The sequence below is a fragment of the Pleurodeles waltl genome, chromosome 11, assembly GCF_031143425.1.
Source record: "Pleurodeles waltl isolate 20211129_DDA chromosome 11, aPleWal1.hap1.20221129, whole genome shotgun sequence".
NCBI classification, from domain to species: Eukaryota; Metazoa; Chordata; class Amphibia; order Caudata; family Salamandridae; genus Pleurodeles; species Pleurodeles waltl.
In genome coordinates, this window is record NC_090450.1 from 876,463,950 (window position 1) to 876,931,924 (window position 467,975).

The following is a 467,975-nucleotide window of genomic DNA, read 5'->3' on the forward strand; positions in this document are numbered from 1 at the left end:
AGGACACCGCAAAGCCAGCAGCCTCATGACCACCATATTAGGATATCCTCGCAGGGCTCCCAGCGCAGTCAGTGCAGCCGGCAAAGGCCCTGACTGTAAGGTGTGCCGACACCAATGCCGGCTGCACTAAGTGCACAGCCAGCAAGTCGGGCGCACTGTTGCCATGCACCATGTTGTGCGTGCACCAACTCTGCTGGCAGGGGGGCCCGTGCAATGCCAACAACATGGGCAATTGCCATCTTGGGTCCCCCTGTGGCCCCTTCCCTTCCTTTCCATCGACCTTTCCATGGAGGTGTCCGCACCATGAAGAGGTCGGCAGAAAGGCAGGTCCAAATATGGATGGCGGTGCCACTGCCAGCGCCGCCTCCATTTTCTAAGACTCTCCTGAACGTCGCTGCCACGCTGGGACAGGAGTTAGCGGTGGGGGCAGTCTTGCGGCGGTCCTACCGCCAACACCCAAATCAGGCGGTTAGACCGCTGAGAATGTGGCAATCGCACCGCCATAGTTGATGCGGCGGCCTTGGGAGCATAAGCCTAGATTTAGGTGTACATCTATAAATGTAAATGGTGAATTCCAACCATGATGGGATTAAGGGGCCGATTAGGAGTTTGACAGCTAGAAACACCCGTCTGCCAAACGTCCGACGGGGTGGTCGCGCCATGCTGGCGGCCTATCCGCCAGCCCCATTACGATTTTCCCACTGGGCTGACTGGTGGAAACCAAGGTTTCCACCGGTTAGCACAGTGGAAAGGATGCGGCAGCATTGTCTGCTGCCACACGCAGTAGGCACCAGCACCTTTGAAATGAGCACTGTCGGCAGAGCAAACAGTGCGATTTTGAGGGTGCTGGGCAGGGGGGCCCATGCCACAGGTATGGGCAGAGCAGGGCCCCCCCCAGTGGCCCCCTGCACCTGTTCTCCGCCAGCATTTTCATGGCGGTGGTACCACCATGAACAGGCTGGCAGAGAACAAGGTTGTAGTGAGCAGGGCGGCGCTGAGTTCAGTGTCCCATGCTGATTACAACCAGGACTGCTGTCAACACGTCGGGATCACTGATCCTGGCGGGGACGGTGGTAGGTTGGCGGGTCTGCCTGCCTACCTTGCAATGTGGCAGTTGCACGAGCTGGCGGTCTTCAGACCACCAGCCTCGTGATCAGGCTCTTAAACCTAGGTGTATGTGCAGATCCAGTCGCAGCTCACGTGATGCTGAAGGGGCGGGTGGCGCGCAGGGGAATAGAGGGGGGATTAACAGGGGGAGAGAGGGGGGATTAAATAAAAAATAAAAAAAAACACTTACCTCTGCCGCTGCATTAAGAATCACGCTGCTCCTCTCCTCTTCTCTGCCTGCAGGCACAGGCTCCCAGCCTGCCCTGTGCCAATCCTGACACTGCTTAGAGCAGCATCAGGATTGGCTGGGAGTGCCCAACCAGGGCGCTCCCAGGCAGACTGGGAGCATGTGGAGGCTCTCTCGGCTGGAGAAAGGTGTGCGCATGTGTGTTTGGCCGGGCCGGCCCAACATACATGTGCTATTGCTCATCACCCCATTGGCCCCGACCCTTTCCCCCAAAAACAATAATAAACAACGTTTAGCTATAAAAATCTTCCTTTGTGAATAGGGCCCTTAGAATCTGTGATGCTCATGCTGCAGTGTTCCCTCCTACTTTCACGTTTAGGAATACCAATGTCCCTAAACCATGCCCACCTGTTTCAACAGTTATGTGAACAGGTAACCATGGTACAAATGTTTGCCAAATAAGTGCCCCAAACTAACGACACTCTCTTATTTGTTTCAAAATACTTTGACTGACTGTCTTTAAAGAAGTCACCTTTTTTAAATAGAAGGGTGATAACTAAGGAAAAGAGACAAATGTATTCATATTGTTTGCTTAGAATTCACAGAGGTCAATGAGATACTTGTTCTCTTCTCGTGGGAGCTGATGCCTCCTCAATAGCTTTCAGCATATTGCGCTGGTATTATACCCTCTACTAAGATTACTTGTCACAGATATTTAACGTCATCTAGCCAAATCCACATTTCTGTTTGTGCAATGTCAATCCTTCCCTTTGCAAGACAGCTAGAACACCACGTGCTTCCCCAAACACCATAAAGCCACCTGGGAAAGCCAGAACGCGATCTTTCACCTATACTATCTATGCATCAACTGCTGAAAAACGTGATCCGCTTAAAAAACTGCAAGAAAACGGGATTTCTCAGATAAAAAGACTTGGTGGTAAGTCAATTTTAGGCTTACGGTGGTTCGATTCCAGCGTCTAGCAACTCTAACGTGTCATCTTTACTGTAACAGGAATTTCTGTAAATAGAGTGTGTGAAATTATGTCTCAAATGCAGTTGATCTGATATTTAATAAAAAGGCATGATGCGTGTGTTCTCAATAGCGAACTGTGAGTGTCTCAGGTCAGGTTGTGCATGCTTACGGTTAGGCATGGGTTGGTCCATGATCTGCAGCCGGTTGTAACTCACCAGGGTTCCACCTAAATAAAAAGGCATTCAAAGTAAAATCTCTTTATTCTCACCCACAGCGCATGGCAGACATCAGTCTTCTGACCTGCTGACAATTCAGCTCGTGGTCTAGTTAAAAATAAACAACTCAAAGAGAATTTGACCCAGACCTCCAGAGCTCACAGGCCCATCCTGATCATGACAAGACAGAACATAGCAGTTTTACTTCTGCAAAGCACATTTTTGTGTCTCGTTTTCCTCCCTCTTAAAGGAATTTGCGGGGAAAAGGCCTACAATTTCATAACTCAAATCAGAAAGTATTCCTCGAACTTTTCAAATTGTTGCAAACGAGCCATGACTCTTGCTGTCGCTCCAAAACATTGTTGGAAACTGTTCTTTATTTTGTGATGACTGCCTTTTGTAGTGTTAGAAGGCGCCGCGATGCCCCTTTGGACGTGTGTGGGTTTTACTGTTAAAAAATGAAGATGATGAAGTAAGCGGGTATCACAGTTGAAAGGGTGCAGAATGGAGCGACTTAATTGATAAATGAGCTGTCTTGTGGCAGACACAGGGAAGGGTGACCTTCTGCCTAGTTCTACTGCGGAGAGTCATAGCCAGCGAGAGAAATGATGTCTCTGTATTGGGTTTAAAGAAAACAAACACACTACGCGCATCAGATATATTCGTCTTGCCGATGAGCGGGTCCGGACTGTAACTCGCTGGACAGCACGTTCTTTCGTATGCAGTGAGCGGTAAATTTCGAGACACGTTCGCTCGTGTTCAGAAAAAAAGCACTTTACTCTTGTGAGCTGGTCTTTAGATATTTGATCTCCATTAAGAGTGTCAAAAGTTAAGCACCCCGCGGCGATACACGCAGCTCAATATGGCGGGACTTGGAAAATGACATTTGACTGAAAGGTAGTGGGGGTGGATTCTCTTTGGCATTGTGTTGGACACACAATGAACATGGACGTTTCGTTGCATGTCCTGCAACATACTGAGAAAGACACGCATCCACCCTGCCGAGAGGAAGACAAGACTCGGGCAATATGGCGCTTCTGTCTGACAGGCGCCATGTAAGCATGAAATATGGCGACCGCGTCACCATCGTTAGGCACAAGGAAATATCCTAATGGCTCTCAAAAGGTCAAGACCTGCAACCAGGGGCATGGAAGGATTCCTTCATGCTTGGCATAAGGGACAACCAAAGTAAACACCAGGGTGAGCGCTTTGATCATAATACAAGGGGCGACCGTCAGATGCTGTTTGGCAGTGCCTCAGCACAATGGAAGAGGAAAGCCATGGTGTCGGAGAAAGGTGGATTCTTTTATAAAGCGTACCAGGCAGTCTTTCTTCAATAGCATTTTTCCTCTTTTCTCCGTGTTGCACCTTTGACTTCTTAAGAAGGACCTATGTGTTCTCGAAAGCGCATGTACTGCATCAAGTTTTAACTTATTTTGTCAGTGCAATAAATAAACCACTGCTAACAAACATGCAGACTTGGAATGTCACAGCCTTAGTGCTCACACAAATGACATTTAGTCAAGTCATTGCACATTTATGCCATTGTTGCACATTTTGAGATTTGGTGTACTACCGCACTAGATCACAGATATTTTGTTACACCACTAGGAAAAGGCTGCTGCTAACGGGGTACAGAAACCTCTAAAACCTGCGATAAAATTAGAGATGTTTTAAGACCTCGCCAGAGTGGGAAATTACACACGACCCTCACCTTCCAAGAGAGCCCTGGTAAAGTGAGTGGGCCAGTTAAAATTCCTGGTCATGAAAATCAGCTTCTTGATGGAGGCTCAACAGAAATGTAGGGGCAGATTTACTAAGGGTTTGCCCCAGGGCGAAATCCCACAATGTGATGCAAAGCAGCATAGATAGACTCTGTCAAGGGAGTTTACTTTCCAGGGAAAAAGGTATTTTGTACTGGAAAAGTGCACTTTTTCTCAGCACAAATAGCACTTTGCACCGCTTTGCACCATGTTATGGAAAGGGGGTATTATTTGGGTGTAACTTGATCGGATAAGCGTAAGCAACCACAGTTTTTGATGCAAAGACTGATCTACTAAGATAGCCAGAATGGGGTTTAAGTAAAAAATAACACTGCCTTGGAACAGGCGCTAACATGGAAAAATGTTTTATTTTCTCCATACATTCCATACATTGCATGTGTGATGCCAAAAAAGTTTTTTTGCTTAGAATTTTGTACTGGAGCGGTATGCTTCCAGCACAAATCCTATGCAACAGCGCAAAGACAAATCTATACCATGGTGCAAAGGTTATGCGTGCCACTAGGTAGCCTGTTCATACACCAGTGCAGAGTTAGTGAGGAGCAGCAGACTATTTTAAATACAAATGATTGTGTGTTGCTGTCCCCCCTTGCACATTGCTGCATTCCACTAAAAATAATAAATCTGCCCCCTAACCTGTTCCTACACCAGTGCAGAGTTAGTGAGGAGAAGCAGGCCATTTTAAATTAAAAAAAATGACTGTGTGCTGCTGTCTTTCCTTTGCACAGTGATTCATTGCACTAAAAATAATAAATCTGCCTCTTAGTGTGCATGCCTGGACTATCCAGCCTTTCCCTTTGCCCTCTCAAGCAGTTGGTGGCAAATACATTGAAAAATACTTTTTCTGTGATTCCTCTTTACTTCTTACCTCTTCTCCCCTAACCCTTTTTCTAAACGCCCTCTCTCTTTAATTCTCTATTTACCTTCACCCTCTTTATCTCAGTTCTCCCTACTCACCTTCGTGTATCGCGCCTCACTCAGTATGTCCAGAATACCTCATTTAACATCATCATCTCGCCACCTCCCTTACATGGCCTTGGACCTCTCTCTCTACCTGATCCCTCCCTGTACCTCACTGTTCTTTTTTAAACTGACCTGCCTGTAGCTCTCCTCCTTCTATCTCATTTCTCACACAACCTCATACCTATCTTTACCTCACCTCTCCACTGCTCTCCATGTCTCTACCACCTAACCGCTCTGTACCTCTCTCTCAGCCCCTTTACTCTCTCTCTCTCTCTCTCTCTCTCTCTCTCTCTCTCTCTCTCTCTCTCTCTCTCTCTCTCTCTCTCTCTTTCTCTCTCTCTCTCCTTCTTTTTCCTCCCACTTCTGTAGTTTGGAAGATTCCAAGTACTTAAGCGGTTATAGAATTTTGAAGTGCAGTCAGTAGACCCTGTGAGGTGAGACTAAAGAAAAGGCAGAAAACTAAGGGCCAGATTTAAGAAAAGTGGAGCTACACCCAGTGCAGCACCACTTTTCTTGCACCCTTTAGCGCCCCCTTAACGCCACCATGTGTGTGCCGTATCTAAGATATGGTGCACCATGGTGGTAGTTAGGGAACTAGAGTCAGAAGTTTTGGCGCTAGTTCAGAGCTTTGCAGGATTATCGTCAAAAAGTTTGATGCTAATCCTGAAAAGCCCATTGAGGCCCATTGTAAACAATGGTGTGCCCCTTTTAACGCCTGCTCTGAGCAGGCATTAAAAGTGCCGAAAAAATGCATGCCTTGTGCCACTTTGTAAATATGGCGTAGAGAAAAGGCCATCTTAGCGCCACCTTTCCATAAAAAAAATGACACTAAGGCGGCGCTAAAGTGGTACTAGGCCCTTTTAAATCAGGGCCTAAATACCTTTGAGGATAATAACTTTGTGTCACTCCAATTTACATCACTATTTAGTTCACAACCTCACCTCTCCACCTCTCCTTTTTCTCATTCTACCTCTGTTCCCTTTCATTTACCCCTCTAATTATTTAAGCCCTTTCTAGCTACCTCTGTCCTTTATCTCTATCAACACCTCTCTTTCTTCTTCTCTCTCCCTCTCTCTCTCTCTCTATATATATATATATATATATATACATATATATGCACATATTTATATATGCATATATATCTATCTCACAAAGACACATATCTTTTTTCTCTAACTAAAACTCACCCCTCCACCTCAAATATTGTTCTCAACCACTTTCGTTATAGATCTCTCTACATTCTTGTCTATTTGTTTGATATAGAGCAACATGGAGCCAACCAGAAATGTTGTCTAACCATGTTTTCTCCAAGAATCCAAAGAAAAAGTTGTGGAAAGCTCCTTTTTCCAAAAATTACTAAGAAAAAGAAAATTAACCTCACTTGCGTTATGTAAGTTTTTGTAAAAATTTAGAAACTGCATGTAGAGAAGCATTAAAAGCATTGATAACTGTTTCCAAATCGGGGATTTTGATAAGGAGTAAATTGTTTGGAAACAATTAAGAATGGTGCTACATAGAAGTTCATATTTGCAACTATCAATAGACAGTAATGAGATTGTATGTTGTAATTCTGAAAAGGATAAAACACTATTGTCACTGAGATAAAAAATACCAGCATCAAATCCAAGATTTCAAGAATTCAGTACTGTGAGCAAATTGTGCCATAAAGACAATTTTGCAGATATAGAAATAAGTGATTGACATAAAGACTCCCTAGCCTGTAAATGTAATTAAGTAGATTTAATAATGGTGGAGGATTTACTAGAAGTCTGGAGTTAGGCATGGGTTATAATGAAGGTAAGGGAAAGAGTGAACCTAGAGTTTCTCGACTTGAAGCCATTTGGGTGAATTAGATGAGTCTGTGTAACCCATGGATAACTTTGTTTTAAAATGAAGGCTTTATGATATGTATAGAAAGCTGGTAAACCAAGTACTCTATTATGTTTTGTAAGTTTGAGTTTAGCATAGCCTAAACATGGGGGCTTAGGGTTCCAAATAAAGTGAGATAATGCTCTGTCTAAATTTTTATAAAATGTGAGAGGTAATTGTATTGGAATAGACAAAATATAAAATATGTAATGAGTAATAGCCATTTTAATAGCATCAATTTCCCCCACCACAAAAGATGTAAATTGAACCAATTATGACATTTCTCTGTAACTCTAGAAAATAGGTATTCACAGTTTAATGAAATTGATTGTTTACTAAAATGTGAAAATGATATACCTAATTCATTTATTTTCCATTTTTGCTATATAATATCAGTATGTTTTAACATAATGGGGGTACAATGAACATTTAAAGGAACAAAAATCTGTTTTATTAGTGTTTGAAATATTAACAAAAACAAAAGTATAGTCATGTATAAGAGTAAGAATATTAGGTCTAGAGATTTCTGGGTTACTGATAAACCGTAAAAGATCATCTGCATAAGGAGAGGGTTTACAAATAATGTTTCTAACAGTGAAACCATGAATTCCAGTTGAATTTTTGATAATGGAAAATAAAGGGTCAATAGACAATTAAAAAAAGTGACAATGGACAACCTTGTTTAGTGCCAAGAAAAAAAAGAAAAGAATTGGAAAGTGTCTGTTGATAAACAGTCTGGCAGAGGGGTATGAGCATAGAGCAGAGATCATTCTCATAGAGCATTCTTCAAAATTAAAGATAGTAAGAGTACAAAATAAAAATTGCCAATGAACCTTGTCAAAAGCTTTCTCAGCATCGAGTGTTAGAAGGCCAGATGGAAATGGTAAAGATGTAATCCTGTACTATTAACAGGATATCTATTTTTCATAAAACCTGTTTGGTCAACATGAATGATAGTTAATAATATTTTGGATAAGATAGTGGCAAATATTTTTGCATAGGGTTTACAGCCTTGATTAAAGAGATAGAGTAGTGGTTGGAAACTGTTAATATGGTCTTTACCTTGTTTGGGAAGGAATATAATCAATACTTCAGTAAAACAACCAGAAACTATACCCGCATTGTTAAAGTCAGCAAATAACTGAAACAAGTAAGGAGTGAGGTGAGGAGAAAAATGCTTTATAAAATTCAACAGAAATACCACCTGGTGCTAGGGATTTCCAAGGCAGCAATTAATTAATTGCTATTGCAATTTATTTCACTAGAAATGGGTAAGTCTAAATTGAATCTATCAGATTGGGAAATTATTGGAAGATTACAAGATTGCAAAAACAAATCTATAAGGTTTTCAACAACGAGTTCAGGTTTGCAATGTAAAGGTGAGTAGAATTCTAGAAATTAATCAATAACCTCTGTATTAGATAATGCAATTTTTCTGCTATTCCAATGAATTTAAGTTCGGTCTTTTTTAATGCAATATTAATTTGATAGCAATGTCCCAGATCTATTGGCATTAAAATAGAATGTAAATTTTTGATTGGAAACCTATGTTTCACATGGTTCTTTACTGAGTAAAAGTGCTGCATTGCACTGCAGCTCTTTTACTCAGTAAAGGGGTACATTCATAACAACTCTTTTGTAATTGAGTTTTAAAAATGTTAATATTAGATGTGTTAAATTAGCTAACCGTTTTTCCAAATCAGATTTTTAGCCTATAATTATTTATTTCCATGTGCTATTAGGGGCATTTTTACTCCCCTAATATAATCTTTAAAGGCATCCCATCATATAATATCAGACTTTAAAGCATCAAGGTTGAGAGAAAGAAATCTTCAATGGCAAATAGCACTTGTCTTCTTATTTTCATTAAGATCAATGTCAACATCCATAGGCCATCTCGTTTGAGAAATTGTTTGAGGATCATAAGTAAACAATTGAAGAACATGAGTTATGAGGATTAGAGAAAAAAGTAAAATCTCAGAAGCTGGAAAATGCAAGTGCCATATATCAACAGGTTTAGTGACTTCGAACAATGCTTTAAGTGAATGAAAAGCTTTGGGATGTCTAAATTAAGTAGAGGACACTCTATGCAGTAGATGATCACATGTTAAATTAAAGTCACCAACAACAATAAGTGGAACATTACCCAATTTATTAGTTTCAAAAGTAATAGCTTCCCAAAATGTTGGGTCATCAGCTGTGGGACCATAAATATTGATCAAATGCAATGTATTAGTATCAATCTCGACCTTAGCAAATACATATCTACTATTTGTATGAGAATGCTTGTCTAATATTTGTAATCAAGTTTCTTAGAAAATAAAATTCCCACCTCATTTTTTTACTGACATTCTTGAGAGGAAAGAATGTCTCCTACCCATTGTTTATGCATATATGATAAAAGTCTTTCATCAACATGTTTTTTTAAAATAAAAATATCACCTTTATATCTAGCTAAGTAATCCTATATTTTCATACTTTTAACCGGATGTTGTAAACCTTTCACATTAAGAGAAACAATATTAATCTGATTAGAAATATCTATAACTGTAAACAGCAACATCATGGAGGAAAAACAATCATAAACAATGAGACAAGAAAATAAGGACGAAGGTAAGAGTGTGAGGGAGTTCTGAAAAAACTATAGAAAGGAAAATAGACAAGGACTAACATAGACAAGAGAACAGAAAACATTAATAGTAGTTTTGAATTACAATGCACATGTACAAGAATAGCCAGGGGAGAGAGCAAGTCTGTAGTAGAAAGAAGAGTAAGTATCACAGGTAATTCAGTTGGAAGTCTTTAGAGTATCCGTGGAGAGAGGAAGATATTTAGAAATGTTATCTTTCCCAAAGTGCACAGTTGCAGGATAAAAAAAAGTATTTGAATCCTGAATTTTTTAGCCGTAGTCGTAGAGCAGTGAATTCTTTGCATAGGGCAACTGTTTAATCTTGATGAATGAAGATTTTTTTGACGTTGACCAGGAGAGAAGGAATTTCTCTTGCAGCTTTCCTTATTATCGCTAAATGGCTGTGATGCAAAACCCTAAAAATAATTTGATGCAGTTTGGTTTGACTAGGTTTACAGTGTAACATATGCAGTGTGCTTTATAAATCAAAACATTTACTGGAAATTTTAAATTTAGAGGGCTAGGTAACAAGTTCTCCATATATGATCTGCTATCATTGCCCTCTATGTCTTCAGGGAGATTGAATACTCATAAATTGTATTGTCTGTTTTGGTTTTCCAAGTCTAATAGTAATTTATCCATAGGAAGAATTTCAGCTGTAATAGGAAGTAGCTGGTCTATCTTGGTTTTATTGTTTTGTATTTTAATTTCATTATCTGAGACTTACATTGAAAGGCCAGCCATGTCTTAGTGAATATTTGTAATTTCTGCAGTAATATTGTCAGTATTAGACTGGACAGCATCTAATTCTTCCATTATTGGGACATGTGATGGTTCAGAGGAGTCAACAATATTTTATTTAATAGGAGGTAGAAAAACAGTTTGCTTATGCTTATTGGCATAAAAAGAAACATTTGTATATTCTAAAGTGATGAATATGAGAAAACAAATAAGCAAGCAATAAGAAAAGAATAAAAATATTGAATTCAGTCAAACCAGTGAGATTCTGTTGGTGCTACAGCTAAAACCAGCTGTAGGAGGACCCTAGGCCCAAGGCTGTGCCTTTTCCTGGAAAAAGCGCTACCTCTCCTGACAGGAACTTCAGCTGCAGAATAGAGAGAGCTTGAGCAGAGTCACCAGGAGCTCTTTGTCACTTCAAAAAATGCAATAACTGCCAATTATCTCCCAACGTTAAAAGGTAAAGAGATTTAGGCCCGTATTTATACTTTTTGACGCTAAACTGCGCTAACGCAGTTTAGCGTCAAAAATGTTTGCGCCGGCTAACGCCATTCTGAAGCACCATGCGGGTGCCGTATTTATTGAATGGTGTTAGCCGGCGCAAGCAGACCGGCGCTGCCTGGTGTGCGTGGAAAAAAACCACGTACACCAGGCAGCGCCGGCGTAGGGAAAAATGGCGTTAGGGCGTCTTAAAAATGGTGCAAGTCAGGTTGACGCAAAAAAATCGCCTCCACCCGATTTGCGCCATTTTTAACGACTCCCAGATGCCATTTACATGACTCCTGTCTTAGTAAAGACAGGAGTCATGCCCCCTTGCCCAATGGCCATGCCCAGGGGACTTCTGTCCCCTGGGCATGGCCATTGGGCATTGAGGCATGTAGGGGGGCACAAATCAGGCCCCCCTATGCCAAAAAAAAAATATAAAAAAAATAAAATTATACTTACCTGAACTTACCTGAATGTCCCTGGGATGGGTCCCTCCATCCTTGGGTGTCCTCCTGGGGTGGGCAAGGGTGGCAGGGGGGGTCCCTGGGGGCATGGGAGGGCAGCTGTGGGCTCATTTTGAGCCCACAGGTCCCTTAACGCCTGCCCTGACCCAGGCGCTAAAATCCGGCGCAAATGCGGGGTTTTTTGGCCCGCCCACTCCCGGGCGTGATTTTTGCCCGGGAGTATAAATACGACGCATTTGCGTCGCAGTCAGTTTTTTGGACGGGAACGCCTACCTTGCATCTCATTAACGCAAGGAAGGCGTTCACGCAAAAAAATGACGCTCTTTACTCATAGTTTGGCGCTAGACGCGTCTAACGCCAAAGTATAAATATGGCGTTAGTTTTGCGCCGAATTTGCGTCGAAAAAAACGATGCAAATTTGGCGCAAACGGAGTATAAATATGCCCCTTACTTTTAAAACTAAAGAAATTGCCCACAATAAGCATAAATGGTTGTCATTCATGACAGGCTGATCAGGAGCTACAGGGAGGTAGCCGACATGATTTGTGCGCTCGAGCTACTTCAAATTCAAAGTTTGTCTATCCTTAAGTTGTCACTGGGCAAATTGTACAGCATTTTATTCCTGATTAATTTTTGTCTAAAATTCTAACTTTGGTAGCAACACAGTGCAGTGATTTTATTGTCCATTCTTGGGGTTGCTCAAGTATTTATGGGCTTAGTTATAAAGGTGAGTTAATCTACATGTGTAAATTTGCTCTTACACTATGGGCTTGATTATAAGTTTGGCGGATGAGATGACCCGTCCACCAAACTTCCGACGGGGATGTTGCTGCCTTACTGGCTACCTTCCTGCCAGGTCCACTATGACTTTCCCACTAGGCTTGGTTTCTGCCTGTCAGCCCAGCTGGAAAGTGGCGGCAGAATTGTCGCCGGCTCGTAATTGAACTGGCTGCAATACTGCTGCCCGCAGGGGGCACTAGCACCTGCTCAATGCTCATTTTCTGCACAGCAGACAGTGAGCAATGCGAAGGTGCTGGGCAGAGGTACCCCTGTACTGCCCATAATCCCTGTGGCCCCCTGCACCTGTTCTCTGTCAGCCTTATCAGGGCAGTAAAACTGCCCTGAAAAAGCTGGCAGAGACCCAGGCTGTAATCAGCAGGGCGGCCCTGCTGGAAGGTGGTGGCAGCATGTTTGCCAGCTTGTAATCGACCCGCGGCAATGCTGCTGCTCATGCCCCCTGTGGACCCCTACATCTGTTCTGCATGCAGCACTGCCATGGCTGATTGCGACCTGCAACCGCGGTCAACCCATCGGGATCACCGGTCCTGTTGGAGATGGCGGTACCCTGGCGATCTAACCACCAGGTTCATAATGTGGCAGTGGGACCACCACAGCAGCGGCAGTCCTGTCCGCCAGCATGAGTATGGCAGACTAATGACCACCAGACTAATAATCAGGCCCTTACTAACAACTTTACTACTTTTGGCTGTTCACTGTTTTGGAGCATAATTTAACTACAAAGTATAGACTTACGTGTCTACACCTCCTGATATAGGGGGTGGAGCCAGATGTATGTGTTACTACTAGTAACGTTTCACACATAGGCAGAGATCTCCCTATGGTAAAGTATAGGGAAAAGTAAAAATGTTTATTAAATAAAAAGTAGACATATCTTTATGTTAAGTGTTGATGTAAATCGATTTTATATATTAATTTTGGATGTAGAACCAAATAAAAAACTCAGAGCACTATTTAAATACAAATAATTCATTTGAATATGTTAAATTAAATATATGTTTTAAAGACTTATTTAAAATCCTACCTAAATTATACTGTTTAGATATATATATTATGCATTGAAACTTGCAACAACATTATGGCCCTCATTATGACCCTGGCGGATGGCGATATAATGGAGAAAAGTACTGCAACAGACTGGCGGTTCTTCTCTCCATAATATAACATTGGCAGTTTGGCTCTAGCCAAACCCCCAATATACCACTCCATCTGCCATGGCGGTGTCAGCCGCCGGGCTGGAGAGTTCAGTCTCCAGGCCGTCGGCCGTCACTAGCCCGCTTGCGCGATTATGACCCCGCCTATGGTTTTCGTGGCCTCCTTCCGGCCACGAAAACCATGACGGTAGGCCCTGTCAGTGACAGGGAATCCCTTCCTTGTCATTGATAGGGGACTTCCCCGCCCCCCTCTCCAGTATGACTTCAGCAGATGGCAAAGATTGTCCACCGAAGTCCCGATGGGCAGACTGCCGCCAGTGGACCACCTTCCCACCGGCCCTATTAAGAGTTTGCCACTGGGTCAGCCATTTCTGCCCACTAACCCAGTGGGAAACAACCTACAACATTGACGCCGGCTCATAATAGAGCCAGCGGCAGTGCTGTAGTGCATAGGGTGCACCAGCACCTGTCGTGATTTTCACTGCAAAGAAGACAGTGAAGACCGCGATGGGGCTGGTCATGGGGGCCCCTGCACTGCCCATGCCAAGTGCATGGGCAGTGCAGGGGCCCTCCGGAGCACCCTGCACCCCGTCTCTGCTAGCATTTACACGGCAGTGCTACCTCCATGTAACCACTGGAGGAGAAGGGACTTGTCACGACTTACGTGCTGCTTTACCCTGGAGGCCGCAGAGCGAGTGGCGTGGATCCTGTTCTGGAATGTTCGGCCTTGTCCCAAGTAGGGGCGACTCTTTCTGGTAGCCACGGTGCTGCAGGCAATGGGTACGCCAAGAGCAGGCCGTGTCCCTCAGAAGTAGTGCCAGAGGGAAAAAAAACCCTGCCTGAAAGGGGGAAAAAACCTCCAAAAAGATAGAATCCTGCAACAGGAACAAAAAGAATAGGTAACAGCAGGAACAAAATACAGGAAAATACACTGAACCGACGCGAACCAGCACAGGTATACAAGGAAGCAGGAGCGAAGACACCATCCAAACAGAAAGTGTTGCAGTGCAAGGAGAGAAAGAAACACAGCCCTTAAATACCAACAAACAGGAAACGACCAACAGGAAGTAAAAGGACACCATCTTAGATAGGGAAAAGCACATAGAACAGAATGGACTAGGAACCATAGAGAGTAGGGAACAAGGAATGCTGGGAAGAGAAGGGTACTATGGGAAAGGGGGAAAAACATAAAAGAAGGCACAACCAGATGTCCAGAAAAAAGAAGAAAAGAAAAGAACAGGTGAGTGGGGGGGTCAGACCTGCTTAGACACGCGGTGCGCTAAAAAAGAACGAGGCCCCATGCCCAATTTGGGGCCTCGTAAGGTACAAAGCAGGCTGGGGACGCGGCGTGTATTATGACTGCGTGCTGCGGCCCAAGCCGAATGTTCGGCTCGTGACACATGCAGCGACGCAACAGGACTATTAATCCCAGGGCAGCGCTGCCCTAACGAATTAGGACCACCAGCATCGCCAGACTGATGAAAAGTCGTGATATGGCGGTGCTGGCGGTCTGACCGCGACCGCGACCCAGAATGAGGCCCTTATTCATAAGTATTCCCATTTTCAGCCATTCCCCCTGTCTCTCTCACATTTACTTGTAAAATATGAATGTTCATTTGCGCAGATCTCTAGAGTTGGGGTGGAGATCTCCACACATAAGGGATAGGAGGGGCAGAGCTGTAGCCCTTCTAACATAGTTTAGTCAATAGCATTTTGTAGTGTGTGAGTAGTACTATTGTAGTACTACTGAATATGCTACATTTTACAGTTTGTGAATAGACCCCTTAGATCTAGATGGGCCCCAGAAAGACCTTTAGTGCTCAAGAGGACTCTGTGTTATAATGAAACACCCAAGCAGATAATAGTGATACAGAAGGGTTTCAAAGTTTGGTGTTGCTTGACCTTTCTTTTAGAGCAGTTAATGGGTGTATATCAGTGCAACCCTTGCATAGAAAAAGTTAGATTTTGCTGTTAAAACTTGCAGGGACCTTGTACCTTTTCTGGATCGATGGCGATGCCAGCTTGGTTGATACAAAAAGCAAGATGTTGGACCTCGGCCTTGTTAAATTCACACTTTTCAGGCTTACACTATAGATTGTTTTGTCGGAGTCTTTCCAATACCTGAAGAACATGCTGAGTTTGGTGTTCAGGACAACGAAAATAAACCAGAATGTCATCTAGATAGAATACAACACTCTGATTCAAAAGATCAGAAAAAACTGAATCCATAAATCTTCGGAATATGGAAGGTGCATTAGTCAGACCAAAAGGCATTACGCGGTATTCAAAATGGCCCAACGGAGTGCGAAAAGCACTCTTCCATTTATCACCCTCCTTAATTCGTAAAAGATGATAGGCATCCTCGCAGATCCAAGTTGGTGAATATAGTGGCCCCCTGGACTGCTTCCAAGATATCCTTAATAAGAGGTAGGGGATGCCTATCCTTGATGGTAATCTTGTTTAACTCTCGAAAGTCTATACAGGGCAGAGATCTTTAGTCTTTTTTGAAACTAAGAAAAGAGGAGCCCCGGCAGGGGATGAAGAGGGAACAATCAATCCGTTTTGCATGTTTTCATCTATGTACTCCTTAAGTACTCTTCTTTCCTGCTCTGATAAGGAATACATTCTTCCGAATGGAACTACTTCCCAACGTAGCAAAGGAATAGCACAGTCATAATCTTGATGAGGAGGCAAAAGGGGTCTTTCAGGTTTCTGGAACAGGTCGGAGTATTCTTGGTAGCATCTGGGTACTCCTTGGACCATGTTAATGGTACTGCTTGTTTGATTAGAAGAAAAAATTTACTCTTTCGGAGACCAAGAAGAATCTGTTGAATAACAATGTAATTGACAAAAGTGGGATGAAAGTGATGTAGTCCGTGTCTCCCAATTTATATATGGATTATGTTGTGTTAACCAAGGAACTCACAGGATCATAGTATGGTTAGGGGAGGATATCAAGTCAAAGGCGACATGTTCCTTATGTCTTCCGAATTGCAGGCAAAGGGTAGGAGTAGTATCCACCATAGGTCCAGAGGTTAAAAGAGAGCCATCTACTGTTTGAACATGTTAAGGAACTTCTTTAGGAACGCAAGGTATTCCTTTTTCCTTAGCCCATCTTTCATCTTGGAATATCCCACTGGCTCCACAATTCAATAACACTAACACTTGTTCTTCCTGATTTGGGCATTGTAGGGTTACTGAAAATACAAAAAGAGCTGTAGTATCTTCCCTGGAGTAGCAGATAGACGGTATCTCAAATGCCTCCTGCCCCCTTCCTTCTCACAGGAGGCGGGAGTTGATGTTTCCCGACGGTCAGGTGAGACCGATTGGACACATTTGAATTAGATGACCCGCACTGCCACAATAAAGACATAAGCCTTTATGTCGCCTGTTATCTCGTTCTACCTCAGATAACGGTCCATGGGCAACATCTATTTGAATGGGTTCTTTCTTAGGAGAATGGTTTCTCTGATTGGTTTTCTTCAGGACGACGTGCAGAAGAGCGCATTGCTACTGATTGGAACTGAAACCTGGACCTTAGTTTCTCTAGTCTATGTTCTTGTAAGCGGTATTCAATATTAAGTGCCAGGTCCATCAGTTCTTTCAACGATACAACCGGGATGGAGTGCACCAGCTCATCCTTTATTTTGTCTCGGAACCCCGACGGAAAAGTGTCACAAATGTGCTTTCAACCCATGTGCTTTCAGCTGCTAATTGTTTGAAACAGGTGATGTAAGTCAGAACATCTTGAGTCCTTTGTTGTATCTAACATAAAGCCTCTTCCGCAGCGGCTTCCAGTCCAGGCCGGTCGAACATTTGATTGAAGGCTTGAAGAAAATCTGAAAAGTTGGACAATAAAGAGTCATTGGCAACTACCAAGGGGGTTGTCCATACTAAGGCTGGACCACACAGGGAGCTTATCAAATTACCAACCTTGATCTTATCCTTGGTAAACTGAGAGGATCGAAATGCAAAATATACTGTTAAAAGAGTCCAGAAACTCCTTTAATTTGTTAGGCTCTCCAGAATAGCGTGGTGTAGAGGCGGAGACAGTAGGCACATCAATGGATCGAGACATCAGAGCTTGTCTTAGAGCGGTATTTTTGGTATGCAGTTGTTGTAGTTCCTGTGCCTGTTGCAGTACAGTATGAAGCACAGACTGTGCTGTTTCCACTACATCTTCAGGTGGTCCTTCCATGGTTCCAGAGCAACGCAGAAATGTTTGGTGTTGCAATCTGTCACAATTTGAACGCTTCTTCCTGCAGTAATCCGCCAGTCTCTGCGCACCACCTGGTTTCTTGCTTGTTCTAGATTGACCAAGGTAGGGGAGACCTTTTCCAGTAACCACGGTGCTGCTGATGATAAAATACCAAGCAGGCTGCAACCTCCAGAAGGAGTCTCAGAGAAAAAAAAACCAGCAGGGAAAAACCTCTAATCAAGGAACTCCTGAAAAATAAGAAAAGAAAAAAATAGTGAGGCACAAAAAGGACTGGAACAGAAACTGAAGTCAGGAGAAAAGGTATCATGGGATACAGGAGTGAGGAACACAACTGGAATGGAAGTGTTTGCACCGCAAGGAACAGAAGACAAACTGCTTATATTCAGACAAGACAGGAAGTGACATGGAGGAAGTAATGAAGACACCATCTTGGATTGGGAAGAGCCAAATAAAGGTAAATTGAAAAATAACCATAGTATAAGATAGAAAGCAAAGCATGGAGGGAAAGAATACAGACTTCTGGGAAAGAGAAAATATGACCAAAGAAGAAACAAAAAGAAAAAAGGGAAAAAAGAAGAGAAGAATTAAAACAGCAACAAACAGGTAAGAAAAATTAAGGGGGAAAAAACTGGATGCAGCGAGAACCCGAGCCAAAAGAAAAGGTCTCAGGAGGTCACGCTGTAGCCCGAAAAAACATTACACGGACAGAAAAGCGGCCTGCAGCAGAAACGGCTGTCCGAGATGCGGACCACTGATCTGACCGGGGCCCGTGAATGGGGCGCCGCCGGTCTGTGCGGTGTCACACCAGGAGTGGACTCCCTGTAGGCTACAGGTACAAAGAAGCTGACCAGAGTCCCCTGCATCAAGTCCTGCAAGAAGAGTCCAGCTGACCAGCGTCCAGTGGCCATTTGACGATTCTGACCAGATGCATTCTGGGAATTGTAGTCCCAACTCCCAATGAGCAACTCAGTGATTCTGGATCCTTGGATCAAGTTTGTGGACACTTCAAGGACCCAAAAAGGACCTCTGGAAAAAGATTCAGAAGTTTGGAGAAATTTGGAGCAACTGTTGTAAAAAGCTCCATAATTTAAAGAGGTGCATTGTGGGAGTTGTAGTCTCAGACCACAAAAGGCAACCCAGAGCCTCTGAACCCTTGGCTGGTGCTGTGGACCACTTTCCTGAATAAAGAAACACTTCTGAAAGTAGATGTAGCAGTGTTACATCATGGGTGGCCTAAACTCTGTACTGTGTCCCTGTCAAGTGCAACCTTTTAAAAAACAAATTTTGAGCCCTACTTGCTTCTCAGCACTACTCTTACTTTTAATCTTTAAAAAATCACATCTCTGGTTCCCTACATTGGATTTATGACATTTTTATGTCATTTTAAAGTTACAAATATTTCCTATTTTTATAAATTGGGGGCAGATTTTTAGTATGTGTTGTGTTTTACTTATTTACTGTTTTGTTGATATTAAATGCTTTACACACCTGTCTCCTAACTTAAGCCTAACTGCTTGTAGGCCAAGCTTCCAAGGGTTGAGCAAGGATTAATTTATTGAGATCTTGATTGGACCTACTGGGGTATTGTGACTTATTGCTAAGTATTGGTACCTACCTGCCCTTATCAATAACCCACTTTCAAGCATCCAGCTTACTACCACTCAATGCATGGACTTAGGAAAGGTTGAAAGACAAAGTAAACCCTGCAAAAATTCAAACCAGTGACGTGCAGGTTACACACCAATTGAAACCATTAGTTCTTATCTCACTGAACATTCTCACCGGCTACGAAATCACATAGCCTTTGGATTTGCTGCTATACTAATGCACTCCTTACTTTATCCAGATTATACACGAACTGCCACAGTGGTGACGAAAGCCACTGGAGGAAATAATGGCCATAGAAGGGTGGAATAGAAAGTACTGGAGTCACCCAAGCCTTGAATCAAGGGGCCAGGAAAATAATGGCTGCTTTATAGAGAAGAGAATCCACTAGTGAAAGCAATGGCCATCAAATATGCAGTAGAATACATGATCCACCAGGGCTGTACTCACAGGTTACAGAGATTGAAGCCTGCCCAGTGATAGGTTGAAGCAATATTCATCACCCTCTGCTTTGCTTGCCATGCCTCAATGGAGTCCTAAGGGAGGAGGTGCTTCCTTCTCAGCATCTGCATTCCATGGGTGTAGGTTCCATTGGTGCAGCAGGTGCAGTGACACAGGGGCCCAGAGACCTGGGGGGATCAATTGAACCTTGATTAGTTCTGTATTTTACAGTTCAAACAGCGGACGGGGGAACTACTCCTTCCCAGTTCTAGGGATCATGACACACTGGCTGCACCACCACTGCACACATAGAAAGAGGGCCCTGGTGACATCCATAGGGCACTGCTCATATTGCAAAAATCCATCGCTACACTGTCCCATACCTGTATCCATGCTCTTATCTCTAACCTTGCTGATGCCCTGGCACCCATAGCAGCCATTCTTTAACTGTGGCATGATTGTCCTGTGCCTTACTGCCATAATACCAAATGCAATACTTTGCCCGAGAGCTGCAAAAGCCCTACCATGCCAATACTAAATAGAAAGCTTTCCCCCTCATGCCGTCCTTCCCCATTTATGGGCCTTTTGTTTACTTTTTTTCCAGTTCTGAAAGAACGTATTTAACCTGATGGCCGTGTGCCTATAGAGACTATGGGCCTCATTATGAGGTTGGTGGTCTTGGGACCGCCAGCCTAGTGGTGGCGGTCAGGACGGCTGCTGCTGTGGCTGTCTGACCACCACATTAAGACCTTGGTGGTCAGACCGCCAAGGTACCGCCATCTCTGCCAGGATCGGTGATCTGGACAGGTTGATGGCGGGTGCAGGTCGCAATCAGCCGGGGCAGATTTGCATGCAGTGCTGCCCTGCTTATTATGACCTGGTTCTCCACCAGTCTTTTCATGGCGGTATTACCGCTATGAAAAGGCTGATGGAGAACGGGTGCGGGGGGGGCCTGCACTGCCCATGCACTTGGCATAGGCAGTGCAGGGGTCCCCCTGCCCAGCACCCTCACAAAGTTCACTGTCTGCTGTGCAGACAGTGAACATTGCGAGAGTGCTGGTGCACCCTGCAGGCAACAGCATTGCCGCCAGCTCGATTACGAACTGGAGACAATGCTGCTACCACTTTCCCGCTAGGCTGACTGGCGGAAACCTCGGTTTCTGCCATTCAGCCTAACGGGAAAGTCCTAATGGGTCCGGGGGGAGGTAGCCAGTATGGTGGCAACCTCCCCGTCAGACATTCGGCAGACAGGTAATCCCCTCCGCTGAACTCCTAATCAGGCCCTTTGTGTTACCATGCTCTGCACTCACAAAGGCATTTCTTCTCTGTACTGATTGGATAAGTCTGAATAAAGGGTGGAGCTTGATGCTGCAAGTCAGATGTAGCTGGGAAGAGGAACAGAAAGGATTGTTGCCAGCGAAAATGCCCTCTCTACAACCCAACCACTTCTTCCTCTAACTCAGTGGTCTCCAAACTTTTTTAGGCCTTGCCCCCCAGTTGAAAAATAAAAATCATTGGGCCCCCCTCAGAATTTTTCACAATTATTTTATAAAGATGCCAATGTTTAAATATGTCTGGACTTATTAAAACATTGCAGTTGAGTACTGTTACCTTTTAAAAAGTGCAATAGCATGTTTCTGCTTAAAGCAAAACACTGTTATCTGTGTAATGCTTCTTTTGGGCAGAGCCTGGCACCCCCCCTGGGATCACCTCAGGCCCCCTTAGGGGGGCCCGCCCCCCAGTTTGAAGACCACTGTTCTAGCTTTACCTGAGATCCAAAGGCAGGGCCAAACAAAACAAGCACTGAGAAAGTCAGTAGGTTTCACCTTCAAAAATAAGAGCTATTGGCTTAGCAAATGCTTTTTGAAGGAGTATGCGTGGGAAGTATGAACAAAAAAAGAAAGGGAGAGAGCAAGGAAACACATACACTCCTATGAAATGCTGAACACTAAATAAAAGAGTCCATGAGATACACAAAGGAAGGATACAACTAATCCAGTCACAACACTATGAAGCCGAAACACTCCCGGATGGGACAAATGCAACTCTAAGGAAGAAAGCCACTGAATCAAGGGCAGACAACTGTGATAAAGAAGAAGGCCTTCCAAACAGGAGCAAGGGTCTGGCCCAAAACCCACTCTAAATATATGTTAAGCATTGGAAACAATGGGCTGCCGTCCAGCAGCTATAGCTGCATACAGCCCAGACTTTAAAAAGTAGTCAAATTGTGGGTCATTGGATGGTGATTGGGAATGGGAGGCTGCTGATATGGAAAGCCGGTAAAGTGAAAAGTGATTGCAGTTTAGATATCTTCCTGATCACTGGTTGTATAAGTGAAATCATTAGATCCAAAAAGCATGAAGTTCCTAATTTGAAAATGATTTGAGATGTAGGACCTGATTTACAGTCTGGTGGGCGGGTTATTTATGGATGTCCCATCTGCCTTATTACAAGTTTATGTTCTATGGCACATTTAGTAAGACGAACAGGATTTTCCTCACATTGTGTTGCAGTCCCCTTCTGCAAAACCTCTAAATCAGGCCCTTACTCTTGGCACAAGTAACTCAATTTCCTGATTAGAAACTCCTTTTCCTGGTTGTAAACTGAAAGGAAGAACCTCCATGTTTGTGGTTTCTTCACAGGCGATGTATTTTCTCCATGAAAACAAGTTTAAAATGCATTACCGCTTATTTCACGTGTAGATCTGAACATGTAGAAATGTCTCCATATTGTTGCAAATTGGAATTCCCAAAGGTTTTCTAGGAGTTCCCCAGGGAGCCTGCGACAGTTGCAGCTTTCCAGCTGTATTTCTGTCAAACTTTGTGAATACCAAACAAATTGGAAATACACTTCAAACGTGGGAGGATACCTATGGAGTCGATTTCTAATGTTTCATCAATAAAACCCATCGTGTATACATTATTCTGAACATATAGCATGGATATAGCCCTTCTGGACTTGTGTTGGATACATACACTTTGGTGCGAGTACTCAGCAAGGCTTTCCCCACTGCTAGGAAAAATCCAAAGCTTTGAATTCCACGGCAGCCCTCCCTTTGACTTTCAAGGGCCTTTCATTCAGGCGCTGCCTGTTCCTCTCGCCCAGATCCTAAGTGGTACTGAAAAGAAAGGTGAGCGGGACTGGAAAAATGAAGAACAAAACAGAGCGGAAACCGCGCCAAATAATCTCCCGGAGCATCCTCCGAGCATGTCAGCAGAGAGGGGAGCGCGTGTAATACACACAGCACTAATCCCCTGTCAGTTAGGCGGGATATCAGAGGAGACAGGCTCTAAACCCGCAGCTTTAATTGAATCATAGAAAGGGGAGAAACCGGCTGCCGGGGATGAGCTGCAGTGTTCTGAAAGCAACTTTGTTGAACACGCTCGCCTCAGAGCGCGCGCCGAGCTGCCTTTATCCGTCCCCATTAGGACGTCTGGCCGCCTCTCACACAAGTTGTCTCTCAAGGGTCCGCCAGTTGTTGTGAACACATCAAGCCGACAATGGCATTTCTCGGCGAGCCCCTGTCCCCCCTTTTTTTATCTAACAGTTGACATTCTCTCTATATATCACTGACCCTTTTTCTCTGCTATCTCGCATAATGTCACTGCCTCTTTAGAGCCCATTCGTTGAAGCGGAAAGAGGCGAGCGGTGACATTGATAGAAAAAAAACACACTACCATCTGTGCCCCGCAGGGGAGGGACAGCGCCCGGTGAACCGCACGCTGCTGTCTCTGTCATGCCCCCCACTCGCTTGGTAATTAAATTCTAATGCAGTTTGGAGGCAATGAAAGGGCTACCCCGACTTGTGAGCCGCTCGCTGCTGACGTGGTGCGGGGGGGGGGGCACAAACTTAAACGCTCTCCTACTCTCTGTGGATACCTTCCTGTCCATCTCGTTGGAGGGGAAAGGGGGGGGGGGGGAGAGGGGGGAATCTCCCAGTTCCAAGGTGTGTGTTTGAGACGCGCTGCCATCCCGGGGACCTGGGAAGGTCACTGAAGTGGAGCATCCGATGGCATCCCCTAGTCGCAGAGCAGTCATCCTCGTGCAGCTTGTGTGTCTGAAGCATTCAGTGACAATTCTGGAGCCATAGGGACAGGGCCGCTGGAATTATGCGGCAACAGAGGAATAAAGAACTCAGCAGAGTTAACGACATTATGTCGCAGGAATAGGCAAATTATGACGCATGGTGCATCGCATCTTGTGCCAGTATTATCTGGCTATTTTGTCCAAATAGCCAAAAGTTACACCTCATTAGTACCAGTTTAACACCTGTATACAACAATCAGCAGCTGAAAGGTGTTCAGTGCAAAAGGGTCCGCCACTGCGCGGTGCCACATGTGCCACTTCTTTTTAGTAAGTTTTGACCTGTTTGAGCTAAAAACTGTTTTTTTGTGGAAAGATGCCCTTTATACAGCAGATGGTGGATTATGCTGCAAGTAAGGTTTACATGAATAGGCAGCTTAATAGTAGTGTTATCAATGTGTTTTTTCAAGAGGTGTTTATTAGGGAAGGTTTTCCCGAAGAACTTGTGACTGACAATGGGACACAATTGATGTCCAAGGGGATGTGTGAATTTTTGAGGGTGAATCATATTAAGCTTATTAGAACTGCGCTGTAGTCTCCCCACAGTAATGGTCTTGTTGAGAGTCAACCTATATCATATCATCAAAGATCAGTTGCAATTGGAATTGGTAAATGGTTTTTGTTGGGGAAAAACAATAAATGATATTTTACGGGCAATGAGAACAGTGACACATATTAGTACAGGTATTGCTCCTTTTTTCTTGTTGAGGGGCAGAGTTTCTGGCTCTCGTTTGAAAAAATAATGGATGGGAAGAAAGGATGTGGACTCACAAAGGCTCAAAAACGTGTTGGATGTAGTAACAATGTTCAAGTTTTGTACCAAAAGCAAGGGGGAAGTTAGGAAAGTGCAGGTCAAAGTTTGGATTTATGTAAGCATTAAAATTGCTTGTCACGTTCAAAAAGGCTTAAGTTTTCTGTACCCATGTTGGTTAAAAATGTCAAGGACGAGGTGGTGATTATGGAAAATGGTAAAGAGTGGAACAAAAGCAGGATGGTGGTGGTGCCTGAATTCAAAGCTGAGTATGTGAGTGAGAAGTTGGGGGTGGAAAGATTGTCCACGTCGTCACAATATGGGATGAACATAACTGCTGTTATTCCATAAGGAAGAAGTTATAACCTAGATTATGCTATAGAATAACTATTAACTTTCAGAGATTATGCTAAGTAATAACTTTTAAATCTGACATAGGATTTCCAGTTTCTGAAAACCGCATGTTACTTATGTTATTGTTTGAGCTTATAATAAGTTATGTTATTATTATTTTTCATTATTTATTTTTGTGTTGGGAATTTCAGGCAGGTTGCCATATTGTATGTTTTATGGGAAGGGTATGTGCATGGTCATGAAATGTTTTGGTGTGATGGTGGGGCAGAATGATGGGGCGAAGTGATTTAAGCATTTCATGGTAGGCAGTTGCTGCCCGGCCACCATCCCACCAGATTAAATAAACTCACTGCACTCCGCACTCTATTCAGAGTTCTGTCATCTTTTCAGCAGCAAACTGAAAGAGTCAGCTTGGAAAAGATACTATGGCTGTTTTGCAGATCTACATATATATAGATATATATATATATATATATATATATATATATATATATACACACTGAAACAAGCAAAGGTTACATTATAGTTAGTAAATAGAATTTAAAAAACTTAGAAATTCACTGGAAAAAAACAAAGGTTACAGGGACATTATAGTTAAGTTATGAATTTACTCCTACAAAACCATAGAAATTCAGCAGTTACAGTTAGAGTTCTTTCAAGTAACTATAACTCGCGCCCCCGCCATGCACAGGTTTTTCTTCAAAAATTTGAGTGCTAATGTTTCAGCTATACTTTTAAGGACGTTATAGAAGTTCATATAACTGATGTAATATCTGGGATAATTAGCTGTGCATGGCGAGGGCGCGAGTTATAGTTACCTTAGGGCACTGGGTGAGACTACTCACAGTAAGTACTTTCCTACCCATGTCTGGTTCACTGCCTATGAGAGGTCGGCTGTCCGCAAAGAGTTTAGTACAGGGAAAAGGCTGTGTTTAGTGGGGACTTGGCCATGAAATGGGACTTGGGTGTCTTGAGCGAGTGGGTTCTCCCACTGAACAGTTGTTCAAAAGGCACACTGTGTGCATCAAGAGCTTGCCTACCTGTGTGTGGATGATTTCCCACATGAAATCAGCTATACAAAAAATGTTCGGAAATGGGCGAAGGCTGTTCATTGAAGGAGATTGATTCAACTAAGGGGACTTGTATGTCTGAAGTTTAATTTATGGTTTACATGATTCTACACCATTTAGTACTTGCTGTCCTATGGTAAATGCTGTACTGGTTTATAAAGTAATTTAAACAGCAGTAGGTTGGATGATGTAATCAGTTATGTCATCAATTATGTAATTTGAGTTATTATCAGTGATGTCATCACCAATGTCATCGAACATGTCATGAGTTATGTAATATGTGAGTCCATAAGCAGTGCATGATGAGGATGCAAATTACAATTAGTTCAGTAAACTGTAACTAGTGAATATCAGTGTTTTTTTGTTTTAAATAACTAGCATTTATATTATTACAATGCCTAACTATACCATCACTTAACCCTTGATGTTTTCAGTGAATTCCTACTTTTTAATGTAACCTAAATTCATAAAACCTTACCTTACTATAACATTACTTAAACCTTTGTTTATTTGTCAGTGAATTTAGGAGGTTTTTTAACGTAAAGTAATTTATTATTACTAGCCATAACTAACACATTACATTAACACTGGTTTTGTCAGTGAATTTATTTATTGTTTTACATAAAATAAGATCTTATTCTCTCGCCTAACTATAAGGTGATACTAACCTTTGATTTTTTTTAGTGATTTTCTGGGGGAGTTTTCATCATATTTTCCCAACTCCCCTGCTGCACATCCCTTTTGGCCATGCGTAGTAAGGAGTTTGAATGCAGCACTTAAATGCAGGGTCTGGCCCAACTCCTCGCTGGCAGCCACCCCCACTGCTAACCGCCAAAGGCACGGGTTTGGGCGCAGGGCCCTGTTTTTAAAAAAAAAGAAAAAATTCCAGTCCCAAGGTACTCTTGAGGTATTCTTGCGGTACTCAGCAGGGTTCCGTGAGAGTACTGGGGGTCCAGCGAGCCAAAATGGTTAGCTTTTTATTTTGACCCCACACCCATAAAAGCCAGGGGATTATGGTACCCCTACCTTGCCCTTTATATCATATTTGTTACACAAATTCGGGACACTAGGACCAGGTACCCATGTCTTGTAATGGCAGCCACAATATTTCTTTCAATGTGCTGCCAGCCAATCAGATCACTGGAGACCATGTGACCATGCCAGTCCAGCAGTACCAAGATGGCCGATGAGGAAAAAAAGCCCTCTCTGTCAATCAGAACGCACTACTTTATTAATTTGCGGTCTCACAGGATCAACTTCCATATATCTCAATTTTTTTTAACCATCTCAAACCCAGCTGAACATATTTACAAAACAATTACAAAAACATGCTTTCTGAGTAAAGGGCTACCTTTCTGTCAAATTTGGTGTAATGCTGTTCAGCAGTTTTTTTCAGAGTTGGTGTCTAAAATTCCTTTGGGAAATTCTGTTGGGAAAAATCATTTTGGGATCCCTCTCTTTCTCGTCTCCGCTTGGTGCTTTTTAGGCTAAGGGTGCTGCATAAATTAGGCAAAAAAGGTAGCACAGAACTTTGGGTTGTTCTCAAGGTTTAGGTGGAGAGTACCTTCATTATATGGAACACTCTACAACACCACTGACACTCTGAAACTGCTCATCTCAAATGTTTGTTATTCTAGCAGAGATTTTAAGCATAGGATTAGCATTTGGCCATCCATTTCAAACTAGGAAAGTGACCAAGTCCTATGCATTTTTACAGCAAAGCCTTAAGTATAGGATTAGCTAGTGCCATCTACAATGAGCTGAAAAATGACAAAAGTTTTTGATGATATGATATATGTCAAAATCTTTTTACTTCTCCAGGCACATTATTACAGCTTTAGATTGATATAATACAATCTAACACATCCTGGAATTAATAAAAGTAGTCCCTGACACATGTTTTGCTCTTATCATGCATGTCAGAGAGGCATAACGTCATCCAGACACAGGAGAGCACCCAGTATAAATGACTTAAGGTGCAGCATGAAAATCATAAAACCCATTAACGTCATGAAACAGCTGCAGTCAAAGTGACACTATAGTTGCAATACAAAACTTAAAACCCTCTTCAGTTGTAGTTGGCTGCACAAGTTATAAATCATGCCTTCATTGTGCCCTTTTGTAAAACCTCAGAGGAACTCAAGGCCCAACAATTACCAATCACAGTTTTTTTGCACCAGGGCTTGAAAGTAGGAGCAGGTGCCAAAGTAGTATAAGGACTCTCTCATTGTTTACATGGGATATTGTTTTAAAAGGAAGTTGAATGAACTGCCTCTTTGGTGCTGCATGCAATACCTATACGTCAGACTCATGTCATATCCTTTTCCCTCATTGCAGTGACTGAGCACTGTATCAACCACCCACACCATAATCTTTGCGCCTTATTTTGACCTGCCATTACTTCATCAGGACAGCTTTACAATTGTAAGTCTAGGTTGTACGGTTGTAAGATGAGGTCTGTTCCTAGGACGATGTTTCATGAGTCAAAGGCAGATCTTGTTGCCCTCCAATTTATTTTGAGTGAGTTAGAATTATGTCATTGATCATCCCTGTGAGGTGGTCTGCGGTTCTCAGAACACTGCCCATGAGGACAACAGAGACAGGTGAGCCTCACTTCCTTCGTTCACTAATCAATACATTTACCTACAGGTATAGGACGGTTCTCTTGCTCCATCTAACCAATTAATTTACTGCTAAAGCCATGACCGGCCAAGAGCTAAGGGGTGCCAGTCACTTACTACCCTAAAGGGTTTGGGCTTTAAGAAGGGTAAAAACAAGAGGGTGAAAGACATATGACATTGTTGTGTTGTTATTAGATTGGTCCTGGCTCATTCCTATCTGAGGGCATCAGGCCCTAGCCGGACGCAGCGGTCACCCTGACCTTAGGCTGCTGGCACGGCTGCTCCAGTGAGTCAGTAATTGTCTAAGTTCAGCCAGAGCGGCCACCAATAAGGGATGTGCACACATTTGGACAGATTAGTGAATGTAATAAAGAGTGTAGTAATAACAGAATTCCGCTGACTTTACTCTTAGCTTTCGGAGAAATACCGGGTGCTGCAAGCCTCAGAGCTATGGCTGCAAACACGCTCGTGAGCAGGCACACCTACAGAAAACTTTGCCTCATTTCCAGGCTTAAGCACAGTTACCCAATACTTTCAAAGTAGGTTGTGCCTCAACAAACCCGACCACCTTTTCTCCTATGCTGGTGACGTGTACTTCACATTTTGACAATGGATAGCCCTTAATACTGGACCTGCAATCTCCAAGGCACACACAAAAGACCTAGATGCCAGCTGGATCTTGGCCATCATGTACCTTTTAAAATAAACCCTTAAAATAAACACCAGGGGGCATTAAAAATTGACAGGAATTAGCCTGGCATTACCCCTCTGGAAGGACAGATACTGTGGGCATCTGAAATGTAGGGGTATGCTGGGAAAAATATTCTGATTACAAGTAAATGGGTAATAACAATGGAAGCAGATTCCTCATAGTATTGTTCTTTTCACTTTGAGTTTCACACAGGCATATCACCTGCCCTGAGCAGGGAAATGGTCTGGGTGAAAAATCCACACCACCTTACTGGTAATATCTTTGGGCAAAGTAACTCCTGTTACAGGCCCCATTTCAATTATGGATAGGGCCACTGGAATTATGAGGCAGGAGAAGGCCAAATAATGCAGCAGCATGAAGTAAATTATGCAGCAAGAAAAGACAGATTGTGGGGCATAGTGCAGCATCATTTTGTAACAGTATTACATCATTATTTCGCCATTTTTAGGGTCAAGCACACGTAAGCGCTCTGCTCCATGTTGTAATCTCTCTGAGGGCTCATAACCACGCCCATGTCATGCCCATCACTTTCATTAGTTCGTGGGCTTGCCTTTTAAAAATCTATTGATTCCATTTGTGAAAGGCATGCATACGCCATGCCTTTTCCGTAGTTTAGCCCTTCTCAAGCACACAGGTAAGCTACTGAAAACATACCAGGCTCCGTGTTTTCAGCTGGTTTCTGGTCTACTTTATCTTTTCATTTCCTGTGCAGCGCGATCTCGCTGGGCAGAAGTCAAGCACTTTGCATGACATCGCCCCTTTTGCATGGATAATTGCACTTTTGCTGGTTACATGGATAATTGCATTTTTGCTGATAAGTTTCACTGCGGGCGAACTTCTGTTTCCCTTTCTGAGTCTCCTTCATGCTCATGGCGACCATCGGCTCGCATATGTGAAACTGTTTTACTTTTCATTATTAGTTTATGTGGCAAGAAAAGTCTGGTTTGGAGTTTACAACGCTAATAGCTCTAACTCGAGACCCCTTGCATTGCAAATGTTTGTTAAATTTGGTAACACTCTCTGGGCATTGGTTGCACCTCGTTAGTTGTAAATAATTTGACTCAACCAATTAGGTGTGGAGGTAGTAGATCATTGCATATTGATCTAATAGCTCCACTCCTAGTTGGTTGAGTGGAACTATTTATAGCGGAACAGTGTACCTGTATTTATAATTTTATGACAAGACCGGAGGCTCCTATTATGCATTTCTCTTCTCGCTTTATTAACACAGCAGTCAAGAAAGAAACTACAAATCCCATGTGGCTGACCCAGAGAGCCAATGGGGTTAAAAACGTAGTTCATAACATGTTAACCAATAGGAACACCCTCGTGCCATTATGATGTCACTTGACTGCAAGCAGCCCTCTTTTCTTGCTGCTGCAGTCAAGATGAGTTCACCTTTTCTTTCCTCTAATATTGTAAAAAATTTAACGGTAATATTTGGTACTTTATTGACATATATTTTACCTGGTTTTAATTCTATGTTGACGGCAAGTTGCCCCACTGTTTATTTCAGCGCTTCCTCGCGCTAGTGTTCGTTTTTTCCTGCTCTCGGGTAGCAACTCCGTTGTCCCGAGGCAGGAGGATAAACAGTTTTGAGCGCGCTGCGCGCGCGACGCACACTGGGTTTCCCTCGCGTCTGGAAAATAACCGTCACTCGGTTGTTTCCTGACGCGAGGAGGCCAGCCTAATCATCCGCGCGCTGCATTTGTTTACCTTTCTCAGGCCATTGCTTCGACGTGAGTCAGGATTTCCCTTGGTTTTCTTTTGACAACACCTCCCTTGGGCCCGCCCTCGGACAGGAGGGGTTTTTTCCTACCTCAATTGACTTTCCTCCTTAGTTAACCCCCGGTTGACTGAATACTTTTGAGGACAATTTCCATTAATTTAAACTGTTTTTTCTCAGGAATTTTTTCTCCATATTTGAAATTTAAAAAGATAAATCCTAATATGGAATCCCATACTTCCTCTGGGGAACAAGGTGTGCCCAATGAAATTGAAGATATTAGAAATGAACTTCGAAATTTTATAAAGAATTCTGTTCAACAGGCTATGGCGTCATCCATGCAAAAATTATCAAACATTTTTGAATCAAACTTTTCTAATTTATTATCAAAATCTTCGGCCCAGTCTGCGGGGGAATGCAGTCAACGCCAGCCTGTCAACCCTACGGGTTCGACTCAAATGGAGAGTGAGTTTACCTCACGTATGGCAGAGGACGCGGTTCCTCACAAGGCTCCTGCCAAGGAGTATAACAATATGGCTCTTAAACCTTCCTTGAAACGGACGGCAAAACAACGCAATATTTCCCTACCCATTCCCACTGCATCTACTCCTGACTCAGATGATGATATCCCTGATGCGGATTCTGACTATTTGGTATCTGATAAAGACGATACTGATTCTTTTTCTCCTCCTCCTCCTAAGAAACCTAAAGGTCCTTATGTTTCCCCTCCTCTCTTTGATACAGAAGGCTTCCCCATGTTTGATCCTTCCCACATACTCCGTCCCAATTCCACGGAATGGTTCCCTGCTGACCATGTTGGTCGTTACGTGGTTTCTTTCCAACAGGGGGTCGCATCTTCCACTTTCTTTCAAATTGGTTAACAATTACTGCGGATGTGTGGGTACTAAATACTGTACAAGGTTACATGATAGACCTTTATTCTACCCCAGTGCAAACGTTCTCCATTCCTCTTCCCCATTTCTCCACTGAAATGACCCATCTAATATCTCTCGAAGTAAACTCTTGCAAAAACAAGCAATCTCAATCGCCCAACCCCATCCTTCGGGATTTACCAGCCCAATTTTCCTTGTTCAAAAGAAGAACAAAAAGATGCATCCAGTCATCAACCTAAAACATTTCAATCGATTTGTAGTATACAGACATTTCAAAATGGAAACAATCCTCCACCTCAGAGATATACTCCTTCAAAACGACTGGATGGTCAGACTGGATCTGCAGGACGCCTACTTAGTGGTTCCTGTACATCCAGACTCCAGGAAATTCCTTCAGTTCCACTGGCTCGACCAAACTTATCACTTTACCTCTCTACCCTTCGGGCTATTGTCTGCCCCTTGGTGCTTCACCAAGCTCTTGAAGCCAGTCGTGGCTTTCCTAAGGTCCCAGGGCATAAGGCTCTTAATTTACTTGGACGACATCCTAATTTTAAGTCAAGCTCCTCAGACTCTCCTTCTACACTTACAAACAACCTGTTCACTTCTAGAGAATCTAGGTTTCATAATAAACAGAGAAAAATCTCTACTAGTGCCTTCCCAAATCATAGAATTCTTGGGATTTCAAATCAATTCCATATCAGCCACACTGCTTCTTCCTTCGGCAAAAATAAGATCCATAAAGTCAGAGATTCTACAAGTCCTTCGCAGTTCTCTTATCTCTCTCAGGACTTTGGCTCGAATAGTAGGCCTGCTGTCCTCTTCCATACAGGCAATCTTTCCAGGTCCCCTTCACTATCGCTCCCTTCAAAGACTAAAGATCCAACACTTGAGGAAGGGTTTAGCGTATTACGACCTCATTCCCTTAGACATGGAGTCCCGCACAGAGCTTCAATGGTGGATAGACCATTTGGATGCCTGGAAAGGGAAAAGTATTTTTCCATCAGCCCCAGATCTTTTGTTAGAGTCCGATGCAAGTCGTCTAGGCTGGGGGACCCGGTGTGGTCCCATCTCGACTGGAGGTACATGATCTTCCGAGGAGTCCAAATTGCATATCAATTGTTTAGAGATGCTTGCCGGCTCCTTTGCAATCAGAAGCCTGGCAAAACACAAAGTGCATTGCGCAATACTCCTCAGGATGGACAATATTTCTGCAGTAAGATACATAAATCATCTTGGAGGCACAAAATCCAAACCTCTAGCGGATTTGGCCAAGAGTTTTTGGGAATTTTGCCTTTCAAACCATCTTTCGGTTCATGCAGAATACCTTCCAGGAGTTCTCAATTCGGTCGCAGACTGGCATTCTCGTCATCTACAAGACTCCAGCGATTGGAGAATTCATCCTTCAATTTTTCACAAGATTCATTCTTTATGGGGTCCGTTTTCGATAGACCTGTTCGCATCCCGACTGAACACTCAGCTTCCCCAATTTTACAGTTGGCGCCCAGATCCCTTAGCCTTGGCATCAGATGCCTTCTTACAGGATTGGTCTCATTCCCTCAATTATGCCTTTCCCTCCTTTATCATGATCAACAGGGCCCTAGCTCATGCCAGACGTCAGCACGCCTCTCTTATTCTCATTGTTCCATTTTGGCAATCCCAAGTATGGTTTCCGACCCTTCTGGAACTCTCAGTGGATTTTCCATTGTTAATTCCGTCCTTCCCAGAATTGCTGTTGGACCCTCTCCAGCGTCCTCATCCCCTCATTGTGGACAACATTCTCACTCTATCCGCCTGGAAGATCTCGGGAATTCCCAATCTTTCCCTATCATTTCGTCAGAAGCTTCCCAGTATATCTCAAACTCATGGGCCCCTGGTACCAAGAAAGCCTACAAGTCAGCCTGGTCTTTATTGGACGGCTGGTGTTTGGGAAGGCATCTTGATCCCTTTTCAGCAGATGTAATTTTTGTAGTTAATTTCTTGGCCGCAGAAGCCAGTAAAGGTAAAGCTTTCTGTACTATCAACCTTTATAGGTCGGCTATTTCTTCAAATCATATCCATGTCAATGGGAAACCGATAGGCGAGCATCCGCTGGTGTGCAGATTAATAAAGGGAGTAAAATTTTCTAAACCTCCTTTACCTAAATATAACCAATTATGGGACGTTAATGTTGTTCTAAAATTTCTGATTTCTTTACCGGATAATCCTTTTCTTTCTCTAAAAATGTTATCTGCTAAGTTAACAATGTTACTGTGCCTTATTTCCATTAAACATTTATCAGATGTAAAGGCTTTGGACGTCTCCAACCGACAGTTCACCCCTACAGGGGTGCTGTTTTCGGTTGTACGACGTACAAAGACCAGTTTATCGTCAGTTTTTTATCCTTACTTCCCACAGCATCCCAAATTATGTGTGGGCCAATGTCTTAAAGTTTATGAACAGAAAACTGCAGATTTGGGAACATCCTCCTCCCAACTTCTTATCTCCTTTAGAAAACCCTATCACCCGGTTACGTCTGCCACCTTAGCTCGTTGGGTCAGGTGGGTTATGTCCCTAGCGGGTATCGATATTTCCAGTTTTGGTGCTCATTCTGCCAGAGGGGCTATGGCCTCCAAAGCCTTTTGGGCAGGCTCCCGTTTAGAGGATATTCTGAAATCTGCAGACTGGTCTAATGACAATACCTTTAGAGTATTTTATTGCAAACCTGTTGACGATGTTTCACTAAATGTAATTAATATGCTTTAAACTCGCATAATAGGACCCTCCGGTCTTGTCATAAAATGTAGATTTTCCTAGTTTATGACAGAAAGTCTTAATTTTATTAAAGACACGGAGGCGAGTATTATCCCGCCTCTAGTTTAAACACTGTTCTCTCCCTCCCTTTCTTCTAGCGCCTGTTCCAGCCGCTCAACCAGGGTCCTAGTACGATTTCTTCACACCTTGGGAAGGCTTCGTTCATGACAGGCATGGGATCGTATTCTCCTGATTTAATGGAACATTCCTTCCTTTGTAGGATTTTGGATTTTTCTTCTGACGTTTTTGCTTTCCTGATGGCTTTGTTTATTCTTTGTTCTCTATTTCCGTTATTATTCAACAATTGACTTCATTCCCAAGAAAAGAGGGCTGCTTGCAGTCAAGTGACATCATAATGGCACGAGGGTGTTCCTATTGGTTAACATGTTATGAACTACGTTTTTAACCCCATTGGCTCTCTGGGTCAGCCACATGGGATTTGTAGTTTCTTTCTTGACTGCTGTGTTAATAAAGCGTGAAGAGAAACGCATAATACTCGCCTCCGTGTCTTTAATAAAATTAAGACTTTCCGTCATAAACTAGGAAAAGCTACATTATAACTTTGGGAGGGTGAACACTGGACCGACCAATTCCTCCCTTTCCTTTGTTTCTGCACCTCATTAGTCCCAGTTTAACTCCCAAGTATAGCAATAAGCAGGAGAAAAGTTGCCAGTCCAGCTTTGAAAGTGCCTTTCCCTCTGCAGTAACACGTCATCACATTTTTAGTAACTTCTGAACCGTTTGAGGTAGAAACATTTTTTTTATTAAAATCTGCAGCCTATGCTGCAAATGGTGGATTATGTGGTCAATGCAGCAAATCTATCATTATGCGAAAATCGCTGCAGCCACACAATCACATAATTCCAGTGGCTGTGTCTATGGGGTACTCATAAAGAGGCCATAAAGGTAAGATGGGCCAAGAGGTAGCATTGCATATTGCACATTTGCAGGAGATTGCCAAACAAGCAGCTATTGCATGTTAATTAGGTACATCACAATTTGAAACCCCTGTGATGGTGATGGGACACAAATGCAGTACTTCACCATCCCAAATGGTTACGGAAGACATGAGAGGTGCAGACAGAGATGTCCTGGGAAACTATTTGATCTCCCCTAGGCCATTGACATGATTTCCAAAGGAAAAAATGTCCAACAGGGACAGTTTTTCCTTCGCAAATCTGTTACTACCGTAACTTTAGCATCAGTAATAGTGGTAACAAATAGGAGGAGGACAGGCCTTTCACGCTGCTTCTTTTTGCAATTCAGAAAGGGTCGCAAAAGCTCTTTTGCAAGATGCAAAGACTTTTTCAACTCGTTAAAGGGCCCTTAAACACGGCGAAAAGCATTTTTGTAGCCTCAAACCCTGCAATTTTGCGAATTGCAGAGTTTGTGACCACAAAAGGACTTTGCACATCTAGCCATAAATTTTGTAATTTATGATTTTAAGGTCCCAATAACTGTATTATGTGATAGCTGAGAGTAACCTGTCAAACAACAGCTTAGAAGCATTCTTTACCAACCCCAGTTGACAGTGCTCTGATTAATGACGCTGGGAAGTCTTCAGCTGTGCTATTCACCTAGCTGTGCAGTTTCACCCAAACTACATTTCACACCTCATCGGTTTCACAAGCAACATTTTACTCAATGCTGGAAGACACAAATTACTCGTTTCTATTTGGAATCATAAGCCAGCGTTGCTATTACTTTAAAAAACGACAGCCTATTAAAATAATTTTTACAATAATGACATATGTCTTCCCTTGGGTGCATACCTTCACTTATTACTGTACAGGCATTCAAGCGCTAATTTCTACTTTCCAAGCAAAATTGTGACAACAAATCGTAAGGTTCCAGCGACATCTATACAGTTTTCAAAAACACATATTTTGTCTAATGTTGGTGTAGCCCGGTCGTGAGGACGTTTATTTATGTATGAATGTGAATAAAGGTAATTTTATTTTTGTGTGCATTCCCTAATGACATGTGAAGGATAGACGTCTTTGTAGTAGTATCCAGGTGTGCATTTTGAAGAAATAACAAGCAGTGGCAAAGCCAATAGCTCTCGCCTATAGACGAGCTCTTGGCTTTGACAATGAGTTTTAGCCATGTTGTACACCAGCATGGCTGCTGTTCAGCATGGCTAAAAGTTAGTGGCATAGAGAAGAGTGGAGTAGAGTATGGTAGATTGGAATGGCAAAGAGTGGAGTAGAGTGTTGTGGCGTGGCAGAGAGTGTCTTGTATTGGAGTGGCATAGTGGGGAGTCTTGTAGAGTGGCGTACACTGGAGTGGCATAGAGTACAGTGGCCTGGTTTAGAGTGCTTTGGCATAGAGTGTTGCAGAGTATAGTGGCGTAGAGTGTAGTGGCATCGAATTCAGTGGTATACAATGCAGTGTTGTAGTATGCAGTGGTGTAGATTAGAGTGGTGCATGGTAGAGTGCAGTGGTGCAGAGTAGAGGGACACGGAGTGGCACAGAGTTAAGTGGTGCAGAGTAGAGTAGAGTGGTGTAGAGTGCAGTAGCATAGAGTAGAATAGAGTAGAGTGGCATACAGTAGAGTGGCATAGAGTGGTGCAGAGTGGAGTGGCGTAGAGTTGAGTGACATAGAGGGCAGTGCAGCAGAGTAGAGTCAAGTGGCATAGAGTGCAGGGGAGTAGAGTTGTACAGAGTCAAGTAGCATAGAGTGGTGCAGAGTAGAGTATAGTGCCGTACAGTGCAGTGGCATAGAGTTCAGCTGCATAGAGTAGAGTAGAAAAGAGTGGAGTAGTGCAGAGTAAAGTGGCATAGAGTTCAGTGGCGGAGAGTGCAGTGTTGCAGATTAGAGTGTCAGAGTGCAGTGGTGTAGACTGGAGTAGAGTGGTGTAGAGAGCAGTAGTATAGAGTACAGTGATGCAGAGTAGAGTGCAGAGGCATAGTGTGCAGTGAAATAGAGTGCAGGTATGTAGAGTGTATTCGCGTAGAGTGCAGTGGTTAAGAGTAGAGTAGTGTACAGTGCAGTGGCATAAAGTGGAGTGGCACAGAGTGGAGTAGAGGGACATAGAGGGCAGTGGCGTACGGTAGATTGTTATACAGCACAGTGAAGTGACGTAGAATGAAGTGGTGCAAGGTGGGGTGCATCTGCGTAGAGTGGCATTGAGTGTAGTGCAGTAGAGTGAAGTGGTGCAGAGTGCAGTGGTGCAAAGTAGATTAGAATGGCATACAGTGGATTGGTGTACACTGCATGGGCATAGAGTTGAGTGCTACAAAGAAAAGTGCATTGGCGTAGAGTGTATTGGCTTAGAGTTCAGTGGCATGGAATGCACTGTTGCAGAGTGACAGAGTACAGTGGCGAAGAGTGGAGTTGTGCAGAGTAGATTGATGTGGCCTAGACTGGAGTAGTGTACAGTGCAATGTACAGTACAGTGGTGTGGAGTAGAGTGGTGAAGAGTGCATTAGCATAAAGTAGAGTGGTTCAGCGTAGAGTAGAGACACTTAGAGTGAAGTGGCATAGAGTATAGTGGTTCAGAGTGCAGTGGCATGGAGTGGTATAAAGTGGAGTGGTACAGAGTAGAGCACAGTGGTGCAGAGTAGAGTAGAGTGGCATAGAGTGAAATATTCATGGTGTGGTAGCACACTGCCATTACAGACAACACATTTACAATTGAAATGACCATTACATTTGCACAGACATACAGTTTTACTAACAAAACTAAACAGTGCGCGGACGAAAACGTGTGGAAATTGCACCACTTAGTATAATGATTTGTTTTGATAATATTAAAGTATTTCTTTCCAAAAACTTCAGAAATAACAAGACATTTGCTTCATTTGTGTTCCTAATTCTGATATATTCTAAAATACTTACACAGTTCATTTAAATGTTGTTGTGTGCTAGAAAAAAACTCTTTCCTACCCCCAGTATCCAGCAAGATTGTCACATAAATCCTCTCACATTGAAGTCAGAGAAAGAAAAGTAAATAAGCGCCCTTAGAAGACATAGCCTGACATATGGCCTCAGTCTTTGAATGCCCAGCAAATGTGATGAGATAAGAACTTGTTTTACATGCTTGTTTACAGAAAGGAAGCACTAGGTAGTATACTGTAAGTAATGGTTTGGCAAGGGAAAGTACAAACTCAAGCTGGACAGCCTAAAACAAATAAAGCCAGAAATGGAAAGCAAGAATATGTGAGTTACAAACCACAAAGCTAATGGCAAGCAAATGGCAGAATGCATTCCTAAGCCAACATTTTGAATGTCCCCAAGATGTCTTTAGCAAACAAGACAGAAGCATTGTCTGTTAGACTGCGACCTAAAAAGAACAATGTGAAGACCCAATCCAGAAATGTGGCTAATAATTATTCAAGATAATGTGAGATATGAAAAAGGTGCAAAATGTGCACACACTTTCAGAACCAACGCCAAAGTGTGCTCCATAAAAGACACAGAGGTGATAAAAGAAGTGGTTTACAGAGAAAAATAACCCAGTTAGGAAAACAGTAATGTAATGTAAAGTGGCATGTTTAATCACCCCTGCAGGTCAAAAGACAGAGGGACAAGTTTACTAAAACCCACATAGTGCAACGCAGCCCAAAATGTAGCTGTGTTGCAACAAGTCACAATATTTGGTAGCGCCAAATTTACTAAGCATCACACACTGAAGATAACATTGGCAATACAAATAATGCTGCACTCCGGTGACGCAAACATGAAGTAGTGTTGGACCATAATGCAAAGAGCTAAAACATGTGGGTCCAAATATTAAGCATGGATCTTGGGTGACTTTTGTATACAAGACATACTTTTGATTGTAATTTTTGCACCGATAACCAAGCAACACATGAGCAGGTATCTTGCATGACTTTTGTAATCGAGGCATACCCACAAGTCTCAAATACAACCTTCATGCAAACAACCGCAAATCACATACTATATATATTTTTTCACAAACGTTTCTCTTGTAAATTGGAGTTGTTTTCCATGCTACACTAGTGGTACCAAATTACAAAACTGACAACATTGACCAACACCTTAAAAAAAAAAAAAAGGCAATAAGCAAGGAAATTGAGTGATATCAATTATAGTATGCAGGCTTTTTACGCTCCTTTAGGGCAATAATTATTACAGCTTTGCCTTAGGTAACTGTAATTTTAATTTCCAACCAACAATACAGGAATAATCTACGTATTACAGGTAAAAGGGTAACTTTTATAACTTTATACAGCTCATCTGCAGTCTATCCAAGCCTTCTCCATATAAAGAGCCTAATTACGAGTGTGGCAGTCCACGGACTGCCACACTCACGTTCGCTGTCGGACCACCAGGGTTGTGGCGGTCTGACCCCCACATTACGAGGCTGGCAGGCAGCCTGCCAACCTACCGCCATCTCCAATGGGATCGGAGATCTCGACGGGCTGACGGCGGGTGCAGGTTGCAATTAGCCAGGGGGGCGATGAATGCAGCGCTGCCCTGCTGATTATAACCTGGCTGTCCGCCAGCCTTGAAGCACCCATTAAAAGGCTGGCAGAGAACAGGTGCAAGGGGCCACGGTGGGGATGCACTGCCCCTGGCATAGGCAGTGCAGGGGTCCCCCTGCCTAGCATCCTCACAATGCGCACTGTCTGCTGGGCAGACAGTGCGCATTACAAGGGTGCTTGTGTCCTCTGCAGGCAGCAGCATCGAGCCGGCGACAATGCTGCTCCCACTTTCCCGCTGGACTGACCATCAGAAACCTTGGTTTCTGTGGGTCAGTGGGGAAGTCATAATGGGGTGGACGGGGAGGTCGCCATTACGGTGGTGACCACCCTGTCAGGAGTTTGGCACAGTTTCTCAAGTTAATTTTTTGCAATATATGTTGAGATCCTGGACTTCTTTGCCTCCTTGGATCTGAATTAGTTGTTCATTCTTGTGCTTATTTCACCGAATGCTTTGAAATCTGACCTTAGTTTCAAATTAGGAATGATGTACAAATCAGTCACAGCACTTAACCCGCATTTGTATTAGGCAAGATTTATTCTGTTAGCCTTTCAAATGAGAATGAATATCCCAGTCCCAGCCCAGCCCTTGTTTTTTTTTTTTTGTTTTGTTTTTTTAAAGTTGGCATTGGGGGCATGACGTAGTGGTCCCTTTAACACTGCCTGTCCACAATGCTAAAAGTCCATATTCACAAGGCAGAAACTGTCACAGGACGAGAACTTCTACTTTGCAAATGGATACTATTCCCTTCAAGAAGTCAGTAACTTATCAATGGTTTGCGATCGCAGTTGGTGTAGCAAACCATTGATATATTCTCTAGCTAATCACAAAGCAGGTGAGATGCCCCTTTCATCCTGCCCTTGATTTTGTGATTCGTTATGGTTCAGGAAAACATTTGTGACTCAAAGTGTGCCTTCAGTACATTGTGACATGCCTTTTTGCAGTGGCAAGACTCTCATTTTGTGAATCACAGGGTTTAAGGCTGCAAGAAGGCTGGATACAACACATGTCATTTAGGGGTTGCAGATGAGACCCCTGGTTTTTCACTTGTGACCCATGGCACTGCCTTTGCAACCCCTGGCCTTAGAGGAGGCAAAAGTGGTCCCAGAAACAGAAGGTAAACAGTGCCCTGATGAGCAATCATTACTTTCTGCTGCTCAACCCGAGATCTAGTTTTGCTAAATAAATTCAACAGACCAATGCTTTCTGAACAATAAAATGAAGTAAAAAAGCGCATTGTTAAACTACTTATCACTTTTTATTACTGTGAATGGATTAAAAACGATCTGTTTGAACAAAACCTTTACCTTTGTGCTTAACAGCAGTTCCAGAGCCTTTAAAGTGAGAATAATTCAAAACGATAAGGAATACTGTGAAATAGCGCAGTTCATATGAACATAAGAGCTAGGTTTATCTTTTTTAAAACGTTTTTCTGTGATGTATCACTACATTTTGCTATTTTGGTGTACACTGCTGGAACCATTACATTATGGCTATTTGTGGTAGACATATTTTGGTTTTTAGTGGTTTTGTGGCACTATATCTTCCGAATAAAAAAAAGCCTGATGTTTACTTGGTATATCACGTCAGCATTGTTATTAAAGTACATGTAGCATCTAAAGCAGACACCTATATGTGTTAGCATCTTCAGTGTTATTTTATTAATTATGCACCTACTACGGGGTCAAAAGTAACCTGTCATAATTTACTGAGATTTCACTGATATTAATGTATGTGTGATGTCACTTCCGCTAACACTGGAGTTTTGGTGAACCGACGTCCATGATACAACAGCCCCCAACTTCCATAAAGCTGTTCACATCAGTATTTCAGACAACAAGTTGATACCAGTTACAGGGTGTGGGTACACACTGCCAACTTATCAGCAGAAGCCCTCCCAAGTGCAGCGTGGTTAATGCAGTTCTTTGTAATTATTAGTACTCACAAGTTAAAATTGTTATGCCATCAGTGCTAGCACAGCCATTCTGGACATCTCCGGACGTGTTTATTAGTGGTTGTCGTTCACCAACAGAGAGCACTCTTTTCAGTGCGGAGGTGCATGGTATACTGCTTTTGGTTTCTCAGGTCACGGACCTGTCCAAGTTTCAGGTGCAGCCTGAGACTCTCAGTATTTATGCTGCAAGAAGGCAAAATACATAAAGCTGCATCTTCTGTAGAGGCGTTCACATCCTCATGCCAGATGATGAGTTCATTCCTGTTGGGATTTCTGCTACAGAACTATAGGGAAAGACAAAGAAAGGTACACATTTGTCAGTAACAAGATTTCTGGTACTATGGGGTTCTCTAGCTGTGCCTCCGCCGAGCCAGTGAGTATTTTTTTTCGCAAAGCATTCTCTGCACATTATTTCTGAAAATATAATTCTGCTAGAATGGTTATTTTTGAGGACCAGGAGACAATGTTTATTCAACAGTCTCAGTCATCATCTGACCCACTACTCAATCCCGGAAGATGTTTCACCACAAATGCATCAATTTATTGCTATTGCGTACATGTGCAGTACTGAATCTGCCATTAGTGTGTTTAGGCTGATAACTTTACACTGCAATTGATGTCATTTAATAAAATGAATTATCTCGGTGTAAGGTAAATTCAACAATCTAAAGGAGGATGGGCACTTTTCCAAGGAACTGGATCGCAGAGACAATCCTAGGCTTGACTTTATGGACCACCTGTAGCTTGCACCTGCGGCGAGCGAGCCTGGCAGACAGCAACATGGACAAGAGCGGTGTGCCTCTATGGGAGAGGTGATGTGGTGAGTCCGCCCACACAAGCAGCAGCCAATAGATCAAACCGGGTTTTGCTGCATTTCCTGTCCGTCTCTGTTCTCCCTCCCAGTCCCTTCCCATCTCTGCTGCTTTTCAATCAGATACAAGAACCCCAAGCACCACTAGAAAGGCGAATAAACAGCAAATCTAGTGAAAAACCATTATATTGTTCTGTATTGTAATTGCACGTATATAGCGCTAACTACCCGACGAGCAACAGTAGCGCTTTATGGTGACTAACCCAAAGTTACCTTTAGTCAACTAGTTATTAATTATAGTTGTCAGTGTGTTAGTTATTGGCTCAGTTTTGTGCTTTGAGGAAACTGGAACATTTACTCTATATTCTGGTGGTGAATTAAGTTAATAGGAGTTAATTGTAATTATCAAAGTGAAATCATGTATGTGGAAAAAATTGAAAAAAGTTAAAAGGGTGAGGAGGGTTAGATAGAATGAGATTGGAAGAAGGGGTTATACACAAGGGGTTCGTTATGATTCATGGAAGTGGGATGAGTATACTGTTGATAAAAGGTTAGGTACTCGTTAATCAGAAGGAGAGTCTATGGTTTGTAAGGAGGAGCGTAGTTAGCTTACTGGAGTACAGTAAAGAGTAGGGTAGCAGGCATGACAGTCTAGAGTACATACAGATGCAGTAAGGCAGGCAGAGAATGCATTGTAAGGAGAGTGTCATTCACGTAGAAGAGAGAATAACCACTAGGGGTAATTGAGGTTCATTTTCATGCAGTGTTCTTTAGAATATTGAGATATGGGAGAGAGGGAATCAGGGAATCAGGGAATGCATGGCAGATTCAAAGTGCAATTGAGGCTTTACAAATATTTAAGGAATAGGCTCAAATCCATATTAAAGAATCATTGAAAGGGAGAGCAACAGAAGCGGTAATATTGTTGCACCAAAAATATTAACATAGTAAAACCTTTTCAAAATAGCAATAGTTTATTTAAAATATAAAAGGGTGACCAGGCTAAGAATGTGCTAAGTAAGAACCAGGAAACAATGCCAATTCCAGTGTTAGTGCCTAATTAGTAAAAGAGTAAGTACCAGGCCCAGAAATTTGCTCAGAAGTCTTATCTGGCACTAGCGAATGCCAGCGTGGCCAAATACCAAGGCTACTGTTCTTGATTACAGATTATGCCTCTTTCATTCACCACCAGACACCCCTTTTCACCCTCATATCACTCTTCCAGGAACCCTTTTCATTTGCTTGTCGCTGATTATACATCTTTCACTTTCTTCTTCTAGCCCATTATTTGTTTTTCACTCTCCTGCTCTGTGTCAAAGTCTGATGAGGAAAAATAAGCGCTGGTCTCCATAAATAACTTTGGTGGGACACACCTGCAATCGCCAGGTCAAATTAAGTAGTCTGCAATGAGTAGGTAAGGTTTTCTCCCCTCTGTATTCCCTTTTACTTTTTCATGTTTTTCTAGAGGGCACAGTACACAATGATTTGTCTGTTAGTACTTAAGTTGTAAGAGTTATTATCACACAAAACATGCCATGAATTTCAGGAGGATAAAAGCCAGGGTAGGGTTTAATCTTATGACCTTCAGGTTACAAACATATCTCAATAGCAGGCATCCACTTAGCTGAGCTACATTATCAGATGGCTGGCATTCACTGTAGGGCAACACATCATCCCAGGTGGGACAGAAAGATGGAGGACTGATGGGGATGAGGAGGCAGAATGCACCTACCACACACACGGCAGAACGGTGTCAATATGAAATGTCACTGGACGTGCTGTGCCTGAGCCACAGAGGCAACAAAGCTTTATCCACAATCCTGCTTCCTCTCTTATTACTCGTTGAGCTTATGCTTGTCTTTGACCATGCACGAACAGTGTTCTGCTGCCTTTTGGATAGGTTTGTGCTATAGAAATACTGTATGCATACACAGTTTTGACAAAAGTTGCTATAAATATATCTGCTGTCCAAGTCAGTGTCCTTTTGCAACTGATAACCCGGTTTCTTACAGTCCTTGCTTGTCCCTAGTGGTTCCGTGGAAGGCTGGTGACCAGGCCTGCCTTGCCCCTTTAGATCTGGTAATTCAGCTCCTTACATGAGTGAAAATTACACAGCCAAAAACAAGCCAGTTTGCAAAACAAGGGCAAGAAGTAGCAGGATCAGCCAAACAAATAAATGAAATAAGCTGCATTATCAAATTACAGCAGACCTGCTTTCACACACTGCTTCTGATATTAATGGGAATAGTTTGCAGAATAGAACACTGCAAAAGGACACTCCACTATACATAACAAGACTAGCTTCCGTTTACAATATTCCTCAGTTCAGCCTTCCATTCAGAATTTGAGGCTTTATTGGCAAGAAAAATGTAAATAGTGGTGTACCAGTCAAGATTTATTTAGTCATAACTTGTGCCAATTTCAAAGTGGGACAATCAAATGTGGTGTTTCCAAAACATAAAGCAAAGGCTTGCTTTAAGGCTGCCCAAAATGCACTCTTGTCCTTTGCACATGCATCCAGGTCACTTTGGCACATAGGTCATATGTTGGCTTTCTCTGCCTTCCTTCTCCAAAGAGCTCACCAAGCATGGGCTGCCTCAGAGAGCAAACTTTAGTCCTTTATTCATCAAGGGTTCCAATACAGAGGACATTTCCCTAATGACTTTCCAAGCTTGCCATACCTCGGAAAAGATCCTTTATTTTCCCACATAGGTCAGGGGCATACTGTACCTAAGATGTTAGAATTTAATGTCCAAAGGAAGTACCTAAGTATCTTGGGTTCAGAGAGCAGAATTTTTTGTTAGAAGGAGCTATTCTGGCTTTCATTGGCATCCATTGCCTCAGAGATGAGGCTTCATTAGCTTAAGAGCTGTCTGAGCTAGCTAGCTAGGTTTTTTTTGCGTCAAAAGAAGACGCAAAGGCGGTGCAAAAAAGTATAAATATGGGCCTAAGGCCCTCATTACAACCTCAGCGGTCTTTTTAAAAGACCGCAGAGGCTGCGGGAGCCAGAATACCGCCAGTGCTGGCGGTATTTCTGGCTCCCTATTACGACTTTTCCTTGAGCCAGCAGATGGTAACAGTGTTACCGTCCGCTGGATCAGCGGAAAAGTCACATCAACATTGCTGCCAGCTCGTAATAGAGCCGGCGGCAATACTAATGCCCAGCGGGTGCAGTAGCACCCGTCGCACATTTCACTGCCCGAAATTCGGGCAGTGAACTGCACAACGGGGCTATGCCTGAGGGCCCCTGCACTGCTCATGCCAAGTGTATGGGCAGTGCAGGGGCCCCCAGGGGCAGCCCAAGTCCCCCTTACCGCCAGCGTTTCCATGGCGGTGTTTACCGCCGTGGCCAGGCTGGCGGTCGGGACTCATACCGCTGCCCTGGGGATTATGACCACCAGACGGAAGCCTGGCGATATAGTGAAGGGGCCGGTGGTATGGCCGCTACTATAGCGCCACAGTCATAATAGCTGGCGGAACACCACCAGCCTATTGGCGGTGTTACCGCCAGCTTACTGCCTGTCGCAAGGGTCATAATGAGACCCTAAATGTCTTTGTCCTAAGCAGCCGTCCAAGTAAAATAAGACTTTTTTGTCCTAAGGATCCACATGGGCCTACTGTATTTCAGAGAGCAGATTTCATTGTCCAAATGTGCTGTATTGGCTTCCTTGGTCTCAGAGAGCAGTTTTCATGAACATAAGAGCTGTCCGAGCTAGCTTTTTTATTGTCCTATGACTACAGAAATGAATAACCCTTTTGATTGAACTTCACATCAATGTCCATTGATCTTAATGTAAGATAGTCATATCTCTTTAAGGGGGCAGATACACAAAGTGAAAAAATAATGTTCCACGACTATAGAGGTAATATGAAAAAATTAAATTAAGACCCCAATAAATGCGCATCAGTATAAAAAATAGTCTTGCACTTCACAATAAAGATACTGAGATTGAGGAGAGTGATTCCTAGGAGTCGATCTCAACAAAGATGGCCCATGGTGTGAAAAGCACAACCCTCATCTAGGTCTACCTAGCCAGCCTGATGCTCTGAGGCGTATTAGCCTCATAAGTCTAGTGTATCCAATCATCTCATCAGCAGTATCCTATCATCTCATCAGCAGTATCCTATCATCTCATCAGCAGTATCCTATCATCTTCATCAGCAGTGCTCCGCACATGCTGGGGCTTCTTCATCTGCCCATGAGGTGCTCTGCCTAGAGGACGTTCCCATATTTATTTTATATTGTAAAGACTGGGACCAATACATTCTTTGCACACCAGAAACGGGCAGCTCTAGTAAGCTCTAGTTTTAGGTAGGAGTAAATAAACATTTGTGCCCAAAGTAAGAATTAAAACATGTCAAGTGTTTGCCTGTATGGTTCTATTGGGGCAAACATATTGTGAGCAGGTTAGTTCCACTGAGTAGCACAATATAGAAGTTATAAGAAAAAAAACAGGAAAGGAATAGACCAATAAAAATGGCTGATGACAGTGGTGATGTGTTTTTCTCATTGTCTGGGACAGGGCCCAGCTAAGAGCACTGTGGCAAAACAATTCAGTCAAGACCAGCATCCAGTCACTGGTGCGATTGGGAGTATGGCGGCATGAGATAATAAGGGAGAATAGAGGGCCAGGTGAAGTAGCTGCAAGTATAATGAGTGAGAAGAGTGAGGTAAATTAATGAGAGATAGAAAGGGAGAATAAAGAATGTATACTGATCAGATATTGACATTGAATGCTACAAGCCCTATTCAATGTTGGTGCCTGTTTCAATTTTCACCTGTCGAAGCCAAATATAAAAGATGACAAATCAAACAGAAATAGCAGGTCGACTATCTGCCCTAATTTAAAAACCTTACACTCCAAAAAACTACTACAGACTAAGAAATCTAACAATGAGTCTAAACAGTTATCAAATAAATATTTTAGCGTTCTACTTCTTAAAGAACTCTTTTTTTCACACAGTGCAAAACTTGAAAGTCCCCAAAGCTATAAAAAGTGATCAGACGAGACTTCATTTTCCTAATTGTTGGACAAACTAGCTTTCCTTCAGAGAAGAAATAGACTTCTTTGTCCTAAGGAGGCACCTAGGCCTACTATATTTCAAAGAGCATACCTAACTCCACCAAGGCGCTGTAGGAAAGTAATAGTACATTTTGTTAAACAAAGACAACATAGAAAAATGTTTTAACATTTTTAACATGTTTATTATTTTTAAAACATGAATAATAAATACAGTACTTATTGTGCACTGATATCTATGGGGTGCCGATCTTTTGTTTGAATGTTTTCTGCCAGTTTTTTTACCAATTCTTTTGATTTTTATAGTTTTTTCCATCATTATTTTGGGATTTTCATGCAGTTTGCGGTCACTGGTTTCCATTTCTCATCTCCAGTTCATGTAAGGCCATTTCATACTTATTTTAAGGCTTTAGTGCGAGGAGAGAGGTACCTCTAATTAGTTAGGCTAGTCGTTGTAATTGGATGTTATAGTGTGTTGTTTTTAGTATAGTATGTGTTTGTTAGTTTACAGTACTGCAGTAGGCCTTATTCTGAAATGTATTCTTTATTTGTATTTTACATGTTTATTGTATGTGTTTAACATTGGCCTTAATACTTTTTTACTGTGCTTTGTTTCAAACTACAGTTGTGTTTTTGGGTGGTTTTATATGTGTTTCCCTTTATAGGTTTTTATTTTCACAAGTCGGTCTTTATTTCTAACCTGTATGAGTTCCATTTTTTTCAAAGGAAAAAGATTTGGTTATCTGTAACCAAATTTTTTTTGACCTTTTCCTCGATTCTTGGTTTTCTTGGAGTGTTTATTTTTTCTGTTTTTCAGGTTTTTAATGAATTCCCTGGATTACTAGAGTCAAATTGGATATTCTATTTTCCACTGGTTTATTTTTGCATTCCTGGGCTCTTTTTCAAAAAAATCTTTTTGGTATTGTATTTTTGGATTGCCATTTCACTGACCAGGACTTCAGCCACAAAATCATAAGCATTACCTTATTTTATTTATTTATTATGTCATTGGGTGGGCAATGTTGTTTAGGCCTTTAGTTCGACCACACACGTAGCCATAAGAGTGCAGCAGATAAACATACATTACATTTCAAAAGAAGAGTACATCACATAGCAAGTAAAAAGTGCATCACAAAATTAAAAACTGTAATTAGCCTTAAGTACATTAAAGTGCATACATCATGGACTCCCAGGCAAGAAAATACACTTAACAGGTAGGATATCGGGGTATTAGGAGCAATTCATGCATACAGAGGGATTAACCCACTTGATAGACCCTTAGCCGGTTAGCCAGATAAAGTGCAAGTGCCAAATCATTGCGAAATAAATAAATAACATCATAACATTTCTATCTATGCTTAAAAACTACTCTAATACAAAAACAAACTAAAAACAGGTTAAAACAGCATTGAGTTCCTCCTCTTAATAGCACATCTTAGAAAGGAGCATACGTTGACAGAGTTTGTTGGAGAATCCAGGGTTTGAAGATACTCCAGGGCTGCCAGGGAATTTTGAAAACCCCACTTCCTGATAATGGGAAGTAAGTACATTGTGCTAAATTCCTGATCAAAGTTACAAAAAAAGTGAAATGCAGCAAACTTTGGGGAGAAGCTTCACTGCATGGGCATGTCACAAAACTAGCCACTTCATACTACCCCAAAGGAAAACTCAAGTGCCATCTCACAAAACGTAGGTGGAAACTCATAACATTCTTTCCCAGGAGGAGTCTGTCCACCCCAGATACATTGCCATACCCAGAAAAATGCGCAGAGCAGTATGCTCTCTCATGGTGCAAAATAATGGTGGAACAAGTAGGAGGGATGTCCACGAGTCTGCTCAATACTCTATTTTGCACCACCTGAAGTGACTTAGGAATGCTGTAACACCATATGCCTGCACCGTACATTAATATGGGGGACACTTTATCCTGTATATCTCCTATAAGGAGACCATAGTTTTTTTTCCCAATGTGTCTGGCCTGGTTGAAAACATACTCAATTGATCCTGAAAATATATGCTGTACAGCAGAGATACAGGGTCCTCAACTTCCCTTCGAATCAAAAACTACACCGAGGTAGGAGAAGTCCTGGGTAAGAGCAACAGGATGACCTTGCAACTTGATGCCCCACATTTACGTTTGCTTTTAATTACACATCATTATAACTGTTTTGGAGTGATTAGTGGCCAAACCCAAGGCACCCATAAAGGTAATTAATTCATGGAATAATATCTTTAGACCATTGGGGTTCTAAATAGCAAAACAGAGTCATTTGTGTATAGTAATATATGGACCTTTTTGCTACCTATAGTGGGGGCATTGTAGACTTTGGCAGACATGGCAGAACCTAGGCTGTTTACATATAACAGGAATAGCAGGTGGGCTAAAACGCACCACTGGCATAAAAATGGGAACAATAACAGCTGAGTGCCAGGATTGTGGTAGGCCTGTCTTACAAAGAGCATTAAAACAATAGCAAAGGAAGAAGGCGAAAAGGTCCAGTGTGGTTTTGTATAAGTCCATTGGCACCCCATCTGGACCAGGAGCCTTCCTGGAATGGCTTTTGTTGATTGCCTCCCTTATTTCTTCTAAAGAAAATTCCACTAATAAGGGAAATTCTACCTACTCCTTTGCATCCCCAAAATGGCTTGAAGAGCCATAAACGTTTTTAAAATGTTCGACCCAGGCCTCCTGGCTTATAGTGGTGATAAAGGTATTCCATTTTACCCCCACTGACAATGTTTCCTATAGCAGCTCAGAGAGCTCTGGTGTCTTTCAGTCTTCAGGCCCTCAGCAACTCTCCCAGGATTGATCTTGTAGTTCTTTATGCCTAAACCTATGCACACTCCTGTACATCTCTCTGCTTTGGCGCACCTTCTGTGCATCCCTTGATTTCACCTCTAAGGCCTCATGCAGGCACTATGATGCCTTTCTACAGGCCTCGTCAAACCATTTAATCCCATTTGGCCTTGGTCTGCAGGTTTCATCAGTAGACCACTCACCACTTAACCTTATTCTACAAAGTGGGTAAACACTGTGTGAAGTGGACAATGTTAATTTTTTTATGATATGTTTGTTTACTCATTGTCTAAATGTATGATTTCCTCTTGCATTAGCATATTTAAAAAAAATGATAGGCAAGTGTGTCAAACGTGACTCCAGAGGACCGCTTTCGTTTACTTGTTGGCTTCTACTTGAGACCCCTAATTGTATACGATTCAGGTCTGGGGACCGCCTTCCCTGTGCAGGTTCTGGGTACCATGGAATACTTTTCCAATAGTCGTAAGTCAAATTGTTGGCCATCTGTGATTATGTAAGAGTATTTATACCTGGTTCTCCAATCTATAATTTCGTCAATCATCTTGAAGCAAAGAGCACACAATCTCCGAGGACCAATACCACAAAAACATGATCACAACCTTTACTGTTGACTCCGAAAGTTGTCTGGCGACTTTCAACTTACTAAAAACTTCAATATCACTGTGAAGGAGCCTCTCGACAGTCCATGGATTTCATCCTGAGACCACATTGGGTGCCAAACCTGATTAACTCCGGCTAGCACTACCGCTCTGGCAGAAATCTGATGAAATTTGTTTCATTACTGAATGGGACGACTGAGGATGTGTGTCTATGTAATGCTGACCCTATGCACAAACAAAAAGCATTAAAATTCCCATATATTCCTTCCTTTAGCACAGCGCCTTTTACATTAATTCTTATAATCACTTTTGCAGATTTGTTTTAACTTTCTAGAATTGAACTTTGCTCTAACCGATCTTTGAAGCAAACTCACACTCTTGTGTTTGTTCTTCTTTAGCTATTTAGATTTAGGTTCCGCTACTCCATGTAAAGCCTATGGGCTTCTTGGTGCTTTATGAAAGATTGTTATCTAACAAAAAGTGCTCATTTTATTGAACTCTGAAGGGTGACTGCACCCAGTGGGGTACATAGCTGTGACCATGGTGCCAAAACAGATCCACACAGTTGGTGTGTTAGTTCATCGAGTCATTAAATCTACTTACACCAAATTGAATCGGGGCTGGACTGGTCATAGAGGACGCAGTGCACAAACCGATGACCAGAGGCTACTTTTAGGGGTGGATAGTTAGAAGAATCATGAATTTCCTGACAACCTGTCGAAAGAACAACCTCATTTTTGTAGACAGGTTCATAACTTTAATGTAAAAAATGTGTACTAGGGAAGGTTTGCCCAATGGACAACACAAGTCCAAGCCACGCCTCAGGTGATGGGATGGGGAACAAGGATCTAGCCTTACCTTTCCTCTGTTGGGAAAACATGACTCTTTGTGGAGGTGTGTGGAGTAGGTTGTTTATCTAAATGGTATGTGCTGGTTTTAAATGACCCTGCATAGGAGGCTGCTGAAAGAAGCAACCACCCTCAGTTACTCTGAATTCTAGTGATATGCTCTGAATGTGAAAACCTCTATTAGTCCAAGATCATGGCTCTAATTTTATCGTAGGGGCATGGGGCGTTTATATAGCTTTTACTACCCCTGATAATGCACCTAAGCGCTCCTAGGAAAATTGCACACTACTCCACTGGAGCCCATTGTTAGTTATTTAGTCAAACATAAGAGTTATCATTAGTCATGCTGTTGCCACTTAGTACCATGCAATTTCTGACATTATTGTCACATGCATTGTTGTAATATTTGTGCAGATTCTACATATAATGTTAATTTCATGTACTCATTTTGACTGTTTGCTTTAGTAATATCCTCATGGATAAGATAACACATATGAATAGTGAGATGAAGAAAAGGAGTAACACATTACAAATCCGGATTTCAAAATGTTTCTTACAGATTGAACATACCCACCTAGTTTTGTTGCTGTCCATAAGAGTAGGACTACTGAAAATACCTCATGTGGAGAGTGTGAGCGTGGAAATATCGATGGCTTTCTCTTAAAATTTGACACCATGCCCAACTAACCGCTTCACAATCTAGCTGCCCACCCTACAAAATGGTGTCAGCCAACTGTTTGATTAGGAATTCAAAACGCTTCTATAATTGCATTAATATTAACAAATTTAAAAAGGTGTGAGGTGAGCGTAACTGTCAACTGACTCTCAATGGCAGGTGTCAGCCTCTTTTCACTCAAATTCACTCTCCTGTTGAACTAAATGTCTCCATTGACATCAATAAGTTCATCCTCTTTTGAAACCTAAATCCCTTCCACCAATTGGTCATTGTTCAGCCACTTTAATGGGATCACCCGCTTAAATGTCTGGCATGGAGAAGTGTGGCACAATGGCTAGAGCAGCAGACCCTGATGCAGAGTTCTGGCCCGGGACCAGGGTTGAATTCCCGCCTCTGCGGGTCTTGGGCTCAATTCCCTTGGACCAGATAATTCTCGCCTCGGTGCCTAATCTATTTAATGGGTCCCACTCTGTAACTCTGGGCAATAGGTTGTTTAATCTCCACAACAGTCCTGACAGCGCTTGGATGCCCGGCTTCACCCTGGGGGTTGCCCAGGAGTGGGTGCCTTACAGGGAAAAGCCAGGAGGGGTTCCACAGCGGTATGCGTACAGCGCCTTGAGACCCTAACGGGTGAGTAGTGTGCTATACAAGTGTGAACTTTATTAGTATCACTGGCAAGTTAACAGGTTGGTGTGGAGTAAGGTGTGCTGAGTATTTTATTGTTTGCTCAGGTGCCAACCATTCAAATGCTATGATGAAAAGCAAAAATGGAAATCAGTCAAATCTATATAGGAAACATTCCTCATTTAAGTACAATTTGTCTACTAAAGACAGGTCTATTTACTATAATGTGCGAATATTCCTCTGCAATCATTTATACAGAACACTGTATCTGCACAGCCCTTTATCCTGGGAAGTCTTCCCTTGCTGGCAATGCCCGTATGACAATAGTACATGGATAGCACATATTAATTACCCAGAACCATTAAAAAAAATGTCTTCTGCATGCTCTTGAGCACTGGTGACTTTTAGTGGTGCAGCGTTTACCACTAGCTGCTTCTCCTCCTAGCTGCATGATTTTTGAGGAATTGCACCATAGAACACACAGTGGAATACCCAAAGTATATCACAGGTATTCAAGGACTTCACCTCTCTAGCCACCTGAGGGTATGGCAGCAGCACACCAGAAGGTGGAATGCAAGCAGCCACCACAGGGAGCCAAACCTCACCCTTCGACCACCGCTTCATCACGATGAATTCAAATAATTCAGGATGATGTTTTCAACTGAGTTCTCCATCTGCCTGCCCCTTCGGGTTGCAGAGCTCAACAGCTCCATCTTGTAAGTCGTATCACAAGTTTAAAAGCTCGAAATATCACCAGCTGAGCCAAAAAAAGAAGAAAGAAGCAGTAGCTTGGAGAAACTTTACAATGGAGAAACAAAAGCAGTTGCTACAAGATAATTTAACAAGCTGTGCATAAGTTGTATGATCTGAGTGTACAACCAAGCCTTATTCAGGGACATTCAGAAGGTCACAGATGGCTCCTAGCTGATCTTAGATTGGGTGCACCAGCTCTACTTGCAGATTTGATGAAGATCTATTTTGTCTGGATCAATGTAGAAATCTTGGTAGTAGTAAGAAAGAGACAAAATACCATTCAGCAAAGACTCCCTTTCAAAACATTTACATGCAAAATAAGCGTAGAGAGTTCCCTGACGGAGAACGACCTACCTCACTAAAGAGAAAGTTTTAGACAGATGGGATTTACCTGCAGGCTGGTATTTGAACTAAAGAGCAAATTTCCAAACCACTAAGCAAGAAAAGAGGGGTTGCAAAGAAAGTAACTAATATCAACCATTTATGTCTCTAAATTGTGATAGTAAAATATACCTCAAAGTAATACAGCGTTTCACCAATATTACTCTTACCAGAATATGCAGAATTCATTAAGACCAGGCAAGCTGCAAATGACATGGATCAAGCCCTAAGATTTACTGACAAAAGGACTAAAATGGAACAATTGGAATCATTAGAGCGAAACTAGCTATGGCCTCCCAGAGGTAATATCAACTCACTCTAGTAGATAACCTTCTGGAATGTGCTATGTGATGAGCTTCTAGTACTTGCCCACTACACTCACACTATAGGTAACTCTGTGTTGGGTTAATCCTATATGCAAAGTAAAGAAAAGAAAGAAAACAGCCCTGTTAACTTCAACTACACAAGCCTTAAAAAGCCTCTAGACATCTTATGTATGTCCCTAGTAATCTAGGAAGACCAATGAATTCAAGGATATTTATCTAAATTGCCCACAGATGGCTCATTTGAACTTTCTTAACTTTGGGGATTGAGGTCCAGGCAGTAAAAGGTAATTAGGCTATTGTTCCTTTGCTTTGCAAACATAACCTCAGCAGCTGGAGGCTTCCACACAGTAGTGTGACTACAGTGAGATGGTACCTAAAAGGTACTGACCAAGCAACAGTTAGCAAGCTTTGAATGGTTCTCCTAACAATCAATTCAGCATGAGTCAAGTGAAACTTGCGGACAATGGGCAAGTGAAAACATATTTTGATCCTTAAATTAACCTATAATTAAATAAATATATAAAAACTTTGCCCACCCACCAGCACAAATTTAAACCCCGCTCTTATCAAAGGAGATGTTGGTCTAAATATACACCATAATAATGTGATGGGCACCTGTTGAGCTGCAATGTTGAGAACTACATGACAGGAAATATGGGAGATGTTCTGGTGTTGCTGGATGAACTGCATCACAACTAACTTCTTGCCAGTTTCCTCTACATGCTTAAGCCACTGCTGACCAGACTGCCTACCACCACTCTCCGAAAATTTCAATAGTGACGCTTAAAATGGATTAGAATCCACACATCAGAAGGTACAACTAGTAGCACAGCTTAAGGCTGGTCTGGAATGGAGAATGCCTCAACAAAACATTGGATTTATATTGAGCAGGACCTTGCCTTTATCCCACTCTAAAACCTTGATTGGCTACCATGAAGCCAGAAGTAAGTTTGCCCCACTTCTAACACCCATAGACATTTCTCTGTGGCCCCATACCAAAACGATGAAAATTCACAATGTCACAAAATTCCCTTCTCCACTTACTCCTAAACAGATAAATTCCATTCTGACTCCTGGGTCTCGGTATTTCTCACTTTGCTTAGAGCAGGATATACGGAGGCCTGAGACACTTTGAGTCCTGTTAATAGATAGTCCAACCAGCATTAAAGGGCAGGGACCCCAATTTTAAGAAGAGCGCTTGGATCTTAAACCCATGATCAAAGCTGGGTGCCCCAGAAATAAAGTGCACTGAGCGCATTTTCACACATGGCTTGGGTAGAAAGGCTAATTGTATTCTGCATAAAGCATTGGACTTCAGATCATCCCTTCAAAGACAAGCATAGGACAAAGTGGATCGATTCAGTGAAATCTGGTATATAAAAGGAGTTCGTACCATTTAGACAAGAGCTGCACAGTGCTCAGCTTGCTCACAACACAAACAGAACGCCTACCGGTTGAACTTGTGATGGTGTATAATGCCGAAGAAGTTGGGACTGGATAATAATGGCTCACCGCATGGTACCTTCAGCTGGGTCTCATTTTGTGAAATGTGATGTGGTGACCCTGTTCTAGGTGCAAGTTTAGAGTCAGATTAAGGATATAGCCGAGGTCCACCAGATCCATTTGTGGCTTTGCTTGGAGATCTGAAGGAAAATAAAATGCAAATCTTGAGATACACAGTAGGTAAACTTGAATTACACCTTCTCTTCCTCAGCCATCTGATATTCGCACAGGTATGGCAGTTCTGAGAAAAATCCTCAACTTTAGTGGTACAAAATATGGAATGTGCATGCTGAGTAAAAAGTTTCTGCCATGAAAGACCAGTTGGGAAAGTTCAATAGTCCTTTGGGAACATTTATCAAGTATATTAAGGCGCCTGAACACCTGCCTTGTCCCCATGATATGCGTGAGATGTCCAGAGACTCTAGTTTTATGTTAGATGTCAGATCGTGGCCTTGTTTTCTGTGTCATGTCACATAAATTGTAACTGCACTGCATATTATGAAATAGGCTTAATCTATTGTGTTCCCAAATAAAGTACTTGTAAGAACAGAAATAACGCTGATACACAATTCACAGCCTGATCCCTCGTTTATTATATGAAAGAGCAAATCTGCACGGGGTCTTTTCGGAAATAATATATTGGCTTTGAAGTGGCCATCCACTATAGCAAATAGAACAGTTATCTTTACAAAGATTACCCCTTTAAAATGTATGTTCCACTCAACCACTTTAAAAGGGACATCCAAAGAATGATGTCGAAATAGATCTCAGAACTCCAGCTGACATCGCCAAACCTCCCAGAACGCGTACTGTTGGTGATGCAGGCCTTAGCAAAGGGAGAGCTGTTTCTTTCTCTACAATGGACGCCCCTTTAACCCCTTCGCTGCCGAGGCTTTTCCCCTCCTGTGCCAAGCCTTTCTTTTGGCTATTTCGGGCAGTTCGCGCTTAGGCCCTCATAACTTTTTCTCCACATAAGCTTTCTATGCCAAATTTGCGGTTTTTTTTTTACCAACATCCTAGGGATTCTAGAGGTACCCAGACTTTGTGGGTTCCCCTGAAGGAGACCAAGAAACTAGCCACAATACAGCGAAAATTTCGTTTTTTTAAAAATAAATGGGGAAAAAGGGCTGCAGAAGAAGGCGCGTGTTTTTTTCCCTGAAAATGGCACCAACAAAGGGTTTGCGGTGGTAAAATCACCATCTTCCCAGCTTTCAAGAACAGGCATACTTGAATTAGAAAACCCCATTTTTCAACACAATTTTGACATTTTACTGGAACATACCCCATTTTTACTATTTTTTGTGCTTTCAGCCTCCTTCCACTTAGTGACAGAAATGGGTGAGAAACCAATGCTGGATCCCAGAAAGCTAAACATTTCTGAAAAGTAGATACAATTCTGAATTCAGCAAGGGGTCATTTGTGTAGATCCTACAAGTGTTTCCTACAGAAAATAACAGCTGAAATAAAAGAAAATTGAAATTTAGGTGACAAAAACAGCCATTTTTCTCCACATTTTACTCTGTAACTATTTACTGCGATGTCAGATTTTTGAAAGCAATATTCGGTCACGTCAGCTGGACTCTTCTGGTTGCAAGGATATATAGGGTTTGTAGGTTCATCAAGAACCCTAGGTACCCAGAGCCAATAAGTGAGCTGCACCTTGCAATGGGTTTTCATTCTATACCAGGTATACAGCAGTTCATTTGCTGAAATATAAAAAGTGAAAAATAGGTATCAAGAAAACCTTTGTATTTCCAAAATAGCCACAAAATAAGGTGTTGAGAAGCAGTGGTTATTTGCACATCTCTGAATTCTGGGGTGCCCATACTAGCATGTGAATTACAGGGCATTTGTCAAATAGACGTCTTTTTTACACACTGCCTTATATTTGGAAGGAAAAAATGTAGAGAAAGACAAGGGGCATTAACAATTGTTTTGCTATTCTGTGTTCCCCCAAGTCTCCCGATAAAAATGATACCTCACTTGCGTAGGTAGGCCTAGCGTCCACGACAGGAAATGCCCCAAAACACAACGTGGACACACCACATTTTCACAAAGAAAACAGAGCTGTTTTTTACAAAGTGCCTACCTGTGGATTTTGGCCTCTAGCTCAGCCGGCACCTAGGGTAAGCTAGCAAACCTGTGCAGTTTTGAAAACTAGACACCTAGGGGAATCCAAGATGGGGTGACTTTTGGGGCTCTGACCAGGTTCTGTTACCCAAAATCCTTTGCAAACCTCAACATTTGGCCAAAAAAACCTTTTTCCTCTTATTTCGGTGACAGAAAGTTCTGGAATCAGAGAGGAGCCACAAATTTCCTTCCACCCAGCGTTCCCCCAAGTCTCCCGATAAAAATGGTGCCTCACTTTTGTGGGTAGGCCTACTTCCCACAAAAGGAAATGCCCCAAAACACTATCTGGACACATCAAAATGATCAAATACAAAACTACATGTTTTTACAGGGGGTGGCGGGGCACCAGCATTTTTGGTCCTGGGCTCAGCAGCCATCTAGGGAAGCCTACCAAACCCAGACATTTCTGAAAACTAGACATCCGAGGGAGTCCAGGGAGGTGTGACTTGCGTGGATCCCTCAATGTTTTCTTACCCAGAATCCTCAGAAAACCTCACATTTAGCTAAAAAATCTAATTTTTCCCACATTTCTGTGTGGGATCACCGCACCGGGACAAATTTCATGCCACCCAACGTTCCCCTCAGTCTCCCGGTAAAAATGACACCTCATTTGTGTAGGTGGGCCAAGTGCTTGTGACAGGGAAGAGCCAAAAACATGTCAAAATTGAGGGGGAACCAAAGCGGGTCCAAAAGGGCAGTTTGAAAAAAAACACTTTTAGGCTGACAAGTGCAGCAGAATTTTTATCAATATAGATGAGAGAATGCTGGGTGGAAGGAATTTCGTGGATTCCTGCCAATTCCAGAAGGTTCCATCACAAAAACGAGGGAAAAATGTGTGATTTCCAGCAAAGTTGGAGGTTTGCAGGGCATTGTGGGCAAGAAAATGGTGTGGGGTGCATGTGAAACACACCACCCTGGAATCACCCAGATGTTTAGTTTTCAGATGTGTCTAGGTCTTGTGGATTTTTCAACATGGCAGGGTCCCAAAGTCCATAAAGTGCAGCCCTTACCATTCCAAGTGGGCCGATTTTGAGAGTTAGCCAAGCTCTCATGGCCCAAATGTAAAACCAAAACCAAAAATAATCAAATGTCTTCCTGCTTGCTGTGGAATAAGATGTTTTAGAGTGCTGGGGAGAACTGAAAGACTGTTAACCCCTTCAGTTGGGGTGGGGACATAACCAGGTCCTTCCTGGTTTATAGCCACCACGCCACAGTTTTTTTAAAATTCCCTGGCATCTAGTAGACTTTCTGCCCCCTGGGGTGTGGATCAGGGGTAATTGCCCCATCTGCCTACTGGTGGGCAGAACAACTTTGGCCCCATTTATTTGGGGTAGGGGTATGGCCATACCCCTACCCTCTTATTTTGGAAAAATAACTTCCCTGGTCTCTGGTGGGCTTTCTGTCCCCCCTTGGGGGCAGATGGTCCTTCCAAAAATAGGCCAATCTGCCCCAAAGGGGGCAGATATGGCCAACAGTAATGTGCCCCCATGGGGAGCGACCCTTACCCAAGGGGATGCCCCCCTAAAGAAAACACACACATACACACACACTAATCCTTGGTGCCTAAGTGGTTTCTGCCCCCTAGGGGCAGATCGGCCTAATAGAAATACGCCGATCTGCCCCTAAGGGGAGCAGAAATGGCCAAAAATAAATTTGCCCCCCCAGAGGAGCGACCCTTGCCTACGGGGTCGCTCCCCACCTCTAAAAAAACAAACAAAAAATAAAAATGATCCCTTGCACATAGAGCTAGCGCTCCCTCTGAGCTCCATGCAGAGGACGTAATGGTTCCTCCTCGGCACAGGAGCACTGTGCCGGTGGACGTAACCATTACGTCCCCAGCACACGAAGGGGTAAAAAGAGTTTTCTTGTGCACTCTGAATACACTCAATTTAGGGCCTTATTTGGATTTCGGCAGACAGGTTACTCTGTCACAACCGTTACGGAAATAATGGGATTTATAACCCGTCTGCCGAAATCTAAATCTGGTCCTCAGTATTGCACCAGTCAGGGACCTGAGTTAGAGTGTGGTGGAAGGGGGTTATCCTATCCGCTGTGTTACAATTAGATTATAGCCTATGGAAATTGTAAGGGGGAGGATGGGATATCTGCTGTGTTTGTGAAAGAGTAACCCTCCGCCAAACCCTAAATCAGGCCCTTTGATTTTTCAGAGCTCTCTTACTAAGTTTGTCCTGACAAGATCTAGGAATCTCTACTCCCTTTTAGGTTTAATTGAAAGGTATCTTAGCGCTCTTATGTTCACGACCTGATGAATGCAAATAGCATATGTGTGTTTGCTTTAATATACCTGCTCGTTCTCTAACCAGCATTCATTCATATAGTCCCTGACCTCCCTACTAGTGCATGAAGTAAATCTGGTATAAGGAGGACCTATCACAATACGTTTGTATTCAGCTTTGTTCATTTACAGTCCTCATTTTATCATGAATACGGTCTCTGCGATGTGTTCTGCTCTCCCTTGGAACTCCCTAGGTCTGCACGATGTCAAATGTGCCTAAAAACAGTGGCTCAGCAGCACTTTACCTACATCAGACATACAGAAACAGTGTGAGAGAGGCTGTGCTACCTCTATACACTCTACACAGGAAACAGTGTGAGAGAGGCTGCATTGCCTCAGTGGATCAGAAGCACTGCTACCTACACCAGGCATACAGAAAAAGTGTGATAGAGGCTGTGTTACCCATATACACTGTACACAGGCAACACACGAAACAGTGTGAGAGAGGATGTGCTACCTGTATACACTCTACTCAGGCAACACAGGAAACAGTGTGAGAGAGGCTGCATTATCTGTATACACTTTACACAGGCAACACAGGAAACAGTCTGATAGAGGCTGCGTTAGCAATGGAGAGTGTACAGACAACAGCACTACCTGTACATGTTGTACTGAAACACTATTTGAATCACCACCACCTGTGCAAAGAATGCAGGAAAAAAACAGCAGCACTACCTGCAAAAGGCAAATAACATCAACAAGACTGTCTCATACTGTGTCATAAGGAGTATACAAACCACATGAATTCAGTGCCACTGCTTGCATCAGTTGCATGGAAAAAATAGCCACTGAGAGAGTAGCAGAAATATCTGACACAGTCTGGATAGTGGACGTTTTTGTGTTTCACTATCCAGTACATTGTGTAAATAAATAACATTATTGTGCCTCTTTCCGGCCCATCATTCCACTTGGCATTTCAGAATAGTGTGACAGCCGCAGTAATGCTTGTACTGAGTGTACAGCCAGAGTGTGACATCAGCTGTGAAGCTGGCACTAGGCATAGATAAATAGCGTGCTAGCCAAAATACTGGTTGCGCCAGGCGTCAGAAATGGCATGGATGAGAAACCAGATTGTTAAGCTGTGGGAGATAGAGGCCACGGTCTTGATGTGAGCTGTGCCTAAGCTCCCACAAACAAACAAGCATTGGCATAGCCAATAGGTCTCACCATTAGGACCTTATAAGTATTTAGCCATGCAGCACATTAAACCTTTATCAGAAATAAACTGTGTTTGTGCATTCCTTCATACACTTGGCATTAGACTTTAATGGTCAGAACAACCCCTAGAGGGCACCACAAGAAAAATAGCATTTGGAAGAACAATGGTCATGTAACCATATAGTCAGTCCCTAGAGTGCATAACCACATGAAAAGAAAAGAGCAGAGAGCATTGCAGTGTAACCATATATTCAGCCCCTAGAGAGCATAATGCATTACACCGATTCAGGCCCAGCAGGCCAGTTAGAATATTATTACAAACAAGGCCCTTAGAACACAAACTACTTCCAGCTGTAAAGCAAAAGCTCTAGCCATGAGAGAACTTAAAAAGACATTGAATGGTGGGAGAGGTTATGATTTGGGTCCCCCCCAAACCTAATGTGGGGACCCAGAAGATGATCTGGACAGAAAGAGAACGTCATGCTGAATGTTATGGTGGTGGTCCCATTGTCAAAAATGTGTTGTAAAAGCAATGCCCCGCACAGCATTATTACCTGAGTAAAGTGAATATTGTAGTATTGGCTCTCCCACTGTGCCAGGGAGAGCTGCCTCGAGGATTATCCTTGTGTTTTTTCTATTTAAAAGACTCCAGCTTGTATATTTTTCAACTGCTAAACTTGGGAAGAATTTAGGAATGGGGCTGCAAATTTCACCGGTGCTCATGTAAAGCGCTCCAATTTTCTGGTTGAGTTTGCTCTATATAAATAAATAAAAAAGAATCCCCCTTCAGCTCGCAGCCTTTGTCGAGTACAGAGACTGCAAAGAAACAGCGAGATGCCCGAGGAAGAAACAACTATTTGCCACAAGCAGTCTCCAAACTTTCAGGCAACTATTTCTTCATACAGGTCCCTGGGTTCAAGATGTGGCCATTTTTTCAAGCTGAAAATAATTTCTTCTACAACCTTCTAACAAGAAGATGGGAATTTTTCTAGAAGGCACGTCTTTTACTCTTCTGTTACAGTCAGCTCTGTCACTGTGTGAGGACTTGCAACAGTTTTTAAAAGGCAAACTCGGTTCATTACTGGCAACAACTCCTAAGCAAATCAAAATGAAGTTGTTGCAGGTTCACCTAGGTTTTCTCCTCAGTATGACCCAATTCCAATTTTTGAAAGGTGTTTTACTAACAAAACTATACCAAAGTCCTTTTGTAACACCATAGATTTCAGATGTCATCAGTGATATGTAAGGTCAAAAGTAGTGCTCAATAGCAGTACAAAGCCAGTTATGTATAACTGAAGAGTGTCAGGGGCAGATTCACCGAGTGTAGCGCAACTTTCCCTGCGCTCCTTAGCACCCCCCTACAACCCCCATGTGTGCGCCGCGTTTAAAATACGGCGCACCATGGCGCAGGGTAGTGGGCAATAGTGTAATTTTTTCAATGATGCTATTGATGTACTCTGCAGGAGTAGCGTAAAAGTATTGGCACTACTCCTGCAGAGTACATAGGGGCCAATTCTAAAGAACTGAAGCCCCCTTTTAACACCTGCTCTTGAGCAGGCGTTAAAAGTGCTGTAATAAATCGCGCATGGAAATCCCATAGATTTCCTTGCACCATTTTACTGACTCCCCTAACAGGGGAACACCTCTTTACATACATTATGCCTAGTGCAGGCATAATGTAGAGTAAAGGGTTACAGAGTGGCGCAATGCATGCATTGCGCCACTCTGTAAATACAGCGGGGGATTTTGGCTTTGTTGGGCCACATTAATGTCAAAATAAATTACGTTAATGTGGCGCAAGGTGGTGCTAGGGGCCTATAAATACGCCCCTCAGTGTTTTGTTTTTAAATGTTATATTTTTTGATAAACACATTTTTATTGTTTTCTGAGAAAAGGAAACAGTGAACAAAATAATAAAGTATATAAGCACATCGAGCAATCTGAACAGAGCGTTCATGAAACATTGTGACATTACAACGAGAGTTAGGGTCTGTAATAACAATATTGATCACAATTGCATTTATGATTGTAGTTATGCTCCACAGGTAACAACGATGTTGGGACGAACGTTCGAGCCAAAGAGTGGACCTTAGTATATGTTTCAGTACTACATTGCTACAGTGTAAGGCCCGTCCCCAATACTTCCTACTACATTATATCCATCAATTTCCCCTATATCTTTTCAAATTTCCGAGGGCAACCTCTAGATTCATATACCACTTTTTCTTGACTAGCACACCAGTCAACTCCCGTTCTCCATTTTCGAAGTGATGGGCCTTCAGGAGAGCTCCACGCTGCGGCTATGTCTCTTTTGGCAATCAACAGGGCCATGGCTACTAAAGCCCAATGCTCCCGTGATCCACCCATTTCATCCATTACTCCCAGCAAGACCATTTTTGCAGAGCTCTGTATCGTCTTCCCCAGGACTCCACCCAGTTCCCGGAGCACCTCGTCCCAGAAGGGTCGTATCACTCGGCAGGACCAGACCATGTGGAAGAAGTCCGCTGGCCCATCCGGGCATCGTGGGCATTGGGAGGAGGGGCGCAAGCCCGCGTGGTGCAGCCTGTTTGGTGTTAGGTAAGCACTATGTAAATAATAGAATTGCACTGTGCGGAGTTTGGCCGATATTGCCAGTGACCTGGGTGCCATCATGGCTTCCCTCCATTCCGTCTCTAGTTCTAGTGGCGCCCAGGTCACCAGGCGTGTTATTTATCAGTGTTTTATAGATTTGGGAAATGCCTTTCCCCCCCAGGTTTCCCATAATTAATTTGGCCTCTAGTGGGTTGAATTCCGGGAAGGGGCCCGTTGTTGGTAGGTGAACCTTTAGGGCGTGTCTAAGTTGAAGGTATCAAAAAAATAGTGTTGGGGCGAGTTGGAACTCCCTCTGCAAGTCTTGGAATGATTTCATGGATTCTCCGGACCATACATCTCCTACCAGAGAGATACCCACCAGGTCCCATTCTGTGAAACCTTTTAGTGGTGCTGTAGCACTTAGCCATTTCCCTCGCCACAGGGGGTTCTGTCGAGTGATAACAGCATTCCAACGGGTCATTCTCAAGGCAGCACTCCATGCTAGGAAGACCGCTTTTGTTACTTCTCCAGTCCCCTGCGGGAGGGGTGTCCCATACATTACATTTAGGAGGTGTGGGAATCCCAGGAGTTCTAGTTCCACCTGGTAGGCTGGCATCCCCATCCCCCATTAAACCAGTCATGAATTACTATTGAGTAGCCAGGTAATATAGGTAGGGGTCTGAGGCACCCAAACCTCCATCATATGTCCCTCTTTTACAGTGGTGAGCCGCTACTCAGTGTCTGGCTCCTTTCCAGAGGAATAGCCCTGTAGCGCTGTCCAGTGCCCTGAACCAGGAGCGGGTGATAGGTTGTGGAAAGTTTTGGAAGGTATATAGAAGCCTTGGCAGGATCATCATTTTGTATAGGGCTACACGGCCCATTACATTTAGCGGTAGGGTGTGCCATCTCTGCAGGTTCGTCTTGATATGTGTCAACAACGGTGATAGGTTTTTGGCCCAGGTCATCTCGGGCAGTAGGGACACCCATATAACCAGGTATTTGAAGCTGAGTCTGCGCAGAGGAATCCTATCTTGCCAGTCAAAGCAGTCTCTAGAGCTTGCCAGTGGGATCAGTATTGACTTGGCAGGGTTAATTTTTAGTACCGAGGTCTGCTCATAACACCACAATATTTCAAGGCTGCGTGGACCCGTTGTGCTGGGTTCCTCCATGTATAGTAGGACGTCATCGACATAGAGCCCTATTCTGTCCTCCGGTGTATGGCCGCAGTTCCAACCTCGGTATATCGAGTCGGACCTGATCATCTGGGCTAGGGGTTCGATTGCTAGGGTAAATAAAAGGGGAGACAAGGGACATCCCTGCCGTGTGCCTCGGTGAATCTCTAACGTTGAGGACTGAGTCCCGTTAACTTGCACCCGGGCAGTGGGGCTAACGTACAAGGCTTGTATCAGACGGCAGAACCTCGGGCCCAGGCCTGCACGGGAGAGCACCAGCAGGAGAAATCCCCAATCTACTGAGTCAAATGCTTTTTCAAAGTCGATAAGTAAAAGGGAGAGGTCTCGGGGCAGTCGATGACGCTCGGCCAAGGCCACATGCAACCGACGGATACAATGTCTGGTGCTGTGAGAGGCCATGAATCCACATTGGTCTGGGTGTATTAGGTGGGGCAGAACCCTCTTAAGACGGGCAGCGAGGATGGCGGCAAAGATCTTAACTTCAGTATTAATCAGTGAGATTGGCCTGTAGTCAGCACAGTGCAGTGAGTAGGGTTGGGTCCTGGGGAGTACCACAATGATGGCGGCATCCAATTCTCGTGGGAAGGTGCCATTGTTTTCTATTTCTGTAAAGAGATTTAATAAATGTGGTGTAAACTCTTCCTTGAAGGCTTTGTAATATTCTGAGGGGAATCTGTCTGGGCCTGGGGTTTTCCCAGTGCCTAGTGTTGAGATAGCTGTTTGTATTTCTTCTGCGCTGATGGGGTCTTCCAGGACTCGCACCTCTGCCACTGGTATTTGAGGGAGGGGGATGCCGTCTAATAGTTGGCGGGCCAGATCTAGGTCCACCTTGACCAATGCCTGTTAAAATGTTCGATAATATGTGGCGAAGGCGTTTGCTATTTCTGCATGCCCTGTTACAAGATTGCCCTCCCTGTCTTGGATTTTGGGAACGATCCTGGAGGCCTGGTGATGTGACACCAGCCAGTATAACATTTTCCCAGTTTTGTCTCCCCATCCATAGATTTTCGCTGAGTTTGCCCTCCACATGTGCTTCGCCGCCTCCAGGGATTGGTCCTTAATCTCTTCTCGGGTTTGGAATAGTTGCAGTGTTACCCTTTCACTTGGGTGGATTTCTTCCTCCCTTTCGAGGTCTCTGGCCCGAAGCTCTAACCATTCGTTATGTTGGCCTGTGTGTGTTCTCGGTTACAGATCAGGCTCTTTGCCGAGCCTCTCAGCACTGCCTTACTCGCCACCTCGGTGGAGGTAACTGACCCTGCGTTTAGGTCAAAGTATTCCTGTGTTGCCCTACACAGCTGATCGGTGTAGTTTATGTCTTGGAGATATCAAGCATTCAGCTGCCACACTGGACGGGTCCGCGACTGCGTTGGACCTATTATAAATCAAAGTGGAGCATGGTCAGAGATTCCCCATGTCAAGATTTCGATGTGGGAGAGGGCTGAACAGTCTGAGCTTGGGAGCAGTACCAGGTCTATCCTGGATTGAGAGCCATGGGCTGCTGAGGTGTGGGTAAACTGTTGCCGTCTTGGATGCCACACCCGCCACGCATCGCAGAGCCCCGTTGCAGAGAGCCACCCCGTGAGCCCTGCCGCCGATGTATGCTTGTGTGTGGAGAGTGGACCAGCTACATCCATAGCCGGGTTTGGGGTAGCATTAAAATCACCGCCCAACATCATGAGCCCCGGTGGTAGATCGAGAAGCAGCTGGGAGAGATCTTTGAGGGGTTTTTGGGCTAGTGGCGGGGGGGCGTAAATGCTGACCACATTAATCATGTTCCCTTCAGTCTTACCCGTGATAGCTATGTAACGCCCCTGCTGATCTCTTCGCACCTGAATGTGTGTCATGGGGAACGACCAAGGTAATAGTATAGCCACCCCTCTCGAGCCAAGTGTGAATCCAGTGTGATATACCCTATCAAAGCCTCTACGTGTCAGGAAGGGGCAGTTGTCTCCCAAGAGATGAGTCTCTTGCAACAAGAGTATTTCCGGTTTATATCGGTGTATATATGTAAACATAGCTGTGCGTTTAATTTTGTCCAAGAGACCGTTAACATTCCAGGAAATTACTTGTGTCTGATTCACGGGGATATGTGTGTGGAGAGGTTGTATCATGGCTCTTAGGGCCTCCCCTGGTCGGCCCTTGGGTTGCAGAGGGTCTTTTCTTATGTGTCTGACCCTGGGGGGCATACGGTTCTCTAATGTCAGTGGAATCTCTATTTTTCTTACTCTGAGTGCTTGACATAAAACAGAAATGATATCTTACTTTAAACATCATAACTTTGGCCTTCGGAACTAGGCCAGAATGCCCAGTCCCCCCAACTCCCTTCCCTCCCCATACTTCCCCCCAGAAGCATCTGTCGCCCTTATACACCATCCCACTCTGCAACTAGTGGGATGAAACTTCAACTGATAGGGTGGCGGAGGTGGTGGACCCCTCCATATTTCCGGATCTGATCTAAGTACGACATAGTGAGCATTCGTAAGTTAGTCTTGGTGTAGCCCAGGCCTTCCCTGCCTTGCAATGTCTGACTGCCTGGAAGATGTCACGCCGGTGAAGTCACAGCACTGGACTGCAAGATAGGTCTGTGTCCTCCGGAGGTCCCGAATGGGCCCCTCCTCTCTCGGTGTGTCCGGGTTCCTCTCAGCATGTCCAGCCCCTCGGTCAAAGCCCAGGCTTCGTGAGTCCATCCGGTGTGCCCCGGGCCGTGGCTCCACGAGGGAGGAACCCCCTGGTGTTCTGTGCCGTCTTGAGCACGTGCGACGGCGTTGGTCGGACCGCTGGTTCCCCTGTCGCTCCGGCTGCGACCCCTGCTGGGACCCGGCCCCCTCTGCACCACAGCCCAGGGGGACTTCCTCTGTCAGCCAGGTCCAGGCCGAAGTTGGGTGGTCAAAAAAGTGAGTCTTGTTTTTTTAAATTACAAGGAGTCTCGCTGGAAACAAAAGGCGAAATTGAACATCCATAGCTCTTAGTTTTTGTTTCACTTCGGTGAATGAGCGCCTTTGTTGTTGAACCTCCCTCGTGTAGTCTGGGAAAAGTAGGACTATTGTTCCATTGCATGTGAGATCGCCCTTCACACGTGCCTCTTGTAGCACTGCATCACGGTCCTTAAAATAAAAAAGACGGAGTATCACCGATCTGGGCGGAGAGCCATGGCATGAGGCGATCAGTCGGCATCCAGGAGCGGATCCAGTCCTCCAGGTATTGGGCCAGCGAGGACTCCGCCGCGCCCTCAAGAAGGCCCACCACACGGAGGTTATTGCGTCTAGATCTGTTCTCAGCATCTTAAGCTCCCCAGTGCAGATCGAAGGTGCGAGCCGTCAGAGTGGCGACAGGGTCTTCCACCATGGAGATCCTGGATTCAGCTTCTGTGAGTCGGGGCTGTGGCATTCCGGAGATCCTGTCAGACCAAGGCCACGTCTAGACTGACCTCCCCTATTTTAGATTCAACGGCCACCTGGGATGTCTGGATCACCAGGAGTATCGTCGCTAGGTCTTCAGATGTTGTTCGTGTTTCGCCGTTTCGGCCTGGAGCCCGGTTGTCAGCCCGGGACCCGGTGGCTCCCGTGGTAAATTGGTCCACACGCATCTGTGCTGTTGTCTGCCGCGTTGGTTTATATTTGCCCATGGTGGTGTCAAAGGGATTCTGGTCCCATAAGACCGTCAGGTGTTGATGGCGTATTGCAGCTCGGGGGATCAGTGCTCGCAGTTAAGAGGTCAGGAGTGCTTTAGATTGGTGGCCAGTTTCTCAGCGTCCACCCTTGCCCAGCAGACTCATGGAAGGCCCAGGGGGCAGCAGCAGCTTCCAGATCCCAGTTTGCACCAGTCAATCTATGATCCCAGGTAGAAGGAGAACCAGTCGCCACCTCTCTGTCCCGGGATACGGCCCGGCTCGGATGTCTTCTCCAGGAGAGTTGCAGGAGGCGGGGGGGCGGGGCACACGGAGAGCTGTCTTCTATCCCACAACGCCATGGATCTTGGTTCAGTGTTTGGGTGGTTATCCCAATCTGTAGGTCGTTCTCGATTGGGGCCCCATAGAGTTTCCATTAATGAGGTGTTGTGCTCTTCATATGTTGGGGGTGTTCTCAGTGTGCATTAGTCTCTTTGCGTCTTTATCCCTCCTCACCTTATGTTGCGCCGATTGTCTTTTGGCCTCGACCCGGGGTCCACCTCCAAGCTTCTCCCCCGAAAAGAAGGCCCGGGTGGTGGGGGATGGGGAGGGGGGCCCACGGAGGAGCCTCCCCTGGCCCATGTCGGTATGGGTCACAGCTCAATGCTGAACAGAAGTTCCGGTTCGTTATGCCCCTTCCGTACGGTGCCTTCCCGGAGCGCCGTGTAATCGCCGCTAGAACCCGGCGTCTCCTGCCCGCGGGGACGTCCCGGGACGCGATCCGAACCCGCGGCACCCCGGTCCCTCCCTGCCGCCAGGGTCGCCGTGAAGATGTCCCGGCCTGTTCCGGGTCAGGCGTCACTGTGGAGTCCACACACTGCCTCAGGCTGTTCAGAGTGCTGCGGCCGGCCAGCGACCGGCCGCAGACTGCTGCGTGCCACGAAGCTGTGGAATCCTCTTCCCCAGGAGGGAGGGACGGAGAAAGAAAGGGCACCGCGGGCCCTGGTCCGCCGCAGCCTGCCGGGTCTGTCGGCCCTCCTCAGCGCAATGCTCCTCTCACCTTTGTTCAGGGCCACGTGCTGCTCCAGTCGAAGCCAGGCCCCCACCACATGGTGTTCCGCTCCCCTTCCTCGGGGTCGCACGCTGTCCCAGGCTGTTCAGGGTGCCGCGGCCGGCCAGCGATTGTTTGCAGGCCTCCTCCGCGCCACGAAGCTCTGGATCTCCGTGTGTCCTCACCCGCGGTCCGCCATGTTGGAGCGGGCGGCTCCCACGTCCCGGCAAGGGACTTCTTCACCGCAGGTTGGGAATGATAGTTGTTTGTTTTCCCCTTGTCCCGGGAGGCAGTAAGGTGTCTGGAGTCAGTCCATGGCTGTGACGGGATCAGATGGAGTGTTTGATGGAGGGGGATGACGGAGGGGTCCGGAGCACTACGAAAGTGCGACTGCCATCTTGATGCTTCGGCCACGCCCCAAATGTTATATTTTTTATTCTTTAGAAAACCAATGTATAACTCCACTTCAACCTTTGATTATTTCAGTGAATTTCAATGCTTTTTTCAAGGTAAGTTGAAGTCTTACTACTTTAGTTATGTGTGACTCCACTTTAGCATTTTCTTATTTCCAAAGAATTTCTATGTTTCTTTTTAACATAAAGCTAGGTTTTGTATCCAAATGTCTGCAGCCACAGGCGAAGGCAGCCACACCCTGTCATCGACCTTTGGCCTTTTGCAGCAGGGGCTTGACCGCAGGGCCTGGCCTGCACACTGTCCTTGTGGTCAGCCCCTGCAAACAGCCACCCTCTCACTGCGGATCATGCAGTATTCTCCTGGGAACACTCGGAGGCCACACATTTATTTTTTTATTTTTTTATTTTGGGCCGAGCTGGGTGCCCACAAGTGGGTCAGGATATCCCTACCCTGCTCCTTTATATGGGTTTTAATTTATTTTTTAGGAATCTGGATGGAGTTACCATGCCCTGTAATAGCAGCTGCAACATTTCTCTTCCTGTGGCAGTCAGACAATCTGAACTCTGGGGTTCCGGGCAATGGGCCAATGGGAGCGTAACCTTGTTTTCAGTGGAAGTGGAACTTTGGGAGAGTTATTAACTCAATATTGTATTCATAAATGATATCTTCTCTTCAAGGACGTCCCACACTTCCTCCAGAAAATCCCGCTAGCTACATTTTAGGTACATTTTGTGCTGTAAGTAATAAGTTTTTGACACTACCTGTATTGTGAGAAAACATCTGACCATTTTCTAACATGAGCTGTGGTCAGTTGAAATGACAATTTTCTTTTGATATTTGCTGTGCTGCTTGCTATTTTTGCATTAAACGTTTGTTAGACCTGTGCGCTTCCCAACATGTTGTATTTTATTTTCTGCACTGATAATCAACCAATGGCATTTCTAGCAATAATTTCCCTTGTTTTCTTATATGAACACTATGAACTCTCCCAACTCCTGCTCTAGACCCATGTACCACTTGACCTACCTGGGGAATTCAGGAGACCGAGAGTGTTGGATATGGCTCACATGTCTGTAGCTGAACCACTTTTTGTTGGCCACATGACCCTGTGTACCTTACCCGTACTAAACAATGATAACGTTTTATGCTCTTCCCTTTAAACATTGTATAGTTGGTATATACCTGATTGGCATACTTAATTCCCTTTAGGCCCATAGTGTATGGTACTGTATGTACCCAGGGCCTGTACATTAAATGCTACTAGTGGGCTGCAGCACTCATTGCTCCAGAAACTAAAAATGTGTCTCAGGCCTGCCAATGTAGCCAATGTGTGTAGGATTAAACTGCCCTTTTCGATTTGGAAAAATATTCCTTTGGTCAGGCCTAAATCTTACTTTTTAATACTAAAAAGTCACCACTAAGGTAAGCCCTAAAGGTCATAGGGTATAGATCGTGGTATTTCAAAAGTAGGCCATGTGTGCTTAAATGTTATATGTCCTGCGAGTGAAAAAAAATATAAGTCATTTTTCACTGCAGCAAAGCTAGCCCTCCCACTGGGTTACCTTACTTCTTTTAATATGTGATAATTTCAGTTTGGGAACATCTAAAGAAATACTTTTTCAACTCATTTGAATTGTAATTTAAACTCCTCTTTAATGGTAAACGTGGATTTTAAATTACTCTTCTAAAATTCCATTTTTAGAAAGTTTGCATTTTTTTGCCTAAAGCAAATGTGCTTTACTGACAGTGTCCAGGGTCACATGACTGTTGATCACTTGTCTGTAGTGTGAAGTGAATTTCTTTCAGATAAGGGGACAAAAGTGCCTTGGGTGTGTGGAAGGGTGTTTCTCTCCTAAGCAGGATGCCTGATGAGTTGTACCCAGCCCTTCCTGAACTTCAAAGGGTAGCCTGAGGGTGGTATCCAGCTCTTTCCTGACTTTTGAAGATGCCTTTCCTGTCACTAGCAAATGTAGCCCACCCCTCGCCTACCAGCCCTTTGTTTCCCTAGACAGACTGGAGCCAAACCCAGAGAAAAGGGGAGGACAGAGCAAAGCCAGGTTATGATAGATGTAGAAGTGGCCCACCCCCCATGCACAAACTGGCACTGGGTATAAAAGTGGCACCCCCAGAACCTCTCATCAGAACACTCCTAACCCTGTGGAGATTCAGATGAATGATGTTCAGCTGTCTGAAGCCTGAGATAATATTGACACAGAACCCTGGAAGTGACCCCAAGGGTCAGTTGGCTGATCATCTGTTTGAACTACAGGGACACAACAAACTTCCAGAGGCCTTTCCTTGCAACTGCCTAGCTGACCAGTACCAACTGGGCCTGCCTGAATCCTGCTGCCGGCCTCTGCTGCAGTAATAACCATCAAGAGCTGCCTCCCAAGTCCTGGACCCTTGGCTGGTGTTAGAGTGTACTCATCCAACCTCAAAACATCAAGAACTGAACTCCAGGTATAAAAAAACAGAGGTTCGGAGCTTTTTGCGTCGAGAAGAGCTGGCCTGGTCACCACGCAAATGGGAATGTACTTCACTAAAGCCACTTCAGAAGCTCCATCCAACTCTTGACAAGACCTGCCCTGACCGGGTAGACCAGAACTCTTCATGACAACAACCACCAACCTCACCTCCCCCGTTTCCCACCAACACAAAGTTCCGATCAGTGAGGTGCCCTTCACACTGACAGCGACCGCACCGTGACCCCCACCAGTGTGAAGTTCCAACTGAAGCCAGAGAGTTGAGCAACCTGCCGTCAACAAGCCCCTTTCTGGAGTCAGCCTGCAGCCTCACTGGCAGCCTTATCAAGGAGTGCTTCTCCTTGTGAGAACTGGACTAAATTGGAAGGTAAATTTTCCACTGGGACTAACATGGTCCCTGAGTCCGGCTTTAAAATTTGACTTTGTCCCGGTCTATTGTGACCAGATAACTGTGATTGGCATTTTCAGCTTTTTTACACTATTTCTACAGTCATATCACTGGTTCTACTGACTGGATTTATGGTCATTTTGGTGTGATTTTATTTATTACAATTCTTCTCTGTTGTTATAAATTGGTTTGGTAATTTTCTTGTGTTGTATTTTCTCTTTATTACTGTTTGAGTGCTGCATAAATACTTTACACAATGCCTTTAAGTTAAACCTGACTGCTTTTGTGCCAAGCAACCAGAGGGTGGTTTCTTTGGAACAGGTTTATTTAGTGACTTTTGTGGTTCCCCTGACAAGAATTGTGTTATTTCTTGAGGTGGCTCTCACCTGTCTCAACTAATAATCCAATTCCTTACAGAAATCAATAGCCCTCTCTTCCCACAGCGTGGGGCTGTGGTTGGGGCTATGGGGTTTGGGATTGAAACAGAGATGCCAGTTACAATAGAAATCTTTCATAACAGGTTTTTCTTCCATCTATAACAGGGAAACCAACTCTTTTATGTTTATGTCATTGTTCTGTGTTTAGAACGCCTAACCACTTACTTTGTATCCTCTTTTAGCCAGATCACACATTCCATCTGGCCTCCTTTAGTATCAGAAAATGATTCTCCTGGTTTCATTGGCCATCTTCAAAAAGCTGATAGAAATACTGGAAACAATATTTTTCCTAGTAGCCTGTTGACTCTTTTCCCATAATAGTACAGCTTTTTCATTTTCACCTTGATTCAAATACCATTCATCCACAAAATATCAAGGCTCCTTCTTGCTACTTGAGTTTCACAAGAAGATGAAGACTTGGATCTTTGAATAACGTGGCAGGGGGTCACAAACCTTCACCCCTGCTCAAGTGTCTGGATACCCTTGTGGGTGATTAGTGTGCTATACAACATAACGTAACATTGTTTGTTGCCTGCAGTTATCTTGAACAAACAGGCTAGGGCAGAATTGCTTTCTCACCTGTCTTTACACATAATTGCCTCCTTTACAGTTCAGCCTCTAAAGGGGCATTTAATGGACAGGTTCCATTAAAGCATGGCCCCAGGGTCCACCACAGCTGTTAAACAGATGGTGACTCCAACGTGTCTGTCAGGCTAGAAGCTGGCAACCCTTCCATCTCTTGTCAGAAGCTTATGGATAGTGAAAAGGAGCACACTAGACTTTAGAGGTGTACTTCAGTGAGAGAGTTGACCTAAACCCTGGCCCTTCAGACAAAGGACTTAATGCAGCAACAGCCTCAATGCAAGCACTGTGCCTTTGGGTTCACAAAGAACCCCATCCCACTGGAACCCCAGGAGCAGATAAGTAATGCATACCAGAATGGAGTGAAGTATAGATTGAGTGGTATATGTGTGTTTATGGAGGGGGATGAACCTGTGTTTAAAAGTGTGTGTGTCTGTATTTGCACAGTATCAAGTGCATACATGTGACTAAGTATGCACATGCTTTTTGAGATGAAGAGAAGAACACAGGGAGAGTGTTTGTTGCCTGCCCCACCATGGCATTAACTACCCAAGGAAGGGTAACATGCACACTCTAGCAATGACTGGAATATTGAGTGATACCTGTGACCTGCTGGAACAGGCATACGGTTGCTACCTAAGCGGTTTGTGTCAATAATTGGCATAGAATGATGACTATGCACATAATGCTCTGAGTGGCCAAGGGTGACCTGGGAACATGTTGGCTTTAATTGGCATATGAGGAATAGCTGGGCAAGTGGTGGCATAGACTGTCACGTTGAGATCACCTGATTGCAATAACTACTATATGAAAGATATCACCTGATTGTAATAACTACTATATGAAATGGCATATGTTGGGAATGGCCAGTATATATGTCGTTTCAAACAATGAAAGAATAGTTTTGTCTAATAATATGTGTACTTAACTAACATGAAAAACTGGACAAAATTGCTTTATTATCAAAAAAAATAAGCTGTTCCTTAGGAGCAAATTCATGTATTCGTTTAAAATAACCTGATATTTTGGAACAGAATTATTGCATTTAGAAAAATAGTTCAAGCTGATGATAGAGTCGTTGCTCAAGTACATTCAGCAACACTGAGTTATGATATTATGGCATTTTATGTCATTATTTAGCTGGCAGCAAGATAGGAAAGAGCCCCGGTGCAGAGACTTCATAGTCCTAAAGATACTACTCGTACCTTTGTGAATAGGACAAAACATAAAGTTACATAAAAGTGTAAGCTTATCTTTGTGAAGCAGGCCCCTAGAAGCAACCCAGTTAACTATACAAGATTCAAATGTTGCATGAAAAACAAAACTAAAAAGCCATAACACGTAGAAAAAGGGAATGGGGGGGGGCATATACAGTGCACCATGCAGTATAATGAGAAGAGTGTTTGATGTGTCCTACAAAACAACTCTTTGTGGTTTACAATTATGCCTGTTTCTCAAAGTTGAAAGCAGGACAAGGATCTCATTGTATTTTCTTTTAATGATAATAAAGTAAGGTCTTTTCAGTCCTTTGCTGTAATCTCTACGTGAGTGTAGAGGTGCTGGAAAAGGGGAACATCTGGAACAACGACTCCGGAACAATTGGCTACGTTGTTGACGCAAGCGGAACCACGCTTGCGTTACCAACGACTCCCTTTTTCTTTGCCTTAACCACGCATGTGCTGAACAACGCACATGCGTGGTTAAGGCAGAGAAAAAGGGAGTCACCATTGGGAGAGGACGCGGTCAGGTAAGTGGGGCTGTGGCAGGGTTGGGGGTAGTTTTTAGGGGTGGGGTGGATTAAGGGCTTGGGGTGGGGGGAGGTTGGGGTAGTTTGTTTTTTAGGGTGGGGAGGATCAGGGTAGTTCTGGTTTTTAGGGGCGGGGGATCGGGGCAGTTCTGTTTTTAGGGGTGGGATGGGAGGTTGGGATACTTTTGTTTTTGGGTGTGGGGGATCAGGGTAGTTTGTTTTTTGGGGGTGGGGGTCAGGGTAGTTTGGTTTTTGGGGGTAAAGGGATCGGGGTAGTTTAGTTTTTGGTGGTGGGGGTTAGGTGGTCATTGGTTTTTGGGGTGGGTGTGTGGGGGTTGGGGTAGATTGTTTTTTTGGGGGTATAGGGGTCGGGTAGTTTGGTTTTTGGGGGTGGGGATCGGGTAGTTTGGGGTTTTGGGGATGACGGGTTAGGGTGGTTTGTTTTTTGGGGGTGGGGATCGGGGTTGATAGATTTTTTGGGGTGGAGGATCAGGTAGTTTCGTTTATGGGGGTGGGCGGCCGTGATAGTTAGTATTTTTTGGGGGGTGGGGGTTTGGGTAATTTTGTTTTTAGGGGCTGGGTAGTTTTATTTTCACGGTAGGGCCAGTTGTTTTTAGGGCAGGGGGGAGGTTGGGGTAGGTTTTAGGGCTCATGGTGGGTGGGGGTATCAAGGTATTTTTTAGGGGCAGGTGGGGGGATCAGAGTAGTTTTATTTTTGTGGTGGGTGGGGGGGTCGGGTAGTTTTATTTTTAAGGTGGGTGGGGGGGCGGGGTAGTTTTATTTTTAGAGATGGGGTAGTTTTATTTTTGGGGTGAGGTCAGTTTTTAGGGCAGGTGGGGGATCAGGATAGGTTTTGGGGCTCAGGGTGGGTGGGGGTATCGGGATAATTTTTAGGGGCTCAGGGTAGTTTTATTTTTAGGGCAGGTGGGGGGGTCGGGCTAGTTGTATTTTCAGGGTGGGTGGTGGGGATGGCATGTGAAAACCACACATGCCATTCCACACATACCTTTACTAGGCATGCCTTTACAACAAAAAATCATTATAAAGGCATGCGTGGTAAAGACATTTGTGGAAACAACGCGGTTGTTGTTCCAACCACGTTGTTCAGGCATGCGTGGTTGACACATGCGTTGGTCCATCATACATTCGTTGGAAAATAATAATGACAAGTGTTTTCTTTCATTTTAGCTGTGTAATTTGTGATTTTGGGGGTCTGGTGGCTCAGTTTAATTAAAACTTTGTGTAATATCTTCTGCATTCTGCATTCCTTTTCAACATGGAACTTCTGCCAAACTTTGATTTAATAATCGAATAATGGTTTATAAAGCTTGAACATACTTTAAGCCATTTATTATTCTATTATTATTTATTATTATATTTTCCTTTTTAAGAGTATATTTTTTAATGGAAAACACCAGAATTCTGCTGATTTGCAAGCATTTTTGTTGTTTTATGTTTACCAGTCTTGACTAGGAAATAACTGCCATGTTGACAAAATGCTGCCCAGGTGAAAACCCTACATTCGATGCTTGTACCGACACCTAACTAAATAGTTGTGCTGTAAAATATGTGCTATCAATGTGCTATCTGATCCTATTAAAAAAAAAAAATCTCCATAAAGAAATGCGCAGGGGTTCCTCTCTGGTGCGGGTCCGCCTCACTCACTTTGTTCCCCCGTTAGGAACTGTAATTGTATTTTACATAGTGCTTCATACCCCAGGAGAGTCATCGAAGCGCACTTCAGAGGACCAGCACCACACTTGTAGAGAGAAGTTCAGTCTATTCGCACGTCTCGTGAGCTGTGAAAGCGTCCAGTTGCAGAGTGGTGCAATTACAGCTCCACTTGTCAAAAACACATAGTCCTGTACATCTGCTGCCGCGCTACATTTGACTAGGCAAAACTGAGTGAGCAGCTTTGGACTGAAAAGCTCTCAATATTCATGGCTTCAAAACTATTTCCAATCTGGTGTATTGACTCGCAAAAGCCAAGCGTAAGGTGGTGTTAAGAAACACTTCCTGGTCCGTCCTGTCATTCTGCCATATGCTCTTCGAACGAATCTGTCATTAGTTTTTTTTCGGAAACTAGCCAGGGGTGGGATTAACTGCGATTTGCAGATGTCTGGGCCTTCACCGCCATCTAGCGGGCAGTTGGAGGACGCACTGCAATCATTAGTGGCATCTTTACAGATAAGTTGATTTGTCGACTGAAAATAGTTAACGTTATGAAGCAGATGAACCCTTTCTCGTGATATTTATAGCGTAGCATAAACGTATAAGAATTAGGTGCCTGTAAATTGAATGGCAGAAGGCCCCACAGTCAGAACCATTGAGGCCCAAAAGAGCGTCAGACTAGAAGTCCACTATCATCCCAATAGACAGGTCCAAACACCAAAAGCCGTCCAAAACATCAGTCATTAAAAATTCAGGCAACAAACATTGCTACACAGCCCAGCACTTCTCTGTTGTTAACTTATATGTAATATAGCGGTTAAAAAAAACATGTTTTTTATTACTCAATTTAATGTGATTAGATGTTTTTGGATAAGATGCTTTATTGCGATTGATATAGCGAAATTATATAAAATCAGTAGTTAATTAGCACTTTACAAAGCACCGAACAAGCTCTAAAGCATGCAACTACCACGTCAATAAAATGAAAAGAGCACTTTACATGATTACATGTTTTACATAAGAAGGATAAATACTGTGTTAGCTAGTTCAGGATTCGATAGTGTAATCTGTTCTAATAGCAGAACAGTTTTATTCATGAGCTCCCTAACTAGAACTAAAATTGAGGATTTGTATTTTTCGGAAACAAGGTGGAGTACTTAAGGTTCTGCACCAACGTCATTGTTGGTTTGACTCTCAGATGCCACATAACATATTTTGTAAAACGGTTAAATTGTTTTGTGGTACATTTGTACAGACTTTTGATGATGGGCCATAATAAGAGGCTAGACCAAAGAAAGTTATTCGTAATTTTTCAGAAATATTTATAGCTATGGATACACCCTCTTCTACAACCTGTATAAGGCTTTTCATTTCTTTAAGACCTTACTCACAGATTTGGAAATTTGAGATCAATGACTGTCACTCTGAGGGAGACAAGAGACATTAAGAACAAGAACATCCCAGATCCATGAGGACAGTCCCAGTGCAGCTCATATTTAGGAAAGAGCGATAGACACATCTCTCTAAAGAACACTATATTGCAGTGCTTTAATGGTCCACAAACCAGCCACCTTTCCTATCACTCACTTGTCTTTGACCCTGTACAGCACTCCACTGCTTTTTACTGGGTTCACGTTATATAAATACCACATGGGGTGAGTTTTTATATGCCTGCACGGGTGTAAACCCTCCTATGGAACTCCGATTTTTCCGTGAAGCACCACAGGAGCTTGCATCAACTTGCAGTAAGGCTGTTTCCTAACTCAGGCCCTAAACCGAGTATAATAGGCTGTGTTCTAGAATGTCTGTGATCAATAGCTGCATGGGTCTCCCAGATCTTGAGTCACATTTAACCAGATGGTGGTTTGTGCCCCTTAAGTAAAAGGGCACTGAGCACCACGGATATGGGCTGTCTGTGACCACATACGTCTCGCCATACCCCAGTACCACCATCCTCACTGTTGACTTATACTGTGCTAGTACCAGTGGTACACAGGTCTAGCATAGACAGAAATTAGTTGAAACTCCAAAAATCATAATTCGATTTTGGAGAATGCTGTTTTCTGCAGTATATTTTGCCATATACAAGTGTAAGTATAGCAGCAATTAAACAAGGCATGCAGTGCATGAACTGAGCCTCCTGTTATAAATATATACATTGTTATAAATGAAAAAAATGTTTACTTCAGCACAAGATACATTTGTATGTAAGGCAATGCCATAATTGCTGTGTCTATGTACACATAGGTGCATATATAGAAGAGTTTATGCCTGCTACCAAAACTTTAAGAAATGTCATGAAAGAAATTGCACACTTCACCACAAGATCATTAAGATCATTGTGCACATCCGACCATGCAAATCTTGCTGCTTCCAAGCACAAAAGGGTATTTACATAGGTGGATTTTCTCCAGCCAAAAAACCCTTACCAATTGTCAAGTGCATATATTTATGAATAAGATAATTCAATTTTTTGCTATAAAGAAATTCCTCCTTTCAACCTTTGTCCCATCCCTCCTCATTGTGACTTATCCTAAACTTTTCTGACAACTATGAACCCTCAAATATCCTTCTCAAACTTCCCCTCCTTTTATAGGTTTCACCTGCACAGAACTTGTGCTGTGCTTGTGCAACCTTTTGCAATAAAAAAAAGCTTAAAACGGGCTTAGAGTCCTCACATTACTTACCTTTAAGTAGCATTGGTTGGCTCTGACACCACTCTTGTTTCCCTGATTCTTGTTGGTCAGTGCCTCCTCTGCGCCTTGGTTTCCTCCTGGGCTTTGAGTCTTCTTCAAGGACAGCTTTCTGTGGACAGTGTCCTTCCACTGGCCGCAGGCTCCTCCAGGTACTCTTTTTTTAAGTTGAACGCACAAGCACTCTGACGTGTTGTAACCTATCTGTGGGCTTTTGACCACCCCCACCACACGCTGATCACTATCACTCGTTCATGGGCTTGCTTTTCAAAAGTCCTATGTTATCATTGGTAAATGCTTTACGTTTGTTCCTGCTTGGGGCAGTTTTGTTATTGCCTTGGCCATCGACCCTTTTTACTTGAATAATTGCACGTTTGCTGATACATTTAGCTACGGGCAAATTTCATTTTCCTTTAGTGTCTCTCCTTCGCGCTCACGGCGACTGTGGAGCTTTAAATTGGCTTGCTTATGTCAACTGTTTACTTTTTATTTTCAATTTAAGTGGTGAAAAAAGCCCAGCTAGGAATGTACAACGCTAATAGCTCTAACTCGAGCAAACGCAAGGCCCATTGCATTGCAAATGCTAGTTTATTTTTCCACCTGCACTCTTACTGAGTGCATGTCTCTGTATCTGCTTCCCCGACCCTACACTGTGTCTGTTGTTTACTCCAAGCCCTCTCTCCCTGCCGTCTATTTCGCACCACCCCCACCGCCGTTTCCTCCTACTGTCTGTTTCTTGAACTTTGTAAGTGGGCCATGCTTGTCTGCAGATAATTTGCTTACTCTGCCCCCTACAACAAATTTGTGTAAATTCTATAATGCCTTTATTTGTTTATCTTTAAATATGCCTCTCTCAAATGCCCAACATTGTATCAATTTTAAGAGAATTTCATCAGAATGCTAAGCAAGCAGTGAGAAAGCTGGCATTGATTACCTGGGTTCGAAGCATTCCCCTTTTTTGTAAAATCCGAAAACTGCTGTGCAAGGGTTTGCCTGAACTATACGCCTTTGTAATGTGAAGAGACTGGGATTAGAACTCACCTAAATGCATGATCACTAGACAAACCCGCTCTACCTCAAACCTTCCATAGAGGCATTGCCAATTAAAACTCAGCTACGATAAGTTACAGCGGTGCCAATTCAATGCCACGGCCTAGTAGCAGTTTTATGTACAATGTGAATTAGCAGAGGGAGAAAAATAATTGAAAATATCCTTGGTGCATTCCACTAAGTAAATTACCTCTTCTAATTACTCTGGGTGCATCTATCACAACAGTTTTAGATTTGGCATTAGCCAAGAACTTTTGATTTGGTTGTTTCCCTGCCCTCTTCCTGGGTCCATTGTTTAGTCGCCCCCTCCTTACACCATTTGTTTTCACCCCTCCGCCGTCTGTTTTCACCACACAACCACCCCTGTGTGGCTTGACCCTAACCTGCTGTTTTTAAACTCATTGCACAGCAGCGTGGGCTGCTGTGCAACATGGCTTAAAGGAGAACAAAGAGCTATGACACAGTCAATGCTGACCGCATCATTTCGCTTTTTTCACTTCAAGCCATGTTGCACAGCAACTCGCGGTGCTGTGCAGCGTGTAAAAAAAAACACTGAGAAAGCCAATCAGTCTCCCACAGGCAAAACGTATTGGCTTTACCAATGCTTTATTGGTCATGTCACCGACTAACAGTTACACACAACCAACACTTACAAACACAACTTACGGCTTTCTCTTTCAAATCCTTTACCTCTACCCTACCCGAAACTCAACTAGACACACAAGAAATTAAGAGCACACGCCTAACAGAACTGGAAACAGCCATTACAACGCAACTGTTACAACGTGGTACCATTACAACGCAGGTATCATTACCATGCATAACCTTTACCACGTGGGATTTTACAATGACTATGGCATTTACTTGCCAAACCTATACCACACATGTGCCTTTGCCATTCATGCCTTTACAATTACATTTGTTGTAAAGGCACACGTGGTATAGTTATAATTGCTGTCTAATCATGTGTGCTAAGGGCTATGCGTGGTAACAGTACCTGCGTTGTAAAGGTTGTGCTGTCAAAGCATGCACAGTAATAACATGAATGGATCTGTTGTACAAAATAACACAACTAATACAAAAAGAAAATAAATATTACTAATCTACTACGCCAGCGTTTCCCAACCTGTGGTCCGCGGACCCCCAGGGGTCTGTGACACATTCTCAGGGGGTCCGCAGGCCTGGACCAGCATGAAGGCACTTCTCCAGCTGGGCCCTCTACAGAAACATGTGCATGCTTTTTTATCTGTTTATTCATTTGTTGCGGCAGCTTTAAAAGCACTGTAAAGTTCAGTGTAAGCTTTCCGACATAAATAAAAGTGTCAAGAGGACTCTGGTGATTAATGTACCTGCTGGAGAGATGGGAGTTTGCTAAGTAGTGGCAGTTTTGACTCATTGGAGGTAGTGAAGATGGTTAATATGCCTGATGCAAAGAACGTGTATCATGCAAACAGAACCACATTTTATGTGCATAGCACAGTGGGTCACCGCTTTTGTCACATAGATTCTTTTGTTATTGTGCAGTTCATAAGTCACAATCATAATCTAGCACAGTGAGTTATGAACTGCCAATAAAGAACTACATAGAACAAATTAGAAAATTATATTTTTTCCAATTCTTTCATTACTGCTAAAAAAAGGTTTGCTTGCATAGAAGTACGCTATTATTAAAGTCAAGGCTAGCCACTGTGTTATGTTCTGAATCCTGAGTTTGTGTTTTTCCAACCCAAGCACTCTTAGAAAATGCCTAACAGTATGGCTGAGGTGAATCCTACACCTTGTAGTCCCCTGTAAAGTGTTTTGACACCCTTCACTGGTATATGAGGTGCTATAATCAAACTAAATACATGTGACAGAGAGGCTATGGAGAGATGAGAGGCCTTTATGGTTTTACTTCCTTTGCCCACCACACATTAAATTCAAAAGTTTATGTATCTAAAAAATAAGAACAAAAATCGCTTGGGAAATGCAGAATCTGGCTTGAGGATTCAGCTTTCCTAAATAAAACCAATAATTGAAAAGTTAGTCGCCAAGATGCAGCACCAACCTTCCCATTAAAGTTTTCAAATTTTTGCAATTTGTTCCAATATAAAATAATGATATCTTTACTAATTTGAGTATTTGTTTCACGTGTACTTGTTTTGTGTATTTTTTGCGAATTACTGTTTTAATGTTCGAAATTTAAATCATACAAATTTTTTGGGGGTCCCCGGCTTCCAGGAGTGATTCAGTGGAGGTCCTCAGGAGTCAAAAGGTTGGCCCAGATTTACAAAGGTGTCAGGCAACGCAGTGCAGCACCCGAAGTTGCACTGCACAGAGTGACAGGGAGAGGGCAGGAGAGTGCCATATAAGCAGAGATATGGCACTCCTCCCATCTCTCCAACGCTGATGCAGATTTTTGCTGCTGAGTGCCGTGCCACACACACACCTTTGCAACATAGTGCAAGGGTGTGTGCGTAAGTCTAGCATATCTTTTGTACTGGAAGGGTTACCTTACATTACAAAATATTACAATTAGACACGTTCTCAAACATTTCCTATTTTGTATGTGCGCAGTACAGTGTTGCACACCTGAATAGTCTGAAAAGAAAGGAGAAATTAAAACATTTCTTCTGTTATTGCCTGTTTTCCAGCAGCTTTATTTTTGGTGCAAAACTCTGTCTACTAATGATAGTAGATACAATTTTGTGTCAAAAAGCACGGGAAAGCCCATGTAATGCCCCCTTGACACTAAGTAACTCAAAGCAGCGCTTTGCATTAGTTTTCCTTAAAAACCAGCACAAATACCAATTTATGTTGGTATGTAAATCCCCAAAGAGGATTTATGCCTGGATTGCGTAAAAAAGGCACAACTGATACAAAACCTTTGTAAATCTTGGCCTGCATGTTTTTTGGCAGATTAGTACACAGGCCCTCACAATCGACCCTCCAACTGAATGCTAATATACCCCATAAATTCTACTACCACAAGTTGTGAACCTTTTCAAAATGGCTTCCAGGTATGTAGGTTCAGGGATTGATTTAATGACCAGGCTGCGTCCCTGATGGCTTCGAGGATGAATATTTTATTATCCAAGGACCTTTCAGTTCATATTCCAGTACACATGTTTTAGAAGTATATATGCATTTAACGCTAACTTTTTCTACTTACTCCATGTTTTGTTTCAATGTTTTAGTTGGGTAATAAAAGCTTCCTTGCGTCAAAACATGTTAAAAGTACACTACATTTGTCAACAGCAGTTTCCATTTACTTCACATACTACTAGCAAAGCAATTCATGTATTTTGGGGACTTTGCATTTTTGTGGATTATTTATTTTAAAAAAACAGTTGCTCTAGGTTGGTGTAACTGAGGGAAAAAAAAACCTGAAGATTATGTCAACTAAATCACTGGTTGATTCCAAAACAGGAATTTCTAGTGTTCTCACTGGTCTCAAATGGTGGGGAAATGGGGTAAGATTATGCACTAATGCTCTCTTCCGGTTCGTACGCCGATGACTACTCCCCTCAGTACTACTAATGAGACCGAAGAGCACGTCAAGATTTGCGTTTGTAGTTTCCTATTTGGTTCGGATTGCATTTCACCAATCCAAAAGCAGTAACACTTCACTAATGGTGACTGCTGTGTTGACTGCTCATGAAGAGTACTGCACTAGTTCTCGTCACTGCAGTTTTTGACACAACACAGCCGTTATCAAACACGATACATTTGAAATATTTTTATTGTATGAAAGGTGGCAGTGCTTTAAAGGGGCGGTGCCCACAATTGGGGAGGAGCTTTGACCCCATCACCAATTGGCAACCATGGAAGAGGCACTGATTGAAGCCCAGCCCTGGTCAATAAGTCCTACCCTCAAAAACAAATATCAATTGTGTTCAGAGGATTTAAATGTTTCTAGCTAACGCGTCAAGAAACTTCAATTCTATTATGGACACGGAGGCGAGGATTATGCTTCTCTTTCTTTGCTGAATTTTCCACAGCAGCCAATAAACTTTGAGAAAAACAAAAACTACATATCACATCAACACTAGTAGTCCTGGCATGCCCAATCCCAAGCCTGCTTTCTCTATAAATGTCACTGACTCTAAAGTCCTTCCTCTTTCTTTGCACCAACTTGAAACTTGATCTCCAAACACTGGATCTGGCAACTCCTCAACGGAGAACTGAACTGCCAGCTGTGGGCGAACTGTGACGAACATCACACTTCCACGATCCCTGTGGTTGTTCAAACGCTCTTATTAATGGAACCTATGAATGAAAGAAATGGGCTAATAATAATAGCTTGAAATAAACATGAAAAATAAGAGAGGGAACAATATTAACATGACAGTCGAATTTAAACACATATCGTCACATGTACGAATAACCCTTAAGCATATAATAATAACAATAAAGTATCATATAAAATCACAAAGATAACCATAAGGGTGGGATAATCCTCGCCTCTGTGTCCTTAATAGAATTGAAAATTCTTGACGTGTTAGCTAGAATATTTTTTATTCTATGGCAGGAGTGGAGGCTTCAGATTATGCTACTTCAAAGCTGATCCACTACAGCAGATGCTACATCAACAATAGGCTTATGATAAAAAAAAACGTAAACGTATTATCAGAAGACCAATCTGCGGCTGCCATGATATCTTCCAAACGAGAGCCAACCCCAAAGGGCTTGGGTGTCATGGCTCCTCGAACTGAATGTGCTCCAAATATGGTAGTGTCTATGCCAGCTTCCCCCATTAACCATCTAACCCATCCAGCCAAAGTAGCTGATGACACTGGATTGAATGGCTTTTGCAATTAAATGAGCAATTGTCCTCCCATATCTCTGCGATTCTCATGAGTACAGCTTTCGTAAGCTTTCAAATATTGTACCACACACAATTTTTGATTGTGGGGAAAGGACGGATAGGAAATACATCTGGTTGAGGTTTTACTATGTCTAGAAACTGTGAATGAAACTCCAGTTGGAGTAAATACTCTACCTGTCAAATCCATAGCTCGCACATCAGAAACGTGCCTACAAGATATGTGACACAAAAGTGTAGTAAGCTTGGCCGATATTTGTTTACAAGAAAGATCCTCATTACATGGTCAGGATCTGAGAAAACGCAAAACGACATCTACATCGCATGAAGTGGAATATCTGGGTTGAGGGGGCTTGACCATCCTAATACCCCTTAAGAATTTAGATATCAAAGGGCGATCCCCAACTGGTTTACCCTCAAAATGAAAGTGTCCTGCCGAAATGGCTGACCTGCAATTATTAATGCCAAAACTCCTTGGTGATCTCCGCCAGAATGCGAGACCTGGTCCCACCCAGGCGATTGTATACCTCAATGCTTAAATTTTGTCCATCTGCAACAGAATACAGCAACTGGCTTTTAGCGGCTAAAGGGAGCGGATCACAAAAGCTCCCGCTAGAAGCTCTAAGTAGTTGATGTGAAGATTCCGCTCCTCTGAGGACAAACGACCTCCCGTTTCCACTGCCCCCCAACAAGCTCCCCAGCCCCACTGACTGGCATCTGACTGTATCACTACTTCCGGTAAGGATGCAAAGATGGCTTTGCCGTTCCATGCATCCATGTGGTCTAGCCACCAAGTAATCTCCGATTTGGTCTCTTCTGACAACAGAATCTGTTCTGAGTAAGACAGCCCCTTGCGGAGGTGCATAATTTTCAGACGTTGGGAGGGCTTGATAATGCAGAGGTCCCGGGAAGATTGCCTGCATAGAAGAGGCAAGAAATCCTACCAGGATATCGTCGAGTTAGCTAATGAGGAGGGCGCCTCGTTCTCGAAGAACCTGTGCCACAGGGCGTAGCAACTTGGTGAAACACCAAGGGGCCGAAGACAGACCGAATGGAAGGACACCAAATTCGTACCATTGGTCTCTCAAACAAAATTGAAGAAATCAGCGGTGTGGAGAAAATATCTTCACCGTGAGGTAGGCGTCTTTGAGGTCCAGACGCACTAACCATGCTCCTTCTTGTAAGAGGTCTCCTAATAGATGGATATCTTCCATCTTGAAGTGACAGTACATTATCCATGAATTGAAGTCCTTTAGATTTAGCACCAGTGGAAAGCCTCCGCCTTTTTTCTGAACCAAAAATATTGAACTGACAAAATCTGTCGGATGGGGTTGGGGTTCAACTATCGCTTGCTTGCACATAAGCGCTACTATTTCCGCATCTATGAAAGAGCTCTCTGTTTGGGAAAAATGGAGAAGAAGGGGGGACAGAATTTGTTTGGGAGTATAGTAAAACTCTAGACTATAACCCTGCACTGTTTGCAGAATCCAGGGGTCCTGGGATACATGCGCCCAAGTGAGAAAATTATACTTTAACCTGCCCCCAAGAACCACTTCTGCAAAGGGGATTATTCTTACCTGAAGCCAAGGCGTCTGAGGTGTTGTCAGCACCTCGCCCACCACCTCTGTAGCCACGACCATGACCTCTTCTGGATCTGGATGGATAGAATCCTCAGGTTGCTTGATAGGAACCTCTGGCTCTCTGGCCGTAGCTGGGAGAGGTCTGATAGAATCCTCTGCCTGACACCCGACCTCAATAGTGTCAGGCCCTTGTAAAAAGGTTACCACTAAACATTCTCATCATCGGGGTTTAAGCTTTAGCCAAAGCTGAAAAAGTGGACACATATTTGCCCAGGTTCTTAAAAAACTTGTCCCCAAAAAGTAGGCTATTGGCCAAAAATCCAGGTTTCTGTAGGGGAGAGTAGTGCCAGTTTAGGGTCTATAAGCATCAAAAATGACATCCGTTGTTCTGTGGACATGGCACAGTTAGTGTTTCCTAAAAGGCTAACAGCTCTTTGAGCCCATTCAAGAATGGCCTCCTGGTCCAAAGGCGTGTTGGCTTCTTTAGCCTGAACTGCTAGTTACAAGATCATCGTAATGGGTCCAGACAGGTCAAGAATTTTGTCCTGGCAACCCTTCCAGGCTCGATCTAGGCTCTTCTTGGGGTCCTTAGAAAATGTCTTTAGAAACATAGCCACACTGGGGTCTAGTTCTGGGGCATCAGCCACTTTACCCAATAATGAGGTGCGAGGATATTCGGAATGCAGAGTACTGCGCACGTCTTTATCAAAACCCGTTGCACTATCTTTCCTGCACATAATGTGCTACCTCAACACATGGCACCCACTCAGTAGACCTGGGATGAATAATGTTTTTGGGGTCAAAAAACAAATTATTTTGCGCTACCGCTTCTTTTGCGGCGTGATGGTACTTGCATTTACGTTTGCCCGACTGTTTGGGCTCTGCTAGAGTGTGATCTGAGTCAGAAGAGTATGAAGCAGACGAGTGGGACTCCTCTGTGCGAGGTTCTGGCGATATTGGAAATGATTCAGCATCCATCACAGTCCCATGCCCACATTCATGGTCCTTAAGGACTGCAGTCACCATTTGAGAAAATAGCTCAGCTGAAGAAAAGGATCCCAAAGGTGCTCTCAGGGGAAGGCCCCTATCATCGGTTTGAGGATCTCTAGTCAGTGACTCCGAGGACGGACGTCCCATTAACTCTCTTGCCCAAATCCTACCAAAGGCTGTGTAAAAGGTTTTAAGGCCTTAATCAGGGCGAGATTTACTGAGTCCTGTACATGATGGCCAAGAGCCTGTACCAATCTCTCCTCCATCTGATGCTCGAAGGTCACCTCTGCCTCTTCTTGAAAATATGCATCCTCTTCTGCAAAATACTCCATAGCCAGAGGGAATGAAGGAGTTTGAGGGGGGATTGGGGGAGACAACAACCCCAGCAGGCAGACAATGGAGAAAAAACTCCTAGTTATTCTCAGAGACAACAGTCTCTCAAGGCCCAGATATTAAGTGTGGAGGGAGCACCTGCTGCAAATCCCCTAGGGCAATCCCTAAACTGTTTTTGCAGCCCCTTCTGGCATTCTTGGGACACCAATGGCAATTACTTGTGATCGCACAGCACGGCACGATCTCCAATGTGGAAAAAAAATCAGAAATTGACGTCCGCGCATGTGGGACCGTCGAAATAGAAAGAGGACAGGACAAACATCAGTAATGGAAATAACGCATTCCCCAGAGATCGGAGCGTAATGAGAGCACGCTCCAATGCTGCGGGAAAGCGCTAAGCAAAACAATGAAACCGGACCCACAAAAGGTAACGGGTCAAGCGTGACAGCGCGCATGCCAGATTTAGAATAAAGGGAAACCCTTTAAAAGAGCGACGCTCAGCCCCGCTCCCGCTCCACGGGCCTAATGAATAAAAACACACTGAAAACAGCAAATGACAATACATGAAGTTGTGAGTACTTATCTTCGGCTGCGCAGCAGCATAGAAAGAGGAGGGACCTTAGAGTCAGTGACATTTATAGAGAAAGCAGGCCTGGGATTGGGCATGCTAGGACTACTAGTGCTAATGGGATATGTAGTTTTTGTTTTTCTTAAAGTTTATTAGCTGCTGTGGGAAATTCAGTAAAGAAAAAGAAGCATAATCCGAAGCCTCCGGTCCCAACATAGAATTCGCCAATTTCTGGGGAGGTTGTAAAACCCCGGATGAAGGTGACCTGCTGCGAGTCTCCACACATGAGCTAGAATGCCACAGTATGCAGGGGTTCCAGCTTACTTTGTGCACACTGTGTTATCTGCTCTTCAGGAGAGCGTGTGAAGAGAGAGGATAACTTGTGGCACACGGCAGCACAGCGTGAATTGGCACATCTGCGTTGTAGCATGCACAGGGGCTGGTGCTGGGGGGAGGGGACGTAGGCACCCACTGAAGAGCAATTGTGTTGGGTGGCTCATGCACCAGAAGGCAGCACTGGCACCAGGGCCAGCATTGATAAAAGTGACATCGGCTGCTGTTACGTCACAAGCTCTTGAATGAAGAACCATGAAAGAGATCTCCTGCCTTTGTACAGCATACCCAGATCTCTGCATCAGCATCAAAAGATCCCCTTTTACAATACTATGTATAAACAAGTCTGAATGTAAACACATTTTGGGCAACACACTGCCTCTGCACTCTAGCACTTGTCCTTTACTATGCACGCCTGCGAGCATCCCAGGCATTCTGGTCTCTGTAGTCTTCATGTGATGATTCCACAGTTCAAACAAGGGACGACTCTATGCCACACAGTCATTGTGCAATTTTAATTTCTCAATTTTTGAAGAAAATTCTGAACAACTTCAGGAAAAGTGTGGCCATACCTCTTCAGGTTCAAGGGTGCTGGCCATGCTGCTTTTATAATCAACGGTGGTGCAAACACTAGTCAAGAAGCAGGACGCTGGCCTTAAGCACAGACAACTCCTTATTTTAAACACAACATATTTATGGCCACACACTCTCTCAGGAGTCCAGCACTTGTCTTTTACCTAGCACATCTGTGAACCTCCCTCTGCAGTCTGGTCTCTTCAGTCTTCTCTTCGTTATTCCAAAGTTTACCACTGTTCATTCACGGAAGGCGGAGGGGTGGGCTCGGTTCCACACAGCCATTGCCCAGCCGTTAACGTTATACTTTTTGCTGTCTAAATACGGATTTGAAATTTCTAGACAACTGCTTTACATGCATTTTATTCTCAGTAAAGGTCTTCAGGAGATGTGTAGTCCATACCCTTTGCACGGTTGAGGGTGCTGGTTCACAATGAATTACTGCAAACGTCACTGCCTTGACGTCACTGCCTTGCGTGCAGTTTCCTAAGTGCAAGATTCATGAAATAATTTCGAATTTGCTTGCCACATTGATTAGGAATTTGTTAAGAGAACTTGTAGTGTGTGTGTGATGAGGTGTAATCCTTTAAAGTGAGTTGCAGTGTAATGTTTGTGTTGACTTCCACTGCAGACACATTTTGTTGCAACACAGTAGCAAGAGCACCCGTGCTAAACAGCCAGTTCAGATCTGAGATTTGCAAATCACTTGTACGAAAAACATTAATTTTGCCAATTCGTGCGAATGGGTGGAGAATCTTACACATACTTAAAGTAGATACAAAATGTAAAAAGAACTGTGTGAACCCGTGGTTGGCTTGCCTCCACAATTTCTTAGTAGCAACACTAGAACAAATAGGGCCTTTGCATGCTCACTGCTTCTGTACATAACAGGAGTGTTAGCCACGAGTTCACTGTTTTTCATGAACACGCAAGAGGAAGTAGATTGCAAGGCAGTTGTGACAGCTCCGAGCAATCGTTAAGACTCCCACGTGATTGTGATCCACAACAGATTCAAGATGGTCCAAATCAATCGAGCACCAGGAGAATTCATGGGCACATTTAATGACCTTCCCAGGAAACCAACCGGCACTTACATCATGCTGAACCCAGAGATCGCACATCCTTCAAGCAAGCATGGGCAACAATCGTGTCTGCTCAACCTCGGAGAACTACAGATGTGTCTTAGAAGCATACTGGGATGGAGAAGATATCTCCAGCTCTCACCTACCAGAGGGGCACACATGGTGGCAGGATTGTGAACGTATACATCTAGCAAGCACTTGTAGACACAGTGGAGAAAGAATGTGGCGAGTGATCCAAGTCTGACAAAAACAGCAAGGTCAAGCATCCCAAACAGTCCCTTTGTTTACTTACAGGGGGCATATAGCATGCCCATTCCTTACCAATGGTTGGCTTCATTGTCACTCATTTAATTGTTTCCCCTTTGGTCACTTCTTCATGGGTTTGCCCTTTCCTGAAGCATGGCCCAGGTACTGCTTCCCTTGCTCAGTGTACTTCCAGTGCTCGCCACTTTCAAAAGGTACTTTTTTCTCTTTTACCTGTACCCTGCTCCTCCCTCCTACAATGTTGCTTGTCCTGCCCCCCCCCTACCCCCCCATGATGTTGCTTGTAAGGTTCGCCCCATCTCCTCCCCTGCTGTTGCTTGCGCTGTCTGCATCCACCCCTTCCACCTCCCCTATGGTTGCCTGTACCCTTCTGTCATGCTGGGAAAAAAAATGCCACACCAACAGGTTTCAAGATGCTATAAAGATGTAGACAGCACTGCTCTCCTTGCTCTGCCTTCATGCAGGGCCAATATGGCGAACTTCAGCTCGGGAGTAAGATAATTAAACAAGTGAATTGTTTACCTTGAATGCGCCTTTTATGTATTTGTAAGTTTCACACATCACATCATGTCATGATCATTCCTGCATCTGCCTACAGACTGCTTTATGAAGACTACAGTCCTTGCAATAGATGGTGGTTCTTTGCTTAATGTGTGTTTTTCCCACCACCCTCCGACTTTGGCTCACATTTCCTGCCCCCATAAAAAAAAATATTGGTGCATACATGTGTATTTTCATTCTTTTGTTGGATTTCCTTTGCTGACAAGGTGTTTTTTGTCAGCTGTTCCTAAAAACGTTGTTTCTGTTTCGAAGTGAGAAGGCAGAGAATAATGCCACACTTAGAAAATTGATCACTGCCCTAGGTGGACACCGAAAAAGCCAACAGCTCTTGCATAGGTGAGACCTATGGGCTTTGCCAATGCTCCTCCTTAAAAGGTAAAATAGTGACATTCAAATGAAGGACTACCTTTCAATCTTGAATGTAATTTTCTGTTCACCTGTGATGGTGAAGCCCTATCCACATATACCGTACAAGATAAATCTCACACTGCATTGACAGACACTGGAGTTTCAACCATCTGCACATGCTATCCTAAGTGCAGGTATTCTTTATTGTGCATACCACAATATCACAAAAATTACTTTTTAAGGGAGAAACAGTTTTATTGACAAACAAGTGGCACTTCATTGAAGGCAATATTTTTAGGTAGCCTATTTTTAAACTTCTCTTATTGACACACCAAAAAAAAAGTCATCTTCCAAGATAAAACTCAGAAATGGAACAGACGCCTCAGAGAGATTTTGGGAATGTACACAGGAGACATAAAACCTTATTTACTTTTGGGCAGGTGTGAGATATCTGCTTGAAATGTTGGATATCCTACCCTTCATATAGGGTGCATTGGTTATGGTGGACAACATCCTACACTTTCTGGTGATTTTTCTGCATCTGTCAAATTTTAAATAAAAATCATAATGATTTACCATGTGCACTCCAGAAATATGAACTTTAAAATGTAAAGTCATACCAGCAATTTCTTGCCTAACACAGCTTCATGAATATACACTTATCAGCAATGATCCATGTGCCAACTCTACAGACATAATTATCTGCTCAGTTACTCTAGATAAGAACAATTACTTTGTATCGGTCCTAAATGCAACAGATGGAATGACTAAAGTTCCAGGGCACATTTCATAACCGACCAACTTTTTACCTCGGACTATGCCAACATAGTTATGAGATGGGCACTCAAAATAGTGTGGTATACACCAAGGAGCATGTTTTTAGAAAACAAGATGACTCTTGTATTTTAAAATACTTTAACTGAATCATTCATAGCCTTGAGGCACGAGTTGTATTGCCATACCTACCAAAGAATAACTTCTGACCAAAAGACTGCCACCCCCAGAAGCCTCCCCCTCACCTTAGAGAGGGTTGTGAAAAGTAGATCTCTGGCCACTCCCCTCCCTAAGGATATAATTACTTTCAACATGTATAATTAAGATGTGCGGTGGGACAATTGTTTCAGATTCCAGGCCCTATTGAAGGTTGCCAAAGAAGGGCCCCACCAACCCATCAACTCCTGCAGCCAACTGTGTGGTTTCCACTGTGGAACCTCTGGCCTGCTCTAGGAATAAAGGAGTGGCCACACCAGCAAACGTTCACCAACGTTTGTTAGGAGGCTGCAGGGACAGAGAGAGGAAAACATTACCAGACCATACTGCACAAGATTTCCTCTTGGGAGATGGTGAGGGCACAGTCTCCACACCAAATGCAAGGCAGATGTAGTACTCAAAACATGTTGATTTTCACCTACCTACCCCCTTTATGGGTTCCTTGAGCAGGCCCAACACGGACACTATGGGTACGGTGCCAATTCTGAACGAGAAAGATGTGAAGTGTTCTATAACACCACCCAAGTGGGACAGAGCTATCTTACACATCCTGGTGAACTGGAAAGGGGTGCCATCCTCATGCACCAACGGATCGTGATGCCCAATCTGTGTCCTACACCCTAAATATTCCTGCATCTTGACCAGCAGATAAGGGGTACAAGGAGCCATGGTAAGGGGGACCTAAATACCCTTGCCAGTCTGGTCAGTTTTCCATCTATTGATCCTAACCTTCAGGGTGTGCACAGACATAACTATGTACGAGATGCAGACACCTGCTGATCAGTCAGATTTGGATAAGACAACCAATTCCGATACCATGAAGTTACCAAAGAAAGCAAGGGAGTAAGCCAACCTAAAGAGCAAAGTTTCATATTGTGAAAAGTATACCCTTGGCAGTGTCCCCATAATATCAGAGAGCCTTGACACAAAGTGGCCTAGAATGCTGCATGGTGCAGTTCGATGTGCTCCCATCCCTTTATGACTTTCCTAACCCTAAAATCCTTTGCTGGGTCCCTCACACACCAACCTTCCAAAGGCCAGCAAAGGCGGCGATTGCCAACAGTTTCCTCTTAATCAGCATAAAGGACTTCCCCCCCCCCTCCCTTCTACTTTTCTATGGACATTAGGACCCCCCCCCCGCACTGAAATGCTCCTCCTGCTGCTTCAGTCCAAGGTTGAGTCATGTGCCTGCCAAGCTGCTTCATACACACACTTGACCTTTGGGGCGAAGAATGGTGTGATTAGATCTGGGACAAAGGGACACCAAGCTTCCCCAGGTCCACAGAGAATACTTTCATCTCCTTGTCTGCCTCTGGCAGCTGTGCCATGGATTCTGCCAACTTAAAACGAAACAGGATATCAGCCACTGTGTTCTCTAATCATGGTACATACTTCGCAGTCACATATACATTGGAAAGCAAGCATCTATGGATTAAAGCTTTGGGTAGCTTTAAGATCAAGGGGCACTTCGCACTTTGTTAATGGCTGCTACAGCGAACATGCTATCAGACCAGAACACTATTCTCGTAAGTACTAGGAGTTGCCCCCAAACTTGCAGTTCCACCATACTGGGGAAAAGCTCCAAGAAAGTAACATTCCTGGCAATTCCACGTGCCATCCATTCTGCTGGCCAATGTTGAATACACCACATGCAGCCGAATATGGCCCCAAATCCAACACTCCCTGCTGCATCTGTGTAAAGGGCAAAGTCTGAGTTGGATTGTGAATGCTGACGCTAATGAGTATACCATTTACATTCCAAAGGAAATCCTGCCATTTATCCATATCCTCCTTTACCTCCCAAGATAAACTTGTATGGTGGTGTTTGGCCTGTTGGCCAGACATGATTTCAGCAATATGTTTCGACACAGCTGTGCCCACTGGGATCACCCAAAGTGCAAAGTTGAATTGCCACACTGGCTCTTGCAGCTGGTGAGGTGTGACCTTACGTGCTGACCTGCATACCTCCAAGGACGCCTTATTAGCAGTAAAGTTGTCCTGCGGTAGTTTGCAGACCTATGGCACTGAGTCTATTTAAATCCCAAGAAAGGACAGTGTGCTTGCTTGCCCCTTAGTCTTATCCACACCTGTGAACATTTGCGAAAGCCCTGCAGGATCTGCTTACTGGCTGGAGAATACAAGTGTTCCATGAACAAGAAGTTATCCATGTAATGGACGATGTCCTGCAAATCCACCAGATCCTTTACCACGCACTCTGAAAGGCAACTAAAGGCATCAAAGTGAGCAAAGGCAATGGAGAAGCCCATGGGCATGCAAAGATCCACATAACAATGCCCCTCAAAGTTGAAACCCAAGAGGCAGTTATCAACTGTGTGGACTAGCAACAGATGGAATGCCGCCTCTATGTATGAGTTTGTCATCAAGCTCCTGGCCACAGCTTTTGTAGTATATTTATTGCCTCAAAGGATGAATATTGCACATCGCACAATTTCAGCCACGGTCCATCATTCACAGACTGACTGAAAGGGAAAGAAAGGTTGTGTATCAAGCGGCACTTGCCTACCTCCTTCTTAGGCACTGGTCCTATTGGTGAACAAACCAAATCCCACAATTGTGGAGTGTCAAAAGGGCCTACTACTCAGCTAGCGACTGCATCTTTAAATATCTTTTCCTTGACGATTTCTAGTCGTGTGATAGATTGCGGATTCTTGGGAGGAGTAAGAAGAGGGTGAAGCTTTAGAGAGGATGTGGAAACCCTCTGTAAAAAAAAAAAAAAAAAAGCAAATGTGCTAATATGTGCAAGCATATGGGGATGCAGCTTTTACTATAACACCCCATCTTGTGTGCTGCAAAAGGAGCACAACTGCCTAACCTAACAAGCAGTTTCTCTTTGACACTGTTTCTTATTGTATTGCCAGTAGGCTGCCTTTAATCCACCCATCCCTCTCTGCACGATAGGACTTCAGATATTTTGAGTACAAGGACCCCATGTTGAATTCTGGCATTTGCCCCACCAACAACTAACCCTTCGTATTATTGGCCCCCAAAAGCAGGTTTGTAGGCCTGAACACTGGAGTTGGCAAAGCATCATTGTAGTGAGCCATCACCTTTTCCCTGTCTCTTGGGGATGCTCCTCGGTGGCTGGTAGTCCTCTCCTGTGACCTGGGAGACCCTCTTCAGAACCAATCAATACCATGTGCCTTTTCTGCTTCCCACAGCTACTTGATAGAGCAATGTTTGTTTGGTCAGCCCTCATGTTGTCACGCATACTCAGTTAGGTGCCATGCTTATAAGAGAAATCTAGTTAGCCAGTGACCCTTTTACTGTGCCATACCCCCATTATCTCCACCCCTGGCCCTTCTTGGCTCTGGATTGCTGACCATACAGAGGGCTGACCAACTTCTCTCACCAGGACACGCTATGTGCTTGCAAAAATGCAAAATATTATGTTATGTTAAGATGCTTGTATAGCGCATGGCTCCCCGAAGGCCTCCCAGCGCTAGAGGACAACTCTCCACAAAAAGAGGATGCATAAGAGAACATATTACAACAGCCAAGCTTTTAGTCCTTTCAGAAAGTTCAGTTCATGACTCATGGACCGAAGACTTTGGGGGAGGGAGTTCCACAGTTTGGCTCCAAGATAAGCCATTGTGGTACCTCCCCATCTGTATTTTATTTACTCTGGGTACAATGGCAAGAGCTGCTGAGGCAGACCTGAGTTCTCTGGTTGGAATATAAAAAGATGCCAGGGTCTTTAAATGAATAGGACCTCTTTTGTATAGTGATCTATGCATACAGCACAGAGTTTTAAACACTATGTGCAGTTCCACTGGGAGCCAATGGAGATCAGCAAGGACTGTTTTAACCAAGACATGCCTCCATATATCTAAAAGAAGCCGGGCCACGGCATTTTGAACTACTTGCAATTTCCTTTTGACATATCTTGGAGAGCCAAGCAGTAGTCCATTTCCATAATCCAGTCTAGAAATGATGAGAGCCTGAATGATGAGTCTTTTTGCCAAAAGCGGAAGTACAGCAAAGATTTTCTTCAGAAGGCTCATTATACTAAAGCAGGTGGCAGAGATTTTCTGGTATTCCAGAGTGAGTTGGGAGCCAAGCCAAACTCCTAAACTTTTAATATGATTCTTGGGAGCTGGCAGCTCCCCCCAAAAAATAGGCAACCTAGGGTTCGGGCCTGGACGGGGACTCTGACCTAGTATCATTACCATCTAGACACTGCCTGTAAACAACGGGGCAAAGGGCAGTCATCAGGATCTGAATTGGAGGAGAACAAGACCAGTAATTGGGTATCATCAGCATAAGAAACTAGGGAAATCCCAAATGTCTCCACTATCTTAGCCAGTGGAGCCATATATATATTAAATAATGTGGGACTAAGAGAGGAGCCCTGTGGCACCCCACAGTTCACAGTTACATTTAAACTTGCTGGAAAGATATGAACAGTCAAGGACCTGGAATGTTCTTCCCTTCAAAAAAGAGGAAAGCCAGTTAAGTGTTTTTCCCTCAATTGTCATCTCTTTCATCCTTGACACAGCAGATGGTGATCTACTGTGTCAAAAGCTGTGCTAAGGTCCAGGAGTAGGATCGCCGTAGGGCGCACCTGATCCATGCGCTTCCTAGCCTCTTCCATAACAGTGATCAGAGCAGATTCAGTATTGAGTAAGGGCCTAAAACCCATTTGGGTGGGATGAAGAATGTTAATATCCTCTAGATATGTGGATAATTGAGCATTAATATGATTGTCTAATATTTTGAAGGGAGAGGGAAGTAGCGAGATAGGTTTATAGTTTTTAAGCACTGATGCATCCAGGTTCGCTTTTTTCAACAGAGGTCAGATTAAAGCATGTTTCCATTGATCGGGAACAATGCTTCTAGATATGGAGAGATTTATCAGATCCGTCAAAACAGGAACAATAGCTGAGTCCCCTAGGGTCATTATCGGTGGAGGGGCAGGGTCTAAGGAGGATCCTGACTTGAGAGCTGATAAGGGGGAAGCTACCTGATCCTGCGAAATAGGAGAGAAATCTGAAATGGAGGCAGCACAGTTAATATGAAAATCTATCATGTCCTCCGAGTAAGACTCCTGGTTAGATAAACTCGAGTAAATGTCTGCAATTTTTTGTTGAAAAAATAATGCTAAATTATGACTGTGTTCTTGCGAGGCTTCAATTGATTCGCCCTCAGAGGGTGATTGCAAAATTTCTCTCAACAACTGAAATATCTCTTTAGAAGAATTAGGGGATTATTCAATTCTAGCAGCATAATGGGTGCTTTGGGCTAGTTTAATTTCTGTGTGGTAGAGTCTAATAGCCTTCCTATATTCTTCCTATAAAACCGGTTCGTAGGTTTTTCTCCAGCTTCTTTCTAAACGTCTGCATTTCCTTTTTAGAATTCGCAAGTGGGAGGTAATCCATGGGGCACCAGCTTTCCTGCAGCTCCCCATTTTCGTGTTGTATGGGAGTAAATTATCTAGACCATCCCTGATCCATTTGTTAAACGAGTCTGTACTGATATAATTTGTTTAATAAAAAAAAACGGGTTTGCGGTCTATCAAGATGTGGTTCCAGGCGCTGGCATTGAGTTTAAGCTAGCACCTGAAAGATTGACCTGATACCCGAGTAGGACTGAATCTGGAAGGTATGGCTAAATTGAGTGAAATTAGGAAATGATCTGACCAAGCTAATGGGAGCAGGGTTTGGAAACTAAACCTACTAAGACTAGGTCAATAGTGTGTCCTTTCTCATAGGTAGGGGCTCTAACTAATTGATCCAGCTCTAACGCCTCCATATCAGCAAGGAGACCTTTAGCTGCCGAGCTATCTAGATTGTCTGTATGTCTATTAAAATCACCTAAAATCGTGAAATTTGATTTTTTACATGATAATTCGGCCATTTTCTCCGAAAAAGAGTGTAAAAAACTATCTGGTGGGCCAGGAGGACGATATACCAGAACTCCAGAGAACGTGAATTGGGAGCTTACCCTGCAGGTAACCAAAACGCTACCTTCCACTCTCTATTTCTGGCTTACTTACACCCCTCTTGTCTTAACTTGTAAATCCTTTGGCCATGACCACGCGATCAAGGGGAGGTTAACACCTTTTCAACATATGCAGTAAGTCAATGGATAATGAAACTAAAATAGCAAAACACAACAAAACTATTAGCATCTGATACGCGCATACGCAGTGGCAAGAGCAGATCAATGATTCACATGTTGCTTCCAAACTCACATCCCACATACCTACTCCTTGGCATTGATATCACCTATCACCTGCCGCTTGGTTTTTGAGTATTTCATCCGAGCATCGGATTACTTTGCATAAGGTCGAAATCAGACCAGGGGAGATTAGCGATTTGTTCAAGACGCAAAGGACATTAAGCTGATGGAGGACTCAAAATGTGGAACCCCTGTACCTGCTTCTAAGAAGCACCTGCTTGTGGTGCGACTAATGGTGACCCTTTGCTGTGGGCAGGAGTTGACAACTCATTTAATTGAGCCAAAACGTATTCAGATTCATGATAAACAAAAATAAGCATTCCTGAGTTAGAGAGAAGGGTGCTTTCATGGATGACGGGCAGAGACTGGATCAAGAATTGCTGTAGAGGAAGATTTCATGCAATAAGCTCTTAGAACAAAAGTACAAAGATAATGGAATGCAAGACCAGCTGAGGCTGAAATTCACAGTGGACAGTAAATATAGAGAAGGTCACTAGCACCTTTCCTCCCTGTATTTAAACACAGACTCGGCCAGCTTGAATCCAAAATATAAGACGCCAACATATAAAATCATTAAATAGTTCCGTTTTTATTTTTTGGAGAGGTGATACATTTTCTGTCTTTCTTCATTTTTTTTCTTTATTGTGGTGGGAGGACACCCAGTATTGCATTCTCTCCCACCATAGCTCACATTTGTTTCATCTTCTTGGTCGATTTTTCTTTAAAGAGGTCTTGCCAGCTGTTTTTTTTTTTTTTTTTTTACATCTCTGGCAACTTTCTATCCCTTCACTCTGTTTTTTAGTATGAAAAGGCTAATTTCGTATTTAAAAAAGGCCATTTCGTGTTTAGTTTTACTCTATTATTTATGCCAATTTATGGCAATTTCAGGGCAAACATAATAACTATCAAAAGTGCTATACTTTTGGTTTAAACATTTTTGCATTTCTTATTAATTTTTGAGTTTTGGCTTAATCCTGGCCATTACCCTACCCTGGCCGTGATCCAGTCTGTGTACCTTCTTGTATTTGTGCTTCGCAGGGCCACTGTATTCCCTTCCTTTGGGGCTTCATCAGTCTGTTTACCTACTGGTCCTCAATTCATCCCCCACATCTGAACTGTTCATTCTGCTTCATTGCAATGTTTAGTGCTTGTATGTAAGGCAACTGATGCACTGTTTTAATACACAAAAATACATTAGTTGCATTGGCAGGGATATGTTCACACTGTGTGCTCAACGAATAAATAAAAAAAATAAAAAAAATATATCATAGTTTGCACCACATAATAAGTGAACTTCAGCACCAGAATTCACTGTCCTCCACATTACTGTGTCCATTCATTCACTCATCCTAGATACAAATACTGGAGCCACTCCCTGAGAGACCGCATGCTGGGGTAAAATAGCAGCAAAAAATGAAAACGTTTGGTACTAATGAGATCACACTCATGAATCCAAGATCTTCAGTTAGGATCAGCTTTCAAAACCACATATGTGGCTTAACTTGATCTACTCCATCTTCTATATTTCCAGAGAGAATTCCCCAAAGATGCAGGGTGTTTAGCCACACTTGAAGTTGCTATGGCACAGGTGTTTCCATGCAACACTTTGAAAAGGATTTCAGTTCATTAAGACCTTTTATAGACCTTCAAACACCTGCTGCACTTCTGCCTTCAAGGAGGATGAGCTGTGCAGCAAGACTCCCGGACCCCCAATATTTGTTTCCCAGCATTCAAAGCCACAAAGTTTCAGGTCTTGCTTGGCTGCTTCCACAACTGAGGAATCTGTGTCTGGGAAAAGAAAGACAGCAGATTAAAATATACCCATTGCTAAACACAGTAGCGCAGCATATACCCTTTGCTAAAGGCAGGAACTGAACATATACAATTTGTTTAAAGAGAGCTGATCAGTATATAACACTTATTAGAGATAAAAGCTCAGTATACATCCTGTAAGAACTTGAGTTACTGGTTGAGGGGGTTGGAACCCCACTCAAGTAGCAACCACAATCCTTGCCAAGGTGAAGTCACAAGCAAACCTCAAATTAACCTGTGCCCACCCCACTGGTAGCTTGACACAGAGAAGTCAGGCTTAACTTATAGGCAATGTGTAAAGCATTTCTGTAGCACTTCAAACAGTAATAAAGTGAAACACAACAGAGGAAAAATCCCACACCAATTTAGGAAATTAGAGTACATTTGAATAAATAAAGACCAAAACGACACAAATCCAACAGTAGAACCAAAGTCATGCAATTTTAAAGATTTAAGTGAAAATAGTGCCAAAAAGCATGAAGCGACATCTGTGGTTATCTGGTCGTGCCAGACCAGGACCAATTCAGGCCAACCACAATGGAACAAAGGCTTGGCTGCAGGAACCAACTTAAGTCTGCTGAACACAGTACCTTTTGCTTTTACCTTCTTAAGCCTCTATTCATATTCCTGCAATGAGACATGATAACAGTGCAATGGACACAGAATGTGTCAACAGATGTATAGGAAACAAAAGGAAGACATGAAACAGTATCGTACTAATGCAATATGTCACTTCTAACAGGAGAGTGGCACAACACACAGTACAAGAATGTCAAAAAGTAAGGATATTGGATGCCTTGGCAGGGCTGCATGCGAGAGGAGCATCAGAAGTGTGCACTTTTCGGGAAATGTAGAAGATGGAGCGGGTCAAGCTAAGCCACATAAGTGGCCTTGGACAGCTGAACCTAACTGAAGATAAGAATGTGACCTCATTAATACTTAGACAATTAATGTAAACAGAGGCAGGCTTTCAGGCAGCACTGTCAGTGTGCTGCAATAGATATGTTGTTAAGGGCTGACAAATGTCTTCGAGTCTACAGGCAGGGGGACAACATGTCTGCATAGGTTTCTAATGGTTCATTACAATACACTATGAGGGTCATTATGACCCGGCGGTAATATGGAGGAAAGTACTGCCACCAGGCTGGTGGTACTTTCCTCCATATTATGACATTGGCGCAATGTACCACACCGACGTCCATGGCGGTAACGGGCGCCTGGCTGGAGTCTTCAATCTCCAGCCCGGCGGCCGTCACTTGCCCGCCTGCGGGATTATGACCCCGCCTACTGCCATGGTTTTTGTGGCATCCTTAACGCCACGAAAACCATGACGGTGATCAGTGACAGGGAATCCCTTTCCTGTCACTGATAGGGGTCTTCCCCGCCCCCCTCAACAGGTTTTCCCTCCCACCCCCCATTCCACTCTAAACCCCCCTCCCTTCAAACACGCACACACGGATACACACACCCATTCCAACATTCAGCCACACATGCATACATCCATTCACATACACTTACATACATACATACAGACACGCACACACAACTCAACGCACGCACACCGCCAAACATGCAACACACACCAGCATACATGCACGGTCATACACACACCCAAAACCGCCCCTCTGCTGTCGGAGCACCCACTTACCTAGATCCAGGGGGTCCTCTGGCAGGAGATAGGACAAGGAGCTGCTGCCAGCAGCAGCGTCCGCCAGCAGAACGCTGCCAGGCCGTATTAATTCTCATAATATGGTGGTGGCGGTCTACTGGTGTGGCGCTGCTAGTGGCAGCAGCTCCACCTTACTGCCATCCGCCGGCATGGCCACAGTCGGATTTCCGCCATCCTTCTGGCGGAAATCCAGCTGTGGTCGAGATACGGCGGATGGCTGGTAGCCGCAGCGACAGGCAGTACATAACGCCAAGGTCTAAATGAGGGCCTATGTCAGCAAACCATGCCTTAGATTTAGAGGCGTGCCCTCTGCCCACTCTACAAGCCACCAGTCATTTCGCCAGTAGCAGTCCTAATGCCACAAACTTCCTGTTTGCTCCCTACCCTTATTTGACATATCCCAGGTGGCCTATGCATGGATCCATAGCAATTGCACAGCCAGTCATAGCAGCCAGAATAGTAAACATCTCTTACCAGTACTCTTATGTTAATAGATCAAGTCCAGGAGAGGTGCAGGAATCCAGCTCACTGTCCTCCACACCTCAAGCAGTGATCGTCTAGTCTTAGGCCATATTGGCAAAGTTGCTTGGGGGTGTAGTACGCTCGCTGTACATATTCAAAATGTAAAATGCGGAACCTACTGCTGGACAACACCTGACCAATTTACATGCAGCAATAGTTCCAGACTGAATCCGGGAATTCACTACCAAGATCCTAATTCCAACTTCTCTTAGCTGGAGAGGGCTGAAGGGTAGCCTCATCTCGTGCTTTGCAATAAAGGGTGGCAATGGTGCCTCGGGCTTCAAGTAGGCCCTCTGAAGCTGAAAGGGTACCTGGGGCTTTCCGCAAGTACTCTTCCAATGTAAAGAAAGTGCCCTGCATAAACAGGTCTCCTCAGGGTCCCAAATCCCTATCGTGCAAGTGAGTTCACCATAGCTTTTTGTATGTTACAGGGAGCAGTGGGTGATGGCTAAGTGGCAAGTGGGGAGAGCCGCTCTCATCTTTAATTTGTCCCAGGCTCTAAGCATGCATTTGACTGTCGTATAGTGTTTGGGTTGAATGGTGATGAGGATTACAGTAGAGATTGCAGCTGGGTGGGCGCCACATAATCTGCTACCACAGCTAAGTGCATGAGAAAGAAGGTGGGCCAAAAATCAGTGGAAGGTGAAACGTCCGTGGGCCTCGAAACCCCCTCTATGACATGGTAACATAAGGGTTTCCCAATTTATCCATGGCGGAGTCCCAGCCAAGACGAGGCATACTAGTTGTGTCCTAAGCAACGTAAAGTATGCTACTACGAGAGGGAATGGTGTATTAATGAATAAGAGTAGCAGTTTGAGAAGTAACACCATTTTAATGAGCCCCATGCACCCCGAAAGTGAGAGAGGGAGTGCCCTCCATCTGGAGATCGGGTCAGTCAGGGCCTCAAGTGTGGCCCCCTAGTTTGCCTGCAGAACAACCTCCCTGTCTCGATGTATCCAAATACCTAGCTATCTGAGCTCTTCCCGGAACCAGCACAAGGGAAAATCCAGAGTGAAATGAGGGGTGCGAGCAATAAGCGGGAAAATCCAGGACTTCCCCAATTAATATGTACACGGATTATGTGGCGAACCTCAAGCATTTCCGCAATGAACCATTTAGGTTTTTATTTGGATTATGCGCATAAAGAGTGATGTCATCAGCGTATAGCAATATTAGTATTTGTGAAATTAAGGGCGCAGTTCAAGTATCTCTGTCGGATCACAGCCGCCAGAGGTTCCACCACCAGAGCAAACGGGAGACAGTGGCATCCCTGCCTAGCAGCCTGCGCTAACTCACATAACTAATGGCCCGCCATTGATTCTAATACGGGCCATTGGTCTGGAGTTCAGGAGCTGTACCCATCCCCCGAATCGAGAAATGCCCATTCTCTCAAGGGTTTAAAAAAGGAAATTCCACTTCAGAGAATCGAAAGCCTTGATGGCAACTAGAAATACTGCAGCTGTGTTCAATTCTAGATTGAGTGCCTGCAAGATAGCAAAGAGAGTGTGTAGGTTATATGTTGTGGATCGGCCGGGAATAAACCTTGACTGGTCAGGCCTGACCAGGTAATCATCAGAAGTGCCAATCTGTTTGCTATCAATTTAGCCAGAATTTTAGCATCACAGTTAAAAGCAGATAACGGTCAGTAGGAGTCACATAAGGAAGAATTGTTTCCTGGCTTGAGAAGTGTGATGATAACCGCTTCCTGCATGGACTATCGCATAATGCCTTTCTGTCGGGCCTCCTCAAATATCAACAGCAGGCAGAGCTAAGGCAGTTGTCCAAATCTTTTATAAAACTCTGCAGACAGGCCACCAAGGCCAGGGGCCTTACAGGTGGGCAGCGAATCAAGACCCAAAGAGAACTTGTCCATTGTGAAGGGTTGTGCTAAAAAGAGTTTGTGTTCACCGCTGACCCAGCCCAGCCCAGAGTAACCTCAACAAACTAGAGTGCAAGGTGTTCCCTAGTGGGACTCTGGAGGTCTACAGGTTCTTATAGTATTCAAATAATGTATTTTTGATTCCTGCAGGATCTTGACAGGTTACACCGCTGTCATCATCTATCAAAGTTATTTTAAAGGCATCTCTTGGGCACTTCATTAGTGGGGCAGGCAATCTACCCGGCTTCTCCACTTCTCTGTGGCTTCTACCTTTAGCGTACTTTCATTTAAATCGACACTCTCTTGCGTCAGTCTTGTTAAATTCAGTAATTTGGTCTCTAATTATTATCTCGCACTGCTCACCCTACACCAAATTCAGCTCTAGGTGTTTAAATTCGCCCTTCAACTAAGTCAGACAGCCACAGAGTGAGCTAAAAACTCTGCTCTTTCTGTGGATGGCAACCTTAAACGCCTTCCAAAGAGTGCTGAAAGAGTCCACAGTGCCCTCACTGCACTCGAAAAAATCTACTATCTCCCCCAAGCAACTCCTCAACAAATACAGCGTCCATAAGGGCCTCTTGGGAGAGGTGCCACTGTGGTCTCAAAGAGGACACCCCGACTTTCAACAGCACTGTGGAGTGATCAGAGACCGTACGTGCTACATACTCTACACTATGCACACGTGGCCACTTCCCCCAACAGCCAGTATCCGATATACAACCACCCTTCCTGCACACCAAAATAAAAAGTGCCCTCTCTAAAAGTAGGGTGCCAGGCTCGCCAGATGTCACAGATATGGGAGCCAATACGAGGACACCACAAGTGTTTGGACACTAAGCCATGGTAGATGGGGGTGGGAGTAAAGAACAGTGACCTGTCAACATTCTACTGTATCGCACAATTAAAATCTCCTCCCTCCCCACACCAAAGAGTGTGGATCTGTGGATAATATCTCCCCCCCCTTTAATGTATCAAAAAGCTCCGGACCATCAGCATTCAGCCCATAACAGTTCACAAATGTAATTATCAAAGTGCTGATCTGTCTCCATGTTACCACATACCGTCCGTGCTCATCTATGAGAGAACTAGTTTCATAGTAGGGAACTGCCTGCCTGAAGAGGGTGGCCACTCCTCGGGAATAAGAGGTTTAAGAGGACTGTCTATGTGAAGCCCATTTGGCAGCAAAATTGATCATCACCCTTAGAACAAGTTGGGTTTCCTGCAAGAAATCAAACTGCACCTAATGTCTGCCAAATATGTAAAAACCTTATGTATCTTGAGAGGGTTAAGTCCTCCAACTTTCCAGGTCATGCATGTCAGCATTGCAGGACACCCCACTGTATGTTAGTCATCCAAAGAGGCTGTTAAATGGTATAAGGGCATCTTTGTCTATGAAGATTATGTATGACTGCCAGCCGGCCAGGTTGCTTATCGGGTCTTGTGCATGCAGAGCCTCTCATGTGTTGTCTTCCCTACAAACCATACCTCCCACATGGATGACCCAATCTCACCAGGTCAATATCCCCCGAAAGAATTACAAACCATACAAACCAACCATGTAAACTTAAGTGTATTATCTGGAGCATCCCAGTAATAATGTTGAAGGGTTCAACCCATTGCGGAGGCCATAGAGCTAGAAAATGACCCCCAATAGGTTTCACGGGCGTTGTGGGAGTCAGATGTGCCCCCTTCAGTTAGCCCCAGTCCTCAGCAGGAGCAACAATGAGCAGAGCCTAATACACAAAGGTGGAAGCCTGTCACTTTGATAATGGGTGTCTGGAGCGGCTCAGCTAGGGCCCAAATCACCACTGAACGCTCTAGAGTGCATAGTTTCTAGTTTAAATGTTGAGCCTTGTTCCCGGGTCTATCGCTATAATCAAGAAAGGCCACTGTCCAGTTCACCAGCTTGCAGGGCACCGCAGTACACATCAACGCCGCAGCAGCCCTGTTCTAGTCAGGCTCCGCCAATGGAGACAAAGTTCCAGCTTTGTTGGATGAGCGGTACACTCTCAGTAGCTAATGTAGAAGTCTGCTGTGGGGTTTGCAATATTTTTGTTTTCTCCTGATAGGATATAGAGAGCCTTGCAGGGTATAGAATTTTATATTGTACGTTAGTGTTAGCTTGCTGAAATCTCTGTGTGACATTTCTTAATTTACGTCATGTACCTTGTACAGCGATTGTGAAGTTTAGAAAAAGGTACACCTCATTACAGTCAAAGGACATTATCAGTTTGTCTGTAGGGTGGTGTCCCAATCCCGAAAATTCAAGAGGTGGGTGATGATCGGCCTAGCTGGTGTCCTAGGGGGCGGTTCAGCTGCATGAGATGGGTGAACTTTTACCACAACAAATAGAGGTGAGAATGTGGCAGCACTGAACAGCATTACTAACATCTCTTCTACATACTCCTACATCTTGCCAGTTTTCGTTGATTCAGGCACTCCAAGAATGCCTATGTTGTTTTGCCAAGACAGCACTTTGAAATCCTCATTTTTTGCTGTAATCTTCTTAAGCACCTTTTCCATATTCAAACGGTATTGACCATTCGCAGCCACCACATCCTTCATGTTTGAGATACGTTGTTCAGCTTCTTGAAGTCTGTCATTGTGTTTCTCCAAATTGAGCAGAATCATATCCATTACGGAACCTGGTGAGTCTATTTTAGATTCTCTGGACATCAGGCTGCCTTTCATCGCTCGGAGGACGGATTTTAAGTGTCCGCTAGCTCTTACGAGCATCAAAATGGAGTTTGGTCTGTTTGCGGTCAGTCTTTCCCATTACAAGAGGGATCCTCGGTTTAACATCTTGGAAATTAGGGCAGAAGGATCTAGGCTGCAATATCATGGAAGCTGACAATGCTGCTAAGGCACCTGTAAACACCGTTCAGCAGCATAGATTTTACTTAATGTGATTTAGGCTAAACACGGTGCACTTTTTGGTGGCGTTTCCAAACTGAGGAACTAGGTCAGATAACTTTATTGGCTGTCCCTGGGACAATAATGCTGTACAAAGCACCATGGACTTTATCATATTTTGAATTATATATGCTGAACCTAGGGAAACTTTATCTTTATTATGTGATTTCAAGATAAGGTGGGCCAAACAAGCACTTAGAGCTCTGCAACAACTGTCTTCTGATCAGATCTGTGTAAATATCCTGAATCTTATTTTTTGCATGTGATAAGGAAACACTGTTTTCTTATTATGATAAGGATCACCCTCACTGTGATTGTGTGTTTTTAATGTCTCTTTTTGAGACAACTGTATCTTTTTATTGGATTTTTACTCTATGCTGGATGTATTGGCCATTTCTTTTTAACCCGTATTGTATCTGTTTTATCCACTGTTGTAGGAAATAATTAATGCACTTTTATGGCTGCTATTTTAAGTTGGATAAAGTTATGTTTACCAACTTAAAAAGTAGACTTCAAATAATATTTGTGGCTTTGTCTATAACAGACACTTTGACTCAGCTGCTCAATAAGGCTTAATATCAAAAGAAAACCATCTTACCTGGTCTGAGTAAAGTTATGCCGCAGCCACCACCACCAGCACCGGTCAATTTACTGTGGAGCCCATGAGAAGCAGTCACGTGGCACAGCCGGTCTAGGGAAGGGTGCCCGACGCCTATCACATTCAAGTGATGCTGATTTATATCAAACAGTTCCTAGAAACATAGTGTGGAATCTCAGTCAATGCAATTTGTAAATAGTATATTCAAGATATTAAAAAACTGAACAGCTCATAAAAGTCTTAAGATATACAATACAGCAAACACATGTTTTGAGTTGGTTAAGTTAGTTAGTGTTTATTCACAGTTAAAGATCATATGGTTTATCGTATTTTTGAACCTTTGTAAGCAGGAACAAGGATTTTCATTGTTCCAAGCAAAACACAGAAGGTAGTTTTCAAGCATATTTTCAGTAATTTGGCACCACTATGCAGTCAAGCCTTAAGGCCTTTCATCGTTTTATGAAATCTTAAGCTTGGTCGATATGTCCACGTTGCACCATTCTAGTGAACTTTAAGAGTGCCAGTAAGTGAAAAAAGTCACAACTGGTACAATCTCCACTCAGATATCATTGTGATATAGGAACTGGGGTCACTAGCTAGCTCCTTTAAACATTTTATGAATCATCTGTGATGTTAATTTTACTTCTGACACTCTTATTTTCTTCCTGATAAATGTACTATGTTGTGTCATTAAAGGCAAACTTGTCTTATACATCATGTCAACTCAATTCCGACATGAAACGTACTGGAACGAACACATTTATTGATACAATAGGAAATTACATGGAATGATGCAGAGATGAACATATGATAAAATTGTGGTTCCTCTGTTCTGCACTCTACATTACAATGAGAAATAACCAATATTAATAAAATGGGTTACACCAAATGTTTTCGGAGAACTACACAGAAACACTAATAATTGTGCATTTAAATCGGCACAGTCCTTCTACTGGGTGTGCTAAATGGTTAATGTATTCGAAGAGAGTCAACTTATTATGCGTAAAATATTTCTACATGAAATGGATCGAGATGATCTATTATGGTTATGGAGGAACGTGGGGGTGTTTGAACATGACAAAGTATCGTTTTGTCTTATAGATCTATGGATTTATAATGAATGTGAAATAAAATGAACCTGAATGTAAGAAATATTAAAATCCTCACAATGATTTGAGCTAATTTTAGCTACGTGTCTTAGGCTCTTTTGTATCTTGAAATGACTATGGTTCAACAAGCACTGTGATGAAATACAATACAGACAAATATAGAACGTTGATGGCTCTATTCTATTCCATAACATTTCCTATTAACTGAGAAATCAACACACACAATATATGTTACAAACGAGATTCTCTGGAGGGTGTGGCCGACCAGCATGGCCACATTTTAAAATATGGTAATGCCCACGCACCGACGTCACAACCAACATCCAGGTGACGCGGATGGGCTGCGGAGGTAGACAGATGCCTGAACCCTACACTCCCGTGATTACCGCAGACAACACTTGATCTCCTACTCCAAAACGCGGCCGCCAGCTGCTTAGAGGTCTACGGGAACTCTGTGAAGGACACTAGACGTCACACACAGGAAAAGAGGAGGTAAACCACTCACGGGAACTGATGCTGTCTGACCAACTCCCCAAGACCAACTCCCCAAAACCAGCGCAAGGATCTCCACTGCTAGCGGCGATTGTGGGCACCTTTAACTGTTTCTCGTTTGACTCACCCGCACTCTGATCCCTCTGCCGCCCTCCACAAACACTGATCGCGGAGGCTCAGCTTCCCCAAAGCCATAGCAAGGGATAAGGGGGAAGAGCAAGCACCTCAGTAAATTCAAGCAGAACCGGACAGGGCCGAACTCGTATGTCTGAATACTTTGCCTGACTTCAAGCTGGCGACTGAGCCATGCCATCATCGACCAGGAGATGGCCTTGGTCGAAAGCCTAGGGTAGACGTTGACACAGCCTCAGTCTAGCTCCTGATGGGCCGCGGGGAAGCCGTAGACCACACATTTTATACATTAAAGGCAACATGAGGCCAATTATTCATCCTTAACGAAGCTCACCTCTCCATACATACTCCTTCATCAATCGACTCCACATGGACAATCTGCAGGGGGATCCCTACCGGGGTCATAGGGGTTTCAGTCTGAGCAGCTTGGCCGAGTGTCACCCCCACACCAACAAAGAGGGGGGAGTGGTTGCCTCCTATGATTGTTATTGGTACACTACACTGCTTCCTAAGGCAACAACGTCCTGCAAGGATAGGACTGGCATTATGTAGTGGGGGGACAGCCTGCGAAATCTGCATCTCCTGTTTGGCGTACCCTATACTGGGCTCCTCTCGTACCACCCATGCCACTTCCAAGAGCCACCGTGTTTGGTGACAATACTGGGAACAGTGGAAGTCTCCATCTATCCATCCTTGGTCCCCCCTTAGACGGACCCCAGAACACTCTGGAGTTTTCACCGACCCCCCACCCACCCCGGACAGCACCCCACTGGCCACCCATGTGCTTTCAAAAAAATCACAGACTAATATGATGTCTAGCTATTTTCAACTGACGGAAACATGAGAACCCCTGGCGCCTACATCTGCAGACGAGATGGCTCTCACAAAGGAAAAGTTGCTCTCTTCCAGTCAAGATTTTTTTTTTTTTTCTTTCTTTTAAACAAGACTCTCACCCACCCAACTGAAGGTAGATAGCTGAGTTTTCAATATACATTACATTGCAGTGAAATGTTACAGCATATGATAAGTACATTTTATTTGTGGCATAGAAACATACTAAACGTATTCCAAAATAATTAGTTCTATTGCAAAGAATATGAATGGAAAAATCACAGTAAAATGTCCCAGCACAAAGACTAGAATTAAGTGAAAAGTATTATGATTCTCCTTCAGATAGGCTAAACCAATCTCACACCACGAAAAAAGCTTTCAAGCAAACACAAAAAAAAAAAATTATCTGAAAACATTAAGGGATGTACATTACAACTAGCAACCAAGTACAGGTGGATGGAATTTACTATAGATCACAGCCAGAACCCTTTCATGGATTAAAACAATTCTGTTTCAATACAAAAAGGTGCATCCACCCTACTAAAGGGAGAGCCCGGAAAGGAGGAAAGGGACAGCCTCATCTATCTGTCACTATCACAACGACCAATAGTAGTATCAACCTTGAAATACATTCTCTATTGTGCATTGTGTCTGATGGACAGTATTCACATGTATCTAAGACAATCGGAACGGAGATTAAATAAACCCAGCTGCAAAGAAACAACAGTATTGAAGCATGAAGAACATTTTGATTCAATATGATAAACCCTGTATAGGAAATACTCAACATTAGGCCAATACAAAGAAAGTGGAACTGCAGACTGAGGTAAGACATCAAATGAGATCTGATCACATTTTACTCAAGCCCCTATGAATCAAAATGGCTGCCTCCTCCAACCACACTAGCAACACGTCAGGGTTATATATACCTGCACAAACTAAAAGGGGAGTGATTTTGATTTACTACATTCCAAAATCCAATAGAAAAGAAAAATCAGAAGAGGAGGCTTTTGTCAGGTTTGCTCACCCCCCCACCCAAAAACCCAGTGTCTATACATTATGTACACAAGTAAAGTGCATATATCAAATATATGGCACCAAGAAATAAAACAAAGAAACAAAATGAGCAATTTTAAAGGATTGGATTAGCAGAGCTGCTCGAGAAGACTACCTATTTTTCACAATAGGGCTTACTTTAAAGGTCCAAAACTTATAGGTACACAGAGTAAGCAGAGTATGAGATGTTACATGAGAGAAATTACTTCTGCCCTCATTGCTATGAACTGGGCTGTCAGAACCCCATTCAGAGGGCCACAGGTCACGGAGATACTACTGAGTCCAACCGAGGTGTTTGAGGCCTTTTTACCCCAGATGTCCTGGGGCCCACCCTACTATGGGTCCTGCTCAACTGGGTCAAGCATCCCCTTCTACACCAGATTCTCAGTTGGGTAGCGTAACATGAACAGTCAAGGCTGCTTCAGGGGAAGCTCAGATACAGATCCGTGAACACGACTCATAACTCAATGTGCAGGCTACACAACAATAACTCAATGTCTAGTCAAATAGTAGTTTTAGTGTAAGAAGAAGTCTTTTAATTATATTCTACACATGCAAAGGTAAACGACATTCAAAAAGCAATAACAATCCCCATGAGGTCGGGATTCTTGCAGATGTCTGGCCACTCTTTGTCCTCCCACCTCTGATGCAACAGGTTCAGTGTTATTCCCAATTCACTGATGGCCGCATCCAGGTAATGTAAACCACTATGCCGTACTCAAGAGTTCTTCCCTCTGTCTCTTCAAGTTCAGTTTAAGAGTCTAGGGATTAGTACCACCAATAGTGGTATTTCTCTCAGGGCCCCAAAGGCTCCGGCGATAGAGTACCCTGCAGCAGTGCAGCACAGTCCTGTTCTGGATCAGCTGAGTTAAGCCACTCAAGGTCACAAGTGGCAGTATGCAGGCACTGGCTCGAGCCATGCTATCTGAAGATTATAGGTGAGTCAGGTCCTCAGACTCCAATGGTCAAGCAGTAAGTCACTTCTCCCTCAGCTGGGCTGGGGCGTAGACTCCTTGCTCAGGCGAGGCTCCACTGGTGCAGTCAACAAATGTGGTTGGGTTTCACCTTGGTTACAGCAGTTTTCCGTTACTGGGCGACAACCCGAACCTGTTGGCTTCAGCGTCTCTGGCGGCCCCTCCTGGCATACAGGGTTACCACTCCGGTCATGCTAGCCTGATGTCGATGAGTAGGCTGGGCCCCTAGTGCTAGTCACAGGCAGATGTCTTGCCGTGTTTCCCTTCCTCACACAGCATGGCTGGCTGATCGGAAGATGACAAAAGTTGGTGTCTCTAGCTCCCTACTTATAGTTCTTTTCCAGACACAAAATGTGATTTTTTTTGGGGGGTGAGGGGGGTGTGGGGGTGTGAGTCTTTTTTTGGGGGGTCCGAGTCTTTGAAGTTTTATTTTGGGGTTCTGTTTCTTTGACATGGACATCTCTCCCCCTTTCTTCTTCCTCCTGAAGGATGTCTGTCACAGCAGACAGGACTCTGAAGCCGATTAACCCAAAACAAGATTCATGGGAGTGACCAGAGTTCATACCATACCTGGATGTCAGCCACAGTGACATGTGCATCAAAGGTTATTCCTGGGCTCTCAGACCCACTCTTTATGATTCCCTTTATCAGACCCATTTACCTCTTCCTGAGAAGTGCCCACGCCCATTCCTTGTTGTCTGTCACTGAATCAAAGAGCCCTTTGAAATACACAGTTAGAGCCTGGCTCTCCCCTCATCCAGTGTGTGGGCCACCCAGCTTACAGGAATGTAACAATATACAAATCTGTCTGGTGGGATTCTTCTACTCCAAATGTTGGCCTAGGCTTCCCAAAATGGAACCAAAGGTCCTTCATGTCATGTACCTGTGCAGACACTTCTGCACTCAGTGAAGAGTCACAGCACACACCACTGTTTAGTACTGTTGTCCTCGTGAATTATGCTACCACACCAGCATTCCCAAATGCAGCACACTCAGCCTGCACACACTGTTGTTCCGTGTGTATGGTGCCTGAGTGTGCTATTTGCAAAGCACACAATATCAGCACACACATTTACCATGTGCACACTGTACCACACATCACCCTTTGTATAGTGTATTTCTTGGGAGCTTACATGTACTCAGCACATTTTCATCACACACACACTTCCACATCACCCTGATATAGGCCAGAGGTGAGTTAAGCACACAGCAGCTGAATTTTTAAAAAGGTGAGTGAGCCTGTAGGCCTCACTCTAGTGACACAGGGTAAAAAAAGGACCTGTTCACTACTACTGATCACTACACAGTATGCTGCCACCACCACATCTGTGCTATCTAACTCCAAGTGAAGGCAGTAGTTTTTACCACTATGAGGGTAGCGCTTTGGGTGCCCCTCCCAGTCCAACAAGATCGCAATCCGTGAGACAGGACTTTTTTATTGCGCACACACATGAGCCATGTTCACCTATGACAAAAAAACTGCATTAGGGATCCAGACAACAATACAGTTAGGCACTCAGGGCAGGGGTACACATCTCTCACCATGTTGAGGACTTCTCCACCCCAACATGGGTGAATACAAAAGGGTAACAAAAAAAAAGGATTGTTTGCCCTACTATCTCCATGCCCAGGTGATGGCAACAATATATTAGATGACAGATGTTGCTTTAAGTCACATCAATAAGTTACGACATAATTATGATGGGAAAAAATGGGCTAAACTATATTTTTAGGTCCTGAAACAGCTGTGGCACAGAAGTAAAAAAATGCAGCATTACAGTTTTCCTGCTGAACTACAACTCAAGAGAACGGGACATGGGAAAAACAAAAAATACAAAACGCAAAAGGGGACAGCATTCAGGAATGACCGGATAATGTCTACCTCCCAATAAAACAAACCGATTTTAATAAGTAGAGGAGTGGGGCAAAGGATGTGGTCTGCAGATAGCTTATTAAAAAGCTCAGGGTGGAAGGGAACCCCTCGCCCCCATCATATTACCTCTTTAAAATAATTGTGACATTAAAAGCAAAAACATGGATGGATGGAGCAAACGTCCGTTTTATTACTTCAACAAATAACACTTGAAGTACTGTGGCACAGTTGAGACCTAATACAAGGAAACATAATTTAGTTACTATCTTGCTTATTTACACAATTGCTGACGAGGTAATGATTGTATGCTCGTTGTTACAGTTGTGTACTAAAAAGAAAAAAGATCTATAGACTTGTGCGTTCTGCAATACAGTTTGAATGCTGTGCAAATACAAAAACAAAACAGAATGCCTAAAAAAATTAAATGATAATAATCCTATTTTCCTTTAGATAGTTAACAACACATTTTTATGAAGACATACAATATATGTAACAGGAGGCCTCTCTTTACTGAAAAGTGTTTCTAATCATTACTCTAAGTTCTGTAACTGATAACATGAGAGAACATGGGAAGAGGTGACAATAAGTAGATTCGCCCTTAACGCTGTATGTCCAAGTACAGTATGATGCTTTGCAACAAGCCCGGACACCTGTCAAATGCAGATAGCGAGGCTGTCAAGCACCTGGTGATAGCGTAAGACACAGTTGAGTAGTCTGCCACTTCAGAAAAGAAGAGCTGCCGAAAACAGAGGCAGAAAGAGATCCTTCTCAAAGATGTTACCTTCAGCAACTCCAACCCTAGGGAGAAGCCTATAGCACATAATCAGCTTCCTCAGCCCAGCTCTACATTTTGGAAACATTCCGCCTGCTCCCAGCCCAGGCGTTTCACTGTCAACATCAAACTATTTGAGGAAGGCAAAGTAGCCAGCTGGAATAGTCTGTGTGTTCTTTTGGAACTCATCAGCCATGACATCGCCTTGTGTCATGGTGAATTTTGCCTTGAAAAGTTAATGGAAGCCTTTTTAGTCATTGATCCAAATGGTAAACAAACCATGCAGATTTCTGGTTACAAATGATGTGCCACAAATAACACTAGGGTTTGGCATTTTTGCGACCAATATACACTACTATTTTTGCACAATTCACAACAGTGTCACCATTCAGGACATGCTAGGGAACTGGCTTGGCGTCTTGGTCTATTCCATGTCATCATTAGAGGTGTGCGGTTCTTTTCATTCCCTGTGGACAAATATTTCACCCCACCACAGTATTCAGATGATTATGTTTGTAGTATGAACACGTACAATTCACTAAAACATCTTATAAATTCATCTAAGTATTACTCTGAGGCTTTGATTCCACGTTGTTGAGCGACTCGACACATGAGCTTGGGTTCAGCTCTTCCTGGATTTGGTCACCTGTTCAGCTAGTCCGTGTAAATCTCTGTGTTTGGAAGAAGAGTGCACTCTATGCTTGTGTTTGGCTTTACAACAGTGCCCCAGGCTCCTGTTTACCTCATCCAATCAGTCTCAAACTAAATACGGCTAATAAGAATCTCTATGCATTTATCTGAACTCTGCAAGATATTCTACTTCTAGACAACTGGACTAAGATGATCGTGTAGAGCAGGTGACTTGAGCTCTATCAAGGCTTCCATAGGCCAAAACAATCAGAGCCAGAGTTAATCCAGTTTCTCTAAGGAATCTTTGGCCCACCCTCTACAGACTGGCTTTTCTTAGCGAAAACATTTATATCAAACAACAACACAGCTAGCACATAAATGACTTAAAACTCCAAACTCATTAATACAAAGGCTGGGCTTTATAAAGCCCAAATACTCCAAGATACAGTTCACTCAGCTTCCATGACGAATCACTGGATCTCCATTGGCAGATTAGTCAATGAAGAAGGGTGTTTCTTAGAGAAAATGGTTTGTGCATATAATAATTGTTCAAACAACAATACAATTGAAAACTACAAAGAATTTAAAGGGTCACTTAAGATAAATAAAGTAATACAAGTTGAATAAAACAAATTAAATAATGTTAGGGTCAATGCATTTGTTTTTAGATCGAGCGACGTTCAGTGGTGCAGTTCAAATTGCTAATCAGGTCTAACCATGCTGACTCAAGTACTGAAGTGTCAAGTTGGAGCTCCAGTTTGAAGAAGTCGAACAATTCCAAGACGTTGAGTCGTTTCACAGAAGGGAATAAGCACCAAGTGTCTTGAATGTGGTGAAACTCAAGCTACGCAGTGCCCAACAGCGAGTAAAATTACAAGTGGAGGCCCTATGGACTTTATGTAAGAGGAAAAAGTATGCCAACAACATTCAATTAGCAGTGGATGTTACTTCTTCGGATTGAAAAATATAGACTATGTGGTGTTAGCAACAGTTACATTGACATAATGCCAGCATTTACAAGAAAGCAAACCCAAATAGACTTCTGTAATAGGCAAGCATGGGTATTAACTGGCTGTACCACAAATCTAGCAAAGTAGAAGATATGTTCTTGGCAGGAAAATGGACATATCACTGCTGATTGCCTCTATCATATATAGGATGTATGTTTCTGCAGGGCACATGACCTATTTATAACTTGGGGGTACTATGGTTTTAATGGTTGTTCAATGTATTGTGTATTCTCTTTACTGGTTTCTATTAGTGAAAAAGGCATAGCTATTTTCTAGATGGGGATTTATTTACCTGCTGCTGTGCTTTTATGATTCCTGACAGGGAATAGTAATAGCTATTTTACACACTGGGGGTTCTGGATGTGAAAGGGCGGATGAATGACAAGTTGCTTACCTTCGGTAACTCCTTATATGGTAAAGACATACTATAGTTGCAGATTCCTTACCATAGAATTTCTCCAGGCGCCAGTCTAAAACCGGAGATTTTTCTAGAGCAGTACCCCTGCACATCCATGACGTCTGTCGGCTCTGCGTCCGTCGTCGGCGTCATGCGCACTTGATAGGATGTCAGGGATCTATATAGGGACCACCTGATGCGCTGACGTCAGTTTCGTTTCACGAATTTCCACGGCTGAATCGAGGAACCATGAAGAACATTAACCACTGGTGTGTCAGAACTAGGGCTCTGAATGGGAAGTCCCTTTTCCTAGAAATCTGTTCGCAGAGCCGGGAGAATGAATAGGTCAGAGAGGAATCTGCAACTAGATATTGTCTCTACCAGATAAGGCGTTACCGAAGGTAACCAACTTGTTCAACTGACAGACTTGTAGTTGCAGATTCCTTACCTTAGTATAGATACCCCAGCAATACCATCCCCGGAGGAGGTTCTCCGCATGCAGATCATACTAGGAAGTTCTGCAGGACTGAACGGGTAAAGTACTCATCCCTACAGACCTGACTGTCCAGGCAGTAGTGTTTGGTAAATGTGTGCAGGGATGACCACGTTGCTGCCTAACAGATGTCAAGGACTGGAACTACGCGTTCTAACGCAGTGGTTGCAGCTGTCACTCCTGTAGAATGAGTGTGCAACCCCTCCAGGGGTTGCTTTTTCGCCAATGCGTAGCACAGTTTAATGCAGAGACCACCCCATCTAGAGATGGTTCTCATCTGCACTGCCGGATCTTTCTCCGCACCTACATACTCAAAAAAAGAGATGAACATCTACCCAGAACTCTTTGGTACGATCAAGGCAGAATGCCAATGCTCTTTTTGGGTCCAGGCTGAGGAGTCTCTCCTTTTACTCAGAAGGTGCGTAAAAAGTGGGCAAGGTGATGGATTGGCCTACATGAAAGGGCATGACCACTTTTGGTAAATAGGAAGCCCTGGTGCACAGCACCATTTTGTCAGGCTAGATGGAAAGGTAGGGTGCCCTAGATGACAACGTCTGCAGCTCACTCACCCTACGGGCAGATGTGAAGGCCACAAGGAAGGCTGTTTTCAACGTTAGAAGCCTGAGAGGACAGTTAAGAAGTAGCTTGAAGAAAGCGCACATTAAGAAAGTAAAAAGCAGATTGAAATCCCATTAGAGCATTATAAATGGGGATGGAGGAAACATGAGTAAGGCCCTTAAGGAACCTACTAACAATAGGAGCTTTAAACAAAGAGGGTTGGTCTGGTAATCTCAGAAAGGCAGAGATAGCAGACAAATAACCTTTGAGGGCTCCCAAAGTAGAGAACTGCTTGGCCAAAGAAAGTATAAAAAAGAACCTCAGAAAGGGGAGCAGAGTGAGGGACAACAGACTTGTCTGTGCACCATGCAACAAATGCGTTCCATCGACAGGCGCAGACCGTTTTGGTGGAGGGTCGACTGGCTGCCAAGATAAAATCACAGACTTCGGACGGAAGGTCAAAAGATGTCAACTCTCTCCACTCAATCTCCATGCAAGAGACTGAACAGGTTCCGGTGGAGAATCCTCCCCTGCTGTAACAAAAGATCCTCCCAAAGGGGCAGTCTGGTCGGAGGATCGATGACCATGCCCAATAACTCCATTATTTGTCCCCAGTCCAGTGCCACAAGGATTACTTGGGTCTGGTTGTTCTTGATCTTCAGGACGCTGGGCAGAAGTGGTATGGGCAGAAAGGCATATAGGAGACCTGAGCTTCACTCAAGACGAAAAGTCTCACTGAGCGAGTGCTGCCTTGGAAACTTTAACGAGCAAAACGGCTGACATTACACATTTCCTGCAGAGGTGAACAGATCTAACCAACGCTCTGGCCACTGCTGAAAGAGACCTTGCGCCACCTATGGATGGAGACGCCATTTGTGATAGACCAGGCATGGATGGCTGAGTGCGTTCACTTTGGCATTCATCGAGCCTGCCAGGAGTTGAACTACCAGGGAAATACCATGATGTTCCAGCCATGTCTAGAGGTGCAGAGCCTCTTGACAAAGAGTCCAAGTCCACACCCCACCCTGCTTGTTGCAGTACTACCAGTGCTGTTGTCCATGAACACCTGCCCTACTTTCCCTTTGAGAGAGGTCAGAAATGCTTTCAATGCCAGTCTGGTCACCCTGAGCTCCAAAAGATTGATGTGGAGCCTGTACTCTGTCAGAACCAGACAACGTTGATCTCTACCTCTCCATATGGCCACCCCATCCCAGGAGAGATGCATCTGTCACTACTGTCAGATCTGGTTGGGGAAGGGAGAGGGATCTGTCTCTAACCCAATCACAGTTCAAAAGCCACCACTGCAGATCTTGCCTAGTTCCATTCGAGATCTGGACCATTTCGGAGAGGTTCCTCTGATGCTGCGCCCACTGGAACTTCAGGTCGAACTGCAGAGCCCGGAACCATCACAGACACCATCCAATGACAGGATCCACAAGTCTTGAACCTGATCTTGCACGACAACACTCAAAAATCTTTAACAAAACGCTGAAAAAGATCAGTCAAAAAGTGACTGGGGGTAGCTCGTCTTCAGATCTGCACTTGGCAGGCACGGAAAGAAAAGAACTGACGTCAGCGCACCGAGGTGGTGCCTATATAGGTCTGCGACGTCATCTCCAGGGCGCAAAATGCCAGGGATTGATGCAGAGCTGATCAACGCCACCTAACCGCGCACAGGTGTACTGCTCGAGAAAAAAAAAATCCAGATCCAGACTGACGTCTGGGGAAATTCTAAGGTAAGGAATTTTTCTGTTTCCAAAATAGAAATAGCTCATTTTTACATGGGGGATTATGGGTGGTAAGGAAAATGTTACTTGCCCTGTATAGATCGGTTTGTAGCGTGTATTGCTGTAGATTCACATGATGTGCATACTACTACCATCTAGTGTTGGGCTTGGATGTGTACAAGTTCTTTTTCATCAAGAAAGTCTTTCAAGTCACAAGGTATAGTGACCCCAAGTGCTGCTGGTAATGGGCATGGGCTCCACTGACAGACTGTGTCTTCTGCACGAAGGGTGAGGGTGTAGATGGCCCACAGAGAAACAGAAAAATGACCACGCAAAGGAATGTTAAGGATGAAAGAAGGCAACGTTTGCAACATCAAAACGTTTCTGGGGAGGAGGGTTGGTGCATATAAATCTACAGTACTACATACCCAGAACAGAACCTTGCATGGTAAGCAACATTTTCTGTTTGTGGCATGGGTAGCTGTAGATACACACATGATGTGCATAGACTTAAAAGTAGTCCTCTCAATGTGGTGGCTAGCCTGAGGATGTTGCAGAAGATTGAAAAAGTGTGAGTAAGACCGCCTGGCCAAATATAGTTTGTTGGTGAGCTAAAACATCCATATAGTAATGTTTAGTAAAAATGTGGGCAGTAGTCCAAGTAACTGTTTTGCAGATGCCAGCTCTAGGAATATTACCCAAGAAAGCCATAAAAGCTCTTTTATATGGGTTGTGTGGGGAATGGGAGGGATAGGCAAAGGTCTTTTGGCTTTGGCATAACAGGTCTGTATGCATTTGATCAAACAGTATTCTACAGCTGCCTTAGAGAAAGCAGGGCCTGTGTGTGGTTTGGAGGAAGAGACAAAGAGCTGTTGTGTCATATGGAAGGGCTTAGTCCTGTCAATGTAATATATAAGTGCTCTTCTGACATTTAATGTGTGAAGAGCTTGTTCTGCAACTGACTCTGGATGTGGGAAGAACACTGGGAGTTCTACAGTTTGATTCAGATGGAAACTGGAGATAACCTTACGAAGGAATTTGGGGGTTTGTCCTAGGACTACCCTATTGTACTGCACTTGGAAAAACTGTTCTTCCAGAGTGAGTCTGAAGCTCACTGACATGCCTGAGGGAAGTGATAGCTACCAAGAAAGCTACCTTCCATGAAGCAAACTGTAAGGTGTAGGGGTGGCGCCAAAGGAGGACCCATAAGTCTTTCTAGAATGATACTGAGGTTCCACACAGGGGAAGGTGGCACATTTGAAGGGCTAATCCTAATGAGTCCCTCTATAAAAGCATTGATAACAGGAACCCTGAAAAGGAAAGTGTGTTCTCTGTTATGAAGGTAAGTGGAAACAGTATCCAAATGAAGCCTGCTAGAAGTGTAAGCAAGACCTGATTTCTGCAAGTGTAGCAGTTAATAGACAATATTTTGGACTGCTGTCTGTGGAGGGTCAAAACGTTTAGAAAGACAGTAGTGGACAACCCTTCTCCATTTGGCTGCATAGCAGGCTCTGGTTGTGTGCCTGCAGGCTTCTTTAAGGATGGTCATACATTCTGAAGGCAGGTTGAGGTACCCAAACTCTAGGACTTCAGAAGCCAAATCTAAGATTGAGCTTAATGGGGTGCCTTAGAGTGTCTTCACTTCAGACGATCTGGCAGATTCAGAATCTTCTTGTGAGCCACTAAAGACAGTGGGAGGAGAGTGGTGAGCCAGGGGCGTCTGCCCCAGGTCGGGACCACCAAGACAAGAGTGAGGGATGTTTGCCGAAGCCTGCAAACCACGAACCGAAGAAGCTGGTGAGGAGAAGTGAAGACAAATATCCCTGACCAGTTCATCCATAGTGTATTGCCCATGGACTGTGGGTGAGAGAACCTGGGGGCAAAGTATGGACATTTTGCATTTCCTGCAGTGTTGAAGAGGTTTATGTGGGGAAACTCAAACAGTAGAAGGAATAAAGAAGAAGTTGGGGGTGGACTTGTTGATGCACCCTGCTGAGCAGGTCTGCAAAGTTGTTGCTCACTCTTGTTATGTACTCTATGAGTTTATGGACTCAATTATGTATTGCCCACTAACAAATGCCCTGAGCTATAGCGGACAACTGCAGAGGGTGAGTGACGTCCTTTTTCTTTAAGTAAACCATGGCAGTTGTGTTGTCTACCCGAACAAGCATCACTTTGGGTTGGATGCGAGGGAGGAAGCTTTGAGGGCTAGCTGGATTGATAACAATTTCAGAATATTGATGTGGGGACTCTGCTGATTGGGTGTCCACCCCCCTCTGATGGTCAGATCCTGTGAGTGCACCCCCAACCAGGGAAAGAAGTGTACATTGTGATGGTTGTCTGCGGCACTTGGTCCAACAAGAGGCGGCCTTGCAACAGGTTGTTGGCATTTCACCACTGCAGAGACTGAGGAATATGGCCCCAAATCAATACTAGATCTTCCCAATGCTTGTGACCATTGTGCTGCTAGGCACTCCTACGACGGATACATGCATAAACTGACACGTGTGACTATAGCAATGCAGAAGGCAATCATACTGAGGTGCGCTTTCCCAGTGACAGAGTTGAGTATATCCTCCGGGAAGGGCTGGACCTGAATGTGCTGGAGATAAGATTTCCTGTCACTGATGGTAAAGCCTATTCTGCATAAGAAAAGTATGGTGTTTCGGGTATGCGCTAGGCATTGCCATTTCATTCCGCTCATGATAAGCCAGCCGTTTAAGGGAAGACATGGATGCCGTTCTTTCTCAGGTGGGCAGCTACCTCGGCAAGAAACTTTGTAAACACTCTGGGAGCTTTGGTCCCTCAAAAGAATAGCACTTTGAAATGATAATCCCCCTTTACTATGATGTTCCCTTTACTATGATGTTCAGAACCCACTGGTCAGAGTTGATCTCTGTCCAATGGAACAGAAACCCTTGCAGTCATCCCCCAACAGGTTGTGGGGAGGGTAAGGGAGTCACTGTCTTGCTGGTGTGGCCTCTTTGGAGACTGCTCCTTTGCCCATGTCTCTACCATTGCTATTTCTGTGCCATCCCCTGTAATAAATAACCCTAAGAGGGCCGCTGCAAGTGTTGCCTAGGAAAGGAATTGGATGTTCTAAGGGTAGTGGTTTTTGCCCCTCCACAGTATTGTGTGTAGCGAAAGGAGCAATGGGCATATGAAGTCTGTAAGATACCCACTCCCTCAGCCATTCCAGTGTCCTTTTTAATTTTTACCAGCATTTGGTCAGCTTTCAGGCCAAACAGGTGTTCCCTGTTAAAGGGCTGGTTGACCAGATTCTGCTGCACTTCTGGCTTAAAGCCCGAAACACACAGCAAGCGTGCTGGCGGAGGAAAAAAACTGGTGTTTACACCACAGGCTGCGCTGTGTGCTGCAGCTAGGGCATATCAAACGTTAGCATTCGATATAATTTTACACTCCACACCCAGTTCCTGACCCCTCTTTTTACACTGGTCTGGGAGGTGTTGAAGCAACTCCACCGTTTCCTCCCAGTGGGCCCTATCACACCGAGAAAGTAAAACCATGGAATTGGCGATCCGCCAATGCGTAGCAGACTGGGCAGCAACATGTTTTCCTGCTGCATCTATCTTTTTACTCTGCCAGTCAGGTGGGGGTGCACTCCCCACCCTTGAAAGTTAGCATGTTTTCGGGCTGTGTGAACAACCAGGAAGTCAGGTGGCAGTTGACCCTGATTTAGGGAGGGCTGGAAGTAGATGCCTTATATTTCTTGTCAATCTTAGGCATGATTACTCGCGTCTTTAACGTTTCCCTAAAGATTTCAGGAGCAAGTTTAAGCATCCCTTTCAACATGTGCAAATATTGCTTGGACCTGTGGGTGGAGAGTGTCTCCATAAGAAAGTTGGCCTCCTCTGGTTGTTTGTGCATCTCCAACTTGTAGAATGAGGCTGTCATTTGCAGTGTCTCATGATATGAGGTGGTGTCACCCGGCGGGGAAGGCTTGGCTGAATAGAGGCCAGGGTTGGTATCGTCAGGGGGCTAAACAATCATCCCATGGGTCGTCATGGGGTTGTGGGTCGTATGGTGTATCAAACGTGTTATAGGGAGACCTGGGACTATCAACTCCAAACCCAGAAGGAAGGTGAAAGTCACAAAAGGTACACTGGCAGCAGTGGTGACGTAGGAGTGGAAGAGGAAGGTAAACGAGGAGAAGGGTGAGATGGAGGTAGATGAAGCAATGGAGGTGCAGAAGAGCTGCCTTTGTCATGTGATAAGGCTTCTTAAGTGCAATCTTCGAAGGTAGATTCAAGGCTCTCTCGAAAGTCAATTACTTCTTGGGAAGAATAGGGCCTTTTGCCTTGAGAGGTAGCTAGGCTAAAATCCATCTGGTCTCAAGATGGATATGGATGCACAGCTGTCTGGCAGAGGAAACTGCAGTGGACTTTTTTTTCCAGAGCTGAGGAAGTCCGTAGGTCTGCCGGCACCAAGCCGGACTACAGATTTACAGGCCTTCACTCCAAGGCTAGCTTCATGGGTGCCTTTGAGGCCGGAGTTGAAGAGATGTCGAAGTCGAAGGGCGTGGCTTCGATGAGGACTTCTGCGGCAAGATGTGGGTGGGCGTCAAGTAGTTCTGTGCCATATGGCCTTGCAGAAGTAGTTGACTGGAGGCCTTGTGGCAGGCCTGCAAGCTCAAAGCTCAACCCCCTCAAAGACGATGCTCGGCTTCTGAGTGATGCCTAGGGGTGGGACGTGGTGTGTCCATACTCACTACGCCACTTTTTGTTGCTGGAAACTGTGCAGCTGGAGGTTTGTCCACTTCGGCATTGGAGTCGGAAACTTCCCTCTTTTGCAAACACTTTAGCCTCTATGCTGGAAGACTCTGGCTTCTGCTAGCCCTTAGTGACCTGATCTCCGAACAGGTCAGGAGCATTGTGCGCTTGGTGTTGTGCCACTGAAACAACTGGCTATGCAACAATTAACAGTAACGGAGGGTCTCTTTACTCCGGAAGGCGAGACACGCTGAACAGGATGCCTCCTGGTGGTCCAGGGATAGACCGAGGTAACGCAGCTGATGGAGTTCTGTTCTCAGGTATTTCACTAGACAATTCGGGCATTAGCTGCATGGAGTTCTTTCTATCACGGGCACATTCTCTGGTGTTGAGGAATCAGTAGAGCCCCAGAAGGGTCAGGCCCCATATGGGGCATCGAAGATGTTAAATAACAGAGCTGAAGAAAAAGGGAACACAACATTTGGGACCGATCAGTAAATGCAACTGTTATTTCTTCTGACTAGTTTAAGGATCCATGCGGGCCCGACGACAACACCACATGGTGTCGAACCAGAGCTCGAAGGGACACGTCTGAACCAGACAGCAGATAAAAAACAATCTACCTATGGAGTTGATGCACATGCTCGCCAATAGGAGTCACTATATCTTGTGACTTGAAAGACATCTTTGAAGAAAAACAACTTGCACATGTTCAATCCCAAAAGTTGATGGCAAGAGTATCCACAGCAAGTGTATCTACAGCTACACATGCCACCAACATAGATGTTACCTATCACAGGCACAGTGTTTTACTTATTCCGCTTGGGATAACAGACATAGCATTTTTCTACATTGGGGATGAAGGGTGTTAAATGGCTGTTATAAATATCTGGCATTCTGTTTTCATGATTCCTTGATGGAAAAACTAATTCGCTATTTTGTGCTTGGAAGGTTATGGGCATCAAGTGGCTGCTGAATACATTTTCCACTATGCTCTAACGTTTACTGTTGGGAAAACAGAAACCGGTCATTTTTAAATGGGGGATGATGAGTGATACATATCCCAGGCACAGTGTATTTACATATTCCTCTAGAGATAATGGTCATAGGGATTTTCTACATGGTAGATGATGGGTGTTAGATAACTGTTACGTGTACCTGGCACTGTACTTTCAAGATTACGGTGAGGAAATAGTAATTAGCTATTTTAGGCATGAGAATTATGGGCTGTAAGGGCTGTTAAATACATTTTACACTATGTCCTAATGTGTCATTTTGGGAATATCAGAATAGCTAATATTTACATGGCCATTAATGGTCGGTAAATAGCTGCTACATATCCTGGGCACAGTTTATTACTTATTCCGCTAGGGATGATGAGCATAGCAATTTTCTACATAGGGGCTGTTAAATGTTAAATGGCTTTTACATACACCTAGCACTGAGTTATCATGATTCTGGTAACAAAATGGTAATCATCTATTTAAGGCCTTGGCGATCGTGGGCTTCAAAGGAATGTTGAATACATCTTCTATGATGTTCTAATGTTTCCTGTAGGGAAAAAGGGAATAACTAATATTTTCATGGTAGATTATGGGTGTAAATAGCTGCTACAGTCCCAGGCATATCACTCAAATTGTCCCTACAGAGATAAAGGGCATAGTCATTTTCTTCAAGATGTATTACATTCCTGCTACATCTAACTGGGACAGTACTTTAAGGATTACTGTAAAGAAAAGGTAATTAGCCATTTTACACATGTGGAATTATGGGGCATAACCCTTTAACTGCGGGCATCGGCCAATGACCGTTAGCCATTGGCCAACACTAGGGAGGCATTAAAAGAATCATCCGGTGCGGAAGATGCTTCTTTTTTGTTTTTAAAGGCTGGGTGCAAAGTGGAATCTCTTTCACTTCAGCCCCATCCATCCATCCTCTCACCAATCTGTGAAGTCAGTGCGCCTCCATCCCTAATCCCCACTGAAGTGACCAGAAGAAAGGGGTGTGTGTTCTCCGCTGCATCCAGTGGGGATTTTGGGCCTAATGCAGCCTCCCCAGTTTAGAGGGAGTCATCACTGGAAAGAGAAGAGTCTCTCCTTTCCAGTGATGCCCTTTTCAAAATATTTCCTGCTTGTGGATCGCAGACAGACCAAAATCCAAAAGCAGGACCCACTGGACACCAGGGATTGTTGTCATTTTGAGAGCCAGTCCCCCAAGACATGGGCCAACCCTCATTGGGGGCATTTGCTTTTCCAATTGCGGAGATTTGTTTTCCATTGGGGGCATGATTGCTTTCCCACAGGGGAAAATTATGGAAGGCACAAATTTCTTTCTAGTGGGGTTTGGCTCCCCTGGTGAATGGGTCGAGCCCATAGAGATAATTTTCTTTTTCTTTTTTTAAATAAAATATGTTGAGGAGGGAAAAAAATGTCCCCATCACACAGGTAAAAAAAAAAGGGACACATTTACAAATCAGGGCAGTTTCGAACTTGTACATACACTTTGTGTAAGTGTTTTGCAAGGCGTGGGAGACCGTATGCATCGCTTGCTTGTTGTAACATCAGAGAAATCCAAAGTGAAAAACAGACAAAAAGAAGGCTCATATACGGACTCTTCTGACCACTCCTTTGGACACTGTCAGATAGGCTTATTGGCCAGTGTCTGGGGGTGGCCCTTACAGAGACATGTTTAGACCCCCCACCCCCAACCCCGAGGGGGGGGGGGGTATGGAAAACTGTTTGTTTTAACCTGGGGGGCATGCCCAATGAAGTCGCAATTCCTCCCCCAATGAACCACCAGGGAATTTGTGGGCCCACGTAATGGGCAGGTTGTTAGTTTTATTTCCCTGATCTTTTATGACACATATTACCTGCTGCAAGCCCAAATGCATAGAGTATTCTACACCTACACTGCTTGCCTTTAGAAAATAAATCTGGACCAGATGTAGAAAGAGTTTGCTTCATGTTTGCATGACATTTTTCACGCATACTTGATGCAGAGTCCTTGTTGGGATTTTACAAAGCACAGCAAATGGCTGTGTGTATTGCTTTGTTTAAAAAAAAGGCCACAGCGCATTTATAGGAGGCATTCGGTGAGTTGTCTATGGGCCTTCACAGGCATTGGTTTTTACTGCAAATCCATATCTAGAAAGACTTGTAAACATGGACTTGCTGCAAAACGCGGTGCCTGTCTGAGGCTGGCGTAACAAGGAGAAATATTTTTCTTTAAGAAGAAAGCCTGAAAGAGTAGCTTTTTATGCAGCCAGATGCCACTTCCTACACAAAAATTATCCTGATCATAATGCAAACACTCTTGCACCACGGTGCAAGAGTACTTGCTTTGGTGTAAGGCAGCACACAGTGTGCCAAGCGCATAGACAGCAGAAATGTGCAATTTTTTTGACGATCTGGTGAAGTTCTGCTCTCCCTAGTTGACGCAGCACAGCAACTTTGCTCACTATGTTGCATCATTTCTCCCCTGAAAAATGTTGTAGTACTGCAGGTGTTGCATGTTGAAGTAAAAGTTTGCTTGCAAGCGCAGCCTGTGCTTCACAATGTTCTTAGCAAGGTAGACAACCCAGAGAGCAGTCACATGCGGTAACAAGTACAGATGAAGTGCTTTCTTGGAAGCACCCCAATTTAGTGCACCCCAAATTCCCCCGTTCACTGCGAACACTAGATCTAAAGTAGATAAAGCAAATCGTTTGGCTATTGACTACGTCCATCTATTTTTGGATGCCGACTTCCTCGATGAAATTGTGCACCAAACAAATCGGCATGCAGAGGGAGCATGGAGGCACTCATGGGCCTCATTCTAAGGCACACTGGTGGACTCAGACTGCACTTGAGGAGGTGAATACATTTTTGGGCCTTTCGCTCAAAATGGGGGTAGTTCATAAATCAAGCTTTCAGTCCTACTGGTCTACTCTCACAGTTTGGTTAACACCCATCTTTGCACCGTACATGAGCAGAGATTGTTTTTATTTCTATTGCTGCGTATTTTGCATTTCAACAATAGTTTTGCTGCATTGCCACTGGACTATGCAAGGTTGTTTAAAGTTTGGCCTGTCGTGGAACATTTGTCTATCAGGTTTATACTCCCGAAAAGAATATGGTCATTAATGACCCTTTGATCCTGTACAAAAGGGCAGTGTTTGTTCAGGCAGTACATACTGAGAAACATAGGTTGTTATGGCAACTAGCTGTATGTGCTGTATGAGAGCACTACTGGCTATGTATACAGCCTGGGGGTGTATACAGAGAAGGAGTCTGCTCTAAACCCTGTAGGTTGCCATTCTACACTAGGAGTCACAGCAAAGACTATGTAGGACTTTGTACAACCACTCTTTTATTAAGGTTATAACATTTATGTGGATACCTTCTATAAGGGAGAAGACCTGTTCAGTGGGCTGTACAAAGCTGGCACTGGGCATGCAGTACAGTTCAATATTGCTTCAAAGGATTCCCGCAGGAGCTTGTTTGTAAGAAGCTCCAAAAATCCCAGAGCATTGTATTGTGTTTGAACAAACTGCTCACAATCAAATTCTCTAAGAGACTCAACAATCCATGATGAGAGCACTTCCTCCATCATGGTTTGGGTCAGTTGGCCAAAGTTCACAAGCCCACCTCTATACTTGATTACAACAAGTACCTGGGCAGAGTGGATTAGGATGACCACGTTCTTCGCCCATTAGATCCAGATGGCTACATACAATGCATATGTTGCTTTTCATCACCACAGGAAGACTGATGTCTGTCCTTCACTTTTAGTTGACCCTCACTGAAAGTCTAACAGTTACTGAAGAAGCACTCTCCACTTCATCTGCTGGGAAGGAAGTAGCAAGGATGCAGGATCAACACATTCTTGCAACAGCTAGAAAGACTCGACAATGTCATAAGTTGCAGAGTCTGCTGAACGTGCACAAAATACATATTTTCTTGAGTTTCAAGTAGCTAGAAAATATTCAGGACTTTGAAGGGAACAGAGACACACACAGGTAGGAAAAGCTAAGTATAGGTGTTCCATCACAGGAATATCAACTAGGAAGAAGACAGATAGTCAAGGTAGTAGAAATACAGATGCTGTCACTTTATCTTCAAAAAAGGACTCCACCCCTTCGGGTTGCACCCACCCCATTACTCAGTTAGTCCCTCACTCAGCTAAGCAGATGACTTCCAAAGCATAGAAAACGCAGCAGCCAGCCTCCCTTTCAACCTCTCACCACATACACACTCTGCACTCCAAAGAACCTCCCATCCACAGCTCTCTTCAAACTCCTGACACACATTAAGACCCTAAAATAACTCTGGCCCAGCACACCTCAAAACTGCTGCAGATTTGAGAAACCTTCCAGACACCTTTGCTGAGCACTGAACTACTTTGCTTCAAACGTCTGGTATGACCTGCACTGCTACTGCATCTGCAGCAGAATCTCCTCCCAGGTATTAGCACCCTTTACAAATAGAAATAACATTATAGAGAAAGCTTCACCCAATGCTACACGCATAGGTCATATAATTGTCCTGCCTGAGGTGTTCATCCTTAGTTCCCAAGGTACATATGATCACTTAGTTCAAGGAATGTGGGCCTCAGAAGACACTCTTAGACAACCCCCAATTTGCAACCACAAACTAGGAGTTGGATTTAGCATAGTGAGTGCACTAAAGGTGCATGAAGGACACACCTACTTGAGCCTCACATAGCTCTCATGAGTGCAGTTAGTGAAGGTTCACTAGGCACACATTCAGTAATACTCAGATCATCAACGGAGGTGGATACTTAACATGTATTTGAACGTAGTCAATAGTTTTTTCGTTTTTGAAGGTAGTTGAGGCACCAACCATCAACATGTCTGGCCATATGTGTTGGTGGGTTTGCATGCAAGTTGGTTGATGACTGGGTGAGTGATGGTGTGACTGCCATGTGGCGTATGAATGTAATGGGCCATCAAATCAGGGCCAGCTCCTTCTGGTCCGCATAGGACCAGTAGTTAACCACCAAGAGGCGGTCCATCCAATAGTACAACTGTAGAGCTGTAGATCTGGCAATGCGATATCTCCATCGACTGTCCGTCGTGGAGTGCCTCTGTCCCACAGAAAACTCCTGACATTCTGCCTCCAATGCTTGGAAAAAGTGATCAATGACCTCAAACATCAGATTTTGCAAGGTGTAGAGGCACTTAGGGAGGTAAATTATTTTATATAGGGCTCTCAGTAGGGAGAAATGGGGCCTGCACCAGTGATCAACATCTCTGCAGAAGTGCTGCAGAATTTGTTTTGCATTCTTGTCATAGAATAGTTTGCGGTCCATGGTTACATATATCCCCAGATAAGTGAACCCGGTGACATCCCAAATATGCAGGATCCAGTGAGACAGCAGGTATGCTATGGACTTTCCCCCAGTTGATCTTTATGCCATAGAAACGTCCGAAGATCCACAGGATATCCAGAATCCTCAGAAGGGAGTGGTCTGGATCTGCAAGGTATAGGAGGATATCATCTGCACATAGAGAGACCATGTTCTCTCAATCTCCATCCCAGCGGAGGCCATGCAGCTGCCCACCCATCCCAACCCAATTTGCCACAGGTTCCATCACCACTGCCAAGAGTAATGGGGAGAGGGGAAAGCCCTGGCTGGTGCCCCTGCCGAGCTCAAATTCAAAGCGTGCCATTTGGCCGCACACTTGCCATCGGCCTGTGATAGAGAAGGCTTACCAATGCCTGGTATACGGACCCAAAGCCCACACGCGCCAACAGAGCCATCAGGTAGGGCCAGTACAGGGAATCAAGCACCTTCTCAGTGTCTAGAGCCAAAATATGTAGCTAAGATCTAAGTTAGGCTGCCAAAAAGCTGCACAGATTGTGCCTGGTGGATCTGTACATCATGAACCCGGACTGGTTTGGAGCCACTATGCCATCTAACACTGGTAGTAGGTAGTTTGCTAGTACTTTCACAAGTATTTTAGTTTCAATATTCAGGAGGGATATTGGCCTAAATGAAGGTTTCCCAGTTTCGTAGATTAAAAGAAATGGTGCATGCCCACGACCCCAGGGGAGCTAATCGTGCACCCAGGCCGTGCAGTATAGATCATACAACGGTTTGATCACCTTGCTTTTGACATTTCAAAAATACAGGGGAGAAGACATTTGGACTCAGGCCTCCCCGCTCTAGATTTGGACTAGGGCCTCGGCGATTTCTCTCAGTGAGGTTGGCCTCCAGGGAATTTCTGGACTCTCTACCTAGGCAAGGCAATGGGAAATCGTGCACAAATTTGCAGATGTCCTCCCTTGCCTCATGGGAGAGACATGGGGTATACAGATGCCTTAGGTGCCATGCAAAGGTCAGGGCTATGTCTGTGGCTGTCTCTGTCAACTCCCCCAGTTCCATGTGAACTGCCGGAATCCATCTCTGGCCTTGCTCCTTACTGGCCAGCCAGCATCTTTTCTGCCTTATTCCCTGTCTAGTACAGTTTGTTATGCTGTGCTCTGTAAAGTGTCCTTGCCTCCTGATGGACCAGATGCCTGTAATCCTCCCTGAGGCAGGTCAGGCTCATCACCAGTTTTGGGTTCGGTGCTTCCAAGTATCTAGCCTCCCTTGATGTCAGTTTCCTTTCTGTGTCCACCACCTTATGGAGTGCTATGAGGTGGCCTTGCACTATGTCCTCCCAGAGAACAGCCCTGGAGGTCACTGATCACTTGTTTTCTTGGAAGTATTGGGTGGACACCTCCATGATGTTGCTTTGGGTGGCCCAGTCCGTCAGCTCCCAGGGGGACCAATCGCTCCGTAATGATCAGGAAGTGGTCTGAAGCGCCACATGTCAGATAGGCTTTGGTCCTATATCTGTATCGTTGGGATCCAGGCATCAAGAAGTAGTCTAGTCTTGGCAACGAGTGAGATGTGTCGGTTGTGTGTGAGTACTGACATCATCATGACCAGGTATGGAGAATGATGTGACAGGTATCTCAACACCACTCACCTTTTTATTGTTCTTCAGAGCATTCAGGTTCCATGAGATAATCCTAAGGGAGGTTTCCCTACCCAGTTCTTGGGAAGGCATCCGTACTGAAATCTGTGAAAGTTCTGAGTCACGTCATCTTGTCCCCACACCAACTTTACCCAGTGTCCAAATCCAGTCACCACAGCCTCCCTTAACTGTCCCCCCCCCATCCACCTGCTCTGCTACCTTATGTTGCAAATATAAAACGAGCTGCCTTCCACCAATGCTCGAGGCACCTGTCGGCCCCACAGCATTGTGCATTCCTTACCATTCTGTCCAGTTCTTCAAATAGGGGTCCAGGCTGGCCGGCCCTGCTGGCTCGGTCTCCAGTTGGAGCACAGTATCACCAAACTATCTCCACAGCCTACCTCCCAAGGAGACTGTCTAGTGTATCCCCACCCAGTGTCTCATGTGACTTCATCACCCATCATGGAAGGGACCTTCGAGAGGGCCTGGTGTTCAGCATTCTCCCTAGAGGCAATCCATCCATCATCCAACTTTCCTGAATCTCTGTTCAGTAACTCCTACCTGTTCCCAGTAGGCTGCAAGAAGTCCTGTTGTAGTTCCGCAACCACCTTATCTCTATTTATTGATGCCTCAACTATGGGGGGGAGAAGAGGTCGCCCTGGAGCGCCAATGCGGAAATCGTCTTGGTTGTTGTGTCCGCCATTCAGAAGAGTTTTCTGAGTCCTACTCAGATCGCATCAGATTACCCTGACTTTCCAGCTATTCCCGTACCTCTTTAGCTTTGGTAAAAAAGTGAGTTTTTCTGCTCACCGTAACTCGGAGGCGGGCCAGGAACAGGACATAGTTGATGTTGAGGTGCTGCAAGTGTTTTTTTAACACTAGAAATGCTTTGCATTGGCACTGCATCATCGCGTATACGCTCATTTTGCTACACTTCATCTGCCAGGGCCCATGAGACTGTGCGAGTTGCAATATGCTGTCCTACTTCCTTAAGTCGATCAGTCGGTCACTATTGGTCTGGATGGTGCTTCATGTGCCAGGGGCCAACCTGGAACCCTTTGTGCCCTCTTCACTGTGAACACTGTCTACATTTTAATAATTCAGAGGATAACCGTTGCTCTCCATAGAGTTTTGTGAGGGTCTCTTCACCTTCATCAGCACTCCCATCAGGCATATATTATTTCATCAGCTTCCTCAAAGCTGAACAACAGAATGTCCACTAATTTCTACAGCTTTCATGGTCTGGCCTCATGATCTGCAACGGAGAGTCTGAGCTCAGCCGTTTCAGTGTCCATGACTCTATCTGCCAGTTTTTCGTGGTCTGCTCTCAATAAGACACATCGATCACCAATGCCTTGATTTTCTGCTCCAATGAGTCACCGTCTGGATCCGGCCTTCAGTGGCGACATCCCCGTTTTTGCAGACCATGATATTGGGTAGCATGTCTACGCCTGTGGGTTCAGATGAAGCCCTCTCCTTTCAGCAACTTGCTTATGCAATCTCCAGGTATCACCACTCTTGAGTCTCCAAACCAAGAATCAACAAGTGGGTGGCAGCACTTACCAGTCTCTACCAGTCCCCTGGTGCTCTAAGCCCCTTAAAGGTCGTTTGCCAGCCTTCATGATCCAAGTGGGTGCCTCCGTTAGATCTCTTTGTGAGGTGTCTAGTCCTTAGCCCTCCCCTTCAAGTCTAGTCCTAGGTGTACCAATCCCAGTGGGCCCCCAGTTAATAAAGGCCTCACTGCCCCCCCCCCCCCCCAGGACACCTCTGCAATGCATGCACACTCTCTTGTAGCTCCTCTCACCGGGTCACCGCCTCAGGGATTGCCTCTTTAGTCACAAGTCACCTCACAGCACCTCCAGAGGGAGAACAGGAGTCTCCAGCAGTCACCCCCAGAGGGCTCTACGAGCCAGCAGAAGGGGGCAGGGCAGCACTCACCAGTCCCCACTGGCTTCCTGGGTGATGCCTGTCTCAACAGGACATACTGCAGAGGTCTCTGCAGTCCAGATGAGTGCCTCCCCCTGATCTCGGTGTGGGGTGTCTAGTCCTCACCTCCAGCCCGCAGGTCTACTCCTGGATGTTTCAGGCCCCAAAGGGTTCAACAGGTAAAGCAGGCTTCCCCGTGCCAGGTAGCTCCTCCGCAATGCTCACTCCCCCTGCGCTCCTCTGGCAGGGCCACTACCTCAGGAATCGGCTCTCCTGCTATATGTCATTTCTCAGCATCCACTAAGTGGGGAGACTCATCTGACTCCTTACGGCAACAGCTATGCTCATAGGGGCCTCCTCCTAAATCAGCCGTGCAGTCTAGAGCTTGCCAACATCCCCCCCCCCTCTTTTAGGGCATGATAACACATTGGTGTGCACCCAGTTCACCACAGCTGCCCAGTCTCAGCTTCACTGCCGTTTGCAGCTGAAATTTTACATGCCTTCGACAAGGGCGTGCGGAGCAGCCACAGCTGCCCCCAAATCCGTTTAGTGAGCCACAACTCCTGGCAGGTGCCTCCTCATCTCTGCCCCCTCCCCCCTAAAGCGTTTCAGGGCCACAGGGTTCAGGGACATGGGATGGGCATGGCAGGATGCTCCAGGCCAGCGTCCGACTCAGTTCCTGCCATGGTCACAACCCATTATTTTATAATGCTGTTGGTATTGGTGTTATAGTTGCTCTAAGTAGTGCTGTACTGTAGGGTAAAGGATGCAGTTGGTGATATATGATGTGGGTGGTGTAGGCTATAGGTGGTAGTGAGGAAGTAACAGACAGATGTAGGCTGTGTAGAGAGTAGTTGGAGGTCGAGGTATAGGGTGTAGATGTGGCACATGAAGGAGTGAATAGGGGGTTATTTAGGTATACATTGTAACAGCGAGTAGGTGTTGTGGAGTTTGGGTGATTTCCTAAGTTGCATTTGGAGCAGGTGATAAATGTGGTGGTGGTGTAGGATGTGTAAGTGGTATACAGTCTAGATGAGGAGAGGGGAAGTACAGGGTGTACTTGGTGTAGTGGGTAGTGTAAGGTGTAGCTGAAGGAGGCAGTTGTGGGAGGCACAGATGGCAGCAAAGGGTGGATTTATCTGGTGGCATACGATGTGAGTGAGAGGGTTTAGGTTATGATACAGGATAAAGGTGGTGTGGAGTGTGTTGTAGAGTTTAGGTTGTTTTGTAGGTTGTGGCAGTGTAGAGTATGGAGAATGCATGTAATGGTGTATAATGTATGTTGTGGTGTAGTGTTTAGGTAGGTTTGTAGGTAATTATAACTGTGTATGTATGTTAACAGATGGTGCCGGAGAAAGGCTGAGGTGTAGATGGCCATGTAGGTATAACTCGGGTGTGCTGTATGGATTTCGGTTCAGGAAGTGTAGGGTATAGGTGGTGCCTCAGTATGTAGGTAATGGGTAACGGGGATAGGTATTCTATAGCCTAGGTAGATGAATATGGTGTGAGTGGTTTAGGAAGTAGGCAGAATCTAGTGTGTAGTTGGAGGTATAATATGTAGATAGTGATGTAGGTGGAGCAATAGGATGCAGGTGGTTTTGGGTCTCAGAGAAGGAGTCGGTAAAGGAATGAGAAGGCGTAAATTGTGATGCACAGTGTAGTGTGATGTAGTTTTATGTAGGGTAGAGTTTGAGAATTAACTAGGTGTGTCAAAGGTGTTGAAGGATGCAGTAAGTGGTAAAAGCTGTAGATGGTTGTTTAGGAGCAGCTGGTTGTTAGTGCAGTGGTTATGACAAACCATTAAGAAAACCAATTAAAATGATGGCAGCTTTTTCCCATGAGGGAAGTGGAGGTGACCGGAGATTAGGAACACTGGCATCTATTTGTAGGCCTGTTAGTTGTACAGGGGTGCCTTTCCATAAAGCTTCTGAGATTTTCTTATTACCTATAGTCTCAGTCCTCCGGTGATGTTGTTCTCAATATTTAGCTCTGGTTTGTCTCGAATACTGTGGGGTTTGCCCTTGGGTGCAGGATTAATATGGAAAGAAGAAATATGTTATGTTGGATTGTGAGGGAGTCCGGTCTAATTAATTGTAATGTGGTTATGTGAGTTTTATATGTCAGAGCTGTGCTTACATAATGAGTTTCTATGTGGTATATTTTAATGCTGGGGCTCTTCGGATCAAAATGATGTGTGCCTTTTTGTTTATGCCAGATTTCTAGTGTTTTGATAGTATATGAGATGTTCTGTCTAATGTGCTCTCCATCCATGTCTATGGACTTTAAAGGTTAGTGCTTTTGAGAGCAGCATACTTGCTAGCTATGTGTAATTTCTGTGCCCTGTTTGTTACATGTGGCATGTGCTAATACGCTCTAATGGATCTTGGTGTCTGTACTATCTTCGTGACTAGTCCTTTTGGAAGCAACGGATTGCTGAATAAGAACCATACAAAAAAGGGCAACTTGTTATTCATTGTGATAGCCATCAGTTATGACAAACCATTAAGAAAGCCAATTAAAATGCTGGCAGCTTTTTCCCATGAGGGAAGTGGAGGTGACCGGAGATTACTAACACTGGCATCTGATGATGGCTACAACTGTATTGGAACAAAACTGGGTCTCTCTGCAGACCATCACCTGGTATGGCTCATGCGTCTGTGATTAGGTAAATGGTACTTTAGACTGGGAAGGAGAAGATGAAATGCCTCAATGGTTCTAAAGATCAGGCAGCTGCAGATCGTTCTTCTCGGGGTTGGGGATAAAGTGAAAGAGTGGAAAGTGAAAATGAGAAAGTGTAAAAAGACCAGCTCCTTGGAGAGAAAAAAGGTCTAGGTCTCAAAAGGGAAGGTAAAAATCAATTTTCAGTGCCCGTTGTCTAGCGTGACATCTCTTCAGCAACAAACCACTGACCGAGAGGCTTTGCCATGTCCCCAGGACAACATTTGCTACAGTGGGGATCCGAAGAAAAGGTGGGAAAAAATCAAACGCAGTGATATGGGAAATATTAGCAGGTATCAGGGAAAGAGAGAAGAAATGTCTATTGACAGCAGGCTTCCTACAAGGAAAAGGCCCATCTACACCTTGTAGGCAGCAGCAGGGGAGTGACAAAGAGGAAATGTACTGGAGCAGCAGACCCTACCTTTTCACCTAGTCACACATTAATGGATCAATATATGCATTTTAGTCTTTTTTGTTATAACAAATTCTAATAAAACTGTTTAATTGCACCAATTTCTGAAAGATGAAAAGCCAAGTATATTGTGATAAGATTCAAACTCAAAATATACAGGCTATAACCACTGTCACCTAAACGTTTACAACTAATTAGGCTTTCCTCTGCCATTTGGTTAAAAGAGTCTTGTACCACTGTGGCATGTACAGTGTGTGCTCTCTGAGTGTTTCTTGCACTGCTGCTGCAGTAGAGAGTGAGAGAGAAAGAGAGAGAGAGAGAGAGAGTGTGTGTGAGTGAGAGTTAGAGTGAGAGAGAGAGAGAGAGAGAGAGAGAGAGAGAGAGAGAGAGAGAGAGAGAGAGGGGCACTTCTTTTTGGCCGTTCACATCGACAAAATGCGGTGGGTTAATACCACCACCGAGATACAGCTCAGTTAGTCAGTGTCACAGGTAAGCCATAGTAGCCAATGCCCGACAGGGGTGCTTCTAAAAACCTTTTATGCATAAGTATGTATGTATATATGGTGTGTGATGACAAGAGCTCTTGACAGAGAGTTAAAGTTGCCAGTAGATGAGCTCTAAAAACATCTATGGTTGCAACAAAGTTATGTCTCAAAATCTGCTGCTCAGAAACCTCTCTCAAGAAAAACAAGTTATTAAGAAACTCCACTGTTTTCTAAGAGCGCTTGCAAAGAGCAGCTGCCAATAAAGAGGTCCCAATCCTGATGACGTCACCCACATGGCTTGAAAATTAAATTGCCTCTAAACCATCAGGTCGAGTAGCATAAAAAATGAAAATGTCACTTACCCAGTGTACATCTGTTCGTGGCATCAGTCGCTGAAGATTCACATGTTGTGCATAGCCCGCCATCTGGTGTTGGGTCGGAGTGTTACAAGTTGTTTTTCTTCGAAGAAGTCTTTCGAGTCACGGGACCGAGGGACTCCTCCTCTTTGTCTCCATTGCGCATGGGCGTCGACTCCATCTTCGATTGTTTTCCCCGCAGAGGGTGTGGTAGGAGTTGTTTGTTAGTAATAGTGCCCATGCAATGGAGTGAATAAGTATGTACCTATCTAAGATTTAATATATTTACAAATGTACAAAGTTGAAGCTAACTTCCAAACGGCTACAGGCTCCCGGGGAGGTGGGTGGGCACATGTGAATCTTCAGCGACTGATGCCACGAACAGATGTACACTGGGTAAGTGACATTTTCAGTTCGATGGCATCTGTCGCTGTAGATACACATGTTGTGCATAAACTAGTAAGCAGTTATCTCCCCAAAAGCGGTGGCTCAGCCTGTAGGAGTGGAAGTAGTCTGAAATAAGGTTCTTAGTACGGCTTGACCTACTGTAGCTTGTTGTGCTGATAGCACGTCTACACAGTAGTGCTTGGTAAATGTGTGAGGCGTAGACCATGTGGCTGCCTTACATATTTCGTGCATTGGAATATTCCCTAGGAACGCCATGGTAGCGCCTTTCTTTCTGGTTGAGTGTGCCCTTGGTGTAATGGGCAGTTGTCTTTTTGCTTTAAGGTAGCAGATTTGGATGCACTTAACTATCCATCTGGCTATACCCTGTTTCGATATTGGGTTTCCTGCGTGAGGTTTTTGAAATGCAATAAACAGTTGTTTAGTTTTTCTGATGTTTTTAGTTCTGTCGATGTAGTACATTAGTGCTCTTTTGACGTCTAATGTATGTAGTGCCCTTTCAGCTATGGAATCTGGCTGTGGGAAGAACACTGGTAGCTCTACCGTTTGATTTAGGTGGAACAGTGAAATAACCTTTGGCAAAAATGTAGGATTGGTCCTTAGGACTACTTTATTTTTGTGTAGTTGGATAAAAGGTTCTTGTATTGTAAACGCCTGAATTTCACTTACTCTTCTTAGAGATGTGATGGCGATGAGAAATGCAACTTTCCATGTTAGGAATTGTATTTCGCAAGAGTGCATAGGTTCAAAGGGTGGACCCATGAGTCTTGTTAAGACGATGTTGAGGTTCCATGAAGGAACGGGTGGTGTCCTTGGTGGTATAATTCTTTTGAGGCCTTCCATAAATGCTTTAATGACAGGAATCCTAAATAGTGAAGTTGAATGGGTAATCTGCAGGTATGCGGATATTGCTGCTAGGTGTATCTTAATGGAAGAGAAGGCCAGGTTCGATTTTTGTAAGTGTAGTAAGTAACCCACTACATCTTTTGGAGATGCGTGTAATGGTTGAATTTGATTATGATGGCAATAGCAAACAAATCTTTTCCATTTGCTTGCATAGCAGTGTCTAGTGGATGGTCTTCTGGCTTGCTTTATGACTTCCATACATTCTTGTGTGAGGTTTAAGTGTCCGAATTCTAGGATTTCAGGAGCCAGATTGCTAGATTCAGCGATGCTGGGTTTGGATGCCTGATCTGTTGTTTGTGTTGCGTTAACAGATCTGGCCTGTTCGGCAACTTGACGTGGAGTACTACTGATAGGTCTAGCAGTGTTGTGTACCATGGTTGCCTTGCCCACGTTGGTGCTATCAGTATGAGTTTGAGTTTGTTTTGACTCAATTTGTTTACTAGATATGGAAGGAGAGGGAGAGGGGGAAAAGCGTACGCAAATATCCCTGACCAGTTCATCCATAGGGCATTGCCTTGAGACTGCCTGTGTGGGTATCTGGATGCGAAGTGTTGGCATTTTGCGTTCTCCTTCGTTGCAAATAAGTCTATTTGAGGTGTTCCCCAACGTTTGAAGTAAGTGTTTAGAATTTGGGGGTGAATTTCCCACTCGTGGACCTGTTGGTGATCTCGAGAGAGATTGTCTGCAAGTTGATTCTGGATCCCTGGAATAAACTGTGCTATTAGGCGAATGTGGTTGTGAATTGCCCATTGCCATATTTTTTGTGCCAGCAGGCACAGCTGTGTCGAGTGTGTCCCCCCCTGTTTGTTTAGATAATACATTGTTGTCATGTTGTCTGTTTTGACAAGAATGTATTTGTGAGTTATGATTGGTTGAAATGCTTTTAATGCTTGGAAAACTGCTAGTAGTTCGAGGTGATTTATATGCAGCTTTCTTTGATGTACGTCCCATTGTCCTTGTATGCTGTGGTGATTGAGGTGTGCTCCCCACCCTGTCATGGAAGCATCTGTTGTTATCACGTATTGTGGCACTGGGTCTTGGAAAGGCCGCCCTTTGTTTAAATTTATGTTGTTCCACCATAGAAGCGAGAGGTATGTTAGGCGGTCTATCAACACCAGATCTAGAAGCTGACCCTGTGCTTGAGACCATTGTGATGCTAGGCACTGTTGTAAGGGCCGCATGTGCAACCTTGCGTGTGGGACAATGGCTATGCATGAGGACATCATGCCTAGTAGTTGTAATATCATCTTCGCCTGTATTTTTTGTGTTGGATACATGCGTTGTATAATCTTTTGGAAATGTTTAACCCTTTGTGGACTTGGAGTGGCTATTCCCTTTGTTGTATCTATTGTGGCTCCTAGGTATTGTTGTACCTTGGACGGCAGAATGTGTGATTTTGCATAGTTGATGGTGAAACCGAGTTTGTAGAGGGTTTGCATGACCTGATCTGTGTGGTGCGAGCACCTTGTCAGTGAGTCGGTCTTGATTAGCCAGTCGTCTAGATACGGGAATACGTGTATTTGCTGCCTTCTGATGTGTGCAGCCACTACTGCTAGGCACTTTGTGAAGACTCTTGGTGCAGTTGTTAAACCGAAGGGCAATACTTTGAATTGGTAATGTATTCCTTTGAATACGAACCTTAGGTATTTCCTGTGCGACGGATGTATTGGTATGTGGAAATACGTGTCTTTGAGATCTAAGGTTGTCATGTAGTCCTGTTGCTTTAGCAATGGTAACACTTCTTGTAGCGTGACCATGTGAAAGTGTTCTGATTTGATGTAGGTGTTTAGTGTTCTGAGGTCTAGGATTGGTCTCAGTGTTTTGTCCTTTTTTGGTATCAGGAAGTACAGTGAATAAACTCCTGTGTTTATTTGTGTCTTCGGTACTAGTTCTATTGCGTTCTTTTGCAATAGTGCTTGAACTTCTATTTCCAGAAGGTCTGAATGTTGTTTTGATAAATTCTGTGCTTTTGGTGGTATGTTTGGAGGGATTTGTAGAAATTCTATGCAATAACCATGTTGGATAATTGCTAAGACCCAAGTGTCTGTAGTTATTTCCTCCCATTCTTGGTAATACTGACCTATTCTTCCCCCCACTGGTGTTGTGTGGAGGGGATGAGTGACATGTGAGTCACTGTTTGGTTGTAGGGGTTTTGGGGCTTTGAAATTTTCCCCTATTCCTAGGGAATTGTCCTCTGTATTCGCCCCGAAAGCCTCCCCTTTGGTACTGTCCCTGGTAGCTGGACAGTGTTGCCTGTGAGGTGCTGGCTTGTGTGGCTTGACCCCGAAACCCCCCTCTAAAGGTTTTTTTGCGGAAGGTGCTGTAAGTGCCTCTGCTCTGCGGGGAGTAGAGTGCGCCCATGGCTTTAGCAGTGTCAGTGTCTTTTTTGAGTTTCTCAATCGCCGTGTCCACTTCTGGTCCGAAAAGTTGTTTCTCATTGAATGGCATATTGAGCACTGCCTGCTGTATCTCTGGTTTAAAACCAGACGTTCGTAGCCATGAGTGCCTTCTTATAGTTACAGATGTGTTAATTGTTCTTGCAGCTTTGTCCGCTGCATCCATAGAGGAGCGTATCTGATTATTAGATATGTTCTGTCCTTCCTCAACCACCTGTTTCGCCCTTTTTTGTAGCTCTTTGGGTAGATGCTCAATGAGGTGTTGCATCTCGTCCCAATGGGCTCTGTCATAGCGCACAAGTAGTGCTTGAGAGTTAGCGATGCGCCACTGGTTTGCAGCTTGTACTGCGACTCTCTTTCCGGCTGCATCGAACTTGCGGCTCTCTTTATCTGGGGGCGGTGCATCCCCAGATGTGTGGGAGTTGGCTCTCTTGCGAGCTGCTCCTACTACGACGGAATCTGGTGGCAGCTGTGAGGTGATGAAAACAGGGTCTGTGGGAGGTGCTTTATATTTCTTTTCCACTCTTGGTGTTATAGCTCTACTCTTGACCGGCTCCTTGAAGATTTCCTTTGCGTGCCGAAGCATTCCTGGGAGCATAGGCAGGCTTTGGTAGGAGCTATGGGTGGAGGAGAGGGTGTTGAATAAGAAGTCATCCTCGACTGGTTCCGAGTGTAGGGACACGTTGTGGAACTCTGCTGCTCTAGCCACCACTTGTGAGTATGCTGTGCTATCTTCCGGTGGTGAGGGCTTTGTAGGATACGCCTCTGGACTGTTGTCCGACACTGGGGCGTCGTATAAGTCCCAAGCGTCTTGGTCCTGATCACCTTGGCTCATGGTGGTGTGAGCCGGGGAATGTGATGGAGTTTGTGCCGGTGAAACGTTAGTTACAGGTGGAGGAGAGGGTGGCGGAGTTACCTTTTGAGAGGGTGGCGGAGTTACCTTTTTCACCATTTTTGTTTGTGGTGCTTGGTCTGATTGAAACTCCAGTCTCCTTTTTCTCCTAATAGGGGGAAGGGTGCTTATTTTCCCTGTTCCTTCCTGTATAAAAATATGTTTCTGAGTGTGGTCCACTTCGGTGGATTGCAACTCTTCCTCAAATCTATGCTTTCGCATCTGAGAGGACAGTGATTGCTCCTCTGAATAGGAACCGGTAGTTGGGTCGGTTGCGGGTTGTTTTGGCACCAAAACCCTGTCTGTACTCTTTTTCGGCTCCGAGGTGACCTTCTTCTTTTTCGGAGTCGAACCCTCTCAGCGTCGATCTTCCTCGGTGCCGCTGCCTCTGCGTCGAGCAGTTTCGGCTCCGCTATCTCGGCGTCGATGTTTTTCAGCAGCACTTTCTCGGTCCCGAGAAGGCTGCGTGCCGGTGTCTCGACCGGAGTCGGACGATCTCGGCACCATTTCGGCCTTTTTCGGTGCCGACGGTCAGTCACTGAATTTATGGGTCGAGCCATGGCCTGGTGGCAGTGGCGTCCCCTGGGCCTTGTCACTTTTCTTGTGTGCTGGCTTCGACGTCTTACTCACAGTTTTTTGGTCGTCGAATTCCTCGGAGTCCGATTCATTAATCGATAAGGTTTCTTCTTCCTCGTGTTCCTCGAACTCTCGGTGAGCTGTCGGCGTGGACGCCATCTGCAGTCTTCTGGCTCGACGGTCACGGAGTGTTTTTCGGGACCGGAACGCACGACAGGCCTCGCAAGTCTCTTCACTGTGCTCAGGCGACAGGCACAGGTTACAGACCAAATGTTGGTCTGTATACGGGTATTTGTTGTGGCCTTTAGGACAGAAACGGAACGGGGTCCGTTCCATCAGCGTTGTTTTACACGCGGTCGGGCCGACCAGGCCCCGAAGGGGGATCGAAAACTACCCCGAAGGGTACCGGAGCTCTTCACTCTTCGATTCGGTGTCGATTCTAACTAAGCCGATCCCGAACGCAACAATACCGACGTCATTTTTCCGATATTTAGCTAACTTTCCGTTCCGAAACCCGGAGCGAAAGGAACACGTCCGAACCCGATGGCGGAAAGAAAACAATCAAAGATGGAGTCGACGCCCATGCGCAATGGAGACAAAGAGGAGGAGTCCCTCGGTCCCGTGACTCGAAAGACTTCTTCGAAGAAAAACAACTTGTAACACTCCGACCCAACACCAGATGGCGGGCTATGCACAACATGTGTATCTACAGCGACAGATCCCATCGAACAAAAAAGTTACTAGTCCTACAAGTCTACATTGAACCTAGCTTTCCCAAGTTAGGAGTGAAAAATATATTTTAAATATACAATTATTTTTTTCAAAAGTATGGCATTACACCGTTGTTGGTGGAAATCTGGACTAATGGATCAACTGAAGAGATGGATGTTCATCCTAATCCCAAAGTGTGGCCCTGGTGTCACAAAGTAAAAAGAGTGCTGCAATAGCTAACTGAGGGATGGGAGATCAAGCAACAAATGTAGACAATGTTGTCACCAGAGATAAATGAGCGAGGCAAGGTCATGTATCCGTTAACATTCAGCAAATATAATAAAAAAGAAAGCATGCTTGCAGTTGTCTTTGCGTCTAATGCTCACAGATTTCAACAGTCACACTTCCTACAAAAGCAGAAGGGGGAGGCCACTTTCACACAACGTAAACTGCAAGTGGAGACTTTCATAAAACAAGTCCAGTTTATCACAAAACAATTTAGTTGGAATAGGAAGATTGAGGAGCTAGAGTTAGAGCTAATAATGTACAAATTTCTATTGCTGATCTAGGATACATCCATGGAGTCCGTCAAAGAAGGGGTATCAAAATCATGGCCAGTGTATTTCATATGACTATTTTGAAAATCTGCACTGATCCAGCCCTCCTGGGCCTTCATCGAACTTCCCTGAGCTAAGGTGTATTCTTCTTGTTAAGGAACTAAGCTTAGCTGTAGTCTGCAACACATCATGAGCTAAAGCAGCATCAAACCAGCCTTAATGGATGAACCTGGACTTTCCAGCTATAATGATATGATCAATTCACTTCAACAAGGTGCTATTGAGACTAGATAATCAAATGTAGGGGATGCTCTCCTCTGTTAACCACCTCCTTGTACTAGAAGGCTTAATCTTCAAGCATCACTTCAAAGGCTCTATGCACCTTAACTCCTCTCTAGCAAGGGTGTGTTCTGAGGGCTGTTTCCCATTATCGACATGTAACATGTTTTAACTGGTGTACACCATACCTTCAGGCTGAACAGAGGCATAATATACCATTTCAATTCCAGATTCTCAGTTCTAAGAACAAAACGTTGATTATTATTCATGAAAGTACAAACAACTTACTTCCAATACTGGGTACTCTTCCAGCGACGGCGTTTCCACCATAGCATCCAAAACGTGTTCACACAGACTGGCAATAGCGTCAATTGAATCTAGTACTGGATTCATTATAGCAGGAAACTGTAAAACGGGTAGTTAAAATATGAGAAATCACCACTTCCAGTATATGTTATTATCGCTACATTTTCCAATTGACCGAATGTCCCTGCAGTTCATCCCCTAGTTGTTTCTGCCTAAAACCTTAATCCCAAGCTACCTATTTATGCAACTATTAGCCTCAAATGATTGCTTTTATAGGTACTTTGCAAATCGTTTTTTTCCACTGATGTACACCTGTATTTAAAACAGATCTACTGGCCAATTGGATATATGTTTTTACCAGGTGGGCACACCACCCAAAACATTTCAAACGTCTGATGAGTGCCTCTACCTACCACCCCAGGGAATTAAATAATTTTTCTCAACAGCCTTGGCAAATGACCTAATGTTTCAAAATGCCCAAAAGTAGAAAACAATCTTTGTTTCTCAACGTTTCAACATGGAGTTGATGTTTTCACGCTCGCACTTCATAATATGTCCATTTCCTCACAGCTCCACACTGGAGCAATATGTCCTTCTTTCTCTAGTCAAACCCTTGAGAAATGCACGCACTCCTTTGCATCGAAAATCTGAACAGTTCTGTCGATTCTTTGCTCCCACAAACATAGCACTAAACATTCAACAATTCCCTCTATGACAATTAACCATGTCAACATTCGTTCTCCCTTGAGATCTTAAAGAAGTAGGCATATCCTCTCTCCCTTTACACTGTGGGGAAATGCTCAATCTGATTTTGCCTTTAATTTTTCTCACCCCCTAACCTGATGTCATAACTTTGGTGTCATTCCGAATTAGGCTTCTCTCATTCTACATCTTCACCATACTGAACAGAAGGTCATGGTCCAACTGTTTTTCCCAAATCCTGTTTCTGTGCATCATCTACCTACAGAATCACAAATCATGACCAACCCCAAATATAAAGTAATTTCCAAATCCCTCATTCAGCTCCCCATATTTTTGCCTTCTAAGTAGTTGGCAGAATTAGGAATGGCACTTTAGCCCCAATCAATTTTTTTTTAATACTTTTCAATGTTAGATCCCCATCTTTTTGTGGGTGGCTGCTAAGTCAGATAGTGGGTGACAGAATGGCTTTACAGGACCCACTTTGACTAGATCTCCTCAGTTAATATTCCCACTTATTGCTGGTGTTTTTGGATGGGAGGTTTCAGGTTAGCGCAGGGAAGCCTATGATCCATGAAACTCATCTGGATATTTTGAGTGCAAGGTCATCCTGCAATGGTTAGGTGCGGTTCAGATGGGCACTCCACCGACAGCATACACACCTCGTTTTCCTGGATCTTAACTCACCTAAAGGCGGGGCTGCCTTCAGGTTCCTGCAGTAGAAATACTTTGTCTTCACTCCTGCATCTGACACCTCTTGCTTTTACCATCTCACATGCCAGCATCGCTTTGGAATTTGTGATGTTGAAGTTTCCATAACAACAGCTGGTCTGCTCCATGGTCTTTATGACATCATGGTTTTCAAACAGTAGCTGGTAGGCTCATTGGACTTTGTGACTTTGGTGCATACAGAGCAGTTGGTGGTAAGCTAGACTACCTGTTTTGATGGTGTCTTTTGTTATCTGGTGTGTCACATTCTATTTGTCTGATTCACAGCACAGGCTTGCCAAAGACCAGTTGTGGCTCCAAGACAAAGTTTTGATGTGTTTAATTTGGTCATTAAATTTGCACAAAGTTTAACAGGTATACACCAAAGTGGGTGGCTCACTGTGCAAGAGGACAATGCTAAGTAAGCCGAAACTGATTTGGGGTTGCTTGTATTTCTATCTGGAGGTGACCTGGCTTGGCTGTTCAGGCTGGACTCTTCCTACTGGTGCAGGATCAAGGGTGATTTGAGTATGGTTGTCGCTGTCTGAGTGGTAATGTGGGCAAAACACTGTGGACTGGAATCGGGCAAAACTAAGTGCCTGTGGCTGAGATTATTTCAAGCATTCCTTCCAAAGGTTTGCTGTTTGTTACATCCTAAAGTTGGAGCAGTGCACCGATGTACCAGACCATAGGACACTTATTGTCCTTGCCACAATGCCAGCTCCACCCACACCTTCCCAATAGCAATGTAACATAATGCTAAGTACATGGTCAGGCCAAATGGGTAGGGCATGGTCAGGATGAAGACCACAACATTTCCTTCCACTCAGGCAGGCAAAATGAGTTATGACTGTGATAAAAATGTAAAAGTATTCCAGATGGGATCCCATTAGTACTCAGACCTTGATTCTGTGCTCCTGGCTCTTCTGTAAAAAGAGTAAGAAATGCTCTACTGTAGGTCCCAAATGTCCCCAATCTTTTATCAGAACATCAGGCACATCCTGTGGAGTTTGCACTTGTAATGAGAACAGTACTGTCAATCTGCTAGACAGTTAAACTTTAAGTATAGCGCTTTCCCAAATGAACAGTCATTTCCGCTTGGCACTCCACAGAAGGCCATGCAGAAATTGCCTGAGAAAGCTGGCCATGTTGGGTCCTATGAGTTATGGCTTCTCAGCCGGTAGGGGGTATCTGCAGTACCCTGCATGAGCATAACGGAGATGTCCTGGGACATCCACATGTACCAGCAGAGCATAGGCATTTCCCAATGTTCTTCATATACACACCACCCACGATTAGAGATGAAAAAAGGCAATGCGCAGTCATTGCCAGCAACTTTATGCTGATTCTGCACAATGACAAAAAACTGACAGGAGTAGGGCATTGTTTGCTTTGAGATGACCTTAGGAAAAGGTGAGCCAGACAGATCATCCACCAATGAAAGATGTGGACTCAGGCCTACTGGAGATGCCTAGAGTAGACTTCACCAATCACAGCACTATCTGGGCAGTGGTAAGAGGGCAGGTCAGAGATACAACCACTTTTTTTAATTTTTTTATTTACGGCAAATGGCATCTGATGTTACTAAAGAGTCCAGCATTGTCCACTTGCCACTTGCTTTCATATTGCTTTCTTCTAACATACTGTAAAGTGCTGTAGTTAACTTTTTCTCTACAACCTTGGAAACAAGGCTAATGCCTCATAATGTCCACCAGTTAAAAATTGACTTCTGCTCTCACCTTGTCCACCCAGGATCAATATTTCCACGCCTATCTCCAGAACATATTCATTCCTTCACCTACCCACACTGGAGCAATGTTTTTCTCGGTCACCATTCAAACAATGGAGAAAATAATCAATTTGTTCATTCCTTTCCCCTCAAAACCTTGCAGCAACCTCAAGTGACCCAACAGGACCCTCCTTTGAGTTCTATTACTTACCAATAAGAAACACAAAGAAAATAACTTCTTACGCCTATACACTTCAGGACAGAGGACCAGAGCAAAAGTAGTTTCTTATATCTTATTCATCCAAAAATGTGTCACATAGATTGCTCGTATTCACCTCACAGAGACACATTTCCATAACTGCAGAGCGAATTACAATCATTGCCAAGAGGTTCTATCCCCTTTTAACCAAATCTGCTTATCAGGCTCTTTTTCTTTTAGATATGGCCCCAGGAATTTCCTTCACTTTTCACAAGTGGTCACCTGCCCAATTGTGAATGGTAAGTTAGAATCCTAAACTACAGTTGAGTCACACACAACAGCTCCTATGTTGGTGTTTGTTCTCTAGGCCATACACTGTTGGTGTTTGTACTCTAGGCCATACACCAATAAGCATCCTGGCATTTCTTTGACTTAACTCCAGTTCTCTTTTGAGGGGCTAGCATCCAGGTCATCGTCACAAATGGGATTCTTGGGCATACCAATGTCGTAACAAAATGCATGAGGTCTCTATTTATTCCTAGAACAAATATGTACCCAGTTAGTGCAGCAAAACACTGCTATCTCAGGGACATTCATTGGGTATGAGCATGTCTGCTACATCATGGGATACACTGTTTTCTCCCTGATGGAGAGAATAGTGCCCCCCTGGAACATGAAAGAAGTTTGATAGCTTCAAATGTAAGCTAAAAGGCTGTGATCTGTCCACTCCTAGCAAAGATGTTAGCGGCCCATACGTCCAATAACAGTGGATATTCATCACTTTCCATTCAATTATTGTTTTTTCGAGGGCAAACAATTAGTCACACTGGCCATTTACTAGTCTCAAAAACATATGTGTTCCAGGTAGTGGTCTCACACAGGTTATCCTAGAAGTCCTCCGTTGGGCTGCCATACAATCTAAGGCTCTATGACGTGGGAATGCCAGAGGGCTCCGCAAATGCTCCATCACACCACTGTGGGTGAGGTTGTCTCCTCCTTCAGGGACTGTATTAAAGATAAAAGGCCACCTCAAATGAGTATATTCATCAGTACTTACATAGGACCACAGACATAGTTACTGATCCCCCTCGACTTCATTCGCCCTACCTGGGCCTACTGGTGTGGTGGACAACTGCCAAGCATATAGCCCAGACATGTGCACATCACAAGACATTCTTACGCTCATCCAATATACACTGGGTTAAGTCCTTCCACCATTACTGTTGTTTCTATTGTTCTTGTTTTACTTAGTTGTGATCTCTACTCTTATCGATCCTGAGGTCTGTAGCTGTGACTATACACTGAACTGCACTGATGTGTATTTCTTTTATGCCTTTGACTACAATATACCACGGCCTGACTTACCAAAACTGACAGGTGGTATGCCCCCCCCCGTTTCTTTTGTTGGTAAGCAGTAGTTGATGTGCCTGTACACCGGATGCAAAAACAACTAATTAAAAAAATATTTTAAAAAACAGATGTTTTCCTAGTTTTGCTCATCAGTGTTCTTCCCCATTGCAAGGGGAGGTCAATGGTTATTTGTTTTGCAGGAGACTGTTTGGACATACACTATCTAGTCTATGAATGGGTGGCACCTGACCACACACACACACACCCCCTCGGCCCCCCAGCTATGGACCCAGCAGCCATATCCCTCCGCTTTCTTCTGAAATATTTTCCATTTGAAGCAAGGAAATCCCAGGATCCAGAAACTCCTTGTTTTAAAAAAAAGATAGGCTGTCATCCAATGGTGGCTGTTGCATCCACCTCTAGTCTTCTTGGTTCTTATTCAAAAAGGCTGGGATCCCTTTGGCAGCCTGCTGTGAAAACAATATTCTGTCTCTCACTGAATGTCACTGACAATGGGGCTTCCACAGTAACAAGTGACAAAATTCCTAGCCTTCCGACATCTAGGCTTACACAGTAACAATTGGACCTCTCCCTGGACCTTGTTATCTCATAGCTTACAATTCAGCACATGGTAAACTCTCACAAAGTGCTGTCAGATGATTGTCTAGACAAGAACCAGCCATGGCTCAAGTCAGCTGTTGGAGCATAGTACAGGCTTCAACACCACATGGGCTGGACTTGGAGCAGAGCTGCAGGTGGCCCTTGTCAAGTTTCTTCAATGTGTTCTACTAAGACACCCTCCTTCATACTTATGCTATATCTTCACCCTATCTGGAGCCCATTCTCGGCTGATTTTTGAGAGGCAGCTATGCAGTGATTTTTCTGCAATGATGTTTACTTTTCAACTGCCTCACTGCATGACATATAGTAACACTAACTATACTTTATCAATTCTCTTTCTAGAGCAATCCTTACTGCTTATTCCACCAGCTCCAAGCAAATTATTTTGTGCTGCAACAGTCCACACATGAGAGAAAATGTCAGGAGTCCACTAGCTTGCTTGAGTATAGTTAGAAGCATAACTCCATGTTCATAGGTTAGGAAGTGGGAAACATTAAATGTAGACAACTCACTGGACAAGTAACGCACCAATTGACATCAATGCTACTTGCACATATCATCAGAAAAACTTGTATCAGCACCTTTAGGATCTTGTTCTTTACTCCTGCCACAAGTATCTTGGTGCTCCGAGGTACTTTTGTGTTTGTTAAAAGAATCTTTAGAGTTGGTACCCTAAAAATAAAAAAGGAACATATGATTATATTTCAACACTTCATTTGATATTTTTTTCCAGCAAAATGTTTCAAATGATTGCAAGGGTACCACAACTGTAAAAATATAAAGTGATCACGTTATGTACAATATTGAGAAAGATAGTGAAAGAGAGAGAGGGAGCGAGTGAATACCGTCATGCAGATCAACTGCCCAAGACTTATCAGATGGTTGTGGGAATCTAATGCTGACAAAAGGTGTCAAAATGAAAGTGCAGGAGACTGCAGCTCATGAGGTTTCTAATTACTTTGTAAATACAGTTCCCAGTTGTAGAATTTAGATTCTGTACTAATTCAATCTTTGACAAAGAGTGCAGAAATAAATGGCAATAGGTACCACCTTAAGGCTTTCAGAATCAAAAGCCAAACGTCCATGCTGATGACTTTCAAATAACTAAATTAGAACCAGGAGCCCAGTTGTGAAGGCTTCTCAACATTGGGATAACAGTTGAGCCATTGGTTTTCTATGAACTTACCGGTTTAATGTGGTTATTTTTCCAGCACGATATCGCAGGGCACCTCCTAAGCAACACAAAAAAACAGATTTGTAAGATACTTCCAAATTTGAACCCATGCAAACACAGGAGTAAGCAGCAGTCGTCCTTTGGAAAAGTTTGGTGCAAATATCTTGCAGTCATGTAGTAAAATTCAAACCTGATATTCAGTGTGATCAAGGGAATCTGTTGCCCTGCAAGTGCCACAGACAACAGTGTATTCCAGACACTGGTGTTTTTACTAGGTGCGCATAACTGACCAACTGTATCTAGTATACATAATATGACATGATTTCCTGTGCTAGGCAGAGCAATCTGTTTGTGGCACTTTAGAAGAATTTGTGCACTAATTCCCCTAGCACCAACTAATATGTGGCTGCTCTTTCAGAGGGGACGGGGTATTATAATATGTCAAATAACGAGCAACGTTTACAGCACAATCACGTTGTAAGCGCAAATATTAAGACTGGTTGAAAATCTTAGCATTGGACACATACGTTTAAATACAAGGGAACTTCTGAAATGCTCAACGATATAATTATTTCAACAAAAACCTTGCCTTTTCCCTTGTTAATGAAAAATTACCGTATAGTGCCAAAGATAGTTTTACATAACAGAAAATTGTTCTGGCAATAGCTATAATGAAAAAGTATTGACTTGTAACAATCTGACTGTAGCTTTTAGTTTAGTATTTTCAGATGCAGTGCACTCTCCTGCCATCAACCTTTAACTTTTTTTTACTTTCAAAGTATTTTGTTACGATTCTAAAAGTCTTGTTGTCATGCCTCCTGAAACACAAATGCACAAGGGCACAGACATGACTTTATTGGGTACATAATTTTCGCCGTCTGAACAAATATAGGTCTAGAAAAAAAAAACAATCAATAATATTCTCTAACCTGTTTTCAATCCCTGGGCAGCTGGGAGGGTCACATATAAATCTGCAACAAGCTGCAAACTGATTGTTACAAATAAGCAACTTTTCACATGTGTTGCAAGTGAACAGTAGATTAACTTGCTGAGCAAATAGCAAAATGGTCACCTCTCCATCAGAGTATTTACCTGCAGAAGACAAAGCCAAGATCTCTTTAACTATCAGTCCAACTTGTGCATCTTTCCTAGCCTGTATATTGAACCTGTAGGGCTTTGTGAAAGTGTCGACTAATGTCCCTGTTGCTGCTCTACAAATGTCAGCTATTGAAATGTTTCCTAAAAAGATCATTGCATTTCCCTTCTTCCAAGTGGAGTTTGCTTGTTACACACCTTTAAGCCAATGGTCTGATTTGCCCTTGCATAACAAATCTGAATGCACCTACTTATCAATTTAAAAAACATACTTTAACGTAAGGACGGGCGTGCAACGCGGAGGGTGTAAATGGCTCCTGCCAGCACTGAAAAACACGTTATGTTGCAGCCAGTGCTGCATCGAAGCGCTTAAAATACAAAAAAAAAAAAAAGAAAATCAGACATGCTGCACGGCAGCCATGCAAGCAACAACATGAAGATGGACAGGAGGGGGCAAGCAACAACACGGAGCAGGGCAGGGGTATGTGCAATGAGGGACACGGACTGGAAACACATGCGCTCCTATGGAGTGATTATTAAAGAAAAACATAGCCCTGAAAGTGCATGCTGTGGAAGGACAGAAGTACTGGGGTCATGCTCCATCGGAGTGACAAACATACGAAGAGGAAGTAAAGCCAGCATGCACTGACTAAAAGAGGCAAGGAAATGAGAGTGGCGATGAAGCCAACTAATGGTAAGCAATGGACGGGCTCGAAGCCCACTGCAACTCAACAAAATGTCTGCAAGCAACAGTGCATGCACAGTCTCAAGCGAGTTCTAAAAATGGCCATTTGAACTGATTAAACTTACAACTGAATTTCCTCATTTATTCTATCCTAGATGGTGATAAGTGGAAATTTATAGAAACCATAAAGAATCGGGTTACTATCCCGATATTACATCTCTTTATTCTTATTCTCTCTAACTGAATAGGCAAAAAAGTGGAAAGATTTCTATAGTTAACAGTTATGTACCCCCATAGTTTTGATCATAACATTGACTAAAGGAGAGAAGACACTAAAGTGTTTCCTTTCTATGCAAAGTTGATACCCACACATAATATTGATAACAACAGCTTTCTAATACAGAAATTATGTTTGGAGTCTTGTTTTCTGTAAGCAACTCTGTACCCTCAATGTTAAATTAGAAACTAACCTTGTTTGAGACATATGCGCTTTATTCCCTGAACTTGATTGATGATACATTAGTCATACACTAATGGACCATCTTATGTGAATGTTATCATGAAAAATGACTGGACTGGTATGTGTTAAACATATTGGTTCTCAATTTAACAATTAATTTGTTATTGCCTATACTATATGAATGAAAGAAATATATGGTTTGTTGAATTTTATTACACTACAGTGGAAACTTACATACCCTCGTTTATTTTAACACGTTAAATATTGATTAACCAATATTGTTAAACTGATACAATGAGATTACAATTTGGCAATTACATTTCCTTAGGCCTCAATTCATTGATAGACCTCAAAATGGGTATTATAACCTGAATGATTTATTGGTACATGTTTATTCTGCTGTCGTTTGGATAACTTTATATATTTTTTAGGAATTATAATTTTTGGGGTGTTTACATCGTTTACGGCCCTTAAGAGGTTTGAGGAGAATGAAACAAATTGGCTATTTGTTAAGGAAATATGGTATACAAATAAAGAAGTGTGATTAACTTCAGGACCACTGTGATCAGGTTTTTCAAGACATATTGAGTGCCCCCCCTCTCCCAGTGTGGAACAATTTGCAATATCTGCACTTGTTGCAGCATTGTCTCTAACAGCTAGAGGCTATTTTGGGAAGCACATAAACACAAACTTTAGGAGTTGCATTTGAGTATAGCCATTGTATTTAATATCCTTTTCTGAAGCTTAGAGAGAATAATCTTGCATTGCAATGCAATAGTTAGCAAAACATGTCTATATTGTTACATAACATTCTCTTGTAGTCTGTGGTGCTTGTTTAAGAATGTCAATGCATGTAGTAAGAAGTCAAATTCTAGGATCTCAGGTGCCAGATCACCAACTTCACTGAATGTTAAATTGCACATAAGAGCGTTATTCATGTGAGCGTAGCAAGTCTCCCTGATTTGACAACTTGCTGAATGGATGTTCGGCTATTTCCAGTAGAAGGGTGAACCATGTGTGACTGGCCTATGTTAGAGCAATGACGAGAATTGGCAGTGAATCCTGACACATTTTCCCTATGGCATATGGAAGAAGAGGAAGAGAGCCAAATGTGAAAGCAAATGTTCCTGGCCAATCTATCCAAACAGCATTGCCTACTGTCTAGTACTATGGGAACTTGGAAGGAACAATTTGGTTAGTTTTTGCTTTTAGTGTTGTAAACAGTTCTCGGTGAGGTGTCCCCAATGTATTAAAAAAAATGTTGTGAACACTATCCTGGCCTCCCATTTGTGTGACCTTTAATACTTTCCGCTCAACAGAACTGTGGAATAGTTTTCCATCCCTGCAAGATGCTCTGCGCAATGGGAACTTTGTTAGGAGCACTGCCATGAGTTCCAAAAGATTCTTATTTTGTTGGACTTTATTCACTGACCACTTGCTCTGTCCTGCCATCCTGTCGGGAAGCTTCTTTTGTTCTGGTCAACTGTTGTTAGGCCACAGTAGTTGGTGATGTCCTTTAGGCAACATCAACACCAGATTCCTCACCAAAGAGGCTACTAGATGTATAGCAATGCTTCACTAAGCCCTCTTGAGCTGTGGTGCATCTGCTATTGCACATTTGGAGCTAGCACTACATGATGCTACAATACGCAAAGATTTCATCATCTTCCACTTTCTCAGAGACTGACGCCTCGTAAAGAAAGTCAACCTGTGCTTACCCAGCAGGAATCTCTCCTGAGAGACTCACTGCATACCCAAATGGTGCTCAGACATGAGCTAACAGACTAGGCAAGAGAAGCATGGCTAGCCTCTAGCAGTAGAATCTATCAATGGTTTCTCCTTTAGGGCTGAGGGGCTGTGCCCCTCTGAACTTCAAACACATTTATAGCGAAAAATAACAAATAGATCGATTTGTTCAGAGATGCGATCGTAATGATCCTAACTCTAAACAAATTGATGCATTTAAGTCTGGGCTGCCTGGCTAGCCTCGCCTTGAAGCAGGTGACGGAAGCCAGGCAGTAAATCATCGTTTTACACTGTGAAGCACAACGCAAGGCTGACTGCTCTAAAGCCCTTCATTTCCATTGTGGTCTATGGCAGTATTCACTATAGGCCACTGACGCTTTTTGCATCATGATTTTGGGCGTCAGAGTCTTCATCCCTGCGTGAGGGCAGCCATCTGTCATTCACAGGCTTAGCTCCCACCTTTCCCCATTTGTCACGCAGTAGGAGTGGATGAAAGCACGTGTGATTTAGTGCCTTGGCTTCGGTAATGGTAAGTGTTATAATGCATACTTGAGTTATTTTTATTGTACTGAGACCCCTTGCCACTGTGATACCCCGGGCCCTGGCGGCAAATCGCTGGCTCCTTCAAAAGTGGAGCTGCTGTATTTGTTCCCTCACGAAATTGATCCAAAAGAGGAGCAGGGTTCTTGTTCCCTTGTGAAATTGATCCAAATATCGGACTCAAGTGCAAAGGGAGAAATATGTGCTTACAGTAAAGGCACCTATCTACTGTATGCCTTTACAACTGGCCTGATCGTCATGCCCTTCGCATTAATGCCAAAAACATTGATATGCAAACAAAGAATGTTAAAAAGCAATTTAGTTCCTCTTATTTCACATTCTACTTAATGTTGCATTCGCCAGGAGAGTTAACTGTTTCATCATGCTCTGTTGCTGTATTGTTTTGTGCATTTTATTATTCTTGCATGGTGCAGATTTTGACTTGTGCCAGGTGTTTGAGAGGCTTTGAGAGCACTGGTGCCAAGGCTGAAGGTAAAGCAAAGTGCCTGTGAGTTTGTTGGCATCTCTGCAGAGCACACAGACCAATGGTCACGTGTTCCAGTTACAATTAAAATTTAGTGTAAGTGTGTGTGTGAAGAGGGTGCACAGTGGTCAAAATATTTAGAAGGCAAAAGCAAAAGGAAATAACATGCTTAAATGTGAATGAGGGCAAAGTATGTTTGGGGTTATAAAATGAGGGAGATGCGAGGAAGTGCATTCAGGCAAGATTGAAAAGAGGGTGTTGCAGAGGAGAGAGGAAGTTGAAAATGTGCAGATGGGTGAGATGAAAAGAGAAAAAGGACAAACATATCTAACATAAAGCACACATAACTGAAGGCCCTACTCCTTCCAAAGGCCTCAATATTATCTAATTCAGTCTCACAATTTCAGAATTGGAACATTTCCAATGTTAGATATGGGGCAGCTTTAATATATTTATAATATTTCAAGACTATACATTCCCACTGTTTTATAAACCTTGCTTTCTCAGTAAACTTATATCCTTTCAAATGCACCATTTGTCAATCTTTTTTCAATGTTTTTCTTGGGAGGAGGACCCACCCTCGACCCCACGTATGTCCATTCAGCGTCCTCACTTCACTCGCTAAATAAAAGTCGTACTCAGACTTTTATGCCCTGCCACTTTCAAATGTCACCAGCTGCTACTGGTGACAAGGCCAGCAAAAGGCTGCACTGGCTGTGTACTCCGAGGGAGACAGGGGCCCCCAGTGGCCTACCTGCTGGCAGATGATGGTTCCCAGGAGCGAACCCATCCCAGAAACATGTGCCAATTATTACTGTTCACTACATAGCACAGGTCCCCTTAGCCCCCGCAAGGACCTACTCCAATTTGCGGCAGACTTACTGATGCCATGACTGAACCCAGGGAAGAGCAAGACCCTGGAGGCCGATGTCAAAGGGAGGAGCTGCGAGCAGCCCTGGCTCAGCTTCAAGCAGGCAAGTGCACTGGGCCCAAATGGCTTCCCAGCTGAATTCCGGTGCCTGGTGTGGCCACAGGCAGGCCCCCTTCTGCTAGACACTTTTCGTGCTGCAGTGGAGACCGGTCAATTACTTCTCGATCTCCGGCTGGCCGAGACTGTAGTGTTTCCGAAACCGGGCACTGAAGGTAGACGTTGTGAAGACTTCAGACCTATATCGCTTCTTAATGTGGAGGCAAAATTATGGGCCAAAATCCTGTTTGCTGGGAGTCTTTACCATCTGGTGCACCCCGACCAATCCGGGTTCATGCCCCACCGGGCAACCCGGCATAACCATGGGAGAGTTTAACATGATTGCTTTGAGTACAGCCTATCAAGATCACTGAGCCCTGTTGTCCTTTGACTTTCAGAAGGCATTCGATTCGGTTGACTTGGCGTTCACCTTCTCTACATGGGTCTGATGGCCAGGGTGTGGGTTGGGGTGCGGTTTTGGAGTGGTTTCCAGGGGCACAGGGTTGTCCGCTGCCACTCTTGCTTTTTGCACTGGTGATTGAACAGCTGGCGGCTTGAGTGAGGGTAGACGTGCTTTACCGGGGCTTCCAATGGTCAGCAGAAGTTGGATATAGATTTGCACTCTCTCAGATTATGTACTTCTATTTCTAAATGATCTGGCAACTTCGGGCCCCAGGGCACTCCAAATCTTGGATGTTTTTGCATTCTATTCTGGCTTACAGCTGAACGCCCACAAATAAGCAATTTATCCAATTGCTTCTTGCCCGAAGGACTTTCCACGGGCGGCGGGGATTCCGATACTTCCCCTTAGATTTAAGTACCTGGGAGGGTATACGTTAAGATGACACAAGACATTCCTTTGATTGCAAATTGGCAATAGGTCTTGGACAAGATATTAACTTCTGGTCTGCTCTCCCTTTGTCCCCGATGAGGCGTTCAGCAATTTTCAAGAAGGGGTCCCTGCCGCGTCTCCTGTACCACCTTCAGAACCACCTATTCCCAATTACTAAAACTTTCTTCACTAAAGTCAATGCACTGCTTAGATTGTTGCTTGGGGGTGGGGCAGGAGTACACCCCGCATTGCCATGGGGAAGTGTTGTAAAACGATGATTGATTGGAAGATTGCCACCCCAAATATACTCCTTTATTACTGGGCAGCCCACTTACTCATTTTGAATGAGCAGTGGTTCGCGGGTTCGAAGGACCGGCATATGCAGCTGAAGGTTGGATGCTGGGAGACCAGGACTGCCCTCACTTGCTGTACGGAGGGAACACACAGATTGTGCTCGAGATATGGAGCACGGCCAAGAAGAGAAGAACGAGTTACTTACCTTCGGTAACGACTTTTCTGGTGGATACATTAGCTACCTGTGGATTCCTCACCTCATGAATACTCCCATGGCGCCAGCATTCGACGGAAATCTTCTTACTAGTCTCTGCACGTCGACGAGGACGTCACTGTCGCCTACGCGACGCCGTCTGACGTCATACAGGCAATAAGAGGTCCTCGACGACGTGCGGACGTCAGTACCAATCATTTTTTACGTGCATGAGAACAACCAGGCAATGCAATGAAAGAACAAAGCAACATCCATTATATTGTAAAAATACACCACATTGTATGAATAACTGTAAATCTTTTTATGTACATATATATATATATATATAAAACTCTCTCTTTTAAAATATATACACACACCAAGTATATACATAAAGATATATACACATATACCTATATATATATAAATATATTATATATATACATCTATTGCACCCTCAAAGACCAAGAGGAGCGCACTCAAGGATTACTTGGCAAGACCATAAAGGCAACGGGGAGGTGGGTGGGACCGTGAGGAATCCACAGGTAGCTAATGTATCCACCAGAAAAGTCGTTACCGAAGGTAAGTAACTCGTTCTTCTGATGGATACAACTACCTGTGGATTCCTCACCTCATGAATAGAGTCCCAAAGCAGTACCACGCCCGGCGGTGGGTGCCTAAATGGTCAAACCAAGAAATCCTGCAGTACTGACCGTGCAAAATGGCCGTCCCTTCTAACCTCAGAATCTAAACAGTAATGTTTTGCAAAAGTGTGAAGGGACGACCAAGTTGCGGCCTTGCAGATGTCGACCACAGGAACACCTCTGGCTAAGGCCGAAGTGGCCGACTTAGCTCTGGTGGAATGAGCTCTAATGCCCTCAGGAGGATCCTTCTTTGCCAAAGAGTAACATATTTTAATGCAAAGAACAACCCACCTGGATAGTGTTCTCTTGTGGACTGCCTTTCCTCTCCTCTTGCCCACGTATCCAATAAACAGCTGATCCTCCAGCCTGAAATCCCTTGTTCTATCGATAAAGAAGCTCAACGCTCTCTTTGGGTCCAGACGGTGCAGTCTTTCTTCCTCTTTGGAAGGATGAGGCGGAGGATAGAACGTGGACAAAGTAATTGCCTGAGCCAAATGGAAGGGTGAAACAACCTTCGGGAGGAAAGCAGCCTTGGTCCTCAACACCACCTTATCCCCATAAAAAGTTGTATAAGGGGGTTTTACTGATAAGGCCTGCAACTCACTCACTCTCCTTGCTGATGTTATAGCTATCAGGAAGACTGTTTTTAAAAACAAATATCTCAAGGGGCAAGAATGCATAGGTTCAAAAGGGGACCCCATAAGGAAAGTCAGGACTAAGGACAAATCCCATTGCGGCATAACGAATGGCTTTGGAGGATATTGATTTAGAAGACCTTTCAAGAATCTGATAACAATAGGGGATTTAAATAAAGATGGTTGGTCTGGAAGACATATGAAGGCTGACAAGGCCGATAAATAACCTTTAATGGTAGCCACTGCACAACCTTTCTGCGCCAGAGATAGAGCAAAAGACAAAACGTCCGATAGATGAGCATGTAAAGGATCAATCTGCCTCTCTCCACACCACGCAACAAATTTAGACCACCTATTAGCGTAGATAGATTTAGTGGAGTGTCGCCTGGCCGCTAATATAACATCCACTACCTCAGGCGGGAGAGAGAAGGAACTCAGGTTGCCCCGTTCAATCTCCAGGCATGTAGGTGCAGACTCTGGAGGTTGGGGTGTAGAACCTGCCCCTGCGACTGTGAGAGGAGGTCTGCCCTGAAAGGGAGACGGAGCGGCGGGCACATTGAGAGTTGGAGAAGGTCGGAGTACCACACCCTCCTTGGCCAATCCGGAGCTATTAAGATTACTAGAGCCCGGTCTTGGCGAATCTTCCTCAATACTCGAGGAATCAAGGGTATGGGAGGAAACGCGTAAAGCAACTGGCCGCACCAGGTCATTTGAAACGCGTCCCCCAACGCTTCCTGCATCGGATACTGAAGGCTGCAGAACAACGGACAATGCACGTTCTCTCGAGTGGCGAACAGATCTACCCGAGGAAACCCCCACTTCTGGAAGATTAAACGGACTTGATCTGGATGGAGACGCCACTCGTGGTCTGCCGAGAAGTGGCGACTGAGACTGTCCGCACGCACGTTCAAAACTCCGGCCAGATGGTTTGCTATCAAGCAAATCCGATGGTCCTTTGCCCAGGACCATAGTCGAAGAGCTTCTCTGCAGAGAAGGTACGACCCCACTCCTCCCTGCTTGTTTATGTACCACATCGTGGTAGTATTGTCCGTTAGGACCTGTACCGACTGACCACGAAGGGAAGGGAGGAAGGCCTTGAGAGCCAGACGTACAGCCCGTAACTCTAACAGATTGATGTGAAAAATCTGTTCCTCTGGAGACCAAAGACCTTTGATCTCCAGATCCCCCAGATGAGCTCCCCACCCTAGAGTGGAAGCATCCGTTATGACTGTGGCCACTGGTGGCGACTGCTGGAACGGCTTTCCTTGTGAAAGATTGTTGCTTGCAATCCACCACTTCAAATCCACAGCAGCATCTCTGGAGATCTTGACAGTACCCTCTAGATCCCCTCTGTGTTGAGACCACTGCCTTCGGAGGCACCACTGAAGAGCCCTCATGTGCCAGCGAGCATGCGTGACCAACAGAATGCAGGAGGCAAACAGACCGAGCAGACGAAGGACCTTGAGGACTGGAACTACCGCTCCATTTCGAAACATTGGAACCAAATCCTGAATATCTTGAATCCGCTGAGGCGGAGGAAAGGCCCGACCCAATGTTGTATCCAGTACTGCCCCTATGAACAGGAGGCGCTGAGAGGGCTCTAGGTGAGATTTGGGCTCGTTCACCGAAAAGCCCAGGTCGAACAACAACTGGGTTGTTGACTGCAGATGACGCAACACAAGCTCCGGGGACTTGGCTTTGATCAACCAATCGTCCAAGTAAGGGAATACTGCTATCCCCTTCCTTCTGAGCTCTGCCGCAACCACCGACATCACCTTCGTGAAGACTCGAGGTGCTGAAGTAAGACCAAACGGAAGGACCGCAAACTGGTAGTGTTGCGATCCCACCACAAACCGGAGATACTTCCTGTGTGACTTGAGTATCGGGATATGAAAGTAAGCATCCTGCAAGTCGACAGACACCATCCAGTCTTCCATGTTCAACGCCAAAAGCACCTGTGCTAGGGTCAGCATCTTGAACTTTTCCTGCTTGAGGAACCAATTCAAGATCCTCAGGTCCAGAATTGGTCTCAAACGACCATCCTTCTTGGGAATCAGGAAATACCTTGAGTAAACTCCTTGACCCCTTTCCTGCTCCGGGACAAACTCCACCGCGCCCTTTAAAAGGAGGACTTCTACCTCCTGTTCTAGCAACAGGAGGTGTTCTTGTGAACAATACGAAGGGCGGGGCGGGATGAGGGGCGGAAACTCCCGAAAGGGAAGGGTGTAGCCTTTTCCCACAACACTGAGAACCCAAGTGTCCGACGTAACAGTCTCCCATTTGGTGAGAAAATGCTGTAATCTTCCCCCTACAGGAGAGGAGTGAGTGGGAAATGGTGGAAGCCTAAGGCTGCTTCCCCTGCTGCACCCCGCCAGAGGATGAGGAAGAGGCAGAGTGCTGCTGAGAAGCTCCCCTGGTGCGGACCCTACCCCTCCCCCTAAAAGATCTATAGGGATGGGAAGAGGCAGGTTGCTGATATCTTCCCCGAAAGGAAGAGGAGGAAGAGCCACGCCCAAATCCACGAAACCTCCTGAAGAATCTGGAAGAGGCCGTGGAAGAAGGAGCTTGGAGTCCCAACGACTTAGCCGTGGCCCTGCTCTCCCTAAAACGTTCCAAGGCCGAATCAGCCTTAGCCCCAAACAGTTTGTCCCCATCAAACGGGAGATCCAACAATGTGGACTGTACATCTGCCGAAAAGCCCGAGTTACGGAGCCAGGCCTGTCTCCTTTCCACCACAGTTGTGCCCATTGCTATGGCTACCGAGTCGGTGGTATCCAGTCCCGTCTGGATAATTTGGGTCGCAGCAGCCTGGGCATCAGAGACAAGATCCAAAAGACCCTGGGGAAGCTCTGTAAACGAAGAGGAGATGTCATCCATCAGAGCATGAATATACCTCCCCAGGATACAGGTCGCATTAGTGGCTTTTAACGCCAGACTGCAGGACGAAAAAATCTTCTTCGACTGCGCCTCTAGCTTTTTTGAGTCTCTGTCCCCAGGCACCGTCGGGAAAGAATCAGGCGCTGACTTGGACGAACAGGAGGCCTGCACTACCAAGCTCTCCGGCGTAGGGTGCCTAGATAGGAAACCAGGATCAGTTGGAGCCGTCCGATACCTCCTGGCCACGGCTCTGTGAACTGCTGGGGAAGATGCCGGCCTCTTCCACACCTCTAAAACCGGATCCAGCAGAGCGTCATTAAAAGGTAACAGAGGCTCCGCCGCGGCTGAAGCCGGATGCAACACCTCCGTCAAAAGGTTTTGTTTCGCCTCCACCACCGGCAAAGGCAGGTCCAAAAAACTAGCTGCCTTCCGTACCACTGTATGAAAGGAAGCAGCTTCCTCAGTATATTCCCCCGGGGACGAAAGGTCCCACTCAGGGGAAGTGTCCAGCCCACTGGCCGACTCCAGTCCACGCAGCCCATCACCCGAGTCCTCTAGCTCTCCTTCCTCTAGGGCTCGTTGGTACTCCTGCTCTTCTAGTACCCGGAGAGCACGCCTCCTTGAATGCAGTCGTTGCTCAATCCGCGGAGTCGACAATGCCTCCGCCGAAGTCGGAGATCGGCGCCGATCTTCCGAAGCCACCGACGCCGCATCCGGCGCCACAGGTAACTTCGGCGCCGACTGAAGAGCAGCTGAAACAGATGGACCCATCGGAGTCACAGGCCGAAATCTCGACGTCGACGGGATGGAAATCCCTGGGGCCAATCCCTCCGAAGCCACCGGAGCGGCCACCGGCGCCGACACTGGCGCCGAGCCCACGTTCCCAAACGGGAGAAAGGGCATAAAGGGTGCCGGCCGAAGAGGCGCAGGATCACCCAAAGAAAAGGCCAAAGGCCCAGCCGGAGCACCCCCTGGAGCCATCTGTTGGAAGATGGCATACATCGCATTCAAGAATGCGGAACTATCGGCTCCAGGGGTGGGAAAAGCCGGATACTGGGGTGCCTGTCTCGGAGGCGACCCCGACGCCAGCCTCGGCGTCTGCGCCGGAGAAAACACTTGAGGCTCCAATACCTCAATCACCGACGCCTGTCCAGGCGAAGTTGGTGACGCCGGAGAGGGCAACGGCGTCGAAGGATGCGGCGTCACCGTGGGGCTGACCTCCCATGTCTTTCGGCGCCGATCCGGAGACCTGGAACGAGCCTCCCTTGAATGACGCCGAGATTCTCTACGGCGCCGGGAGTCTCGATGACGCCGATGTCTTGGAGAAGACTTCTTGTGATGCTTCTCCTTTGACTTGGCCATAAACAGCTTCGCCTCACGTTCTTTAAGGGCCTTCGGATTCATGTGCTGACATGAATCACAAGTCGAGACGTCGTGGTCGGAGCTCAAACACCAAAGGCAATCGGAATGAGGATCCGTCACCGACATCTTGCCTCCACACTCACGACAAGGCTTAAATCCAGACTTTCTCTGCGACATTATTTCCACAGAGAAAGAGTACGCAGCAAGATATACACTGTAACCGCAAGAGTAACAGTTGCTCCCTCGAAGATAACCGTTTCGAATGCACGGAAAAAAGGGAACTGACGTCCGCACGTCGTCGAGGACCTCTTATTGCCTGTATGACGTCAGACGGCGTCGCGTAGGCGACAGTGACGTCCTCGTGCAGAGACTAGTAAGAAGATTTCCGTCGAATGCTGGCGCCATGGGAGTATTCATGAGGTGAGGAATCCACAGGTAGTTGTATCCATCAGAATAGGATGGATGGACCGTCTCGCTATGGAGACTCCGTTGTTGCAGGGTGTTCGACTCTCACAGTTTGCGGCCTATGACATCCCAAGCATTTGCGCTTGGGATGTCATAGGCATTTCTAAGTTGGGAGATATACTCCATATGGGGATGCTGAAGTCTTGCCAAAACTTGCAAGAAGAGTATGACTTTCACCACACACAATTCTTCCAGTATTTGCCACTCTGCCATGCCCTTCTCCCTACTTTGCTGACGGAGGACATCCAGAGTTCTTCCCGATGGAGGCTAAGATCCTCTTTACGGACCTCACAGACCACAAACTATCTAAAATATACAAAATTTGTTGCGCAACCTCTCGGAACCGATGAAGGGGATCAGTTGAGTCCATATGAGGATGACGACTGTAGAGAGGCAGTGGAGGCCCCACTGGAGGCAGTTATAGCCTCACAAATTTGTTTAATACAACTAAAGATATTCCACAGGACTTACTTCACTATAGCCCGACTGCACCGCATAGGCCTGATCACTGCGGGGAACTGCCTGCAGTGTAATGCTGAGGGCGACTTACCACATACATTTTGGCATTGCCCAGGGCTGGCCACTTCTGGGACGGGGTGCTGGGGGGGGTATTCACACTATACCAGAAGGCGCTCCTATGGCTGGGAGTGGTGGTCGCCAAGAGGGACATTGCAAAGGGCTTGAAGGCAACTGAGACCCCACTGGTAGAGGAATGGGCTACATGCATGGACCACTGTATGGGGCTGGAGCATCCTATATACCTATCCAGGGGCTGCCTCCCAAAGCATTTCAAGATTTGGAAGGATTGGGTGGACTACAGGGGAATTCAACTGGAGCTGTGTGCTAGCAATCCATGGGCACTCAATTCGGGATTGAAAATATGGGGAGGGGATACTACCCACAAGGCACCATGAACAAGTGGGGTGAGCACTACTGTTCTGTTACAAATGGCTTTGGCGGTCGGTGTGTTGTAAAGCTACAATGGACTCGTGTAAAATTAATGAGTGACCTTGCTAATGTATTACTGACATTGTTTGGCGCATTTCCTTGCTCCTGTGTTGGAAAATCAATAAAATGTTTTCAAAAAAGAAAAATACAACAACACTGCTTTTGAGTAAGCTTTTGCCACCAGTGAGCTAATAGTTGATCCCAAGCAGTTCTGAATCTGATTGGGAATCTGAAGCTGCACATTGATTGTTAGCCCAAGATTTTTCAGCAAAGCAATTGTCTGTTGTGTGTGGGGTTAGAGTTTCCGAATTGTGGATATGATGCATTGCCACAAATGCCAGACATTTGGTAAACCTTCTTGTGGGTCTCTTAATCCCAAAAGGAAGCATGTTGAGTTGATATTTGCCACTTATCGCAAGCCTTAGTAAGATGGTGGACTAACAAGCAAGGTAGAATTAAGCATATTTCAACACAAAGGTACTGTAATCTCCTCCTTATGGAAACAGGATCATCTCTTCAAATTCTGTCATCTTGAAATTAACTGGCCATTAATACCTGTGCATCTATAATTGGCATCAGGGTACCAGTCGTAGATGGAGTGCAGTTTTCTACCTAACTTTGACTGTGAAAATTAGTAGGCAATAAGCGAAATCTGAATATCAGATGTTACCTTGATAGCTTCTTGCAGGATGACAGAGGAGACTCTCTCAGAACTCTTCCCAGCCAGCCCCAACACCAAAGGGTATACAGGATAAAGCTGGGATTTAGTGTCAAACTATGTCAAGACAACTTCAAACATTAGGAAGCAAAGTTAAGCTAACAAATCACCGTCAGCACAAGCAACAGACTGGAATGCAGTACAAGCAATGAAATAAGGGAATGAGATGCAAAAGATTGCTGAACACTATGTCAGTAGCTTACCCGAAGTGTTGCAACACATCCCTTGCAGCCATTACGTGTCCTAAATAGGATTACTCAGAACCATTCCGAAAGTAGCTGCCCTTTGTCACGGTTTGGGAAATATCCATAGATCAAAATGAAACTTTGGAACAGAAACTAGCTTAAGCAATATGGTTCATTAGGAGTCAGTGTAAGAGTATTGCAACAAAACATCAAGGTGACCAATGGAAGAAAGAACCAGTCTGTAAGTGAAAAATATATTGTAAGTTACTTTTGGCTTGAGCAGCATGGTATGGCTACTGTGCAATTTCACCTGAAGAAAAACACCATGACAACAAAACCCTACTGTCTCAAACATGCTTTTGCGTTTGAACTAATAATCAGGTTTTGAGTGCAGTACTAACCTAGCTCCTGGAGTGAGTGTCAGAGCAAAAGAAAAGAAAGGTTGGCTCTTCTTAAGTACTACAGTGCATCAGGGAGTTGAGACGTATCCAAACCTAAACACCACTGTGCAGCAAAAGAACCATATCCCCCCCTGAGTGAGTCAGGTTGTAACAGTTAGTTACCTTTTTGGAACCATTTCCTCCAGAAGGATGGTATTTTTTGTCCTGTCTTATTTTGGTGAATTATTTAGTGGTATCTGCTGGAATCTGTTGCAGTACCCTCACTTACTGCTGCATACCCACCAATCCAGGCATTGTATTGTCCAGTGGAAGGGGAACAGAGTCACTCTCAAGGGTTGTAGGATCGTCTTCTTCCAGATCCTCTGGCTCTCAAACTATTTTGATGTGTTTCCCCGAAGTGTTCTGCAGAGATTGAAGAAATTGCTTTTCTGCCCATGTATGTATGTTTGATGCAAATGCTACAATTGCTTTTAGTTCATTACAGAGCGACACATCTGTGTGCTCTTATACTAAAGAGGGATTCGTTTGTGTCTTTCTACATACTTTATCTAACTTTCTCAACTTGAGGCCAATCAGATGATCACCATCCACAGGTCTAGGCTCTGAAAATCTGGCAGTGAACATCTACTGAAAGCAGACTGTTGTTTCTGTCTGCGAGCTGTTTCTGCTGTATCTAAGACACAGAAAATGCTTGCATTTGAGGCAGTATTACCCTCTTTCACCAACTTCTACATTTTCCCTGTGGAGCTTCAGGGGTGTACTGAATAACCTCCTCTATTTCTATCCATTCATGAAGATCATTTCTAGATGGCAATACCAGTCACTGGCAATTCACCAACCTATGGCTGCACCCTATACCACCTTCTAGCCAGCTGCTCTCACTCTCCGTTCCTGGAGGAGACTTATTCCTTGCATACTAGTTAAAATTCTTCTTTCCAGCAATATAAACAATTAGAGAGTCTGGTGCAGGATAATCTTAGTGTAAAGTTCAGCCCACTGAATAACTGCATAACATGAGGAAATATGCTTTGTTTTGCTCTTCCCCACTCCACCTGCTCTTCCTGGCTACCCCCTCCTCAGCCTTAGGTTCTTTTTGAAGTCAAGGGAAAGACACGAGGTGTAGCAAGTGGTGCTGCTGAGTAAGTTGGGACAGCTTTTGTCTTTTTCAGTGTAGGGAAATTCCTAGATTCAATTGGATTGACATCCTAAAATGGTAATTTCTTTCCCTTGATGTCTGGCACAGATGAATGAAAGCCTGCTGTAGGGTATCTGATGATTATGCCACCATCCAGATTAAAATGTACTTTAATCTTCTGTTGGTACTTCTATTTCAAAAGATGCTCTTACACTTTGTTGTCCTCAAGGTGAACATCTCTTTCGTCTGTTGTGTCTTTTTGTAACCATTCCTTTTTGAGGTTTGGATTGGCAAATGGTATAGTGACATCCTCTTGGAGTCATACTTGACAAACTAGTGCAGCCATTCTTTCCCTCTGATGTTGAATGGTCTGTTGCACCAAATGGCTTTACACACTAAGCAGTTATCTTCAGTATGGACCCAGGGTAAACAAAGACTACAGACCTCAAGATAGTATCTTCTTACCAAGTATGTAGCACAGGATGGGCATATGTTCCATGTCCATCCCCTTCACCGCCTACATCCACAAGAGCCAGTCTCATAAACAACGACAGCTCTTGTTGCAACTGTAGTGGACTTCAGTTTACATCACAAGCAAAGAGGGATTGTTCCTCCAAGTTCAAGCCTCACCCCATGGCAGTTGCACAGGATCCACCATCTTGCTGCAACCTCAAATTCTTACTAAACTAGGCCTTGGAAACTGTAGGGCCTCCCACAAGCCAAGAAGGCCTTTGAGCTTCATGGTGCCCATCGCAAGCAAACTGAGACAACATTGGAAGACCAAAGATGGGCTAAAGCTGCAGCGTGATCCACTGCAGCCTGTCCCAACACAGACTTCAGACAGGTTTTACAATGCACAATACTTACCATAAAGGTGAGCTCTGTTCAGAATAATAAGGTAGTAATAAAGCAAAAGTATTCTTTTGTCCCAACTGTAAACCAAGGAACTAGCAAACATGAAATTAAAATGTGTCCAACATACCCCAAGCACCAACAGCATTATCCACTCCAGATGGGTTTCCATGAATGACCTTCTCTCCCTGAAATGCCCACTTGTTAATAATGTTCAGTTCATCTACAGTCCACCTGTGGAGCAGAATAATATATTTTACCCTCACTTGAAAGATCGAACAGAATGGAAAGCTAGACACAAATCAAACTGCAATCAAAAACCAACATAATTGCATTGTGCTGTCGAGTAGTGGATTTAAAAAAATGTAAAAATATTAGGCCTTAAGAAGAGCATTTCCAGAAGTGGACCTAGAGGCTGATTTCATCCATACCACATAATTTCAATACACAACACTCTACAAAGAACAAGTACTGCCAAAGCCAATGTTAGTGGTTAAAACAAGATTCCTGAAATTAAGACAGTGATGTAGCAAATTACATGTCAGGCTGACTACATTAAGCAACAAGAAGAACAAGTTTCTTACTTTCAGTAACAAATTATCTGGCAAAGACATATTCTAGTTGCAGATTCCTTACCCTAGAATTTCCCCCCAGGCGTCAGACTGGATCTGGAGATTTTTCTTCGAGCAGTACCCTTGCGCACTGTCAGGTAGCATCGGTCAACTCCACGTGCGTCGATGACGTCACTGTATTATATAGGTATTGGTGAGCCAGAACTAGGAGCCCTGAAAACGGAGTCCCTGTCCATAGAAATCAGTTCGCAAGTATGGAGGATGGGTGGGCCGGTAAGGAATCTGCAACAAAAATTTGTCTCTACCAGATAATTCATTACCGAACGTAAGTAACTTGTTCATCTGATAGAGACGTCTAGTTGCAGATTCTCTACCTTAGAATAGATATCCAAGCAATACCATCCTCGGCGGATGGCTGCAAACCAATATCAGACTAAAAAGTCCTGAAGGACCGAATGGCCAAAGTAGCCGTCTCTGCGGACCGGACTGTCCAAGCAGTAATGCTTTCTGAACGTGTGCAGAGATGCCCACATTGCTGCCTGGCAGATGTCCAGGACCGGAACTCCGCATCCCAACACTGTGGCTGCAGCAGTTGCTCTGGGGGTTGCTTCTCTGCAAAGTGTAGCTGCTGTGCTTTTATGGTGGGAACATCTAAGTGAGTCCCTTAGGAAATCAACAAAGGGAGATTTGAACAAGGATGGTTAATCTGGCAGTCTGAGGAAGGCAGAGATGGCAGACACGTAGCCTGTAATGGTGCCCAAAGCAGAGCCCTGCTGGGCAAGAGAGAGGATGAACAGTAGAACCTCAGAGAGAGGTACAGAAAGGGAATCAACAGATTTGTTGGAATACCATGCCACAAACTTGTTCCAACAACAGGCGTTTACCGTTTTGGTGGAGGGACGTCTGGCTGCCAAGATAACATTGCAGACTTCAGGCTGCTCAATCTCCACGCAGGGAGGCAGAGAGTGGACAGGTTCGGATGAAGAACCGTCCCCTGCTGCTGCGACAGAAGATCCTCCCGAAGAGGCAGTCTGATCTGAGGATCGATGGCCATGCTCAGAAGCTCAGGATACCCTACTGGTCATGCCCAGTCCGGAGCCACAAGAATGACTTGGGCCGGGTTGTTGTTGATCTTCTTCAAAACTCGGGGCAGAAGTGGTGCTGGCGGGAAGGCATAAAGGTGGCCTGAGTTCCGCTCAAGATGAAAAGCGTCGCTGAGCGAGTGCCGCCTTTGAAACTCCAACGAGCAAAACAGCTGACATTGTGCATTCTCTGCAGAGAAGAACAGATCTAACCAAGGCTCTCCCCACTGCTGAAATACATTCCTCCACCTCCAGATGGAGACGCCATTCCTGATCGACCATGCATAGATGGCTGAGTTTGTCTTCTCGAACAATGGCGTTCAGAGAGCCCACCAAATGCTTAGCCACCAGGGCTATGCCCTGAAGTTCCAGCCATGTCCACAGACAGAGAGTCTCTTGACAAAGGGTCCACAACCCCGCTCTGCCCTGCTTGTTGCAGTACCACATAGCAGTGGTGTTGTCCATGAACACCTGCAGCACTTTCCCTTGGAGAGAGAGAGAGAGAAGGAATGCTTTCAATGCAAGCCTGATCACCCTGAGCGCCAGATGTGAAGCTGGAGACCAGACACCTCTGTGACCCCATGTGACCGCCCCATCCCAGGAGTGACGGTCACTACTGTGAGATCTGGTTGGGGAAGGGAGAGCCATCTGCCTCTGACCCGATCGCGATTTGAAAGCCACCACTGCAGATCTTTGCCAGTGCCTTCCGAGATCTGGACCATGTCGGAGAGATTCCCCGGATGCTGTGCCCACTAGAACTTCAGGTCCCACTGCAGAGCCCACATACGCCATCTGGCATGTGTCACCAGCAGGATGCAGGAAGCCATGAGGCCCAGCAGACTCAGATTCATTCTCAGCGAAAACGAGGATAGAGGCTGACACATCAGTATCAAAGCCTGAATATCCTGGACTCTTTTCGGGAGGATAGGCCCGAAACTGCATTGTGTCCAGAACGCCTCTGATGAAAGGAAGCATCTGATGAAAGGAAGCGTCTGAGAGGGAGTCACGTGTGACTTCACAATGTTTATAGTGAACCCCATTGAAAGCAGGAGGTCTGCCATAGTCTGGAGGTGGGAGACAACAGCCTGGGGCAAGCTCGCGTTCATCCGCCAGTCGTCGAGATAGGAGGAACACTGAAACCCCTAGCCTTGCAGATGAGCTGCAACCACGGCCATCACTTTCATGAACAACCGAGGGGTGTTGGTAAGGCCAAAGGGGAGCATGGTAAACTGAAAGTGCTTTTGACCTACAACTAACTAGTAGTAATGCCTGTGGGCAGGCAGGATGGGAATGTGGAAGTAGGCATCCAGCAAGTCCAATGCTACCATCCAGTCTCCAGGGTCCAAAGCAGGACCTGAGCTAGAGTGAGCATTTTGAACGTCTCCTTTCTGAGGAAGGGATTGAGGGCCCAGAGGTCTAAGATAGGGCAAAGACCCTTGTCCTTTTTGGGCACTAGGAAGTAGCGGGAATAACAACTACAAGCTACTTCTGGCACAGGGACCCTCTCTATGGTTCCCTTGGCCAAAAGAGCAACAACTTCCTCGCAGAGAAGTGCCAAGTGATCATCCAGTAGGTGATCGTAAGATTGTGGCATGGCTGGAGGGGTAGTCTCGAAGGGGAGGGAGTAGCCCCTTTGGAAAACCCACTTGTCCATCAGACTAGGAAGGTTTGGAGGCTGCTGCGGGACTGCTGGACTGGGAGGACCGCTGGTTCCCTGATCCACGAGCATGTGCGATCCTGCATCCATGGCCACGCAGTTTTGTGCAGCATGCGCAGTTTGGTGGCTGGAGGGGAATGGACGCGGTTGGGTGCCCTTTACATAGTCACAGAAGCCAGAGACTCCTTAAAGGGATCGAGCGGGGAGTCTGTTTTGTCTCCAAAGAGGTGCCATCGGAGGGCATGTCCATGAGTGATTGTTGGACATACTCCGAAAAGCCAGACGTCCTCAAGCAGATGTGGTCACGTAAGGCCACAATTGACGCAAAACGATCTGCCCAATGAGTCAGTCGTTTCCAGCCCACAACGCATAGTGAACTTGGCTGCATCCCTCCAGTCAGCAACAGCTCGGAAGAGAACGCCCTGGGCCTCCTCCGGGACCAGCGGCAGCACCTGTGTGACAGTATCCCGTAGAGTATGGGAATAGCGGCCCAAAAGGCATGCGGGGTTCACAGACCGCAATAACACACTGGAGGAACAGAACATTTTCTTCCCTAGTTGATCCAGTCGCTTTGATTCCCTATCCAGGGGTGTGGATGGGAATGCGCCAGATTAAGAAGAAGCTTGGATGACAAGGCTGTCAGGTGTAGGCTGTTGGGTTAGGAATTTAGGGTCGTTCAGGCACACGCCGATGGCAGCGTGCGACTGTCCTGTTCACAGGAGCCCCTGTGCTTTGTCTGGATCAGGTACCCAGAAGGACATCAGTGAGGGCTTCATTAAAAGGTAAGAGGGGTTCCCAGGTGGAAGCCCAAGGATGAAGCATCTCAGTCAGGAGGTTAGTCCTGACTGCCACAGAAGGTAGCCCAAGGCGGAGGACCTCAGCCACCCCTCTCACCACAACAGAATACGACATTCCCTCCTCTGTAGCCACGGTAGGGGAAGAAAGCATGCCAGCATCAGGAGAGGTATCCAGACCACTAGCTTTGCAGAGTTCCTGTGCCCAGTCCATTTCAAGGTCTTCCAGCTGAAATTCTAAAGGGTCCAGCGACCCCTCCACACTTTCCCATTCCAGTACCCATAAGAATAAGGGTCAGGATCCAACCTGGGGAATCAACACACTACTACAAAATTTCATTTAGGTCAACAACTCTCTGGACAGATCCCAGTCCGTGTTCCGAGGCAACCACTGCACGAAGACAGCTCTTCTTGCAGCCATCAATGACATCCAATCACTTCAAGACCGCAGCCACACTGCAGCACGCATACTCCTCAACCTTTCAGTGGTCTTCGACATGGTCTCCCACTGCACACTATGCACCAGACTCCACGACGTAGGAATCTGGGAACAGCCCTGAAATTGATCCACTCCTTCCTCTCCGGAAGGACTCAGAGGGTCAGGCTCCCTCCCTACACATCTAAACCCACATGAGTCAGCTGCAGAGTTCCCCAAGGATCCTCTCTGAGTCCAATTCTTTTCAACATATACATGACCCCACATCAGAAGCCACGGAATAAACATCGTGTCATACGCCGATGACACTCAACTCATCATTTCCCTCACAGAGACCCAGGCACGGGCAAAAGGAATTTCCACTCTGGAATGGAAGCCGTCGCCACCTGGATGAGAGAAAGCTGCCTCAAGCTCAACTCTGACAAGACAGAGCTCATCATTTTTGGAAACTCCACCTCAGCATGGGATGACTCATAATGACCCACATCGCTCAGCACCCCACCTTCACTGACTGAGCACGCCCACAACCTAGGCATCATCCTCGACCCCTCTCTATCTATGACCTGACAGGCAAACTCAGTCACCTCCTCCTGATGGCACACCATACACAAACTCCAGAAAATGTTCAAATAGATCCCAGCAGACTGCCGCAGGACAATCACCCATGCCTTAGTCACAAGCTAGCTCGACTACAGCAATGTTCTCTACGCCGGCACCACGACAAGAAACATCAAAAAGCTTCAACTCATTCAGAACTCCGCTGCCAGAATTGTCCTTAACCTCCCACGCCAAGAACAGATCTCCCAGCACCTGAGGACCCTCCATTGGCTCTGATAGAAAAACGAATCACCTTCAAGCTACTTACCCACACGTACAAAGCCATACACTACGTCGGACAGGTCTACCTGAACCACCTCGTCTCCTTCCACACCCCCTCCAGATCCCTTGATTCAACTGGCTCTGGCCACTATCCTTCGTATTCGAAAAACCACTGCCAGAGGACGATCCTACATCGCAGCAAAGAGCTGGAACAACCTGCCCCTATACCTCAGACAAAGCCCATCGCTCACCATCTTCAGGAAGAACATCAAGACATGGCTCTTTAGATAAGGCTCCACCCTGCCCCCCTCCCAGTGCCTTGAGACCCTCACAGGTGTGTAGCCACGCCTTACAAAAACAGATTGATTGATAGGCACTGTCGAAGACGGAACCGGTGTCGAGGGACGTCGGTCCATCTCTGGGTCGGAGTGAGGTATAAGTAGGGGTTTCACATCAATCATTGGCCCAACCGACGTCAGAAGCATTGAAGTCTTTGCCAGAGCCAGGGAAGGTAGCGTTGGCACAACTGGCATTGGCACGGATCCAACAACTGATCGAGGGGGCGTCCGAAGCTGGGTCCAAAGCTGCAGGCATGGAACCCAAGGGGGCCCCCTCTAACCTCACTGGGCCCGAAGGCGTTGCAGGGGGGTTGGTCTGCCCAAATATGAGGTGCATGACCTCACAGAACTGAGTTAGGCAAGGGTGGCTACGGAGGTGCAGAGTCAACCCAGAAACAGGCTCTAAAGACGGAGGTCTAGAGCGTCGATGCTCTTCCCTTGTCGCATTGTCCAAGCGATGGGGTGAAGTCGAAGAACGTTTGTTCTTCTTCAACTTCTTTTTCATGTGACCCGAATGTCCAGAGAACCTCGAGTGGGATGAAGTAGAGAGGTGATGACTCCGCGAGCGGTCTTGTGACCTTCCTTTCGATTGAGACCAGGAGCGACGCAGAGTCTAGCGCCAGGCTGTCATGAGCTTTATGGACCACTCCCTCAAAGCCTTCGGGTTCATGGCCCAGCACTTGGAGCACAACTTTGGGTTGTGGTCACGCTCCAGACACCACAAGGACATGAGGTGCGGATCCATCAACGACATCATGCGGTGACAGGAGTCACATGGCTTGAAACCCATCTTAAGTGACATCCTCGACACATCAAAAAACTGTCAAAAAAAACTCGACAAAATGGTTGAAGTCAGTCAAAAAACGACTGAGGGTAGCTCTCTCCGGACCTGCACGTAGGCTGGCGCGGAAACAAAAGAACTGACGTCAGTGCGCCGGGGTGGTGCCTCTATACTACTGCGACGTCATCACGGTGAACACGATGCCAGTGACGCACACAGAGTCAACTGATGCCACCTGACGGGCACAACAGTGCTGATCGAAGAAAAATCTCCAGATCCAGTCAGACACCTGGGGGGTGGGGAGTGAGGGGGGGAATCTAGGGCAGGAATCTGCTACTAGAAGTCTCTATCAGATAAGCACATTATGCAGCACATTCTGTGGCAGGCTTATCTTGTAATTTTGTCCATTTAAAACTTATAGATGTGACTCCAGGGACAAGGAGGCTGGGGCCAGGAAGGGGAGAGTCACCCATCCATGCTCCCCCATCCTGTATGAAGAGAGTTAGAAGAAGCCAGGATAATCTTGTGCAGGCAGCGCATAACCAAACTTTGTTATTTTACAGGACGTCTTTCCAGATAGTAAAACTGGACCCAGGGTGCCTTCGCCCAGAAAATTCAGGAATGACAACAAGATGCCAGTTGTGATTAGGAGAAGCAATATTCCCCACCCACTCATAATTGTGGCATTACTGTGTGTTGGGCCAGATAATACAAATGGATGCATAGAGCGTATGGCTATTTTTGAATGATGTTTTAGGTTTGCAGATGTGTTCAGTGGTAGGCTGTAAGATGCCATCCTTCAAATTCCATAAGGACCTTGGTCCACATCTCCAGGTCAATCGGTATACTTTTGCAGAGTCATGCAATAAAAGATTTGCATTCCCATTAGCTGGACATATTTCTGGGTGATCTTTCACTTACATTTCAGCACGCTGGTATAAAAATAACTCTTTAAGTGCTCCACTCAGCTGTAGATGTATCCAAAGGTAATTATCAAATTATCAAATATCTTCCAGAAACTTTTACACTTGTCCAATGGGGAGGGCAGGACCCACTACTAAATTCTGTAGTATACCAGCCCCTACTTTCCCAAGACCCACTCAACATTTCTGACACTGACTTGATGTAACAATAGAAAGCCATACACTGTAACATTAGACACCTTTTCTCCATCAAAGGACGCAAATACTACTCTAGGGGCTAGATGTACGAAGAAATTTTGTATTTACAAATGGCCCAATTCATAGAATCGGGCCATTAGTGACTGCAAAAAGGCTTTTCCTGATGTACAAAGTCCAAATTATGATTTGTTAATGTGTTACCGAATCGCAAATTTGGGTTTTGCAATTAAGTATTTGGAAGGGGCATGTTGAGTACATCCCTTCCAAACACCGATTCGCAGTGTTATGTACCAATCTTTTGCATGCAAAATTTGGTTACAATTTGCAATTCACTCAAAGTTGGTGGTAACTGTAGGAAAATGGCCCTTGTTGCAGTTACCCTCCCCACGTTTTGCCTGATATTGATGCTGACTTGACTGAGAGTGTGCTGGAATCCTGCTAACCAGGCCCCAGCACCAGTGTTCTTTCCCTAAAAATGTACCATTGTTTCCACACTTGGCACACCTCTAGCGCACACACACATAAGTCCCTTGTAAAAGGTACCAGTGGTACCAAGGGCCCTGTGACCAGGGAAGGTCCCTAAGGGCTGCAGCATGTGTAGTGCCACCCTAAGGGACCCCTCACCTAACACAGGCACACTGCCATTGCAGATTATGTGTGTTGGTGGGAAGAAAAAGGCAAAGTCGACTTGGCATCCCACTTAGGGTGCCATGCCCACAAAACACTGCCTGTAACGTAGGTAAGTCACCCCTCTAGCAGGCCTTAAAGCCCTAAGGCAGGGTGCACTATACCACAGGTGAGGGCATAGCTGCATGGGCAATATGCCCCTACAGCAGTGGTTCCCAAACTTTTTCGATCCCCGGCTCCTTTGACCTATTGGCCGTGTTGGCCACGGCTCCCCATTATGTTACTTTTTTTTGGCGGGTGGGGGAACGTAATCCCAGCCTGTACCTGTACCTACACTATTTACAGTTTGACTTCTTAATTCTCTCGTTCAGGTTCCTGAAAACCATTTATTTTAAATGGTTTCTTTTCTTTTGTCATAGGGATATTATTAATGGTACTCTGGCGCCCTCCGCTGGTCACAATAATTAATGCAGGGGGTTTTGTTTCCAAAACCACGGTGAAAAGCTACCGATTAAAAGCACCTCCGAGTGGTTTCCAGACTGTGTGCGGCGCCCCTGGCTAATTTTGACGGCGCACCAAGGAGCCGCGGCGCACAGTTTGGGAACCACTGCCCTACAGTGTCCAAGTCCATTCTTAGACATTGAGTACAGTGTGGCCATATTAAGTATATGGCCTGGGAGTTTGTCAAAACGAACTCCACAGTTCCATAATGGCTACACTGAATACTGGGAAGTTTGCTATCAAACTTCTCAGCACAATAAACCCACACTGATGACAGTGTTGGATTTATTTACAAAAATGCACACAGAGGGCATCTTAGAGATGCCCCCTGGATTTTACCCAATCCTCTAGTGTAGGACTGACTGGTCTGGGCCAGCCTGCCACTGAGAGACAAGTTTCTGACCTCATGGGGTGAGGGCCTTTGTGCCCTCCGAGGCCGGAAACAAAGCCTGCTCTGGGTGGAAGTGCTTCACACCTCCCCACTGGAGGAACTGTAACACCGGTCAGTGAGCCTCAAAGGCTCAGGCCACATGTTACAATTCCCCAGGGCACTCCAGCTAGTGGAGATGCCTGCCACCTGGACAATCCCCCACTTTTGGCGGCAAGTCCAGAGTGATAATTTGGAAAAACAAGGAGGAGTCACCACCTCAGCCAGGACCTCTCCTAAGGTGTCCAGAGCTGGAGTGACCCCCCTCCTTGCAGAATACTCCATCTTGGGTTGGAGGACAGGGACCAATAGGGATAGGAATGTGCCCCCCCCCTCCCCAAAGGGAATGGACATAAGGAGGGTGTAGCCACCCCCAGGGACAGTAGCCATTGGCTCCTGCGCTCTGACCCCTAAAACGCCCCTAAATCTTGTATTTAAGGGCTCCCTGAACCAAGCTAGTCAGATTTCTGATGACCTCACAAGAAGAAGAAGGACTGCTTTGCTGAAACCCCAGCAGAGAAGGAAAGGAGACAACAACTGACTTGGCCCCAGCCCTACCGGCCTGTCTCCTGCTTCAAAGAGCCTGCAGAAGAAAGGCGATGCATCCTGCAGGTCCAGCGACCTCTGAAAAACCTCCAGAGGGATGCCTGCATCACAGAGGATCACAAACTCCCCTGTCAAAAGAAGAAAAGAAGAAGCCTCCTCTAAAGTACTCCCACCTCACTCAAGAAGCGTGAGTTCTAACCACTCTGCACCCGACGCCCACGGCCCGAGTCCAGGTGGCGCAACCGACCAGATAGGACTCCCAGGTGACGGCGACCGAGTGCCCAACCTGGGATGACCTCTCTACCCCTCCACAACAATGCCTGCAGAGGGAATCGAGGATCCCCCTGACCCCAACTGCCCTGGACGAAGATGAGCGACGCCAAAGGACCCACAGCACCCGGAGCCCCCAAGCCTTGGAGAAATCGACACCCGGTGCAGCAGCGATCAACAGGCGGCCCTCTTCCCTGTCTGACGGGTGGTGTGCCAGAGACACCCCCCGGACCTAGTCTGCAGCACCTGAGTGACCCCCGGGGTCCCCTCAGAGTTTCATTGGAAACCCGACGCCCTGTTTGCACCCTGCACCCCGCCGCCCCAGTGCCACTGAGGGTGTGGGTTTGGTGCCTACTTGGGGCCCCTCCAGTGCTCCTCTAATCCCCCCTGGTCTGCCCTCAGAGCCGCGGGTACTTACATGCTGGCAGACCAAATTCCGAGTACCCTCTGTCTCCATAGGAGCCCATGTTAAAATTGCTCAACTTTGACCTCTGCACCCGGCCAGCCCCGTGTTGCGGTAGTGGGTGTTTGGGGTTGACTTGAACCCCCAACGGTGAACAACCTATAAATTGGAGACTGAAACTGTAAGTTGTGTACTTACCTCTAAAACTATACTTTATTTTCTTCCCCCAGGAACTGGTCTGAAAATGCAGTGTCCACTTTTAAAATGGATATTCTCTGTTTTCTTAAAAACTGTTTACTTGACTAAAGTCAAACAAAGTTACACTGATTTCTATGCTAAGCACTTACCTGCAAGAGTATTTACTTCTGAACTGAGTCTTGTGGTTCTAGTAATAAAGTAACAAAAATATATTTCTATATAAAATACTATTGTCTGCAGTTAAATCATTGAGTGCGTGTTTCTTCTATTGCTTGTGTGTGTACAACAAATGCTTAACACTACCCTCTGACTGCTCAACCACAAATAGAGCATTAGTATTATCTATTACTGCCGCTGTCAAACCTCTGGGGAACCCCTGGACTCTGTGCACACTATATCTCATTTTGATATAGTATATACAGAGCCAGCTTCCTACAGTAACCCATTCACACCTTTGAGGTAGTCAAACACAACTTTTTAAAGAGCAGGCTGTAATCTAATAGACTACTGCCTGCTCCTAAAAAATTAAACTTAAACGTTTCATGTTTTTCTTTTTAAACGTATTCAAACCTTAAAAGTTTCATTTTTTTCTTTTTAAACACATTCTGTTTTCCTCTAAGGAAAACAGGCTGCATACAAAGAAGATTGCTTTATTTAAAAGCAATCACAGACATGCTGGTCTGCCAAGACCAGCAGGTCACCATCCATGTGATGGCAGCATATCCCAGTGAATGCTACTAGCTATTAGCTTAGCTATTAGTAGTGAGACATAATAGACACCACAGACTGGCACATATTGGAAAAGGAGAATGTTTTGAGCCAAGGTGGTGATATATGTTTGGCAGGTAAATAGTTGCTCCATTGAACAGCAGGTTAAAGCTGATATGCAGATACATCGAGCCTTAAACACAACACAGAAATCCCCATACACAAAATGCTGCTGTGAGTTTTCACATACATCTCGAGTTCTAGTGGTGCATGGTAAGTAGTTTACTATTGACAGAACTACCAGCTGCTTAGTTTAAATGCTTACGTAAAACTTTTATTAAGACAAATGTATACACATGTTGATAACCGCAAGACAGAAACAGAGTTCTAGGCAGCTTTCACAGAGACACACAAAAGGCTGTTTGTCAAGGTGTTTAGATCACATGTGTCGTTGGTGCAGAGGGGTGGGTGACTTTGAAAATAACTATTAACAATGTCTGGCAGGGGAAAAAATAACTGGCTGCAAGAGGACGGCTGGCCAGTAGTCAGCACCTAAACCACCAAAAAGTATTGTCATCACTGTCCTGTTAGGTTATTTTGACCTATGGACAGACTATCCAGTCCTACCCACCATGTTGAACAGTAATTGGCTTCACCGAGGCACAAATCAACTTATGTACATCATTACGAGTTCCATGGTAATCTTGATGGAGCTAAAAATCGGATTTGTCTGCCCCACTGTGTTAAAAAGATCTACAAAGACTCCGTGGATGCAGGTGATTTCACGCAGACACTTCACAAAATGTCCAAGCGAAACTCTGGGGAAAACGGAAATTACTTTCGGAATCAGTTGCAGTATTCCAGATTCCAAAAGTAGTGCTCCACTTTCTGGAGATACTCTCAAGATCCACATTGTAATCCCACTATAATCCTTCAGAACTTCAGGTACTTGCGATAACCGTAGTTCAAGGGAGAGGAATAGCATGCCGTTTTCAAGTTGACTCATAATGGGGCCTCATTTCGTCAATGTAATCTGGTGTAGAAACCTTGCACAGTACCTGACAAAACACAATTGTGCACTGTTGCTTATAAAGCAATGCTCTCTTTATTGGGAATTGTCCATCTATCATTCTGTTGTGGATTTAGGTGGAAGGGCAGGTTAAAGAAAATAAGAACAAGAAATAGGACATTTTAAGGTGTCTTACCTGCCTGTGTCAGTCCCATATTCCAAAGGACAACTAATCTGCCCGCTTGTGGTAAGTAAAGCAGCTGCCATGCACACAGAATAGGCAGCGCTGGAACCTAAACCTGCTCCCGTAGGCAGCTCGGACCACACTGCTATATCCAAGCTTGGTAAGTCTCTACAAAAATACAAAAAAACAATCTACATTTAATGAAAACATGCTTACTTCATTTTCCTACACAAAGAGGTCTGGTCATAGTTGAGGTTCTTAGGTTTTGGCTCCATACACCAACATGGTGAATATGTGTAGGTCAGTGTATGATGCGGTCTTCAGCAAAGAAACCCAAGCCTGGACCAAACCATCAATGAATATACAAAGCATGAAGAAGTCATTTTTAAGCAGACAGAGATTGACAAGCATCTTACTTTCAAAACTCACTTTTTGGAACTAGAATGACCCTTTAATGTCTTGAGCACTTCATTTTTAAGATTCTCAGACTAGCTACCCAAAGCCCAATACCCTCTGTTGTGTGAAGACTGAACCGAAACATATGGAGTACAACGATCAAAACTGGTTTCCATTGTTTATGGGTAAAATTGCGGTATAGCTTTCAAGAGAGACCACCTTGCCTCCTGATTGAGACCTGCCTTTCCCATTTTCCCAAGTTGTGTGACCCTAGATGAATCATTTTACCTCAGACTATCTCACTATCCTCACATAAAAAAGATTGAGAGTTCTCAGAAACCGGTGAATTTGCAGTGGTAAATGCTCTCTAAAGTTACATGGTCCATTTCGTTGGTCCCGTTAGCCTTACCACTTGCCCCCGTCCCTTCCATAAACTCTACTCCAGAACACAGAACCAAAGTACAGCCCGGCAGATAAGGGACAGGATATAACCTTTGTCAAATTGTGTTTGTATATCACACAGCATCTGTTCATACTGCTGTTGTACTTATGCAAGAGACCAGGAAGTCTGATGCAACACTTTTCCAAAATAAAGCACGGGATCATTTTTTTTTGTCTAAATGACCACCATTCTATAACAGACAAAAATAAATCTAATTATGAAGGTGTGAACTGATAAAGGTCGATACCACTAAAAACAACTTTATCAGCGTGAGCAGTCACTGTTCATAAGTCAGTGAAAGTACGATAACAAATTGAAGAATTAAATGGATGAAATCGGGAATCTGGGCAAAATATGGCAGGTTGTGACGAACTGCAAGAGTAGTCTGGGATAACTCATTTTTATTCCCTTTGTTACTGCTGCTTAATTTCATGAGCTTCTTTTAACTTTTTCAATAAGGCCCCTAACATAAATTCTTGCTTAAAGAGCTTGAGCTGAAACAAGAAACAAAGACAGGGCAAATAGCACACTGTTATGTAGCATTAAATCACAAATGGCAAAGACAGAAGTCAACATTAATTGTGCAAGGGTTTCACTGAATCAATCAAAAGAAGAAGAAAATGCTCCAGAGACAGAAAAAACACAAGAATTAGGGAAGAAAGGCATCAAATGAAGATCAGAGATCTGAGTTAGACACAAAAGCCATCCAATCATGGGAAAAGAGCTACCTCAAAGCCCACTCTATACAGTAATATATAACAACACAGTCTGAGACAGTTGAAGTTGTCTATAGCAAGACCGCAAAAAGGATTACTTGATCCCAATCAGCAAAAACTAATAGGAACACAAATGGGAACATGTAACTATCCCTAAAATGCCATGACCTGAATAGGCAATCCATCCAAGAAATTAAAAAGCCTCACAAATCCAATTGCTGGAGAGGCCTGCCCCAGTGTCTTAGACCTTCCAACCATTAATTGACACTCGTGTCACCAATCAGCACCTAAAAAAAAGGGAGTAGCACCATAGGTAAAAAGGAAAGCATCTTCCTTAGACCCACCCACTTCCTCAGAACCCAACAAGATCCACCCACAAACGATTGTCATGAAAACAGACATTGGTTGTTTGGGTCACTATCACAGCCACTACCACTCTTTTGTGACAGTGTCAATCACTTATTTGTTTACCCCTGAGGAGGGTTTCATTCTCACCATCATGCTACTGGCTACTGTTCCTATGGAGGGCTTCTATTGCAATGCAAGTAGCGAATTGTTTTCAGGAGCAGCAGCATCTAAAGGAACTATCTGATAAAAAGAGAAGCAATCTTGAAAATAAGGCAGCCCACTAAAACAACACATTTCACATTATATACAAGTAGTTCAGCTTATTAAGTATGCTAATATACTGTGGCGTGTCATTTTTATTTATTTTGAGCCTGTTTCCAGTGCACAAAAGCTACATATTACAATTAATTTTATACAGTATGGATAATATTCAGACTATGCTGCGTTTTATTTCAATTATGGTAATTGCTGTTCAATAAAGATCTTCAACCCCTTGTAGTGTTTGTCAGTGGGTACTTAAACAGCCCGCCATACAAAAGCAAGCACTTCTGGGGCGAAAGTTCTTGCTTTGCTGCAATAATGAACACTCCAAGACTCTGCCTATGAAGTCATGAGACAACTGCATGTAGATCGGTGGAGCTACAGGTGAGGAAGGATGGATTTCTGCTGGGTCTCACTGCCAACTCTGCGACTGCCATTCTTCTAGTATCAATTCGCACAACAGGCCTCTTCCCTGCACTTTTCCAGTCATTTCTCCCCCCATCTTATCACACACATCTGCCAGCCCATCTTTTCTCCTGTGCAAATCTGTGTTCCACAATTCTCCCCGCCACCACTCACATATGTAATATCCTATTATTCTCTGCACCTGCAACCCCCTCCACACTGCTGCTCCAGTGTTCATGTGCCCTTTGTCTCCTGACACCTTTCCCTGCTGCGTCTGTCTCCATGTTCCATTTGTCTTCTCCACAGTCACTCTGCTGACAGACCCTCCTCCTTCCTGCTTCGGTTTTCATGAGCTCAGCGAAAAAAGTGCTTTGACTTCTAAATAGCCAGTCCTTTTACGTTTGTCAATGCTTGTTTTTTATTGTTTTACTTTGAAGGAGTAGAAACATAGCGTTTCCTTAATCACCTCCAGGTCCAGAATATAAAAAAAAATACATTGTCACCTTTTTATTTTTACACAGTGAAAATAAGTAGTGTAAAACACAATTACAGATTCAGCCAAAGTAACGAAGAAAGTAAAGCGTTGATCTATCAACATTACATGAAGCATCTGATATTTTACAATTATATCTAGATGAGAGTTATTTTCTGCAACAAAGTGTTCCACGCGGTCATAATTTATAAATGCATTTCGAAGAGTAGGGCACTTTTAATAAATGTTCTCTTCTACTGACAAGACACCTTATTTCAGAACTAAGAAAAACTACATAAAAACGATGTTCGAGAAACCCTTTCAAAATGTTGTTTTAAATAATTTAATTTCTCATGAAGTATAGCTTTTGAAAAACACTTTAGAGTCAAACATGTGCTATAAATGTATTTTATGAGAGTATTCTTGTAGGTCTTTTGGGAGTCACCGTAAATGGATTTTCAGAGAGAAATATTACTGTAAAGTCAATTCTAATAAATTATTTTCCAATCTACCAACTCTGAAAGCCAAATGTGATGCTATTTTGTAGGCTCCTATTATGCGCATTAATATTACTGAAAATAATATATGACTAACAAACATACAACTTTTCATGAATAAATGTGTACGGTGTGTATGTACATAAACGCACACACACACACACACACACACAAACGATGATAAATAACTGGTAACTGGGTAATATAGTCCAATATGGTCGTCGAGAGAGTCAGATGACATCAAAAACCAGGTATATGTCACCAAAACCCCGAGAGGGAAATACAGGACAATATTCTACATTACCCATTATGTATTTTTACGTGATTTATTTTTGTTGGGATAGCTGGAGAAAGATGTTTTTCAAACTAATGAAACAAAAGATAAGTACTGGACTATACAGTTTGGTTGTCTGCACAAAACAATTATAATTATGTAGTTAAGAATGAGAAGTTAAAAAAAAACCTTTGCAAGGTTTAAAAACCTTCAGTCTGTAGAAGCCAAAGATTGTTGAAGCTGTCCTCGTCAAAAATCAACTAACAATGGGCACAGATTAGAATTATTATGTTTAGGTTTTGTTTACTTTCCCTAAATAGATTACTGTAGTCACGGCCAGTGGTATTATGCATTTCCGTGGTTACAGCATAATAGGTTTACTGCATTTGCCACATAATTTGCTGCATAATTAGCAGATTTCAACAGAAAATGTATCCAATTCAAATAGATCACACAGTATTGCTAGAGAATGCATGCCTAGAGGACCCGCTGTTTTCATCGGCCCGCCTGCACACCTTGTGCGCCATGATGCGGCCTCCCGGCCAAGGCCTCTGCAGCAGCACTGCCTAACTTCGGCATAGTTGTCAGAGGTGGGCTGGGCCACTTGATCATCAGACACTTCCTTCCCTCTCTTCAGCGTGCCGGCTTCAATGGCTGGGGTGAGAGGGCTGGGGTGAGAGGGCGCCAGAGATTTCCCCGGTGGCTACCAAGCCCTGCAGCGGAGGCTGCCTGCGCTGCTCCCTACTCCGAGATCCCTTGACTGCAGAGCACCTCTCCCACCAACTGCGGGAGGCCATATAGCTTCGACAACTCATTCCTCTTCTCCAGATTGTGGTGTCTGGGGCTATCTCTGTGGCCCAAGTGCATGGGCCAAGGCATCAGGTGAACAGTGTGACACCCAGGAACGGTGGTCGCCGCAGAAGTGGCTGGTTGCGCTTGTACACACCCTCCCACTTGGGAGGCCCTGGCCTCACCATCTCCCGCCTGCCCTCATCTCACCAGGACTGGTGGAGTGGGGCGGGCAGGGTAACCTGGCCCACTGTACACTCCATGTGGGGGTGAAGGCGGCACCAGTCCGGCCAACAGTTATCCCGGACCTGCCTTTGGATGGGGACACCAGACACTGTGGAAAGCTTTGCACCATCCTACCCTGTGGCAGCAGCTACTAGCCTGAGATGCCAGGCACTTGACCCTTATCCTCGACGACGTACAGCCTTGATGCTATCAACCTCCTGGGTGCAACCTACAGCAGACTGGCGGACCACTCCCATCAATGCCCATTGCGCACCGCAACCCTTGCCTGAGCACTAGGACTCGAGGACCTGCAAAACAGCGCTCGCTGTCTGCACTTACAGGATCCCCTGCATGGCACAGCACATTACCAGTTATATTTTTTCTGGGCGGGACACCTTCGCTGCCTGAGTGGGAGACTCTCTTATTGCCCCTGAAACTTATGCCACTGGTTTCTTCCTCCCCTGCCTAGGCCACTTCTCTCAAGGGCATGAGGAGAGGACACCACCAGCCCTGCCGCTTGTAACCGCTTTCCTGGTTAGTCCGCCTGCACACTTGTACACTGCTCCCTAACCCACTGAACCTAGCTGGGATGTAGCCCCACCAGCCCTCATTTTTGCCTTTTTTGTTGCCTTCTACCGACCTACAACGTTGAAGCCCTCTAGTAAGCTGCTTTTCAACAGAGCTGTGGAAGGTAAATAGAAGGATGGCAAAGATGTGAACCCCAGACATGACACAGCCCTGGATACGATCTTACAGGAACTGTTTGCTCCTAAGACTACTATGATGGCTGACAACACTTCCAAAACCTCACTTGATGTTCAGAATTGACCACCAGCTATCCTCACCAATAGACTGGGACCAGGACCGCTGGTATCTTCAAAACAAGATTGTGGAATTAAAGCACCAGGAACCGCCGTGATAATCTCTGTCGTTTAGGGTCCCGGAAAAGTTTTGAAGGCGAAATGCTGGGATTCTACTGAGATTTCTTGCCAGTCAAAACAAAACTGTTGCCCAACCCCTCATTAGTTCCAGACAGCACACCGCATTCTTTCTCGCCGCCTGCAGAGCAGCCCAGACCACGTCAATCAATCAATCAGGAATTTGTAAAGCGCACTACTCACCCGTGAGGGTCTCAAGGCGCTGAGGAGAGGCAGGGGGAAAGGGAGGGGGTGTTGCTACTGCTCGAAGTTTCCTGAAGGTAAGGTCTTTGGTCTGGCGCAGGTGGGTGGGAAGAGTGTTCCACGTTTTGGCGGTGAGGTGCGAGAATGATCTACCGCCGGTTGTAGTTCTGCAGACGCGTGGGACAGTTGAGAGGGTGAGGTCGGTGGAGCGGGGATGCCGGGTCGGGGTGTAGAAGGAGATTCGTCTGTTAAGATATTCTGATCCGGTGTTGTGCAGTGCTTTGTGAGCATTGGTAAGGGGTTTGACGGAGATTCTCTTGTTGACTGGGATCCAGTGCAGGTTTTTCAGGTGGTCTTTGATGTGCCAGTGGATGTCCAGGATGAGCCGTGCGGAGTTGTTCTGGATGAGTTTGGCCGTGGTTCCTGCGTAAAGGGCATTGCCGTAGTCCAGCTTGCTGCTTACAAGGGCTTGGGTGACTGTTCTTGTGGTTTCGGTGGGTATCCATTTGCAGATCTTTCGGCGCATGTGGAGGGTGTTGAAGCAAGAGGAGGAGATGGCGTTGACTTGCTGGGTCATGGATAGTGAGGGGTCCAAGATGAATCATAGGTTGCATACATGGTCGGTGGGAGTCAGAGCGGTTCCGAGAGTGGCAGGCCACCAGGAGTCATCCCATGCAGAGGGGGTGGAGCCGAAGATGAGTACTTCCGTCTTGTCAGAATTGAGTTTGAGGCAGCTGCTCTTCATCCATTCGGCGATGGCCTTCATTCCTTTGTGGAGGTAGGTCTTGGCGGAGTCCTTGGTGAGGGAGAGGATCAGCTGGGTGTCATCATCGTATGAGATGATGTTGAGGTAGTGGGATCGGGCGATGTTAGCAAGCGGGGCCATGTAGACGCTGAAGAGGGTCAGGCTGAGGGACGAACCCTGGGGCAAGCCGCAGATGATTTTGGTGGCCTCCGAGCAGAATGGGGGGAGACGGAGTCTCTGGGTTCTGCCGGTGAGAAAGGAGATGACCCAGTCAAGGGCTCTGTCGCGGATTCCAGCATTGCGGAGGTGTGAGCGTAGGGTGTGGCAGCAGACGGTGTTGAATGTGGCCGAGAGGTCCAGGAGGATGAGGGCGGCGGTTTCACCGCTGTCCAGTATGGTTCGGATGTCGTCGGTGGCTGCGATGAGGGTGGTTTTAGTGCTGTGGTTGCTGCAGAATCCGGATTGGGGAGAGTCCAGGGTGCGGTTCTCTTTGAGAAAGCAGGTTAGTTGTGACTTTCGCCAGGAAGGGGAGCAGGGAGATAGGCCGGAAGTTCTTGAGGTCCTTTGGGGCCGCCTTGGGTTTTTTGAGAAGGGCGTTGATCTCGGCGTGTTTCCAGCTATCTGGGAAAATGGCAGACTCAAAGGAGCTGTTGATGATCTTCCGTCGTTGGGGTGCAATGACCGAGCCTGCTTTGTTGAGGATGTGGTGAGGACAGGGGTCAGATGGAGAGCCGGAGTGGATAGTGTTCATGAATTTGATGGTGTCGTTGTCGTTGACGGGGGGAGCAGGAGAGCAGGAGGTTGGTCAGAGGTGAATCTGTGGTGTTGGTGGTTGCCAGGGGGATCTGGGTGCTGAAGCTGTCGTGGATGTCTACTATCTTGCGGTGGAAGTAGGAGGCTAGGGAGTCGCAGAGGTCTTGGGATGGTGGGATGTCATTGGCGTTGGAGCTGGGGTTGAAGAGCTCCTTGTGGCGGTGTGCGTTGTTGTTGATTCACGTCAACTCACTGCATGCTTCTTGAGGCACCAGCAGGGTAGGGCAGTGCTCTCAGTGGCCAGACGCGAAGGACCACTCCTCCATGATGGGCACAAAATTTACATATTGCAAGACTTCGCTCATAGCACTATGGTCCTCCGGAAGAAGTTCCTTCAAATGTGCCCGCCTCAAGAGTATGAATAATAAAGACAGACATCTAGACCTGGCTATAATGCTCATAACACATGGTAACAAGATGACATAATTTAACAACCCAGGACAATTAGAAGGCTTCTTGGATTCTTTGACCCCTTTGGGTATGGAGGCTAGGGGGTGACCAGGCTGGCCCCCCACCCACACACAGAGACCACTCCGCACAGCCCTGCCCGATACTCCAAGGGGATGAGCGCTGCTGGTTAGAGGAAGTCACCAATCTCTGGTCAAGCAGGCCTAAACAGAGATCAACCCACAAAGACCTTCAAGCCTGAGACAAGTCTCAATCTCCTGTGAAATCCTACACCCCACCCCACAACCACATCTTTGAGCCATTGTCTTGTCTAAGCATTGGCATTGTCTTTCAACTGTATCCTAGCTCACATTTGTCTTCCCCTTGGACGCTTCCAGTCTGGTAGGCCCCAGCCACTGTCATTAGTAGTTCACTTTAGCGACCCATGCAGACGCGTTGCATCCCTTCGCTCACTCTCCCACCTGACCACAGCGTACACCATTGACCTTTTTCAAGTCCCCTCCATAGGTCCTTTCTCAATATAGTCTGCCGATGCCCTGCATCTTTCCCCATCATGACCCAGCCGTATCATGGGCGCCACAAAGAAAATTTCTTCCATCTCAGTTTTTTCTTTGAATGTTAATGGCCTGTCAACTTATGTCAAGCACAAAAAGCTACTGGATTATACAAGAACCCTCCGCTCTGATCTTGACCTGCAGGAGACATATCTTACAGATGTGTAAAGTCAGAAACTTCATCGTAAATGAGTGGGCAGGTCTATACCCCAAACCAACCTAAAAAGGGACTCCTTTGCTGACATAGCTTGTATTATACATCAACACTCTCGCACTAAGTCCATACTCAGGGGTGACTGGAACTTGGTACTTGACCTGCTTTTTGACAAATCTGAACATCCACTGCACCCTTCCTCCACAGACAGGGGCCTCCTTTTAGATCTGATCTTTGACTTCTGGCTAGTTCATCCTTGGAGACTGACACATCCCACCACCCGGAATTACATGTTCACTTCCTGTGTTCATGGAACTCGTACATGGATAGATTACTTCTCCTTATCCCCATCCATGTTGGCTACCTTGACAGATGCATCTATAATCCCCTTTGGAGTGTCCGATCATGATGCAGTAGAGGTGTGCCTCCACCTGGGGCTGCTACAACTTCCCTCTCCCACAGCGCAGTAGAGACTGAACCTCTCCCACTGTAAACTGCCAGATGATGAATGGCACCTCTGTGCTCACCTTCAGGCATATCAGGACCACAACCAAGAGACTCTGTCCTCCCCCGGGATTCTCTGGAAGGATGGAAAGGCGACAATTAGGGGGTGAGATAATGCAGGACATGACCTGCACAAAAGGGGAAAGACATTAAAACACAATTTACCCTGCAGAAACATGTCAAGGTGCTGCCAGCCCAATTCCCGATGGCCACCTCATTAACCTTAAAAGCCCTCCTGCAGGCCAAATATGACATTAACTCTCTTTACACCTCCAGAGCAGAAAAAGCTAATTTTCCCCTTAAGCAGCCTCACTATGGGGGGCGTGGCCAAGGTGGCGACCAGAGCAGCAGCATAACTCGGAGCTCCGCACACGGCCTGCTAAATATCCTGCTTCATGACAGCTACTGGATCACTCCAGCGGCTCGCAATCGACCCAGCCCTCCCTAGCCATCTCGAGACCCGGTGGGTCACTACAGGGGGCAAAGCAAAGGTAGAGCTGTGCGCATGTCGGCTGTTTGCCCGGGCCTGGGGGATCCTTTTCAGCGGTGCGCATCGGCAAGAGTCAACCCCTCCTAGTTCTCTCTGGCCGGCTTGGACCCATCGACTCACCTCGGTGGGGGCCGCTGGGTGAGTGTGGAGCCAGGAAAACATCAGCTGTCGTGCCGGGCCTGGGGACACCCTCGTGGTGAGGCCTGTCAGATCTCTGGCTCCTTGAGGGAGGAAACACGAGGACGCCCTGTCAGAGAGGTGAGGAGCTACGGGCACCTCTGAGAATATCGGGACACGTTGGGCTCAGACCAGTTCTTGGTCCTGTAGCCAGAATTGAGGCAAGCACGGACCAGGGGGCCCAGTGACATCGGCAACAACGCTGGGTTTGCTGGCACGCCAGTGGGGGATGGACCCGAGTCACATGGTACTGTCATAGAACGATAGTGGTAATGCGACCTCCGTAGCGGTATTGAAGTACGCAGGTTGAATAGCGCCTATTGGCATAGCCCGGGGGTCATGTGGCGGTCATCAGGATTGGACTATCATACACCCTGTGGATACTGATTCTAGTCTGTCAGTCTGGGAGTCGGCTGCTGGGGGGGACCCAAATAACAGGAGACCAAATGGGAAAACTGAAAACGTCCAGGATGCCCGCTGCAGCAATGATTGCCCCAAATACTCTGCTTGCAGTGTCGGACGGGAAAACTTATGACCTGCAACAGATGGACGCCACCCTTCATAATCATACTTCTCAATTTGATAAAGTTCTACAGGCCATCTTAGAAACTAACATTTCTCTAGAAACAAAAATTGATGCTGTAACACAGGATGTTAACTTACTAAGTGCGGACGGACCACCGTAAACTGTCTGAAAGAGTTGTTGAAACAAAGGCAGGCTTAGCAGCAATTCATCGAACAATCCAGGAACTGCAGGATCACATGAGACAGTTGAGTACAGAATGGACATCATTACAACGAAGAGCGGAGGATGCGCAAGAGAGATCAAGGCGCAACAATATCCGTTTGGTGGGGTTTCTGGAACGAGTGGAAGGTGCCAACGTGGAACTGTTCTTGGAACAGTGTCTCAATGAAACGGTCTTGCAAGACAGGGTGGCGAAATTCTTTTCAGTGGAGCGGGCTCATAGAGTGCCGGGTAGACTGCCTCCACCAGGGGCTCACCCACGACCTTTGATTGCCCGCCTTCTTAATTATCGCGACAGAGACCTAGTGCTCCAACTCTTCTGTAGACACGGGCCATGGAAATTCGAAGATGTAAACATTACTGCCTATCCAGACTTCACGGCGGAGGTTAAAAAAAAAAGAGCAACTCTTTCTTTTTGGTGAAACAACATCTTCGTAAACATAACTTCAAGTATGCCCTATTGTATCCGGCAAAATTGTGAGTGCAGGATGGTGTAAAAACTCACATATTCATGTCACGTGAGGACACTTGGACCTGGCTCCATGCCAAGGGCTTGGCCCAACCGCCACACAAGGAGGACACCGAGGAGCAATGGTCGACCCCCAGAAAGAAACGCAAACGTCGTACAAGACTGAGGGCTAAACCCACGCCAGCACAGGTTATCAAGGAATGATACCGGGCACTGCTTGAGGCTACGCAGCTCACGTCCAACCCATTCGCAACACTACAGAAGTCCCCAGACTCAGATCCTAAATGGGGAGATCACAGTGATTCTGAGAATTCTAACCATGGGCCGTCACTTACTCCTCGCTCAGCTAATGTCATTTGAGACCAAAGTCCCTTGTTAAAAAGTCCCTGGAGACTACCTGTTTATCCTAAGGGAAGAAAAGTTTATACCAAATGGAACCCCAGGGTGCCAGCACCGAAACACCTTCTAAAGGAACATCGGTCCCCTCACAACATGGAGTGGCTGGAGGGTCCAGTTCATCATCCGGTGAGCTGAGCACTCGAGCCAACACGCAAGGCACTCACACCCGTGAACTATTCCATATGGACCAGTTAACTGTCATGCCTGTTCTCAGGTTATGTTGTTATAGCTTAGTGTTGTTCGTAAAGTGTCGCCTTGGTCCCCTGTTAGGCCAAATTTTGTCCTTATTTCAGTATGTCCTTTTAATGGATTTGTTATTGCAACCATTCAACTCTTGTGAGTTGGGAGCGGGGAGGAACAGAGGATGCATGAGTAGAAGCAACATCTCACACAGGGTGCAAATAAACCTTATCAGTATAGAAATCGGGAGGGTAAGTATGAACCTAGGGCAGTTTTGGACTCCTTTATATGTCTGGCTAAACAAACTCAATCTTTTATAACACGCTATAATGTGATCACATGGAAAGTGCAGGGTATGGCAACACCACCCAAGAGACATCGTATTCATGCATACTTGAAGCGCCATCAAGCACATATAGCTATGAAACAGGAAACACACTTATCAGAGGCCCCCCCTTGGGAAGCTGTGCTCCACGAGGTGTGGTAATATGGGTTCCACCTGGCGTGCCCTCCGTGGCAGACCGCACACAAATAGACCCTAATGGTCGGTATGTTGTAACTGAAGGCCATCTAGATGGTACACCATTGACACTAGTAGGAATATATGCACCTAATACTAACCAGGGGAGCTTCTTGAACACATTGACACCCAATTTGTTTCGGGAGCCAGCTGGGAACAGTTTGTGGGGTGGCAACTTTGATTGTTCACATGATGTTGTACTAGATCGTTCCCTTGCCCCGCTGCCGAGCGTGCCAAGTAGGCACACGTCCCTCGAGTTTGCAGCCTGGAGATCAGAAAGCGGATTATATGATTTATGGTGATAGGGGCACTCAGCAGAGAGTGTATACTCCTTTTATTCCCTGGTCCACGACCTGCACACTAGAATAGACTTGATGTTGGCACTAGCGGCCATGACCCAAAAGGTGCACAGCTCTGCATACCTGGCTCAAACCATGTCTGATCACCGCCCCTTAAGGGTGGTCTTGTGGTGGGGCCGTCCGATCACGAAAATACCGACTTGGGGCCTGCGAGTAGAAACATTATCTGACACCCCTTTTCATGAGGAGCTAACCGTATGAATATCCACATATTTTGCATTGAACAATAATACAACATCTCACCGCACTATTGAATGGAATGCACACAAAGTAGTGGTGCGTGGCCATTGCATGGCTGCCTCTCTGGTTGTTCGGCGGGTGCTGCTCCGTGAGGTGGCCACAGTGGAAGCTAAAATGCAAGATGCAGAGGTGGCTGCGGCCATCGGGGAGACGCACCCTGAGATTCTTCATGCAATACGAGCAAACTATAAGGAAGCCGATGCCAGGCTAGGCAAATATGACTACAGCCACTACATGACAAGACAGTACGCGGAGGGTGATAGATCGGGCCGCTTATTGGCTTGGTTGGCCCAGGACACCCCACAGCGTTGTCCTATTGGGGCTATCAGACTAGACTCAGGCACAGTAGTTAACATACAAGGGGATATAAATACTGCCTTTTACTCCTACTATCAATCACTATACGCGGCCACCCCCGCACCCCCACCTGGGCGAATGACCGCCTTTCTGGATACGCTACCTCTTCAGCGCCTACAGCCAGATCAAACCACTGCACTGGATGGTCCCATTAGTATAGAGGAGATCCGTACTGCTTTAACCCAAATGGCCCGCAATAAAGCTCCAGGCATGGACGGTTTACCCGTCGAATACTATGCAGCACATGCGAACCACCTTTTGCAGCCCATGCTCACCATGATTAATGAGGCACATACAGCAGGGCAACTACCGGAGTCACTATGCGAGGCCCTCATAGTAGTCCTTTCAAAGGCTGGCCGCAATCCTCTAGACATGCGCTCCTATCGCCCGCTCTCCCTACTAAACACTGACTGTAAAGTCTTGGGGAAAATACTGGCTAACAGACTCCTCCCCTTCATTCCTCACTTGATACACGAGGACCAGTCCGGATTTATCCCCGGATGGAACACCTTCCTGATTATCAGGAGACTTCTTTGTCTCCTCCACATCACCACAGAGTCGAATCACCGCAGTGTGTCCGTATCCCTGGATATCGAAAAAGCGTTCGATACCCTAAACTGGGACTTTCTTACCACAACATTTGGCAAAATGGGCTTTGGACCAGGGTATATATCCTGGATCACTACCTTATACTCTAACCCGACGGCTCGAGTTAAGACAGGGCAAATCATTTCACACAGACTCTCCATACACCGAGGCACCACACAGAGTTGTCCGCTCTCCCCTCTGTTGTTCACAATAGCGATGGAGCCCCTAGCTGCCAGATTACGTCAGAATGCAAGTCTGTGGGGTATATCGGAACTTCATATGCATCACATCATTTCCTTTTACGCAGACGATGCCTTAATATATTTACGAGTCCACCCCATCTCCGTACCAGGGGTTATGTCCATATTAGACTCCTTTGCCGAAATCTTGGGGTTACGAGCCAATTGGACCAAGTCCTGTATATTCCCATTATCACCTGTTCCCTTGGATATGCAGCCAGCCCTCCCGTACTATTATCTACCATGATGCCACACCACTTTTAAATACTTAGGAATACAAGTGTATCACTCCATTAAAGACCTAAGAGAAGGAAACATTGATCGAGCTACCCGTTCCATACGGGGATCGCTCCCATTCCGGGGCCCACTCCCATTATCACCCATGGGCAGAGTGGCCATAGCTAAAATGCTCATTCTTCCTAGATTATTGTATTACTTTGCAGCGCTGCCAATTATTCTCCCTCAATTGTTCTTTAAATCACTGCAGAGCTTATTAACTGATTTGCTGTGGGACAGACGCCGCGTGGCATTGACTACGAAGGAATGCTCACAGGACACTGGTGGCCTCAGTATGCCTAATTTTGAACTCTAGTACATTGCTGCCCAATTGCAATGGCCGCTCTGCTGGATGGGGAAACATCGCATGGCGGAACAAATTGTAATATCCAATTCTCTGACCCAGATACCAATATACACGTTTGTCTGATAGGACGCGACCCCCTCTCCGAGGGGACATCCTGCTGGATGCGGCCAAAACATGCTGGCTGAGATATATTCACGGCAAACAGCCCAACATACCATACTCGCCTCTGATACCAACCTCACACTTACCTAAGGCTCGTGTCATGCTTGAAAACCACAATATGGCCCCGTGGCGGGTGGCAGATTTTGTGAGGGTGGGAGATTTTTATTCAGCAGACATGCTACTAACGTTCGATGAATTGAGGGACAACACAGGCCTACACGTGGGCCCTTTCCTGACCTACTGTACAATAAGACACCTGCTGCGGGACAAATGGGATATGGGAGACGAGGAACCACAGACATCCCAGATTCTCACACTGATGTTATCAATAACTGACACCAAAAAAGCTGTATCTAGGCTGTAAAATACCCTGTTAGTTGCGGCCTGCCCGAGCTTAGGACGAAGTACTCACTACCCCCTTGTCACAGAAGTCCTGGACAGCAGCGCTTTCTACTGTTAAACGTGTCTCACGCAACCCTAGGTTCCGCTGCACCCAATTCAATTATTTACATCACTCCTATCTATCCCCGTCTCAAATTAAGCGCACGTTTCCCACGCTGGAGCCTGCATGTTCTCGATATGCAGCACCAGAAGCAAATTTTTACCACATGGTATGGGACTGCCCACCGTTGATAGCAGCCTTGCAACAAATTATTGAGTCTATGGCCGACATAACCACGCTCTAGCATTAAACCCAGAGTCCTGTTTATTAGGTTTACGCCAGCGAGCTATGGCAACAAACAGCTCCACAGGCTTATTGATCTTGCATTTATAACATTCAAATGCCTTATAGCCACACACTGCGTATTTAAATCACCTCCTGGAAATGTCATGTCATCTGGGTGGCCCAGCACTCATGTGCCCCCGACTGGAGCTCCCCCATTATCCACTACTAATAGTGCATACCGCTGAAAAGGACCCACATAGACATGATGTTGGCGAAATCGCCCCCTAGGAATCACTAGAAAAACAGCGCTCTCCCCCTGCCTCACCCCCTCCCAACGCATGGCGTCCCCATGGCTTCTGGTATACAGTTGATGTACACCTTACCCTCTCCCTGAGGATGTTTGGTCATGCATACTTGCGACAGGTCACTGTTTCCGATAATCCCTCTTGGTGCAATATTATTGGCATGTGCCACAGTTTAAGTGTTGTGATCTCTGTATGCTTTATCTCATTATTGTATGCTTGGTTGAACTAAACCTAATAAAGAGATTTTTTTTTTAAAGCAGCCTCACGGTGGGAGGAGCCAAGATGGCGGCCGGGACGGTCGCTTGATCTGAGCGCTCCGTTCCCGGCTACCTCGAGACATCCTGGAAGGCGCCCCCCGCGGCCTGGTAGCGGCGGCCGGGACGGCGGCTTGACCGGGGGAGACCGGGGCACCCAACTTGTGTCGCGGGCGCCCTTCGATACGCAGGCAAGGCAGGGCTGGGACTCGCGAGTCTGCGCCGGGCGTGGCGCAGAGCGGGAGGAGCTGCGGCTGCGGCCCCGGTCGCGGCCGCCTCCCGCTTACACGCCTGCTCGTGGCCGGGAGGGCTGAAGAGACGTGTCCAAAAGCGGACCGCACGGTTGATTTCACTGGGCGCCCCGGGACGCGTGAAGCCGGCTCGAGGAACTGGGGCGCCATCTTGAATTTTGCCGCGGCAGCAGCCGCGTGTGTAAGCTGCTGAGGGACAAAGAAGAGGCCCAGCAGCAGCCGCGTGTGTAAGCTGCTGAGGGACAAAGAAGAGGCCCAGCAAAGAAGACGCGCAGCGGCGGCGGGCCAGCAGGCTGCGGCGGTCCCCGGTGCAAATTTTGTTTTTAAAACGAGGTGAGGAGGGTACCTGCGAGGGGGGGGGGGGGGGGGGAACACCAAAACTAAGCTGAGGGGAAAACCCTTGGAACGACAAGCACCCCCCCCCCCCCCTCCACCCCACCTCTCCATTTACGCAAAAGGGCAAGATGGATGTGGATCGCGTGCTCCTGGGAGCTCGGACTACTCAACCAACGCAGAGTGGACGGCAGGGTTGGACCGCGGGCGGGTGGCCTGCCCTGGACTCCCCTGCAATGGGTCCCTGCCGCGACTGTCCTTAGCCGCACAAAGTTTATTTGCGGCGCCCTGCGATCGCCCTGACCCGCGATTTCTCCCGCGTGTCGACGCCTCTCCCGGCTGCCCAGCACTTCTCCCCTCTATCTGAGGGAGCCTCTGGCACCAAGCCCTCCCGCCACACAAGAAGAAACGAGTGTACTCCCCCCAGCGTTTACACCCTCCGCATATTCCGGTGGGCCCGGAGGACAGCCCCACAAGAACTCATAGCTGGAACATTGAATCCATTAATGACTGCAGCATTTGTCATTGAATATCCAGGCCATAATAAGTCAGAATAAGACTAAATGTCCCTTTGCTTTGCCGCCTAATCTCACGCCCTCAACACCGGATGTGCGCTCCATGCCCAGGCAACTCAGTAAAAGTTTATAACGTCGAATCAGGAAGATTAAAAGTGCGTAATCTCTGCAGATTGGGAGGTAATCTCAGAACAGCCAAAATGGCCGGCAGAGCCAAGTCAACCAAGAACCCAGACCGAACTACCCAAGCGATAACGCCTACTGACCAACAATCTGGCCCATCCCTACAGTCACTGGAAAGCACACTTCTAGCACATTCTGCTCAGTTCGAGAAAGTATTGCAGGCAATACTGGACACTAAATCATCCTTGGAAGGCAGAATTGATGCAGTCGCGCAAGACTTGAATCTTTTACGAGTGGATCATCGAAGCCTAGCTGAAAAAGTGAAAACAACTGAAGCTGAAATAGCTGATCTAACTCCAATAGCGCAAGGGAACCAAAAACAGATTCAACGCATGGACGAGGAGCTGAAGATACTTTGGAGAAGATCGGAGGAAATGGAGAGTAGGGCGCGCCGAAATAACGTGAGATTCCTGGGCTTTCCGGAAAGTATGCGTCAACCGGAATCAGAAATCTCCCTAGAGCAGTGGCTAATCAAGGAGGTGTTAAATGGGGCTCCATCCAAGTTTTTCTCAGTTGAAAGGGCTTACAGAATCCCGGGCAGACCTCCGGCCCCCGGCCAGTCCCCCAGGCCATTGATTGCCAGGTTCTTGAACTATAGAGACCGAGACGCAATATTGCAACAATTCCGCAATAAGGGCCCGTTCAAGTATGAAGACTCGAATATTAACGCTTACCCAGACTTTACGCAAGAGGTGCAGAACCAACGCAATTCTTTTGTTAAAATTAAGCAACGCTTACGAGAACAGAACATAAAATATGCCCTGCTCTTCCCAGCCAAGCTAAGGATAGTGATGGAGGACCGTACCCATATATTCACCAACCCCGAGGATGCCTGGACATGGCTCCACGCCAAGGGCCTTGCACAGCCCCGGGAGGACAAAGAGGGGGACGAGAAATGGCAAAAACCTGCTGCAAGGAAGAGATCCAAACGGCGCACCAGAGGCCAGCCCAATGTCTGGCAAGCAGCAGAGGAAAGAGCAAAAGTGCTAAAAGAGACGCCGTTACACATGCAAAGCCGCAATACAATTGCCAGTGGTCTTGAGGAGCTGGGATCGGACTCAGACACAGCCAGCTCCGCATCCACGGTAACAGGAGAACTAGGTGGGCCGAAGGTCACCCCAAGAACTGCCGACGATCTATAAACTATTCGTTTAGGCCCAGGGAGACTACCAGGGACGATGCTTGAAACTTGAAAATCTACAGAGACTCTGCGACACTGCCGAGACGTGGGGATAAAGTGCCTTTAACAATATGCATCTTTGATATAAACACTAAGCTAAGTGATTGGGGGCATAAGTAGGTGGTACATGGCGGATGGGCGGGGCCAGAGGGAACGGATTTATGCCAAGGGGGGGCGCCTGTCGATATTGGCAGACTAAGTCTGCGGCACGATGTGAGCCCCTTACAAGAGCCACATCTGCACGATATGAGAATCCCACTATGCAAATCCAACCGGATAAGAGTTATTTCACACACTTTTAAGTTTTGTAGTTTCACTGTAGTTGTAAGTAGTATAGGGGGTTTAATTAGGGGGGTGGGGACTAACAGTTTAGCAGCAGTGCAAGAATCGGAATTACTCAATGCACAAAACATAGACCTGCACCCGCTATATTTAAATATCAGCAACAGAAAGGCAGAGACCAGGCGGGCCAACACCAAAGCCCAGATCCACAACACAGCAATACATCCCCAGTACCCCATATGATGTCTTCCCGAAATAATACGAAAAACCAGTATATTATATTAACATGGAATATCAGGGGCCTTGGGATGCTGAGCAAACGGGCTAGAGTGCACGCTCGACTTAAAAGACTAGGAGTGCATATTGCTATTCTGCAAGAGACACATGTGCTAGAGGGGGACCTACGCGCCCTACGCACGAAGTGGGGAGGCCAGTTGATAGGCACAACATACTCGGCTTTTGCGAGAGGGGTGTTGATCTGGATAGCGGCGGGAGTTCCATTTCTCATGTCAGCACACAAGATAGACCAGGGTGGGAGGTACGTAGTAGTGGAGGGCAGACTAGACGGCAGACAAATGGCTGTGATCAGGGTAAACGCCCCCAACAGTGGCATCTCGGGCTTTCTTACCACTCTCACCCCAACGTTGCTGTCCCACCCCATGCCCCTAGCCATCTGGGGCGGTGATTTTAACAGTACCCCATCAGCAGCATTGGACAGAACCAGTGCCCACTCGAGCACACCAACTAGTAGGAAGCCCGTAAGTCCCCTGCAAGAATGGGCAAATGTTATGGGTCTTTATGATGTATGGCGATTAGGCCATCCAGAGCAAAAAGAATATTCATTTTATTCGGTCCCACATAACACCCACACAAGAATAGACATAGTATGGGGCACCCGCGAAATAGGGGCGCTGATCACTGAATCTGAATACTTGGCAAAGACAGTCTCGGACCATGCGCCTCTGAGAGTAACACTGAACTGGGGCAGGGCACGTCAGGCAATTCCCACTTAGAGATTCCAGGCGGAAGCTCTACAAGATCAAGCATTCGCCGCAACACTGGGGAAATCTATAGGCCAATATTGGGAAACAAACGCTATGTCTGCAACAACCCGGGCGATAGAATGGGATGCCCACAAGGTAGTAGCACGTGGAGTATGCATGTCCACTACGTGGGGAGTGAGACGCTCTTTACAGGTGGAAATTAGTAAACTAGAGAAGGAGCTAAGGATTGCGGAAAAAGCGGTAGCACGGGGGGAAATCACTAGCACTGTCCTCAAAGAAAAGCGCTCAAAATATAATGAGGCAGATAGCAGGCTCTGATGCCACGACTACAACTATTACTTAACCAGGTTGCAAACGGAAGGAGACAGATCAAGTAGAATGCTAGCGTGGCTACTCCGCGAGGATAGACAGCAAACTCCGATAGGTGCCATCCGGGTGGGCGCGCATGAGATGGCTACTACACAAGTAGAAATAAACGAGACGTTTAGGAACTACTACTCAAACTTATACACTAAACGTACCTCGTGCACAGCTACACAACTTGAGGCTTTCCTGGCGGACTCCTTCCTACCCCAACTACCACAAACAGATAGAGATGGAATTGAAACCCCCATAACAACAGAAGAGATAGAACTAGCCCTTGCACAGCTGCCCAGGAACAAAGCGCCGGGTGCAGACGGCCTCCCCTCGGAGTATTATAAAGCCTATTTACCCAGCCTAAAATCCCATCTGCTAGGAGTGTTCCAGGAGGCGTGGACTAAAGAAAGCTTACCTATATCTCAAAGGGAAGCTATGATAGTGGTACTCCCTAAACAGGGTCGAGACCACACAGATGTTAAATCTTATAGACCACTATCGCTGTTAAACACAGACTGCAAAGTATTAGGCAAAATATTGGCTAATAGGTTAGCCCCCCTCATGCAATTATTGATTCATGCAGATCAAAATGGCTTCATCCCAAAGCGTAACACCTTCCTAAATATTCGCAGATTGCGGAGTATAATAGGAGACACCCCCAAGACTTCACAGGAGGAAATGGTGCTCTCACTAGACATAGAAAAGGCCTTTGATACGCTGGAATGGGACTTCCTGATGGCTACGATGGCCCGTATGGGAATAGGCCCTAATTACATTCGTTGGGTCCGTACATTGTATTCTAACCCAAGCGCGAGGGTGAAGTCAGGCGGGGTGATTTTTGATAGCTTCCCGATTTCCAGGGGGACACGGCAGGGATGTCCCTTATCCCCGCTACTGTTTGCCATAGCAATGGAGCCGTTAGCGGCAAAAGTACGCCTCATGGAGCACGAATGGGGAATTATTAGGAATGGGTTACATCACACGATTTCATTATATGCAGATGATGCTTTGATATATATCAGGAACGGTTGTGCAGCTATCCCACCTGTAATGTCTTTATTGGCTGAATTTGGAGGCCTGTCTGGCCTTGTGGTAAACTGGGAGAAGTCATGTGTGTTCCCCCTGGCAAAAAGGGCCCCCAACAACCAAGACTCCCCAGAGGTAGGGCACCTAAAGTGGTGCCTGACAACATTTAAATATCTTGGGATAAACATATATCATGCCACAGAAGACTTAAGAGACGGGAACCTGGGGAAGGCGCTAACTTCCATAAAAGGCTCCCTACAATTTTGGAACAAGCTTCCGCTCTCGCCACCCGGTAAGGTGGCGATTGCTAACATGTTGATTCTACCTAGGCTCCTATATAATTTTGCGGCCCTGCCGATAACTATTCCCAAAAGTTTCTTCAGCAATTTAAACACAGCATTACTGCAGCTCATTTGGGGAGGTGGCAGAGCGCGAGTGGCGCTATCCACATTGCAATGCCCGTTGGATAACGGTGGCCTGGGAACTCCGAATTTTGAAAGATACTATGCTGCCGCACAACTTCAGTGGGTCCAATATTGGATCCACAGACCAGAGCAGGCGGAACCCATGAGCCTAGAGCCTCGGCGGAACGGGACCCCCCTTTTAAATTGGCTGACGTCAAAGCCCCCCAAAGTGGTACTGGTTAACCCTTTGCTTGCAGCCGCGCATGCGTGCTGGGTTAAATATGTGCAAAGAGGAGCGGATAAGCTTCCTTACTCTCCACACATACCGCTAAATTATCTATTGGCGGGGACTGCAGCTGGAATGCAAGCCGTAAAGCTGTGGAATGAAGCAGGAATACAGACAGTAGGGGATTGCTTTGAAGACGGCAAATTAATGACGTTCGAGGCTCTCCAGGCCCTCACAGAGATAAATTCGGGTCAGTTCCTGACATATCATGCCGTATGTCATGAAATCAGAAGAATATGGGGAATAGGCACTTCGGAACCAGAGACCTCCCCAGTGCTCCACCAGCTTCTACAACACAGTGATCAAACAAAAATAATATCCAATCTATATAGAATCCTCAACAAGACTCCTGATGCACAGGCAGGAAAAACATGGAGTAGATGGAATGCAGTACTCCCCACCCCGATCCCATTGGAAGACTGGCCCAAGGCCTTGTCTCACATCAGAGGCGTGTCAAGGAATCCCAGATTTAGATATACCCAATTCAATTACACGCATCAAACATATCTTTCCCCAGCAAGAATAAAGCGCATGTTCCCTGATTCAGTACCAACATGCCCCAGATGCAAAATACCGTCAGCACCCTTCTACCAAATGGTATGGGATTGCCCTAATATACAAACGGCCTGGGCGGAGGTGGTAGGGGAGGTATCTGGGCTAACGGGACTTGCACTGTTAGCAGACCCTGGGTCCTGCCTGCTGGGACTGAGGAAGAGACCAAAAAAACAAAGACACCTGCACAAATTTATAGACTTGGCCTTTTTAATGTACAAAAGATTAATAGCAATGCATTGGAAAGCCCCTAAGGCACCCGATCTGAAATCCTGGTACTCTCTAATAATACGCTGGGCTCGCACTGAATACCAGGTACTAAAAAGAATGGTGCGCGAAGGGCGACAACACACAGGATGCTCCAATTGGGAGGATTTGGTAACAAAATTGGAGGCTAAGAACGATGAGAAGCCTCCTTGAATTGGGGCACATACAATCGCGATAATCACGACATAAATTCCCCTGCATCCCCCATTACGGAAACAAAATTCATAGGGCACCCAGGCACCATAGCGCACACACATCATTTCCTCCCATCTCTCTAGTAATAATTGTTCATCAAATTTTCGTCACCACAGTCCCAGCGACACGTGAGGAGCAGAAAACCAGGGTAGCCATCTGCATACACTAATCCAGATGGTGCCCTCCTCAGGCAGCCAGGGAGCTCATGCATGCAAAACAAGGCCCACACTGGTCACGAGCGAATGCCTATATAAAATAAACAATAAAGGATAAACTCATGGAGGGTGCAGCCAGAAATGATACTGTAAAACTTGAAGTGTTCCGTGAAGTGCATATTGGGGGGGTGTGTGATTGTTAAATGACCTAGATATTAGTTATTGTATTGGTTTATCCTGTGGTTGCAAATTGAATAATTTGTATTATATTTTGAAATATAAAATCAATAAAAATATTAAAAAAAAAAAAAAAAAAAAAAGCAGCCTCACTATGAAATGGGAGGGGGTGAGGGAGGGGTGAAGGCCGGACGTTTTTTAGCTTTACAAGGCCACCAGCAGGAAGCATCCCGCATCATACTGCCTATCCTCCACACAGACAGGACGTCCCATATACACTCCCTGGACATCTTGGAGACTTTTCACTCCTACTATGCTTCCCTATACACCTCAGATACCATTAGCGCTACTTCTGACATTGACCACTTCTTGGCGCAAAATGCCCTGCCCCACCTCTACCCGACACAACAGTCACAACTCAAACTTCCCCTTAAAGAGTCCAAGATCAGGGAGGTCATAGAGGCACTACCGTACAACAAATCCTCAGACCCCCAACGAATACCCCTCTCAATTCTGTAAGCTGCACAAATACCTTTTGACCCCTTTACTTTGTTAGGTTTTCTCAAAGCCGCAGCCTACAACCACCCTGCTTTCAGAGGCAAGCAGTGCAATAATCACCCTCAGTCCCAAATCGGGTAAAGACCCTTTGCACTGTGCAAGCTATAGGCCAATCTCTCTCCTTAACAGAGACGCAAAAATTCTGGCCAAATCACTAGCCAACCGCTTAGAAAGGGTCGTCCCCGCCTTTGTACATCGGGATCAGGTCAGATTTGTTCCTCCCTGCACTTCTATGTCCCATCTTCTAGCCCTCTCTCATGTCCGTGTGTAATGATGCGGAGGAAAAACCTGTTGGTTTCACTTTACGATGAGAAGGTGTTTGACAGGGTGGAGTGGAACTATATGTTCCAGATGCTGCAACATTTATGCATACCTCCCACTTTCATGGCATGGATATGGAAACTTTACAAGGATGACGTGTAATGACCATGTACCCCCATCCCCAGCCCCAGCCCCAGCCAGCACCTTGAGAGCCTACCGGGTGAGTAGCGAGCTTAAGAAATTTATTTGATTGATATTTGATTGATCGTTCCCTATTTATAGGGGCATGCGGCATGGATGCACCACCTCCCCACTGCTGTTTATCATAGCTTTACGCCCCTGGAGATTGTTATCCATAATTCCCACAATATACATGACATCCCTGTTCCAGGTGGGATGCATAAAATATCATTGTACGTGGACGACATCCTGGTTACTCTCTCTCACATGATGTCTTCCTTTGATGCCCTGAACACACCAATTTCATGATTCTCCAGGCTAGGGCTGCATTACAGGGAAAAGGACTGGAAGGATCTATTGGCCGATCATGATGGCTCTCTCAGGGTAGTCAGACTAAAGTTTAGTTACTTTGAAATACTTCATCCGTGGCACCAGACACCTTTCCAGCTATGACACTCCCTACTACTCCCCACAGCATCCTGCTGTCGATGCAGTTCCACAATGGACACATTGTCCACCTGCTGTGGAAATAACCTTCACTGGCTCCATGCTGGGTCCCTGTGAAAGCAACGATTAAGAACACAATTCCTCTCCAAGGCTGTGGCACGCCACATCTGATCTTTCTCCAAGACACAGCACAATGCATTGATATTACGAACAGCAAACAGGTGGCTATCCGTGGCGGTGGCTAGGGTAAAGTTGTGCATCCTGTGGCTATGGCGCACTAGTGTCTGCCTAACCTAGGGCTCTTGGCTACACGATTTCTATAAACTGCCATCTTACGAACATATTATTGCTAGATTGAATACTGGCCTAAGGAAATTCCTGGAAACATGGCGAGGGTTTGAGCCCCTTTCAAGACCTTAACATTTGACCTGGAGGCCCCAGGCCAACGACTAGATGATACGTCCATTCAGAGTTACTTGATCTTCTGTCCCTTGGGACACATAGTTGGGGGACCTCAACGTTTTTTTCTTTCTTTTTCTGGGAACTACTCTTACTACTTGCCCGTTTTTTCCCCCCCCATATTCCGCCTCCATTCTTGACTATCCTCTCTCTTCCTCCCTTTATTTCCCCTCCTTCCTCGCACACCCCCTTTCCATTTTAGCTTTCATTGTTAATATGCCATAACTTATTATATTGCTTTTCTTTCTATCAAGGAGCTCACCTCTGAGATGAAGTGCATTAACTGTAATTTTGTTTCTTAACGGTTTTGCCGGATACATGTATGTCTGAGCATGTGGATTGCTATCCTTTACTCCCTGCATACTGTACTTGTACAACCTTTCTATATAAAGTAAGGAAAATAACTTTAGAACATTGGTGTCCAACTTCTTATACATTCCCCCCACACCTTCGGGTTAGGTTTTTATCTTTGTTATTTACATGTTTTTCCCCTGAGACATTATTATAGGATTTTATCAGATATTGTTTTTTTCGGTTTCTTGAGTGTGCCTTTGTTTAGTGACATAAATGTTGGATTTTGTCATCAGTCTGTGCCAAAAAAAAAGCTACCCGCTTAAAAGTCACAAATATTTTTCACTATCCTATCTTTGGAGCTTCAAGGTGGTTGATGTATATGCTAAAACAACAACGGTATCAAAGCAACTTTACTTAACACCAGAGATTCTGGATAGTTGGCAACCAAATTACACTGTAGTACTATGTCAACTTTGACTATAGATCGTAAATAAGATAAGTCATGAGTGGTTTTCATGTCTTCTACTTAGGTTCTAGCTAGAACATTTAACAATCAAAAGCTGCGAGTAATCAAAAAAAAAAACTGTGAAATTAAAGTGGTCCTCCACATGTTCATACTTTACAATAATGTACAACAGCATAAAAGCTTGGCCGGTAATTCACAAGTCATTCCTGGAAGTGCTCTAGTATGATGGTATTATTGGATTGTGTTTCAGACAACCTTCCAATGTATTCAGTTAATCTGGTGAACAGTTTTGCTTCAGTGTCAAGCAGAGTGAGGGCCCCAACTGATCCTTAAACTCCCTGATTCAACCTTCCTAACAAGAGATTAGTACACTGATCGCCCATAAAGCTGATAAAGTTTATGTGTTGGATAACATGCAAATTTGTAAATGTTCAGTCATGGACTGTTCATTGTCGAAACTGCTCCATATCGGTTCCTAACTCAATCATGTCTTTGATTAGACAATCCTCTCTCTCACAATGCTGATAAATGATGGTCATGTTTCTTGGTTGTAAATCATATGACTTCCCAAAACAACAATACACTGTTTCTCCTACAACTTTCTTCAGACTATATCTATAAGGTGTCAAGATTGCCAAGAAGAAAGAGCTTGGTAAGATAGCAGGACTAAAGACCAGACCTAACGCAAAGTGAAATGAGCTTCATGTCGTAAGCCTGTCCAGCACCATCCCAACAGCTCGCATCTGTGATAGCGGGGTCGAAAAATGACTCAAACTCCCCCGGACTGGCTCCGCCTGATTTCGAGCTGACCGGGGGAGTTCAGAGGGGCAGTACCAGCTGATCGAGAACTCCAGCCTTTCACACCACCCTCTAACCGCCAGGCCTGCACTTGAGGTGTTGCATCGCTGCACTACCTCTGGCGCACCTTCGATATCCCATGCCACACCACGTCTCCCGGCTCACAGATCACAAGACGAGTGGGGGAGACAAAATCAATGCCTAGGCAGTGGGTACCTGTGGTGTGTGTGCAACCAGGGAGATGCAGCCTCTTTCTAGCAGCAGTGGCAGTCTCCCACTGTGACTTTCCTCCCTTTGCCTCTCGCAGGATTGAAGGCGAAGACCCCAGAAGGAACCTGCTTCATGCCCCCAGCTGTCACTCAACAGGTAGGCCAGGAATGAGTTGCACCCCACATACATGGTAAAGGGGACCTGCCCTAAGACTGACACACCGGGACATTTTTGTAAAGGACTTAATGACGAGCTGGTGGAGAGCGACCAAGGAGGAGTCCATCTGGAGGGCACCCATCACCACCACATGACCTATAGCACCACACGAGCTGCACTGTGCTCATATGGATGACTTGCAGAGACCTATGATCCGCTGAGAAGTATACCCAGCACAGTATAATTAACTTTGGATTGTTTGAATTAACTAGGGCCACCTGTTGAACGGGTGCTGATGATCCCAGTTTTCCCTACTTCTTCCTACCTCGAAGTTGGTGAAATAACAACCCCCACCCCCCGATCAAGGGTGGCACGGATGGAGGAGGCAAGTCTCGCCTGCCCCCCTCCAATTGCAGGGAGCATGGGTTACCTCCCCGCCCATCTTGCAGGCACAGGGGGAACGATTCAACAATTAAAAGCCATCAAAGATGTGAAATCCACCCTGGAACCTAAATTGGATGCATTGATGGTTCACATGGACTCTAATGGGCGACTGTGGGCCAGAGCGTAATATGTGGAGTGCTGGTCACTCCGGAACAACATCTGATTGATGGGACTCCTCAACATGGTACTAGGTGCCAAAAGTTCCACATTCTTTTCAGTGGAGAAGGCCCACAGGGTACCGGGCAGAGCCCCTTCTCCAGGATCCCCACATATGCCGTTGTTGGCTCGGCTTTTCAACTACCGGGATCACAACCACATCCTGCAACCTGTGAGAACAAAGGGCCCCTGGAGGATTGAAAATGGGTCAAAGAACATTTATCCAGATTGCACTGCAGAAGTCCAAAGACTTAGGGGATGCTTTATGTCAGTTTAATAAAAACCAAGGCAGCTAGGACTGAAATATTCTCTCAGTCTCATGCTCTTGGCTAAACTGTAGTTGGGAACGCCAACACCACACACTTCTGAGAATGGTTGGCATCAAAAAAAGTATCACAGGTACCTTAAGAAGTGTGCCCATATAGGGACTGGGGGCAACCACGTTTGAGACGGCAACCACGTTTGAGACAACAACCAGGCACAGCACCCAGAAGCAAGCCCAAGAGTGAACAGGCAGCGCAAGAACATGAAATCGCAGTAGCGCAACTGGAATCTCAACACAGCCTGCCCCCACAGTCTCCCAGCCCCGAGGTGGACTCCCCCAAACAGGAGCTAGCTCTTGCCCTAAAGAACATTTCAGCAGCACTACAAATAGGTCCCAATCTTGCTCCGATAACATTGGATCAAGTGATATGACCCATGGTACAGATCATGACTTTCAAAGACTTTCTCCACCAGAGGGCAGGGATAGAGAGTTGGAGTGCTCTTCACTATGTTGAGAGGGAGGGCACATATCACAATAGCATATGTGTTTGAACTAAATACACAGTTACTGTGCCACTTTCTATTAAAAAGAACCCCTAGATTCCAGATGGAACAAACAATTTGGGTTATGGCCATAGCCTATATTTGGTCACAGGCTTGCTGCTGTCCTGACTAGGGAGAGGGAGTTTGGGTATCAGTTTTGAGTTTACTTTCCAAGGAACTGCAGTACCATGCCACGGACTGACTGAGGTTTGGTCCACAGGGGGGAGGTGCTGGTTGGAACGAGGGCGCATCATGACAGCAAACCTACGTGTACACTTACCTATATGCAACAACATCTCCTGGAACGTGCTGGCAATGGTTACCCCAGACATAGCCATCTGATATATCTATGGCGTTTTGAGACATATATCACCTACCTACAAGAAACAGACATGATTGCCACACAACTTCTTAAACTGTAGCGGAGATGGCAGGCAAGACCAATGGTACCTCCTATTCGGTGTATGCCAAAAGGGGTCCTCAAGTGGGTGACTCTAATGGGCCCACTGGCAACAAGCTGTACAATGGCAGATCCCAAGGGCAGGTTTATGGTTGTGGAAAGGACACTTGAAGGGGCGTCTACTGCCTTGCTGATGCTTTATGTGGCTGATAGTGACTAGCAGCAGTTCCTAGCAAACTTACCCTCCACATTGATACAGAACCTGGCAGCGCTGCGTATATGGGGCTGTGATTTTAATACTGGTAACAACATCTCCATAGACAGGTCCTCACCCACACACACAGGGAACATTGGCCACCAAAACAGCCCACGTCTTCATGAAATGGCTTACACACAGACACATTCATGACATTTGGTGGTCCATGCACCCAACACAAGAGAGTACTTGTTTTTTTCATCCCAAGTCCACAAACAGCGCACTACAAAAGATCTACATTTATGCAATTCCCAAACTGCATCTCAGGTTCCAGCCACTGAGAACCTAGGCCGTACACTTTCTGACCATAATTCCCCTTAAAATGACATGCAGTGGGGCAGACAGCAAGCACCAATATCTACCTGGAAATTCTACATGCCAGCACTACAAGACAGAGCCTTCTGTGATGCCATAACTACAAATATCACAAATCCTTTTGAGAAAAACGAGGGGGCTGCCTCAAGCACAGGGATATAATGGGTCGCCTTTATTACTGTTGTGTGGGGGTGGTGTATAAAAGCCTCATGTGGTATAAAGCAGACCTCTGAGCGTGCCATACGAGCAGAAGAGGTACAGGTGGGGAACAAAGGTGACGTGGCCCCCCTTCAGAGGGTACATAGTACTGTGGTGACCAGACTCTAGAAGCTAGATTATGTGGATTATGCGGCTAGGCAATATGGGGAAGAGTTCAGGGCGCACTGTGTATTGACATGTCTTCCAAGGTCCGAGGCCCCCAAGTCCCACATGAATGCCATTAGGTCCCTGTTGGGAGAGGTGCTGAACACACAGGCCAACATTAATCAAGTCTTCTTTGACTACTACACCTCACTCTACCAAGGAGAGGTGGGGTAGGAGGGGGGACCCACTTAGAAGTACTTCTGTAGACCTACTTAGCCCACAACTTGATCCTCAACCGCGACATACTTTAGATGAAGCACTGTCAATAGAGGAAATTCGCCTTGCAATGGACCAGATAGCACGCAATAAAACTCCCGGGATGGACAGACTCCCCGTGAAGTTTTACTCCACATGTAGAGCAACTCATGCTCGGAATGTTCTCCTGATGTATGATGTAACAGGCCAGAGATGAGGGCACCCTAGCACGGTCCATGCAGGAGGCGGTGATCGTATTCCAGCCTAAGCAAGGAAGAGTCCTGTTAGAGGTGCGCTCATACAGACCACTATCCCTCCTGAATACAGACTACAAGATCCTTGGGAAGGTCACTGCATACTGGATGCTACTATGCTTCAAACACAACAGAACAAACGTGCCCTCATCAAATCGGCCCTGGCACACCTGATTGAGGAAAGGTTTAAGGGAACGCTAGGGAAAAGAGGAGGGTGGGAGGTGTGGTCTTTTTACAAAACCCTACTGCCTACCAAGGGACCCTTCCTTTATTAGAAGGTGGCAAATGGATGATTAAAATACCTGATAGGACATATGAGGCTTAATTATGCTGCTCGGTTCCTGCTTAGATTGATATGTTTAAGCACTTAGTTGGCCCACAAAGTAGTCTGGGGCTTTCTTCTGGACCAAAAACCCTGTGTCACCCTGTGGCACAATGGTTAGAGCGGCAGACCCTGATGCAGAGATCTGGCCCGGGACCAGGGTTCAATTCCCACCTCAGTGGGTCTTGGGCTCAATTCCTTTGGACCAGATAATTATCGCCTCGGTGCCTAATCTAATTGATGGGTCACACTCTGTAACTCTGGGCAATAGCTTGCTTAATCTCCACAACAGCCCTCACAGCGCTTGGATGCCTGGCTTCACCCTGGGGCTGTCCAGGAGTGGGTGCCTCACAGGGAAAAGCCAGGAGGGGTTCCACAGCGGTATGCGTACAGCGCCTTGAGACCCTAACGGGTGAGTAGTGCGCTATACAAGTGTGAAGTTTTTTTACAGTTTATTTGTATCCCTAATCACAAAATGCTCATACACGCTCTACACGCACACGGAGACAATACCGGCTAATTATTCTCTGGTCACTGCAATCAGGAAACTTTTCCAGTTTTTTGTAATCGATCTTATAAAAAGAAACATAGAAAAACATTTATATGTATTATGACATTACTGAAAACAGACATAAATGAAAAATACACAAATGATGATGACAAAAAGAACAATGTCAAACATGTAGTAGCCTGGTTAAGTATACACACATTTTAAACCGCAGGGGAGCCATATTTAGAAGGCCCCGTGTGGAAATATTGTGCCGCTCAAGTGAATACACAGCGCACTATACAAACTTCGTGCTAGTGTTGACCCCGCATCCGAATCATTCTCAAATCACACCAGTGACAAGGTGAAATCACATACATACAGCTAATCCTCACCCTGACTATAGGGTGCTATTACTTCATGAAGAAGCTACTGTGCCGCCCCACACTGGTCAATCACAACCAGAATGGTTCTATTTCAGGGAGTTACACATTCTTAAACTTAAGAAGCCTCTTCCGACTTATGAAAGAAAACCTGCAGGCATGCCACCATACACAGCCCTGTCTCTCGCTATCAAGAAAGATTCTGACACCATGAGCTGGCCATAGTTCATAGATGTGCTAAAGAGAATTGGGCTTGATCTAGAAATATTGTGCTGGATAGCCCTGCTCTACACCACTCCAGTGGCCCGGGTATGTACAAGCAGAGAGAGCTCTGCTGCTTTTGAAGTGCACAGGGTGCCAAGCAGGGATGCCCAGTGTCACCGATCATTTTTACCCGGGAAATAGAACCACTCTCCGGCCTCTTACATCTACAGGGCCCACAATGGGGTATCCAGAATGGCAGCACTTTGGAAGCTGTCTCGCTGTCTGCCGATGACACACTGATATACCTCAGAAATATAAGTTGCAACCTCCCTCATCTGATGGAGGCACTAGAAGACTTTGAAAAGGCTTCGGGTCTATGGCCGAACTGAGCGAAATCCATGCAAAGGCTCACACAGTGGGAGTGGGAGCCAATGCCTCTTAATTGTGAAATGGCACCAACACCTCCCCATACTTGGGTGTGAATATCTACCACTCCGAGTGTGACCTTACACAAGGAAATCTGGGGGCTGTAGTGGCTAGCATATGCAGCCCATTTATGTTTTGGAGCTCTCTACCACTATCACCATTGGGTAGGGTGGAATTGGGCAGGGTGACTTCTTCAGAGACTTGGACCCTCTTCTCACTGATCTGATTTGGGGGCCTGGCCAGAAGAAGGTGGCACTTAGTAAATTATTCGCCCCTCTAGAACAGGGAGGAATGGGTGTACCAAATTACGAGCTATACAATACTGCAGCTCAGCTGCAGTTGCTGATGCACTGGCTATTAGACACCCCCAGCCCTGAGTGGATGATCATAGAGAGGGATTTAGGGGATTGTACTATAGTAGAAAGTTTGAAGGGTCCCAGCGGGTCACTCTGTGCTCCTATCGTTTGATCATGATTGCAAAGAGCTGCTGGCACATGTAAATCCAGCTCCAGAGCTGCAGGTCGCATTGTCATACTTACCGAGCCTACCACTGTGGGCACTGCCAGCCCTCCGCACAAGTGGCCGAGCACCATAATACCAGACCATGAACTTTATGTACATAAAACTCTGCTAATCTTACAAGAACTTTCAGAACAATACAGCATGGAAGAGGGCAAGTTCCTATCCTACAACGCACTATCAACCTCATTAGGAATACTGTGGGGACTGTCGTGGGCTCCCGTTGTAGTACCAAGACTACTGGATTTTGGGTGGCAGCACCACTGAGTAAGGGGGATGGAGTCTGATCCCACACCATGTGACAACTGTCGGCCTAATCCTTCCGGGTAGCTACCAGCACCTCACCAGTACCAAGGGCAAGAGTGATTTGTGGCAGTCTATCGCATGACACTCAGACTCCTCAGGGAAGTTGTGGTGGAATAGGTCATACTCCTTTCTCGCAGTTATACAAGTCTCATACATGCAAAGACAGAACAGATGCAGGATCTTGGTTCAATAGGTTTTTATTGAAGCAACTGTGTTCTATAGAAAAAGGCATGAAATGTGATTAAAAGGCCAATGAAACACAGCGTTATTACAGCAGTGACCAGGAAAGTGAAACACAAGAAGAGTCCCGCCGTATTGTCACAATAGTGTATCTAACATTCCTAACTACACTATTAAGTTTCTTTATGAGAGCAAGTAGCAGTGGTAGCTGTAATCTGCCCTTCTGGTCCCGGGAAGGAAGCCCAACCCCCATGCCTCTCATACCTGAGGTGAAGAGGTCTGTTAGGCTGCTGGGTGTCCCCCCACGCAGATGAGGAGGAACCAAAGGGTTTCCGCAGAAACTGCAACGATGTGCAGCATAACATGGCAAGCTGGCTGGAATGTCCACTATACCATACTGTGGGCAGTGTGATGTTTTGTAATAACATAACTGTTATCCGAAGAACAGCCCGACAAGACAAAATGTTTTTTTCTGTGTATGGTAGGCAGTGTACTCTTTGGACTGGCAATACCCAGTAAATATTGTGTGCAGCCTTGGGTTGAGCACAGGATGAAAATGTTATGCAAAGAAATGAATTACAAATTCTACATGAAAGGGCAATTGATATAAGAATGAAAAACACCTCAACTAAAATGAAGCTTTGCTAACATAATAAAAAGAATAAAAGTGAAATTAAACTAGGTGCGAGAGCACAGGCCTCAGGCCCAAGACTAAATATTGTGCCTGTGTAAATGCTAAAATAGCCTCAAGACACCCTCCCAATTGCTGGTTCAAAGATGCATAGGTCTATAATAAAACCTAATACCAAAATCGCCTTCCCTACATTAATCACTAAAAACAAGCTAAAATATATTGAATGAGATAAAATGTCCACGTTGACAAGCAAAACAGACCAAATCTGAGCCAAATTAAAACAGTCAATTTAGAATATCCAGAACTCGAAGATTAGTTAAGGCCAAATTTCAGCAAATCAAAAATAACCATGATCTTTATAATTAAAAAGAAAAAAAAGAAAATCTTCAATATCATCAATTGTTATGGACTCCAAGAAAGACCCCACTTCGACAGATGGTAAAGTAAACAGTTCCTAGACAAGGAAAGTTAAGGAGCACTCATGTTCCGTTGCCTCAGCCATAGCTTGGGCCTAGGCGGCAGTTTCCCGTGCAGTGTCAGACATTGTAGCACCAAGAGCCACTTCATCCACAAACGGCGGCTCATAGGAAGCTTCCCGTAGCAATCACAATCCCAATGTGCATGTCGGGTAATGAACCCTCATAGAGAACACCAACAGACCAGCATCCAAAGAAGGTATGCGCTACATGTTAAGACACACTTCTGGTGCTTGTTCGAATGGGCACCACAAACATCAAAAGGCAGGCTGCATGCAATTCAGAACTGGTCTGAATGACAAAGACCAGTTGGACTCCAGTTCTTCCAGGAGTGGTGCTCCTAAATATTGTATCATGCAGTCACAACAGTTGGGCAGGTGAAAGCACCATCAGTCCTCCTTGCTGAGATGGGGCAGCCCACTCCAAATGAAAAGTAGCAACAGCAAAATGCTGCCAATTAAAGCCAAACTAACAGGGAATCCCCCAAAGACACTAAAAAAATAGAGTGTATGACTGAAGGTATGACGCCAAATATTGAGAATATGCTTACAAAACCAACAGTCTTAAAGAAGTGTACAATCCCAGCGGTGTTAGACATGTTAAAAATCTTACGAGCACACCACAATGTCTTGGAAAGTTCGCATTTAAAAGGTACTGTTTCTCTGCGAATTAACTCGACATTTAGAGAGCATAGGCCTTGCGGGCAGGTGTAAGTGCCACGTGTTTTTGAAGCAAAAGAGCTTTCAGTCTGCTCAGCTTGTCAAAATGTACACTTCAAGTAGGAATACGTGGCCACATTTCTGCTATTTTAATCTGTTGCGTGGGGTAGCATATTTTTGCAACATGTAACAATTTGGGAGACCAAAACTACATAGGCAATTCCGGCTCACATTTCACAGCTGATTTAATTCAGAATCACATAACTACCATTCAAGAGTACCTGGCATGCCAGACGAAGCAAAGGGACCGGGACCCCCCCCTTCAGATAACAAGCTATATTTGCAGCTGAAGTATTACATGCTCTGTGCAAGGACAGCTGTTTACAAATCATCGAACGACTTACAGAAGTCTCACATTCACTTCCACTAAGAAAGACCTCCTTCATACCACTGAAACATCTGTACGTAAAGGGTAGCTCCCAGACCTCATCTTCTAGCTTTTCAAATCTGCCAACAGGAATATACTTTAAACATGAGGTGAATTGAAGTGTTAAAATGGGCAGATTAATAACCCCATGTTTTAGCCAAACTGCAGATGGTATTTCTGCCACAGTGAAAGGCAACTTTTCTAACTTTTCGATGTTTAACAAAATGTATGTTACTTCTTTCTTAGCCATTATTTGTCACGGTCACGTCAGAATAAATGCGGCAAACAGTTCCCTGGAGCTAATGTGTTGCCAGGGCACGCAACCATTTTTCAGAACTTGTTACGTCCAACCTAACTGTATAAATAGACCTAAGCTGACTCGGTCCATGTTGTAAAAATGACATGTCATTTTGTAAGATGTCAACTGCAGATTAAACAATATTATTTAGGATGTAAATGAGGTTGGATAAAGTCTTCATACCATTATCTACAACAGCCAGAGCTTTCTGTTGGTTTTCCTGATCTACTTGCCTCAACCGGGCGGCGGCCTCTTTTTGTGAAAGTTTCCATATTTCGTTATACTGCATATAAGAAGCGCTTTGTGTATGGTTTTCTTGGACCTATCAAGAAATCTCGTTGGACTGTGTTTTCTAACAGGAGACTAAGGGGTTCTTTAACAGCTGTTAATGTGGAGGATTTCAACCATTGTTGATGTAATTTGCCCACGCGATATGTGGTGAGAAGATCGGAGATCTGTTGAGTTTACAAAACGTGCATGACAAACATTTGTATCCACTGGCCAGAATAACCACCCGTTGGGACCTGAAAGTGTTGCGTTAAATGTTCCATTTCAGACCCACCTATCAAGCTGTTCTTCAGTTACAATTAAAATCTTTTGCCATTTGTTAAATGTAACTTTTGACTGAATACTGGGTGCATTCAATTCCTTAATTTCTGCTAAGCTTAAACAACTTGTCTGTCGTACAGTTTCATTTGATAACATAATGTGCAATGGAATAAAGCATGCTCTAAACAAAGCTTCCCATCCCTGTATTTGCCAATTTCTAGTTCCCCACACACTCTAAGTCAATCAACTTCAACTAATCCTCATAGCCTTCAATAGTCAACTGAGAAACAAAGTAATTAGAATAGATTAATTTGGTATCTGTTAACAGGACATTCTGAAATTTCATAGGAGGCAACTTAAAATATTAAGACTCAGCAACATCATGCAAACTTTTCTACACATGTTTTAGAACTAAGCACTGGTGGACTTGGACAATGTTCCCATTGTGTGCAATCGAAGACTTTTCTCAGGTTGCTGTGGCGTTATGTATAGAAATGGTGTCCGTAGTGATGGTTATAGAACATTTCCCGATAATTTACTATTGTTTGGTACACATCTTCACTTTCAAACACAGTATAATATTCAAGTTCAGAAAGCAGAGAATCAACTGTTTTCACATCCCAAACACCAGAAACCACCCCAGGTATTATTATACCATCATAGAAACTTTGAATACAAATCATTTCCGGAAGTCCGAATATATCAAATAGTACTTTATCCCAAACAATCCCATCAATAATCGGTACAGCTGAAGTTTTAACTAGGGACAAGCCTTTTCAGACCTTATGTGAGGACAGGTGAGGCTTCAAAACCTCATCCACCTGTTCAACAGCAGAGTTCAGCAAGATAATGACCATGTATCAGCAGAAAGAAAACAATGACAAAACCAATGTAAAGAAGGCAGGCAAGCACAGTTAACACCACCCATAGATATTCCCATGGATGGATAAGATAGTTAGTTTTAAGCCAACTGAATAGCTTACATGCTCTTGATACAGGTGTAGTTGAAGATGCTGAAGAGTTTGAAAATTACTGGAGACAGTGTTGGAGAAGGAGAACTGGCAGATGCATCCCTTGGTGGTTCATAGTAAACAATTCCATCTGTTTGTGCTGAATTTGAGTAATGTCACTCAGAACTTTGGACATTTCTGGTCGTAGATGTAGAGAAGGTACTAATGAAAGTTAATTTCCACCCTCTCCCAAGCTCAGGGTAGTCTCATCACTGTAGGTTAAAATTTGGAGAGGCACATCCTCACTAGCAGTGAGAGGGGTTCGGGAACTGCTCAGGAGTCCTCGTGGTCTACTGTGTAGCACTGGCCACATGGTGTAACTTGTCATTTGAAACAAAGCAGTTTTTTTTAGAACCAGGCAGCTGTGGTAGAATGACAGCTCTAGTACCTAGCATTCCCAGAACTGGAACCGGTGCGAGATATGAAGGGCCAAATTCCTTCTTCACAGCAATCTTATCACACCCTAAATACCGAACTTTTGGAAACCAGCCAGTAGACATTGGTAAATCCTTCATTCCTATGGTGGCGGCACATGCAGATGAGTTCTCATCACAGAACTGTTGTAATTCCTACAAGACAGTGACACGTTCATTTATATCAATATGTGTGTCAGCCACCACTGCGCCAGGTCCATCAAGATCTGGGACATACATAGGTATGCCAATCAGAACCTCATATGGGGTGTGTCCTCCCATGGACCTTCTGGACAGATTATTAAGTGCTCTCTGGACTCGGCTCAGGTGGTAGTTGGCTTAACCAACTGTACGTAGTACTCTAGCTGTTAAGGATTGTTTCAAGTCTTGGTTCTTCTGCTCCACAACAGCATTTCCTTGCGATGATATGGAGACGAGAAATGCTGTTGGGCCCCACTGCCGTCATGGTGTCCCTGAATGTCCTGGAGGCAAAGGCAGGGCTCTCGTTCAAATAAAGTCGCAACTGCGTATGTCCCGATAAAGACATGCAAATCTTTAATAACAGTTTGAGCGTCAGCTCGTTGTTGCCATACCCATAGAAATCTGGACCAAGAATCAACAGCGACTAAGATGTATTTGTATGCACCATCAAGTGTTCGGGGACCACAATGTAGACTTTTGGTTGAAATTAGGAGGGGTGTCTGCTGTGGGCATTTAATGGTGGATTCTCTTATTTGTTGACAGATGTCACAACAAAGAACATACTGTTTGGTCTGTTTGTATAGACTAGGCCACCAATAGCGTTCTCGCAATAATATAATTGTAGCTGCCACACCTGCATGGGCTCATGTGCTGCTTTTATTAGATCTAATCCTCAGTTTTAGTTGGAGATCACATGATCACCCACCCTTGGTTGTTACAAATGCAACAATTTGGGCAATTAGATGGTAGGAATATTTGGCAGGGTACGCCTTTGGCAAGGGCCTGTCGTCAGTCGAAGCATTCACAGAAGCCAGTGTTTCATCTTACAGCCTCGACTTGGAGCGAGTAATCGCAACAACAGAAGCCGTGGCTACTGCTGACTTGGATGCTTCATCAGCCAAAGTGTTTCCTGCAAAGTGTATTCCTACACATTGATGGCCCACTGTATGTAGGGCATAGGTATTTGGTAGCGTCTCCTTTAGATCTGCTACTGTCCTCCACAGAAGTCTGCGTTTGATGGTGTTCCCTTTGAATATCTAAACCCATTCTGGGCTAGTAAAGCAGATATTCATTAAAGGACAGGACACAATAATACGAATCACACACAATCTGTTAGAAGGTCAGGATCCGTACGTTCCAGTGCCAGTACTAGAGCCTTAAGCTCTGCCAATTGTGCAGTGCAGTCCCCTAAAGGGGGTGTCGAACTTGCCATCCCTCAAGGATCCACTCATAGTCGCTCAAGCGACAGAGTATTATTGTTTTGTGCCTCCTTCTGGTTGTGCTGAACCATCAGGGTAAATAATCATTTTATATAGATCAAGAGGCAAAATACTTGTAGGTGTTTGGTATTCAAGTTCATATTGAAGGAGCTCTTGTGGCTGAAGTTTTGGCTAAAAAACATAATCAACATCAGTGGCAGTCAGAGAGGTGGCCCACTGTACCCAACATGGATGTGATGCTTTTGCCTTTGGAATGCTGGCTTTCATTATAGCCTATAAGACCAGTGTTGGGGTCACGACACATTAATTTGTTTCCCCTGGGCTAGAGGTCTCTCTTATGACAGCTATCTGAACAGCAGACAGAATTTTCTCAGTGGGAGCAAAGTGTTGTTCAGCTTTTGAAGACAAATGTGATTTGTATGCTAAAGGGACGGTATCACCTTCTTTTAATTTTACGTAGGTGAACCCAATGGAGATTATTCTGATGACCAAGTCTGTCACATGTGTGTAAGTGTTTTGCTTCAAGTATGTCCTGTTGTAATGCTCTAAGAATGCATGAGTGTTCAAATGTCCAATAATTACTTGAAAATTGTGGATGTATCAAGTCATAAAGTGGTGTTATGCATTGTGCATAATCTGGAATATATGTTCTGCCAAAATTGAAAAAGCCCAATAAGGACTGTAGATTTTGGATGGCATTCCGTTGTTGTAATGGCCAAACTTTTCTAGGAAGTGAGACACTAGGCTCTTTCCTTCATCTGATAACTCATATCCCAAAAACATGACACTCTAAAAGGCAATTTGCTTTCTTGAAATTAAATTTGTAGCCTATTTCAGCAAACCGAACCCAAATGTTTGCGGTTCAACTGTTTTAGGTGTGAGACCAGGTCGTCATCTATTAGGTAGATGTCATCTACATAGGACAACACCTCAGGGTCAATGCCGTGAAGTATGGATGTTACATGTGCTGAGAACAGTTGAGGACTGTTCTTATACCTTTTGTGGGAGTCGACAAAATTTCCTTTGCAAGTCTAATGCGCTGAAGATGGTCAAATCCCTGCTTTCTGGCACTATATTTTGGCAGAAAAAAAACGTTGGAAATATCCAAGGTTGATTTGTATTTTTTGAGCACTAAATTGTTGAGGAGTGCTGTGTGTATTTTGTATAGCAAATGTGCATGTGTGACTATTTAAGTATCTGTAATCTAAGACTAATCTATGAGAATGGTCTGGCTTAGCTACGGGGAACAAAGGGTTGTTCATTGGTGATATGCAAGGTTTTATCACACCCTGGACCTCAGGTTGTGCGAGTATTTCTCTCAATGGTACTTTAGCATCATGTTTAATGGGGTGTTGTGGAAGTGGTGTTGACCTTACTGGTATTATGTGGAGCAGGGCGAGTCTCTTACCCATCCTACATGGTTGCGATAGACCGCCAGGGCTTGTGCGTAGTCTGTCTTAATTCTTCAGGAAAAAGGACTGAGAAAGATAGTATAATGACATCTTCCCCTAATGGGAGTTTACAGACAAATTATGGTGGGCAATCTTTTTCTGCCAACATATTGTTAGTTTTTCCAAGAAAGTAACTTTAACTGTGTGATCTATGTCTCACTCAATTTGTATTTTCACTTTGTAAACCCTATCAGGGGAGGCAGGGGAGACTCGCATGTCCATGGTTTCAACTTCTATCAAGTCATTCGTTGCCGTCACCTCCGGAAGCTCTTGAAGATTCCAGCAAACTACTGTGACCTCTGCCAAACTGTCTAGCAGTCAGTGCCCATGTCCTGTTCTTCAGTAAAGTTCTCACTATATGTGGCATTTCTAGTAAAAAATTGCTGCCCTTTTTTTCTTTTTAAAACCTGCTGTCTGTTGTGGAGGTTTCTCTTCCTTTTTTATGGAAGGTTTATATGAGCACTGTGAATCTTTTCTCTGTCTCACGTGCTTGTTTTGTTGTTCAGAATGCCCACTGTGTTTATCCGGTGAGTCCTGAAAGGAACGAGATTGGCGTGGATAAGTATATTGGTATCTATCAGGAGTTTTTACACTATTTCTATTTCTCAAATTGTAGAGTTTCTCAGAGGTCTCTGAGGGCGGAGATTCTCCTCTTTGTTTTGTATTATCTTTATTGTGTTTTTGTTTATCCGAGCATTTTTTAGAACCCTCAGCTGCTTGCTTGCTAGAATCTTTATTGGATTTACCCTGTAAGTTGTGGTGTACTTGGTACGGCCTACAGACTATCCTAACCAATATAAGAATAGGTCTCAGGGATAATTTATGCCAGCTCGCGCTCCTGATCTTCTATGGAAACGTGAACACAAGAACAGTCACACCATATTGTCATAATAGCATGTCTAACATCCCAACATACACTACTAAGTTTCTACATGAGAGCAAGAAGCATTGGTGGCCCTAATCTGCCCTTCTGGCACGGGAAGGAAGCCCAATCCCCACACCTGCATTCAGAGGTGAAGAAGAGGTCTGTTAGGCTGCTGGGTGCACTCCCACGTAGATGAAGAGGAACCAAAGGGTTTCTGCAGAAACCTCAACGATGTGCAGCATGAGATGGTAAGCTGGCTGGAATATCCACACTACCATACTGTGGGCAGTGTGGTGTTTTATAATAACATAGCTGTTATTCCAAGAACTGCCCTGACAAGACAACACGTATTTTTCTGTGTAGGGTAGTCAATGTACTTTTTGGACTGCCAATACCCAGTAAATATCGTGTAGAGCCTTGAGTTGAGCACAGGATGAAAATGTTGTGCAAAGAAATTAATAACAAATTCTGCGTAGAAGGGCAACTGAAAAAATAATTAAAAATATCTTCACTAAAATGAAGCTTTGCTAAAATAATAAAAGGAATAAAAGCAAAATGTAACTAGGTGAGAGGGCACAGGCCTCAGGCCCAGGACTAAATAGTGTGCCCGTTTAAATGCTAAAATAATCTCACAACAGGACCAGAGTGAACGAAACCTGAACCCTTCCCGCCTTTGCAACCTATCCACAATAGTGACAGACGGGTAAACACAGTGTTTATGAAGCATCTTTAGATATTCACATTACGAACTTTCCCAATGTCAATGATAAATTGGCATACTCAACGAGTCAAGAAATGGGAGACCGACAGCGGTCCACTGCACTCAAACATGTACGCAAAGTGTCTAGGAATCCCAGCTGAAGCATACCCAATTTAATTATTTACATCAGACTTACCTGTACGTATCCAACGCATGTTCCTGACAGCAGTCCCCAATGCTCACACCAGGATTAAGATTTCAACCACATAATATGGCTTGCCCAATTATCGGACAATTCTGGGAAGTGGTGTTGTTGACACTGACAGGAATTACCAGACAGACATTAACCGTTGATGCCCTGACGTGTCTCCTAGGAATCTCAGTACGCACATGCAAGAAAAAGTACACCATAAAATGTACTGACCTAGTGTATGTTTTAGCAAACAGACATTTTGTCATGGACTGGAAATCCCTAGACGCCACCGCCCATGCCCTTCCAAACCCTCCTCACCCTACCTGGCTCTGGCTACAGGACCTGTTTAAATGGGCAACTGCTGAAATCATGGCCTGGGACTCAATGGTAACACAACATGGGTGATGCACCACAATGGGCCGCCTGCAACACTTTTTTTAGAAAATCTACCAACAATGTCAGATGACAGGCCCTCATGAGAGATAGAATTTTCTCCCACCTCCTGAGACGGCCATACTGCCCCTGCTCTCCAGCAATCCACCTGCACCAAATGCACGCAAGGTACACATCACAGTGATTCTGGCCAATTTGTTCTTGTTTTTCCCTGTCTGCTCTCTACCTCTGGTGTTGGCCTAAGGCAATAGCACTATCATCCTTCCCTTCACTACCATCATCCACCCCCACTTTTCTAAAGACACTAGGCTTATTGAAGGCTTGTTGCCCCCACAATAGGAAATGCAAGATTAGCTTCTCTGACCAAGAGGACACAGTTTGATCCCGTATTGGACACTTTCATAGACTAGTAGCAGTGAGCTCTTAACAAATGACACACTAGCGGGTCCAAACGAGCCATTTGTGCACTGATGTATAGATGATGTCTTTAATAATGTTGTCCTTTTTATGTATTTTCTGCACCTCCTGTACAATTTCATGGCTGTATTTTCTATGTTTGCTCCATCCATAATGAATATTTGCTTCTATCAAACCACTTGATAAAAAAAAAAAAAAAAAAATCCTCACGTAGGCTTAGAATGTAAACCATGCTTAGCTAAACATCAGTACTTGCCAATACAATGAGCCACAGGTCAATGTGTTGAACTCTGATGTTTTTACATAGAGTTTTCAAAATTGGCCAGCACTTACTTATGAGCATGTTTGCCCAAATTATATAAGAACCACATCCTACACCCTCCCTTATATGCCAGGTCGTTTACTAGTGAATGCCACCACATAGAGAATGCCAACCTCCTCCTGATACTTGATTATAAAAGGGGGTACCATCATAACATTGTTGCACCCACACACTACTCACAGTTTATTTACTGTATTGTAGCTGGGTTGTATCAATTACCATGCAGCCCATGTAACACTTCTTACATCCTATTTGTGCTTAGATAACCATGCCTAACAAAGGAGTACCACTTTGTTTTACTTGACCTATAGTTCTTGCTTGGCTTCCAAAGGGGTATCTGCCCCCTCCTCAGGTAACAAAAAGATTAGAAATAGAAAATACAGTGCACACAAAACACAACGAAGGACCAGGAAAGAGACCAACAGCAAACAAACAAAACAGCAGCACTATAAAGGAGTCTGTCGGTATGAGGGTATGGTAAGGATAGGGTAGAAAAAGGTCAGAGAGGATCAAGTGCATGAGGAAGGTAAAGTGATAGATGAGGGCCAAGGATGAGATAATATCAAAAGACGGCATACTACTGGTTGGTTCTATTCAACAACATCTCTACAAGTACAAATTACTTTCACAAACGAAAAAAATACGTACCTCTCACATATTGATAAATATAAATAGAGAAAAGTCAGAACAGCGAGGCTCTCAGTGTCTGCAGAATGCTTTTCAATCCCAGCAAACTCTTTCAGTTTTTCCATTTCCTCTGGGTGAGGGGATATAGGTTCATCATTCTTATAAACTGTGGGAAAATATATATCACTAGTAAGAAAGTTGCCACAAAGTTTCCAGTTAACAGAAAACAAAATGTATTGCTTTCAGAAACAAGGGGGTTGTCTACACCATTGCACTGTGAGCAGACCTAGCTTACATCGGTACAGATTATCAGTAAATAACTGGGAGCAGCTGATGGTTAGAGCAAGGTCAGAATTCTCATAATTCAAAACAGAGCATGAAAATGTTTTGCAGCACTGCAATGTACAAATATTGGAGTTGTTTAATTTTTTGCAGCACTGCAATGTACAAATACTGGAGTTGTCAAGGACAGTCAAAGCAGAGTGAACTAAAACTGTCTGCTGTTGCTAGTGGGGTAAAGATTTCAGGCCAAGATTGGGGACTGGGAATGTGACGGAAGTGGCAGCACGGATCTTGGTGGCTGGCATACGGCATCTGTTAGAAGCAAGTAGGCTAAGTATGCGGTTGTGGTATGGGTGGATGAGGCTGAAGGTAAGAATTGACAAAAGTCAAAGAGGACAGGAAGGGTAAAATGGGGTGGGAAAGAGTGTTTGATGGAGGATTGAGTTAAAATGGTTGATGGAAGAAGACAGTGAGAATGAGAACTGGTTTGATGAAATAGAAATGGTAATTGTGTGGCAGGCAATGCAGCCCTATGGAAGCAATGACCTAAAAGCACAATTGCACTGCATGATGCAGATATGGCCAAAATCAATTCCTTTCATACCACAGCTGGAGGGGATCCAGACACAATCTGGAGCGTAGCAAAGACTGGCTGTCAGATTTCTGGGTCAGAGATTGCCATCACAGACAAGGCACTGGACCCCAATTGTAATAACTGGGGTCTTCTACCACTGGTGTCAAGTGACTACATACTGCGGACTCCTCAGATAGGAAGCAAGTACCCCTTTTTAGCTCTCAGGCTAGCGAGGCAGAGTAGTCCAAGGCTTACTCTGAGGAGGTAGTGTGGGCTAGAGACTCTGAACTCAGCAACGCTCCACCCTTAATACCGCACTCTCCAGCTAGTGCTTTTTCTTTTAAAAAGGAAAAGCTCAATATTATACACACTACCAAATACTATGCAGAAATAATACAGGAATGCCTCGTGGTAATGCCTACAGTGAAACCTTCTATAGTGCTGCACAAACAGCGGTGTGGCCAGTGAGTCAGCAGGGTGGATGTATAACTCTGCATCTCTGCTCCAACTCCCTACCATCTGCCTCATCCTACTCAGGTGACAAGAATCTTGCTTCCTGTGGTGGCTGTGACCCTGCCAGTCCCCTCTGAGTGCCCAGTGGTCCAATAGTGAGGGTCCAGAGCATCGGCTGTGGATTCACTTGAATGACAGCCGGCACAGCTAGAGCCACCTGCCTTTGAAAGGCCACACTGGAGGCCCCGGCCTGTAAGAAATGGCAAGGAGGAAGGTGCCTTCATTGGTGAGGGGGCACAGAGGGGATGTGAAGTTGGGGGCATGTTGGGATTCGGTCTGCCTTTCCCTGCCTCCCCTCCTCTTTAGTGGCCCTGGTGTTAAAATGTGCAGGTGCCACATTGCCACTAAGACCTGTGGGGAGGGGTGTGTAAATGACAGGCAAGTAGATGCGGCCTGGGAGGACTTGGGGCACCAATCCTATTCAGGATTTTGACTCCAGCCCACATTGGTCAGCGTATTCATCCAGATGAGGGAAAGTGACTACTGCAGCAAGAGTGTTGCCCTTGTGGCAAATGATGGATTTGTTAACCCCTTGGGCCATGTCAAGGTCAAGCTCACCCACCAGTCACAGGCAAAAATGGACAGATATACCAAGGCCGATCCTGAGGGGCACAGGCCGAAGTATAGTACTTTTGCCTCAGCGCTCATCTAGCACAGCAGTCTCTGAGGAAAGAATTCTCAAGATGATACAAGATTCTAAGACCTCCTTAAAGCATAAAATGGATGAAATAGGAATCAATATATCTTTCCTACGGCAGAATCTCAGAAAACCCGTGGAACGAGTCATGCGGGGTTAGAGTTGTTAGTGCATGGTATTAGGCCATATGCAGTTCCTGCGGGAGGTGGTGTCAAGACTACAAGACACCTCTAAAGATCTCAAGGAAAGGGTAGTAGGTGCAAAAGGACACACATGACAAAATAATATTCCAGATAACAGGCATCCCAGTGGATGCAGAAGGGGCTTCATTCAAAGCTTTCTTGAGCACCTGGCTAAAAACATGGGTGGACAGATTATCCTCCTTCTTCGTCTTGGAGAGGGCACACAGACCGAATGCATAGGCCTCTACCAACAGTGCCCCTCTGACCAGATTGACAGCCTCTAGAATTACTTGGACAGGGACACTATCCGTGCGTTGGACTCTCTTGCTTATGTAAACGGAATAGTCTCTCATATTTCCAGACTACACCAAGCTGGTGCAGTTTCCTCAGTCAAACAAAATACTCAGTGCTATGCAACAGGACTTCGCATTAATATTCACTATCAAACTGCAGTTACAGGAAAAGGCGTTCTTTTTTTAGAGCCCGGAGACTGCCGGGGAGTGGGTGGAGGAGGACAGGGTACTAAGATGATCCAAAACGACTATTTAAGAGGTAGTGAATGGTGGTCTCTGGCCCCCTCAGAGCAGGTTGAACAGAAAATGGGGCAGGAGCAGAGGCACGTCCACCAAGTCAGCGAGGAGGAAGACATGGGGGCGCTTTTCAGTCTTTCAGAGCCTGGGTGCCTCAATGTATGGCTGATAAACCAGAAACCAATGCCGGACCCTAAGTTGTGCATGGACTCTGCAAATCCATATTTCAAACATACTGATCCCTGCGTGTGTAGGACTGGCCGTTGCTGAGCAGGGCCGAACATGTGGTCTTTTTAATAAATGGGGGCACCAAGCTACTACAGAATCTCCAAATGATTGCATTGATCCTTCTGTGGTTAGTTGAGCCATTGGGCTAGCTGGACCAGACACCCACATTCTCCCTTAATTTGGTGAAGGAGAGTATTGCAAGTGTTCCAGTTTGTTTTTAATAATCTGTTTATGGGTGGTAATGGGCGGCAGATCCTTTTTCGTTGAAAGCATAGGGTGCCCAGGAGGTGGGGGGAATGGGATATTTGTTTTGTGGTGCACAGTTTACCACATTTAACGGAGAGAAAACAGTATGATGAGTCTTCACATAAATTGACCAGTGGCGGAATGGGTATGACATGTCATCATTTGACCGGCTTCTGAGCTGAGAAGAACTGGGAGGGTAGGTGGCTGCAGAGCCTGAATCGTCCATGCACCCCTTCTCCCCCCCCTACAGTATAGCAGGTACTTCAGCCTTGTGATCTCAGGGATCTGGATTAGAAAGGGAAGAACCTGGTTGGAGAGTGGGTGCACAGGTGGAGGATCACTTAAGCACTGGCGGCTCCTGTCGTGGAATGTCAATATTTTGAACAATACGAATCAAGAGGAGGCAGCATGTGAGGCACCATAGAGTTGATGTTCTAGTCCTACAAGAGACACACCTACTGGGAACACAGTGTCAATTCCTGGGTTTCCACGGATACTCGAAGGTGTTCCACTCCAGGGTCACCAGAGGCTCCCGTAGGTTTGATGTACTGCTCTAGGTTAGCAATATAACATGTGCACAAAGTAGGGCCTGCTGACGCCAAGAGGTCCTATGAGTGGCGTTGCCTCCAGTCTGCTGTATTCCAGCAACACCCAAAAGGACCAAAAGCAGCTAAGCACAAACCCAAAGTCCTAAGGATATAAGAAATTATTTCTGTAAAAATAAAGCAACAATTTTCTCACACACTTCGAAAGCCATGGGTACATTAAGCTGTGAGGGACTGGACAATACTTGTGATGACCTCAAATAGGCTGATGTAATTGTGAAACAAGTGGACGTGCAGCCGGCACCACCTGAAGACAAGCTGGTCCTACAGCAACCAGAATGGAGTCTTAAGAACAACCTAGAGCTGATTTCAGACTCACGCTTACCAAAATCTCATTACCCTTTGTTGCAAATTGTAAATATTAATAGTAACCAATTAAGGAAAGGTCATGAGTCAATTTTCGAGATTCCAGGGGTGTTGGCCGAATAACAATAAAAAGGTGCAGGTGCTCTGCTTTCCCCTGCTGGCACTGTAATTTGTCAGTTCTCCTCCAGCGCTTCTGATATTTCACCAAGGTGTGTGCAGTCAACTCTTATGAAGCCAGGGAAGATGGGATCTGAGGACATAAACTTGGAAATCGAGAATTTCTTCTCTTTGAACTCACAAAAGATTATTAATCCACAAAATATACAAAACTCATCTGTTGAACAAAGCATGGTGAAAATGTGGCCCGGTGGTTACAGCAGTTCTGTTAGCTGCTACAGAAAATGTAGAAGAAATCACCACCCAAGTCAATTGCCCTCTAGTGTGGTGGGAATTATCTGAAAAAGCAATGCTTGTGAATAAGCAAGTGACATTATGCACACTGACAAATCGGACATTTAAATTTCGGTGGTGCAAACTCTAGCCACACACGCATTAGTATCAACAGTAGACAAATTGAACAATCTAATAATAAAAGCTCAATTAGCAGCCAAGAAAATTGAAATGCCTTGCTACTGTCTCCATTTAATGAATAAGCTAGCTACCCTTCCAGAAATGACATCCTTAATTCAGGATTTCAAAAGTACAAGGACTGATCCACCATCCCTCTCAAATCAACAAGCAAATCAAATGCAGGATTTGGCAACTTTGTTAAAATTTACCCAATACAACGGGGCAATTGAGAGTAAGAGACTTATGGAAACAACCAATAATCAAACAGAGGTATCACTCCAGTTAAAAGAAAATGAGACACTAGAAATAATACCATTAGATCCTGTTCTCTCAAGGAAAATAAAAAAACGGCTTAAGAAATTGAATAAAAAAAAATAAAAAAAAGCCTGCAGACGCTATATATATGTAAATCCACTATTGGCGAAGAAGAAATCACAGCTTAAAAGCATAGTTTTAATAGTGAGAGACCAGTGGATGACCAATCCAGAAGCTATGTGGATATTGACAGGTGATTTCAACACAATCTTTCTGGACGATGCAAGTGCACCAATTTGGCAAAAATGAGATGATGCAGAACAGGGAATTCCGCCATTAAAAAAAAAGAACATCGACAAATTTGACAAGGCTGGCGCACTAGCGACAACTCACCTGAATGACCGAGGCTTTTGCAGTATTGATGGAAGAATCATGTTTGACCAACAGGCCTCATAAACCTAAACTTCCCAAAACCAGATGTCAATTTTCGATTATGTCTAGGTCTCAAGGCTACATTTCTCAAGAGTCAAAAACTTTGCAGTGCTGCATACAGGGATCAGTGATCACACAATTTTAACGCACTAGCTAGAATATGGAGGTAGCCATAATGAGCCATTAAGTCCATTGGGAACCCAGAAGGAAGTAACACCAGTCTAAAATTAGATGGAGACTACAGCATTATGAGGATGAGTGAGAAATGTAAATGCTATCTTAGGAGGATCTCAAATGAGTTTAGTGGCATGGCTAATAACTGGCACATAGCTATCAGGATAATCCAGGATAATTTGCAATTCTCCAGAACCCACTCAAACATAAAAAAATGTCTTCCATCAAAAGTCTCTAAGGAGGTGAAGAAATCAGGCTGCTGAAAAAACTTTACTGCATGACAGCTGGCATGTGATGGCTAAAACAAACAAGCTGGTCACCCTATCTGAAATTAGGAAACAGTACAGGAGATAGTTCTGGGATCTCAAACAACAAGGGGAGGAGAAACAATGGTTAAAATTGTTTGAGGTCTCAAAATCTTAAAACCCCAGTACATTTTGGCTCCTTGTAAACCGATTACAGAGATCAAATAATACTCCAGTGTATTGCAACATTACAGTGGCAAAATGGCACAGATATATAGCTACCTTATTTGCAGCTGACAATTCAGCAGTTCCAGAGGAGATAACAAGTCAAGCTGCAGACTGCAGCAAAGTTACCAAGCATGAAGCTCTAAGTCTAACCTATGACTTTGTGCTGAACGGAATTAAGATGATGCGTGCCTCAGGTGCACAAGGGCGAATGGGTTGCCAGCTAATATATTTAAAGCAGGTAGTCACAAATGGGCAGATCTGATGTTTTCCTTATTCAACAGCTGCCTGTTATTGAATACCATTCCAGATAGTTGTAGAGGGTCCATCCTGATACCGATTAACAAGAAGAGGCCCAGAGACCAGCTGGAAATGCCTTATCAGATGTTGAAGGAAAAGCAGTCTCAAAAAATCTTTTTAAGGAGCTGGAGCAATGGGTAATGGCAAAAGACCCAGACTGGCTTCCGCAGAGGATGCAGGATCAAGGATAGCCTGTGACAGTTCTTTGGAAGCAGCAATAAAAAAACAAGAGGCTCTTCCTCTGTTTACAGCATTTATAGATTTTTCCACCGCTTTTGATTGCGTAAACAGAGGCTTATTATGGGTCAAGCTTCAAAATTGGGGATTGCTGGCTCCATTACTAAATTCCATCATCAGTCTTTAATAAACAAACATGGGTGCGGATAAGAAGATGGTCCAACTGGGTCACAAAGGAAATAAATGTAAATATCAGATCGGGGGTGGGGGTTGGGGGCGGTTGGAGGGGAGGGAGGGAGAGAATAAGAAAGGCTGTATCCTGGCTCTCCTCCTTTTTATGCTGTACCTGGCCAACATTAATGACCACCTAACAAGAGCAAGAGTGTTTCCACCAAGACCGGCAGAAATGAAAAATCTAATTTCTTCAATACACTTTATGACACTATTAGCTTTGACTATACACAGGTTGGTTTACAGCATTCTCAGACTGCTCTGGAGGATTACAGTAAGGCAAATAGCATATATATCTAAAAGTAAGATCCTGATAGTAATCTGGAAATGTGACAACAAAGGTGCTGGTACTTGTCAAAAATGAAGCTTGAGAAGCTTGAGAGAGTAAGATGTATTAAATAGCTGGACGTTCGCTTTGACAAACGAGGCAGCTATTCTGATCACCTTAGCTACCAGTAACACATCTGTTCTGCATTGATATATATGTTCTGCAAGTGTCTACAAACAATGAACGGCCCCAATTTGCTGGTGGCCTGTAAGATTATCAATAGCAAGCTAATGCCAACTCTGCTGCATGCAGCATTCACATTCAGAGACCGCCTTGAGTTTTGGGTGGACCAGGCACAAAATAAATACTTCCTTTCAGTGTTCGCCCTTCCGAACTCCTCTCCACCATCTTGTTTGCAAGTGGAATTCAATTTACCAAGGCAAAACTTGATACTAAAAGTGCACTTTCTTGGCCTACGGTTTGAAAGTGAAGAATGCAGTTAGTGGCTCACTGAAACATGCAATTTCGCAAATCCTTTCAAGCGTAAAGCTAAACATTAGAGAGCCCCAATTGAAATCTTGAAGGCAAAGGATCTCTGAGAAAGTTCCCTACCAACTAAAACGTGAGGCAGAAATTTGACTAAACTGGTCAAGATTAATTTTGAGAGACCTTGATACTGATGCTAACAATCTAGCCTTAATAAGTACTGCTCCACTCCAATACGATTCGGGAGAGATCACAAAGTTCCTGGACTATATGCTGAAACTTTATATGAAAATGCAACTACTATGGTTAACCAATAGCATAATTCCTCATTAAGAGTCCATTTTGGCCGTATAACCAGAACAACAGATCAGGTTTGTAGGCTTTGTGGGGCTGCACTGGAGTCTTTAATGCACATTATTTGTATTTGTGATCCATTGCTGGTGTACAGACGCTACTGGCTGTGCCCAGTTTTCTGCAGCTCCATATAAGATCATGCAGAGAAGCAATTACTACCTATCTATGCCCGCAATCACCCTAGTGTGCAGCCAAATACATGAAATTTATGCAATGTGCAGTAAAGCCACTGAAGGCTGCCTCTGATTAATGCAGGTTAAACTCAATGCACCGAGGTACCTTGTAGAACAACAAATTACATTTTAATATTCTGGGGAAAACAGTTAGGAGCAAGTTGAATCAACAATCTGAATAGATCATTACAGGTGAATACTTTTATTAATCTACTGACAAGAGCAATCCACTGACGAGCAAAATGAATGATTATAGTACATCTGATTACCTGACTGGCAAGACTTCTAGCAACTCCCGATGTTGGCAGTTGTAGAATTAATAAAGTGTGGACCTTAAAAATCAACTGTGACATATTTAATAAAGCTAAACATAAGTTTAATTCATTGAGCTGCAGCATTTTATGAACTGTCAACCACTAGTAATTTTCAGCTCCCAGTTGGTGGTGCTGAGGCTAGGAAGCAGTGGGATCGGCTGAACTGCATGCTAGACTAAAAACTACAGAACGCTATCACTTTATAAGCTTTACTGTAGTAATTGTAGAATCATTATGCACTGTCACTTTGTCTATTTGAGCTATTGCTACGTAAGTTGTTGGAGAAGATTAATGGTCCCCTGGGATGATAGTTAAAACATACAATAAGTTAAATTTCATTGATGTTCCCATTGATCTGTGTCATGTGTAGGCATAACAACTAGGGTAGTATTTTTATCGGTGCATTTATTTTGTTAACTTTTATAACCATTTTAATTAACTGTACAAAAAACGGCCTTACTTACTACTCGCTATGGCGAGTCAGATTTTATCGGGTCGAGCTACTAGTCTCATCAGATGAGCTAGAAAAGAACAGGTGCTCTGTTCTTTCAGAAAGTCAAGGAGCAATAAGGACGCCTTTAAATCTTGTTTACCTGGTCACATTTTCTATGCATACAAAGAAAGAGGTCAAATGTCAGTGTCTTCTGACAAATCGCTCCTTATTTTATCTTGGAGACTGTTTTGTTTGTTCCTTCTCTGACTGCAAAGTTAGAAGATTTTGTAAAATGAACTGTCTGACAACGGTGCTAGGCACACTACATTTAAAAGGCTTGCAAATTAACTGTACAAATGTTTAAAAATATATTTCAGTAGTTAGGAAAGCCCTTTTTTGTTATTATGAAGTGAGTTTGAAACAAAGATTCTAATATGATCAAAACAATCATAATACTTTAAATAGAGATGTGCAAATGATAAATATTTGCTGAAACCAGATTTTCACACATTGTTTATACTTGCTGTTAAAAAAACTTTGAGTGGCTACATGAAGCTTTCAATATCCTAATACCACTAAGAATAACAAAACAGGACAAAAGAAAACAAGCACCTCTGAGAAATACAGAACTAACAAAGATTAAACAACAATTCAGAAGGCTGCAACGTACCTGGCTCAAGGTAAATGGCAATCAAGACAAACTTCACATATTATATACAAATCAACCACCAAGAAAGCTAAAGAGAGGTACTGTTCCAACAGAATTCAAAATGCTAAATGTGCAAATAAAGAATTTTATAAAATTCTCACCGAATTTCGTAACCCTAAGTTCTCTAAAGGAACGTTTCGCATTACTCAAGATTTCATTGACATATTGGCAAATCATTATACAACCAAAGCAGACAGGTTAGACTTCTATTTGAAACAAAGGAAAACCACCATCACCAATCCACTTCCAAAAATCCCCTCCAGAAGCAAGCCAACCCAACCTCTACATTTCTTCAAACAAATGTCACAAAGTAAATTTATGGATCTGGTCAAACCAAGCAGGCCTTCCGGCTGCCCATCTAACCGATGTGCACCACACATTTTCAAGAACATTCTTTTATCTACCTCTGCTGCCACACCAGTAAGAAGAATCATCAATAATTCTTTAACTACTGGAATCTTTCTAGAATACCTAAAAAAAAAAAAAAAAAGCATACATACGCCTATTATGAAAGAAAACAAACCTAGGCCCCCATGACCCAAACAACTACAGACCAATTCCAAATTGACCTTTCCTGAGCAAACTGACAGAAAGAGCAGCATTCAACCAGATGTCACAATAGATTGAAGATAACTCCATACTTTCAGACTACCAAACTGTATACTGCCCAAGAAGAGGCACAGAATATGCCCTCATCCCCATCTGGGATGACCTTAAAAACACGGTAGACCGCAATGGAGTTGATGCACTAATGTTCTTGTACCTCTCAGCTGCCTTTAACACAATTGACCATGAGCCCCTAATAGACTCTACGAAGCCGGCATAGAGGGGACTGTTCTTAAGTGGATCACATCCTACTTTCAAAACAGAACAAATGTCATCCATGCTCCCCCTTTCACATTGAAACCATACTTCACAAAGGCAGGGGTCCCTCAAGGCTCAATCATCCCACCCATTCTTTTCAACATCTACATGAAGTCATTACCTGCAATGATCAATGAACTTCAGGTTACATGCTACAGCTATGCAGATTATACACAAATACTCCTTCAAATGAAAATCCCCAAAGACATTGAAAACTCAAAAATCTTCAGTTGCCTCAGAGCTGTTGATCAGCAGATACCATAGAGCCATCTCAAACTGAATGCTTCCAAAACGGAAATACTCACATGTGGAGACTGGAAACATTATGACCCACTCTGCATCTGGCCTGGTGAAATGGGACCACCTCCTAAAGTATCTTAGGAAGTAAGAAACCTTGGAATTACCATGGACTCCAAGTTAACAATGAAAGCCCATGTAGACAAATCAACACGATCAAGCTTTATCACCATTAAAATCTCTGTGAGACATTTTCCCCCACCTGGGATTTCCATACAAGGTCCAGCCTGCTATCTATTTTGTACTGTCTAAACTGGATTAAGTCAATGGCCTTTATCACGGATCATGGCTATCAACTATGAAAAGACTACAACGGAATCAGAACTCTGCTGCCATACTACTCCTACATGTAAAGCCACAAGCCCACATCTTCCCTGCCTTGAGGGCCCAACACTGGTTACCAGAAGATCCACCTTCAAGCTGCTCTGTATCACCCACAAAGCAATACATGGAACAGGATTGCTTTTCATCAGGAATAAAATCACCATATACATCCAAAGAAACCTTTGCTCAAGACTGGCACCTCGCCTCAAAACCCTCCCCATACAAGAGAAATACGATAGTTGGCACATTCTTCTCTGTTCAATCAGCCAAACGATCGAATTCATTACACCCAAATATAAGATCCACGGATAACTATTTTATCTTCAGAAGACTACTCAAGATTTGGTCTTTCCTACATAACCACCATACTCAAACAGCAATGTACAGCATATCCCTGTATATGTAAACATTTATTATTTGATTATATGTATATATCTATATACGTGTATTTCTTTGTACAAACGATGTATAAAACTATGGGGAGTTTTAAATACATACATACTATTTAGGCCTGCTTAACAAATGTACATTACATTACTTGCAGTTATATATATAATATATATATATATATATATATATATATATATATAAATAATTTTGTGCTGAACATGTTCATGGGTCATTGCATAGTTTCTATATAAGTTGTTTGACTGGATACTTATGAGTCTCTGTTTTATTTATCTATCACAATAGGTAAATATCATAACTATTTATCTACAAGCACTATTGAAATTCTGAGGAAAATATTGAAAGTCTGTGTTTCTAATACTCTAAATCTTTATGTATGTATTTATTACTTTACTCCTACTGTACAAGAGAAAACAAAAATCACTACTCTGTTTCACTCTATACCTCTCTCAATGTATCAATGTATCCTGTATCTCCACTTTCTGACTCATCCCAAACCTTATTCTACTACTACGAACTACAAAATAACCCATTCTAGACTCTTCCCTCCTCTATCACTCCTTGTTCACCCCAAACCTCAGTTTATTTACTACTATGAATACCAAACAACGCTACTAAATTCTTCCCTCCTATCTCTCCTTTGACTCATCCCAAACCTCATTCAACTACTATGATCTCCCGATTAACACTTTCTAGATCATTTCCTCTTCTATCCCTCTATTATTCTATTCAATCCAACTAACAGACTCACATGTCCACCGCTCAAATTAACTCATATTTCCCTATAAAAATCCACCACTAATCCTTTTGGGTTCCGGATTAGTGTGCTACAGGCCGAAAAGCGCTTCAATGCCTCACCAAGGGTAGTAAGCGCTATTTAAATGTAAATGCAATTACGATATAGTTTTATCAGTAAAACTGAACGTTAGTGGGAATTTTTGTGACCTTTTCGATGGAAAATGTCAGTCTGAAAATGACAGTGTGCTACCACATCATACTTTAGTGATATAGTTATTAAAAGTGAGAGTTTTAAAATATGAACTGAAAAACATTCCTGCCCCCGCCCTGATGACAGATATTTCATGTATACCTTGTATGCAGGCACATAGCAAAGAATTAGCCTATTAAATCAAACAAAATGACTTTTTGGTACAGCAGACATGCTGAACTTACATATTTGAAGGTGGTCTCCTATGTGGTAATGAAGAAAAAGGTGACCCGGTGAAAACAAATATTTGCCTAGGATCACATAACTTGAGACCTATGGGTTAAGCCTATTACAGTTATTAAGAGTACATTTTTCAAGTCACTAACCTGCAGCTGAATCACCAGTACTACCTATAACACTTATAAAATGGGACAAATGGAGATCTCTAAGTTTACCTGGGACATTATATCACAAAATTATGTTGCTGGCACTGTGTTTGCTAATATATCGAAATACAAATAACTTGGCAAATGAAAAATGCCCAAAGGAATTATCCTCTTAGGTGTTTTAGCTAGTCTTTAAATTTCCCCACCTACCCTGTAATGTTGAAAGGAGGGCCTGCAGTTGCACGACATCCCAGCTTAATCTGGTTCCAATATTCGGTAGGTGTATTAGCACTTTCCCACTTTTGTTTGGCCTTATTCTGAGAAATGTTCTCAAATTCAAACTCACTGCCAAAGCCGCCTGTATTAGAAAAAAAAAAAAACATGGCAAGGATATAGTTTGAGATAAGGAAATATCAATTTACACGGGCATAAGATTCGTTTTTCAATTCAGTTTCATAAAATACAGTGGAGCAAATTAAGGTACAACCTATATGTGTATATGTATATATATATATATATATATATATATATATATATATATAAATATAAATCTGAAAAATGTGTATAGTGATGACACAATAACCTAACAATCATAAACTTAATACTTCAGTGCATTGCTCCTGCAAAGAATTCCATCCAAATTATTTCTGATTAATAATTAGATTTAACTACACGTGACTAGGTGAGTGGCAGAAAGATTTTAATGCGAGTGAATATTTGACTGTTTGAGAATACAATAAAATGAGATTTGGATCAATTAAAGTGGATGAGATATTTTTTTGAACCAAGAAGCGCAACTCTTAAATGACTGTGGCCAATTTTGTGCTATTTATTTGTTTTGCAATGACGCAGGAGAGGGATTTGCCCCAAATACTTTCAGGGAAATCAGTGATTTGGTTGTTTTAAGGACCACCACCCCCACTAACTATGAGACATTGGGGTGTGCATGCTGGTGGCTTTTTAGGTTGCTGGCTTTGTTATACAAATTGACAACAGTGAGCAGGCATGTAAAGATAACATAAACTGGACATACAACTAGGAATAAAAGCTCCAGGTAAGCACATTACTAGAGATGAAGCTGAGGGAGGGGTGTGGATGTCAATTGTAATGATAATTGCACATTTGCCGGTAATATTGACTTGGCAAACACCGGCACAAGTGAAACACTGTCTGTAAATTCTCTACTGGAGTAGATTATTGGCATCCTGGACACTGCAGACCTCTTCCTTTCCTGGTGATTCTGTTTATCAATACAGGTTAATGAGAAACATCATGTGTGCTTTCAAAAATGATTTCCACAGTGTCCCTTCCCCCCTCTGTAGCTGCTGCTTCCAGACTTGAAGGTCATCTGGGTACACTGGATTTCAGGAAGAACTCGGACATCTGGCAAAACAAGTATCTGTAAATCTAACATGGTCGCTGGAAAAGCCTTCACATATCACTTGTCCAATATATTAATGGCAGCAGAGAATCTATTGCAACAGCATGGATACCTCTTAGACGTTTTTTATGCTGCTATTCATGATCCTTGTAGTGCAGGACACCATAAACAAATCGATTAATTTGGACAACTCTATTTTTCAATAGTCTTGAAGAGCATAAAATCCAACCCACATTTTGGTAATGTATATAAAAAATGATTTATGGGCGAGGCTTGCCAAGATGGTCGTCGGGACGTGATGCCCCCTCGGCTCCGCTATCACCCGTAGTAAAGTTGGGCACAGATGACAATAACCTGAGCATGAACGGTGCCTGAAGGGACGTGAGATGTGGGGGAGACTGACTGACCCCCATTGGCAACAGGAAGAGCACCAATATCTGAGAAAACATGCAGAGGGCCCAACAGCAGGGGCGAGCTAGAAACTGAGACAGAGTGCCGTGCGTTGAAGCTAGCGATAAAGGTGTGTGGACCGGAAGAGGAGCATGGGGCCCGCTGTCTTTGGAGTGCGGAAACTGCCAGCGGCAGGAGACACACTGGGGGAGGGGTCCCAGGCCCAGAGAGGAGGATCAGGCATGGTGCCTGACCCTAAAATGGTGACTGCATGGCAACAAGTAGGCGCAGGGTAAAATTACCTACAAGCATCAGTCTGGGGTGGAAAGGTAGGAGAACGGCCCCTGGAGCCCCCACCGCAAAGGGAGGATTGGCCAAAGGTGCTTCAAATGATTTAGATTCTGGAAACATCAGATACATCAGGAGTCTTCCAGTGCCCGCCACATGGGCATGACAGGAATTGTGGAGAGGGGCAGAGGGAAGACAAGAGGTGCTGCACACTCAGGGGGGAGAATGAAGACACAGAGTGGGGGACCTAATCAGGATGCGAGGCTGCGGGAGGATCCCCCCCTCAGGGTCGAGGGATATGGAGTGAAGAGAGGATAGGAGGCATTGCATAGATACGAAGTACAGGGCCTGATCGAGGCACGAGACTGCAGGGTGCCTCCTTCCCCAGAAACACAATGGTGGTGGAAAGGCGAACAGGTCATGGGACCGAAGCAGACCCCCCCCCCCCAGCACAGCCAAGATCTGCGGCAACTCACCTGAAAAGCTATTGTAAGAGGAGATGAATCCCAGTGATTGAACACAAGTAGGTCATCACAGATTATTATTGCTACACATGACTCAGAAAAAACAGAAAATCAACAGGGTCTCCAATTAGTTTGTCCCAGCCAAAAGAGGAGTTTTTGGGGGGGAGGGCGGTCTCGCATGAGGTCTCCGTAGTCTCAAGCATACTAGACACAGAGACGAAGACAGGTGAGTTGGAAATGCGTGCCAACCAACGAGATGCACTCACACAACACTCCAGATGCAGCTTCAGGCAACTACACATAAGCAAGAAGACGTGGAAAACGGGGCTCGGCGAGACAACATCAGGATTAGGAATGTTGCGGAGGAGCCAGACCTCGAGGCCTTTGTGACAGGTCTGTTTCAGGAGATAACGGGTGTAACACAGCTAAAGATAGACAGAATCCACAGAGTGGGCAGCAGCACCTCCAGTGACAAGCTACAGCCAAGAGACGTTCTCGTTAAGCTGCACTCCTTCAGGGTCAAAGAAGCCATCCTCCAAGCAGCAAGAAAGGCAGACAACGTGATGTTTCAGGGAGAATCCTGCACTTTGTTCGAAGATATAGCTCCAGTCACCCTCGCCAGAAGACAACATTTCAAGCCAATCACTGACAAATTAAGGGAAGAAGCTCATGCCAGATATTGCTTTTCATATTGGCCTGGCCTTTGAACTACACAACAGACCGCATCCTGTCACTGACCTCTGAAAGGCAATGGCTGTGCCAGCAATCCCTCGGTCAGGAGAGAGCGGAGGGGAGGACCCATTCGAGCCAAGATTGGGGAAGACCCCGGACCCAGATATTTTACTCCGAAAGAACCCTCAAGACCACAGGCACTGACGGGTAAGGGGATACCCGGTTCAACTTTGTTGGGATACCTCGACAGGTCAACACATCTGCACGATCAGAGCCCCTTCTTGTACGGGGCGGGGGTCCCCCTTCCTTTAAGATTAATCTCCTTGCGTGTCTGGTCAGAGGAGTATGGTAAACAGATAATAAAGATGCAAATCTAATGATGCCTCCAGCACTAAAGTTCAAATTAATGAACAAGTTACTGCCACCTCACTTCCATAATAGGGAAGCCCAGTATCATAAGATTACTAAGCAACGCAAGTGGTATTAAGCCTTAGCCCAAGCTGCTGTTAACAGAATTATGGCAATTACAAAGTTCTTGACAAGTTGTCCCTATGTTGTTTAATGTTTGTTTTTTCTTCAGAGATGGGAGACTCAGTTTGGTCTACAGAGAACAAGAGGCAGATATTAACGGGGGAGTAAAGAGGAAGCAAATCCCTTATGTACAGGTGTGGGACCTCCGGATAAGGACACGAGGGCAGAGGGGGATAGACAGTGGTCTAGCCCGATATCAGCTTCTGAGATAAGACTGTACTCCTGACAGTATTATGGTAGTGATGCGAATTACTTGGAATATTAAAGGTCTAAACTCACCAGCAAAACGCCATAAAAAGTGGAAATACTTGACAGATCAACACTATGATGTAATAGCGCTACAGGAGAACCATCTTAGATGGGGGAGGACCATAGGTTCAAACATAAACAATACCCACACATTTTCAAATCGTCAGCCACAACAAAACATAATGGAGTGGCACTTATGTTTCATCAAGCCTTACAATTCCAACCCACAGGCCACCACACAGACATAGAAGGATGCTACGTTATGGTGAAAGGGGAAATGCAGGGATGCTGAGCCACTCTCGCTTTAGTATACGCGCCTAACACCAGCCGACATAGGTGCTTAGAGGCACTGGAGGCCTTTGCGGATGGGGACATGTTTATAATGGGTGACTTTAACCTCACTTGACATGCGGGCCACGATAGCACCCAACCTCACCAAAGGGGAACTTCTCCTATGCCCTGAAACAAGCCATGAAAGATAGGATTGGTGAACACCTGGAAGACACTTCATCCTAAAGGTAGAGATTACACATTTTTCTCACACACTCAACAAGCGTATTGTAGGATTGAGTATGTGTTCTCTACTCAGGAGGTAGTCCAGGAGCTTCATAAGGCAGCAATCCACTCCATCACTCTCTCAGACAATGCCCCAGTGGAGCTTACATTAGACTGGAGAGGAAACAGTTAGAAAACCCAGCAATGGTACGTTCCCTCCTCCCTGATAAGAGATAAGTCCTCTAGAGATGACATACGCAAAACCATCAGGGCCTATTTTACACTCAACAACCCTAAGGAAACCAACCTGAGCATAACATGGGATGCATTCAAAGAAGTGCTCCAAGGGAAGTGTATTTCCCTAATGGTGGCACTAAACAGACAGGGGAAAAAGAGCGCATTGCATTAGAGGCGGAACTTCGCACTGAGGCACACAAAGCAAACCCAACCATACCCCTCCAGCGCTTGGTAACTGCACTAAGAGGCTAATTGAATGCTATATACACGAGAAGAGCGGAACTTACAATGCTATGTCTAAAGAGAACCTCTTATGAGCAGGGGAACAAGGTGGGTTCACATCTAGCTAGACAGTTACAGGTGAAAAGGGAAAGAAAATACATAGGTGACATACAACAACCTACTATTGAATTGACTAATTCAGATGTGGAGAAGGCAAACATATTTGGTAGGTTTTACCAAAACCGTTACACAGCGGCACCCTCCTCTGTTACCTCCCAAATAGAGTATCTACAAAATATTGACCTTCCCAAGGTCATGGCAAAAAAGAACGATCAGTTAGGGGCGCAAATTGTGGAGACTGAGGTACAGACTGTGATAAACCGCCTCAACTCGCACAAGTCACCAGGGCCGGATGGCTTGACAGCACAATTCTAAAGAATTTATGGCTCGGAGCTGATGCCCTACCTCACCACCCAATTTAACTACATAGCCACATCAGGAGCCACTACCAAAACAATGGGTGAGGCACTCATCTCGGTCATTTCCAAACCCGGGAAGGCCCTCCATGCGTGTAGCTTCTATAGACTCATAGCACTCCTGAATTTAGATGCTGAACTCTGCACAAATATATTAACATCTAGACTCAAAGATTTGCTTCCCGATTTGGTTCACCTGGACCAATCGGGATTTATACAACATCTGCAGGGTGATACACCCATTGGAAAAAACTCATAAGAAAAAGGTCTTGGTCATTCTACTAAGTCTAGATGCCGAAAAGGCGTTTGATCGAGTAGACTGGGCCTTTATGGCCCAGGTTCTCCGGACCTATGGGTTCTGTGAGAGATTAATCAAGATGATTAGAGCCAACTATGCAGCTCCCTACTCCAGAGTTATGGTGAATGGTACTAGCTCAGCGCCATTTACGTTGACTAGGGGGGGGATGAGAAAGGGATGTCTACTCTCTCCATTGTGGTTTGCTCTCGGTATAGAGCGGTTAGCAGTGCGCATTCGCTCATCACCCACCATCCATGGAGTCACCTTTGGGACAATAAAACATAAATGATCGCTATTCACGGATGATGTTCTCTTGACATAGACTGATCCTACCTCCTCAAGTTCTTCCCTTCAGGAGGAACTTCGACTTTTCAAAGAGGTGGTAGGATTCAAAGTTAATCTTTCCAAGTACTACATGATGAATCGGACCTTGCCCCCATCGGGGATGGACCAGTTGGCCACCTCCACTCCTTTCCAATGGGCAAAGAAGGAAATAACCTATCTAGTGATTAAAATCACACCAAATATAGCTGACCTTTACAAGTCAAATTATCCCCTCCTGCTGACAAGCATATGAGAAACACTAAAACAATGGGCGCCGTCTTATTTCACATGGCTGGGGAAGATTAATGCCATAAAAATGACACTCTTGCCCAACATACTTTAAGTATTTCACAGCCTTCCATTAGCTGTTGACTGCGCATTCTTTTCAACTCTCCAAACCCTCCTTGTACGGTTCATATGGCAAGGGAGACGAGCCAAACTATTTTATAAAATACTAAGCACGCCAAAGAAAATGGGGGTCTGAGTCTTCCAGATATATTACAAAGATTCCCAACTATGAGTAGTCACTGAATTGTCCCTTAGAGAGTCCGACAAACACTGGCTGCACATTGATAGGGCCATAGTAGGGAAGGTAAGCTTTGAAATAATATGGAAGCCTAAGGTAGAATGCCCCCGCAATGCGTATCTCAGCACACCAATAAAAACCACACTCAAAATCTGGGATGAGGTGAAAAAACCAAAAGGATGGACAACCTTTTCCTCTCCACACACACCATATTACAACCCAGCCTTTCCACCAGCCGTGCAACCGGGACCATTTGATAAGTGGCAGGATGGCGGATGCCTGAAGCTAGCAGACCTATTCCAGGGTCCTGACATTTGAAGACTGCAAGAGAGAATTAAATCTCCCATACAACGAAATCTATTGACATACACAACTGCACCACTGGGCACTAACTCCTGAAAATAAACTTGCTGCCACAAGGGATTTCAGACCATTGAGCAATTCATACACCGTGCAGGCCTGCCCCCTCCCCGCACCAAATGGTCTATTTCCCACTTATATGCCCGGTCATCTATCACCGGGAGTGTGACACGACACTGCCACCACACCTTCTGGGGGCTTGAGTTACGAGAAGACATTCTTGGCACGCAATAGGACACACTATATTGAGACATATGAAAATATAACCGCTCTATGACCTTGAGAGAAGCCCACAACAAAAGTCTGTACGATTAGTACTGCTACCCTACCAAACTGAGAAAAATATTCCTGGCTACATCAGATCTGTGCTGGAGAGGGTGTGCTATAAGGGACGACTTCAGACATATATGGTGGGGTTGCCCCCCGATCCACCGCTTTTGGAATAAAATTTTGGCTCACATCAAGGACATGCTGGGGTACCCCTTCCCGAATACAAAGCATTGCGTCCTCTTTAGACTAAGAGATGACACTCCACTATCAAACCGGGACAGGCAGGTCAGTGATGTGGCTGTGTTGAGGTGCCGCTAAAATGGCGATAGCGGCAGCCTGGAAAAAGAAAGAAGCCCCAGCGCTCACTCAATGGCATGCTCGCCTGTGGAGAGCACTAACAATGGAGAGGATGGCAGACGTCTTCGCGGATGACTTCAAGAACTTTGAATATAAATGGGGTCCCTTAGTATCATATTTGTCAAGGGGCCTCCCACTATTTTCTTGTCCCACTAGAACTAGAGCACTGCACTTATTTCACATTTAGAGGGGTGGCTTGCTTGTGGAGGAGTATCCCTTCCCCCAGCCAGAAGACCCATAGAGTAGGAACTTCGATTACCCCCTTGAGCCTTCCTTTGAAGAGGAAATATATATATCACTTTGTCTGCCCTAGAACTATGGATATGGCCTTATTATCTCCAAACTTCATTTTAAGTTTGCACACTTTTCTGTGTTGTATAGGTTTTCAGTTTTTTTCCTTATCCTTATTAACTCATGGAAGTGGTTGGAACTTCGATTTATGGAAATGTTGATGATGGAAGCTGCCTCGTAAAATACTGGGTACCTATTTAGCAACCGTGTTCAGACAAATCGCACAAAGTCCATTTTCCAGTGTATTGCAAGTACTGAATTTCAACCTAATAAAAACAAGTTTGATTGAAAAAATCATTTATTTGTTTGCTTACAAAGCTCTGTATGTGTGCTTTAAAAGAAATGTGAAAAATGTAAGAACCGCACCTTGCCATGAACAACGGCGTGTTCCCCATGCAATATTACTTTCCCCGGTGCAGACACTGCAAATTCCTTGACCATCATTTTCTGAAAGGGAAAACAGAAGTTACTAGAATGCACAGTTTCTGCACTGCATTTAATTTCACAATGTACATTTGCCTCTGCAGATCAGATATTACTTACCATAAAAGCATTTCATAGAATGTCATGTTGAGAATCCGGAGATTGTATTTTGCTTTAAAACAGCATTTTGTTACAAAATATTCTCTACAAAGCAAACCGCTGAGATAAAGACAGAATATATATTGTGTCTTTATTCTTTAGGCTGGACTACAAAGGAAAATAGGAAAATGTTAAATGTATTTCTGAATCTATATCTTTTTAGAAGGTTGAGTAGGAATGTCAAGAATCCTGAAACCTTCATAAAATGCACTGCACAGATAAAGGTGCACAAACACACAACCCCAAGCATGCACCCCACGAGGTGACAAAACACTGGTGGCTTTTGCATGAGAGCTGTCATTTAAAACACAACAATGACTTAGCTAATGTTCTTATTTTTGGGAAATAGGAGAGGCAGTTGTCAAGTAAAGGTAATTGTGGAGCTCCTTGCCTACTCCTAGATAATCCACTTAGCATTTAAAATGATTTCCAGGTACATAGCCTGCTGCAACCAAAATGGAAGTGTTCTTCTTTGGATCTCATGAGCGCTTTTCATGCCAACTCACTGGTCCGCAGTGTGCTTATTAGTTCCAAAATAATAAAAAGACACATAGGGGGTGATTTTAACCTTGGCGGATGGCGGAGGCCGTCCGCCAAGGTACCGCCGTGAAATGACCGCACCGCGGTCAAAAGACCGCGGCGGCCATTTAAACATTTCCGCTGGGCCGGCGGGCGCTCTCCGAAAGAGCGCCCGCCGGCCCAGCAGAAATGCCCCTGCAACGAGGACGCCGGCTAAGAATTGAGCCGGCGTAGTTGCAGGGGTGCGACGGGTGCAGTTGCACCCGTCGCGTATTTCAGTGTCTGCAAAGCAGACACTGAAATACTTTGCGGGGCCCTCTTACGGGGGCCCCTGCAGTGCCCATGCCATTGGCATGGGCACTGCAGGGGCCCCCAGGGGCCCCGCGGCACCCCCTATCGCCATCCTGTTCATGGCGGGTTTCCCGCCATGAACAGGATGGCGGTAGGGGGTGTCTGAATCCCCATGGCGGCGGAGCGCGCTCCGCCGCCATGGAGGATTCAATGGGGCAGCGGTAAACCGGCGGGAGACCGCCGGTTTACCCTTTCTGACCGCGGCTGAACCGCCGCGGTCAGAATGCCCTCGGGAGCACCGCCAGCCTGTTGGCGGTGCTCCCGTGGTCGGTGACCCTGCGGGCCCCGGCCGCCAGGGTCAGAATGACCCCCATAGTATGCTGCTTCCCTTAATGTTTTAAAATCCTTCCATTACCTCTAATGCCACATAATACGGAGGTCCAAAGCTCTCCCTCTAGAATACGGATGACAGAGTTTCACCAGAGACAGCAGCATCAAATCTTAGGTACCGTTTCCTGCTTGAGGACTGCCATGGACACTGAAGTATGCAGACACCAGAGAAAAGTGTGGAAAGTAGCATCAGATCGTGGGGTGAAAGAATAGCTCAGGAGCAGAAGGAACGACAATCAGGCTCAGGACATGGATCACAGAGATGCTAGAACGAAATGGCTTCCCCTGCCTTAAGGTGCCCAGGTATTAAAGTGCAGGAGTGCTTACTTCTTTGGATGCCAAACCCTATGAATTAGATAAAGCTGTAAAGGCTTCAATAAGGTTGGAGGGTGACAGACTGGAAAGGGTTTCTTTTAACTAAAGGTTCATTGAACTGCGACAAAAGACACTATGAACTAACTATTACTACAGAGTGGTGGGGGGAAAGGAACATAAAGAGCACCTATGAGGAGACTTTTACAATGTGGGGTGCAGCATCATACAACACCAATATATTTCAAACACCTGAAGACACAGTAGATTAAGTAAATGTGCTCCGAACCAAGTGTAAGAGAACACTGTTCAAGTATATCAGTGTGCTGCATAGCAGAACAAGATGGAAAAAGACAGCATTGCTGCAAGGGTAGATGATGTGAAAAATAGGTTGGAGGCCCTCATTGGCAGCACAGCGGGGTTTGCACAAGAACTGGCGAAGTTGAAGGTGTGCCTAGGGGGTTCAGAGAGATCTTGGGCTAAAACACACTCCTTTATGGCAGAAGTGGGGATTTCAAGAGGAATCTGGTAGAGAGTGGGTTGAAGTTTGACACCAGGGTGGAACCCCTGGACAAACTACATTTAGATAGCTGTTGAAAATGACCATCTTCTGCATGATGTACCCTCAGATTCCTTCCTGGACTGTTTTTGCTGGCTGTAGAACTTTGTGTGTGTATATATATATATATATATAAAAAAATATATATCCTTAGTATATGATACAAAGTGTAACCAATGCCCGCAAGTTAAATGTAACAAGTGACTGCAGCACCCATTGTGCCATCCAGTACGGCGACGCTGTAAATATGACTGCAGGTCTATCTTCTGTGTCCTGGTTGTGCAGTTTTAAACTGGAAAACTGACCTGTCAAATAACCTCCTTTTGACAGGCCTTAAGCTTACTTTTAAATATTACCAAGTCACCCTTAAGTAGACCTTGCTGCCCAAGTGGCAGGGCTGTCTGGTATTTAAAATTAGGACGTATAAAAGTAAAGCTATTCTCACCGTAGCTGGGTTGGCTCATAAGAAAGTAATGGGAACCAATATTAAATGTAATGTTAACTCAGGCTAGGAAACAGCTCCGATTTCCTTCTTGGACTTTTTAAAATGTTTATTACAAGCCCAATACACTGGTGAAGTTGGATCAATAATATTTTGGAAAATGTGTTTTTAGAAAGTTACCCTTTCCCTGCCTAAAGCCTGGTCTAGGTGATAATTTGCATGAACTCAACTGTCACCTGACAGCCGAATATCTCCCTTGATGAGATGTGAACTCGCTCTCAAAGCCGCGTCAAAGGCCTTGGGTGTGGGGAAGTTTCCTTTTCCTCTGGCAGGATGACCATCTGCGCTATACCGAGAAACTTCATTAACTTCAAAGAGGCCTCCACTTTCAGATACAAATGTTAGCCGACACCAGGGCAGGGCTCTCTTTAGTCTCGCCAGCCAGGCAGGTTCCAATTACAGTGATAGGGGAGTTGGCCCCAGAACTAGTTTAGAGTGACGAACAGAGGAGGGATTGCTCATTTCCCTGCCCACACCTTTGGAGTAGGCAAACAGGCGCTGCAAAAGGGGAGAAAGTTTTCACCATCTTGAATTTAGGCACTGTTGAACTGTTTGCAGAAGCACTGAAAAGGTGAGTATGGCTTCCCTGGGAATGTTTACCCTGTTGGTTAGGGAGGGGCCAGGAGTAACCAGCCCCTAACCACAGGCTGGTGCCAGGCATAAAAGTAGCACCAGCGGTGACCTACTGCATACCAAGGATATTGAGCTTCCTGACCTGTGGAAGAAAATAAGAGGACTGTAACTGCTGCCTGTAACCTGAAAGTGACTAGAAGAGATGGACCTGCTCTTCTTCTTGTACTCAGGACAAAGAAGTGGACTCCAAGGGTAATGGGTGACCACCTGTTAAAGCAACAGGGACACAACAAGCAACAAGAAGCCTTTCCTGCAACTTCTCAGTTGACCGGTTCCAACTGGACATGCCCTGGACCCGCTTGGAGCTTCCCCATAAAAAAAATTAAAAAAAATCAATGGCTTCACAAGGAACTCGCAGAGCAGCTACCTGAACTTGTGGAGAAATCTTCAGCCACAGCCTGCTACCTTGCCCTGGTGAGGGTTTTTGACTCCCACTTCAGAGACCAAGTCCAAACATTAAGTTTTTGACAACTCCAGCGTGGTTTCCCAGTCCGACCTGTTCTCCACTGCGGTCGGCTTTAGCTTGGGCTAGGTTCCAGTCATGCGCAACCAGATGACCGTGGTTAGCGTGCAATGCTTTTTAGAGCTATTCTCACGTTTAAACTTTAAAGTTTCCCAGCTACGGTTTCCATTATTGGGTTTTTGTCTTTTTCTTTTTGATGTAATTTCATTTACTACAATTCACTCTATTTTTCTAAATTACGTTGGATTTTTCATGTGTTGCGTTATGACTTTATTACTGTTTTGGTACTGCTTAAATGCTTCACACACTGCCTCCAAGTTAAGCTTCTCTCTTCTGTGCCATAGCTATTATGGGATTAAACCCAGTTTAATTAAGTGACTTTAAGGATTCACAGTGACAAGTGTTGGGGCGTTTGAGGGGGGGTTTCTTCCCAATTAACTAATACCCAGATTTTTTTAAGTGCCAATTTGAGCGTACTGGGGTTCCCAACAGAAACACGTGTGAAAACTTTGCAGTTCCATCAGTAGATCGTAGTTCAGGCTCAGGTTAATCTAAACATGATCACAAAGTGTCCCCAGTTTCTACCAGATGCTTAAGAAAGGACCTAGTCCTGACAAAGACAGTGGTTGAACAGTGATAGTTACTCTGCAGTCACACTCATCTGGTGGATCAGATTTTAAAGAAGGGGCAAGACGCAGGAGGAATTCTGTGGGGACACCTTTGTTTTGTTATTTTTGTATCGGAGTTCACTCAGGTAGGAACGACCCCTGCTAGCTGTAGGACAGGAGTCAATGTGGTTAATGAGACTATAGAATAGAGTCCATTTTGCTGCAATGCTTAATGTTGTTCCCTTTGGCAATAATTTTCTCTTCACACAAGAGTATGCATCTAAAGTCTTTCTGAAGGGTCACCTAATTAAGGTGGAATGTTTCACAACTAGGCATGTTTTTAGTCATTTTTAGCGGGGCTGATGTGGGTGGATGTTGTTCCTATTTGTTTGGTGGTTGTCTTTCAAAGAGAAGGGTGAATCAGAGATGTAAATGTCAGTGGCTCTCATGGGGCATCTGCTGATTGGATAAATGGATGATAAAATATACCCAAACTTATTGAATGGCGCCTCTGCCGTAGAACCCACTCACATTACAGTGATCCAATCATGTGTTCACTGCTGACAGAGGAGAAGGTATAAAGAAAGAAAAAAGCTGGTGTTTTGATGTGTTAGCATCAATGGGATGGCGGAAGTTCTGGGTATTGTTCATGTGTTTTATTTGTGATATTTCAAACAGTGTTAAGTTCTTTCATATATAAATGTACAATTATATTTGTTCCTCCATGTACATTGACAACTGCTGGTTTTTCATATTTAATTTGTTTACCCTATGGTTTTGATCATTAATTTTTCGTGAAAAAACCTTGCATCACAATTTTGTGGCTACACAAATAACTAAAAACATTTGCTGCAAACCATATTGTGGGCTGGGTAGTAGCAATTCTCTGAAAGCTAATGGGGTTGGTGGGATTGACCATTTCAGGCAGTCTCCTAGAAATGAGATAGGGAGCATAGCTGGGCAGAACATGGGGAACATGATTGATAGCAGGTGACAGAGATAGACTGAAAACTGGCAATGGGATTTACCTTTGGTGCCAGCCAAAAAGGTTGGAAAGCCAATTATTGACAATATACTGCTCAGTGCAGTTTAATTGGTGATATTAATGTTATTGTAAATATCTACTGGTGTTATTTTTTTCCCCACCAACGTTTTTCCCTGTTGGACTTTTGTGAGGAAATATCCTATGGTAAGACCTGGACAGGGAAAAGGGCACAAGAACTATATACTAAAATACAATTTATTCATTTAGATTTTCTGGACATGGAATAAGACTATTTTTTAAATTGTATTTCTATAACGCTTAGATCCATTTGAAAATATGCTTTTTCACAATATGCTTTTAACATAGGAATAATGTAGGGAGGAAACTATCTTACCATCTGTGCAGCTATTCAATCCCTGTCATTTCTTTCCTCTGTATTGAGGTTCCTCTTTATTTTTCATTTTTAGCAGAGCCTATGGGGGACCCTGATTGAAAATAATCTCTGAAACAGTAGATCTGAAGCTCCTCAAGGACACATTTTCTGTTCCTAGAGTTTTTGAACCCCTCTACTGGTCTTCCAACAGTGTAGTCTTGAGGAGGGGTACCCTCCCTCCAACCCTTTTTGCCCAGGTCCTGGCTTGCAGCATTATAGTACAAAGAGCATAACAAGATGTTATGCTCACCGGCCTCCCTTTCTAAATTAAGTTCAATGCCCTGGGATGAATGGGACGCCTTTGTAGTTATAATTATTTTGTAATGATTGTCAATGTATGTGAACATAGTGATAATGGTTCCTGCAATAGTGATCCCAATCGTTAGAATAAGCGAGCATAGGAGATAGCGCCTGATCACATTCTGGGCTCTGGACATTAAGGTTACCGACAGTTAATCCAGAACATACAACTGTATGAAAATGTGACAGTTATTGTGTCCCCATTTCTGACTTCTACCTCCATTGTCCTTTCATCTCCAGCATCTGCACAAGAGGATAACACAAGATTTGCCTCCAGGCCAGGTGTATGGATATTGCAAATATGCTCCAGAAGTTAAGTACTGGTCTCCATAATGCATTCTTGGAAAAAAAACAAGTGCTCACATCCCCAGAAATCCCTCTGAGGAGATTTGTAATGCCACTAAATAGCAAGGGACTGCTTCTCAAAACCAAGTGCTGTTCTCATAAGGTGGAACTCCACTCCAGCTCAAAAATTATTTACATTGACATTATACAGGCCTCCACTAACCTTGCTGTAATGCTTCCAGAATGTTAAGCAGAGTGATGCCCAATTACTCTTGGCTAGAAACAAACCTGAAGAACTGCTGAAGCTCTCCCAGCCTACCCTTCTGCTGCTGACAAACTGTATGTGTAAGTGGAATTAGAACTGTGAGAAACTAGACAAAAGGCAACAAGTATTGTGCAGGGTCGAAAGCAGAGATACAGACAGTACATACAGACAAGGGATCCTGGGTTCAGAGTTGAGTTGTGATGTAATGTGTTTCTCAAAGAATAGGGTATTCTATTCTTTACTAAACTGAAGAACAGTAGATGTAATCCTGATATATTCTGAAATGTCGGGTGCGTAAATGGAGAGGGCCCTTTCCCTATTTTATTTTTAGCTTTTACTCACTTTTGCTTAGTCTCAAGTCCGGTGGTGTCCTGGCTGCATGTATGCCAAGAGCCACTGGAGATGCTGCGCTTCTCAGTCAGATAGAAAGTGGTGCAGATTGGGATGGCATTGTAGATAATGCAACTGTCCTTGGAGGTGTTGGGGTTTGGCAAGGGGAGCCAGTGGGGTACCATTAAGATGAGGATGATGTGGCCATATTTTTGCAGGCCCTTAATGAGGCGTGTTGGTTACCATTAAGGGAGGGGTGAGGGGGTGAGGTCTGGGAAGCCACAGAACAGGCCATTATCATCACCCAGACTCAAAACTGAAACTAAACTAACCGGAGCTTCAAAGATGGTTTCTGGCAGAGAATATCTTTTTTTTTTTTTTTTTTTTTTTTTTTAAATAGAGAGAGCCCATACTAAGCCATATTCATGTTCTTAGTGATGGGCTCCTTGAAACTGAGGAGGGAGCCCAGCTTGACACACAGAACACCCTAGCTCAATGAGAAATGTAGACACAATGTCTTGAAAGTCTCTGTACCCTCGCCAGAGGAGAGCCAACACAAAAATATACAATTATAGAAGAGGAGAGTGGTGATCTGCCATCTGAAAACAGTCCCTCTCTGTGCCATCTTTTTTTGATTTAATAAACCCTGGTCATGCCGTTCTATGCATAATGTCTCCACTTTGTCTTGCAGGCTCAAACAATTTGTCCCAGTGGATCGAACTTTGGCCTGCTATCCTTCATTATCAAGCTTGATCCCCCTGGAGTGTGGAACCAAAGATGGAGTCTCTGAGACCACAAGATATACACATCTGTATGGACTTCCCATCACTAACTCGAAATAACTGTGAAATAAAACAAATGCTCACATTTTTGTGAATATCATGCAGAAGCCATCTCTGTTAGCCTTAGCCAGAAGCTCTAGCTTGTTAGCTAGACATGATTAGTGTCTTAGCACCTAACAAGTGAATTTTGGAATCTGCTGTGTTTGTATAAACCTTGTTGTTGCACAGATAAATTTCACTGTTTCACATAAAATAAAGCCTGCTCATTACAAAACGGAAACTTCAGTCCCTAGTATTGACCTCAGATTCTAAACAAAAAAGTAAAACAAATCATTTAAGCCACAGCCAAGGTTAACTACTTTCTTCACATACGATAAAATTAAATGTTACTCTTGAAGCATGATTTGGTTTAGTAAGATATAGTTGGAAAAACAATAGTAATGTTGCCATCCAGCACACTCCAAGATTCATGTTTACAACTAGTGGTTAACAGGACTACATTAGTTCACATCCGAGAAGAGAAACAGTCCCCCTTCGGTATCTCCCAAGCACCAGACCTCACCTACTCTGGAGATGAACTCTACTTGTTCCTTCAATACTTTGTCATCAGACAGCACTAATCCCCCAGCATCGAGCACCTATTATAACTGATTTTGGCCATACTTTCAACCTTGCATCTACGTCTTCCTTCTATTCCCTTTCCATAATAATAGTTCCATACATATATAAAAACTCTAAATAAACAGGGAACTATAACATCATTTTCAACCTGATTTGCGGTCAAACCATGGCTGGCTTACTGTCGTAATGTTCCAAAACACACATTCAATGCCAACATTTGCGACAAAAAACACACAACCCGACTCTACAATGATTCAGTATAAAGCATTCATCACAATTGCTCATCCCTTCTCACTTCACAACTTAATTGTGTCAACTGATTTCAAGATAGCACCACAACTCCCGTAACCAAGCACAAAACAAAGACCTGTTCCACAAGCCACTTCCCACATAATCCGTACTACAATTCTATATTCTTCCAACCAGCACTTACATTGTAGCAAGGTGTCCATTCTCCAATATGCTTCAGTGCCTCATCAGGTGTAACAAGTGCTACATGAATGCTACCATAATGAGAATCAACCTGAAATATTTTATAGCGGTTAATAATGTGACAAAGGCCCGTATGTTGGCATTAGAAAACAATAAAAACCAATCCAAAATACTTCATTTATAGCACAATATGCTAATAGGATCCATAATTGCAGCTACAAAAGGGTGAAATGAATAGCTCTTACTAGGGAAGTCTTTCTGAAGTCTGTCCTGGGAATGTGGTGGCTAACCTCCGGTCACACAGTGAAAACAGCAGACGCTCAAGATACACAGAGTTGCATTTTCTTCAGTGATATATAGAGGTAATGACAGCACACCAGGCATCATCCTTCCTGTGAACACAATCGCCAACTGTCACCTGCTGAGGATCTAGAACCAGACTGCAGTGACTGAGTGAAGAGTCCACAAGGCAAATACATCCTCAACATACACAAATAATAAACATACACACCAGTTAAAGCATTGTTTAAACCATATAAAAGTAAACATGATTGATCGGGGTGTGTTATAATAGGCAATATAATAGGCCAATCTGTAGGAACCAAACTCTTTATACGATACATCAAAAAGAAATATATCGTCCAAAGAGTTCAGGAGTTCCCTTACCAGTGGACAGAGGCTTTCTCTGGCAATCCCAAGATGCTCTTTTAAGTGGGTAGTGTGGTTGAGCAGCATAAGCTCATCAGAGAGGAGTGATAGACATCTGCAAATACACACAGTTAATAAATGACAAACACGACTCAGTAAGGAGATCCACACCAATTTACAAAAATTGTGGGCCCCAGTGCTCAAGAGTTGGGGGGGGGGGGAGGGGGCTAGTTCGGGACCCATTCGTACGAGAACTGGGTAAATTTAGCTAGACCTTCAACTTCCTGGATAAGGCGCAGGGTTCCATAAAAGCATCTTTATGCCTCAGGTTTTCACTGGGGCTGGCTGAGGAAGCGCGTTCGGCTGGCCGTGCTCATCACCCAGCCTCCACCAGAGACCAAGACAACAATAGTGGGTGGTACAGGGCGCCTCCAAGTTCAGAAACTTTCACCCCACACAGGGGTACCCCCGCCACCGCTGTACGAGAGGAGGACGGTGCAGTGATTTCACCCAAGAAAACAATTTAGGTGAGAGTTTAATCCTTCCTTCAGCAGTACCTGGGGGGCAGACTTAGGAATTTCTACCTGGGGATGGCTGGGTCCTTCAAACTGTGAGAGAGTTTCATATACGGCTCCCCTTACCAAGAAAGAACCCCGATTCTTCAGGTCTTTTCTCCAACTCATGATGATCAGGTGGATGCACAGGTATTGGACTTTTTACTCAAAAGGAGCAATAGTGAGGACATGCCCTCCATCCCGGGGGATTTTTTAGGAATCTCTTCACTGTAGAAAAGAGGAACGGGGCCAGCAACTGGTAATCAGCCTGAAGGAATCCAACAAATGGTTGGCTTACTTACATTTCAAGATGGAGGGCAGCCATCTGCTCCGGGATCTTCTCCTTCCCATCAATTTGATGATGCGCCTGGAACTCAAGAATGCCTACCTCAAAGTCCCGGTGTTCCCTCCCCACTACCGCTTACTCCTGTTTCAGTGATGGGGAGAGACCTTCGAGGTTGCCTCCCTCCCTTTCGGTCTGTCCTCCGCACCTTAGTGCTTCACCAAGGTGATGTGTCCAGTGGCAGAGTTCCTCAGAGTTTGAGGTGTCCACCTCATTATCTACCTGGAAGACATCCTCCTAATGGACTCGTGTCTTCAAAGTCTCTTGAGACATCTACAAATGACAGTCTCGCTCCTGGAGTTCCTCAGATTCATAATAAACCAACAGCTCCCTCCCCTTCTCAGTCACTACTGTTCTTAGGTTTCAGAGAGGGCTCAGTTTGGGCAACCCTCAGCCTTCCTTCCTGGAAGATGTCCAAGATCAAGCACATCATCTGGCAATCCGGCTCTTCACCTCCCTATGCCAAATAGCGAGAGTAGTGGGACTCCTGTCATCCATGATCCAGGCAATTTTCCAGGGCCCCCTTCATTATCGGTCCCTCCAATGATTAAAGGCCTCTCACCTCAGGAAAGTACTGAAATACTCTCAAGAGGTTCCGTTGTCCGAGGACTCCAGAGAGGAGATCCAGTGGTAGCTGGCTCATATGGAGGTCTGGATTGGCAGAGCAATCTTCAGCTCCCTACCTGACCTGGTCATAGAGTCAGACACCAATAGCAAAGGGATGGGGAGTGAGCTATGGAGATTTCACTACCTGCAGAAAATGGTCCGCACAAGAAAAATGTATGCATATCAATTGTCTCGAACTCTTTGCAGGTTCCTTCGCAGTCTGATGCTGGACCAGGTAGTGAGCGCAGTGTTATATCCTCCTCAAAATGGTCAATGTGGTAGAAGTCCCTTACATAAATCGGAGGAACTCGTTCCAAGAGCCTGGCACATCTAGCCTGCAACTTTTCCCGGGTGTAGTGAAATGTGTGTTTTGACCACTGACTTCGTATTCCACCACTTTGCACCTAGCCTAGCTGTCCTGTGTTCACCAGTTACAGACTCCATTTTGTATTCAGTTTAGCCTTAGCTTCATTCGGCTGACTTGCTCGTAAGCATTAGGCACTGCCATGTTAAGGGCTGCCCGTAATCTTCCACATTGTAAACTGTGCATTCTGTCTTGTTTGCGTATTAATTTCCACTAAGGGCTTTGGTTGATAAGAGTGTACTCAGACGGCAGGGAACGGCCTTAATTTGAGTTGACATCTTGGGATTGTGGCCAAATCCCCACGTCTTATTTTCAAAGCATACCTAAACTAGTCAGCATGTTTGAATACTTCTTGAGCAACTTGAGGGGTTTTCCAGAAAGCTCCTTCTTCGTTTTTTAAAGATATAAAAGAGAACCAGTTCGACAGTAGAAGATCCAGAGACCTCAATCAGGATTCAGACGTCAGATGCCCGATATATATATATATATTTTTTTTTTTTTTCTTTTCATGTGAGGGTAGACTTCTCTCTTTCTCGCAGTCAAATGGAGTCATTGGCTTGCTGGCAGGAGAAAGACAAAGCACCTGACATGCCCTAGGGTGATGCATTTTTTATTCATTATTTGGTTTGCATTATAACATAGATACATATATTTGCTGTGTATATTGCAGTGGAGAATCATTCATGTATGTTTTCATTTCATTGTTGTGACTATTTTTAAACGTGCGCTTTCAACATGCTAATCTCCTTTTAGGACCCTTGTGTAGTGAAATGATAAATATCATCTTTGGACTCAGAAGTGCATTCCAGAGATTTTTTGTCAGTGCATAGGTATTTCAGCTTGGTCATTAGTGAAAAGCAAAACATTTTGGCGTACATCAGATAGTCTAAAAGGGAGGTTGGAGGTTGAGAGTGCATGATTTAAAAGTGTAAATATGTTTTTATTCAGAGAGTTAAAGGAAGCACCGCAAGCCATGTTTGAAAATGCATGTGAAATAAAAATGCCTCATGATGTCTCGGCAAATGTGTTTTCTTGTTCATAAGGACTTTCTAAAGTTTGGGATGGGTGCTTGGATAAAACAAAATTATTGAATGTTTTTACATCTTTAGAAAAGGGGCTTTTGGAACTGAATGATTTCCCTTTTGTTCTTGACAGGAGGGTTTGGATACTTTTTTCTGCTTACAGAAAAATGCATGAGAGATGTGAACAGTTAGTATATGCTAATCAGAAATTGAAGGAACAACTTAAGACAAAAAAATAATAAGTTATTACAAGCTGTCACAGGGGAATCTGATTTTTCACATTCCAGTAATGAGGAGGTTAAAAAAGGTGGGGGCCAGTGTGAGCTGCACGAGCAGAACGTAGTTCATGCACAGCCAATATTTGGATGAAAAATACAGAGTATCCCACAGCTTGTGGCACGAGTTGAAATGCATTCTTTAAAATATTACACCCAGCAAGAAGTTAAGGATGTTAATTATATATTGACAGAGCTTCTGCAGAGCACGATGTGTACAATTATTTCAGACAAGACACAGGGACTATCGCAAAATGTGCAGTTTCTAGGAATCCAGAACATAGAGAGCTTTTGTTACAGGTAACACAAAAGATTTGGGAGTTTGCTGCTCCTTGCACTAAGCAAGAGTTTCATGGGATTGTTTGATTTTTGGAAACAGCATAACCCTCATCTGAGTAAAATCTTAACCATTTGGTACAAAGTGACAAGAAAAAAACATGAGTTTGAATGGGGTGAAGAGCAGCAGTATGCTTTTGATTTGGCAAATGAAATCATTTAACAGGCTTTCGACTTGTGGCCAGTGCAGGAATATACACATTGGAGTATGTGGCAAAAACAAGGGAGGATGAGGGTGCCCCTGGGGTTTTGTTCTAGAAAACTAACTGACAATGGGGAGCGCTATACTCCTTGTGAAAAACAGCTTTTGGCCCGTTATTGGGCTCTAGTGGATACTGAGCAAATAACATAAGGTCATAATGTACTTCTGAGACCTGAAATATCAGTCATGCAGTGGGTGATGTGTTCACCTAAATCTCACTGTATAGGACATGTACAAGAGGCTACTATCATACGCTGGAAATGGTACATACAAGACAGGGCTCGAGTAGGACCGGCAGGCACTGCAGCCCTACATGAACAGGTGTCACAAGCCCCTGTACAAGATGAGTAGAGGGTGCAGGAGGTACCACAGGTAAAACAGTCACCAGTGAGATGGGGAGCGCCATTTGAATCCTTGTTCCCTGATGATAGAAAGCATGTTTGGTTCACTAATGGTTCATGCAAATATGTGGGTACCAAAAGACACTGGAAAGCAGTGTCATACAAATCCAGTTATTAAACAGTTGTTGACCACCACAGGAGAGGGGAAAAGTAGCCAATATGCAGAGTTGTACCCTGTGTCTCGGGCTCTAAAGCAAGAGCTGCTTGGGACATGTCATATTTACACCGATTCTTGGTCCACTGCCAATGGGTTAACCACTTGGCTTCCCACGTGGCATGCATATAACTGGTTCATTCACTCAAAGGAGGTGTGGGGCAAAGAGTTGTGGCAGGAAATTTGGGAAATATTAGAACATAGTCAAGTCACCGTACATCACATGGATGCTCATTATCCCACTGACTCACTAGAACACTGGTTCAGTTCCCTTGCAGACAACAAAGCCAAAATTTCAGAGGCAGGAGTGGCAACCCAGAAATCTGTCTTGGTGAGGATGGCTAAATGGGTGCACCAGAAATGTGGACTCCTGGGAGAAAAAGCCACTTACAGTTGGGCAGAGATTAGAGGGATGCACATTCCCCTAGAGTTGATAAAAATTGTGATTTTGCAGTGTCCTATTTGTCAACACACACATGAGATCTGTGCCACAAACAGTCAAAGGTCAACTGGGGAGAGGACAGTTATCAGGACAGATAGAAATCAAAGCTATTCTGTTAAATAGTGGAGAAGCTGATTTATTCATACGGATTGGAGACAGAATTGCCCAACTTGTCATACGTTCAGTGTATGGAGGATTGGTGGGAAAGGGGACTGGCCCAGCCCTTCTGACAGTGCAATGAAAGGGAAGTTTTGGTTCTACTGACAAAAACCCTGATGCTAAGGTGTGGATAGAATCCACATATGGCCCTCCAGAACCTGCAGAAATTATAGCCAAGAGCCCCAATAATGTCCTGCTGATTATAAAACAAAGAAAGGAAAAATGGGAGCACATTTTAGATGACAAATGATATTTGCAAGAAAAACCATACTTGTTTCTTTTACAGATCATACTACGACTTGCCACTGACCATGAGTGTGCTGTGTGGTCTCCCTTCATGCATTTGCATTTGGGGTTGGAAGCGGGAGGCACCCTCAACTTGAACCTGATTGCACAATGGTTGATCAACGCTCCTGCTGCTGCTTTTAAAGTACAAAACCTAAGGATCCGTTTAGAGCTAATTGTGCTTCACAGATCAAAGTTCTGCATGGGAACAATGCAGAGTACCATGGATGTTCTGTCAACCTGTTTGACTGCATTACCACTGGAACTAACACATGGCTTGTTATCACCTGATGACTGCTACCAGTCTCATTAAGCATGTTTAGGTTGCCAGTTGGCTGACTATTCTCGTATGGAAACCTCACTTTTACTTATATACCAGCAAACATTACAGGTGGGCCGTGTACCTTTACATGATTAGGACTCATGATGTTTCCATCTAATTCTATACCAACTTGTTATCCCAGAGACACTATTCAATCAGTTATTATCCCAATCAGAATATATAAGCTTCAGTCTTTTTATTACAGGTGTGCTTGGCTTAACTGTTTATAAAATCAATATGTTACATCACTTCCATTGCTTTATAGTGTTTGATTTTATCATTTTATTATGTTGTTGTGTATAATGCATATCTGATTTGCTTGTAATGTTTAAAAAAAATAAGAAGAAGAAGAAGAAGAGAGAAGTTGATTTTAAATCATCTGCAGTTTACACAGGTCATTGGTCAAAGGACGGAATGTAGTGAAATGTGTGTTTCGACCACTGACTTCGTGTTGCACCACTTTGCACCTGGCCTAGCTGTCCAGTGTTCACCAGTTACAGACTCCATTTTGTATTCAGTTTAGCCTTAGCTTCATTCGGCCTATTGACTTTATCGTAGCATTAGACACTGCCATGTTAAAGGCTGCTCGTAATTTTCCAAATTGTAAACTGTGCATTCTGTCTATGGTGATTCATTTTTAATTCATTATTTGCTTTGCATTATAATAATATAGATACATATATTTGCTGTGTATATTACAGTGGAGAATCATTCATGTATGTTTTCATTTCATTGTGGTTACTATTTTTAAACGTGTGCTTTCAAACTTCTAATCTCCTTTTAGGATACTTGCGTAGTGAAATAATAAATGCCTTCTTCAGACTAAGAAGTGGATTCCAGAGATTTTTTTTGTCAGTGCATGAGTATTTCAGCTCGGTCATTAGTGAAAAGCAAAACACCGGGGCATTCAACCTGAGAGCCTATTGGCACTCATGTCATCTCTGAGATTGAGCCTCTGGCGTCTACATCCGTCAGTTTTCCAAGTCTACGCTAACAGTGGGGCACGCTCACAGTGGACCTCTTTGCGTCCCGTCTGGACCACCAGCACCTGAGATATTTCAGCTGGTGCACAGACCCAGAGGAAACGGCCATGGGCGCATTTCTTCAAAACTGGCAACAGGGATATGCCTTTCCTCCGTTTGCGATGATCATGCGTCTCTCAGCCCAGGTCAGGCGTCAAGGGGTGGACGTACTCTTGGTGACCTCGGCATGGACTTCTCAAGCTTGGTATCCAGTTCTTCTGGAACTTTCTTGGGATTCTCCAATCCCTCTACCCCTTCTTTCAGATCAACTCCAAGAATCCCCACCCTCTAGTGCTGGAAGGGTCTCTGTCTTTTATGGCATGGAGGATTACAGAGAACGCTAGAAAATTCAAGGCCTTTCAAGACAGGCTTCCTCTCCAAGGCATCGGCAGACTGCAAGGTCAAACGTTATCGATTGGCGTGGACTAGATGGATGGGCTGGTGTCATACAAGACGCCTGGATCCCATGGGTGCAGAGATTGTCCACATCCTGAATTTCCTAGTCTTTGGCTTTGGAGGGCCTGGCCTATAGAACAATCAATACCTTCAGATCGGTGATATAGGCCAGCCATCCATAGGTGGGAGATCATCCAGTAGGCAATAATCCATTGGTGTGCAAACTCTGGAGAAGCATTCACCTTTCCCTCCCTCTAGAACATTGGTTCTGTATGATGTTAATAAGGTCCTCAATTTATTCCTGGTCGGCCAAATTAGTCACCCTCTTTCGCCTCATTTCTTGCAGGCGCGTCACGGACTTTAGAGCAATGGACATAATATGTAGAGTATTTACCCTGGAAGAGGTATCTTTCCATATTTCACGACAAACTAAATGATTGGTAATATTCAGATCTTCCGATGTCAGGTTTCATACACTTTTGTTTAATTTGCTCTTAGGATCCAAAGGGTCAAAACAGAAGTAAGAAGGCAGCAACTGCGTCGCAGGACTATGGAGGGGCCCTGGTTGCATCTGATTGAATGTTAATTTGTTGAACTGTAACTTTTTACCCTAGGTTGATGGGAAATGAAGTCTGTTAAATGTTAAAGCAATGGCTGCTGTTTATTAAAAAGAAGAAAGACAAGCTCCATCCTTGCCTCCGGGTCCTTAATAGAATTGAAACTTTCTGTTACCATTCTGTGTCCTAAATAGTCAATGGTGTTACACTTTTCGTGTGACATGGTCATTTATATCTTGCTCCATGAGTCTGGCTAGCACCTGGTCAAGAATAGAATTGTGATTCCTATTCAAGATCCCCCGATAGCATACGACATTCAAATCAATGGTGCTAAAAATATATATATATAAAAAAATAAAAAAAATAGTAAAACCAGTTGAAGTTAAAAACTTCTGAATTTTTTGTAGCAGATACCCATGAACCAAGATATGTTTTTCGAACCTGGCCATATATATTTTTTTTTTACTATAATATATATCTTAACAAAATTCCTCTAGATGGTTTCTTCAAAACATTTCTAGCAGACAAGGACACATCCCACACTTTAAATTTCACAGGAATATGTATACTTTTTTTTAAATTATTTAATGTTCGGACCCTTCAACCTCACCAATTCTATTACTAAACACTTCAGGGCACTTTTTAAAAATATTTTGCTCAAGAAGCATGGCTGGTATTTAAATCCCTGGTCTCGAGACAATTTCTAACTCCCCTGATCTATCTACTCCATTATCTCCCAAACATTGAGAGATGCATAAATTTCCTAAAAAACACTTCTACCCAAGAAATCTATATAGTATCCAAAGAGTCCTAAAGTCCCCATTTCATTTTCTCTACGTATTAGTGTTTTAATATCAGCGTCCTTTAACTCCTCATTGGGTATTAATGGCTAAAAGGTAGAGTCAGACCACATTGGGACATCTTCAATACGTGTTTTACCTTTTTGCATGCAATTAACCCCTTGCTAATTTTCAAAATCACCCGTGGTCATGCTCTGCAGTTGATACCGATTGAAGATCGTGAACAGAATGCAGCAGTCACTGACAAAAGGGTCGATTAGACAAATACATCGACATAAATGAACAACAGACATACAAATCAGTTAAAATGTTGTTTAAACAATATAGAATAAAACATGACGGATCAGGATACAAGACAGGGAGGTTTCCAATAGACGTGACCACCCTAGTCCTGTAATGATCACGTACACTTACCCTTCTACAAATGAGCCTCAGCGCACAGGCAGGACACTCTAAGCTCCTCGCATGGACTAAGCAGAGTTAAATTCGCTGAAAGCGGTCAGCATGCACTGTTTACAAACGTCAGATGAGCAAATGCAACGAATGAGGGGCCCCAGAATTCAACCAATCCGCTACCAAATATCGGTGCTCACAACACTCATAGGTCAATAGCTCCTTGAACGGCACATTGAGAGTCAGGAAAAGGAGAGCCAATGGCGAACCACCGCTTCTTAGCTCCAGGTTTACGGATAATCCAATCCGGTACATCATGGGCCACGCGACAAGGAGTCGACCAATCCAACTAGTGCCTAACTGCTGGCGCGGAGCTCGCGCGATCGTAAGACATGAGAAAAAAAAAATATATATATATTTCTATTTTCTGTAATACCTGGAAGTGACTTGTTCCCTCATGGTAGGACGCTAGCTAAAGTCTACGATGCTCTACAACGTTGGGCGTTTTCATTACAAAGTGACGTTCTTGGACGCAATAAAGGCAGCAAATGTTTACGTAACAAACCAACTGCGTCTCGTAAACCATGACTTACAATATTATTTATTCGTGTATTATTTGATTATTACTATTATCAATTTGGTACAGAATGTGTCATTTATTTATTAAGGTGATCTTAAAATAACTCCTTAATTGTATTCTCATATTTCGAATTGTGTTGCTGACTACCGGGAAAATGCTACTCGAATATGGCGATTATTTATTTTGTGTACTTCAAAGAGGAGCCTAAAACGCTATACCGAGTGAACGGTTCTCGCTTTAAAGGTCAGCGGCCATATTGGGCGTACATAAAATTAAATCACACCCGATTCGAAGGAATACTATGTATTAAAGTAGCAGATGAACCCACTGAATTTCAATTGGGGAAATACCCCCCCCTCCAATCCACCACTCTAAGACCATCTCTTTATTAAGTACTCCACTTATGCCCTTGCCGAGAATCGAATTTTTCAAATGAGATGAGCGGTCTAGGTTTTTTTCCCAGCGAGTCTATGTATTCCACCGTTTAGTGCCTTTGTTCTTATGAAATACGAAACTGCTGCTGGACGATCAGTTGCCTCGGTGGAGTTTGCTGCTGAATTGATAGTCGTGAAGATGGCTTTATCAGGGATAAAAGTCAGAGGAGGGCTACGCATTTGCGCTGTTATCGCTCGTACTGCTATAGGGTGCCGAGCGCGCTGCACAGGGCACGAGGACCTGCGGTGAGTGCTTCTCTGTTTGCACAGCTGATAGCATTAAGTAGATGTTGTATGCCACCAAGCCTGCACCACCATTACTCTAAGCCAGCACAACTCAACGTTATTAAGACTGGGGAGTGACTGCCAGTATACCTTTTCATGATAATCACACACACCTCTCCCGAGACAAATAACATTTAACCCCCAGACCCTTCTTTAGTGTCGCGTTCTCACCATTTGTTCCTAAATAACCATAGCTTTTAGAGAAGTGAAGGACATTATCTACTTCTGTACGTTTTTCCTTAGCCACTTCGCTGCCAGGCCTTTTCCCCCTCCTGTGCCAGGCCTTTTTTTGCCTATTTGGGGCAGTTCGCGCTTAGGCCCTCATAACTTTTTGGTCCACATAAGCTAACCAAGCCAAATTTGCGTCCTTTTTTTCCAAATTCCTAGGGATTCTAAAGGTACCCAGACTTTGTGGGTTCCCCCTGAAGGAGGCCAAGAAATTGGCCAAAATACAGTGAAAATTTCTTTTTTTTCAAAAAAATTGGAAAAAGGGGCTGCAGAAGAAGGCTTGTGGTTTTTCCCCTGAAAATGGCATCAACAAAGGGTTTGCGGTGCTAAACTCAGCAGCTTCCCAGCTTTCAGGAACATGCAAACTTGAATCCGAAAACCCAATTTTTCAACACAATTTTGGCATTTTACTGGGGCATACCCCATTTGTGCAATTTTTTGTGCTTTCAGCCTCCTTCAAGTCAGTCACCGGAATGGTCATGAAACCAATGCTGGATCCCAGAAACCTAAACATTTCTGAAAAGTAGACAAAATTCTGAATTCAGCAAGGGGTCATTTGTGTAGATCCTACAAGGGTTTCCTACAGAAAATAACAGCTGAAAAAGAAAAATATTGAAATTGAGGTGAAAAAAACATCAATTTTTCTCTACTTTTTAGTCTGTAACTTTTCCCTGCAATGTCAGATTATCGAAAGCAATATACCGTTACGTCTGCTGGACTCCTCTGGTTGCGGGGATATATAGGGTTTGTAGGTTCATCAAGAACCCGAGGAACCCAGAGCCAATAAATGAGCTGCACCCTGCAGTGCGTTTTCATTCTATACCGGGTATACAGTAATTCATTTACTGAAATATAAGGAGTAAAAAATAGCTATCAAGAAAACCTTTGCATTTCCAAAAAGGGCACAAGATAAGGTGTTGAGGAGCAGTGGTTATTTGCACATCTCTGAATTCCGGGGTGACCATAGTAGCACGTGAATTACATGGAATTTCTCAAATAGATGTCTTTTTTACACACACCCCTATATTTGGAAGGAATAAATGTAGAGAAAGACAAGGGGCAATAACACTTGTTTTGCTATTCTATGTTCCCCCAAGTCTCCCGATAAAAATGATACCTCACTTGCTTGGGTAGGCCTAGCGCCCGCGACAGGATATGCCCCAAAACACAACGTGGACACATCACAGAAAACAGAGCTGTTTTTAGCAAAGTGACTACCTGTAGATTTTGGCCTCTAGCTCAGCCGCCACCTAGGGAAACCTACCACACCTGTGCATTTCTGAAAACTAGAGACCTAGGGGAATCCAAGGAGGGGTGACTTGTGTGGCTCGGACCAGGTTCTGTTACCCAGAATCCTTTGCAAACCTCAAAATTTGGCTAAAAAAACACATGTTCCTCACATTTCTGTGGCAGAAAGTTCTGGAATCTGAGAGGAGCGACAAATTTCCTTCCACCCAGCATTCCCCCACGTCTCCCGATAAAAATGATACCTCACTTGTGTGGGTAGGCCTAGCGCCCGCGACAGGATATGCCCCAAAACACAACCTGGACACATCACAGAAAACAGAGCTGTTTTTAGCAAAGTGACTACCTGTAGATTTTGGCCTCTAGCTCAGCCGCCACCTAGGGAAACCTACCAAACCTGTGCATTTCTGAAAACTAGAGACCTAGGGGAATCCAAGGAGGGGTGACTTGTGTGGCTCGGACCAGGTTCTGTTACCCAGAATCCTTTGCAAACCTCAAAATTTGGCTAAAAAAACACATGTTCCTCACATTTCTGTGGCAGAAAGTTCTGGAATCTGAGAGGAGCCACAAATTTCCTTCCACCTAGCGTTCCCCCACGTCTCCCGATAAAAATGATACCTCACTTGTGTGGGTAGGCCGAGCACCCGCGACAGGATATGCCCCAAAACACAACGTGGACATATCACAGAAAACAGAGCTGTTTTTAGCAAAGTGACTACCTGTAGATTTTGGCCTCTAGCTCAGCCGCCACCTAGGGAAACCTACCAAACCTGTGCATTTCTGACAACTAGAGACCTAGGGGGATCCAAGGAGGGGTGACTTGCGGGGCTCGGACCAGGTTCTGTTACCCAGAATCCTTTGCAAACCTCAAAATGTGGCTAAAAACACACATGTTCCTCACATTTCTGTGGCAGAAAGTTCTGGAATCTGAGAGGAGCCACAAATTTCCTTCCACCCAGCGTTCCCCCACGTCTCCCGATAAAAATGATACCTCACTTGTGTGGGTAGGCCTAGCGCCCGCGACAGGATATGCCCCAAAACACAACGTGGACATATCACAGAAAACAGAGCTGTTTTTAGCAAAGTGACTACCTGTAGATTTTGGCCTCTAGCTCAGCCGCCACCTAGGGAAACCTACCAAACCTATGCATTTCTGAAAACTAGAGACCTAGGGGAATCCAAGGAGGGGTGACTTGTGTGGCTCGGACCAGGTTCTGTTACCCAGAATCCTTTGCAAACCTCAAAATTTGGCTAAAAAAACACATGTTCCTCACATTTCTGTGGCAGAAAGTTCTGGAATCTGAGAGGAGCCACAAATTTCCTTCCACCCAGCGTTCCCCCACGTCTCCCGATAAAAATGATACCTCACTTGTGTGGGTAGGCCTAGCGCCCGCGACAGGATATGCCCCAAAACACAACGTGGACATATCACAGAAAACAGAGCTGTTTTTAGCAAAGTGACTACCTGTAGATTTTGGCCTCTAGCTCAGCCGCCACCTAGGGAAACCTACCAAACCTGTGCATTTCTGAAAACTAGAGACCTAGGGGAATCCAAGGAGGGGTGACTTGCGGGGCTCGGACCAGGTTCTGTTACCCAGAATCCTTTGCAAACCTCAAAATTTGGCTAAAAAAACACATGTTCCTCACATTTCTGTGGCAGAAAGTTCTGGAATCTGAGAGGAGCTACAAATTTCCTTCCACCCAGCGTTCCCCCAAGTCTCCCGATAAAAATGATACCTCACTTGCGTGGGTAGGCCTAGCGCCGGCGACAGGAAACACCCCAAAGCGCAACGTGGACACATCCTAAATTTTGGAAAAAAACAGAGGTGTTTTTTGCGAAGTGCCTACCTGTAGATTTTGGCCTCTAGCTCAGCCGGCACCTAGGTAAACCTACCAAACCTGTGCATTTCTGAAAACTAGAGACCTAGGGGAATCCAAGGAGGGGTGACTTGCGGGGCTCGGACCAGGTTCTGTTACCCAGAATCCTGTGCAAACCTCAAAATTTGGCTAAAAAAACACATGTTCCTCACATTTCTGTGGCAGAAAGTTCTGGAATCTGAGAGGAGCGACAAATTTCCTTCCACCCAGCGTTCCCCCAAGTCTCCCGATAAAAATGATACCTCACTTGCGTGGGTAGGCCTAGCGCCTGCGACAGGAAACACCCCAAAGCGCAACGTGGACACATCCACAATTTTGGGAGAAAACAGTGCCTACCTGTGGATTTTGGCCTGTAGCTCACCCGGCGCCTAGGGAAACCTACCAAACCTGTGCATTTCTGAAAACTAGAGACCTAGGGGAATCCAAGGAGGGGTGACTTGCGGGGCTCGGACCAGGTTCTGTTACCCAGAATCCTTTGCAAACCTCAAAATTTGGCTAAAAAAACACATGTTCCTCACATTTCTGTGGCAGAAAGTTCTGGAATCTGATAGGAGCCACAAATTTCCTTCCACCCAGCGTTCCCCCAAGTCTCCCGATAAAAATGATACCTCACTTGTGTGGGTGGCCCAGGTGCCTGCAACATAATAAGGCCCAAAACCTGAAGGGATAGAAGGGATAGCACAGCAAGTTTATAAGGGCATATTCTTTTATACATCTTTAGACGGACTCTGCTTTGGGGACCCACATAAGTGAGGTGTCATTTTACTTGGGAGACTGAGGGGAAAACTGGGGAGTAGGAATTTTGTGCTGGAGCGGTGATCCTACTAAGAAAAATCAGGAAAATATGCTTTTTTATGCAAATTGTGAGGTTTACAGAGGAGTCTGGGTAAGAAAATGTTGGGGGAGCCACACAAGCCACACCTCCCTAGACTCCTTGGGGTGCCTAGTTTTAAAAAGTTTCTGGGTTTTGTAGGTTTCCCTACATGACGGCCGCACCCAGGACCAAAAACATAGGTGGGCCCTCCCCCCCAAACACAGGTATTTTTGGAATATATCACTTTGATGTGTGCACATACGTCCGTGATGTGCCAAACACTAAAATTGTGAAAAGAAACACACTTAGGTTATGTGAAGAAGACCCCTCACCCACCAACCAAGTTGGTGGCATGCTTCATCATCGGGGTCCCACCTGAGGCACCTAGCGTGTCTCAAGTGTGCTGCGACGCCTGATTACAGCGGAGCAGGTTTTGTCATTTGTATCACACATACTGGTTGGATTTGGCACGAGGGTGAGTGATGGTTCAGTAGATCAAATTTTATTAACAAGAGATTTCACAAAAGTGAAATGCACTGGTAATAACTGAAAGGCCAAAAAACTGAACCAATGACTCACAGCTCGTGAGCTGTAAAGCCACGACAAGGCACCAACCACTTTACAGTCCATTCACACACCTTTCATACATGACATGCACTAGACCATTCACGCCGCCAGCCACGGGCCCAGCACATTACAAGACTCGCATCCACAGACAGCGCCAGTCAAGGGCCCATCACTTTCATACGCCCACATGCCTGATACAGCAATCACACCAGCTGATGAGTGTGTGGACTGGCGTTTGGCCGGCACTGCCAGCCAAGCGCCACACCACCAGCCAAGCGCCACCCCACCCCACACACACCGCCAGCCCAGCGCCACCCCACACACACCGCCAGCCAAGCGCCACCCCACACACACCGCCAGCCAAGCGCCACCCCACCCACGCCGCCAGCCAAGCGCCACTCTACACATGCCATCCCCTTTTTTTTGTTTTTAAACAACAAAGAAACCACTAATCATAAATTAGTACAAAACTACAAACACAAAAGCTCTAACTGAATACATGACTAATGCCAACCGTGAAACCGAACATATAAAAATATAAAACACCAGTTTACGCTCACGGAATTTCCCAATAATTCTTCTGTGTGTGGTAGCTCCTGAAACAGCCACCCACACACAGCCCAGGCTTTGAAGGACCATCAGGGCAGTACATCCTAGTCTCCTTCCTGATACCTCTTCGAGCACAGACTCTACATCTCTTAGCAGGAAAGTTTTTTTTGGCCGTGGGAGGAATGTGCTCAGCAAAGTGACGATCTTTCAATCTAGCCACATCCTCCACCACTGCTTCTCTAGGAACTCTTGCCTGTTCCAGCACAACAAGGCTAGCTATGATAGACTCCTGAAATTTCACAAATGTCATCCTTGACTCTGGAGAACTATCCTTAAACACAACAAAAGCATTAAAAGTTGCCAAGTGGAACAAGTGAAGCGCTAATTTCTTATACCACACATAAGACTTACGAGCAGCAGTGTAAGGTTCTAACCTCTGATCTACTCTATCAACACCACCCATGTGCTTATTATAGTCTAAGATGCACACAGGTTTGCGCACTTCGGCAACCTGACCCCAAACAGCCACAGGTGAAGTACTCTCATCATGGATGGTGCTTAGCATGTATACATCCCTCTTGTCTACAAATTTCAGAGCTAGCAGCTCATCATTCCGCAAGGCACTGCACTGTCCCTTCTCAAGTTTTTTACAGACAAGCTCTTTTGGATAGCCTTTCCGATTAGAGCGGATTGTGCCACAAGCAACAGTGTCCACTCTGAACAACTCCTTGAACAACCGAACTCCAGTGTAGAAGTTATCTACATATAAATGGTGACCTTTGTTAAACAGTCGTCTACCAAGTTCCCACACAATTTTCTCACTAACTCCAAAAGTGGGAGGACAACCAGGGGGGTCAATATTGGAATCCCTACCAGTGTAGACCCGGAAATTATAAACATATCCTGTACTACTTTCTGACAGCATATACAATTTAATTCCATACCGTGCCCTCTTGCTAGGAATGTACTGCCTAAAAACCAAACGACCCTTGAACAGGACCAAAGACTCATCTACAGATATTTCTTTCCCTGGAACATAGATCTCTGAAAACCGATCTACCAAATGATCAAGGACAGGTCTAATCTTAAAAAGACGGTCAGAATCAGGATGATCTCGTGGCAAGGCTAAAGCATTATCTACAAAATGCAACATCCGAAGAAGAAGCTCATACCGGTTACGACTCATGATGGCAGGAAATATAGCAGTTGCCATCAAGGGACTAGTAGACCAATATGAAGACAGCGACGGCTTCCTTATCAGCCCCATCAAAAAAGTTAAACCCAAGAACTTTTTCAACTCTTCCAGATTTGTGGGAATCCACCGGCTAGCTCTAGAGTGTGGCCTAAGTCTGGCAGCGTTGTCCCTCAAAAACTGCTCTGCATACAAATTAGTCTGCTCAACAATCTCTTCCAAAAATATATCGTCCATAAACAACTCAAATAAGTTGACGGGCAAAAAGTTTTCCGTATTAACTCGACACCCTGGAAAACCAGTAAACGCAGGCAACTGTGGCTGCTCCATGTTTGGTGCAACCCATGCGTCAGGTCTTCCAATGGGAAGCCTTTCAGCCGCTGGCTCCTGCAGCATTGGCACATCACTGTCCTCCTCTAAAACAGGCCCTTCATCACCACTGAGAGTGGCTTCATCATCAGATGATTCATCTCTGACAGAAAATTCACTTCCAGAATCCTGCACTTCCTCCTCTGCCTCAGATGCAGAGTCAGTCTCATATTCATGGTCAGAAGATGACTCAAAAAGCACACTAACAACCTGCTGAGCGGTCATCCTACGGCTGGCCATGATCCTTCCTACTAAAATTAACTGGACAAATACACCACCAACAACCAGCACTGTGTAAGATAAGTAACAAAGTATAGGTTTATCACTAAGAATTATAAACTCAAAAACTATACTGCTCACTTGCCTGAAAAAGCTTGACTCGCCAGCAACTACTCTGCACAGCCACAGCAATCACCAACGATATCCCACTAAAAAGAGGAAAAAAAAAGCAAATTAGACATAAGACAACACAATAATCATTGTGCATAACTCTAAGGACAATTTCACACACAATCCTGCATTCAGTACACCACCTACAAACATGTCATTCATGCATTGCAACAATACTCACTTGGAGTAAATTTATTTACTTACCTAAAACATGCAACTACGCAAACCGCAGGACAACTACTGCCAAAACTGCAACAAGCCACAGCAAAGTCAGCAAAAGCTTTGAACTAAAACAAAAAGGAGAAAAACTGTTATTATCATAAAAGCAAATACTTCGCCAGTTGACAAACACTCCGCCACTAACCATTTTTTCATTTTCCCCTGTGTCTAGTCTTCTCTGCTTGGGGGAAGATCCATGGACTTCCATAGAATATTCCATATGTATCAGCCCACCACAGCCTTGTCCACATGAAGCCAGTGTTTATCATATTCCCTCAAGGACCACTCCGATATCAACCTCAACTGTGTAGCCTTATAGTACAGTGAAAAGTTGGGTAGGGCCAGGCCCCTTGCTTCCTTTGGCAGACATAGTAATTTATAAGGGAGTCGGGCTTTGCAGCTCTGCCAGTTGAATCGGGTTACCATCGAGCGGAGAGCACAAAAAAAGACACAGTCTAGGCCAATTGGAAGACCCTGTAAGAGGTACAAAAAGCTTTGGTAAGACAGTCATTTTTACAGCATGAATACGGCCCATGCATGACCATGTATAGGTGCCCATCTATTATAGTCTCCTGTGAGTTGTTTGAGGAGTTGATGGTAGTTTTCACGATAAAGATTGGAAACTAGGAGTGATACAAATACCCAGATAGGTGAGGTCTTTTTTTTTTTTTTTGCCCAGTGGAAAGGAAAGGAGCTCACTAGTGCCTCCATCTCTGGTGACGGCAGGGCCAGATTTAAAAGAAAGGATTGTGTAGATTGGCCTGGTGCCCTGCTGCTTTCTCATAGAGTTCCAGTTGTAAAGCCACTGGTCATGACTGGGGGGAATTGAGGGAGAGCGAGACATCATCCGCGAACTGGGAAATTTTGTGTTTCTTTGTCTAACCTAAAGGGATCGGGTTCACCAGTACTCATGAGTGCGGATTTGCATAGTTAGCCTGAATCATAGCAATAAAGTGTTCACTAATACCAAATTTGCAGAACATATGGAAGAGGAAGGACCAATCCACCCAGTCAAATGCTTTTTCGGCATCTCTAAGCCTGTAGGAATGCCAAACTGTGTTTTTAGAAGCTTTTTTAACCAGGTGGATCACCCTCCGTAGGTTATGTGTTTTTTGCCCTTTGATAAAGCTGGACTGGTCCGGATGGATCAGGACTGGCATGATGTCTGCCAGTTTCATCGCCATTATCTTGGTATAGAGTTTGATATCTAAGTTTAATAATGCTATTTGGGTAGAAGAAGCATAGAAGTGTGGGTCTTTAGCAGGCTTCAGGAGGACCGCTATCAGCGTCTTGCTCATTGAATACATGACCATTCGGGTTGTAGCCATGTAACTGGACAAGGCTGTCAGTTGGGGAACCAATTCGGAGCTAAAATTCTTGTAAACTTGAGTAATAAACCCATCAGGCCCTGGTGATTTGTGGAGTTTAATGGCAGCTATGGTGGCTAAGACTTCGACCTCTGTTATCAGGCTTCCCAAAACTTCATTCTGCTCGGCAGTCGCCTGAGGCAGTCCAATCCCCACCAGGTAGTCTAGTTGTGCAGTTTCAGCTGACGACTCAGATGTATATAGATGTTTTATTAAAAGTTCCTGAAAGCCTGTGCTTTTTTTCCGATTTGGCCACCCCTCCAACCTCTCAGTTAGTGTGACCAATGTGTACTCCCTCTTATGTTTTGGCCTTATAGCTTATTTCTGAGTTTAAGAACTGGAAACCTGAGTTCCAGTCTCGGTTTAATCATGTGTCTGCTAGTTTTGTCCTGGTGGTCAAATCACTTCAACTCACTGTATCTCTAACTGTAATGTAAATTTAGCCGCAGACTGTAGTTCCTTATGTTAAACATGACAACAATCAGGAACACTTGAAAGGGAGACTTAAAAGAAAAAATTACCATGTACTTGCATTGGAGTGAGTGGTGTTTTCAACTGGGGAAAGCTAAATTAGTCTATTTTTGCCTTAAAAAGTGGGAGCCTCTCATCTAAACAGGGAGTGTTATCACGTCTGATTCTAAAATGCATCATCTGTCCGTTTGCTGACTGACCTGAAAAACAGCTTTTGTTATAATAGTATATTTTGTCCATTGTCTACAGTATCCATTGCATGCATGCCTCCATATACTACTGGGTATGGTCTTTTAGTAACCAACATGGGAGTAAACCTTGTTCAATTTGGCCATGTCATGTGCTCAGTTCTCCTGTCTCCAGAATCCACAGGGTGTAGTTTTTGGTTGTGTCTAGCTTGCACAGGCTGTGGCCTTTGACCACACCCTGCCAAGGGCCTCAGCTCGCAAGGTATTAGTCATTGCCTTGAGGACTCTGGGTGTATGGCCATGCCCTGCAGCCACCCCGTCCTCAGGAGTGCATGTCCTCGTCCCTGAGCAATGTTTCTTACATGCTTGCATAGCAGTAATTTCCTATAAGTATTTCAATTGAAAATTCAACTTTTGGGATTTCCCTTTATCTTTCTCCCCTTGACCACTTTACAGGTAACCTTTCAAAAGAAAACACAAGTGAGCAAATGTATGTCTTTTTGGGAAATGTAAACACACATCATAGCGTAAAGCAATCCCTAAATGCTTTTTTTTTCTATAGTAGCATGTAATACCAAGTACACGTACCAACTAGTACTAGGGACAGGGCATACTTAGTTTGGGATACTCGTGACCTAACTCGATTTCATGGCTTACTTTACAAATCACATCACATATCACATTACAATTTACATTTATAAAGTCATAGGTGCTACTTCAGATCGTTTGGCATCTTTTTGTCTCTTTTGCATATTTGTTGCCTGGCAAAACAAATATCAGTTTAAACAAGGTCGTACATTATAAAACACCAAAGAATTATCCCTTACATTTTTTTTTTTTTTTTACAAAAGCTGTCAAGATGCTCAGCTCAAGAATCCAGCTATATAATGTAATGCAGTTTTTGTGTAATACACGTTCATCAACTATTTGGTCGCTTAGCACTTTGTTAGAGCTTTTCTTCAGTGGCATACGTGCCTACAGGCCAATGCCAAATGGCGGGGATGCCCGTGGATATGGCGTGGTCCAGTAAGTAAATAAGTAGATGTGAAATGAGGGAAACTATACCTGTGGGTGATGGCTAGAGAGGGTGCGACTTGCAGCCTGCCACCCAAACCAATTTGAATTTGATGTGTTTGGGTTACCTCTACATGGTGTACCAAGGTGGGCCTCCACCTAACACAAGTAAGCCATAGAAGTGGAATACATGGCTTGGGCTTTTAATGTATCCTGTGGGCTGGCTACTGCCTTTGCTGTGTGTTGGTGGGTAATGTGCTAGTGATGAATGTGTTGTGTAAATAACCCTTGTATAGTTCTTTAAACGGGCATAGGACTGGATAATTAGTAGAGTAGCTGATCTTTGTAAATATAGCAGGAGGTTCATAGTCTGGGTCGGATAATATGCAGTACCTTAATGTGGAGATGCTTTTTCTGTATGGCAGGGTCTGCTTAGGGGTGCAATGTGTCATTCAGTGATCTGAGGAGTGGCGAGTTGACTGGTTACTGGCTGATTGGTATGGTGATCGATTGGAAGTCAGACCAGCAGGAGACAAGCACAGTAAATTTGGCAGTTAGGCAGAGCGTTGTAGTGAGAGAGTGGATACTGCCTGGCTAGACATGATTAATAAATCTGTAGGAACAGAGTAATATTTAGAAATGACATTATGGCATGTACCACCACAACCGATTATCCTACCCCACCGGTTTGTCAGCAGCAGCAAATATGTGTTAAACAGTGTTATGACTCCATAGGGCACAAGGTCACACAGTAGTATGTGGGGACATTACTTGTCCTGATGCCATATGGGTGGGTTCCAACATGGCCCATAGCGGGAACAGTAAGGGTGTATGGGGCAGAGAGGGAGTGTATTAGTGTTGGGGAGTATGTGGAGGATATTATGACTAAGGCTCCCAGTTTTCCATTTTTACTGATGCATACAGACAGAAAACAAGTAGTTTCCTATCTGTATTTATTTTTAAATAGAGATAAATGCGGAAAGTAGTTTTTTTGTTTTTTTGTTTTTTTTGTTGTTGTCAATACTCACTACTGTCAATCATGAGTGGTAGGTCACTACCTGTGCAGACTGACAGGTAGGGAAGCTAAACAAATTAAAAAAGATTTCTTAATAAAGCTTAGATAACTGCAGCAGTACTGCTGTTCTACAATGCAGATGGTTTCAAATGACTGTTTTGTAGAGTGACTGGCTAAAATCTATTGTACATTGAAACATGAGTAAATATTCGTTGGTAAATAAATGTGGAACTATACCTGTTACAGCTTCATTTTTCACACTATGCACAAAATAAATATAGATAAATACTGGTAAAAACTGATAAAATCATCAAAAAATAAATATGGATAACAGGGGTGTGGAATTTATTAAAATATCTACTTGTCCAGGGGACAGGTTGCTTCTCAAATCTACTTGTCCTGTAAAAAGATCTACTTGTCCCTTTGGTGCCATGTAGTGTGGCGACAAATTATGGCAGCAATTAATAGCCTCTCTGATTATGCCAGGGCTACTACCATAGTAGGGCTTGAATACTTGGAGTTTCAATCCCTACTGTAGCAATTTCCTTATTTTGCCACCTTTCTGCAGATCTGCATACTGGGGCTGGAGGAAGCAGTAAGCAATAGTTCCAGGGCTGGAATGCCTTTGAGTCTGCAAACCTACTAACCTGCATGTTTTAAAGATTTTTACCAGCTTCTCTCTAATATTTTCCCATAATAAGAAAGGTTGGACATTTACTCCTGACAATGGCAGAATTAGAACTTCTTCCAGGGTTGGGAAGAAAGTGGCTGGAGGGAAAATGAACTTGCAAATGATCAATAGATTTTCACATGAGCAAATCTACACATCGTATTTACCCACGCAAAAATACAGTTCACAAATATTTTATAGGGGTACGACATATACCATGGGTGCACTTTTGTGACTTTCTTTAAGAATTTGGGGCCACAAGTAGGTAGGTTCAGATTTGTGACCTGCAAATTGCAAGTCGCAAATCCGAATGTAGGATGGTGTCCTTGACACCATCTGTGATTCGCAAGGGCTTCGCAAATGCCCACATCATGAATAATCATGAGGTGGGTCGCAATTTGCGTCCCCCTCACGAATGGTGGCCTGCTGGAGACAGCAGACCACCATGTCTGTGACTGCTTTTCAATAAAGCAGTTTTTTAATATTTTTTTTGTAATGCAGCCAGTTTTCCTTAAAGGAAAACGAGATGCATAACAAAAACGAAAAATGAAACGTTTTCGTTTCATTTTTTCAGAGCAGGCAGCGGTCCGCAGGACCACTGCCTGCTCTGAATTTTTTTTTACAGTGACATTCACAATGGGGAAGGGGTCCCATGGGGATCCCTTCCCTTTTGCGAAAGTGTTACCACCCATTTGAAATGGGTGCAAACTGCGATTGGTTTGCGCCCGCGTTCGCGGTCACAAAACAATCCTACATTGCACTGCGAGTTGCAATTAGGAAGGGAACACCCCTTACTAATTGCGAGTCGCAAACCCGTTTTGTGATTCGGTAACCAGGTTACTGAATCGCAAAACTGGGTTTGTGCATCGCAATGTGCTTTTTGCACGTCGCAAACAGCGAAAGTCGCTGTTTGCGACATGCAAAAAGCTACCTACATGTGGGTCTTGGTCCCTAATTAGGTCTGGTGTTAACAAAGACATTTTGTTTTTATTAAACTTCTATTTCTCTCTCTTTCGGCTGGCTTTACTGTGAGTGATCGCATTCTGCTCTTCCACAAGGAGCATATTGCCACACAAAGTAGTTTTGTTCAGTGTCAGGAACTACAGTGGCAATCAGTGACGTAACGAAACTGGAGGGTGCCCCTTTGCAAAGAACATGGAGGAGCCCCCTCTCCACACTCACTCAGGGCAGGTGCTGTGCTGACGGGGCCCCCTGGAGGGCGGCTGCGGGGCCTTTGTTATGCCGCTGGTGGCAACATGTGCTTTAAGAGTTCAAAAACTTTTTGGGGGGGGTTTGCCAATGTTTGTTACAATGTTGAGGGCCTGGTAGCTCCCACAACAATAAAGTGTTACAAAAGCCATGTCAAAACAAGACACGCATTGATGAAACTAAAAGACGTATAAAAGTATGTCAGATCAGTTGGCTTTGTCAGTGTTTGTTTATTTTCATGCATCCCATAATCGTGTTGAAAATGGTTACACTGATTTTCCATTAGAAATATTTTTGGGAAATACTAGCATGCATCAACACATTTTACTAAATGACACTTCATTTGCATATAATCAGAGAGCATTCTGGGAGCATTATACTTAGCCTCTTAGTCTAAACTTTTCAAACATGTGTGTACACGTTTTGTTTTTTTTGGTACTGGAACCAACGTCAGTAGTGAAGTGTGACCTTAAAACATTTCTTTACAGCACGCACCGGGGTAGTTCTAATTATGACATGGAATGTCAAATAAGTGCAAAGATGGGTGATGTGGGATGAGCGAGTAGTTGGAAGTTGTGGAAAGTGACGGAAAGAATGAGGTTTGAGGGGAAAAGGGCAGTTTGAATAAAATGAGGAAGGGAACAGATTTTGTGGTGATGTGGAAAGGGTTGAGGCAATTGAGAGTGGTTAGAGAGGAGGAATCAGGGATGTGGAATTCCTATCGCCCGGGACATCTTGTTTGGGGTCAAGGGCAACAAGTTTTTATGTTTACTTTGTCCTTGGGACAAGTAGGCCCAACCCCCTGCAGCACAAACCCTTTGGCTGCCTGTTTACAGAGAGTTGAACTCTCTGCAGTTGAGGTAATGTGTTTCCAAAAGATAATGCTGTTCGAACTTGTATTTATGGTTCATTATTTGAAAGCCTTCATTATTAGGGTGCGTGCTGTAAAGAAATGTTTTAAGGTCACACTTCACTACTGACGTTGGTTCCAGTACCAAAAAAAAAAAAACGTGTACACACATGTTTGAAAAGTTTAGACTAAGAGGCTAAGTATAATGCTCCCAGAATGCTCTCTGATTATATGCAAATGAAGTGTCATTTAGTAAAATGTGTTGATGCATGCTAGTATTTCCCAAAAATATTTCTAATGGAAAATCAGTGTAACCATTTTCAACACGATTATGGGATGCATGAAAATAAACAAACACTGACAAAGCCAACTGATCTGACATACTTTTATACGTCTTTTAGTTTCATCAATGCGTGTCTTGTTTTGACATGGCTTTTGTAACACTTTATTGTTGTGGGAGCTACCAGGCCCTCAACATTGTAACAAACATTGGCAAACCCCCCCCAAAAAGTGTTTGAACTCTTAAAGCACACGTTGCCACCAGCGGCATAACAAAGGCCCCGCAGCCGCCCTCCAGGGGGCCCCGTCAGCATAGCACCTGCCCTGAGTGAGTGTGGAGAGGGGGCTCCTCCATGTGCTTTGCAAAGGGGCACCCTCCAGTTTCGTTACGTCACTGATTGCCACTGTAGTTCCTGACACTGAACAAAACTACTTTGTGTGGCAATATGCTCCTTGTGGAAGAGCTGAATGCGATCACTCACAGTAAAGCCAGCCGAAAGAGAGAGAAATAGAAGTTTAATAAAAACAAAATGTCTTTGTTAACACCAGACCTAATTAGGGACCAAGACCCCCATGTAGGTAGCTTTTTGCATGTCGCAAACAGCAACTTTCGCTGTTTGCGACGTGCAAAAAGCACATTGCGATGCACAAACCCAGTTTTGCGATTCAGTAACCTGGTTACCGAATCACAAAACGGGTTTGCGACTCGCAATTAGTAAGGGGTGTTCCCTTCCTAATTGCAACTCGCAGTGCAATGTAGGATTGTTTTGTGACCGCGAACGCGGGCGCAAACCAATCGCAGTTTGCACCCATTTCAAATGGGTGGTAACACTTTCGCAAAAGGGAAGGGATCCCCATGGGACCCCTTCCCCATTGTGAATGTCACTGTAAACATTTTTTCAGAGCAGGCAGTGGTCCTGCGGACCGCTGCCTGCTCTGAAAAAATGAAACGAAAACGTTTCATTTTTCGTTTTTGTTATGCATCTCGTTTTCCTTTAAGGAAAACTGGCTGCATTACAAAAAAAAATAAAAAAAAACTGCTTTATTGAAAAGCAGTCACAGACATGGTGGTCTGCTGTCTCCAGCAGGCCACCATTCGTGAGGGGGACGCAAATTGCGACCCACCTCATGATTATTCATGATGTGGGCATTTGTGAAGCCCTTGCGAATCACAGATGGTGTCAAGGACACCATCCTACATTCGGATTTGCGACTTGCAATTTGCAGGTCACAAATCTGAACCTACCTACTTGTGGCCCCAAATTCTTAAAGAAAGTCACAAAAGTGCACCCATGGTATATGTCGTACCCCTATAAAATATTTGTGAACTGTATTTTTGCGTGGGTAAATACGATGTGTAGATTTGCTCATGTGAAAATCTATTGAGCATTTGCAAGTTCATTTTCCCTCCAGCCACTTTCTTCCCAACCCTGGAAGAAGTTCTAATTCTGCCATTGTCAGGAGTAAATGTCCAACCTTTCTTATTATGGGAAAATATTAGAGAGAAGCTGGTAAAAATCTTTAAAACATGCAGGTTAGTAGGTTTGCAGACTCAAAGGTATTCCAGCCCTGGAACTATTGCTTACTGCTTCCTCCAGCCCCAGTATGCAGATCTGCAGAAAGGTGGCAAAATAAGGAAATTGCTACAGTAGGGATTGAAACTCCAAGTATTCAAGCCCTACTATGGTAGTAGCCCTGGCATAATCAGAGAGGCTATTAATTGCTGCCATAATTTGTCGCCACACTACATGGCACCAAAGGGACAAGTAGATCTTTTTACAGGACAAGTAGATTTGAGAAGCAACCTGTCCCCTGGACAAGTAGATATTTTAATAAATTCTACACCCCTGAGGAATACACACAAACTGATGGGAAGAGGGTTGGGAAAATAAGGAAACTGAGTGAAAGCATAAGAGTGTAGCCCAGCGGTCTCTAAAATATTTAGTACGAGAGTCACATCTTATAATTTACAAATATTCGCTGGCTGAAAAAAAAAAGTTTTTATAAATTAATGAATAAAATGTAAATGAATGAATAATGTATACTTGGATCTTTTTTGCAATCAACATGATATGATTCAGAACAAAAGTGAAATGTGCTTGGTGGTGTCTGAGCATGCAGGCATACTGACATGTGACAATTCTAAAGAAACAATGCTGTGCTTAAAATGAGAAATTATATATAATGAGTAAAAATGTCAGTTACTTAACTGTAGGTATGAAAGGCAGGCTATACATATTTTTAATTCATTTTAAGTACTGAAATATTACATGGAATGACCACAGTTTGGAGACCCTTAGTGTAGACCATTGGAAGGGTTTGTGTGGGGGTGAGTAAGCCAATGAGGAAGTAGGTAGAGGAGCTAGCACAGCAATCAAATGAGTCTTTGGGTGGTTGAAATAGTGTTGTGAGAGGAAGAGAAAGGTGTTTTTGAGAGAGTGGAGGAGCAGAGTTACTACTATGAGCGTAGAGAAATGTGTGGCAGTTAGGATGGAAAAACTGCTGCGCCTATTGAAAAGGCGGGCAAGTGTATGTATGTTGGGGGTGTATATATTTTTTATTTTGTTTTTATAAATGTATTTGACAAAAGTTACATCTTCTACAAAGTACATTCAAACATTGATATGTCATTATGTCAATAATCCTGAGAGCACAAAGGCTTGAATAGGTCTTTTCCACCTGTTGCTCAGTTCTCATCAGCTCCGTGTACACAGGTGGCATGTATTATATCAATACACATGAACCATGAATATCAAACTATCAGTAAACATTTTTTTTTATCACCTTCTCGACTGTTATCTGTTCCTGTACTTCCATTCTACCTTGTGGGTAGTGTATTAACAAATAACACTGTAACAGGGCCCATATCCCTTGGTTTGGATGCAGGCAGCATCAATTGTCTGCATCGTTATTACAGTAAATCTTGAACCTTCAGATGGGGCCTATGCCCCATTTCATCACCAATCTACATTTTGCAAGCAACAATACCAGTGCAGCAGCATATTTCCTTGTTTTTGAACTTGGCTTCACATAAACCAACGCTACCGTAGGTGTCAAATTGCCAGTCCCTCCTGTCATTTCCCCAATTCTTTTCAGAGACCCTTTCAGTATGCCTGCATGCTCAGACACCACCAAGCAAGATGCATAAAATCCACTGACGCACAACAACATTTCCAGTGCCTAGCATCTTCCTCCAGTCCCTAGTGCGGTAAACGCTCCTGAGTGTGGTAATACCGCTGTATGAATTTGAAGTGAACGAGCCTAGTCAACAAGACATCTTGTATCATCAAACAACATTTCCACTGCTCATCTGTAATTGTACATTCTGAAGTCTTACTCCTACTGCTTGCATACCTGACTCATATTTATAGTGTTTGCACTACACACCTGCTGATACATCCTTAATATTATATGTTTATATCCCGCCGTTTGCACTAGGTGAGTCAACAGCACACACATTTCCAGTTCTTTAGGTAAACCCGATGCAGTTGTTTTAAATTTGGCCCATATTCTAGAATATAAAAATACATCAAGCACTAGCATCTCTGAATTATCATCTTTCACTTGCTCTATTGCACTTTCTGACAACTATTCCTAGAATATGCTTCTGTTTTTTTAATTTCATGCTAGTATTTGCCTCTAAGAATACCCGTATCCACACACACTCCTCTCAGGCATGTATTGTATCCTGACATTACACTGTCCAGCTAGCTAAGTCCTTTCATATCTAGTGGCATTTCCTTACACTAGTCCTGAGTATAAGCTCCCTCTTGTTATAGTGCTAGATAAAAACATTCCTGCCTCGAGCAGCCCAAGAGTAGCTTCGTCCCGTTCCAACTTTTAATGCAGAAGGAGGTGCAGGACCATGAATCCTGTAATGTGCATACTGGGCTTCTGCAACGTAAACATAATTCTCCAGGTCTGGCGTGTCCATACCTCCCTACTCTCACTGTGATATCATTGTACTCCATTTAATTCTCGGCTGTTTATCCTCCTAGGACAACCGAATTGTCAAACTCCTTAGAGTACTCAAAACACACGGGTAGGAACTATGGCAATATTAATAAGTAACTACAATGTTCCAAGTAGGGTCTCTGTTTTCATGATGATGGTTATTCTACCAGCCAACAATAGTGGACGTCTAATCCATCTCACCACACAGTGATGTAGCCTACCTGTCGCCATACCGTAACTGCATCGGAACACTTGTGCCTGATCCATATGTAGCATTACTCCCCAAGATACCTCACTGTTTCATAGGTCCATTGCAGAGGAGGATACTTCTTGTTGTACACAGTATGTGAGGAGGTAATCTATTTTTAACCCAGGGGTTCCAGCAGACCGAAGAATCTCATGAATCGTAGACAAATATTTGTCAGGGTCCTTTATATGAAATAAGAGGTCATCAGTATATGCTGAAATCTGTTTACTATATAGAAATGTCAGACCCCTCTGCACATGCCACTCCCGCAGTGCTCAGGCCATAGGCTCAGCAGCCGTAGCATAGAAAACTCAGGAAAACCTGGCAAAATTTGCCCTTCTTGTGGGCAGATTTACTGCATGCTAGCTGATATGAACTAAAACTGCTCTCCTGCACCGAAATCCAGACCTGCATTGGCCCCCAGGAAGTGTCAGCTAATGAGCAGGGCCTAGTGCTTAGGTAGCTTCACCATAGATGGAGGACCATTGCTATAGGGCTGTAGGCCCTGTATGCCACCTGCTTTACCATGAGGGTTGGAGCACTATCTGGACTTGAATCGGGGCCCCGAGTCCAGGAGGAAATCTAAAGACAGTGGCCGAGAACATATGCCTCACCGGGCTCCATGTAAGAGTGAGATCATGCAATAAGAAACACACCCTCAAGCCTGTTATAGCAGAAAAGGCCACTTTATTAGGACAGGCTTGTAGATTAAACAGTATTTCTTTGTATACAACTTATCACAATAACATCGTTGATGCATAACCCAAAGCTGATATCCCTCCTCCCTCTAAAAGCCAAACTTATGCAACCTACCTGAAAACAAACACCCCACACCTTGCCAGACGTGTGGCATTCCTATAGCCTGACGCCCAGGACAGATTGTTTGGGGTCAAGGACAACAAGTTTTCATGTTTATTTTGTCCTTTGGATAAGTAGGCCCCAACCCCCTTTAGCTGCCAGTTTGCAGTGCCCCATTATGAATCAGGGAAGGGCATTGTCTGCAGTTAAGGTAATGTTTGTGCCCATATGGTTAAGGCTTTTCGAGCTTGCATTTCTAGTTCATTGCTGTAAAGTCTTTTTATTATTAGGGTGACCACTCTGACAAAATGTTGTGAGCTTGGACTGCACTACTGACAGTGGTTCCTATATAAAAATGTGTACACACCTTTGCAAATTTTAACAATGAGGTTAATTATAGTGCTCCCAGCATGCTCTCTGGTTTGATTCAAATATCTGCAGAAGCTTGAAAGCAATATTGGTGATCTTTACTTTCAAAATAAAATGTTTACAGAAAATGCAACTAGGAAAAAAAGATTTGCTAAACTACAGTGAAACCAAGGCCCCATTTCTTTGAAGCATCATTTAGTGAAATGTGTTGATCCATGCTAGTATTTAAAAAATATTCATAATGGAAAAATTAGTGTAACCATTTCCAACAAGATTATGGGAAACATAAAATAGACCAGTATTGGCAAAGCCAATAGGTCTGACATTGGTGGTCAGACTTTTGGTTTTGATTGTGTGTGTCTTGTTTTGACAAGTTTTTGTTTCTCTTTATTGTTGTGGGAGCTGCTGAGCCCTCACCATCGTAACAAACACTGACAAAAAGCTAAAATATTTTTGATCTCAAAAAGCACATCTTGCCACAGTAGTTCATGGCACTGAACAAAACTGCTTTATGTGCCAGTATGCTCCCTGTGAAAGAGTAGAATGCTGCCACACACAGTGAAGCCAGCAGATAAACAGAGAGATATAATTGAAATAAAAACAAAAGGTCCCAATTCTTCAAGAAAATCACAAAGGTGTCCTTGCATTAGTGCAGATTTACAGCTTTCATGAATTCACAAGAATTTACAAAAGTAGGCCAAGAAATCACACACCTAGAAAATATTTGTGAACTGCGCTTTAGCACAAGCAAATATGCATGTGTAGATTTGCTCATGCAAAAATCTGTTGAGTATTTACAAGTTTCCTTTCCCTTCAACTTCTTTTTCCCAACCCTGGATGAAGTTTTACTTCTGCCCTTGTAAGGAGTAAATTTCCATCCTTTCTCTCTATGGGAAAAGATTAGAGAAGTGCTGGTGAAAACCCCTAAAACATACAAGAAAGTAAGTTTGCACAGACACAAAAGAGCATTCCAACCCTGGAACTATAGCTTACCCCTATCTTCTTCCCCTGTATGTAGATCTGCTGAATGGTGGCAAAATAAGGGGATTGCTGGTATTCAAAGTTTGCAGTAGTATGTGCCCTGGCAAAATCAGAGAGGCTATTATCAGAGCTCTTGTATAATGAGATTGCTACCATAATTTGTTACTGCACTACATGGCACCAAAGGGACAAGTAATTCTTTTTTTTTTTTTTTCACAGAGCAAGTAGATTTATGAAGCAATGTCTCCCATGGACAAGTAAATTTTTAAATAAAATTTTACACCCTTGCCTTGCCAGTTCGTTCATACCACTTACACCCATTGTTCACACTGTCCAATCTCTCTGTCACCCAACCCAAATTCCCTCAAGCTCATATTCCCTCCACCTGGGTCCCCTTCTTCACCCCCCCCCCTTTCCTATACCCCTGAGGGATGGATGCGCCCACACCTGACTCTCCACCCCTCAAATTACCGCCCCAGGAAAGCTACGGCCTGTACTACTGTGGCAGGGACACAATCAACATAGACAGCTCAAAGGGACCCAACGCCAACCCTTTTGTCTAAGAATGGGTGGGTGGGTTATTTCACAAAACCTCAAACACACCCCTCCTTTCACCTTTACACGGCAGCAGCAAGAGGAGATAGTGTTCCTTCCCCCGCACATAAAATTCCCCCTGCTTCCCAACCCTCAACCTTCTGACTACATCCTGTCTCTATCCTACATCTTGCGGTGTGTGCCACCTGCCCTGAGCCACCCGGGGGAAGACTGGCTAATGCCATGCTCCCTACCCCCACCCCTCCAAATTACCTTCATCATGCAATAAGAAACACACAACCACAAGCCTGTTATAGCTGAAAAGTCCACTTTATTAGGACAGACTTGTAGATCAGATTTTCTTTCTTTGTACAACTTATACTAGTAACATCATTGATGGATGCATTGTTGATGGAAGCCCCAACTTATGCAACCTGCCCCTAAACAAACACCCCATACCCCACCTGGTCATTCATTCCACTTACAACATGCCTTCACATTATGCAAAGCCTATCACCCAACCCAAAACCATCCTCACCAAGAGCACTCCTCTTCGCCTTGCTCCAACTCCCCTAAGCTGCTCTTCCGTCCCACCGAGGTATGGATATGCCCACACCTGACTCTCAACCCCCTCAAATTACTGTCACCCAGGAAAACCCTGAAAGGTGTTTTTCTGCCCCACCCAAACAGAAACACACTCAATCTCAAATACACCAAGGCTTCTCATTCCAGAGTCACATCAGCAGTTCTCGCATTTACATTAAGTAGAAAGCATATCCAAACTTAGATGCACCCGTTTGCCCCAAACTAGTGCCCCGCCTCTTCTGTAATATTCAAATAAGCCAGCACTGTAACACCAATCAGGCCTCAAAAATTCTACTCTCCAACTCGCTATGGCGATTCAATTTTTTTTAAGGTCAAGTTATTTTTAGGACCTACTCGCCCCTTCTGGCGAGTTATTAGAACAGGTGTTCTGTTCAGTCAGAAAGTGAAGGAGGCCTTTAAATCTTGTTCTTGTCACATGAGCTATGTGTTCAGAGACAGAGATAAAAAGTAAGTTTGTTTTACATTTAATGTTCCTTCTGACTACAGAGTTCCAGGATTTTGTTAGCTTTTTAAATGTTGTGCGTTACGAAGAAACTAAGTCAACAATAGAAACATTTCAAAATATATTTCAGTAGTTGTGAAGTCCCAGTGTTTGTTTGTGTTTGTGTACAGAAAAAAATATTTTAATAGGATGAAAACAAATCAGAACACTTTATTGGTGATGTGCAAAGAATAAATGTGTTTTCGGAAACACTTTATTGGTGACGTGCAAAGAATAAATGTGTTTTCTGAAACCCAATTTTTTCACAGATAATTAGCACATTATATAGTGTTATCAGTAAAGCTACAAATTAGTGGGAAGGCTTTTGGACATTTGTTGGAAATGTTCTGTCTGTAAATTACAGTGTGCTATTGCAATAGTATTATATTTATTAAAAGAGCAGTATTTCTAGGTTTATGTTTAAACACTCAATTAGTAAACTAAGAGGCAAGTAATGGATCATGTGCCCACTATATGTGGGCTAGATTCTTTTTATACATGGAGCAAATGTTTAGTCTGTTTAATCAAACAAATAAATTTTTTGTACAGCAGAAATGCTGAGCTCACAGATTTGAAGGTAAACTCATGAAAATGAAGAAAAAGGTGACTCTGTAAACTAAGATATTTGACTTGTATCACACAATTTGAGACGGGTCAAGTACATTACAGTTATGGTCAAGTAGATTATTCAAGTTACTTGACCTGTAGGTCTAGTAACATTTTTATGATTTTTCGAGGCCTACAGACGTCCAACAATCCACCGTAGTAGGCACCCCAGGCTTGCGTGCCAGCTTCTAATCCTCCTCTTTCGACCCCTAAGACTGGATGTTGCAATGTAACAACTTAAAGACATCAATGTATTCATATCTTGTTCTTTGTGATAAACGAGACCACATTGGCATCGCTAGCCCCATGTATGAGAGTTTTTTCCTATACTGTATAGATCTTTCTTCACCATCTTCTTTTATCCCATCCCCATCTGACTCCGCTTTATCGTTGCACTGCATTGCCTTATTGCACATCATCGAGGACTCCACCCACACTGACTGACATGTAGTCCGTTGCCGTGTCACCTCAGTGACCACCCAATCTCCGACCCCTAGCGAGAAGGCAAGAGACCTCCCCTCCATATCATCCCGAAAATCTTAAACAGATGTATTCATACCTTTCTGCACCCTGTGACCGCTCGTAGCAGCTCTTCAGCCCTCCTTCTGACTCTGGCTGTATGGACCTGGTGTCTCGGTTGTACTTCTTAAGTCCACACCTGACATCTGAAAAGTACCAGCCGCCTTCCTCCTTTCCGTTAGTTGCCCTGGTCCCCTTCTCCCAAATTAACTCTGCACTCCTGAAACTCCTTCTCCATCCTGCAGTTTTCATCAATATAGTCCAACTACAAAACATCATATGCAGTCATCTCAGACATACCACTCACATCCAGACGCTCACCATCACCCACACATCCATCATAACGATGCCAAACCCTGGCTGTGCGAGGCAGTGATAGTGACCGCTGCTCCGGGACCGATGTCCAGGAGCCACACTGTGCTCTGTCTGGATCTGTATTCTGCATACAGTCTGTGAAGCTGGATTGCCCCTTGCTGCCCCCTGCTGTTCGCTCAAAATCACAGGTTTGTTACCCAGCTGTGTACCATCAACCAAGTCAGTCCCTGCATTGTCCCCACCTGGGACCCGTATCCACCGACCCACCTTACCACCAGGCCCCGGAGTTGCATCTTGATCCTACCTAGTTACCATAATACCAGCACCCCTTCAGTGATCAAACCTGGCCCACCCCCAGTAGCCTGCTATGCCTAACCCTGCTGATAAAATCCAGGGGGGCATCCTCCCCAACCTGGTCCATGCCCCACTCCCCACCAGCTTCCCCATAACCTGAGCCTTGAACCTACAACGGGCCTCTTTAGAAGCACTGTTTAATGCTCGCTGTCCTGCTTTGCCTGTAGGAACTACACTCTCCATGACATCGGGGCTCCCTCAGGCCACATGCCAGCCACCAGGCATTTCAGTTGCAGACGAGCTGCCCATAACGCACCCATGCCTTCCACTAAGCCCTTTCTTTGGGCGTGACACCTCTTCCACCAGCAGCGATACCGCCTGACCAGAAGCGATGGTACCACCCCTTGCTGTTCCCTGACCACTCCCGCTGTTTTGATTTATTTGTAATTGGCAGGGGTACCCACAAAATAGAGAGATCTTTTGGGGTATACCCATGGCCTTTCAAAACAATTGGATCCCTGTTGCTATCTAGTTGGTAAATATCTTTGAACTTCCTAATACACTTGAGTCCACCCAGGTGGTATTCACCTACCCTAGTATCAGGTGGACACCAGTGATTAAGCATGCTATGATCAGTAGTGGGAGAGGTGTACACATCTAATTTCTTATGACATCTGTGACACCACAGGTGATAATGAAATTATTCTCCTTTGAAAATACCTATGTACCCGCTGTGTATGGATTTGAATAGTTAGGTCGGACTGTGCATAACCCTCTCAGTCTCTTCTTGTATAGAGAATCGCAGCGATGCATGCTGGCTTACCCCTAGAATCTTTTTCAAAAGTATACCTCACTTCTATTGCCACACATCCTGGCGGCTTAACTGGAATCCTGGGAGAAGGTAAAACTCCAGTATGACATAAGCAACACCTCCATTGCAGCCATTCTAATACAATGGCACCCTTACAGCCCTGTGAGTGGCAGAGACCAATCTCTGTCATAAATATAGAAACAAAAATACAAAGGTTTATTTGCAAACAAGGAAATTACGTAGCCTGATTGATTATGATTAAAACAGCTTCATGCCCAGCTGGAGCACTAGTTGCTGTCCTCGCAGATTCCAAGTAATCCTCACACAGGCTTCATGGAGATGCAGCTCTGCTTTTGTCAACTTTCAGAAGGCCTTCAACAATGTGCACTGGACCTTTATCTTCCAAATCCTAGAGAACAATGTTTCCTTGGTTTTGTACAGGTCCTGTACTCCCCTCCATGGACCCAGGTCCCTATTAATGGCACTCTACCAGTCCCTTTTCACATAAGTTCAGACTTGCCGCCAGAGATGCCCGTTCTCCCCATTCCTCTTCAGGTTAGTTGTTGAACCTCTGGAGAAGTAGATTAGGCGCAATGCATGTTTGTGGGGTTTCCAATGGTCTCAGGACCAAGAGGATAGGGGGCACTATATGCATATGACCTCCTTCTATTTGTGCAGCAACTTGAACTTTCTATCCTTAGAATATTTCACATGTTCTGGATCTGTGGTGATGTATCAGGGAGAAGTAAGGTAAGTTGATCTACGGCCACTTGGTACCTCCACCTCCAAATAACAACTGTATTTCATAATTGAAGATTGTCCAACCATTTCAGATACCTTGGCATGATGAGCTCCCCTGACCCAATGATTAGCTGAAGTCGTAATATCACCTCGCTGTTCAGCAGGATTCAAAGAGACCTAAAAACTTGAGTAAGACTCCCCCTTGCCATTATGGGACATGGTGCTGTCTTCAAAATGGATGCACAGCCCTACATCCTATATGCCCTCTAGGATTACCCACACTCACTTCCTCTTCATTTCTTCTAGAAACCTGCATCACAAACTAACACAGTTTCTTTGGGTAGGTAGAACCCCAAGGGTATCTTATAGCGGGGACTGGGCATTCCCAATCTCCACTTTTACTACTAGTCATCCCAGTTTATGGCATTGTATGACTGGCTTTTCTATGACAGGGGAGACTTTGCAGTACTCCTTGAAACACTTACATTGCTAATCTCTTCTTCACACTGCCCTACTCCCCCACACTTTGCCCGCAACCACTAGAAATCCATTGAATGGTGGAAGGCCACTGTCAAACACATTGGTTGGCAGGACACAGTAATTGCTTAAACCCTACTAGAGCAAAGCACACTCCTCAAGCAGGTGACTACACTACAGGGATTTCAGGTCTGGGACCCCAAAGGTATATTCAAGCTGGATGATGTCTGGAAGACAGACCACATGAAATCCTTTGAACAGCTATCAGTTCAATATTCACTCCACAAAGCCAGGTATTCTGATACCTGGTGCTCAGTGGTAGCTGACTTGGCAAAACTATCCAAATTACACTCCTGAGAGGCAAATATCACTATGGAGTAAATCTGTCAGAAAGGGATATTGCATATGTATCAGTATCTAGTACTCAACTTCCCTAGCCCACTTGCCCACTTTAGAGAAACATGGGGACAAGAGCTTAAGGAACTGGCATATGACTAGGCCAAGGATAAGATGGCTTCTAGAGTGTTGGCATTCTTGCCTGGCTCAGACTTGCCCTGCTGACCTTGTTTTTCACCAGCCTTGAAAAGACTGCTGTTGAACAAGTGCAGCGAGCCACGGGGGACCCTGCATTGCCCATGCACTTGGCATGAGGGGATTATGAGACGGCGACAATGCTGCAGCCACTTACCTGCTGGGCTGATGAGTGGAAACCTTGGCTTCTGCCTGTCACCCCAGAGGGAAAGCCGTAAATGGCTAGACGGGGAGGTAGGAAGTATGGTGGCAACCTCCCCATCTGAAGTTCGGCAGACGGGGTCACCTTGTCTGCTGAACTCATAATTTTTTTTGGAGAAGCAAAAAATCACCAATCTTGCTTTCAAGCTCCTGCAAATATTTGCATCAAACCAGAGAGCATGTTGGGAGCATTATACATAGCATCATATTATCAAACTTTGTATATGTGCGTATGTATTTTTATACTGCAATCACTGTCACTGGTGTAGTTCAAGCTGACAACATTTTCTCAGAGCGCTCACCCTAATAATAAAGATCTTGCATTAGTGAACCATAAATACAAGTTCAAACATTATTAACATATGGGCACAAATATTACCTTAATTGCAGACAGTGTTCTTTCCTGATCCCTGTAAACTGGCAGCCAAAGAGTTTGTGCTGCAGGGGGGGTGGGCCTACTTGTCCCAAGGACAAAATAAACGTGAAAACTTGTTGTCCTTGACCCCAAACAATATTTCCTGGGTGTCGGGCTATATAAATTCCACATCCCTGTTTATGCTGAACCCTTATGACATCAGTTGTATACATACTGTTTATTATAGTTGAAATGCAAATAAAAACAAATAATAATGGGGAGCGCTGCCATCCCTAACTCGTCCCTCCCTGACAGGTATTGCATTGACTGTAAAGCCATTTGTGTCTGGCTGTGGGTTTCGTCTAGAGTAGTCGGACTATCTTCAAGAAGATATCTCAGACATCAGTCTGCAAAGACCTAGGCCTATTCCAGTGGTTCCCAGACTTATGTGGACCTCTACTTTATCATTACTGGAACATGGGGCCCGCACTCAATTATTATGGGAATCCAAGTAACTCTTTCCCCCCCCCCCCCCCCCATGAGACATTACTTGAAGCTGGAGACCCAAGCCTAAACATCATCAGTGATTTGAACCGCAAAATAAACAAAAAATACAGAAACAAGCAGTCCGTGAAACACCTACACAAATGATAGCACGTTTTATTTCATTTCATTTGTATAAAAAAGTTAAAACAAAAAAATCAACATCTTAATAAGAAGGTTGGAGCCTGTCTAAATTCTATTGAAGCTATTGGCTTCAATAGAATTTAGACAGGCTCCAACCTTCTTATTAAAATTATTATTTTTTTTTTTTTTTTTTTTTAATTCTGTATGCAAATGAAATAAAATGTGCTATCATTTCTGTAGGTGTTTCATTTTCCATACCATATTCTGTTTGATGCACCTGCACTGCTCCCACAAATCAATCTGAGGATACTAATAACATTTTTAGACTCCAGTTTCAAATTCCTGGACATTTATAGTATGTTTTAAAATTTGTATTTGTACATTTAGCCACTTTATTTATATACACTTTACTAATCTTTTTAATATTGGTTAATTTTCTAAGCAGTCACGGACCTCCTGAGGCGGCTCCGAGAACCCCCAGGGGTCCCCAGAACCACTGTCCTGTTCCATGGAATCAAAAGCCTTCCCTACATCTAGAAAAACACTAACTCCTTTTACATCAGGGCTCATCTGTGTGAAAGTGCCAAAGAAGTGTTTCAAATTATGCACTGTAAAACAGCCCAGGATAACCCCCAACTGCTCCCGAAGTACTAATCCAGTCATAAACAGGGTCATACAACAGACCAAAATCTTTACTAAGATTTTAGTATCAGTGTTTAGCAACAATAAAAAAGTTGGTAGGAGGAACACACATTGGCAGTTGGTTTTAAGATCATATCCACAACTGCTTCTCTGTGTGAGAGCTGCCCCTTGTAGCCAACTCTTCAAATAAAGTTATCATAACTGCCGTTAGCACATTTAATTATTCCTCAAAAACGTCCCTCTGAGGCCATTGTTCTCGGTGCACACTGACCTGGCATCTCTTATTGCTCATTTGACCTCTTAGAGAAATAATGGAGCACTTGGTACTTCTCTATTTGTGTTCCTCAGCCATGCCATTGTTAATTCCCTAAGAAATATTTTATCTAGTCCCCGTGGAAGTTAAACGGGAAGCTTACAATTCACCAAAGTGAAGCTGAAATCTTTCTGCTGTTAACTGGGAACTATATAGCATCTGACCATATATCCCTCCAACTATTTGGGCCTCAGCAGCTGTGCAGGTCCTCCTTGAGGCACTCTCCCTTCCCATAATCTTTCACAATCACATATTTCCTTCTGAAGTTAACCTCCCTATCCTCCACCTTGTGATACTTGCATAGTTTATCATGGATAGAAGCTATCAGCTGGCCATCACCTGTCTGTTCATCAGGCCTTTCTAATAAGGCAAATTCTGTTTCTGCCCAGATAATCTGTGATGTAGGGTTATTAGCACACCACTTGTTTAGCAATAATTTCCCCTCTAATATAGGCCCTAAATGTCCCCCACACTGTTGCAAAATGTTGTGCAGAGCCAACATTAAGCTTAAAGTATTCCATTGTTGGGGTATATATTTATATGTTGAGTGTGGTATGCATTTGAAAATGGTGTAGGATAGAAGGGTGATGGAAAGTTAGGAGTTTACGTACGGACATTGAAATAGGAGTGTGGTGTAGAGGTGTCTTTGCTTGCAAGACATAGTTCTTCCTACGTAGTATATGCTTATATGCAAATATGTATGGGAACGTGGAAGTGCTTGATCAGTATGAGAAAAAAGGATCAAGCTGTGCCTTAGCTATGGGATGTTACTTATGTGGGTGGTGGTTTATACTGGCCAGTCGGATTGTTGGAATGACGTTAAGAAGGGATGCTAAAATGCGAGTTTTTTTTTGCCCTTTCCCAAAAGTCAGATTGACCTCTAATGTTCATTATACTGTGAATATAACTTCAGAAACAATATTTAATATATTCAAATTAAAGATTGAAATCAGAATTGTGTTAATATTGCTGTAACCTTTTTTTTATTTTGTTCTTCATTCAAAATATATTTAAACATGTACATTATTATTGGATAGTGCTATTTTCTGAGTTAAATAAACCTTTTTACTGTTTCCTTTATTTTACCATATAGACACTCCACAGTGGGGCTGGACATCGCCCTGTGGTGAAGTATAAGTAAAATTTAAAAAGAAATTACTAAGTTTTATAATAAATTAGTAAAAATAGTTTTTTTAAATAGCTATGTAAAATAACATTGTATATTTTAAATGTAGAATAAAATACAAAACAGTACAGCACCATTCACCTAATTCTGAATTAAATCTTTAATTTAAATTGAAAACAAAATTCTGAAATTTAAATGAAAAAATAAATTCCCATATAAAGTAAAAATATTCTTTATTATACATTATTGGTTAAAAGTCATGTATATAATTAAAAGTAATTTAATCATACTTTAATAGAAGTTAATGTTATACTACTTTATGCATTCAAAAAGGTTGTTAAAAGATGTTTTAATTATTGTGCGTTGATTTTTTCTTTTTTTTTCTTTTTTTTAACATTGAGTTGCATTTATTTGTTTAATGTTTTGATAATATCATTTAATTTAACATGATTTCCTAGGGTGTTTTTTTTATTTTTTTATTTAAGTCCCCCACTTCCATTTTATTTCTGCGTGAGAAACGAGTGGATGAGCACGTGTGGTGCTGGACATAACTACTGTTTCCTTTTTTTGGCAGTAGTAACTTACACTTTTATATTTGGCTCCACCCCCTGTTTGAAGGAGTGGAGAAACCTGCATCTACACTTTTTTGAGTACCTTTACACTTGCATTTTGTGAATAGCTAAAAGTAGTAAAGTTACTCTGAAAGTGTAAGAGTAATTTCCATATGTAAAGTTTGTTACCATTGTAAATTGCCCCAATGGTACTTAAAGTTGCACACTATTTTTTATATTAAAATAATGCTTTATTTTCCAAGTTGCAGATTTCTTTTGTGTAGATTTTGTTTTGAAAGCAAACAATCACCAATCTTGCTTTGATACTATTGTATGTATTTGCTGTCATCGGGAAATTACCTTGAAGTAGAATCATATTTTTAAATTTTGCGAACATGTGTACACGTTTCAAATTGGAATGAAGCTGGGCTCACTGCATTTCTTTAGATCACTGCCCTAAGAGTAAAGGCTTTTCCATTAATTAATCACAAATCAGTGTTTGAACAAGTTATGCACCTGGGTCCCAATTGCCTTGGTGGCAAACACAGATAAACTGGTAGCGAAAGGGTTAGTTCTGCAAGGAGTTGTGCCTTTATGTCCAGAGGACAAAATAAACATGAAAATATGTTGCCCTTTACCCCAAACAATAAGTCCTGGGCAACGGGCGGTAGCAATTCTACACACTTTTGTTGTGTTTTACGTGCAAGGGTCAGTCTTTTACTAGACAAGTTAGTCCTCATTCAGAACAAGCGAACACTCCTGTGTTTGCTCAGCTTTTTCTTTCTTATCGCACTGTCCTTTATTAGGGGCCTATGATCTCTGAATACAGGTTGACTTGTTTAGCCATTTATGCTCATCAGCTTCTCCCCTTTCACCACCATTCTCCTCTTCTGTATGGGTCTGGTCCACATTTTTCAGTATTGCCACGTGCTATGTACAATATTCTCATTTAGATTCTTTTTTATATTCACCCCATGAGGATATTTGTGGTTTAACCTAGAATCCGTCTAAACCAGTATCATTCACAGTCATTGTTATTCTGGAAATTGGACCCTGGTCCTCCTATACCTATGCCAGACATTCCTTCTTTGATCAATGTAACAATGCACACCATTTTATTTTTCAGGTTACTGATAAATGTACCTCCAGTTTGATATGTCTTTAGCACGCTGCTTTACAGCTGTTTGAATCTAATGTTTTTCTAGCACCGAATCCGGATCCAAGGTCAACAGAGTACCCAAGATTTACACAAAAACAGGAGATAAAGGTGTGTGATATAGACATTTGAACATTCTAATGGTAAATGCACATTCAGCACCTCCACTTCTAAATTACTGATGCACATTGATCATTGTTACATAATAGAAACAAGGCAAAACCAGTGCAGATCAGTAAGACAATTCTGTTTTTAAATGCTGTCTTGACTAGACCTCGTTTGTGAAAACAGACTTAAAACTTCATGATATGTTTTGCTCCTACTTCTGGACTGGGTTATCTGGCAGAGGTACCGCATGTATAACAGAAAATGCATATATAAATGTATAGTTTTAGTCTGCATTCAATTTGTGTTTTATATTTGTAACATTTTCTCATTTATTAGGCTTTTCCAGCACATTTACTGGGGAGAGGAGAGCAAAAGATGACCAGGTCTTTGAAGCCTTGGGAACAACAGATGAACTAAGTTCAGCTATTGGGTAATACAAACATGCTCTTTCTTCACTGTAATTCCTCCTGGTTTCGTATCACTTGTGTAGTGAAGGGAGTTCTGCTATTGGTACTTTTTCTTTTTAAATGAAGTAAAGTACTAGCTAGAGGAGGAGTGCCAGTAATGAAACAATGTACATCTATGTGTTGATGCAGAAGCCATTAGCTGTAAGTCTTTGACATTGTTGAAAATTATACAGTGAAAGTCAACATTTGTGTGTGTGTGTGTGTGCGTGTATATATGTATAATCTTGAATAAAACAATGGTTAAAGGGATTTTTGTAGTTAGGTGAAAATTTGAGTTAAAACTTAGCGTTTTAAACTAACCAAAACCACTGAAATTCACAAGTTACAGTTATCTCAAGTATCTATAAATTGTGCCCCTGCCATATACAGTGTTGTTATCCATGAAGTCATTTCAGAAGTTGCAGTGATGTTTTCCATGATGTCAGACAGTGTCATGAGTGTTGTAATACATGAGGAAATAAGCAATGCATGGCGAGGATGCAAGTTATAGTTACTGTAGTACATGGGTTATTGTTACTTGAGATAACTATAACTGGTCAATTTTAGTGGCGTTGTTAGTTTCAAGTGGTATGCTTTAACTAACATTTTATCCCAACTAGAACGTCCCTTTAAACTCTTCCTCTCCCCCGCCAGCAGCCGCAGCTCTCAAACCTTTTACTACAAAACGATAAACCATGTTTATCATTTTGTATTAAAAGGGGCGAGGCCGCAGGCTGTGATGTGTACTAAGTGCGCATGTATGTTTGGCGGGCCACCTCGAGCTGACACACACGTGCACTTGCTCTCTCCAGCCTGGTGTTGCCGGGCTGGAGAGAGCAGGCACAGGCTCCCAGTCTGCCTGGGAGCACCCAGCCAATCCCAACGCTTCACTGAGAAGCGTCAAGATTGGCCACAGGGCAGGCTGGGAGCCTGTGCCTGGAGGGGTGCAGTGGCAGATGCAGCAGTGATGATGCAGGTAATTATTATTATTATTATTATTATTTTTTATCACTCCCCATACCCCTCCCCCATGCACCACCCCGCCCTACAAAGCACCGCAAGCCACTCCTGGTAAGGTGTCCATCATTGTCTGTGTCGTGGATTGGGCGCACAATGTGGCCTGCACCCAGTCCCCGCGCCCAACTACCGACTGTCATGTTACAGTATAAAGGATGTCATTTTAAGTAAGGTAGACCTGATGGCTTTGTCAAAGGGCCAGAACACCAAAATACAAAAAGGGGGCCTATTGGCTTGATCAGAGAGTAAGCTCATCATCATCATATACAAATCGAACCTATTGACTTTGTCAAAAAGTCACCAGTAGCGATAATCAAATGTATATTTTATAAATTTACACATTGCAATGTTTAATAGTAGTGGTTGTCATAAAATGTTTTCGATATAGCATTTTTAAAATGTAAAAGAAATTGTGTGTTTTTTTTTTTTGTTTGTTTAAAAAAAAAAAAAATTAAGTTATTCAAACCACAATGCACAGCCATAGAACCAAACACAAGGAATTCCCTGCACTCCAGCTATTTAGCATACAGCTCCAGCTTAGAGTGCTTTAAAAGTTATGGTTCACTGCCCTCGGTTCATGGACTCAATAACCCAGGAATATAAGGGCCCAATTTAGAGTTTGGCAGCTGGATTAATCCATCACCAACGTGACGGATATCTCAACCGCCGTATTCCAATTCCATTATATCCTATGGAAATCATAATATGGCGGACAGGATATCCGGCACGTTTTTTTAATATGTTGCTGGGGGGCTGCTGCGGTCCCTGCAGCTCTCCACAACATTGAATGCTTGGTGGTGTCACTGCCCCTTTTAGGGGCTCCACCAGGATCATAAATTATTTAAAAAAGAAATCCTGTGGGGCGTATATTTGAAAAGTCTGGAGCCGCCCAAAAAAAATACATTGTTAGCCCCGGGGGACTCCTTTACCAGGCCTAGGGGGACAAGGTATCCCTACTCTGCCCCTTATGTTTTTTGTGTACTTTTTGTAGTGGAGGTGACGGAGGGCCTGATTATGAGTTCAGCGGCGGGGTGACCCGTCTGCCAAACTTCAGACGTGGAGGTTGCCACCATACTTGCTACCTCCCCGTCCAGCCATTTACGGCTTTCCCTCTGGGATGAAAGGCAGAACCCAAGGTTTCCACCCGTCAGCCCAGCAGGTAAGTGGCGGCAGCATTGTCGCTGTCTCATAATCCCCTCATACCAAGTGCATGGGCAATGCAGCGTCCCCCCTGTGGCTTGCTGCACCTGTCCTACAGCAGCCTTTTCAAAGCTGGTGAAAAACAAGGTCGTAATCAGCAGGGCGGCGCTGACGACTTCAGCGCCGCCCTGACTGATTCCGACCGTCAGCCCATCGGGATTGCAGATCCCGGTGGACACGGCAGTAGGTTGGCAGGGCTGACCGCCAACCTCATAATGTGGCATCAGACCACCGCAACCGCAGCGATCAGACAGTCACCGTGAGTATAGCGGTCCAATATTCGGGCCCTGAGACGCAAAGTCCTGAAATGGCTGGCATCCCATTTTGTTGATGTGGTAGGAGCCAAACAGATCTTACCTCTTGATATGTTGGATATGCAAGCCTCCGTGTTTCTGTACATTTTGAATCTTAAGTTCTCAAAAACTACTGAACAGATTTAAGCTAAATCACAAAAAGCAAAATTTCTGGACCAAGAACTAGCTTTTTTTTTTTGCCAAATATGGTATAATTACATTCAGCCATTACTGCAGTATCGCTGTTCAATTTTCCGATGGAAAACTGCATGAAGGAAATGTGTTTTGAGCCCTTTTTTTTTTTTTTTTTTTTTTTTTTTTGTCTGAGCCCCGCTTGATGGTTCACCCCTAAACTTTGCAGGAAGAAGCTGAGGTTGATGACTTTTTATTTTTTGGGGTTTTGAGACAATTCATAACCATTTACATTCGAAGGATACTAGTGGACTTATTTGTAGGATCTGACCAAATGGTTGCCTCCTTAGAGCAACCTGAGTGAAACTTAAGGTTCGATGGCATATGTTGCTGCAGATACACATGTTTGGCACAGTCCGCTGCCTGGTGTTGGGCTCGGAGTATTACAAGTTGTTTTTCTTCGAAGAAGTCTTTTTGGTCACGGGACCGAAGGACTCCTCCCTCTTTGGCTCCATTGCGCATGGGCGTCGACTCCATCTTAGATTGTTTTTTTTCCGCTGTCGGGTTCGGACGTATTCCTTTTCGCTCCGTGTTTCGGTTCGGAAAGTTAGTCAGAATCGTTTCTGCCCAAAATGTCACAGTAAGTATCCTTATACAGATCAGCACTTGGTCTGTAACTTGTGCTTGTCCCCCGAGCACAAGGAGGATACCTGTGAAGCCTGTCGAGCCTTCCGGTCCAGAAAAACACTCCGGGACCGAAGAGCCAGGCGTCACCAAATGGCGTCCACGTCGACAAAACAACGTTTCGACGACGAAGAGGAAACATTCTCGGTTCCGGAATCAGAATCCGGAGACTCCGACGTCGAACAACAGCAACAAACTGTGAGTAAGACGTCAAAGTAAATCCATCGACAAACCAAAAGCCCAGGGGACGCCACTGCCAACAGGCCATGTCTCGACCCATAAATCAGGCGACCCGTCGAAGGGGCCGAAAAAGGGCACGCCCATAGCGAAGACACCCGACTCCGGTCGAGGGACCGCCATGGAGCAACCTCGGAGCCGAGAAAGCGGCTCCGAGAGACAAAAACAAGATACCGGCACCGAAAGACATCGGCACCGAGAATCCATGCCGAAAGGAACAAAAATTCTGTCGGTGCCGAAACCGAAAAAAGATTCTCTCTCGGCGCCGAAAAATACCACACCTTCATCCTACTCAGAGGAACAAGGACTAAGTTGCCAAATGCACAAATTTGGACAAGAGCTCCAAAGTGTAGAATCGGACTACACACAAAAGAGACTGTGCATCCAGCAAGATACAGGGAAGATATCAACCCTTCCCCCAATCATGAGGAAAAGAAAGATCGGACTTCCAAAGGATGACACACAACCACAAGCCAAAGTGGTTAAAAAAGTCACGCCTCCGCCCTCTCCTCCACAGGCATCGCCGGCACAAACACCGCCACAAATGCACTCACCAGCGCAAACTACCATAAGTCATGACGATCAGGATCAAGACGCTTGGGACCTGTATGACACCCCAGTGCCGGACAATGATCCCGAGTCATACCCCACAAAGCCGTCACCGCCAGAGGACAGTACCTCATACTCGCAACTGGTGGCTAGGGCTGCAGACTTCCACAATGTCCAACTGCATTCCGATCCTATAGAGGATGATTTCTTATTTAACACCCTCTCGGCTACACATAGCCAATATCAATGTCTCCCAATGCTACCAGGGATGTTACGGCACGCAAAACAAATTTTTGAGGAGCCCGTAAAATCAAGAGCCATCACCCCAAGGGTGGATAAGAAATACAAACCACCACCCACAGACCCAGTGTTTATTACTTCGCAGTTACCACCCGACTCTGTGGTAGTAGGGGCAGCTCGCAAAAGAGCAAATTCACATACATCTGGCGACGCCCCACCTCCGGACAAAGAAAGCCGAAAATTTGACGCGGCAGGGAAAAGAGTGGCGTCACAGGCAGCCAACCAGTGGCGCATCGCAAATTCACAAGCGCTGCTGGCCAGATATGACCGCGCACACTGGGACGAGATGCAACTTCTCGTAGACCATCTTCCCCAGGAATACCAAAAAAGGGCGCAGCAAATAGTGGAAGAGGGACAAACGATCTCAAACAATCAAATCCGCTCTTCACTAGACGCAGCCGATACTGCAGCAAGAACAGTCAACACTGCTGTCACCATAAGGAGACACGCTTGGCTACGCACTTCAGGCTTCAAACCTGAAATCCAGCAGGCTGTCCTTAATATGCCCTTCAACGAGAAACAACTGTTTGGCTCGGAAGTGGATACAGCCATTGAAAAACTTAAAAAGGACACAGACACGGCCAAAGCCATGGGCGCACTCTACTCCCCGCAGAGCAGAGGCTCTTTCAGAAAAACTCCATTTAGAGGGGGGTTTCGTGGCCAACCCACAGACACCACCAGCCAACAATCAAGAACCACACCATATCAGGGTTCCTTCCAAAGGGGTGGTTTCAGGGGATATCGGGGGGGTCAATTCCCAAGGAGTAGGGGAAGATTCCAGACTCCAAAAACACCTCCACCTAAACAGTGACTTTCAAGTCACGCAACCCCTTCACTCAACACCAGTGGGGGGAAGACTAAGCCAATTCTACCAATCTTGGCAACAGATTACAACAGACAATTGGGTATTAGCAATAATCCAACATGGCTATTGCATAGAATTCCACAACTTCCCACCAAACATCCCCCCCAAAACACGCAAAATGTCACAACATCATTTAGAACTTTTAGGACTAGAAGTTCAAGCACTACTGCAAAAGGATGCAATAGAATTAGTACCAGTACAACAAAAAAAACACAGGAGTTTACTCCCTGTACTTTCTAATTCCAAAAAGAGACGAAACATTGAGACCAATATTAGATCTCAGGACACTAAATACCTACATCATATCGGACCATTTTCACATGGTCACACTACAAGACATCATTCCACTGCTCAAACAGCAAGATTACATGACCACATTAGACCTAAAGGATGCGTACTTTCATATACCAATACACCCTTCTCACAGAAAGTACCTACGGTTCGTATTCAAAGGAATACATTACCAATTCAAGGTGTTGCCATTCGGAATAACAACTGCACCAAGAGTGTTCACAAAATGTCTAGCAGTAGTAGCAGCACACATCAGGAGACAACAGATACATGTGTTCCCTTACCTAGACGACTGGCTAATCAAAACCAACACAGTAAAAAAATGCGCAAACGACACCACCTTTGTCATACAAACCCTTCACAAACTGGGGTTTTCCATCAACTACACAAAATCACACCTAGAACCGTGTCAAACACAACAATATCTAGGAGCAACCATCAACACATCAAAAGGAATTGCCACTCCAAGTCCACAAAGAGTGCAAGCATTCCACAAGCTAATAAGTGCTATGTTTCCAAACCAAAAGATACAAGCAAAATTTGTGCTAAAACTTCTAGGCATGATGTCATCATGCATAGCCATTGTCCCAAACGCAAGACTACACATGCGACCCTTACAACAGTGTCTAGCATCACAATGGTCACAGGCACAGGGTCAACTTCAAAATCTGGTGTTGGTAGACCGCCAAACATACCTCTCGCTTCTATGGTGGAACAGCAAAAATTTAAACAAAGGGCGGACATTTCAGGACCCAGTGCCTCAATACGTTATAACAACAGATGCTTCCATGACAGGGTGGGGAGCACACCTCAATCACCACAGCATTCAAGGACAATGGGATATACACGAAACAAAACTTCATATCAATTACCTAGAACTGTTGGCAGTATTTCTAGCGTTAAAAGCCTTCCAACCCATAATAACACACAAATACATTCTTGTCAAAACAGACAGCATGACAACAATGTATTATCTAAACAAACGAGGAGGAACACACTCAACACAATTGTGCCTCCTAACACAAAAAATTTGGCAGTGGGCGATTCACAACAACATTCGCCTAATAGCACAATTTATTCCAGGAATACAAAACCAACTAGCAGACAACCTTTCGCGAGACCACCAACAAGTCCACGAATGGGAAATTCACCCCCAAGTTCTGAACAAGTACTTTCAAATTTGGGGAACACCCCAGATAGATTTGTTCGCAACAAGAGAAAACTCAAAATGCCAAAACTTCGCATCCAGGTACCCACACCGCGAATCACAAGGCAATGCTCTATGGATGAATTGGTCAGGGATATTTGCGTACGCTTTTCCCCCTCTCCCTCTCCTTCCATATCTAGTAAACAAGTTGAGTCAAAACCAACTCAAACTCATACTGATAGCACCCACATGGGCAAGACAACCTTGGTATACAACTCTACTAGACCTTTCACTAGTACCGCATGTCAAACTACCCAACAGGCCAGATCTGTTAACACAACACAAACAACAGATCAGACATCCAAACCCAGCATCATTGAATCTGGCAATTTGGCTCCTGAAATCCTAGAATTTGGACACTTGGACCTCACACAAGAATGCATGGAGGTCATAAAACAAGCTAGAAAACCTTCCACTAGACACTGCTATGCATCTAAGTGGAAAAGATTTGTTTACTACTGCCATGCCAATCAAATACAACCAGTACATGCCTCTACTAAAGACATAGTAGGATACTTACTACATTTGCAAAAAGCGAATCTCGCTTTTTCATCTATAAAAATACACCTCGCAGCTATATCTGCTTACCTACAAACTACTCATTCATCGTCTCTATTTAGAATACCAGTTATTAAAGCATTCATGGAAGGGCTAAAAAGAATTATACCACCAAGAACACCACCAGTTCCTTCATGGAACCTTAACATCGTCTTAACAAGACTCATGGGTCCCCCTTTCGAACCCATGCATTCCTGTGAAATGCAATATCTAACCTGGAAGGTCGCATTTCTCATTGCAATCACATCCCTCAGAAGAGTAAGTGAAATACAGGCATTTACCATACAAGAACCATTTATTCAAATACACAACAATAAAATAGTTCTAAGAACAAATCCAACATTTCTGCCAAAAGTAATCTCACCATTCCATTTAAATCAAACAGTAGAATTGCCAGTGTTCTTCCCACAACCAAATTCTGTGGCTGAAAGGGCACTACATACATTGGACATCAAAAGAGCACTAATGTATTACATTGACAGAACAAAGCTAATCAGGAAAACAAAACAACTGTTCATAGCTTTTCAAAAACCACACATAGGAAATCCAATCTCTAAACAAGGCATTGCTAGATGGATAGTCAGATGCATTCAAACATGCTATCTTAAAGCCAAAAGAGAATTGCCTATTACACCAAAGGCACACTCAACCAGAAAGAAAGGTGCTACAATGGCCTTTCTAGGAAACATTCCTATGAGCGAAATATGTAAGGCTGCAACCTGGTCTACGCCTCATACGTTTACTAAACACTACTGTGTAGACGTACTAAATGCACAACAAGCTACAGTGGGCCAAGCTGTACTAAGAACATTATTCCAAACTACTTCAACTCCTACAGGCTAAACCACCGCTTTTAGGGGAGGTAACTGCTTTATAGTCTATGCCAAACATGTGTATCTGCAGCAACATATGCCATCGAACTGAAAATGTCACTTACCCAGTGTACATCTGTTCGTGGCATTAGTCGCTGCAGATTCACATGTACCCTCCCACCTCCCCGGGAAGCCTGTAGCCGTTTAGAAGTAGATCATAAACCTTAAACATCTGAACATTTGTAAATAATTTTTAGAAACTCTTATCATACATACATATTCACTCCATTGCATGGGCACTATTTATACCAAACAACTCCATCCTCACCCTCTGCGGGGAAAACAATCTAAGATGGAGTCGACGCCCATGCGCAATGGAGCCAAAGAGGGAGGAGTCCTTCGGTCCCGTGACCAAAAAGACTTCTTCGAAGAAAAACAACTTGTAATACTCCGAGCCCAACACCAGGCAGCGGACTGTGCCAAACATGTGAATCTGCAGCGACTAATGCCACGAACAGATGTACACTGGGTAAGTGACATTTTCATTCCTTTGCTTTAAAATCCTCCTTGGGAGGATGTGGCCAAGATGGCCAGTAGCAGGAAGTTCTCCACTGGAGCTCCTCACCCAGTCGAGTCGGGCGACGCACAATGTTCCAGGGTCCCAAAAAGCAATGCCTGCTATACAGTTGCAGAGGTGGCCCGGCAGCCCCAATACAACAGCTGGCGGGTTGGGACCTAGATAGCAAACTCTGGTCCCCGGTGGAAGAGACTCACAACACAGTGGCATGGAGGAGTGGCTGCCGTAGCCCCCCTGAGACAAGACTACCACAGGGCGGAGCATATGGGCCCTTGCAGAGAGACCTGCCTGTGCTATGACCTGAGCATGAGGCCCTGTGGAGAGGTCTGACTTCGGCCTGACTTCGGGGGATTCGGCTATAATGGAGAACCACGCAGGTGGCCTGCCAGAGTGGGTATATGCCCGCTCGCACTCACATACCAAAGGAGACACCATGTTGATGGTGGCCGCCAAAGGTGGGTATCAGAGTGGCACTGACAAACACAGCAAAAGAAGCCAGTGCGATGTCGAGACCACGTGGTCTGGCTGGCTGCCTTTAAGGTACACCTGAGGCCCCATGGCCGAGAGGGAGTGATGGGAGGGTGGGCTGCTGGGACACTGAGACCTGTGAGTCACTGCTGGAGACCTTTGATGATGACTCCATTACCAGCAAGCTCTCCATGTGCGCAGGCATAAGTAAGAGATATCATAGTAGAGGGGCCCCATTGATGTTCCATTGGGCCCTAAGAAAGGAAACCACCTCGGTATTGTTAACCTGATGCAGTCTGGGCTGGTAAAGCTCCTCATTCAGGCCTGGTTTTCTTGCTCCATGCAAGTGGAGGGTTGGTTACAGACTGCTACTGAGGCAGCAATGTTTTCTAGAGCTAGGAATGGTAGGTGGGGCTCTCCTTGTGCCCCCAAGAAGAGGTCTACCTGAGGTGGCGTCCTGGCATCCTTTGATAGAACTCGGCACAAACCAGCAGACGAGTGTCATGGTATAGATCGTTCAACAGAGCACCCCTTTGCATCCATGGCCCTGACCAAATCTAACTTGAGTGGCTCCCTACTTTTAAGGATACACGTGGTGAGGTATGTTATGAGCTTTGGGAAGTTTTGAGAAGTCACATGCGGTCTGACTTTAAGCCCAGTATTCAAGAGCTTGGATCAGACATCTATTCAATGGGCCAGAGAATAATAGATGCAGAGGCTAAACAGGAGGTGCTTGAAGCCAGCTGGTCAGCCTCTGCTTCTTCTAGCTGTACAATGGAACACCAACTGAGCTGGGCCCTAGACAAGCCGAAGACCTCAACAACTGCTCTTGTAGTAAGAATTAAATACTCTGCAGCCTGAGTGAGCAAGTACCTGAGGCTGTATTAATGTCATTTGTTGCATGTTTGTTGTATTCGCTGCTTGGCGATGAACATCCCAAAATCCACCTAACTGGGTACATCGACCAGAGGTTAGGAGACCTCCTTCTCAATAGCGGCTATGCTGCATCCTGGTAAAATTCTCCACTACACCGAAAAAGAGGCTATTCTATGGAGGGCCAGCGAACTTGGCACGGTCTCATTGCAGGAGAGTTCTTGCACCATATACCAAGATGTCACTCAAAGGACGCTTCAGCCGCAGGCAGATTTTAAGCTTATAAGTCAAAAACTTAACAATGACAGAATCAGGTATATATTGGGATTTCCCTTTTTGTCTTTCCTTTGCTCTAGATAGTAATAGACATCTGGTAACAGACAGCTTGCAGGCCTCCAGATGCTGGGCCTCCCAGTCCTGGAGAATGCCAAGGACACCTCACAGCAAACAAACACCAGAAGTGCCCACACAGCTACTCGAATGGCTGGAGTTGGCATGATCAAAGGGATCAAGAATGGCTTTAGCCGGGGATTGGATTGACTGAAACTTTTTTGGGTCTGGGACTCTGGGTGCCAGGACCTTTTTTGGGTCTGGGACTCTGGGTGCCAGGACCTGCAGCCATATAAAGAAGACTGTTGTGCACCATAGCCATTGATGAAGGCCCACAGGGCCTAACACATTAGACTGAGCTCTAAGATGGGCAAGTTACATAGATTTTTCCATGATTATCTCTTGACTTGGTTGGGGTGGGAGATGACCCAAGTCATTTCCGATAGACCCGGTAGTCTGGGTTGGGAGGTGGCCTGCCAGGATGCAAAGTTGGGGGGGGGGGAAGTAAAGGGGTTCCCCGCTCCGCACTTGGTAGTGATGGCGCAGAAACTCACCTCCATGTGCTACCTTCTTGAGGGGAATAATATTGCCTTTATATATTTTTTTCTTGCTCATAATTTTTGTTTATTCATTGGAGGGGCTTTCAGGGAGCAACAACTACAACACTTGCTCAGGTCTCACATGCTTACTCTGTCTTGTGACTTCTGATGATTAGCATCATCACTCTCAATGTATAGGGCTTAAACTCCCCAAATACAAGGGGTGACTGGAAAAGCTTGAGAGACCTCTTTCAAAGGCAAACATGTTAACTTCACCAACATTGATGCTGACAACCTTAACACATTGTTGCTAAACAAAACAAAAAAAATCAGTTGGTTTCAACTACAACTGTGCAATAATATCACCAATTTGCGTTACTTCAGAGCCTCTGCCTAGCTTGTTGGATCATGATGATTACAGCGATGAAGGACCTGTAGATGAAGCAGAAAAAGACCAGTGGCAGCTACAAGTTCATATCATTGAGGAGAACAATGGAAGTTCTCATGGCGAGTGTGCCTGAGAGCCATCACAATCTAGACATTCAGTTTGTCCATGATGATTCTGAGGAGGGGAATTATTGTAGTCAGTTATCTCAAAGACTGACAGTGATGCTTCGGGGAACAACCAGCACTTCCAGCTTTTCTGTGTTCTAGGTTCAAGCTGATTTTTTTAGTCCCCTAAAAAAGGTTTTTCAAGAACTAAAGGCAGCCTTCATCAGCCTTGTATGCTCCTTACAATTGTTCTTGGCTGACAGCTTTAACTTTCCCTTAGATTCTGGCTCAACACTAACATCCCACCCAACCTTTGATTCTATTCAGCTCATTCCCAAATACCCACCTCTAAGGCTCAACCTGATGTTCTTGATGCCAGTGCTTAGTTTGAGATGGTGGTTGAAGGTTGCTCCCCACTTTTTCCCCCATCCCCCAAAACACATAACCTTAAGGACCAATACTTTGCCTCCTCAGACATTCAACCAAAGCAAAAGAGAGAACTACACATAAGGGGAAAGTATATGGAAAAACAGTGATAAAGGATGAAAGGAGCAAACCAAAGTACCTGAAGGGGGAAAATAACAAGGGAGAGAGTGTCTGGTGGATGCTAAGTGGGATGAGGTGGTATCAAAAATATGCGGCCTTGGTACTCACCACTCCAGTATTTGTACCACACACTGTGGGCTTCTAAGAACAACTTTGGGCATCGGCACATACTATTTTTTAAATTAAGAACTGTGTGAACCTTCACATCCGTGCCCACAATACACAGATGATAATTCTATAAAACTGGATAATGACAGTAGTTGAGGTCATGAGGATGTCACTGATAATGACCGATTTATCTCACTCGGGTAAGCTCCTTGGGATGACCAACCTTCAGAGTGGGACACTGATGTACTGTCTGAAGGAGCTGATTAGGATCCTGTTCCACATGACACCGCACCTGACAATGTTGGGAAATTTCTCAGAGTAAAATACTTTGCTGTGAGAAATTCAATATCTCTTTGGAGAAAACTGTCAAAACAATCGTCCAATTCAACTTTAAAGATACAGCAAGTAGTTTGGCCTACCCCAATTTTACATTATCTTTGGAAGTAAGGTATTTTTTGTCTGAACACCCAAGACTATGAACCTTAGTGGCTTGTGCAGAGTAAAAGTGCATGCCCCTGGATACTTTTTTCTTGTCTTTTGAAGATTCTGTCATCCCAGCAGCAATGCGACACATTCATACAACTCAACAGCTACTTGCACTTCACCCCTGTAGGAAGTTGGCTCTGTATATACTATCTCTAAGTGAGAGATAGTGTGCACAGAGTCCAAGGGTTCCCCTTAGAGGGTGATAGTGGCAAAATTATATAATACCAATATTCTATTTGTGGTAGTGTGGTCGAGCAGTAGGCTTATCAGAGGGTAGTGTCAAGCATTTGTTGTACACACATAGGCAATAAATGGGAACACTCACTCGAAGACTTAACTCCAAGCTAATAGGTTTTTATATAGAAAACCTTTCTTTTCTTAATTTATTTTAAAACCACAAGATTCAGAATTCAAGTAAATACATAAATTGTAGGGTACTTGGCAAAGGTAAGTATGGAACTTTGAAGTAAAACAGTAAGGTACACAGTTTTTGCCAAAAATGCCAATATGCTATTTCAAAAGTGGACACTGTGCAAAAATCAACCGTTCCTGGGGGAACTAAGTACAATTTAGTTTAGCAGGTAAGTAAAGCACTTACAAGTTCAGCCTCCAGGGCATAGGCACCCCACCGTTGGGGGTTCAAGTCAGTCCCATACACCCAGCACCAGCAACTCGGGGCCAGTAAGGTGCAGAGGTCAAAGTAGGGCCCAAATAACATGGGTGCCTGCGGAGACCAGGGGTGCTCCGGTTCCAGTCTGCTAGAAGGTAAGTACTTGACTCCTCGGGGAGCAGACCAGGGGGGTTTTGTAGAGCACTTGGTGGGGGGGTCACAAACAGGCTCACAAAATACACCTTCAGCGGCACAGGGGCGGTCAGGTGCAGTGTGCAAAGTAGGTGCCGGGTTTAGTATTGAAATCAATGCAGGGACCGGGGGGGTCACTCTGGTGATGCAGGCAGGGCACAGGGGAGGCTTGTCGGGCCAGCCACCAACTGGGCAACGATGAGGGCTGCCTGCTGGTCACTGCTGCACCGGTAGTTGGTTTCTCTCGGGCCTGGGGGCTGTGGGTGCAGTGCTTCTTCCAGGCATCGGGTTCTTTGTTACCGAGCAGTTGCGGTCAGGGGAAGCCTTTGGATTCTCTCTGCAGGCGTCGCCATGGGGGTACAGGGAGGTTGTCTCAGGGTGTCCACACCGTGGGAGTCACCTGGGGGTCCTTGCTGCAGTGTTGGTTTCTCTGGACACGAGCCGGGGGCGTTGGGTGCATAGTGTTGGGGACTCATGCTTCCGGAGTGAGGCTGGAGTACCTTTAAAGATGGTTTCTTCTTTGTAGTTTGGACAGAGCCGCTGTCCACAGGAGTTTCTTGGTCCTTTGCGTTGCAGGGCAGTCCTCGGAGTCTGAAGAGGTCGCTGGTCCCGTTGGATGCATCGCTGTTGCAGGGTCTCTGAGTCTGGAGACAGGCCAGTAGGGCTGGGGCCTAGTCAGTTGTTGTCTCTGTTATTTCTGCGGAGCTTTCAGGTCAGCAGCCCTTCTTCTTGTTCAGGTCGTTAGGAAATCTGTTTTCCCGGGTTCAGGGTCGCCCCTAAATACTAAATTTAGGGGTGTGTTTATGGCTTGAGGGCAGTAGGTAATGGCTACTGTTCCTGAGGGTGGCTGCACGCTCCTTGTTCCTCCTCCCTGTGGGGAAGGAGCACAACGCTAATCCTATTGGGGGAACTCCTCCAAGACAAGATGGAGTACTTTCTAAGGAAGGGGTCACCTCAGCTCAGGACACCTTAAGGGCTGTCCTGGCTGGAGGGTGATTCCTCCTTGTTTTTCTCATTATCTCCTCCGGACTTGCCGCCAAGAGTGGGGGCTGTGTCCAGGGGAGCAGGCATCTCCACTAGCTGGAGTGCCCTGGGCCGCTGTCTTACCAGGCTTGAGTCTTTTCACCGTCCGGTGTTGCAGTTCCTCCAGGGGGAGGTGTGAAGCACCTCTACCCAGGACAGGCTTTGTTCCTGGTCACAGAGTGCACAAAGGCACTCACCCCAAGTGGCCAGAAACCAGTCTGGAGTTGGCAGAAACTGATCAGCCTAGCAATAGCGGTTGGGCTGGCATGCTGGGGACATCTCTGAGATGCCCTCTGTGGGCATTTCTCAATAAATTCCACACTGCATCGGTGTGGATTTATTGTGCTGAGAAGTTTGATACCAAACTTCCCAGTGTTCAGTGTAGCCATTATGGAACTGTGGAGTTAGTGTTTGACAAACTCCCAGACGATATACTCTTTATGGCTACCATGCACTTACAATGTCTAAGAATTGGCGTAGACACTGTAGGGGCATAGTGCTCATGCAGCTCTGCCCTCACCTGTGGTATATAGTGCACCCTGCCTTAGGGCTGTAAGGCCTGCTAGAGGGGTGACTTAACTATGCCACAGGCAGTGAGTTGTGGACATGGCACCCTGAGGGGAGTGCCATGTCGACTTAGGGTTTTTCTCCCCACCAGCACACACAGGCTGTGAGGCAGTGTGCATATGCTGAGTGAAGGGTCCCCAGGGTGGCATAATACATGCTGCAGCCCTTTAGAGACCTTCCCTGGCCACTGGGCCCTTGGTACCAGGGGTACCATTTACAAGGGACTTATCTGTGTGTCAGGGCTGTGCCAATTGTGGTGACAAAGGTACAGTTTTAGGGAAAGAACACTGGTGCTGGGGCCTGATTACCAGGGTTCCAGCACACTTGCAATCATAACTAGCATCAACAAAAGGCAAAACGTTAGGGGGTAACTATGCCAACAGTGGCATTTTCCTACAACCCCTGAAAGAGAAGGTGATTGTTTGGCTAAAATTGGTGAAAGTGTTAATATTTTTGCAGTGACTTTAGTTAAATTTGTCAGTGCTGGGCAACTGTAGAAGAGGAAATCTCAAGCAATAAACATTGGGAGAAAGAACAGACCGGTGACATTATTTGACATCCTTCATCCATTAACCGTACAATTACCCAGAATTTATGGACTTACACAATACATTATTGTACATAGCCATTCAGATTCTGCACAACAAGCCTCTCGGGTCAAGAATCAGTGGCCCACCCCTTAATTTCAAAACCTTGCTGTCTGGCCTGAAATAAACTCCACAAATATTTAGAAAATGCTTATAATTAGTGGTGTGCACCTACATCATCTTGGAGAATTAATCTTTCCATACTTAGACCACTGGCTCATAAAGACACCCACAAAAAAACAGGAATTGAATGATGCCATTCACAACACACTCAACCTGTTTCATTATTCCTAGTTAGCACCAAATACGTAAAATATAATGGCCAACTGGCTGTAGGTGTTCCGCCAGTGTATTATGACTGTGGCGCATTAGCCACAGCCATACCGCCTGCTCCTCCACTTGACCACCAGGCTCCCGCCAGGCGGTGATGCCTGCAGCGCTGTCCTGGGGATTATGAGTCCCCAACCACCAGCCTGTCCATGGCGGTAAACACTGCCATGGAAAGGCTGGCAGTAAGGGGGCCCCTGCACATCCCGTGCAATTGGCATGGGCAGTGCAGGGGCCCCCAGGCATAGCCCCATCGCACATTTCACTGCCCAAATTTCGGGCAGTGAGGTGCGTGACGGGTGCTGCTGCACCCACTGCACATCAAAATTGCCGCCGGCTCTGTTATGAGCCGGCGGAAATGTTGATGTGACTTTTCCGCTGGGCCAGGGAACGGAAACGCTGTTTCCATAATAGGGAGCCATCAATACTGCCAGCACTGGCGGTATAGTGGCACCTGCGGCTTCGGCAGTCTTTTTGAAAGACCGCTGAAGTTGTAATGAGGGCCTATATTCCTTCTGGGAGCTTGGATATACATAAATACTCTGAAAGTGTCTTTACCTCAATGAGTTCAAACTTATGACTGCAGCTAAAGATATCAATTCAAGGATCCAGATCTCAGCTCTCTTCTTGGCATGATAGCTACAATCATCCTGTTAGATCCTCAGTGCTGATTGTGCTTGTGTTCTCTCCAAGAATAATTTGAGCCTTCAGAGGCAACAAATCTACAGTTTTTGGGATGTTCGCATAACATTTACTCCATAGATGAGAAAAGCATTTCTATGGTGGATGCTCGAAGATCGCATCCGTGCAGAACAGAATTGACATGCTCAAGAATCCTCAACTTCATTTAACAGTGAATCCCTCTCTGAAAGGTTGGGGTGCTTATGTTCAAGAGCATGTAATAAGCAGCCTTTGAAATCTACAGGAACAGTCTTGTCACATAAGTGTGCTGCAGTTAAGTCAGACATGTGCTAAAGGATTTTCTACTCCGGAGCCAAAAATTGAATTCTGCATAGGAACAGATCGCATACTCACTCTGTTACAGTATTAAACAAGAGCTCCAAGAAGTGCATCACCTGTATCATTGGATTCTATAGCATGAAGTCATTTTGTCATCGGAGCATGTGCCAGGTCTCTATAGTGTATGGGCAACACCCCCTCAGTAGGAAGGACACTTCACAAGTTGAGAAGTGGATAACAAGGCAAATCCACCTCGTTCTTCAGGGATGGGGAACTCCTCTGCTAGAAATCCTTGCGAGCCATAAGAATGCAAAATGGTAACTCTACGCATGCAAGTGGTAATGTCCAGTAACTCTGGGAGAAGCACTTTCGCTGTCCTTGTTGGGCATCTGAGCTTATGCTTTTCTACAGAGTCCATTGATTTCCAAAATTCAGTGGGAAGCCAAACTGGAATAGTGCTTGCTCATGATGGTCACCACAGCTGAGCCAGTCAGTTCCTCTACATGAGAACTATGGACCTATTTGCGGACAAGCCAGTCCAGAGCAAAGTGAATCATTACCTTCTGAAGACAGACAACTGTCTGGTGTTGCATCATAACCTACTCTCCCTCCACGTAAATGCCTGTCTGCTTCAGAAATAGTTGTTTTTTTTTTTTTAAACCTTGAACACCACTCCCAATGCCTAAGGATTCTATGGGCAGCAACAGCTTTTTTCAGTAATAAAACATACATCCTGATATACAAGGTTTTGTACCTGGATGAGAACACTCAACCTCTATGTACTTAACATGTCTCCTAAGGACTTTTGGGGTTATTTACTCCACTTGGCTGATTCTGGACTATGGAATTCTTCAGTAAGAGTTAATTTGACAGCTGTTTCCAAACACCTATGGATTCTGTCTAAGCTATTGTTATTTTCCAGCAGAAGTATTAAAGAGTTTATCAACGGATTGTTCAGAATCTTGTCTCCATGAGTCAGACTGCCTCCTGTTTAGTAACTAAACAAAGTGCAAGGGTCCCTTGCCTTGTCAGAAGCTCATTGGAACCTGTTTGCAAGTACTCCATACAGATGTTCTAGTGGAAGACTGCTTTTCTCTTGGGAATTGCTTTAGCCAGGCTTGTCAGAAAAATTCTGGCTTTTTCAGTGCAAATACCCTTTATTAAGTTCCAGACAGAGTTACGTTAGCCAGCAGTCCACACTTAGTTCTAAAAGCTAATTCGCCATTTCACCTCAATAAAATAGTTCTTTTGCCAGCATTCTAAGCTGTCCACTCCAACAGACTGCATACATTGAATGTTAAACATTGGGTAAATATTGTTTAAAGGTTTATATTGCTGGAACAGGCTCGATTTCTTTTGCAAATAAGACCGACTCTGTGTTGATCAGTAATGCATACAAAGGGTGACTTTTTTTTTTTTTTTTTTTTTTTTTATTATTATTTTTATTTTTTATTAACTCTGTGGATTTTTTCATGGGTCATATTTTGCCACTCCAAGGTGAGCAGGCCAATGCTTCATAAGATGTCAATATATAAAATAAAAAAAATAAAAATCATAGTAGCTGTAACAGCACTGCCTTTTTTGATGAGTAAGCTGTCCTCTTGAAAAGAGTTGTTTACTGACATATATAGAAAGCGTCCATGTGGGTGTCCGTGCACTAACTCACTGAGCACTACTGCCTCTGTAGCCATACCTGCTCAGAGACCGCTGCTAAATGGGGTGTGCTGCACAATCTTATTTCATCAAGGCGGCCCTCTTCCTTCATACCTGTAGCTTTCCTGCATTGTTATCTTTTATGGATTCAGAATAAACCTTTCCTCGTCCCATCCTAAGGCTCATTATATTATGTTACATGCTTAGAAAATCTGAGCTGTTGAGCCTTTGGAAGAGATTGAAACTCTGTGTCTCTCCACCTGATTGGCCGCAGGTCAAATCATGGAAGGAGCTGGTCAACAATAAATTTTAAAAAATGCATCATCTTCTGCCAAAATGCAACTCCAAACTTATTTATTGCAGTTAGATGATATATTGATCTGTATTCAAAATGGTATTGAAGATCAGGACATCTTGGTTGTCTTCTGAAATACTCTGGTCACATTTGTCTTACTGTAGCGTTGTTCACAATATCAGATCAGTAGAACTAAAAATGACATACAGAATGTCAAGATGTATCAACTATGCTGGGTTAAGTCTGTCTTTTTGAGAGAATTTTCTAAAATGTCAGTGTGCACGTTTTACACCCCAAAAAACACACCACCCAAAAATGAAATGAGATTAAAAACAAATACGGATTTAGGTAGCAAGCACTGATCCAAGCTCATTGTTCAGTTTCCAATTAAATGGGCTACTCATTTGTGGTAGTGTCTGTCAAGGGGGGAGCTGAGCATAGTCTAATTATAAACTATGTACTTCTCAGAATTTTCAACCTTAAAGATCCAAATACTGTAATTGATGGTGTTGGAAATGAGTTGGCACCTACAGCATATCCCTTGATGGTGGGAGCTTTAGGAGACCCTCATCTAGGTAACTGCTGATCAGTGTCAAAGTTTCAGGCACAGTACTAGTACCTTATCCTGTAGTAGGTTTAATGACTAGCCAGAGATTTAAACCAATGTATCCCAGGAACTGTAAGGAATAGACAAGCATTTGCAATGCAATGGTTCTGGCATTTGCTCAAATTAGAGATATTAACGTTGTAAGCTCGTAACCGGACTTTTCTTGCCATATAAATTGAAAATCGAAAGTAATGCAGTTTCACATAAGCGAGCCAATTCACAGTGCCATGGCCGCCAAGAGCATCAGCGCAAAGGAGAGACACAGAAAGAAAAAGAGGATCGCTTGCAGTCAAACTTATTGGCAAAAGTGCAAATATCCATGTAAGAGGGGTGGTAACAAAACCTCCCCAAGGTGAGACAAACGTAAACCCTTTACCAATGTCATCAAAGGATTTTTGAAGGGCAAGGCCATGGTTGTGATGAGCGTGAGGTGGGCGTTGTTAAAAGCCCAGATACATACCAACACGTCGGAAAAGCAGCATTTGCGCACTGCTATGCTCAACCTAAAAAATGGTTCTGAAATCGAGGTAACCCACCTCCAACAACATGGTACTAATCTAAGATCTAGAGGGAAATTGAAAAATTATGTTGCGATGGTCTGGAAAAGGAGTGATGGAGCACAATCACAGTTTGGGAATGCTAGCAGGCTCGCCACAGTTTCAGTTCTGGAAAAACATCTGCTGGACCATGACACTCTTGCAAAGCAGATGTTTTCAGTTTAGTTGTGGTCAGATGGGCTAAAAAGTCCTGGTGGCTCAATACCCTGAGATGCTCGCCACAGAGTTACCAAGAAGATGGACCTTGCTCTTTGTCCTACTTATAAGGGGCAGTTCTGCTCCAAGTGGTAGACAGTACGAATTGCATTTCTCATAAAGCAGGTTAAAGCCTCCGGGCTTCCTTCGAAGACCTATCCTTGAGGAAAACTGGTAATTCATAGGCCTGTTCCCAGCCACCAGAAAGATTTTAGAAGTTCAAGTAATACAACATACAGCCTCAAATAGGAGTGTATTCATCTAAATCTGAAGCACTGATGGCAAGACATTGTAAGTGAAGCTGAATTGTCAGTCGGAAGATATGGGCAAGATGTCATAGCATTTCACAGAATGTGAGGAACTTCGTCCCTCTAGGGGTCACAAGATCCTTGAAAGTGCTATATACACAGGAGAGAATTTTTAAATTTTATAAATAATCCATTTGCACCTCAGGCACCCCTCTAGTCAGTGCTCTAGTCCAGTTTAGATTAGGAACATTGAGTTTGCAAGGCAAATTGTTAGGTCGAGCGCACAAGCGTGCTGATGTGTTGTAATCTATCTGTTAACCACACCCACCGCAATCACTCATTAATGGGCTTGCCTATCAAAAATCCTTTATCATTGGTAAATGCTTTGTTTTTTTGTAATGCCTTGGCCATCGACCCTGTTACATGGCTAATTGCACTTTTACCAATACGTTTGACTGTGAGCAAACTGATGGCAGCCGTGGTGCTTTGGATTGGCTTGCTTATGTCAACTGTTTTACTTTTTATTTTAAAAAAATGTGGCAAGAAAAGTCCAATTAGAAATTTACAAAGCTAATAGCTCTTACTCGAGCAAACACGAGACCCGTTGCATTGCAAATGCTTGTTATGTTTTAGGTGAGGCAAGAGTCTAAGACGGTCTTCCCAAGTCTGCTTACTTCCAGCAACGCATAATAGTTGTTTCAAGACTTTCTGCACCTCAGTCTATGAGCTCTGCATGGTTGATTATACCTGCTTTTGCCTGACTGGAAACCATAGTTGGAATGCCAGCTGCAGTGCTTTGAGGCGAAATGGCTTCCATTTACCTGTCCTGCTAGCGATGCAAAAGTAAGGGAGAAATGTGTCTTTTACAGTGCACTAGGACCTACTGAATAGGCCTCAGATAGTAAACAAAAAGTGTTGAGGAACATGAACATTTCTTTCACCTGTTTGGTAAAGGCAAAGCAGGCCTGTTAACCTATCTTAGCACCAGAAAAATCTTCTTTGTAGCAATCCTTTCAGAGCAGTTGGTTTTATTTCACACGACAATGTAATTCACTTATGGCATTTAGAAAGGGGAAGAGACCTTTTGCTTGGAAGTTTTCCTTAGATTTTAGTAGATGGATGTTTTGGTCTATGTAAAAGTCAAATGATGACAATGAGGTACCTTATTGTTTACTCTAGCTAATGTGATAGTTCCCTTCCCAGGACTTGTGCAGTGGTACAGTGATTGTAGCTCGATGTACCGCAGTTCAAAGGTAGGAATCTTCATTGTGAAGCGAGCCAGCGAGCAGTGCAATCTGGGCTCCATCCAGAGTTAGTGTCATCATGTCCTTCACTGACGCCTAAAAAAAGACCAGGGCCCCTCTGAATCCTTGTAGCTACTTTGACTTAAAGCAGCTGTAAGGAAATGCCTCCTTGGCATGGTTGCCCCCTGACTTTTTGCCTTTGCTGATGCTATGTTTACAATTGAAAGTGTGCTGAGGCCTGCTAACCAGGCCCCAGCACCAGTGTTCTTTCCCTAACCTGTACTTTTGTATCCACAATTGGCAGACCCTGGCATCCAGATAAGTCCCTTGTAACTGGTACTTCTAGTACCAAGGGCCCTGATGCCAAGGAAGGTCTCTAAGGGCTGCAGCATGTCTTATGCCACCCTGGAGACCTCTCACTCAGCACAGACACACTGCTTGCCAGCTTGTGTGTGCTAGTGAGGACAAAACGAGTAAGTCGACATGGCACTTCCCTCAGGGTGCCATGCCAGCCTCTCACTGCCTATGCAGTATAGGTAAGACACCCCTCTAGCAGGCCTTACAGCCCTAAGGCAGGGTGCACTATACCATAGGTGAGGGGACCAGTGCATGAGCATGGTACCCCTACAGTGTCTAAACAAAACCTTAGACATTGTAAGTGCAGGGTAGCCATAAGAGTATATGGTCTGGGAGTCTGTCAAACACGAACTCCACAGCACCATAATGGCTACACTGAAAACTGGGAAGTTTGGTATCAAACTTCCCAGCACAATAAATGCACACTGATGCCAGTGTACATTTTATTGTAAAATACACCACAGAGGGCACCTTAGAGGTGCCCCCTGAAACTTAACCGACTATCTGTGTAGGCTGACTAGTTTTAGCAGCCTGCCACAAACCGAGACATGTTGCTGGCCCCATGGGGAGAGTGCCTTTGTCACTCTGAGGCCAGTAACAAAGCCTGCACTGGGTGGAGATGCTAACACCTCCCCCAGGCAGGAATTGTCACACCTGGCGGTGAGCCTCAAAGGCTCACCTCCTTTGTGCCAACCCAGCAGGACACTCCAGCTAGTGGAGTTGCCCGCCCCCTCTGGCCAGGCCCCACTTTTGGCGGCAAGGCCGGAGAAAATAATGAGAAAAACAAGGAGGAGTCACTGGCCAGTCAGGACAGCCCCTAAGGCGTCCTGAGCTGAAGTGACTCTAACTTTTAGAAATCCTCCATCTTGCAGATGGAGGATTCCCCCAATAGGGTTAGGATTGTGACCCCCTCCCCTTGGGAGGAGGCACAAAGAGGGTGTACCCACCCTCAGGGCTAGTAGCCATTGGCTACTAACCCCCCAGACCTAAACACGCCCTTAAATTTAGTATTTAAGGGCTACCCTGAACCCTAGAAAATTAGATTCCTGCAACTACAAGAAGAAGGACTGCCCAGCTGAAAACCCCTGCAGCGGAAGACCAGAAGACGACAACTGCCTTGGCTCCAGAAACTCACCGGCCTGTCTCCTGCCTTCCAAAGATCCTGCTCCAGCGACGCCTTCCAAAGGGACCAGCGACCTCGACATCCTCTGAGGACTGCCCCTGCTTCGAAAAGACAAGAAACTCCCGAGGACAGCGGACCTGCTCCAAGAAAAGCTGCAACTTTGTTTCCAGCAGCTTTAAAGAACCCTGCAAGCTCCCCGCAAGAAGCGTGAGACTTGCAACACTGCACCCGGCGACCCCGACTCGGCTGGTGGCGATCCAACACCTCAGGAGGGACCCCAGGACTACTCTGATACTGTGAGTACCAAAACCTGTCCCCCCTGAGCCCCCACAGCGCCGCCTGCAGAGGGAATCCCGAGGCTTCCCCTGACCGCGACTCTTTGAACCTAAAGTCCCGACGCCTGGGAAAGACCCTGCACCCGCAGCCCCCAGGACCTGAAGGACCGGACTTTCACTGGAGAAGTGACCCCCAGGAGTCCCTCTCCCTTGCCCAAGTGGAGGTTTCCCCGAGGAATCCCCCCCTTGCCTGCCTGCAGCGCTGAAGAGATCCCGAGATCTCTCATAGACTAACATTGAAAACCCGACGCTTGTTTCTACACTGCACCCGGCCGCCCCCGCGCTGCTGAGGGTGAAATTTCTGTGTGGACTTGTGTCCCCCCCGGTGCCCTACAAAACCCCCCTGGTCTGCCCTCCGAAGACGCGGGTACTTACCTGCAAGCAGACCGGAACCGGGGCACCCCCTTCTCTCCATTCTAGCCTATGTGTTTTGGGCACCACTTTGAACTCTGCACCTGACCGGCCCTGAGCTGCTGGTGTGGTGACTTTGGGGTTGCTCTGAACCCCCAACGGTGGGCTACCTTGGACCAAGAACTAAGCCCTGTAAGTGTCTTACTTACCTGGTTAACCTAACAAATACTTACCTCCCCTAGGAACTGTGAAAATTGCACTGTGTCCACTTTTAAAACAGCTATTTGTGAATAACTTGAAAAGTATACATGCAATTTTGATGATTTGAAGTTCCTAAAGTACTTACCTGTAATACCTTTCGAATGAGATATTACATGTAGAATTTGAACCTGTGGTTCTTAAAATAAACTAAGAAAAGATATTTTTCTATATAAAAACCTATTGGCTGGATTTGTCTCTGAGTGTGTGTACCTCATTTATTGTCTATGTGTATGTACAACAAATGCTTAACACTACTCCTTGGATAAGCCTACTGCTCGACCACACTACCACAAAATAGAGCATTAGTATTATCTCTTTTTACCACTATTTTACCTCTAAGGGGAACCCTTGGACTCTGTGCATGCTATTCCTTACTTTGAAATAGCACATACAGAGCCAACTTCCTACAGCAGCCTTTTAGGACACATACTTCTTAGACATGTCTAATCATAGGCATTACCTTAATTAACTGCGTTTTTAAGTTCTTTTGAAGTGGTACCTCACGGTTTGTTATATTGTTTGCTTTCCTGGTGCTTGCTCTAATCAATTATTATGTTTTAATTTTGTATCTGTTTGTTTGTGGTTTACATTCCTACTGTGATTAATTTATTTTATAATAGATCCGCAACAGAAATCCTTGTTTGATCCTGCTACAAAATAACCAAGCAAGTTTGTGACTTTAGGGTGCACTGCTCAGCCTTTCTATGGAAGTGCAAGAAATGCCTTGATATCAGTTTGATTAGTTTCCTTTGTTGGTTTATCAAGAGTCAATTCCTGATCATGTCGACATCGACACTGGAAGACCAGAATTGACAAGCCGTTTATTTTTCTGCTAAATTTGATGCAAAGCATTTTAGATACCTCTAGGTGAACACGAGTTTGACATGTTCAAATTCATATTGAAAACAAATCTGTGCATACCAATTTAAAAAAAACTTTGTGCCTGATCTTGAAATGAGTTTTCTTAAGGTCAGTGGTTGCTTTGTTTTGTAACTGTAACAACACAAGCGCTGCAAGAATGTCAACTAACAACATAAAGCATTAACACACTTGTGTTTTTTCTCCTTAATGATTATTTGACATCAGCCATTTATTCGGTGCAAGGGTATTTAATTCATTTTGCAGAGTAGTTGTGTGACATTTGAATACACATGTACACAGCTTTAACTAATTATCTGATTTGTTTTTGTTTTTTCCCAGTCTCGCCAGGGAATTTTGTGTTGATAACGGCCACACATTTGTAGACGAACTTGACAAAGTAAGTAACACTAAACTAGTGTGATTGTTTTGTGTTTTTAGCTTCCCTCCCGTTGGTATACTTGATTATTGAAGGAGTTTTAGGCACCTCATTTTTGGAGATAAATTTGAGCGAGTCAAGATATGGATTACTTGATGACTGGCCTAAATCTGGGGTCTTTGAAAAGAAACTTGTTGGAAATGACCCTTTCTGCAGGGTACTCCCCAGACTTTTTACCTTCCTCCTCCTTTTTTTCTGACCTTGTTTTTGTTGGCTTTAGGACACTTCTAACCAGTGCCAAAGTGCTTGTGCTCTCTTCTTAAAATATGGTAACATTTGGCTTATCCACAATTGGCATATTTATTTTACTTGTAGGTCCCTTTTAATGTGCACTATATGTGCCCAGGACCTGTACATTAAATGCTACTAGTGTGCCTGCAGCACTGAATGTGCCACCAACTACAGTAGCCTTTCAAACATGTCTCCGGACACTTCAGAGCCTGTGTGTGCAAATATTAACTGTCATTTCGACCTGGCCAGTGTCCCCACCTGCCAGGCCCAAACCTTCCTTTTTATTACATGTGAGTCACCACTAAGGTAGGCCCTAGTTAGCCCCCAGGGCAGGGTGCAGTGTATTTAAAAAAGTTGGGCATGTAATTTTAAGTTCAACATTTCCTGGTAGTGAAAAACTTCCAAATTTGTTTTTCACAACTACAAGGCACATCTCGCCTAGAGGTTAACATTGGGGTGACCTTGAATCAACCTTTAAGTGTAACTTTCAGTTGGGAAAAGGTGGAAATTTTGAGTTTAGTGCCTCTAAGCTCACGGTTTAAAATCACAATTTATGGTAAAGTCTGACCATAAATTGTAAGTCTAAAAATGCTACTTTTAGAAAGTTGCCACTTTCTTACTTTATCTCTTTATCTGTTCTTTGCCTCTCCCTGTCTCTGAATACACGTCTGGGATTGGTGACTACTGGATTTTATGCATTCCCTCTAGACAGTCACACACAATGGGAGCTTGGGTGTGACTTAATGGACATAAATGGGCCATTAACTGGCTTGATTTTGGGGGGGGGGGGGGGGCTGAGGTGCGAAGCTTGGCACTGCCTCACACCTAAAGAGGGCTGTGCCTCTCCCCACCCAAAGGGCTGCATAACCCCCAGTAGAGTATCTGGAGCCAGGAAACGAAGGACAGGGACCTTGTGATCTTCAAAGTCCCCTTTAAAGTCTTCCCCACTCCAAAGGCACATTTGCTTATAAATACTGGACCCCCCGAACCCCACCAAACTGGAACTTGACTGGAACCAAGGGCATGCTGCCAGGAGGGGCTGCAACTCTGCAACTGAATAGCTCTCTTGACCTACTGCTTGCTGAGTGCTGTGCTGTAGGAGAGATTGCTACTTGCTTTGCTGTGTTGGCCTGCTGCTTCTGGGCTGCAGTGAGGAGGACTAGAATTGTCTCTCCATGCTTGAACCCAAGATTCTCCAAGGGCTTGTTGGCTTGCCCCCTGTTCTCCGGCAGTCTCAGGGACATCAAAGACTACCTGCAACTCTTCCGGTTCTACTGGGCTCTGCCATCTGTGAATTCTACCCTTGCCTGAGGCAGCCCCTCCAGTCCTGGGCCTCAAAAGTGGGTTCTGAACTGATTCCTTCAAAAACTGCGTCATGTCCTCTATGTTGACACTTTGCTCCATCAAAAGTCCTGTTTCAGCGGACCCTGCATGTGTTCTGCAGCTGGCCTACCCTTCATTGCAGTTGGTTTGAACTTTGGCTTTGCACTGTTCCTTTGCCACTTTGATCTTGTTGTGCTCAGATAACTATTTATATTTTTCTAAGCTAATGTTGAGTCTTTTGTGGTGTTTTCCACTGTGTTAATTAAGTGTTGCACAAATGCTTTACACGTTGCCCCTTCTGTTAAGCTTGACTGCTATGTGCCAAGGTACCAGAGGGTGAGCACAGGTTCATTTAGGTTGTTTATCTGACTTACTGTGATTAGGATTGTGGTCCAGACATGGTCAGGGTGCATACCTTTACTAACTGGACACCCAGTTTCCAACAAGACTCAAGTATACAAACATTTTTTAATTGCCAGAAAGGAGGATTTTGTGTTATAGAGCTGGCCATATTCTGAAGAAGACTTAAACACCGCACAGAATGCAAGTGATTTTAGTCGAAGAGTAAAACACTTCAAATCACAATATGAAACCGCTGGCAATATCAAGTGTGACTGATAAGTACTTCTCAGTCATACATAGTAAACAGCAATAAGAACTTGTTAAAAAAAATATCTCAAATGAATTCTAGCATCCTGAAAATTACACAAGGAAATAGCAGTGTTTAACACTATAGGATTTGTGTGCAGTTTAAAATTCTGTTTTCTCAGCATACTTTTGCTTCTTGTCTTAGGGCACTTAACCATCGGCTGTGCAGTATGCATACATTGGTGCGGGAGGCAAGTCCCTCTACTCCCTACAGTTTTGTTTTTTTTCTGTGGGAACTATCTCCACTTTCAAGACCTATGATGAATCCATTGAGATGTATTTTTTTTCCTTATCTAATGGGCCCAGAAAATTTCAGTGGGAGCTAGGTAAAACATTTCCTTCTAAGTGATCAATGATGGCCGGCTAGCTAACTTTCGCAAATTGAGTAATCGTTTGAAAACTTTCTAAGAGCTTAAAGCAATACAAGTAAAGCATGCCAAAGTAGAAACAAACTATATAGCAAAGGCATATAAACACATAACTAGCTTATTTTCTAAGTAGTAAGTCACTCTTTTGTCAAAGCTAGATGATGCCGTTGGTTGTGTCAAGTTAACTAAATGTGATGTAGAACTTATCGGTATTAATTCGGGATGAACACCAGCTTTTAAATCAGTAGGTGATGTATATGAGCTTCTGACAGCACAATCCTTAATAGATTAGCCCTCTTTGTTTGCTGCTACCCTCCCCAAGCACGTACTAGTCACTGTTCTCAGTCTAACAATGTTGTAGCCCAATACTGCATACTAAATACATCTTATTCCCTTTTCTGCAGTCATCAGATCCAACAAGTTAATTATGATCATAGCATTGAGACAACCACAGCTGAATTCCTTGGCAAATTTCTCGAAAATGTTGAAAGTGGCTAAGATTGTCAGAAGCCTTAGCTGTATTTCCCAGCCACATTCAGTCATGGTGTTTGGCTGGGTGGGGAGCACTTGGAGATGTAGGATGGTAAAATATGTTTTTCAATGGGCTAGCTCTTCTCCCTCCAGTACTTAACATGCACAGGAAGCACTTTCAGTGGACTATCTGAAATAAGATGCAGGGACCAGGCCCGAAGGATCTTCTACACTTGTCCTGTTGAAGGTGATGCATCAGCTGATGAAAAACAGTTTGTGATGAATTGCCTAGAGAAACCTATAACAGAGGAGCCCTCTCTTAGATTAAATGGAAACTTCAGTAAACTGAATTTCTTCTGCGTGGTGCGTATCAAACTAAAATGTTAATGTGCATGTCAAGATCATATGTTTGAAGTAATAGCGACCTTCTGTAAATCTAGAATGAGCCAAGTGGCTGTATTCTATGGATCCTATTTTCGGACTTTGACAAACCCAAGGTAGCAGAGTGGCTCTAGTGTACTGAATAAATGGGATGAACTCCATCAACTTTCATCATCTCTGTAGATGGGTGAAAATGATATTACAATGCTGACATGGGATAAATTGCCATTAAATTTGCAGTCTGTAAGGTCCTGGCTTGCAATCAAGCCTAATAGAAAGCAGCAATGAGAAACTAAGAGATTACAGTTGATCGTATGGTATTGTGTCTTGGTAACAGTATGGCATCTTTTATGATGAATGGCTCAGTGAGTAGGCAGATGAGTATGAAATGGTTCTACAGATGAGAGGATCAGAAAAAGATGTCACCAGTAAAGTCCCTAGTTCACACAAGTTGACACATGTTACACCCTTTCTATCTGGCACATGTCTCCTTTATAAGTGATATGGATCTTGGCACAGCACTGATTGGGAAATGGCATCAGTGCATTAAATGTTTAGTTGTAGTAGCGGTCATCTTCATTCTTTAAGTAGTCCGTGCACACTTCATGCTATATTGGTGTATGCATTTAACTTTTGTCTGACGTTTATTGGTCACTTCTATTAATCATGGTACTCTGGTATTAGTGCCAACTGTTTACTTTAAAAAGATAGTTATTGCACTATGTACCATTCTTTTGCTTTTTTGTTTCTATTCTTAAATAAAAAAGATATATACTTGAACAATTCCAGCTCATGTCGATAGTGACCGAGTCATTACTATCTGGCAGTTTGCAGTGTGAAATTAATTTGGATCAACTTAAAGTTTCCAGTAAATGCTTGACAATCTCACTAAACATTACTGTTGAGAGTAGTTACATCCTTCATGCAATTCTCAGCAACCAAAGGATCTTTAAGGACATACACTTCCCATCCAGTAGAAGTATGTCCACATAGCTGTCGGTTAATAAAACAAAGTCCAAGCATGTGAGAGCCTTGCTCATCTGATGTCAATAATGTACAGGATCTGTGCATGCACAGGTTTGTTATATTCTATATTCAGTATGGTGCTATGCTTCTACACATGCAAAATAGAGATGTTCTCTTCAATTGACATTGTGCCTGATTTATATTTTGTTTTTAGATCCAGTGTATGTTACAAGACATCGGTTCCAATATTGCAACTCCAATATCTTCAGCAAGAGATAACCACCTAAGTAATACTTAAATATTTTTTCCATGTAATATTTGATAGTAAAGTGGACTTGAACATCTTAAGACTTCAAGTTAGTGTTCGAAATGTTTATCCAGTTAAATATGTGTTTATATGCATGATTGTGAGGCTTGATTTATTCATAGAGTAAGTGTCCAGGCTTATGAAACTGAATCCCTTCTTGATTTGTTTGTTATAGATTGACGACAGACAATTGTGTTGCTGATTCATAACGTGAATCCGTAATATATAGAACAGTTGCGTACGGGATAGACTTAGCCTGGGGCTGCCCTTTAGGTAATCATGGCTTGCCATTGCTAGCTAGAATTTAAATGAAGTAAGTCAATTGAACAGAAACAATACTGGGCCAAAGAAATGAACCACTGAAACCTAACTGAATCTTGTAGGCTAACTTGGATTCCTGAGGTTCTCTGCATATTTGCAGCCATTTTCTAGAACTATTTTTTATGAAGAAGTCAGTGAGTGCAAGTTACAAATTAACGTAGGTCAACTCGAGGTAAAGTAGTTCTAATGGGATCAAAGAATGTATAATTAATTTAGCCTTAGTTGCCAAAATCATTGTAGGATACATGAAAAAAATTGATACTAATAAAGCAAGACTATCTAAGTAAAGTACATGCAGGATAAAAGTGAGGGAAGATCAAGCCTTAATGCACTTTTTCTGAGTTTGTCACCACAGATCCAGGGTTTGGCATACAGGCATGATCAAGAAGCCTCTCTATAGTTATCCTGGATGACCTCAAGACTTTACCCTGCGTGAAGTGCTGAGAGATGCAGCCCAATGTAAGACAGTCAAGATATAGAAGACGTGCTGTCTAGACAATGGTAGCTTAGAATACTATTTGGAAGTTTGAGGGTAAACATAGGAACAATTTGGGTTAAATCTTAAGCCTTCAACTACCAAACTGTGGTTTGCGATTGAGAACATTAAAGAGTATAGTTGTTATTAAAACAAAATTAAATAAGATATTCTTTGTGTCTCTGTCGACATTTTAGCATGACTGGGTGCAAGTGCCTTCCTGGGAATGTACATTAAGAAGAATAAAACATTCCAAGTAGAAAAGGCTCAATACTCAAAACATTATAGCCATGTGGTCCTGTCTGTCCTCTCCATGATGTTTCTTTGTGGCAACATCCTGGCAGGTGGCCGCCCATGACAAATGGATTTCAGAGAACAGGATGAAAGGGTTTTGCTGTCAGATTGGTTCGAAGTGTCTTGCATTTTTGTCATGCACAGTATCTAATAGACCGTGTCACTGCACTTGTACCAGAGCCTAAGCGATTTGTTGGCAACTTGCTGTTCCCTTTGTGTTCTTGAACAGTGCACTGAAGGCATGGCCTCGGACTTGATAGAGCTTTTCTGCTGGCCGTTGACGGGGCCTCTTGAATTGAGTCTGCTGAGTATTTTCACACCTGCTCACCCTAACAAGACAGGGAATACCAACTTTTGTCTTAAAACCGCCATTTTTTTTACACCCAGCAGACGGATCAATTCACTGCTTTATCCTAAGTGCAGAAAGACCTACTGTTCCTAGGGAGGGCCCTAGTGGAGGCAGAACTCCTTTGGAAGCAATATTTTATCTTGTTGAGACTCTTGGCAAGCAGAGTGCTCTCCTGATGACAAGAATGCTCAGTACTCAAACGAAAAAGCAATGACGTCCACAACTTTGTTTGGTTTGATGTGTAAATCCCCTAAAATAAGCCATCCTACCACTTTCATGACAGATGGCGGTCAAGCAGATCCCAAGAGGAATGGCTTCCTTACCTATTAAGTTCTATGCCGCACTTTGGTCAGGAAAACATGGTTAACTGCAGGTGGCGCTGGGAATACTTGTGCTAACTCCCATCATTCCTTTGTAGACAGCAAGGCTGTTGTAACCTTTGTGGTAGGTATGAATAGGCTACATTCTTAACCCCCCACCCCCCTGTTGAAGCCCTCCTAGTCTCCTAATCTTGAAGTGCCTTCTAGGAGAAGCTCTGCTAACAAATCTTTCTCCCATCCACACTCCCTGCTTTTCTGATAATGCAGTCAGGGAAGACAAAGGATGACCCTACATAATATTTCGAGTTGAGGTAAACATGCTCAAGGGAAATTGCAGGCAAGTGCTGTTATAGTTAGAAACAAGTAAATCCAAACGGAATTAAGTCTAGTTATCACCTTGATTTGGTGTCAAATCTCATACCGTTATTTAATCTTTGCCATGGAAAGTCTAAAAAGCAGTTTAATATGGTGAGTGGTTTCCAAATCATATGCACGTATTTTGTTTTCTGCATTGATATTAAAAATAGTAACATCTTGTTTCAACAAACTGAAACGTTAAGCTAAATTGTTTTCTACAGCGGAGTCTGGGCTTTGAGGCCTGCCACCTTACTTTGTGGTGCAGAATACAGTTCTTTTACAGGTTGCCATTTAAAGAAAGTGCATAGTGTACAGACTAAAGGCACCTGAACAGAATTGTTTCTTTAAATTATTAAACATAAATTGTGTAGAAGCTCATTGTACAGCTACTCGGACGAAAAGTGTTACACCTGCCTAATCACTCTTGCATGTCAGAATAAACTATGATGTGGTAGAGAATGGGAAAAACACAGGGAATGGCTACTTTTACTTTAGCTTGGCTACATGAGGCCCTCTGGCCATTTACATTGGGTTTGATGGCCTAATTGCCCATCTTTGCAACATTCCTGGCCATTGTGGAGAAGAACTATTAAGGCAATTGGAAGATACTGTCGTAGTTGGACTCTTGCTTTTAGTCAAGACTGCTGGTTTAAAGATGACAGTACCTATGTTTGTAGGTAACTATACCTATCCTACAACAAGTTGCAACTGTAGTCCCAACTCTTCTGGCTCACTAGCAGTACCTCACCCAAACCCAAACAGTTAAAGGTGATTTGTGGCAGCCTTTACGCATGGACTCAAAAGTATGACCTCTCGGGGAGTGTCGTGGTTAAATGGAGATTACCCCTTTCTCACGGATACATCATGTCTCAACTAAACACAGGCAATAACGAAGATGCAGTAAGGTTTCAATAGTTTTTATTCAACACAATCTGCAATCTGCGGTAAATTGCATGGGCTACAATGATTAGACCACAAACCTTGGGGACTGTGGTTACCAAAAGAGCAATTGCTGGATGGATTCTACAAGCAATCCAGATGTATTATTCATTAGAAAAAAAAAAACCTGGAGTTAAACCCTGGAGCACGTTCTACCAAAAGAAAGCATTAGCGTTTAATGAGTAATGTATAAAAGACCTATGTAAACAACTACATGGTCCTTATAGAATATGCCCAATAAACACTATTGTCTAGACAAAGGGCCCTCATTACGACTTTAACGGTCTTTTTATAAGACTGCCAAAGCTGCGGGCGATGAAAGACCACCAGTGCTGGTTGTCTTAAGAATGCCGCATTATGACTGCCGTCATATTTCCCCCCGAAATCGGGCAGAAATCCGACAGCAGTCGTGCTGGCAGTCGGCAGGGAAGAGGCAGTTCCACTGCCACGCCAAAAGGATGGCGCATACCATATTACGATGCGTAATACGGTGTGGCAGTGTCCTGATGGTGGGACACTGCCGGCAGTGGAAGCGCCAGGACCTGTCCCCTCCTGGACGACCTCCTTGACGGACGAGGTAAGTGATCGTCCAACAGGGGAGGTGGTAGTGCGTCTGTGAGTATCATGAATGCGGGGGAGGTGGGTGCGTGTATGTTGGTGAATACGGATGGATGTAGTGAGTGCGTGTGCGGTGTGGAGGGGGGGGTGAATGTGTCTATGCGGTGCGGAGGGGGTGTGACTGGATGCATGCGGGTGGGGAGTAGAATGCTTAAATGTGGGTATGCACTGGAGGGGGGAGTCAATGTGTGCGTGTCAGCGGTGTTTGTGTATGTATGTCAGTGTGAATGGGTGTTTGTCACGTTTGGGTAGGTGGGGTGTATTTTTGTGTAGAAGTGTGAGTGCGCATACGTGCAGGCACGTGGGAGTGTGCGCAAGTGTATCCTGGTGACAGGAATGCTCATTCTGATCGCCAGAATGCAAGACCGCCAGCTATTTCTGGCAGTGCGACCGCCAGAAAAATGCAGGCTGTCTCCCACCTTGTAATACCGGTAGCAGTATTATGGCTTCTGCTGTGCTGGAGGTGCTCAACTCCAGCCTGGCGGACTGCGGAAAAGCGGCGGGATGGGCGGAGTGACTCGTAATTTGGTGGTCTTCACCGGCAGCCTGTCTTTGGAACACCAGGATCGTAATGAGGGCCTGAGTTTCAGAACAAAGCTATTGTAGATTAGAAGGTACTCAGAAAATTGTTTAACACTACACTTAATCAAACCTTTCAATTCCCAGGAAATACTGCTACTTAATCAATGCAGACCATGTGAATATAGAAGAAACCCATGCTGTAAAAGGAACTGGTGACACCTACAATTCTGTTTTTTCAGCTTGGAACGTTTGTAGATTCACACAAGGCCCTGCAGGGGAATGAAGGGGGTTGGTGTTATACTAAAAAAACATAATAATCTAAAATGGGAGGTAGGTTTTAGGATGTTGTGTGGGCTTACTGTTGATGTCAGAGTAAGACTGACTCCTCCCATGGTCAATGCCGAAAGTAAAGATAATAAAATGGACACATGCAGATCCAGCCGTTTGATGGCAGAATAGTGAACAGTATGTGAATCTAAAGGATGTTCAGGCTGCAAAACTAGTCCAGCGTAAACTAGATTTGTTTCTCAGTAATGTCAGTAGCAGAGTATAGTCAGTGCCCCTTGTAGCACTGCAACCAAACCCTCTGAATCTCTCATGAAACTCTGCACAGTATAGGTTGAGTTGGTCTTGGAGTGTAAGGCGAATATTTGAGCCTCATGTGCCTTTCTTTTAATGATGTCTCTGTGTCCAATAGCATCCTCAGTAGAATCATCTGCAGAGGCTGCTGCACAGAACAGCATGCATCTTCACTCTAAGTGACAACGTTTTGGGTTTTTTACATCCTTAAATGATCCCTTTTGAGTATCCTGACAGAGAGGAAATAATTACTGTGTTGAAGTAATAACGCAAATACATTTGTGTCTGAGTTATGTCAAGCCTATTGCAGAAAGCCCAATTTTTCTCAAGGTAGAAGACAGCCTCTCCTTATTTGTGCTTTGCCTTGAGTTTTGTCTTATGGTTGTCATGTAACATCGCCATCCTCCTGCTCAGGAAAAAATTCTGAACTGTTCCACAGGATGTAACTGGCCCTGACAAGTGGACACTGGAGAAGACACTTTGGCAGATGCGGCATTTGGAACAGTGACAAGCAGAGGAGAGCAATAGGAGCAAAGGTTGGCAGGGTCGTAGTGCTTGGGACAAAAACTGGAACAGTCATGGAGAGAGGAGCTTATTTCAGTGATGCAGAATCATGTCTTCTCTATTGCATCGTCTCCAGATAGCCACTTTACTATGTGGAATCATGAAAACCTTCAAAGAAACATGCAGCCAAAGGATGTGAGGAGATTGTGATTCCCCTTCCTGTAGAGTCATTGTCTGAAGGCTCAGAGGGCAGCCTCTAGCCTAAGGTAATCCATCCATATGAATTTGAATCTGCATTGCTTGCACAGCGGGTGACCGATAGTCAGCTGGGACTGCTAGAGCCCAATGCTTGGTATAAACACCATAGGGAACACCGCTCTTGGCCATCACAGACTCCCTCTTGAAAGTATCCCACACAGCAGGGCCCTCAGAATAAAAGAAACAACTAAAAGGGGCACAATAACCAAGGACTCCGTCAGTACCTCCAAAACAGAAGTGCAACACAATTAAGCCTGCTTCACAAACTGGAAAGTTATCAAGGTAGTTGACTACTTTATTCTTTTCTCTAGAGGATGGATCTAATCTATAGCATGTTTGTTTTCTATTTTTTATTTAGGAGGCAACAAGGGACCTTCGAAACATGTTGGGACACTCATTAAGACTGGGACAAGGAATAGGGATAAGGTGATAATAGTCATTCTGAAGCTATTGGTGCAGACAGTGTTATTCAAGTGGGCTGAAAGCAAAGCCCTGGGAAGCTGGGAATACTGGATACCTGCTATTCAACTTGAGTTTAGCTTAAAGAAGAGAACTTTACAGGTGAGGTACTTTGCAAGTGTACCTACGTGTGCACCACCATTTTTGCCTTTGAATGACCAGGAGCTCTGCTACGGGTATATTTAGAAGACTGCAAAATCAAATTAGGTCCTTTGGGCAGAATGGAGTTGGGGAAGTATATTCTCCCTGAGGGAGGTGCTCTACCTAGTTGCAGGTGAAATTAAATGAACGTTTGCCCCGACGGAATTATGAAACTGGGAAAGTAAAGAAGTTAAGGTTTCTTTGCTTAATGACCACTCCTTAATTAGGAATAATATAGAGTTTGCTGAATTCATCGATACCCAAAAACCTGACTGTATAATGGCAACAGAAACCTGGTCCTGCAAATCCTCAGATCTTGATTTAGTAGAAGCGGGCCCCTCCCAGTTGTTCCATTCTCAGACAAGATAGAATGGTCTGGCCATCTTTTATAAAAATACTTTCTGCTTCTCAATGGAAGTGGCCAAAGGGAATACTCTATGTGAGGCACTGAGTTTTAATTTTAAAATGAATCATACATCATAATTTCCTAAATTTTTGATCTATCGTCCACCAGACCCTAGAGCCACGTTCTCACTTAAAATAGTACAGCTGATTGAACCTTGCTTAGACAAATCCAATTGTACAATTCTAGGTGATTTTAATTTCTATCTGGAGGATTCAATGAATAGAGACTCAGCTAATCTGATTGATTCCTTGGCCAGTTTTGGGCTCACTCAGTTAGTCAAATGTTCCTACGCATTCAACAGGACATACACTAGTTGGAATTTTCTGTAACAATGCAGTGTTGTAGATTGAGGAAACACTCCCGCTAAGCTGGTCAAATCATCATGCTGTCAGCTTCTCATTGTCCTGGAATCCCCCTAGGTAGGCCCGTAGAAATCAGAAAAATACATTTTAAGTTGTGATTGGAAGAACATGTCACTTATTGTGTTCTCAAATGCCCTAAACAGTAAAACCTTTACTCCTCAGGAGGATGTTAATCTGGCTGCCGAACACTTTCAGGATGGCTTAGTATGGCTTTGGACAAAGTCGCCTCTTTTGAGACTAGAGACTGCCATTGGGAATCACCTTTTTTTGCCTTGGGTCTCTGATTAGCTTAACTCATTAAGGCAAACCTGTCGGTGACAAGAATGGATCTGGGGCAGAGATTACGAACTTCAGAAAAAAAAGTAAACATAGAGCCCTGATTAGAGAGTATAAACAGGCTATCTTTGAGGAGAATCGCTAATGCTACTAACTGTTCTATAGTTATTTAAAATCATACATACCTTGTCTTTTTTTAACACTCCTAATCACCCAGAAGGCACACAGAATATTTGTGGTGAAATGGCCTTGTTCTTTCAGTTATGGAAAAGCAAAGATCAGGAGCAGTCTCATGACCTTAGTAGAACCGGTCAACAAGAGATGTTGGAGTATAATGTGAGGAAAGAATCAAAGGAAAGTCACCCCTACTTCTCCTGTTTCCAACCTATGACAGAGGAAGAAATTCTACGTTCTCTCCTAAACTCCAAGTTAGGATCCCTGTTTGAGCCATGTCTGCCAAAAATCTTTCACATGGCTGCTCAAACCATTGCTGGGCTACTAACATCATTATCAATCAATCTATTGCAACTGGGTGCTTTGCAAAACTATGGATAGAAGCAGCGGTTAGACCTCTCCTAAAGAAACCTAGTTTAGACCTGAAAGAACTGAAAAACTACCATCCCATATCCCTCCTTCCAACGTCAGCTAAAATTATGGAAAAACATCTTAATAGGCAAGTGAATATACTTATCGAGGACTATGAGCTATTGGACCCTTCACAGTTTGGGTTTCATGGTGGCCATAGCACAGAAACCGCCCTAGTCTTAGTGATTGATAACAGAGTGATGGTAGATGCAGATCAGCCTGTAACACTGTTCCTTTTGGTTCTGTCTGCGGCTTTTGACACGGTCTCCCCAGTAATCCTTACATCTCGCTTACCTCAGGTTCGATTTAAATAAGATGAGATCCTTCCTAACGGATAGGACTCCAATAGTGAATATTGGTCAACTCAAATTCAAACCCTGCTCTCTTTCTTGTGGGCTGCCCCAGGGCTCCTTATTAAGCCCCATGCTATTCAATCTTTATGCTTCCCCATTAGCCAAACTTGTCCGATCATTTGGTCTTTAGGTCTTCTCCTGTGCTGACTATGCACAGATCAGCGTATCTGTCAGATGATGGATCGGCTAGGGATATCAATTTTAACAATTGTATAAAAGCAATTTTCACCTGGATGAGGGAGAATTGTATTATGCTGAATGCAGAGAAGACAGAGGTGATCATCTTTTGAAAGTCAACCTCCTATTTGGAATAGAAAATGGTGGCCTCCGTCATTGGGAAGTTTGCCTTTACCAGCAAAAGCTGCAATAAATCTTGGGGTCATAGTGGATGACAGACTTGCCTTTGACTCACAGGTATACCGAACAGTATCTTCCTGTTAAAGCTTGGTCAGAATATTGCGTAAATCTTTCCCTATATTCCACAATCTGAGCACAAAATAGTAGTCATGGCACTAATTCTGTCTAGGATCGATTATTGGAATGCCTTGTACCTGAATGTCAACAAGCTCTCCATTAAGAAACTGCAGATTCACAGAATGCATCATCAAGGTTTATCTTAGACCTCCCCAAGCATCAGTCGGTGGCTGCTGAACTGGTCAAGCTCCACTGGTTGCCCATTAGTAAGTGAGTCACTTTTAAAGCCTTGTGTATTGCACACGAGGTACTATATACCTGAGACCCCGGGCCATTAGAGCCAAATTTCAGTGGTATCTACCAGCAAGACCACTATGCCTTACTAAGAATAAACTGGTGGTCATTCCTAAATTTTGGAAGGTGAGATGGAAAGGAAGATCTTTCTCTGCAGACACGGCCAAACTGTGGAATACTCTTCCTTATTATTGAAGTGCTATGAACTTGGCTATTTTCTTTGTCGACTGAACTTATTTCCTTCTGACCGCTTTCATTCCCCTGCGTTTAGCATGACTTGAAACGCCTTGACACCAATTGGTATTTGAGCACTCTAAAAATCTATTTTCATTTAATTTCGTTCTCCTGTGAATTTTGAAAGACCAACTATTACGACCAGGCGTGGTGTCTTTAGATGCGTTTTGTTTTATTTCTTGTGTGAAAAAAATCTCTTCTTACAATTTTGCAGAAAGGACTACATTTAATGAAAAGCCGGTTGAGGAGCTAGAGCAGTGGATTGATAAATACTCTGATCAGCTGCCACCCCTGACAGCCTTCATTTTACCTGTAAGTTTCACACTTATTAACAGATCAAAATAATGTGCATAGCATGTGCAGTAATGTGCCTTCCTGTTTAATTTTAAAGTCGTCTTCACTTCAGTGGTTGCATTATGAGCTCAACAATGTTTTTTTTTAAAAATGTCATGCAAGGTGTAAATCTCTAAATGTAATTTGCGTTCGGGAGAGATGGCCACCTCCCTCCCATTTTTGTTTTTAAAGCAGCCCCCCACTTTAATCTTTCCCCAATCGTTTAGCCTACATTTTGGTTCTGTATGAACTTTTTGCTTCACATTTTGCTTTCATTATCTTATTTGTGCCTTCAGCGTTGCATCCGCTCTTTCCGACTGACCCGATCAACACCCACCCAACAAAAAAAAAATCATTTTTGTTGCTCCTATATTTACCAATATAATACTTTTTATTTGACATTTTGTTTTAATGCCACAGGATGGTGGCTACAAATTTATTCTCATTGACATGATGTTAATTCTTCAATACACATTTTGCCATTACTTTTCTATGGAGTGTTTTTTGGTTGGAGCATCGATGATGTTTAAAACTGTAAGTGTTACACATTTTGACAGTCAATATTGTGAAGTTTAAAATAAAATAAGCTGTGATGATTATTTATTTTTTTTAGTTTTTTTTTTAGTAAAGACAGGTATATTTTTAGTTATGCTTGTTGCATCATTAGGTCTATATATGGCTTACGTAATGTGATATGAATATGTTGTATTTTGTGCATTATTAATCGGAATTTTTCTACAATGCCATCTATCTAAATTACTTGTCAAGTTGCATTTACTTGTGTTTGTTTTTTTTTGTTTTTTTTAGTCTGGCGGTAAAAGTAGTGCGGCACTTCATTTGGCAAGAGCTATTTGTCGCAGAGCAGAAAGATGGTAAGTAACAAACACAAAGTCCGTTGTTCAACTTTTTATATTAAAAAGCCTGAAAAAGAAAAGTACTTTTGGTGAATTTTCTGCGCCCGTTGGATGTTGGTTTTGTTCAGTGGATGTAAAGGGCTCTTTCGCTCTACCTGCTTTCATCAAGATATGACAGGGGGAGCATTTCAATGAACTGAATAAAAATACCAGTGAGTTGACAATTCTCCAACTTGACAGGCAGACTGCAAATTACCATAGAAATCTGCATATCAACTGACCGTATTCCCTCTCGCCTGTTAAACCTGACAGCGCATCGGGCATTCAACGCGGAAGGCAGCTGTACCAGTGGAAAATTCAGGATAGCTGACCCAGCGTGCTTTGAAGCATGATTTAGCCTGGAGTTAATGCATAGCTATGTAAAAGCTTGGCTGCCTGGAGTAATTTCCCTGGGTCGCCTAATGTGATGGAGGTGAAGAAAGCAGATTAGAAACCAGGCCTTCACAGTCGGAATTAAGCAGTTTAACCTATCCAGTGACCACATATCCGCCCAAAACTCTGTTGCTGCTTTAACGGTGGTTTGCTAGTCCAGTTTGCAATGGTAATGTGCTTGTGGTTTGACAGCAAATCGATGGAAGTATTTAGAAATGAACAGGTTTTTCCTTGTCCAAACCTTTCCTGAAACATTCTGGCAATAGCAGAGACCTTTGTCTTGGGTTTTGGAGAGGTTAGAGAAAAAGGCTCATCTACATATGAATTACATATGTTCAGTACCATAGGTACTTCTCTGAGCCTATCAGAACATGCATGGATTCAAAATGATTTACTTTTGTTCCTTAGCATCTTCATACCATAGCTGCCAACAATATCTCAGCAACTGTCTCCACTGTTCCAGGACCAACGAGTGGTCCCCAGCCCCTGCGGTGCAGGGTGGGGGCTTGAGATCCCAGGGGCCCACTCCAGCACTGTGGATGGGCCCCTGGTCAAAGAGCTCCAGCTGAGTCAGGAACGTTGGGGAGCCCCTCCATCCTTTGCAGAATGGACCCTCAAGTTTTCGTATACCTCTGGATCCAGCATTTTATTAGGATTTGCCACCATTGTGCCAATGACTACCAGCTTCCTGGAATATAACCAGCCTCTCCTTAAAAGCACCAGCATCAAAGTAGTTGGTTAGTTCCTTTGAAAACTGGCACTTGATACACTGTTTCTATGTTTCTAAATGTTAAATTAGAAAGTTGATAGGAACTTAATAGGTGAAAACACAAAGCTAGTGTTTGAGAGTGAAGGTAATGAGTGAGAAACTAGAAACCCATTACTGCAGTTTCGACAAAATACTACATTAATGTTCAGGCAGTGTTCTTGATTTGGTCTGCTCAGTAGATGTCGTCTGGGGAGTAAGATTACTGGAAATTGTGTGTGCATCATCTGTAACTTAAGTTACTCTTTATAGCGTCTACAGTACAGTTATAACACCAGGGTATGCTCTTTAGGTATATAATGCAGGGGATCTCATAATTCTTTATTTCAGTCGACTTGTAATTCATCTAGTGGCCTGTAAATAAAGCCGCTAAACTGTAATAACTCATTACTGTCGAGTTTTAACGTCCTAATGCCTGCTGGCTGAATCAACAGTAAGGTGACGGAGCATAACTGCAGCCACAAATTAAAGGAGAACAGTAACTTAAAATGGCTTTTCTTTCATCTGATGTTTTTCTACAGTGAAAAGCGTTAACCAGAAGAAAGATATTCATGGCAACATGCTTACTTTTTTCCCATGCTACGTGTCATCACAGGAAAGATTAAATCTCTCCAGCATTTTGTATGAAACCGAGCCTAATATCGTTTGGCAAAAAATACTGTTTTTGGTGCTTTGATGTTCTCAGTGCAGACTCTGCTTTTATTCTGTCTGTGAAATGAACATGAAATAGCAAGACACCAATGTAAGTAGTTTGTGGCCAGAGTGATGTTGTAACCATTTATTACAAGGGGAAAAAACCTGCTGTACATTAAAGGATATTGCAAGTCACCTTGGCATTCCATTACTTTATAGTTTTGGCCTCATGTCTTTATATAGTTATGGAACTCCTCAGTGACTTGCAATACCCTTATAATATTCAGCAAGGTATACCTTGACCCATATATTAAATGTTAGTTGAAGGTAACTAGAGTTCCAGTGTAACAAATAACAGACAGATGAAACTCCAACTTTTAGAAAACCTCAAGGTGTTAAAATACTGAATGGATGAGTGTGGGGAAATGCCTTTTTTTGCAGGATCACCTTCCAATTGTTGCCACACTTTTTGATGGATGCTGCTGTTTTTTTCAACTGAAGTGCATTGGGCTTTGCTGCGAAGGCCCCATCGCATCTGCTCTAAACCCTCCACATGTATGTACAATTGGCTAATACCGGATTGACATATTTAACTTTCCTATAAATCTCTAGGATATGGTATACTGGATTGTAAGTTAGATGTCATTAGTGGACTGCTGCCACCACTGCTGTAACAACATGGGATTTTGGTTCTAGGTCTGCCATTACAGCCTAGTCAGCCAGATTTCAAACAGATAACCCAACATAGCAAACTAAAACATTTTGCTATGTCCATAACCTTGCTTTTTATTAATTATGTCACAGGCCTCAGAAGCCCATAAGGCAGGGTGCAGAGTATTAAAATGAAGTATTTGTTTTTTTTCCGCTTCACTGTAGCAGGCTGGTAGTCCCATTGGCTAACATGGGGTTACACTAGTCCAACTGCTAAGTGCTAACTTCCATTTGGGACTGCCAAATAGGGTCCTTCAGAGCATCAAATTAATTGTTGTCTTAACCCCAACTTATTGCTTACGTCCAATTTAAGGTCACTTTTAATATAAAGGTGACTTTAGAAAGTCATCACTGCCTTGTCCCAAAGGTGTTGTAGCTGTTTCTGATTAACTACTGCAGTTGTCACCTGAAACAGCCTCCTGTCCTCCTGCCTTCCTTCCAGGCTCCCAGGAAAGGGGAACAAAAGGGCGTTTGGTGTGAGAAAGTGTGACCACCTTCTGACAGTATGTCCAGAGGGCTGTGCCTGCAGATGCACCAGCTCCAAAGAGGCAAATGTGAGTCACACTGTAGCCTGCCCTTTCCTTTGCCAAGGTAGACAGGTTGGCATCTCAGGGATGAACTCATGTCTCTGACCCGGGGAACTTCTCAGTGTCTATTCAAAGGTAAAATTATATATTTTCTCATAAATTGGAGTGGGACTTTCATTGTATAGTGGCTCTTATTAATTGTTTTATTACTGATAACTGATTTAACCCTTGTTTTCCTTTGAGCTAAGCCTAACTGCTCGGTGCCTCAGCTACCCAGAACTGGGCTAAGGTTTGATTTTAAGAAACCTACTTGGACCCAGTATGGAATACTGACATTATTACTTGGTGAGGTCTCACAGCCACCCCAACTAATAATCCACTTTCTCACAATGAGAATGTAACACATTGACTAATCACCTTCCTCCGAACCTTGTCAAATGCTATGTACGTTAAAAAAAAAAAAAAAAAGGAACAAAACATATCAAATGCAAATTCAACATAAATAAAGGGACTGCTGTAGTTTTTCCAGTACTTCTAGCACCACAGCTAAAGATGGAACAAAGGCACAGATTTAGTTATGGAACACAGACAGAAACCAAGCACTTTCAAAGCTAATAGGCCTGGGTTAGTAAGCGAACACCAGAAAGTAGTATTTGTGTATGCCTATGTCTACATGCATTATTACTTTAAAGTCAAGCCTATTGGTTTTGGCACACACACATATATACTCTCAACTCCTATTTCTGCTATTTTTAGCAGGTAAAAATTGTTAAGCTCTAAAAAAGCTCTGGGCACAAATACTCCAATTTAGTTCTATTTTATGAAATAACACAACCCGGTCTAGGGCCAGGTATGCTCCACGAGGAGGCAAAGTGGATGTTGGAGGATGAAAGTGACCCCAGACAATCTAATCTACCGAATAATGTGTTTTTTTCTCTGGGTCCTTGTGCCCTTCAGGTGGGCACGGAGAACAGCACTTCCCGAATTAGGTAGTGAATGGGTCAGATAAACATGCACTGAATTCACTAATGATGATTGCTGCAATGCGTTTATCAACTGTCTTGTTATATTTTAAGTTGGTAGTTGTTTACACAACATATATTTATATCATATGTGTAGTTTAAACAAAACCCTTTCGGGGTTTGAGTGACTCATAAGTTTAGGTGGAGAGGAGCTTCAGTAAGCAGTACCCTGCAACACCAGCGAAACTCTAGATTTGCTCTCCTCAAATGTTTGTTTTTCTAGCAAAGCTTTAAGCATATGATTCGCACGGTGCCATCCACGCAGAGCTAGAAAGCGACAAAGTCTTTTGCCATTTGTACAGCAAAATCTTAAAGAATAGGATTGCCCAATGACAAAAGCCTTTCACCACTCCAGGCACAGTATTACATCTTTAAAACTGATGAAGTACCATCCAAGCCAACATGGAACGAGCAAAAGCAATCCCTGACATGTGTTTTGATGTCATTACATCTCTTCAGAGAGGTTTAGCTTTGCCCAGACTCAAGGGAGCACCCGGTATAAGTCAAAACAAAACCTTTCCTGGGTTAGAGTGACTCATAAATTAAGCAAAACAGAAGAGAGAACTCTGGGTAGTTTCCAAGTTTAGGTGTAGAGTAGCTCCAGTAAGGAGCACCCTGCAACACCAGTGACACAGGCCAATCCTATGCTTAAAGATTTTGCTGTAGAAATGGCAAAAGACTTTGTTGCTTTCTAGCTCAGAGCCAGGGGGAAGGACAGTATTTCTGCCCAACAAGCGTGTGAGCAGTAATTGGGTAAAGCACAAGTTGGTAATTTTCCTTGGGGAGGAAGTATGCACCTGCAAGGAGCCAAGCGTCAGCACACATTTTCTTAAGTATGATGGTGGTGCTGTGAAGTGTGTGTCTAGTCCAGAGCATTAAGAGGCTTTGTCCCGGCAGGTAGGGAAACAAGTGAAAGTGTTAGTGAAGACATCATTTACAAATTCACTTGAAGTTGAAGCGAGAATACTTAGAACAGTGAGAGACCAACCATGCCTAAAGCAGAAACTCATCAGGGTGTCTGTTATTGCAGGGCACTATTGGTGCTCATCTCTGTTCCGGAAGAGACCTGGCAACACTTACCTGGAGAGAACACTCCAGCTTAGTCAGCACTCTGGGTGGTGAGAGCTATGCTTAGTCCAGCGGCATGTCTGTCTGTTTTGGGAGTTCAGCGTGCTGGAAAAAGTAGTGCTTTAAAATATATTAACAAAATAAACGAGAAAAAAGTGCAGCTATTTAGTACTTCTCTTGAGATTGGCATCAGGTGAAACAGCCAGTGATTGCAAAGGGGCGGACACATTGCCCCTGATTACAGTTCGGTTTATATTTTGCTGTCCCATGGCCAGGGTGGGGACCAAACATGACACGTTCTTCCTGAGCTGTAGCCAGGGCTGAATGTGGGTCCCAATGACACAGAGCGGAGCCAGTGGAGGAAGCGGGAAAGCAGATTAAGATCTCACAGTGGCAGCACAGCCTGCAAAGAAGTTCACAGCAACAAGACAGAGTCTCACCTGGATTCCAAGATGATGCCCATCCTAAAGTGAGCCTCATAGCCCAAATGAAGCACAGCACAAGTAATGGGCTTGGCTCACAGGGTAGTTTATGTGCGCCAGACCAAGGTGAAGTGTGCTCCTCTTTTTTCCTGCCATCATTGTGGAGAATTGGCCTATCCTCTGCTTTTTGGCACAGTATCATGGACACCAAAGCAACATTTCAGCCTTGGTGACCTGGCAGTTTTGAAAAAGAAAAAAAGCGAGGGAGAGGCACAGTAACATGGAGGAAGTGGGCTTGAGACTTTTATAATAGTGCACAGTTTAAAGGTGCTTGGGTATTGTACACAGCTACTGTACAGTCATATTAATTAGTGGGACCTTAACAGTCGCCCACATGAAGAACTGGAGTGATGGTCTCTATATTAAGAGACCAGATATGTTGAATGATAGGTTTGAAGGGAATGTTACACAGGATGGAAATCAAGGTGGTTTCCACATACCATACCAACAAGAATAAAAAATTCTTCTTCTCATGCATATTCCCAAAGATAGCATCATTCGCAGAAGGCTGTATGATACTAGATGGCAACTTCAACGCGTTATGCATGATTCTTCCCTCAAGTGCTTAAGGACTGGTTTTCCCTGTTATGCTGTTCCTGTAGTGGTACTCTTTCACTTGGATCTCACCTCCTGTGGTATACATGGAGCTTGGCGGAGGCGAGGATTCAGAAACAAAGGATGAGGGATACGGGGGTCTGGCCAAGACTCGCATGGAGTAGGCAGCGGACTGCAGGAGCTCCGTGGCCCACGGCCGCTTCTCCTCCTCCATTACCCATCCTGAACCGAAATTAAAGCGGGGGTATATTGCCGAGACCCTGGGAATTCAGGTGGGAGTCAGTGAGGTTAAAAATACAGCCCCAAATTAATTTCTTCTTTGGATCGCGGCACATTCAAAATGATGGCTGCCATTGTGCAGTGAGAGCCGGCGAAGACGCTACGAGGCAGTGTGCCTTGAGAACGGCGGGGGCCTCCAGACTCCGATTCCAGAAGGAAACTAAGTTTGTGGAGCTCCTGGGGAGGCGGACACGAGAGGCAGAGCGAATACCCGGCCCACCTGAAGCTCACACGCTGGCGGAGACATTCAGAGCGGAGCGGCAACCGGCGCAGATTGGGAGTTGGCAACCTAGAGACACAGAAGCCCAGACACTGGAGTCCTGTACAGAAGCACATGTCCAGTGGGATTGGAGTGGCGCCGCCTTTGGCTCGAGCGCCCAGTTCATGGCACACAGTGGGGGACCATCGGAAGTCCTGGGGAGAGGATGTCCCGGACAACTTTGCAGGTAAGAGAGAGACGTGCCGGCGGGGTTCGGGACTGCCCGTGCTAATGCGGATTTGTACAGAACAGGGAAGACACTGACCCCCCTGGAGATACATGGGACAATTGACACCTGGGATCCATCTTAAAAGCTCCTCATCATGGATGGACAATGATCCCAATAAGAGGGGGAAGCGCTTGGGTGATACGGAGTAAATGTAGCTGAGACCACTGCTGTGTCCTCAATTGTTGGTCCCTAAGACCAGCAGTTGAGCTTCAAAAACAGCGCATGAGACGCCGCTGCCGACCATCGGGCCCCCCCGGGGGAGACGACGCATTACACATAATGAGTACTTTCTGACTTCCATAAGTGCAGCATTGTGAACTCCCATTTTAAACTGACCATCCATTTTGCTACGGAACTGCATCACTACGTCACTGTATAACCCAGACTCACGACAGGTGAGCGAGTATTGAGAAATGCAGCCTTGGCACACAAATTGGGAAGACCCTTAAAAAGAGAGACTGCGACATGGGTGGCCCCTTGCGCCCCAGACCGCACAAGGGGGGGGGGTGGACTTGATCACACATAATATACCGGAGGTGGAATCCACAGCCCTGGAAGTTAAGATCGACACGCTAAGCATAAATCTGGGCCTCTTGCGGGAGACTGACAGAAAGACTTTCCACAACGGAACGGGACCTGGCGGATGAGATTCCCACCCTGACGCTAGCGAAAAACCGGTTGAATACCATGGATAACCGCCTCAAAGTACTGGAGAGTAGGGCGGAGGACGCTGAGAACAAGACGAGATGTAAAAACATCAGAATCATAAGGATTCCGGAAAAGAGTGAAGGCCCTGACATGGTAGCATTTCTGGAGAACTGGTTGCAGACGGTTGTTGCCCCGAAGGGCCTGTCCACCTTCTTCGCCCTGGAAAGAGCTCACAGTGCCTAGCAGGGCACCACTTCCAGGGGCTCCTCCGAGGCCTGTGATAGAGAGACTTCTCCATTTTCGAGATAGAGACCATATATTGCACCAAGCCCGACAACATGGCATGATGGCAATAGCAAACAGTAAAATTTCCATCTTTCCAGATTTCTCCCGAGAGGTGCAACAACGACTAGCAGACTATAACTCAGTGAAGCGCAAACTATGTGACCTGAAGATTCCTTCCTCAATGCTATTTCCAGCCAGACTCCGTGTAGTCGCCCCAACTGGAACGGAATTCTTCTGTACACCAGAAGAGGCCTGGGCCTGCCTGGAGTCTCGCTCCGCTCTAGATCCGAATACTAATTCGCAACACAGTAAGAAGAGACGGCGCCCTGGGTCGAGGAGACGACAGACAGCACATAGAGTTGGCCCACCCACCCCAGATGAAGTACAGGAAGAAAGACAACGGGTGATGGAAGCAGTGGCACTGTTTGGCTGAGGACCTGGGGGCTCGGATGTAGTTTCACCTCCGAGTTCACAGAGAGGGGATGGGCATTCGGACTCCGACAACGAGACTGCGACCTCTACTCAATTGAGCGTAATCCTACCTAGGATCACTCCTGGAACAGCTGATGAAATAATTTAATTGGAGAACGCTGACACGACATGTCTACATTATCGATAAACTGAGTCATCTAACAGGCAAACTCCAAGATAAGATGGCACGACGGATGGAGTGCGGTTCACCCACAACATTAATGCTGATGGATTACCTTTGGAAACATTACTTGTTACCTGCTACATTGTCGAATAGTGACGAGGGGCTGGACCGGTGGCGTCCCGGAGCTCCCTGCTGTCAGATACTGAAAATACTACCCTCACAATTGCTGTGTGTTACACAGTAGAGACTATGTTCACGTTGTTTAATAGTTTGGGCGAAGACACCATGTCCTTTGCTCTGGGGATGGGGAGTTGGGATTTCAGTTGTTTAGCTATATCCCAAAACACACAGTGTTGCCTGGGCAAACTGCATATTTTCAGATTAAGGTGAGATCACTACATGACTGATGGGTAGTCCACTGAGCTTGAAATTTCTGCCGTGGAATGTTAGAGGGATGCGCTCTATGGCCAAATGTCACAAGGTATTCTCCTTTATCACTCGACGGGGAATAAACATAGCGATGCTTCGGGAGACACATCTAGATGTTATCGAGAGTCATGCTTTCCAGAAGTGCTGAAGAGGTCATGTCTTCTGTACCACCCACTCGGCCTTTGCTAGAAGGACACTGATTTGGATTAGAGCGGGGGTACCGTACCAACACATGACGACCATTACTGACCCACTGAGTCGCTACACTGTAATTTCATGAAAACTGGATGGTAGAGAGATAACACTTGGTAGTATATATGGCCCTAACTCGGATCAGGGAGGTTTTTTGGCCTTCTTATTGTCAAAACTGTCAGTGTCCCTAGCAGGGCCAGTAATCTTGGGGGGGAGACTTCAACTGTATAACAGATAACGTTGGATAGATCACACCCCCCCCTTACCTTCATCCCCCAACCACCCGAATGTCCCAAACATACCGGCCATGGCAACAAAACTGGGGACTAGAAGACACTTGGCGTGTCCAGCACGCAACGGACCAAGACTATTCATTTTACTCACCCATGCACGATTTACATATCAGATTAGACACCTTCCTCTCCTTTCCAGAGATACATGGGCTAGCTCGTGCGAACGAATACCTTGCGCGCACGATTAGACCATAACCCACTTCTTAGTCTGCAGTGGTCCTGGGCACAGACACCAGTTCCCACATGGTGACTCCAGCCCTCTCTACTAGAGGATGAGGCATTTAAACAGGCCATTGGATTGACAATAGACACTTATTTTGAAACTAACAAAGGTTCAGCTACTTCCAAATTGGTAGAATGGGATGCGTTTAAGGTGGTCATCAGAGGGAATTGTCTTTCTGCGGTAGCCAGTGAAAGATGTGGGCTGCTACATGCTATAGAGGAGGCTGAACAGAACCAGAGAGAGACGGAGCGACAATGCCCCAAGACCCCAGACTTGCGAGCATCACTCTCATCCGTGTGGGAAAGAACCATGGCAGAAATAGATCGACTGCGCTGCTATGACTATATGGCCTTTTTGAAACGAACACATGCAGAAGGGACCGAGCGAGTTCTTTGTTGGCAAATCCAGCAAAGAGAGGTTCAGTAATAGTAGAACTCACACAACCCGGAGGTAACTGTATTGGTTCCCAATCAGCTATTAACGACTAATTCCGGAAATACTATGCGGATCTCTACACCAGCAAGGTACATCTTCCAGTTGAGGAAATACAGGCCTTCCTATGCCATTTACCACTCCCTACGGTGTCGGCCCTGGACGCAACAGCGCTGGGTTCACCGATTACAGTGACAGAAGTGAAAGAAGCTATAACTTCTATGGCACGCAACAAAACACCTGGCCCAGACGGGCTCCCAATAGAATTTTATTCAACTTACTTATCCAGGCTGGGGCCTAAGCTGGCAGAGGACTATGAGGCAGCCGTCGAGATTCGGATCCTCCGAAAGTCTGCCCGGGAAGCCCTGATCATACCACTATTGAAACTGGGGAAGGCTCCGACAGACATGGCTTCGTACCGCCCAATATCGATGCTAGCACTAGATTATAAAATACTGAGCAAAATATTAGCGCTTCGTCTCATGCGTTACATGCCTCATTTGTTACATACAGACCAGGCCGGATTTATTCTAGGACGCCAAACGGCACAGAATATACGTCGCCTCCTAGCCTTAATACATGGCGATGGGTATGATGAACATGAGGTGGCAGTCTTTGCCATTGATTTCGAAAAAGCGCTTGACAGAATGGAATGGCGCTACTTGTTTGAAGTTCTTCACATGTTCGGGGTAGGAAATCACTTAATAGCCTGGACAAAACTGTTGTACAGTAGGCCGACGGCTACTATCTCTGATAGTTATGAGGTAGCTAGAGGAACTAGGCAGGGTTGCCCTCTCTCCCCTCTGCTATTTGCGTTGGCAATAGAGCCATTGGCCTGCATGGCCAGAGAGGGTGGAGCTTACAGAGGTATCACGCTGACGGCCAGAGCCATCATATAGCATTGTATGCAAATGACCTCCTGGTCTTTATGAAGGATACAGGAAATTATCTGCAGGGGGCTCAGATGTTACTGAAATATTTTAGTGACCTGTCTGGGCTGAGAGCAGCAAGCAGGCTCTCAGTAACAGCCCAGTAATAGTGCAAGGAGGTGCCTTAAGCCACAGTGCTTCCTTGCAGTTTTTACCCTGGTGCCATGATGTTTCTCGTCTGCATGTTCACCTCTCACAACCAATCGCTGGATCTCCAAGCAAGTGCCACTTTGTTTCCGCCTTCTCTGGCTGAAAATCTGATTATCTTCTACAGAGTAAAATCTCTAGTGCAGTATATTTAGTGGCTCCTCTGTATATGTTCAGTAATTTTGAGAAAGCAGTTGCTGACATATGCAGATATTTGTCAGTGCCTTAACCTACCTTTCCCCACTCTCTGATGGGTTTGTTGGTATGTCAGTGTCCAGCCCAGTACATTGCTCAAGACTTTTAGGTCCTGATTACGACCTTGGCGGATGGGATACTCTGTCACAAACATGATGGATATCCCATCTACCATATTGCAAGTTCCGCTATATCCTATGGAACTTGTAAAATGGCAGGTGGGATATCCATCATTATCCCATCCGCCAAAGTCGTAATCTGGCCCTTAATCTTTTGTCCTAAAGTCAGATAGAACTGCATCACATCACAGTTTTATGCTTTACTTACCTGTCTGGCTAGTAAGAAGCCCATGCAAGTGATCCCATTCTATTTGAGTGGTACATAAGCTTGTATTTCGACTCTTCCAATAACGTTTCTGCACAGGACAACCTCCGCCTCCTTGTCTTCGCTTACATGCAGTAATGAAACGTACTGAACAACATCTACAAAACTTGTTTTTACCGTTTGTTGAACTTTGTTTTACATCAATGTTTTAAACTTTTTTTTTTCTTTTTTTACCAAGTTCATATTGTACGTTTTTAAAATGAATTAATTTGATTCAAGCTTTACTCTGCTCGGTGTCTATTTGCTGACTGAAGGCCTAAGTAGCAACTTATATTTAAATACTATTTGTATATACGTGGTTAAATGAATCATCAAGATCAATTAAAACAACTACTTTGTATTTCTCTCTTGCTTTCTTTCAGTGTGGTTCCTATCGTACAAAAGGGGGAAGCTGATCCGCATGTTGCCAAATATTTAAACAGGTAATGGGAAAAAGACCAAAACTATAAAGTGCTTAAGTTTTCCAGCAATTATGTTTTTTGATACAGGACCAATTATAAGGCCATAAACATGTATACCACTGGTCATGATGCAGACTGGGAAAACACTGAACGTTCTGGTCTGTGTTCTGGAGCATCTCAACAAACAGCAACTTGTGGCATCCTCTTAAAGGTTTTACAAGGTTTTAATTTCAAATATACTAATCACAAATGGGTCCTTTACAAAGAATCCTTGACTTATGTTTTTTTAATTATCATTAATGGGAATATTAGCCTGAAAATGCAATAACAGATTTCTTTGCAGTGAAAATGTATTTCATCCACCCAAGTCAGAACACTCCTAACTTTAAACACCCTTACTGTTACTATTACCTCATCCTCCCCTACCTTACCCTTACAATAAATAAGACAATACTCTAAACAGAGCCAACGATCTTAGGCCTTATTTATCCTAGCCACCTGTATAATTGTATCCCTATAATTTATTTTTCCTTTTTAATCTAATCTCATAACAAATATGTTTAAGTTTTATTTATTTGTTCCTCACATTTTGCTCTAAATAAAGAAAACTCCCATATCGGACTGTCTATTTAGCTAGCTATCTATCACAAACGAGCCCAACACCTTCCCCCAAAATCCCTACCACACCCAAGAAAACGTTCAAGCTTTCATGAATTGGTAACAGTTGGCAGGATTTCTTGAAAAGTTATTTCTGTGGTGTAATGTAACTGTGAAACCAGCCACTTTACAAGGCCATGGGTGGCATCATATGCTTCTGCCAGCATGTAGTGATGCAAGGTTGTTTGCACGTTTTTAAGAATAGCACTCAGTTACTAACCCAGCACTCAGTTACTAACCCAGCACTCAAAGGTAGGTGAAAGGAGCACATTATGATCTAAACAAGTACCACGCTTGGATTTTATAAAGGCCTGTCCCATGTGTTACGTATAGCATTGCTTTGCAAGTTAAGCCACATTGTTTATTTGGTTATTGAGTTCATTATAATTAGCAACTTTCAGCAATGGAAGCCTATCCATCATTTTAACTCCTAAAGTAAATGCCTCAAAGTTAATAGTAACATCCGTTGTCCTTATGACCAGGCAACATTAAGTTCTTAGTATTTGTAGTGGTAGTCTGCAAATGCCCAGTGGTTCACATTTGCTGTGCTATCATGTGTATGTAATCGAGCCAACTTAAATATTAAAGTAAGAGCAGAAACTACTGAAATGAACTGATTAAAACAGCTGACCACTGTACTTTAGCAAAGCGAGTCTAAAGTCTAACCAGAGATGATATTGAGCACTCAATGAGTTTAAATATTGACTCCGTTCCTAATTGTGAAACAAGGAATGATAAGGGAATATGAACGCCAATCCCAGTTTTGGAAGCAAACAGGACAAAATTCTGCCTAAATGTTCAGTATTTTGAGGCCTACAAAAGGCCAACAACTCATTATGGTGAGTGAAACTGACGTTAGTGGGCTGAAGGTTCTCTCCACATGTACAGGATGATAATCTTTTGGCTGTCAACATTTCTACAGACAATTAGGCATAGCAAGCACCAGCTGGTACTAGCATTAATGTGACCTATCTGCCTTAGTCTCCCAGATTGTATCCATAGAATTTATCTCTCCCATTGGAAGAGGCAAAGTAACCATTTGGAAATCTGTAGATTTAACGTCCAGGCTTGACTCTAACCTACCAATGCAACTGTGGCGGAATAAGCCACACGACAGGATGACCTCTAAAAAGCCTGCGTTGTTTGGGCACTTTGCCACATGTCGGGCTGTGACATGTCTGTGGTGTTGAAGCAGAGGCCAGTTACCTGCCCCCATTACTTCTGAAAGGCCAGTCACATTAGCATAGCCTCGGTCATGTATGTTGTACATTAACATGAACCCAACACTTTCCACAACTCCTGGATTATATTCTAAATCGAAAATATATAATCATTTATACTCAGTAAAATGACTTTTTTTTTTTTTTAAAGAAAAGCGTAGCATTAAAAATACATCTTATTTTTCACTTAAAACTGGGGGATAGCATACAAATAAAAATGGGTCAAGTTGAAAACCCATGTTCTAAATAGCTTCATTAAGTTTGTCGATTTTAGTGTTTCAACTCGGTCATGGAAGTTGAATTGACCTCTTCAAGTCGCTTTTCTAAACTACCACTGTACATTGATTCTTATCTTTTGTCTATGTTTTGTTTTCTCATAGGCTCAGCGATTATCTCTTCACACTGGCAAGATTCACAGCAAAAGCAGAAGGCAAAAAAGAAGCTATATATAGAAAAAGCAACTAAAGATATTGTTGTTTGCATATATATTGTTCACCCATGAGAGAACCTTCTTCCTGGAGTTAAATTTGGCCAAGTGCTGACAGGCCATGTTCTCCTGGCCATGCTTACAAGGAAGCGGTTGTCAACTTCAAGATAATTTCCTTTTGTTACATTTTTATAAATTGTGAATGGCTATGAATGAAAAGTTCTGCAAGGTTGGGGCATCAGGTTTAAGTGCTGTAAAAAGCATTTAAAATAAGGCATTTATATATATTATTAGCTTGGTTAGCGTCCGAATAAAGTTCTTGGGGGTGTGGTAAAAATCCCACCCAACCTGTTTTGAATGTATAATCTTTGAGAACAAATCGCATTATCTGCAAGCTAAGAAACCCAATTTGGATGATCAGTGACCTAACAAATAGGGAGAGGCATAGTTATGATGGACAAAGTAAGTTAAATTATTTCAATAAGAAAGTAACAGCAGTAAAAATGGGAGGATACTAAAAGTAATGCTGATAAATGAGCAAACAAGATTATTTTCACTGGTTTACCAGAATACAGATGGATTATTTCTATAAAAAGACAATTTAGTAATCCTTATGACAGACGATTCACTGAAGAGAAAAAAAAAACTATACTCACTGCTGATTTATTTATTTTACTTGTTCTGCTTTATAGGGTTAATTTTCTTCAGAAAACGTTTATTTTAGAATGAAGTTCCATGATTATTTCGGAAGAAGAAACAAATCCCTTTTGAAATATGAGCATTAATCACATAGTATTCAGTTCATCAATGTGGTCCGCATGATTTGAGTAATATTTCCCAATGGGTAAAGGCTGCCAAATCGTTAATGGTCAGTTTGGAGTTCGAAGGCCCTACTCATCTCTGTTTGGGATATACATGGGATAGTCCCTATGCCTTTCTTTGTTAATGATGCAAGTAAAATCTGACTATTAAACATTTGTGTCAAATTCATTATAATTTTTATGGTAAACAAAGCCGGAGTATGTAGAAAAGGTGTTGATGTTTGTAATTTCTGACCATACGTCATCCATCTCAGGAATAAATGTCTATCATTTTGAGTGGCATTGACACTGCAGTACTCTGCTGCATTCCATGGTGTTCTGCTTTCATTAACAAGTTCAAAAAAAGGGTTCAGCTCCTTGCGGCTGGCAAAGCCAATATGAGTGGCTTTGGCAGGCAATGGTTATTTATTATTATTGTTTTTTGTACAGAAACATATTCCACAAAGGTACATAGGAAAAGAAAACATGCAGCCATTGGGTTGCAATATAAAATGGTAATATTTAAAAATAAAAATAAAAAAGCTCGTAGATGTCGCAGTTTTATTATTGATATTTTAAAATGGATAAATTAATATTATTTGTAAAATATATTTCAGTAAACCACCACCTACCCAACCACTCAAATTGAAGGCTTCTGCAAAGTTACAAGATCACTTAAACATCTTATGCCAACAGTTTTTTTAAAAAGGAGAAAGAAAATAAATCACTTTTCAACTGGGCACCCAAAGTGCACGCGTAAAATGCTCTGTGGTTGTGTTCTTTCTTTCAAAACGTGGGTGTTTGCTGGTAAACAATGGTTACTTATTTCTTTATTATTCTCTACCGTAAAGACACCCTTCCTTGGTAAATGGTTGGGAATCTGCAATGAAGGGCTTTGTTTACTGGTGTGGCATGCCTAGTAAGGGCTTGCCAGTGTGTCAGTAGTACTTTTCATACGGGCTGGATAGCAAAACATTTTTGATGTCCTTGGTGGGATGTTAAGGCAATACGTGATGCAAACACCTTTGAACACCATATTATGAATACAGGATGTTGAAGGTGTTAATATGTGGCAGAAATGTTGATGCATGTTTGTGTGGCAAAATGTGGTGGTGGTGTTGTGTTGTGTTCTGGTTTTTTTTTGTGCTGCTGAGTACTTGAGTTGCATTATTGCAGTGTGATTTGTTGCGTTGTGCTGAGTAAACCTTTGACTACTTTCTTGTGACCAGTTATGTTTTAATTGTGTTATATTTCTTTGTAAATGTTATTATGTCATGTTCTGTTGTTTATTTTTGTTATGTCAACAAAATACTGCTTAAATTCCAGTCATAAGCAGTACATGCGTTGGAAGTTCCAGTGAAAAGCAACCACCAGCAAGTTGTAAAACAAGGGGATACAGTAGTCCTGCTGCAGTTCTTCAGTTTTTCAGACACCAGTCAGCACAAATCTGTGGCAGAGACTGGGTCTTAATTTAGCACTCCTAGTGCTCACTTTATGTAATATGGCCTGGGTCTTCCATTCTCTGTATCTGCCCTACACCTCTCACCATGCTCTCTGTGTATGGCCAACGGTGTAACTGGGGCAGTACATGGAAGGATGACAATTATCATCACCTTGAGAATGCACTGGTCTCAAGTGGGACTAGCAATGTGCTGCACAATGTTCAATTTATTTTCATAAACAGGAGGCTGCAGACACAAGAACAAAGTTTATCTTTGTCTACCTGGTACAAAAAGGGATTGTTTGTGTGATGTTCCCTTGAGTGCCTCTCTGTTAGGCAAGGTGGATTGATAGTCTATTATTTGCCAAAAGAGTACCTTTTGGATTCAGAGAAGCAGTTGTTCAATCAGTACCATTGGGAAGAAAGATACATTATGTCATTAAGTCCATACACTCGCCCACTCTCACAAGTGATCATCTCAATAACACATGTAAGATACACAGTATGTGCCTCTACCCATTAAGCATAACAGCTTCTGCAGACACAGTACTCTAACCAGACACATTAAACGTTGACATACTGTGAGTGTATCTTTATTGTAAGTAAAAAGTATTCTTAAGATGTGAAAAAGGAGATACAAAGGATAAATGCATTAACTGACAAATATACTTTTAACTCTATCAAGTAACATTGGGCTGATACAGAAAATAGGGCTATTTGCGTTCCAATTTGATCATTCAACTCTGTTCATTCCCTGCTGGAGTGTGAGTTCCTTCCTGTGCTGAGTATTATTCCCTGTGGTGGGTCATTTATGTGCCAGTAAAATAGGTGATACACACATATTCATACTCTCATAGTGCACTGAATGGGTTACATGTGGTACCTACCTCCAGATACCTTCCGACTGCTCTCAAAATTGGCATAAATACATAGCAATGTATGGGGTTAATAGAACGACATGCACTCGCCCTCAAAAGAGTAATTCCACTGGCATGCACAAGCTGTGCTTCTAATGTTACTACTGCCAAAAGGACTGAAAACAGTACTACATGTACTCCAGTAGGTCTAGCACCAAACACGGCCAACTACTGCTCCTGTATCCCAGTTCCATAGAAAATAATGGACCTAGGGACTCAAAATAAAACCCCATAGGAAATAATGTTCAATGAAATTATTTAAAATAGTTGAAAATCTAAATTAAGTTCAATTTATGTTGAGTTTTCTAGAAATGAAATATTTATTATTTTAATATCTTAACCTTTTTAAATTAAAAAAAATATTGTAACCTATTTATTGAGAAAATTTAACTAATGTTATATTTAACTAATTTCAAACATCTGTTTTAATTATTTTTAATACATAATTGTTTTTGTTTTTACTTTAGGTGGGATTTTTTATTTATTCACAAATCATTTTAATATTCAAAACAACTACATTTTAAATTACAATTAAGATATTACTACTGTAGCATGTTTTATTTATTCAACATTTGAAAAAATATATACCAACTTACAATAATTTCACATACAAATATTTTTCAATTTTGTTTTCCGTTTAGTAAACATTTGTACTTTTTCCTATATTTTTTTCCATAGGGATACCTCCTGCATTTGAGCCCTATTAACATAATTTTGAATTAATTATTTAATAAATTACATTAACATTTTCTTAAGCTTTATTTTAAAACAAATTCCACTTAAAGTAAAATGTTTATTTATATAGTAAGAATTACAAAAAGTTACGTTCAGCATTATTTTAAAATAATGTAATGTGCATTTCTTTTTTTTTATTAAAAAAGTATTTAAAGCATTTTATCATACAATATAAAAAAAATGTATTAGGTTTACTTCGTCTACCATTACCCCTTCGGTGCGTGTGTATGCCAATGGCTGACACACGCACACCCTCCCTGGTGCGGGCCACGATCACTGGCTGGCACCAGGGAGGGGTTTTAAAAATCCTCCTGTGCTTTGCACCTGAGGACTTTCCTTATTTAAAAAAAAAACAAAAAACTCTGAAGACGCGCCCACGTCCAGTTGGGTTTTGGGGGCATTTTAGATGCCCCCTAAGTTTGTAGAAGGCATCGGTGGAAAGGGGAGAGTGTCATGGATCGATCAGGAATCGCAGTATGCTCCACTAGGCCACCAGGCACATGGTAGGGCTGGCCCATCACCCAGGGACATATATATATATATATTTTTTTTTAACTCAAACTAGTAGTACCTTCAGATAACCACTTTGTTCGCCCTTCGGGGGGCGCGCGACCAACTCAGGCCTATTCAGGCCGACCGCGTGGAGAGCCTGATGGATCAGACTCCATTCCGATTCTGCCCTCTGTGCCACACCAAGTACCCATACACAGACCAGCATTTGGTTTGCAACCTGTGCCTTTCTCCAGACCATCGGGAGTAAAACTGTGAGGCCTGTCGATTGTTTAGATCAAAAAAGACTCAGAGACCGAAGAGCAAGAAGGCTGGAAATGGCATCGAAGAGCAGTGAACATCTCGACGTGAGTGAAGAGGAGCAGACGCAAAGAGGAGCAGACGCAAACAGCAGTCTCTATCTGAGACACAGAGTCTGAGCAGCAGTCCGAAGATGACAGACCCATCACAGCATGTGAGTATGTCTGCCCCTGCACCCCCACACAAGAAACATCAGAAGGCCTTGGGTACACCGCTGCTGGGATGCCATGGTTCGGCCAAAGACTGACGGTGACCAATCTTCGGGTTCGGCACTGAAAAAAGGCCACACCTCCGACTACTTCAGAGTCGACAAAAACTATCAAGGGCTCCATTTCGGACTCCAGCAAAAAAAAAAAAATTTCGGAGTCGAAAATTAGAAAGACAGTTTCGGAGCGGAGACCTTCCCCAACATTTTCGATACCGAAAAAACAAAACTTCGGAACCGAAAAAGACCGGTTTTACAGAGGAGCAAGGACTTTCCAGAAAACTACGAGAAAGCCATAAAACAACGAGGAAGCCATTCTACAAGTTATGGATGAGAGGCAATCTAGGATACACATCCATAAAAAGACGGGGAGAATTATTACAGCACCTCCTCTAAAGACACAGAGAAAGCTGGCATTCCAAGAAGAACTGGACACTGCACAGCCCCCCTCTAAAGTGCCAAAGCAAAAAGAGAAGCCAGTATCTCCTCAGTCTTCTCCTCGTTCTCCGCACCTATCTACCTCTCCTCATACCAGCCCTCCAATCTCATCTCAAACACATTCTTTTGATTCCCAAGAAGACATTGTAGATCCATGGGACCCTTATGATCCTGATCCCATCCCAGATAACCACCCAGACACCTACCCCTCTAAACCATCTCCACCTGAAGATACTACAGTATCCAATCAGGTCATAGCCAGGGCTGCAGCCTACCATGGGGTAACAATGCACACAGAACCATTAGAGTAAGATTTTTTGTTTAACACGTTATCCCCCACTCATTCTAGGTACCAATGCCTCCCAATGTTACCAGGCATGGTAAGGCACACAGACCAAATTTTTAATGAGCCTGTGAAAGCAAGAATAATCACACCTAGAATAGAGAAGAAGTATAAGCCTGCACCCTCTGACCCTGATTACATCACCCATCAGGTGCCTCCCGATTCAGTGGTGGTTAGTGCTGCACGAAAGAGGGCAAATAGCCAGTCTTCAGGAAATGCACCCCCTCCTCATAAAGAGAGCAGGAAATTTGACGCTCCAGGGAAGAGAGTTGAGTCCCAAGCAGCAAACCAATAGAGGATAGCTAATTCCCAGGCACTACCAGCCCGTTATTGTCAGTCATCAGATCCTCAGGGTCTGTGCACGTTCCCAACACGTCCACCACTGAACAGCTCCAAGACTCTGATCAATAAATCACAGAGCCTGAGAGAGTTCAAGAGGGGATTAGGAAGGGAACAGCTGGGAAGGAGGCCTGTAGTAAGAAAAAGATTAGAACACACAATATGAAAATTATATCTCCTGAAATCAATACTAAACTATGATTCTAAGCCTAGTCACTCTGAAAACATGAACAATCTAAGAGTTAAATTTAAAATGACTAAGTTTCAAGATGGCCGGATACCTGTAGGGGAATCAAGATGAATTAAATGAAAATGTTCTTATTCAAGTACTTTCCTTTACATGAGAATCAGAAAAAACATTCTGACAAAATTTTAAACCAGCCATATAAACCCTGTTTTGAGAATGTATACTAGGACCATACAATATTGCATCTAGAAACTCTGGCCTTCTGTGTACTCTTAAAATGTTTCAACACAAATTGCGAATATTGCAGATAGATAGATATATATATATATATATATATATATACAGGGAGTGCAGAATTATTAGGCAAATGAGTATTTTGACCACATCATCCTCTTTATGCATGTTGTCTTACTCCAAGCTGTATAGGCTCGAAAGCCTACTACAAATTAAGCATATTAGGTGATGTGCATCTCTGTAATGAGAAGGGGTGTGGTCTAATGACATCAACACCCTATATCAGGTGTGCATAATTATTAGGCAACTTCCTTTCCTTTGGCAAAATGGGTCAAAAGAAGGACTTGACAGGTTCAGAAAAGTCAAAAATAGTGAGATATCTTGCAGAGGGATGCAGCACTCTTAAAATTGCAAAGCTTCTGAAGCGTGATCATGGAACAATCAAGCGTTTCATTCAAAATAGTCAACAGGGTCGCAAGAAGCGTGTGGAAAAACCAAGGCGCAAAATAACTGCCCATGAACTGAGAAAAGTCAAGCGTGCAGCTGCCACGATGCCACTTGCCACCAGTTTGGCCATATTTCAGAGCTGCAACATCACTGGAGTGCCCAAAAGCACAAGGTGTGCAATACTCAGAGACATGGCCAAGGTAAGAAAGGCTGAAAGACGACCACCACTGAACAAGACACACAAGCTGAAACGTCAAGACTGGGCCAAGAAATATCTCAAGACTGATTTTTCTAAGGTTTTATGGACTGATGAAATGAGAGTGAGTCTTGATGGGCCAGATGGATGGGCCCGTGGCTGGATTGGTAAAGGGCAGAGAGCTCCAGTCCGACTCAGACGCCAGCAAGGTGGAGGTGGAGTACTGTTTTGGGCTGGTATCATCAAAGATGAGCTTGTGGGGCCTTTTCGGGTTGAGGATGGAGTCAAGCTCAACTCCCAGTCCTACTGCCAGTTCCTGGAAGACACCTTCTTCAAGCAGTGGTACAGGAAGAAGTCTGCATCCTTCAAGAAAAACATGATTTTCATGCAGGACAATGCTCCATCACACGCGTCCAAGTACTCCACAGCGTGGCTGGCAAGAAAGGGTATAAAAGAAGGAAATCTAATGACATGGCCTCCTTGTTCACCTGATCTGAACCCCATTGAGAACCTGTGGTCCATCATCAAATGTGAGATTTACAAGGAGGGAAAACAGTACACCTCTCTGAACAGTGTCTGGGAGGCTGTGGTTGCTGCTGCACGCAATGTTGATGGTGAACAGATCAAAACACTGACAGAATCCATGGATGGCAGGCTTTTGAGTGTCCTTGCAAAGAAAGGTGGCTATATTGGTCACTGATTTGTTTTTGTTTTGTTTTTGAATGTCAGAAATGTATATTTGTGAATGTTGAGATGTTAGATTGGTTTCACTGGTAATAATAAATAATTGAAATGGGTATATATATTTTTTTGTTAAGTTGCCTAATAATTATGCACAGTGATAGTCACCTGCACACACAGATATCCCCCTAACATAGCTAAAACTAAAAACAAACTAAAAACTACTTCCAAAAATATTCAGCTTTGATATTAATGAGTTTTTTGGGTTCATTGAGAACATGGTTGTTGTTCAATAATAAAATTAATCCTCAAAAATACAACTTGCCTAATAATTCTGCACTCCCTGTATATATATATATAGTAAACACCATAAAAGGATTGTGCACCATGAATAACACAATATGGATTCAGGAAACAAATCACATAACTTGTCAACTTGAATATTACATAATAAATATATTAGAATAGTGGCATACAATAAACAACATGAATTAAACTCGGAGAGAATTGTGCGTCTTGCCAATTCGAGTGTTACCATTTAAAATACCAAGAAATGGTAACATGCAATGAATATCAAAGTCAAATCCTCATTAATCGAATTGCGCGTCTTGCCAATTCGTAAAACACGACATAAATGTCAAGGAATAACAGCTCAGAATAAATAACAAGATCAAAGTACAATGAAACAAATTGCGCTTCTTTTGCCGATTCTTAAGCCACCATGTAAATGTCAAGAAATGGTAGCGCGCAATAAACAACAAAGTTAAATGCTCATGAAACGAGTTGCGCGTCTTGCCAACTCATAAAACATCATGTAAATGTCAAGAAATAGCAGCACGCAATGGTCAACAATGTCCAAACACCATAAAACGAATAGCGCGTCTTGCCGATTCTTAAGCCACCACGTAAATGCCAAGAAATGGCAACGCGTAATGAATAACAAAGTCAAACCTTTATGGAATAAATCACGCGTCCTGCCTATTTGCAAACCACCATATAAAGGTAAAAAAATGGCAGCGCGCAAGTAATCTGTTATTCATTTAAGTATTAAACCAAGAATATGAAAATTCTCAGTAACAGTGTTGGGAAATGTCCAACCACCATCTTACTGCCTGGAACAATGATCACCGGAGTATCCAAATAGGCCGCCGGGACAGGAGCTCAGGAAGAAGCTGCTGCTCTGCACCGGGACCTCTGAATAGTGAGCACTGGGAGTTGGGCTGGCTCTCTTTTATAGAGTCTTGGCCCAGCCCAGAACCACGCCCAGGCATGGTGCAGGGAAAGTCTCTGGAAGGCCATGGAAAGGCGCCACACCCTAACACACTGAAAACCTGCAGCAATACATTGCAAAGGAACAGTATTTGTAAACATATTAAAAATACCTTTTCAGGATTAAACTCGGCAATGCATAAGGTTAAACAACAACATATCAGCACAATGCATAAATTACGTTGTTTTGAGAGTGCTGGGTTTTTGCATTTTTGTCGCCAATAGAGCGCGTACTGCTCTGGTGTTGACACTTATGATAAAGCCCATTGTGATGAGATGCAGAATATCATACATCATCTCCCAAAAGAGCACCAAAAGAGGGCACAACAGGTAGTAGAGAAAGGGAAAGCTATCAGTAACAACCAGATAAGCTCTGCCCTTGCTGTGGCTGATACAGTTGCAAGGAGCATGAACACAGCAATTACCATTCGAAGACATGCATGGCTGTGCTCCTCTGGTTTTAAACCAGAAATCCAACAGGCTTTGTTAAACATGCCTTTTGACAAGAAGCATCTTTTTGGGCCGGAGGTGGACACTACAATAGAAACATTGCAAAAAGACTCCGATACAGCCAAGGCAATGGGTGCTCTGTATACTACACCATATAGGGGGTCGTTTTGTAAGCCTCAGTTTCGAGGAGGTTTTAGACCACAATCCTTCGAGGCATCAACTTCACAAGCCAAATCAACTTATCAAACCCAGTACCAGTGAGGTGGGTTTAGAGAAACATACAGAGGACATTACTCTAGAAATAGAGGTAAATTCCAAACCTCTTAACAACCAAATACACAATCAAAACTGACTTTCCTCACTCCCTTCCACTCCACACATCTCCTGTGGGCGGAAGACTACAGCAGTTCCACGCACATTGTCAAAATATCACCACAGACAACTGGGTGTTATCAATTATCCCAAATGGCTATTGCCTAGAATTGATAAACACTCCTCCAACTATTCCACCAAGTTATCACAAATTAATCCTAGAACATACAGTTCTGTTACAACAAGAGGTGCAATCTCTACTACTCAAGCAATATAATTAGTTTCAGTCTCAACTAGGAACAGGAGTTTATTCACTATACTTTCTAGTTCCCAAAAAACAATGGCACCCTCAGGCCAATATTAGACCTCAGGCTCCTAAATTTGTACATTCTATCAGAACATTTTCACATGGTAACTCTGCAAGATTGTGTCTCACTGCTACAAAAACAAGACTTTATGACAGCCCTAGACCTCAAAGATGCGTATTTCCACATACCCATCCATCTAGCTCACAGAAAATACCTCAGGTTTGTTATACAAGGAAAACACTACCAATTCAAGGTGTTACCTTTCGGCATAACAGCTCCAAGGGTGTTCACAAAGTGCTTAGCAGTAGTAGCAGCTTACCTAAGACAACACATCCATGTCTTTCCAAATCTAGATGATTCGCTAATAAAATCAAGCAATCGTACACAATGCCAAAATCATACATGTTACATGATAGAAACTGCACACGCTAGGGCCCATATTTATACTTTTTTAGCGCCGCATTTGCATAATTTTTTGTCGCAAAAGCAGAGCAAACTTACCAAATACAATTGTATTTTATAAGTGTGCGCCGATTTTGTGTCAAAAAACTATGCAAATGCGGTGCTAAAAAAAAGTATAAATATGGGCCTAGGTTTTTCTACAAACTACCAAAAGTCACTCCTTCAAACAGCACAAGTACAACCGTATTTCGGTGCTATCCTAAATACTTAACTAGCTCTAGCGTATCCAAATACACAAAGGATACAAGCTTTTCAAAATCTAATTCCACTTATACATCCAAATCAACAATACACTGTAAGATTTGTCATAAAAATCTTAGGAATGATGACATCTTGCATAGCAATAGTCCCACATGCAAGATTAAACATGAGGCCCTTATAACAGTGCCTTGCACAACAAATGGTCACAGGCACACGGTCAACTTCAAGTTCTAGTATTGGTAGACTGCCAAACACATATGTCCCTTCAGTGGTGGAATCGCAGCAATTTAATAAAGGGACGGTCCTTTCAAGACCCTGTGCATCAGACCATAATTACGACAGATGCATCAATGATTGGTTGGGGAGCACACCTAAACAATCACAATATTCAAGGGCAATGGGATGTCAAACAGAAACAGCTACACATAAATCATTTAGAATTATTAGCTGTGTTTCTTGCCCTAAAAGCATTTCAACCTCTTCTGAAATAGAAGAATGTTCTTATAAAGACAGACAACATGACAACCATGTATTATCTCAACAAACAGGGAGGGACACATTCATCTCAACTGTCCCTTCTAGCCCAAACAATTTGGAAATGGGCAACTCACAATCAAATTCACCTATTAGCACAATACATTCCAGGGATAGATCAGTTTGCAGATGTCCTCAGCAGAAATCACCAACAAACGCACGAATGGGAGATTCACCCTCAAATACTTCAAAAGTACTTTCAGAAGTGGGGAACACCAGACATAGATCTATTCACAACAAGCGAAAATACAAAATTCCAAAACTTCACATCCAGACACCCACATCTTCTATCCAGAGGCAATGCTCTATGGATCAATTGGTCAGGGATATTTGCTTATGCTTTTCCCCCCTCTCCCACTCCTTCCATGTGTAGTCAACAAGTTGTGTCGAACTTCATTCAACATGATACTCATAGCAACAACATGGGCACGTCAACCGTGGTACACAACACTACTCGATCCATCTGTAGTACCTCACTCCAAACTCCCACGCAGACCAGATTTGCTAACACAAAACAAAAGTCAAATCAGACATCCAGACCCCAATGCTCTCAATCTAGCGATTTGGCTCCTGAGGTCATAGAATTTGGATATTTAAAACTCCCATTTGAATATATGGAAGTCATTAAACAAGCATGAAACCCACTACTAGACAGTGCTACGCAAACAAGTGGAAAAGATTTGTCTATTATTGTCAATCTAAAACCATAGATCCTCTTAAAGCATCAATACAAGACATTGTATGTTACTTACTTCATTTGCAAAAATCAAATTTAGATTTTTCCTCCATAAAAATACACCTTACTGCAATATCTGCACACTTACAAACTATTCAACATAGTTCTTTATTTAGAGTTCCTGTTATTAAAGCTTTCATGGCAGGGTTAAAACGCATCATTCCACCAAGAACACCACCAGTTCCATCTTGGAATTTAAATATAGTGCTTACAAGACTTATGGGACCACCTTTTGAACCCATGCACTCTTGCCAAATTCAGTTTCTAACATGGAAAGTTGCCTTCCTGGTGGCAATTCCTTCTTTAAGAAGAGTAAGTGAAATACAAGCCTCACTCTCGAAGAACCTTTTTTCCAAGTACACAAACACAAGGTTGTACTAAGAGCAAATCCAAAATTCCTACCAAAAGTATTCTCACCATTTCACACCAATCATACAGTGGAATTGCCAGTCTTCTTTCCACAGCCAGATTCTGTGGCAGAAAGAGCTCTGCATATACTAGATCCTAAGAGAGCTCTAATGTATTACATAGAACTAAACAGTTTAGGAAAACAAAACAACTTTTTGTAGCTTTTCAACAACCACATACAGGCAATCCTATATCAAAACAAGATTTAGCAAGATGGATTGTTAGATGTATACAAACATGTTATATCAAAGCAAAAAGACAACTTTTAGTCACTCCTAAAGCACATTCTACAAGAAAGAAAGGTGCAACAATGTTGTTTTTAGGAAACATACCAGTGGCTGATATATGTAAAGCAGCTAGATGGTCAACACCTCATACATTTACTAAACACTAATGTGTTAATGTTTTATCACAAAAAGCCACTAAAACATAATTTCAAACAACTTCAACTCCTACAGGCTAGCCACCGCTGTTTTTTGGGAGGACTAACTGCTTTGTAGTCTATGCACAACATGTGTATCTGCAGCTACACATGCCATTGAACGGAAAATGTCACTTACCCAGTGTACATCTGTTCGTGGCATGTTGTGCTGCAGATTCACATGCACCCTCCCTCCTCCCCGGAAGCCTGTAGTGGTTTAAGTGAACACATTTGTACGTATGTATATACATTTGCATGGACATCTTTTTTCTCTCATATACTTTATCACTCCTTTCTTCACCCTCTGCGGGAAAACAATCTAACAATGGAGTCCATGACCATGCGCAATGGAACCGAGAGGAGGAGTCACTGTATCCCGTGACTGTAAAAGACTTCTTAGAAGAAAAACAACTTGTAACACTCTGAGCCCAACACTAGAATTCGGAATCGATATGCACAGCATGTGAATCTGCAGCACAACATACCACATACAGATGTACACTGGGTAAGTGACATTTTCCGTATGTATGTATGTATGTATGTATGTATGTGTGTGTGTGTATGTATGTATGTATGTATGTATGTATATACATAAAGCTTTCAGGCAGCAATAAAAATGTCAAGATAACTCTTGTGATTATGTTCCTGCTAAAGAAAGAGATCAGACCTTTGTCTTGTGGCAGTTTTTGATGCCATAAAGTAGTGCAGAAGGTTTATATGCCTGCTGCAAAGAATAGATCTGTATTTTATGTGACTAGCTGAGTGGATAGGTAAAGCCATCGGTTACCTGCACTTTAAAACAAATTAAATGTATGTGTGAGGGGGGCTATGGAGAGATGAAGGGCCCTTCTGCTGGATTGTAGTGAGCGAATACAAGGAGGAGTTCATGGGACAGGAGCACCAAAAATGATTCTCTCACTGGGTGCCACTTGCACTAAAGGCTGTGATGATGGGTATGTGGCAATGTAAAGTGTGTCTTTTTTGTTTTGTTTCTTCAGTGTCTTTAGAGAACCTGCTCATTGAAGGCAGACATGTATTGTTTATTGTTGGAAACATCACTCACACACGCACACCAGCAATTTTGCTGACAACATATTTGCCTTCTATGTAGGCTAGTGTTTTAGAGGGACAGTTTTGCCAGTGGCGGAGATGGTGTCTTGTTGGTTGACTGCTGCTGAAGTAGTAACTTGGGTTAGGGCAGACAGATCTCAGGCAGGATCGGGAACTGAGACCAAAGATACTGAGACCACATCAGAGGGAGAGGACAATGGAGCAGAATCTGAGAGTGATTTTTCAGTTGATCGAGTCCCATTTGACGACACCTCTTCCAGTGATTGAGGGAGATGAGGAAGACAGTCGTGCTGTCCCTTTGCAAGCACAGTCTGTGCAGCAGGACAACAGCAGGTTAGCCCAACCCAGAGAGCAGATGCTTGCGGCCCTGCTCTCTTGGCTCCCCCCCCCCAATTTATTTCAGCCCCAAATTCCACCTTTTACTGGTGACACTGGATGTAAAGTTGATACGGGCAACTTTTTGCCAGTTGACTACATCCATCTCTTTTTGGATGTTGACTTCCTTCCACAAATTGTGCAGCAAACACATTTGCATGCAGAACAATTTCTGAGGGAGCATGGAGGCACTCTAGGGCCCGTTCTAGGGCACACCAGTGGACTTCTACTTCGCTGGCAGAGTTGAAAGTATTTTTGGGCCTTACGCTCAAAACAGGGTTCGTGCAGAAACCCACCTTGCAGTCCCAATTGACAACTCACATAGTTTGGGTAACTCCCATTGTTGCACCGTACATGAGCAGAGATTGTTTTTGCTATTGCAGCGCATGCTGCATTTCAATGACAATTCTGCTGCATTGCCCCAGGACCAACAAGACCATGACAGGTTGTTTAAAATTCGGTCTGTCGTGGAACATTTGTTTGCCAGGTTTCCAGAGATCTATACTCCTGGAAAGAATGTAGCCGTCTGAGTCCTTGATCCTGTAAAAAGGGTGGCTGCTGTTCAGGCAGTACATTGCAAGCAAAAGAGCTCGCTATGGTATCAAGCTGTGGATGCTGTGTGAGAGGTCTTCTGGCTGTGTGTACAGCTTGAGAGTGTATACAGGGAAGGACTCTGTGCTAAACCCTGTAGGTTGCCCTACCATATTAGGGGTCACTGAAGATTGTATGGGAGCTTGTCCAGCCACTCCTTCACAAAGCTTATAAACTTTATGTGGACAATTTCTATACAGGAGTAGAGCTGTTCAGTGAGCTCTACAAATCTGGCACTGTGACGTGCAGTACAGTTCATTGTAATCACAAAAGATTCCTGCATGAGTTTGTTTGCAAGAAGCTCCAGAAATCTGTGTTGTGTTCAAACCAACTGCTTGCAGTCAAGTTCTCGGATAGGTGTGATGTATATGTTCTCACAACAATTCATGATGAGAGCACTTCCTCCTCAGCACGGTTTGGAGTCCGATGGCCAAAGTCCGCAAGCCCACCTGTATACTTGATTACAATAAGTACATGGGCAGAGTGGACAACAATGACCATGTTCTTCAACCATACAGTGTTTGTCGTAAAACTTGCACTTAGTACAAGAAACTGTTCCAACCTGATCCAGATGGCAACATACAATGCATATGTTGTTTATTGTCAGACAACCACAGGAAGACTCATGTCTTTCCTTGCCTTCCGGTTGTCTGTGATTGGAAGCCTCACTGCTGCTTCAGAAGCAGCACCCCCCACTGCATATGTTCTGGAGGATGTGGAAAGGCTGCAGGAGCGACACTTTGCTCATTGAATTCCTAAAACACCCAAAGAAGATCATCCGTGTTGTTGTTAGAAAGTGTGCTCGAAGTATGGAAAGTGGCATAAGAGTCATTATTACTGTCACCAGTGCCCATCTCAGCCAGGCCTCTTTCCCTACTTGCTTTACACTGTGTCATACTAAAACAAAGTTCTAGGAAATTGACTGAGGTGGAGCTGCCGTAGGGTAAACCTTTTAGTGGCTGTGCATGAATAACGAACGTCCATGAGTCACTGCTTCGTTAGGCAAGCATCCACAGAATTTTTGTTCATCTACTTCAGGAAATCATGGCCTGCTTGACACTTTTATCCGCTGTCAGAACATGATAGGTGTTCTGTTCAATTAATGTGCATTACAGTCCCCACACTGCACACACTAGTGGCCAGAACATATGCCACATTGTCACAGAGTACCCTGTGTGGCAATAAGTTAAAGGCATGACAATTTGGAAGTGCTTGTTAGGGAACTTATGTATGCTACACAAGGACGACCCTGATTGCCAACAAGGACCAGAATAAGTGTAATAAGTCAAACAAATGTCCTGTGCGACATATTCACCAACATTTCTACTTGTTTGAAAGTGTGCAAACTCAATTTGTAGCTTTACTTTCAAAGCAAAAGTAGAAATGTTGATGAATAAGTCCCACAGGATATTTGTTTGGCTTTTTACTTTAGAGGCCTTAAGTAGTCCCCATCATGTCTGCTTTAGTTTCAATGCTCACTCAGTTCAAGGAATAGGATTCGCAAGGCATACTCGGACACCCCCAACTTGCATTCACAAACTGGATGGAGTTGGATTCAGCACAGTAAGCGCGCTGATTGTGCATGAAAGACATGTTTTCTTGAGTTTCAAGTAGCTAAAGGTGGTGATAGATGATAGGTGATAGAGAGAAACTGTTGAGGAAGGTGGAGTCGGAATATATTATTCGATTAAACTGTCATTTCCCTTGGTGATTAAATAAGGATGAGGAACTCATGTCCATATTGGTTAGTCAGGCAGTGATTAGAATAAGGGATTTGTTTGGGACAGGGTTTCAAAGGTGGGTATAGAATTCTTTTTTGTTTAGTTGTATTATGTAAATCTGTTTACAGTGTCACGTGGCTACCCCAGCAGCGGGGGGAATTAGAAATGTTGTGAATATTGATGTATTGTTTATTAGGCTAATTTTGAAGTTTGGATGTAAAATGATGAATACTAGAAATTATTTTGTGTTTTTTGACAATCAATAGTGTACAGCTATATACAGACGTAGTATATATATATATATATATATATATATATATAGAGAGAGAGATATGAGAAAATAAGGGAGAAATAAAAGAGGTAGAGGATGATGAATACACAAACAAAAAAAACACAAAAAAAACCCAAGGATTTTTTCTATGTCTATACAATGGATCAGTGGTTATTTAAAGAGTAGGATGGATCACATGACTTGTAAACTAGGAGGGCCAAGGAGGAAGACCGTGATGGTTGAAACGCGTCGCCCTAGATTTGTGACTTGAGTTATTTGGATTGAGATGGAATTGCTGATTTAAATAAAGAACAGCAAACTGCATGGAGTGCCATAGTTTAAATTCTATGTGAAGCGTATATTGAATGGGTCCTGTGCCCATTTTTTCGAGCACCCACCTCGCCAGGCGAGCACAGGAAGAAAAGCAGGACACTTTGAGATGATATATATATATGTATTTATATATATCTATATCTATAAATAACAATCACTTAAAAAAAAAAACCAATGGTTACAGGGATTTTCGGTTTTTGAATTTACTCTCACAAAACCATAGAAATTTAGCAGATATAGTTATAGTAACTATAACTCATGCACTAGGGTAACTATAACTTTCGCCACTATTAAGCAGGTTTTTCTTCAGTAAATTGACAAATAATGTTATAAAAGTTGTCATGAGTGCTGTAATATATAGGGTAATTAGCAATGCATGGCGAGGTTGCGAGTTATAGTTACTTGAAATAACTAACTTTAACTGCTGAATTTCTATGGTTTTGTGCAAGTAAATTGAGAACCTATAATAATCCACCAGGGTGTGTTTATAGAAATGGCACTCACACTATTTTACCCCAAATCTTTACAAAAAAACAAAAGTAAATTGAGAACCTAACTATAATGTCCCTGTAACCTTTGTTTTTTTAAGTGCATTTCTCTGGGGTTTTTTAAGTCTATTTCCTAACCATAATGTCCTTGTAACCTTTGTTTTTTCCAGTGAAGTTTTTTTTTTTTTTTTTTAAGTAAAGTAATTTTAATTAAAATACATTATTTCATCCACAGCCGCACCCGGCCTGTCTCTCTGGGTGTGAGAATAGGTGTGAGAGTGTCCGTGTGAGTGTGTCTGTCTGAGCGTGAGAGGGAGTCTCTGGGTGTGAGAATATCTGAGCAGGTGTGTGAGAGTGAGTGGGTGTGTGATTGTCTGACTGGGTTTGTGATTGGGTCTATGAGTGTGTGCATGGGTCTGTGAGTGGATCTGTGAGTGGATGTGTGAGTGTGAGTTGGTGTGTGAATCTCTTAACAGGTCTGAGTCTGTGGGTGTCTAAGTGGGTCTGTGAGTGGGTGCATGAGTGTCTGACTAGATCTGTGAGCAGATACATGAGTCTTTAAGTGCGTCTTAGAGTGAGTGCATGAGTTCCTGAGTGGGTGCATGAGTTTCTGAGTGATTCTGTGAGCCTAAGTGGGTCACTGTGTGAGTGTCTCTGTGGTGGTCTGTGAGTGGGTGTCTCAGTGGGTCTCTGAGTGGCTGCATCAGTGTCTGGCTCTGTATGTGGTTTTGATAGTGTCTGACTGGGTCTGTGAGTGTGTGGTAGCCTGGGAGTCGGTGCATCAGTGGGTGAGTGGGTGCAGAAGTGTGTGAATGAATTAATGGGAATGGCAATTTGTTTTTTTGTTTGTTGTCGCCGACATTTGCGGATTTGTTGCAACCTTGCATGGGGGTGTGTTGAGCATTGCAATATGACACCTATAATCACATCCCTAGGGTCAGGGTACCTCCACCCTGACCCCTTATGCCACTTCTCATTTTATTTTAGCAGCACCAGGGACTGTGTCCTGTTACCTAAAAATGGTGGCTGCAACTGTCTGGTCAGGCTGCAGCCAGCCAATCATAGCATTCCTCGTGGCAATTGCATTCACAAATTCACCATAAATACTTCATGATGGATCTGCGGGACTAGATGTACAAATGTAATTTCCTTTTAATATTTCAGAAACTACTGAATGGATTTACATCAAATATACAAAAGTGTAATCTGTGTACTGAAACCTATCTCACTGCCAAATTTTGTGTAATTCCGTCTAGCGGCTCAGGCTGTATTCTTGTTCACATTCCTATGGGAAATGCATGTTATTTTGACTCTCCCTCCCCATATATCCCTTTTTCTCAGCCCCTTGCTTGACATATCGCCCGAAACTTCCTGTGTGCAACAAGAATCACAGGCACATGTTTTGGGGAATATTTCAGGAAGATTTGTCAAACAGTGCCAAAGATATAGGCAAGTCAAAAAACACTTTCTATTGAAACATGGGCTGGGCCTAGCTATAAAAACCTAGGGGCGGTCGCCACTAGGTTATTTATATTTATATACATATATATAAATAAAATTGAACATTGTTTCCTATGGGGTTCTAATTCCCTGCTTTCATTATTTTATATAACAGGATGTTGCAGTACCAATGGCTGGCTATGTGTGGTGCTGGACATAATAATGTTCCTTTATGGCAGTAGAAACATACACTCTGAAATTCAGATTTTCCTAGCCTTGGTGACTGAAAGGCTAGATTAAAGACACAGATGCTCATATTCTCCTTGTTTGTATTTAACAGCAGTCAAGAGTAAAAAATGAACCACATTACCCAGTAATCCTGGGGAACAGAAATACCAACATGACATGTTCATGACTGACTAATAGGATGTCGAGCAGAGAGAATTATCCTGACAGAGAGCAACAAATCCTCTTTTCTTGCAACAAGTTAATTAAGGTAAGGTAGAGAACATAACCAAAGAACCAGGGAGAAAGTTGTCGACAAAGTAAAAAAAAAAAAAAAAAAAGTCCTTCCCAAAAATCCAGGAAAAACTGGGGAACCATTTTCTGGAAACTTGGAAACAGATGAGGTTGTCCAGGAAGCTCCAAGGAACACGAGTAAGTTGCAGCATCAGGTGGATGCAGTAGCACTGTTTTAAGGTGCTGAAAATGCAAACAAAAAAGAGAGGTTAAATAAGTTCAGCAGTGGGATAATACTCTCCTCCGTGTCTTTAATAAAACCTAGCCTTTCAGAGACCAAGGCTAGGAAAATCTGATTTTGATTACAAGACTAGAGGATCACATGCTTGTTTAAAGCATTGAAATTACAAAGGCAGGTAGATGCAATATGAGTTTACAAAAAAACATTCTGAAATTATTAACATTAGATCAATCTGCAGATTTGAGAATGTTGTGTAAGCCTGCTACTGCCCAGAAAGCTTTAGAGGCTATGGCTCCTCTGGCTGCCTGGACACCAAAATAATTTGTATTAATACCAGCCAAGGATATAACTCATTTAATCCGGCAGGCCAAAGTTGAAGCAGAGATAAGCTTATGGGGTTTCTGAAAGGAAACCAGTAATTGGGAAGAGGAGGGCATTCTCAAATCTACAGTCCTTTGAACATGAGATTTCACACAATTGCCCACACACTTTCGGTTGAGAAGGGGAAAAAAAAGGATAAAGAACTGACATCAAATTAGTTTTAGTGTGTCTATGAACTTGAAAGGAAACACCTAGAGAAGAATACTGGATAGAAGAAACATTCAGAGCTTTGACTCCAAGGAAATCAAACACAATAGCATAGTTAATTTTGCAGATAAATGCTTGAGGGAGAAGTCCCATGTTATCCTGCCAAGAGAGAAACATATTCAAAACCAGGTCACTGTTCCACAGGGTATTATATTTGGGAGCAGGAGGTTTAGAAAACCTCACTCCCTTCAAACGGCAGCAGACCAGAGGGTGTTCACCTACAGGTTTCACATCCACTCAACCATGTTCTGCCGAAATAGTTGATCTGTAGGTGTTAATAGTACAATAAGCTTTACCCTGCACAGCCAAAGATGCCAAAAAGTTGACCACCAGGGTTACATCTGCTAAAAGGGGGTTTGAACTCCTGTCCAAACACCAGCTACACCAGGCAAACCTGTATAGCATTTTTGTGATCAGGATTGTTGGATAAGGAGGGCAGCTTCCTCTGAAATTCCTCGGATTCTCCAGGAAGACCTGAAATCTTCCAAGCGATGAGAAATAGAGATATGTCCAGAATTAAACCGTGACATTCTCCCTGGGGATTCAGGAGGAGGTTGGGAAGGTGAGGAATCCATACTGGATAGTGTGACAACTCCAAGAGAGTTGGATACCAAGGCTGAGTCTGCCAAGAGGAGGTAAACAGAACTAGGGATGATTGCTGTCTGCAAGCTTGAGACAGAACCCGGGAGATCATGACAAAAAGAAGGAAAGCACAAAGGACCTTTTGAGGCCAAGATTAAAAAAACAGATCTATAGCCAAAGGATTTGGTCTCCAACTGAAAAAGGAAGGAAAGTGAATATTGAGACGAGAGGCAAACATCTATTGACATGGTGCCAAATATAAAAGAAAGATGACTGAATACTCAAGGGTGAAGACACCAGTTGCTGGAATTGTACAGATGCCTGGAACACCAATCGGTGACAAGGTTTGCATCACCCGGGAGGTATTGCGCTTTGACAGAAAGGTTTTGTTGGAGGTACAATTCCTAAATGCTTTTAGCCAGGTCTGCTAAAGGTTTCGACTTCATACCTCCTAGATGGTTTATGTATCTGACAGATTGTCTATCCTTAAAAGAACTGTGCATTTTATTTTGCTTTTCGCAAAGGTCTGCATAGCAAAGGAACCTGTAAGCATCTCTAATCAGTTGATGTGCTATTTCGACTCCTGAGAAGACCATGTACCTCTAGTCGTGACCCCAATCTGACCAACTTGCATGGTTTCTAAGATGAGATCTGGAGAGAATTATCCTGTTACAAGCGTCTAAGTGAGTTAATCACCAAGTGAGTTCCCCTTTGGACAATGGATCTAGTATTACTGAATCTTAACAAGCTAGTCCTTTGCAAAGGTGGTGAATCTTCAATCGTTGTAAAGCTTGATGATGAAGAGGGTCTGGAAAAATGGCATGAATAGAAGATGCTAGGAAACCCACGAGACGAGCCAGAGATCTGAGAGAGATACTCAGAGGGTCAGAGAATGACTAATCTCTTTCATTATTAATGATACTTTCTGTTAAGGGAAATTGTAGGATAGATTGAGTTGCGTCTATCAAGAAACCCAGAAACTCGAGACACTTTGTGGGTATGAGGGATGATTTCTGGAAATTGATGAGAAAACCCAAGTTTTAAGTAGAGTTTGACAAAGATAGAGGTGAGAAAAAAGAAATCATCCAGATATATGAAGAGTCTGGCTCTCTGAGTCCTTAAAAGCCACTACAGATTTTAAAAGCTAAGTGAAGCAATAAGGGGATGAAGCTAGCCCGAAAGGAAGAGTTTTGATGTGGAAAAAGGAATTTCCCCATTGAAAGTGAACATACTTCCTATAATGAAGGTGCACCGGACCCGTAAGAGAAGCATCTTGGATGTCTAACCACACAAACCAATTGTCCTGAATTAGGGAAACTCTGAGGTGAACAACCGTTTCCATTTTGAATCGAAGATACACTAGGAAGTTGTTGAAGATTTTAAATTGATCTTGTTTTTCTTTTGTACTAAAAAGATGGTGTTTAGAACACCTGAAGGATTGAACGAAGTGAGCTCTATTGCTTGTTCTGCCAAAAGGGATTCAACCTCCTGGTGAACAAAGAGTGTTTGTTCCTGTGAGAAACCCAGGAGATGAGGTAGATGGAACTGGACTGGGATTTGATACAACTATGAAATAGCTTTGAACTGTCGGAATTAACTGTGGATCTGCTGTGAGGGAAGGCCAAACATGCAGACAAAGAGACAAACTAGCTCCTCCAGAAGGAAGGCCAGAATCTGAAACGCTTACCTGAGTTTTGGTCTCCTTTATTCCTGAAGCCCCTGTGGCAATGGGCGTAGAAGTGGGGTTTGTAATCCTGATAGAAGCCCTGCTGGGATCTGTGACTGTAGGAGCCTCTGTTATTGAAATTTCCCCTTGAGTGATAGCAGCCGGAAAAGTGACTCCTTCAGTTGCCGGCCCTGCCAAAAACATGTGAGGAAAAAATATTTTTCTTATTTGTTTTCTCTTTTTAAAGAAGACTGGGCCTTATCAATGGAGGCAAAAGTGGAAACATACTTGCTCATGACCTTGATAAAGGTGTCACTAACAAAAAAACTATTGGTATGTAGCCCCTCCTCTTTAGCTGAAAGACTGCTAAGTTTAGGATCAATTTTTAAAAGAAGACTTTTATGTCAGCGCTAGCGTTGTCTAACATGCACATAGCTCTTTGAGCCCTGTTAGATAAAGCGTCAGGATCAACCTGAGTACCCTCCATTTTAGCTTCTTCTGCTAAATCCAAGTTCCTAGTTAATGGACCAACTAGGTCCAAGACTCTATCCTGGAAGTTAGTCCAGGTTCTGTCCACTCCTTTTTTGGGGTCTTTACCAAATTTTGTAAAAGAAATATAATCATATTTGGATCGATAATTGGAGTAGTGGTAACATTACTGGGCAGGGAAGGATATGGCCACTCAGAACGTCATTTATTCCTGATAGATTTGTCTAAAGGGTGTCTTAAATAGAAGACAGTATAGTCTGAAACATGCTCAGCTGAGAACCACTCAGTAGAGTTAGGATGGTGAATGTGGGAAGGGTCATACATAGGTTCCTCAAAATTGTCCACTAAATCTGAAGGCATTGAGTGAAAAGAATCACCACCAACAGAATGAGAAATGTTACGCATTTACTCTTGAGGCCCTTGCGTAGATAAATTTGAAACATTATCCAAATCATTACGGTCATTAAGGACATCTTCGTCCTCATCCTCAGTGTCTCATACATGGGTTCTATTAAGACAAGTGGAGGAAGTAAACCCGAAGTTATCACCTCTCGGTGGGAGGACCAACACTGAGAGAAATGCCTTTAGAAAAAACATAATGCGATGTTGCACATTTCTTTCCCTTCTTTAAGGGAACCTTAGGTGATTGAGATAACATCTTTGCGATGGAGGCTTCTACATTTTTTGATATATCCAGCATAGAAACTGCAACAGCATGCTGGACAGTCTTTGATAAACAACTGTAAATTATTTTTTAGAAGACTGAGACTCCACATCCTCCATCATAATTAAAGAAAATAAAGAAATTATGAGCAAAAATGAATATATATAGAGACAAAAAATCTCTTGAAAATGTGAGATAAACGGTAACAAAATATTCCCAAGAAACACTCTACAAAGGGTTACTGGCACCAGAGGCTATAGCGGAGGAGGGCTGTGTAAGCGGAGGACGTGGCAACCTTTGCTCCGAGGATGAGAAAGTCCAAGTGTCAGAGTAGGAGCAGGGAGACAGGCTGCAATAGAAGAGCTGCCGAGTAACAGCAGGCCAGCTAGGCATCAAGGGCCTGAATGGAGAGAAGCCATGCCGCCAAAGAGCGGTTGAAGAGACCGTCCGGAAACAGCACAATTAGGAGTGCGCGTAGGTGTCAAAGTAAACAAATCTTTCAAGCTGAAAGTGAGTAAGTGAATATAATTGAATACTTAAAATACGTCTAAACCACCTAAAAGTACAGCGTATAAACATATTAAGGTACTGCGAAAATGAAAGATGCTTATCTTGACTACGAGCAGCAACAAAAGAGGGTTTGTTGCTTCAGATATGATATTTATCTCTATACTCAACGTCCTATTGCTCAGTCATTATGATGTAATGTTGGTAGTTCTGTTCCCCAAGATTTCTGAGTAATGTTCATTTTTTCTCTTGGCTGCTATATGAAAAAGCAAGAAAAGAAAGCAAGCATAATATGAGCCTCTGATCTTGTAATAAAATTTGGCACACCTCCTATTTCATTGAGTGGAGACATGCAAGTTTACACTTCTGAATAATTTCAGAACTTTACTACTTAGCTAAAAGTGGTAAAGGTACTCAAAAGTGTAAGAGTAAACTTACATGTGTAACCTACAAGTGTAAGTTAACTTTGTAAATGAGAATGTCTGCACAAAGCAAATATCTCATTTGGCAAACTTCTTTCAAAACATTAAAACCTTGATCATCCATACCTAACCAGTTTGGCATTTTCTTTTCTTTTTTTTTCTTTTTAACATACTGTGGAGCCTTCAAAAATAATTATTGAGGAAACGGTCTTAACTTGTTTTGATTTTAAAGCACTGGAAACATGATAACCATTTCTTTGTAATAGGTAGTCACAGCTCTTTGTCATGTAGCAAGTACATCCACATTAGACTGCTTTTTGAAATGCCATGACAAAATCACTATTAACCAATGTATGTTTGCCCAATTTGTCTCAACACTCCGAATGCACACATCACCTCATGCAGCTTGTGTGTCAGAAGTCTATTCAGCTTCCAATAGAACAATCGAAAACTTTTGGACCAGAGTTGAATGTGGCGATTTCAACCAAAATCTTGCCCAGTCGCTATTGAAAGCCACAGTAAGCTACATGCCCATTTAAAACAGCAATTCAAGCACCTGCTAAGCAGCACAAATAAATAAACATATTACAGGAAAACTAGCAATGGGTGAAATCCTGAAAGATCTTGGTATCTGATACACAATAAACTAATAGGAAGCCACTAAACAGATCAAACACAGTGATACATCTCATGTCTCTCAACATCTGCTCCTGGAGCGTTGCTGTTTGCATCATAAGTGGGATGAAGCAGACTTCTTTGCTTATCTGCACACATTTCACATCATTATACTACAAGAAACATGGTTGGAAGTATCTTCTTCCTTAGCTGACTTTCTAGAAATATTTAGCCCTGCCAATAACTTCACCATAAAAGGGTGGCCTTTCAATATATTTTAGCACTGATATTCTTTTCTTATTAAGGTCTTGAACGAAAACCTTAGCTAAAGGCTGTGAAGACAGTCTAATGTTTCGAGAGCCAAAATTTGTCCTTAATCATAGTAAACGTCTAAATAAACCTGAGTTACAGATGAGCGTACCACAATTTAGCCCAAACTTCATCCTGAATGTTTCGTTGCTAAATTTTGCACCTGTAATGAGAAGACCCCCATATCACTTCTGGAAAATTGTAAACTCACATGACAAAGGAAGTGGAAAAGCATGCACAAGCAACATTAACAAATCAGCCTGGGGAATCCTAACTGCAAGCCCACTACACACTTGCCAGCACAAGTGTAACTCTTGCCTCCCTGGCAACCATGCATGCCTTTGTTTCCACCGGAAGTAAGGATTCCAACAAATGAAGCAATAAACAACGAGGTGACAAAGGCTGAGCAAAAAGATTGTGATGTGTCATCGACCTACCTAATCTATTTCATTGCACAGTTGTTGTCAGAAGGTACAGAAAGCTAAAGTGGATGGGGCTTCAGGGCCAAACGTCCTCCCCCAGGCCTTCTTAAAACTTAATTCTGAGTTTTGGGCATTTAAACTATGTCTGGTGTATGCTGAAGTTATATGTGGAGGAGAAGTTCCAGATACGTGGAGGGCGTCAATCATACACCCCATTTTTAAAGAAGGAAACAAAAGCTGCCCCAGCAACTATCGCCTTAGCCCTCCTGAGCAACGAGGCCAAGCATTTTGACAGCCTACTATTACAAGATCTGCAAAAGTGGGTCACCAACCATGACAAGGGTCCTTGGAATTTAACAGGCTGTTGTTCCGGATGTAGAACATTGTCAAATCTTATGGCACTTTCTTTGTGCATGGAAAATACCTGAATGACAAACTGTCTTACATGCCTGTTTTGATGATTTCAAAGCCGCATTTGACAGGTTATCCAAAGATCTTCCGGCAGACGTTAGCCAATTGGGAGATCCCTTGGAAATTATTCAGGGGGAAACCGACTCTATATGCTAACACATGGCTTCAAGTTAAACTAGGCCATGGAACCAAGTTATTAAGGAACACATACACCTCATGTGGCCTGAAGCAGGGGTGCATCTTGGTGTCCCCTCCTTTTTAGCAGGTCTTTCAAGAAACCTGAATCAGGTGCTTGCACACCCATGCGAATTTGACAGCAAATTAATTTCAAACTGTTTATATGTCGATAACTTATTACTGTTGAGCAAGACCACGGTTGGGTTGCAAAGACTCCTGAACTAATTAGATGCCTTCACAACCAGTTTGAAGGGTGGTTATAAGTTTGAATAAAACCAAGATGCTTAACATCAAGAACAAAATAAACAAATCTGGTGTTTGGAGCATAAATAGGAAACCACTTCAAAGGCACCATAAGCTTCAAATGCAGGCCACGGCCAGGTTGCTTACTTTTGCATTTGGTCTACTCTCAAAGACTCCGAAAGATCTGACGTATGGTCCCCCTGTTGTCTTAAAGTCAAACTAGTACCTACCATTACATATGGGAGTGAAAATTTGGGAGGGAAGTATTCTGTCTGTTTTAGACAGATTGATAGCTGAAACATACCGACATATATTCTGCCTTCCAAAATTTGCCTTCCAGTCAATAGTGCGCCTGGCGTTTGGCCTCGTGAAAGAACTACTATCCACGTGTGGAGCATTTACTAATGGCACCACCATCTTAAAAATGCCCAGCAAGGAACTCTGAAAATGTTGATCTGGCAAGAGCTTTATGCTCCTTAGGGACCGTCACCACATAGATATAATAATATGGTCTTCTCCCTCCAGTTACTACAAGTATCAGATCTGGGTGCAAAGAATGCATTTAAAAGAATTATAAATAAAATGAGGTTGATGTTGTTGCTGGAGGGAGGACTAGAGTGACTAGGCATGCAAACCATCAAGAACTATCCTTTCTTTGGACCACAGCCTTATTTGTACGTGTACTACTGAAAGGTTTGAAAAGGAATGTTTTTACGATATAGCTTTGGGGGCCCTGCCGACCCTGGACAGGCTACGACCACAGTCGAAAACATCTATCAACATGGTGGATTGTGCGGCAAGGCAGAGGAAATGTTAATACACCTTTTGTGTATTTGCCTGAACCTCCAGGCTGAATGAAGACAGCACCTCACGAAGCCTCTAATCAGGCTGGGGGTCGTACTTGCAGGCACGCAGATCTTGTTTGCTTGAGAATCCTATAAGAAGACTAAATGTAGGCTTCGTTAAAAATCTTAAATATCTACTGTTGTTCTCAAAAAGGATCTAGAATTGTCAAGCCACTCAATGAAGGGCTGAACTGACCTGGTCATATGACAAGTAGACGTTATGCCTGTTTAATCTGGTTGACTTCTGTGTTTGTGCAATTCATTATTTAAGCACTTTATGAACTTAATAACCTGTCCTTGGCACAGCATGTTAAGCACTTTACACCTCGAGGCAGGCATGGAATAACGTGAAGGAGTACTGGCAAAGACCATACGAAGAGGACGACGCGCTATTTCTTAACTAAGCACATCGTGTACTTTATAACCTGTCCTTGGTACAGCATGTTAAGCACTTTACATCTTGTGGCACTTTTGGGAAAATTTGATATTCTTAGGAGGACTAGCACGTCTTACTGAAGCTTGCACCCGCTCCTTTAGTTTATGTACAAATCATCTATGGGCATGAGTGTTGGCATATAACTGTAACTTTTAGTAGGTATTACTACTGGTGCATGGCATGCACCTTATGGCTGAAGATTGCACAGCAAGATAAGCACTTTACATTCTGAAGGGGTGGGGGACAAGGTAATAGGTTTCCTAGGAGATCTGGCAACAAGAGAAATCAGACTAAAAATTTAGCATTGGGCTCCCCCCGAGCTTTTTGTGTTTTTTAATTTCGTTCAATCTATTTATAGGTCCAGTACTGTCTCGTACTTAACAAGTTATTTGTTTGCATTAATCTGTTTTTACTGTATATTTAATGGTTTTAATTAGCTTTTCAAGGTAAATAAATAATAATTTGAAACAAAAAAAATAATAGGGACAAACATCACAAAACTTAATCAATCTTTATAGCCAACCCATTATTTGGCTGAGAACTACAAAAAGAGACATATGTCCATGGAAATGGTGGGCGTTGTTGCATCAAAAATAACAGCATTTATTAAAAGAGATAAAATAGTACCTCCATTGCATTGGAAAAAAAGAATTTCATTATAGACTGAGGTAAAGATACTCCGGAAAGAACAATCACATATCTGCCTCTAGATTTATTGAATATTTTCTCTTCTCCATGATAACAAAAAACTCCCCAAAGTATTGTTGGAAAGAATCAAGCAGTGTTCATACATAAAGTTCAAAATGAGCATAACACTGATATGAGAAGAAGGCATGGTTAGCTTAAATAAAAACACCATGAATTTGCAGTTCAAATGTAATAAATGAGCTCTGAAAATAGGGATGTTTTCCAGGGAAACTCAAGAGAGTCTTTGGTTACAGGACCCTCGGGTCTTACAAATTGAGAAAGACAAACAGAAAAGTTTTAAACAAAAATCCATCTCGGACTGCTGAGTGTTGTGGGGGTGCTGTGGTGGAATCTGCCGGTGGGTCCACAGGCCACACTATTCACACAAATCATTACATTATCCGCTTGAGCCTAAAAAGGAAATTTGCTGTGCACGGGTGGCCTGGACTCAGGGGTGGTCCATCACAACAATTGCAATTCTCAGTTGCACTCTTATGGTAATGATGGATTGAGTTTGAGCAGAATTGTTTTATAACTTGTCTATAACATAGAAACAGCCTGAAGCTTACTTGAACTCGGGATCACAAAACATTTCAAAAGTTAGCAGTAAACAGATTTTGATTACACAAAGGCAGCTCTATCTTCAATACCTCACAGTCTGATTGCCTGAATACTTTTAAGATAAAATACCTGCTATCGAATTATCTAGTATTTTAACTCATTAGCAGTCTCATAACGTTGATAATTCTAGAATTGGTTCCTCAGAAAGTTTGACTAGGATTTCTCACCTGGATGAAATGCATCCCCAGTAAATTACATGTAAAGTTACATCAGACGCCTTCCAAATAGATAAAAACAAACAAGAAAAGCAAGGGTTGTAAACAAACATAGATCTGCGACTGCTCTCAGGCCATCAATATGGAAAGATGTAAGGATTATGATTCTTCCAGTTTGAACCCGCAAGGGGACAGTTACTTTGCAAATTATTTATTCAAAAGTAACATATGTAATAATGGACTTGGAGCGTAATTCGAATTTTGATGGGGACTGTGAATGATCCGAAATTCAAGAAGATCACAACACTAAATCATTTGATGCACCCAATTTGTTGGATGATTCAGTACTATTAAAGGAACTAGACCTATTAATGAAAAAGATACTGCGTGGTAAATTCTAGTATCAGCCCTGAAACAAGTAAAATGTCCAATAATGAAAGGTCCAGATTCTCTAGTAGGCATGGAGTACAACTGAAGACACTTCTCCAACCTATCCAGTGCTAGATTCTATGGGTGCTACTGATGATACCCTCACCAAGATCTCAAAATCTCCTACAACTCAATGAGCCCTAATAACTAACTGATCCCTGGTTTTAAAAGACATCTCAACAGATATTAAGATCATGCGTGATAACTTAAGCAAAACTTGCAACCAAAGAAACCTTTGGCTGCATTTGAAACAAAGTTTCAAAATCATTTACGTAGTAACGCTATTACTGATTTATTACATTTTACCCCAAATAAGATTTTCATTTGTTTCCAGCATTTACATGAGCCTAGTCAAACATCTATTGTGAATGTGTGTTGTCAGATACTAAGATAAGCATGGTCCAACTGCTGAATTTAAGAAATCTGTCTGTAGCAGTCCCTCTTCAAAGATCCAGGGTGCCATTTTTTACAATCAAAATCTGAATTTCACATTACATGGCAATCATACTCAATGAAAAGGGTCACTCAGCTCCTACCATACCCCAGATGCTAATTCTGTAAATCAGGATTCTCTGGCCCCAAGGTCAAACATAATTATAGAGAACAGAGGACTTTCCAAAATAATATTAGTAATCTAACGCAGACAGCTGCCAGCATTTTAGAGCAGACTTTAGTAGAAACAGGGAAGGAATTCCGACCATATCTTAGCAAAAGTTGATTAAAAAACTGAGAAAACTGAATAAAAGAATTTCAGACAAAAAAGGATTAAATAAAATATGACAAATCATGTGGAAAACCTATTTCCCAAGCAAGGTTACAACCTCAAAATAATTAAAGTGACATAAAGCAAATGAACATACACAACGTATTTCTTCCACAGGAAGTATAACTATTGAACTTCAAAATGTCGGAGTAATAGTCCTACTTCAAAAAGATGACACTGAGCATGAGGTATTTTTTAAAAATATTACAGAAGAAATTACGTCAATTAGAAAACCTCTGGCAGGACCTTCTATTAATAGTATGCTTAATCACTAAATATATTCTATTCAAGTAGAAGCAATATCTACCTCTGCAAAAGAGCAGCCAACAATTTACCAACTACTGGTAACTAAGATTTGTTTAACACTCACCTACACTCTTAAAAAACTGCCCCAGGAAGAGATACACAACTCAGCTCAGCAGTGTGAACTAGTAAATTCAGATAATCAAAAATTCACTAGTTGGAGCCAGATAACCACTAAGCTCAATTTCTCTTCCATGTATCATTCCCAATGAAGACATGACACCTTCATATATTTTAAGGCTGCTGTTTTAATTCAAAAACAGTTTAAATTCATAATTTTACAAACATTAAGTTCATAACTAACCAGGTAATGAGCAAAGAAATTACTCGTACACAAAAGAAAAAGAGCTGGCAAGCTGGTAAATTGAATATAATTCTGTTTTGGAGCAGACAACCTCGGAAAAAACACTGTAGATTGACTGACAATGACTTTACTGAGATCTTGTAAAGTACCAGATATTCTTACTTCGAATGAAATTGATAACAACAAATTAAATAGTAATCGCTCAGCAGAAAAACAAATTCCACCCTCTGATGAACTAGTGCCCGTATCTTAGAACCAACTGTCAAACGTGCACAGTACTCTAGCAGCTCATCAGCATTCCTGATAGCGTATATACTAGTGATTGTTGCGATATCAAGACATGTTCATGGGCTATTGCTGACTTTAACTGACAACTTGAAGCAGAACAGACTTGACTGATTTCTTTTCGCCACAACAGACGTCTTCAAGAAACCTGGAGAACTGAAAAAAGTTTTATCTCTAGTTTTGATACATGCGATGTACCAGCCATGAACAATAGAATAGGAAGTCCAAGTGGCAGTCTTTGCACAGTGGTACATCACAAACCTGAAAACAAAATAGATTATTATCATAAAAACTGCACCAGACATGAAAAACAGAATGGGCAGAACAAGTGGCGGTCTTTGCAACAGGGTACAAACTAGGCATAAATAAATTAGACTCTTACCATAACAACTATTATATATTTTTGCTAGAAATTACTGCTATTTATATACCTCTGAAAATATTGAAGGGAAACAAAGCTTTCCCCCTGAAAAATCTTAAGACACAAATTCCATAAAAATGCAACAGTTATCTTAACTGGGCCTTCAATTCTAATTTTATGTGAGAAACAGCCACAGTATATGGTAAAAATTCTTAAGACTGTTTTTATTCTATTCCTCAACTGGTGCAAACAAACTATACGTAAATCAATGGATACATTCATTAGTGCTTTCTTCCATAACTTAAGATTTTGGATGTTACATGGGAGGTTTATCGGTGATCAACCAGCCCATTAAACATATTCTGTATATGGAAGTGAAACCGTCATTACCTATACCTTTATCCATGGCTCAGAAATCTTCAAATGTACTGATTTTGTGATAAGAAGCTGAATGGAATGTGATCAGGAACTAATAACACTAAAATGGCCGCATAAGGTGTTATGTTCCAGCTAAAAACTTGACACAGACAATATTGCAATCATTGCCACAAAACAAGTACATTGAAATGCCATCTCGACTATTTATTAAGGATGTAATGTAGAATGCATCAACCAACAATTCAAAGATGTGGGTTACTGAACATGACACTATTAACAAGACAGTTTAGTTTTCTCTTAATCCTCAACTACTCACCTCCCTATTAGACAAATAACAGAAAGATCACATAATTCTGCCATACAAGATTTAAAGGGTATAAATAGGAAAAACTCAGATAAATCTCAGAACTACCACTTACAACTTAGAGAGATTGAACAAATAGACAATAAGAAAAGGAATTAGAGAGGTCTGTAAACACCATTAAACTACAACAAAAATGTTGGATTGATCTCCAGGAAGCAATAAATAAACAAAATGCTTAGACATTTTGACCCCTTATAGGATATGAAACACATTCATGTAGAAGAAAGGAGACTATCACATACACTATAAAAGTGGGAAGAGTACATTAGCCAGTTTTATGTATCAAATTAATACACATATGAAAAGCTCTGGCAAAATGGACAGCTGAGAAACATATATTCAAAGTCTAGCAACCAGGCTTCAGAATTCTTTATTGTTGTATTGAATTGTTTGGTAAATGAGGTATTACTCTCTAATGAAAAAAATGGAATGCATTTTTATTGACTATCCAACTGTCTTTGATAATAATAGAAACTAATTATGGATGAAAAGGACATCTTGGTGAATCGACCCTTTTAAACTCAATTATAGAATTTCATTCAGATACTTGAGTCCGATTGAACTTTGTGATAGAGCAGGCCTAACTCCCAACATTCAAACTGGAAATGGCCTTAAGCAAGGCTGCAATCTTGTGTCACTTTCTTTTGCTTTATATATGGTAGCTCTTCATGAAACTTCAGAATATGGTAACAAATATGCTCCAACACATAGGCAACAACAAATATTTAATTAGCTCACGCAGATGATTTTGGACGTATTATCACAGATTTAAAATACATTACAGTGTCGTCTATGTCATCTGCAGGCTTACAATTGATTGAACGAAATGAACATTAATTGTGACAGAAGTAACATAATATGCTTTGGAAAAATTTTCTTCAATTCAATTGGAAAACTTACCAAAAAAGAATCACCAGAAGTTATCCCTACCTTGGAGTCGAACTACAGGAAAATCGTAACTATGCAAAACGTATTATGCACTTAACATATAATGTTAAGAATACGACTGGTGCAATAAAGCCCTTTTCAACAAAATATGGAGGTGGAACTATTAGAAAGGCCATTACAATTATTGCAAAGCTAATTCCACTAACATCTTATGGTACCAAGTAATTTATAAACTACTTAGGCACTGTAAGAAGCATATTGAACCTCTGATCATCTACTCTCCACCACTGAATGGTTTGAACTTGGAATTCTGTCACATCATGCAATCAATAGGAGGAGTGTTATACATCATATTTGCAACTGCTACCTTTCTGGAGAGATCACTCTTAAACACGTGATTAAAAAGCAAGTCCTGAACTTTACTGGGAAAAAGGATCCCCCTATATACTGGAAAACATGAAACCTTGTTACAGCACTATTTAATTTAAACTCTGAACAAATGTGCTCTATCATCTATTCATATCCTAACTACAATGCACAAAAACATTTAATAAAAAATGCTGTAAAATCCAACCAATTTAACCTTAACCTCAATCGAGATATAAAAACAAACTATTTATACAATTAATCTATTAAGAGACAACCTTATCAAAATCTTCTGGTAACATCCCATACTAAGAAAATCTTTCACAGATTGTTTACTTTACATACTGCTTTTGCAATTTGAAGGTTTGTGGTAGAACTTAAGAAATAACCAACTGCAATGCCATTTATGCGGCAAGTATAAGAAAATTATTGAACACATGTTCTGTATTTACCTAAATTAACTTGATGCTAGAAAGAAACATTTGAGACTAATATTTAGATGTTATAATATCAGAAAAATAGCAGAAGCAACTACATGGTCTTTTGAGGGCAATACTGGAAACATTATAGAGTGTAAAATAGAATGTTTGACTTTTACTGAGGCCCTGGTAAAGTATTATATACTTGTTTTCTTTTACAGTCACTGGAAATATGAACAATGAACTTCATAATGTGACTGCCTTCTAGGCACATATTTGAAGTCTTATTCAATTATGGAAAAAATTTAATTGAATACTGTTATTTATAAAATGTAGGTAAATGTATTCATCTTTATTGTTATATTTGTGCTATGGTAAAGGTTTTGAAAAAAATCTAATGCAGTGCATAATTTTATTTATATACACTAGTCATTAGTAATAGACTAGGTAGTGGAAATATATAGTAATTTATAGAATGCTCTACACACTTTGTAAGTTCTTTTTTGTCGATATAATTATGATTTTCTAATGACTTTAGTGGATATCAATGAGTAAAAATTACCATGTATTCCACTATGAATACTTCTCTTTTACCAGTGGTTAAACTCAGTGCACCATACAAATACACATAGGACTGGACTTATGATGAAGTTGGTACATAAGAAACTCAAAATAACACTCTGCACGAAAAACAGTAAAAACATAGCACACAACCACAATGGTTGCCTACTTTTACATTTGAAGCTTTCAGTACACCTCCACTTACCTGCCACAAAGCTATATAAATAATTTCGGGATGTTTGCAGCTTGAGTAATGGAGCTGCTACATGAGGACAATGGACTGCATAATGTGACTGCCTTTCAGGCACATATTTGAAGAGTTATTTAATAATGACAAAAAACAGAATTGAATACTGTTATTTATAAAATGTAGGACATGTATTTATCTTTATTGTTATATTTGTGCTATGGTAAAAGGTTTTGAAAAATCTAATGCAATAAATAATTGTATTTATTTACACTAGTCATTAGTGCTAGGATAGATAGTGGAAATATATAATAATTTATAAAATGCTCAGTTTTTAAATTCTCTACACACTTTGTATGTTCTTTGTTGTCGACATAGTTATGTTTTTCTAACAACTTTGGTAGATATCAATGAGTGAAATTACCTTAGGCCAGTCCAATGTACAAAAGTCTTTATGGCACTTGACTCCTGACAGCCTAACGGCCTCCACAAGGTAAAAGCATAAATGGGGCGGCAGGCACCTCAAGCATCTGTGGGTAGGGGTGGTGGTGGGGGTTTGGGAGGGGGATCCTTGGGCTTTGGTTTGGGCGGGGGTGGGGGTTTTACCTTTGATTTGTACGGAGAGGCAGGGTTTTGGGACTTATGATTAGGGGCAGGTGATTTCTTGGGGATAGGGGAGGCTTTTTGGTGGGTGTAGGGGCAGCAGAGGTAGAAGGGGGGGGGTCATCAGAGGACTTGGAGGTGGAGGGACTTGGCTTGAGGAGGGAACCATGGTGAAGAGGTGCAACACGGGGTGGGACAGGCTCAGGAAACAGATCAAGACTGGCAAGGAAAAGCTTCATAGGAGCTCAGGGGATGGATTGGGAAACTGGTTTGGGAATGGAGGTAGAGGGAATGATTGTAGGACGTGTAGGTGTGCTGGATATGGGTGCAGAGTTATGCACAGAATGTTTCAGATGGAGGAGTGTTGAGTGTCTGAGTACGGGTGTTTATATGTTGTGGGAGGAGGGGGGTAAGAGAGGCTGGGAGAGGACAGACAGGTCATGTGGATGTATGTTGGGGTGGTGTCTGCATGTAAGGTGGGAGTGCTGCATGTGTCAGTGATGGTGGTTGTGGTGAGTGCAGATGTGGTGCATGTATGAGTGTCTGCTGTTGTAGTGACTGAGGGCAACACAGAAGTGGGGACTGGGAGTGAGGATGCAGTGCTGGCAGGTGTGAGTAGTGATGTGACTAAGGGAGAAGGAGCTGGGGGATATAGGGGAGGTAGGGGCTGATGTTGTATCTGCTTTTGTATGTTGAGTGTATGCATACTTGTGATGTGATTTGTGGTGCCTGTGTTTGTCTTTGCGTACCTTGTCTGTTGCTTTGGGTGAGTGCTTGTCGGTATGTGTGGCTTGGCTGGGAGAGGGGTCTGGGATGGGGCACAGGTAGCAGGAGGGAGGAGGGAAGTACGAGGGACACTGGCTTCAGAGTGAATGCCCTCCAGGTAAGCATTACTCTGCTGAATCTGGGATGCCAGGCCTTGGATGGCATTCACGATGGTTGCCTGCCCTACAGAGATGGACCTCAGGAGGTCAATAGCCTCGGCATTGAGGGCAGCAGGGCTGACTGGGTCAAGGTCTGAGGTGCCTGCAGTGAAGGAGACGCCCGCCCCCATGGGTGAGTGGGCACAGGCAAATGGGTGGGGAGCTACTGGGAAGACGGTGCTGGTAAGAGGGGTGATTGACAAGGATGGTGCAGGGCTGGTCCCAGAAGGTTCCTCCACCGCTAGGGAGCTTCCATCAGAGGAGGAATCTGTATCTGTGGTATCTGCTCCAGTCTCCCCCGTAGTGCTCCCCTCACCCTCCAACCCACTGGTCCCCTCGGCTTCGATGGTCTCTGCCACCTGGGTCCCATGCTGCAGCCTCCCCACTTGCTGGGGTGCCTCTAATCCTTTGCCTGCTGATGCTAATACATAAAAGGATAGGGTAGAACACAAAGGAGGGGAGGGGGTGAAAAAGGTGGGAGCAGAGGATCAACACAAATACCCTTTGCATATTTGAACAAATCAACAACATTAATCATTTGAAATTCCTGAATGCACCCACTACAACGTCAATAGACATATCTACACACCTACTGTGCATACACTCTAACTTGTACAGTGTCATACCTACCTGTCTCACCCTTAATGGACATGACTAGATAGGTATTGTAACCAACTTAAGATTCTGAATATCCCTGTCATATCCTACAATTTAGCACCTTACATACCATGGCAAATTGTTGCTCAGATACTTACCTATCACAGCAACTAATACTTACATCACAACTGTATCCTATCTACATTATCTGTCATAGCTACACTAGACATCCTTTATCCTATGGCTAACACACCCTTTCCATCCTAAAGCAAACAGTACAGGAAATAAACTCTGTAACTCACCCCCTTGTGGCTGCGGTGTTGCCCTCAAGCACCCATACAACTCTGGGTAGGCCACCACCAATATGCGGGCCATTGTGGGGGGAGCCAGGGTCTGACAAGCACCCCTTCCTCGTTTGGAGGCCATCCCCAACTAGGCTTCTGCAGTCTTCCGGCCCAGTGTTTCAGGTCCTCCCATCGCTTCCTGCAGTGGCTGCTCCACTGGGTATGGACCCCCAGGGTCCGCACTTCTTGGCAATGGCTTTCCACAACCCTTTCTTTTGATGAGTGCTGACCTGCTTGGGAGACACAGAAGGAAAGGCACATTTGTGTAGACCAAACAACCTACAACATTCTTAGGCCTACAAACTGTTAACATATCACGATCGTACACGACTTCCCACTTGTACAACATACCCAGCAGTCATATTCAAAAATACACCCTCCACTGGAATATTCTGCATACACATTTTAACACTCCTACATACCCACGTAGCAACAAATATACCATAATGCGACCTACCTGCTGTTCTGGAGCCCAATACAGCTTTGTGTACAGGGGTAGGACCCCATCCACAAGTTTCTGGAGTTCTTCCGTAGTGAAGGCGGGGGCCCTATTCCCTGTAACATGTGCCATTGTGGCTCCCAGGAACACAACAGAGCAGCACACTCAGTGGAGGTCTTGATGGCTGGAGAGTCAGGAGTCAAGTGAGATACACTGTAGAAAATGGTAGTCACAGCCGCAGTGGTCTGTGCCGTCAACCCTGGAGGTAATCATCATTAGTCCCCCTGTATGCCATACATCAATGTTAACCATTGAGGAGTTGCATGGCGGTTCCGACCGCCTACCGCCATGACCGCATACACCGGCGGAATGAGTTCAATGTCATTTGCTGCCTGTCCTGCATGCAGGGGACAGTCATTTTACACTGTTACTGTTAATAAAGCATAATAAAAGCATTTCTAATCTTTTTCATTATGGACATGAAGTAAGTTACGCTCTAGGACTGTGCACAAAACAATCAGGCAGTATTAACTTTGACAGTGCACAGATTCAGATGATTACATTATGACAGATTGAAAAAAAAACACAATGATGGTGACTGTACACTCGCATTGACAGAAAACCATCTTTCTGATGTAATCCTATGTAAAACCCAGATGTATGTGCAAAATACGTATGTATTGTAACAGCTCGGCACTTTGAAGTCTGTTTTGTATGCAAAAAGTGGTAGCAGATGTGATGTTCATCCTTCATTTGTGACCATGAAGTAGGATGCATGAAGTGTAATCGTTGTCACTCTTGTGTTGTTTGCCATGTGTAGATACTGACCACTGTGGAGGGTGAGACATGCACCTGTGTACCCACCCCGGGTTGACTTAGCAACGATGGAAGAACGCCACATTGTCTCCAAATATCGTCTGAACCGTGCTACAATCAGGGACCTGTGCACTCAGTTGGAGTGTGATCTGCTGGCAGCCATTCAACAACCTACAGGCATTTCTCCAACTGTGCAGGTGCTATCTGTCCTCCACTTCTTGGCCACTGCTCATTCCAGGGGACAGTGGAAATGGCAACAGGTATGTCTCAACCAATGTTCAATAATGTGTTGAGGAATGTCTTGTCTGCCTTACTAAAACATCTGGAAAGCTACATTAAATGCCCCCATACTGCAGTGCTTAATTTGTAAATAAAAAGGTGCTGGTGCTCAAAGCCCTCCTCTTAAACACGAGGCTGCTGTAATTAAATCTGCCAGCACTGAATACTGAGGCAGCGTAATCCTGAAGCCACCTCAGGCCTCTTCAATCCATTTACGGCCACCCTTGCCCCTTCAGCTCATCCTGCAGCTTTCTACTTTCTCCCTTTATGATGCTTTTTCGTTTTTCCCTTCCTTCGTCTTTCCCACATTTGTCTTTTGCTCGCAGCAAATGCTTGAAGCATAAGAATAAGCCCGGCCCTCAAAAATAAGTGCCGGTGCTCAGCACCGGAAACAACAAGCACAAATTAAGCACTGCCATACTGTAGATTTAGCCAGTGTGAAGGCTGAATTCTATGCAATGGGACATATCCGTCATGTGATTGGGGCCCATTGATGGCACCCACATTGCATTAATACCAGGGATAATGAGCAAGTGTATAGAAACCGTAAGAGCTTTCACTCTATTAATGTGCAGATGGTCTGCTTAGCAGACTGGTACATCTCCCAGGTGACTGCAAAGTTTCCTGGGTCTGTACATGATTCCTACATCCTCAGGAATGGCAGTGTCCCACTGTTGATGGCGCTTCTACAAAGAGTAAGAGCCTACCTCATCGGTGAATATGATCAATGTTTGTGAAATTACTGTTACCCCAGCCTTCCTACTCAGTTTGTATGTAACATATTGGATTGTAAATGTTTGTTTCCTTTATCCACAGGTGATTCAGGTTATCCCAACCTCTCCGTGCTACTGACACCGTTGAGGAATCCAAGGACCAGGGCTGAAGAAAAGTACAATGAGGCTCATGGGAGGACAAGAAGGATGATAGAAAGGACATTCGGTCTGTTGAAGGCAAGGTTCAGATGTCTGCACATCTCTGGGGGTTACCAGCAGTACTCACCACAGAAGGTGTGCCATACTGTGGTGGCCTGCTGCATGCTCCACAATCTGGTGCTAAGGAGGAATATCCCATTGCTGGAGAAGAAAAGAGTTAGGGACAATCCAGTGGCAGAAGAGGGAGAAAATCAGAGTGATGAAGATGGGGACGAGGAAGATGTGGTCACAAGGACACAGCTCATTCAGCAGTACTTCAGCTAACATTCTGGTAGGTACATCTCTACATATATCATGTCACATACTGGAGTAAAGGTTGGGTGTACTTTGGCATCCATCTCTGATATGAGTAGGTTTTGGTCTCATTTGGGTATCAGATGAGTGTATAAAAGAAAGGTTGGTCAAGTAGGTCAAATGTCCCACTGTGATGTAATCTAGTTCATCTGTCTGTGTTGCATATACTTCAGACATTCTATCTACACATTTGCTGCTTATTGTATCTTCAATGGATGTATATATTTGGCATCCAAAGGTGTGAGCTGTGTAGTACAACTACAGTGAGTGTGTATTACTCAGTTCATTAATGTAAGATGCATTGATAATCTTGTCTCATATTACCTGAACAGGATTGAGGTCATGTGTTCAATAGCACTGAATTGTCTATCTATGTGTAAATCTACTTTGTAATCGGTTTAACCATCATAATTTGCAGATACATACTGTTGACAACTGTGCTATTGATATGCGATGTACCTTCTTTGCTATCTATTGCAGAAGTGATGTGGATGGTTTTTGACTACTCTTCCCTCTCTGCTACATGAGGACCTAGAGATCTGTGGACACTGACTTTGCAGAAGACAACCAGATGTCAGAATGATACATTCACATCTTCACTGTGTATTAATAGTCACTTTAACATGCCACAATTATGTTGCACTATTTCAATAATTAAACACAAAACACCATAACTTGTGTGTAAGTGTATTTACTGTGAATAAGAAAGGGGAGGATAGGGCACAAAAAAGTGGAACCATGGTGTTCGAAAACATCAGTCTGTTAGGCCAAGCAGTAGGTAGCACATGTCCAGTATCCAAGTGGCATTTGAAAATGGGTCTATGGCAGTAGAGTCAACACTAGCTGCAGCAGATATAGAGGGCTGGTCAGTAGTATGTCTAGTGGAAGGGGTCTGGTGGTGGGTGGAGTACTCATGCAGGACTGTGATGAGCGCCTGTATCAAGCCTTGCATGGAGGCCATGGTGGCATTGAGGGCATGACACTCTTGAATAGCCTCCTGGTGGTACTCCCTCTGCAGCCTCTGACTTTCCCCCAACATGTCTAAAATCTGGCCCATCTTGTCCTGCAATTGTCAGGACTTGTGCTTTTGCCTCATGGGCAGGTGGCTCTCTGGATTGCCCCACCCTGTGGTCCCTAGATGCCCTCCCACTGTCCCTAGGCCCCTGTGCCTGTGTCTCCGGCACAGTGTGCCAACTCCCACTTACACCAGGACCTTCATCGTCTTGTGTGGTGGGTGCTGACTCAGGTCCCTGTGCAGGTGGGTACATTATGGATTAATGTGGCCTGGAGACACTGGTTTGGGGGCGTTGGGCGACAGGTGTTGTGGTGGCTGAGGTCGTGGAGGGCTCTATGGTGTCCTGGGTGAGGCTGGTGGAAGTGGACTGCCCAGAGAGACTGGATGGGCCAGATAGGTCTTCCAGTTCCAGACATCCTGTGTAGCTGTCATCACTGGGGTCTTCATCTATTGGAGGACTGGCTGTTCGTGGCACTGGTTGACTGATGACACTCTCAGTGGCACCTCTGGATAACAGAGATTGTTATTCACATCTACCTGATGTACTTTGCAGGGGCTGCTAGGTAAGTGCTATGTCATACTTCAGTACTCAGGTGTAGTTATAAGAGGGGAATGTGCATTGTTAGGTGGCTAAAGGGTGATGCATTGTGGGAGTTGTAGTGCTTCATTGCTGTACATGCACTAGGTGCATTTGGGAATGTAGACTTTGGGATTGGTGTTAGTGGGGTAGGGTGGGCATGCAGGGGATGGATGCATTACAGGTATACGTAATACAAGGGGATTATAGGCGACTTACCAGTGTCCAGTACGGGGATTCTATTGAGACCCTCAGGGTGCAGGATCGCCAAGACCTTCTCCTCCCATGATGTCATCTCCAGGGGAGGAGGTGGGGGCCCACCCCCAGTCTTCATGAAGGCGATTTGGTGTCTGGACGCCATGGACCGGACCTTCTGCCGCAGGTCATTCCACCTCTTCCATATGTCCTCTCTGGTGCGTGGATGGCTTCCCACTAAGTTCAACTTGTCGAAGATCCTCCGTCATAATTCCATCTTCTTTGCCATGGACATTTGCTGGACTTGTGCCCCGAACAGCTGTGGCTCTACCCTGATGATTTCGTCCACCATGGTTGTTAATTCATCATCAGTGAAACGGGAGCGCTTTTGTCAGGACATGGTGAGTGTGATGTGTGTTTGAAAATTATTTTATGTGAAGTGTGATGTGCGAGAGGTGTGCAGGTGTCTGTGATGTCTGTGTGTAGTGCGATCTTCAGAGTGGTCGTGCAATGTATGGTAGTTGTTTGTCGGAGCAAAGGATTGTGGGTTGTGTGTGTGTTTTGTGGTGTGTCTGGGGGGATGTGATGTGTGTATGTGTATCAGGTGTGGGGTATTTGAATTGCCCAATGTGGTGGTGTGTTGTAGTGGAGATTCCATTTTGACCGCCGCAGCCCGGACCACCAATGGATTACTGCCATGCTAAGACTGCTGTGCTGATTTGTGGGTCGTAAAAAGGAGGGTGATCTTTTTCTGGCGTGGCAGTGTGGGAGGTGGAACCGCCTCGCTGCCGCCGTGGTTCAGCCTGGTGGTGTAGGATTTGTGGCTGTATTCTGGTGATTTTGTTTTTGTGAGTCGGAATAGGGTGGGTGAATTACCGCCGTCACTGCGGTCTTTAGGCTGCTGCCAGCACACAGTCTTCGGGAAAGACCGTCAAAGTCGTAATGAGGGCCATAGTACTGGACCTATGATGAAGTTGGTAAATAGGAAATTCAAAATAACACTCAACATGGAAAACAGGAAAAACATAGCACCCGGCCACAATGTTTGCCTGCTTTTGCATTTAAAGCTCTCAGTACATCTACACTTACTTGCCACAAAGCTATATGAATAATTTTGGGCTGTTTTCAGCTTGAGTAATGTAGCTGCTACATGAGGACAACAAAGCAATTTCACACACTGACATTTTACAATGCACTTAAATAGTCACTTTCGGAGCAAAAAACAGTTATAAAACAAACTCCAGGAAGTCTAAAATTGCCTTTTTATTACAACTTTCCTGAGTTGGAAATTATCAGCTAAGGCAATGGACTGGCAGCAGAGGTTATAGTGATATGTGCTAATTTACAGGTACCCAACACTAAGCCATTATTGTTTTTGTTTTAATTTTGGAAGAGCATATCCAACTTAACAGAAAGAGTCAAGCTGCTATACAACTTAACTACCTTCTCCGAAAAAGAATGGACCAACACCCATACCACAGGTTTGCAGTTCACAGACACGATGGAATCAAAATACTTACAAACAAGGGACAACAAATTACACAATGTCATCAAGTTCTTCCCAGCATTTCAGGCTGCACATTCATATTGTTATCCTGAAACATAAGAGTGTTTTGCTCCAATGGAAATAATTCTTACAGATGTTCAGAGAGAAGAAAATGAAAGAGGTGTTGCTGATGGCCATATTAGAAAGAGATACCAAAGCTAATATTCTTAACTCGTGAACAGTGCACCTTTCTTGAGTGCAATGGGTAGAAATACTACAGTTCTTCAACAAAGGGTTTGCTCAAACTACACCAGGCATGAAGCGAAAATACTCTGCTGGGAGTACAGCCATACAGTGGGTTTGAAGGATGGGCAATTCCACGTTCTATCGACTTACACCAAAACACTAATGATCTATAGCTCGAATTGCAAAAATGCGAGCCTTCTTACTAGCTCTACTGAAGATAGATCCTATAGTTCCAGGGACCTATCACAATGGCATCTAAACAGATACAGAGATTCAAAAGCTGCATGAGTAAGGCTAACCTGCTTTGGGGTAAGGTAGATGTCCTCCAGGACAAGCTAACATTAGTCCATATGAGATACATGATGGCTTATAAAAGTGGAGGCTTTACCTAAGAGGAAAGTACACAGCCGATTCAGTTGCAAGTGTGAGTCATAATAAAGACCGAGTTGCCACTTTAAATTTCATTGATGTGTCTCAGACCATTTAAGAAACAAAAAACAAGACTAGGTATGCAAAAGAGCATAAACCATGCTTCCATGGCTACCACTACTGATTTTGGCTCCCCCGGCACCTACTTCAAGGATGAATATCAGACAAAACACTGTGTTGGTCATATTTGAGACCACCCATACCGGTTCTAGAGGCAGATAGCACTTTAACTTTCCATTTGCTGCTCTGTGTGAGGACAAATTAGCAAGTATCGTTTACATAAATAGAAACCATGTTGCCAATATTTTTCCGGTGCCATCCACCGCTACGTGATACCTCTGGTACTCTCTTTTCCAATACTGCGACTACCCCCCAAAGAAAGGATTTACCAAGCTGTGATTTTCCTGATCAAGAAGGGATAAATCCTCAACCTGCAATGTCTCCTGAACTCGATTTGTTATCAGTGACCCAATCATCATCTGCAGTACTTAAAGTGGAAGATTCACCAGATGATGCTATAGTCACTGTTCTTCAGGTTTCAAACAGTTCTGCTTCTCGCATCATTGTAAGACGCACAGTGATTGTAACTCTGTATTAAGCCTTTGGAAGGTACCTACAGTTGCCTTGGTTCTAGGTCTGGGTTGCCAAATCAGGGACATAATTCCTTTTGTGGATTACAATGCTGATATTTCTCCTAAAGAGTATGCATGTGCACTATCTTTCCAATCATTTGCTGACAGCTCCTGTTCTGCAGAATTTCAGTTGCACTCATTCTCTCACTGTATGGATTACACTTATCTGGTCCAAATCACTGTGTACCCATTTGCTGATGGAATACATTGGGATAAATGTATTACCAATATTTGGTCAACAGAGATTATCCAAATTCCACATGTTCTTCATATTTTTTGAATTACATTATTACTCATAACTTTGTCTTTGACAGCATGTGTGGGATGTCAATGCTATAAAGCGATATTCAGAATTAGAAAGTAATGACACAGCCTGATACTACAAACTAGCTGTAGATGTACTGCATTAATTACTATTGCCACCGTTTAATTAATCACTCCAGTGATCAATGGGAAATCTTCAGTTTCACACAATTGGAACATTGACAAACTTCAATAAAACCTGTTCAAAATGTATAGGGAAATTAATTGTGGCAAGCTAGTGGTTCTGAAAAACTATTTTTGTCTTCAGCCTAGAGAGATGATTTTGAGTGAAATGATCTAAAAGGCCATATAGACGTTATTTTACCTCCTCGTAAAGTTACTCACACTTTTGACAATGGACCTGGGTCAGAGGTGGTAAATCTTAGTCCTTCAGTAGTCATTTTAGGTCTCATCTAACAAACAGTAAAATGTGTCTGGTTGTGAAAGACCTATTGTGGGCTTTCCAAATTCTTACAGTGGGAATAGAAGCTACCCACTACTTTACCATTGGTCGGCTTGATGGCACCCTCATTCCCTTGCTTTATCATCTATGGTTCATCTTGCTAAGGCATCCTGCTCTTGTTTATCTCTCCTCTAGAGCGTATTCTTTTGGTGAGATGACTGGTACATTTCCACTGCTCACATTCAGGGAACTACATTTTTCTTTTTTTCAGCACCCTGTGAGAGTGCATGTATTTTCTATCTCTGTCCTTCGAGCGCAGCTATACACACACTCTTACTCTCCATATTGGCCTCTGCTTTGATGTTACTTCTATTTTACTTTTTTGCCTCAATTTATTTCTGCAGCTTGTGGATCCATTGCTTTTCTGTTGATCTTCCCCTTGCCTTGCACACCACGCTCCTCCATTTGTTTTGTGGCCTGTGATATAGCGGTTGCCTTGATGATTTCTACCTCTCACAGCTCCTGTTGTTTGCACCCAAATTTACACACAATTTCCTTTATCTTTCTTCAATGATCCCCACTCCTCGGTTGCTTTCAGCCACTCACACACACCACTTTTGTTTATCTTTCTGCCCCAGTGCTGCTCCTCCCTTCCTGTCAATCCACTCATTGCCTTTGTCTATTGCTTTCCCAGCCTGCCATTGCTTGTTTATTTGCTGTTACACCAGATGTCTCCTGCCACCTGCTTCACTGCTTTTATTTTGATTTCCCACTCATCTCACTCCTCTTTTCCCTTTGTGGCTTCTCTTACAGCAATTGCTTTTATGTTTCATCCCTCTCTCCACTTCTAATCTTGTTTTTTGTACAATTTTGTCTCCTGGTTCCGTCGCTTTCTTGTTCATTTCCTCACATCTCACACCTGTTCCAACATCGATTTTGTGGCTTCTGCTATATCTGTTGCTTTCATGTTTCTCCCCTCCTACTTTGCTTTTTTTTTTTGCATGATGTGTTCCCCCTCTCCCAGTGATTGCTTGTATATTCTCTCCCTCACCCTGCTCCTATTTTATTTTTTTGCACCCAACCATACACACTGATTTTCTTCATCTTTCCATCCATCCCTGCTTCTCTGAGATTTTCACCCACTTGCACATACCAGTTCCTTTTTTTCTGCTTCTCCATTGCCTTAATCTATCCCTTCTCCAGCCTATCACCGATTACACATTTGCTGACACCCCAATACAGGGCAATATGCTCCTTTAAGATTTATCTGCTTCTTAGTGTTGCTTAATCCTTTATTTTCTTATACAGTTTACATGTACAAAAATATTACCTTCCACTGAGCGCTTTTTTTTTTTAATTTTTTTTTTTTAAATGTCACCTTACCCTTTCTTGGAGGTATGCGCACAGAAGAAAGGTGGTGCTCTATTAAATTCTTAAAATGCCCATTTCCTTCTTGCAGAAGTGACTTTGCTATGCACATCCAACAATTTGTTTTCTTACAAACAATTCTACTGCAACCAAACTGTGAAAGTAAGGCATCCTGCTTTATTATTATTAACAACTTTCAAATACAAGGTTTACTTTCCTATTCTGGGAAATGGAATGAACTATTCCTACCTTGCAGTTATGTTTCAGAGGTTACAGGGTGCCCCTGTGTCTCAATGGGAAAGCTACAGTGCTTTACAATGCTTGTTAACCTAAAGGACTGTTATGTCTATAAGTACTTTAGTTAGCTATTGAGATCATTTTTATACTAATTCCTTATATTAAAAAGAAGTTAAAGTTTGCTTCCTAAATGTCTCAGATATTACAAGTTTGTTCTTCTTTCCAGCATCTATCGTTTGTTGCCCTACTCTTTTTTTAAATTTTGAAGATTCCATTGTCTTCAATTTTATTTTAATTATTGGGGTGGGTGTTATGTTTCATTCCGCCCACTGAGTTGGTAGAATTTGGGGACTTTGAGTTACAGCCAAATTCGGCCAAACGCTGCAAGGTGGAATTGTTTCTCATGAGGCTCCAAAAATGAAAGCCAGATTTGGTTTCCACTGGCTCCATTTACTGTAGTGGGGGGTTGCCGTCAGAGGGCTGCTGCTAAAGTAGATTTGCTAATGTTCCAGTAGATTTTCTACTTAAGCAGCAGCAAAATCAACTCGGTGCAGTTTGTGCTGATTTTTCAGCACTGCTTATGTTACTGGTGCTAAATTGCAGTGTGACGTGCTTATTTTCTGCCCGCTAGTGGAACGCTGCAGAATCTTGCAGAGTTTTTATGTAACTCCACAGAATTCCCTTGAGTGATACTCTGTGAGTTACACCCACCCCTCCTTAATGCATATGCAATTGTAACATGTTTCACTTTTGTAGTAGCTTACACAATTGTAACTCTAAACCTTATGGAGATCATGTAAATATGTTTATTAATCCATACAACACTTTACCTCCTCCTTCCTCTTGTGTTATCACCTACTTTTCTCCACTTTTTATTTTCAGCTCCGCTTCAGATTATTTTTCCCCACTGCTTCTTTATTATTAGTTATGCACTGTTCGGTATTATGGGCCTGATTTAGATGTCAGCAAAGGGAATACTCCATCACAAACATGACGGCTAACCCTTCCATCGTATTACGATCCACCATAGGATAGAATGGTACCGTAATATGGTGGATGAGATATCCTTCACGTTTATGACAAAGTATTCCCCTCTGACGACTTCTAGATAAGGCCCTATGTTTTTATTACAATGTTCTCCTCCACTTACCGTTCTTCTGTTGCCTTTTAATCCCCCAGCCTCTTGCTGTATTTAATTTTTCCTTCATGCTGTGCCATTTATTTAGAGCTCTGGACCATTCCATATCGGTTATGTTCATCTTTAAAGTCCTCTCTTATATAACTCACATGTGCTTACCTGTTTCATTTATCTTCTTGCTCCTCCCTTTCTTTCAAGGCCTTGTTGCCCCCCTGCTTTGTTCTTTTGATGTTTTCCCCTCCTCTCTCCATTGTTTCTTTATTATTTTAGGTTTTATCTCACTCCCAGGTCCATCCCTTCCCACTCTCTCCGTGGCTTTTAAGTCCTGTGTTATAGCAATTACCTTCTTCTCACCACTATGCATTTGCTTTCTTGTATGTAATTTTCCATACCACTTTAATTTATGTTTCATTTCTGATCCCCACTCATACAGTACTTTCTGCCACCTGCACATACTAATTTGCTTTATCTATCCCATTCTGACTGAGGGGACGCCCCCCCCCTGCTTTTATATCCTCAAAAACTTAAATTTACATGGATGCAGGAACATGTAAAGATAAAAAAAATAAAAAAAACACTTGGCTTTCTGAAATTATAATCACTTGAGGGGAGTCTTCCGTAACCTGCATCTACAAACATCTACATACAAAACATGACTTTCTTTACTACACAACAATAAACAAATAAACATACATTACAAAAAATAGTACTTCATATACTGTCTACATTTTTAACTCCCTAACAATGACAACACGTCTAACTCTTTCTCCCACACTGAATCTTCTTTCTCACTATCCCACACTTCCCCTTCTTTTGCTGCCTTTAAACTCCTAGCTCTTTTTCCATCTCAACTACTTTCTGTGCTGTTTTCAGAACCCTCACACACTCAGCCACCAGTCCAATTTCTTACTTAGAAATCAATTTTCCACATTCCTTTCCCAAACATTACTACACATATTACTTTTTGATGACATCGCTCTTCTTAGCTGCTCACATGCTTTTGTCCTGCATCTTAACAATTTATATGACCTTTAATTCCTCTTTTCATATTGATTTTTCACACTGTATTAGTTTCCCCTCTGCTCCTTTCCCCTGCATCTTATCAATTACATCAGCTTTTCGCCCTTCTTTTATGTGCTTAACAACATACTCTTGCATGTTTTTTTAACAATACTGCACATCAAATGCTTTCATCCTTCTTCCCCACTCCTCTGTTTTTGCTCACACAGTGTTTCATGCTATATTCTTATTTCTTTGGTCATTTGCACTCTCATCTTTTCTCCCCACTCTCTGCTTCTGTCCTGCTACTTTTCATGCCTGTTTGCTAGCCATTTTTATTCTCCAACCTTTTAACATGTCTTTAGCTTCTCCACCTCTTTACAGCTTGGAAGAGCTCTGTCTCGCTGCCTGCTGTTCAGATTTATCTTTCTCCTCAATTCTCCATTTCTTTTCTAGCTAGTGTCTCCTCCCTCTCCAAGTTCCTTTTTCATACGCAAAGTTACATAACAATTTCATTTATTTTTCTGCACTGGTCCTCAGTTAGTTTCTTTCATCCAAACATACCTATCTCCTTAATCTTTGTACCTCATTCCTGTTCCTATGCTCCTTATGGGCCCCATGTTGCCCTAGTTTGCGGATTCCGCAACTTGTCATGGCTTGCTTCTTCCATGACACACTGTTGTACACTGTGATATGCTCCTTCATTCTTTATCAGTACCTTACCTTTTATTCTCTTTATTTTGTAAGTCACTTTTGTAGTATAAGAATATTGTTTTCCACCATAATGCCTTTGGTTTATTTTCACACATTTGATTCAAAGACCTGGGATATCACAACCATCACTTACACCATAACGTATGCTTGCTAGTATTTAACATAACACATTTGTTCTTCTTTCCAGTATAAAGGCCATGGCTTTAGTTTGACTTTTTAGTACATTCTGGATTCATATTGCAACCTGCTGGCCTATTGTATTTGCTATTTTATTTTCTGTGCACCAGTTAGAACATGAAACACAGTACTATTGCCTTGTGCAGTGTTCCACTCTATTTTAGGTATGCATCTGTTTGAAATGTGTGACTACAAAACTCATATCTGCTTCCCTTTCTCTAATTTTAATAAATTATTTCAAAATTTTATTCTCACTTGCCATGCAACGCATGCTGTCTGGTTGCGAAATACCTTTTGAGGGCTTCTCAAAAACTTAGCTTACAGCCTGTCCATAGCTTACCACTGCTTGGCTTTGTCACTCATTTGCTTGCTGCTTACTCAATGGCTTGCCTTACTTAGCCATCTTCCTCTTGTGTATGTCCCTTTTTTGGTGCATAGATCTGTACAATCCTTCAATGAATGACATGTTTTCCTTCACTGCTCACAGAAACACTTTTCTCTTTTACTTGCATCACTCCATAGGAATATACATGTTTTACTTTGCATGGTACATTACTTTGTCAACTTGTTTCATTCTTTGGGTTATTTCCTCCTTCTGCATTAGTTTTTGCAACTCTATTTTTGTTAACCAGGCTCCACAGGCCATTCCATTACCTGTACGGTTGCTGTTGCTCAATTTATTTGTTATGCTTGTCTGCTTCCCTAGTCTGTATTCTCCAACCTCTACTTTTTTGCAACATTTGCAAATATGTCCTCACATTCCACAAACCACTCACTGTTTTAATATTGCATTTACACACTGTTGTACACAAATCTCTCTCACTTTCCCTTTACTAAAGTTTTCTTCCGTTTCTTATTTTCTACATATTGATTCCTCCACACTGGCCTCTGAATGCCTCTCTGTTCCAGGTCTGCTCCTTCCCACTGATTTGATTTATTTTCAAAGCAAATTTTTATTTTTATTCACTCGTCCTAAATACATTGTCTTTTGTACATTACATTATCTACACTGAAATTGCAACACAAATGATTCAATTTCTCTAATTCTTTTTTATTCTATTTCACATGGAATTCAATTTGTCAAGAAGAAATGAAACATTTATTTTTGATCATGATGGTTTACTAATGTTAACATTTATTATCAGAAAGACTGCTTCAGATTACTAACTCCATACAATTCAAAACGTATCCAGATACAAGGTAAGTAACAAGGCATTCTCTTTCACACTAAATACAATTTTATAAATTCAAAACAATAATACATCGAAAAATAAATTATCTATGACAAACATTTCACCTATGTTGTTTTTATCCTTCCGTCATGGTCAGTCATGTCATAGCTCAGCCTAGTACACTAACCATTTCTCACCTCATATTGTTGGCTCTTAAAGTCAACAATTCAGGTTCCATACCAGTGCTTCAATTCAAGCACATCATGGTGTACTTTACAAGTAGTGAGTCTTCCAAATAGTATGCTTTTTTGTTTTGTTTTTAAAGTCCTTATGCTACATGCATTACCACATACAAATTAGAACTCTTTTCTCTGCTTCCCTTTATTTAGCATCTCCATCACATTAATGCAATGTAAAGTAGTTTGTAAATATTATTCAAATATATAGCATATATTATGATTTCCATTCCTGCATTTTGATTTTGTCTTTACCTATTTTGCAAAATACATAAAGACAAATAGCAAAACTCAAAATAGCAATACATGTGATATCAAATAGAAACTTTTGCAATCATTATGTTGAGAATTTGCATAACAAATTCATCTCTAACGATATCTATATCCATATTACATTACAGCTCTACCATTTCATATTTAATATAACTGTCTCTAAAGATACATTTCACAATGTTACTTAAACTATATATTCCTTTAACTGTATACATAGTTATTTATGATATCATTAACACATTAAAGCATATATCTATTTCCCTTTTTAATACTTTATCTATACTTCTAACAATGTTAGTTCATCATATTTTAATCATATCACAATCAAGTTCTATATTTATTATATAACTTTTATCTATATTTATATCACTGTCTATAACAAATTCTTTATGTATGAAGAGGATAATACAAATTTGAAATGTTTACAAAATTTCAATTTACCAATCACAATATCAGAATATAAAAAAGCTTTGCTATATCTTTCTCCATTTCTCTCTCTAAATTTATATCTATATTATCTATCTCTATTTGTAATTTTTCAGTATATCTTTATGTCTATAAACATCTGTCTTTAGAAATATATGTATGTATCGCAGTGAAAACCTCTACCAAAAGCAATATTAATATCACCATATATCAAAACGTTTCCTATCTTTTAAGCTTTATGTCTATGTTCAGAGTCAGTTCATATGGAAACTAAATCTCATACAATAACATAAGGAGGAAAGGGCATATTTAAGATTTCTTTTTTACATTTCTCAATCTCTTAAAAAAAAGAAAACCTTTAAAACGTATTATACTTCTTTAGGAATTTCCATTTGCTATACGTTACTATACATTCTTAACTTTCATTAAGAAAAGGTATACAAATTTGAATAACTTAAAATATAACTGTTCCTTCCTTTAGAAAAAAGTACAACTCACATAAAAAATATAAAGACACACACACAAATCCTCGTAGCTCATTTCAGTACCCCCTTCCTCGTGGGAGATGTCACGGCAACTGACAGAGAGAAGGAAAATATGGCCATTGCACAAAGCACGAAGGAAAAGCTATACTTCTGGGGGGGAGGGGTATACATATGCACACATATACAGTTACTTTATTACATATGGACAATTCATTTTTGACAATAATACAGACTAACAACTATCAAGGTCCTGAAGCATTTACAGATGTGTCAATAGTCAAAGGGTGCCAACCAAAAAGTATTTTGCCACCTTAAAGAATCAATATAGGCCTTCAAATACTTGTCTCATAGAAGATTTACACTAACTTATACATCTAGGAGATCACCTGTATAAACAATTGCATTCCCTTAATAATGTTTATATGCACCCAGATGATTTACCTTCTTAAGTACAACATATGCTCATTAACACTTATGCAACCTTATTATGGGGGCAGCTTGAAATCTATTGACCCTTTGTACCCAGGCATTAAAACTGCCTCAAACATAAGAGTAAATCTTAATGCAGGGATACTTCTATGTATGAATATATGTACAATTTCAATAAAAAAAAAAAAATAATGCTTATTTTTTTATTCACACAATAAAGATCAGAAAGGAATACCTCATTCCAATGTAACCTTATTCTACAACTAGCCAACAGTATTAAAGTCTGTAATAAACATTATGTAGATTATGAATTAACTCTAGTTAAAATATTTAAAAAATGCAAGCTGCTATGCTAACATACAAAAGTCAAGCAAGGAGTCGCCCACGCCTTCGTCAGCAGCAGAACGGACTACAGCAACGCCCTCTACGTGGGAACAACGTCCAAGCTCCAGAAGAAACACCAGCGCATCCAGTACGGCTCAGCACAACTCATCCTCAACCTCCCTCGCCACAAACACATCCCAGCCCACCTCAGAGACCTCCACTGTCTCCCTGTCAACAAAAGGATCGTCTTCAAACTCCTGATCCACGCTCACAAAGCTCTCCACGACGCCGGACCTGCCAACCTCAAAGAGCGTCTCAACTTCCACATCCCGACACGCCAGCTCTGCTCCGCTCCGCCAACCTCACCCTCGCAACCGTCCCCCGCATCCACCGGACCACAACTGGCGGCAGATCCTTCTCCCACCTTGCTCCCAAAACCTAGAACACCCTCCACGTCAACCTACGTCTGACCTAGGACCTCCCAACCTTCAGGAAGCGCCTCAAGACCTGGCTCTTCGAGCAGTAGCACCCCCCACCCCACCCCAAGTGCCTTGAGACCCTTCTGGGTGAGTAGCGCCCTTAACAAATTACTGATTGATTGATTGATTGAAACGACCAATACAATTAATAAAAAAATATGAAAATTAATGCTGATTCAAAGAGGTTTGTCACATTCAACCTCAGCTATATCTATAGAAATATTCCTGTCAACATCAGGACAGTGCGTGCTCTACGGGCGACGAAAATGCAAAAACTCAGCCTTTATGCAAGAGCATAATTCATGCTTTGTGTTTATATGCAGTTTGTTAACCTTGTGCATTGCAGACTTTAACCTTGAAAAACACTATTATGTTTGCAATAACTATTCAATTGCAAGGTATTGCTGCAGACTTATTGAGTGTGTTAGGGTGTGGTCCCTTTCTAGGACCTTCTAGAAGTTTTCTCTGCAGTATGATGGGTGTGGGCGGGGCCAGACTCTATATAAGGGAGCCAGCCCAGCTCCACGTGCTCACTATTCAGAGGTCCCGGTACAGAGCAGCAGCAATTTCCTGAGCTCCTGTTCCGTGGGCCTACTTTGAAGTTCCAGGCCTGCACGGCATTATCTTGGTGATCCTAGAGCAGGGTGGTAAGACGGTGGTCAGGCTGGGCCCCTGACCCACTCTCAAAAGACTCTTGAATTGTTGGGCCTATTCTTGAAAACTTTCAGACTACGCGAAGCATTGCTTTGATGTTAATCTTGGTGTTCGGATCGGCAAAGGTTTGCGCGATCGTTTAATGACATTTGTATACTTTATTAGAATCAGCTGTGCACGCGATTCATTTCTTGCATGACAACCCTGGTGTTTTGATCGGCAAAGGTTTGCGCGATCGTTTCATGGCATTTGCATACTTTGTGAGAATCGGCTGTGCGCGTGATTCATTTCTTGCATGACAAACCTGGTGTACGGATCGGCAAAGGTTTGCACGATCGTTTCATGGCATTTGCATACTTTGTGAGAATCGGCTGTGCGCGCGATTAATTTTTTGCATGACAAACCTGGTGTACGGATCGGCAAAGGCTTGCGCGATCATTTCATGGCATTTACATATTCTGGTTAGAATCGGCTGTGTGCGCGATTCATTTCTTGCATGACAATCTTGGTGTTCAGATCGGCAAAGGCTTGTGCGATAATTTCAAGACATTTACATATTCCTGTTGGAATCGGCAGAGTACACAATTCATTTCCCTCATGTAAAACTTGATTCCCAGATCAGAAACAGTGTGTGCAATCATGTTATTTAATGTGCACATATTTCTTTTGTGAAGATGACAAATCCTAAATGTGATGTTCTTGTGCATTTTAAGTTCCTAGCACAATTCCAATTGTTTTCCAGAGATGGTTTTCAGACAGCCTTTAGTCCTCATGAAAAAAAAAAAAGGCAGTATTTGTTCTGAAGCTATATTCTAGAAGGTTCTTGTATTTCTAGACATTACCTGACATGTTATGAAAAGTTTTTATGAAACATTGCATTAATCATCCTTGATTTTATTCCAGGTATCCAGAGTTCTTGAGGCCTAGTTAAAATCACTCCTTAGAGTATCCATGGTAACAGTAAGACAATACTAAGAATCATAATCTAGTGACAGTCAATGTGATCCTATTCTGATGTGTTGTTTAACCTTTTGCTTCCTACAGGTCTCCTTCCCAGCTGTTCCCTACCTAATCCCCTTTCCCCCACTTGGACTCTCTTAGACTCTGAGACATTCTAATCAGAGTATTGGAGCTGTCTTGTGGTGGACATGTTGGGAACGTGCGCAGACCCCGAGGATCTGGTGACACTGACAATTCCTTAATAAAATACACTTATAAGACAAACTTTACCAATACCAAACAAATATCCTTATAGTCAGGATATAAATCATTATAAAAACAAACAAATTCTAATTACATCACAAACACCATTCACAAACAATACAACAAAAGCAGTTCATACAAATATTATACACTTTGAAACAGGGTTAAGATGTAATAGGCCAAGAATACAATTTACATAAATGAAAACCTTTCCATGAGGTGTTCATTATTATTCCTCTGCATGCGCTGAATGGCTGGAAGCCGTCCGAAGGTGCGGTAGGTGTGTGCGTCAGACACCTCTCAGCTGTCCTGGCACCCACCCATGAGGGAAGTGCTGGCGCTCCTGCCGTGGGTGGCCCTTATGCACCCCCTAGCAAGGATGACAGCAGAAATGCTTCCTCTACCACCCCTGCCTCCCCCTCATCAATCTGATGATGTCGGTGTGCACTGTGTGCTGATACCATCAAAATCCGCCGGGACCACGCTAGAAGCCCTTTGCTTCTAGAGCAGTCAGAAGAAAGATAGATGTTTCCCTCTGGGTACGGTTTGGGGCCACCAAAGAGGCATCAGGAGAAAGGAAAGACTGTCCTGAGTGCAGTGTCACTAACATCCATAACACCCGATGCCGCAGCAGCACCTGTGGCCCCTTGGTGTGATAGCGACACCGCAAAGTCGATGCATCTCATCTTGACCTGCTAGATTCATCGACCCCAACAGATCGTAAGGAAACGACGCCTTGATAACAATGCCGCATCATCTCCCCTGCAACTGTAAGGAACCAACGCCTCACCTCTCCTGGCAAGCAGCTAGGAACCACTGCTTCACCTACCCGGTAACAGTAAGGAACGGATGCCGCACTGGCTCCAGCGACACCTCACCTCCGCAACTCCGTGCAACATCTTTGTTCCCTCATTTTTCAAAAGAACTGTATCTGGGGTCCCTGTGACTTCATGAACAGCCCGCACTCCCTAGCAAGTGGTATCGGACTGTTGAGAATAACTGTCAAGACGTCATAATAGCCCCAGTTGGAGCTATTCTGTTTCTAAGCGCTTCACTGAGATTTAATCTTTAAAAATTCATATCCTTGCTTGTATATGTTGATTTTTTGTCTTGTTTAAGTCTGATAAATATTGGCTATTTTTCTAAACTGGTGTGGAGTCCTTTTGTAGTGTTTTCACCGTGTGTGTGTGTGTGTGTGTGTGTGTGTGTGTGTGTGTGTGTGTATGTACAAATACTTTACACATTGCCTTTGAGATAAGCCTGACTGCTCGTGCCAAGCTACCAACAGGGTGAGCAGGGGTTATCTTAGCTGTGTGACTCCCTTACCCCGACTATAATGAGGGTCCCTATTTGGACAGGGTGCAAACAGCTGCCAACTGGAGACCCCATTTCTAACATTCAACTTTAACTGTTTGAGGTCAGGTTGCTAAGTGTGCAAACCTGTGTGCATGTTAGACTACAATAAGCACATGGGCGGTGTAGAGTAGATCAGAGTTTGGAACCTTTCAGTGCTGTTCATAAGGTTTACATCTGGTTAATGAAACTGGCTAGCAACCTTCAATGCTTTTGTTGTCTTCAAGGATTGTTCTTAGAGTCAAAGATGATGTTTGTTCAGTTTCAGGAGTGATAGGCAGCCTCCTTATAATGGAACAGGCAAGTGTTCCTAGATTTTAAGTGGTGGAGGATATGGCTAGATTAAAAGATTGACACTCTGCTGATCACATTCCTCTCAAGCCCAAAAAACACAATCCCTCTAAGAGACGTAGAGTTTGTATGAGAAGAGTCATTCGGAAGGAAAGTTGTATGCACTGCACTGTTTGTCCTTCAAAACGTGGTCTGTGTGTGCCCACTTGTTTTAGAATGCATCACACACAGAGTTTCTGGGAGCATTGCCTGGTCTATATCATTTTATATTTTTTTGTTCAGTTTCACCACTAGCATTAGTGTGATGTATTTCGTTAGAACTGTTGTGTTTGTAGTTTTGTATTTACTTACAATTGGTTTGTGTTTTCTTTTTTGTTAAAAAAAAAAAATGTAATGGCAGTGTGCACTGACTGGTAATTGGCTGACAGTGTGGGTGAGCTGGCACTTGGGTGGTGGTATGTGTGAGCTGGTGCTTGGATGGTGGCGTGTATGTAGTGACTTGCTGCTGGTCACTACACACAGTGCTAGCCAAACACCAGCCCACACACACTGTCAGCCGGTGTCATTGCTGTTTCAGGCATGTGGGAGTATGAAAGTGATAGGCCATTGAATGGCACTATCTGTTGATGTGAGTGTTGTAATGTGCTGGGCCCCCGGCTGGCAGCACAAATGGTCCTCTGTGTGTCACATATTGGTTCAGTTGTTTGATCTTTCAGTTATTAACAGTGCATTTTATTTTTGTGAAATCGCTTGTTAATAAACTTTGATCTATTGAACCATCACTCACCCTTGTGCCAAACCCAACCAATATGTTTGTGGTTGTACAGGAATAGTTGTCTTTTCTTTCTTTCTCTGCCAGGGTGTACATTTTCTCTACAGTATCCCATGTTGTGAATGTTGTAATGTGCTGGGCCCACAACTGGCAACCACAACTGGCAATGTGAATGATCTTGTGTGTGTCTGTTAACGCGTTTTTCTCATCCTTCACTGAGGATCTTTGGACCCAGTGTGGAGTGTGGTTAACCATACACAGTCATTTCAAACTGAACAACAAATCTAAACACCATGACCCATGTGACCACGGAAGAAATCTCCAAACAATAAAAACTTTCAAGGCCTTATTTTATAACCACAAAGCCAAAGCCATGTAAATATAGTGTGCAAAATCAAATTGTAAAGGTAAATGAAAACCCTGGGTTGACCAAATCGAAAAAACAAGTGTAATCTACTCAACATAAACACCATTAAACATTCAAGAAGAATAATGTATATCATTAATGGCACAATTAATGACAATTTGAGAACCAGAAATACTTTAACTCAGACTGTGAATCCATTAGTCAAATCGAACTACAGAGATTTAGAAATTAGGACAACATAGGTTGTCCCTACTTCTAACCAAATTAAGACAAACATGTGGGAACGGGCTAACACATGCAAGCAAAAGTCAAAAAGAAAGACAAAAATAATTTGGAAAATCATCTTTCTCAGGCTAAGTTAGACTAACTAGAAAAATAAAATAGACAGGGGTCCGGATGCTAACTTCTATTAAAGCAATGCAGGCCAAGGTAAAATAACATTTGCAATAGAATACACCTCTCCTAGGGTCAGCATTCAATTCAGTTTTTTGCCGCAAAGCATGTAGATCATCAGCAAAGTTTGTTAGAAGCGCCATCAAGGGAAAGTGCAAAACACGAGCTGCACAGGGAACCAATCAGGAAATCATACAAGGGACAAGGAACAGAAGAAGACTCTAAAGGGGACTGACTGAAAACTTACGAAGTCCTTCCCCATCATAAAAGTCATGAATGTCTCTGATTCGACTTTTCAGTGGTTCGACGTCATGCAAAAGGGGCAATATCCAATTAGAATTTGAATTCCAAATAACTTGCAAAATGACAGAAAATTCTCAGGTTTGGTCTGGAGTCATCTTTTTCTTCCGTGTGAATCCAATAGCCAATAACAATTTTGTACATCTCTTGATCCAATGCAAATTCTTCTCAGGGTGTAAGACAATTTCAGTAGTTCCCATCAGAATGTTCATGTTAACAGTATCAACTGCTTTAATGATTTGTCCACAGGGCTAAATGTTCCAGAATCAAGGTCATTGGGAAACAAGTCAACAATGGGACTCTTTACTATTCATGAGAAATAACCTAATGGAAACATTGTTAGAGAAAGAATAATGAATGATTCATCATGTTTACATGACTGCAAATACAAAGTCTTCAGGCCTAGTTATGCTAACACAAGAAATATAATGCATTGATATTGTTATCAATAAAACACACATAATATGCAAACGTATAAATTCAGCATTAATAATATATAAAAATATGTAAAAATATTTTATTAATATTTGTAATCTTTATTAAAGCATTATTTTAGATATGACAGAGAAGTGCATTTATTTTTATACGAGCCCAAACCTTTATACTAATAAATCACCTCGAATGTTATAAATAAAATTTGTTTCACTACTGTTATTATAATGTATAAAATATACTTCAATTTTTTTTTTAATCTTGTTAGCACATTGTCAGTTCTGGTAGGCACCATGATGTCCACCACAAAATTATATGTGAACACTTCTAAAATACGTGTCAGTGCATCTTTTCTGTGAATTAAACTTTTAAAACGTGAATATAAATATCACCTAATGCGGACGTCTGGGTCACTAAAAGCATTACTAAATGTTATGCTCCAACATGTGACACGTAGGAAAGGAGTGTGAATGGCCTATAAAGCAGTTTGTGCCTTGTCCTGGCTTTGCAGCTTGTGAGTCATTGGTTACGTTTTTTGACCTATCAATTATTAAAAGTGCATTTCATTTTTGTGACATCTCTTGTTAATACAATTGTTTCTATTGAACCATCACTTTAACCCCGTGCCAAATAAAACCAGTACGTTTGGATACCAGAAAAGAGAGCTAGCTCACCTTCCAAATTACTATCAACAGCCACAAGATGCAAGCACATTACCAAGCCTCTTACAAGGTTGAAAAACAAAACAATTGCTTCCATTTTATTTTAGATGTCCATGCTTGTGCAATTCAGTGAGGTATAAATTAGTTAATAACAAGCTATAAAAAAAGTAAACTCCAATCCAAATATTAACCCCTTCGCTGCCAGGCCGTTTTTTGGCTATTTGGAGAGTTCGCGCTTAGGCCCTCCTAAATGTTTGTCCACATAAGCTACTCATGCCAGATTTGTGTCTTTTTTCCAAAATCCTAGGGATTCTAGAGGTATCCAGAGTTTGTGGGGGTTCCCCTGAAGGAGACCAAGAATTTAGCCAAAATACAGCAAAACTTTCCTTTAAAAAACAAAATGGGTAAAAAGGGCTGCAGAAGAAGGCTTATGTTTTTTACCCCTGAAAATGGCCTCAACAAAGGTTTTGCAGTGCTAAAATCACCATCTTCCCAGCTATCAGGAACAGGCAGACTTGAATCAGAAAACCACATTTCTCAACACAATTTTGACATTTTACGGGGACATACCCCATTTTTACTATTTTTTGTGCTTTTAGCCTCCTTCCAGTTAGTGACAGAAATGGGTGTGAAACCAATGCCGGAAAGCTAAACACTTCTGAAAAGTAGACAACATTTTGAATTCAGCAAGGGGTCATTTGTGTAGATCCTACAAGGTTTTCCTACGGAAAATAACAGCTGAAATACAAAAACATTGAAATTGAGACGAAAAACAGGCATTTCTCTTCACATTTTACTATGTAACTTTTTCCTGCCAAGTCAGATTTTCAAAAGCAATATATCCTTATGTCTGCTGCACTCTTCTGGTTGTAGGGATATATACGGCGTGTAGGTTAATCAAGAACCCTAGGTACCCTGAGCCAATAAATGAGGTGCATCATGCAATGGGTTTTAATTGTATACCGGGTATAAGGCAATTTATTTGGTAAAATATAAAGAGTCAAAAATAGGTATCTAGGAAACCTTTGTATTTCCAAAATGGGCACTAGATATAGTGTTGAGAAGCAGTGGTTGTTTGCACATCTCCGAATTCCAGGGTCCCCATACCAGCATGTGAATTACATGGCATATCTCAAACAGGCATAATTTCTATACACTGTCTTACATTTAGAAGGAAAAAATGTAGGGAAAGACAAGGGGCACTAACACTTGTTCTTCTATTCTGTGTTCCCCCCAGGTCCCCTGATAAAAATGGTACCTCACTTGAGGGGGTAGGCCTAATACCCGTGACAGGAAACGCAACATGGACACATCACATTTTCCTAAAGAAAACTGACCTGTTTTTTGCAATGTGCCTAGCTGTGGAGTTTGGCCTCTAGCTCAGCCAGCACCTAGGAAAACCTACCAAACCTAGACAGTTCTAAAAACTAGACACCTAGGTGAATTCAGAATGGGGTGATTTGTGGAGCTCTCACCAGGTTATGTTACCCAGAATCCTTTACAAACCTCACAATTTGTCCCAATTAAAAACAAAACACTTTTCCGCACATTTCAGTGCTGAAAAGTTCTGGAATCTAAGAGGAGCCACAAATTTCCTTCCACCCAGCGTTTCCCCAAGCCTTCCGATAACAATGGTACCTCACTTGTGTGGGTAGGTCTAGCGCCTGCAACAGGAGATGCCTCAAAACACAACGTGGACACATCACAATTTCCTAAAGAAAACTGACCTGTTTTTTGAAAAGTGCCTAGCTGTGAATTTTGGCCTCTAGCTCAGCCGGCACCTAGGAAAACCTACCAAATCTGGACATTTCTAAAAACTAGACACCTAGGTGAATTCAGAATGGGGTGACTTGTAGGGCTCTCATCAGGTTCTGTTACCCAGAATCCTTTGCAAACCTCACAATTTGACAAAAACAAAAAAAACTTTTTCTGCATATTTCAGTGATGAAAAGTTCTGGAATCTGATAGGAGCCACAAATTTCCTTCCACCCAGCGTTCCCCCCCAAGCTTTCCGATAAAAATGGTACCTCACTTGTGTGGGTAGGCCAGGTGCCTGAAAAATGGTACCTCACTTGTGTGAGTAGGCCTAGTACCTGCGACAGGAAATGCCCCAAAACACAATGTAGACACATCAAAATGATCTATTACAACTACTGTTTTTTGCTGAGGGGGTGCCTGCGTTTTTGGTCCCAGGTGTGGTGGTCATCTAAGGAAACCTACCAAACCCAGACATTTCTTAAAACTAGACACCCGGAGGTGTCCAGGGAGGTGTGGCTTGCGTGGATCCACCAACATTTTCTTACCCAGACTCCTCTGCAAACCTCAAACATAGCAAAAAATATATTTTTTTTAAATCACATTTTCCACACTTTTCTTTGTAGGATCTCTGTGTCAGCACAGATTTCCTACCACCCAATGTTCCCCTCGGTCTGCAGATAAAAAAATGATAACTCACTTGTGTGGGTGGCTCAGGTACCTGCAACAGAAAAAGGCCAAAAACGTGTAGAGATTGAGGGGATAGTACAGTGAGGTGATGAGCACAATTTTTAATTTTATACATTTTTAGGCTGACTCTGCTTTGGGGACCCACACAGCTTTAAAGCCATGTTACAGTGTATTCACACACCTTTCATACATGACATGCACAAGACCATTCACGCAGCCAGCCGCGGACCCAGCACATTACAACACCCAGATCAACAGACAGTCATTCAAGGGCCCATCACTTTCATACACCCACATGACTGATACAGCAATCACACCAGCTGATGGGAGTGTGTGGACTGGCGTTTGGCTGGCACCGCCATTCACACCGCCAGCCAAGTGCCACTCCACGCACACTGTCAGCCAAGTGCCACTCCACGCACACTGCCAGCCAAGCGCCACTCCACGCACACTGCCAGCAAAGCGCCACTCCACGCACACCGCCAGCAAAGCGCCACTCCACGCACACCGCCAGCAAAGCTCCACTCCACGCACACCGCCAGCAAAGCGCCACTCCACGCACACCGCCAGCAAAGCGCCACTCCACGCACACCGCCAGCAAAGCGCCACTCCACGCACACCGCCAGCAAAGCGCCACTCCACGCAAACCGCCAGCAAAGCGCCACTCCACGCACACCGCCAGCAAAGCGCCACTCCACGCACACTGCCAGCAAAGCGCCACTCCACGCACACTGCCAGCAAAGCGCCACTCTATGCACACCGCCATCACTTTTTTTGTTTTTAAACAACAAAGAAACCACTAACTAATTATAAATAAGTAAAAAACTACAAACACGAAAGCTCTAAGTGAATACATGACAGTAATGCCAACTGTGAATCTGAACATATGAAAATATAAAACGGCAGTTTACGTTTATGGTAGTTCCCAGTAATTCTTCTCCGTGTGATAACTTGTGAAACAACCAGCCACACACAGCCCAGTCTTTGAAGGAGAGTCCGGGCAGTACATCCGGCTCTCCCTCGGATACCTCTTTGGGCACAGACTCGACATTTCTTAGCGGGAAAGTCTTTTTTGGGAATGGGAGAAATCTGATCAGGAAAGTGGCGATCTTTCAATCTAGCCACATCCTCCACCACTGCTACTCTAGGAACTCTTGCTTGTTCCACCACAATAAGGCTCTCCATCACAGACTCCTCAAATTTAACAAATTTCATCTGTGACTCAGGGGAACAATCCTTGAACACAATAAAAGCATTAAAAGTTGCCAAATGAAACAAATGGATGGCCAACTTTTTATACCACATGTAAGACATGCCAAGAGCAGTGCAAGGTTCCAACCTCTGATCTACTCTATCAACACCACCCAGGGGCTTACTGTAGTCCCAAATGCATGCAGGTTTGTGCGCTTCCGCAACCTGACCCCATACAGTCACAGGGGAAGTACTCAAATCATGGATGGTAGTTAGCATGTACACATCCATCCGGTCTACAAATTTCAGAGCTAGCAGCTCATTATTACACAAGGCACTGCACTGTCCCCTCTCAAGTCTTTTACAGACAAGCTCCCTTTGTTAGTCTTTCCGGTTAGAACAGCGTTTGCCACAAGCATCAGTGTCCACTCTGAACAATTCCTTTAACAACCGCACTCCAGTGTAGAAGTTATTTACGTACAAATGGTGACCTTAGTTAAACAGTCGGTTTCCAAGTTCCCACACAATTTTCTCAATAACTCCAAAAGTGGGCGAACAACATTTCCTGTACTACTTTCAGATAGCATATACAATTTAATTCCATACCGTGCACTCTTGCTAAGAATGCACTGCTTAAAAACCAAACGTCCTTTGAACAGGACCAAAAACTCGTCCACACTTATTTCTTTGCCTGGAACATACAGGCCTAATCTTAAATAGACTGGCACAATCAGGGTGATCTTGTGGAAAGGCTAAAGCATTGTCAACAAAATGCAGCATCCGAAGAAGAAGCAAATACCGATTACGAGTCATGGTTGCAGAAAATATAGCCGTTGCTATCAAGGGACTAGTAGACCAATAAGAAGCCAGTGACTGCTTCCCTATCAACCCCATCAATAGAGTCAAACCCAAGAACTTTTTCATCTCTTCCAGATTTGTGGGAATCCACTGGGTAGCTCTAGGATGAGGCCTAAGTCTGGCAGCGTTGTCTTCCAAATACTGCTCCACATACAAATTAGTCTGCTCAACAATCTCTTCCAAATATACATCGTTCATAAACAACTCAAAGAAATTGGCAGGCAAAAAGATTTCCGTATTTACTCAACACCCTGGGAGACCAGTAAAGGCAGGCATCTGTGGCTCCTCCATGTTTGGGGCAACCCAGGTGTCAGGTCTTCCAATGGGAAACCTTTCAGCCCCAGGCTGCTGCACTATTGGCACATCAGTGTCCTCCTCTAAAACAGGCCCTTCATCTGCACTGAGTGGCTTCCTCATCAGAAGATTCCTCTTGGACAGAAAACTTACTGCCAGAATCTCTCACTTCCTCCTCTGCCTCAGCTGCAGAGTCAGTCTCAATCATGGTCAGAAGACGACTCAAAAAGCATGCCAACAACCTGCTGAGCGGTCACTCTGCAGTTAGCCATGATCCATTCTAAGAAGTGTAACTTGACAAATGCACAAACAACAACTAGCACTGTCTAAAAGAAGTAATAAACAAAGTGTGGCTTTATCAAAAGAGTTATGTACTCAAAAACTATACCACTCACTTGCCTGAAAAAGCTAGACTCACCAGCAACTACTCTGCACAGACACCACAATCACAAATGATATCCCACTACAAAGAAAAAAGAAAAGCAAATTAGACATAAGACAGCACAAATATTGTGCACAAATCTAAGGACAATTTCACACACAATCCTGCATTTAATACACCACCTACAAATGTCATTCATGTATGCCAACAATATTCCTTTAGAGTAAATTGTTTTTACTTACCTAAAACATACAACTACGCAAACCGCAGGTCAACCACTGCCAAAACGGCAACAAGCCACAGCATAGGGAGCAAAAGCTTTGAAGTAGAATGAAAAGGAGAAATAAACTGTTATAATCACAAATGCAAATACTTCGCCACTTGACAAACACCCCGCCACCAAACATTTAGAAATGTTCCCTGGTGTCTAATGTTCTCTGCAGATGGGCCTAAAAAAAACTAGGCTGATCTGCCCCTACGGAGGGGCAGAAATGGCCACCAGTACTGTGCTGAATCCCTTGCCCAAGGGTCCGCCACCTACACAAAATAAAAAAATACCTGCCGTCTTAGTGGCTTCTGCCCCCTTTGGGGACAGATGGGCCTAAAAATAATAGGCCGATCTGCCCCTAAGGGGCCACCCCCCACACAAAACACACACACACACACACACACACACACACATGATCCCTGGCACTAAGTGGATTCTGCCCCCAAGGGCCTAAAAAAAAAAAATAGGCCAATCTGCCCCCAAGCAAGGCAGAACAGTGCATTGAGCCCTTTGAGGTTCGACCCTTGTCCAAGGGGGTGCCCCCCAACACAAAAAAAAACAAAGGAAACAACAACAACAAAAATCCCTGGTGTCTTGGTGGCTTCTGCCAAAAAAATAGGCCAATTTGCCCACAAGGGGGGCAGAAATGGCAAATATATTGCCCCCTTGCCCAAGGAGCCACCCTCCCACATGAAAAAAACAAAGCGCAAAACATCCCTAGTGTCGGCGTGGCATCTGCCCCCTCCCCCGGCAGATTAGTTTCCCAAGCTGAATTAAAAGGAAGGGAGTCTCCTGTGCTCTGAGGGAGGGTCAGACAGATAGGAAACTGACCTTCTTGCCAGAGTGTCTCCTTCTCTAAAGAACTGCAAACGTGGGCAACTGGTAAATCTGCAAATGCAAAGGGACTATAACCAAAGGAGTCACTTGAAGCTTTCTGATGGCAAAGATATTTTCTTTTAGAGAGGTACTGTAATGGTGTTCCAAGGTGAGCTGTGGAGTGTGTGGTTTTAATGGAGTGTTATAAAAAATGTTAGTACTGGCTATAAACTGTATATTATTCAAATCTGTATTTGAAAGGCACTTTTTTTTATTTAACCAAAATGTATTTGCGTATTTTGTAGCAGCCTATATTATGATGTAATTGTATTTATAAAGCACTTACTACCCCTGACAAGGCGTCTAATGCATGTTTAAAATAAGGACTTACACATTCACAGTTCTTTCAGGGACCTTGGTACCTCATAGTACTAACAAACATTGGCAAAGCCAATAGGTCTTGTCTATGCAAGAGTTATTGGCTTTGCTAATGTGTTTTAGCCGTTAGCCATGTTATACACCAGAGTGACTGCTGTTCAGCATGGCTAAACGTTAGTGGCATAGTGGTGTGGAGTAGAGTGGCATTGGAGCAGTGGTGTAGAGCCCAGTGGTGCAGAGTACAGTGCAGTGGGGAACAGTGCAGTTGTTTAGAGTGCATTGACGTAGAGTGCAGTGGCATGGAGTGGTGTGGGAAAGAGTAGAGTGGTATAGAGTGGAGTAGAGTAGCATACAATAGAATGGCAGAGAGAGCAGTAGTGTAGAGTGGTGCAGTGGCATAGAGTGCAGAGTAGATTCACGTGGCAGAGAGTGCAGTGGCATAGTGTAGAGTGGTGCAGTGTAGAGTATAGTGCTGTAGAGTGCAGTCGCGTAGAGTGGAGTGATGCACAGTAGAGTGGCATAGAGTGCAGTGTCGTAGAATGCAGTAGTATAGAGTAGATTGGTGTACAGTACAGTGGCAGAGAGTGCAATATTGCAGAGTAGAGTGTCAGTGCAGTGATGTAGAGTAGAGTAGCCCAGAGAGCAGTGACGTAGAGTACAGTGTCAGAGAGTGTAGCAATGCAGAGTTGTGCATTGTTGTGGAGTGCAGAGTAGACCTAATGTGGCATAGAGTGCAGTGGCATAGAGTGGTGCAGAGTGGAGTATTGTAGAGTGGTGCAGTGCAGAATAGAGTATAGTACCTAGAGTGCAGTGATGCACAGTGCAATGGCATAGAATGCAATAGAACAGAGTAGAGTGTAGTGTTGCAGAGTAGAGTGTCAGTGCAGTGGTGTAGAGTGGTACAGAGAACAGTGGCATAGAGTACAGTGGTGCAGAGTAAAGGGCAGTGGCTTACAGTGCAGTTGTTTAGAGTGCAGTGGAATAGAGTGTATTGGTGCAGAATGTAGTAGTACAGAGTAGAGTGGTGTAGAGTACAATGGCGGACAGTGCAGTGTTGCAGAGTAGAGTGTCAGCATGCAGTGGTGTAGAGTGCATTGAACTAGAGTGCAGTGGTCAGAGTGGCATAGAGTGCAGTGCCATAGAATAGATTATTTCAGACTAGTGTGCAGTTGAATAGAGTGGAGAGGTGCAGGGTACAGTGCAGTGGCATAGAATGCAGTGGCACACAGTGCAGTGGCATAAAGTAGATTGTTTCACAGGAGAGTGAAGTGGCTTAGAGTGGAGAGGTGCAGGGTAGAGTGGAGTTGCATAGAGTGGCACAGAGTGTGATGGCATAGAGTAAAGGGTGTAGAGTGCAGAGGTTCAGAGTAGATTAGGGTGACGTACAGTGTATTGATGTAGAGTGCAGGGGCATAGAGTTGAGTGTTACAGAGTAAAGTGTATTAGTTTAGAGTGCAGTGGCATAAAGTGCAGTGTTGCAGAGTGGCATAGAGTGGGGTTGTGCAGACTAGATTGGTGTTGCCTAGACTGGAGTGGTATAGCGTGCAGAGGAGCAGAGAGCTGTGGTGTAGAGAGGTGGAAAGTGCATTGGCATAGAGTAGAGTGGTACACATAGTGTGAAGTAGCAGAGAGTGCAGTGGCATAATGTGGAGTGGTTCAGAATGGAGAAGAGTGCAGTGACATGGAGTGGCATAAAGTGGAGTGATACAGAGTAGGGTGCAGTGGCATGGAGTGGTGCAGAGCAGAGTGGATTGGAGTATGCATGGTGTGGTAACACATTGCCATTACAGACAACACATTTTTGATTGAAATTGGCATTACATTTACACAGAAATACAGTTTTTCAAATCAAACTATACTGTGCACACACAATAATGTGTGAAACTGCCTCACCTAATGCAATGATTTGTTTTAATCATATAAAGGTATTTGTTTCCAGCACAGTTCAGAATTAACAAAAATGTGCTTTATTTGTATTCCTAATATATTCTGAAGTTTATTTAAATGTTGTCATGCAATAGAAAAAACTCTTTCCTAACCCCAGTATCCAGCAAGATTTTAGCATAAATCCTCTCACTTTGAAGTCAGAGAGAGAAAAGTAACACTAAGTTACCCCACCAAAGACAGAGCCTGACATCTGACTTTGAATGCACAGCAAATGTAATGAGGTAAGAACAAGATTTACAGGCCTGTTTACAAAAAGGGAGCACTCGGAAGGATACTGTAGATAAGGTTTTGGCAAGGCAAGGGACGAAGTCAAGCTGCATAGCCTAAAACAAATAAAGCCAGCAAATAGAAAGCAGCAAAATGTGAGTTACAAATGACAAGGCCAATGCCAAGCAATGGGCGGAATGCATTCACAAAGAAGCACTATAAATGTACTTAAAGTGACAGCCGTGGGATACTTTGTGGGGAAAGTCCAGTATTTTAGTCCAGTCCATATCTTGCAAAGGTTTGGCCACATCAATCACCCAGGTAGTATGACGAGAAGACCCGGAGTGGTTTCCATGTTGCAGGAAAGGTCTGTACACCCATTCTATCAGTTTGCCACCAGTTCCTATGGTGTAGAGCTTCTGGCACACCTTTTGTAGGGTTAGTGCTAGGTGGCAGACATAAAAGAGGGCATTTAATGATTATTTAAGGCGGTTGTAAGTAAGGAGTTGACCGGGGTGAAGATGGTAGTCTGCCACAAGGGTTTGGAAATTTAGTAGCTCGCTGCCCAGAAACAAATCCCCCAATTTTAAGATACCTGCAGCATGCCACTGATGGACTTGCTCTGAGCACAGCCGTCCTGTGTGAGTGGGAAGGGTTAGCAAAGGTAGTGCAGGAGCATAGGGTTTCTTCATGTCAGTGAGTTTACAGGTTCTAGCAAGGCAAGGGAAAGCTGTGCATGATGACCCCAGATAGTAAGCCGTAGAATGATCAGTGGGAAACAATGAGCAGTGCATTAAGCCCTCCTTAAAAGTCTTTACTGGTAAACCCCATCTCATACAGGGAGGTGGGCAGAAAGCCAGCGAGCCACTGATTGGACCTGTGCAGCTGAATAATAGCATTCTAAGTCCAGAAGACCTAATCCACCCACAGCCACGGGTAGCTTTAGAGTGGAAAGAACTACTCGACGGCGCCGCAGCAACCAAATCAGAAGTGTGGCATGTATGAAGAAGGAATAAAGGACGAGCAGGGGAAGGTTTGCGAAATAATACTTTCATTGCAGTAGCACACCATCTTCACTATTCACTAGTGCCACGTGGCCCACTACAGAAAGCAGAAGAGAAGGCCAAAAAGCAAACTGGGGTTGGAGGGACCATGACGCTCTGCCGAGATTTCCATCATGCAAATCAGTGCAAGAATGGTAGATATTAATTACTAGGTATCAAAAAGTAACTGGTTCCCAGTTCAATCTGAGATCTAATTGTATACAAAGGGGAAACAGTGCCATATGTTGAGGAAACACGAATTACATTTTGCAATGTTTACATTTTGTTTGTGCAATTTACATCCCAAATATTTTCAAGATTCTACGTGTACTTGACACTCAGGGATAACTCAGATCACTAGTTTGGCGTTCGCTCAATTTCAAAACCATTTGCTCACCCTTCACAAGCACGAACAACGGACCGTTGCACCAGAAGAGTTTGCCAAGGTGGTTCGGTGTTGCTTGTTCAACCACTTGACAGTACCTCTTCTGTTTCTCTCCTGTGTGCAGAGAAAAATCCCCAGGTACCCAATACCTTCTGATAGTCTTGGTGGACCCATCTTGTCTAATTTTAGGAATTGTCCCACCTTGTTCTTTTCTTCCTTATGTATCCAGTTTCTAGCAACAACCCTTTGAATCACTTGCCGTGGATCTCCCATTTGATCTGGATTTCATCCTCCTCTTTTATTATCTTTGATTGGTAGTCAGGGCTCCCATTTCGGAGATAAATGTGGCATCCCAGACATACACTCTAGTGCTGTGAGATTACAGACAAGTTGTGGGTACCTCACATCCTGACATTCATTAGGTGTGAGACTATCGCCCACACCATCTGCCCTGCCTCTTTAAAAAACAAATTAGGTTGAAAGTCCATGGGCGCTTGGGGTAAGCCAGATGTTTTTGTTCAATTTGTTTAAACTAGCATAAGGTTAATTACCTTAATGTTTGCCAAACTGTTTGCCAGGGAGTTTAAAATGTTCAGAAAAATAATCAAAATGTTGCTGTTACTTTCTCTTCAAGAAAGATTGGGTAGATTTGGGTAGGGGTGATGTCCTTGCCGCAGTACTGAAGTGCATTAATTTACTACCGAACAAGGACGTAATGTGACACCTGAATGTAGCATGCCTGGACGCAATCACAAAAAGACCACACTGAATAAATAGTGCAATGTTCTCTCTTGCATGTGTCGGTAAAACTGCTGTTTGTTCTTGAATTTTTGTCCTGAATTTTGAACCTTTGCCCTGAATTTTTGGCCTGAATTGTTTTACAGTCCTGTCTAGAATTTGCATCAATGCCAGGTGGTCATCCTATTACTGAGACAATGTTGAATGTGAATAACGCTTGTGGATGTGGTAACAGTTCAACTTTACACAATGTCTACCATATATTAACAGGTCAATCTGGAACATCAAACACCCAGACCTCAGCAACCGATCAGACTGCCAACTCACCTCCAGATGAATCCTTCAGTGATGAAGAAACTACTGGACATGGAGGACGAACCTGGCCCATTAGGTCTATCCCATCAGGCAGTAACAGAGAGAACTACTGTCACCACAGCAACAACTCCCAGCCCTGGACCTTCAACATCTACAGCAACTTTCTTCCCGCACCTGTGTACCTAGCACAGGTCCCACCATCACATGCCCCACTGTCCTGGATTCTGAGGGACAAAACACCACTCTTGAAACTGAGGGTTCAGAAACCATTGGAGAAGAGCACACTGTGCCAAGGGCACAGACCCGAGGGGGGAGGGTCTGTGGAAGGAATGCTGTGGGCCAACAGAGCCAGGACACTCTGGTAAACCATGACAAGGACACCATCATGCACGTTGTGGGGCTCTATCAAGAGTCTCAAGGAATGATGGGCCAGTAATTGACGGAACTCTACGAGATGAAGCAGATGCAGAGGGACCATTACAGGCACACAGAAGAGCAGTGGGAGGCCCTCAATTGAAACTTAGCCTCCCTCACAGGGGTTCTGAGGGACAGTCTCACATCCCACAGCAGGCCACCACTGACAACATCCACCACTCCCTATGTGGCACCTTCACCTAGCCCAACAACATCTGCAGCACCCACAGGGAGAGAAGCCCTGCCTGGGGACACACCAGTCTCAGACACCACTGCCTCTGCAGGAACTGACCCCCCCCCCCCGCCAACACAGACTGGGACGTCTATGCAAACATTTGGGAGTTTTGGATGGCAAGTCACCCACCACCACCAGCAAAAGCCTAATTCCTGAAATCGTCCTTTGTGTAGGCATTTTACTTCTTGTCAACTATGCCTGAATCACATTTCCTAACTGATGTGAGGAGGACTATGAACTTCTGATGTTGTGGCATCTACCCATAGTATATCATCTACCATGACTTACATGTTAATCTTTTGGTTAACACCCTTTGGCACTTATCTATTAAAATATTTTTGTACACACAAATAAATGTTAGTCACCAAAACCAAAGTGTCTCATGCCTGTAACTGCAAATTTCTATTGTACAGGCACACAAATGCATGATTTGCACTATGTGAGTACTGCACATATGTCTAAGAGGGTAATGTGGCAGGCATGCAGTGTGTATGACATGACTGCTGCCAGGCCACAACAGGCATGCAAGACAATTGTTAACACCGTTTAGGAATCAGAATACCTCTTATTAAATCCACTACATGTTAGGATCATAGGAGATGGCACCTGATAAGACACGTTGTGGATGTTGACACACGTATAAGTTCTCCCTCATTGTCCACTGGAGGAATGTACACGGGTACATCAAATTCAAGAGTAGACCTAAAAGTTTGATTGTGTTGTGTCTATGTGAAGTTGTCTTGTACAATTCAGCAGTATAACCATATCACATTTCAAACCTGAACGTATTAATAGGCAACATTTTCAGAGCCATCCCATAAGTTACATTAACGTGTGTCTGCAGCCAAAGTAATGTCCCCATCTAAGTGATGTGGTACACACATTTCATCAGGCCAAATGTCAACACAGCACACAAATTAAAAGTGCCCGCCACATTTGGATGCCTTGGCAATGTATTGTGACATGCCCAAGTTAACAGGAAACAAAACATCAAAGATAACTAGGCATGACATACTTTTTGCAAGTGGTAAAAAAAACAAATGCATCGGAAAACCAATATGAAGTCCATGCCACCTCCATCACACCACTGTGCATGCATAGTTGATTCAGGCTGGAATGGGGAAAGGTCCTAACACATACTTCCTGGGGCAAGCCATGCCCACTATGCCCATCAGAGCAGCATCACTTATCTGACCTGGTCAGAACACTGACATGTCTAAGTGATGATGGCAAGGTGTTGACATCTATATTGAAATAAAACATGATACTGATTGTAGACCATAAATGGAAGTGGTTTGGCATAGTATACCGATGGATAATACAGTAATGGAAACATATCTGTCACAATGAGAGCTGCATGACCACATTAAATTAAAAAAATTGCAAAATCACAACACAGTATGTGAAAATGAAAGGGCAGTGTTCCTGGACAGATACATACCCAACTACTCTACTCTACACTTGCAAACACCAGGCGTGTATTGGCCAATGTATGAGCTGACATCCCTCGAGCTACTCGCCATCACCAGAAGTAGGTGTTGAAGACATCGTGATGAAAGTCTAGTCCTTCCTCTTCTCCACTTCCTCCCTCATCATCTGGCAGGACAGGGTTCACACGTGGCGGCCCCCCAGCCTCATTTTCCCCTGCTACGTAAGGGACATTTCTGTGCACTGCAATGTTGTAGAGCATAAAGCAGGCCACAGTAATCTGACAGACCTTCCTGGGTGAGTAGCAAAGGACTTCACCAGTCTGGTCCAGACAACAAAACCTTGACTTCAGGAGGCCAAAAGTCTGCTCCACTTGCCGTCTTGTCCTGCAATGTGCCTCGTTGGACCGAACTTCACCTGGCATTCTTGGGATCCTCTGTGGTTTCAACAACCAAGGACGGTTTGGATAAGCTGAGTCTCCTGTACGGGATGAGGTCAATAGGACACAATGTAAGACACATATCCTGCTCATACTACCAGACATTGAACATTTAGAGTTCTCACTAATGACAATTACCAAGAAGCCAGGCTATGTTTACTTGCAGTTGAGACATCAATTGATGAACTGTGCTGTTACTCAGGATGAAGGAGCGATGGGCTGAACCAGGAAACATGGCGCACAGATGGGAGATGTAAAGATCTACCAGACAGATCACCTGAACACTGATGGAATGGAAGTGTTTTTGATTACGATACACATGTTCCCTGTTATGCGGTGGCACCAAAGCAACATGTGTTCGACCTATAGCTCCAACCACATGTGGGAGGTGTGCTAATCCATAAAATCCATGCTTCACAGTTAGCAACTCCAAGTCTGGGGAAACGTATGTAGTGGTCAACCTGTCTCATCATTGCAGATAGCACAACCCTTAACACAAAACTGAACATGGTTTGTGACATACCACCTGCAGTAGCCACTGTGAACTGGAATGATCCTGTTGTAAAACAAAGTGCCATTTGTCTATTGATTGGTGGTATACAGTATGGATTTGTGTTCGGTAGCAGTAGATCTGGCAGCAATTGACGGTACAGATCACGGATTGTTTGACAATCCAACCGCTATCTCTAGATGATGTGCCGTTCAACCATGGTCCCCAGGTCCGGATGTGGACGGTACACTGGTGGATCTCGTAACCTGCCTCTTCCAGGTAACCTGCATGTGGACAGCAAACATACATATTTACAAAGTGGATGTACATACATGGCTGAGGTGTGTCACCCAAGACAGCTTCTTATGAACTGACAGACACTAGAGACAATACAGCCAATGCACATCACAACACATTAGTGCTCAACATTCATGTAAGCATCCACTTGTAATCCTACATGTGTCCATTGTATGTGCCCCGGTTACACACAGTTCATGTGGAGATAATAAACCTCACTGAGCACTAATGTATGTGTCCACCATTTAAACCGTCGTTGGCGGACGATGTTGCATGACGGACACATTTCTTTCATGGCTAGAAACATACTTTAAATCAATGTGTGTGGCCATGTCTCACAGTCTAATGAGGGTCAAGCAATGTAGGGGTGTAAGTACGCCTACATCAAATGCTTCTCCTAATGTATTTTTATACTGCGTAGTCAAAAAACGTAATGGCGATTGTCTGACTTCCAAAATGGACATTTGGCAACACCCACTGCCGGAATTCGACCACGCAGTAGGCAGTCACAACCACGGCATACACAGCCATAGGCTTTCATTGCTGCTTGTGACAGGTGTCCGCCAATGGCTGTGTCAGTCGGCGGTGGTGAACACGTACGTCATGTAACTGTATGCTGATTTCTGGAACATACCTCACTGGCCTCTTTACAGTGCTGGCATCAACACCTCCACCATCCTAGCTGCAGCGTGTGTACTCTGGAAGCAATCATGCCTGACCAAGCAGGTGAAAGGGTCCTTTCCTTCACACCAGACAAACTGGAAAAGCTGGTGCAGAGGTCCTTCCCTACTATGCCCAGCTCTATGGCTCACTACAGGAGCAAGTAAGTAGGATGTACTCAATATGAACAGTGTAAAAATCCCCCCATATTCACAGTCAGTCTCACGTTTGTGTATATATGCCATTGTGAGTCCGTGTGGTGCTACTTCCAAAATATGTGGTACAGGCTTTTGATGTCCAGTGTGGGTATGTAGAACAATGTGGGGAGTTGTAGGAAGTTGGCTCTGTATGTGCTATTTCAAAGTAAGGAATAGCATGCACAGAGTCCAAGGGTTCCCCTTAGAGGTAAAATAGTGGTAAAAATAGATAATACTAATGCTCTATTTTGTGGTAGTGTGGTCGAGCAGTAGGCTTATCCAAGGAGTAGTGTTAAGCATTTGTTGCACATACACAAGACAATAAATGAGGTACACACACTCAGAGACAAATCCAGCCAATAGGTTTTTATATAGAAAAATATCTTTTCTTAGTTTATTTTAAGAACCACAGGTTCAAATTCTACATGTAATATCTCATTCGAAAGGTATTGCAGGTAAGTACTTTAGGAACTTCAAATCATCAAAATTGCATGTATACTTTTCAAGTTATTGACAAATAGCTGTTTTAAAAGTGGACACTTAGTGCAATTTTCACAGTTCCTGGGGGAGGTAAGTTTTTGTTAGTTTTACCAGGTAAGTAGGACACTTACAGGGTTCAGTTCTTGGTCCAAGGTAGCCCACCGTTGGGGGTTCAGAGCAACCCCAAAGTCACCACACCAGCAGCTCAGGGCCGGTCAGGTGCAGAGTTCAAAGTGGTGCCCAAAACACATAGGCTAGAATGGAGAGAAGGGGGTGCCCCGGTTCCGGTCTGCTTGCAGGTAAGTACCCGCGTCTTCGGAGGGCAGACCCAGGGGGGTTTTGTAGGGCACCGGGGGGGACACAAGTCCACACAGAGATTTCACCCTCAGCAGCGCGGGGGCGGCCGGGTGCAGTGTAGAAACAAGCGTCGGGTTTTCAATGTTAGTCTATGAGAGATCTCGGGATCTCTTCAGCGCTGCAGGCAGGCAAGGGGGGGATTCCTCGGGGAAACCTCCACTTGGGCGAGGGAGAGGGACTCCTGGGGGTCACTCCTCCAGTGAAAGTCCGGTCCTTCAGGTCCTGGGGGCTGCGGGTGCAGGGTCTCTCCCAGGCGTCGGGACTTTAGGTTCAAAGAGTCGCGGTCAGGGGAAGCCTCGGGATTCCCTCTGCAGGCGGCGCTGTGGGGGCTCAGGGGGGACAGGTTTTGGTACTCACAGTATCAGAGTAGTCCTGGGGTCCCTCCTGAGGTGTTGGATCGCCACCAGCCGAGTCGGGGTCGCCGGGTGCAGTGTGGCAAGTCTCACGCTTCTTGCGGGGAGCTTGCAGGGTTCTTTAAAGCTGCTGGAAACAAAGTTGCAGCTTTTCTTGGAGCAGGTCCGCTGTCCTCGGGAGTTTCTTGTCTTTTCGAAGCAGGGGCAGTCCTCAGAGGATGTCGAGGTCGCTGGTCCCTTTGGAAGGCGTCGCTGGAGCAGGATCTTTGGAAGGCAGGAGACAGGCCGGTGAGTTTCTGGAGCCAAGGCAGTTGTCGTCTTCTGGTCTTCCGCTGCAGGGGTTTTCAGCTGGGCAGTCCTTCTTCTTGTAGTTGCAGGAATCTAATTTTCTAGGGTTCAGGGTAGCCCTTAAATACTAAATTTAAGGGTGTGTTTAGGTCTGGGGGGTTAGTAGCCAATGGCTACTAGCCCTGAGGGTGGGTACACCCTCTTTGTGCCTCCTCCCAAGGGGAGGGGGTCACAATCCTAACCCTATTGGGGGAATCCTCCATCTGCAAGATGGAGGATTTCTAAAAGTTAGAGTCACCTCAGCTCAGGACACCTTAGGGGCTGTCCTGACTGGCCAGTGACTCCTCCTTGTTATTCTCATTATTTTCTCCGGCCTTGCCGCAAAAAGTGGGGCCTGGCCGGAGGGGGCGGGCAACTCCACTAGCTGGAGTGTCCTGCTGGGTTGGCACAAAGGAGGTGAGCCTTTGAGGCTTACCGCCAGGTGTGACAATTCCTGCCTGGGAGAGGTGTTAGCATCTCCACCCAGTGCAGGCTTTGTTACTGGCCTCAGAGTGACAAAGGCACTCTCCCCATGGGGCCAGCAACATGTCTCGGTTTGTGGCAGGCTGCTAAAACTAGTCAGCCTACACAGATAGTCGGTTAAGTTTCAGGGGGCACCTCTAAGGTGCCCTCTGTGGTGTATTTTACAATAAAATGTACACTGGCATCAGTGTGCATTTATTGTGCTGAGAAGTTTGATACCAAACTTCCCAGTTTTCAGTGTAGCCATTATGGTGCTGTGGAGTTCGTGTTTGACAGACTCCCAGACCATATACTCTTATGGCTACCCTGCATTTACAATGTCTAAGGTTTTATTTAGACACTGTAGGGGTACCATGCTCATGCACTGGTACCCTCACCTATGGTATAGTGCACCCTGCCTTAGGGCTGTAAGGCCTGCTAGAGGGGTGTCTTACCTATACTGTATAGGCAGTGAGAGGCTGGCATGGCACCCTGAGGGGAGTGCCATGTCGACTTACTCGTTTTGTCCTCACTAGCACACACAAGCTGGCAAGCAGTGTGTCTGTGCTGAGTGAGAGGTCTCCAGGGTGGCATAAGACATGCTGCAGCCCTTAGAGACCTTCCTTGGCATCAGGGCCCTTGGTACTAGAAGTACCAGTTACAAGGGACTTATCTGGATGCCAGGGTCTGCCAATTGTGGATACAAAAGTACAGGTTAGGGAAAGAACACTGGTGCTGGGGCCTGGTTAGCAGGCCTCAGCACACTTTCAATTGTAAACATAGCATCAGCAAAGGCAAAAAGTCAGGGGGCAACCATGCCAAGGAGGCATTTCCTTACAGGAGTGTACAACACTTGACTGTTGTGCAGTATGTCCTGTGAACTGAACAAAGTACACCCTCTGTTACATGATTCTGCACTGTGACAAGTACATCCCCTAACTGAAGATCAACATTGGTTCACCTCAGAGTAACTTAAGTGGAGTGACATGTGCATGTCATCAGTACAGCTGTGCTACAACAAGGACACCTCAAGGTGCTTTAGGGCCTGAATACTTACAATATACCAAAGTTGTGTCTCACTCATCCCTTCAGAGTGCCAATATAACCCATTTTTGTCCCCCTTTGCTGCTCACAAGATGTAAGTTTGACCAACCCAGTTTATGTACAGCAATACACATGTATGCCCTTCATACACAGAATGCAGGCAACAAGGTCTACCAATGTAAACTCACAGGGTATGCCATTGCCCAAGTGTTAAGATAATGGTAATGGAGTAGGAAAGATAGACATCGGACCAACACCCTTCACACAGACATTTGATTGGTTGTTGATCACAGTGGGGGTACAGGTGTTACATCTGGCTTGGATACACCCTCATGATGAACGTTAGGGATGAGGACTTACTAATCGGTGTCACATATTAGTTATTCTATTTATTGAACATTTGACTGAACAGGTGTGGCCCTTTATATGTCGATATCCATGACAGTCTCATAACACCTGTTCCTGAGCCATGTCCCTCCAGTGCAAGGCAATCAAGACAGTGACTGACCAACAGTGCTACTGGATGGCCTAATCATGATAGATAATGCAATGTGACACAATATCTTGCTGACAAATGTCAGATGGCAAGGAAAATACCCTGACATGTTTGCAGACATGTGACATTATATATCCCATATGTTGCTAATGGCTATACCTTGTTGCCACATGAAATGATAGTGACACAGAAGATGATGTAGACATGCACACTTTTGCCAGGGTCCTAGCTACACTTATCAACCACAATTACCTTAACATTGGCATGGCCTTTGTAGGACTGTGCATTTATCAACGGTGACACCTGTTTGCACTGTGTACAGCAGAGCAATGTGCCTGGGCGTGATAGGTATGTGCATTCATGCACAAGCTCATAACTTGGCAGGTGGTTAAAATGGAGCTGTGAGGGCGTTGTTGGGAAACATCACAACAAGTTCCCTTACATGACCTATACACTGACAGTGTCTGACAACATCCTCTGGTAGCCATGACCAGTGTTGAGAGGCACACTGCTTGTGAGTCCATGAAAATTTGCACATGTCCCGGTGTCCTACACACAACATGTTTTCCTCAGGTACTAGTTGTGAAAAATGTGCCTGCCTATTCTAGGTGTGGGCTGAATATGTGTAAAAACAAACATTTAAATACATGAGGAACTAAATTGTTCACATCATTTGTGTTTTGCATCCATGTAGGTCAACACCCATCAGAAGCAAGGGATAAAGAAAGCCATCGTCCAGAAGGTTTAGACCCAAGGGGTCCATCGCCAGCAGGGTGTCCATTGCAAGAAGAGGTGGGAGGACCCAAGACACTGTGCACAAAAGATCGCAGAGGCCCAGCTGGGGACGTCCTCGCAACATGGGTGTGGCACATGGCAGATCCTGACCCCCCCTAATGGCCTGCATCCTGGCAGTGGTCTACCCAGAGCTTAATGGGTGTTTGAGGGGGTCACAGCAGCTACCAGGGGGGCGAGTATCAGACAAATTGGAGGGATATTACATGGCTATGTAGGTTAGTCAGAGGCAGCATGCTACAATACACATGTTGTGTAGGTCCATGTGATGTACACAAGATGTGTCCAGGTGTGTTTTGTGGGTAATAATGTGGCCAGTAGATGTCCAATGGCTACTGTACCTCGACCCAATATGCAACAGTGTCTGCCCACTAACATGACACTATCTATGCCACACATATGACTGAGTGCAGTGGTCATGCACCTCATCTTGTCTGTGGTCGACACTGACATGTATTGAGAATATTCCCCAGTTTGTCAATACAAACAACACATAACCTGGAAGTGTTGGACACTATGCTCAGACATGTGCCAACCTCAGGTTTGTGGCTTTTCACCAGTCTGATATGTCCCCCTTCTCCATAGTTTGGAAAGAGTGGTCTTCCTTCACTGCTGCCACTAGTGATGGAGGCCATATACATGTCACCCGCCATGCATAGTCCATGTTTTAAAAGTGAAGGTTCCACTGCCAGCATCTATTCTTTGGTCAGTATCACCACAGTGATGAGATGCCAAAATCCTTTCAGGACAGTCACTACCTACAATGTGCAAGAACTGAGAAGTTCAATTTTGGAATTGATCATGACTTCATTTTTACAAGTATGTGTCCAGCATGACAGGCTCAGCTAGCACACATCAGGACACGTCATACTACAAAGACATTGGCATTTGGGTACAAATGCCAATTAACTCCCTTAGGTACACACACAGCTGTGGATTGTTAGGTTTGGATAGTTATGTCTACAATTTGGGATTGACACTCAACATATATGCCAGGTAGATATACAAATTAGCTACACAGGAGACAACTTGAGATGCTTGACTGCTGGACAGCACCATGTATGTGTTTAGATCATTGATTTGCCATCTGTATGGCACAGTCTACCTGCCTTGGTGTGCCAAGAGTGCTCATGAGTCACTGATGTCCCTCATGTGATCCTGCCCACATACGTCATACGTAGCAACCAGTGCATATTATGGATGTGACAGGTTAATACCTTCCCTAGTCATGTAACAAGAGCACAGCAGCAATTTTCTTGTAACTACACTGTGGACAGCAGGGATGAAGATAAATATCTAGCATGTAGGCTTTGAATGTACCACGTATGATTCTGTGAGATTTTCATTTATGCTGAAGGGTAGGTACATGGGGTATTGTGGCAGTCCTACAAACATCTGTGCCAATATGTCACACTGTATATGGGTGACAATGTAATTCATATGTCGGTCACGTATTTAACCATAAAAGCTTCTGTCCACCTAGATGTCTGAGTCCAACCTTTCCAGAATAAAGACAACATATAATGGGTCATAGTAGCAAGTAGCAGCATCAGAGTGCATGACTGTGCAAACTATACTGGATAATCACCATGTGTGACTCAATGCCATACAACTGTGATATTTCTGTCAGTGCTTTGCACATTACCAATGCTGAAGGTAAATCACCAAGTTGTTGAATATCATCAATGAGTCAAATGTGAGACATTTTAATTGACATGCTAGATTGTCATCTCCCAAAATAGGTGTGGCGGGTTTATGCACCTCAACATGATACAGTGCTGTGCCTTCCTAGTCAGATTATTGTGAGGTGCCCCCCTTCAGTACAGCAATTTTCAATAGGCTTTAGTACATTATTAAGTTGCATCATACTGCTACATTGGATGCATGTGATAGCATTTGCAATCAGGATACATGACCTCCATGGACTACAGATATTAGAAGTTATAATGGTCATGTGTGTAGACATGTACCAGACATGTTGGCATATATACTCCAGCTTCCACTTCTGCTGAGGAAAATGGGAATTCTATGTCATTGAATTGACATGAGAGGGACACAACATGTGAAGCAATGTGCATTTCTCATTGGTGTATTAACACAATGTGAAATGGTGGTCAGTACAAGGTAATCTTCAAGCTACAGGACTGCATACTGCATCATAGCTCCTTTTTGCCCCATCATCTGCTCTGGATTAGTGAACCATTCATACATATATGCAGGCAACTGTGAAGGTGCAATTACATTAGATGTCCTGTTGACATATAGGTGGTTTTGTTCACACAATTAAAATACCTTGGTTGTGAACAGTTAGCTATAATGCTCAGGATGTTTGTTGTATGGCCTACTCCAGTCATGTTTGGGGATTTTATGATGCAGAGGTTCATGTGTGCTACTGTAGACAGATCATGTACCAAGCATGCTTGTGAAGTACCACCTTTTTTGCAATTTATGTGTGGTCTTTTGTGTAAAAACAACTGTCCATAGTGACACTACATTGGTTTCACGGCTGTATTACATGTACTTATCCCATATGTATCTGTCATTTCAGCATCTTAGCAGACCAGTGGAGCAGACACAGCACCAGCAAGTGGGGAAGCAGCTTGCCATGGTAACTCAAGTCACGAAACATCAGACACCAAGGGACCCAGTGGCCCAGAGGGTGAGGGGAGTGCCATGGAAGAGACTGAATCTGGAACATCATCTACTGAGTCAATTTCCAGTGGACACTTCCTAGTGGTGGCGGACCCGTCTGGACCTGCTCCAGTTCCTTCCTTGTATACTACCCCCCTTTCCATCTCCACCCTCGCTGTTGCTCTCCACCCAGTTGCCCATGGCCGCTCCCCCAAGAGGGAAGCTGTCTCTTTTGCCCCAGGCACCTCATCACCTGCCCCAGTTGCCCCGGCTGCACTCAGTGAGGAAGCTATTAACCTCCTGAGGAGTATCTCTATGGGTCAGACTGTCATTCTGAATGCCATCCAGGTACAGAGCAGCAAAATGCAACAAATGCTAACGTACCTGGAGGGCATTCATAGTGCAATGTCTGGGCTACATATATCTTTTCAGGCTCTGGCCTCCTCCCTGGCGGCAGCAGTTCAACCTCCACCCCACAACCTTCCTCTTCCCACTCCTGAACCCTTCCCCCAGCACACTCATGCCTTTCCACTCTCACACCCAGCACATTGACCACTCACCATAGCAACACCCTCAGGGACTGGCACTACACCACTTATACCCCAATTCACCACCCACAAACATGAGCAGCACACCCAGCATACCTGCAGACACCCAGACAACATCCACATTCAGTAACATAGGTACAGGCACACCCACAGACTCCACTCCAACATCCAAGGACACAGTCAGCACTCACAGCTCACACGCAGATAGTATAGCAACATCCACAACCAGTGCCACCACAGTCACACGTGCCAGTCATGACAAGTCAGTCCCACCTAAGAAGAGACTTTTCCTGCTCTCTCACACCCAACATTCACCAGCCATAAATACACACACTCCACACACCCAGGCAGCAACAGACAACATCCACTCGCACACGATCCACTGTCTCAACCACCAGACACCTCCCCTCTCCCACAACCTCCACCCATTTCCCCAAGCAGTTGTCAGTTTGGCCCTTGCCCTTATCCATGTAGATCCCGCCCCCTGGCAAAAGTCAAACAGACCCCACCCCTTTCCAAATCCTTCCCCAGATCTTCCCCTGTTACACCGACCCTTGATCCAAGGCTTATTCCTTCCAAAACCCACCGTACCCAAATCAGTACCAAAGTGAAGCCCCCACCTAATACACCTGATCTCAAATCCCACCCTCCAAAATCTAAGACCACCACTAACCAGCCACAATTCAAGACCACCACTACCAGACCTAAATCCACACCTCCCAAACCGGACTCCAAGCCAACCACCCCCAAACCTAAGCCAACCCGCCCCCCACCCAAAGCCCCCCAGTGATGCCCCATAAGGTGCCTGGTTTGCCCCTAGAAGCCCCTGCCTGTGGAGGTACCTGTAGCAGTGTATATTTTGAGGCAAGTTATTTGGCACAGTGCTGTGCTTGTGCCATGGAACTTTTGGACTCCCCATGTGCCTTCATTACGTTGACTGCAATGCACTAATAAAGATTTCAAAGTTCTGTGTTGGCCCATTGGTCCTGCCATTCCTTTTGCAGCACTGGCTAAGTGACATGTGATGTTTAATTTAAGTTGTGTTCATAACTACCTAATAGCTGCCTCATATTGTTATTAGGATGTGTCTTTGGTGTTGGTGCTGTTTTCTGCAAGACAAGAGTGAGATGTTTTGGGAATGAATATATATGCCTTCACATTAAGGCATTTTACATTACATTTGGTTCATGTTCATGCAGTAGGTATTTCATTTTGCCTTGCCCAATGTACACATCTATTTATTTGTGTTGCTGTCAATGCAGGTATTGAGACAATTTGTTCCTGTATGGCAACTTGGGTTTTAGTTGGCACAGTAGGGTGATAAGTGGTGCTACCTACTTCTCCATTTGTGTGGGTTTGTCAAATCTGACGTGTGTACCATACACCTACCTATTTCTGTGATCTATGGTTTTCCTAGAGTGTAGACTTTCTGGTCTGTCAATTACACATAGACCACATAGACTAGTGTTTAGTTGTATATTTTTCTCGTGGGATTCCTGAGGCCATTATTCCTGTGGTGGTATGAGTTGGTCACAATGTGTATTATGCTTGTTTGTCAGACACATTACTCTTCATACACATTGGGTTGCAATCCCAGACAGCGTGGGTGATGTATACTTCACTTTCAGGGTATTGTGGTGTCTTTTTCTTATCTTTGTACCAAAATCCATGTGTGTATGTGACTTATGTCACACCAGTACATGTCATGTTGAAATTGTAAGTGTCTGACTGTGGTTTGTATGTGTGTTGTTGCATATGATTTGCTGTTGTGTGTCCCACAGTGGAAAATTGCCCACTCTCCCTGGAACTGGGATGTGTACACGTCATTGTATGGTGTGTTGTGATGCTGTGTGTGTTGATTGTACAAAGATTGCTGTTGTGTCTGTTGTGTTGTATGCGACTCCATTCAGGTGCACACTGTATGTTATTTCAGCACAGAGCACATCCTTCCTATGTTTTGAATGGCCATCTGTCTATTAACATTGAATTTAGCGGTTCTACGTACGTATTCGTCTCACCATCTATTGCGTCCATGACTGCGTTGATTTCAGCGTGCATTCGACAGCAGGAGCAGTGGTATGATATGCAGTAACAGCTCCATGTTGGCACAGGCTATGTGTAGGTGCCTACAGGTGAGTTTGTGCCTTTATGCCTTTCATTTCTTCCAGACAACATGGGGAGGTTGGACCGCCACAGACCTGTCTGCGGAAGGCATCATCGTAATATGTCCGGTGGGAAAAGTGTCAGACCACCCTCAAACAGATGTTTCCACCATTATTCATACCGTCGCAGTCCAGCTTTTCCTGGTGATGGCGGCAGATCCGAGGCGGACAATCTCCCAGCCAAGTGTTACCATTGTAATACGGCGGTCCGACTGTCATGACTGCAACAGTCAGAACTCTGCTGTGGCCATGGCAGTCAGGGGACTGCCAAACTTGTAATCAGGCCATTAGTCTCAGCTCTGCTGAGCTTGGCCCTTACTCTCAAGCCAACTGGGAGGATTGCCAGCAGACCAAAAGGCAGACGCCTGTGTTCCTTCAGGTATGGGGTCAGGCGGTCCCTCCATAGACTAAGTACAGGCATGAGGGCTAACTCTGCTATGCTCTTGTGTTAGATGCTAGAAGTGTAGATTGAAATTCTTAAACTTATGGTTAGGTCAGGATGCTGGGTGTGTTTATATGTTTTACTCCAATAGTCACAATCATAACCATATTATGTTTCATCTTCCTAATAATTGCAGCTCATGCCTTTTTACATAGATGCAGTTGCTTCAATAAAATACATTGAAACTTGCCCTGCATTCCTCAGTCCATCTTCACATGTGTGAAACTTTGTGAAAATGAGAGAAAGGGTAAGATCTCTTGCACCAAAATGTTCCTGGGGAGTCAGTATCATGTGTAAGGCTGCCACAAATCACCTTATTTTATAGATTTGAGTAGGGTGCTGCTAGCTAGATGAGAAAAGTCAGGCCAACAGCTTCTAGTCAATGTGGGACTGACTCAGTGAACCACACATGGTGGTCCTGCTGTGCAAAACCAAGCAGTCTTACCCCTGTGGTAAGAGTCCTATGACAGATAGGTATACACAAAGCTATTTTTTCATTCTGCAAATGTCCTTACAAAATGTTCAAGCCATTTGTACTTATGAACACTAATCCTCCTGAAGATTAACTCATTTAATGGGGGATTTGGAGATCATTAATTCCTTATCAGATTAATCAACTAACATAAAATTATGTAGTGTGATAGAAAAATTCAGTTAATGAACCAAAGCATTAGAACAACGTTAGCTAACTATGCATCCTCATATAATCATACAACTGAAACACAAAAGGTAAATAAAATGACAATTTTCAAAAATAAACTCTAACAACTTAGATGAAGAACAATTATCACTAGTAAAGACAACACATACATTATAAGCAATACAATAATAAGTATACACTACTACAGTTGTAGCAAATAGTGTGACCATGAAAATCTTTATAGAGAACAGCTAATGCTTTACCATTCATTAAGAAAAGGAAACAATTTCAATGGAAATTAACACACAATATAAAGCTAGATTGAGCTTAAAGCAATAGGTGATCAAAGTCATAATGAATATAATTTCAGTAATGAGATCTTTAGAGAATAATAATATTGGTAACATATTGCCATCTCCTCTCTCACCAATAACTAGCAATAATTATTATATAAATCCATAGAAATTTCAACTAATGTTGAAAACACAAGAAGAACATGAAAATCATGACTTCGATTTGGTATTAGATATCAGCACAACAACTAAAGTAAACTTAACATCTTCCTACCAAAAGAACAATACTTTAATACAACTGCAAAATTTAACTGCAGATAACTTTTTTTTTTATATAGTTTATGCTTTCATTTATATTGGTTTAAACCAAAAGACACCATGCTATACATTCTGTACTGGTGGTGCAGAAGTTGATAATGATTTTCTAATTATTGTTGCATAAAAGCCTCTATTGTCATGTTACAATACACTAGCTGAAGAAAGCCCTGGTACTATTTATATATTAGTTAACCAACAAGTATAGCAGCACACAATATTAAAAGAAAGACATTACACAGTACTTTTAAAATACTAGTGTTACACATTTTCCAATAAAAACCATAATCCTCTGAACACAATAGTACTCTACAATATCACATAAAATGTGTAAAAGTAGTAACAGTTGGTTAAATATCAATGTCTAGGAAAAATCTGCACACTTTTATTCGTAACCGATTATAATAAATCACATCTTCAAATCAGCCTTTTTGGGGTATTTCAATCTCAGTAATTTGAGACTTTTTATCACAAATCTTTTTATGATTACTACATCGTTGAAAATTTAAAACAATCATGGACCACTTAGTACCAACCTTGGAACAACATAGTTTCAACTATATAAACTTAAAAAATATGAAATAACTAAACGACCTAACGTGTGCAGAACTACTCCGATTAAAAGAAGGCAAACATGCAGAAAACAATATTTATAAAACACTATGAAATAAAACCAAGACACACCATCATCAAAACTACCCCACATATGATGTCAATAATTAAATGTATGAAATGAATAATGCTGTTTTATTACAATTTATGGAAATCTATCCAATTGTTAGTACAATAGCACATTACACAATGTGTTTAAAGATTATTCCAAAGTAAAACAACAAATAGATAAATTACTAAAAGATTAAAGTCATGCAATGGGACTCTACGACACCCTACATGTTTTAAAATCATGCTAGCCAATAATAGATTAAGGGTTTGCCACATAACTCCTCGATTCTTGGGCATAAATACTCAAAAAATAAACAGTGAAGAAAGAGGGAGGTGATTGAATAAATTTTTACTTTTCAACATTGACACCATAAATTATCACTGGCCATCAGTTTTTAAATTGCTTATGAATTACTGGCACAAATATTATATACAGACCCTATATTGTTATAATTTGTCACCAAAAAAATACAAAACAAATAAATCATATTATGTTATATTAATTTCCTTGTGACTTCCTGCATTTTTCCAGCAAGGGTAAGGTGATTGTCCCAGACCTTTCAATATGCAATTCACCTGAACGCAGTCCTTATGCGGACAGAAAAATGAGGCCAAAAGCCTGTTAGTCCTCCTAACTCTGCCCTAGGATATCACTAATAAATGTTGTTGGACTCCTTCAAAAGAATGTCGATGGGTTTCAGCCTAAAGAAATTCCAGGCCTCCTCAGGATCGGGAAAGTCAAGGAATTAAACCTAGGTATCATCCTGATAGTGCCCCTGGCCTCCTTACACACCACTCACGTTTGGACTATGGCAAACAAACAGAATGACAACTGTAATGAACCGTTGCTCTTGCACCGTATAGTATTGCAGGACACCTGGGGCTACACAACGGGGGTGAAAAAGGATCCTCTGTCGAGTTGCGGTATGCTGTCGGAGGTATACAAGGTTGGATGACTTCCTCTAAGTGGTTTGACCCCCAAGCGGCCGCAAGACGATATGGACATTTATCATGTAGCACTATTGATAAATCCTAATTTATTTCGGTACATCTGTGGCATTCTTGACGTCACAGTCAGACCACCAGAGTTGAGCAACCATGACCTTGTATTGGCAGGGTTTCAACTTTGTTTAAACAGGCAATCAAGAATGAAACAATTGACAAATATAGCGATAGAAAGACAAAATGGGAACTAATTCAGTGGACTGGAGTGCTCCAGGAAAATTTCCTTTATACCCTAATTAAAAATCATAGTTCTGATTTTTTAACGTTTTGGATGAGGATGTCAAGGCTTGGCAGACTGCTGAGGTGTTCCAAACAATATGCATGATGATTAATTTTCCTCTCCTTAAGGAAAACGCTGCTCCACAATTGGAGTCTCTGAATATGTGCCAAGACTAGGTCACACATTTTGCTGCAGTATTAAATGATGTAGCAATACACGGCATTAATGAATTATGGGAACAGAAGCAGTTAAAAATCAAGATCACCCCAGTCAGGCTGACATCAAAAGAGGCTACCTTTGCTTTAGAGAAACATAGTAAAAAGAAGGCACCTGGTCCTGGTGGCATCTAAATGAATCTGTTAAAGCATACTGTTGACATGTTTGCACCAATTTGAACATTTCTGTTTAATGCAGAAGGTTCTGGCACTATCCCCAGACTAGGACAGAGGCAACTGTGGTCCCCATTTTTAAAAAGGGAAGCAGATCAGATCTAAAGTGCTACCACCTGATTTCCCTCCTCACAGTAATGCTTTTGGATGGGTCTTAGCATGGTGGAACACTGTCTAAATTTGAATCTCATAATTGGGAAATATACAAAGGGAAAAAAAAGAGTACCTACATCTCTGCTTTATGGACCTGAATAGTGGATTTGACTTTGTCAATCATTCTAAGTTATGGCACACACTGGCTCTTTAGGTGCACCAGAGGACATTGTAGCTCTCCTTACCAAACTGTACCAGTGTTCAACGACAAGGATCCAATACGGACTAAATGAAGAGTGTTCACCTTTGTGAGAAACTGGGGCTGATTGCAGAGGCCCCCTAACTTTTTGCCCCCATTTTCCACTTTATGCTGGTGTTTTCCTGACTCTGATGGTGCCCTGGGTACTGCTAACCAGTCCCAGGGCCTGTGCTCTGTGTAAAATGGATATGCAAATTAGGCTAATTATAATTGGCTAAGTTAACCTACCTATAAGTCCCTAGTATATGGTAGGGCATGTAGGTTTAGGGACCACAGCATAGGTGGTGCACACCTAGGTGCATTGCTGAGGTGCCCAGTGTCATTTTAAAAGCAAGCCTGCCTTGCTGGCTGCTTTTAAATTAAAGTTATATGCAAATTCGACTTTGGAATTAAAGGTACTTCCAAAGTCTTAAACTACCTTATTTTTACATATAAGTCACCCCTAAGGTGTGCCCTATGTGCCCCTAGGGCTGGGTGCCATGTAACTATAAGCAGGGACTTTATAAAAATAGATTTATAAGCCCTGGTGAGGTAAAAACAGCCAAATTCGTTTTTCCCTCATTGAAGTAAATGGCCTTCATAGGCTAGAATGGGCAGACTTTATTTAAAATGTTAAAGTCTCCTTAAATGTTACATACCAAGAATTTGGTATCAAATTGATTGTTATAATAAATCCCACAACTTCCAGTTGTTGGATTTAATATAACTAGTGCAGGTAAAAAGTTTAGACTTTACCTAAAAAGTTGCCAATTTCAGCTCTGCATTGTTTTTGCTGCTGTGCTCTGATTGGCCAGCCTGCAGCAGCTTCTGCCAGGCTACTTTAATGAGGTGTGAAGTGGCCTGACTTCACACAAAGGAATGTGCTTGGGGGAGAGAATCTCCCCTCAGCAGATGGTGAGGCAGGAAGGGGGAGGGCTGCCAAACTGGTCTTCAAAGGCAGAGAAGGACATTTGCAGCACCCAGCAACACCCCCACATCCTGCAAACCCAGACAGCTAGGTGCCCCCTTGATTAGATTAGGAGAGGGCAGGAGAGGGGTGTGTTTATGATTTTTAGCCACACCAGTGGGTGGGCTCAGCCAGATCTCTCCTCTAAAAATCAGATTCATCCATTTTGAATTTTTAGAGACTGTTGCCTTCTGGGATGGATTTTTGCCACACTTCCCAGGAAGTGGTCATCACAGGGGGACAACCCTGTCCCTGATTGGAGGACCAGGGCCCCCCTGCTTTTCACCCAGGGGCAAGGATAAAACTGGCAGACCTGCACCCACGCCTCAGATCCCCTCCAGAATTCAACAAGAAAGGAACTAAAGAAGAAGAAGGACTGCCCTGCTGGACCCCTGGCCTGCACCTGGAACCTGCACTCAGAAAGACTGCACCAGCTGCACACTTGGGCTTCACCGCAAGAAGGACTTTGCCTGGCTTCCACTGGTTCAAGGAGGGACTCCCTGTTTGCTACAGGTGAAAAATTGCTAACCAGAGTCCCCTGCACCAACTCCTGAAAAAGTGACCAGCTGACCACTGTCCAGTGGCCAAAAAGGAGTTTGCGCCAGGTGCACTCTGGGAGTTGAAGTCCGCACTTCCCAAGGACCATCACAGAACTTCTGGACCCTTGGGGTGAGCTGTGGACCCCAAAAGAACCTTAAAAGAACATCTGGGTGAAGCCCCAGAAGTTTGGAAAAGATTGGAGAATTTTTAAAAAAAAGCTCCATAAAGTGACCGACCCGACGCGGAAATTCTAGCCGGCTTGCCTCAACCGCGACCCGGCCTGACTTCGTGGTTCGTCCCGGTAAAGAAAAACATCCAAAAAAGAGACTAAGTCCGAACGTAAAAAGTTGACCGGGACCTTCCAGCCATCGTATCCGAGAAGGGCTCCACGGACGTCGGATCAAGATCCAGGTTTACCCCGGTCGAAGGATTTTCATCTCGAAAAAACAACTAAGTCCGAAGGTAGAAATCACCACCGAGGAAACCGACTTTGCGTATCCGGACAAGGGCTCCAGGAGGTCGGATCCAACTGGCAGGTTCGTCCCGGTGAAGAAAAACTTCAAAATAAAGACTAAGTCAGAAGGTAACTTTTTAACCGAGGCTTCCCGCGACCTGTAGCCGAGCAGGGCTCCATCGCGGTCGGCCTGAAAGTTTGACTTTGTCCCGGTCCTGGTGCAACCAGATGACCCGATTGGCGCTTTTTGTTTCTAAGCGCTAGAAAATAATAATACTTTAAAAATTCATATCTCCGGTTCCCCTGAACCGATTTTAATCGTTTTTGTGTCATTTTAAAGATAAAAATATAAGCTATTTTTATAAATTGGTTTTGGATTTTTAAACTGTTTCCTGTGTTTTATTTAATTACTGTTTTGTGATATTTGAATGCTTTACACTTTGTCTCCTAAGTTAAGCCTTGACGCTCGATGCTAAGCTACCAAGGGTAGAGCTGGGATTAATTTACTGAGACCTAACTGTACTTTTGTGGAGGTTTGTGGCTTGTTGCTAGGTGTAGGTACCTACCTGCCCTACCAATAACCCATTTTCCAACATAATTGGAAGCAGCGACGGGATCCTGTACTTGTGTTCAATATCACGTTACAGTTTTAGATAAAACAAATTAAAAATCCTTTAAATTGTCCTAGTGCAAAAATTGTTTTTAATTTTTAATTTTAATTTAAAAAAAAAAAATAATAATTTGGATTAATTTTAATTATTGAATTTTTGTAATTTTTCTAAATTCCTGTTACCAATTTTTGCAAAAAGTTTTTGTTGACACAAAACTAGGGAACCATGGAGCTTGATCTGGCTAGCCTACCTACACTGACAGTAGTCCAGCTTAGGGGGTTGTGTGTTGAGAGAGGGTTGCCTGCAACCACTAATCTCAGGAAGGAAATCCTAATTAAATCCCTGACAGCATGGGCTGAGGCCCAAGAGGTAGAGACAGAGGAAGCTCCAGAGGAGGAAGAAAAAGAGGAAGATGCTAACTCTAACCATTCAGGGGAGGGAAAGCATCAGACCCCAAGTGAGGAAGAGGAGGAACGGTCCTCACTGGATACAGTCACTAGGGGCAGACCCAAAGCTAGTGGTAGGAAGAGGGTCCTTTCAGGAGGAGAGAACCCATCCATCAGGGAAAGAGAGCTGGAAGCCCAGCTAGCCTACATAGCTTTGGAAGCAGAGAAGCTGGCCCTAGAGAAGAAAAAGTGGGCATACAAAGAAAAAAGAGATGGAAGCAGCGATAAAGAAGCTGAGGTGTCCATGGGTGGGGGAGTTTGCCCCAGATTACCCAAGGGAGTGGTCCCTGCTTATGTAGAGGGGGATGACATAGATAAGTGGCTAGGGGCCTTTGAGAGGGCACTCCAAATGAGAAGGGTTAAGCCTCAATACTGGGGTTCCCTTTTGTGGGAGTTGGTCCCCAACTCAGGGAGGGATAGGCTTCTGACCTTAAGGGGGGAGGAGGCAGATTCATACCCTAGTATGAAGAGGTGCTTAGTCAAGAAGTTTGGTCTGACCCCAGAGCAATATAGAATGAAGTTCAGGGACACCCAGAAGGTCAGTACCCAGTCTTGGGTTGACTTTGTAGACACCTCACTAAAAGCACTAGAGGGCTGGATTATTGGCAACAAAGTTAATACTTATGAGGGGTTATACAATCTGATCATGAGAGAGCACATCTTGACCAATTGTATCCAAGAAAGGTTACGCCAGCATCTAGTGGACTCTAAGCTGACCCACCCTAGAGAGCTAGGGGAGGCAGCTGATGAGTGGTTGAGAACCAGGGTGGTTGTCAAGTCCCAGGGGGGAGACTCCAAGAAGGGGGGGATAGGTCCCCAAAAACCTAAGGAGGGAGGTGGTAAGCCCACCACAGAGACTCCCTCTGTACCCCAGAACCCTAAGAAGGAGGAGAGTAAATCCCACTCCCACTCTGACAAGCAGAGACAGGGAGACCCAGGGTTAAAAAAGCTCTTGGACAGTAGGGCTTGCTTTGACTGTCAGCAGACAGGTCACTTCAGAGGAGATGCAGCCTGTCCAAAGAAAGTGGTTAGCACTGGGCTGTCCAGTGTAGCCATAGAGGAGGATTCCTCAGATGATGAAGTCCTCCTAGCATTGTGCTGGGAGACAGGACCAGATGGTAAGCTGGTGATCCCTGAGGGTGGGAGTAGGCACTTCCACCACATTCAAGTGAATGGGATCCCTACCACTGGCCTGAGAGACACCTGTGCCAGTCACACTGTAGTGAGTGACCGGTTAGTGACCCCAGACATGTATGTCCCAGGAAAGACAAAGAAAGTCAGGATAGCCACAGGGGAGGTCACCTCCAAACCTGTAGCCATAGTGCCCCTAGAGAGGGAGGGTATCCTTGACTGGATTAGGGTGGTAGTCAGTGCTGACCTTCCCCTAGATTGTATCCTGGGCAATGACCTCCCAGAGGTGAGTCTGGTCACAGATGGGGTGGTCGCACAGGGCGCCCCCCCAACCCAAAGTCCTGGGGAGTCAGTCCCTACAGTTAGGAGACAGGGGTCCCCAAGAAAAGGAAAGAAGAAAAGGAAGGGTAGGCCACTCTTAAAGAGAGTTCCAGGGAGCCAAAGGCCTTCTGCCCCAGTAGGGGGGAGCCCAGAGTTGGCACTGGTGAGGCCTCACCTGACCCCAAGGAAGTCCTGAGTAGTCAGGCAGCTGTCCAGATGCAAGGTGTTGCCCCTGCACTGACAGAAGGGAGAGTGGAAGGAGGGTGTCTGCCACAGGAGGTGGTAGCCCCCCACTCTAGACAGCAAGAGGGGTGCCAGGACCCCAAAGATGCCCCTAAAGCAGCTCAGCCACCTGTTAGTGGAGAGCTTAGGGTGTGGTTCTGGGTACTGACAGCTGTCAGTAGCCTCTGCTGGGTGCTAGCCTTCCTGGCAGCACTGTACTTGGCCTGGGAGGCAGACCCCAAGGCCAATATCAAAGTAGGCCCCCTGACCCTGTTGGTCATGGTGGGGTTGCTCAAGTGTTGGGTGACCTCTTTGGGTAAGCTAGGTCTTGCCCTAGCAAAGTTAGGAGTAGGGGAGGTGGGCACCTCACTACCCAAGTTGGCAGAGAGAGAGGAGGAAGACCCCCCTAGAGGGAAGTTTCAGTTTGAGTTGGGTCCTTTTACTGTTGGGATGGCTTCACTACCCAGAGGGAGTGACCCTGACAGGGGGATGTAAGGCAGAGTAGGCCCTGCAAAGGGACAGCCAGTTTTCTTCACTGTCTTCCTCGCCTAACAAGCCAGGAAGACTCTCCCAGGGTTGGGCTGAGTCTCCTGGGCGTGTGGGCTGGGGGGGGGTTGTGTGAGAAACTGGGGCTGATTGCAGAGGCCCCCTAACTTTTTGCCCCCATTTTCCACTTTATGCTGGTGTTTTCCTGACTCTGATGGTGCCCTGGGTACTGCTAACCAGTCCCAGGGCCTGTGCTCTGTGTAAAATGGATATGCAAATTAGGCTAATTATAATTGGCTAAGTTAACCTACCTATAAGTCCCTAGTATATGGTAGGGCATGTAGGTTTAGGGACCACAGCATAGGTGGTGCACACCTAGGTGCATTGCTGAGGTGCCCAGTGTCATTTTAAAAGCAAGCCTGCCTTGCTGGCTGCTTTTAAATTAAAGTTATATGCAAATTCGACTTTGGAATTAAAGGTACTTCCAAAGTCTTAAACTACCTTATTTTTACATATAAGTCACCCCTAAGGTGTGCCCTATGTGCCCCTAGGGCTGGGTGCCATGTAACTATAAGCAGGGACTTTATAAAAATAGATTTATAAGCCCTGGTGAGGTAAAAACAGCCAAATTCGTTTTTCCCTCATTGAAGTAAATGGCCTTCATAGGCTAGAATGGGCAGACTTTATTTAAAATTTTAAAGTCTCCTTAAATGTTACATACCAAGAATTTGGTATCAAATTGATTGTTATAATAAATCCCACAACTTCCAGTTGTTGGATTTAATATAACTAGTGCAGGTAAAAAGTTTAGACTTTACCTAAAAAGTTGCCAATTTCAGCTCTGCATTGTTTTTGCTGCTGTGCTCTGATTGGCCAGCCTGCAGCAGCTTCTGCCAGGCTACTTTAATGAGGTGTGAAGTGGCCTGACTTCACACAAAGGAATGTGCTTGGGGGAGAGAATCTCCCCTCAGCAGATGGTGAGGCAGGAAGGGGGAGGGCTGCCAAACTGGTCTTCAAAGGCAGAGAAGGACATTTGCAGCACCCAGCAACACCCCCACATCCTGCAAACCCAGACAGCTAGGTGCCCCCTTGATTAGATTAGGAGAGGGCAGGAGAGGGGTGTGTTTATGATTTTTAGCCACACCAGTGGGTGGGCTCAGCCAGATCTCTCCTCTAAAAATCAGATTCATCCATTTTGAATTTTTAGAGACTGTTGCCTTCTGGGATGGATTTTTGCCACACTTCCCAGGAAGTGGTCATCACAGGGGGACAACCCTGTCCCTGATTGGAGGACCAGGGCCCCCCTGCTTTTCACCCAGGGGCAAGGATAAAACTGGCAGACCTGCACCCACGCCTCAGATCCCCTCCAGAATTCAACAAGAAAGGAACTAAAGAAGAAGAAGGACTGCCCTGCTGGACCCCTGGCCTGCACCTGGAACCTGCACTCAGAAGGACTGCACCAGCTGCACACTTGGGCTTCACCACAAGAAGGACTTTGCCTGGCTTCCACTGGTTCAAGGAGGGACTCCCTGTTTGCTACAGGTGAAAAATTGCTAACCAGAGTCCCCTGCACCAACTCCTGAAAAAGTGACCAGCTGACCACTGTCCAGTGGCCAAAAAGGAGTTTGCGCCAGGTGCACTCTGGGAGTTGAAGTCCGCACTTCCCAAGGACCATCACAGAACTTCTGGACCCTTGGGGTGAGCTGTGGACCCCAAAAGAACCTTAAAAGAACATCTGGGTGAAGCCCCAGAAGTTTGGAAAAGATTGGAGAATTTTTTTAAAAAAGCTCCATAAAGTGACCGACCCGACGCGGAAATTCTAGCCGGCTTGCCTCAACCGCGACCCGGCCTGACTTCGTGGTTCGTCCCGGTAAAGAAAAACATCCAAAAAAGAGACTAAGTCCGAACGTAAAAAGTTGACCGGGACCTTCCAGCCATCGTATCCGAGAAGGGCTCCACGGACGTCGGATCAAGATCCAGGTTTACCCCGGTCGAAGGATTTTCATCTCGAAAAAACGACTAAGTCCGAAGGTAGAAATCACCACCGAGGAAACCGACTTCGCGTATCCGGACAAGGGCTCCAGGAGGTCGGATCCAACTGGCAGGTTCGTCCCGGTGAAGAAAAACTTCAAAATAAAGACTAAGTCAGAAGGTAACTTTTTAACCGAGGCTTCCCGCGACCTGTAGCCGAGCAGGGCTCCATCGCGGTCGGCCTGAAAGTTTGACTTTGTCCCGGTCCTGGTGCAACCAGATGACCCGATTGGCGCTTTTTGTTTCTAAGCGCTAGAAAATAATAATACTTTAAAAATTCATATCTCCGGTTCCCCTGAACCGATTTTAATCGTTTTTGTGTCATTTTAAAGATAAAAATATAAGCTATTTTTATAAATTGGTTTTGGATTTTTAAACTGTTTCCTGTGTTTTATTTAATTACTGTTTTGTGATATTTGAATGCTTTACACTTTGTCTCCTAAGTTAAGCCTTGACGCTCGATGCTAAGCTACCAAGGGTAGAGCTGGGATTAATTTACTGAGACCTAACTGTACTTTTGTGGAGGTTTGTGGCTTGTTGCTAGGTGTAGGTACCTACCTGCCCTACCAATAACCCATTTTCCAACAACCTTGTATAGTGTGAAGAGAGGGTTTACACTAGATTGCGTCTTGGAGCACACTTCCCTAGAGTAGGGCATCTCTCAACTCCAGTCTTACTCTCTGCATATAGCACAGTATTAATGGCAAGGACACAGCCCAACTACAATAGGACTCTATGCATATGACACAGTATTATTGGCAAAGACAACTAATGGCCTGCAGCAACTTATTAATGCATTTCTAGTGTTCATTGATAAGAGATTTAAAGGTTAATCTAAGTATATCTTTCACAATGATTTATGGATCAGGTAAGGCAACAACTCCTACACCCAGTATAAAAGGAGTGCATATCAATAGTGCAATGAACTTCTCAGACGTTGGTGTACAATTTGACTCTCTTGGTAATTGGGAGCACATTTGGAATATTAGGCTTACATAGTTAGTGTAAGGGATTCTTAAATTCACAATAAAATTGGGCCATAAACCAATTAAGTAAATGTGTGTAATTTACAAAACTAAATGTACTACAGCAGCAATGTATGGTGCAGGAATTTAGGCCACACAGTCCTAGTCTACCTCAGCTTACATAAAGAGCTAGGGTTGTAATACATAGAAGATATCTTGACAACATAGCCCTTAATCTCCAGGCACTCCATCTGGACAAAACAAACTTCATTGTGCCTCAAAGATTATTTGGCTATATAAAAAAAAGTTGTGGTAAAACACTGTCACATATGATACTCCAGGCCAATCCTACTTTATTCGAAAAAGGAATTTAAACAATTTTTGTTAAATGAATTAGATGATAAAAAACTTGAGAGTGACATGTCAACAGTCTTGACAAATGAGTGTATTGACTGTAGAGAAGGGACCTAACTGTACATCCGTTTAGAAATACATGCTCAATATCATTTTATTTTGACACAGTTACATCTGAACATTGTTCATTATATGGTAACCTTCCCAAATATGGGCAGCTGGAGCAAAGAGCTGCCTTATTGTCCTTGTGATAAAATCTCTAATTATCCAACCTTGCATTTTGTACTGTTTAGTAAATTTTATGCAATTTTTAGTTAGGCCCTTTTAAAACCTTTTCTTGTTATGAAGAAATTTAAAGACAATATGATGGCCTTTCTGTTTTTATGTAGTCTTGAAAATGATATTTGTTACTCACTGATTCTTTATGTCCTGCACACAATTTGCAAAAGGACATGCCTCAAACATCTCAAGGGTCTGAATTATGAACTACTGCCCAAACTGTGATTATTGGTTTTATTCTGTTTTATCTGTGATTTTTTGTGGAATGTAACATTTACAAAGTGGATAAAGAGAATAGAATTTCACAAAGCAACTGAAGTTACAGTAAATACTACTGCAAAAAGTACTTAATCATTGCATCATACAAACCATCAAGAATGTCAGTAGAAACACTTTTACAATTACTTAGATATTAATTTCTACCCCAAATATATAGATATATGTAAGTCTTGAAGATTTTAATATTAAGTCACAAAACTATGTAACCAAACATGCATATTACAAACACTTATGCAACAAATATTTCAGTGCTCACAATTACAAACCAATGGCCCAGCTAATTACAAATCACTATTAGAATTACAGTATTGCTATCTTACAACACTCTGGAACTCCACAAACCATTGTAGATTGATATTCCTAACATTCCTTTTGAAACATACCATATAAAATACAGTCAGTGTAATACAAAACAATAGACTGTCTAAAAAATTATTTTTTCATTATACTTGCTTTCCACTATGGATATTAACAAGTCACCTACTGTTAACAATACTTATCAAATACCCTTAAATGCAAATATAATCAAATGCTTTATTTAAACATACAATAAAAATGCAAAAAACGGAAACAAAGTACTGTATCATCCAGCTTTAGCAGACCAGATGGGAATGATTAAAGCAACATGCTACAAAGAAAATGATAATCATACTAAAGAAATGTATGGTGAACGTATTCAAAAATATCTTGTAAAAACAATAATATTCTAATTATCAAGCAAGGCAAAAAAAAAAAAACTGATCCACCAATCACTGTTCAAAAGCCAGGTGTGAAACAATCAGAATATTTATTCGAAACACCTGCCACACCAACATCCCCAATTAAAACTCATTCCTCAATGATCCAACTGTAGAAGATGCTTTAGTGCAACATGTTTCTATAACTTGAAGTAATTTTTTGTAACAGCTAGATTAGTGAAATTTGTGAAACGTGCACAAATGTAACTAACATTATACCATATTTCACTACTTTCAATTAAAAAAAAAAACATTTTTATTACGTTTGTATTTTTCAATTTTTAATAATGTGTTGCTCTGTAAATAATATATAATGGTACAATAATATACGTTTTAAAATCATTCTTTAGTAATACTTACGATTAATAACTAACAATTCATTTTATTATTTTTTTTTATTGCAGCTATTTAATACATATAAAAATGTTCCTTTATAGTTAATCTTTTAAGCCTACACCCTTTACAACACATACAACATGTATATAGTTAAACAGTTCCAACATTATTCAAACATTCACTGCCACACACACTTTCAATCACTCACCATTTCCATGCCCAATTAAACACAAAATCAATAAGTATCTTTCTTACGCATTTACTTAATAATTATTATGATAAAACTACACACAACAAAAGACAAAGTAACCAAAAGATCATTGCTAATATATAATAAATTCAATGACCTATACAACACAGAAGAAACATATCATACACATAGTTGGAGAAAGAACTTTTGTTTTTTTTTCAATGCTTGTTGCCAATTCTACATTTACAGTATCCACTTATTCTACCAAGGGCCACAGCCTCAAGGCAGATCGAAGTGATGGATGTTCGCTTAGAGTTTTAGCAAAGACCAGTGATATCAGTCAACCTTGTTAATTACCTATATTGAGTTTAAATTATACCAACTATGATTGCACACATTGGACATTACCTCTGTGAAAGGTCACAAATATATGATGTTATATAAATTTAACATTTTGATGCACGTTCTGTACTTGTGAAAAACAAAAGAGATCCTTTTTCAGTCTTTATATACGCTTGGTTACAACAGAAAGCAGTTTATTCCCAAAGGGGAGCTATGCCTTGCATTAGAGAAGTCAAAAGGGAAATACTATCTATCACAGGACTTTACGAATATTTGCACTTGGGCTGAAATGTTTCTCCGCACTCTGACTTATGTGGACCATGGAGCAATTGTGTCTGTGTGAGTAATTTCTATATTAATTACATCAGTTCTGAGATGAGACCTCTCGGAGTTTGTGCCTTTTAACTTACGCTTAAGAACAAGAAGGTAGTAATTACAAGTCTGTTTTTTATTCAGTGTCAAGCAGCACTGTCCTTAAGTGCAGAGTGACCATTTGGTGGATCATTAAAATGCCACAACTGTGAGAAATCTAGAGATCAAATTCTGTAGATGTGGAAAAATACCCAGACAAAGAAGCACTTAGCCTAATTATTAACAAATAAAACTCCTGATGATACTGGTGTAAACGTTACATTTATGAAATGTTTTCGTAATAAGGAGGAACTAACAAGGTTAAAAAAAAAATATTCTGTTTGGAGAATATTTGCTCCATAACCATACTAAGTGATAGGAAGCCTTAAATAAATAAAAAAACTATTACTGTAACTATGAGCACTTCTTGGGAGAACTATTCTTTATCTTCCACTGTGGGATTGTAGATTTTTTCAGAACAGAAGTGTCAACACTTGCAATAAGTGCAGGTTGAGTCACATTAGCTCAAAGGTTTATCAGCTGTGCATTGAGTGCCAAAGATTTTGTGATGTCAAACACTGCAAGTTAACATTAGGGACTGTTGGGGAGCAAGAAAATCAGCATGACGAAGAGATGGGGATATAGTGGCTAAAACAGTACTCAAAATAGAAAAACGTTTGGTTTGAATCCAGGATCATTAAAATGTGTGCTCTTATAACTTTTTGCGTCCATGTGTGCACAAAGAAATCTAAATATTTGTGTGTTCTGAAGTAAAAGAAGGTTTGCAAATAGAGAGATGAAAGAGTAGGACAGATATAGGCAGTAAAACAGGTAAGAGAGAAAGAAGTGAAAGCATGAAAACAGAGAGAACATAGAAAAGTAGAATTTAAGGATAAAATAAAAGGATGAGCAAAAGAGGAAAGACGTTTTAAAGAATAGAGACAGAAGTGCACAGGACAGAGGGAGAGATTTGCAGCTAGAGAATGAATGTTTGATATAAGAGAGAGGAGACAGAGCACTTAATGAAATGGGATTAGGAAAAACTTCAACTTTAATCATAGAAGATAAAGGAGTTAGAAGGAGAACAGGAGTGTAACAGAAGATAACACCATAGGGATACATAGAGAAGGGGAAGAAAACTAAAGAACGGGGTAGATAAGGCATTAAATGATAGAAAGGGAAGAGAGAGAAATCTATAGGACAGAGAGAACCAGAATCCCCTTCAAAGAAATGAGTGGTGGAAGGTTGACACAGGATTAAGGTTCAAAGGGGTTTATGGACCTTCTCTTGTGGTAGGAGGTACATGGTGGTCTGTGCAAACAATATTAGGCTTCTAGCCTGACTTTTCATAATGCACTTGTATTTGAACACTGACACATGCTAGCTCTCACATATCAACCCCTTTACAGAGCACCCATTCATAAATGCCTCTAAATAAATCATAGGATTTTTCGAACAATTACCAATAAATGGGGCTTGAAAAGACATCGATTGGCTCAATCATTTTCCTGCTAGAACACCCTTCAAAAGGTAGGGTTGGCTCACATCCACATGCTTGTGTGGCCCACTGCCTATTAAAAACATTGCAATCCGGCCCTCTACTTAAAATGCTGGACTTCCCTGGGACACACAAACTCTTTATCCAGGTTACAATGCTTGGGAGTCTGCTATCCTTACATAAAAGCTTATCTTTAATTTCCTACATAGAAGTGACTTGTGATGTCTCATGAAGAAAATGACAGAGCTGGTCAACTGTAATAACCTGTTACAGTCTACTTACAAATACATTTTTATCTGCTGTCAGAACCAGCAGCCATTTTAAGGGTAAGTGATGTAGCATCATTACATCTGCAGTTTACGGAAAAGCAGCAAAAAAACGAACATTTGCATTTCAACCTTTTTTCCCCAAAGAAACAGGGATGAGCAGAAAGGAGATATTCATGGGAGCATGTTTACTTTATGCACACTAAAGGACGTCATAGGGAAAACAGTTTATCTGCGCTTTTTAAATCGTACTTACATTAAACAGGTTCTAAAATTGTTTTTCCACAACTTACTGCTTTTTGATGTGTTTCATTTTAATCTTGTATTCTGTTTTAATTCTTCAAATCTGCAACTATACTGTCTCTTTCATATGGAAGGGCATGACACCAATGCTTTAAATGGTTTGCAAGAAGGATAATGGTGTGACCATGTATTTTAAGTGATATGTCCTCCTACTGTACATTAAAAGAATATTGCAAATCGCTGATCAAGAGCTCCTTGATCACATAGAGGAATAAGCCTGAATTCCTTGATAAGGTCATGGAACTCTTTAATGACCTGTATTATCATTTAAACATATGGCAAAGGATAGTTAATCTGATATGTTAGTGTTGGAGTGGTAGCTCTAAATTGTTTTTATGTAATGACAGCTTAAAGGACATTTGTGCGCAGGGGCTTAGCTGGATGGTAGAGTGTAAAACCTTGCTTTTTGAGTTAGGCCTCATTCAGGACTGAAGTTGCTAATGTCCAATGAGATGTTCAGAATGTGATCTTGTATAGATTATTTTAAAATCAAAACAGGGATTTCAAATTACAAATTAGTAAAATACATAAAGTAATTCTAAGTGTGTTCTTTAGTACATCGATTAACCTTATTTCTTCTCTTGGTCCATTCAATTATCCTACAATATGCAAACAATATGATGGTTATTCCCATTGTCAAAAAACCCTGGCCCTAGGGTTGGGGGAGGAGGGGTCTGGTGGGGGGGGGGGGGGGCTGGGGGGAGACGGGTGAGGAGGGATAAGGCAGGTGTTTTTTTTTTTTTTTTTTTTGGTTCATTCTGCTAATGCTTGGAACGTACTGTTCCTGTCTCTCAAGTAAATAGAGAGCTACTGCTTATTTCAAAAGGGTCTGCAAACTTGGCTTTAAAAAAGGCCTCTTCTGTAAATCATGTCTGCTCTGCACTGCTCAGGTTGCATGATATTACATCAGAACGGACTGAATAAGCACTGCAAACTATATATATGTTAAAAAAGTATCCTCTGCCATACAATATAAGGATACTGAATGTTGCCGAGGAGCATACAGCATGAGGAAATGAGTCAGCCCTCTTCTGCCAATGGTTAACTTCACTCTGACTTGATGATATTCTGCTCTTTCAGAAAGAGTACATCAACAAAAAGTAGATCTCTTCAGTGCTAACGACTACTATAGCAAAGTTTGCTTTGTGAGGACAAAACACTTTTGTTTATTTTTTGTATTAGTGACGACCCAGCCTCTCCTCAACACGTCTTACAAAAACCATCATAAATCAAGCATTGACAAAGTTAAAAGATTGGTAGTCAACTATGGAACTATTGGCTTTGCCAGTGTTTTCTTTTTTTTTTGTAAATGCTACCTCTCTTACTCATAACCACTTATCCTTAACCTCTTACACTTACCCCTTACCGTTATAGCCTTTGATTTTGACACCTTCACCCTTACACTTAAGCCCCTTAATTTTCACCAATTACCCTTAACTTTAAGAGACAAAACTAATATTGCTATGGTACAAGGGAAATGAAAGATAAAAAAAAAAAAGGATTATGTTACTTACTCTGTGAGCATCTGTTTGTGGCATGTAGTGCTGTATATTCACATACTCTGCATACTTCTGCCATCTAGTGTTGGGTCCAGATGTGTACAAGCTGTTTTTCTTCGAAGAAGTTGAGTCACGAGGTAAAGTGACCCCCTTCCCACGGTGATCCTGGGTGTGGACATCAACTTCATTGTTAGATTGTTTTCCCGGTTTTGAATGGAGTTTAAATGTAGTGTTAGAAAGAGATGTCAATGCATATGAAGTGTAATAAAATACTGGAACAGCCACAGGTGTCCAGGCAGGTGAGCGGGCACATGTGAATCTACAGCACTACATTCCACTAACTGATGCTTACAGGGTAAGTAACATAATCCGTTCTATGGCATGTGTGGCTGTAGATACATATGCTCTGCATAGACTATAAATCAATGCCCTACAAAAAGCTAACCTGTGGGTGCTGCAGTGGTCTGAAAAAAAAGAGTACAAAGCATAGCTTGTCCAACATTTGCTTGTTGCTGTGCTGAAACATCCACACAAAATAATGTTTAGTTAACGTGTATGGATTTGACCATGTGGCCGCTTTGCAGATGTCACCTATTGGTATATTACCCAAATAAGCCAAAAATGCACCTATTTTACGAGTTGAGTGTGCTCTAGGACGTATGGGTAAAACTCTTAGCTTTAGCATAGCATGTTTGGATACATACAAGTACCCATCTTGATATAACTGCTTTAGATATAGCAATCCCTATATGTGGAGGTGAAAAATCAACTAATAATTTCATTGCTTTACGAAAGTCTTTAGTTGTATCAATATAGTACATTAATGCTTTTTTAACATTCAAGGTATATAGAGCTCTTTCTGCAACTCAATCAGGTCGAGGAAAGAAAAGCCATATCTCAATCGATTGGTTAAGGTGAAAAGGAGAATCAACCTTTGAAGAAAGTTTAGGTTGGTACGAAGGACTACCCTATCCTTATGTATTTGGAAGAAGGGTTCTTTTAAGGTTAATCCCTGAAGCTCACTCACACGTCTTAGTGAAGTGATTGCTACCAAAAAAGCTACCTTCCAAGTGAGAAACTGAAGTGGACAGTTATGTAAGGGTTCAAATGGTGGTCCCATAAGTCTGGTAAGTACAATGTTAAGATTTCATATTGGTGCTGTGTGGAATGACTCAAAGACCTTCCATAAATGCTTTAATGACAAGAATGTTGAACAATGTTAAATGTTGTCTTTTTTGTAGAAACACTGCTATTGTTGCAAGGTGCAGTCATATTGAATTGAACATTAAACCACAAGTTTATAAATTTACAAATAGAAAACAATATTTGAAACAATTAATTTAACACATCAAATTTTTGTTGTTGTTTTATTTTATTTTTTTACAATAAACAACTAACCTTTTCATTTAGCAGCATAGCATGCCCTGGTTGTGGGTTTGCGTGCTTCCTTAGGAATGGCCATGCATTCTGGAGGCAATTGCAAGTATCCAAACTCTATGACCTCAGGAGCCACATTGCAAGGTTGAGTTCTTTCGGATTTGGGTGTCTGATTTCACCATGTTCTGCGTGAGACGACCTGGGCATAGGGGGAGCATCTCGTATGGAACTACTGAAAGTTCGAGTAGTTTTGTGAACCATGGTTGTCGTGTCCAAGTGGAAGCCACCAAAATGAGTGAGAGCTGTCTGCCTGAGCTTCCTTACCACAAAGGGAAGGAGGCCGAAAAGCATAGGCAAATATCCCTAACCAACTCATCCAGAGCATTACCCTTGGATCAAGGATGTGGGAGCCTGGAGGTGAAGTATGGGCATTTTTGGTGTTGCGAACAGATCTAGTTGTGGAAATCCCCACAGATGGAAGTATGTTTGTAGGACTTGATGGTGGAGTTCCCATTCATGGATTTGTTGCCGCACCCTACTGAGTAGATCGGCAAGGTCTTTGTCTGTCCCCAGGAAGTGTTCCGTTAACAACTGAATATGGTGGCACATTGCCCCAATGCCAGATTGTCTGGGCTAGTCGAGAAAGCTGTTTCTGCAAATAAAACATGGCTGTTGTATTGTCCATCGGGACTAATACAATCTTGCCTTGCAGATGAACCAGAAAAGCTTTGAGTGCGAGATGAATGGCTTGAAACTTCAAGTAACTGATGCACAGAGCTTGATGTTTGGTTTCCCACAGACCTTGTACTGGGAGATTGTGGAGATGGGCATCTCAATCTGTGAGGGATGCGTCTGCTGTGAGAGTGATCTGGGGAACAGGGTCTAGAAATGGCCGCCCTTTTTGTGGCTGTCAACCAACACTAGATCGTGTAACTGACCCTGTACTTTAAACCACTGAGTCGCCAGCCACTTCTGTAGCTGAGGCATGTGTAGGCGTGCATATGGCACTATTGCAATGCCTAGATCCCTAGATTTCTCTGAACTGCTTGTACCGGAATTTGCTAGTTGGAAAGTATTTGACTCAAGAGAGTTGTTATATTGGGAATCCTGAGTGCATTAGGGTAGGCTAACCCTAACTGAGTGTTTAGAACAGCTACTAGATAGGGCTGTATCTGAGATGGTTGGAGATGTGATTTTGTATGCTGATGGTAAACCCTAAGTGGTGAAGGAGATGAACGGTTGTTTGTGTATGGTGAAGACACTGCTGGAGTGAACTGGACTTCATAAGCGAATTGTCCAGATATGAGAAAACATGAATACTTTGTCTGCTAGATGTGCTGCGACTACTGCAAGACACTTTGTGAAAACACAAGGTGCAGTTCCTACTCCAAACGGGAGTACCTTTGCATGACGAATCTGGGATGTTTCCTGTGTGCTGTATGTATTGAGATGTGAAAATAAGCATCCTTTAGATCTAGAGCAGACATGAAGTCACCTTGTTGTAATGGTGGCATTACATCTTGGAGAGTGAGCATATGAAAGTGTTCTGACATAACGTAATGGTTTAGTGGTCTGAGATCGAGAATTGGGCGAATGGAGCCATCCTTTCTGGGAATATAAATATAGGGAATATACCCCTGTTACTTTTTGATGAATGGGAACTAGCTCTATTCCTCCTTTCTGAAGGAGAGCTAGTATTTCTTGATTTAATTGTTGTAAATGTTCTACAGGAAGTTTGTGCTCAGTGGTATGTTTTGAGGTGTGTTGATGAGCTCAAGGCAATAATTAGGTTGGATAATATCCAACACCCTGTGGTCTGTTGTTACGTTTTGCCAGTTGGGAAAACAATGTTGCAGCCGTCCCCCCTACAGGTGTTGTGTGACTGGGGCGAATGAAAAGAGGCTTTGCTTTTTAAGTGGGAGGATTGGTACGTGTGGAGACACCTCTTCCTTGACCCTTGGAGTTGTTTCCCCTATTTGAGCATCTATAAAATCCTCTAGAAGGGAAGGGGGAGTGTTGCTGCCTGAAAGAGGTAGAGGATTATGATGTTGCCTGCTTATTGTTTTGTTTGAAGGCAAATTTACGAAAGGAGCCTCGATGTTTGAAGGGCTCCCATAGACTTTGCAACATCAGCATCCTTTTTCATTTTCTCTAATGCTTGGTTCACCTCTGGACCAAAACGGTGTTCCTGATCAAAAGGGGAATTAAGAAGTGTTTGTTGAACCTCAGGTTTAAAACCTGATATACGCAACCAGGCGTGTTGTCGTAACTAGTGTTTATACTCCTTGCAGCAGTATCTGCAGCATCAAGAGCATATCTAATAGAGTTATTAGATATTAACTTACCCTCTTGTACAAGCTGGTGTCCCTTCCTTTTAAACTCTTCCATCTCATCCCAGTGTGCTATATCGTATCTTCCCGTCAGTCCTTGGTTGTTGGCAATTCTCCAATGATTGGCTGCTTGAGCCCCCACTCTTTTGCCTGATGCATCAATAACTTTTGATTCTGTCTGGAGCAGGTGCATCCCCAGAAGTTGGGAAATTAGCTCATTTACGAGCATTTGAAACTACCAGGAAGTCTGGAGGAATTTGTCCTGTAATATAAGCGGGATCTGAAGAGGCTGCTTTGTATTTTTATCAAGTATAGGTGTATTTATTTTTGCATGGAAAGGGTCTTTAAAAATGTCGCCCACATGCTGTGTCATACCCTTTAACATGGACAGATATTCAGATGCCCTAGTGGTGGAGAAAAGGATTTTGAATAAGAAATCATCTTCTACAGGGTCCTTTGTGTAATGGGACCTGATGATATGCAGCCGCCCTAGCTACTAATTCATTGAAGGATATGGTGTCATCTGGTGGAGAAAGTTTACCTAGGTATAAAACTGGATCTGTATCCCTTGGAGGGTCAATGTCATATGTGTCCCAGGGGTCTAATGGTGGCTGCTGTGCTTCATGATCCTCCATCTGATCTTCTACATAGGATTGTGGAGATCCTAGTGGAGTTTCCCCTATTAGATCTTCAGCCTGAGCACAGAGTGTGAATGATGAGGTGAGGTAGGTGGAGAAGAGGGTAATAAAGATGGAGGTATTGGACTGGTGGCCATGTCCTTTCTCTTTATCTTGTGAGGAGGTGTCTGTACCTAAATATCCTCCTCAAATGACGTCTGACGTTTCGAATGATATGGTTTTGCAAGTATCCGACCAGTATTTGGTTGAATATGGGTTGTCTTTTGTTTCAGATCGAGCTTCTCCATCATAGTTCGTAAGATAGGCTCTGGTGCTTAAACAGTAATTTTCGATCAGTGTCAACATTTTCAATGCCGAAGAGGGCTTGAGTTTTGGTGCCTATGCTCTTGGAACCAAAGGAGCCTTTGGTTGGGTTGATGCCAAAACCTTCGGAACCAATTTATGTACAGAGTCTTTAGGCTTAGCCTTCAGTGTTCAGACAGAAGGTGGGGCATCCGTTGCAATTGTTCGGTGCCTTCCATGGCCCGACCACAATGGTGGCCAAGTAGCCTTATGTTCAGTCAAAGCTTAATGTTTTTTGGCAGGTGTAATATGGGCCTTTGTATTCAGTGCGGGGAACGCTGATGGGACATCTTGTGTCTGCACGCTGGTTTAATTCTCAGAATCGGATTTGGAGTCTGGAATCAATAAGGCCTCCTCTTCTGCCACAGAAGCTTCATGAAACTTCCTGTGGCTTGATGTCTTGGAGACAGAAGATGTCCAGTGTCTCCTCTAGTTCTTTTCCCTGTATTTCTTTCCAACACACCTTACTATCCTGCTGCGTTTTCTTCAAACTAAATGATTGACGGGCCTCCCAATTTTCTTTATTGTGATCAGGCGATAAGCAGAGGTTGCAAACGGAGTGGAGGTCTGCGTGATGATATTTTGCATGACACCTTGGACAAAATCGAAAAGGTTCCATCAGCAGCGAATTTCTTTTGCGTACCGAGCAATGAAATAATGAAGGTATGAAAGCCGGGAACGAAAGTCGTCAACCTGACAAAGGGAGATTTGCTTCCTGTGTTCTCTGTATGTGAATGGGATGCAAACAAAAACAATACCAATGAGTATGGGATTGTAAATTGTTCCAAAGGGAGCCCAAAACTGCCTCGAACCGGAGCACCGAAGAACACATCCCAACCTGATGGCAGAGAGAACACAATCTAACAGTGTAGTCGATGCCCATGTGCAGTATCACCGAAAGAAGGCGTCACTTTGCCTTGTGACTCTCACAACTTCTTTGACGAAAAATAACTTGTACACATCCAGACTCGACACTAGATGGCAGAGGTATGCAGAACATCTCTATATACAGCCATATGTCATTGAACATCACTCTCTCCAATACATTACTCCATCTCACCCTATAACTCTATCTCCACTCTCTGGCTCATCCTAAACCTCATTCTACTACTATGATCTCCAAAATAACCCTTCCTAGACTCTTCCCTCCTCCACACCTCCAGGCTCACCCCAAACCTCATTTTCTCAAACAACCCTACTAAATTCTCCCTCAAGCATCTCCCCTTTGAATCATCCCAAACCTCAACTTACTACTATGATCTCCCAAATAACACTTCCTGGATTCTTCTTCTTTCTAATTGTCCATTATTCTATTTCAATCCAACTAATAGACTCTTATGTCCTCCACTCAAATTAACTCATACCGCAAATACCAACACTATACTCCTATTTCCCTATAATAATCCACCACTAATCCTTTTGGGTCCTGGAGTAGCGTGCTACTCACCAAAAAGTGCTTGGACGCCTGGTCAGGGATAGTAAGCGCTACATAAATACAATTGCAATTATTATTTACTTACTTTTAAACCCCTAACCTTTTAACCAAACACTTAGTTTTAACTCCTTATTCGTAATACCCTTACACAAAATATTTTCTCCTTAACCCTTACTATTAACCCTTTGTTAGCCATACTAAGTACCATCAAATTTATATACTTACCCCTTACCTTCTACCCATTAGACTCTTACACCTTTTTTCTATACCCTCAACCTCTGATACCCTTTGACTCTTTACGCCTTACCATTAAACCATTACCCTGTACTATTCTACATTAACATGCCATCCTTATTCTTACCCTTAATCTCTTATCCTTATCTTTATGCCTTTATCCTGAATGCCACACCATTCATCTTATCCTTCACGCTTTCTATTAACTCATCATGTTATCCTTCTAATCATTAATCCCTAACCTTAACACCATTAAACCTTTACCCGATTATTCTTAACTTCTTACCTTCCGTCCTTTACCACTTACTCTTAAACCATTACTCCTTATATTTATAACTTTTTTTACCCACGTACTCTGGATTTCTTAACCTTACCCTCTCCACCTTTCCATTAACCCCTTATCTTTAAACCTACCATAATGCCTTATCCTTCTACTTATCATAATTACAGCCTTACTTTTACACCATTAACCTCTTCCCCTTGTGTCCCCTTAGTCTTTACACCTTACGTTTAATCCTTTACCCTAAAAGCCATGCTGTTAATCTATTACACCTTGTCTTTTTACCTTAATTGTACCGTTACTCTTAACCTTTGTAGAAAAGTGAATTATTAGTGGGGTGGATTGCAGTCCACCACAAATAATAAAGTCACAAACATGTTAGGTTCCGGCAAAGGTTTGAGTAACTTAAACCTGAGCTCAACCCCTGGTAGCTATGGAAGAAGATAGACACAACTTCGAAAAAATGTTTTAAGCATTTGTGAGTACCTCAATAGTTAAAAAGTAGAAAACCTCTTACCATTAACCCCTTATCCTCAACCTTACCTTTAAGCCCTCAACCTTTTACCCTGTACCCCTTATCTTTTTACCTATACCTCCATAACTTTACTCAACACCCCTTACCCTCGCTGATTACTCCCACTCCTTTTACTCAACCTAAGTACCCTCAATCACTTGCCCTCTTCTCCCTTTACTCTTGCCCCACGCCTATCCTACTTACATTGAAATGGAAAACAATGTGATGGTCTACATTGAATCATTTTACATTGAGTGGAAAAGGTTCCAAATGTTTTGTTCCCTCACAGCATGCTGAAATAGGAAGACCCCGTGAACCCCACTGCATGACAAAGACATTTGATCTGAAGATGCACAGAATCAACTACTTAAACCCAATACAGTTCCCAAAAAAACATCAAGCAATTTTGATACGATGCCAGTCAAAAACATACTCCATTTAAAAAACACAAGTGCCCCAGGTTAAAGGATTAGCCACTTAGCTGCAACTATGACATGATTTGGAACATAGGGAACACAGAGAGCTGTATGGGGGTGTCTGTTCACATGGACCCTGTCAATAGCATTTTTTTAAATCTATACACCACGGTGCACAGTTGTTTCAGATGCGCTAGGAGCCCAAATAATTATGAATTAATAGGAAAAAACACTCGTATATCCAGCTGAAAAAAACAGCACAATACAAGTGAAAGCTGTTAACCAAAAACATGCAAAAGTGTTTATTATTCTTAGTCATTCAGTTGTTTCAGAAAAGTAACACATTCTGTGTTTACCAAAACAAACATCGATACAGATTTACCTAAAATATAAAAGAAACGAGAAATCTGTTCAAACAGGTTGAATAAAAAGTACAAACATTACACTTTCATTAATAATATTTGCAAACAAGCATTGTCTTTTAGCAGGCAATGGCATAGAAAAGTGTTGCCCATAAGAATTGCCAGCAAGCCAGGGCTCAAATAGCAGTGCATGCGTAATTGTGGTTGCATTATTTGTGCATATTACAA

General features: G+C 43.6%; 2 protein-coding genes across 2 annotated transcripts; one reads left to right on the top strand and one right to left on the bottom strand.

Moving 5' to 3' along the window:
• Window positions 1-101,085: 101,085 nt before the first annotated feature.
• MVK (mevalonate kinase) lies at window positions 101,086-266,968 on the bottom strand. Its single transcript, XM_069214735.1, has 11 exons — window positions 266,831-266,968; window positions 248,603-248,683; window positions 240,616-240,763; window positions 227,771-227,915; window positions 184,036-184,191; window positions 171,681-171,784; window positions 154,045-154,090; window positions 153,440-153,530; window positions 147,535-147,651; window positions 109,881-110,034; window positions 101,086-102,275 (listed from the first exon to the last, which is right to left on the bottom strand). Exons 2-11 carry the CDS (start codon window positions 248,678-248,680, stop codon window positions 102,124-102,126), a joined length of 1,191 nt encoding a protein of 396 aa, XP_069070836.1. The 5' UTR covers window positions 248,681-248,683; window positions 266,831-266,968; the 3' UTR covers window positions 101,086-102,123.
• An 859-nt stretch (window positions 266,969-267,827) lies between these two features.
• Window positions 267,828-356,688, top strand: MMAB (metabolism of cobalamin associated B). Its single transcript, XM_069214736.1, has 9 exons — window positions 267,828-268,069; window positions 299,907-299,968; window positions 300,302-300,395; window positions 325,668-325,725; window positions 330,367-330,439; window positions 339,734-339,831; window positions 340,660-340,724; window positions 352,784-352,843; window positions 355,080-356,688. The coding sequence occupies exons 1-9, from the start codon at window positions 267,891-267,893 to the stop codon at window positions 355,162-355,164; spliced, it is 774 nt and encodes a 257-aa protein (XP_069070837.1). The 5' UTR covers window positions 267,828-267,890; the 3' UTR covers window positions 355,165-356,688.
• Window positions 356,689-467,975: the final 111,287 nt, after the last annotated feature.

What these genes read in the sequence shown, in the direction of transcription:
- MVK (XM_069214735.1), bottom strand. Translation starts at nt 248,680, where the DNA reads ATGATGGTCAAGGAATTTGCAGTGTCTGCACCGGGGAAAGTAATATTG. An exon ending in ACGCCGTTGTTCATGGCAAG is followed by an intron (nt 240,764 to 248,602) that starts GTGCGGTTCTTA and finishes TTTCTAATACAG; the next exon opens with GCGGCTTTGGCAGTGAGTTT. An exon ending in CCTCCTTTCAACATTACAGG is followed by an intron (nt 227,916 to 240,615) that starts GTAGGTGGGGAA and finishes ATTTTCCCACAG; the next exon opens with TTTATAAGAATGATGAACCT.
- MMAB (XM_069214736.1), top strand. Translation starts at nt 267,891, where the DNA reads ATGAAATACGAAACTGCTGCTGGACGATCAGTTGCCTCGGTGGAGTTT. An exon ending in AGCAAGAGATAACCACCTAA is followed by an intron (nt 330,440 to 339,733) that starts GTAATACTTAAA and finishes ACAATTTTGCAG; the next exon opens with AAAGGACTACATTTAATGAA. An exon ending in TGTCGCAGAGCAGAAAGATG is followed by an intron (nt 340,725 to 352,783) that starts GTAAGTAACAAA and finishes GCTTTCTTTCAG; the next exon opens with TGTGGTTCCTATCGTACAAA.